The 487,587-nt window shown below is 41.3% G+C and overlaps 7 protein-coding genes, 1 long non-coding RNA gene and 2 pseudogenes across 31 annotated transcripts; 7 read left to right on the top strand and 3 right to left on the bottom strand.

Annotated features, from left to right (window-relative positions):
• Positions 1-6,375: 6,375 nt before the first annotated feature.
• KLHL5 (kelch like family member 5) lies at positions 6,376-95,591 on the bottom strand. 3 transcript variants are annotated; one of them, XM_032334104.1, is made up of 13 exons: positions 95,253-95,329; positions 74,721-75,195; positions 73,510-73,608; positions 61,967-62,149; positions 59,298-59,434; positions 58,430-58,626; positions 53,030-53,242; positions 41,586-41,772; positions 26,746-26,970; positions 22,012-22,174; positions 16,190-16,402; positions 12,191-12,362; positions 6,376-7,251 (listed from the first exon to the last, which is right to left on the bottom strand). In XM_032334104.1, the coding sequence occupies exons 2-13, from the start codon at positions 75,098-75,100 to the stop codon at positions 7,195-7,197; spliced, it is 2,226 nt and encodes a 741-aa protein (XP_032189995.1). In that variant the 5' UTR covers positions 75,101-75,195; positions 95,253-95,329; the 3' UTR covers positions 6,376-7,194. The 3 variants fall into 3 exon arrangements, with proteins under 3 accessions (XP_032189995.1, XP_032189996.1, XP_032189997.1); XM_032334105.1 differs by lacking the exon at positions 73,510-73,608; XM_032334106.1 differs by lacking the exons at positions 73,510-73,608; positions 74,721-75,195 and having other exon boundaries at positions 95,253-95,591.
• Positions 95,592-104,932: 9,341 nt separating this feature from the next.
• Positions 104,933-159,145, top strand: TMEM156 (transmembrane protein 156). Of its 3 annotated transcripts, XM_032334100.1 has the most exons (8): positions 104,941-105,020; positions 109,593-109,810; positions 134,132-134,398; positions 136,514-136,774; positions 140,118-140,237; positions 142,109-142,192; positions 156,129-156,231; positions 158,586-159,145. In XM_032334100.1, exons 2-8 carry the CDS (start codon positions 109,723-109,725, stop codon positions 158,596-158,598), a joined length of 936 nt encoding a protein of 311 aa, XP_032189991.1. In that variant the 5' UTR covers positions 104,941-105,020; positions 109,593-109,722; the 3' UTR covers positions 158,599-159,145. The 3 variants fall into 3 exon arrangements, with proteins under 3 accessions (XP_032189994.1, XP_032189991.1, XP_032189993.1); XM_032334103.1 differs by lacking the exons at positions 156,129-156,231; positions 158,586-159,145 and adding an exon at positions 149,515-152,100 and having other exon boundaries at positions 104,933-105,020; XM_032334102.1 differs by lacking the exon at positions 104,941-105,020 and having other exon boundaries at positions 109,574-109,810.
• Positions 112,534-114,132, top strand: LOC116584995 (annotated as a pseudogene).
• On the bottom strand, positions 156,126-247,712 carry FAM114A1 (family with sequence similarity 114 member A1). Of its 6 annotated transcripts, XR_004283417.1 has the most exons (17): positions 247,621-247,694; positions 238,342-238,395; positions 237,494-237,852; positions 225,502-225,589; positions 213,448-213,561; positions 213,218-213,318; positions 211,188-211,322; positions 205,415-205,567; positions 195,606-195,729; positions 189,901-189,992; positions 188,087-188,248; positions 186,538-186,677; positions 183,576-183,648; positions 179,647-179,700; positions 177,763-177,892; positions 163,911-164,081; positions 156,126-156,546 (listed from the first exon to the last, which is right to left on the bottom strand). XR_004283417.1 is itself a non-coding variant. In XM_032334097.1 (16 exons), the coding sequence occupies exons 3-15, from the start codon at positions 237,842-237,844 to the stop codon at positions 177,767-177,769; spliced, it is 1,713 nt and encodes a 570-aa protein (XP_032189988.1). In that variant the 5' UTR covers positions 237,845-237,852; positions 238,342-238,395; positions 247,621-247,694; the 3' UTR covers positions 156,126-156,546; positions 177,763-177,766. The 6 variants fall into 6 exon arrangements, 5 of the variants coding, with proteins under 5 accessions (XP_032189988.1, XP_032189987.1, XP_032189986.1 ...); XM_032334097.1 differs by lacking the exon at positions 163,911-164,081; XM_032334096.1 differs by lacking the exons at positions 156,126-156,546; positions 163,911-164,081 and adding an exon at positions 246,184-246,323 and having other exon boundaries at positions 176,842-177,892; positions 247,621-247,712.
• An 11,160-nt stretch (positions 247,713-258,872) lies between these two features.
• On the top strand, positions 258,873-279,809 carry TLR6 (toll like receptor 6). Of its 9 annotated transcripts, none has more exons than XM_032334083.1 (4): positions 259,034-259,124; positions 259,449-259,498; positions 276,563-276,736; positions 276,919-279,809. In XM_032334083.1, the coding sequence occupies exon 4, from the start codon at positions 276,988-276,990 to the stop codon at positions 279,367-279,369; it is 2,382 nt and encodes a 793-aa protein (XP_032189974.1). In that variant the 5' UTR covers positions 259,034-259,124; positions 259,449-259,498; positions 276,563-276,736; positions 276,919-276,987; the 3' UTR covers positions 279,370-279,809. The 9 variants fall into 9 exon arrangements, with proteins under 9 accessions (XP_032189968.1, XP_032189969.1, XP_032189974.1 ...); XM_032334081.1 differs by lacking the exon at positions 259,449-259,498 and adding an exon at positions 268,936-268,996 and having other exon boundaries at positions 259,096-259,124; XM_032334084.1 differs by lacking the exon at positions 259,449-259,498 and adding an exon at positions 268,936-269,004 and having other exon boundaries at positions 259,108-259,124.
• TLR1 (toll like receptor 1) lies at positions 259,063-294,051 on the top strand. Of its 6 annotated transcripts, XM_032334091.1 has the most exons (6): positions 259,093-259,124; positions 268,936-268,996; positions 284,687-284,778; positions 288,677-288,774; positions 288,873-288,976; positions 291,417-294,051. In XM_032334091.1, the coding sequence occupies exon 6, from the start codon at positions 291,484-291,486 to the stop codon at positions 293,854-293,856; it is 2,373 nt and encodes a 790-aa protein (XP_032189982.1). In that variant the 5' UTR covers positions 259,093-259,124; positions 268,936-268,996; positions 284,687-284,778; positions 288,677-288,774; positions 288,873-288,976; positions 291,417-291,483; the 3' UTR covers positions 293,857-294,051. The 6 variants fall into 6 exon arrangements, with proteins under 6 accessions (XP_032189985.1, XP_032189982.1, XP_032189980.1 ...); XM_032334089.1 differs by lacking the exons at positions 259,093-259,124; positions 268,936-268,996 and adding an exon at positions 284,314-284,592; XM_032334088.1 differs by lacking the exons at positions 259,093-259,124; positions 268,936-268,996 and having other exon boundaries at positions 284,314-284,778.
• Positions 294,052-317,050: 22,999 nt separating this feature from the next.
• On the top strand, positions 317,051-321,714 carry TLR10 (toll like receptor 10). The gene is given in 4 exon segments (XM_032334087.1): positions 317,051-317,150; positions 318,680-319,471; positions 319,473-320,611; positions 320,614-321,714. Coding segments are annotated over 3 exon segments (2,484 nt in total). The 5' UTR covers positions 317,051-317,150; positions 318,680-318,740; the 3' UTR covers positions 321,228-321,714.
• A 53,236-nt stretch (positions 321,715-374,950) lies between these two features.
• Positions 374,951-411,130, bottom strand: KLF3 (Kruppel like factor 3). Of its 2 annotated transcripts, XM_032334076.1 has the most exons (7): positions 411,017-411,106; positions 397,773-397,896; positions 395,543-395,638; positions 386,975-387,461; positions 386,106-386,256; positions 381,076-381,236; positions 374,951-379,009 (listed from the first exon to the last, which is right to left on the bottom strand). In XM_032334076.1, exons 3-7 carry the CDS (start codon positions 395,597-395,599, stop codon positions 378,828-378,830), a joined length of 1,038 nt encoding a protein of 345 aa, XP_032189967.1. In that variant the 5' UTR covers positions 395,600-395,638; positions 397,773-397,896; positions 411,017-411,106; the 3' UTR covers positions 374,951-378,827. The 2 variants fall into 2 exon arrangements, with proteins under 2 accessions (XP_032189967.1, XP_032189966.1); XM_032334075.1 differs by lacking the exon at positions 397,773-397,896 and having other exon boundaries at positions 411,017-411,130.
• LOC116584986 lies at positions 410,028-419,084 on the top strand (annotated as a pseudogene).
• A 774-nt stretch (positions 419,085-419,858) lies between these two features.
• On the top strand, positions 419,859-421,794 carry LOC116584987. The gene is made up of 3 exons (XR_004283416.1): positions 419,859-420,230; positions 420,418-420,637; positions 420,927-421,794. It is a non-coding gene; the product is annotated as an uncharacterized LOC116584987 (long non-coding RNA).
• Positions 421,795-487,587: the final 65,793 nt, after the last annotated feature.

Genomic DNA, 487,587 nt, shown 5'->3' with positions numbered 1-487,587 from the left:
ATGTATCTGATGTCTGGGCAGTCAGCCTGGGCTGCCTCTTCCTTCCTGAACATATTCTAGTTTCCTCACTCCCGTGCTCATGCTTTCTACCCCTCTCCTCATGTCATAACCCTCTTCCAAAATGTGTACGAGAAAATCTCCTAAATTCTTTTTGTTCTTTCAGAATCTGTGTTATTATCGACCCACATTTCAATACATCTGCAGGGACTGACCTCAAAGACCAAGTTGATGCCATATTTACATCAACCGGTAATTAGCAAGAGCCTACTGGGTGAAGGTGTAACAGTGGGGAAAATGCTAAGTGCGGCCGTGGGTACAAAAAGATACCCCAGTATGTGGCCTTAAGGAATTAGCCTTCTTTCCCCTTCTTTGTGTCATGATCAGCGATTGTGTAAGATTTTAGTCTCCTTGCGGCTTTGTTCAGCGCCTTATTGATCAGAAAGTTTCTGAGATAAATGAATTCTCAATTGAATTAACTTCCCCTGCCCCCACTCCCAGTCCTTCTCTGCAGCTCCGCTATTGAGTTTGATACAGAATCAGGTAAGTAGGTCAGCTTTTGCCAGACTTACTACCTGGCATTTTCTTTCTCTGAAGTCCGCACACAGCCCAGCTAATCTTGTCACGGACAGGCAGCTCTTTGAATGACAGCTTCTCTCTAACCTCATTGCTCCGGCCACCATGATGCCAAGACCTCTTTCCTTCCACAGAATTTTTCTCCATCTGGGTCTCTTTGGAACTGCTCAGCTTATCATGTATTTTAGATTTGCAAAGATGCGAACTTCAAAGAAAGCAATTTTAAAAATGTAGTGTGCATTCTCCTTCTCAATTTCAAGTAGCGTGTCTGTGCTCTCTTATAAAAAGTGACAACAGACTTTCTGGGTAGAATTCACTCAGAAAAATATAAATAAGCAATGTGACTAGTTTTGAAACTAGTGTAGCTATGATAATTTTAATACCTTGAGCATGCCACCGCTCCCGGTATAACAAAAGGGTCACCGAGTCATTGTTTGCCTTCCCAACTTCTATTAGTTATCCTCTAAGCACATATTATACAAGTAGTGTTCATTCAATAATATATCTGTATGCTGATGTATTTACAGATATCTCGATTAAATATGTGTTTATTATCCACAAAGAAATGTCACCAAATGGAACCAATTGGCTTGGGCAAAGATGGAGGACACCGAACATGGTTTCCAAGCTTCCTTGGCTTCACTCTTTGGAGGCATCTCATTAGCTAAATGAAATAATTACCCAGGGAGGGGGGAAATAGGGTGGGAGTAAACGCTAGATATGATGTTAACACCTACATCAATCAATATTGTATTTCTTCAAGAGATTCACAAGATGCCAGAGTCGCTCATGCCCAGGAGAAGATACAAAGTAAAAATGGTCTTTTCTTTCTTTCTTTCTCTCTCTCTCTCTTTTTCTTTCTCTCTTAAAGATTATTTATTTATTTGACACATAGAGAGATCACAAGTAGGCAGAGCAGCAGGCAGAGAGAGGGAAGCAGGCTCCCCGCCGAGCAGAGCCCGATGAGGGGCTGGATCCCAGGACCCTAAGATCATGACCTGAGCCGAAGGCAGAGGATCAACCCACCCCAACATGGAATTTTCTTGGGAGTAAGGACAGAGTCTCTGATGGGGGAGTTGGTCCATTTTTATAAATCATGGAAGGTATCTGAGATTGAGAAGGATGAAAATGCCAAAAGTAGGTTTTAATTTTTCATGGCATTTGATTTTTTTACTGCAACTAAAAAATGAAATAGAATGAAAATATTACATGGGGATTTATAATCCAGTCACAGTAAAATGTCATTTTACTGAATATTTATTCAATAACCGTTAAGAAATTACAACAATTTTAAGCATTATTTTATGAAAAGATACTTTGACTTTTAACATTTATGGGATGCTTTTGTGTAGTAGGCATTGGAAAAGAGCTTCCAATCAAAATTTTCTTTGTCATTGTTTCTCACTCTTAGATTAGAATTACATTCTAAAGAGATACTCTGTCAGACTTAAAAATCTGTTTACTTGCTGATTACATTTAGAAATAATCTCTTTGGGATGAATATAAATGCAGAGTTTTAATCCTAGCAATATAGAGAGAATGTCTGTTGTTATGACACTTAAATAACAATTTGTGATGTACCTACTAAGCTTTATATTGTTGTAAAAGATACATAAAATTTGTCATAAGTGACATTTAGTACCTTCACCCTGTTGTGTAACCACCACTCATTAGTTCCAGAACATTTTTATCACCCTGCAAGGAAACTCCTTACTCATTAAGCAGTCACTCCCCACTCCCTCTTCCTCTCAGACTCTGGTTCCCTCCATGAATTTGCCTATCTTGTATATTTCATATAAATGGAATCATACTATATGTGGTCTTTGTGTCTGGCTTATCTTACTTAACATAATGTTTTCAAGGTTCATCCATGTTGCAGTATGCATCTGTACTTCATTTCTTTTTAAAACTGAAAAGTATTCTATTATATTATGTACCAAAATTTGTTTATCCGTTCATCGGCTGATGGACATTTGGGTTGTTTTTACCTTTTGGCTACTATGAATGTTGCTATGAATATTTATGTGCAAATTTTTGTTTAAACACCTGTTCTCAGGGTTTCTTATTTTTGGTTGGGGGGTGGATATATACCCAGGGGCAGAATTGCTTGGTCACATGGTAATTCTATATTTAATTTATTGAGGAACCACCAAACTCTTTTCCACTATATCTATACCATTTAACCATCCCACCGGCAATGTATGAAGGTTCCAATTTCCCCACATCCTCTCCAATACTTATTTTCTGTTTTTAAAATTATAGTCAACCTAGTGGATTTGAAAAGTTATCTAATTACAGTTTTTATTACCCTTCCCTAAAGACTAATGATGTTGAGCATCTCTTCATGTGATTCAGACCTACATTGGATAAATGTCTATTCAAGTCCTTTGCCCATTTTAAAATAGGTTATCTATCTTTTTGTTGTTGACTGTAGGAGTTCCTTATATATCCTGGATAGAACCTTATATGATTTGCTAACAATTTCTCATTCTCTCTCACTTTCTTGATAGTGTCCTGTGATGCACAGAAACTTTTAATTTTGATGAAATCCAATTTATCTTTTGTTGCCTTGTGCTTTTGATGTCATATATATGAAACTGTTGTCAAATCCAAGGTCATGAAGATTTATGCCTATGTTTTCTTCTTAGAGTTTTATGGTTTTAGCCTTATATTTAAGGTCTTTGACTTATGTTGAGTGAATACTTATTGTGTCCTATTTCATTCTTTTCCACATGAATATTGTTTCAGCACCATTTGGTGAAGAGACTATTCTTTCTCTATTGAACGGTCTTGGCACACTTGTTGAAAATCAGTTGACCATAGTTTATTTCTGGACTTTCTATTTCATGCTAGATTTTGAAATCAGGATATGTGAGTCCTTTACCTTTGTTCTTTTTGAAGATTGTTTTGACTTACAATCCCATATGAATTTTAGGATCAGCTTTTCCATTTCTGCAATAAAGGGCCATTGGCGGTTTGATAGGGATTACATTGAATCTGCAGACCAATTTGGAGACTATTGCCATCTTAACAGTAAGTCTTGTAATCCATGAATGTGGGATGTCTTTCCATTTATTTAGAGCTTTATTTCATCAGTGTTTTGTATTTTCCAGTGTGCAAGCCATGCACTTCCTTGGTTAAGTTTATTGCCAAGTATTTAATTCTCTGTGATACTACTACAAATAGAATTGTTTTTAAAATTTCCTTCTTGGATTTCTTTTTTTTTTTTTAATTTTTTTTTTGCCAATGTGTAGAAATCACCTGACATTTGTGTATTGATCTTGTATCCTGCAACACTTCTGAATTTATTTACTCTCAAGTTTTGGGGCATGTGTGCGTATTTGTTAGAATTTTTAAGATACAGGACCACGTCAGCTGCAAATATCGTCGGCTTACTTCTTCCTTTGTATTTGGGATTCCTTTCTTATCTTTTTCGTGCCTAATTGTTCTTGCTAGAACTTCTGGTGCCCCCCTTTGCTGCTGTACTTTCTTTGTTGGGAGTTCTTCACCATTGATTCAATCTCTTTACTTGATATAGGTCTGTTCAGATTTTTTATGTCTTCTTGAGTCCATTTTGGTAATTTGTGTGTTTCTAGGAATTTGTCCATTTCATCTATATCATCTAATTTTTTTGGCAATAAAGCCTTTTGACCAATAAATCTGTTTATGGTTCAGTCATCCAAAATACCATGTAATTTATCTATTATTTATAAAATGTAGAGTACATATCGTGTTTTCTTGCATGTACTTTTCTAAACAAAGCAAATTTATATGTAAAATTCCATAAGAGATTTAAACAAAATTTCCCTAATGAGGGGTATGACTGGTATAAATTGTGATTCTAAAAATCATAAACCTTCTTCATTTTCTTTTTATTAAAATAAATGATTCCTCATTTATTAAAATAAAACCTCTCTTTTTCTACCTAGAGAAAGAAATAAGAGTATGGACTCTCAAGTGCAGAGTATGTGCATTCAAATTTCTTGTCCTACCACTTACTTGCTATAGATGATCTTGGGCTTAACTTCTCTGTGCCCCCGTCTCCTCACTGTAAAAATGAGAATAACGGAACCTACCTCATGAAGTTATTGTGAGGATTAAATGCATTAAAGCATACAAAAAACCCGATTCTTAATTCATAATAAGCATTCAATAATTATTAACAAATACTTTTGAAAGGCATCACTAATTGAGGTTAAAATAAAGAGCACATAGACATCATCATCAATGAACCAGCAAATAAAAGTCAAGGCAGCTACTGTTGGATGATGGATACTAAGAGTCATATTTTCCTCCAGAGTCAGAAGACCCCAGAGCAGCAGAGGAATGAGTATTTTGGTGAGCATTCTGTCACTAGAAAGAATTGGTTCTCTTTATTCCTATTCAGGAAAGCTGATCCTCTGGACCACAGCTGACCTTTGAACAACACAGGTTTGAACAGTATAAGTCCGCTTATATGAGGATTTTTTTCGCTATAGTACAATACTGTACATATATTTTCTCTTTCTTGTGATTTTTTTAAATAACATTTTCTTTTCTGTAGCTTACTTTATTGTAGGAATACAGTACATAATACATACAATATACAAAATATGCATTAATCAACTGTTTACATTACTAGTAAGGCTTCTGGTCAACAGGAGGCTATCAGTGGTTGAGTTCTGAGGGGGTTAAAAGTTATATGCAGATTTTTGCTGTGCAGAGGGTTGGCATCCCGAAACCCTGTGTTGTTCAAACACCAACTGTACTAAACTGCATTAAAAACGGCCTCTCTCGGGGTAGAAAATCAAAGGCACTGTTCATGAATCCCATAAAGAAAAGGAAGGTCCTCAGAGAGGAGAATCAGGTCTTTTACTCTGACATGAGTCTGGCCTCCACTGTGGGCCACAGGAAGTCAGAGAGTGGGTGGTGAGCGTTCAAAGGAATAATCGCAAGTATAAATCCTCGTGCTTCTACAAGCATAGATTCCTTTCAAATCGCAGGCCTAAGCCTCCCCGAGAAGGTGATGATGTGCTAACACGTTTTTGTTTGCTTCTTAAAACTCTCCTCTTCTTTTCCTCTCTCTTCCCCTAAATGCATAAATATACTCTAAGGCTGATCCCTCTTTGTCATGAAAAGAATTGAATTTATATCCATAATATAATGAATATAGAAAACTTTAATGTATTTTTCATGATTACCAGTATTTTGTTTGTGGCCACACCGATAAGATGACCACAAGGTTTGCTTTGGGAATGGAAGCATTCAGTTTCTTGGTTTCCAAAGAAACATTTCAAGAGCATTCAAAATTGGCTCCCTCCTTCCCCACCCTGCCCCCCCCCAGTTTAAAAAAAAAAAAAAGAGCTTGGTTTAATTTTTTAAAGAAAGCAATTAGAATGAAGTCTATCTTGATATAAAATGTAAAAGCACATTAACCACGGCATTGTATTTTAAAAGATGGGAATTTAGTTTATACTCATTTTTATATTAAGACATAAGTTAATGACTTTTATATCTTAAAGGATTTATCATAAAATGTTGCTGCCCAGTGCATTTTTGCAGACAACAAACAATTCGCTGAGAGTATTAACATTCACATGTGTAACTGGAGTTTACAAATGTACAAAACTTCGGGTAATAAACACTTTAAACTTATTTTTCAGACATTCAATAAGCCCATTCCCCTCAAACTGTTTGATTACAAAGAAACTGCAGCAAAATGTGAGAAACAAAGCAAAGGAGGCGAATCCAGACTTGAGGACGTAAGAATATCCGAACAGTTTGGTCAATATCAAAAGACAAAAATCAAAACATCTTTCATAATATAAAAGAAAACAAATCCATATAATTATGACTTAGGTGAAAGAACATGTTAGGGTACATGACATTTCTTTCCTTGACATAAATGTGCCTCTCTTCAATTTACTGCAAAATACCATCTTTCAGTTCCAATTTGAGGATATCATAGCCTGTATTGTTAGTGAATCTAACAATACCAGGAAGACTATTTTAAAAGAACCCAAAGATCATTTCGTTTGCATTTGGTCATTATTGTTTTGACTCTCGTTTTTCTTTATTCATGAGACTAAGCCAATTGAGAAGTAAAAGTCCACAAGTCAAAGCCTATATAATGCAGCTGTTTCTGAAAAAAACTGAAGATTAGCATAGTGTTTAGTAGGTCATGAAAGCAGCAGTTGTGGTTAAACAAACGGATAAAAATTACTGCAACCAACGTATGATAAAGTTACAAAGCAAACTTTCAAAGTGTTCTCTGGTGTATGTGCACTGTAGTAAAAGAAATCTGGGTAATGTTAGTAAAATGTGATTGATTATTAATAAATGACATCCCCAGCCTGCATAGGCTTCTGCTTGAGAGCGGCAGATTTGTCCTCACACGTGGTGTCAGTCCCCCAGTTGTAGTTTTGATTTACTGAGAAATGACTTAACGGAGAAATGCAGGATTCAATCCCGGGTCTTCCCCTTGTTGCTACCTTATTTGACCGTCTTCGCTTTGAGATTGGGCACTCTGTGCCCAGGAATGTGGCATTGCAAATTGGCTAAAAATGTATCCCTTGGTAGGAGAATAATTTTAGTAAATTCGTGAGGAAGACGATATCTTCATTTAGAAAACAAAGCACTGTATTATAGTTTGACCGTTACAACGCAAGCCCCAGCTCTTCCTAGGCATAGTGGAGCAACCTAAAAACAAAAACAAAAACAATAACAAACACAAACACGAAAACAAAAAGACATATTTGTTGGGTGTGTAGGTACAACTGTTGATAAAACCATGTAGTTGGTAAAATATTGAATGTTGAATCTGTACTCCTCAAAGAGCGGCTCCCAAACTCCGCCTCCCCAGCCTTACTGTAGGGCCGGCCCCTCCTCCAAGCCCCCTGCAGAAGTCCCAAGTGTCACAGACTCAACTGTTTAGGGCACATCACCGTACTAAGCAGTACTTCTTTTTAAAGGTACCTCCAAAAAAAGAAAAGATGGTTTGGGACTTACTCTATCTGAAACAATTTATTTGGCCAACAGGATGTGGGATATGGATAATGAGGAAACACCCAACATTCCAGGACCCAAGTGGCGAAAAAGCCCGCGTATTATCCAGAGAGGGCGTGTAACAGCTATGCTGCTTCAGAGCCCGCCAGAGTCGCTGCATGCTGGCTGCTTTTCCCCAGGGCACCAGTCACTGCACATTTACTGACTAACTTCTCTGTGCACGGCTGGACGATCTAAACCTACTCTCCTACTTCCCAGCACAGTAAATAAATAATAAATACACCTCCTCCAACTCCACCCTAGGAGTAGAAACAAACCCGGCGAATAAACTCTATGACAATGAGGTATAAGGACGTGTGCGAGGGCAAGAAACAGAATCTTAGTTGAGGGATAAGGAGTACTTCCGAAATCTCTCGCTTCCCCTTCCTCCCTCCCTCCGTGCCTCCCCTTCTTCCGTCCTTCCCCTTCCTTCCTTCCTTTCTTCCTTCCTTCCTTCCCTTCTCCTCCCTCCCCCCTCCCCTCTTTCCTTCCTCCCTCCTTCCCCCCTCTCTCTCCCTCTTTCCCCTTCTTTTTGAGCGCTCTAGACACCAAGCAATTCAGAGTGCAAAACTACAAGTGTGGACAAGGATAGCTTTTAAAGGATTAATTTGAGCAGAGTTAAGCCCTAAGACTTAAAATGGCAGTATTTAGAGAAGGGGGGACTGATACAAAGTACTGAGAAAACTTGTACGTATGTATGCGGGGGTATGTAATACAGTGTTATTGTCAAATACATGATATCAAAATGGCTCCTTGGTCGGGTTGGCCTCTCTCCCAACCTTTCCAGACCAGGGACTGGATCTTAAAAACATGCCAGACTTCAACGGAGACTTCTCAGTCATTCTCTATCTGAATCAGGTGTTTTGATCCCTATTCTATCTCCTTGAACAATCAAATCACCCACTTTATTTATTAATTTTTTTTAAAGAGAAATACCTCTCTCTCTCTCTCTCTTTTTTTAAGATTTTATTTATTTATTTGACAGAGGGAGAACACAAGTAGACAGAGAGGCTGGCAGAGAGAGAGGAGGAAGCAGGCTCCCCGCTGAGCAGAGAGCCCGATGTGGGGCTCGATCCCAGGACTCCGGGATCATGACCTGAGCCGAAGGCAGAGGCTTTAACCCACTGAGCCACCCAGGTGCCCCAAATCACCCATTTTAAAACCATCTCTACTTAGAGTGTTCTAGGAGTAAACTCTAAGTCATTTCAATCAAAATGACTGTTTGTAATGAGCAGCCTTTCTCCAAATACCAAAGACCTGAAGTCTTTACACTGTAAAGAGTTGATGTTCCCTAACAACCAGCTAGAAAGTTCAGCTTAGAGTATTTACTAAATACAATGGGCTCACTCCTGCTTTGGATCAAGGTGGGCAGCAGAGTGGGTGATGGCTTCAGACTTTATAACCTCATTTCATTCCCTGGACAAATGTCCCCTTGCCCATTTGTTGGAACACTGAATGGAAAACATTTATTTTTCATATTCTACAGTTGTAAGTTCAAATTCAGGTGCTTAAAAATAGTAATAGAGGGGACATGCAAACAAAATAGCTATGTGGTCACAGGTAATTAATTTTGATAGTAATTCAGCATAAAGCATTAATTACCTGTAATAACAAGTTTCAAATACTGGTCAAAAGATTTCTTATAACTAGGCCTAAGCTTGTAAATAAAATACACCTTGGAAAAAGAGATTCTTACATCTCTTTCTGTGCTCCTTGGTTATCATTCATGTTGCCACAGTGAGAGGCTAATGGTAGATAATCACATAATTTCTTTTTTTTTTAATTAATTTATTTTAGAGAAGGGGATGCAGAGGGAGATGAAGAGAGAGAAAAAATCTCTAGCAGACTTCCGGCCGATCATGGACTCCGACGTGGGGCTCATTCTCATGACCCCGAGATCATGACCTGAGCTCAAATCAAGAGTTGGATGCTTAATCCATTGAGCTACTTAGGTGCCCAAATCACATAATTTCTAGTGAAATTCTGCAGTACTGATTCAAGCTCTCAAATTATCTATACTTCCCTTCACCCAGTGACCACACTTAAATTTAAGAAACAAGATCAAGGTCACATACTAAGTCCTTTTTTTATAGTCTATCCTCTGCATTTAAAAATTCCCTGCCCCTTTCTACAATCATATTCTCATCCTCTTTCCCAGCCTTGGAAGAGATCTTTCCTCCAGTCTGCAGAGGACCAGTCTTTGCTTTCAGTTCTGTATCCTGCCCTTCTTTCTTGCCCTTCAATGTTGCTTTTTCTAGCATCTGGAATCTCTACTCTCTTATTTTTACCTTTATTGTGAAAAAGACCTATGGCTCAAATTCTAACTACCATTGATTTACTGTGTGGCTTGGGTCAACTATTTAACCTCTCTCTGTCTCAGATTCCTCATCCAGTAGAGCCTGGTACATAAAATGTGCTCAATAAATGTTAACTTTCTATTATCATCATTTGAAAACTGTATGCTCCTCTAGCTCCTGCATTTACTCATTTTTCTCTTTACTTTTTACACTGTGAGTATCTTTTGCTTCTATCACATTCTCAAAGGTTCTTACAGCTTCATGAATGATACATTATCTTCATTCATCCTTATCCTGTTGAAAGCCTGTCTCCTCTCTCTAATGCTCTACCTCATTATCTTATCTAAGACACCCTCTGGTCATTCATTTGCTATTTTCTTCAGAAGTTAAATCTTTAATTCAACCCTGCAAGTGTAGAAAGAAAGAACAGATAGGACTTGGTAATATCTCCTGAATCCATTTCTAAAGTTGACACCTCAAGCCTTAAAGTGAAGCAGCCTTCTATATGTTTTATTTTTATCCAGCCTTTGCTTCCCTTGCCCCTAACCCATCTTAACCTGTCCCCAACCACCACATGAAATTTCTGTTACTGTATCACTCTCCTGGTTAAGTCTCCACCAGCTTCCTACTACCAAACTCTTGAAGCATGGCCTTTGCCAACTTCTATCCTGACCCCAACCTTGCCCTCCAATAAGAATGTCCACAACAGCCAAACTACGGAAAGAGCCTAGATGTCCATCCACAGATGAATGGATAGAGAAGATGTATATATAGATGAGGGAATACCATACAGCCATCAAAAATGAAATCTTGCCATTTGCAACAACGTGGATGGAACTAGAGAGGGTATTATGCTAAGTGAAATAAGTCAATCAGAGAAAGACAATTATCACATCTCCATATCACTCACATCACCACAGATATGTGGAATTTAAGAAACAAGGCAGAGGATCATAGGGGACAAGAGGAAAAAAATGAAATAAGATGAAACCAGAGAGGGAGACAAACCATGAGAGACTCTTAATCACAGGAAACAAACTGAGGGCTGCTGGAGTGGAGAGGGGTGGGGGGATGGGGTAACTGGTGATGGGCATGGGGAGGGTATGTGTTGTAATGAGCACTGGGTATTATATAAGAGTGATGAGTAAAAGACCTGTGCCTCCAAAACAAATAATACAGTATACGTTGATTAATTGAAATGAAATTAAAAAGGTGGGGGGAAAGACGTCCTACTCTTACTAAGCATGGATCCTTAGAACCAGCCACGCTTTCTCAGTATATCTTGTGTATTTCTTCTTCACTGAGATTTCTTTCATGTTTTCTCATACAATTTCCCATTTCTTTCTACATTTTGCATTGGATCAATTGAAAGCTTAGCTTAAGTCCAACTTCTTCTCACTAAAGCATTCTCAACAACCAATTTATTTTTTCTCTTTGATTTCCTATACCACTCAATGCCTACACCATGGGACACTCGCTACCAACTGTTCTACATTGCGGGTTCTCCCCTTACATGCCCAGATTATACCTACTTAAGACGTTAAGTTCTGTGGCAGTGGGGATTCTTTTAAGTTTTGTTTTCTTGACAGTACTTACCATTGCTCCTTGTATGTAGGAAAACCTTGGGTCAATTAAACATCTGAGGGTCTTTCAGGTACCAGATTCTGAACTGGGGCACAAAATTCCTAATTCTGTTCTCGGTAATGATGGAAACAAAGATCTCAAAAGATCATTCTTAGAAGTACTAGCCCCTCCAGAAATAGACATGGCTGGAATTCCTTTTGTTAATAAGCTTGCCAGGTCAAGTTTCTTACTTGTTAATGTAATTTAAGGTTGCCATCTTTATTAGGTGATGACCAGACATTTCATCTACTCCCAAATATCAGTGGCTTGAGTATTTAAAAATTATATCTTATGTCTGCCTAAGTGGTTCACATTCTTCTGATTTCTATCTTTGTTTCTTATTTTCCACCATCTCCCCTCCCTCTGCCGCAGCTCTCCTGTGGTCCTATCTGGCCTATCAATACTAGAACATCTCATCAGTTCCCAGTAAGCAAATGGTGGCAGATCAAAACTATTAATAATTTCTCTGAGTATTATTCTTTAAAAGTAATTTTGGATTTTAATTATATCATGAAATTAAACATTCCTTCTTGTTTTCATATATTTAATCAAAGAGATGACTTTATCATGCTTATGCTATATATTTTGGTATTGGACAAATGGAGATCATTTTTATTAAATGAATTGTTTTAACAAATCAGATAAGTATAATAATGAAAAGTGAAATGCCATACCTGGGTCCACTCATTTGTCTGGGGATCATAAGCCTCCACTGTATTAAGGTAAGTCTGTCCATCATACCCTCCAACAGCATATAATTTATCACCAAGTAAACAGACTCCCACTGCGTCTCTGCTGATGCTCATAGATGCCACTGCAGTCCACATATCTGTTTTGGGATCATATCTGAAAGAAAATTTTAAAACTGGAGCTGACATTGTTCTCACAATATTTTTTTGAAAAGATTTTATTTATTTATTTGATAGAGAGACACAGCGAGAGGGGGAAAACAAGCAGAGGAAGCGGGAGAGGGAGAAGCAGGCTTCCCGATGAGCAGGGAGCCCGATGTGGGGCTCAATCCCAGGACCCTGGGATCATGACCTGAGCGGAAGGCAGACGCCCAATGACTAAGCCACCCAGGCACCCCATTCTCACAATATTTTTATGTAAAAACAGTTCATGGATGAAAGACTAGTATGTTGGACCTGATACCATAGACCTTCTAGAAGAAAACATAGGAAGTAAGCTCCTTGACACTGGTCTTGGTAATGATTTTTTTGGATTTGACACCAAAAAGCAAAGGCAACAAAGGTTAAAGTAAACAAATGGGACCACATCAAACTAAAAACCTCTGCACAGTAAAGGAAGACATCAACAAAATGAAAAGGCAACCTATGGAATGGGAAGTGTTTCCAAATCATATATCTGATAAGGGGTTAATATATAAGAGATATAGGGACGCCTGGGTGGCTCAGTTGGTTAAGCAGCTGCCTTCGGCTCAGGTCATGATCCCAGCATCCTGGGATCGAGTCCCACGTCGGGCTCCTTGCTCAGCAGGGAGCCTGCTTCTCCCTCTGCCTCTGCCTGTGCTCGCTCTCTCCCCCTCTCTCTCTCTGATAAATAAATAAAATCTTAAAATATATATATATATAAGAGATATAAAGAATTATAGAACTCAATGTAAAAACAAAAAACAAAAAACAAAAACCCAACAAATAAATCACTTAAAATGGGCAGAGGGTCTCAATAGACATTTTCTAAAGAAGACATATAGATGGCTAATAGGTACACAAAAAGGTGCTTAACATCACTAATCATCAGGGAAATGTAAATCAAAACCATAATGCCTGTTGAAAAGATAATAACAAGTGTTGGTGAGGATATGGAGAAAAGGGAACCCTTGTGTACTGTTGGTGGGAATGTAAATTATTGCCACTGCTACAGAAAACTATATGGAGATTCCCCCCAAAAATTAATAAGGGAACTACCATATGATCTAGTAATTCTACTTCTGGGTATTTATCCAAAGGAAATGAGAACACTAATTTGAAAAGACATATGTACCCCCCATGTTCACTGCAGCATTATGTACAGTAGCCAAGGCATGGAAACAACCTAAGTGTTCATCAATGGCTGAACGGATAAAAAAAATGTGGCCCATGTAGACTACACACATATGCATGCACACACTGAATATTATTTGGCCATAAAAAAGAATGAAATCTTGCCATTTTGACAACATGGATGGACCTTGCAGGCATGATGCCAAGTGAAATAAGCCAGAGAAAACAAAAACTATGGTCTCACTTATATGTGGATTCTAAAACAGAACAAAAACTAAGTTCATAGATTGGTGGTTGCCAGAGGTGGGGCATGGAGGGGGCGGGTCCAATGGAGGAAGAGAGTCAAAACGGACAAATTTCTAGTTATAAAATACATGAGTTATGGGGAATGTCACGTACAGCATGGCAATGTAGTTAATGATACTGTACTGTATATTTGGAAGTTGCTAAGAGAGTAGATCTTTAAGGTTCTCATCACAAGAAAAATATTGTAACTATATACAGTGATGGATGTTAACTAGACTTACTGTGATCATTTCTCAATATATACAAATGTCAAATCATTATGTCATATACCTGAGACTAATAAAATGTTGTATGTCAATTACACCTCAATAAAAGAATATCAACACATCCAGGAACACCTGGGAGAGGTGTATAGCAAAGTGGTTAGAGAAATGGCTTTGGGTTTGGGCTGAAGAATCTCGAGTCCTTACCCTTCCAATCACTGGTTCTGTGGTATTGTAAAGTTACTTAAAATCTTTACATCTTAGTCTCTTTATTGGTGAAAATATTGCTCACCAGGTAGCATTGAGGGTTAAATGAAAATGCACAGTAAGCATCTGATAAATGTCACCTTAAAGATGAGTCAGTTCATTTGTTACAATTTTTTCCTATTAGCAAAGAATACATTCTTGTAACAAAAATTCAAAGATTATAAAAATATATAAAATATGCAATAACTAGCCTCATTTCCTTCCAACTTGAATTACAGAGTCAAGTGGTAACCCCTATTAACAGTTTGGTTTGTATTTGATCTTCTAAATATTTCACTTTTTATTCTTAGGGCTTGAGATGCCTATTTCAGAACAAGCTTTTTATTTAATTTAATTTTTCTTTCCATGTAAACTGTTAACACTTTTTTCTTTCAAGAAAATAAAAATGGTTTATTTCTTTAAGCCTACCCTTTATCTTATCACTGCTATTTAAAGTACATTTGAACATATTTTAGAAAAAAAATCAATATTTTCCTGAAAACATTTAATTTACAATATTACAGATTCATGTGGTAAATCCATAACACTTAATGATCCAGAAGAGCTAAAGTAAATACTGAAAACTGCTGTAAGATTTTCGATTATCTACTGAAAATCTGAGGAAATCAATATATGAAGGGCTAGGTGAGATGGCTTACAGACACAATCATGAAAGCTGTCCACTTTTGAACCTTCTTGTTCTTTTCATGAAATATTAATTAGAACAGCCCAGAGTTGTCTGTCTAAGAGCAGATACATCATGCTAAAATGTTAATACCTCTTGCACAATGAACAGTTTTTCACTGGGTACAGTACTGCAGTGAGCCTATAACTTATGGGGTAAAGTATACAAAGACTTCCATATTCCTTTCCTGGAGTGTAACACACAGGAAGCGTAGTCCTGAAAGAGAAATCACTTTCTCCCTAACACAGGGCAAATGCAAGTATAAATTTCCTGCTTTCTCAAAAGACAACAAATCAACCCTCATTATTTCACAGAAAGCACTCACTGTCATCAAACCCGCATTTCACTTTTTAACTTTCTTCCAATCATGTATGATTAAATAACACACACACATACACACATACACACAGACACACAAACACACACACTTTCTTATCAACTTCCCATTGCTCTTTAAAATCCAGAATCCTTAAGATTCTGTGTGATCTGCTGCCGTCTCCACCCTAGTCTGCCTCCTTCCCTGCCACTGTCTCCCTCCCTCTCTTCCCCCCAGACACAGAGTGGCCTCCTTTCAGTTTTCTGAATGAACCGTATCCCCTTCGGCTTCGGAGTGTTCATACATGCTCCATGGGCTCTACCTCCTAAATCCACTCAATCCTCTCCATTCCTTGAACCAGACTAAAAATAACAGATGGAAGCCTGAACTGTTGTCCAAATCGTCCACTGATGTAATGAGGTTCTTTACCTGGCCCCATATGTGAGTTTCATGAGGCCAGTTTGGACGACTTGTGTAACTTTTAAGCCGTATTAGTTTTTTTAAATTTTATTATTTCATAGTATTTCCTTGTATCAAATTTGTGTGAAAAGCTCCTCTCCTTTTCACTTCTTCCTTAGCCTCCAGTCCCTACTCCTTCTCTCTGAAATTCATCAAGCTCTTTTCCTCTTCTTGTCAGGTATAGTATCCAATATGAAATATGCACACAGTAAGTGTCATATGACTCAATTAATAAATTACATAATCAATTCTAAGGTAAATCTTAAGTAGGCAGTAATATGGGGAGAGAAGAATCTGAGAAAAGCTGTTAGGAAAGAGACCAGGAGACAGCCAGAGCAGACGACCCAGTGTTCACAAAGCTGGGAAGAAACTGCCTTGCATGTGCTAGATGTTCAATAAGGAGTCAATGATTTGTCTGGAAGTGTCAGACAAAGTTTTCCTTCACAGGGAATTACCTCTCCACACAGTCTGAGAGTCTGGAAGTCAAGTTGGATGCAGGGGCATCGTGTCCTCCAATTGCATACAGCAATCCATTCCACGTAGTTACTCCTACTCCCCCTCTCCTTTTTGACATTTGTGCACAGAGTGTCCATTTATTAGTGTGAGGATCAAAACATTCTACTGATTTGAGGCAAGAACTTCCATCACGACCACCAACTGCATAAAGTCTGTAAGAACAAATAGAATAACAAATAAAAAAGAGCGCCACCATATGATGAAGGCAAAGAGATTATTCTTAGGGTATTTCTTTGAAATTAAGGTGCCATAGATTATAAGACACACTCTCAGTTTATGTGCCATCAAGCAAGAAGATATGCTACCAATTATATGACATATGTATATATCATATGTAAATTACATATATGTATATATCATATGTATATGTGTGTATGTATATATATCAGCTATTACTCTGTATATACATAAAAAAAATAACAAACTCACCTGAAAGCAATGACAACTATTTCTGATAAATCACCACGGATTATAAGACGCATCACAATTTTAGAGGCATAAGATGTGTCTTAGAATAGATAAAATGCAGTACATAAATACACCATGACTTCTTTCTTAAATAGCTAAGACAGGACTACGTTATAAAGGAAAGAAAAGAACCTTCTCTGCACCTACCACAGGCTAGATATTTTACCTGTATTAACTTAATCATCTCAATAATGCTACGGGAAACCATTTATATTCCTGTTTCATGGGTGAAGAAACAGGCTCATGGAGATTAAGAGGCTTATACAGGGTCAGAAGCAGAACCAGGACACAGTTAGAGTAATGAGCAGCTGTACTGTGAGCAGTCACCTGGGATGTTCTTGCAGTAGTGAAATAGGAGAATAAAAGGATTGCTTGAAACAGTGGTGTATAAATTAATATTTATTACATACGAACCGTGATCCTCCATTAATTTAAATTACTGCAGAGAAGGATACTGTAAGTTATCTAAAATGAATACAGTATGTTAATGTCCTAAATGTTGCCTAGTAGATAAATTTTAATTCATTACCTGTCAATATACTGCATTAACCTTAAAGTCTTTTACTCTGACCTTAAAATATATATAAAATGTATTTCTTAATAGTTTTCTCAAGAGTAATAAATTCAGATCATTGCTTATATAAAAGTTCCCACATTTTGAATTTACAGATGCCTTAGTTAATATTTAACTAATTTTTTAGCTCAGGAAATAATATTTGAGCTATACCAAATATCTGCCAATTAAAACTCTAAGTATTTATACTTGGGTAAATATATATATTTTAAAGACATTTATTCATTTTAATTCATAATGTAAAGTTCACTCTACCACTCAAAGTGGTTCTTTAGTGAGAAGATGACCATATCTTAGACAGCAACATATGCGTGTGGCAATATCTTGTTTTAAACTTTGTATTCATAGTATGGAAACAAATTCATTTGAAACTTTGTTAAAAGTTTTTATCTGTCAAAAACTACTTTCTTGTGTTATTGTTCTTAAACTGTTCTCATTTTTAACTAATATTTGGTAGAATAATTGTTTGGATATGAATCACAGACTATCAGAAGACATCAAGAATTAGAAAACACCCATAATTTTAAAAACATGTACACGCATGCGTGCATATGCACACATGCGTGCACACACACAAATTCAAGGCACTGTCCCCTCTTCAGAGTGAACTCATGGGTCTTGACTGTGAAAAGTGGTACAGAGGTGAACTCTGGAGCTGGGCTCTGGATTTGAACTGCGGTTCTCACACTTCCGAGCTCTGACCGTGGACAAGTTATTTAACCTCCACCTGCCTGAATATCATCATCCAAAACATCTCTAAGCCCTGCCTCGTAGGATTATTGATGACCAAATGTAAAATACTTTGAACAGTGCTTTACACAGGGTAAACATGGTCTAAGTGTTTCGGGGGAAAAAATGAATTCTGTCTCTATTTTTTTTCGGGGGAAAAATGAATTCTGTCTCTATATTCTTCTAGAAAATGGCATTTTTAGGTCTTAAGTGTACAAACAGCATTTACACTGAGGTAATGTTAAGGGCTAACGTGTATCAATAACACTTCCTAAAGAAACATTATCTCAAGCAATGGTTTTCAAATTGTTTTCTAAGAATAGGATTCTGTGGAGTAGGTCCCCAAAATGGTGTATTTGAAATTCAAGTTTTGTTTTGTTTTGAGAGAGAGAGAGAGAGAGAATCTCGAGCAGGCTCTACGCTCAGTGTGAGTCCCATGCAGGGCCCCCACCCACCACCCTGAAACCACAACTCAAACAGATATCAAGAGGCCAAACCCCAACTGACTGAGCTACCCAGGTGACCCTGAAATCCAAGTTTAAATACTTTTCAAAATATCTGGCTCAATTAAATGCCATACAAGATTCAGAACTCATCTCTTTCCCCCATGACAGTAGCTATTACAAATAAAAAGAGAAACAATATGTCAAATTGTGCCTGTGTCAAATTGCATTGTACTATAGACTTTAAAATAAGACTTCCCCATGCCTCACATTTAAAATTATGATCAAGAATGCAAGGGATTGGTGGATATTGAGATTTAACTTAGGAAAAAAAAAATTTCTAATACTCTCAAGCTACATCAACAATTTAACTGAAAAGTTTCCTGAGAGTCCAATTAAATTGCTCTAGTAGTTAAAATAACTGTTATCTTCTCAGCGACTTATTTGTGAATCAGGATTTTTCTTTATACTGAACAACAAAAACAAAACAGAAATAATCCGATGTTCTTTAAAACAGACTTGTTCTTCTATATCGATTTTTTATAACAAATACATGCTACAAACTTGAGCTTAAATTTAAGATAAGTCTATAATAATCTTGAGTTTCCATTTGTCTTAAGTATCAGGGTTTTCGTAAGGTTGCATTTGAGAGAGAGATTCTACTGTGAAAAATATTTGCCAGCCAGGGCCTTAAAAGTAGCCCAAGCCATTGGAATTCTAAATAAAGTTTCTCTCAAACATGGTAGAAAGAAAAATTTTAACACTTTGAATTTTCAAGATACAAGATGTAACTCATAAAACATTCCAACAGTTCTTCTCTAAAGAAACAATTATATTTTGCATTAGGAAGCATTACAAAATAAGTTAAAATAACAAAAACAATAGTGAATCTAGGCTTTTCATTTTATAGATTAAAAAACTGAGGCACAGGGAAATGATTTATTCTAAATCATAAAAAAGTAGTAGAGAAAAGATGCATAGTTGTTTTTTTTTTTTCAATCAACTGTATACTTAAAAAAAACATGATTTCTATTTTTTCATATTCTGGATATGTACCTCAAAATGGAAACAAACAAAATATTTTAAAATATTGCTACTTTGTTTTAAAGCACACTTAGAGGGGTGCCTGGGTGGCTCAGTCAGTTAAGCATCTGCCTTTGGCTCAGGTCATGATCCTGGGGTCCTGGGATTGAGTCCCGTGTTTGGGCTCCCTGCTCCCCAGGGAGCCTACTTCTCCCTCTGCCTGCTGCTCCCCCTGCTTGTGCTCTCTCCCTCTCTCACTGACAAATAAATCAATCTTAAAAAATAAATAAATAAAGCAAACTTAGAAAAGTGCTAGTTGATAGGTTAACACATCCTCTTCTTGGAGGTGATTACAAGCACCACTGCATCTAAGTGGTACTGGAACATTCTTCAGTAAGATTGTTCACTTCAGGTTATGTTCCAGGTACCATACTACATGTAAGAACGAAAAGACCAGGTCACTCAAGACCCTGATCTACATGGACTAGTAAGTAGCAACAACAATAGAGTGGTTCCTGTTTTAACACAATCATATACAAATTATGCACAGTGAAAATGTTGAGGGTGTAAGGGACAGTCAGTGTAGGGGAGGATGAGGAGATGGGAATGGAAATGGGAAAGTGTTCCAGAGACTTCCGAGTGAGTTTCAAGGATGCTGAATTTTCCAGGCACAAAAGTGGGGAAACAACACTCAAAGACAGAGGCAATGAGTTAAAACATTATGGGAGTGTGAAACAAAATGTATTTTCCACAAATAGCTTAGTTTTTAAAAATAAAACATTTTATTCATTTATTTGAGAGAGAGAGCACATGAGCAAGGGGAGCGGAGGGGGAGAGAGAAAAACAGACTTCCCACTGAGCAGGGAGCCCAAAGTGGGGCTCAATCCCAGGACCCTGGGATCATGGCCTGTGGTGAAAGCAGACACTTAACCGACGGAGCCACCCAGGCGCCCTGCAAATAGGCTAGTTCTGCTGGAGTGTGATATGCACAGGGGAGAGGAGGAGAGGAGGGGAGGAGCAGAGAGATGTGGACAGAGGTGAGACCATAAAGAAGGCTTAGTCCTCGAAGCTCCTGAAATTTCAAAATCAATGTCTTAATAGTTAGTAGATGAGAGCTCTTCAGCTTCTGATCTGATTCTTTGATGGTCTCGGGGTCAATATCGAATAAATTGTACCTTAGATGAACTAAAGACTGAAATATTTATTTCTCATAAGAGAGCAAGAGAAAGTGAGAAAGTAAATTATTTCCATGCCTCGAAGTTAAAGCTGCTGTCGGTCTAGAAATTAGATTTTACAGAAGGCAGCTATCCTTTTTGTGCTCTTAGAAACATTTATTTCTAGGCTAGGAAATATGCTGGTGAACAAGAATTAGATCAATGAACTACTCCCAGAAATTTTAACTAAAGGGTTAACATGGAAAAGATACTGTTCATTTTCTCTCTTATTTCTCATTTACTAGATTCTTTGGTGGCTGACTCTGCTAATTTTGAAGTTCTTTCTTCAGTTAAAACACATGAAGGGAGGGGTGTGGAGATCAGGTACATTTCAAAAAGTGGGTTTCTATTTCTCTATCTTATCACTTGTAATACTGCTAAAAACTAAGAAAACGTAGGACATAACTAATAGGTCCTGAGGAACCAAGACCTTAGGTCATAAAAAATTTTATAAATTTTCATAAAAATTTTATTAATATTTTCTCATTTTTTTCTTTTACCGATCAATCAATATAATTCTACAAATAATTTTAAGTCTCTTAACTTTGATTCCTTCTCTTTTCTGTAAATGATGAATAAAGCCTTTTGAGTGAGTAAAGGTATGCAACCAACAACATTTATTTAATAACCATATAGGGCTTCATTTTATGGAAGAAAGGCCTTTGATATGTATTTAAACTCTGAGTTACCAAGAGCTATTGGTGATGGTTCTGTCCAAATCCATTAACTCCAGTTAGAAAAGACAAGAGCCAAGAGAGCACCTTTCTAAGTGCAGTTCAGTTTTCAGCAGTTTACCAAGATAAGAAAGAAGTAAAAGTAAAGATAAGTCAGTAGACGAGATGGAAGGAATTATTTAGGAAAACACTTAGAGGGCATCTACTACATTTAAAACATTATATGCTTTCAAAGCTTTATAAACCTCCAGACGTATACTCTATTGCCTATGTATATAAAATTTCTCCATACAAAATAACTTGAAATTTATAATATATTATTATATATAGAATTATATATATGTATATATAATCAGTATAGTATATATATAACATATATATATTTATATATATACATATATATGTGTGTATGTATATATATATATAATTGGTATATTAGAATGAAAACCCAACATGGTGAGTTATTTATATTTACAATTACAATAAAAAGAGACTATTTTAAAAGTTTGCATTGCTCTTAAAAGTTTCCCCCTTTCATGATTTTGTGTTTTTTTTAATGTATATTTTTAACTTAGATGTATACCTCAATAAATTTGGCTTATTGTGTTTTAAATAAAATTTTAAATACTTCCTTACTTTCCACTTAGTACTGCCACACCTACTGTGCTCCTGGGGGTGGACATAGTGGCAACGAAATTCCACTGGCGAGCCTGAGGATCCCATCTTTCCACTGTGTTCAGATAGCTCCAGCCATCATGTCCGCCTACGGCATACATGGGACCTTCCAATACAGCCACACCTGTAAGGAGACGGGAAAGAAACCATGACTTCAGGGGTACTTGGGTGGCTCAGTTGTTAGGCGTCTGCCTTTGGCTCAGGTCATGATCGCAGGGTCCTGGGATCAGCTCTACATGGGGCTTCCAGCAGGAAACCTGCTTCTCCCTCTCCCACTCCCCCTGCTTGTGTTCCTTCTCTTGCTCTCTCTCTGTCAAATAAATAAATAAAATCTTTAAAAAAAGAAAAAAGAAGCAATGACTTCAGATTTGCTGTTACGTCTTAAAGATTACATTTTAATTGAAATCTCAATATACAGTTTACCACCTACGTTTTTGTCTATGGTTTTATGGTTCTTATGTTCAATACTTTAACCCATTTTGAGTTTATTTTTGTGTCTGCTATAGGATAAAAGTCCACTTTCATTCTTTTGCCTGTGACTGTCCAGTTTTCCCAGCACCATTTATTGAAGACAGTCCTTTCCCCATTCTATGTTCCTGGCTCCTCTGTTGTAAATTAGTTGACCATATATGCATGGGTTTATTTCTGGACTCTCTATTTTGTTCCATCCATCTATGTGTCTGTTTTTAAGCCAAATACCATAATGTGTTACATAGTATAGTTTGAAATCAGGGAGTTTGATGCCTCTAGCCTTGTCCTTCTTTCTCAAGTTTGCTTTGCTATTTTTGTTTTGTTTTATTTATTCATTTTTTGTGGCCTCATTCAAATTTTAGGATTATTTGTTCTTTTTCTTTGAAAAATGTCACTGGAATTTTGACAGGGAATGTACTGAATTGGTAGATTGCTTTGGGTAGTACAATGAATCTTAAACATGCAAATTTAATTAAGGAAAATTTATGGTAAAGATACCTGGTTTCTTTCTAGCTCTTCTTGCTTGGTAGGTGGGGGTGGGGTGAGGGGGTAGCTCTACAGCTCTGGTCTAATAAGTTTTAAAGGCAGTATCTTGAGGTCCAACAGTGGAAAGTTATTTAAAACCATACAATATGTACACATTGCCATAATAAAAAGCTTTTTCAGTAATTCAGATTTAAGGTATATTTGAGAAATCATTTTTATTCCTTTCACTGTAGTTAGACTTGATACCACAATCTATTGGTGTGATTCATCACCAGGGAACCAAGCCGGATTCATTTATTTCCTTATTCAACAAACATCTATTTAGTGTTTATTAAGTGCCAAATGTTTAATAAAAGATAACAAATAAGGGCTCTACCATCATGGGCCTAATATTTTAGTCCGGAAACAGGCAAAATATATTTCAGGTATTGATAAATGCTAATAAGAAAAATGGAACTGAGTAGAAGGGTAGGGAGGGTCAGGGGAGACCTCTTGGACAAAGTGACATTTGGACAAAATGACATTTGAACAAAAATATGGATGAAGTTAGACATGGAGATATCTGAGAGAAGAGAAGGTGAGGTAAAGGGGATAGTATGTACAAACCACACATATACACCCACGTATATAGTTCCAAATATATAAAAAATATACCCAATAATCTGTGTATATGTGCATGGAATTAATTAAAGAGCTGGAAGAAAAATTAATGGGTGCATCTAGTTCAACTTCTTAAACAATATCTTTGAAAATAAATTTTAGCAGTAGAACCACTTCTTCAAAATGAAATCTATTTAATTATGGAATCTTTAATTATTTAAAATTTATTTAATTCTCACATTTTTAAAAGAGATAAAAGGAGTGTTTCCTATGCAAGAGTTTCTTTTTTAACTTCAGTTAGGTTTTTAAGTTCAAATTTTAACATTGATTTATTATCCGGTAAATAAGTAAATAAGAATGACAGAACAATCTGGAAAAAAGAACTACATGATCACTCCCCTTTGAATTTGCTTCAATAAGGCATTTTGTACGGTAACTAGAAGTAATGACAGTATTCTATGTACAATCTGATCTGCACAAAACATAACAGGATTATGGGCATTCTTATTCTACATACCATAATAATTTACCTTAAGTTAAAATTAAATTTCTTTTCTCCACGGTGGGGGAAGTATGCAGGCGAATCACACTACTGACCCTGGATTTTATGGTCAACCTGTTTTTAAGTCTCATTCATGCTGCTTTTAAGATATATTCCCATTCTGTGTCTAAGTAATAAGTTGATTTTACGGACTCAAGATTATTATCTTATAGTTTTGTTAGATCTCACATAGTTAATTTTAAGCTCCCCTTCTTAGTACTTTACCCCTAACCTTCTGGTTTTACTTCCTTACCAAGCTTGAAACTTAAGATCACCTTGAACTGAAACCTAATTGCAAATAGTAGAATCACTTGTTTCTCTGATTTTTTTTGCTGTTCCCACTATCAAACCAATCTTCATGCCTAGATAATTTTCATTACTGGCTATTGACTTTTTTTTGGCAGCCTCTACTCTGGTGCTCAGCATTAATAAATTGAATGTAGTACAAAGCTATTCTATTGAAACTGAACTATGACTTCATTGCTAGTCATCCATCTTTTAATTCATCTTTTATGATGACCTATCAAATTCTTTACTGCTACTAATTTAAACCTTTTCCAAATGGTGATACATTGACAATATGGCCACAAATTCTTCTTGCTGAATGCATGCCTATTTTCAGTGTGACTCTGCAGCTCCTCCCACCAAGAAGAGTTGTCCATCAATAGATGAATGGATAAAAAAGATGTGATATCTTACACACACACACACACACACACACAGGAATACTACATTGTAAAAATGATGAGATCATGCCATTTGAGACAACATGAATGGACCTAGAGGGTATTATGCTAAGTAAAATAAGGCAGACTGAGAAAGACAAATGCCGTATGATTCCATTCATAGATGGCATCTAAAAAATGAATAAACACGGGTGCCTTGGTGGCTCAGTCGGTTAAGTGTCTGCCTTCAGCTCAGGTCATGATCCCAGGGTCCTGGGATTGAGCTCTGTGTTGGGCTTCCTGCTTGGCAGGGAGCCTGCTTCTCCTCTTGCCTCCTGCTTGTGCTCTCTCACTCTCTCTCTATCTCAAATAAATAGAAATCTTTTAAAAAATAAAATAAAAATGAAAAAACAAATAAAGAACAGAATCAGAACTACAGATACAGAGAATAAACAGATGGTTGCCAGAGGGGAGAAAGACGGAGGGCTGGACAAAATGAGTGGAGAGGGAGATACAGGCTTCTAGCTAATGAGTAGGTCATGGGAAGAAGAGGCAGAGCCTTGAATATAGTCAATGATAATGAAATAGGGATGTACAACGGGACAGATGGTAACTATGCTTGTGGTAAATGTAGCATAATGTATAAACTTGTCAAATCACTAAGATGTACACCTGAAATCAAAGTAACATTGTGCATCAACTAGACTAAAATATACACATGAATATAAACATAAATACATAAATACATGCATATATATATATATATAGATAAGAATAATCTTTTTCTCTCCTCTTTGAACCTGGGCTTGCCCATGGGACTTGTTGTGACCAGTGTAACATTAGCAAACACGATGCAAGCAGAAGCTTGAAAAGTCTGTGCTCTGTGGCTTGCCTTCTCTTGCTGCTTTTGAAACCCTCTGACTGCCCCCATGTGAAGAAGCCTGCCTAGCCCGAAGAATGATTAGAGGCATGTGGCCCAACTGTCTCTGTTGCCCAGGCCAACAACCTGCCCACCACTACACGTGTGAATGAGGCCATAGGAGATCACCTAGCTGACCTGCCAGCCCACTGGAGATCCATGAGAAAACCCAGCAGAAATCATCCAAGACAGCCTGGACCAGAAGAATGGTTCAGCGGACGCACAGATCCTTGGGCCAAATGAATGGTGGTTGTTTTAAATCTCTGACTTTCAGAGTATTTGTTATGCAGCAAAAGCTAGGGTGAAGCAGATACATGTCAAGCCCCATCTCATTCTATTTCCAGCTGCTTCTCATCGAATAATTCTCTCTACTTTACCTATTTTTTTCTCCTATCAAAAAAGATAGGTCCTGTGATATAGGACCTTAAATTATCTTCTGTCATCTCCGAGTGAGACATCAGTTCCTTCAGATAAAGGCAGTGTCTTCTTCATCTTTGTAGACCCACAGAGCAAAGAGCATGGCACAGAGTATATGCTAATCAATGTCAGTTCAGTGAATTATTGAATGAAAGAACGAAAAATCTCTATCATTATATTCTCTGTGCCAACTCAGGATTTCTCTGGGTTTTTACCCACTTCTGCTTAAAAACCAGGGGCTATCGATGAAAAACAATAATGCTAAAGATTTTTAAAGAAGCATTTCATTCAGGTTAGATTAACACTGATTGTCAACCCAGAATACATATTTAAAAAGGTGGCTTATCACTCCCTCATGCTATGATAAAATCCTGAAATATCCATGTTTTTACTTATGCTGGTTGCTGTTACATTTATGTATATGCTTGTTTGTCCAGATGCTGCTTTCAGGTTAAGGAGCATGTGAAGGAATGGTTGGTGACTGACTGCTGCTGACTCAGCTGCTATCCAGTGGTCTTCTGCCTAGTACAGAATATAAACATGCTGCGGAAGCTTAATGTATGGTATCGTGAACAAACCTGCATAGTTATACTCACCAAGGCCATGCCTGTGGGTGGACATAGGAGGCATCACACTCCACGTTTTTGTTTTGGGATTGTAGCATTCCACAGTGTTCAAAGTCTTCAGTCCATCTCTTCCTCCAACCACGTACAGTTTGTCATCTAACACAGCGACACCAAACTGTAGCCTCCTCCCATTCATATTTGCTACAGGAGTCCACATATTTGTACGAAGATCATACTTCTCAATGCTTGTTGCTCCTTAACAGTAATACATAGAAGTTATATAAATAAAAACTTTACTGTGCTTGAGTATTTTATGAATTTATACATATAAAAGTATAATTTTATTAGCACTGACAATAATCCTTTCATTATACTTCAATGAGCTCTTGCGTGGCCAGGCCCCTGGTTCTATCTCTGACATCATCTCCTACTATTCTCTAGGACATACATAAGGCTCTATATTAAAAGGTCAAGTGAGAAAGGATTATTGATAACAGACAGAAATGGGAGGAAAAGCAGGGTAGACTAGTGTCTTGGAAGCCAAAATAAAAAAAAAAAAAAATTTAGTAGGTAGCTTTAAAAGAGAAGATGGTGGCCGAGTCCCACAAAGACAACTAGATAATTATAAAATCCTAAATCCTCCAGGAATGAATCTGAAGACTGGGAGAACAAACTCCACAATTAAAGGTAGGGAAGAGGCCACACTGAAGATGTAGGAAGTCTGGAAACACAGCTTGGGAGAGAAACAGATCATGGCCAATGTGGTGAGGAGGGAACCATGGTCTCAGAGAAGGGCAGGAGACAAACTAGCACACAGGAGAGTGCATGGGGAAAAGGAATTCCCTTAGCAATTGGTTTGGCAAGCGAGAGGGCCTGCATTTCATGAGTTCTTGCAACCAGTGGGGCTTAAAGTCTGGAGTTTTAAAAATCAGCATGCTTTGCTCTTGGAGAGCTTGGAGGACACTGTGGCTGCTCCTGAAGACGACTGTGGACACACAGCATGGAAACAGTAATCTGAAGAGCATCTAGGCACACAGTGAGGAGGTTAGTTGCTATCAGAGCATGTCCCAGGGAGGCAGCATTCATGGAAACCCCTCTGGGAACAAAGGAACTGACAGGTATCATTTCCTTCCTCCTGCTCCTTGGCATAAGCACAAGACCAGCTGTAGGAACCAGTGCAGTGCTAACACTCACCACCTACCTTGCTTACACCAAGCCCTGTTCCCCCAAACTCCAGTGGAACTGTTCTTCCCAATCACACTTGCCTTAGTCCCAGGATAGCAGGCCCCTTTCCCAGAAGACTGGCCCAAACCCCTGCCAAATGAGGAGTTTTGTGAGGTCTCAGTTCCAATAGTGGTGGTGGCAGGTCTCATTTCACAAGGAGACCAGAGTACACCTAGTTAAAAATGCACCACATTCAGGCCAGGGACCAAACACTCCTCACAACAAGCAAAGAGAGCCCCTGCAGACAACTGGTCTAAAAGATAAAGTGGTCAGGTCACAATAGCAGAGCACACACAGCACACACTGGAGACACTCCTGGAAGCACCAGGCCCGAGGGAATAGGGGACACTACACTGCAGGGCACCATAAGACCTCTTCTTGATAGAGTCATTACCCTCAAGTCATTACAGAAGATATAGCTGGTTTTTCTAACATAGAAAAACAGGGAGACTTAGAAAAAACATAGAGACTTAAACAAAATGAGAAGACAGAGGAATATGACCCAAAAGAAAGAACAGGACAAGGGCACAGCTGGAGAATCTAAGCAAAACAGATATAAATAACATGCCTAATGGAGAATTTAAAGCAATGATCATAAGGATACTCACTGGAAAGGATACTCTTGAGAAAGGTGTAGAGGACATCAGTGAGACTGAGAATAAACTTAAAGGAACACAGTAATTCCATCAAACATAATTAACATTTGTATTATGGAAGTCCCAGAAGAAGGGACAGAAAGGTGGCAGATAACTTATTTGAAGAAATAATAGCTGAAAACCTCCCTAATCTGGGGAAAGAAACAGATATCCAGATCCAGAAACATAGAGACCCCCCAACAAAAGCAATAAAAGCAGATCCACACTAACACATACTGTAATTAAAATGGCAGAATAGGGGCACCTGGGTGGCTTAGTAGGTTGGGCATTTAATTTCAGCTCAGGTCATGACCCCAGGGTCCTGGGATCGAGCCCCACATTGGGCTCCCTGCTCTGCGGGGAGACTGCTTCTCCCTCTTCCTCTTCCTGCCGTTCCCCCTATTTGTGCTCTCTGTCAAATACATAAATAAAATCTTTAAAAAATGGCAAAACATAGTGATAAAGAAAAGATATTAAAACTAGAAAGACAAAAGACGGTTACATACAAAGAAACACCAAAAGGATAGCAGCAGATTTCTCAGTAGAAACTTACACCACTAGAAAGGAGTGGCATGACATATTCAAAATGCCGAATGGTAAAAATCTGCAACCAACAATACTTTATCCAGCAAGGCTATCATACAGAATAGAAAGAGAGATAAAGAGTTTCCTAGACAACAACAACAACAAAAAACTAAAGGAGTTCATGACCACTAAACTCAGCCCTGTGAGAAGTCTTTAAAGGAGAGTATTTAGTAGAAAAGAATGACCAAAAGACAATATGAAGGTAGGAAACACAAAAGAGGGAAAAAGAATATTTCTGTAAAAAGTCAGTCAAGGAACTCACAAAACAAAAGAATGTAAAATAGGACACCATATACCTAAAATGTAGGGAGGAGAGAAGAAAAGAATGGGTTTGAACTTAAATGACCATTAGCTTAATACAGACTGCTGTATCCAGAAGAGGTTATATACAAACCTAATGGTAACCAAAACAAAACAAATCAAAACAAAAAACATGAATAAATATGCAAAAAATAAAGAGAAAGAAATCCAAATATATCACTAAAGAAAACCAGTAAATCATGAAAGAGAGAAAGACAAGAAGTGTTCATAGAAAATCTTTAGAAATGATCATAAAACAAGTATTAAAATAGCAATAAATACATATCTATCAATTATTACTTTGAATGTAAATGGACTAAATCAAAAGACAATCAAAAGACATAGTGTGACAGAATGGATAAAAAAAAATAAGATCCATCTGTATGCTGCCTACAAGATACTCACTTTTGACCTAAAGACACCTGCAGATTAAAAGTGAGGGGATTGGGAAATATTTATCATGCAAATGAATGTCTAATAAAGCTGCAGCAGCAATACTTATATCAGAAAAAACAGACTTTAAAACAAAGATTATAAGAGACAAAGAACAACACTATATAACAACAAAGGGGACAATCCAACAAAAAAATATAACAATTGTAAATATTTATGCACACAACTTGGGAGTACCTAAATACATCAAACAATTAATAACAAACATAAAAGACCTAATTTTTTTTTTTAAGATTTTTTCTTTATTTATCTGACAGAGATCACAAGTAGGCAGAGAGGCAGGCAGAGAGAGAGGAGGAAGCAGGCTCCCTGCAGAGCAGAGAGCCCGATGTGGGGCTTGATCCCAGGACCCTGGGATCATGACCTGAGCCGAAGGCAGAGGCTTAACCCACTGAGTCACCCAGGTGCCCCATAAAAGACCTAATTGATAATAATACAATAATAGAGGGAACTTTAATACCCCACTTACATCAATGGACAGATCATCTGAACAGAAAATGAACAAGGAAGCAATGGCCTTAGATGACGTACTGGACTAAATGGATTTAACAGTTATATTCGGAACATTTCATCCTAAAACAATAGAATATATATTCTTTTCAAGTGCACATGGAACAGTCTCCACAATAGGTCACATGTTAGGCCATAAAACAAGTCTCAAAAATTTAAAAAGACTGAAGTTAGACCATAAATCTTTTCTGACCACAATACTTTGAAACTAGAAGTCAATCACAAGAGAAAAAATCTGGAAAGACTACAAATAACATGGAGGTTAGATAACACGCTAACTAAACAATAAATGGGCCAACCAGGAAATAAAAGAAGAAATTTAAAAAACATGGAAACAAACGAAAATGAAAACACAATGATTTAAAACTCTGGGACACAGCAAAAGTGATTTTAAGAGGGTAGTGTAGAGCAATGTAAGCCTATAAGAAAAATCTCAAATAAACACCTAACCTTACACTGAAAGAAGCTAGAAAAAGAACAACAGAGAAAACCTAAAATCAGCAGAAGGAAGGAAATAATAAATATTAGCACAGAAATAAATGATATAGAAACTAAAAAAAAAGAAAATAGGTCAATAAAACCAGGAGCTTGTTCTTTGGAGGAAAAAAAAATAAATAAAACTGACAACTCTCTAGCTAGACTTACCAAATAGAAAAGAGAGAAGACCCAAATAAGTAGTCACAAATAAGAATGTTGAAATAGCAACTGACACCACAGAAATACAAGCAATTATAAAAGAATATTATGAAAAACTATATAGGAAAAAAATTGGACAACCTAGAAGAAATGGATAAATTCCTAGAAACATATAAACCACCAAAACTGTAACAGGAAGAAATAGAAAATTTGAACAGACTGATAACCAGCAGAGAAACTGAATCAGCAAAGAACTACTAACAAATGAAAGTCCTGGACCAGATGGCTTCATGGGAGAATTCTACCAAACATTTAAAGCAGAGTTAATACCTATTTTCTCAAACTATTCAAAGAAATAGAAAAACAAGGAAAACTCCCAAATTTATTCTATGAGGCCAGCATTCTCCTGAAACCAAAACCAGCCACCACCACCACACATACACAAAAAAATCATCAATATCCCTGATGAAGACAGATGCAAAAATTCTCAACAAAATATAGCAAGTTGAACCCAACTATACATTAAAAAAATCATTCACCATGATCAAGTGGGATCTATTCCTGGGTTGTAAGGGCAGCTCAATAGTCAACCAACATGATACACTGCATCAGTAAAAGAAAGGATAAGAACCATAGCTCTTTTCTTTTCTTTTCTTTTCTTTTCTTTTCTTTCTTTCTTTCTTTCTTTCTTTCTTTCTTTCTTTCTCTCTCTCTCTTTCTTTTTTTTTAGAGAGAGAGAGAGATCATGTGCATGAGTGAGTAGGGGACGAGGGAGAGAGAGGGAGGGAGAGAATCTCAAGTAGGCTTCATGTGCAGAGTGCAGCCTGATGTACAGCTCAATGAGACCATGACCTGAGCCAAAATCAAGAGTCAGACACTTAACTGACTGAGCCACCCAGATGGCCCATGATCATTTCAACTGACATAGAGAATCTACATAGAGAATTTACTATAGCACCAAGAACAGTAAGATACCTGGGAATAAACCTAACCAAAGAGGTAAAGGATCTGTACGCAAGGAACTACAGAACTCATGAAAGAAACTGAAGAAGACTCAACTGACATAGAAAAAGCATTTGATAAAGTACAACATTCATTCATGATAAAAACACTCAACAGAGTAGGGGTGCCTGGGTCGCTCAGTGGGTTAAAGCCTCTGCCTTCGGCTCAGGTCATGATACTGGGTCCTGGGATCGAGCCCCGCATCAGGCTCTCTGCTCGGCAGAGGGCTTGCTTCCCCCACTCCCCAAGCCTGCCTCTCTGCCTATTTGTGGTCTCTGTCTGTCAAATAAATAAATAAAATCTTAAAACAAAACAAAACAAAACAACCACTCAACAGAGTAGATTTGGAGGGAACATACTTCAACATAATAAAGACCAGGCTAGCATCATCCTACATGGAGAAAAACTGAAAGCCTTTGTCCAAAGGTCAGGGAAAATACAAGGATGTCCACTCTTACCACTTTTATTCAACATAAAGCTGCAAGTCTTAGCCACATCTATCAGGCAACAAAAAGAAATAAAAGGGATCCAAATTGGTAGAGAAGAAGCAAATGTTCAACTATTTGCAAATGACATGGTACTATATATAGAAAACCCAAAAGATTGCACCAAAAAAACTGTTAGAAGTGATAAACTTATTCAGTAACAGGATATAAAATTAATGTACAGAAATCTATTGCATTTCTAGACACAATAATGAAGCACAGAAAGAGAAATTAAGAAAACAATCCTATTACAATTACACCAAAAATATTAAGATACTTAGGAATAATCCTAACCAAAGAGGTAAAAGACCCATACTCTGAAAACTGAAACACTGCTAATAGAAACTGAAGATGACACAAAGAAACGGAGACATTCCATGCTTATGGATTGGAAGACCAAATATTGTAAAATGTCCATACTACCCGAAGCAAGCTACACATCTACCTATCTATCTATCTAATCTATCTGCTCTATTTTTTAAGTAGGCTTCACACCCAGTGTGGAGCCCAACGTGGGGCTTGAACTCATGACCCTGAGATCAAGACTTGAGCTCAGAGCAAGAGTTGGACACTTAACTGAGACATGGAGGTGCCCCTATCTAGCTAGCTATTTTAAAGTAAGTTCTATGTCCAATGCAGGGCTTGAATTCACAACCCCAGGATCAAGAGCCAGGCACCCCAGCAATGTATACACTTACTGCAATTCCTCTCAAAATACCAACAGCATTTTTCACAGAAGTAGAACAAACAATCCTAAAATTTGTATGGAACCACAGGAGACTCCAACGAGCCAAAGCAACCTTGAAAAAGAAAAGCAAAGCCGGAGGCATCAAAATTGCAGACTTCAAGTTATATTACAAAACAAGTTATAGTGATCAAAACAATATGGTACCAGCAGGAAAACAGACATATAGGTCCATGGAACAGAACAGAAAACCCAGAAAGAACCTCACAGTTACATGGTGAATTAATCTTGACAAAGCAGACAAGAATATCCAATGGGAAATAAGCAGTGTCTTCAACAAATGGTGTGGGGAAAGCTGGACAGCAAAATGGAAGAGAATGAAACTGGGCCACTTTCTTACACCATATACAAAAATAAATTCAAAATGGATTAAAGACCTCAATGTGAGACCTGAAACCATAAAAATCCTAGAAGAAATTACCACACAGGTGGTAATTTCTCTGGCATTGGCCATAGCAACTTTTTTTCTAGATAGGTTCCCTGAAGCAAGGGAAACAAAAACAGAAATAAACTACTGGGGCTACATCAAAATAAAAAGCTTCTGCCCAGCAAAGGAAACAATTAACAAAACTAAAAAGTAGCCTATGGAATGGAAGAAGATATCTGTAAAGGACATATCTGATAAAGGGTGAGTATCCAAAATATAAAGAATTTATGTAACTCAACACCCCAAAACCAAATAGTCCAATTAAAAAATGGTCAGAAAACAAGAACAGACATTTCTCCAAAGAAGACATGCAGATGGCCAACTGACCCATGAGAAGATGCTTATCATCACGGAAATGCAAATCAAACTACGAGGTATCACCTCACACCTGTCAGAATGGCTGAAATCAACAACAGAAGAAATTAACAGGTGTAGGGGAGGATGTAGAGAAAGGAGAACCCTGTGGCACTCTTGGTGGGAATGCAAATGGGCGCAGCCACTCTGGAGAACAGTATGAAGGTTCCTCAGAAGGTTAAAAATAGAACTACCTTATGATCCAACAATTGCAGTATTGGGTATTTACCCAAAGGACACAAAAGCACTAATTCAAGGGTGCCTGGGTGGCTCAGTTAGTTAAGCGACCAACTCCTGATCTCAGCTCAGGCTTTGATCTCGAGGTCACAAGTTCAAGCCCCATATTGGGCTCCATGCTGGGCATGAAACCTACTTTTTTAAAAAAGGAACTAAGTCAAAGGGATACATGCACACCTATGTTTTTAGCAGCATTATTTATGATAGCCAAGATATGGAAGCAACTCAAATGTCCATGGATTGATGAATGGATAAAGAAGCTGTGGTGTATATATACACAATTAAATACTGCTCAGCCATGAAAAAGAATGAAATCTTGCCATTGTAATGACATGGACAGAGCTAGAGAGTATAATGCTAAGTGAAATAAGTCAGAGAAAGACAAATACCATATGATTTCACTCATATGCGGAATTTAATAAAAACAAAACAAATTAACATAATGAGGGAAAAGAAAAGAGAGGAGAGCCAAGAAGCTGACTCTTAACGAGAGAGAACAAATGGATAGTTACCAGAGGGGAGCTGGGTGGGGGATGGGTGAAATAGGGGATGGGGATTAAGGAGTGCACTTGTCATGATGAGCACCAGCAGGGAGCCTGCTCCTCCCCTCTCCCTGTTCCCTCCACCTCGCTTGTGCTCTCTCTCGCTCTCTCTCTCTGTCTTCCAAATAAATAAGTTAGATCTTTAAGAAAATTAACTGTATAGAGGGGAAAAATTTTTTTTTTTTTGGGAAAAAATTTTTTAAAATAAAAACTTAAAGAAAATTTTGTAGCAAGTAAAACTACTAACAGTATCAAATGCTACCAAGAGGACCAAGTAAGATGAAGACCACAAAATATTACTAAATTTATCATCACAGAGGTCATTAATAACTTTGTGGAGAGTCCCTTGTCTGAGTGGTTAAGGCATGATGGAGAGGTAAGGGGATAAGAGACAATAAGCAAAGATGATTCTATGAAAGTTTGGCTATTAAAGGGAGGAGAGAGAGCAGATACTAAGTGGGTTGAGAGAGGTTTTGCTTTTTTTGCTTTAAAACTGGATAAAGGGGCACTTGGCTGGCTCAGTTGGTTAAGCATCAGCTCAGGTCATGATCTCAGGGTCCTGGGATCGAGCCCCATATTGGGCTCTCTGCTCAACAGGGAGTCTGCTTCCTCCCCCAACCCCACCTCTCTCTGCCTGCCTCTCTGCCTACTTGTGATCTCTGTCTGTCAAATAAATAAGTAAAATCTTAAAAAAAAAAAAAAAAACAACAACAACTGGGTAAACTTGAGTTTGCTCACATGCTAATGGGGAGGATCTAGTTGTGAGGAAAGAAGCTAAAGGGGTTCTACTTAACTGCGAGGTTCCTGAGGAGGGAGAAAAGAGCAGTGTCAGAACACAGGTGTGGGGCTGGCTTTCCTAGGAGGAGGGAGGGGGTACACATCTACTGCAACCTGGAAGGTTAAAAGCGCAAGGGCAGATCATGAACTTTGGAAACTATGAGTGTGGGAAGTTTGGGAGTAACTATCTGGTTCTGCCTACATTTTTTTAAGAATTAGGAGACTCCAGGGGTGCCCAGGTGGCTCAGTCAGTTAAACGCCCAACTCTCGGTTTCAGGTCAGGCCATCATCTCACAGTTGTGGGATCCAGCACCACATTGTGCTCTACACTCAGTATGGAGTCTACTTCAGATTATCTCTCCCTCTCACTCTCTCTTTCAAATAAATAAAGAAAATCTTAAAAAAAAAAAAAAGGATTAAAGGATTCCAGGAACTCTCTTGTTTTATGAAGTGAAAAAGAAGTGTAAAAGTCCCACCCCTCTAAAAGAACCCAACCTCCATTTAGGAAGTGTTCGATCAGAATCTGTTTTATGTCTTTCATTCTACATTTCTAACACAACATGTAATCAAAGCTATCTTTATAGAAATAAAATCAGGACAAATATTTATTCTAAAGTATTTGTTATAATTAGTTCATCAGAGCACTAATACTATTAATAATCTCCTAAAATTCAGAAAGTTTTGTGATATATATATGTATATACATATATTTTTTTCCTCATATGTTACAGTTTTTATTTTTTTAATTTACCCTACAAAATTCTTTGGTTATGTGGGATAGATTCCAAGTCTTTTTCCATCTCTGTGTTCTTTTTTTTTAAGATTTTATTTTTAAGTCATCTCTACACCCATCATGGGGCTTGAACTCACAGCCCTGACATCAAGGGCCAGACTCTTCATGGACCAGGCCAGCCAGGCACCCCACCATCTCTGTATTCTTCACAGCCACAAATAGAGTTCCTTGTATGTAATGTCTGTTCAAAAGTATTTTTTGAGCTTGAATAATCTTTCTTTATAATTTTTAGGTATAATGAGATTTTATTCATACACTCATATTTTATGTAATAGTATACTTTATTCATCACTCTAAATTTGATCTTTAAAAATGTCTTGATTCTGTTAAATAAAAAGCCAATGGTAATCATCTTTCTTCACTAATGAGTTTAAGGAATATATTTTTTTCATTTGAAGTTATTTTACTTCCAGTTCACTGAGCAGTATCATAATTCTATGAATTGGTGAGTAAAATTTCCTTAGCCAACACCAAACATAAATTTACTTTTTAACACTCACTTTTGAAATTTTATTCATAACCACTGAATATTTGCATGAGAATGCAAATACATTACTAGAAAGATAATTTAAACAATAGACACAGTATAAATAACTGTAATATGATGATATTACTGAACAAGTCAAAGCATAATCTCTTGTGACATTTTTGCAAAAAAACTGATATTTTTATGGGGTACTTTATATAGTGTTTAATTTAATTTTAATTTGTAAAATGATTTATTTATTTATTTTCAGGGGGAGCAGAGGAAGAGGGAGAGAGAGAATCCCAAGCAGACTCCCACTTGAGCCCCACTCAGGGCTTGATCTCACAACCCTGAGATCATGACCTGAGCCAAAATCAAAAGTCAGACACTTAACCGACTGAGCTACTCAGGCATCCCTATAATATTTAACTTTAAAGGAAGTAATATTGTTATCAAGGCTGTTGAATAATGCCCCCCCAAATCCATGTTTACTCAAAACCTCAGAATATAAACTATTTTGAAAATAGGGTTTTGTAGATGTCATTAGTTAAGATGGAAACAAGTTATAGAAAAGTATGTTGGTATGACCAAACATAATTCTTTTTTTTTTTTAAGGATTTTATATATTTATTTGTCAGAAAAAGCGGGGGGGTTGGTGCACAAGCAGGGGGAGCACAGGCAGAGGGAGAAGGAGGGTGTCCGCTGAAAAAGGAGCCCGATGCGGGAGTTGATCCCAGGACCCTGGCATCATGACCTGAGCTGAAGAGAGATACTTAACTGCCTGAGCCACTCAGGCATCCCATCAAACATAATTCTTAAAAAATATATCTATCCCGGGACGCCTGGGTGGCTCAGTTGGTTGGACGACTGCCTTCAGCTCAGGTCATGATCCCAGAGTCCCGGGATCGAGTCCCGCATCGGGCTCCCAGTTCCATGGGGAGTCTGCTTCTCTCTCTGACCTTCTCCTCGCTCATGCTCTCTCTCTCACTGTCTCTCTCTCAAATGAATAAATAAAATCTTAAAAAAAAAATATATATATATATATCCCCAGAGGGGGGTGTCTGGTGGCTCAGTGGGTTAAAGCTTCTGCCTTTGGCTCAGGTCATGATCCCAGAGTTCTGGGATCTAAGCCCCGCATCGGGCTCTCTCCTCAGCAGGGAGCCTGCTTCCTCCTCTCTCTCTGCCTGCCTTTCTGACTACTTGTGATCTCTGTCAAATAAATAAATAAATAAAATCTTCAAAAAAATATATATCTATATCCCCAAATAACAAATTCCTGATAATTATAAAATTCTATATAAAAGGTTAGAACTTCCCTGACTTATACTAAACAATTAACCTTTAAAAAAGTAAGCAGAAATATATTCTTTTCCTTCATGGCTATTAAGAAACATTTGCAGCTTATTTTTGTGCCCTCTACTAAGATATATGGAGGGACCAGGAACCCAATGATCAGACTGCCATCCAATGAATGCAAACTGTCTTCATTACAAAGACTTTGGGTACAAAGTAAGTTAAGGCCAGGGAAGACAGTTTGAATAGGACAGGCGAGAGAAACTGGCATCTAGGAAAGGCTCAGAAATAAGGTTGGTCAAGTAACAATGGCCAGATCACAGAAAGTCTTGGGAAGTAGAAAAAGGAACTGGCATCTTAGGTGGTGAGAAATGAAGAACGCTATCCTTTTTGAGCAGAGTAGTGCATGTTAAAGAAGAGGTAATGAAGCAGAGGGTGTAGTCTCCCGAGTGAATGCCTGCTTTGAATCCCGATTCCATCACTAATTAGCTGTGTACTCCTGGGGAAGACCGTGAACTCTTCTAAGCACAGGTATCCTAGGGCAATAACAACATTCAGCTCTTAGAGATATTATGAACATGAGATTAAAAATGATAGGGGAAGGGCTTAACGTCATGCCTGGCCCAGAGTAACAACACAAGGAAGGCTATTCACACTCAATGGACATGATCAAAAGATGGAGGCTGATAGGAGGCTACCAGGAACTGGAAAGTACCAATGGAAATTTAGAAGAATAAGACCCATTTGAGGGGCCCCTGGGTGGCTCAGTGGGTTAAACCTCTGCTTTTGGCTCAGATCAGGATCTCAGGGTCCTGGGATTGAGCCCCGCATAGGGTTTCTGTTCAGCGGGGAGCCTGCTTCCTCCCCGTCTCTCTGCCTACTTGTGATCTCCCTGTCTCTCTCTGTCAAAAAAATAAATAAAATCTTTAAAAAAAAAAAAAAAGACCCATTCCAAAGAAGGCTGGGTGATAGAAGATAAGATTTGAAAGAAAATGTATTATTTACTTTGGGTACCCCTTTCTCATGCATGGGGAACTTCCCACGGAACCAAAGAGCTTTGTTGAGAGGCAGGAACCCCATCTCCCATAAAGTTGAAGACAGATACTCATCCTCACTCTCCTTGGAAGTTTTGGGCCCAGGATGGGCCGGCAGCTAGTAAAATAGATACTTGTACCTAGGACTTAAAATCCAAGGCAGGCTTTATAAAGAAGGTGCAGTGGTCATAGTTCCTGCCCATTTCTCCATGGCCTTCCTTCTTGGCCTAAATGAGCTGGGGTTGGTGTCCACTGATGCCACCAAAAAATGATGAATTTCAGTTCCAACCTCCGAGTCTGGGAGACATGTTCATCATTTTTTTTTTAAGATTTTATTTATGTATTTGACAGAGAGAGATCACAAGTAGGCAGATAGGCAGGCAGAGAGAGAGAGGAGAAAGGAGGTTCCCTGCCAAGCAGAGAGCCCAAAGCGGGACTCGATTCCAGGACACTGAGATCATGACCTGAGCTGAAGGCAGAGGCTTAACCCACTGAGCCACCCAAGCGCCCTGGGAGACATGTTCAGAGAAGACCTGAACACACAGAGTTTGAGATGAAAGCTGAACAACAACTAGCTCTTTCATGTAAGCTGAAAATATGAAAATAAAAGCAACACGAGAATATAAGCAATACAAAAATAACAATTACAGCCTTAAAAAAGAGAGGGAAAGATGGAGAAGAAATGCTGGTAAGGATTACAAAGCTGAGCTCCAGTTCGAGGCATATAGGAAATACTTAGTAAGTATTTGCAGATTGATTACCTGGACTGTGTGGCTCTCCAGACATTTCAAATATTTATACTATAACTCACTAGCTATTTAACTTTACATATTTCTCTACCATTCAGTGATCAAGCCTATATTTAGAACTCAAGTTACTATAAATATATAGTACCATACTATGTTATATGGGATAATATCTACAGCTATCCCTTTGTTACCATGAAGCTAAAAGTTAAAATACAATAAAACTCTTTTGGTGACAGCACCCATTTTTGTGTTCTTTAAGGATATCATACAAAAAAGAAATCTTTAGATGTGAATAATGCATCGAGGGTTTCATTCCTACAAACAATTCAAGAGATGGCAAAGGACAGCCTCCATTCATATGGCAAATATTTATTGATGCTGTCTACGTCCAAGGCACTGTTCTAGGCTCTGTGATGGACTGTTGAAAAAAACAAGTTTCTTGCTTTCCAGAGCTTACCTAGGGGGTAAGGAAGAAGTAGACAGATCAGGTGCTATGAAGAAACATAAGCAGAGGAATGAGATACAAAGAGGTATGCACAAGATCAGAAAGTGATGGACAGCTCATGACTGGCCAATGGAAGCCTTTTTGGTTAGACTGATGTTTGGAGATCTGAGTGAATAAGTTCTGCTAGGCATTCCAACATTAGGGCACAGAGCATTCCAGTGAGAAGGAAGAGCTAATGTAATATCCCCAATGTGGGATAATGTTTGGCTTGTTACATGAACAAGGAGGCCAGTGGGGCTAGAACAGAAAGGGTGAGGGAAGAAGTAGAATGAGTTGATCTCAGAGATGTAGTCCTAACTCAGAGAGGTGCTGTCAGGGGATGGAAGGCTATTAGTACTAGGAATTCAGAGGGAAGGGAGATGAATGTACGCTAAGAGATAACACACAGAGAGCTTCTAGCACACTGCCTCGCACTGAGTAGGAACTATGTATAATGTTTATTACTATTATTGTTGCCATTAGTAACAACTGTTGCAAGAACAGTACAAAGAATTCCCAGGGACCCATGGCCAAGATTTTCCAATTGCGGATATTTTACATTTGCTTTCAATGTATATGGTATGCATACTCCCCCGAACCCACCGCCATGCCCTTGTACCCTAAATACTTCAGCGTATCGTTCTCAAAACAAGAAACCCTGTTATGAAACCATACTACAGTCATCAAAATCTGGAAACTAACATTTATACAGTGCTGTTATCTAATCTACAGACTTTATTTTGGATCTTATCGTTTGTTCCAATTATATCCCTTAAAGCAGAAGAAATTCAAGATGATGCATTGCCCTGTCTTTATTTGTATCAGTGTGGACTCATGAATACTTCCTGATTTTATAAATGATAATCTTTTATCATCATTATCTATTTTGGTGTTGAAATTATCCCAGATTTGGACAGAAGGGGCCTCTACAAATGGCCTCTTCTGTCCCTTGAACTGTCTGCATCATTCTTTGAGTGCTCCCTTACTTTCTAGCACTACAAGATGTTCTGGGTCTACCTTGTATTTTTCCAGTCCTGGAACCAGCCATTTCTCTAAAGAGCTTTTTGGCCATGTGTGTTACTAATTAAAATTCCTCCCACCAACCCCCACGTTCCCTCCCAAAAAAGATTATTTAATACCTTTTGTTGAATCCATTCCTCCAACTGCAAATAACGTTCCAACTGTTGACTTTCTAGGTTTTGTCCGAGGGCTTTGTAACATGGGTCGTCTCTCTGGTAATAAATGGTATTTCATCGCTTCCATAATAAGTTTCTGACATTCTATATCATCCCGAAAAAGTGCATTATTTTCCATGTCTGCCAGGAACTAGAAAAGAATAATGAGTATGTATGCTGAATGAGCAAGAAAATAGTAATTAAAAGAATATATAGTTCACAAATGGAAAGGATCTCATTTAGGGAAAAAAAAAATCCAAGACTGGACACCTATTTTTAACTAAAATATGCAATATTTACAATGTACAAGATTTACATTTTAAATTTCATTGAAAAACATAAACTGAAGAGGATAAGTGGTATGCTCTGAAACCTGAGTAATGTTTATCTCTGGATAGTGGAGAAATGGTGCTTCTTAAATAATCTTTTTACTGCTTTTCTATATTGTCTAGGTTTTCTAAACTAAGTCATTTTAACCTTATAAATTAGAAATGATTTTAACTGAAGAAGAGTAATTGTAAGTAGAAGCTGACTAATTAGACTGCATTTACCCAACCTCTCCAAATGGGGCTCAAAGAACAATAGCAGGGGCACCTGCGTGACCCAGTGGTTAACTCTTAATTTTGGCTCAGGTCATGATCTCAGAGTCATGAGATGGAGCCCTGAGATGGGCTCTTAATTTTGGCTCAGGTCATGATCTCAGAGTCATGAGATGGAGCCCTGAGATGGGCTCTGTGCTGGGTACGGAGTCTGCTTGAGGTTCTCTCTCTCCCTCTCCCCTGGCCCTTCCCACATCTTCAAACAAACAAACAAACAAACAAACCCGAAACCAGAAAAACAACTTACCAGTTTCTCAAGGAGCAAAGAACTCTAAATGGTGATTATCCTACGATAATTTACATACCTTGTGCTTCACTGAATCCCTTTTTTAAAATTTATATAATTTTATGCAAATGAATAGATACGGTTCCACCCGACCTTTTATTTTTTTTTAAGATTTTATTTATTTATTTGACAGACAGAGATCACAAGTAGGCAGAGAGGCAGGCAGAGAGAGGAGGAAGCAGGCTCCCCGCTGAGCAGAGAGCCCGACGTGGGGCTCGATCCCAGGACCCTAAGACCATGAACCGAGCCGAAGGCAGAGGCTTTAACCCACTGAGCCACCCAGGTGCCCCTCCACCCTGCCTTTTAAAAGATGATTTTCTTGTCTTATCAGATAAAGGGCTGGTATCCAAAATCTATAGAGAACTTCACAAACTCAACATCCAAAGAACAAATAATCTAATCAAGAAATGGGCAGAAAAGGAATCTGGTAAGAAGTTGGTTGAAAAAAAAAAAACAAAGGAGAGAATGTGATCAGGCTGGAGACTAGAACAAAGCCATACATTAGATTTAGGGTATATTTTGGTCTGTTAGAACAAACCGTATCCCAAAATTTTAAAGAAAGAAAAACTTATATGTATACAAAAAATAAGAAATGGGCAGAAGACATGAACAGATATTTCTCCAAAGATGACACACAAATGGCCAAAAGACACATGAAAAAATGCTCAATATCACGTATCAGGGAAATATAAAGCAAAACCACAATAAGATACCACCTCACACACTGGTCAAAATGGCTAAAATTAACAAGTCAGGAAATGACAGATGTTGGTGAGGATGCTGAGAAAGGGGAACTCTCCTACATGGTTGGTGGGAATGCAAGTTGGTGCAGTCACTCAGGAAAACAGTATGGAGGTTCCTCAAAATTTGAAAATAGAGCTACCCTCTGATCCAGCAATTGCACTACTAGATATTTACCTCTACAAATGTAGTGATCTGAAGGGGAACCTGCATCCCAATGTTTATAGCGACAATGTCCACAATAGCCAAACAATGGAAAGAGCACAGATATCCATCAACAAATGAATGCATAAAGAAGAGGTGGTATATAAATACAATGGAATACTACTCAGCCATCAAAAAAATATGAAGTCTTATCTTCTGCAATGATGCGGATGGAACTAGAGGGCGTTATGCTAAGAGAAATAAGTCAATCAGAGAAAGCCTATTATTATATGATCTCCTTCGTATGAGGAATTTACGAAACAAAACAGAGGATCATAGGGAAAGAGAGGGAAAAATAAAACAAGACAAAATCAGTGAGGGAGACAAACCATAAGCAACTCTTAATGATAGGAAACAAACCTAGGGTTCCGGGAGGGGAAGGGGGTGGTGGGATGGGGTAACTGGGTGATGGACATTAAGGAGGGCATATGATGTAATAAACACTGGGTATTAAATAAGACTGATGAATCACTGAACTCTAGCTCTGAAACTAATAATACATTATGTTAATTAACTGACTTTAAATTAAAAATAGCAAAAAAGTTAAAAAATGTATTTCTTTTCCTTTTGTGCTTGTTTCTCCTTCCCCCTCCCTACCTCTTTTTGCTGTATTTCTTTTATTCAGCCTATTGATCTATGTGAACTTAATTTTTAAACAGCGTATGAGCTGAGGAATATTTTATTTTTTGAAAGATTTTATTTATTTACTAGAGAGTGAGCAAGAGAGAGAGAGAGCACAAGCAGGGGAGAGGGAGAAGCAGGCTTCCTGCTCAGCAGGGAGCCCTATGCAGGGCTCAGTCCCAGGATCCGGAGATCATGACCTGAGCCCAAGGCAGATACTCAACCGACTGAGCCACCCAGGCACCTGAGCTGAGGAATATTTTAATTTCCTTCAAGGTAGATCGCCAATTCTGTACCAGCACCATTTATTAAACAATCTCCTCCATTTCCAAGTGAATCAAACCTTGGTTATATTATTCTCATAAATACATCTCAGGATATATGAGACCTGTTTTCTGACTCTTCTTTTCTATTGATCTTTTTGTCTATTCTTATTCTTTTTTTTTTTTTAAGATTTTATTTATTTATTTGACAGACAGAGATCACAAGCAGGCAGAGAAGCAGGCAGAGAGAGAGGAGGAAGCGGGCTCCCTGCTGAGCAGAGAGCCCGATGCGGGGCTCGATCCCAGGACCCTGGAATCACGACCTGAGCCAAAGGCAGAGGCTTCAACCCACTGAGCTACTCAGGCGCCCCTGTCTATTCTTATTCTAATACCACATTTTTTTAGTGTCTTGATAGCATATTGTTTTTTTTATATTTTTTTATTAATTTTTTAAAAATTTATTTAACAGACAGAGATCACAAGTAGGTGGAGAGGCAGGCAGAGAGGGGGGGGGAAGCAGGCTCCCCACTCAGCAGAGAGCCCAATGTGGGGCTTGATCCCAGGACCCCGGGGCCATGACCTGAGCCGAAGGCAGAGGCTTAACCCACTGAGCCACCCAGGCGCCCCACATATTCTGGTTTTAAAAAAGATTTGTCAGAGAGAGTGAGAGAGCGAGCATAAGCAGGGAGAGCAGCAGGCAGAGTGAGAAGCAGACTCCCCGCTGAGCAAAGAGTCCAGTGTAAGACTCCATCCCAGAATCTCAGTACCATGACCTGACCTGAAGGGAGATGCTTAACCAATTGAGCCACCCAGGCATCCCAGCATATTCTGACTTCTTCATAGAAATCTACCCTTACTGTTCATTTTCATAGATTTCTTGGCTATTTTTGAATCTTTAATTCCCCTACAAAATAAAGATAAATTTATCTAATTCCCCTTCACCAACTTGATCCTATTGGAATGTTAATATGAACTGCATTATTGGAAGAATTTACATTTTATGATATTAAGTTTTTTCAGGCAGCCTTTCTATTTATTGTATACCTTTTTCATACAGGTGATATGCCTTTTTAAAAAATTAAATATACACATTTAATACAGATCTTATATATTTTACTATTTTTGTTGCTGTTGGAAATGGATCTTTATTTTCATTTTGCATATATTTTACTGGAGAGAAAAATCTTTTGATTGTTGTAACTTATAATCTACTATTTTACTATATTCCCTTATAAAACTATAGTTATTAGGCATACAATTTTAATCACAACCAAACAGGGACAGTGGACATCACTTTCTAACGTTTATGTCGATTGCTTCATTTTTATTTTATTATTACAATTGCTGTAATATACAAAGCAATGGTAAATAACTAGGATGACACAGAGTACCTGTTTCTGGTTTGAAATAATATGGTTTTAGTGTTCGACTAGGATGAAAGCTGCTATAGCATTTAATAACCCATCTTTATTATATTTGGGCTCTTTTCTTTTCTCCCTCTTTTACTTCAGAGTTTTAAACTAAGAATGGTGAAAAACACATTTTTCCCAAATGCCTTTTATACACCTCGTGATATGATCATATGGCTTTTTCTCCTTTAAGTTACTGATATAATAATTATCTTGACAGATTTCTTGATAATCATTCTTCCTGGAAAAAAAGGTTCCTGGTCATAGTGGACCATTCTTTTTGATACACTGCAGGATCCTATTTGATAATATAAGGTATATCTTACAGATGATCCAATTCGCCATTTGAAGTACAGAATTCATTGGTTTTTAGCAAATTCGCCAGGTTGTGCAACCATTACCATAAAGAGCTTTGGGACACTTTCGTCACCCCACCTACCTCTCACATGCACTTTGCTGTTTGATCTCTGTTCCCATCTCCTGTCCCATGGGTTTATCTGTCTCTACAGATTCATTAGCCTTTTTTTTTGTTTTTGATGTTTTCTATAAAGTCATACAACATGTGGTCTTTTGTGTCTTGCTTTTTTTCCTTAGTGTGTTTTATGAGGTTCATCCATGTGTAGCATGTATCAGTACTTCATTTCTCTTATAAAACATTTTTTTTTGTTGTAGTTGGCACGCAAGTTTCCATTAGTTTCAGGTGTACAAGATAGTGATTCGACAACTACAGGTTATGCTATGCTCGCCACAAGTGTTTGCACACTATCTGTCACTGTACAACACTATTACGACAACACTGACTATATTCCCTATGCTGTCATATATGCTTCTACACCCGCGATTTATTTATCCCATTCCGGAAGCCTGTCTCTGCCACTCCCCTTCATCCATTTTGCCCATCCCTCATCCCACTGCTCTGGCAACCACCAGTTTGTTCTCTGGGTTTATGGCTGTTTCTTTTTGTTTTGTTTTTAGACTCAATATGTAAGTTAAAGCAACGGTATTTTTCTTTCTCTGTTTCACTTCTTTCGCTTAGCACAATACCTTCTAGGACTATCCATGTTGGCATAAATGGTAAGATCTCATCCATTTTTATGGCTGAATAATATTCCTCTGTGTGTGTGTGTGTGTGTGTGTGTGTGTGTGTGTGTGTGTGTACACACACCACATATTCTTTATCCACTCATTACTGATGGACACACGGGTTGCATCCTTATCTTAGTTATTGTAAATAATGCTGCAAGACAAACAGGTGTATGTATCTTTTTGAATCAGTGTTGGTTTTCTTTGGGTAAATACCCAGTAGTGGAATTATTGGATCATACAGTACTTCTATTTTTAATGTTTTGAAGAACCTCCATACTGTTTCCCACAGCAGCTACGCCAAGTTATATTCCCACAATGCACAAGGGCTCTTTGCAAATTCATTTCTTTTTATTGCTAAATAATATTCCATTTATGGAACCACATTTGGTCTATCTGTTCACAGTTGATGGGCACAGATTATTTCCAGGTTTTGGCTATTACAAATAAAGCTGCTAAGAACATTTGCATGCAAGTCCTTATGTCGATAAATGTTTTCACTTCTCTTGAGTAGATACCTAGAAATAGAATTGCTGGATCATATGGTAAATACATGTTAACTTTTTAAGCAACTGCCAAACTGTTTCCCAAGTAGCTGCATCATTTAATGTTCCCACCGGCAACATATGAGGGTTCCTGTTCCCCCACATTCTCACGAACAATTGTTATGATCTCCTTCTATTTTAGCCATTTAAATGGGTGGGGAATGAAGTTTTACTTGGCAAATGCAAATGAGTAATAATTTTGAGAATATGTTCACATTTTGACAATGGAAGAGTCTCTAAACAAAAGTCACTATAAAGAAGGGTTTGTGGCATTTGGAAACTGAGAGCAGCATGTTAACAGCAAAAAGCCAAATTAAGACATAAGTCTCAGGACCTATGCCAGGGTATAAATTATGATATTAATTATTCCATATTTTTTCTATGCACACAAAGTATAGTTATACTTGTTACAGAAACCGTAACCGAATAATGCACTGAGTTGGCTCATTACGATTGATCTTAATGTTTATATTACTTCCATTATATCTAATTACTTTAGTCCTTTCTAAATAAAAATAAATGTGAAAAATTACAGAAACTAAAGTCTTGGGAGACTTAATAGTTATTGCAATTTGAAGTAAAATAGATTCTTTTTCTAAAAAAATTTTATTTATTTATTTGAGAGAGAGAGAGATTAAAAGAATGAGTGGGAGGAGGAGCAGAAGGAGAAACAGATTCCCCAGGGAGAAGGGAGCCTGATGGAGGACTCGATCCCAGGACCCCGGGATCATGACCTGAGCCGAAGGCAGACACTTAACTGACTGAGCCACCCAGGCACCCTGAAGTAAAGGATATTCTTAAACATGTTAACAGTCTCTATACATTATGAATAAATGAGATTAATCATATTTAAGTAGAGAGATGAGAGTAATAGAAGGGAATATAAAGCCATTAATCCATATCAGATTAATCAAATAGAAAGTACCAGAAATAATTCAGAAAATCATTCAGAAGGCAATGAAAGAGAACTAAAAATTATAGACTCTTGGATACTCTGCCTTTTAGATGAACACGGTATGTCTTCTCTGCCATTAGGTAATGACAAATTACTTAAATGAAGGCTTTTAAATAAAGAAGAAACATTTTCAATGTGTACATTTTTATCTTCAGTCACATACTTAATCTCCATATGACTATTTCTCTAAAACTGCCCCCTCCAATACTTCTTAAAGTAAAGGATAGAATGTGAATAATTTCTGAATTCTGTAGGCTTTAAAAACGTTTTGGTATCAAAAACATGCACATTAAAAGAACAGTAAAGGTAAATCCTGGCTTATTTTACATTTTTGACTTTCAGTAGAAAACAGTAATGGGAATTAAGCACAGAATAGTGAAGACCAAGATAGTTAAAATACAAGCTAACCATTGGGACCTTTAAGAATTTAGGTGGTGGGGCGCCTGGGTGGCTCAGTGGGTTAAAGCCTCTGCTTTTGGCTTAGGTCATGGTCCCAGGGTCCTGGGATCCAGCCTTGAATCGAATCGGGCTCTCTGCTCAGCAGGGATCCTGCTTCCCTCTCTCTCTGCCTGCCTCTCTGCCTACTTGTGATCTCTGTCAAATAAATAAAATCTTTATTAAAAAAAAAAAGAATTTAGGTGGCAAAATATTTTAAGTAATGTACATCTGTCCTATCCACATTTAACATTCGATCAAATAGAAAAGCCTGTAACGCATTCAAAGGTAAAACAAAAAAACCACAAACATGTATCTTCTGGATTATTCAGAGTTAAAAAAAAAAAGCCACCACAACCAACCACACTAAATGATCAGTTGGTAGAGGATGATAATTACATATATTATTTCTCAGGCCTTTTCAAGGATCTACTGTGGGAGACACTATAATAGATTTACTATATATTTAAGTTGCATCCTTTATAGCTTGACTGAATGGTGTTTCATATTAACAGAGAAGAGTAAAAGTTCACTGAGGAAGGAACTATTTTGCAAAAGTGGATTTTTAAAAAAATTTTTATTTATAATTTTTAAGAATTTTAACATTCAGTATTATGTTAGTTTCAGGTGTACAATATAGTGATTTGACAATTCTATACAGTACTCAGTGCTCATCGTGATAATAGGTGTATTCCTAATCCCCTTCACCTATTTACAAATATAAGTTCTTTAGGTAACTGGACCTGATGGCCAGTTCATATTAGTCACTTGTTATTTGATACCCACTGGACAATTTAAATAATTGTCACATTTTCCTACCTTTTACAATAAAAATGTCCAGAATAAAACCCAATGTTTTATTGATTTGGGTCTACTTCTACACTTCATCACTTGATAACTATCATTTTGCAAAATTGCCTTTCACTTTTAGCAAGGAAAGAAAAAAAAAGCAAGGAAAGAAAAAAACAAACACTCCTACTAGTATCTCTAAGTGTCACAATAGTGCAACATGTTATTATCTTTGCAGAAAAGAAAAACATGGCTCAGAGAGGTTAAGTGACTTATTTGAATCATACAGGGAATGTGACATCAGTCACATGACATCGGTCCCCACTACTCAAACGTGAGTGTGCTTCAAATCCACTTACAGACACATTATTTATTTTTTTTTAAATTTCAGTTTCTTTTTTCAGTGTTCAAGTTCACAGCACTTGCAGGCATATTAAAGCCCAATCTACTAGGCCCCACCACCAGAGGCTCAGATCCTATAGCTGTAGAATCTGTATATTAAATAACTTTCCAGGTGGTGCAAATCCTAGAGTTGGGAACCACACTTTGAGAATAAATGGGCTAATCCAGGGGATCTTCTGTCCTTAACTGTCTTCTCTGTCATATCTGCTGCTGTTAGAATTTCCTCCTCCTTGAACATGGAATCTTTTTTTAAGAGCACCCGAGTTATTTAGGCAGGGTTAACTACCACTAATTACGACTACCCGTGGTGCCCTTGTGTTCTCTTTGGGCCATGTCATTCTCTTCCTTTTGGCTGTGACAACCTAAACAAGAAATTTTCAAAACTTCCTAGGCTCCGAGAGGATTAAAGGTACCAAGAAGCTCTGGGAACATGATTCTTCCATTTTTTTCCCCTCTTGAAACAGAGCTCTTCCTCCTGTATTCTTTGCCTTATTTGACAGCACAAATCAGAATCATTCAGGATCCCTCTTATTTTGTTACCCCACACCTTCCAATCAGTCATGATGGTGCATCACTTCTACTTCCTAAATAGCTCTTGAGCCTGGCAATTTCTCACTGCCCAAAAGCACCTAATTCACTTGTCTGAATCCAACAGTCTTCCTAATGGATTTCTACCTGGACCGCTCCAATCCAGTCTCCGCAACGCAGAGAATCTTCCTAAATAAAAGGATAATTTTATTGTTATCCTTTTCCTATATCCTTATCCTATAATTTCCAGAGTATGACGTATTTGCTCAAGACTCCATAACCAGATACAACCTCCCGTTTCTCGTGGGCTCTCATGGCCCCTCTGCTGGGTAGCTACTCAGGATGGAGACCGAGGAACACTTGAGAAAGTTCTCCCAGCTTCCCCACCATGAGCCCAGGCAGGCTACTCCAGTTACTTTCATGTCATGTTCCTATACCTATCACAGCCTTCCTCTCATTATTTTGTCATCACAAATTTATTTTTTAATCTATTTCTTCCTCCACTTAATATACCTCCCCTGACCCAGCAATTTTACACAGAGTATGTTCAGGAGGCTGACTGGTTCAGTGAAAAAGGCACAGAACTTAACTTGGGTTCAAGTTCTCCCTCTGTCTCTTACTAGCTCTCCAAGGTTAGCCAAGAAACAAAGGCAAATAAAACTACAGTGCAGAAGGGCAGAAATTTAGAAAATCGTTTTTGGATCTTAAGTATATGGTTTTACTTTTTTGGTCTGTTACTTCCTTTGTACAACAGGCTAAATGATCACCTTTCAACTCTAAGATCTTATGGTTGTGATCATCAGCTATATCCTGGATAACAGAAATGCTGAACGTCTCTCAGAACCATGCAAATACAGTATCACAAATATATGAAACTGCAGGACTGAAGTCAGTCATCACGTTACTTAATCACACAGATTCTTTTCAAAGTCTACTAGGATTTTTCAGATTTTATTTGCTTTAACCTAGAAAAGGATAAGAAAGAAACATCTGCCAAGTACCCATAAAACGTAACCTTCTTAAATCTGATTTTAAGGGAAACGTTTTACAGCGTTATTCTTCCTGAATTGTCAACAGTTTATGCAACAGTTTATGCAACAGTTTCACTTCTATGAATTCACATAACATTCTACCTCTGAAGCGGACGTCTTTCTTCTAAAGCATCAGCACTTACTCTGTAAGGTAGAGAATGCACAATAGCTTCTGCTAACAACCGCTGGAAATAATACATAATCCTCAAGATAAATACAAAGCAGATAAAATTTATGGCACTTGAACAATGAACATCTGCCCTGAGCAGTCACAGCTCATTCTTTCTTCACTTTCAAGGCCTCTTGCTCTATTCAAGCCTTCGAGCTAAGCAGCAGAGTTAATTATCAATCAGTAGTCTCCCTAAACCATGGGGATATGTTTCCCGATCCTCCATGGATGCCTGAAACCATAAATAGCACTGAACCCCATATAAACCATGTTTTTGTTCCCTCTAATACGTCTCTATGATCAAGTTTAAGTTAAAAGTCAGACACAGTAAGAGAACAGCAAATAATAACAGGAGAGTGAAACTAATGGAAGTTATGAGAATGCAGTCTCTCTAAATATCTAATGGTATGGTACGTGCTTTCCTTCCTCTTGAGATGACCTGAGACGGTAAGACACCTATGGGATGAGATAAAGTGAGGTGAGTGACATAGGCCAGTGATGTATGGAAGGATCCTACTGACCTCCTGAATAGAGGTCGGGAGGACCATCGGCTTCCTGACCTTGGCTGACACCATGGAAGGCAAAACTGCAGAGAAGGGGGGAATGCTCTTCAGCCCAGTTAGAACTGTATAAAGGGGAAATTATGCATGCAAATGTGTTCAGACTGACTGCTTGAATACACTAACCAGGCAGCTTTCAATTCTAAAACAATGCTGATAATCCTACCATGATTATTTGTAGCACATTTGATGGTACAGAGCACTTTTCTCATCTTCATAATAATCTCATCTTTTGACCATGAGATGGTCAAAGAGGATATTATCTCCACCTGACAGATGAAGAGCCTGGGGTTTATGAATATGTCAAGACACAGAGTGTTAAGATGTCAGAGCTGGAACACTTACCATGCCTCAGTTTATAAATCACCAGAATCCAGGATTCAGTGAGTACTTAATAAACATGTAGCAAATGAATTAATCTAAATTAATTTAAATTTTCTGTCCACTGCTACTTTCACCCATGGCTTTACTAATTCTTCAATTGCTAGGATAGGTTTGTAAACTGAATCAAATAAAATTAAGAACCCCTAAGCGATCACGTTATAATGCAATTTAGGCAGCCAGAACTTCTGGGTCAAAAGCACAAGCAGAAATATTTTCTAGTTAAGTATCTTTTCACTTACATACTTCATAGGATATGTAAAAGAATCTTATCTGGTAGAAGAGCCAAAGGGAAAAAAAGGGATAAAACCTATAGACATGTAATATTAACATGATTAGTATAAAATCAATACCCAAACGTTGTTGAAATTAGGATACTGATTTTAAATAATCAAAAAACAGTTTACCTGCGGTGCGAGAAGAGGTAGCCTAATATAAGCCAGAAGTTTACTGAGATCTTTCCGTCTCTGTTCCAAATCATGACGGACCCAAGTAAGAAGAGCATTCAGTATTGTCTCCTCGTTAGGAATGTTCATGTCATCACTCGCCAAGAGCTTTGCGATTTCACTGGCTGGTAATAATACAAATTCCTGGTTTCGAATTACTTCCATGAAATGTTCCTAGAGGGGAAAAATTGCACATTTCAACAATATTGCTCCTTCTGTCCATCAGTTTGTTAAGAGAAAATAAACATTTTTGGATTAGATGCCAAAACACAGTTTATACTTGAAAGCTTCCCAACAATAGCATTACTGTTTACCAGGAAAGAAGCACAGTATAAAATAACATTTAAGCTGCTATTATGTTGTTACACTGTAAGTCTCCATAGCAGTAGAATTAAATATTTTATCATTTGGTACATGTTATGTTTTTAAAATATTTATTTATTTATTTATTTTAAATAATTTTTTTAAAAGATTTTTATTTATTTATTTGACAGACAGAGATCACAAGTAGGCAGAGGAGATAGGCAGAGAGAGAGGAGGAAGCAGGCTCCCCGTGGAGCAGAGAGCCTGATGTGGGGTTCGATCCCAGGACCCTGAGATCATGACCTGAGCCAATACTGAGAACCGGCTACTTAACTGACTGAGCCACGCAAGGGCCTCTACCATTTGCTACACTTTAAACATGGATCTGGGATTCTTAGGCTTTGCTTTACTCGAGATAGGGAATAGTTCTGGTAAGTCTTTTGAGAGGTAGAGGGTAGAAAAAAATGAATGAGACTCTGAGATGCAGGATAGTCTAACATCCAAGTTAGGTTATATTTGTGGTTGTAGAAGAATTTGGCTTATGTCCAGCCAGATCCCTGGGTGAGCTGGAAAGTTCTTTCTCTTATCCAGAAATGGCTGCCAGGTGGCTGGGTTTCCCAAGACCGACCTGGACCACAGAAGCCTTCTCAGACTGCCCAGGGAAGACTACATATCCTTAGGGCTATTCTGGCTCTGACTGGCCTTCAAGAGTGTTTTAATGTAATTCACGAGACCACCCAGGATTTTAGGTCTATTTTAAAAACTACAAATCTGATTTATGTATAACGTCCTTTTGGTCTCAGAGAAAAAAGAGCCAAAGCAGAAGTGTTGACATCGAAGGCACTGGGACTCCAGAACCGTGGACTGAAGATAATTCAGTTGCAACTACATACTAGAATCAGGCTCCTTTTAATTTGAAATGGAAACAGAAATGACTTCAGCTGGGAGATAATGACCTTTACTAGGATATTATGCTGAACAGCCTGAAGAGATGGGAAATTTACTATCTGGTGTGCAAAGTTACAAGTCTTAATGCATGGACTGTTTACTTAGCTATAACATAAATGCAAATGCTACGCATATTGTCCCTTAATGTTTTTCTTACACTTCCTAGTGTGCTGGGGCTGTCTCAGCAGACATGGTTTTAGTGAAATAGGTAGGGCCATTGAAATTAGATCCAGAGATAAGGATTACCAGCAACCATCTTCTATATTAAAATGAGAATTATAGGTTCCATATAGCTTGCAGTAACCCAAATTAGGTACTGATCTAAAATCTATCTTGGGTTGACATTCCTTTCTTAGCAATTCTTAACAGGAAACCATGCATGAATAATTAACTAAATTCAATTGCTTCAATTCATCATGATTTGTTAAAGATGCCCAAATGTATCTATTTTAAATGATGGATTATCATTTTCAGAAATATATTTTAATAAAACCTCGATGTTGGCTTCATGTAAACCGTTCTACTCAATCGTATACTGATATTATAAAACGAGCTGGTAACACATTGTAAGAGCTATAAAAATGTTGAAGTTCTCAACCCAGTTATCCTACTAGCAGTTTAATCCTTAATAAATAATTCACAAGAGGAAAAAGAAAGCCGATGCTTCTCTAATGATGCTTCTCTGTATTATTATTTATAATAGTACAAAATGGGAATTAGCCTAAAGGTCCAGCTATAGGGGGCTGTAATTCAATGGGCTATTAAGCAGGCATTAAAAATTTCAAAAACAAATATCACATAGATACATGGAAATAGATTTATTACATAACGTTAGGTAAGATTCTCAAGAAATCAAAGTAATACACACTTCTAATTGCTCAAAGGTAGAGTATAGGAGAATCAACATTTAAGGCATTTAAGGCATACTGACAGAACTTTTGCGTTGCTTTCAAATGGTATTAATGGCATTACCAATGCCATGGTATTAGTTCATCAAGGAGAAAAAGACTATTATATATATTATTATTTATTTGTTGATTTTCTATTTCAGAACCATGCCCCTTCCATTTTAGGACAATTCACTTTAAGTGAAAAATCGAGGCTCAACAACTTACAGAAAGACTACTGACCTCAAGGTTAAACACAAAGTGCTTTTCAAAAGTATTATTTGGTTTTATAGCAGGTATTTTAGCAAAGTTCAGTGTTTTTTCTAGGTCGAGAAACAAAATTCAAAAATTTAAAATTAAATGCCTATATTTATTTCACAAAACAATACTGCCATTAAATACCTGTAATGACACATCCAGTGTTAGGTTTTGGTGGAGGTTAAAGGACTCGTGCCAGGTCACATTCAGTGGCAGTCAGAGTGAGAACAAGTTTCCAGATTTCGGGATTACAAGGAAGAACTCCTCATCCTGTCCCACCTGTGTTCCTAGAGGTGGAGTGGACATTCCTAGCATGTGTACCATTTACTGATTGTGACAACTGAATTCACTATGTGGCATGATGCTTACTTCAGATTTTTAAAAAAAGATTTTATTTATTTATTTGACAGGGAAAGATCACAAGTAGGCAGAGAGGCAGGCAGAGAGAGAGAGAGAGAGGGAAGTAGACTCCCTGCTTCAGCAGAGAGCCCAATGTGGGGCTCGATCCCAGGACCCTGAGATCATGACCTGAGCCAAAGACAGTGGCTTAACCCACTGAGCCACCCAGGCACCCCTTACTTCGGATTTTAAATCTATTCTGTGTCGTTGTGATGAGCACAGGGTAACGTATGGAACTGTTGTGTCACTATATTGTACACCTGAAACTAATATAACACTGTATTACTAACTAGCATTAAAATAAAAACTTAAACAAAATCTATTTTGTGATATAAATAGCTATACCTTACCAAACACTTGCTAGCAAACATCCTTTCTCCATTTGGAATTAGCTTTCAAGCAAATGAAATTACTGAGGGATTTATTTAAATTGAAGATTGAATTTTGCTATACATTTTCATTGAGTTCCCATAGCAACAATTGAAATCAGACAGTCTGCCTCTAAATGACTTACTGTTATTAGAATTAAATTTCACCTCTCTGTTGAAACTGAATGTCAAATAATAGCCCTGAGGGGAAAAAAAAACACAAAAGTACCCAACTAATTGGCTATGAAAATAGCTTTAAAAACATTGAGCTGAATCGATAATATTGTAATAACTCTGTATGGTTACAGAAAGTAACTGCACTTATCATGGTAGGCACTGCATAATGTATAGAATTGTCGAGTCACTATGTTGTACACCTGAAACTAAAATAACACTGCATGCCAGCTTTAATTAAGAAAAAAAAAGAGCTAATTTAAATTTAATTTATGTCTAAGCAGCCACTGTGCCTCTAGTATAAACAACGGGCTGACCTAAATGCATAGAAATGTTTTCATGTGAATCAAACTCCTTCCTAGGAAAGAGATACTATTTAAATGATGGAATGATTATGAAAGAAAAGGAACCCAATTTTATTTATAGTTATCTTACTTCCCAAATTATTTGAACCTGAGGTTTAAGGTCAAAATGAGAAATTTGCAAGGAAACGATAAAAGACGGAGGTGGGGGAAAAATTTTTCCAATTTCCAGAAAATGCAAGGTCTGTATAGCATTGCCTTGTCACACAATCTCTATGACTGTTATAAACAAGAAACAGTGGGCGCCTGGGTGGCTCAGAGGGTTAAGCCTCTGCCTTCGGCTCAGGTCATGATCTCAGGGTTCTGGGAATGAACCCCACATCGGGCTCTCTGCTTAGCGGGGAGCCTGCTTCCCCCTCTGTCTCTGCCTGCCTCTCTGCCAACTTGTGATCTCTCTCTGTCAAATAAATAAATAAAAATCTTAAAAATAAAAATAAACAAGAAACATTCCTGAGAAGTGACGATACCGCAGAGGGCAGTACGAATCGTAAAGGTCGCCCTGTGGTCTGAGTGCTTTTGTTCACTCCCATCAATCCCTGTTGTGTTGAACAGAGTAAATCCGTGCGGTGATGGGACAATGCTAAGGATATCATTTATTGATTGGATATGCTATGGGTCAATCACTATTTTAAGTGCTACACTCCCAGGAACTCATTTAATCCTCACATCAAGCTTATGAAGTAGGTAGAATTATTCTTCCCAATAGTCGTAAACCTCTAAAATCTCCAAAATCTCTATTTCTGTAGTGAAAGATTCCTAAAGTATTTGCCAATCCTTTCACAGACAAGCCAACTCCATGGAAGGATGGAGAAGGTAGACAAAAACATCTCCAGGTTGATAAAAATCAGTACCATGGATAACTAGTGTGTGCATATTCTTTCTTCTCTTAGGAGGTGTACTGGCCTAATTGCAGGAGACAAAACAACAGTTCTCAGTCTTGGCCCAGCTATGAAGGCTTAACACCACGGTGGGACAAGATGGTCATTCCTTAAAAATCCAAATATCCTCCCTTCTCCAAATCCCCGTACTGTGAAGACAGTGAGGCCTGGTCCTAACAACATGCCCTCAACATGCCCTTCCTTTCTTGCTGTCCAAGATCAGTCTGTATCCATTATCCTCCAGTGTCTGAACAAGAACCTCCTCTGTAATTTATTTTGAGCACACAATTTGCTACAATTCATACCCACATTTTTCCACACAGCTAAAAATGCTTCTTACACATAATCAGATCTACCTTTAATAAAAAGCCATCTGTACCATCATCTGTACTGCACCAATTACCCCCCATCCCATCGCCGTCACCAATTTCCATCTGTGAGTATGCAGGCAATTCTGAAATTCATCCAACTGCTACAGAGGAAAATGTCGGGGAAACCCTGCTTGAAAGTGCAGCAGATCTGAAAATCTTGATTAGAACAGTCCTAGGCCACTGCTCTGTTTCTTAGCGACTGTAATAACTTCAGGCTTGACTCACATATCCCGGAGAAATAGGACCTGGTGTTTCCCCTTGTAACTCCATGACAATATCACGCAGTAGACCGTGAACCTGAACCTCAGGATGTGTGGCAGAGCCAGGGGAAAAGAGCACCATGTAGGTAAGTCTGCAACAAGAAACGATGAGGTCAAGAGCACATGCCCTTCCGCGTCTCAGGAAATACATACCATGGTGTAATTGTGAGCCACTTTATGCAAATCTGTACAACCCTGGGCATCGGCAAAAGAACGGATTCCAAGACAGTTGGATGGGTGAAGCTGCTTCATTAAAAACTTACAGCAAGCTTCCACAACCTGTGAAAGCTGAAGGAGGCAAGCTGTAGACAGCAGGCACTCAATATTATCTTCTTTTAATTCAAGGCGGCCTAAATGATAAAGAGAAATTCCATTATCCATAGAACTATATTAACTATAATTTATAAAACAATCAGTGTTAACAGTAATAATTCTAAACAAGAGCTCTGTAAATGAATTCTAGATGGTTTTAGATAGTCCAAAGAGAAAAAAGAAAAGTACTAACTATGAAAAAACCCTTTAGCTCTTTGTGACTTCTATTAAAATAAAAAAACAAATGGCTTCTTTTCAGAATTTTTAAATGATGCTTTAATTAAGTGGCAAACCTATTAAATATAATGCTCAAATTTTAAATGCAATAACTTAAAAAGATTACATTATTCATCTAATTATTATACTTTTCTTGTAAAAAAAATAATTTTTTTTAACATATAATGTATTATTTGCCCCAGGGGTACAGGTCTGTGAATCATTAGGCTTACACATTTCACAGCGCTCACCATTACACATATACTAACAATTAAAAATGCCAATCACAGGTTTAATTATGACCACCATTTTAAAGATTCTAATATAGAGATTTTTAACCTTTTATAAAGGTATCATCAGCAGTGGTGATTCCAACAGCAGGATTCACTGTTAGTTTTGCCAGGCTTTCCTAAAAGCAGAAATCTGAAATCTCATAGTGCAACATAATTTTAAGATTATTATAATTTTAGATTTATATTTTCAGTTTTATTACCCGTATATGCATACTGAATCAAGGACCATAGTGAATTCGGTTCAACACCTTCCATTTTTATTTCTTCTTGTCTTGCTTCCCTGACATCATTAGTAAACATGGCAGCAAAATAATCTGAGACAGAGGAGAGCACCAATCTGAGAACATACCAGAAGAAAAAAAAATCAGTGACCGCATTAAAGTTGATGGTCATTAATAAATGCTGCTGCTTTCTCTCTCTCTTTTTTTCTTTCTTTCTTTCTTTCTTTTTTTTTTTTTAATTTGTTACCCACAGAAAGTGCGCGGTACCGGGAAATGCCTTTTAAATTTGACAAATTGCTTTATGCTCTAGTTCTTTCCTTGGAATAATAAATTACCATTACTGAACACTTTCTGCTAAGGTAAATGATTTACCCATTCATTACTCAAATATCACTTCATAACATTCAGACGAAAAGCTAAAGGCCACAGCATGAAACTGACTATATAAAAAAAAAAAGGAAAAAAATATAAAGGTTACTTTCTGTTTATCACTTTTGGAAATAACCTAAGTGCTTTTCTTTTTAAATTTAATTGTAGAAGTAACAGATATATGGGAGAAATAAAAATAGGTTATAAATATGTTATTTTGAAATGTGCTTTTTTTTTTTTTTATTTGACATCTTGGAGATCTACCCATGTCAGCACATGTATATTGATTCACTTTATTTCTTTTTTTTAAATTTTAAGAAACAGAAACAGATCATTACTGAAGCTTCCTCCGTGTTCTTCTCTGCTTTCATTGTCCTCTCCCCTCCAGGAGTGCACTGCCGTGTCCTAGGTTTGCCAGACAGCTCTCCAAAATGCTGTGCCAAGTTAGACCCCCACTGGGCACCGTATGAGAGAACATTTTCCCACAACAGCGTCAGATGTTAAAATTTCTGGCCATCAGCAAGGTGTTAAATGGGATCTTATAGTTGTTTTAATTTTCATTCCCCTGATTGCTAGTGAGACTGAAGATCTTTTCAAACGGTTATTGGCCATTCAGGTTTCTTCTGAGAATTGCCCATTTATTCACTCACTAAAGACATTCACACCTAATAAGGACCAGGCACTTGAGTCATTGGTATAAATAAGAGATAAAAGATCCCTTCTCTCAGGGAGTCTTACATTCTGGAGGGAAGGGAGATAATTAACAGCAGAAGTAAATTCTAGAGTACATTAAAGAGTGAGGACAGCTAAGAGAAAAAAGTAGGATAAGGGCAAACGGGGAGTAGGCAAAAGATTTAAATAAGTGGTCTGACTGGAAAGTGGCATTTGGGCAAAGAATTAGTCATACAGGTATGTGGGAACAGCATTTGGGAAGAAGGAACAGCCAGTGCAAAAACCCAAAGGCAGGAGCAGCAGGCCTGGCACATACGAGGATCACGGGAGCTGTGCGGCTCAAGTAAAGTACACAAGGACAGAATGTCAGAAGGCAATGGCCATCACATGGCCCACTGGGCTTTCACAGTGATATGAGGAGTCACTGAAAAGTTAGATCACAGGAGTGACTGGATCTGAGTTCCATTTCAAAGTATCCCTCAGGTAGCTGTGCAGCAAACAGAAAGTAGGGGGAAAGAGTGAAAGCAGGGAGACCAGTTGGCAGTTTCTGGCACTGACTGAGACGCTGAGAGTTTACCCATGCGTGGAAGGGAAGCTAATGAGCTCTGTTTTGGAAAAATGGAATTTTAGCTATCTCTGTGGTGCACAGGTTGAAGTATCTTTTCTAGTAAACCCATGCTCATAACACAGACTTTTTGTTACAGTATCTAGTAGCATCTCAATACACATATGCCCATTGAATCATTGGAAACTAAAACCAAGCCCATTTTTCCTAATGATTTCACTTCCACTTTGGAAGGCTTAAGAAAACCTTTGAGACAGAGTATTAATTAGCTTTTAAAAGCATTAAGAAAAGTCATAACAGTGATTAACATGGAACAACTGAACATGGGATCATCAAAGGAAACATAATGAATTGTTCTTTATTAAACATCTCTCTTTTCTTATTTAAAAATGGAACTTCATTTGTGTCAAATGTTTTTGTTCCCTAACATCACTGCTTTTCCTATTTCTTGGAGGTCAGCAAATAGAAGCTGGGAATAGGTGCTGCTATTTTAAGACTCTTCTGTTTTTGCTATTTCATTTCACCGGCTTTTTTGCTTCTAAATACTCAGAGCTTTAATTTCTGTTGAGTTTATTTATTTAATAGGTAGAATTTAGGAGAAAAGCTGCTCACAGGAGCTAAAATCTTTGTCAAACAATACTGACCGATCTAAGGCTAGTATGTTTTGTTTCTGTGTTTTTGCAGAAGCAAAGTAACCCCTAAGGGTCACTTAATGGGTGGCTCAGTGGGTTAAAACCTCTGCCTTTAACTCAGGTCATGATCCCAGCATCCTGGGATCAAGCCCTGCATCGGACTCTGCTCAGCAGGGAGCCTGCTTCCCTAATTCTCTAGCTGGTTGCCTCTCTGCCTATTTGTGATCTCTGTCAGATGAATAAATAAAATCTTAAAAAAATAATAATAATTTCACATGCACTGTTTTCTTTGCAGAAATCCCATGAAAGATGCCCCTTCCCAAAAGTTAGTTGGAACAAATGATCTCAACATGCACAACTAAATTAGTAAGGAAATATTTCTCACATACAGAGGTTTAGAAAACAATTACCTATGAGCTGGAATTCTGCGATCACCAGCAATTAGAATTACATCACACAACTGTTTATGTCTCAAATAGTTTTCCATCTTTTTAAATGTTTGCTCAGCATGATTAAGGGCTTGGAAAAATTCATCTGATGAGCATGGCTCCATAGTATGGCAGGACGATAACGTCTGACTACTGTTGGAAGTCCTGAAAAGAAAGAGAACACACCTTTTGAAATGTTACTATGACACTGAAGAGATCTTCTCTATCAAGTTCTTTAAAAACCTTTAAGTGTGATAAAAGTCATCAATGCTACCAGTCAAGAGTAATGTGTAATCATCATCACTTTTTGTCTTTTAAATTCAATGATGGCTCAAATCATACGTGTGTCACTCACACTGTGAGTGAATGTGACATCTGGTAGTTAATAACCATACCTACTCTTTGAGGTGTCTGTTTTTGAGATCTTTTCATTGGTCAACATACCTTCCCTGTTGAAAAAGAGCCAAGCTATATTCATAACGATAGCGTATCTCCTAACATTATATTTAAGCGTATAAGAGATCATTCTTTGAAAGCAGGAAGGCAATTAAACTGTTTTAGTGACATAAATCCAAGCCATCCTTTACTTAAAAATAGGTGATAGTCCACAGTTCATGTACAGGGTAATGGTTTAGGATATTAAACACAGCTGACCTTTGACCAACACGGGCTTGAATTGTGGGGGTCCACTTATACATGGATTTTTTCTTCCTCATATTAGTCTTTACAACATTTTCATTATTCTAGCTTACTTTAAGAATATAGTATATAGGGGCACCTGGGTGGCTCAGTGGGTTAAAGCCTCTGCTTTCGGCCCAGGTCACAGTCTCAGGGTCCTGGGATCAAGCCCTGCATTGGGCTCTCTGCTTCCTCCTCTCTCTCTCTCTCTGCCTACTTGTGATCTCTGTCTGTCAAATAAATAAATAAAATCTTTAAAAAGAAAAATTCTAGACAAATGTCTCCTGCTGTGTGGCTGCCCCTTTGCTGGGTGTAAGAGAGCAAGAATCTTTTCAGTTTCCATGGGACAGAGAACACATCTCTATCCCTGGCTAATCGGAATGCTTTTAATACTATGACTCCTTTACAATGCTAATATTTTCTAATTATTTCTTTTCCTATCATGTACTTTGGTTTGGGGAATTGAATTGGAGAGGAACGTACAGTGTAGTGATCAAGACCATTTTAGGAAAATTCTAGAACTGTGCTGTCCAATACAATAACACTAGCCTCATGGTGCTATTCTGGTTTAATTATGATTAAATGAAAAATTCAGTTCTTTAGTTAGAATAGTCATATTTCAAAAAGTCAATAACTTCAGGGGGATAATGGCTGCCAAAATGAATGGTGCATGGGCGCCTAGGTGGCTCAGTCATTAAGCATCTGCCTTCGGCTCAGATCATGATCCCAGGGTCCTGGGACAGAGCCCCACATCGGGCTCCCTGCTTGGTGGGAAGCCTGCTTTCCCTCTCCCACTCCCCCTGCTCGTGTTCCTACTCTCACTGTATCTCTCTTTTGTCAAATAAATAAATAAATAAATAAACTTTTAAAAAATGGTGTAGATATAGGACATTTCCATCAATGCAGAAAGTTCTATTAACTTTTTCAATAGCAAAACAGGCATAAGTAATACACAGTATTTTCTTTAAAGGATCCCTCATGGGAGACCATTAAATGAAATGATGAATGGATACCCTAGCACAGAAGAAGTACAGAATCAAGGTAAGCTACTGTTAATAGAACCTCTGGTTTAAATGGCAAATGGAGGGCGCCTGGGTGGCTCAGTGGGTTAAGCCGCTGCCTTCGGCTCAGGTCATGATCTCAGGGTCCTGGGATCGAGTCTTGCATCGGGCTCTCTGCTCAGCAGGGAGCCTGCTTCCTCCTCTCTCTCTCTCTGCCTGTGTCTCTGCCTACTTGTGATCTCTCTCTGTCAAATAAATAAATAAAATCTTAAAATAAATAAATAAATAAATAAATAAATAAATAAATAAATAAAATAAATGGCAAATGGAAAGGCCTGTCTCTTGTCTTTATATAATGTTGTTTGGCTGGCTGGTCGGCTGTCTTTAAAAAAAAAAAACAACTCCCAGCATTATCAATTTTATAACTAAATCTCTTATTTCCTAATTGAAATGGTCTTTAGGAAACTTGGTAGACTCAAAACCCATAATAGAGATATTTGGGAATAGGCCATTTACAGAGCACTTAATATATATTTCCTGGAGATCCTACTCAGTCTTTTACATGATAACAGAAGATCTATAACATCTCTGTTTCATTTTATTTATATGATGTAACTAGGATGGTAAATCATTAAAACCATTCATAACAGATGTTCACTGTAGAGAACTATGCATGGCTGGCTATTTCTGGGCTACAAAGAAACATTTAATTTTTAGCCCACTGTTCCTCGGCAGTAGGCAATGAACTTGTAAGTCAGAAAAACGCCTAAACATAGAAAAGAGGCAAGTATCAAACAGAACCAAGTCATCAACTATTTACAGAATAACTCCTAATATGCAGTACTGCCCCAGTTGTTAGAAACCGGGGGACGCAAAGGAAGAGAGGATCCTTCTAGGAAGGAATGTAAAGAGTCAAGTTTCATGAACTGGAAAAAAAAAAAAAAATTAAATAGCAACACTGTCCCGCCCTTGCAATTCCTCAGTCTTCACACATGTGCACACTCGCAAATGCACGTACAAAATAAGTTCCAGGACCACTGGTACCACTAAGTGGTAAAAACCACTTGGATTCTTCCCTTTTGTCATCAGAATTTGCATTAGGCTTTCTTCATGGAGTGATTTTTCAAAATAAGTTCTAAAAGTCACTTTCTAAGAATTACACTGTTTGTAGATTTGCGGCAAAAACAAAGCTGCGTTGAAAGGCTAGCTGGTCTGTGTGGCTGGCTCCCTCGGTAAGTGATATATTCCCAGCTACCTGCCTCAGAGCTTCTGGCCTTCAGAATTCATGCTTTTGCAAAAGTGCAAGTTACTGGATCATGAATTTTAGCATCCTCTACAAATATTCAAAACCACAAATGTAAAATAAGAATGCAAATTGCTCCATATAGGCTAGCAGTCTCTAAATCTTTTTTTTTTTTTTTTTTTTTTTTTTTTTTAAAGATTTTATTTATTTATTTGACAGAGAACACAAGTAGGCAGAGAGGCAGGCAGAGAGAGAGGAGGAAGCAGGCTCCCTGCTGAGCAGAGAGCCCGATGCGGGACTCGATCCCAGGACCCTGAGATCATGACCTGAGCCGAAGGCAGCGGCTTAACCCACTGAGCCACCCAGGCGCCCTCTCTAAATCTTTTTTATGCATATCCTTTACAGTATCTTTTTAAGCATGTGCCCAAATGCATGGACATTTACTAATTTATAAAGAATATACAGACACCATTGTACAGTTATTATTTATATTCTAAAACATAGGGAAAATAGAGCTTGAAACAATAAGATAAAGGAATGTAGTCAATAATATGGTAACAACTTTGTTCAGTGACAGATGGTAGCAAGATTTATCATGGTGATTACTTCATAATGTATGTAAATGATCGCAGTTGTATACCTGAAACTAACATGGCGTTCCAACTACCTCGCAATAAAAAAGCATAAGACAAAATGTAAATAGAACTCTATTTTTACCGTCTCTCCAGCTGATCACTGTGTACATCCCCAACTGGAGAGTAATTGCTATTGGAATACTGAGAAGGGGAAGATCAATATGAACTATTGTTTGGAAAGGCAACAAGTAGCAGATGAGATCTGAAATGCCCCTTGGAATTAAGTGGGTGAGGAAGAAGATTCGGGGTGTCTTCTTTAAAGCGGGGAACAAGTCAGGTATATAAGGAGAAATGACAAGAAGAAAAGAAAGAGAATACCTTTACCTCCTCCCTTCTTAAGACCTAGATTTTTGATTTCAGAATTTAAAGGCTTTTTTCCTGGCACCTCGACCAGAATATCTACAGGGAAGATAATTAAATGTTTATAAGAATCAAATTTTATTAAATAATAACCAGTATGAATGGGAAGGGCCAGCGGACACTTTCATACAATGGTGCTGAGAATTAAAATATAGTAATGTTCCTAAAGTCACTTTGAGAATACAAATCAAACACCCTCAAAATGCGCAAATCCTTGGGACTTTATCCAAAGGGAACAATCATCTGTGGTATATAGACCTTACCACATTGCAGATTGTTTCTAACAGGAAAATACTGGAAATAATCTAAATTCCAAAAGGAAAAAGAACATTGGTTAAACAGAAGGTTTTTCTGTGCATGGGTCGGGGGGAGGTTGGGTGACGTAGTCATCTAAAAAGATAGAACAGTTAATGACATGGAAAACTGTTTGAGTGGACACTGTTTTTGCCTATCCAGACCCATTTCTACCCTTTGGGAAACAACACATTCCCCAGCTCAGTCCACACAATGTGGGCAGAGAAGAATCTTCTCCCAGGCAAAAATGAACAAGCTCATTAAAGTTATCCTATCTCTGGGCAATTCTGATTGGTTTGAGTGAACCAGTGATGCAAACAAGAGTCAATTTCAAGATGTGGGCTGGCACTTCTGGAAGAGTCACTCTCTTTCCATTGGGGTTGCTAAGCTGATAAAAAGTAAACCTAAGGGGTGCCTGGGTGGCTCAGTGGGTTAAAGCCTCTGCCTTCAGCTCGGGTCATGATCTCAGAGTCCTGGGATCCAGCCCCACATGGGCTCTCTGCTCAGCAGGGAGCCTGCTTCCCCCTCTCTTTGTCTGCCTCTCTGCCTACTAGTAATCTCTCTCTCTCTGTTGAATAAATAAATAAAATCTTAAAAAAAAAAAAAAGTAAACCTAAGTGGCTTTTGCTACCACACTGAGAACCTGCCCGAGAAAACGCCATCACAAAGGAAAACAGAATCTAGATAGGGAGAATGATCAATTTCTGGTGTTGTTTGAGTATCTGGTTTCAGTCATGGATAGAGCTAAGTTCTATCCTTGGGCGTTTTATTTATTTATTTATACAAACCAAAAAAATTCTAGTTTTTGCTTAAGTCAGTTTGAGTTGGGCTCCTGTCTTTTGTGACAAAACAAGACTTGATTTTAGTATTTATATTCGGGCAAAAAAGTGGTTTACAGGATGCCAGGGTGGCTCAGCCATTAAGCATCTGCCTTCAGCTCCGGTCATGACCCCAGGGTCCTGGGATGGAGGCCCACATCGGGCTCCCTCCTCATCGGGAAGCCTGCTTCTCCTCCCTTTCCCCTGGTTTGAGTTCCCTCTCTTGCTGTCTCTCTCTCTGTGTCAAAGAAATAAATAAAATCTTAAAAAAAAAAAAAGTGGTTTACAAAATAATATCTACAGGAAGGTTCATATTTTCACTCTCAAAATACATATTTTTTTACACATGCATAGAAAATATACTGAAAGGGCACTTCTCCAAATTGTTATTGGCTGTTATTTTGGGGTGGGAGCATACTTAGTGATTTTTTATATTTCTCTTTTTACTTATCTCTATTTTCCAATGTCTCTATGGTGAAAATATTACATAATGTGGGAAAAAAGCTAATTAAAAAATTCAATCTGAAGAATTCTGTTTAGCTGTCTTCACCTTTGCGCCTGTTGATTCTAACTCCTAAATCATTCTTTCCTTCTATGGCAGTAAGGAGTTTTGCTGGACACATGGCTATACTCAGAGAAGATAACAGTTTGGAGCCTCCCTTCCAACTAGTTGTGGCCATCTGTCTCGGTCTGCAACAACAGAATGGTGTTATCAGCAGAAATGATACATGCAACTTGTGTTGTTGGCTTAATGTCCTCCCTTTTCTTTTGCGGGTCCCTCCCGTGGGCTAGAATGCAGAGGGGGGAGATGAGTAAGCTGGCTTTGAACATAAAAAAAGAGATAATACCCTACAGGATGGAGAAACGGTATGGAAGAAATCTGGGTCACTGAGTGAACTTAAGAAGCAGCTCTACCTATCTGCCCTGAGCCACCTTCCATCTGTTAGGAGACAGAGAAATAAACTTCCATTTTATTTGAGCCACTGTATTTCAGAATCTCTTACTAGATCATCTTAGCCTACTCCTTACTGATTGGCTCCCTAAAGTTAAATGACCAAATTCTATGGCTATGTGCACATGGGGTTGCGTGTGTTGATTGTTTTCATGCCTAATATATCTAATATTAAAAATATAAAGCCTCACATTCTAGTTCCAAATGGATGAAAATGAAATAGAAACAGTAAATGGATAAAGGCAGGTTCATCTGCCTTGCAAATCCGGAGCTGTAAAGGGCCAGTTGTGCAAATGAAGTGCCTATCCTTTGTCCTAGGCTGATTCTGCAGCTTTCCTGGCAGTTCTGAGAACTAACAGGATTCCCATACATGCCTATTCTGTTTCAATCAGCCAGTCAATTTCATTTGCTTAAAGCCCAGAAAGCAGAATGGTAGAGCAGACAGAGGGCTCATGAGCTCCTTGAACTTTGTACAGAAAACTTAACACTCACATGTGCACACACATTCATGCACACACCTGCACGTGCGTGCACAAAGTGTCATGTGGGAAGAAGTTCCATTGTTTATGTCAAAGAAATTCATGCTCTGACTTGGGCATATATGTGTCAGGGAAAATGAAATAGATCCTCCCCAGATCCAAGTACGGTACAGTTGAACTTCTCTGCCATCTCTGAAAACAGAATTTGTGGAAATGTCGAGGATTTAATTTCGGACTGCACCAGAATTAATACCCTGGTTCAAACCAGGAGAGGTAGAGACAGCGTAACGAGGGGCAAGAGAAAGGAGGGAGGACTTCAGAAAAGGCGAAGGTAACTCCTTGTTGGGAGAAGAGGAGGACCCCAGAGCCTTCAAGAGGAGCCAAAGAATAGTGTCCACATCTGTAGTTGAAACAGAGGAACAAGGAACCAATTAACACGGCCAGACAGATGACTGTGGGTGAAGCACTATGTCCCTGTTAAGAGGCTATACCTATAAACAGGCCAGGGTTGGCATTTTTAAGAACCAGGCTAAGAAAATCAGCTGAGAAGAGAAGGTGGAAGTGGTTAGAATGAATCATTACCTATTGGGTTAACCCAAGTTGAACTTGGTGAGGAAAGAGTCATGGACAGCTGAAATAGTCACACACAGACTGGGCTGTGAGCACGAAATCTACATCTTAATTGTTTGGGCTCAAAATGCAGCTACTTCCAAGTGATCAAGGTCAATATCAACAGTGATAATTCAGATTGATAGTACAGAGCCTTGATATGCTGTGATGAAAATGCACTTTGCCTTTGTGGTCTTAACCCCAGCTTAATCCTGAGAAAAACATTAGATGAATCTCAGCTGAGTTGACATTCTACAAAATATCTGACCCTACTCCCCGAACTGCCAAGGTCATCACAAACACGGAAAGTCTGAGAAACTGTCACAACCCAGACGAGCCTGAGGAGACATAACTAAATGTAACATGGTGTTCTGGGCGGGATCCTACCACAGAGAAAGGGCATTAGGGGCGCCTGGGTGGCTCAGTCCTTAAGCGTCTGCCTTCAGCTCAGGTCATGATCCCAGGGTCCTAGGATCGAGCCCGCATCAGGCTCCGTATTCGGTGGGAAGCCTGCTTCTCCCTCTCTCAATCCCCCTACTTCTGTTCCCTCTCTTGCCGTATCTCTGTCAAATAAATTAATAAAATCTGTTAAAAATTAAGAAAAAAAGAAAAAGGACATTAGGCAGAAATTCAGAAAATCTGAATAAAGTATGGACTTTAGTTAATAATGTATCAATATTGTTTTATTAATAGTAACACATATATCATACTAATATATTAAAAATAGGAGAAACTGGGTTTGGGGTATAAAGGAATTCACTACACTATTTTTCAATTTTCCTATAAATCTAAAATAGTTGTAAAAATACAAAGTTTATTTTTTAAAATGCAGTGTTATTTCACTTACGAACCTTGAGTAAATTACTTAGACTTTCTGTTCCTATTGACTCATCTATAAAATTAGAACAAGAACAGTGGCTGCTATCTCAGAAATTTGTTGTGTAGACTAAATGAATTCATACTAAAATGCTTAAAACAGATACTAAGCACCCAGCTAGTATTAGCTGTTACCATTTTTGAATATTTATAAAGTATAGTAATATTTTACACATATTGACTAAAACGTGACATACAAATCTGACATATAAAATATTAAACTCTAAATTTGTGAACAAAACTTGAAATAATGAAATTTCCCTCAATAGGTCAAGAAGGGGCACCTGGGTGGCTCATTGGGCTAAAGCCTCTGCCTTCGGTTCAGGTCATGATCTCAGGGTCCTGGGATCGAGCCCTGCATCAGGCTCTCTGCTCAGTGGGAAGCCTGCTTCCCCCCCTCTATGCCTGCCTCTCTGTCTACCCGTGATCTCTGTCAAATAAGTCAACAAAATCTTAAAAAAAAAAAAAATTACATAATTTCAAATTTCAAAGGTGGCAAGTCTAGTGAAATGTAAACTGTGTTTGTAACATCTATGGTCACATGGTGGGTCATAACGGAAACTCCGCTGGCCTTCATAAGAATTCATCCTGAATTGGGCACCTGGGTGACTCACTCGTCAAGCGTCTGCCTTCTGCTGCTTGGGTCATGATCCCAGGGTCCTGAGATCAAGCCCCGCATTGGGCTCTCTGCTCAGTGGGAAGCCTGCTTTTCCCTCTCCCACTCCCCCTGTTTGTGTTCCCTCTCTTGCTGTTTCTCTGTGAAGTAAATTAATAAAATCTTAAGAAAAAAAAAAAAAAGAATTCATCCTGAATTATGGTCTTAGTAACTACTGCACACTGGCAACCCTGACTTAGGGCCTAAAATTCCTCACAGTGTGAAAAATAAGGGTTGTATTTCAACATCAAGGTAATGACTTAGATGATTCCCATCGAGAAAATGTTGGCTAGGCTACAGACCAAAGATCAAAGTTAAAATAGGAAAACTTTTATTAAAGATTTTATTTATTTAGGGCGAGCATGAGCAGGGTGGGGCAGAAGGAGGAGAGAGAGAATCCCAAGCAGACTTCATGCTCATTATAGAACCTAATGTGGGGCTCGATCTCCCAACCCTGAGATCATGACCTGAGCCGAAATCAAGAGCTGGATGCTCAACTGACTGAGCCACCCAAGTGCCCCCAAATAATGAACACTTTTATTTATTTTTTTAAGATTTTATTTATTTATTTGACAGAGACAGATATCACAGATAGGCAGAGTGAGAGGAGGAAGCAGGCTCCCCGCTGAGCAGAGAGCCCGATGTGGCGCTTGATCCCAGGACCCTGAAATCATGACCTGAGTTGAAGGCAGAGGTTCTAATCCATCGAGCCACCCAGGCGCCCCATGATGAACACTTTTTTTTTTTTAAATTTTTTATTTTTTTTAAAGATTTTATTTATTTATTTGACAGAGAGAGATCACAAGTAGGCAGAGAGGCAGGCAGAGAGAGAGAGGAGGTAGCAGGCTCCCTGCAGAGCAGAGAGGCTGATGCGGGGCTTGATCCCAGGACCCTGGGACCATGACCTGAACTGAAGGCAGAGGCTTTAACCCACTGAGCCACCTAGGAGTCCCTGATGAACACTTTAAAATCACTTAGATGCATGGCAAGAGAAATTAGCAGAAGTCCACGGGCTAAGACTGACATGTCTTCTAGTTAGAATGCAACTAATCAAACATGTAAGCAACATATGATGCCTTAACTTCTGTCTGAAATTGTGCAGACCCACTGTGGGTGCTAGGATTTTGTGCAGGTAAAACCACTCAGCTGTTTTCCCTTTTTTCTAAGAATTCAAAATTTCAGTCTAAGTTCTGAGATCTACCTATGTTAACTATTATGAGTGCTTACACAAGAAATTCTCCATATATCAGGTATATTTCTGTTGTCTTAAATATTTTAAGATACCATTCTATAACATACTCAAATGTTTACCATATTTTATCTTTTGTAAATATTATGTAAGAAAAAGAAAAAAGCTTGTTCCCAAGTCATATACAAAAATTTGATGAATGTCAGTGTGACTTCTTTTGCCATTAACAACCAGTGACAGCTTCTGATTTGTTTACAGTAGAAGGGCCACCACCTAAGGAGACTGCTCACTTAATCAAAAAGCTAGGAGCAGGGGCGCCTGGGTGGCTCAGTGGGTTGAGCTCTGCCTTCGGCTGTGGTCATGATCCTGGAGTCCTGGGATCTAGCCCCACTTAGGGCTCTCCGCTCAGCAGGGAGCCTGCTTCCTCCTCTCTCTCTGCCTGCCTCTCTGCCTAATTGTGATCTCTCCCTGTCAAATAAATAAAGTCTTAAAAAAAAAAATTTAAAAAAGCTAGGGGCAAATAAATATATCCTTATGACAAAGATCAAATATTCAGCTGAAGGAAGATGTGAGAATCAGATATATTTAATCTAGGAAAAAACAGAGGAGTAGTAGGGTACACAGAAATGACATTTCTAAACCTAGAATGGTTGTTTTTACTTTTTTGCAATAAGATGTTAGTATAGAAATTTCAAACCTTTGCAAATAGTAAGTTGCCTTGACACAGTTTCCCTTTTCTATCTAAAAATCAGAGACTTTTTAAAAGTCCATTTCATTTTTGAAATATTATTTTAGAACTAGTTTGGTCACTGCAGATGTAAACTACTCTCATCTTATTATTTACTTTCTCAAGCTTTTTGATTAGCATTTTTAAAACAACTAATATTTAGATTTTTTTTTAAAAGATTTTGTTTATTTATTTGACAGAGATCACAAGTAGGCAGAGAGGCAGGCAGACAGAGAGAGGAGGAAGCAGGCTCCCTGCTGAGCAGAGGATATGGGGCTCAATCCCAGGATCCCGGGATCATGACCTGAGCCGAAGGCAGAGGATTTAACCCACTGAGCCACCCAGGTGCCCCTATTTAGATTTTTTTAAAAAGATCATTGTTTTTCTTTTATATCTCCTATAAGTAAGAATGTCAATTTTATGTTCTTGAAGTACACATACAGCAATCTCTCGCATAAAAAAGAAAAGGACAGTCTTTTTCTTTCATAATAAATATCCCAGTAAGATGATATTTTGATATGTATACTAAAGAATACATTAACTTGATTTCAATAATCATTAGCTATGCATATTACCTTTGCCATAGGAGGTAAATTATAGCAACCAATGTGTGTATAACCTTTCCAACTTTAAAATTGTATATAGATTTTATACTCACATATGTCCGATCTCTCCAGGTAGTAGATACATGTTAAGATTTTTATAACTTATGATGATAAATGAATGTTTTGTTTTTCTGATTTTGTTATAATAGTCTTGATATATTGCATTGATTTCAAATGGGAAGATGATTACTTTTTGGATTTCCATAAAAATGATAAACCTTGACCCTTTTACTCTATAATTATTATTCTCTTTATGGCAACAAGTCTCCAAAGAAAATACAAAGTAATGAAACCATACTTACTCGACTGATCTCCATATTAAAATTATTTGTGGTTCTTATTCACGTAATGCCAACTCACAAACTAATTTAAAATATTTAAAATTAAATGCTCTAGTTAGTTACCTATGTAAAGATATGCCCCTCTCTCCGTTATACAAATGATTATAGACGACTGGTCTATATTTATTATTATTCCAACACCATAGTTCAGAATTCCATGTTCTGAAGGTTAGAAAAGGAGAAGGCAATAAATATCCCCAAGTAAGAGATACTTGAATCTATGAACTCATTTTGTCTTCATCTCTTATGATGCCTATAATTAAGAACCAACATACAAATTACAAGTGTTATCAAAACCTGCCAAGAAATTTTTTAAAAAGAACCCAGTAATCAAGTTGGACAAACAAGAGCCTTTAAATATTGAGAAACACCTTTGTGTGAAGATGAACCAGAAAGATGATTTTCATGCTGTGACTTGTTACATAATATGCTATAGTAGTTTAAACTGATTGAGAAGAAAATTCATTTCAAAGATAAAGCTGGGTTCCAAGGGGGAAGATGGATGGAGTCATTGAGAAATCAAACAATTTTTTCTTTATGTTCTCTCCTCAAACTCACTCTCCCTTCTTCTCTCCCTGCTTTCGGCAGCTGGCCACATCTAGCCCCTCTGTGTTCCCTGATATTCTCCTGAAGGAATGTCCTTCACTTCCCTAAATAGCACAATTTTCAGTGAAGTGAAGGTAACAGGAATTAGTAGCTGTCATCTCAGAAAGAGACATGCTACTGTATTTCCTGTGTTAGTCTGGAGGGCTGCAACATACAGGACAAAGAGAGATAACCGTAAGAAAAAATACTATTTTAACTACAGTGGTGTAAAAAAAAAAAAAAAAATGAGTGGCAACTACAACATGCATCTCCTTGTAAAACCTTTCATTTTCATTAAAATTAAAAAATGACTCCGTAATCTGTGACAAAGTAAAATGTCATCTCTTCTATAGTTTTGCTATGACTCCAGACGGTAAATGAATGAAGCAAACTGCACAATGATGCATAAAATTGCTACTATATATTATTTTCGAGGCAGAGCCACATCTATATATGGAATACAAGATATTTCAAAATGATTGCAACTTGCTGTCTTCCTAATTTTATAGAATTAAAATTAATATTAGAACATTTTAGTAAAACCCTAGCGAAAGTACCATATATGAATACCCAGATGTTATATGTGGGTATGCATGTAGAGGTCTACATATATACACACACACTGAATTATTAACACTATAGAGCATATGCCCCCACACCCCATTTCTATCAGTAAGAAAATAATCAACCTGCACGAACTGGAATCAGATTCATTTTCTTCTTCACTAGTGCCATCATCCACTTCTGGTCTATCCAGCCAATGGGCACCGCCACAATCTTCTGCTGTGAACTCAAACGCAGGGACTTCAGAGGTGGATGCCATTGGCCAAGAAGGTGAATTCTGAAAATCCAGTTGGCTGGACCTTCGGTAACCAATTGAAGCCAAAGGCAACTGGAGGCTACATGGATCTAAAAACTTTCTCCCACCGTTTGCGCCAGTCTGTCCTCGATTCCAAAATTCTCCCTGCTGGCTGTCAACTGTAGAATGAGATGATGCTTGATGGCTAAACCACCTCCATCTGATTTTCAAAATCTGCTTCACATCAAACTCTTTACGAGAACCAGACATCCTCAGAGAAACCAAGTGATCGTCTAGGCAACGGGCAGAAAGCACTGCACCCGGATTTTGTGCATCCGACCAAGACAAGAGAAGTCTATGCCCTCCTGTACACAACAAACAGATCGAAAGGCAATAAATCACGTTCACATATATATCTGCATTAACTTTTATACCAAGAGAGCAGATGATAAAGAACAAAGGAGAATGAATAGCGATGCAACACAGTGGAACATTCCGTTCAATCAGAGCAAACTCTCATCCACCTATCCTGAAGCAGCTCGACCACTTTCCCCCCTCTCTTTTCCCATACTGACCATTAGCTCTCACAAACACTGACAGCATTCATTAAAGTCCTTTCAAATGCAGAACACCACCCTCTTTTCTTAAACCACAAATGACAGAAACAGAAAGCACTATCCCGTGGCAATATCTCAGTCTGGGGCTGCTTAGTGGATTAACTCTTCCATTGCTGAAACCAGGAATTTATTCCAGAACATTTTCCTTTGTACATAAAAATCACTGGGAAACGAAAATGTTTCTGGTTTCAGACTAAATTCCCAGAGGAGATATCACAAAATCATCATTTTTTTTTTTTAAAAGCATGTTTTCATCAGATGAGTTACAGTGACTTTTGAGCTGTGCTCTGTCGATGGCAGGAGGAGGGGGAGGGAGAGAAAGGTGGGGCTCCTGTTCGTGGCTCTCCGCTTCTATCTTCTTCCTTCGGGAAAGGAATGTATTTAATTAATACAGTCAGATCTGGGGTAAGATTTCATTTGGGCAAAGATTAGAAAGAGAGAGAAAGAAAAAGTCTGAAAACTACAAAGGATCAAAATATGACAGTACTTACTCTTTTTTCTCAAAAAAATAACCGGAAGCCTATAGTTAGGATTGGGCTGCTTTGATTTAGTATAATTTCTGAATTTGTATGACACGGTTTAGAAAGAGCAAAGTGTGGCTCAAGAAAGCTACCAAGGACTGAGACGGGATTATTTCTTGGGTGTACAAGTATTTTCATGGTGCCCTCTATTGTTAGCAAAACAAAACAAAGGTCTGAACATAGTTACAGTTAAGGCAAATTGATAAAGCGAATTTAAAAAATCAATCAAAATTTAAAATACTGAGTAGTCACTGTGAGCCAGACACCCAGGTAGGCCCCAAGGGGGACAGAGTCACATAACATCTCGGTTCCTACCTTCAAAAAGAATTGAATCGAGTTACTGAAACAAAAAGTATTTGGTAATTTAAATAGAAGACACATTATAAAGCTGCAATATTAATATACTGTGATCTACAAATACCGAATTGAAGTTTTCAGGGTGTTCAATGTCTAATGCTGTTTTGCTTGAAAGACAACGCCTCTTGCATCAACAGACCAAAAAAAGGCTACTTTGGAGGCTTATAAAAATATTGGGAGGCATAGATCTTAACTTCACACAGCTCTTCAGAAGAATAAAAATTACTCAGAGAAAAAAGAAAAAGAAGCATGAAAAACCATCTACAATTTTGTGGCCAATATTGTAGAACAAACCATAAATACCCTAAGAAAGAGGAAACAGATTGGTGTGGCGTGGTATGTACCAGTTTCATTAGAAAGAAGGTCTCTGGGAATAGTAAGCTGTACAGAAAGAATGAGGATATTTTATAAAGGAAGAAAGATAGTAATAAAAGCATGAAGTGAGCATATTGACAAAGAAAGTTGTGTGTGGGGGGGGTAACAGTGATCAGCCAGCCAGACATACCTAATTAATTTTAAGGAGTAATAAGACATAAACTGGAATGAATATGATAAGATAAAATGCCTTGGGCATAAAGCAAAGGTGTAAAGACTCACAGGCAATATTAAGTGGACCGTTGAACAGGGCAATGTTTTAGAAAATTAATTTGGCAGCGGTCTGCAGGAGCCATTCAAGAGGAAAATGACATTCTCCCTGTCTGCTCACCTCTGTCACACTCCTTCCTATCAACAGTTCCAACTCCACTCTATCCAACTTTATTTCTATTTTCCAACACGGACCTGCCGCTTCATCAGTTGGGATAGAGTCTACATTATGTTACTCCCGCTTTTATATGCTATTTGTGTCCCAAGGTCTCTGGGTTTAAGATCGTACTGATCCTTCAAGGTCAGCATAGGTACCTCTGCCCGCAGAGAGGCACCTCCCATTCCTCTAGCCTTGTGATTCTCAATAGGGGTAGAGCCTCTGCTCCTGCCCCCTAAAATGGCTTCTCGAAGTCACGAGGGGTTGGGGGGAGGAATGAACTTGTAGTTGCTGGATGACCAGAGAGTGCCACAGGCATTGAGTGGGCAGAGCCCAGAAATGACAAATGTCTTACAGTGCATGGTACGGACCCACATCATGGAGAGATGTCCCTGCAGTAATTCATCAGCATCTTGTCATCGTCGTCATTCAATTTCACATAAAGGATTCTTATTTCACTGGTGTCTGGAAATTCATCTATGTTGTTGTCTGTAGCAGCTGACAGTCGGTTTTTATGGCTACATGGTATTCCACTATATAAATACACAACCATCAAAGTATATTCTTTTGCTCACTTTAGTTGTTTCTTGTTTTAGACTTTTGCAAGTAATGCTTCTGAGAATGCTCTTGTCTGTATTATCGGATGCACGTGTATATGCATTCTTATTGTGTGTGTATGTATATATGTGTATATATGTACGTGTGTATATACATATATAAACACACACTGAAACAAAACTGCTAGATTATAAGGTATGCATATATTCAACTTTGACTATTCTCACTGATTTATACTCCTACAACTGAATGAGAATTCCAGGTACTCCACACGCAGCCAATACCAGTACTATCAGTCTTTAAATTTTAGTCTCACTGATATAGGTGTGCAGTGGCATCCCATTTGATATTTTACTTTACATTTCTCGGGTTATTAATATTGTTGGGTAACTTTTCATGTTTACTGGGCGTCTGGATATCCTCTTGGTGAAAGGGTCTTTGCTTAGTTTTCTTCATTTTTTTTTCTATTAAGTTATCTACACCTTTTTGATTTGTTGGAGCCCTTTTTATTTCTAATAGGAGTCCTCTATTAATACAATTTTAATGTAAACCACCCTTTTCCCACTGAATTGAGGTACTGTTTTTGGTATTGAGTAGCATCTCATATATTCAGAGATCAATTTTGGGGTACTAATTCAATTTGTCTACTGTTCTACTATTTGTCTTTTTAAGCCAATAGTACAGTGTTTTAATTATAATCTATCATAAGATGTTTAATATTTGTTTAAGCAAGTTCCTAACTCCATATATATCCTTTTTTAACAGCTGGGGCACCTGGGGGCTCAGTCAGTTAAGCATCTGACTTGATTTCAGCTTAGGTCATGATCTCAGGGTTCTTGGATTGAGCCCCATGTCAGCTCTGTGCTCAGCAGGGAGTCTGCTTGGGATTTTCTCTTTCCCTCTCCCTCTGCCCCTCCCCACCTAAAATAAATAAGTAAATCTTAAAAAAAATAAATAAAAGTACTTTTTAAAGTTAATTTTAGATATTAACCCTTGTATACATTTTTTTTAAAGATTTTATTTATTTATTTGACAGAGAGAGATCACAAGTAGGCAAATAGGCAGGCAGAGAGAGAGGAGGAAGCAGGCTCCCTGCTGAGCCTCTAGAGAGCCTGATGCAGGGCTCGATCCCAGGACCCTGAGATCATGACCTGAGCTGAAGGCAGCGGCTTAACCCACTGAGCCACCCCGACGCCTCCAACTCTTGTATACATTTTAAAGTAGTATTACCCAATCTTCTCCTCAACAAAAAGCACCAGCCCTATTGAGATTCTAATTGGAATTGCCTTAAATCTACATATGAATTGAAATGATTGGCATTTTATGATATTAAGGCTTCACATCTAAGCATATATGTTTAGTTCGTTCAGCTCTCATGCTCACCAATAAAATTTTAAAATTTTTTGACTATAGGTTCTGTGCTTTTCTTACTAAATTTTTTTATCGAGTTCTGTTCCTTTCTTTTTTTTGTCACTATAGTAAATACTTTTTTTCTAGTTTCATTTCCCCATGGTTATTTCTATTATAATGAAAGCGTTGAGTACATTTATTTTGTATCCAGTCATTTTATCACACTTCCTCATTAGTTACAGTTTTTGCATTGGTGCTCATTTCTCATTATATTAAGTTACAGGTACCTTTGAGACGCCTAAGTGGAGGTGTCAGATAGCTGGGATAAATGTTCCTGGAACTCAGATCCAAGCTCCAAAAAACTCTAAACAGAAGTCTAATGGTGGAGAAGGCACCAAAAGAGACTGGAAAGAAATAACCAATGAAGTAGAGGAAAATCCTCAAGGTCTGGTGTCAGGCAAGTCAAAGGATAAAGGTATTTCATGGCCAAAGGCAAGGCCACAATGTCAAATAAGAGAGTGACTACCACCTACAAAGAAAAATGCCACGGGAATTGTCAACATAAAGATTTTGCCAAATGAGATAGGAGCATTTCAGTAGAGGGGTGGGGACAAACCCAGCCTGAGGTGGGTTTAAGAGTTAATGGAGTACGAGAGGAGTAAGGAAGGACATGATCAGAACTTGTTCAGAAAATCTGCACAGAGAGGCTGCAGAATGGGATTATAGCTGGAAAAGGTGAGGGATCAAGGCAATGGATTTACTTACTTGTTTACGTGTTGATTTTTTTAAAAATATGAAACACACCAGAATGATGAGAATGATCCAGGCAGATGAGATTGATGACTACAGGGAAGCATTGAAGCAAAAAACAGGGAAGACTTTGATAAAAGGGAAGGAATGGCACCTGGGTGCAGTGGATGGCTCTGATAGTCATAGGAGGAGGGATGCTTCTTCTGTTGTAAGATTTACAACTTTCTAAATGCATTGATTATTTAAAAGGAAAGGCATACATTAAGCAGTCTACTCAAGATGAAAATCAAATCATCCCTCTAAAAGGAGTCATGAAATAATAAAGATCAGAGGAGAAACTAAAGAACTAAGAAATAAAATGACAGAATTAATAAAGATCCAGCTCTTGAAAAATTTGCCAGTGTATTTTCTTACCTTTTAGTATATACAATCAAAGGAAAAACAAATTAGAACTTAGAGGATAAAATAACAGTTATAATAAAATAGAATATTTAAATAAAATAATTAAAAAATAAAAGACTAATACAGCTACAAAAATTTTAGATGTCAAATTGAGTAAGGGAAAATGCTGACAAATGGAGAGAATTTAGGCAAGCGAAGTTGGAAAATAGTCTTCAAAGGCAGAATTTCTCAAAATCGCTTACAGCTAGACCTCTACTTAATAGTTTTGCCTAAGGTTAAGCTTGTCTAAGCATGGGTACTTTGGTGAAAAATCTTCATTCTGACCAAAAAGTTCAAAACTTATCTATTGATACAGTAGCCTGTTATAGCCCCCATGTTAGAAAGAGCTTAATGAAAATTATTTCCCAGCTTTAACTCAATTCTTAGGCCATGCTTTCTTTCTTTTTTTTTTTTTATCCAAAGATTTTATTTATTTGTCAGAGAGAGAGAGAGAGGGAGAGAAAGCACAGGCAGACAGAATGGCAGGCAGAGGCAGAGAGAGAAGCAGGCTCCCTGCCGAACAAGGAGCTCGATGTGGGACTCAATCCCAGGACTCTGGGATCATGACCTGAGCCGAAGGCAGCTGCTTAACCAAATGAGCCACCCAGGCATCCCGGGCCATGCTTTCTTTATGAAAAATATGTAGTAAGCTTAAGAGTTAATGCTTTCATGTCATGAAATTCAGCATTTTTAAAAAGATTTTATTTATTTATGAGGGAGAGAGAGAAAGCGTGCATGGGGAGGAGCAGAGGGATAAGGACAAGCAGACCCACACCAAGCACAGAGCCCATTGAATGGCTTGATCCCAGGACCTTAGGATCATGACCTGAGCAGAAATCAAGAGTTGGTTGCTTGGGTGCCTGGGTGGCTCAGTGGGTTAAGCTGCTGCCTTCAGCTCAGGTCATGATCTCAGGGTCCTGGGATCGAGTCCTGCATCGGGCTCTCTGCTCAGCAGGAAGCCTGCTTCCATCTCTCTATCTCTCTCTGCCTGCCTCTCCATCTACTTGTGATCTCTCTCTATCAAATAAATAAATAAAATCTTTAAAAAAAAAAAAAAAGAGTTGGTTGCTTAACTGACTGAGCTACCCAGGCACCCCTCAGCATATATTTAAGTAACATTTTTTCTTGTCCCACCTACCTTTGCCAAACAATATAAAATTGTTTTACTCAAAAATTAAGCCAGTTCTGATGAGAAGTACTCCTTACAGTAATTATTTTTACAATATCAATCCATATTAAAAGTCATTACATTGTTAAATTATTAAAATGATATACACAGACTATTCCATATAAATTAGATCCCTCCCTGTCCCCTCTCCCCCCTCAATTCTTGAAATTCTTTCATAGCACTTACCACTGCCTAGCATACTAGATGTTTATTCCCTTATTTACAGTCTTTATCCTTACTAAAAGTAAGCTCCGGCAGAGCTTTTGTTAATCACTGTTGCCTTAGTACTTAGCATGGTACCTGGCAGACAGTAGGTGATCAATAAATATTTCTCTAATGAATGAATATATCCAACAATTATAAGAGCAATAATAAAAAATAGACACTGAAATTGTAATATAATCTAATTTTTAAAATATTAGGAAACATTTCCTTCTGGTAACAAACCCTTTACAGTATTTTTTCAATTTAAGAGAAAAACCACAATATGTTACTCTAAGAATTTTCTTTTTTTTCTTTTAAAGATTTTATTTATTTATTAGAGAGATGGAGAGAGAGCACAAGAAGGCAGAGCAGCAGGCAGAGGGAGAGGGAGAAGCAGGCTCCCCACTGATCGGGGAGCCCTACGCGGGGCTCAATCCCAGGACCCCGGGACCATGACCCGAGCCATAAGCAGATGCCCAACCGACTGAGCCACCCAGGTGCCCCAGCATTTCCTTTTTCTATTTCGTTCTTTAGGCATGAAATTTTTGTCTCTTTGAAATCTAATGACTAAACAGCAAATGTCTTTTCAGACTGACCAACATCTTCTGCAAACTGATTATCCAATTATATTCCGTTCCTCTCTTCTATTTTAATAAGTGGGGTTTACTTAAACCTGAGATACAGCTCAAAAACTATTTAAAATAGGAAAGCTCCAATTCTGAATACATTTTTCAAAATGTACTTAAGGAGTTCACACGCATTTTCTGCTGCAAATCTGCTCAAATATTCGTTTGTAAATTTACAAGATGACTCTGCTCATTATTGTAACAGCAACAGTGAAATGTCATGAAGACAGACTGCAGACAAGCTCACTTCAACAGTTTGACTCTGGAAGGCACAGCTTCACTCAACAATAAAAATCAAGGCTACTGAGGAACGGGGTTATATGGGTAATCATTATTTTACAAACCTTTCTTCACATAGCGTTTTTAAGACAACAGTATTTGTTTGATGGAGTAATCATTTCTAATGAATCTATTCCTGTAGTTTCAAGTGTGTAATATAGATCACATAAAACACTTCAAAAATTAAGTTTTCCCTTGACTATGAGAAGGAGTTACGACACAGGATTTCAAAGAATCCTTTAAAGTGTGATGTTCCAGGATACTCTCCAAACTTAGCCAAAACAAGTCTTTCACCAGAATTTGGCTTAAACACTAGGAAACTAATATAATTCCAGTAACACTTAAATTCCAGTAACATTTAAAAATGATGGCAGAAAATAGTTATTTACATGGATTAGAAAAGACGGAAAATTTGAACTTTCATTTCAGAAATATTATCAGATAGCCGGTACCTCTTCTCCAACTCCATAAAAAGCACATGTTATAAACGTAAAACAAAAAATCCTGTTTATGTAAATTTAACACATCTTTGTGCTATATGCAGGAAGAACTTAAAGGTGAGAAAACAGACAATAAAACTGATTAGGGCAGGAACCACTATATCCCTAAGAATTCGTATTAAGCACGGCATTCATATATTTACCACATTTAAATCAAAGAATAAATGAATAAATGAACAACACAGATCTTGATTTGAAAGATCTTAAAATCCAACAGAGGGGTTTTGAATGAATCCCTTGATGAATTATCAAGGAGGAAGTGGGTCCTTGATCTGGGAGGGGATGAGGTTCTTGTGTCAATTTACAGGTATATTTCAAAAAAAATCTGGCATTTACTCTTGACAAATAAAATATATATCTACATATTTTTTTTAAAAATTGGCAACAGTGAAGAATGGATTTGTGAAAGAAAAGACCATCAGTAGGGAAGCCAGTTAGAAAGCTCTTCAGGGTGGGCGCCTGGGTGGCTCAGAGTTAAGTAACTGCCTTTGGCTCAGGTCATGATCCCAGGGTCCTGGGATTGAGTCCCATATGGGGCTCTCTGCTCAGCAGGGAGCCTGCTTCCCCCTCTCCCTCTGCCTCTCCCCACACACGCTGGTGCTCTCTCTCTGTCTAATAAATAAATAAAATCTTTAAAAAAAAAAAAAGCTCTTCAAGGTAAGAGGTATAGTTTAACCTTAGCTAGAGGCAAAGATCTGAAAGGGAGATGAGCATTAAAGATACTATAGAGACAGAACTTGTAGAATGTTTGTGGCAAATGGACATGAAGCAGTCAAAGATGACAGCATTTTCAAACCTGGGTGATTGGAAGAATGGTAACATCAACATAAAGAAGGAAGTAAGAAGGTTACAGTTTCACGAGGGTTGAGTGTAGCTCTAAATAAATTTTATTTTAATTACGTATCTAACAACCAAATAGAGGAATAAGGGACTCTTGTCTTACCTATCTTATAGTTAAATAACAATCTATTTAAGAAATCAGAAATTTAGATGGACCCTGGACTCTTAATACTCATTATCTTTCCACTAGTTACAACACATGGCATCAACATTTCTTTTGTAATAATAATAATAAAAATACCTTAGAATAGAATCTGAAATACAAAATAAGGATTCTAGCGCAATGTTACATCTTTCATTTTGTTAAAAATAATTGGGAAACACCTCTGATCCAATCCATAAATGATAATTAAAAATAAATATTGAATTTAAATTCAGTTGTAACATACGAAGATTTAGCTTTGTAAACTACATGATGGATTAAAAGCTCAGTTGAGAACTCTGACATACACTGAAAACTGAAGCTGTTTCAGGGTAAAAGCTATCTAATATAGGAATTTTATTTCTTTGTGTACCCCCAAAAGCACTGTGACATATACTTATATTAGATCAAGGTGAAAAAAAATAAGTGAGGTAAATTTTAACCTCTAAACTCAATCACGTCTCCTTACCACATGATCAGACAGCATCCCAAACTACTTCCTCAGATTTATTCAATAATCTCATTGAAATTATTTATTTAATGTCTGCCTTCTTCCCTAGACTGGAAAGTCTATGAAGGTGATAGAAAGAACCATGGCTTTTGAGATACTTACAATACAGGAACTGACATTCAATTTAAAAATTGCAATATAGCATGGTAAAGATATACAGAATACAGAAATTTATATTCTATCTACCTCTATATACAAAGGATGGAAGGTCAAAGCATATATTTCCAGTCTAGCCGGACCTCTGTAAAAGCTCCTTGCCAGATGAAACCTTATAGTTGGCCCATTAAATGGAAAAGTCAGTAACTGTAAAAATTATAGTCACATATCCTTAAAGATTTTAACTGAAACATGTACATATACATACATTCACAAATCTTTTCATACAGGGCTAATGCCATACATTTTATGTGGACCGCCTACTGAGTTGGGGTCCTCTTTTTTGTAGAAGCCAGTCCCACCATGACCCAACATCCATGATTTCCATTTACGGTTTCTATTAATGGAGAGAGAACTTAAAAGGACTTCAAACATAATATGAGTACGGAAGCCATTACATCACTGGTCTGTCCACCATGACATAAAAATCTTGTGCCAGAATGTAAATTAATGCACTTCTTTCAAGGACAAAGTGTTACCATGAAAAAAAAGTCCCCTGAACAAAACAGTGTGCTTTGCAATGTGGCTAATTTACATTTCAGTGTGAGCTCACTTCCTTGCAAACGACTAATAGCTGGCTCAGGAACTTGCACTGCTTTGGACTTTGATGATTTCCAACACACACCCACCCCTAACCCTGCCCGCATCCCCTCCTTCACAGTTATCCAGCCTGCTTCCCCCTCTCTCTGCCTGCCTCTCTGCCTACTTGTGATCTCTGTCACATAAACTAATAAAATCTTTAAAGAAAAAAAAAAAAAACTCTTTTATATTGAGATGTCCCCAGAGCATTCAACTTAATTTTCAAAGAATGACTTTTCTTTATACTCATTAATTAACATGTTTACAAATGTTTCATAATTTTTAGAAGAAGGCCAACTGTTAAAAACGGGTCTGTAGGGGCACCTGGGTGGCTCAGTGGGTTAAAGCCTCTGCCTTCGGGTCAGGTCATGATCTCAGAGTCCTGAGATCAAGCCCCGCATTAGGCTCTCTGCTCAGCATGGAGCCTACTTCCCCTTCTCTCTCTGCCTGCCTCTCTGCCTACTTGTGATCTCTGTCTGTGAAATAAATAAATAAACCCTTAAAAAAAAAACTATTAAAAAAAAACGGGTTTGTAAATAAACACAACCAATTTTCGGTAAGTACCCAAATCATTAGGTAAACAGAGAGCTGTGCCCCAGCATCGCGCACCCTATTTAGTTGTAAGCATTTAGTTGGCCCTGGGGATCAGTAAGGACAATTTAGAGAGAGAAGAGAGAGCACGAGGCTACAGCTATGAATCAGTGCAGAGGAAGCCAGTTGAGGGTGCTTCTGCTGTTATTTTCCCACATTATTACTTATTAATGGTAGCCTAAGTGATAGAGCAGAAAGCTGAAGTCAGTACTAAGCCACTCACCAGCTAGCTGTATAATTCGGGCAAATCACCTCTTGGGTCTTCAGTTTTCTTTTCGGTTAAATGGGATTAAGTAAATAGCACAGGGAACTATTAAGGATTTGGATTTCTAATAGCAGCTATTATTTCCTAAGTGCATAAATGTGCATGAGAATACATGAAGTCTCTATACTGAATGGGTCCTTTGTCGTCTCACACACTCTGGCAAACAGGGGTCATTCCTCTCCCCCCTTCCATATGAGGACACTGAAGTCAAGTGAGGTTACAGATATCTGCTGAGTAGCAGGGTTCAGTGTGAAGCCGGGATTGCCTCTAAAGGCCACAGACTTTCAAGTATAACACATGGCTTCATGCTTATAAAATATTCTCATTTGGAACTCATAACTACCGTGTGAGAAGGTAGAGTATGCATTTATCCCCACTGTCCAAAACGGGAAGCAGGTTCCCAATATGGCTGACTTGTACAAGGTTACATATCAAGGAGTAGTAGGGAAGACTTAAATTCTTTACCAAAAAGATCTGACCAAAATAAAAGCAAATAAGGCACTAAGAGAGAGAGAGAGGGAGAAAACAGTCCTCAACGAACACATCACTCCTAATTTAGCAAAATACCACGTTCATCATAATTGCCATGAAATGCCAAAGTGGTCTTCAGTTCTGAAGTACAAGAGCGTCCCGGATTTCTCCCCACTTGACTCCTTCCCAATTTCTGTCACTAATTCTTATAGGGCAAAGTGTAGATCCACAGTAATATGTATCGAAAGTATCTTTTCACTCCTCAACTGCTTATTGGTACTAATATCTGGTAGTAAAGCAAGCAACATTTAAAAAAAAGTAAGTTAGGGGCTCCTGAGTGGCTCAGTGGGTTAAATTTAGCCTCTGCCTTCGGCTCAGGTCATGATCCCAGGGTCCTGGGATCAAGCCCCGCATCGGGCTCTCTGCTCAGCAGGGAGCCTGCTTCCTCCTCTCTGCCTGCTTATGATCTGTCTGTCAAATAAATAAATAAAATCTTAAAAAAAAAAAAAGTAAGTTAAACTAATATTATATGGCCTTCTTATCCCTGAACTCATCTATAACAGTTATCACAGTTCATACTATGAAGACTACAGCATAATTATAACAAACGGTTTACTTTTTCAAAAAGCCCTTTCACTTGATGATAGGTTAAAAAAAAAAAAAAAGATTTTCTTGCCATCCATTCTTAGATTTTGTGAATTTTGGTATGTATTTGCTGTGGCACAAGGATGAAGACTGCCATGCCATCGAGATAATGGCAAACCTCACAGTCCTACTGATCCTTTATGGCTGCCATGTGCTGTGACACCCAAATGTCTTATGTGCCATAAAAAGTAATAATCTGGATAACCATCAGTTTGTATTTTACTGACCTGAACCAAACCCAGTACTTCTATCTTCTGTGTAGCTTTATGGTGATGGAGGGAAATATAGGAATCAGTCAGTACTCTCTAGACACAAATATAATCAAGGAAAATGAGCTGGGTTCTCTGTACACATAATGAGCCAATCACAGATCAAGTTGAGTCTGCTGTAGAACCAATCAGATTTTATACGTTGTGTATTAACTGGAACAGCAAAAATTGGGTAAGGGTAGTAAAGGGCAATGTAAGCAATAGAGAAAAATGTGAAGCACTGTTTCTCAGCTGCCTGTAATTAGAAACAGTTAATCAATACAAATGTTACACCAGATAACCATGATAAAGAAATTCCCTGGCTTGCCCTACAGCTAGACATTAAAAAAAAAAAAAAAAAAAAAGCCACCAACTCATTCTATAATTCGACTCCAGCAAAAAGCAAAATGAATTATTTCAGTGAGTCAAATGGCCATCAGTGGACCAGTGGAGGCTAAATTTATTTCTCAGTGTTAATTCAGTGTTGTTATGAGGCAGGTCAGAGCAGGCCTCCCAAATCCCCCATCCCTGGGGGTTGGGGGGGAATGTAACAAATTTAGGGCGAATGGGTCAGGCCCCTCCAAAGCACCATGCTGAATCTGTCGAGCAATTCTAAACTCCTGTGGAGCAGGAGCATTGGGTGTTCCTTCTTTCTGCTTATCATAAAAATATCTCCCCAAAGAAAGGCAAATATTAAGAAAAAGTGAACCAACCAAGGACACCTGGGTGGCTCAGTTGGTTTAGCCACTGCCTTCAGCTCCGGTCGTGATCCCAGGGTCCTGGGATCGAGTCCCACATCGGGCCCCTTGATGGGCGGGGAGCCTGCTTCTCTCTCTGCCTCTGCCTGCCGCTCTGCCTGCTTGAGCTCTTTCTCTCTGACAAATAAATAAATAAATAAATAAATAAAATCTTTAAAGAAAAAAAAAAGTGAACCAACCATCCTCAGTCTAAATCTCTCTTCCACTCTGCACACTATAGCCAAAGGAAAGTCCCGAAGTCCAACTCATGACCATATTACTTTTACTTAAAGCTTTTGTTTTCAATCACTGACAAACTTAATAAAAGCCGAGATCTGTGGGATGGAAACCAGTGTTTCGAACAATCTAGGGTTCTTGCTACCTTTCCATCCTTGCTTTCCTCTCAACTTCTCTTCCTATGTCACATTTTTTTTTTCTCACATAAAAAGAGTTAAAACACACCACATCAAAGGAAGCAAATGAATATTACTGAATACTTCCCAAATGAAAAGAGCTATGGAAGATACTATGGATAATATGAGTGTGAGTGGAATTAAATCTCATTCCCTTCTGCATTTAACCTTCAGTTAATTCTCTTATCCCTGCTCCCTGGTGATCTGATAGAAGTAGGTAGGCCAACTATGTTACCAGGCAACACTGCTTATAGTAAAAATGATTAGTAAATTTGCACCTCAGAGGAACTCTAAATAAACTATAAATACCTCATAGGAAGCCACAGCTTTGTCTTCCCTGAGTGTGACAGCTCTCGTGATTGTCATATCCCTTATGGGGCCCCTGAAAGCTAAGTCAATGGGACCTGTATGGTATATGATCTCCTGGGACACACGAGATTCTTTAAACCAAGAGAGCTCCTTCATCTGCCTTGTGTGAGCTTTCTCTCCTTCAGCCGAGCTTTCCCTCAGAGCAAGGACTCCCAGATGGCTTTAGGAACTGCTTCCCCCGACTGCTATGAGGATCCCAACCACTGAGGAGGAACATCTGATGCTGCCTTCCTGGCAAGCTGTGGTTCCTGCCTGCTACCCTTCTAAGTAAACAAGCCTATGGTAGTTTTCTGTTGAGCTGAACCTAGAAAGACCCGTCCATTTGCGTAGCAATAAGAGTAAAAGAACACCTTAAAACGGCATTCCAGGGACGCCTGGGTGGCTCAGTTGGTTGGGCAGCTGCCTTCGGCTCAGGTCATGATCCCGGGGTCCTGGGATCGAGTCCCACATCGGGCTCCTTGCTCGGCAGGGAGCCTGCTTCTCCCTCCGCCTCTGCCTGCCTCTTTGTCTGCCTGTGCTCGCTCACTCTCTCTCCCTCTGTCTCTGGCAAATAAATAAATAAAATCTTAAAAAAAAAAAAAAAAACGGCATTCCAGATGTTCTACAATCTGTACCCAAACTCCTCCCTCTCTGTCTGCTCTTTTAGATTAATGTATATCCCTGACAAATCAAATACACAGCCTTTACTCACTCTCTCTGTTATTATTCCTTTTCTCGGGAGCCTGTGTTTCGGGGAACATAGACTACCTGCCTTTAGTCCATTCCTTCAGCCATCTGCTGAGATGAAGCTATGGGTATTCACAACCAGAGAGAAAGGAAATACTGGGTAGGTAAAAAATGCAAGGGAACTTTGCTAAAAGAAGCTAATTGTACACACTCACAGAAAAAGAATGGAAATTTACTGAGAATAAAAAATAGGTTGAAGTTGGTGGAGAGATTTGGCAATAGCATGCTGAAGTGTAAAATGTCCAGATAGAGTTATCAAGACCAATTGTAGAAAAGAGCAGAGCAAGGCAGTATATCGAATGCTCTCTTTTTCCCCGCATTATTAGCCATGGGGAGAAACGTGGATGGGCATCAAAAGCAGGTGACTTGTAAGAGTTAGATGATTCAGTAATCCTTGGGAGAGGGAGAAGGGATGGAGGAAAGGATTACAAAGGAGATGGGGTTTACCAGTGGTTCAGGTAAGGGACAGTGTTGGTACAAGTGCTCCAACTCTACCTTCTTACCCCATTATCCTCATCAGCCTGCCCTGTAGAATTTGCAAGTTGATGTTAATTGTGTGGTAGAACTTTCATTGGCATCACAGCTTTCTTTAATCCCAAACTACTAGAATGGCCTCCTTTATTACAAAGTTGCCGAATACCCTAACTTTTTATACGTTAGGGTCAACTCCATTATTTCCGAACTCTGCTTGTGGTTAACTTAAGATCTAATCAAGTTGTGGCACTTAGATAAAAACATCAGTTCTTCTAGACTTGCTAAAGGCTCTAGTAGGTTTTTTTTTAAATATTTTATTTATTTATTTGACAGAGATCACAAGTAGGCGGAGAGGCAAGCGGTTGGCGGGGCGGGGGGGGGAGCAGGCTCCCTGCTGAGCAGAGAACCCCATTCGGGACTCGATCCCAGGACCCTGAGATCATGACCTGAGCTGAAGGCAGAGGCTTAACCCACTGAGCCACCCAGGTGCCCCTCTAGTAGGTTTTCTTGAAGTGTGTGAATTCTTAGGTTAAAACACCCATTTGAAAGCAAAATTTTAAAAAAAATCAGTCAACAGAGAAAAAGAGGAATGAAGTACACTTGCAGAGAGACACTAGCAAGATATCTTAGAGATATAGAGAAGGAAAGCAGCTCCAGCTCTTTTTTTTTTGGAAGACATTATTTATTTATTTGAGAGAGAGAGAGAAAGTGAGAGACAGCACAGGGGGAGGGGAGAAGGCGAGACAGAGGGGAAGGGGCAGAGGGAGAAGCAGACTCCCCGTTGAGCAGGGCCCAATCTGGCTTGACCCAAGGACCCTGGGATCATGACCTGAGCTGAAGGCAGCCCCTTAACCAACCGAGCCACCGAGGTGCCCCTCCAGCTCCCAACTTTCTGTTATTGATGTCAGTTGGCGCTGAGATGGAGCTGTATTCCCTGCTCTTGGACTCTGTGACATAAAGCTATATCTTTAACAAAACACTCTTTTTGGTTAAGCTAGTTTAATTTGTCACCAAAAAGTCTCTAACCCAGAAACAGTGATTGGGGCAAAGTGTATAGATAATCAGGTTTTATCATATTGAAAGATTCTGTTAATGTTGTTTTAAAGAGAAAGAGAGAGAGAACTCAATTATAGCTATTTTATTTGGGGCTGTTAACTTCCCATTCATCTTTCTACTCTCACAGGATCTAACATAGTGCCTTATACACACCACATTTAACACATTTAAATGTTTATAGAATGAAAAAATAAATGTTTATTGAAGGAACCTATAATTAGAAAGGAATGAAATCTATTTGGTCAAAATAGTTTGCCTAATTATGGAGTCTTTGAAAGCATTTCATCTCTAATTAATAAAAAATATTCTTTGCAATTCTCATTAGCATAATTCTATGATTAAGCACACATACATACACACAAAAAAATGCTGTATTCTGTGCTCTAAATACTAAAAGCATAATTTGGATTTCATTTATTCAGATTTTGTTAACTCATGGGACTGTAAAGCCTGCTAAGTGTAGTCATTAAGACTACCAGCAGACTCTTACAGTTCTCCTTCTGGGTACAGGATAGAACTGCGTTTCTCAACCTCCTTGAAGTTGGATGTAGCCATGATTTCTTTGGCCATTAAAATGGCAGTGGAGGGCGCCTGGGTGGCTCAGTGGGTTAAGCTGCAGCCTTCAGCTCAGGTCATGATCTTAGGGTCCTGGGATTGAGTCCCCCATCGGGTTCTCTGCTCAGTGGGGAGCCTGCTTCCCCTTCTCTCTCTCTGCCTGCCTCTCTGCCTACTTGTGATCTCTCTCTGTCAAATAAATAAATAGAATCTTTAAAAAAATAAAAAATTTTTAAAAAATGGCAGTGAAGTTACACATGTCCCTTCCACGTAGAAGCCAAGGTGCAATTCATCACCTCCTGCCACCCCTCTGCCCTAACAATTGTGGAAGCCTATGTTGAGACCGAGCCTCTGCTAAACTGGGGCTCCGAATGACCACCTGGAACCGAGTTCTCATGTTGACGCTAACTGCACATGTCCTGTAACTAAGAAACAAACCTTTTTCTAAACCACTGAGATGTGAAGGTCTTTTGTTACGACAGACTAATTCACCCTACCCGGCATATTCAGCAAACACTTCTCTCATACATGGAGTAAAAACAAGGACTAGCTCTGGCCTTTAATTTGCCTTCAGAATAGTAACATTCTGTATAGCACTGCAACATTTATAGAAATGCTTTCTTATAGCAGTGCACCTCATCTTCCAGACTCTCAAAATCCAAACACAGCAACTGAACGGAGTCAGATCCATTTTTGGACCAATCCCTCCTTCTCTCAATTCCCACTACCTGCTATCTGAAACTCAGGGACCAAATATATTTGGAGGAGGTGCTATTCCTTGCCTTTCAAACCCTTGCAATCAGAACTCAGGAGTGAAAAAAAATTTAGACATTAAAGGATCCTTGATCATTATTTTATTGGTTCCCTTAAAGCTGTTTTGCTACTACAATACCTCTAAGACTCTCAATGTCTGTTGAATGAGCTGTGTGCTGTCATCATTCTAATTTTACAAACAAGGAAAAAGATTCAGGGAGGTTCATAAACTTGCTGGGAACCTTACACTTTAGCGGCACAATCCCAGATTTTTGGGTTTTAAATCCCTTGCTCTTTTTATTTCTATGTACCACGCTTTCTAAGGTATCTCACAGCTACAGAATTCCAGGATTTGATACTAAATTAATAATATCAATAGTGTTGTGATTTAAAAAAAAAAACATGCTAATAACATATTTACATCCAAGAATAATTAAGGTCATTCTTTAAGCAATTCTACTTGGCTGAACATAGTCTAATTCAGAATCCTGAGTGCCCTGAAGCACAGAACAGGAAGAAATCCTAGAGATATATTGCAGAACAATGAAGAACTAGGAAAGAATTCAGGGGGAAGGTAGCCTTTTCTTTTGACATACAGTCTACTTAAAATTCTGACTTTTAGATTATCTTCACTTTGGTTCTTACCACATCAGGTAACCTAAAACTCTTTGCTCTCCCAATTTTTATCAAACCTCAGTTTAAGAAATACTTGTGAAGGATTGCCTGTCCACCATTTCCATAGGTTCAGTGGTTCTCAACAGTCAAATAAATTTGGAAAAGGTCACCGAATATAGCCTCCTTTAAAAGAGTCATCTTTCACATTAGTCAAGAAATTGAGTAAAAAACTACTGAAATTTGTCTAACCCAGCTATTTCAAAGTTATAGGAGTTCAGACTCTTATTTCAAGAAATAAACTATTGATTGTCACTTCTTAGAACAGTTTGGGAAATACTGTTCTAGTTAATTCTGAAATGTTATCACTGGATCAAGTTAAGCCTTCAGGGAACTTATCTCTAGAGTTTTATTCCTGCCCTACATTGATGAACACTGTCTAAAATTCATTATTTTCTGTAGGGATTTTTTTTTTTTAAGATTTTATTTATTTGACACGGAGAGCAAGAGAGAGAGCAAGCACAAGCAGGGGGAGTGGGAGAGGAAGAAGCAGGGTCCCTGCACAGCAGAGAGCCCGAAGTGGGGGCTAGATCGGGGGATGCTGGGATCATGACCTGAGGCAAAGGCAGATGCTTAGCCTACTGAACCACCCAGGTGCCCCTGTGGGGATTTTTTTTAAAGATGTTGCCAACCGCATCATACATAAATGTCCCTTTTTATTAGGGCCCATTAGAGAATACTCTTCTCAGGCCTCATCACCAGAAAATGCCCTCCTTAGGCAGAACTGGTTTGTTTTTATATTTTAAGCAAAAACACACTGAAACTTACTTTATCCCCTTCCCCCCTTTTTCCTGCTGCTGTGAAGCCCAGAGCCAAAACTGTGACTCACTTTTAGTACAGGATCTTACAGGATGCACTTGGGGTTATCTTATCCCTTGACTTTGTTTCCTTTTTTTCCTGCTCTGCCTCAATTTTATCGTTCAGTTTTGTTTGATTCCTTCGTACCATATGGACACTAAGTGGCTTCAAATCATTTTTGGAACTCTATGCTGTATGCATTAGTCCTATCTTCTTTCTAGTTTCATATTCATTTTTCCCTACCTGCCCCATTACCCAAAAATATCAGTATATTCACCTTTGTGTAAAAGTATAATTATGATACCAATAGAACATACACATTCACAATATAATCAAATCCGCAGATGCTTAAAACCAGAAAATTAGACATTATTGTTCTTTTAATGGTCTAATAACCAAAACAACTTGTTAAATCTGTGTTCTGAACGGAAGGAGAATTACCATTTATTGTGTACCACTAACTGCCAGGCACTTAATATACAACAGTTCCACTTTTTGAAGGATGAAGCAAGGGCATTTGCATATACACAATTTCTGAAAGGATGAATTGGAAACTGGTAATATTGGGGGGGAGAAGAAGATGAAGAAACTGGTATTATTGGTCGGCTGGGGGAGCAGGGGTAGACCGGGGGAGACTGTATATATTTTCCTTTTGTAACTTTTGCATTTTGTTAATGTATCAACTATTCCAAAATATTTGTAAAAATCAAATGGGACGATAGTAAAGATGGCAGTTATGCTTTACTCTGCCACCACAAACTTTTTTCATCAGTTCTGGATCCCTGAATACGCACTGAAATGCCCAACGGAGTTTCAAGCAGGCACGCCAGTTTTTATGTAAATAAAGTCCCTTTCTGATTCTCCACTCTTTTGGATGAGGCAATTACTTAAAATAAAAACTGAAGTTGTGATAGCCTGAGGATAACAATGAAAAAAAAAAAAAATCTGAAATGTTTCCAGTTGGTTTTATTAGTGGAAGAGTGCGGGGAGGAAGCAACGCAGTGCACGCCTCAGCCGACCGGCCGCACTACCGCGTCCAGAACTTTGCCCAAGTCCGAGCGCGGCCCACACGCCGCTCAGGACCCCCGGTGCGCGGCGGGGAGCCGGGCAAGGGTTCGAGCCCCGGGCGCGGCTGGGGCAGGTTCCCGCCCGGCCCACTCCTCCGCTCGGAGGCGCCCCGGAGGGCCCCGCGGGACCCCGGCCGTCGAGGCCCCGCGGGACGGTCGCGTGGGGGCGGGGAGTGGGCCTCGTCGCACGGCCGACTCGCCGCAGCCCCCTCCCCGACGCCGAGCAGGAAGGCGCACTTACCGCGTCGGGCTCCGGAGGCGGCCGGGGGTCACGGCGGGGCAGGGGGGCCAGGCGTGAGGCGAGGGGCAGGCGGGGGGCGGGGGCCAGCGGGCCGGGGGCAGGGATGCTCGGCCCCACGGGCGCCCCCAACCCCTCCCCGGCAGCCTCACCCCGCACGCCGGCCGGCCCGGAGCCGGCCACTCCCCCTCCGTCAGGCTGCACCAGGCCGAGGGGGCACGAACCCGTCGGGCAGCCCTGGAGGGGGCGGTCGAGCTGGCGGGGGTCGGGCCGGCTCGCCCGTCAGTCTCGGAGCGGCGCGAGCGGCTGCCCGCCCCGCCCCCTCCCGTCAGGCCCCGCCCCCTCCGCTCGGGCCGCGAGCCCCGGGAGACTGCCGCCGCCGCGGCGGCTAGCTGGGCGCTTTCTCTCCACCCCCAAAGCGCGGCGCGCGCGGACGGCCTGGCCGGGGAGGGAGTAGGTGGGGGGAGGCGGAGAGAGAGGGAGGGGGGAGGGGAGGGGAGGGGAGGACAGGGGCTGGGAAGGAAGGGCGAGGCGCGGGCTGCGGCTGGGGGAGCTCCTGGGGGAGGGGAGCTCCGTGGGAGAGGGGGTGGTAGGCGACAAGCTGGGCGGGGCTCCGGGGCAGGGGGCGGGGCGCGGCGGACGGGCCAAAAATTCCGGTTGTTCCCGCCCCTTGCAGCGCGGATGAGGGGAATTCCTGGGGCTGGAAGTTTAGGAGGAGGCCCCTCTTCAGGGCAGGAAGACAGCGGGCCTGTGGATTTTGAATCCTTAGAGAACCGCGGCCTAGAGCTTTGAGGCTTTGAGGGAACTCACCAAGAGTTGCCTTTCTTCTCCAACTCCTACAACTCTTCCCCTTCAACAGGATGCTAATTATTGTGTACCAGGTAGTGGGTTTGTGCCAAAGCAATTATGATCCTCAACTCTGGGACCATAATCCTTGTTTTCCAGTGGTGGGGTAATAGGGACGCAAGAGAAGTAGGTTCTCTATTCATTCCAATCGCCAACGTATATTAAGCAACAACTGTGTGCTAGGTGCTGACAATAACGAGAATTTACTCAGAGCCTATATACCAAACACATATTTAAAGGGTTTTACATATAGTAAGTCTTGGGCGAAACAGCTAGGGTCTCTGTCCTGTCCCCACCCTCCACAGTGTGGAGCTCCTGGTGGAAAAAGGAGGGAAGGAGTTTCCTTAGTTTGTCTCAGTGATGTGCAAAAGAAATGTCTACCTGCTTTAGGTTCTCAGAGTAATGCCTGTGTTCATTATTGGCAGATTCCGTGTTTGCTACTTGGAGCTAGCGGTATGCCGTCCTTGAGGATGGAATGTGGTCATTCTCCCCCACAAAATGAGGGAGAATTTGCTTAGATCTTCAGTATGTCTCCACAATAAAAGTCCAGCGCAAGCAAGTGGTCCAGAAACTGATGGATCAAATCATTAACAGAATAACTTGGGCCAATTATGGTACCTGCCTGGGCTGGGTGGGAGATCTCTTTAGGGATCTATTTTGTAACCTCCGGCTTGAGGAAGTGGTTAACAAAAGGCAACACATAAAACAATGAAGCATTGACAGGGACTGCCCCCTCAAAGGGAAGCGGATGCGCCTACATAGAACTGTTACAATCAGGAAAAGACACATCACAGAATCTACCACCAAGTGCTCGGGTCACGAAGCACAGGATATATTTTTTAGAGAGCCCTGTGGTTGTAACTTCCACCCCACCCAACCCCACCCCCTTTGCCACCACACCTCCACGCACAAACAAAAATTACTTCAGTGCCTTGGTTTTTAAATACAGAAGACAGTTGTGTAAAACCTTACCCTGAATTTTTGGGATTTGGTTCCGTTTTTCTGCCCTTATTTGATTTTTTTTTTAACAGATTTTATTTATTTATTTCACAGAGAGATCACAAGTAGGTAGAGAGAGAGAGAGGAAGCAGGCTCCCCGCGGAGCAGAGAGCCTGATGCGGGGCTCGATCCCAGGACCTCGAGATCATGACCCCAGCCAAAGGCAGAGGCTCAACCCACTGAGCCACCCAGGCGCCCCACCCTTATCTGATTTTTTTCAGTGTTAACGTTTGTGCACAGTAACAGCAAATGACATTCTTCTCATAGTTATTTTGTCCCCCCTCTTATTTGTTGTTCAGTTTTGGAATTTTAATTCAGCCTTTCTCTTTGGGCTTTATAGTGAGAAAGATTAGAAAAACATTGCATTCAGTTCAGATTACAGTTACAGTAAAAAAAAAAAAGAATCCTAATTTAAGACAAGAATTCCTATAAACCCCCCCCTTTTTTTTCATGTCAAATATATGGTTAGTTTATCTCAAAATCTCTTCTCTTTCACTTACTCATCTGTATTTTCAGCTTATTTGCTCTACCACCCCTATAAAAGCAAATGGACTAAAACATTCCCCATGACCTGGGGACCTCAGCACCCACCGTGCTCTTTCTCAGGCTGTTCCCCGCACGGACTCCTGCCAACATTCCAAGCACTTACCAGTGAAGCTTTTGCTGTTCCTTCGTCTGGAAGGCTATCAGCTAATCACGTGACTGCCTCTCTTTTCCTTCATGTCACCTTTCCTGACTGTCCTATGTAAACCTGCAAACTGTGCCTTAACCCCCACTCTCTGGCTACTCCTTTCTCAGCAGATAGCATTGTCTTACACTCACACACACACACACACACACACACACACACATATATATGTGTGTGTTTGTGTTCATATATATATGTCTGTCTCTATTCCCTCTAGAATGTGAACTCCATAAGAGCAGAATCCTGTCTCCTTGGTTCAGTGGCACATCTCGTGTCTATTACTTCTCCCGTCTGTCCCGTAGTAGATACTCAAAAAATATTTATGAATGAGTGAACAGCTTCACATAGGAAAGATAGTGTGTGTTCCTTTTCGTAATGGCCAAAGGGCTTTCATGCAATTTACCTTATAACTGAGTCATAGGCCTTAGATGTATTAATAAGGTTGAAAATAAAGCCGTTTCACCCTACTTAAAATTAGTATTTGAAATAGCTGTTTTTTTAATCTCCCATTCTGGCATTATACCAAGGAACAGAATTTGAAAAAGCATTCACAGCTAAGAATTCATGCTGACATTTTACAACTTGGCCCATAAATGGATCCATGGAATCAGAGAGTAATGATGGTTCAGTAAATCCTGTCAAAGGCTTAAAGTTTTTCCTTGAGATGAAACAATGTAGCAGGGATCAGAAGTGGAATAATTGGACTTAAATTTGATTACTGATAACTTGATAGATGGTATTAATGTTCCTTGGTCAGTACTCTAATAATTTTAATTGATAATCATGTTGTTGAAGTTAACAATGTTTTAATCTGGTTAAACAGCAGTTCTGATAGATAGCAAACAGAATTTAACCATAATGTGTAGACACGTTTAATAAAGAAATGGAGTGTCTTTATATATTCTGCCCTGATTACCAGTTGGTGTGGGTGTGGGAGGGGTATTAGAGGTTTAAGTATCATTAAATACAGTGTCTGTGTTCAAAATCTGGATCCCAGGGATGGGATGTCTTTTAGAGGATTTAGGATTTCTTTCTTTCTTTCTTTCTTTCTTTTTTTTTTAAATTAACATATAATGTATTATTAGCCCAGGGGTACAGATCTGTGACTCATGAGGCTTACACACTTCACAGCACTCACCATAGCTCATACCCTCCCCAATGTCCATCACCCAACCACCCTCTCCCTACCCCACACCCCCCACCACAACCCTGTTTGTTTTGTGAGATTAAGAGTCTCTTTCGGTTTGTATCCCTCCTGATCCCTTTAAAAGTACTGCTGCTGTCCATGCTGTGGCATGAAACAGCCTCCTATGAAAATATAGAGCTTTAAAAGGCAGGGGCAGATCACAGCCCCGGAATTTTCGTGTTGACAGAGACAAGTGGCCAAGTAAACCCAACTCAAACTTTATGCCCTTGAAGTTCACCCAACTCAAACTTCATGCCCTTGAAGTTCACCTCAGATTTTCACTCTGGTTTCTCTTGATTCCCCAGGGTAATTCATTCCCCTTTTAGTGTCGTTTAAACCACAAAAATGATGGGGAGGGTGGTGTGGAGTGGGATGGGAGCACAGAGAAAGGATGAAAGAAAGAAAAAGGGGAAAAAAAGAAAAACCTTCTTAGCTTCCTTTACCATAATCAAGCCAATCTAGAATGTTTACCATGAACTTTCCTAGAATTTAAAGGAGAAGGAAAATGAAATTGTTAGGGAAAGTGAAGTAACATACATAATTCCATTCAATTGTTAAGTGGCTCTTTTGCCAGTTTCCATTCTTCTAGGAACAAATATCTGTCCTCAAAGGACAGGTATAAATTTGCAGGCATTCTCCCTAGGTTCCTCCCCTCTTGGCTCCCTTTCTTTCTCCACATGTTAGGTCACTTTTCTATCTTTCCGGTGGGGGCCATCAAGCCTGTCTCAGTCAGAGCTAAGGCTAAAAGCCTCATTTGTACTGTTCAGTTCCTACCTGTGGTTCCCAGGGATACAGCATGGTCTCAGTCCATTCATAAGACTTGGGGTCTGACACTATATATCAGCTCCTTCCTCAGGTGGCAAAGGTCATACCAGCCTACTGTCAGGCCACGCCCATCATTCCCCAGAATGGCTCTGGTGCTGGGCACAAGGGGAAGGAATGTGCATTCTTTCATGCACATATTTCCATCCACCCATACGTAAGTAGCCCTCCTACAATCAATCAGGCCACATTCTCTGACTGGAAAAAAGGTTTTTGTAAAACAACTTTAAACACTTCCTGCCAGTCCCCTCGACCTTTGTAAAAATCACAAAAATCACTGGTTCTCTTCATTCACCAGGACCCCGCTTAACACACTTTGGTGACTCTTCATTGTCTTCAAGGTAAAGGTCAAACGTCTTAGCATTGTTGTAAGATTCCTCATAATCTAACTCTTCTCTGTCTCCCCAGGCCTGTGCCCATGGCTGTGTCTGGTATGTGTTGTTTCTTTCACAATTATTATTTTTAAGTATGTTCCTTCCATTTGGACTGTCCTACATTTCCAATCCCTACTTGTTTAGGTCCTTCAAGACTCAGCTTAAGGGTCACCTCCTCTGGCAATCTTTATCCTCATCTCGCCAGGTTGAATGTGTTCCTCCACGGTGTTCACATAATACTGCAGGGGAGGAAAATAATTTTCCCTCTACCCTTCTAAGGTTCCTGGCTGAGACACTCCCTTTAATAAAAGATTAGTAGGAGAATAACAAACTAATATGTATACCTCCTGTATGCGTGGGAAATACCCAGGAAATCTGAGTAACTACCCCACATCGCCCAAGCCACTACCTTAAAGACCATCTCCAGCCAAAGACAAGAGATGTTAATGTCGGCTTGGTGGGTTGGGTAGCAGTTTCTTGATGGACTGTGAAACATTGGCTAACTTGTTTTTCTTCCTTACTAGTGAAGAGGTCTATGACCACAGGTGCTCATAAAGATTTGTTGAATGGATAAATGGATGGATGGATGAATGAATGAATGAATGAACGAAAAAATACTCTTTGCCTATGAAGCCTTGAAAAGTAGCAGTTTATTAGAGATGGCCATTTTTTCCTCTGATCACTATAACATACACAAGCAGGAACTTTCCTCTAATTTACAGCATTAGACTACCATTTTCATGAAAATTTAGAAGGTCCTTAATTTAGGATTCCATAAACTTCAAAGGAAAAGGAATGAACACAAAGGACTTATATTTATTTTTTTTGCATTAAAAAAATTATTTCAGCATTTCAATGTACTTTACTTTTAGAAAGGAACAGTTTTATTGCTTTTACTTTTAAAAAAATAACAGTTGCAAGGTTACAAATGGATGTTGATTCTTATGAGTTAAAAAACCTGTTCCAGGGTATATCTTTATATTTGATATATAACTTCCTGATTCACCAACAGACAGGAACTACTCAATCTGGCTTCCATTGTAATGTTCTTGGAGCACAAGTTCATAACCACTAGACAAGATTTGTCACTGTGCTGATGGTGTACTTATGGAACATTTATTCAGCAACACTCACCAGCTGCGATGGAGAGACCCACAGCATAAGAGATGCTGTGTTGCTTGTTACAGGGGCAATAACGAACCAAGATGAATCAGACAGATAAGTACACCGAAAAGTCCTTATCAGTCATTATGCTTCCCCTTCCTCCTCCATTTTGTTCATCTTTTTAAAAGCACACATGCCTCTGTGTTCACACTTACATTCTATATTCAGTGACTGTACTTAGCACAGAATTCTCGGGGAGAGATCCTGGCTGAGTAACAAGCAGCTGACCCGAGACTGGAAAGAGTGGGTGAAAAGATGGTAGGATGCACTACGCACATCAGAAGACACTCTGTGTCAGCGGCCCAAGCAGCACAAAGAGGGGAGAAATTAAGCATTTCTCTCTCCTCTCCTAAGAAAATCAAGAAATAACATTACATACAGAGTTCCCATTAAAAAAAGAGAACACAATCGAGATATTCTTCATGATGCTACAATAAGACAACCTTGACTCTTCTTCACAAAACAGAGTCATAGTAATTGCTCTATTAGTATTAGGTCTAATAGGTCCAGCCCGAGATAAAAAGAACTGGCTGTAACAAGAGGGCCCTTCTGAATCTAAGTAATACTATTTCTTGATTTTCTTGGTGGATGGAGGGAAAGAAAATGACATGCATTCGTAATTTGACATTGAAATGCCCTCTTGTTACAATCAGCTCTTTTTCCCTCTGACTGGACCTGTTGGACCTGATACTTTCAGACTCTGAACAATTGATTTTACTCTATTTCCTGGAGAATCAAAGATTGTTGTATTCTAGCATCGTGAAGAATGTTTCGATTTGCGCTTTTCTGTCTCTATACATGTAATTAACAAGGAGTGTATTCAGTGTCAAACGACTTGCCAGAAACTTTGTTCCCAAAGACTGAAATACTGCCGCAGTTCTAGGGATCCCTTCCAGGCTGGTTTCGTCCTCATTTTCTTCTCCTGCCCCCTTGCCCCTCTCTCCTACCTGCCCTCCCACTCCCCCCTTCTCCTCTCCCTCCTCTTCCTGCTCAGTTCTAGGAATCCCTTCCAGGCTGGTTTCATTCTCATCTTCTTCTTCTCCTCCTCCTCCTTTTTTTTTTTTTTTAAGATTTATTTACTTAATCGAGAGAGAGAGAGCACACATGGGGGGGGGAGGTGCTGCAGAGGGAGAGGGAGAGAGCCTCAAGCAGTGCCTGCCATGGGGCTCCATCTTAGGACCTGAGATCAGGACCCTGAGATCATGACCTGAGCCAAAACCAAGAGTCAGTGGCTTAAATGACTGAGCCACCCAGATGCCCCTGGTTTTCCCTTCTTGCTTCCCCTTTCTGAATATACTGGCTGGGCACACAAGCCTGCCTCATATTCCTTTTTTTTTTTTTTTTAAAGCATTATTGTTTGTTTTTTTTTTTTAAATTTATTTGACAGACAGAGATCACAAGTAGGCAGAGAGGCAGACAGAGAGAGAGAGAGGAGGAAGCAGGCTCCCCGCTGAGCAGAGAGCCCGATGTGGGGCTCGATCCCAGGCCCATGGGATCATGACCTGAGCTGAAGGCAGAGGCTTTAAACCACTGAGCCACCCAGGCGCCCCTGCCTCATATTCCTTTGAAGGAAAGTGACCCCACCAGGTTCTGTCCCACATAGACTGATATCTCTGTGTGGTGGGTTTTGTTAGTGAACACAGACTCTGTTTTCCTGGCCACGGGTGACTGGTGGTGGGGACAGTGGAGGCAAAGCAGCCATGAATGGGCCAGGTGCCGAAGGCTAGACATCTCTGGGGAGGCCTTGAGTAGGCTCTGAACCCAGTGGTGGCAGCTCAAACCAGATGCTCACCAGAGTGGAGGAGAACAAAGAGAAGGCAGTACCATGAACCTTAGCCTGTAGTCTGAGCAATGCTGAGCCCCTTTTCTGCTTCTCTGAGGTTCTGGCTACACTTCCGAGGATGGCCTGGCTGACCTGGCCGCTGAAGGGGTGACCTCCTGGGTACCCTCATGCCCTGGGGTTCTTTGCAACAGCCTCACCACAGCCATTGAAAGCAAGCAGGGACGGGCCTGGAGTGTTCTCCGTCCTGAACCAAGGCTTTGTCTGAATTTCCCGCACTGGCCCGGGCTCCTCAATGATCTCCGATTCTAAAACAGAAAAAAAAAACCTGTGTGGACTGGAGGGGAGGAAAACGATTCCTTTCCTCCCTTCTGGATCTTTGGCTGGCCTAATATTTAAATTGACACAAGACAGATGAACGGGAGACAAACAAATTAAATTTCTTACATACTGGAGCTCATAGAAGTATGAGGCTCAAAGAAGAAACCAAAGCCGGCAGCTTTGATATTTTTTTAGACAAAGAAGCAATTATTTGTGAAGATTGGACAAGGAGGTTGGGTGTGGGGTAGCAAATTAATAAATCAATAACAAGGTTTGTTTATACAGCCTTCTTGGCCCTGTGTTCCCCATCTCTGGCAATAATGATGCCTTCTACCACTCTAGATGCAAAGATTGTATCCTTCATGTGGGGAATTTATTTCGTGTCTTCAGCGGGGCAAAGGAGGGTCAGAGTGTCCTTCCTGCCCTTAAGTAATCTTCATTGAAAATAATCAGTATACGAAAGTGGCATATTTTGGGGCAGTCCGTCTTCACCCCCATCAGGAGAGAAAGAGAGAGAAAGTATTTATTGGGTTATAATTTACATACAGCAAAATGCACACCTGGGACCATACAGTTCTAGAGCTTTGACTAATGCATACATTTGTAAACCACTCCCGTCAAGCTCTAATCCATATATAGAACATTTCCATCACCTAGAAATTCCCTCAGGCACCTTCGTAGTCAAACTTCCCTCCACCTGCAGCCTCTTGTGGCAACTACTGGTGTATTTTCTGTCCCTGTGGTTTGGCCTTTTCCCTAGTGTCATATAAATGGATCGTACAAGACCTTCTTTCACATTCTTATTTAAAGCAGTATATGCCCTGCCGGACTCTCTGTTGGCACATTATATTTTGCCTTTTCCTTTTTTTTTTTTTTTCCCAGAACAGTTAACATTATCTGAAAATAAACTGTTGTCATTATTTGAATATTGTCTGTCACTGGGATGTACATTCCCCCCAGAATGTGAGTGCAAAGACCTTGTCTTCATTTGCTACTTCATCTCCAGGGCTCAGGACGCTGCCTGACATCGTGGAGACGTCCGGTAAATATTTGTAGAATGAACCGCAAAATGCATGAGGACGTGGGAACTTCCCAAAACCTTCTCCAGACGGAGGCCGACTTCATTAATAAGAGATTATCTCCTCCCACAAAATGTGTTAATCCCGGCGTCCTTGTGTTGCCAAAGTAGTTTATCCGCAAGCAACACAACCAGAAGTCATTTGGCTGATCCCGATTATGAATTGTCTTTTAAACGCACTTTCTGGGTGATGAGATTACCTGGAATAGAGCTCATCTGAAGTGAGTAAAACGGAAATAATGATTTCATAGGGTTGTCAGGGAATGAAACGACTTGATGGAAGTGAAGCGTTGGGCGCCATGGTTCTCAGGTGGAAGCTAATTGGTCCCCACGGAAACAGCTGGTAAGGTCTGGAGATATTTTGTTGTTGTTGTTGTTGTCAACACTGGGCTAGGGAGTTGCTACTGGCATCTGCTGGTAAGTGCCCAACAAAGAACAGGACAGCCCCCCTACAAACAGACTTATCCAGCCCAGAATGTCGGTAGTGCTCCCCGTGAGAAATCCGGGCACATGGTAAGGGCTGTGTTTGTTTTTGTTATTATCATTATTGTTTTATAAGTGACAATTCCTGACAAGTGTTCTCACACAGTCTGAGGGTGGGGGCATAGCACAGGGGTTGAAAGCATTAAGTCTGTAGGGAGACTCTCTAGGTTTGAAGCCAGAGCTTTACTTGTGTTAACGATGTGATTTAGAGCACTTTCTTGACCTTTCTTTTCTTTCTTCTTTCTTTTTTTTTTTTTTTGAATATGCAGGGAGCCCAATGTGGGGCTCTATCCAAAGACTCCAGGATCATGACCTGAGCCAAAAGCAGACGCTGAACCTACTGAGCCACCCAGGCGTCCACTTTCTTGACTTTTCAATACCTAGTAGTCTTTCCTTGTAAAATCAGAATAACAGTAGTAACTCCCTCAGGGATTTGCTGGGGGAGTGCATATAAGAATCCATAGACGACATTCAGTACTGTGCAGGAACATATGATAAATGGCCAATAAACGACATTGATCATGGCTATTGTTTTTGTTGACTCCAAAAGATCTCTCTACACAATATTGTGAAAGGATTAAGGGTAATTTCAATGAAAAAAGAAATAAAAAATGTATTGCTCACATAAAGTATATACAAGTATGTATTTCACATAATAATAGATGACTACATAGAAGTTAATCTGACTGATTTTTTTAAGGCTGTTATTTATTATTTTTTAAAAGTATGTTGTTCTTGCTTCCTTGGGCAAAGAAAGAAGCTCCTGGAAATAAAGAATTCTGTCATTTTAAAAATTTGGGTCTGGGGCGCCCCAGTGGCACAGTTGGTTAAGTGTATAAATTGTTAAAAAATTGTATCTAGCACACAGGGTACAATTATTATTAGGGTTTTAGCCTTCATTAGATGTATGATCACATTAAAGTGCTTTGAGAGCCTGAGTCTATGATATGAAGTATAAGACTTAGGGAGGATAAACACTAATGTAATAACACCCTTTTGTGTTTTAGATGTATTAATTTCTTTTTTTTTAAGATTTTATTTATTTATTTGACAGAGAGAGATCACAAGTAGATGGAGAGGCAGGCAGATAGAGAGAGATAGGGAAGCAGGCTCCCTGCTGAGCAGAGAGCCCGACACGGTGCTCGATCCCAAGGACCTGAGATCATGACCTGAGCCGAAGGCAGTGGCCTAACCCACTGAGCCACCCAGGTGCCCTAGATGTATTAATTTCTTACTTCTTCATTGAGGTAGGAGAGAGAAGTCCACAATGCATGGGTAATAGCAGATTTGTACTCATGTTCTTAGATTCTCCCTTTATAATCTAATATCTATGAAGAAGCTTTGGAAATTATAAAACAAAACTATGGAGCTGTGGTCCTTTACCATTAGTATTAACTGTCTAACAATTTATTAGAAGGTCAGATGTTTCCATTGTTAAAAAGATGACCAGGCTTCTTAGTTTGTTATTATGCATTCCAGGCAGCCAAAATCAGGCTGCAAGTAAATTTTGTATTTAAGAGTAAACTGCTTGGGGGCACCTGGGTGGTTTCAATCTGTTAAGTGTCTGCCTTTGGCTCAGACCATGATCCCAGGGATGGAGCCCTGCATCCGCCTCCCTGCTCAGCAGGAAGCCTGCTTCTTCCTCTCCCACTCCCCAACTTCTGTTCCTTCTTTCTCTGGCTCTCTCTCTGTGTCAAATAAATAAATAAAATCTTAATTAAAAAAAGTAAACTCCTTAGTAAGATATAAATTATTATGACTACAATGAGGAAGAATTGTTTGATATTATAATTATATTATTGTAAATATTATATTTACATTTAATATTACAAATACAATGAGGAAGAATTGTGTTTCTTAACATAAACCTTTTAAGTCCATAATCTACCATATTTTATATTCTGTCACAAATAGGGAGGAAAAAACCCACCCTATACAAAAAGAAATGGAACATGACAACCTGAGGGAAATGTTTGCAACATATGTGGCAAGGGATACATATTCCCAGTAGAGAAAAAGGCCTATAAAATAACAACAAGGATACAAATGTTCCAGTAAGAGACATGAACAGCCAATTTATAAGAAATTCAAATTGCCAGCAAATATGAAAAATGTTTAGACTTGCCAGCAATCAGAGAAATGAGTATTAAAACAAGTGTTTTCCTTTCCTTTTTAAATGGACAAAAGTTGAGAGACTAAAATGGCCAATGTTGACATTCATGACATGGGCATTCTCATACACTCTTGGTTGTGTCTATATTGACTCACTTCTTCTGGGAGATAGTTGTTTATATGAATTAAGAATTCCAAAAACCTTTGCACTGTTTGTCTTAGTAATTCCACGCCATAAATCAGACTCACACAAAGATTTATATAAATGAATATTCACATTGTAGTGCTACATAAACAAATATTTTTAAAGGACACAGTTGGAGTATCATTAAATGAATTATCTAAGGACCATTAAAAATCTACTGAAGTCTTTAGAAATAAGTTATTCTGCAGAGTTTTCATGTTCAGTTGATTGAAAGGGGATGGTACCATTAAAAGAAGAACAAAAGGAAGGAGAACACTGATGGAAAGGGAGAATATTCCTGAAATATCTCAGGGCATATCATATTTCTCATAATTTGCTCAATCAGACATGATACACTGGTGTCCAGCAAGTGGATTATGGGACAGGTGTGAGATCCTGACTCCCCCACATCCTCAGAGCAGTGAGGCACTGCCCTGGTTGGTCTCTTGACTTCCACCGTTTGCACAGCTCCAGAGGAGCCCACGGAGCTTACCAGGGAAGTTTGTCTTCCAGATGCTCAAGAATAAAACCAACCGTCTGACGCCGTGTTGGGGGGAGGGTTGGGGAAGGAAGAAGGAGGCCTGCAAGAACACTACCACAAAGAAAACTCACAAACCCATAAAATCTGAGATGAACAAGAGAATTAATCAATGAACCAAAGCATTGTTATTCATAAAAAAGGACAGATACTCACAAAACTAATTTCAGTGAAATCAAATTAAAGTGGAAAAATAAAAAAGTGGTTCAGCTACCTTTTTATTTTTTTTTTAAGATTTTAGTATTTATTTATTTGACAGAGAGAGAGAGAGAGATCACAAGTAGGCAGAGAGAGAAGGGGAGACAGGTTCCATGCAAAGCAGAGAGCCTGATGTGGGGCTCGATCCCCAGACCCTGAGATTATGACCTGAGCCGAAGGCAGAGGCTTAACCCACTGAGCCACCCAGACACCCCTAGCTGCCCTTTTAAAGAAAATTGATCAAGGAATTAAACTAACCGAGTGATGGAACATCAAGTAAATCTTTCCTTGATCAATTTCTTCTCCATTAGTAAAATTATGATTGGAATGTTTGTATTTGTAAATAAAAATCGGGGAATCAAAACAGGGTTAAGAGGGGAGTAGGAAGTCCACTGTCACTTAGTGACACCAACAAGATAGGAAAGAATTAAAAGACAGGGTCTCTTACCCCTTTCCACCAGCATCTTTACTGAAGACCCTGCTGGACATATGACATAACATGTCTCAGACCAATATGCTGTGCAGGCAATGACTCTCATCAATTCCTCCCTTCCTTGGAATGATCCTTGATGCTGCTCATAAAATAAGCCTCATGTTTGAAGTTCTAGTCCCATTTTGACTGTTTTTAGATTCAGTTTCTAAGGTCTCTTAAACCACAATTCCCGTCTGTCAATCAAATCCCCACACCCAATCCGAGTCGAGACAGTTAATTTGTACTCACGACATAGCCACATTGGGACTTTTGTTCCCTGCCTCTTACTCCCCAGTTACCCATCCTTTCATAAGCCCAGGGTTGGGTCGGTAGGAACAGATAGGATGAATGGAAACAGATGGGGTGATGGAGGTACCAGAGGGAATGACCAGGTAGAAAAAGATTGGAGATATTCCCTACCATTTTTTTTTTTTAACTAGAAAACAAAAACAATGGAATAAAAGTATTTGTTTGCACATATTCTTTCTTCACCCTGAACTTCCCCTACTCTTCATTTATTTTCTAAGACAAAGTCTTTTACTTCACTGGGATTATCATAATGAAAGATCATTTTTTGAAACGGGAATGGACAGTGTGGGTTCAGGAACAATGATCACACTGTTCATAGGCATAATAATAATGAGTCCCATTCCACTGCTTTATACAAGGTAGTAAAGTAAAATTGAAATTTTGGTTTATCCTTACATTTATCCTTACATTTGTACTGTTTGCAGTCTAATAGACACACTCTTTTCCTGAACACCAGAATCCAGTTCAGCCTGGCATTTAAAAGGGGCCAACAATCATTTAACAAGTAAATGAGTAACTGGACGTGACTGACCTTCATCGTTTGTTTTTGGTGTGTATATTGTGGGTTTATATTTACTCCTACAGACTGATAAACGTGGGAAATTAGGTTCAATTCTGGATGAGGACAAGACCCCTTTGCTTCTTGAGATTTTTTTTTTTTTAGTATTTCTTATTTAGAAGATAGTTTGAAAGTATCTTACTTCTTAGACAGTAGTTTTCATAATGGAAAGTGACTCAAAATGAAGACGTCTCTGTTCAAACCCTCTTTTTTTTTTTTTTTTTTTTAAGTCTTACCCAAAAGGAAGTGAGTATGAAGCAAATTGCATAAACTTAAAGTACTGCAGAGATGAAACCCAAAGCAGGAAGAGACATGCCACCCATGTCCTGGACAGGAACACACCGTGTCATGTGAAGAGACATGACAAAAACAGCTCTCTTTAAATTACTTTTGGCAATAGTGATCGCGTTCATTTTACTTTTGCCCGAATATTTTAAGACACCGAAAGGTGAGTGTATCATTTTAATTTATTTTTTCTTTTTCTAATTTCTTAAAACTCATGACAGCTAATGGTCACAGGAAAGGTCTTTTTAGATACACGCTGCATGGGCCGAAGGTCTACGTCTAAAAAGTTACGCAAATGAGATTGTAATGTTAATTGACTCTTACAGAGCACAGTAACCTTATTCCCAGCACTAAATTATTGTGGCACACGATCATGAGATGAAAAATGAAGAGATGTCTTTAATATCTGGAGTCTAGATTTTAAACATCAAGTTTACATTAATCTTCTCACATGATTTTGCTCTTTGAACTCATTTCCTTCGAAACAGTTCTAAGTATGCTTTTAGCTTCTGTAATGATTTTTATAAAGCAAGTGATATTTATTATGTTAAAAATGCTTGATTTTCATCCATCACAGCCATTTAACACAAGTAACTCACTGCTGCCTTTTGAAAAATAGGAGTATTCAAAATAGAATTAAAATGAGATGGGTGCAAATTTCAAAAGGTGTGCGTGTTTGTGGATTTGTTACTAGAGTAAAAAGGAACAAAATTAATACTGTGGATAATTCAGGGTCTTGTGTATGTTTGTTGAAACCTAGGATAAGGAAATAAATAAATTTAAATTTCAGCTGTTTTTATAGGTCAATAAAAGATTTGGAAATATATTAATGTGACTGTTTCTATGGTATATGTGTTCCCTAGCATTTAATAAGGAGAAAAAAAGAAAATGCTGTATTCTATCATCAAAGTTATATGAATTTGTTTAAGATCAGCAAAAAGCTTCCATTTGATGGCTGGCTGTGATGATTATTGTTGCATATATGTGACACTAAGTTGCCAGATAACAATATTTTTAAAATAAACACCAAGTGCAATTTTGTGAAAAATTGAATTTTTCACATTTTTCTTGGTTTTCTGGAGTTATGCTGCTTACGTGAAACAACTATAACATGTAGTTTTAATTCTTGATTCCACATAGTGAAAATAGAAAGAGAAGAGTTAGAATTGGAATGGAGATAACATATTTCGATTTTTAAGCTTTTTGTGGTGGGGAGTAAGCTCATTTAATAGTTAATCTAACGTAGGCCATAAAGATTGACCTTGACCTCCAAAAACCTAGGTTCAGCTAATGAAAACCAAGTAGTCAGCCTAAAAAAGATTTCTTAAACTGCTAACTATTGGTTAGTGTTTTATGAGAATTGGTGAACGCCAGAACATGTTAAAAGTTTTTCTTTTTTGAGCAGATGCCTTGAGGGTAATCAGCCATCAATGATTTTCATCTTCTTACTTTCAAGATGATTACATCAGCTCTCAATACTCCCTATGTTGCCTCCTCAGACTGAAAATAGCCATTTGTCTTTTCCTGGCCCAAGAACAGCATAGGTATTTCCTTGGACTCTTTGAGGGGGATGGATTTATTTGGGAATTTTGTTACAAAGGAACCCTCCCTGGGGCCAACAAACAAAAGTGTTTGAAAAAACCATCATCTTAATCCCAATGTCATTTTGTGGTAGGAGGAATTTTGCACAGAGCCACCATTAAGGAAAGGTTGATTACTGGGCAAAATATTTTACACATGCAATAGTGCAATAATACTACTTTATATTTTTTAATGGCTTGTGGGTCACCGGGAACAAATTCATATAGCCTCATTTTTTATAGTCTAATAAAGACGACTAAGGTCACATAATTGCTTCACTTTTTTCAGTAATTTTTTAATCACAATTACAGTTGCCTCATGAAACGTGACGACTTGTCAACTAACATATTTCATAAAATACCTTGTAAATTATTTAGATGATAAGGTAAGAGTGTTCAGGAAGTGCTAAAATTAACCTTGAGAGTATCCTGTATAGTTTTACTCTCCCCATCAGTTACTTGTGGGTTTTTTCCCCCATTTTTTCTTATATTCTATTCACTTTAATTTCTAAGATAAATATTGTAAAATGATTTTTACTTATAAATTATTCACTGATACCATGTCGTTCAGACATCAAATGAATTCAGAAGGAATCTTAATGAGGAATAATGTATTCACGAAGTTTAATAGATTTGATTTCAAAATAATAAACCCTCTGAAGGCCCAAGTTAAAAATAGAGAACAGTGTTTGATCCTTTTTCATTAAGAATGTATCCGAGTCTCTGAATAATCATTACTCAGAATATTCAATTATCATAATTACACAGTCTAAGCTCTCTAGTCTAACTTTACTGAGGAAGAGGAACTTCTTCAGCAGTGTTTTGGACTTTTAATGAGTTCGCACTGAGCACATATACTGGCAAGAGAAACTATTTTAATACTTTCAGTTTACTTGAAAGGCAGCTTATACTGAGAGCCAATAGTTGGAGTCATGAATTGATACACTTATGTTGCATGTAGATAATGGAGCTAGAAAAAGGAATGGATATATTTTGATTCAGAGCTCCTTGCAATTAAGGGAGCCTGGATTGACCCCAAACAGAAGACCTCACCAAACTTTTCTTGGACTTGCAGTGTTAAGAGAGCGAGATCTGGTTAACAAATAGAAATCTGGGGGTTCCTGGGTGGCTCAGTGGTTAAGCATCTGCCTTTGGCTAAGGTCATGATCCTAGGATCCTGGGATCGAGCCCCACATTGGGCTCCCTGCTCAGAGGGAAGCCTGCTTCTCTCTCTCCCACTCCGCCTGCTTGCGTTCCCTCTCTTGCTGTTTCTCTCTGTGTGTCAAATAAATAAATCAATGCTTTTTAAAAAGGGGGGCTCTCACAGATTATTTATTTATTTATTTATACTTACAAGTAACGTCTACCTGTGCTCACTTCGGCAAGTGTACTGAAATGGGAATGAATAGCCAGGAACCCGGGGCTACAAAAAACGAAAGGCAATTCTTCCTTCAAGTTTTCAGTCAAGGGGATGCCTGGTAGGTAAATAATTAAAATCATTACTAAAACAGCAATGTAAAAGAGGTGTGATGGGGACATAAAAATTGCTTCCGAGCCTGTCTGGGGAGGATGTTCCTTCCCTTTTTTGTTGCAAAGAGGAATCACTGTCAGAGTTCCAGCCATCAGCTAATATTCCTCCTTAACCTGCTTGCAGAAGCACTTTCTAAGAGAAGCGATTATTACTAATTTTCAGAGAAAATGTACTCATCTCAATATCTCAGACAATCTTGAAACCAGAAACTGTAGTGAGTTCTACAAGTGTCTTACTGACCGTCCGTGGCAATGTGAGACGGGTAGCAGCCATAAACACACCTGAAACCTAATTTTATCTAGCTGTTCGACTTCCTCACTTATATTTAAGAACCAAACTAACATAAACTGTGTTTACCAGCTTTCATTTCCCCCTTGCATTGCGCACTTTCTGAGGGAAATGGTAGTATGAGGGGCAGTGAACTTTAAGAAAACAATGGATAAAGGAACTTGACTTATGGACTATAGGATAAACCCTAAAGTATATTAAGCTCTGTATGCCTTAACTTACGTCTGTATGATAAAGAACAGTATTATCAAGGATCGCTGCAACCCATTTGCCTGAAAGGGTTATCTTCCTTCTTAAAAACGGCACGTTATTTCCCTCTTATTGACTGGCTCATTAGAAAGTCCATCCGTGATGGCCGCCTCTGCCGGCGGCCCTGGGGTGCCCCTGTCCCTGGACCAATGGCCTCCGAAAGGCCATTCTGAGAAGACTGAGGAGGAGCTGGATGAGGAGGATGAGGAACTAGATGAGACCCTGTCTGAGAGACTGTGGGGGCTGACAGAGATGTTCCCAGAGAGGGTCCTGTCCACAGCTGAAGCCACTTTGGATCTCTCCCTCTTTGTGGCTCAGAAAATGTGCAGGTTTTCCAGGGCAGCCATGTGGATTGGGACTACTTCCTTCACACTCCTGGTTCTTCTGTTTTCTTTGAGACTGAGAAGCTACAAGTGCAAGAGCAGCAAGAACTGCGACAGCAGCAGATGCTTCTAGGGCCTAACCCAGGGCTCTCAGGAGGAACGCCAGGGGCTCTCTCTTCACTTCCTGGAAAGATCTAGATGCCGACTGCTCTTTGACTGGGCTTGGTGGGACAAGTTTGAAAATTCAGTAGTGTTGGAACTAATTATTTGGATTTTTTTTTTTTTTAATTTGGCACATTGATCTATGTAAACCTGCTGGGGAGAAGGGACATGCTCACAATATGAAATAGTAATGTGTTGCAGCTGGGGTGTAAAGCAGCCGCTGTGAACTTCTACGCCAGAAAGGAGGGAGGGCCGGGCAGTGGTTTCGACCATGGGATGGGGACTGTGGAGGACAGAAGAGGAGCTCATTCCTGCTGCCCATTTCGGCTACGAGAGACCTGTGTGTCTGTCTTAGAAAGAAAAAAGTAAGTGCTCACTTTTTATATTTAAATACTAAAAATGATTCCAATTGAGAAAAGAAAAAAAAAAAAGAAAAAAGCAAGTTAATCAGTAATCCCCAGTATGGTCTGGGAAAGAGACTAATGAGTATTAAAATTTTTTTTTTTAAGATTTTATTTATTCATTTGATAGACAGAGGTCACAGGCAGAGAGGCAGGTAGAGAGAGAGAGGGCGAAGCAGGCTCCCTGCTGAGCAGAGAGCCCGTTTCGGGGCTCGATCCCAGGATCCCGAGACCATGACCTGAGCCGAAGGCAGCGGCTTAACCCACTGAGCCACCCAGGCGCCCCATATTTTTTTAAAGAGATTTATTTATTTATTTGGCGGTGGGGAGAGAGAGAGAGCACGCACATATGGGCAGAGAGAGAAAGAATCTTAAGCAGACTCCATGCCGAATGTGGAGCCTGCTGTGGGGCTCAATATCATGACCCAGAGATCCTGACCTGAGCCAAAATCAAGAGTCAGGTGCTTAACCGACTGGGCCACCCAGGTGCTCCTAAAATTTTTTTTTAAAACTTAATAAACACTTACACGTATATGAGGTACTATACCAAGTGCTTTGACGTATCACTCATTTTGATGCATTAAATATGTCAACCCCTTCATGGTGAAGCATCATTCTCAAGAGAGACCTTCCGGAAAATATTCAGAGAAGGAATAAAACTAGATGGATAGGTTCACTTCGTTGTAACATTTTATTTTTTATGGGATTTTCTGAATCTTTGAAACATGAAAATGGCTACTAATCAACACAGTCTGTTTACATGTATATTTCATACATTAGGTGTTGGCAAAAAAAAAAAAGAGAGAGAGAGAGATACTGCTGAGGATACTATTTTCCACTGTTTTGGCTGAACTGGCTTTCTTCTCTATTGGGTTCTATACCCACCCTAGCTTGGGATGCTTTCTACCAGCTTATATCACTGCATTGGTAGATAAATGCTCTCTCTGTATATCTTTTCTGTTTTTATAGAAAAAACAACTTTCTTTAAAACAGTAATGTGATAATATATCTTACCCCTCTATACTTCTCTTTTTCCATATATACTTCTTTTTTTCCATAGTACTTATACCCTATATAACTTGCTTATTTATTGTGTATACTTTTCGTTGTCCAGTTTCTCCAAGTAGAATGTAAGCACACTGAAAATGAGGTTTTTGTTTATGTTGGTCATGTTTTAAGCGCTTAGGACAGAAGTTGTCACATTAGGAGGCACTCACTGAGTATTTGTTGATTGAGGGAATTTTCTGAGTCATATTGTACTGGAAACAAAAAGGAAACACTCTGAAAGGAAGCACTTCTTAGCTGACCCTTATAACCATCTTCTGATTTAGGCTGACCAGGCATTGTCATCCCCACCTTGTATTTTTTTTTTTAAGATTTTATTTATTTATTTGACAGAGAGAAATCACAAGGAGGCAGAGAGGCAGGCAGAGAGAGAGAGAGGAGGAAGCAGGCTCCCTGCCGAGCAGAGAGTCCAATGCGGAACTCGATCCCGGGACCCCGAGATCATGACCTGAGCCGAAGGCAGCAGCTTAACCCACTGAGCCACCCAGGTGCCCCCCACCTTGTATTTTTGAAACAAAATTCTACCGCCCACTGAGAATTTTTAGGGTCCTGGGATTGAGCCCTGCCTCTAGCTCCTTGCTCAGTGGGGAGACTGCTTATCTCTCTGCCTCTCCCCTGCTCGTGCTCTCTCTCTCTCTCTCTCTCTCCCCCCTCAAAGTAAATAAACAAAATCTTTTAAAAAAACGGTCTTTCCGGGAGCCTGGGTGGCTCAGTGGTTTAAGCTGCTGCCTTCGGCTCAGGTCATGATCTCAGGGTCCTGGGATCGGGTCCCGCATCGGGCTCTCTGCTCAGCAGAGAGCCTGCTTCCCTCTCTCTCTCTCTGCCTGTCTCTCCATCTACTTGTGATTTCTCTCTGTCAAATAAATAAATAAAATCTTTAAAAAAAAAAAAAAGGTCTTTCCCACATGTTTTGTGAATAAATCCATATCCTGTCCAGACTCCCCTATTCCTTATCTGGTTAACATCATGGATATATCATTCATTTGCAACATGATATACTTTTACCCTTTCCCTTCAATTACTGAACCCCAAATAGAAATAAAATTATTTGTTTTTGCTATTGAAATTGATACTTTGTGAGTCTATGGTAGTTGCTAAAGAGGAGACTTTGACCAAAGGAAAACAATGTATGTTAACAAATATCTTTGTAAATTAGGCACCTAAGCCACAGGTTTTTTTTCTCCTGGCAGCTAATCTTTTTAAATTGCTGAATTATGATTATGATACAAAATATCCAACAATGATGAAAGATACACAGCAACCATTGGCTGTGCTATGTTTAGTTTGGCTATTTTTTTTAAGGCACAACTTAGAATAAAATACAAAGATCTTAATTGTTCGATTTTATAAATTTTGGCAATTGTCCACACCTCTGTAATTACAGCGCCATACAAAATACAGATTTTCCTCACTCCCAGAAGATTCCTTTTGCTCTTTTCTGTCAAATCTCCTCCTCTCCCCAAGGCAACTTTGTGACCTATATCACCATAGTTTTGTTTTATCCCTTCTTATTTTTTATATGGATGGAATCATCATACAGTGTTTATTTTTGGTCTAGCTTTTTAGCATAATGTTTTTGGGATTCACCCATGTTATGAAGTATATCAGTAGCTCCTTTCTATTTATTGCTAAATGGTCCCTTATACAAATACGTCACATTTGTCCCTTTGGCCACTGGGTTGTTTCCAGATTTTGGTCATTATAAATATGCTGCTATGAACATTCTTGTACAACTCTTTGTGTGAAAATATGTTTTCATTTCTATCTGGTAACTGTCATGTAGAATAGCTTAGTTTTATAAGACACCACCAAATGCATTGCCAAAGTAGTTGTTTCTAGTAGTAAAAATTTCTCATTTTCTTTTCTTCAGTTCCCGTTTCATATACTTAAGCAGTAACACTTAGAATATGTAATGTCTGAAATAATCCAAGCTCCTTCCCAAAGTTTCTTGACAACTCACTAACAGAGAAATAGCCTAGGTATTGGGAAAATATGACTTGACATACCATAGTTTCTGGAATGCTTAGTGCCTGTCAAACAATAAAGGATTTATTGTAAATTCTCCCTTATTTTTGAAGGTCAACAGAGAGTTGAAACTTCTGTTCTTGTGGTCATTATCTTGGAAAACACTTTTGGCACAAAACATCTAAAAATGTGAGATAAAACATTAAAGACAACAACAACAAAATACATAGTTGAAGTACTAAGAAAGTAAGAAAACTACTCAAAGGTGGAAAATGGTTAGAAATTATGAATCCAGATGGGTAAGCAAGAGTGAACAGGTTGGTGACCCGAGGAACATCTACCAATTCCTGGTGGCCTAGAGTCTCTGTTTCATGGGTCACACATTGGGGGACAGAAGCCGAAGCTTCAGGCTGGGACACAAAATGTGACATGCTCTGTGAAGAAGTAATGAATAATCTGGGGAAAAAACTTGCCTGGCTGTGAGGAAGTTTGTCTGTCTCCATCTGGGCCCTGGAGAGAGCCAGGAAAAAATTGCTTTTGAGAGTTTGTGGACGTAAGCTGGGCCATAACTTGGCTATTAATGCTTATGGCCTATGACATGTGACAAGCCCAATCCAAGAATTAATTTTTGTTTTTGTTTTCTTGGATAAATTTGACATATGACTTTTTACTTTTTTAAAAAAAGATTTTATTTATTGATTTGACACGGAGATAGAGAGAGAGAGAGATCACAAGCAGGCAGAGAGGCAGTCAGAGGGAGAAGGAGAAGCAGATTCCCTGCTGAGCAGAGAGCTCAACTTGGGGCTCGATCCCAAGACCCTGAGATCATGGCTTGAGCCAAAGGCAGTCTTAACCCACTGAGCCACCCAGGCACCCCTTCTGCCTACTTTTTTTTTTTTTATTGGATTATTCATTTTTGGAGTGTTGAGTTTTAATTTCATTAAATATTTTCTTCACTTGGCAGAAGCTTTTTATTTGGATGAAGTCCCAACAATTTCTTTTTGCTTTTGTTTCCCTTGCCTCAGGAGACACATCTAGAAAGAAACTGCTATGACTGATGTCAAAGAGGTTACTGCCTCTAGGACTTTTATGGTCTCATGCCCCACACTTAGGTCTTTAATCCATTTTGTGTATGGTATAAGAAAGTGGTCCATTTTCACTTTTAGCATGTTGCCGTCCAGGTTTCCCAACACCGCTTGTTGAAGAGCCTTTTTCCCATTGGATATTCCTTCCTGCTTTGTCAAAGATAAACTGACTGTGTAGCTGTGGGTTCATTTCTGGGTTTTCTATTCTGTTCCATGGATCTATGGGTCTGTTTCTATGCCAGTATCATACTGTTTTGATCACTACAACTTGTTTTGTAATATGACGTGAAGTCTGGAATTGTGATGCCCCCAGCTTTGCTTTCCTTTTTCAAGGTTGCTTTGGTTATTTGGGGTCTTTATTTTGGGGCTACAAATTTTAGGATTGTTTGTTCTAATTCTGTGAAAAATGCTGTTGGTATTTTAATAGGGACTGCATTACATGTGTAGATTACTTTGGGTAGGACAGACATTTTAGCAATATTTGTTCTTCTAATTCATGAGCATGAAATGTCTTGTGTGTCATTTCTTTGTGTCATCTTCAATTTCTTTCATCAGTTTTCAGAGTACAGCTCTTACACTTCTTGGGTTAGGTTTATCCCTAGGTATCTTACTGTTTTTGAAGCAATTGTTAAGTGGGGTTGATTCCTTAATTTCTCTTTCTGCTGCTTAATTGGCATACATCCTGCAACTTTATTTTATTTCAACTCAATTTTATTGAGCTGATATTTTATTTCAACTCAATTTGTTGAACTGTTCCAGCAGTTTTTTGGAGTCTTTCAGATTTTTTGTACATAGTATTGTGTCCTCTGCAAATAGTGGAAATTTTATTTTTCTTTACCAATGTGAGTGCCTTTTATTTCTTTTTGTTGTCTGATTGCTGAGGCTAGGACTTTCAGCAGTATGTTGAATAAAAGTGGTGAGAGTGGACATCTTTCTCAGGTTCCTGAAAGCCTCTCAGGTTTTCTCCATAAAGGATGATGTTAGTTTTTGTATATGCCTTTATTATATTGAGGTATGTTCCCTCCAAACCTACTGTGTGGAGGGTTTTTATCATGAATAGGTATTGTACTTTGTCAGATGCTTTTTCTGCATCTATTGAAATGATCATATGGTTCTTTTCCTTTCTCTTATTATTGAGATATATCACATTGATTAATTTGAGAATATTGAACCACCCTTGCAACCCAGGAATAATCCCACTTGATCGTGGTGATTTTTAATAATGTACTATTGAATGTAATTTGTTAGTGTTTTATTGAGAATTTTTGCATCCACATTCATCAGGGATATTGGTTATAGTGGTCTTTTTTAGAGGAGTCTTAATCTGGTTAGGGTATCAGGGTAATGCTGGCCTTGTAGAATGAATTTAGAAGCTTTCCTTCCTTTTCTATTTTCTGGAATAGTTGGAGAAGAATGGGTATTAACTTTTCCTTAAATGTTTGGTAGAATTCACCTGTGAAGCCAGCTGGCTCTGGACTTTTATTTATTGGAATTTTTTTGTTACCGATTCAACTTCTTTACTTGTTATCAATCGGTTCAAGTTTTTCTATTTTCTCCTGTTTCAGTTTTGGTAATTTATGTGTTTCCTGGAATTTATTAGTTTCTTCCAGGTTGTCCGATTTTTTGACATATAGTTTTTCATAATATTCGCTTATAATTGCTTATATTTCTGTGGTGTTGGTTGTTATTTCTCTTCTCTCATTTGTGATTTTATTTTTAAAAGACTTTATTTATTTGACAGAGAGAGACACAGCAAGAGAAGGAACACAAGCAGGAGGATTGGGAGAGGGAGAAGCAGGCTCCCTGCTGAGCAAGGAGTCCGATGCCAGGCTCAATCTCAGGACCCTGGGATCATGACCTAAGCCAAAGGCAGATGCTTAACAACTGAACCACCCAGGCACCCACCATCTGTGACGTTTTATTTGGGTCCTTTCTCCTTTCTTTTTGATAAATCTGGCTTGGATAAGAACAGAACAACAATCTGTTCTATTGTTTTTTTTAGTTTCTAGATCATTTATCTCTGTCCTAATCTTTACTATTTCCCTCCACCTGGCCTTAGGCTTTGTTTGTTGTTCTTTTTCTAGCTTCTTTAGGTGTAAGGTTAAGTTGTTTATTCCAGATTTTTTTTGCTTTCTGAAGTAGGCCTGTATTGCTCTATACTTCCCTCTTAGGACTGCTTGTGCTGTATCCCAAAGGTTTTGGACGATTTATTTTCATTTTTATTTGTTTTTGTGTCTTTTGAAAATTTATTCTTTGTTTTCTTTTTTAAATTTAAATTTTGGTTAATTAACACAGGGCAATATTAGTTACTGGAGTAGAATTCAGGGATTCATCCCTTACATCCAACACCCAGTGCTCATTAATAGATTTCTTCTTTGATTTTCTGGTTGACCCATTCATTGTTTAGTAGCATTTTGCTTAACCTCCATGTATTCATGGTCTTTCCGAGTTTTTTCTTTTGGTTGACTTCTAGTTTCATAGCATTGTGATGAGAAAAGAGGCCTGGTATGATTTCAGTCCTTTCGTATTTGTTGATGTCTGTTTTGTGACCCATTATATGACCTATTCCAGAGAATGTTCCATGTGCCCTTGAAAAGAATGTACACTCTTGTTTTTAGGATGGAATGCTCTGAATATATCTGTTCAATCCATCTGGTCCAGTGTGTCATTTAAAGCCATTGTTTCTTTGTCCATTTTCCGTTTAGATGATCTGTCCATTGATGTAAGTGGGACTTTAAAATTCACTACCATTACTGTATTACTACTGATTATTCCTTTAAGTTTGTTATTAACTGTTTTATATATTTGGATACTCCCATGTTGATACTATTGTTAGATCTTTTTGTTCGATTGTCCCCTTCGTTACAACATAGTGCGCTTCTTTACTCTTGTTACAAGCCTTTGTTTTAAAGTCTAGTTTGTCCAATATAAGTATTGCTACTCCAGCTTTCTTTTGACATCCATTTGCATAAGAAATGTTTCTCCATCTCCCTTACTTGCCATCTGCAGGTGTCTTTCGGTCTTAAAATGAGTCTCTTGTAGGCACCATATAGATTGTTGCTTTGTTTTTTTTTTTTTAGTCCTTCTGACACCATGTTTTTTGACTGGAGTGTTTGATGTCTATTTGCATGACAAATGTTTCTCCATCCCCCTCATTTTCAATCTGTAGGTGTTCTTAGGTCTAAAATAAGTCTCGTGGGTGGTTCAGTTGTTAAACATCTGCCTTCAGCTCAGGTCATGGTCCCAGGTCCTGAGATCGAGCCCTGCCTAGGGCTCCCTGTTCAGTGGGGAGTCTGCTTTTCCTTCTCATTCTCCCTTTCTTAAATAAATAAATAAAATAAATGAATAAAATGAATCTCTTATGGGCAGCATATAGATGGGTCTTTTTGTTTGTTTATTCATTCTGACAGCCTGTCTTTTGATTGGAGCATTTAGTCCATTGACATTCAAAGTAATTATTGATAGATATGTATTTATTGCCATTTTATTACTTGTTTTGTTGTTGATACTGGAGATTTTCTCTGATCATTTCTTGTCACTTTTCATCTCTCCTTTGCACTCCAAGAGTCCTTGTCAATGTCTCTTGCAGGGCTGGTTTAGTGGGCACAAACCCCCTTAGCTTTTTCTATCTGGGAAACTATCTCTCCTTTTTATTTTGAGTGATAGCTTTGCTGGCTAGAGTGCTCTTGGCTGCAGGTTTTTCCCATTCAGCACTTTGAGTATATGCCACTCCCTTCTGGCTTGCCAGGTTTATGTTGAGAAATCTCCAGCTAGCCTTATGGATCTTCTCTTGTAAATTAAGGACTCCTTCTGTCTTGCTGCTCTTTTTTTTTTTTTTTTTTTTAGATTTTATTTATTTATTTGACAGAGAGGGGGAGATCACAAGTAGGCAGAGAGGCAGGCAGAGAGAAAGGGGGAAGCAGGCTCCCTATTGAGCAGAGAGCCCGATGTGGGCCTCAATCCCAGGACCCTGAGATCATGACTTGAGCAGAAGGCAGAGGCTTAACCCACTGAGCCACCCAGGTGCCCTGTCTTGCTGCTTTTAAGATTGTTTCTTTATTACTATATTTTGCAAATTTAATTATAATATGTCTTGGTGTTGGCCTGCTCTTGTTAGTTTTAAAAATTTTATTTATTTATTTGAGAGAGAGAAAGAGAGGGCATGCATGAGTCGGGGTGGGGACGGGACCAGCAAAAGAGGGAAAAGCAGATTCATGGGGCTTGATTCCAGGACCTGAGATTATGGCCTGAGCCAAAGGCAATGGTTAGTCAACTGAGCCCTCTAGGCACCCCTCTTTTGTTGATTCTGATGGGAGTTCTCTGTGCCCTTGGATCTGGATGTCTGTTTTCTTCCCTAGATTAGGGAAGTTTTCAGCTATTATTTCCTCCAATAAATTTTCTGCCCCCCTTTCTCTCTCTTTTTCTCTTGCAACTCCTATAATATGAATGTTACTATGTTTGATGGAGTCATTGAGTTCTCTAAGTCTATTCTCTGTTGTATAAGTTGTCTTTTTCTCTTTTGTTCAACTTCATTATTTTCCATAATTTTGTTTTCTAGGTCACTAATTCATTCCTCTGCTTCCTCCAGCCTGCTGCTCATTGCATCAAACGTGTTTCCAATCATGTTTATTGCATTCTTCATCTCTGATTGATTCTTTCTTAATTCTTTCATCTCTGTGATAAGGGTCTCATTGATGCCTTCTATTTTTTTTTTAAGATTTTATTTATTTAGGGCGCCTGGGTGGCTCAGTGGGTTAGGCCGCTGCCTTCGGCTCGGGTCGTGATCTCAGGGTCCTGGGATCGAGTCCCGCATTGGGCTCTCTGCTCAGCGGGGAGCCTGCTTCCCTCTCTCTCTCTGCCTGCCTCTCCATCTACTTGTGATTTCTCTCTGTCAAATAAATAAATAAAATCTTTAAAAAAAAAAAAAAAGATTTTATTTATTTATTTGACACAGAGAGATTGGCAGAGAAGCAAGCAGAGGGTGGGGGGGAGCAGGCTTCCTGCTGAGCAGAGAGCCCAATGTGGGGTTCAATCCCAGGACCCTGAGGTCATGACCTGTGCTGAGGACAGAGGCTTAACCCTCTGAGCCACCCAGGTGCCCCTTCTATTTTTTTCTCAAGCTCAATGAGTATTCTTATGATTGTTGCTTTAAATTCTCCATCAGCCATGTTGCTTATATCTGTTTCACTTAGTTCTCTTGCTGTGGCCTTATCTTGTTCTTTCATTTGGGATAAATTCCTCCATCTAGGCATTTTGTCCAAGTCTCTGCCTTCTTCTGTGTTTTAAAAGACAGTATGTTTCCTGCTCCTGGAGATAATGGCTATATGAATAAGAGGTTATGTAGTGTCCAGGGCCTGGTCCTTCAGGGAGTGTCTCTGATGTGCACTGCATACACCCTGCTGTTGTATTTTGGTTGCTCTATTCTTCAGGCTAGTCATCTTTAGAGGCTCTCTTTACCTGCTATGGGCAGTGTTTCGTCCTTGGCCTGAATGTGGTGAATTTTAACCAGTCCTCTGATCTGCTTGTGAAATGAGACCTGATATCACTTCCACTGGAACTGAGACCCTGCAGAATTCGCAGGTCAGGAGATGTGGTGTGAGTAGGAGTTTGTGCTGGTCTTCCCAGTGAGGGGCTTACTGAGCTGGGACTGAGGCAAGCTTGACTGAGAAGGGCAGTCTGGCCAGAGAGCAGGCGTGTGGGACTTGGTGTAATCGAGTTAGGCAGCTAGTGTCAGTAATGTGTTGCCTCCTGCTGGTGGCTCTGAGTCTATGTGGACGGGCTGGGAAAGGAAATGGCATCAGCCAGCTCCTTTGTTCCCTGAGAGGAGTCTTCATGAAGATTGCCTCTCAGGGACATGCTCTGAGAAGAGCAAATAATCTCCCCACTCGGTGCTCCAGGCACTCTTCAGACTACTGTTTCCGTGCCATTAGCTCCCTCCCTGCCGCTCCAAGAATGTTTGCCTGGCTTCCTTCCAGGAGCAGGGCAATGTCCTCCAGGGTCTAGCTCAGTCAAGCTTCCTGGCATTTCAGGCTCTAGGCTTTTAGCTCTCCTGGTTGCAAGAACTCATGAAATTAGCCCCTCTCATTTTCCAAGCCCATCACTTTAGTGAATCATTCTCCTTGAACATTCCCCTGTGTGCTCCTCTCTCTCTTGCTCTTCTCTATGACCACGGCTTCCTCCCCTCCACAACATCCACGATCCATTTCTCCCCTAAGCCATGTCTCTGCTTCTTCTCTCCCTTTAGTCGTGGAGTTTGTTCTGTCAGTCTTCAGGTTGATTTCTGGGGTCATAGGATAATCTGATACTTATCTAGTTGTGTTCATGAGATGAGATGAGCCTAGAGTCCCCCTTCTCATTTTCCCTCTCTTCCATTTGACATTTTTAGACTTCACATATAAATTATATCATACAGTAATTATCTTTCTCTATCTTATCTTGCTTAGTATAATGTGTTCAAGTGCATCCATGTTGTTACAAATAGCAGGATATACTCCTTTCTCATAAGTGAGTAATATTCCATTGTGTATATGTAACACATCTTCTTTATTCATTCACCCATTGATGTGCACTTGGGTTGTTTCCATACCTTGGCTATGGTGTATAATACTGTGACAAACATGGGAGTGCAGATATCTCTGTGAGTCCCTGTTTTCATTTCCTTTGGGTATCTTCCCTAAAGTGGAATTGCTGAATGATATAATCTATTTTTAATTTTTTGAGGATCCTCCACATTGTTTTCCACAGTGGGTGGACAAATTTACATGCCAACAGCGTATAAAGGGTTCCTTTTTTTTTTTTTTAAACCACACCAAGAAATCTAATTTTAAGTGGTTTTGAGATAATGTGCTATTAGACACCAAGCAGAGATAAACACCAATCCTCTCTGGGGGAAAATGTCTTCAAACCAGAACTCAAATAATTTCCTGATCAAAATTCTGAGGAACATGATTTACTACCAAAAATCATAAAACACAAAGACTTAACAGATGAGAATCATTAGAGACAAAAAAGCAGAATCAGATCTTTAAAGAATTCAGATAGGGATTATGAGATATAAAATATAAAGTAAGTATTTAGCTTGTTTCAATAAAAATAGTATCAAAAAGTATGAGTAAGAAACAAAACTATTAAAAATAATCAGGCAGGTTTATAGATCACTATACTGTGCACTGGAAACCAATATAACACTGTGTTTAACTATACTGGAATTTAAAATTAAATTAAATTTAAAAAATATAATCAGTCAGGGACACCTGGGTGGCTCAGTTGGTTAAGTGTCTGTCTTCAACTCAGGTAATGATCCCAGGGTGCTGGGGTTGAGCCCTACACTGGCTCTCCTGTGCAGCTGGGAGCCTGCTTCTCCTGTTTCCTCTGCTTGCCATGTCCCACCCCCCAACTCGTGCTCTCTCACTCTCTCTGTCAAATACATAAATAAAATCTTTCAAAAAATATGTAATCAGGTAAATTTGAAAATGAATCAACTTAAAATTCTAATTATGAAAATATAATAACATAAAGTAAAAACACAAGGAATGGAATAAACAGATCAGACACAATTGAAAGTGAGTTAATGAATGGGAATATAGATCTGAATAAACTAATGAGATGAGAACACAGCACAGAAAGAAAGAGAAAGAGAAAATATGAAACAGAGGTTAAAAGACATAGAGAACAAAGGAAGAGATCTCTAACTGAAGCTACCAAAGGAAAGAAGAGACAGAATGGAGAAAAGACAATGTTGGAAGAGAATGGGACTGAGAATTCTACGAAAGTGATGCAACACATAAATCTTCAGATTCAGGAAACCCAGCAAGTCCCAAACAGAATAAATATGAAATTCCATAGAACATGAAAACTAAAGAGCTCTTAAAAATAACCAGAGATAATGACTGATTGTCTTCAAAGGAACAAGAATTAGCCTAGCAACTCATTTCCTGTAAACAACAATGAAATTCAAAGGCCAGTGGAATAATGTCTGCAAAGTACTGAGGTAAAATTAATGTCAAGCTGGAAATGGTGAAGTGTACATCTTCATATGAGCAGAAACAGTGAGATTACAATCAGCAAATCTTCAGTGAAGGAATTTATAGAGATTTAACTTCAGGAGAAAAACTATGATCTTAGAAGGGAGGCTAGAGATGCAAGAAATAGCAGGGAAAAGACCCTCAATAATTAAAAGCATGTGTTCAATTAAAATCTTGAAAATATTAACTGCATACGGTAAAAATAACTACTAATTTGTGTGTCAGTGAAAAAACAAGAGAGAACTAAAATGCTGTATAAAAATAGCATTCCTTTCAGGAGCTGTAGGTGAGAGTCCATTTTGTTGTCGTTTCCAGCTTCTGGAAGCTGCCTGCATGCCCCAGTTTGTGTCTTCCTTCCAACTTCAAAGCCAGCGATGGCCTGTTGGGTCTTTGTACATTGTGTTACCTGACACACATTCTTTTGCCTCCCTCTTCTGCATTTGTGATTATATTAGGCCCTTGGACAATCAAAAATAATTTCCCTATTTAAAAAAAATCTAAAAGGATTTATTTATTTAATTTAGAGAAAGGAGGGAGGGATGGAGGGAGAAGGAGAGAAAATCCTTCAGCAGACTCCCCAGTGAGCGTGGAACCTGACAGGGGGCCCGACCCCAGGACCCTGAGATCAGGACCTGAGCCGAAATCAAGAGTGGGACACTTAACAAACTGAGCCCTCCAGACACCCCAATAATTTCCCTATTTTAAGGTAAGTACATTGGCTACCTTCATTCCATTTCCTGCCTTAATTTCTCTTTGGCATGAAAAGAAATTAAATAAAAAAAAGAAAAGAAAAAGAGTAAAGGCCCAAGAATAGCTAAGACACTCCTAAAGGAGATGAACAAGGGAAGGGGATTTTCCTATCAGATATAAAAGCTTTTACAAAGCAAAAGTAATTAAGTCAGTACAATATCTTTGCCAAGATAGAAGAATGGACTGATGGAAAAAAACTGAGATCTCAGATACACACTCATATATTTATGGGTATTTGATATATGGTAGCAGCATCTTTCTAAGTAGTCAGGGAAAGATAGACTACCCAATAAATGCTAGTGCAATTGATTATCACGTGTGGAAAAATTAATGTGGCTTAACTGTACCCAGTTAACTGGGTACCACTCTGTACCCAGTTCCAGATAGATGAAGAACATACATGGATGTCTGGGTGGCTCAGTCAGTTAAGCATCTGACTCTTGATTTTGGCTTAGGTCCTGATCTCAGGGTCATGAGATAGAGCCCATGTTGAGTTCTGGGCTGGGTGTGGAGCCTGCTTAAGATTCTCTCTCCCTGGGAGACAAACCATAAGTGACTCTTAACTTCACAAAACAAACTGAGGGTTGCTGGGGGGAGGGAGGTTGGGAGAAGGGGGATGGGGTTATGGACATTGGGGAGGGTATGTGCTTTGGTGAGTGCTGTGAAGTGTGTAAACCTGGCGATTCACAGACCTGTACCCCTGGGGATAAAAATATATGTTTATAAAAAATAAAAAATTAAAAAAAAAAAAAAGAATAAGCTGACCAAGCAGGAAAAAAAAAAAAAATTCTCTCTCCCTCTCGCTCTACCCCTCTCCACTCACATTCTCTCTCCCTCTCAAAAAAAAAAAAAAAGAGAGAGAGAGAGAAGGAGAGAAAGAAAGAAAAGAACATAAATGTAAAGGACAAAATTTTAAAACTTCTAAAAGATCTTTTTAACTTTAAGGGAGACAGATTCCTTAAATAAGTCCCAAAACACAAATTATAAAGAAAGGATTGATAGCTTTGCTGCATTCAAATTAAGAACTTCTTTTAAGAGATCATAAAGAAAATAAATTGATAAAGTATAATCTATGAGATGATATCTTGATAAAATAATAAAATAATTTCTTGGGGCACCTAGGTGGCTCAGTTGACTAAGTGCCTGACTCTCGGTTTCAGCTCAGGTCATGATCTCATGGCTGTGAAATCAAACCCTGTGTCAGCCTCTGTGCTCAGCCCTGGAGTCTGGTTGAGATTCTCTCCTTTTCCATTCACCTCTCCCTCTGCCCATGCCCTTTCTTACATACACGCATGTGCGTGTGCTCTCTCTCTAATAAATTAATAAAATGTTTTTAAAAATATTAAGAAAATAAGGAACTTCTTAAAATTTTATTTTATTTTATTTTTTAAAAGATTTTATTCATTTATTTGACAGAGAGAGATCCCAAGCAGGCAGAGAGGCAGGCAGAGAGAGAGGGGAGGAAGCAAGCTCCCCGTTGAGCAGAGAGTTCGATGTGGGGCTCCATCCCAGTATCCTGGGACCATGACCTGAGCCGAAGGCAGAGGCTTTAACCACTGAGCCACTCAGGTGCCCCAACTTCTTAAAATTTGAAACAGAAAACTTAAAGAACTCCTAAACAGTAATAAGAAAAAGACGAACAGGGCTCCTTGGTGGCTCAGTTGGTTAAATGTCTGCCCTTGGTTTGGGTCATGATCTCGGGGCTCTGGAATCGAGCCCTGCATCTGGCTCTCTGCTCAGTGGGGAGTCCACTTCTCCCTCTCTCACTTTCAAAAAAATACAATCTTAAAAAAAGACAACCTAACAGAAAAAATGGAAAAGTAGAAAAAAAAGAAGAAAATACACCTTTAAACCATGATAAGATTCTGTTTAATGCTCACTGAACTGGAAAAACTTGAAAAGCCAAGCCTTGGCCAATATGTATGTCAGTGGGAAGTTTCATACATCACACATTAGAGTATTAATTGGTACGGTCACTTCATATAATGATTTGATATTTTTCTAGAAAAATCAAAGATGCACATTCTGAATACCCAGCACTTTTACTCAGTGTGTATACCAGAGAAACTTCTGTATTTTTGTGCCAGCAGATACGTTCATGAATACTCATAGTAGCATTATTCAGAAATGAAATTTATTGAGATAAAATTTACATATAATAAAATACTCTCATTTTAAGTGTTAGTTCAAGGTTTGACAAATGTTTACACCAATGTAATTAGTACCAAAATCAAGATATACTGTAAGGACCAATTTTACTGTCCCTGCTCTCTTCTCCCAGGGGACTTAAAAACAAGTCCTGGAAACCAGCTCCAGGTGTGGAGGCCAAGAAAAACAAGGCTGTACCCACCTTGAGTCTAGCCCTGACATAAGTACAGCCATCTTGGCAAAGCAAAAGCTGGCACCTTGCACTGTAAGAGTGGGTTAGCATAAGAATGGCCATCCTGAAGCCCCGGAAGCCATTTTACTGAGCGTCCCTAAGCAGCCCACACAGGCACATAACTTGAGATAAGAGAAAGTAGCTAAAACCTAAGAAACAACTTAATCATATACCACCAGGGCGGTTAGGCGGAGGTGCCACAGGGACCAGATGTTAAAGAAAACAAATAGTTAACTTGCAGAGATCACAATCCTGCAAGACAGGAGTCTCTCTTGATTTGTAGATGTGCTGGTGATTTACAACAAAAAGGCTATCTCTTCACTGGCCCAGTTCCTCAGGGCCAAAGGTCGCCCTCCCCATCATAAAACTGAGGGAGGCTGAGGCAGAAGGAAATGTAAATAAAGTTAAATTTCTTCCAAACCTAAATCTCACTTAACTGCCAGGATGGCTCCAGGGTGATGCAGGGGTGGAAAAAGGTTAAACGAAGTTAAACTGTCAAAGTGGGGCACAAGATATATATGTAGCTATGAAGAAGTGCCTTGGAAATGCTATGTAAACCCTTGGCTTTGAGTGCTGGGGGTTCTTGTTGAAACCCACTGCGCGGGGCGGATACTTGGACCCCAGCTAGCTGGAAATAAACCTCGCTGTGTGACTTGCATTATCGAGAGTGTTCTCTGTCTAATTGAGGGGTGGCCGACTCTGTACCCTAACAATACAATCTTCCAACACCCTCCTCCTCTCCCCCCACAAAGGTCCCTCTTTCTCCTCTGCAGAAGAACGCTTCTCCCACTGTCAATATATCCTAGGATTTCATATAGACGGAATAACAAACTATGTGATCGCTTGTATCTGGTTTCCTTTGCTTTCATAACGCACTTGAGATTCATTTTGTACATGTTGTTGTTTGGATCAGTATTATCTTTCTGAGTAGCATGCTATTATATAGATATGTCAGGTATTGCTTTAATTAAAAATAATTATTTATTTGAGAGAGAGAGAGAGAGAACACATGCAAGAGAGCATGAACAGGGTGAGGGCCAGAGGGAGAGGGAGAAGCAGGCTCCCCACTGAGCAGGGAGCCCAAGGCAGGGCTCCATCCTCAGCCCCCGGGATCATGACCTTAGCTGAAGGCAGATGCTTAACCTACTGAGCCACCCAGGCTCCCCAGGAATTGCTTTAATATCCACTAGTTGTTGGGCTTTTGGATTGTTTCCAGTTCTTGGCTATTACAAATAAAAAAGCTGCTGTAAAAATTCATGTACAGATATTTTGATTTTTCTTCTTAAATTCTTAGCAGAATTATTGGGTCATATACTAAGCATATAGTTAACATATGAGAGATGTAAATCTGTTTTCCAAAGTGGTTGCTCTGTTTTTTGTTCCCACCAACAATGGATGAGGGCTATAGTTCATAGCAGCATTATTCATGTTGCAAAATAGCAAAAATAGAAACAACCCAAATGTTTACTGTCAAAAGAATGAATAAATTATAGTATAGTCATTCAAAAGAATATCAGAGACAATAAAATTAACCATAGCTATATGTAGCAACATGACTAAAACATATTAAAAAAGGCAAGTTCCAGATGAATACATAAAGTATACTCTCTATATACATGTACATATATACACACATGTCTAAAGTGTGCTAAATAAAACAATGTTATTTAGGAAAATACACATTTTGCCAAGACTCTAAGATAAAACAATGGAGTGATAAACACAAAATTCATGCTAGTGGTTAATCTCTGGGAAAGGATTATGTAGGAATAGGGAGGGATAGGGTGTTTCAAAAATATTGGTAAAATTGATATTCTAAATCTGTATGATAGATACATGGTGTTTATTATTATTAAGAGTTTACTTATTTACTTGAGAGAGAGAACAAGAGGGAAAGGGAGAGAGAGAGAGAGAGAGAGAGAAGCAGACTCCCCACTGTGACCCCAGCCAAAGGCAGGCCCTCAACCAACCGAGTCACCCAGGCATCCCTATCTTTATTATTCTTTAACTGGCACCAACATTTTACAAACACTTATTGATGATAAAGTTTTATAACAAAAATTTAAAAAGAAAATAACGATAGTTGTTTCTTTAGCCTTATTCTCTTGTTTTCTTTTAAGAAAAAATTGACTTGAGCATTTGTCCTGTACTGTAATATATTTTCCTGATTCTATTTAGTATTCTATATACTTATGGTGAGAGATTACAGTCATAGTACTGGAATAATTCTGGAATGCATTTCTATCTATGGGAGTAAGAATTTAGGTGTCTGACTCCTAGCAATAAAAATGGCAGTAATTAAACTCATATATCCTTGTTTATGGATATGAGAATATAGTCCACCTGATAACAAAAATGATTGGATAGAATTCACTATTTCTTCAAATTATACGAGAGAAGGATATATCTTCTATTTATTTCCTTTCTGACTGAATTATTTAAAACCAAGGTTTAAAAACCATAATAAAATGACCTTGCAGTCAAATATAAAGGTTATATCATTAATTCTAGAAAGCCTGGCTGGTCACTTATTAGATAAGAGGACTGAAATATATATAGCAAAAATTTTTCTCTCTCTCTGTTTCCATATCTTGGTTGTATCATAGGATTACAAGGTCAAGAAATAGAAAATTTTGTAAGATGAAAAATGCCTGTGAGTAAAATAGAAACATGGCAGGAAGTGTTTTTGTATGTTTTGGTGGTATAAAAAAACCAAAGGTTATAGAGTTCCATTAGATGGTACATTTCTATCTCCTTCCTGGGACCTTCTCACTGAGCATAGTTGTTTTAAAAATTAATTACAATTTGGTCCCAACTTTGCTTATAAATATATTAATACATAAAATTATAGATTTGAATAAAATACCATTTTCTCCCCTGAAAAACCTTTATAGCAACTCAAGTATGAAATGTGTTTATAGCTGGAAATCACAAGTGAATTATTGCAGAAACAACTTCAAATGTAGAGGTTGGTAATAAGCCTCTGATTTTCTTAAATAATAAAAATATAATCATCAGCAATGAGACACTTACGGAATTACTATTAAAGTACAAATTCTGCAAACAAAAAATTCTTTAATATCAATCAATTATCTGTTTTTTCTCTTAAGATTGAACTAAGTTCTATGAATAGGAGTAATCATTGTAAGAACTAAAGTGATTCTTTCATTGTGCTCCACATTATCTAGAAAAATTAAAAACAATTATTTTGCCCTATATGATTACCAAGAAATGGTAAAGAAAGCCACATAAAGGTACAGTTGAGCATGTGAGTTATTTTCTCATACCAGCAAATGACTGTCAGACTAGGGATACCTGAAAGAGGTTACCTATTCCTTAAATGATCATTACTGCTAAATAGAGATTCTCTATTTTTTATACAGTGAGTTTTAATTACTTGTGTGAATTGAACCACAGATAATCCTCCCTAAACGAGGTTTGAATTTTTAATTTTCATTTTGGAATACTGGTTTGAATGTTTTAAAGAAGATTTATTTATTTGAGAGAGGGAGAGTGTGTGCATGAGTGGTGGGATGGGCAGAGGGAGAGACTCTTCAAGCAGACTCTGTGCTGAGTGTGGAGCCCAAAGTGGGGCTTGATCCTATGACCTGTGAGATCGTGACCTGAGCCACAACCAAGAGTCAGTCGCTTAACTAACTGAGCCACTCAGATGTCCCTATAGGTTTGAGTTTTAAATAATATACACTTGTACAAATTTCGGAAGTGTTCTCATATGTACGATACCACTTGATACTACTATGAAGTTAGCAGGATCTAGAGTTACTGCCTCTATTTTGCTGATGAGAAAAGGAGACTTAATGGAGATTAAGTTAATTATCCAAGTGTCTTGCCTAAGGACATGTACAGCACTTGAGTCCTTGTCTTTTATTTTGAAGGTGATGTTCTTCCTTTTGTATCCTCATTTCCATGTCTGATGTTTGTCTTCAGACAAAAATAAAAATTATGATGTTACCCTGTTCAATTTCATCTTTGGAGGACCAGATAACTTGAATAATGACTTCCCAAAGATATCCTGGGCTAAAGCCTGGAACTTGTACACATTACCTTACAAGGAAAAAAGGTCTCTACAGGTGTGATTAACTTCAGGATCCTGAGATGGGAAAGACTTCTGCATTACCCAGGTGGAACCTAAATCCACTTTTAAGTGTCCTAAGAGGCATATAAGAGAGAGGCAGAGGGAGATGACACAGACAGAAGAGTAAAAGTCAGAGACACAGAAGAGAAGGTATCGTTAACCGAAAGAGATTGGAGTGAGGTAGCCACAAGCCAAGGAATGCCAACAGCCACCAAAAGTTGGAAGAGGGTCAAGGAACAGAGGCTTCCCTGGAGCGTTCAAAGGGTTGGTGGTCATACAAACATGTAGGTTTCAGACCGGTTAAATTGAACTTCTGGCCTCTAGAGCTTTCCCAGGAGAGAATGGTTAAAATGTTAAGGGTTTCCAAGAATGTCTCTAGTTCTCGACTATGAATGTGTGAATGTATACAAATCTTTGAAAGAAATATTTAAATAAAGTAAATGCTGTTAATTCATATAAAAACAGTCTTGTCACTGGCAAGCTGAAATATACTGTATCCATCTAAGAAAAACTGGGAACTAACTGTGTATTTATTTGAATGACAAAACCTGAGAATTTCATAGTCAATTTCTTTTTCCTTTACAGGAAATGTATTGGAGCTCTCATGTCTGGAAGTATGTTTACAACCTAGTTTCAACTATTCACTCCGCTCTTTGAATTTTTCTTTTGTGACTTTTCTGAAACCAGTAAGAGAAACTCAGACTATTATGGGACTCTTTCTAAATCATTCCAACTTTCAAAACTTCACCAGGATTTGCCAAGGCTTCACAAGTGAATTTAAAATGTGCTCATGTTTGGCTTGTGAGTCCAAAAAAAGCATGGATTTTATTTTTCAGGAACAAACATCAAAAGGTAACTATAAAATGGTAATAAAGTTTATCAAGAATAAATTATCTTAGTCTGTTAAAAAGGAATAATATATTCCAATTTAAAAGCCAATGGTATCAGAACACTCAGCAAATGTGGCTTTTGATATGTGGCTTGTGATCTGTAGTGCTTTGGGTTACTACTTATTCTTGGTTTACTTTATCAAAAACAAAATATCTACTTTTAAAATACATCACAATCGCCAAACTGTGGAAAGAGACAAGATGTCCTTCAACAGATGAATCGATAAAGAAGATGTGGTCCATATATACAATGGAATATTACACAGCCATCAGAAAGGATGAATACCCAACTTTTGTATCAACATGGACGAGACTGGAGGAGATTATGCTGAGTGAAATAAGTCAGGAGGACGAGTCAATTAGCGTATGGTTTCACTTACTTGTGGAGCATAAGGAATAACATGGAGGACATTAGGAGAAGGAAAGGAAAAGTGAAGTGGGGTAAATCAGAGGGGGAGATGAACCATGAGAGATTATGGACTCTGAGAAACAAACTAAGGGTTTTGGAGGGAGGAGGGTGAGGAGATGGGTGAGCCTGGTGATGGGTGTTAAGGAGGGCACGTATTGCATGGAGCACTGGGTGTGATGCATAAACAATGAATCTTGGAACATTGAAAAAACAAAATAAAAAAATAATTAAAAAAGAATACATCAAAATGCCACCATAATTTATGTACCTTTGATTGCTAAAAGAGTATTTAGCAGGTTCTTTCCAAGGTATTGAATTTTTTAAAATTAAAAAAGTAAAATCAAACTTGGATTTTCTTTTTATTTATTTATTTATTTATTTATTTATTTTTAAAAGATTTTATTTATTTATTTGACAGACAGAGATCACAAGCAGGCAGAGAGGCAGGCAGAGAGAGGAGGAAGCAGGCTCCCTGCAGAGCAGAAAGCCCGATGCGGGGCTCGATCCCAGGACCCTGGGATCACGACCTGAGCTGAAGGCAGAGGCCCAACCCACTGAGCCACTCAGGCGCCCCAAGCTTGGATTTTCTAAGAAGTCATTGAATGCTTGACACATTTGTACCTTGTACTGCCTAACATTTATCCACTGTGTATGAATTGTCCTTTTACATGTCTGTCTGCTCAATGTTGGAGACTTTGTCTGTGTTCACTATATTTCAGGTCTTAGCCTAATGCCTGACATTAAGTGTTCAATAAATACTTTTTAATGAATAAACAAATGAAGGATTAACTACATATTATGTGTAATATCTAACTGAATCTTACATCTATTTTGAGATCAATATATATCATTTAATTGAGTCAAATCAACTTGCATCACTGAAAAATTAAATAACTCATTTGTAGTCAGAACATATACCAGTGGCCTCAGACCCAAGCGTCAGATTTATTATTTATACCTATTTGCTGAGATTGCTTCCTGTATCATCCCATACTGGCATCTTTCCCCATTCTTTCAGAATGGGAATGAGATTTCTTGGCATTGACTTTGAAAGAGGTATAAAAGATCTATCTTTTTCTGGGTTCTTAAGTAATGCTACCTATTGCAGGGTCTGGGTCAAGTTCACCAGAAAGCACGTTGGGTAAATATCTTTATGGTGACAGAGAAGTAGAACTAGAAAAACCTATTAAGGCTTGGTAACTCACAGATACTACTTCTCTGTCTCCTTGACATGTAGGACAGTGCACTGTTAAATTATGCCCATTGTTATGCCTCTGAAACACACTACCTTGAAACTTAGTGGCTTAAATCAAGGGCACCTTCCTCCTCCTTCTCCATCTTCTTCTCTGGTTGGTCAGGGATTCAGGATGGGCATAATGGGGATTTTTTTTGGCTTGGAGCATTATCATCTGTCCCACAAGTCATCCCAGAAATGTCTATATTTTCTTCGAGACGCTCCAATTCTATTTCAACCCTACTATCATCTAGTTTTCACAATCTTAAAAAAAAAAAAAAGTAAGCACTTTAATCATTATTTTTAGAGCAGGGAACTTCTTATTTCTACTTTTTTCTTGTAGAGGAAGGATGGTATTTGGTTTTGATGGGTGTGTGTGTTTTTTTACTATGTATTACTATTTTGCAAATAACATATTCTTAATCTCTTTCTAGTTCTTATCATGAAAGGATCAACAGAAGTGAAGGCAAACGATGTTCGTTCACCTTGTCGACATTTTAACTTCTCTGTAGCTCCTACAGTCGATCCCTTGGATGAGTATAACATGACTTGTAATCTAAAGACCCGTGTGAGAAGGCCAGCAATCATTGAGGAAGATCCGCTCAGGGAAAAGTCTATGAACCATACTTGTAGGACTATGGAATTCCTGAATAATTGTACACACATTTCTCTGCACCTAGAAATGGATGTCAAAAGTAAGTATTTAAGGAAGGTAGAGGAAAAAGAGAATTGGGTACAAAGTTAAATAAAGGCTAACATGTTAACTTTTTTGAAAGTTAAATAGTTGAATAATTTTGTTCATGCAACAATATGACTAGAAAGAAGGCTAGTGCTTTTATCTGTTTATTTTTTCTTCCAAAATTTGCTTTTTTTTCCCTGAGGTCTAGCTGTAGTCAGAAGCAGAGAAGGCATCTGTGGGTTGTGATTTGAGGGGCACTAGCAAGACCTCAGAGTAACTTTGGACATGCCTATTTGCTGTGCTTGAAAGATCACTATCACACCCGGGTATTAAAGGGTGAAATTTGTTTTAAAATATAAATATCCACATACATTGCAAGGGGCTATTAAAATCATATTTTGAATTGACATACATCTTCTCCTAGAGTCGAGAACCAGGACTGAATGAAATGGGGTATTTGGTATAAAGCCACGGAGATAGGGTGCAGATGCGGCATTTTGGGTCTACCAGATAGCTCTGAGGGAAAGGTAGGTGTTCAAAAGATGAAAATCACACCTATCTTACTTCTAGAGCTTAATAGCTTTCTCGGCACCATCTTCCAAATTACCACAATTGATCCTTTCTACTAAGCTGTGTGCCCCCACTTTACCTACAAAATCTATTTTGAAAGAGTATTTTATGATACACCCTATTGTATGCCAAGCAACGTGCTAGCATTAGGAGCACAAAAAGAGATGAATGTAAAACAATGGAGCAAGTGTATCCAGTCTAACAGGTGCGATGGTAGAGTTAGTTGCTGGGCTTTTCGATCTTCCAGACATAGGGAAGCCTTTCCTCTTGCCTCAGAATGCCTTTTTAAAAAGCTTTAATTTTTTTAGAGGCAAATATTTTTAAAATATTATATTTTCAAGCAAACACAACTATAGAATATGTATGCATTTTTACATTTACAAATAGAAGGCTTCAAAAGAATTTCTCTCATGAGTCAGCCTTCAGTGCCCCTTAATGGCCTCTGGGGTTATTTCAGGGTGTGTGGATGTAAATCAGGCATGGGAGAGGATCCGAGAAGATCTGAACAGAAAGGTCAATTCCCTCAGGCTCAGGAGTGAGGTGGGAATGTAGGCCTTGGAAGGATGGCATAAAGAAGATGACAGTGATGAAGTCTGAAAGATAAAGTGGTCTGGATTATAAATATTAAAATCGGGGCGCCTGGGTGGCTCAGCGGGTTAAAGCCTCTGCCTTCGGCTCAGGTCGTGATCCCAGGGTCCTAGGATCGAGCCCCACATCGGGCTCTCTGCTTCTCCTCTCTCTCTGCCTGCCTTTCTGCCTTCTTGTGATTTCTGCTGTCAAGTAAATAAATAAAATCTTTAAAAAAATATTAAAATCATATTTATTTCCACATATCCACCTAATTGCTTTTTATGTTTTCTAAACCATAAAGGAAAAAGAAGCATTTCCATAATTATGATTTTCAGACAGTATTTTTGTGTTCATGAAAAAAAATCCATACATGCCAGTCAAAGTGAAATAGTAGTTATTAACAACTTCCTTAGGTCCATAATTCAGAAAGATAACAGTGGTACACAAATACATAGTCCTGTATTCTAGAAAATGTCTATCCATTTGCCATGTGTAGATTTAAAATTCGTTTATATTTTACTCTGCTGGGCAGAGACTAATTTGATCTCCTTTAAAAGTCTTCTCCAGGGGTGCCTGGGTGGCTCAGTGGGTTAAAGCCTCTGCCTTCGGCTCAGGTCATGATCTCAGCGTCCTGGGATCGAGCCCCGCATCGGGCTCTCTGCTCAGCAGGGAGCCTGCTTCCTCCTCTCTCTCTCTCTGTCTGCCTCTCTGCCTACTTGTGATCTCTGTAAAATAAATAATTAAAATCTTAAAAAAAAAAAAAAAAGCCCTCTCCACCTGGGTGTAAAAGTAAATTTAGTCCAATCTGGTAAATTTACTCTGAAACAATCATTTAAATTGTCTCTTCAGATTGTTCTTTCCGATTCCTGTCTGTTGTCCCTTCCTCCTCTCCAAGATGACTGCCAGGATGGGTTTGGGGGGGGAGAGGTGGGCAGCATGGGATGTGGGGGACACACCCTCATCTGCATTTGCCCTGGTGCTTGGGTGGGTGTTCTGGCTGGCCTCACCCCAGCTGTGCACATTCTGCAATTGCTATACTGAGTTGGTGAATGCATGGGGCTCTTTCCATAGCTTGCTCAGTGCCCAATGACACCTTGGTCATTGGGACCATCATGGGTTTTGCTGGCGCTCTAAGTCTTCCATTCCAGTTAACTGACTGCATACTTTTAATTTGCTGAGCAAGGAAAAGAAGTTTGCAGCTGAATAGCATGAGATGATTTGCAGAAGGCTGAGTGCTGCCATCCCAGGCAAACTTTACCTTTTCTGCCTTCTGCCTCTTTTCTAAATAAACATTGGATGGCTATACAATGTACGTCTGCACATGGGGATGGGTCCTGTGAAAGGTGTGCTCAGATCATGAACCTCACAAGGGCAATCATCCAAGGGTATAAACAAGTTACATATCCTCCTGACTTTGAGAAAGTGTTATGTTTTGTGTGCAAGGAAGAGGGGACATAGGGTGCCTGGAGAAGACAGTAGATAGTTATGTCTTGGACATGATGAGGTCACCTTCTGTTATGTCATTGATTCCTAGGTCTGCTGGCCACTGTATCTTTATGGGACCAACGGAGACAGTGCTAAAATATTGCTGGATGGGACCTCTCCTTCCGTGTGCCCACTGTCATTTGAATTAACTAGTTTTTACCTAGGGTAACTAACTGTATGTTTAATTAAGGTGTGCCCCTGATCTGATCCTTGCAGTGAGAGTCTGTGCAGAACTGGGTTCTGTTTATTCATGTGCCTTGGCCCCTTACATGCCTCAGTCCAGCCCTTCCTCTTTGTCTTTTTCTTTCCTCTCTGTCTTCCTTACACTTCCTTACACTCAATTTGAGGACATAATTTTTGACTGGGTGGCCCAGGGCCACAGTTATTAATTACAAATGGCCCTGATTCTGGGACTTGGCTTGTGGAAGTCTTGGCTTAGGGGTAGCAACCACGAGGAAACTAACACCAGCATAACCTGGAAGTGAAATCAACCCTAGAATCTTGGAATCAAAGGGATCCCTGGAAGCTCCCTGGTCAAATTTCCTCATTTAATACACTCACTTAACATATCAGGTAGGAAGTCAGGAGGGTAAATGACCCTAAAATAGGGATGGTTATATATGCAGCTTTTTAAGTTAAGGCCAGAGAATATAGTAGAACACAACCACCTCACTCCATGGCTTCTCTCTGTTGCATCACTTTATTGTATTCTTACAATATTTTTTTCTTCACAGATTTCACTTGTTCCATGAAGATCACTTGGTATGTTTTAGTTCTAGTTGTTTTCATATTTTTTCTCATCCTCACTCTCCACAAAATACTTGAAAGCCAGAGAAGAATGTGGAAATGGCAGAGTAAGTACCGAGGAATAAATCCATTGTTTGCGGCAATCCAGTTCAGGTCTTCTCTATAAATTTACATTCTTTTAAAAGTTAAATTTATTATTTATTGAGCACCTACTGTGTGTCACTGGCAGTTCTGGGTTAGCTGGGGAATATAGGCATGAGTAAGACACAGTGTTAGCATTCAAGGAGATTCATGCATCTTTGTCTACTTAGATAAGAGAGTAGGAGGTGAGGCGGGGGCAGGAGCTGACGGGGGCTGGAGGTTGAGCAGAGGCTTAGTGGAAGGGAAGGCAGAAGAGGGGGGAAGAACAGGTGATCAAGAATTTCAGAGTTGGAGATCTTGAGCAGAGTGGCTCTAAGTGATGCATAGGAGTAGGAGTCGATCTTTAATAGGTGTAAGTGTGTTAGTAGATTTCTGGCTGAGCAGAGCTATAATGTGTAATTGGAAATCAGGCAATGGGGATGATATTAAGAATATTTAACAAGTATGACACCGGCATCCACCTATCAGGATGGGCATTGACTTATGGCCATAGTAGCATGTACCCATTAACATGCCAACCCTTCTTGTGTGTATCCCATGCATATAATGGCTGAATTTCAGGCCTGAGGTGGGAGGGGATGAGAGGGAGAGAGAATCTCAAGCAGGCTCCACGCCCAGCACAGAGCCCCACAGAGCCCCACAGAGCTCCATCTCATGACCCTGAGATCATAACCTGAGCCAAAATCAAGAGTCAGACATTTAAGCAACTAAACCACCCAAGCACCCCTGTTGCTGGTGTTTCTGAGAGCAGTTTCATATCAAGTCTTGCCATTGATACTTTCGTATATAAGGCTAATATATAATAACATCATCAATATCATATATTTGTAGAATAACCATTTGCAGAGCATTTTCACAAGTTTTTTTTTCTTTTTTAACTAGATTATCCAAGTACTTAAACAGGGTGTATATGATTATTTTTACTTATAGATAAAAAAAACCCTGAGCCTTTGAGAGATTAAGTGTTTTTTCCAAATTTATATGGCTAACAAAAGGTCAGAGTCAGGGTGTCTGGGTGGCTCAGTGGGTTAAAGCCTCTGCCTTTGGCTCAGGTCATGATCCCAGGGTCCTGGGATGGAGCCCCACATTAGGCTCCCTGCGGGGAGCCTGCTTCCTGCCCCCCCCCCACCTGCCTCTCTGCCTACTTGTGATCTCTCTCTGGCAAATAAATAAATAAAATCTTTAAAAAAAAAAAAAAAGAAAAAGAAAAGGTCAGAGTCAAGACCAAGGTCTTTCTAATTTTAAAATTATATTATTTTTAAATAAACATGTTATTTGCAAATAGTGCACATTTTGAGTTTCTTGATCCATTTTTCTATGTAATTGCATACTAGGAAATAGAGACAGAAGCCAGTTAGAGAAAGCATCTAGAAAGCAACAGTAGCAGAAAGCAGAACATTTTATGAACATCCAGCCAAATGACAGGCTTGGTGGATTTTGAAGGCTTGCCTTCCAAATCCAAGTGTATAAAGTAATGAAACATGTCACACCATTTAGGACATTAAATATTATTAAATATTAAATATGCATTAAATATTCTGTACATCTCTATATAATAAGTAGTAAGTAATATAATATTCTATACATAAGAGCTGGTGCTTTTCACTAGAGACGACATGATGGCATTTAGGATAGTGGAGAATCCACTTGTTTTAGAAAGATTCTGTGTTTGCTCATGGAAAATAACTTAATGAGGAAAGCCTTTAAAGTCTTTTTACTCCGGGAGCTGTCGTGAATGACCCATTTTTCTAGGTAACCCTTTGAATCAACAGGGGGAATACATATTAAGAATGTGCTTGTTTATCATTTAAATATTTAATTTCTTTTCTTGGAATAGGTCATAAATACAAACCTACTTCTGATCTCCTAAGAGGACAGGATTCTGAGAAACTGCGGACCTTGAACGTGCGGGTTATTTCAGGTGAGTTTTTGCGACGTGCCAACAGAGGACGGCTTTGGGACTCCCAACCCTTCACCATCTCACTATAGAACCAAGATCGAATGATCTGAGCTCATTTAAATTAGCCTTGTTTCTGGGAGAAAGGAGCTGTGGGCAAATGAAATCTAGTTTAATATGTCTTATTATCAGGGGACAGTTATGATCAAAACCAGCTCCTTAAATAATGGAAAGTTTGCCTAATTGGCAAGAAGAAATTCATGTGAGTAGGCAGAGGAGAGAAAGCAATAAGGAAGAAGCCTTAGATTTATTTTTAAATGAGACAAGATACCATTATTCCTCAGAACCGCATGAAGTAATTGCAGAGTGGGCATGGCTTTTGCTGGAACTTTCGCTTAGCAGAGGGTGTCATTGTGTAAAGAGAACTTCTAATAGCCCCAATTAAAAAGTCCCCTGTCCTCTCCCAAGATACAGAAATGGAAGGAGGGAACCCTAATTAGAGCAGCTAAGGGAGCTGTTAACACAGACACTGTGATTCGATCTCCTAATTGCAAAGCCTCCTTCTGAATTCGAGCTGCCAGATCATATTAAAAATGAAGAGAGGGAGACTGGGACACGGGCAAAGTGCTCTTCTTCATCAGGGACATGTCATCTCCTCGACTGCGTGCAAACCGCGGTATGAGGAGTGACATTTCTGCAGCATCTTACATCTAGCCGGTGAGCAGGCTCCTTCAGACTTGGGGAGAGGTCAGATAAGGAGGCCTCAGGACTGGGGTCTAAAAGGTTCTCAAAGATGCAAGGACAGTGTGGACCAAGCCCCAGGTGCCCACCACATGCAGATCACCACACCATTTCCCTGGGAACTCTGTTCCCCAGGCTTTTCTTATCTATTTAAATAAGCAGGGACACAGACTCCTAGCTTGAGGAAAAATTGGATTGAGTACCCCTAAAGCACTTTTTAAAAAAAAAGATTTTATTTACTTATTAGAGAGAGAGAGAGAGAGACGGCATGAGAGGGGAGAAGGTCCGAGGGAGAAGCAGACTCCCCGCGGAGCCGGGAGCCTGATGTGGGACTCAGTCCCAGAACTCCAAGATCATGACCTGAGCCGAAGGCAGTGTCTTAACCAACTGAGCCACCCAGACATCCCAGAACTCAATTAAAAAAAAAAAAAATTCAGAATTTCTGTTCTCTGTGTTAGCAGTGTTCCCCTCTGGCTACTAATAAAGGTAGCTAAGGGAGTATATGATACCAGCTAAATGGAGGGGACATTGATGGAAGCTTTGTGCAGTCAGTGACGGTTTTGTTTGATTAATGACATTAAAATCAGAAGGTTGTTTCTAAGGCCAAAATTCATCTTTGGAGGGAGGAAATGGCATTTCCTCTCTTCTCCCCTCTTAGGCAGGACAAGGGCCTGACATTCACGCACCGGGAATGGTTTAACCTAGTTCTGCTGAGCTTTTTCCGTGGCCCCGGGACTCCTGGTCCTTGCTCTTTTCAAGTAATAATTTTGAGCACTGCAGCTTTGTCTGAGAAAAAGTCCATAGTCCCTCTGTCAATTCATAGACTCAGGGGGATCACAAATTTAAAGTACTTGCTAACCACAAGACTAACCTCCCGAGTTGTATTTCTGAGCCTCTGATTTTCATTCACCAGAGGAAACGGTCTCAGCCACCCGCTCCCTTTAATAGCTCTCGCTAAAAATCCTCTGGCTTTATTACCAGGTATATAATATTAATGTTTAGAGTGAGCCAAGGTGTGGTGACCCTTTTTTTAAAAATCAAGAGTCCTTTCAAGGCTTAGCATCTTTGAGGGTGGGGTGGGGTGGGAAGAAGCAGATTCTTTCTTGTTATTTATGATCCTTTAACCTAAATGCAATTCCCCCCACCCTCGTATTATAACTTGCTCTTTCTGAGAGAGAAATGGGAAGGAAATAATGTCTCCCTCGAGCGCCGTTTTTAAGGTCTCTCTTTGTCATGATGGATTCTAGGCAGCGGTGAGAATGTAGGGGGAAAAACGTGCCAGTGTTGTTCTCTGTGGAGCAGGGACACAAGTACAAAAACACAGTTCAAGGGAGCGGTGACCGCGGTCACATCCGGCGGGCAGCTCGCCATTGTCTCAAGCTATACGTTCCAGAAGGTCTTTCCGGTTGTTCATGTATGACAAAGGAAGTGTTGGTGGGGCGCCTGGGTGGCTCAGTGGGTTAAAGCCTCTGCCTTTGGCTCAGGTCATGATCCCAGGGTCCTGGGATCGAGCCCTGAGTCAGGCTCTCTGCTTGGCAGGGAGCCTGCTTCCCCCGCCTCTCTGCCTACTTGTGATCTCTGTCTGTCAAATACATAAAATCTTAAAAAAAAAAAAAAAAAAAAGAAGTGTTGGTACACACGTACACATGGAGGTAGATAGACTCACAACCTCAAAAGGACGACAGAGAAATAAAGCGAGCTTGGCAAGCCCCTGGCCCCACGTCCTGGAGCACAGTGAACATGGGCAGAGGAAGGCATCTCTTGGCTGCAGAATGCCGTGTCGCAAAGCGTCAAATCCCCAAGCCGTAATAGGTCTCCAGTATTTCCTTCCTTGCTTTGAGAGGCGTGACGGCTTCTGTTGCCTGTCTTGGCATGAATCGACTTTACGTTTTATTCCATCGATCGTTATCTTCACGCAGGTGGTGACTCTCTCACTCAGCTTTGGGTCCTTGTCCCTGCCATTATACCTGGCTCATAGTTTGTGCACAATAAAAGCTTATTAAATCACACAAAGCCTAAGGGGAAATGAGGGTGGAGTCAAAAAGAGCAGATGAGCAAGAAAGTTACTTTGGGGTTTGGGAAAGAGCCAGAGAGTGATGAGTGGGACCGTAATCCGACGTCATTAAAGACTACACAACTCTAGAGAATTGCCAAGGACGCCAAAGAATCGTGGAACACGTTGACCATCCTGAAGAAGAGATTTGGAGAACTATGCAAACGTCCATTTGTGTTTGACGTCCAACAGTGTTTAAAGGGTTGGTTCATATCAGGACACCAAAGTCAGGGGCAGGAGCAGTGGACCAGGACCCTGATCACTGCATGCAAACCACAGAAATCAACTTGGCTGGTTTGGCCAAAGGGAAGCCTATTGGAAAACCAGTAGGTAACTAGAAATACCAGGAATGTTAAGCATTCAGAGGTTGGAAAATGAACACGAAAATGAAAAATCTTGGGGCGCCTGGGTGGCTCAGTGGGTTAAGTCTCTGCCTTCGGCTCAAATCATGATCCCAGGGTCCTGAGATGGAGCCCCGCATCGGGATCTCTGCTCAGCGGGGAGCCTGCTCCCCCACCCACACCCTGCGCCTGCCTCTCTGCCTACTTGTGATCTTTCTCTGTCAAATAAATAAATAAAATCTTAAAAAAACGATTATAAAAAAAAAAAGAAAATGAAAAATCTTGAAAACTTGAAATTCTTCAACCTTCAACAACTCAACCAAAATCAGTTGAACTCCAACTCAGGGCCGGGCATCATGCTAAGCATTGATGTTGAGACAGTGGCCCGGACCAGCACCATCTCTGCTTTCATGGAACTGGTGTCCTAGTTAAGGAGATTCTACTCCACCCCATTGCCTTTGGAGAACAAAAACCTAATTAAATTATACGCATTCATTAAGCAACTTTCATGGACATTTTATTTCTTTTCACAATCTCGCTTTTTTTCTGATGCTAGGAGACTTTCAGTGACTGCCCCACAGCCAGTTCCTGGCAGAGTGGGGGTTCAAACTTAGTTCTGTCCAGCGGGCTTTCTGGCACACGGCTTATGGGGTATGGTGAACCGGGGAGTTTACTCGTGGTGGTTCAAGCCACAGATCAAAACTCACCTTGTTCTTTTACAGTTAACACTGAAACCGAGATGAAACATTTTCTCAATGCTCTGGAAGGTTGTAGGAGCTGCTGTGTGACAGTGTGAGTCAGTCACCCTCAGAGTAACATTTAGCAGTAGTGAAATGGTTTTTTTGTAGTTAATGTGGGTGGGTTCTTAGGGACCGTGAAGCAAGAGAAATGGATTTTTATTGTGAAAGAGAATTACTAAATGCCAAAGGGAAGTAGATGACCCAGTAATTTGTCTTACCCCAAAATATAACTAATGGCAGAGTAAAAATCGTAATTTGCAACATGTTTATGGCCAGCATAATAAAGACTAAGCTGGTTTCGATTTCCAACAGAAGCGAAGATAAATTACTCGTGCCAGATGTCCCATAACCAAGCAAAGTAACATGGAAATTTAATTTTTACTTGCTTAACTATAATATTTATGACTCTTAGAGTACGGATTTGGGTTCATAAAACAGTAAAGGTTGGCGCCATCTGCTTGATTACAGAACAGAATGCAGAGGGTGACTCTCGGTGCAGGAAGAATTTCTTAAGTTGGAAGAATCTATAGGCAGAATAGGACGATTTATTCTAACTCATCCATTGAATGTCTTTATGAGCTAACTTTTTGTGCTAGGTCAGGAAAACTTGATGATAAAACACGTACAGATCGACATCTTCTCCCTGCCTGGACCAGCCTGCCTGCCTTGCTCCTCCCAGCAGACCTCCCCTCCTCCCACACTGCCTTTGTTTAGTTCACCCCGAGCCTCACTTCTGATCTTAGCTCCACTGACCCTTCCTCAGGGAAATCCTATTGGACTTCCTAGACTAGGTCAAGTCCCCTTCTCACACATCCTCATAAGACCACACACCTCTCTCTGTGCCCGTTGTCACCACTGTTTTATTATATATGTGTGTTATTATTTTTTTTATTTTTTAATTTTTTTATATTTAATTTATTTTTTTTCTTCAGTGCTCCGAAATCCATTGTTTATGCACCACAATGTGTGTTATTATTTGGTCGACGTGGCTCCCATGAGCCACTTAGCTCCTTGAGATCAGGGCCTCTACCTGGTAATATTGATCACTGCCTCCCCAGCGCATAGCCTCGTGCCTTTGAGGGCACAGAACAGGTATCTAATAAATATTTGTGAAGTGAATACAACTTGACATTGACTATGTGGAAAGAATGGCTGCTGCTGTCTTACAAAGACCCTTCAAAACCCTTTTACCCTCTAAATTATAACTTTTAAACCCTTCATCAGCTTCATTCCTTGGAGTGCTAAGGATGCCCGCAGTGTGAATGTGCTGGGAGCTGCAACAATGGCTCGGAATATTGGCAGCTGTCGGTTCTCCTTAGCTGTTAATTCTAGGTAATTTTGCAGTCATGTGCTTTCCCATCCTCATTTGATTTTCACACTGGCCAGATTGGGAACAGCTGAGTGTTTTAGGATCACTGTTAACAATAACGGATGGCGCTCCCAACGTAGTAGAAAGTTGGCTCCTTGAATAATGGCAATCTATTTTAAGCTACCATAATTGGTTCTATTAGCCCCGAAAAGCAACTAGCTATCTTGGGCTTGCACAAAATGGCCCAGGTTTTTGTGCCATGCAAAGGTCGGAAGGATGCCTAGCAGTGTGGAAGTTCTGCATTCCTAGGGCAATAAGAAGAAAGAAGACTGGGGTGCCTGGGTGGCTCAGTGGGTTAAGCCGCTGCCTTCGGCTCAGGTCATGATCGCAGGGTCCTGGGATCGAGTCCCACATCGGGCTCTCTGCTCAGCGGGGAGCCTGCTTCCTCCTCTCTCTCTCTGCCTGCCTCCCTGCCTACTTGTGATCTCTCTCTGTCAAATAAAATCTTTAAAAAAAAAAAAAAGAAAGAAAGAAGACTGGAGGGTTTTGGGGAGCCAAATTAGAGAACTGAGTAAGAATCACCAAACCATCTGAAAACGTCTTTATCCATCTTGACTGCAGTAATCTTTGAAGATTAACACGAATCCCTTCATTTCTGGAGTAACTCTTGTAAGGAAAGCAAGTACTTTGTGGGCAACAGTGTAGGCATTATCGCCATTGTCCCCGCGGAGTTGTGGCTCAACCTCCCCAAGTACAGGGACAGGAAGGAAGGGCCAAGGTCCCCGTTTCCGAGGCCAGCCAGCCATAGCTCAGCCCTGCTGAGTGCATACTTGAGTCCTCCCCAGTTTCAAGCAGACTCCTCAAGCAGGATTAAAAAGGTGCTTGGAAAAATGCTCTGTTTTGCACTTGGTAGGGCTTTCTATTTTTCAAAGTACATCAAAATACCCCTTAATTACCTCGGTTACCCTTATCTTTAGTTTCTTCTTGTAGCTTCGAGGCAGCCCCAGAGCTTGCTGAAGAGCTTTGCTGAGGTCACGAGGAAGTTTAGGCGTCACTGCTGAAACTTTAAAGACCTAAAAGATCTTTTTTGTTTTTTGTTTTTAAAGACTTTATTTATTTATTTGACAGAGAGAGATTACAAGTAGGCAGAGAGGCAGGCAGAGAGATAGAGGAGGAAGCAGGATCCCTGCTGAGCAGAGAGCCCAATGTGGGACTCGATCCCAGGACCCCGAGATCACGACCTGAGCCGAAGGCAGCTGCTTAACCTACTGAGCCACCCAAGCGCCCCAAGACCTAAAAGATCTTTAAAAAGAGGTCAGGGCCCTGCTAGGGGAGGTGGCCTGGCCGCACCACCCACAAGGCAAAACCGGGGCGACCCATTGGGACTAGACCCAACTCACGGCCTTCCTTCAGTCCTGAGGGCTCAGGCTCCAACAATGGTGGCCCACCAAAAAAAGATCCATTGTGTGATCCAGCTCACAAGACAGGTTTATAAGAGCGGAAGGCAATACAGTTGAGAGAAAATATGGACCAAAACACTTCTGATAGCTAACACATGTGCCCTCTCTGCTTCGACAAAACCCTGTGGGAAGTCAAATCACTGCCAAGGCCTGTTGGGGAGGTCTTAAAGGCAGAGCCCTTTGCCAACACAGCTTGGAAGGCCTTCTTCCCCGTTTTAGGGGTAGCCTGATTATTTCATTTCACACAGCACTTTCCACACTTAAAAGGCTTTGACCTGGGAATGATGTCTGAAGATAACTTTGCATGTTTCTGTTGTGATTATGAGTTGGTTTTATAGACCAACCCTCTGAGGCAATCTTCTTTGTCTTATCCCCAAATTCCTAGGTGGCTCCCCGGAGTTGACTTTGTACTGCTTATACCCACACACTTTTGTTGAGAAAAATGAGGCTGAAGAAATTAGATGACGTTCTTTCAGTCATTCGACATGTATTTTTACTTATTATGTGTCACTCTCTGAGGTTGGTTCTGGGGAATATAGTGGCATGAAATACAGTCTTTGTACACAGGGAGGCGGACAAAGAAGCAATTACAGCAAAATTGGGTAAATTCACCATTGGAGGAAGAGAGGTCACAGAAGATTACATGTAGTATGGATATCTAGCCCTGTTTACCACTCCCTCTTCTGTTTTTCTTTCTAGCAGTTTTAACTTTCCAATTCCATTACCAAGTAGAGCTGAGCAAGTAGTTTGGGAAATACAAATATAAAAAATTGATGGGGCAAATTCTCCAAGCAACCAAGAGATCCTGGCCAGGATGAGGAGGTTTTAGATGTATCTTCCCTGTGGGAGATGCCTCTTGTCTTTGACATGAAAATCATCGGGAACAAAGGGAAGAAAACACCTTCAAGTTTCCGTGACTCAGTGGGAATCAAGAATTCCTTTGGAAGGATGAACTGAGGTTAGCTGCCAAATGTCATAGAGATAAGACACTTTTGAACAGTGATAGAGATACAAAAAGAAGAAGAAGAAGAAGAAAGAAGAAGAGGAAGAAGAAAAAGAAGAAGAAAAAGTAATACCAGAGGGCAATCTGGACCATGTCATGGGCATTGTGATGGGAGTTTATTCAAGGACATAAGTCATGGGGTTTTATTTTTAATCAAAGTTTCTACTGCTGGAAATTTATTTTGTTCACCAGATTCAGCCAGGTCAAAACTCATCCTGAGGTTCTTTTTAATTTTTTAGTCTCTTCTGAGGTTCCTGAAAGAAAGTCAAAGAAATGTTTCTTTCCGACCTTTGACAAATTCATGAATAGACTTCTGTGAAGATTTAAAACATTCCTGACTGCTTCTGCTGCCGTAGCTAATGCTGGTGAATGAATATTATTTGAAACAAATTCTATTTCCCAGTGTAGAACTAGAAAAATATCCCACCCATCTAAGCTATTCTGAAAAAGGCATTAAAATGACATATATCCCACCTTTTTGCCTTTTTATCAATTTTTCAGAAGTTTTCCTATTAGCATATAAGTTACAAGTCCTTGGATACTAGGAGAAGCAGAATATAATGTACCGCTAGAGAGTTATTTTGGACTAGCCATCATTTTGACAGATAACAGCTTTCTGTAGTAAATTATGGTTATATACCATATTATACAACGTCAGCAAACCAAATGAATTAGCAAATGATGAGCAGTTTAGCTTTCCGACCAGAAGAGCACTGCTAATTTTCTTTGGTAATTATTTAATTTCGTGAATAGGTTCTTTTGATATTTTAGCTTTAAAAAGCACTGTCTCCAGATCTCAAATTCTGGACATGATAAGACACGTTGTCAAAAATTGTCTAAGCAATTATCTGCATGGCTAGTTCATTCTGAAGGCTTAATGTGCATGAGAATGGACTGGGATGTCTATAGAATTTTAGGTTCCTGGACCATTTTCAAGGGAGATTATAATTCAGTAAATTTGGGACAGGGTCCTAGAACCTACATTTTAAAATTATCTTCTTATGTTGTGCAGTCCAAGGGTCCATTGATGGCTTTAATTGTTTTCTATTATTGTGTGACAAAGTACCACAAATTTCAGTGCTTAAAATAACACACCTTTGTTATTTCAGTTTCTGTGAGTCAGAAAACTGGGCACAGCTTTGCCGCATCTCAGGGTCTCACACGACTAAAGTCAAGATGCGAGCTGGCCTGTGTTCTCATTTGGAGGCTACTCCTAAGCTCCTCTAGGTTGTTGGCAGAATTAATTGCTTTGAGGTTGTACCCTAAGGGCCCTGGCTTGCCCTCTGTCCACCAGAAATTGCCACGGGCCCCAGGGGCTACCTGTGGACTCAGGCTACCTGGCTTTTCCAGATACAGTTTGTAGCTTGGCAGTTTGGTTCTTTGAAGCCCCACAGGAGATCTCTCTAACATCTGGGAGGGCCCAGTCTTCTTTGTAAAGGCTTTTATCTCATTAGGTCCGGCACACCCTGAATGGTCTCTCTTTTCCATGACTCAACATCAACTGATTTGGAATGTTAAATACACCTGCAAAAATCTCATCTTTGCCATATAATGTAACCCAGTCACAGGAACGAAATCCCATTCATGGTCCTGCCCATGCTCAAGGGTTGGGGACTACAGGGGACATTCCACCAGGGTGTGGGAAGCTTGGGGGGAATGGGGAGCTACCTTAGAGTTCTGCCTACTACACCCACCCTCTGAAAAGCACAGATTTAGAAGAATAAAAATCCCAGGTTCCTAGGAACTTCCAGTGTGAGACAAATAGGGATGACAGAACAAGCCTCATAGATGTGATTTGTACTTACTGACAATAAGGTAAAAATAAAAAATGTTGAGGGGATCCAGCGCAATGAGGAGGAAAGCAAGGAGACAAGAGCTTTTGTCTAGGTAGAGACTGGTCTCATTTCTTCATCATTGCCTAGCCAGTCAGGAAAGCTTAGAAGGCTAAATCCTCTGTAAGAAGAAATTCTAGCTTTGGTGATTATTTTAGCATTTCCGTAGGAATGGAAGGGTCCTCAGTGTCTGTGGAAATAGTTCCCAAAAGTCAGCTATTCCTGCCCATTAAAGAGTAGTTGCTACTTTTTAATATCTCTAATTAAGATCAATAATTTTCTGGAAAATTTTCCAAAACCTGATACCAGAAGAAATAGAAAATATAAACAAAACAATGATTGTAGAAGAAATAGAAAATTTGTCAGTTATCCCTCAAAATGTATCAGAAAGAACATTTCATAGGAACATTTTTACCAATCTCCCAAAAAACTGCTATTTCTAGTGGTATTTAAACTGTCATTGACCATAGGAAAGGAGAAAAAAAGGATGTTTTCTAATTCTATTGTGAAAGAAATGTTAATAACATTTAAAACTAAGAAAGATTGTGTCTAAAGTGAAATCACTGAGCGATCTTATTTATATGTATGCAAAAATTGTGAACAAATATTAGCAAAAAAATCCAGGAGTAGCAGAGTTTAAAAAATGTATGTATATATATAGACACATACAACTCCTACTATGATCAAGAGAAGATTATTCCAAGAATATAAGAACAGTTCCAAGAATATAGGAACACCATATTTATTAATGTCACTTACATTAATAGATCAAAGGGAAAATTTCTTTGGTTATCTCTACATATCCTAAAAATGCATTTGACAAACTATAAGGCCCATCCTTCCTAAAACCCCCAATAAAAATCAGATAACTACGTACTGCCTTCACATGATAAAATACATCTGTCTCAAACAAAGAATCATATTTACCAGCGAAATGCTAAAAGCATGTCTGTAAAGCCAGGAACTTTCAAGGATGTCTACAGCTGACACTTTATCTACCATTGTCCTAGCAGTACTGGTCAACACAATTAGGTAAGAGACAGGGATGCCTGGTTAACACATTGAAAAGGCCAAATGATCACTTTTTGTGCACCTGGAAAATTTAAGAAAATTCTCTAAAAAAATTCTTTAAAAATAAAATTCAGTAAGGGACAAGGTATGAGATTAAGACAAAAAAAGTCAATAGCATTCATACCTTTAAATAACAACCAGTTAGAAGACATGGCTGCATTCAAAACAATCATAGCAAGATAAAATAACTCAGAATAGAATTAATATAAAGAACTACACAAGCTCTTTCTAAAGGAAACTTCAGAAAAATGCTCCCAAGAGACATAAAAATGACTTGAACAACAGCAAAATGGTATATCAGGGTCTGGAATGGAAAGATTAATATAAAAAGTTACCGGTTCTTCCTAAATCATAAAGAAAGTCATTTTCATATCCCGATGAAAAATAAGTTGTCAGTAATAGCCAGGAAACAAACTGACAGAAAAATAAAGAGAAGTATCTGTTCCCCCATGGTATAGGTACTTAAGTAGATAAAAATATCTAATGAAAGGTGCTTTGGTGGTGCTATCAGTTAAGTGTCCAACTCTGGATTTTGGCTCGGGTCACGATCTCAAGGGGACCTTGAGGGACCTTGTGGGACTGAGCCCTGGACCGAGCCCTGCGTCTAGCTCCCCTGCTCAGTGTGGAGTCTCCTTCTAATGAATCACTGAACACGACATAAAAAACTAATGATGGGCTATCCAGTGGTTAACTGAACGTTAAAAAAAAAAAAAAAAAAAAAAGATTCTCTCTCCCTCTGTCCCTCCTGCTTTTGTTCCCAAATAAATAAATAAATCTTTAAAAATATATATATCTAGGGACACCTGGGTGGCTCAGTGGGTTAAGCCTCTGCCTTCGGCTCAGGTCATGATCTCAAGGTCCTGGAATTAAGCCCCGCTTCGGGCTCTCTGCTCGGTGGGGAGCCTGCTCCCCCACCACCCCGTCTCTGCCTGCCTCTCTTCCTACTTGTGATCTCTCCCTCTGTCAAATAAATAAATAAAATCTTTAAAAATATATAATAAATAAAAAATATATATCTAATAAAGAATTAGTAAGTTTAGGATTTGAGTAAATGACGAGTGTGTCATGTCTAATCAGCAGGAAAGAGAAGGATTACTGAATGAATGGTATTGGGACAAATGAGTAACCATGTAGGAAAGAAGATTTCCTTAATCCAGAGTTCCCACTAATACTAGGGTAAATTTCAGATGGATCTGTAATTTTAACATAAACATGAGACCATAAAAGTAATAGAAGAAACAATGGTAGAATTAATTTATAACTATAGGGCTTTCTATCCATGACACAAAACTCAATCAAAAGGCTGATAAATTTGACTATGTGAAAAAGAATGTACACAGTAAAAACCATTAGGGAAACATTGTTTACAATTCATCACATATGATAAGCAGCCTTTCCTAGTAAATAAAGAAGTTCTAATAATTGATGGAGAGAAGACCATAACCCAGTAGACAAACGGATAAAGGATATAAATGGACTGTTCATACAAATGGAAATACAAATGGCTCTTTGACGTTAGAAAGCTTGCTCAGTCTCATTCATGATAAATTCTCTCAAAAGAGGGAATTTTTCTTTTGATGTCCACTATGTGCCAATAGTATTGGCCTTCTGGGTATAGGAGACACAGCAATGAGACAAACAGAGACCTCTGTTCTCACTGAGCTCACATGCAGGTGGAAATGCAAAGTAAAGCTGCACTGAAATGCTGTTTTCGTCTACCAGACTGGTAAAAATCCAGAAGTTTGACATCACACTCGGTAGCAGGGGACGATAGCCCTCCACCCTCTTGCACTTTGCTAAGGTAAACTGGGAGGCTGAAGTGGTACAATTTCTATGATATGTAATTTAGCAATAACTATCAAAGTTACACATGCATAAGCCCTGTGTATTTCTAGGAATTTCGGTCCTATTTCTAGGAATTTCTCCTATGGATTACTTACACAGGGGAGAAATGACATGCGTGCGATGTTTATTGCTAATGTGTTTGCAATATGGGATTAGACACAATCAAATAGGAGGGTGTTTGAAGACAGGATGATACACCCATACTAAGAACACCAGGAAATTGTAAAAAAGAAGGAGGGAGCATTTATGGGGAAAGTTCTCCTAGATCATTAAATATACATACATATGTATAGTATGGTACCAATTGTGTAAAGAAAAACAAAAATAGCATATGTACATATAAGTATATAAATCTACCATCTATCTATCTGTCTCTGTCTATCTATCTATCTATCTATCTATCATCTATATATCTATCCACAAAAATCTAAAAACCTTGGTTGCCTGTAGCAAAAGGAGAGAAGGGAAAGAATTATGTGATGTGCGTAGAAAGCAGATGTCTGTAGGAAATGGGGTAAGAGGGAGACATTTTGCTGAATATCCCTTCATAGTTTATAAAATTTTAATCTTGTGAATGTATCCCTTATTCAGAAAATGAAGTCCAAAAAATAAATCTTTCTTATTAAATTTTTTTCTAATTTAAAGAATATAACTCCGAGAGATGGTTTGACAGTATTTCTACCTTGGTAATCTATACCAGTGTTTAGTCACCTTCATGAATAAGAAGGATGATATTCTTTTTTTTATGCTTGTAGAAATTTTTAAAAATTTAAAAAATTTCTTTGATAAGCATCGTATTCTTAATTACACTTAAATCTTCCCTTTTGATTTGTCTGCGTAAGAAGCAGCTGCTCAAACTTCTCTTAAAATTATAGGTCACCTCATTTCCATTCATGTCCAGGGCTTTGTATAAAAAGTAGAGACATCTGCGAAGCCAAAACCACATGTATTATGTAAAACTCAAGTTTCAATATAAAAACTAGAAAAGCAAGGCTCCAGATCCCAGCGGAATGAAAAGATACCATATGCCATGGGCCTGAAATTTTATCTCCTACCTTGAAGTCAGCTGCAGATAATATTAGAAGGATTTGATGTCGCATAGTTCTAGAAAAGTAGGAAAGATAAGAATTCATCTGATTTGGGACTTGACTTCTTGGTAAAATTGTCCCTGAAATCAACGATGGTATTAATAAAAGTTCTTAGGGACCTATTTTAACAAAATGCCAAGAAGGAAATGTTTGCAGTCCGTTTTCCCTACAAAAGTTCTTTTCTTTCTGCTTGACATTGTATGTAAGAAATGTTTTTCTCTACTTTGCTCCTCCTTTAACCATGCCTTGGGTCTCGGTCTCATGCTTGGGAAGTGGGGAGGAGAGGAGAAATAAAAGCAACAGAGTCAAGAGAAATGGGTTAATGGTGTCCCAGTTGTTAAGCAGGAAATTTAGTGAGTGATGGAAATTGCCAATATCCTTGCTAGATGGAGGGCATGGTTCTCTTAGTACACTGGACAATGTTTTATCTGTTGTTGCATTGCTATCCACTAATCAGCTCTCCTTCTTAACAAACAGAGACCAAGCAGAGGCTGCCCTTGACTCAGGTCAAGAAAGGACTTCCTCCAATACCGGAACTAGAAGTTTCTTCCACGGTGCAGCCGCAAGATCGGTATACACGGTGAGTGATGATTCAGCTTTACTGATGTTTGGCCTTTGTTCATTATAAATGTGAAAGGTCCAGGGAGGTACAGTTCATCCCAACCTTCATTTCTATCTGGGTGCCAGAGACAAAAAGTGATGAGCTACAAAAGCAGTTTGTATGAATTAGATGACATGAAATAAACTCGTGATTTCTTCCAAGGTCTAGGAAGGATCAATAAACAAAGCGCTTGGTCTGTTAAACAGCAGGTGCCCCTGAGATGTTAGCTCATCCCTTGGCTGCTTCCTGGGCTTGGGCTGTACATAATGCCAGCAGGCCAATCATTGTTTCACTCTGAACAGGAGAGAAGAGAGAATGTGAATTTATAAGCACAACCACTGAATCTCAAGTACTGAAATTAAGAACTTCCCTGAATGTAACATCTGATGATCTAATTAATGTGTATGGATTTTCATGTGGTCAGAAGTGTCTTAGAAATATTTTTTATTCATTCAACACATATTTATTAAGTAGCTATTACGTTAAGGCACTATGGATAGCTGTGGTAGGGGACATCGAAATTATAGCAGGGAAGAGGGAAGACTCTAGCATTGATCAGTGTCCTTTAATTGTGCTTTGTGGCAATAGGCTAGATCATTTACTCATCTTTATTTTTTTCAGTTTCAGGTGTAGAATTTAGTGATTCAAAACTTAAGTAAAACACCTGGGACTCCTCACAACAAGTGCCCTCCTTAATCCCCATTACCAATTTCCCCCAACTCCCCATCCACCTCCCCTCTCATAACCATGCTTGTTCTCTATAGTTAAGAGTCTGTTTCTTGGTTTTTCTCCCCCTCCCCCATTTGCTCGTTCTGTTTCTTAAGTTCGCATATGAGTGAAATCATATGCTATTTGTCTTTCTCTGCTTAATGTAATACTCTCTAGCTCCATGAGCTTTCTTGTGAATGGCAAGATTTCATTCCTTTTTATGGCTGAGTAATATTCCAGTGTGAGTGTGTGTGTGTGTGTGTGTGTGTACACCACTATTTACTCTTCATGATACCCGGGTAGTTATCAGTCAAGAATCTAGCAGGAAACTAATAGTATACTCAAAGGGAATCATTTGAGGTGAGTTTTTAAAAAGGTCTATTAAGTGGAAAAATCCAAAAGGAGAATACAGTACCCTAAAATTAGTAATAGGGGGGCTCTGCTATTCTCCCTAAGACTACAGAGTCAAGGAACCCAGAGAGACAAAGACAGAGGCAGGCACACACACACATACACACACACTCACACACACTGATGGAATAGGAGGCTACCTGATAGGGACTGTGACTTTTAGTCAAGTGACACAACAGCCTGTGAGTGCCCCGAAGAGAGTACTTCACTTTCGCTGTCCCTATCCCCGATGTGCTAATACTCACCATCGGTCAAACCTAAGCAGAGCTGGGGGACACTGGAGCTGGACTTAGTGTTTGGGTCTTAGTGGAATCAGAGTCCTCTATTGGCTCAGAAATTGCTGGGTAGACGAATGTAATCATAGAATTGTTTTAATGAAGTATTATGCTTGATAACCTCTCAATCTGATCCTCATTCTGGGGTGCTTGACCATGCAGATGAAGCAATCCCCTTTGTTCATTCACATGATCTTTTTGAGCACCTACTGTATGTCCAGAAGTCTGCTACTCATTGACAAAAATAACACGCAGTCAGTTGGGAAATCAGATTGAGGAATCCTAATTTCAATAGAGTTCCAATAACATGATAGACGTGTGCACAGAGGACTCAGGGAGCATAATGGAGAGACCCCTTCATTCAGAGGAAAGGCTGTCTAGCATTTAGTAGGTGTTCAGTAAGTATATGTGGAATGAAGGAAATTTTCATGAACACCTACATTTTCTTTTATAGAAGAGGAAATGAACCCAAACATACTGTAGTGACAAGCTCAAGAAGATTCTAGGTCTCCTGAGCCCTAGGCTGAGAAGTTTGTTACCACTAACCAGAGTGTTCCTAGGTTTATAACGGAGGCTCCATTGCCTAACACAGGACTGGAAAGAGCTCTTAATCAGTGATACTGGGGAGTCCCTGGGTGGCTCAGTTGGTTAAGCATCTGCCTTTGGCTCAGGTCATGATCCCAGGGTCCTGGGATCCAGCCTGCATTGGGCGGCCTGGTGAGTGGGGACCCAACTTCTCCCTCTGCCCACCCCCTACACACGTGCGCTCTCTCTGCCTCTCTCTCAAATAAATACAATCTTAAAAAAAGGGATATTGGGAAGTTTTTTGGTGATTCTTATAAGACACAATTTTGATAAATGATTTTACCACTAATTCTTTTCAGGTAACACTTAACATTTTGGGGGTAATATTTGTCTTTTTTTTCCTTCTATCTTCAGAATATCCTTCTGAATTTTTCCGGACCACTTGGACTGAACCCTTTTGAAGAATACTCATAATTTCATTTGGGGAATAAGTGAACAAGTAAATATATGGGTCCAGCTGAGGATTCACAGTAGGAAACAGTAGCAATGCTGACTGGTTGATGGAAATTGGCTTGAGAGCAGTCATTTGACCCAAGAGATCAAAGAAACAAGAATTTTTCCAGGAAGCCATCATGAGTCATGGAAAACAAGCTGATAAAACCCATGGAAACAGCACAGGCATGCTCACTGTCCTTGCTTATCTGTTAATTATACAGCTGACAGTGACCCCCAAATTTTGATTTTGAAAGGAACCAAACCCAGGATCAAGGATGAAAATCTTTTCTCTCATTTGCACATTCTGCCTTGATGGGTTTTCTTATACAGATGGATTGTTTCTTTTTGGCAAATTACTTAAGAGGGCCTGGGTTGTTCATTGATACATTTGTTCGGATTTATAAATTCTGCTTCCTTTTGGCACTGAGGATGTTTTTAAAAACTTCAAAGATACCAAAATAAAATGAATTTAAATGAAATACTAAGTGAAGCTTGGCTATTTAAATCTAATAGCAAAATGTTTCTTCTGATTCTTCTTGGTGTTCATATTTTCCGTAGCTATCACTGATGTCAAGAAAAATTATAGCTATTAATTACAATAAAACACATATAGACAAGAAGGCATCTCTTGACATTGAAAAACATAAAAATATCTTCCCAGAGTTTCGGTGGAATTTAATCTCCTGGCATCATTATAGAATTACAATTGCTTGTCTGAGCAGATTTCTGCAGGGTCAGAGTTACTATGAAGCAACCTAACGGGAATGAATGATTCAGCACACGGAGGTTTTCCCTGCTACTCTTTTTCTTTTCTTTCTTCCCTCCCCGCTTCTCCATCCCTCCCTTCCTTCCCTTCCTCCCTTCCTTTTTTTCTTCCTTCCTTCCTTCTTCTTGTCTTTCTTTCTGTTAGATCACAAAGTGAGATCCTAATCATAATATTCAGGGATTGAAGATTTGGCAAATGGACTTCTGGTAGTCTCATTTTTTATTGCCTCTGTAAACTTGATTAATGGGTGAGTCAGGCTCAGCTCTGGGATTATTCAGCAGGAGTTTAGGGGTATCACACTCCTTGAGGGATGGATGTTATACCATTTCTGAGAGGCCAAATTATTGTTTCCTTGCACATTGCCTATTATGTTCAGACAAATGACTTGAAAATCAATGGGAACTTGGCTTACAAAAGGCATAAATTAAGCCTCAAATTCTGTTAAATTGTGGCAGCTTTCTGGAAGCTAATTTCACTTATTTGTTGAAATAACAGACTTTAATAGATAGTATGAAGTGTTCGAACATGTAGATGGCCTGCTGTCTGCCTACAAAGAGTGTATAATCTCATAGGGGAGACTGAGCTTGCAGACTACTAGTTATAATGCTAGACACAATAGGGTAAGGTAAATGTCATTTACATGCTCCACGCTTCTTTCTGAGAAGTGACGGTCCAGTGAATCATATCTGGTTGTGGGTAAGCAGAGTACGCTTTTCAAGAAAGTGGGTGTAAGCAGCATTGAAGATGGTTTTTCTTGATCTTTTAGAAGAGGCCAAACTTCCCAAGTATACACTTTCTCAGCCCTCGTAGTCCTTTTCGTATCTGTTATTTACACTTATTTTCATGGCTATTAATTAATTCTGTTGCCCTTTCTAGACTGATTTCACTCACCATAATATTTCTGGCAGCTGGTATGATGCTTGGTTCACAAAAGCTTCTTAATACATATTTGTTGGATAAGAAACAATGTACTGAACCCCCCATATATCAGGCGTGTGCCCTGTATGGTCTCACTTCCTTACAATGACTCCTGGAGTCAGATGTTGTTGTCCCTAAGAACTGAGGTCTAAGAAGCTCACTGATTTGCCTATGGTCTCAGGAGTAATGTGGATTTAGTCCTAGGTTGAAGTGTATAAAAAAAAAGTGTATACAAAATACACTTTGTATCCACTCTTTATTTAATAAAGTCAAATTTTACAAAAGACACATATCATATGAATTGCATTTTCCTTTCTTCTTCTGTCAGTAGATGGCTTCTGTCTGTCTGTCTTCTCTTTTGCTCTCCCAACTATATTTCTTTCCCTTCATGTGAAACATGGTAGAATAAAGGCTTGGACTCAATTATCTGACAAGTTATTCTCATAATTTGACTTTGATTGCTTCCTTCTCTGTTTCTTTTTGATTTTGCTTCTCTTTGCTGTCTATGTCTTTCACAACCATCCCTAACTATTGGTGTTGTCCTGATGGGTGGTGATCTTAGGATAATGAGTGGAAGGAAGGTCTTAAATTTTTAAAATCTAAATAAGATATATTATCAATTAACCTACAGGTATGATAACCAAAGATGCATTAAAAACCCCTCTGTGAACTGGAAATCATGTACTTTAGTAAAGACAAAGTAGTCTAGATGTTTCTATGATTTGAAGGACAAAATGAAGTACACATGCATGGGAAAGGGGAAATCAGAACATTTTGATAAAAATATACTTCACAAAATTCTCGCATGTGTTATTTTCCTTCCTGAGAGTTAAGGCTGTTCCCAGAGGGGAATATGGATTAAACATGGCTGCTGACTGGAAGACAATAATTTTGCAGGCTATCAGCTGAGATCCTTACATCTGTAAATAATAACAGGCCCAAGTTAAATGCCTTAAGTGATAAGATTTATTGTCTTACCTAATGGGAATTCTGAAGAGAATGCTTGCAGATTTGGTGAATTCAAGAACTCCCACCGACAAGCACCCAAGTTTTCCCCCCACCTTCCTTTCTGCCATCATCGCCTTGTTGGCTTTTGTTCTCAGGTGTTCCCTCTTGCAGTTTCAAGAAGACATGGAAAATGGTGTCACAGTGCCAGCAATCATCATATCCTTAGCCCATAATGTCCTTTTTAAGAGTAAAGTAACCTTTAAAAGAAGACTCCCCAGATTTGATAAAAATATATGCTTATAAAAAATAAGAAATTAAAAAAAAAAAGATAGAGTAAACCTAATAAAAAAAAAAAAAGAAGAAGAAGACTCCCCAGATTTCTCCTCACGTCAGAGCATCTGGAATTGGATCACGGACGCCATCTTAAACCAACCAATGATAAAGGGAATGGGACCGTTGTGACAAATTTAGAAGGGTCAATTATTGCTGGTTCTTAAGGAGGGGAGAGGAACTGACTATCAGAATCAAAACAGGGCTCTGCAATATTGGCTGTTGCAATACTTCCATATTACAATACGGAAGAAGAGGAAAGACGGCAGGTGCCTCCTCAATTCTATGGAGACGTTCAGAGAGAAACTGGCTGAAAATAAAACCCAGGCTTGGTTTCTCCCCCAGAACAGTCTCTTGGAGCCTGCTAAGGCTATTCTTCAAGTATGTGCTATTGCCCAAAGTTTCGGGATGGGTGCACATGAAGTTGTCATGGTGTCATAATCTCCCTGTAAAATTATGATTATTTTCAGATGGACTGTAAAAATAGCCCATCTGTTCTCACACGGAAAAGTGGCATCAGTGTGTGACATTACAAAAGCAGGCACAACATCCGTAGTGAAGAACCACATAGTAGACCTCATTTTTCTTTCATTACCTTATGCCAATTTCCTCTTAGTGAATTACCTCTCACCCATGGAATGATGTCTTGTTGGGACTGTAAATCAGAGTTTCTTGCCAATCAGCCAAGGGGTGACCTGTGGCCAGAGCTAAACCAATTTGACCCTCTATGTCAGGACTTTGATTTATATGTGCAGTGATGTTCAGGTGGAAAAATACCAACTTGGGCTTATTTGTTCCATCAGCAGAGTTGAGTCATTTCTGCTTTTAGATGTCCCAGTATACCCCAAACTCCCACCAAAATGCCTTGGTTCTGAGCCTGGCTCTTCAGCCTTCCTTTTGATTCTGTGAGCTACCAGCAATATCTTTGTAAGAAGATCCTCTTCCTGCTTAACTTTCCAGACTTGGTTTCTGTTGCCTGCCGAATATAACATCCAACAACTATTTTATTTCGTAAAGTCAGGATGTCTGAGCTGCAGGAAATCTTAGAGATCATCTGGGTAATGCCCTCATTTTACAGCTGAGGAAACTGAAGCCCCAGAGGTGGAAGGTTTCAGCCAGGTTCGTTTCACAGACTGCCCAGGATCCTGGAGTCTGCTTTTTTTTTTTTTTTAAAGATTTTTTTTTTTTTTTTTTTTTTGGATTTTATTTATTTATCTGTCAGAGAGAGAGAGCGAGAGAGCGAGAGGGAGCACAGGCAGACAGGGTGGCAGGCAGTCAGAGGGAGAAGCAGGCTCCCTCCGGAGCAAGGAGCCTGATGTGGGACTCGATCCCAGGGCACTGGGATCATGACCTGAGCCAAAGGCAGCTGCTTAACCAACTGAGCCACCCAGGTGTCCCTGGAGTTTTATTTTAATTCCTTTTTAGTACAAACCACAGTCTCCTTCTCTGTCTCTTCCCTCTCTCTCTCTGCAATGTTTAATAGAAAATGTGGCCTAAAAAAACCTTCATTCCTCCCTCCCCCAACTGACGACTTGCTTTGTATAGTTTAAAAACTCATTTCAGAGACAGTCCTTTCTGGGATTTGGCATCTGGGAACAACAGCCATCAGTTTATATCCTTATATGGAGCCTTGATTCTTCCCAGCTGTCTTTAAATGTTTATTTCCCCCTTACATGAAAATAATGTTGGGAAAGGAAGTGGTTTGCTCTGGGTAAGTGCATGGGCTGGGGTTCTCAAAGTGATTACTTACCACTTCCAAGTCTGACTTCTAGCTGTGTGCATTTGGGGAGGACTTTCCTTTACGCACACTAAAAGATATACATCTGCCCTATCTTTTTCAGTTGCTTTAGGGCAGTCATAGCTCATACAAACATGCCAAAAGGGCCAACTCTTGGGGTAGGAGTTGGGGAGGAGATTAATAATAATACGTAGTCTCCCCTTATCTGTGGGGGGATATGTTCCAAGACCCTCAGTGGCTGCCTGAAACTGTGGATAGTACCAAATCCTATGTATACTATGTTCTTTCCTACACAAACATACCTCAAATTTAATATCTAAACTAGGCACAGCAAGAGATTAACAACAATAGCTAATCATTGAGGATACTTACATGATAATAATATTACTATAAAAGTAATTATAGTATATTATTATATATCATGTTATTATATATATATTATATATTTATTATATATTTATTATATTATTATATTATAATAGAACTATAATAAAAGTTATGAGAACATGGTTTCTCTTGAAATAACTTACCATACTGTCCTTACCTTTCTTCTTGTGGTGGTGGGAGATGACAAAATGCCTTCTTGATGAGATGAAGTGACATGAACGACTTAGGCCTTGTGATGTAGTGTTGGGTTACTTTTGACCTTCTGCGGATTCTTCAGGAAGATCCTGTCTCCAGACCACTGGTAACTGATCCCAAGGAAAATGGAACCCTGGATAAGGGGGAGCGACTGTAGCACTAATTACATGCCAGCCACTATTGTAAGCACCTGGCAGGGATTAGTTAATTGGTTTTGTCTCATAACACTCACAGCTGTACCTTCTAGGCCCCTTTTGGAGAGATCCAACGTGAAGTAACAAACTAAAACGTTTCCATGTCCATGGTTTACTAATGGTTAAACATAGCTCTCATGAAAATTCTTTTCCTTCCCAATGATCCCTAAAGACCAGTATTGGATCAGGAGGTAAGGACTATAGTTAATCACCCTGATTTACAAGTGAAAAAAACTAAGGCAAAGAGAGGTTAAGTAACTTACTCAAGGTCACGCAGCTATTAAGTAGCAGAGTTGAGGGGAGCCTGTGGTGGATTAAGTCTCTGACTTGGTTTAGGCTCAGGTGGTGATCTTAGGGTTCTGGGATTGAATCCTGCCTCAGGCTCCACACTCAACAAGGAATCTGCTTGAGATTCTCTCTCCTTCTCCCTCTCCCTCATTCTCTCTCTCTCTCTCTCTCATAAATAAATAAATAAATAAATAAATAAATAAATCTTTTTAAAAAACTTTATAAAAATAAGTGGCAGAGTTGAGATTTGAACCCAGGTAGTCTAGGTTTCAAGCTAAATGCTCTTAACCTTCTAGTCTGTTGCACCTTAATCATCTCTTTATGTATGGAAGAGTAGTTTCTTTTCCTTAGGAAAAAAGTTATCCAAAACAGACAAATGGCTTTCATAAACACTTCTAACAGGGGTTCTGTATCATGAATCTCTGTGTTTCAACAATGCTTGGAGGGTACACTACAAACAATACTCTACCACAAGAACCGCTTTGGTGCAAATGCTTCTCCTGTGTCTACACATGTATCAAAGTACTTCCACAGAACTGAATTATTTGGTGGCTGTGAGAAGAGTTGCACAGAAAGAAGCTTTCGGCTCTTCATCAAACAGTCTCAACAAATAACTTTAATCAATTACTTAAAAGAGTTAAAATCTTTTCACTCATCTCATGATTCCTATGGGGAGAGATAGTAAAGACAATGCAAAAACACCCAAATATTGATAAAGAAAGGCAGTGAATCAAGTACCTGGACCATCCCTTTCTGCTACTGGTTTCCAAAACACATTTTTTGACTTGAAATTTGTTATACAGAGACCAGAAATCATCTCTATTCCCCTCCCAATTTTAGCAAACAGACAATCAAGATTTTATTTTTAAACAGTGTACCATAACAAAGTTTCATTATGTCTAAACAACCAACAGGGCTTAATCATTACATCATAGTAAGGTTTTTTTTTCTTATTTTATTCTTTATTCAGAGTGAAAAATTCAGTAGAAAAAAATTCAATAGAAAAATAATTCAGTAGAAAATTTTATAAACTTTCTATTTTATTCTAGCTATCTAAATAACAGACTAATGCTAGAAGAAAAGTTCTCCATTATTCAGTAATTACTGCCTTTTTTACAGAACAATTAGATTAATGTGAGCAAAAAGGATCTTTTTCAATGGCATGTTTTAGTGCCAGAAATTCCATCAGAGACAGAAATCATAGGCCATATTCTATACAATGTGCTCATTTGAATGGGATGGGTAGTGGTGGAGGGGTAATGGGGAGGTCAAATAAGAAGGAGAGGGGTAGTATTCTGCTTCTCTTGGAAACCAGTTGTATGAGCCCTGGGACCCAGCTTGGCCTACCAGTGCCCTAAATAAGCCAGTGTTTGAGATTCTATCTTTAATTAATTAAATTCCTGTTTAATTAATACCACTACAATATTTGAGTGGTGCGGAACCTCCCCTACTATCTCAGCACCCAGACTTAATTTTTATTAGCAGTTTTTTCAATGAAATTTAATTGGAGTACATTACCCATTAAAGCTTTGGACAGGCTCCCTTTTGATTATTAACGTATTGCTGATGTGGAGGTCTTTTAGTTATTCATCCATTTGTTAATATAACAGCTACCTTATTCCAGACACAGTCCCATAGCCGAGACAGATAACCTAAACAGTTACAATGCAGCCTGGAAAGGACTGGGCTGGGGCTTAATCCCTTGAGGAACTGGTTTCATCCATCTTTGAAAATCCAGCACCAAACCAGATGCCTGAACTGGAAATTAGCCAATTAGTGTTTGTGGACTTAATGAAGAGAGTGCTATGGGAACTCAGACAAGGGGCACGTAAATGAAGAAGGAAGACAGAAGTGAGGGAAGACTTCCTGGAGAAGGGGACGCAATCTGAGTCTTAAAGGATAAGTTGGCCAGGGTGGAAGGAACACATATAAAGGCACTTGGGTAATGATGTACAGAAAAGGGGGCCCTACTTTAAGATCTACATGTCTTTCAAACACACACACACACACACACACACACACACACACACACACGGGCTGACATGCAGGAGATAGAAGTATGCTTTCTTTGCAAATAGTAATAACTATGCTATTCTCTATTTCAAGGACATTGCAGTAATTAATGTGTGACAGAGATGGGCTTTGTTAAGCTTCGGAATGTCAGAGTTTGCAGGGGAAATTGACAATACTGTGATCTATTGTGATATTTTCCACACTATATAATTTGAGCTTGTAACTGCTTAACCAATTAAAGATTAAGCAGGTAGGTAAATGCTACGGCACAACTGAAAGAATGATTTATTATAGCAAAGGATATTGGAATAGAGGGAGGACAGATTGCAATCAGAGGAGCACCACTGCAGGGTGCTGTTAACTGGTGCTCCCGAACGAGGCTTCCCTGTCCAACCTGGAGAAAAGCTGCACCATAAATCCCCTTTTAGAGAGTTCCAGTGCATAAGGTTTGGGAAGTTCCTGCAGCTGAAAAAAGCTGGGCATGTTTTGGGGGGGGCGCTTATTAATGGTTGAACATACTTTGCAGGAATTTTTTTTCCCCTTCTCAGTTATCCCTAAATTCCAGTTTTTGAGTCATTGCAGTAAGATAAGACTGAGATACTGGAGGATTTATGGAGTTTTATCCCACTTTTGGGGTTATACTACAGCCAAATTTTAAAAATTCAGGCAAAAAGCAATTCCATTAAAAGGACATTTTCTTTTGTGCTAATGGTGCTATACTGATTTTGGAATGCGTTGTTCTATGATGTCATCAGTACTGTTCAATACTTCAATCCATGAGGGTCCTTCATGGGCTCCAGTCAACGCACAGTGGCAGTTGCTATAGTTGCTATGTTCAATTGCCTCTACATAGAAGTAAGAGAGGGCATGGTGCCAGGAACTGCCCACAAGAATCTCTGTGAATTAGACCCTTGAGTTGGTGAGGAACTGATTAAAGTGCTGGAAAACGGAGGATCAGACTGTAAAGGTTTTTGTTTGGATGTTTTCCAGAATGCTGAGGCCAGCCAGTGAAGGTTTTAACCAGGGCAATAACCAGACTTGCACTCTCAGAGAGTCCGTACTGACACCACCTCCTTGGAGGGGGCTGGGACCTGTCCTGACATCAGGTTGGTGTTATGGAGGAGGATAAATAATTTCCCCTCTACCTTTCTGAGTTCTTAGCTGAGACTTTTGTAATAAAAGTCAGAGTAACAAGAGAAAAACAAAAGGAAGTTTATTAATTTGTAACCTTATGTAACATTAGAGATACCCAGGGGAAAAGGAGTAACTCGAAGAGGTGGCTTCGAATTCAGGCTTATATGCCATGTTAGTAGGGAAAGGAGAAGGTGATATAGGCCTCTTAGGGGAAAGTAAATGATTTTTAGGAAAGATGAGTGGGCCCTGAGAAGAACAGATGGGAAGTATGATAGGTTGTGACGAAGTCTGTCTGTCACTTCTAGTCTCTTCAGTAACAAGAATCAATCTTCTCTGGTTGATGAAATTCCAGGGGAAGGGATTTATGACAAGTTAGTTCCTTTTGGGGGTTCTGTTTTTAGGCAGATAAGAGAGTGCAGAGAACACCTTTCCCTGCATTTACTCTTTTTCAAGTGCCTAGCTCAAAATAATCAACATACCAAAGCAGCATATTTTGGCGTGGCACATCCTGAGCTCCTACAGTCATATACGGGGGCACTATATTCTGTTACCCTTCAATATCTATCACACTAGTCCATAGAAGGGATAAGAAGAAAGTGAAACAAGACTGAGGCAATGAGGTGGAGGAAGATATACAAAGAAGTAAGTGATAGCACTTGGCAACTGATCTGATATTGATGGTAAAGAAAAGCAGCAGCCTAGGGTGACAGCTAGGCTGCTGGCAGAAGTAACACTGTGCATCCAACAGAGAATGTAGGAGGAGAAGGAAAGATGATGGATTTAATTTGGATGTGTTCAGATTACATTTAGTGGTATATTCAAATACTGATGTACAGATGTCTGGCAGGAAGGCAATTCTGGTTAGAATTTAGGAGTGATGTCAGGGTTCCAGGTAGAAATTTGGGTGGCATTAGCATACAGGTGAATGTTTACAGAAACCAAGGATATACCTACTGGATTTCTTGGCTCAAACTGATTTACCTAATTTGGGATGGGAGAAGGGCAGAGTGAATTTCAAATTGAACCTGATTTTATTTTATCAATAAATGTTGTGGACTTACTGGATAGATAGATGAATGGATGGATGATTGAATGAATGAAGGGTATACTTATACCCTTGTTACAAGCTCTCACCAGACTTATATAAGTATACCCTTCATTCCTATACCCTGTACCATTCCTATACACCTATACCCTGAAAACCAATAGACATTCTCTTTATCTCATGATTTGTTTCGGTTTTAGCTCTGGTTAAGAAAAAGAATGACTGCCTCAAAGACGCAAAAGGGCAACATTTGGATGCAAAACATGGAGGACTTTATTAAGCTAACTAATTTCAGCCCATGTGATGTGTACTATTCTCTTTAGATATCCGCGACCTAACAATGACTGACCAACTGCTGCCTTCGCAGCAAATGCAGACGGAGATGACCAGCCAAGTGACAGACTCAGTACTACTCAGCAAGCAAACATGCTAATTTGCACATGACGTTGCTTGAGTAAGTGTGAGTCTTCACATTCCTTGCTAAAGACCAAGTGGTTTTAAAGGAAAGAGAGATGTGGGATACCAAGCATTGGCTCGTAACACCATATCTTACATAAATGGTCATACTATGGTCCCAGGGGCTGCAGGACAATCAAGACTCCTTAATAATCAATCACAACCCCATGAAAGCAATGAATGTCCAGGGCAGGGTGGAAACAAGCCTTCCATTACTACTGATGGATAATTTTTACCTTGCTAGGGAAAGGTAGTTCTGAGCCTTCATGAATTGTTGAGGAAATGCTTAAAATGTACAGTTGTGGCCCAAAGTGGCCAAAATGTTTTCACACCTCATTACCGGCACCATATAGTTTGGGCAATGCCAAATAAATTACAAATTCATTTTGTAGTCAGGAAGGTCATTAGGACTCAGATTCGTTATCCACTGAGAGTTTCCTCTGCTTTCCGTTTATTACTCTCCTTTGAGTGAAATGGAGCTGTAGGAGGAGAGCAGAGACCTCAATTCATTCAACCCTGACACATTATTCGTGTCTACAGTTTTGCCATAAATTTGGAAGAGAGACAGAAATTGCAAATGCAGGGATTTAAATCCCCTTGTGCTACATTTGTCAAGAAGAGCAGATTGTAAACTGCCTCTCGCAAATATGATATGCATTTGGGCATCAAGCTAATAACTCTGAACCACAGACTCATTTATTTGTGTGGTGTTTCCCTCCAGAAGTTTCGGAAATTGCTTCTGTTGCCATTATGTATCTCAGAGCTATTTGGGTTTAGTAGGAAGATTACAGAGACTATCTGGCTAAGAAAGTTAGAGTCCATCTCCAATGAGATGGAAATGACAAATTTTTCTGCTTACATCATCACAGTCTTTACAAACTATGCATTTGGAATACTTGACTTGGGCTTCTCTGAGGAAAGCGAAAAGAGATTCGTATAGTCACCAGACTTGTCTTAGAACCCTATAGGAATATTGATGCTGAAGAAATCCGTATCACGAAGAGGCCCTCATTCACCCTTCTGATGCTTCTTTTTAAAAATAATTTGTGTCTTTTACATTTTAAGTCACTGGTAGGTCCCTCTTCCCTTATCTCCTTGATCAGAAGGATTTTTCTTTTGCTTCTTGTTTTAATTTTCTTGAGGTTGGGGAGGGGCAGAGGGAGGGGGGAGAGAGAATCTCAACCAGGCTCTGTGCTCAGTTTAGAGCCCGATGCAGTGCTCAATCTCACAACCCTGAGATCATGACCTGACCCAAAAAGTAAGAGTTGAACACTTAACCAACTGAGCCACCCAGGCACCTTGCTTCTTGTTTTGATTTTTAAAAAATTTTGTTACATAAGTCGCCTATTAATACAATTTCATTATTAAAATGTTTAATTATTACAAATAACACTGGAGTTCCCTTTGATTACTATGTCAAATCCTCTACCTTATCACAACACTTTCCACCCCTGGTCATAGCATTTTTGGTAGTTATATGTGTATCTTTCTAGATCTTCTTCTAGGGGTATAGTGTGTGTGTATGTGTGTGTGTGTGTGTGTGTGTGTGTGTGTGTGTGTGTAGTGTATCTTGAGTGTAAATGCCTGTGTTATTTTAGATAAACATTCTACAAGTACCACCATACTATGAATTTCTTTTTTTCACTCAATAATACATTTTGGAGATCTGTTAGTACAGAGATCTGTTCGATCCTGCTGTGGACTGAATATTTGCACCCCCCAGAATTCAGCCTAACCCCTGATGTGATGATATCTGGAGATAGGGTCTTTGGGAGGTAACTGGGTCATAAGAGGGGAACCTTCATGAGTGGGATTAATGTGCTTATAAGAAGAGATGCAAGAGAGCAGTGAGAAGACAGTCATCTGCAAACTTGTTACCAGCTCTCACCAGACACTGGATCTGCCAGCACCTTGACCTTGGACTTCCAAACCTCCGCAACTGCAGAAATAAATGTTTATTCTTTAAGCCACCGAGTCTATGCTATATTGTTACACCAACCCAAAATGACTAAGACACATTCCTTTTATTCTTTTTAGCTGTTGCATACTATTCCACAGTATTGGTATACCTATAGTACTTACTTAGGCGGTTTTAATTTTTCACCACAATCTACCCCTGCTTGATGAAGAGTCTTGGAAAATCGCTCATCAATTCTTCTAAGTAAAAAATGTAGTTCCATTCATTCTAATGGAAAAAAATGTTTCTATATTTCTCAGCCTCCAAATCATATCTGTTTATCTTACAACATCAAATACCATTAAAATGGACACAATTACTTCTATAGTTAGCATTTCATAATATAACTCAACCAGACATTTTCTCATTAATTGCCCTATAATATGGCTGTTTCCATCCACTCATTCAGTATTCACAGACTGTACACTTAATACTTTGATGTATTTTTTCATTCAACAAATAATTACTGATCACCTACTATGTGCCAAGAACAGAATTGGGTGTTGAGCACATGGTAACAGACAAAAAAAATCTCTGACTTGTGGAATTTACATCCTAGTGCAAGAGACAGATAATAGACAAGTAAGATACACAGGATGTTAGCTAGTGATACATCCTAAGGAGAAAAAAACAGCAGGGAGAGGGAATATGAAATATTGGGAAAGTTGTGCTTTGACATCGAGAGACCTCATCGAGAAGGGTTTTGAATAAAGACCTGGAAGAAGTGAGTGAGGGAGCTGTGATTCTTCCAGAAACAAAAGTATCCCACACATCCCTGACGGAGATGCCCTCTAGGACCAAATAATTCTTTCTGACAGAAATGGCCGAAGTCTTTCTGCCGGGCAGTTCATCATCTGGTTTCTTGTCCTTTATCACATTTTCTAGCCATGGGATTTTTTTTTTTTTCAAAGATAGCAGACTAGAGCTTTCCTGCAGAAGTGTCAAAAAACGCAATCATTGTTTTCAGTGAGAAATGGGTCATTCAACATGAGGGAGAATGGGATTATAGGTTGCCCCCCTTCTCTTGGGATCAGAAGCATCAGCAGGAAAAATGTGGTTAGGCTTCTGACAGGGAGATTTGTGGAACAATTTATCTCTGCCTGAAGCCACAAGATAGGAAGAGGAGAGCCCACGTATTAACTGGGGGAGGACTCAACCCAAGGGAAAATGTCCTTTTTATGACCAGGAATCTGCTTGTCCGTGGGCTCTGTCTGGTATTATATATACTGCCTGGACATAAATCCTAGGTCTTCCAGTTATTCATTGGTTAAACATAGAGATTACTTAATCTCCCTGAGCTTCATTTTTTCCACCTGTAAAATGGGTATGATAACAGTAGCTATCTTGTAAGATTGACATTGGGGATTAAATGAGGTCACGAGGGTACAGTGTTTGGAAAATAATGATTTCTCAATAAGTAAGAATGCCACCACCACCACCGTCAATACTATTGGGGTTTCACAGGGAACAGCACCAAGGTCAGAGACAAGAAGGCATTATTTAGTTCATCTTGAAGACATTTATTGGTAACTCACAATGCCTGGTACTGAATATTCAACTAAATGGCTGCCTAGAGGCAAGGAAAATATTTTAAAAGATCCCTGTGCTCCAGGCAGGTACTAGAGGGTTAAGGATTTTCAGGAAGGGCGGTGATTTACAAATGGGTTTCCCTGGCACCAGGGAAGGGGGCAGGGCAGGAGGAGGAAATGGAGCCATTTTAGGCGTGATCAAAGGCACCTGTGAGATGGGAGGCTGGGTTGAGAGCCAGGAAGCTGCTTGATGTAAATGTGTGTGAAGACAAGATGTGGCTAGCCTGGGGTGAGCGTAATCCAGGGGTGACCTTGCATGGCTTCATTCCCTGTCTCTCTAGTTCCAGTTTGTTCTCAGTTGTGTGGAAACAACCAAAGCTGACAACCAAATCTTTCAGCTACAAATCCACCTCACTGTGTAAAGAGAGCTAAACATACAAGTGTTCAGTTGTCTAAGAATAAGACATGACGTCTCTTTTTTGTTTGGAGGCTGTGTATCGTACTTTAAAATACGCTGGCTGGTCAGGCCAGACTGCCCTGGGTTTGAATCCTGGCTCGTTTCACTAGTTGTGTAACATTGGATGAATTATATCATTTCTCTGGGTCCCAGGGTTCTCATTTGTGCGGTGGAAATTGTAATAATATCTACCTAATAGCGTAATTATGGACATGAACTGGGACAAAGTTTATAAAACACTCAGCACAGTGTCTGGTACACAGTAAATACATATTAATTATTACTATTGAAATCTTCTGGATGGATTGTTTTCTGAGGAGATATCGGGGAAAGGGTAGTATGACCGGAAAGAAAGGGGGAACGGAAGAAAAGCTATGGAGAGGAGAAGCAGGAATGTAAAGTCTGATCCTGAAAGAGAGGCACTTACTAGCTGTCCAAAAAAAAAAAAAGTCCTGAGAGAGAAAAAGGATAAGATGGCAAGGACTCAAAAGCAGAGGCTTAGCTTTGCTTTTTGCCAAGGTTCCATCCATCTGTCCTTGGCGTCTCTGCCGGCTTTTTCCTCCAAAAGGCAGCTCCAGGAGCCCAGTGGTGAAACCCAGGGCAGGGAGACAGATCATCTCCAAATCACCCTAAATTCTGCTCTCAGGGAAGGCATATAAAAAATGTACCTATCATTCTTTCGTGGTATAGCATTCCCCTGAGACTAATAGAAGAGACAGGCCTGTCAAGTGAGTCAGCAGTGACCACAGGCAGACATAATCCCATTGCTTTTTGGCTGACAACTCATGCAGAGGAAAATCTTCTCTGATCCACGCACAGGGAAATGGGGTTTAAATCCCAACGCAAAATTCTAACCGTAATCATCTTTCAGCCCCCGCTGATGATGACCCCAGATGCCAGAAACATCAGAAACACCATCGACGCGCTTCTTACCATTGGGTTGTAATGATTTAGTCATTCGCTAAAGGTAAGATGTTCAAAGGATGGGATAACTTATTATTTTCAGATCTAAGCAAACACAGAAGGAGCAGAATGATGTCTTTTCCTCAGATTTGTTTAATAGCAGATATGGCTCCCCGGGATTGATGATGGGCGAACATAGAGAAAATGAGCACGAACCTAAATGAGTTATAAGATATCTAGAAGAACAAAACAAATGGTGAACCACGTGATTTTTTTTTTTTTCTTTTCATGTGAAGGAAGGGTGACTGGTCTGGATCCACTCCTATGGCTTTTTGAATTCTAATCAACCAGAAAAACAAGGCAAAATGGCAGTTGTGAAACAGATTTTCAGTATGATCTCTTCTGATGTGCCTTCACAAACACAGTCATTTAAGAAACCAAACTGAAGCCTGGATCTGAGTTATCAGAATGTAGGGCATGCTTAAAAGGAAGATCAAAGGGCACTTTTCACATTACAAAAATTAGCTTGATGCTAAAGAAAAATCGCTCTTGTAAAATGAAACGTGGATTGAAATCATGTATTATGACCCAGTCCATCTGTTCAGCATACTTTATCATCTATCTGTCTATCCATCTGTCCGTCTATCTATCATCTATCTATCCATCTGTCATCTCTCTCTATATATATTATATATACATATTTTTAGGAAAGAACAGAAGTATATTTATTTTACATTTTTGCTAAATTACTTCCCTAAGACATAATTCCAAGACCTCTGGGATGGCGTTGATTGAAATCTGCCCACTTTGGTATCTAACTTAATGCAGCTTGGCCAGCATGTGAAGGCTGACTTCCCCATGGGTGAGCTCCTGGGTCAGCTGACTTCTGCAAAGCCTAGAAAACGCTCTCATTTCTGCATTCCATCTTCTACCCTTATCTTAGCCCTTTTCTTTAGCCCACCCAAAGCTGATGCTTCTCCATCCCCTTTGAGCTCTGCTGCTGGGGTCCATGGTTCCTTAGCTGGTGTTGCCAAGGCTCCTGTCACCTGGTCCCACTACTCATGACCTTGACGTGCAGCCCAGTGTGAGACCCGGAGAGAAGACAGAATTCTGTTCTCAGTGGGATAGACTATTTAAGCTTAGGCCTCTGCTTTAAGATTTGGGACTCCATTTTACCGTTTAGAGCTGTATGTATCAATGCCCCAAAGCAATTTTTCTGGGACGCATTTTGCTTTGAATTGGAAATACACTTTTGATGTTTTTTTATTTAATAAGGCACAGAAACAGGACCATATCCATTATTTAGACTAGAACTCATTTTGCACTTGATGTGAGAAAAAAAAGCTGGTACACTTGTTCAGGGTAATTGCATAGAGTAGAATGAACCCAATTTATGTAAAGGATTATTGAAGGAATACAAAACTTCCAAAGTAAGCCTGCTAAATCATTCATTCAGTAAGTGATTGACATTTGCCCATATCGGGATCGTGGGCTTTGCTAGGTTTTAAAGCAAAGCAAAGAAGCAATTATTTAAAAGGGAACATGAAAACCGGCTTTGAAAGAGAGCAATCCTGGAGGGTGGATATATTTTAAGTGATTATTCTCTCTTAAATAATGTAATCCACAGGCCACTGAGTGAGGCCCCAGGAATCATCTCTCAGCCAACGTTTCTACCTGGCCATCTTTCCTAGTCTATCATTAAAACATATGTAAATGCAATGTAAATAATGTCAACTACATTTTTAAAGGATAATTATCTCTTATTCTTCTAGGGATTCCTATTTCATTTTAGGATTAAAAATGTTGCTATAAACTAAATGGGTGCAGTTGGGCTTAAAGTCTATTTCTGGAAATCCAGCTCCTTTGAAACTACTCGTTCCTATTACATTTCCAGTTAATATCTATAAATCCATCTGATGCTAAAAAATCTGATGTGAAGAAATTGTAAATCTAAGTCCTTTCCTCTGCTCTAGACATAGTATGTCCAGAATTTACGAAGAGGTAGATGTTAACATTTTCATCAGTTAATTGTTCCCTAGACTTAATGTCAGAAACATTTCACATTATTGAGAAGCAGGAAGGAAAAAAAAAAAAGAAAAAAGCAACTTTAATGGATTCCTCAGAGAGTTCCTTTCTGGATTGTAAATCATTGTTCTTACGCTTTCTCTTTGGCTGGGCTGTTTTAGGAGATACACAAATGAAATACAGGATGCAAATGAATCAAAGACTAACAAGACATAGGATAATATTAAAATAGTCCCACTTTGCCTGTATGGGACAAAGGCAGTCTACTCCATGAGGGGGATAAAAGCAAATATCAACGAAGGATTTTTACCCTTGTGAAAGTGCAAGCTTCCTTTACTTGGAAAGAGCCATGGGGGGGCACCATCTTGTGATGAGGGCTGTAGGGATGCTGACAGGGGTCTGAAATGGGAGCCATATATGAACCCCCACCTGGAAGGAAGGAATGAACTTGGCGAGCTCAGGAGAAGCACACACTGACAGTGTCTCTCTTGGCTGCAGGGTCTCGTGGATCAGTATACCAGTCGGTCAACCCGCATATCAGTATTTTCTGCCTTTTAGAAACAATAATGGTATTGACCATTGCTGAGTGTGGTCTGTGTATTTACAGACTATCTTGCTTCAGATTGAAAGATACAGTTTGGGGTCTGCTGTGTTGAGATCCCTCTAATTTTCTATTTGAATGTTTCCAGGCTTTGTAATTACACCATCATGTACTTAATCATAATGAGTCAAGTTTAAACTGAATATGCTCTAGCACCCCCTTTTCATATATATTTTCTTTCCTTTTTTTTTTTAAGATTTTATTTATTTATCTGACAGAGAGAGATCACAAGTAGGCAGAGAGGCAGGCACAGAGAGAGAGGGAAGCAGGCTCCCTGCTTAGCAGAGAGCCCAATGTGGGACTCGATCCAAGGGCCCTAAGCCGAAGGCAGAAGCTTAACCCACTGAGCCACCCAAGTACCCCAATATATTTTCACCCCATATATCAAGTTTGGGGTCAACAAGTCCAAGGAGTGTGGAAAAATATAATAATACATCGAAGGGCAGAACATTAAAAAAATTACCTCACTCTTCAAATTTTTTAAGGTTTAGAAAATCTGTTAGTATTTTTAAGCATTTTAAGAATTATTATAAACCCTCTTTTAGAGTATCTTCTGAGGGCATCTGGCTGGCTCAGTTGGTAGAGCATGTAACTTTTGATCTCAGGGTTGTGAGTTTGAGCCCCACGTTGGATATACAGATTGCTCAGAATGTCTGTCTTTACTGGGTTGAGATCATATTCCTATTGTGAGCACACAGTAGAGCTCAATGAAAGCTTGTTTTCAGAATGAGTTACTATAAAGAGATACTTGTTTCTCTTTTACCATAATAGGTAATATCTGTAAATAGTGTTATCTTTACCTATGATATTTATATAACAAAACTAAGTTCAGTATAAGAACTGATTTAAAGTAATACTATAAAGAACGGGAAGTTAAAGGTGGGAAATTAAAGGATTAAAAAAAAAAGTCTACGATCTACCTGTGAATTTCTCAATATAGCATGCTTGGTCAGGAAAACGGAAATGAATACTGGTGAATGAACTTCAAAAGAAGGGCAGGTATCAATATAAAGCCATGTAAATTTAAATTAACGTAAAGAAAACACAATTACTTGTAAAACCACCATATACAGTAAGAGACAGGATGCTTTCTTTCAACTTGCATTCTCCATACTGTCCTTGCAAAATTGCTCCTGGAGTCCTCCAAGGGGCGTCTGGGGCCAGATGTGGAGAAAACATCTGGTACATCTCGAAGCCATGTGGCCTGCCCACCTCTTTAACTGGATGGGGTCTGGCCAGGTCCTGGCTGTGCTTCTGAGCCAGCCGTCTGGATGTGTGAGACCTGCAGCACGGGCAGCAGCAGCTGGAGGGCGTCCTGGATGTACGTGGTGCTGTTGCAGCCCTGAGAGGAGGGAGGAGGGAGACACGTGCTTGAAGGGCTGCCTTCAGGGCTCAGTCCTGACAATTCTTCCCGCCTGATAACTGATAACGGTGCCTCTCTTCAACCCTCACAATCTCTTATAATAGGCTCCCCTTAATGTTGGTGCCTAAAGCAAATGCAAACCTGCTCCTTTGGATGGAATGCATTCAGCTCTCTAACAGAGAGAATGTGCTCCACGCGAGGCAAATCATTTCCATCGATTTGGAGGGTACATGAAAATATGTATGCATTCATGACCCAGTATGTCTGGTCTTGCCCAGCTTGCCCATCCTTCTCCCAGCCCAAGCCCACTGTCCTGAAATAACACAAAAGCATAGGGTGCAGGAAGCCCAAGTGTAGGCTAGAGCGTGGGCTACATAAAGGGAACTGGAGATATTATGGCGCAATTATTCATGGCCAGTCCCTGAAGGCTGTCCTCCTGCGCATGTCAGTCCTTTCTACTTGGTTTGGATATTTGGTGTTGCCATTCGTGTTCGGTGGTACCCCAACGTACAGCAGTGGACAGAGAGGCCATTTAATGTTTCAGGTCACTAAGTCATAAGAAAACTCCTGCTGGGGAAATGAATCAACACTTGACCGCGTATTCTTCACGACTGACATAGTAAATTAATTGGCCAATGCCTTCTGGGTGGCCAGGGGAGATATATTCTTGTTCCACAGTCTGCCTCTGACTGCCTGGCTTTCCTCTTAGCTGGATCCCCCAGAGCCTTCCTCTCCGGTTCCTTGTCCCTGCTGGCTGACCTCACCCCCCACCACATGGCAGTGTCCCAAATGGTGATACTTGATGCCACTGCTTTGTTATATTTGCATCTTGGTAGTTTTCCTTAACATTAAGGCCAATTCCCACAGATGTCACTATAAGGATAGAGGTAGCCTTCCTTGACTTACATTTGGTAATTTCCAAACTCTGCAACTGACAGGCGACTTCAGCGTATGCAAAAAAAACTGCTGGATATGCCTTGCTCATGTTCAAATTTCACCCTTTAACACCCATGGTTTCAACTCGGTGGCCCTGGGGCTACAGATGGGCCAGTTCCTTAGAGTGAGGCCCCTCATGGAAGGTTCTCTTCCACCAGCCACAGGTGGAACACAGCACGAATGATGCCTCCCAGGCCTATTTTCTTCTCTCTTATGTCACTACTTCTGGCAAGACCAGAGTGGTCTACGGACAGCTTCATAGCAGTGTTACTCAGTCCTGGCGAGCCGGCAGGCCACGGAGTGAGCGAGTGGTCTCTGAGGACAGAGCCTCCGGTCACTCAACAGGCAGATGCTAACCAGTCAACTGGTCGACCCCGCTCCTCTGAAGCCTAGATCCAGCTACACCACAGGTTCTCATGCATGAAGAGAAGTGCCCATTTTTACAGAAATCATCGAGCAAGAAGCCCTCGTTGCAGCCACTAATCAGAGTGTTAAATCTGGTGTGAAACTCGGTAGCAGAAATGTGCTTCTGCCAGAGGAAACAGGAACAGAAATAACGTGCAAGCTTAGCGTTTTCTCTTTATAATCAGGAATTCTTGAAAATTAGGGATTGTTGTTTCCCGCCACGGTTTAACAGCTGGTTGGGCTACACACATGTACTCAAAAAAAGGCTGTTGATGGCAAGATTTAGAATTGCAATAACACTCGCTGCCTGGGAAAAGGACCAAAAAAAAAAAAAAAAGGAGCTGTAACATTTGCTTTGATTCAGAAGCACTTTCTCTCTGGGGGCCACTTACCTCTAACAAGACACTATTGATCATAGGGTTAAGGACCTCGGCCTTCTTGTCGCTCTGTGGAATCGAAAGAAAGAAATTGACAGATTAGGTGCTCCTACTGTAAGGCTTGCCACGTGATATGTCGTATGGTGGCTTTGTCGAGGGATCTCTTAAAGAGGAAGGTGAGGAGACACGGAATGCTTATTACAGACAAGGCTTCTCATTTAATTTTGACAGGAATCCCAGTAGGTAGGGAGGTACCATGATAACCGTAATTTAGAGATGAGAAACTAGGAACCAGGAAGGTTGAGGAACTGGTTTAAGGTCACACAGCTAGAAATTTAAACACAGATGTTTTTAACTATCGAAAGCTTGTAGCCCATCTGGGATTACAGAGGGTGAGTGAGGCTGAGTCCTACAAGCACAGTCTCTACTGAAAATGTTGCTGTTTTATTTATCATGATCTTTTTGCATTCATTTTCGTTTTTTAAATTTTACATCAGAATATCTATCTGGATGACTGATGTTGTTTCTTTGTGTGAGGCAGGGTAATTTTTTAAATTTTGCAGGTGAGTTAAGTACCTTACTGACCCATCTAGTCCCAGCCCCAGTCCGTAGCCTTATTTTCTTTCTTGTTTTAAATGCAAAGATGGGAATTTTGTTATAGGGTATATTTTCCAGATTAGCAGCAAAAATAACATATTCTTTTTTTTAATGACCTTTTTCTTAATTCTTTTTTTTCCTTTTTAAAGATTTTATGTATTTACTTGACAGAGAGAGACACAATAAGAGAGGGAACACGAGCAGGAGGAGTGGGAGAGGGGGAAGCAGGCTTCCCACTGAGTAGGGAGCCTGATGTGGTTCTTGATCCCAGGACCCTGGGATCATGACCTGAGCCAAAGGCAGCCACTTAATGACTGAGCCACCCAGGCGCCCCTTAATTCTTCTTCTTCTTCTTCTTCTTCTTTTTAATAAAAAGATTTATTTATTTCTTTTAGAGAGAGAGGGAAAGCGAGAGAGCATGCTCTCTCTTGTGCACCAGCAGCAGGGAGGGGCAGAGGGAGCAGAAGACAGAAAACCCTCAAGCTAACTCCCTGTTGAGCGTAGAGCCCTACATGGCGGGTGCATCCCAGGACCTGAGATCATGTTCTGACCTGAAATCAAGAGTCTGCCGCCTCACTGAATGAGCCACTCAGGCACCCTGAAATTAACCATTCTTCAATATCACTTCCAGACAGATCTGCAGATTCCAATTTGCAAACCATGAGTATATGAAAAGCCTGATGTTAAGTAGGTGTCCAAAAAGTGAGAGCTAGAGTTACTATCATTATTATTATTTTCACTATTAGTCTATCAATCAACAGTCTTCTCTAAGTGTTAGAGACAATAAATAATTCAAGAGACTGGAAAGAGAGAGGGCAAGTTTAATAGGTTGGTTTTCCTTACTGTACCCAGGAGATTTTATGGTAAACAAAAGTATATAGATTAAATATATCTTTCCAGAGCAGCAAATTTCCATCAACACTGCTCTACTGAGGGCAAAGTAATATCTTACTGGGAAACCACAATGGAGTCTTGGGGAAACACTCTTTAAAAACCCAGTCATTTCAGTAACTAACCAGAAAATCCATTATGGTATCTGCTTTCATGTTTATTTGATTATCAATAAACCTTAAAAATATAATCAAAATGAGGGCAATAAAATGACATTGGTTTTCAGAATCAATGGGATGTGCAAGCCATTTAAATGGAGTCTGGAGAGCGATACACACTCATTAACTTCAAGTTATGAATAATGGCTGTTTCAGAGAACAGAAACCCAATGTCCATCATTCATCCCAGCACAGGATCGGGGGTGTTGCAGAGACGGGACGGCATTTCAGTAAACCCTGTTTAGCTCTAGCCTTTTCTTTCTCCAAAGTGGTAACCTGCGTCTTCTGGATTTTGTGAGCACAAACACCAGTACACATGTACAATATACGTGTGTACACGGGTGTAAGGGCAAGTGCACAACCAGTTGCTAGAACCTTGTTACTCAGAATGTACTATGCAGAATCTCAGTCCTCATCCCCAGGGTGAGGGCTCAGAACTTCCATTTTAACAAGTTATTTGGGTGATGTGCACTGCACTGGAAGACAACAGGTCAAAAGAAATGGGAAGCAACATCTGAACACTACCCACAACTGTAAATAAAAGGATGTCCACCACGAGTCATAGAAACCATCTCTCTCTCTTCACACACACACACACACACACACACACACACCCCACCGCTAGATGGCCAAAGAGAAACCAACAGTTGGCCACCTGTCCGATGGGCGTCCACCTGGGATGTGAGCGATCAGTTGAGAGGGCTGGGGGCATTAGCCACCCCTTCGGGCCCCAGTTTCCCACCTCCAGAACTGGGGAAAGAGTGAGCAGAGGGTACAGAGAGCCTTGGGAAGCCGGGTGGCTGAGGCTGTCTCGTCCTGATTAAGACCTCACACGTTTCTGTTAAACTTGGCAGTCTCACCCCACAGCCCACAGGGGCCAGTTACTCAGACAACACTGAGCACATGAATGTGTTTGATCACGCCTATCATATCCATGAACTTCTCTCTTCTGCCCGTCACTCTGCCTACATACAGTGAAGCTCTCACTGTGGAAGCCCCCAAATCCTACAAGTACGAAAGCTCAGGTTTTACGAAATAGGAGAAGCAAACCAGATTCTTTGACGACAGAGCGAACAGGTAGTAGATGATTCAGCCCTAATTAATTGAGTCGCTTCTCTCCTGACAGGTCTATAGTCATTTCCACTTCTTTTGAGGACTGCCCTTGGCCTTGGCGGGGGTGGAGTGGGGAAGTGAACCCCAACAGCCAGCTCGGTCTGCATGATAACATCCTGCCCTCAGTCACTACAGGCGATACCAAGAGGACATGGGACCCACACTGCTGAGTCCTACAGCCTTCTCAGCCGGGAAGCCTGAATACGAATGGAAAGACACGGGGTCTGGGAAATGCTACAACTGAGTCACGTGAATGGCGAGACTTTGGAGAGGGAATATGTATTCTGCCACTGAGTCCCCCAGAGGCTCACTTTCCTCCACTGCCTTTAATAAAGTCCCTTTCCTGGGTCGATTATATAGAGCTTGTTTCTGTTCCTTCCTGTTAAAGGCTGAGCTGAGTCCTCTCAGAGAGCTACAGTGCGGTCCTGCCCTCCAGGACATCGGAACGGGCCCTTCCTGGGAGACAGGGTCATTGCAGATGTCACAGGTTACAATGAGCCTTTTCAAAGTTGTTCCCTGTGCAACAGAAACACTACTCGCATGGCTAAGTCTTTTGGTTCCACTTGAAGTGTAATAATAAAGTCAAGAAGCCTCTCACCTTGGGTGGCGTCCATACGCCAGGTTCTGAGGGCAACAGTGAATGCAAATATTCAAAATTATGCTAGTAGAGATTCTTGAATTATAGATCACAGATATTAATTAATGAAAGGAACCTTCATTCGGCTTCTATTTGTTTATTTAGAGAGCACCAGCCAGGCAGCGGGGAGGAGCAGAGGGAGACAGAGAAGCTGACTCTATGCTGAGCCAGGAGCCCGACTCGGGACTGGATCCCAGGACCCCGGGGTCATGACCTGAGCCAAAGGTAGACGCTTAACTGACAGAGCCGCACAGGCACCCCTGACTTCTTTTTAAACAAATAAAGAAAATGAGGCCCACGGATATTTCAAAACCCACCTAATATCTTGTAAGTTGAAGATGGCAGGGTCAGAACTAGAACCCAGTCAGGTGAGAGCCCTAGGCCACCTGTCCTGACAGAAGGTGCTTCTGGCATGGTTTCGGGAGACATCATGGCGCAGCGTCTATACACGGAGCTATCAGAGAAGGCCTCCTGCACGTCTCCTCACACTTCCTCACAGACCCAGCTTCCATAAAGGGTGGGAGAAAGAATCAGTATTAGAAACTCACCCCAACAGTGGTTAAAAAATTCATAAACTTCTTTGATAAGGAGGCCACTTCTTTACACATTGCAGTAGTTAATCTGAAAGGAAAAAAAAAAGTGGTTTTGGGGGACTTTCCATCAGATAAAATAATTTAACCCTCAAGACAATGGCTGGTATTGATACCATATTCCATTTAAAAGGACACACACAAATTTGAAGGTGTTTTGTGGAAATGTATTCTCCAACAATTTCCATGACTCACGATTACCCTTGAATCGAATCCTGGTTTCCTCAGCATGTGTAGTTAACAAATAATTGCCTAATTCACCCTACCTGTTTTTAGAATCAAAAGCATGTGCAGGAAAATTTAAGGCTTGAGTGCCATATGTTTAGCAGTGTAAGCCTCTTGCCAAGTGAATTTTCTCTCGCTTTCTGGTCATTTTGAAATAATAATGAGCATTCACTGAGGTACTATGTCAAGTACTTTTTTTTTTTTTTTAAGATTTTATTGATTTTATTTGACAGAGGTGGGGGGGAAGGAGGCTCTCCACTGAGCAGGGAGCTGGACATGGGGCTCAATCCCAGGATCCTGGGATCATGACTTGAGCTGCAGTCAGATGCTTAACTGACTGAGCCACCCAGGTGCCCCATTAAGTACTTTAATATGAGTAATCATATTTAATCCTCACAGTGACCTTATGGATTACATTAATATCCCCATTTTATAGATGATAAAACTGGCGCTTAAGAAAGCTAAGCAACTTTTTTTTTTTTTAAATATGTCCTGCGCCCAACTTGGGGCTTGAACTCATGACCCTGAGATCCAGTCACATGCTGTAAGGACTGAGTTAGCCAGGCACCCTAAGAAGCTTAAATAACTTGCTTAGGACATGCTGGGACAGAGCTGGGATTCAAATTCAAATGTCTGTTGATTTCTTGATTACATTTTTTATTAGATGCCTTATAATAAAGATCCTATAAAATCTGTTCTTAAGACTTATATCAAAACTCCCAAGTTCATTCTAGCCATTTGACTTGTAAGGATTTTCCCCAAGAAAATAAAGCAAGACAGGTGCAATATTTAGCAAATATTGCTTTGATGACAAAAACCGAAAACAACCCAGTTAACGTAATGATGTGAATATTTGTTTTCTTTTATAATTCATATAGATGACTTTTATGAATAGTGGTTAAAATGCTATTAGAAAAACAGTAACTCCAAGTCAAGAATCTTATATTTTAAAAGATCTAGTGAAATCGGTAGAGCTAAGCTTTTTTTCCATAAATAGGGGTTCTAAGTCATGTTTTTTGGTTTGTTGAACTCTATCTGTCTACCGTCCCATCCATCCGTCCATCCGTCCATCCATCCATCATCCATCCATCCAACACTTATCTGCAGAAAGGTTCAGGAGTAAGGTCCAGGGATAGCCCAGAGCCATTTTGTCTATGTTCTTGGGCAGATGGGTGGAAAGGCACGTCTCATACAGACAAATGTGAGGTCTTGTTAGCTTTTGCTTGGCGCAGCTTGGCAAGGTTGGGATAATCTGGACTGGAAATCAGAGGTGCTAAGAGTAAGGTCCAACTATACACACGTGGGGACTTCTGAACACTCTCCCTTTACAAACAAGTACCACACACATATAAAGAGCACTTAGAGGTTTTCCTCTCTATTCGAAACATCTCCTAATTCTCCCTTTCCTCTTCCTTCTATATACTAAGGTAAGTACATATTTTTTCTAAGTCTATTAAGTGCAGGATTGTGTAGTTCTTCTAATATCTTTCATTTTCACATGTTTAGGTAAGAACATCTAGACTCAATGACACAAAGTTACAAGTGAGGAGCAATCTACCAGCAGCACAGAGATGCAATACTGACTTTCTGGAAGGTTCTTTTTTTTAAAAGACTTTATCTATTTATTTGACAGACAGATCACAAGTAGGCAGGGAGGCAGGCAGAGAGAGAGAGAGAGGAGGAAGCAGGCTCCCCGCTGAGCAGAGAGCCCGATGCGGGTCTCGATCCCAGGACCGTGGGACCATGACCTGAGCAGAAGGCGGAGGCTTTAACCCACTGATCCACCCAGGAGCCCCTTCTGGAAAGTTCTTTGACGAAACATTTGCTCCCCAATCTACGATGCCAAGTGCAGTCATAAGCAAAGACGAGTCAGCTAGCAAAGTGAATGGGGGTGTTGCGAAGCGTGTGTGTGTGTGTGTGTGTGTGTGTGTGTGTATCCATATATTTTTAGAAGGCTCTATTTTAATTCCTGTGTCTGTGTAGTAATGAGAAGGTGTTTGGATTTGTGCTAATTTTCTATACCATGCATAAAGCCACGTGCGTAAAGTTAATGGCTTGTTTTTTAGCTCCATACCAACTGTTTTCATAGAGGCTCCATACTGACTATTTTCATGTATGTAAAGCCACATCGATACACATTTTTATTTCACTAGATCAACTAATCATAGTGGCTACTATTTGTTGAAGAATCTAACATATGACGGCACATATGCACACACATGCCATCCACAGGGAACTGGCTTACATCACCAACCATCTTTGCCAGCATTCAGAGTGCACAGAGCTGGTGTCAGTCCCTAGGAACAGCAGGGGTGTGTTTGAATATCTTTGCAAAGCTGGCTGAGAAGTCGCACGAAAAGATGTTCTTTCTCTATTCTTGTGGTGTGTTAAAAATGCAATTACTCTTAAAAGTCTGTACTTCTAAGACTTCGTTCTGTGAAAATAAACACTTAACCTTGAACGCTTTAGTGTGTCTTTCCTTAAGTCTCTTCATAAATAATTCCTAATTATTATTCTTGCTAACATGATTCAGCTAAGAATCCTGTGAATCCTAAGAGAGTCTATTTCTTAAGATGACCACAGAACAATGGAATTAGTTGACTTATAATTTAAAACTTTAGCAGCCTAGGGGGCATGTGTGTGAATGGCACACATATATAATACTGGAAACATAAAAATTAAAAGTAACATTTACTTTATCAGAACTCTTGCTTGGTCCTGAGCTGGTTTTTCCTCTTCTTGCCCGTGAAGAATTAATTCTGCTACTTTATGAAGCTGCTCGATACAGCGTGCTGTTACTTCTGCCAGACTTTCGATGGACAGCATATACACTTCCTGAAACAGATAAATGCAAGTAAGACAATTATCCACAGAGCAGAAGCTTTTTAAAAAACCCTGTGATGTGGGCACATGGGTGGCTCAGTTGTTAAGCGTCTGCCTTCGGCTCAGGTCATGATTCCAGGGTCCTGGGATCGAGTCCTACGTGGGGCTCCTTGCTCCATGGGAAGCCTGCTTCCCTCTCCCTCTCCCCCTGCTTGTGTTCCCTCTCTCACAGGGTCTCTCTCTGTCAAATAAATAAATAAAATCTTTACCAATAAATAAATAAATAAATAAATAAATAATAAATAAAAACCCCTGTGATATGGGGCACCTGGCTGGCTCAGTCCATAGCGCACGGGACTCTTGATCACAGAGTCGTGAGTTCAAGTCCCACCTTGGGGGTAGAGTTTACTTAACAACAACTACCTTATAATGTTAACAAATATATATACAATTCTTTAAAAAAAAAAAAAAAAGGTCTGAAAAGTCTAACCAAAGGTTAATGGGCATATCTGATACTCTTCTAAGGAGAAATGCTGTGCTAAAAAGGAAGTATTGCCAGGCCCCCAGGTATACGGCAACACTTACAACCGTGTCCCTAGTTCTCAGAGAGACTCTGGGCACACACCAGGCAGGGGCTCAAAAATGCTTGTGGAAGGGCGACTGAATAAAGAAATCTCAATGGCCATTTCTCTTTACAGTGACTGAATTTACAAAGTTACTTTCTGGGGGTGCCTGGGTGGCTTGCTCGGTTAAGTGCCTGACTCTCGGTTTCGGATCAGGTCATGCTTTCACAGTTGTGGGATCAAGCCCCGCATCCGACTTTGCACTCAGCGCGGAATCTGCTTCAGAGTCTCTCTCCTTCTCCCTCCCACTCACTCTCTCTCCCTCACAAATAAGTAAATAAAATCTTAAGAAAAAAAAAACCACTTTCTCTAAAATGAAAATTCAGTGTAAAAATGAAGTTACTACACACTCAGTTTTGAACACAGGCAGGCTATAAATTACGCACACATTAATTTATTAAACTACAGAATAAAAACTGTGGCCGTGAAATTTTTTTTGGGAAAAAAGCTTCAATTGCCTCATTAGTTTATGGGGCATAAAGACATTTTATAGTTACAAATTTGCATATCAGATGGAATTTTATTCTAATGATAAATCAAAGATGTTCTTGAGGATCTTTTTTCCATTAAATTAAAGCTCATGAAGCTCTGGAGGAAAATGACAACATCTATGCTAAGTCACGAACTGCCCTGGCATTGAGAAATTTTAGTGTTTATCACATTAATCCTCATATTTCTATACTGTTGAAACAGGGCGCAAATGAAAATGAAGTGGTTTCTCCTCACTCGAAATTCAGCTGCTAATAAAATTAAAGTCATATTACTGCTCTTCAGGTGGCCACGCTCCAATAAATGTACCTCAACTGTCTTAGTTCTCCTTTCTTCCTTTTTGGCTTCTTCAGGATTTTCTGGTTTCTCTTCCGTCTCTTCCTCTCCAGTGTTGTCCTCCGACGGTTCCGCCATATTTATGGACACCGTAGCCTCATCTTCTTCTACCCAGTCATGCGCTTTCTTCATGGCCTGCAAAGCCCCGACCAAGCCAAAGCAACTCATTCGTTATGCAAATCTGGAGACTAAGACATTCCAATCCCAAGACTAGAGTACTGTTGCCCTCCACCTTCTGGGGTGATTCTCTGTACGTTTAAAAAGTTGATGGGGGCAAATCCTTAGTCTCCCTAAAAACACCTTGTTGGTGATTTCTGGTGACTCCCAAGTAAGGAAAGGGGCCAGAACAGAAAGGAAAGATGGAGAGAACACTGCGGACCCTTTTCAGAGATCACTGTAAAAGGATACACAGATTAAGAATAAAAACGACAGTGACCTTGAAAGAGTGATAGTGTATTTTTCACTTTTCATGACCAACTATAAAAGAATAATCGTACTTTATATATATATACAGGCGAGAGATTTAGCCAGGGTCATTGCTGAAGCAAATTTCCTCATTTGTTATGTCTCATGAAGCCCTTAATGTTTCATGGACCTAATAATGTATGACACGGGGAGGATGGAGGATGGCTCAGCTCTCGCCCAGTCACGCCAGGGGAAGGAGAGGTGCCGTTGTGAAGACCAGGGGCTGCTCTGTGACTAGCTTCGTTTCACAAATACAGGCAGAGCAACCTGTGGCCGAAGGCATTACGGCTCACGTGACAAAGCGGAGCGACCTCCCTTCCCTGTTACTCCCTGAATGGAGAAAGGGCAGCTCATCCAGCTTTTATCATTATAGCCTAAAGCTGTTTGCTATGTCTGGGTTTATGTTCAACTTGCTTCTCCTCTTCAAGCTCACCTGCTTTTGTCAACAAGCCAGTGGCACCTGGGAGGCACCATGGGACCCACGCGCGTGTGTGCACACACACACACACACACACACACACTCTTTCTCTCTCTCTCTCCCCTAGCAGAGGCAGGTGCTGCGCAGAGATGAATGAGGCAATTTCCCTGCTGTGTTCAAGTCACTGACCTGTCAGAACCGGTGACCTCTATCGAGATAAAGAAATTACTCATGTCTCCCCTCATTGCCTCATCCTGCCCTTTCCTCACCCACCTTGATAAGTGTTACCTGCGTCCCCTACCGCTTGCTAAAGAGAAGGGAAAAAGAGAGAGAGAGAGAGAGAGTGAACAGGAAAAAGAACGCAGTTCTAAGTAATTAATAATGAGTGCCCTCATTAAGAAGCTCTACAGCAAGACCTCGCAAAACATACAATTGGAAGCAGCCAGACTGACAAGGCTGGATCCTTCTAGGACACGGCGTGGCACCGGCATTCGGGGTGGGGTATTGGGGAGGAGACGCGTGGCTGACGGGCTGATGGGCTTCTCTCTGCCTCATTCTGACTCGTCACCCCCACGGGGGTAAGGGAGATGGAATTTACAAAAGCCCTTTGGTGAGCCTGCACCCCTCTTCCTTCGCCGGTGCGGAAGACACCCACAGCTCCGATATACAAGTCTACCTTGAGGAGAAGTGACTTGTTCAAGGTCACAGGGTAATTACTAGTGACCTGTTGCATGTTCCCTCCCATCACATTTCACTGTGTGGCCCCCGGGGATCACACTCTCCTCCCCTCCTGTGCCATTCGGGGCTTGGGGTTTGTCCATTTCAGGTGGATCACTTGAATTTTTACAACCAATACCCTAAAAAGAGCAACAACAATAAAAACTCTGACGTAGACAGTGCTGACCTTATTGAGCTTGTCGGGTGTGGCCGCGACATGTAATTCAAAGAGAAGTTCCGTAAGCGTGCTAGCAAATTCTTCTCCCTTTTCCTCTGAGGCTGGAGACAGAAAATGACAGACGTCGGAAGCGTGATTTTTTTTTTCATCCTTCAAAATGTAGCAGTTCCCCTGACCTTACAGCCTGAAGTCAGAATCAAAGTGGGTGGCTCAACAGTCACCCACCCCCCACCCCCACCTGCCAGAGAGCAGCTTAGGAGCACCCGCTGACAAGGACGACAGTCAGACAGTCAGGCAGCCGGCTGCTGTCGCCATGCGAGGGGCTGCCCGAGCCTTGTGTTGTTTGAAGTTCTAGCTGGGGAGGGGGGGGACCCCCAGGCTGGCCTGAAGGCCACATGAGGACAGGGAGCCAGTGATCAGTCTTGCTTGCAGCTGTACATAATCAGTAGCTATCTGCTGAACAAATAACAAATGAATGACGTAGCTCAGGTCTAGAAGACCCAGACAACCACATATTTATGACCTGGAGAATTGCTGTGCTTAGCACTGCAACCCTAGTAATACCCAGGACACCCTTTTATGGCCACAGAGCCACAGTGCTTAGCTAGCTGAACTTGTTCCACAAACCATATGCTATCAGAAGTAATGACACCGCATCTCTGGAGAAATGTCCCAAGGTTTCTGGGGATACCTGTTGGCCCTATACTACTTCTTACTATGCTTCCCTCCAGATGGAAGCTGCCTAAAGACAGACATGGTATTTGCTTCTGCTCATTCTTGAATTTGGAGTGTGTAACACAGTGCCTGGAACATAACTGTTTAATAAATACTTGGTATTTATTTAACAAGTATTATTTATTTATTCTAAGTATTTATTAAATAAGTATTTATTAAATAGTTTGTTGATAAATTGTATCATATAGAATAATATAGAGAGCACACAGAACACGGTATGCATACTACAGCCTCAGATAAAAATAAATGGATATCATTGGTGGGCAATAAAGAGAGATTTTTAAAAATTACAATCCTATTTCTTTTTCTCATTTGTATCTGCGGGTTAAAACCGTTTTTAAAGTGTCCAAGTGCTGAAGAATTGATTGCATGGCGCGTTCATCACCACTTTGTATGTGGGGGGGAGATAAAAGCATCGGCCCTGATTACATCATCCGAAAATACTCTGGCTTATGTCAGTGGGTGAAGGCAGTAGCTTCAGGGACAGCTAAGCCATGTGAGAAAACCTGTATCTAGCACTTGGGCGTATGTACTCTTTTCTGCTTTACAGACAAAATGGCTAATTAGCAGCTTGTGGAGACAGCCGGGGGTAACCTGCAGGTCTTTGTTCACAACACTGGGCTTCATCACATCATCTAGAATCCGCATATTCTCGGGGGATAGACACATTAATAAACAGAATAGAGAAATAAAACATATATGTCAGATGGTAAGTTTTATGGAGAAGTATAAACCAAGGCAGAGGAACAGGGATGGCTGGGGGTCGGTCGGGAAACGAGAGGGTAACTGACAAGATGCCATTTGAGTAATGAACTGAAGGGAGGGGTGAGCAACACCAGATGGGGAGCGGGCAGAGCTGTCCAGCCAACTCGAAGTCCGAGAGGGAGTGTGCCCGGCTTGCTCAGGGACAGCAAGGAGGCCAGGGTGGCTGCAGCAGGGGCGGGGAGGTGTGTACCTTGTGGGGGATGGAGACAGAGAGAGAGAGAGAGAGATGGGTGTCTTTGTTCAGGATGAAGCTGACACTAGCCAGTCATTATAACCCAAAGAGGTAAGTGTGCTGAGTGCACCGAATCTTATTCTCAGAGGGGTTGTTAAGAAGGCTTCCTAGAGGAGGTGATACATGAACCTAGTCTTCAAGAAAAAGAAGACATTAACTACTTGCACAAAAGGAGAGATAGAGGGCTAGAGTCAGAGAGAGAAACAAAGCTGAGATCCTCTCTCTGCTGGGCAGAGGTTTTGGTCTCATCCTCTCTAGGAAGACAAAGTAAGAGGGGGCAGGGACACACCTGGGTGGCATTGACTAAGGTCTTGTTCCAAATTACCTGGTCTTTCTCATTCTGTAGGAGGTAATACTGCAGGGCAAAAAGAGCCCCGGACTTAATTGTGGCAGTTGTGGGTTTTTACCCCAGTTCCTGCATTCAGAGAATCTGTGGCCTGGGGCTAGTCATGGTTCTTAGCTTCTATGTCCTCCTGTAAATTTAGGATAATAAAACCCACCTACTGGGGCGCCTCAGTGGTTCAGTTGGTTAAGCCTCTGCCTCCCTCTTGGGTGGTGATCTCAGGGTCCTGGGATTGAGCCCCTCGTCAGGCTCCCTGCTCAGTAGGGAGCCTGCTTCTCCCTCTCCCTCTACCCTTCCCCCCTGCTTGTGCTCTCTCAAATAAATAAAATCTTTAAAATGCAAAATAAAATAAAACCCACCCATCTCAGCTGTAGCATTGCTGTAAGAGATCAAATAATACAGCAAATGTGAAAGTGTTTTGTAAACACTAAAGTTTTATCTAACTATATTGTTATGGGCGACAAAGATATAAACACAGGGAGATTAAAAGTATCTGGGAATCATCAACACTAAACTCGGAGGCAAGCAGTTTGTGTCACTCCAGCTTTTAAATGCTTTTTGTTCTAGAAAACAGAAAAGGACACTGATAACTTTTAGCACGTATTTTAGGGGAAAAAAATTACAGAGAAAAACGGAAGTGGGTAAAAACAGATGATAAATAACATTGCCACAAAGAACACCTATTACTATAGCACTTGGTTCATACATAAGGTCCAGATCTTCACCAAGGCAATAAAAATAGAAAATAGCCTTTTAAAAACCTCTTCACGATAGTGGTAAACCAAATTAGAGACCCATGGCAGTGTGATAAAATTACACGCTGCTGGAAAGACAAACATGCAAATCATTAGCTAACACCATCAAACACAGAGGAGCCCAAGGTTGAGTTTATCTAAAAATGACAGTTGGATACATTTTTCCAAGACTTGCAAATGAATTATTTAGGTGTTAAGAGGCTTTTAGGAATGTAAATGCTTACAAGGGGAAAAAAAAAAAGTGCATGGAATGCTTTGGTTTCTCCCAGAGTTTTCCTCCTGGCTTCTCGGCCCGCTGGTGACATCCTCTCTATGGCATTCAGATAATCCCTCCCCCTGGATGGAGCTGTCACGCTCCATCATAATTGGACTGATTTAATGACACCCCTGCTATTCTTTTCTCCTGGTGATCCTTTACGTGTCTGACATTTATTTATTAAATTAAGTTAATTAAAATTAATAGTGTTTTGATAATCTGGAGATGTCCTGTGGGAAAATGGATATATTATGGGAGATAATAGGGTTTACTTATGGAGAGATAAATCAACCATTTCCTAAGCATTGTGTTCAGGACTTCATCATATATATATTTTTTTTTTGGGGGGGGGGTCATAGGGGAAAAAAAATCCCAATTTACTGAAGCTCATATTAAGACTGGAACACACTGCATATAGTAACATTTTCCATCTAATAGTATTGAATCAAGGATCCTCTCTAAGAAATTGTGCTAGCTGGGGATGTGTACTGCTTTAACTTGCACCCACAACACTATCACTTTGAGGTTAGGAGAAATCTGGAATCTTCTTTTTATCCTTTCTGAATGACACGCCCTATAGGATCCAGGTCTACCTCTGGCATCATGCAACCAAAGAGAAATAACCTGGATCTTTTTGGGTGATCATTACTCTGGAAAACAGGCATCTCTCTTGGTTCATCTTGGGCCCATAATATTACCTGTATGAACTCTGACAGCCAGTTTCAGATTATTTCAGATTATTAAAACAAAGGCAATGCTGTCCTGCTTTGGGGCTCTTGCAGAAACACACAAATGCTCAAAAACATTACTCTCCAATACTCTTGGCCAGTGGCCTCTTTCTATTCTTCAGTGTAATTGAGCCTTCTATTTTGATGCCATGAGGATAAATCTCATTAGATGGAAGGCACATAAGGTCAGTAGGAGACTAAAGTGGGAGATAGTATTTAAATAACAGTTTGCAAATGCTTAGAATAATTTTGCCCTGAGCATTGAGGCTGAAGCCCTCAGTCCTTGTGTTTGAGCTTTGATTAAAGGTGTTCAGGGATGCCTGAGTGGCTCAGTCAGTTAAACTGCTTCCTTCAGCTCAGGTCATGATCCCAGGCTCCTGGGATTGAGTCCCGCATCTGGCTTCTTGCTCATTGGGGAGCCTGCTTCTCTCTCTGCCTCTGCCTGCCACTCTGCCTATTTGTGCTCTCTCTCTCTGACAAATAAATAAATAAAATCTTTAAAAAAATAAATAAAGGTGTGCAACACACTTGGGGAAAAAACACTTCCAGCTAATCGATGGGGATGAACATGCGCTATCACTCTGCGTTTGGGTGATGAAAGTATGATTATAAAGAAAAGCTACAGTTTAGCGTACCTTTACTGTTTTCCCAGCATTGTTTTAGCACTTTAAGAAACAACACTGGTGAACATTTTTGAGCTGTTCTGTGAGCCAAGCTCTGTAAAATACATCTTTACATACATTATCTAATTCGAGCCTCACAATAGCCCTGGGGAATATGTATCCGTTTCTCCATTTCACAGGTGCAGATAATGAGTTTCAGAAAAGTTACATAACTTGTTGCAGGCCATACGGCCAGTGAGCGTGCACATGTTTCAAATGGACCTTGGAGCTGGGAGAAGGCAGCCTTGTGTGTCCCGTGGTGGCCTTATGTGTCAGCATAACCCCAACAACAGTGGCTGCACGGCTAGGTGATGATGACATCAGTAAGAAATCACTCTCCATGTACAACAGCAAATATTTTGCTATATTCTGCTCCTAAACGGGCAACCTAAAACAATTCTTTTTTTTTTTTAATTACCTTCTATATATATATATATATTTTAAGATTTTATTTATTTATTTGACAGACAGAGATCACAAGTAGGCAGAAAGGCAGGTAGAGAGAGAGGGGAAAGCAGGCTCCCTGCTGAGCAGAGAGCCCGATGTGAGGCTCGATCCCAGGACCTGAGACCATGACCTGAGCCGAAGGCAGAGGCTTAACCCACTGAGCCACCCAGGCGTCCCACCTTCTGTATTTTTTTCTTTAAGATTTTTATTTGTTTATTTGAGAGCCAGGACACCAATGTTGGGGGGTGGGGGAGGCAGAGGGAGTCAGGTATCCCCCCTCTCAAGGAAGACTTGTTTGGCATAAAACAGGTCCTCGTCTCCTTGGGGGTCCTGTCACTAGGTGCCTGGAGACAGAGGGCAGGCCACTTACAAATACACCTTAATTCCTAAGCATAGGTATTAAAAATAATAAGAAAAGTAGGCAAAGAAATCCCTGGAGAGACCTGCCCACCGCATGCAGATAAACAATTAGATATCAGGGCATAAACTCCAGTCACAGGGCCATGCTCAGCGTGCCCTGTTCTCCACTGCTCTGTGCACCCATGTTTCCTGCGCACCTGCAGGGTGCCAGGAGCTGCGCCCCCACCAGGGCAATGAAGGCACCTCCCACAGGAGTGCTCACCCAGACAACGAGGGGACCACAGAGCCCCGCGGCCAGCTCCGGTCACGGAGCAGGTGCACAGAGCGCTTTGGAAGTGAGGAGGAGGAGCTCTTGAATGAAAGCACGCCCTGTCAAAGGGCTGTCTTTATGAACTGCCTGTTTGGCAGTTTAACCGATGATTTTCCTTTACCTTGTTCTTCTTGACTCTCTTCATTCTCTAATTCTTTGGCTGCAAAGATGTCTTTAATGGAAATCAGGTCGTTTTTTAAGAGTTCCAGCTTCTCTCCATCAAGGGATGCTAAAAATGACTGAACCTGAAAAAAGAAATGGGTCAGCGTAACTGTCATCTTGTTTTCCCGTTAATCACGTTTACGAGGGGCTGTCGCCAGCTCTGCCGGGACTGAGGGGCTTTGGTGGTGTGGGGGGAAAGGCGGGGTGGAATGCTGGATTTACTGCCTATTAACTGGGTGCCTTTGGGTGAGTGACATATGCCCCGGGGCCTCAGTTTTAAAAATTTTAACATGAGACCCACACTTCATTGGGATCCTTTGTGAGGGTAAATGGAACAGCAAATGTGAATGTTACACAGGTGCAAACAGCAGAAGCTAAATAAATTTGGCTGTAGCCCTTCTAGCCTCGTGGGTAAAAACACTGGTGCTGTCAACTCTGAATTCAAATATGAGCCCCTCACTGATGAATTATGTGCCCTCAGGTAATTTATTTAAACTTTCCTTCCTTATCTGTAAAATGAGGATGGAATAAAAGAGGAGAGATCACAACCAACACCAAAGAAATACAAACAATTATAGGAACATATTATGAGCAACTATACACCAGCAAATTTGACAATCTGGAAGAAATGGATGCATTCCTAGAGACATATAAATTACCAAAACTGAACCAGGAAGAAATAGAAAACCTGAACAGATCCACAACCAGTAAGAAGATTGAAGCAGTCATCCAAAATCTCCCAACAACAGCTCAGCTCCAGACGGCTTCCCAGGGGAATTCTACCAAACACTTAAAGAATTAATACTTATTCTCCTGAAACTGTTACAAAAAATAGAAATGGAAGGAAAACTTTCAAACTCATTTTATGAGGTCAGCCTTACTTTGATCCCCAAACCAGACAAAGACCCCATCAAAAAGGGGAATTATAGACCAACATCCTTGATGAACACGGATGCAAAAATTCTCACCAAAATACTAGCCAATAGGCTCAAACAGTACATTAAAAGGATTATTCACCATGACCACATGGAATTTATTCCTGGGCTGCAAGTTTGGTTCAACATCTGCAAATCAATCAATGTGATATGATAGATTAATAAAAGAAAGAACAAGAACCATATGACACTCTCAATAGATGCTGAAAAAGCATTTAACAAAGTACGGCATCCTTTCTTGATCAAAACCCTTCACAGTAGAGGGATAGAAGGTATATACCTCAATATCATCAGAGCCATCTACGAAAAACCCACAGTGAATACCATTCTCAATGGGAAAAACTGAGAGCTTTTCCCCTAAGGTCAGGAACATGGCTGGGATGTCCGTTATCACCACTGCTATTCAACATAGTACTAAAAGTCCTAGCCTCAGCAATCAGACAACAAAAAGAAATAAAAGGCATCTGAATTGGCAAAAAAGTCAAACTTTTACTCTATGCAAATGATATGATACTTTATGTGGAAAATCCAAAAGACTCCACTCCAAAACTGCTATAACTCATACAGGAATTCAAAAGTGTCAGGATATAAAAATCAATGCATAGAAATCAGTTGCACTTGTACACACCAACAGCAAGACAGAAGAAAGAGAAATTAAGGAGTCAATCCCATTTACAATTGCACCCAAAACCATAAGATAACTAGGAATAAACCTAACCAAAGAGGCAAAGAGCCTATACTCAGAAAACTACAAAGTACTCATGAAAGAAATTGAGGAAGACACAAAGAAATGGAAAAACATTCCATGCTCATGGATTGGAAGAACAAATATTGTGAAAATATCTATGCTAGTTAGAGCAATCTACACATTTAATGCAATCCCTATCAAAATAACATCATTTTTTTCAAAGAAATGGAACAAATAATCCTAAAATTTATATGGAACCAGAAAAGACCCCAAATAGCCAGAGGAATGTTGAAAAAGAAAACCAAAGTTGGTGGCATCACAATTCCAGACTTCAAGCTCTATCACAAAGCTATAATCATCAAGACAGTATGGCACTGGCACAAAAACAGACACAGATCAATGGAACAGAATAGAGCCCAGAAATAGACCCTCAACTCTATGGTCAACTAATCTTTGACAAAGCAAGAAAGAATGTCCAATGGAAAAAAGACAGTCTCTTCAACAAATGGTGTTGGGAAAATTAGACAGCCACTTGAGGAAGAATGAAACTGGACCATTTCCTTATACCACACCCAAAAATAGACTCAAAATGGATGAAAGACCTCAATATGAGAAAGGAATCCATTAAAATCCTTGAGGAGAACACAGGCAGCAACCTCTTCGACCTCGGCCACAGCAATTTCTTCCTAGAAACATCACCAAAAGCAAGGGAAGCAAGGGCAAAAATGTACTGTCAGGACTTCATCAATATCAAAAGCTTTTGCACAGCGAAGGAAACAGTCAACAAAACCAAAAGACAACTGACAGAATGGGAGAAAATATTCACAAATGACGTATCAGATAAAGGACTAGTATCCAAAATCTATAAAGAACTTATCAAACTCAACACCCAAAGAACAAATAATCCAATCAAGAAATGGGCAGAAGACAAGAACAGACATTTCTGCAAAGAAGACATCCAGATGGTCAACAGATACATGAAAAAGTGCTTAACATCACTCGGCATCAGAGCAATACAAATCAAAACCACAGTGAGATACCACCTCACACCTCTCAGAATGGTTAAAATTAACAAGTCAGGAAACAACAGAGGATGGCGAGGATGTGGAGAAAGGGCAACCCTCCTACACTGTTGGTGGGAATGGTGCAGCCATTCGGGAAAACATGTATGGAGGTTCCTTCAAAGAAGTTGTAAATAGAGCTACACTTTGACCCATCAATCACACTACTGGATATCTACGCTAAACATATAAATGTAGGGATCTGAAGGGGCATGTGCACCTAAATGTGTACAGCAGCAATGTCCACAATAGTCAAACTATGGAAAGAACCTAGATGTCCACCAACAGATGAATGGATAAAGAAGATGTGGTCTAGGGGCACCTAGGTGGCTCAGTGGGTTAAGCCTCTGCTTTCAGCTCAGGTCATAATCTCAGGGTCCTGGCATTGAGTCCTGCATCGGGCTCTCTACTCAGCAGGGAGTCTGTTTCCCCTCTACCCTGCTTTCTCTGCCTGCCTTTCTGCCTGGCAAATAAATAAATAGAAATCTTTTTTTTTTTTTTTTTTTTTAATGACAGAGATCACAAGTAGGCAGAGAGGTAGGCAGAGAGAGGAAGGAAGCAGGCTCCCTGCTGCTAAAAAAAAAAAAAAAAAGAAAGAAAGAAAAGAAGATGTGGTATATACATACCATAGAATACTGTGCAGCCATCAAAACCCCCAAAATCTTGTTATTTGCAATGATGTGAATGGAACTAGAGGGTACTATGCTGAGCGAAATAAGTTAATCAAAGAAAGACAACTATCATATGATCTCTCTGATATGAGAAATTTGAGAGGCAGGGCAGGGGATCGTGGTAGGTAGGGAGGGAAAAATGAAACAAGATAAGATTGGGAGGGAGACAAACCATAATAGACTTTTAATCTCATGAAACAAACTGAGGGTTGCTGGGGGGTGGGAAGAGAGGGATGGGGTGGCTGGGTTATGGACATTGGGAGGGTATGTGTATGGTGAGTGCTGTGAAATATGTAGCCTGATGATTCACAGACCTGTGCCCCCAGGACAAATAAAACACTATATGTTAATTTTTTTTAAAAGTACTTGTAGGGGCACCTGGCCAGCTCAGGCAGAAGAGCACGAGACTCTTGATCTTGGAGTCGTAAGTTCGAGCCCCACATTGGGTGTAGAGATTATTAAAAAAGAAAAACTTAAAAAATGCTTGTAGTGAAGGTCAAGCAATTATATATATATTATGTAGGTTAACATATAATATGTAAGAATATTAATATATGTATATATACTATATACACATAAACACATAAAGAACTGTTTCATATACACAGATAGACATCTACATATACATACATATATTTATGTATGTGTGTGTGTGTGTGTGTGTATACTTGCTAGATGTGGGTTATTGAACTGGGGTTGCAAAAACACACAAGACACAATTTTCTCCTCTGGGATCTTGCAGTCTAGAGGAGGGAGGCCCAGGTTAATTGCTAACAGCCCTGACAGATGTGAGCGGAGTGGCAGCAAGGTTCCAGGGAGGGAACTTCAGTACCCCTGGGGGAGGCAAGAGTGTGGGCGGGGAGAGATCACAGAGGATGATGCTTGAACTGATATCCTGCCTGCTCATTGTCTTCATTGTGATAATGTATCATATCACATTGAATTTGATTTCAAATCAAATCAATAAAAAATTATTTTTATTAACATATAATGTATTATTTGCCCTGGGGGTACAGGTCTGTGAGTCATCAGGCTTATACACTTCACAGCACTCACCATAGCACATACCCTCCCCAATGTCCATAACCCCACGACCCTCTTCACACACCCCTTCCCCCCAGCAACCCTCAGTTTGTTTTGTGAGATTAAGAGTCTCTTATGGTTTGTTCCCCTCCTGATCCCATCTTGTTTCATTTTTTCCTTCCCTATCCCCCATACCCCCCTGCCCCGCCTCTCAAATTCCTCATGTCAGAAAGATCATATGATATTTGTCTCTCTCTGATTTATTTCGCTCAGCATAATACCCTCTAGTTCCAACCACGTTGTTGCAAATGGCAAGATTTCATTTCTTTTGATGGAGGCATAGTATTCCATTATATATATAAACCACATCTTCTTTATCCATTCATCTGTTGATGGACAGCTAGGCTCTTTCCATAGTTTGGCTATTGTAGACATTGCAGAGCCCCTCTTTTGAAACTGACATTTGTAAATACTTAAAAATTATTTGCGTACCTGGCCAGTCATAGGCCACAAGTCTGAAGACTGATTTGAATTTCCAAAATGGCCCAAGTGCATGGAGAACCACATAAAAAATGAAGTAGGGGGGAGGTGGGTGCGGGGATGGGGCAATTGGGGGATGGGCATTGAAGAGGGCATGTGATGTGATGAGCACTGGGTGGTATACTGATGAATTATTGAACACTGTATCTGACACTGATAATGTACTGTATGTTGGCTAGTTGAATTTAAAAAAGAAAAATAAATAACAGAATAATAAAATATAGGCCGAAAGTAGAATGTGACATAATGGAAACTACTCAATCAATATTGTTAAATAAATGAGCGAATCATTTCTTTTCTGAAAAAAAAAAAAAGCAGGATTATGAAGTAGTGAGGTTTTTCTGTTTTCATTCTGCAGGTCACACACTTGCTCTGGAGGGAGCGCCAGGAGAGGAGCCGCAATGCCCTTTGGAATGTGTTTTAATATTCGTTATGGTAGTAGATTCGCACACCGGCATAAGTGACAGAGTCAGAGAGGGCATCACAGAGCCAGGACACCAATTTCCTAAAAATCGTAAGGCATATCACCAGGGCATAATGCAATTGGCAAGAAGGCTCAGGGAGACGCTCGGCAGGAAGTCATCAACACAAAACCCATTAGCTGGAGAGTTCGGCAGGTGGAAGCAAATGGACCCTGCTGGATGGTTGCCACCACGCCTTTCTGCTCTGACCTTTCCAGAGCCTTCTTTTCCACTCATACGCTCATGATTAGGCCTCAGGGTCCTAGAGAGACCCACAGCAGATTCCTACACTTTAGATATATTTTCTACATAGCAGTCTTCTAAGAGTAAAATTAAAAGGTAATTATTGAATACATGTGCTTGAGCACAACACTAGTGAAAATGTGTATACACATGTAGGACATCATGGTTTCCCCATGTCTCCTGGAGGGTAGCCATCCTCTAGGAGGGAAGGTACTGGGCTTTAATGTTTTGGGTATCCTTTGGGAAGGGTTATTTTTAGCAAAGGACTCTCTTGTCAGCATCTTTCTACCATAGTATCTCTTTTGCTTCCTCCTGGTTCATTCCATTACGCCAAGGGGACAAGCAATAAATCTTTACTTCAATCCAGTAATAATCATGCACTCCTCAATATATATTCATAGAATGCTGACTGTTATGCTTGGCAATGTGCTAAGTGTTGTTGGGAACACAAGGATAGACAATCTGCCTTATCAATCTTTTCCCTGAAAGGGAGTATGGGGTGCCATTTTGAATATTCTTGTTTAATGTTTTGTTGTTGTTGTTGTTGTTAGCTATTAAGTATAACAGTAATAAAAATTACCAGGTTTTTTCTTAAGATTTATAGTACACTACACTGCCATGCCTGTTGTTATCCTAGAATCAATCTAACAGAATAGGAATGATAGTAATTCCCGATATTTCCATGCAATGTGTCAAAGTTTCAGCCAATGAAATGTCAACAGAGGTGATGTGTATCATTTCCGGGTCAATGGTCTTACAAAATAGGAGTGGGGGCATGTGGGTGGTACGTTGGTTGAGCATCTGTTTCTTGGTTTCCATCTAGGTCATGATCTCAGGGTTGTGAGATCGAGCCCCCCAAGGGCCTCTGTGGGTGGGGAGCCTGCTTGAGGGTCTCTCTGCCTCTCCCTCTGCCCCTCCTGCTCATACTCTCCCTTTGCTCTAAAAATAAATAAAGAATTTTTTTAAATGGCAGTGTACCCTCTATATTCTCTTTCCTTATGCTGGAAGGATAAAGATGACAAGGAGGCCCTAGAGGATGATGACAGCCAATACTTCAGACTCAGACCCACAGGAGTCCACAAGGCCAAAGGGATGTGCCCACAGAGAGCCCATGTTCCTCCTTCCAGACCACTCTCTAGGTACTAAAGTTACTAACATTTCCCTTCCACAGCCTGTATGGATCTCTCAGGCTGTGCTGCTTTTGGTGGGACCATCCAACCGTTAGCTGTTTGAAGGGCTGCAGGAACAGCTTGAACTAGGTCATCCTCTCATGTGCACAGAAAGCTCCTTGAAGGGAGAGACAGCTGGAAATAAAGGGACGACAGCAGGCAGGAGGGTGGTGGGGAAATGTGAGGGACTTGAGAATTCTGAATGGGAACCTGGTTTTCAAAGTCATTATAAAAGTAGGATGACAATATATTTTCTTCAATAGTTTGTTTCAAAAGTACTTTAATTTCTTTTTTTTGAGATTTCATTTATTTGACAGGAGAGAGCACGTGAGCACAAGCAGGGGGAGCAGACAGAGGGAGAACCCCAGGATCATGACCTGAGCTGAAGATAGACACTTAACCGACTGAGCCACACAGGCACCCCAAAAGTCCTTTCACTTCTAAGTATTTGGTGCGTATAGGAGGTCTAGTTAAATGTGAATTCTAGATAAACAATATTTTCTTGGTATGAGGGTATGTCTCAAATATTGCAGAGGACATATTTACACTAAAAAAGTATCCTCCTTTGTTTATCAAAAGTTGAAGTTTCACTTGTCATCCTATAGTTTCTTGTTTGTTTATTTGTTTTTGTTTTTGCTAAATCTGACAATCCCAGTAGGGGTCTCCATTTGTATTCTTGCTAGAGGACTGTGAAAATTAAGATGGGTCTAGGGGAGCCATAAGATAGACAGAATCTGGCCCCTGAATCCCTGAACAGGAAAGCTGCCTGATGACCAGCCATGCCCATCTGGGACTGTCACAGGAAGAAGGACAGCTCTGACTAATTTTGACCCCTATGTTTTTAGGATTTGTTTATTACAGCACACAGTAACTATTGTTACTAATCCAAGAAAGCATTCTGCATTCCTTACCATGAATACTACTATAAAAATCTCTAGGCTGAGGGAAAGAAAGCAGAGCTCGTGGGAGCAGTGTGCAAACAGAGGGAAATGTATTCCTCTAGGGACCAAATCCCCTTCTTAGCAACATCAGCCCTTTGGGGCTCTTTTCTGGGGACCTGGGACTCTTTCACAGCTGAGACCTGCAATGAAACTGCCAGAGTGGGATGTCTCTACACCATGATAACCTCAAGGGATCAAGCATCGCTGTCATGTTTTTAATAATAACACACACACGTACAGATAACATAAGGATACATGTAAAATAAAATATCATCGATACAGATGCCTATGCAAGAATGTATAAAAAGGCAGTGAACATTTATTGAGTACTTATTATGTATTAAAATGAGCTGAACTCGCTTCCACGGACTATCTCATTTAATTCTCTTAATACTCCTACGAGGTAGGTTTCATTATTATTTCCCTTACACAGATAAGGAGACTGAAGTGAGATGTGTCCAAAATCATACAGCTACTGAGTGGTATTTGATCACATAATGGTTGACTCAAAACCCAGCTTTTATAGGAACAATTTGGAAAACTGCATTTTCTAGAGCACATATTATCAGATTATCTGAGTCTATGGGAGCAATTTCACAACTGTTTAGATTGTAGTTCACTGATAGCAGTGTGAAATAATTCTGGTCTCTAGACAGGTGAATAGATTCTGTCTAGCAGAGGGCCAACCTCCCCTCCTGGGGAAAAACCAGGTTTATGCCCCACTTACACATTCATTTCATTCATTTCTCCATATAGATATGTGCGTGGGCTTTCCTCCTTGAACCCATTATAGTATCTGCTTGGTTCCTTCATGCAATAAGGGAGATAATCAGATTCTTTAATTCATGTTCATTTTGTATCTGTATATGAGGCATGATTTTGCTTTTTTAAAAAATCAACCTCTCACAGTTTCATCAGAAGGCTCTCACTGATGGCTCATGGATAAAAACAAGAGAAAATAAGCCCAGATAGTACCGTGTAACTTGATCATCTGGAGGAGGGGGATTTCCAACCTGTTTGGTTTTTGGCAGAGGCCATTTTTTCCCATCTAGGTGGGCATCAGGAATGTCTCAGCCCCTCCGAGTCCTAACTTAGAGGATGTGGGCGAGAGAGTCAATAATCACTTCATTCTAAAGCTCACTTCCAACCCTGCTTCTCTCCAGCCAATGTCACTGAGATGACCCAGAGCCTCTCCCACGAGTTCCCAGGGTGCTGCCCTGTGGGCTCCACCAGAAAGACTCCCAGCCTGACCTTCACATAAAAGAGCTGTAGGTACCATTCAATGAATTAATAGTTTTAAACTGCTTAGAAGAGTGACTATATAAGGGCCATATGAGTATTTGCTAAATAACCCTCCCGCACATATAGATCCTTAAAAAAATAAAAAAATAAAAAAAGTAAATCTCCAAACCCTGCTAAGGTCTGCTATTTCTGTCTCGATTCTTGAGATCCCAGTGGGGGACTGTGAATGCTGAGGGCTGTTAGGTATATCCCAGATCTCCGTTCAGGAACATTCTCAAAGAGAGCTTTCACTCCCAGGAAGACGATCCTGCCCTTGGTGGCCCAGGTATTTTAACAAATGGGTGAATAAACCACTACAGAGCCCCTAAAACCATATGAAATCTCTGGAAGAAACCTCGGCTGCTTTGTTTTCCCAGGGTGGGAATGGCAACCCGGCCTGATAGGGCATCCCTGGTCCAAGGACTATGTCCCCAAAGGGAAGCATGGGGCCAGGAGCCTGACAGCCAAGTTTCTGAGCAGCCTTCTGTACCATGAGCTGGGGGCAGGGAGGATTCCTAATTTGCTGGTCCTCTTGGGGTTGGGGTGGGGTAACAGCTTAGCACAGGACAGACGGGAAACAAGATGGCGCATGACAGGGGGTGGGGGGAGCTGCTCAACAGGCTGTAGGACATTTGTGACCTCAGCACAATACTAACGAGGCCCTAAAAATGAGATATTTTTGATTTCCCAGTTTCTTCCGTGTGTGAGAAAACACAGTAGTGACTGTGGTATTTTAAGCGACCAGGCACACATACCTTGCTTTCACTTTCGTTGGAGAGAATTTCCAGAGCTTCCAGGTGTGACAAACCTTGATACTCATCAAACAGCATCCCATAGTGGGCAGTCCTCTCGGCTGTCAACTGCTGGGCCAGTCTCTCCTTCTCTTTCTCCTTGGCTTCCCTTAACATCTGCAGAAACACACAAGGTTTGTGCCCTGGATGTGGACTCAAAAGCCTCATTTCCTGTGTATTACTAGGGGGAGATGAGGGCTGGCTCTGTCTTTGTGTCACTTGGGAATTTCTAGTAAAATGATTCTTTCATTGATTCCACTGACAGTTTTCTCATTCTGGAAGGTGGAATGTTCCAGAATATTCTAGAATATTCTTGGAAAGTGGAATATTTCCAGACTATTCCACTTTGAATCTTACATGTTCATTATGTACACACCCAAACAAAGCAAAAATTCTATGCTTATGTCCAGGATTGGAAAGAAGCAAAACAGAAGCTAAATGAACAGCAGTTTTTGCTGAAGTGTTTTCCATGTGTGTGATTAATTTTCTTATTTTCTGGAATATCCAAATTTTCTACAGTGGGAAAATTGATGCACACCAGAAAAGTCTAATCTGTTGTGATAAGGTTCATTGCAACTTCCGTACCAGGCAGAACTCAAAGCCGCCACAAGCTTGTCTGTTTTGACTGGTGTGACATTATTTTAAAAACTTGATGTGTGTGATTATTAACCATCTTTGATGACAAAAATTAATAAAATATAAACTCATAATGTATTCCTCATCAGATAATGTATTTCCTGAATATAAAAAAGAATATTAGCTTATCAGTTCTTGAGAAGTCTGACGGAGAGTGGAGTTCCTCTCCACGTGCATCATTTTTCTCCAGTTATTTTTTTGTTGATTGCGTAAAGAGAATAAGATGAACATGAGTCCCTCAGTCACTCCCAATTTCCTGCACTTGCTTTCTATGATTCGAAGCATCTTTTATTTGAGTCCTCATTAAGTTTACTGGGCATTATATTTATAGGGTTCTTTAGTATCTACGGAGAGCACCGTAAACACAGTGGCAGCCACAAATTCACAAGGGGAAGATCACGCAAGAACAGATTGTCGTTTTTACTGCGTGTCAATAAAACTGTCAAGCTCCTTGTCCTTTCAGGTTTTTTGAGGCCGTTAGCCAAAAATTCACTGGGCTTCCGACAGAATTCTCCTCTGTCTGTCTCTAAGACTACATATGTACAAGCTCTGAATTTTAAGATTTTCAAAACAACATCAAATGATCACTGGGGATTTTTAACACTTAAAATAAAACCCCACTAGTCCCACTGATCTTCCTGGCTTGGCGGTGGTAAAACAAAACAACAAAGTGACACCGAAATTGCTTCCTTTCCCCAGAGCAACTTCCGTCTCTAAATCTGTGCTTTGGAACACAGGGGAAGGGACGAAAACGAAGGGGGCAGGTCGCTCTGGAATGATTTGGGTTCCCTCAAAAGATGGAGTGAAATTAAAGTTGCGTAAAGAAGAGCTGGGTTTCCACAGGATGTTGGTTTATTTTCCATGTGGAAAGGAAAAGGAGATGCTGTGAAACAGCAGTGAATGGTTGTGGCGAGGGAGTCTTCCGGACGGAAGGGCAGCTCTGGAGACTTGCGTCTGTGGGTCCGGAAACCACCCTGTGTCGCTGGGACAGAACATGGGAGAAGTCAGGAACATTGTGGGCTTCTGTAGTTACTGAGTGTGGATTAGGAAAAATCCAACAGACTTCGCTATGTCAATGGATGGCAGCTTCATCCTTTGAGCTGTTCATGCCAACAAACTGTGGGGTCGCTCTTGCTGCCTCCTTATCTCACACCCCAAGTTTCCTCCATTGGGAAGTCCGGGTCGACCTTCAGAACATCCCTGGAATCAGCATTCACCCTCCCCTTCCAGGGCTCCACATTGAGCCACCACGTCCCCCTGCTTAGGTAACAGCATTGCCCCCTGAGGAGGCAGCGAGAGCTGCAGAACCAGTGACCAAGGGCCCCGCCCTGGATGCTGTACTTTGCAGTCCGTGCCTCCCGTGATCATCACCAGTGCAGCCGGGACAATGAGGAGACCTGTCCGGGGACATCAGCTGAAGGACTGCCCAAGGGCTCTGCCCAGCTTTCCTCAGAGGATACCGCAGCCCAGGAGGCTTCTGCCCCATCTTCTCTCCCATTCCCCATCCCTGGGGTCAGCCTTGCATCTTGGTCTGATAGCCCTGCCAGCCTTCTTGCCCCCCACCTCCACTTTCTTGCTCAGCATTTCCCCCTCATAAAATCCCCACATTTTAAGGCCATCTTGGCCCCTGTTCCTGGGAGAGCCTGCACTGGTAACCCCTCTACCTGGTCTCCCTACCCTCAGCCCTCCCCATACCCAGTCTGTTTTCAACACAGTAACGAAAGTGCTCCTGTTACAGGCAGATCTTGTCACTCCTCTTTCAGTAATGCTGTAATGATTTAACCATTTCACTAACGGTTCAACCCGAGGTCCCTGCAAATGCCCTCCAGGATCTGCCATGACCTGTTCCCCATTAGTATTCTATCCTCATCTGTAACAGTTCTCCTTCTGGCTCACTTCCTTCCCACCATGTAGCATCCTTCTTCCTCATCCACGTTAGACACTCCTGCCCCAGGGCCTTTGCACAAGCTGCTCTTGCTGCATGCAATGTGCTTCACTCAGATTTCAGCATGGTCAAGACCCTCATCTACTTCAATATTTGCTCAAATGTCATCATCTCCATGAGGCCGTCCCCCTAACAATCCAATTTAATACCTAACCTGCCTCTCACTTCCACATTCCTACATTCTTCCTGCTTTTTTTTTTTCCACAGCACTCAATCATCTTTTAAAATACTAGATGATGTCGATGGTTTGTCTGTCTCTCCTCATTGGAACAAAAACTCCTTAAGGACAGGGATTTTTATCCATTTTGGCTACTGGTATAGCTCAAGTGCTTGGAACAGTGCCTGGCACATAGTGGACATTCAAAATGCATCTCTGGAATGAATAAAGGAATGAATGGATGAATGAAAAATTACTGTGTGGCAGTAGGTTGGAGTAGGTAGTGTTGCAGTGATCTGTGTGAATTAGAGGTGCATTTGGTCACACTTTTCCCCACATTATCAGTTTCTTACCTAGAATCAAATTTATATTCTTATATTCTTATAGATATATATATGTATGCTTGTATGCACATATATGTAATATATAATACATAGTTGTATACACATGTATATAGAAATTTTATAGACATATGAAATCTTGTAGCAAAAATATTCCTACCTGCTCATCAAATATCCTTTTCCTCCCAGACATGTGGCTAAACTATATTTCTGAGCCCACTGAACTGAATTAGGTAGACTATGTGTCAAGTTTCGGCCAAAGGAATGAGGGTAAAGTCCTAAGTTCTCTCACCTAGCCCTCTCCATTTCACCTTCCCCTCTGTAGGAGGTTAGAGGTGAAGCATTTTAGGATGGTGAAGTCATGGGATAGGGGCTCAGAAAAGAACTACCTAGAGAGTCCCTGGACAGAAACACTCACACCGTAGGAGCGAAAGATAGACTTTCTTCTGTTCTTAGCCACACTGATCCTTGGGGGTTGGTTTTTTTGTGTTGCTTCTGTTTTGCAACATCTAGTATTAATTACCTGATTAATATAAATCTAGTTTCTTTTTCTTCTTAAACTTTTTTAAAAAATGTATTTTATTTATTTCTTTGACAGAGACAGACAGCACAAAGCAGGGGGGAGCAGCAGAGGCAGAGGGAGAAGCAGGCTTCCCACTGAGCAGGGAGCTGGACACGGGACTCGATCTCAGGACCATGGGATCATGACCTGAGCTGACGGAAGATGCTTCACTGACTGAACCACACAGGTGCCCCTCTATTTTCTTTTTAAAGATCAGTAGGGTGGTGGTTTAGGGGATCCTGCCAAGTCCCGACCTGAGCTATAATATCAGAGTGGTTATATGAGGGTTACTCTGAAAGAGATGAGAGGAAATAGCTTAAAACAAAAGCTTTTCGGGAACTACCACTAACACGATGTCAGTGATAGGTCCTCGGTGGCTTTCTAGTCCTGAGCTGCTGAGAAGCTATGTTTGTCCTGCCTGTGAAATTTACAAAACCCAGGGCTGTATCAGCTGCTCCTGATTTTGGGAAGGCAAAGATAGACCTGGTGTATCTATCTGACTGCTGGGGAGGACAGGGACAAGCGGCCTGCTGGCCCCACAGAGCAAGAACTGGGCATGTGCCAACCAAAAGAGCAAGTTCAGCATTATTGTTTTATATTTGGAAAATAAGGTAAAGGGTATTTTTAATTTACCTAACTACTCTAAGTAAGCAAAACACATATTAAAAAAAAAAAATTTTTTAAGTAAGCTCTACGCTCGATGTGGGGCTTGAAGTCACAACCCTGAGATCAAGAGTCACATGCTCCACCAATGGAGCCAGCCAGGTGGCCCAAGGAGTCAATTTTTCACGTTGCTCAAGACGGGGGGCGGTGGGGGAGTGTATCGGGAAACATTAAATCTAGAAGTGTGAGAAGAGAAGCCCATCCTTGCATATACTAAGAGGACTATAAATTAAAATTCCAATGAAATATCATTTCTACCTATTATATGGACACATAATAATGACAACAATAGTAACAGGCATTCCTGACCTGGGTACTATGCTAATTCATTGAATCCTTACATCAAAGCCATTGGCAGGTACTGATGTTCTACCCAGTACAAGTGAGTAAACCAGGGCACAGAGGGGTTAAGTAACCGGTTCAAGGTCATAGGGGTAGAACGTGGGAAATCTGGAATACATACAATAATGCTACAATGTGAATGCTTGTGTCCCCCCCAAATTCATATGTTGAGACTAGTCCCTGCTGTGATGGTATTTGGAGGTGGGGCTTTGGGAGGGCATTGGGTCGAGGATGAAGCTCTCATGAGTGGGATTAGTGACCATACAAGAGAGAGCCCACAGAACTCCTTCCCTCTTCCACTACATGAGGATACAGCAAGAAGACAGCTGTCTATGAGCCGGGAACAAACTGCTACCAGACACCGAATCTGCCAGCACCTTGACTTTGGGCTTCACAGCCTCCAGCACTATGAGAAATCAGTGTTCGTTGCTGTAAGACCCAGTCTCTAGCACTCTGTTACAGCAGCCTGGGTGGGCTAAATGTAACCATTTCTTCAAGAAATTTCTTCAAGGGGTGCCTGGGTGGCTCAGTGGATTAAAGCCTCTGTCCTCAGCTCAGGTCATGATCTCGGGGTCCTCCAATCGAGCCCCGCATTGGGCTCTCTGCTCAGTGGGGAGCCTGCTTTCTCCTCTCTCTGCCTGCTTCTCTGCCTACTTGAGATCTCTGTCTGTCAAATAAGTAAATAAAATCTTTAAAAAAAAAAAAAAAAGAAATTTCTTCAAGAAATTATTAAGTGAGTAAAGCAAGGTACAAAGAATGTGGTTAGGAGGCTGTCATTTGTCTGAAAAAGTATGTATGTGTCTACATATCTGCATATCTATATCTCTAGCTCACGAACATATGTTCGCCCATATGCATGGCTATATGATAATTCTGACAGAATCCATATGAAGCTGTTAACAGTGTTGTCTCCCAGGAGAAACCAAGCGGCCGGGGAAAGAGGTGTCTTAGAAACTCAATTTTCAGCCTCCACTATCTTAACGTCATTTGAATTTAAGTCACGTGCTTGAAAATACTCATTAAAAAAGACACATAAAAATGTATTTACTTTACGGACTGAAAGAAGACACGGCAAATGTATATAATCCCACCTGCGATAAGGAAACGGTTCTCTCCATGAGCGTCTTGGTCCGCTTAAAGCCTGGGTCACTCTCTGCGAGGACATTCATGGTTTTCTTACCGATGAATTCCAAAGCATCAAGACCGCCCGTTAAGACACTTTTACCCTGCCGATGAGATAATGGCATGAGATTTCTTTTTGCCTTTTGCTTTTCCACAATGGTCAGTAACTCCTAGGTGGCACCATAGTCAAATACTAAAATCAATATAAAGTCACAATTTTTTCCCATTAGGGGTTTAATATCCACATCATTCTATTTTCTTTTTCTTAGAAGGGCACATGTCATTTGTAGGACAGACAATATTATTTAAAAGGGTGTTTACGGGTGCCTGGGTGGCTCAGTCATTAAGCCTCTGTCTTCTGCTCGGGTCATGATCCCAGGGTCCTGGGATGGAGCTCTGCATCGGGCTCCCTGCTAGGTGGGAAGCCTGCTTCTCTCCCACTCCCCCTGCTTGTATTCTCACTCTCATTGTGTCTCTCTCTCTGTCAAATAAATTAAAATCTTAAAAAAAAAATAAAATAAAAAGCGTGCTTAGGAAAAACCAGGGCATACCTGAGATGAATTTTGTGGGCTCTGTGTGTATGGATAGATATGTATCTAAGACATAAAATTAATAGGTGATTGCAGTACTGGTTTTGTTTGAAAGAATGCTAACCCAAGTAACAGAATTATGTGGAGCAGTCTATTAAAATGTCAAACATTCTCATCAATTTAGTGAATTCTTTCATCTAGGGCCTTGGAGTGTAGGACCCTCGGGCTGTGTCAGATGGCCCTTGGATAATTTCAGAAACTACTAATAACCATCTATAATTAGTATATTCATGAAATAAGACAGGTTGATTTCCATAGACTACTGGCTTTAGAAACTATTCTATCCTACAGTTAGCCTTTTGCAGATTCTCTCGTCAGCCATTGTTTTCCTTAAAAAACAAAGATTAAAACAGCCAAGCTTCACTACCATGAAGTGTCCACATAAACAGGACTGCTTACATTTCTTTGCAACTTCTGTACAAACATCCCTACTCCACAACTGCAATTACAGTATGCGTGCATGTGTTTATGAATTTACATGAATTTATACGCATTACATTTTATTCTTATCTTTTGCCTGTATACATTTTCTAATCTTCTTAATTACCACTTCGTTAGCAATATTAGACTTCGCTGAGTACCCTTTAGTCCTCATTTCCATCTTGGGCGTTTAGACTTTGTTTTTAGCTCTGGGAGCCAAGCAATCGTCACACTATAAAACAGATTTTAACACACGCATATTGTGGAAGAACTAGGGGATATAGGCAATGTATATTTTTGCCTCCTGGAGTCTCTTTTCTTTTGACATCCTATGAGGGATTACTTTGGTAAAGCATCACAGGGACTTCGATGAAGGGCGGACCTCGTGGGAAAGTCTGGGGCTTTGGAAAAGAAAGTCTCAGAAGGTAGAAGTGAACCCAGACCGGAAATGAGGCTGCTGAGTAAAAACTCAGAAGACAAACCCCCTGCATGGACTCAGGGAGATGAGGAACTCAAGGTCAAGAATGTTAATCTTCATTATCTGGGAACACGTCAGAAACATCTCGGGATATTGTTCCCAATTCCCTACCAGAATTTTTTTTTTTTTAATTTGCATGGCTTTATCATTTCCAAATTGAAGGTTAGGAAACACAGACCATCTAGCAAAAACAGCTGTCTCAGCTCTAAGAAAGGGCCCCCCTCTCCTCCCCCGGCCAGAGGCTGTCCTTGCAGCTGTTGGAAAGGACGCTGTTCCATCGGACTGAAAATATTCCTTCTAAGCAGCTCTTTTCTTTTAAACATAAAATATGTATCTTTTGCCCTTATTATTTTGGTGCCAAGGTTATGCTTACTCTGCAGGAGAAAGCATAACAAAACCATAATCCAAAGTTACGAGGGAGGCCATCTTTTCTCTGATGTATTTAGGTCACTGGTAAATACAGACATCAAAGGGAGACGCAGGGGAAACAGAGAAGGAGCTAACGACTCACTGTGTTTTGAACCACATGGGTGATGGCTGACAGCATGCCCCGAGACCCGGATGCAGGAGAAGTGGGTGGGCTTTCTGCAGGGCTCTGATCTGTGGCCACACCTGCCAGGAAGGAGAAAAACACCCTCTTAGAGTTCATTCTGCTGATCTGAACTTAGAAAGCTTCCATCTGTGCACCTAGTGCACGAGGGCCCAAGTCCAAGAAGCCCCGGAAATAAGTTCCTCACTCACTCTGAGGGACTCCATTTTCAGCACCAGCTTGGGCCCCTTCCGGAGAGCTGGAATTGACACTATGAATCCGCAGGGTGGCCCCTGCCTTTTCCTTGACTGCTGTCAATCCATGACCTGTCAGGAGATAAAAACGTGGTTCAGGAACACCACAGAAAACGCCTGGTCTGCCAATTCCATAGCTCACGCTCTAGTGCTGTGCTAAGCTGTGGGTGTGTACCCCGGTTATAAGAGACTGTGGCAGTTAGCAGTGTGGACAGATCCTCTTTACTCTTTTCTAAACTCCTCAGAACCGGCACGCACCGTTCATTTTTAGACTCCTTGCAGGCCTAGCCTCAATTCATATCTGCTGAATGGAAACGCTCCCTCAAAGGATTCGTCATTCTTTCGGGGCAGAGAGTGCAAGGTCTGGGACTGACAGGTCAAAATTAGAAGCAAATTGGTGAGAAAACCAGGAGGGCCACCCAACGGCTCTGACAGTTGTCCTAAGCAGTAAGGGTCAGGACACAGGCTCGAACTGCAGCCAGTCAGGGGGAAGGGTACTGGCTTTACCCATCCAAGCAGGGCCCGTCTATCCATATTCTCCACAGCCCAGCAGGGCACGTATTCCACACACAGGGCTGACCCCCTCATCCTACCACAGACACACACACACACACACACACACACACACACACACCCCTTGGCCTAGCATAGAAATAGTCTCGTTTACATTTTATTCTGGAGCAAAATTTTTCTTTTCTCCTGAGAGGCCCCCATGATGAGCAGTAGCTTTTCTCAAGTTCATGAACTGAACACAAAAATTAGTAGTCTACTCAGAGTCCTAAGTGGCTTTTTGGGTTCTTGAAGGCGAAACAGCCTGGCTGGCCATTGTGCCAGCACTTGCCTTCCCCTTTGCGTGCAGGGAGAAAGGGAAAGATGGCACTAGGAACCCAGACAATGCCAGGTTGTTAAAACCCAACAATATTAGTGTGTGGGGGAAAAGTCCCAAATCATGGCAGGATTTGGGAACCAAAGAGAAGCAGTTGCTCTTAGAAAGCACTGTCAAAATGACCAATTGTTCATCTCCTGAATAAGAGAAAGACATGGATGAATCCCAAACCCAAATAATAGTATTTGTTGTAACTTCATTTATCAGAGCAATCTTAACATCATCGGGGCCCTGATATTTACCAGAGAGAGGACTAATTAGATCCAGTGGAAATCACCTGTCATTATATGCTACTTAGAAAACAGGGAAACTTACAAAACATTATTTACAATGTTTACCACATTAATTTCATGCAGAAATATGTCTATATTCATGTGTAGTTCATTAGATACAGTTCAAACTTATGATCGGGTTACTCAAAAAAAAACCCAAAAACACATTCTTTATAACTGCTAAAACTAAGGATGAAATTCATTCTCTCTAGCTTCCGGTAAATTCCAAGCATTTCAGTGAAAATTTACTGGAGTTTTGATAGCACCTTGAAGTTATAGAATGTCACTGAACTAAGTTATACCCTGAGTCCATATTCCTTAACATATCTTAAAAATATATATATTCCAAAGGAAATAATGTACATCAAATCACAGTCATGATTCTCTTTGAGATTTCTGAGGGCTAAACTAAAGAAAACGAATTGGAGAAGGCCGGGAGGCATGGGCTACACCTTCTTTGTGAAAGCCCTACAGGGTTCAGTGAAGCCTCTGAAGGAGTCACTAACTCCTTCACCTTCTTTGCCCCTTTCGTGGGCGGGCCATGTCTGATTCTTTACCTAGGGAAAACCAGCTTCTGACCATCTCAGAATCCGATGGATTAGGGGTATGTCTACATTAACTGCCTCTAGAAAAGTTACTTTGTTTCTGGAAGGAAACACCAGGTTTGTGTTCATATAAATGGGATGTGTCTGTTTAGTATACATGATACAATGCTGCTACTCCAGTCTCTCTCTCTCTCTCTCTCTCTCTCTCTCTCTCTCTCTCTCACACACACACACACACACACACACACACACACTTTACTAAGGTATAACTGATTTACAAAACATTGCGCACATTTACGTTTGACCTAGCTTATTTTCTGATGACCAGTTCTTTCTCCTGAATTCTTTTGTTAGCGGAAGTACATCTTTCCTCCGTTCTACTCGAAATGGAAAGCTGTGGTTCTTCACAGACACAGTTTGGATGATGCCACACCCTACTTTGAAGAATAACTTCTAAAACTTTACTTAGTGTGACATCTAGTGCCCAGAACAAGGAAGTTGTAATAAGGAGTCATTGTTGCCTCTTTTTTTTTTTTTTTTTTTTAAGATTTTTATTTATTTATTTATTTGACAGAGAGAAATCACAAGTAGATGGAGAGGCAGGCAGAGAGAGAGAGAGGGAGGGAAGCAGGCTCCCTGCTGAGCAGAGAGCCCGATGCGGGACTCGATCCCAGGACCCTGAGATCATGACCTGAGCCGAAGGCAGCGGCTTAACCCACTGAGCTACCCAGGCACCCTCATTGTTGCCTTTTGACTGTGAGTCATTCTCAGAGGTATTGATTAGGTTTTACCGAAAACAGAAAAAAACCCAAATACGAATAACACTCCAGTGTATAATTCAAGGATTCTTCATACATCATCACGAACCCTAAGTAACCTCAAAGAAATGAAACTCCTCCAAATTCCATGGCTTGAAAGGTAGAATATCCTCTACACCTTGGCTTATTGCAGCAGAGACAGGTGAATCATGCAAAGAAGAGAACGTTGTTCTGTTCACAATGCTGTGAAACTCTACAACTTTAAAGCACATGTTAAATGACTGGCTGGTGTTTAATTTCTTACCTATACTCTACTGGGAAACATCCTAAATCTAGGAGTCAGGAGGAAGGACTTGTGAAGGAATTTGTGCTCCATCACTTATTATCTATGTGATCTTCGTGAGTTACTTAACCTCTGTTGTTTCTTCTCTGAAGAGAGGATTGTAACATTTATCTCCCAGGGTTCTACAAGGTCACTAAAGAGAAGTACATGAAACCCTTGGTCCTGGCAATATTTATTAGCGCACTTACTATATCCCAGGCACTGGACTAAATAGTTTTAGTCTAGTAAATTATCTCATTTCGTCTTCCCATTATGAGGTAAGGGATATTACTTCTGTGAAAACAGAAATCTGGTAACAGGAACTCATTTGCCAAGGTTCCAAAGCCAAAAGGGGGCAGAGGCAGGATTTGAACCAAGTCTTAACTCTAGAACTTACACACTTAGTCACTATGTTATATTTAGAAAGTTTTATATGCCATTTACAATTGATTCAATGTCATTTCAGTCCCATTTCTATAACTTCTTAGAAATCAGATCCTTGATCAGGAGCTTTCTTATTTTTAAAACACTGGCTTAGGGGCGCCTGGGTGGCTCAGTGGGTTAAGCCGCTGCCTTCGGCTCAGGTCATGATCTCAGGGTCCTGGGATCGAGTCCCGCATCGGGCTCTCTGCTCAGCAGGGAGCCTGCTTCCTCCTCTCTCTCTCTGCCTGCCTCTCTGCCTACTTGTAATCTCTCTCTGACAAATAAATAAATAAAATCTTAAAAAATAAATAAATAAAACACTGGCTTAGGCCAAAATTACTTGACTTGCCTTACCTTGACCAGACAGCAAGATGAAGGTCACCTCTGGAATGGAATCTTCCTCTGATCCTGCCCCTTTTAGCCAGGTCTTGGGTTGGCATGTGATGTTTTTAGAATCATTCCCACGTTGTGCAGTGCTGTTATCTCATACACCCAGTTTAAAATTTTTGTTCTCAAAAAGCACTGTCTTATCAAGCCATTATCTTGTGAGTTCCACCAAAATCAAAACCCAAGATCCAAACAAATTAAAACATTATTTGCTGGTGGTGGAAGGGTCTCTCTGGTCAAGTGGTAACTTAGGGAAGCAACAGCAGTTCTCCACATCACCCAGGATGACTGGCTAGTGCTGAGAGTACTTGCTACTGGTTCCCGACAGTAAGGCTTCTGTAAGCAGGGCACCAGCTAGCTCATGCAGAGGGCTCCCTCTCTGTGTTAATTTTTATTTATTTTTTAATTTTGGTTTTATTTATTTTATTTTTTAAATTTAAATTCAATTAATTAACATATAATACATTATTGGTTTCAGAGGCAGAGGTCAGTGATTCATCGGTCTTATATAATACCCAGGGCTCATTACATCCTGTGCCCTTCTCCAAGTCCATCATCCATCCCATTCACCCACCCCTACCCCCCTAGAGCAAAACTGTTTGTTTCCTATGATTAAGAGTTTTCTATGGTTTGCCTCCCTCTCTAATTTTGTCTTGTTTTGCTTTTTCTTCTCTTCCCCTATGGTCCTGTTTTGTTTCTTAAATTCCACATATGAGTGAGATCATGTAATTGTCTTCCTCTGATTGACTTATTTCACTTAGCATGATACTCTAGTTCCATCTACGTCATTGCAAATACTTTAACTTTTAATATAGCATTTCCTTCTTATCCACTTTTTCTTTTAAAAATAAATACACAAAAAAGAAACTAAAAAAACGTATACCCACACTTTCCTGATACAGCTGGCTGATTTTTATTTTTATTTATTTAATTTTATTTTTTCAAAAGATTTTATCCATTTATTTAGAGACACAGAGAGACAGAGACAGCGAGAATACAAGGCAGGGGGCAGAGGCAGAGGGAGAGGGAATCTCAAAGTGCAGGCTAAGCATGGAGACTGAGGCGGGGCTCGATCCCATGACCCTGAGATCAGGACCTGAGCCAAAATCAAGAGTCCGACGCTTGAAGGACTGGGTCACCCAGGTACCCCTTTGGTTGATTTTTTTTTTAAATAAAAACATTGATAATATTACCAAATTCAAAGAGTTTAGGAACATGGCCAACAGAAGGTGGACCAGCCTCTTTCTACTTAGACTGCTTCCACTGATTTACTAACATAATAGGCAATAGAGTCTGTGAACTTATAAGGGCCTATGGAATTTTTTTTTTTTTTAAAGATTTTATTTATTTATTTGACAGAGAGAAATTACAAATACACTGAGAGGCAGGCAGAGAGAGAGAGAGAAGGAAGCAGGCTCCCTGCTGAGCAGAGAGCCCGACGCGGGACTCGATCCCAGGACCCTGAGATCATGACCCGAGCCGAAGGCAGCGGCTTAACCCACTGAGCCACCCAGGTGCCCCCCTATGGAATTTTTTTAATTAATTTTTTTTTCTGGTAGGCTCCATACCCAGTGTGGAGTCCAAGGCAGGACTTGAACTCACAACCCTGACATCAAGACCCAAGCTGAGATTAAGAGTCAGACATTCAACCGACTGAACCACCCAGGTGCCCCCTATGGAAATACCTAAGATCTGAAAAAAAATATTGCATCTAAGAGACAAAAAGGAAAAACTGCAAATTGGAACAAGAAATTAATCAATAGTTACTTAAATATATTAAAAACGTGATATTAGGTCAACTGGCCAACTGTAGTTTAAATGAATTCAACTCTTACACAGTTGTACGTGAACTACATATTTAATGAGGCACGTGTCCACATTTCATTACACTGTTAGCTGTGATAATAGAGGGACTTCAAAGGGAAAACTGCTTTGTGCTCTTAAAAGACTCTTAGTGACTCTGTCTTCCTCCTCATTGCTCCCCATCCCCCCATCTCCCCTAAAGATAACAGCTATTTGTTTCTTATTTTATTTTTAAGATTGTATTTATTTATTTGACAGAGAGAGACACAGTGAGAGAGGGAACACAAGCAGTGGGAGAGGGAGAAGGAGACTTCTAGCTGAGCAGGGAGCCTGATGCAGGGCTCGAACCCAGGACCCTGGGATCATGACCTGAGCTGAAGGCAACCGCTTAATGACTGAGCCACCCAGGTGCCCCCATCTTATTCACTTCTTGTGATTCCTTTCATAAAAAATTTTTTAAAAAGCACATACCTACGTGTAAGCATTCTGGACCTGACCTCTTCCTCTTCGCAACATATAGTGGAGGTCTCAGCACAGGTGGTGGTGAGGGCTGTGTGTGCCGCCTTGCACATTAACGACTTTAAAGAGTCATCGTGATCCACCTTCTCGCCCTCTTCATCATTTTCCTATTTACTATTTGTGTTGTCTATTGTCTGTCTCCTTCCACATGGACGGAAGCCCTACTAGGGCAAGGGTCTTTGCGTCACTGGCTCACTGCCCCATCTCCAATGCCTAGGAGAGTGTCTGGCACAGTAAGTGTTTGCTGAGTGAATTTGACATTGAACATCATTATTTATATCAATGACTTTGTGCAAAGGGTCAACAGAACTCCTGGGCTAGAAGCTATGTGCATTTCAAATTTCATAGACAGTGCTAACTGCTCTTCTGAAAGTTGCATCAATTTACACTCTGGGTGAGTTCTGGGGGCATACAACAGTTTGGAAATATTTGCTGCATCTCAGACTTCTATCAAGGAATTGAAGATAGTATAAAAAGTTGTGAGGGGGCGCCTGGGTGGCTCAGTGGGTTAAGCCTCTGCCTTCAGCTCAGGTCATGATCTCAGGGTCCTGGGATGGAGCTCTGCATGGAGCTCTCTGCTCAGCGGGGAACCTGCTTCCTGCCCCCACCCCCGCCTGCCTCTCTGCCTATTTTTGATCTCTATCAAATAAATAAATAAAATTTTTTAAAAAAGTTGTGAGGAATAGTTGTTGAGAAAAATACACAGATGATGTTGCTTCACTCAACTATAGCAAACACCAGCGCAGTGAAAAGAGGAGCCATTCAACCTTCCTTCTGGAAAAATCTTCCCTTTCCATAATGAGGGTTGGTGTCCACTCTCTAATCAGATACTCACTTCTTTTTGGGTTCAAAACTGACAAGTGTCTCTGAACGGATAGTTTATGCCTGGCCGTCCAACAAAGATTCATGAACCCCTGGGTCTAATTCACAGATGGTAAATGATCGTGAACAAACTCCATGCACAGACCCATAATCCTAAAATCGTTTATACTGAAGATCCTTGAGAACCTTCCCGTCATCAGCGATGCTACCTTCAAAACGAATCAATGTGATATTGACGGTGATTTACCCATTTAAGAGTTCTCACTGTAGTAGGATTTTGACAAGTTTGCCAGTCTCGGGAATAAATGCTGTCATTATTTCTGACAGGGCTGGTAGAAGGGTTTCATTAAAATGTGCAGAAGGGGAAAACTGTGTGACTTGGGAGAGGGTGGGAAAGGGGAAAAATGGTAATTTTGAAAAGTAAATATACACATCAGATACACCTGTCCCCCAACCAGGTAGTCCTGTATAGGGTGGTTAGACATATAAAACTGTCAAAACTGGAATTAAAAAAAAAAAAAAAACTAAACCTTTAGGGCTTTTGTAATATCAAGAAATAAATTGCTCTGTGCTGCTATAGAATCTCTACGTAGGTATATCTGCAAATGTTTCAGCTTTGTCGACTTTCATCTTGATTGTCGGCTGATCTTCTCATTTAGCTTAGCAACGGAGCCTCGGAAAAGTCAGGTCTCTAAGATGCTGGTGGGAAATCACATCTACATCTGGTTCTCACAGCATCACTTTGAAATGATCATCAAAATAATTATTTTTTTATACTTCCCTTTCCCAGTCTGGTTTCTGCCTGGATCTTAAATAATAACTATATTAATGTTCATTTTAGGAACTTGCCCAAAGACAGGGGCGGCAGGTGATCAAATTTTTTTGGAAGGTGAGAATGTAGCTGTGGGTGAAGCAAGAGTGAGAGTCTCTTCAAAAAGAGCTATTGGCTGAGAACTCTGATTTCACATAAGCAGTGGGGAGGTCACTTTTTCTCCTTTGCCCTTAACCTCGGGGTCAAAGTAGGGAGGCAAAAAGACAAAAATACAGAGTAGCAAAAAGTATCAGTTTTAGTTTTTTGTCTTTTTCCATTTAGCACAGGGGTTATAAATATATTTCTCCTTCTATATATAGCCACAGACTAGGAATCATCATGTTACGGAAATTGGAAAGAATCTTCGAAGGTCTCAACTTCCCCTACCCACACTTTTCCAAATAAGGAATCTGAGTCTGAGAGAGGTTGTGGGCTTGGTATTGCTAGTTAGTGACCACCCTCGTGATCCCACATTAGAAGCAGTGAAGACCAGGGCTCATGTCTGTAGGACTCCTGCTCCAGTGCTCTCTCCAAGAGAGAACCACCTTCCAAACGTTTCGAATCTCCAAGTACTCCCCTGCTAACTCCGCACAGCTCAAACTACTGTGACTGCAGTTTTTCAACACGCGTAAGAAGGATTGGCTTCTATTTCCAGTGCTCAACTGACAGCCCTGTGTTCTGTTACTGACTGGGTGTTTTGCGCTCCTGTCTGTGGCTGGAATTACCCTGGGGGTAGTAACATGAGGTTTCTGAGTGGGAATCAATTGCAATGGAATACGCAGTTATTTTCTTTCTTTACTTTCCACAGGCAATTTATAAACCTTCAAGAGCTCACCTACTGCTAGGAGCGCTCTGTTTTCCAATATGTTTCTTTGCCCTGTGATAAGAACCTATTAGTGCTACAAAGTCTTGGGCGGGTGTCCTAGCTGTACCTAACGGAGCCCTCACTGGCTTGCTTCTTTCCATCCCTAGGTAGCAGTTTGGTACGGACGTCAACCCAGGATGACTCCCGCAACTTTGTAAACCCTATTTCACCCCTCTGTTTCAGGCTGGCTGTGGCACCTCTCCATTTGTGGGACGTTTGTGATCCCTGTTATCACTCCCACCTACCACCAAGCTTTCCAGCCTTGGAACCCGTAACTTCAGCCTCCTCCCCCTGCCCCTTTAAGCTACAAGCTTTAGTTCTCTCTCAGGTCCACACAGAGATTCTTACCCAGTTTTAAAGTATGTATTGCTATTACTTTAGCTACTATTGCTACGGAAAGTCACGCATGTCTTGACCAGAAATCTCCAAAAATAATGCCCCAGGAGCAACTTTGGGATGGCTTTTGCATTCATTGGGGTTCTGATGACCAGTGATGAGGGACAAGTTTCAGCTCTACTTTTTTACCCACAGCTCCAATTTGTCTGATAGGATTCTTAGAACAGGTGTTGACATTTCAGAATTTCTTTGAGCTCTCTCGTGTGCCCTTTGGACACTGTGGAGGCAGATAAGGGGAAAAAAATATCAAGATTTAAATGCTTCTAAAACGTCCAGCTCATCGCTAGAGCCATAAAAAAGAATTAAGTTTCTGGATTTGGTGGGGTAAGTGAGGAGGAAGGACTTCAAACAGAAGAGGGAAGCGTGGCAGGTGGTTTTGAGAGAGCACCCCCTAGTGCACACAGCAGGGGTAATCCCCTCCCCTCTGAGCGTGAGCAGGATGGTGAAATTGATGGAATTTCACTCCCAAGATTAGGGGACATTATATGGCAAAGGAGAAGGGATCTTTCAGTTATAATTAAGGTCCTTAATCCGTTGAATTTGAGTTTGTTAAAGGAGATCATCCTGGGGGTGGGGCTGATTTACTAGGCGAAACTTTAAAAAGGATGAAACCCTTCCTGAAGGGAGAGATCTGAAGCAGGGGGTAGAGATGATCCTGTGGGCTTGGAAGCAGGCAGCCTCGAGGAGGGGCGGGTGACCCCGGCCAATAACCAGCAAGAAAATGGGGGTGCCAAGCCTACAACCTCAAGGAATTGGATTTTGCCAACAATTGGAATAACCTCAGGAGACGACCTTGGATATCACACGAGAACGCGGCCAGCTGACACCCTGATTTCAACCTGGTAGGTCACTCGGCAAGGAACCTAACTTCATTCTGATATTTTACGCGGCGATGTGCAAATGTCACACAATCTCTGAAACCGTCTCTCTGCCAGAGCAAGGAAGGAGGCGCCAGGGACTGGCACAGTGATTCCGCCGGTCCACGACCATTCTCTCTCTAGGCTTTTCCAGATTGATTACTGCGCAAAGCCAGGGGAGAACCACCAGACGTTTTCAGGGGTGGCCACATGAACAAGATCCAGCATTTCTCATCTTTGTGGTGCCTTAGACGCAGGGAAATGTCTAGAGTAACAGCAAACTCAAGCACAGGCCACAGATTAACACACTGACTTCAGATCAAATTAAAAGATGTGTGCCCCCCAGGATGAGGTGGGACCCACTGAGGAATCACATCCTGCTTCTTAAGCGGTAAAGCTAGCATCAGCTACTGGTTGCACTTGAACCAGGTAACAAAACCCAGAGGCCTTGGAATGCAGTCCACCCGACCATGGCTGCCAGGCGCTCTCTGTGCAAGGGTCAGATTACAAGAGGACACCTAAGGAGATAACAGGTGGTAAATTCAACAGGCAAACTATCTGTTGGGGGGACGGAAAACTTTGTAAGGATCCAGCGAAGCTCAAAGTCCAACAGTTAGGTGTAGCTGCTGACTGATGAGAAACTGTCACAAACACGAGAGCCGATGGCAGGTCCAGGAAGGGGCACCTCTACCCAAAGCATCTGACCTGTGACTCGCAGGGCAAGGGATTTCAGTGCTTACCGGGGAAGGAACTTATGTTTAGATTTTTAATGGTAAAGTATATCCTTTGTCCATAATGGAAGCTTTCGAAGCACCAAATTCATTATAAGCCTGGATGTTTCTGGGCACCATTATTGCTTCTGAAGCACCCAAAATACTTCATGTTTTATGACATAAATCACAAGGAGAGCTGCATAATTTGGTAGCCATGTTATTTACTGTTCTATGACTTATCAAATGTCAAAAACTTTTGGACTCCATGGTTTTGGCATCAGAAAGCACAGCACTCCTATGTGCGGTCGGTGGCAAGATCTACGGGAGAGCCCCTAAGAGCTCAAATGTTTTCCTTGGGAAGCAAGAGGCCTCTAGGCCCCTGTCTTCACTCTCTTGAAGAGACTCTGTCCTGTTCAGAACACAACACAGGCCCCTCTCCTGTAACTTGGCTGGTTTTTCTATCTACCCACGTAGTATCCACAGCACAACTGGCCCCATCAATCAGCAACAGAAAAAATCTGCTCTGCAGGGTCTCCCCAAAGGCCAACATTTATTTGACTGCCATCTTCTTCTTGCCAGAGTTCCTTGACGTTCCAGACACAAAATAGAGGAATGCAGTCGACCTGTTCTTACAGGCTCTCCATCTGATTAGATATTTGGCCCTTAGACAGTGACCATGGTCTGCTGGAGTGGGACAAAGGACCTTCAGCCTTCCTATCCTTCCTGCTTTTAGGAGGTAACAGCCATGGACTATACCTTGAGAACACCTGACTTCAATGATTTCAGAGCTATGTTACCTGAGACTTCCCCTGTCCTGCTCCTTGCTCTCCACTGTCAAGATGAAATGCCTTTGCTAACTCAGCTTAGACATGTTGATGTTACACCTTCAGTTTTCACAAAGAAAGCCCATGAGAAATGGTCATATGAAGAATTTTTTGACAAACCCATACTGATGAAGACATGGTCCACTGTTACCTTCTCCTTATACATACAGAGCCAATACAAGAAATGTCTTCAAAAATGTAACACCCAGAAAAGAAATTTATCCAGATAAAGTAAGTTTTGGTTTATCATTCCATGAAAAATTGATAACCTACTGGCAGCCAAGATGCTGAGAGTCAATGTCAACGCTCAATTACTCTACCAGCCTTGGGATATATATTCTACATCCTTCATACCTGCATATTTTATTGAAATACCTCAAATCCTTCCAGGGAGTAGGTTAGTTGTATATTTTAAAACATTCAGGTGGGAGGACAAGGACAAAACTTTGAGAATATAAGACCCCAAATCGTATATCTTAAGATGCAATATAATATAGCGCTTAAATCTGTACCACTTAGTTCCAATCTCAACCCAGCTACTTCTGACTTTGGACAAGGTGTTAGCCTCTCTGTAATTCACCTTCTTTATCTCTAAACGGAGAAAATAAAAATACTTCTTTCTAGGGTTATTTTGAGGAATAAATGTATCAATATACATGAAGCACTTAGAACAGAGAGTAAAAAAGATTTGCTCTTATTATCTTGCAGGCTGATGGTAACCTCTGCCAGTACGTGGTATGATCAAAATGTCAAATGCTATTATCAGGCTTCTGAACTTTATCCATTCAAATGCAACATATAATTCTTACCTACTGTAGCAGACGCTGATGAGAGCAGAGATTTGCCCCAGGAGCCCCAGCCTGCCCATCCTCCTCCACGGGAAGGTGAATCCACAGCCTATAGAAAAACAGATTAGCAGAGGGCTAGCAATTCAGTATATGCAGGAATGGGAAAAACAGAACAAAACAAAACACAAAAACAAAACACAAAACCCTTGGTTTGAAACAAAAACGAGATTTAAGAAAAAAAAAATCATCAGTAACAATATCTCCCTGGCTTAAAGTTCATAAGGGCCATAAAAGAATGCATAAAAGAATACTACCCACATTTCAATGTGTACTTTGGAACAAAACTGATCAGTAGCCATGTTGGCTTGAAGTGAGAGGGAGGGGATTTGATGTTAAGAAAGACCCAAATATCCCGTTATCTGGAAGATAGGGACAAGGGCTGTAGGGGGAAATCATTTAACTTATTAGGGCACAAAGTGATTGGGAAAAGTTCAAAGCTCTAGCAACTTTAATGTAGCTAAACAAATGTTCTCTTCCAGATGTGTCTAGAAAAGCACCAATAAGCCTGGAGATGGGTTGCAGCCAATAGGTAGCCTTTTGAGGTAGACACCTACCTACCTTCCTTCCTTCCTTTCTTTCTTTCTTTCTTTCTCTTTCTCTCTCTCTCTTTCTTTCCTTCCTTCCTTCCTTCTGTTTTCTTTCTTTCTTTCTTTCTTTCTTTCTCGCTTTCTTTCTTTCTTTCGACTTACTTATTTTGAAAGGGGAAGAGAGAGACAAGGGGGGTGAGCGTGGAGTCCAACACTGGGCTCGATCTCATGACCCTGAGATCATGACTTGAGCCAAAATCAAGAGTCAGACGCTTAACTGACTGAGCCACCCAGGTGCCCTGAGATAGATGCCTTTCAAGGTGTCTTTCACTGTCCCTGGGCTCTGTAGGTTCAAATTCTTCTGCTTAAGTACTTGGATTAAGATTGAGAGACTGGTTTAGCTTGAGTTGGTTGCCTGAATAGAAGATGAAAATTCAGGCAATGTAGGGTGACCATATTCCATCTGTCTTGCTGACTAAGGATTAAGAGAAATCAGCGTGAGCAGAATGAAGGAGATATGTTTGGAGAAGCTGTTGGATTCCTGACAGCTTCTCAGCCCCTGGTTTCTGTCCCTCCTCAAGGCCTATCACATCGTCAAGTTCCATGAGATTTCCTGCATCGTCAGTGAGTCTGTCTGTCTGTTTCTTTTTTTAGATGTTTTGTTCACTGATATGTATCCCCAGAGCCTAGAAGAGTACAGGGCATATAATAAGTGCTTAATACACTTATTTGTTGAGTGACTGACTAAAATTCATCCATTTTCTTAAGTATTCATAGTTTCTGTTACTTGCACCTGAGGAGCCCTAACTTGGGTAGTGGAACCACAGCTTTCCCTTATTATCTAGGAACACATTCTAGAAAATGAGGCAAGAATACATTAGGAGTAATACTTTAGGTGCTGGAGAAATCACAGCTCTCTCCTCCAAAAAAAGAAAGAAAGAAAGAAAGAAAGGAAGGAACGAAGAAAGGAAGGAAGGAAGGAAGTTAGTTCAGTGAAATATTCCTATGGACATTCTAGCTTCCATAACTTCTGACCCAAGTCTGGCCCATCAGTCAGCCCCCTTCCCTTCTCCCTCCTGCCTTCTACCTTTGGAGATCAGGGTGGTCATGTCAAATATTTGGGCCAACAGGATACAAATGGGAAGGCGTTTGCTTTCACGATAAACTACACACTTATGGCTGGCGCCAACTCTTCCCACATCCTTTCTTTCTGCCCTGAACGTGAATATACTTGTAACAGCCTCTGCTGAAGCAGCCATCTTTGTGGATATGAGGGAAAGGCCAGAGGGAGCCACAGAGTCACTGGTCCTGGTATGGCTGAGCTACTAAACCAAGGTGAGTAGTTGACTGTCTTCATTCTTTCTGTTAAGTGAGAAAAAAAATAAGTTGCTATTTGATCAGCTACTCTGTGTTGAATTTTAGTTATTTGTACCCAAAGGCATTCTTAGCTGATTCACCTAGTAAACAGCAAACACCATCCATCAGTGTAGACTACTGGTCAAGAGAAAAGGGTATGGAATTAAATTGCTTGGATTGGACTCCAGGCTCTGCCATTTGGGGCAAGTTATTCAGGTCTTCTGAGACATCATTTACTCATTACAAAATGAGATACAGTAGTATAAGAACCGTAAGTATAAGAACCAATAACCTCACAGGGTTATTATGAATATTTAAAGAAAAAATTCATATAAAACTTTGAGCATAGTGTCTGGCACATAATAAATACTCCTCCATAACAATAACAAGAACAGGGGTGCCTGGGTGGCTCAGTGGGTTAAAGCCTCTGCCTTCAGCTCAGGTCATGGTCCCAGGGTCCTGGGATCGAGCCCCACATCAGGCTCTCTGCTCAGCAGGGAGCCTGCTTCCTCCTCTCTCTCTCTCTCTCTCTCTCTCTGCCTGCCTCTCCCCCTACTTGAGATCTCTATCAAATAAAAAAATAAAATCTTTTAAAAAAAAGCAAGAACAATAATAATAATAATAATAAACTGTTATATTTTTAACACTAAGAAGCAAAAAGCTTTGAAAGTTGGCTGACATTTATTTCTGTCTGGAAACAATGAGGAGCTTGTTAACATGAATGGAAATACTCAGGATTCATGACTGTCTGCTTTCATTTTTGGTGTCTACATTGATTTACTTCACATCTGCAATGGAAGCCAGTGGCAATTTTATACCATCAGGAAGACAGATGTAAGTCGGTGATTAATATCATTCTTTCACAGGACAAATCACTACCTATGTGATTAGGGAGAGTTAATACACTTAGGGGTGACAGCTTCCGACTCAAATTTATAATACTTAATATGCTCTGACAGCTGGTAATTGACTAGCAAATGAAAATAAATGTTAAATGAGTCTAGAACTTTTTGCAGTATAAATGACTGCTTCAATTGCTTTATTAATAAAGCTCCTTTGACATTGAGCTGTGACCTCGTGATCAGCTATGAAAATATTCGTTATCTAAAGCAAGTACTCAAATGACTAAACGTGCAGCACATTTGATATAAAAACCATATAAACTAACGCTTCAACATGAATTCTTGTCTTGAGTATTACCTCTGCTTCAAATGGCTCTAATGTTACACACTTAGGAGTCAATAAAGTAGGTAGCATGGATTTACTCAGATCTTCCATTTTCAAATATGGTCATTTTAAAACCTTTTCCTCATCCTCATCCCATGTGACCCCCACCTCTTTTAACAGACAGCTTCCCATGCGAATATGCAGAGAAAACCGAGGCCACCAGATGGGAACTCTCTTAACTTCCTGCCTCTCCTCATAAACTCTCAGAAGAATGACCTCATTTCACAAGAGCAAATCAGACTTGGCTTGATCATGAGGGATATCCAAAACTCAACTGAAGATCATTTAAACATCAGCAACTGTTGTGTGGTCCTAAGAATATGAAGAATGCAGGATTCCATCAAGTTCAAAGTCCTTTAAATAGAAAAGATATGTACATACCTCGTGTCCCATTTAAAGGTGTTTATCATTAAATGGAAAATATATTGATTTATTTCAGGCAATCAGATATACAGGTATCATTAGATAGAAAAAAAAAGGTATGAATGTTAGAATTCCATTGATCTTGAAGGCCTTTAACATTTAGATGGAAACATAAGTACTTGTCATGAAAGATCAAAGATCAACCTGGTTGTCCTATATGCTTGAGTAGATCAAGAATCAGGTACTATCCCTAGTTCACATCTGTAAGAACAAACCTTCTTAGCTTTTGTCACTCATGACACGGCTGCTCTAAAAGGGGCTCAGTGTGACATTCAGGGAGATGGAAATCTCTCTGGATGCCTGCAGTTCTGTCAAAATATTTGCTTGAAAATGGCCTCAGTTATTTCCAAGCAATTTTCTTCCTTGGTGGGTATGCATCATTCCACTCTGGGAATATTTAAAATTAAATATAGAAAGGTTTAAAGCATCAACATCATACTATTAATATATTTATGCATATTTGGTCTTTTCTGCAGTATTGTTTAAGAAATTAGAGTGAAACTTAAAAAAAATTAAAGTGAATAACTGAATGATTGGACTTTTTTTTTTAAGATTTTATTTATTTATTTGACAGAGAGAGAGTGAGCATGCATAAGCAGGGGGAATGGCAGGCAGAAGGAGAAGGAGAAGCAGGCCCTCCTATGGAGCAGGGAGCCTCATGTGGGGCTGAATCCCAGGATCCCAGGACCCCAGGATCATGACCTGAGCCAAAGGGAGATGCTTAACCACCTGAGCCACCCAGTTGCCTGGAATGATTAAACTTCTGATTTTAAGTTGAAATCTTCCTAAGTTTATATGTGGTATTATGACTTCTAACAGGTCTTTAGGTCCACTCTATAATTTAAGTTAATAGGCTTATAATACTTCCTATGCACTCAGCAAAGTTTTGTTTGAGTAGATAAATGAGGTGCTCAAAAAAGAAAACAGAATATGCTACATTCATATAGACACAATTTTAAAGTATTTGAACACATTTAAGTTGGTAAAAAGGGCCAATCATTTATCAAAAGTCCCTTGAAAGTGCCTGCTGGATTTTGCTAGACTTCCAAATAGAGTAAGATTTGTGAGATAAATATAAAGCCTAGGAAGCACTGTATTTTTGAATTTATAACCTTAACACATTGAATACCGATTGTTTAAGCCAAACTTAAAGTCCAAGAAGTCCCTTTTATTTTTTAATTTTTAAAAAAGATTTATTTACTTCAGAGAGAGAGAGAGAGAGAGATGGGGGAGGGGCAGAGGGAAAGGAAGAGAGGAAGAGAATCTCCAGCAGACTCCCCACTGAGTGCAGAGCCTGACGTAGGGCACAATCCCAGGACCCTGTGATCACAACCTGAGCCGAAACCAAAAGTCGGATGCTCAACCAACTGAGCCACCTAGGCACCCCATGAGTAGTCCTTTTTATGCACAAATACATACTGGCCTACACCAAAAACCCATCTAAACTCAAAGCTAACTGCACCCCCATTCACAATCACCTCCTTCCCTTCTAGCATTCCGGAAATGATGTCCTCCTCTTAGTTACAATGATCACCTCCCCCTGAACTCCACTGGGCCTGGATGGGTTGGTCTTTCCTTCTCTCCTGGCTTTTCAACCTTTCTCCACCCGCTACTTTCCACACTCAAACATGGACACGATTCCTCCACCTTAAAACCAACAAATAAAAATCAACAATGACAAAATGTTTCTTTCAAGCCTATCTGGTGTCTGCTCTCCCTACCACTTCTTCCCTCTTACAAGATGTGCCTACTGTCTGTACCTGCCTCCCTTCATCCCTCCCCCTGCCACAGGATTCTCCCATGGCCACCACGAGTGCATGAAGCCATTCTCATCAGGGCCACAGTGGCTTCCTTTAGTCATTCATCTCGTGACCTTTCACTAGCGTCTGCAGCTTAACCCCATCTCCAGTCTTCAACTAGCCTCTTCTCATGGCTTCCATGCCCTATCTTCGGACTCTGACTTTCTTGGCCCATTTTTTATTTTGATGATTTCAGTTTACTTTAGAAAGTTCCTAAATGCCTGTGGTGACATTATGGGGGTTGCTTAATTAAGCGGCAATCCAAGTGCTTCCAGCATTCCGAGAAAATATGCGTAGTTCGGGGTGGTCCGCTGTCATCCTAATCAGGAAAGCCATACTCCAGAGGCATACAACATGAGCATTTCTATGACCTGTCACTTTATTAACACCTGATGCTTTGTTAATTAGTCTACTGAATTGTAGAAGTAGATTTATCTGGTGGACACCGTGAACTATTAACTAGCATTCTGAATACGTGAAAGTGGGTCTCCATGGTGAAATTAAAGGTATACAAGAGTTACAGATGGTTACATTTATTTTAGAATCTCTTTCTATCTTTTCATGAACAGGGCATAAGAGAGGTTTTTGCCCTGTGTAAGATGGAGTTCTCCAACCACCTCTGAAATCTGGGGAGTTCTAGTTTCTCTGATGCCAGCTCTAAAGGAAGAAAACCCTGCCTCTGGAATTTTAGGTGTTTGTCTTGAGTGAAACTCATTCAGGGTAGTAGTCAAAGCACCGAAGAGCACAGAATGATGGGATAGTCTCCAGCCTATGTGAGAAACAGCTATCGTGAACTATTTTTAATTTTCTGAGTAATTAATGTTCGATTTCGAAAGTCAGTGTGGTACGATGTGATTTGTGATCTGATTTCTTTTATAGAATGTGCTAAGATCATGAAGAGATGAGGTAGCCCTTTCCATCTCAACTTCTGGCTACCACAAGCTATCATAAAGAATCTAAGAGCCAAGTTGGCTGAGGGATGGGAACCTTCCAGGGCCAAGGCTTTGGCTTCTGTGCTTCTCTATTAACATGTAACACTGGAAGCAATCTCACCCACTCCCACTTCTTAATGTCCAGGTATTAATGGCCTCCAAATCTCTTCTGGGCTCCAGGCTATAATTAACCAACTGCCCTAAAATCCTTTGGATGTCCTATGGTACATTCAATACTGAACTCACCATCTTCTCAATCTCACCCAATGCCCCAACTAGCTCTTTCTGTAATCGCAGTGTTAGTAGTTCCCAAACATTAGTCTATAGACTGACTAGAAGGGTATCACCTAGGGGAACTTATTAAAAATACACAGTCTTAGCTCCCACTGTGATCTTTTGAATAAAAATCTCAGTGTAGAGCCTAGGAATCTGAATTTTTTATTAAAGATTTTATTTATTTATTTGACAGAGGGAGAGAGATCACAAGTAGGCAGAGCAGCAGGCAGAGAGAGAGGGCGAAGCAGGCTCCCTGCTGAGCAGAGAGCCCGATGTGGGGCTCTATCCCAGGACCCTGAGATCATGACCTGGACTGAAGGCAGAGGCTTAACCCACTGAGCCACCCATGCGCCCCAGGAATCTGAATTTTTAACAATCTCCCTAGGTTAGTCCACTATACTACCAGATTTAGGAATTACTGCCTTATGTGGCCAAACTGCCCCAACATCCGCCAAAGTCAAAAACTGAGTGCCCAGGCACCTGGGTGGCTCAGTGGGTTAAAGCCTCTGCCTTTGGCTCAGGTCATGATCCCAGGGTCCTGGGATCGAGCCCCGCATCAAGCTCTCTGCTCAGCATGGAGCCTGCTTCCTCCTCTCTCTCTGCCTGCCTCTCTGCCTAGTTGTGATCTCTGTCAAAAAATAAATAAAATATTTAAAAAACAAACAAACAAACAAACTGAGTGCCATCACGGAAAGTAGGCTTAAAGGGGAAAATACCCAAAAAGAACAGGAGTAAACTTGACTTGTTCATTTAAGAGGGAAAAATCTGCCATCTGTATGTCTTGGTCTATGTTCGCTCTTCTTTGTCTCCCTGGATAGCAATCTGATGGCTCTTACACATTCCGTTTTTCCTCTTCTAGGGAGAGAACTAACCAGTGGTAGTCTATGTTTCTCTCTGTGAGTACCTTTAGTGATAACATTGGAATTCTTTACTTTCATAATCGACCTTATATATTGGTTTTTAACAATAGAGATGACTTTTTTCCCACTCTGGGTAACATTTCTTGGTGTTAAGAACTTAGGGAAATTTGATTTAGATGGGATCTTGTAGGGGGTGATAGGCCAGTCTATAAGAAGGTCCCAGAAAAACCTCTGGAAATCAATGTCACTCCTTACTAACACTTGAGACAAACATCTTTAAATTGAGGCCGAAGATGTTCCTGACTCCTGAAGACTGATTTAAGTGGCCCATCTAAGGCTTCCCTTGTGTCTGCCCTATCTAGTACCATAGGATATGCTTTCGTTACTTTCATACAACACTCCCTTCTCCAACTAGACCATAGGCATCCCAAAGACAGTGGAGCCACTCAGGTTCCTGGGCACAACACGTGTTGTCTTGGGGCTGGCAGAGGCCCTTGAGAGTCTAATCTCCAATGTTCATATGAGTCTGGGAACCATCTCTCATGGGTGTTGTAGAGTAGATCCTGCAGGAAGTCTCAACCCAATAGCTTCTAGTCTGTACATCATAATGGGCAAGAAAAAGAAGGAACACCAAAGACAGAGTTCAGCCTTCTGAGTGCAAAAATCACTGGCCTCTTCTTCTCTGGGCCCCTCCTAGTCACAGCCCTACCCACCAGGTAGGTTATAGCCGCTGGGCTGACTCAGACGAAGGTGAAGCTTAGACCCAAAGTGACGATGCAGATACAAGTCACTTAAAGAAAAAAAAGTAGGGCACCTGGGTGGCTCAGTGGGTTAAAGCCTCTGCTTTCGGCTCAGGTCATGATCTCAGGGTCTGCATGGGGCTCTCTGCTCAGCAGGGAGCCTGCTTCCCTCTCTCTCTGCCTGCTTCTCTGCCTACTTGTGATCTGTCTGTCAAATAAATAAATAAAATCTTTTTTTAAAAAAATATACATATATATATATCTCTAAGCACAAAATCTAGTGTGTCCTAGAAGACACTGGTTAAATTTTCTCAAAGGCTATTCTGCCAGAAAAAATACAAACAGATTTATATTTTTGTTGTTGTTTTTGGTTTTTTTGGATCTTTGTTTTTTTTTTGTGCTTTGTTTGTTTGTTTTAACAAAGCTGACATTTTCTCCTAGGAGCTTGTTTAAAGGGATAAGGGGATTTTTTAAGGCTCAGATATACCTGGAATCAAGTAGGCTTTTGAGCCTGGCTGTTTTCCTATTGGCCCTGCCATTCCTCAGGGGCCCCGTATTCAAGATCCACAGTCAACTTGTAAATGAACTTTTGATTCAAGGTTTTCTTTAGAATTAACTCTCTTCTACATCAAGAGAAAAATCGTTGTTTTCATCATTGCAAAAGGATTTTTCCTAAGTGTCCAACAAGGCAATAAACTAGAGCAACTGAACAATGCTTGGAGATAAGGCACAACACTGACTCCTTGTATAGACTTAAAAGGCTAAGTTACCAAGAGAGATAGTAGAACTCTCTTCTCTGGGTAATCCTTAAAAAGAGACTAAATTTGTACCTACTTTCAAGGGTTTAAATATGACCTGGGTGGAAGAGATATCCTCTTCTGGCAAGGCCCTCCCACCAGCCACATCAGCTTTCTGCCTTCTTAGAACAAACATACTGACAGACATTCCTCCCACAACTGGGCTTCATCTGCACTCCTGGTGCAAGGCCACACGCAGACACCCAGAGCCACAGTCCCGATGGCCACACGCATACACCCAGAGCCACAGTCCCAACCCCATGGCCAACATTTACACTTCCATCCAGACGGTTTTGGGATGTCTCACAGTGAAGAAATACTTCTTTCCAAGTCCTTGAGAACTATCAGTATCACGCAGGGAGAGGAGGGCACTGTTTGCTCACTGGCTCTAACCCTGTAGCAGTAAGGAGGTTTATAAACAGCTTTCAAAAGCTGGTCATAATCCTGGAGCCCCGAGATCGAGGCCCGCACCAGGCTCTCTACTCAGCAGGAGGGTCTGCTTCTCTCTTGGACTTCCCCCTTCTCATGCTCGCTCGCTCTCATTCTCTCTGTCTCTCTCTCAAATAAATAAATAAAATCTTAAAAGAGCAGGACTCATTCAGTTTCCTCAAAAAATGAAGGAAGATAGGTAGGAGCACACTGACTTTTTCTTGTGCTCTCTTTATTAGCAGTCTCATTTTCATTATTAGAAATCTGGAATTGGAGGGACGCCTGGGTGGCTCAGTGGGTTAAGCCACTGTCTTCGGCTCGGGTCATGATCCCAGGGTCCTGGGATCGAGCCCCAGGTCGGGCTCTCTGCTCAGCGGGGAGCCTGCTTCCTCCTCTCTCTCTGCCTGCCTCTCTGCCTGCTTGTCATCTCTCTCTGTCAAATAAATAAATAAAATCTTTAAAAAAAAAAAAAAAGAAATCTGGAATTGGAATGTATAATCTATCCACCAGGAGCATATATATTTTGAATTAGGGGAGCTTATGTCATCTCGGGTCGCAAGGCTGTGGCCAAGATATGGTTTCACGAATGAACAAAGATATTTATTGACTGTGGCACTTAGGATAAGAATTGAGAACCAATGCTTCGCACAACAGAAACCGTGCAGGAAAAACAGGTTCCAGAGGCAGGTACAGGGTGTATGTAGCTATAGAATTTTAAAATATGTATCCTGTTGGCTCTGTTTCTCTGGGGAACCAACTACTAGAGCATCAGTATTTTCTAAAGGCTTCCCAAGGGTTGAAATGTTCAGCTGGAGTTGAGAACCTCTGTTCTAGGAGTACTTAATCCCTTAGGGGGTCCGTGGGTGGCTTTGAAGGGTCTGAACCCTTGGAACTCAAAGATGAAATTGTGGCTGTATGCTTCCCATACCTCCTTCAAGCTCTCAGCTGGTCCTCAGACTCCCTTCCCTGACATCCGTCCACAAGCACTGTTTGCTTTTGTTTAGGTATCTCTGGTCACAGGAAACACCCGCCTATCTGAGGGAGTCCATCTCCTCTGGAAACGGTTCTAAAAGTCAACCCCCTTGGGCATCTGGGTGGTTCAGTGGGTTAAAGCCTCTGCCTTCGGCTCAGGTCATGATCTCAGGGTCCTGGGATTGAGCCCCGCATCGGGCTCTCTGCTCAGCAGGGAGCCTGCTTCCCCTTGTCTCTCTCTGCCTGCCTCTTTGCCTACTCTGATCTCTGTCAAACAAATAAATAAAATCTTTAAAAAAAAAAAAGTCATCCCCTTGAGGAAACTGAGGCACAAGGAGCCTTATTTTGAATAAAAGAATCACAAAACACTAGTCAGAAGAATACCTTGTGCTGTTCATGTGAAAATTCTTCATGTTATTGAGGGAAAAATGGAGGTACGGAGAAATTAGATGTCTTGCCCCAATTGATAGTGTTAATGTTAGGTACGAGGGGGAAAGCCAGGCCCCCTGGTTCCCTGTTTGGTGTCCTCCCTTGACCGCAGGCAGTAGAGTCCCTTCATGGAGATAACCCGCAGTGGGACACTTCAGAGGAGCAGGGCTGGGGCCTGACTGAGGAAAAAAACCCTGATTTCCCGTCTCCCACCTTCGCTCTGAAAGGCAGAATCGGAAGGGAGTGGCCCGCTTCCTTCTTCCATGCTGAATGCCTCTCCATCCCCGCCAGCCCCGTGACTGAAGATGAAGATGACAAGAAAACCCAGCTCAGCGGTCACCCTGATGCTGTACGAGGTAGCAGCTGGGAGACACTGGTCTATTTTATCCCCCAGAAAGACGGGCGCAGGCAGCGAAACGAAGAGGCCATGAACACGTTCTGCCTCTGATCTTCTGGAAGGTGTTGGGTAATGATAAGATAGTGATCTGATGGTTTAAGATAGACGTGTTTAGGATGGAATCAGGCTCATTAATAACTCGGGGTCCTTAGGTTCAGCATTTCAATATCTTCCATTTGTTACCAAGTAGCTTCACATCTCACCAGGCTGCTTCCTACCTCTGAGTCGGATTGCCTTGTCTATAGATAAAGGCTAATAATATCCAGCTTAGAACCTCAAAGAAGGGGCACCTGGGTGGCTCAGTCATTAAGCCTCTGCCTTTGGCTCAGGGCATGATCCCAGGGTTCTGGGATCGAGTCCCCATTGGGCTCCCTGCTCAGCGGGAAGCCTGCTTTTCCCTCTGCCACTCCCCCTGCTTGTGTTCCCTCTCTTGCTATCAAAAAAATAAATAAAATCTTTAAAAAAAAAAAAAAAAAAAAGAACCTCAGAGAACTATTGCATGGAGTGACTTACCTAAGGGGCCAGTGGGGCACTTGGCATACAGGGGATTGGCCAGTCTTTGGTGGCTGTTATTATTATTACCACAATTATCAAAATGCAAATATTATACTGCCCAATTATTCTCCTGTCTTTTCTCACCACACGACACCCTTTTGAAGACCAGACAGGATATCACAGTATATTCTGAAATCCCCCGATCTCCGTAAGCATAGAAAACACCCCAATCTGTGCCCACAGCAGGTATCAGGAAGAACTTGGGGTGAACTGAATGGAACGGACCCCACCTACCTGATTAATTTGTTCTTTCAGGGGTATTTCCGATCCGAGCTCTGACTCGAGGCTCACGGGGTCAGTGCATTCAACAAGCGCGTCATCAGTCACTTCTCCATTGAGCGGGGGCTCCATGACACTGCTGTGTTGGGGCCACTCAGGGTGCCCAGAGTCAGTGGTCTCTGCACCCTGGACAGTGGCATTTTCATGCCCATCGCCTCTGGCATCAGCTGCTGTTGGCTCGTTTGAAATCACAGCTGAATCACAGGGGGCTTCTGTGTCTTTGGGTGAAAATTCACTCTCTTCAGGCATCTTGGCAATTTCTGCTTTGTCTCCAGTGGCTGAGGTGTCACTGGCGTCGTCAGACATTTTAATACCTGTCAACGTGATTACAAACATTTTCTGCTTTAATCTGAATTGTTAAACTTGAATCCCAAACCCCAAATCATCAAATCTGGTAGTAGAAGGATTTCTTCTACCAATAAGAAACTATGTACCCTTGGGGTAGGCTGAACTATGGCCCCCAAAGATATCCTTATCCTAATCCTTGGAATCTGGGAATGTTACCCTTATGCAGCAAAAAAGAATTTTGCATATATGGTTGAATTAAGGATTCTGGGATGGGGAGATTATCCTGGGTTATGTGGGTGGGTCCTAAATGAAATTATAAGTGTCCTTAAAGAAAGACAGAAGGAGATTTGATTACAGAGAGGAGAAGGTGATGAGATGACAGAAGCAGAGCTTGGAGTAACGAAGACAAAGGAAGGGCCATAAGCCAGGGGATATGGGGATTTGTAGCCACCAGAAACTGCAAAAGTCAGGGAAACCATTCTCCGCTCAGAGATGCCAGAAGGAACCAGACCTACCAACACCTTGACTTTAGCTTGGTGAAGCTGGTTTTGGATGGCTGACCTCCAGAACTGTAAGAGAAGAAATCTGTGTTGTTATAAGCCACTAGTTTGGTGTAATTTGTTACAGCCGCCATAGGAAACTAATACGACCCTACAGTGCTATCTCTAAACTTTCATGGATCTCTGATGTGGTATGGGGGGATATGTCTATGGAAACTAAGAGCATTATCTGTGTCTGTGAAATTACTTAACATCACTTTATTAATTATAATTGTAGCAATAATGAGAATAAGCACAGAAAAGACCCAAGAGCTTATCAAAAACAACTGGACCTTTAGCTTTGCAACATTGTCAGAGATTCACATCAAGAAAGAGACCTACGAACACATAAGTGTGCTTTGCTGGACACCAGCTGGTGAAGGTCTGGGCTTTATTTGGACAACAGTTTACACAGGGAAACACAGGAGTTGGGAGGGAAATAAGAGCAGGTCACTCTTACGAAAGTACCTAAAAAGCTGAAAACTTTTTATGAAGCTTGCAAGTTATTATATCTTATAGGACAGCACCATTCAACAGAAATTTTTGCAATGATGACAATGTTCTATGTCTGCATTGTCCAATGTTGTAATTAATATCCACATATGCCCACTGAACATGGGACATGTGGCTGGTGCAACTGAGCACCTTTTTTTTTTTTTCAAGATTTATTTATTTAAGAAAGAGAGAGTGGGCCTAAGAGCAGAGGGAGAGGGGGAGAATCTCAAACAGCCTCCCTGCTGAGCCTGGAGCCTGATGTGGGGTTTGATACTATGACCTTGATACCCTGACCATGACTTGAGCAAAATTAAGAGACAGGTACTTACCTCACTGAGCCAACCAGGTACCCCCCCCACCCAACCTTTTTTTTTTTTTTTTTAAGATTTTATTTATTTGACACAGAGAGATCACAAGTAGGCAGAGAGGCCGGCAGAGAGAGAGAGGGAAGCAGGCTCCCTGCTGAGCAGAAAGCCTGATGCGGGACTCTATCCCAGGACCCTGAGATCATGACCTGAGCCAAGGTAGAGGCTTAACCCACTGAGCCACCCAAGCGCCTCTCAACTTTTAAAAAATGGGTTCTACACCCAGCATGAAGCCCAATGTGGGGCTTGAACTCATGACCCTAAAATCAAGACTTGAGCTGAGATCCATGGCCAGAGGCTTAACCAACTAAGCCACCCGGGTGCCCCAGCAACTACTTTTTAAATTTTATTTAATGTTAAATGATTTAAGTTTACATTTTACATAGGCATGTGTAGCTAGCAGCTACCTTACTGGAGATAGCACAGATCTAGAAGGCTAATTTAAGATGACAGTTTTCTCAGGCTAACATGAAAACACAGTGTTCTCACTACACCAGACGCCACGTCTCAGTCCGATCAGTGGATATTTTTGTTGACCTCAGTGTTTACCAACTGGTCAAACCTCAAGTTGCCACTAAAGCCACGGTATGTGAGAAGCCACTTAACATACTGGCCACATGGTGTGTAGGCTTCGAATCACCCGCATGTGTAACTCTGGTTCCTCACGGAGCCGTCCCCAAGGTTGTCTGGCTAGTGTCTCTGCTCGTGCTCTGTTGTCCCCATTCCTTTCTCAAGGTTTCACACACCACTATCCTGTTGTGACTTTCAAATATCTTCTTCATTCCACTGAGACGGAATGTGAAGGAGTGGTTTCCAGAAACTGAAGGAAGGGGAATGAGGAGGGACTAATGGGCACAGATTTCTACGATGTGCGAAGAAAATGTTCTAAAATTAGATAGTAATGGCTGCACAACTGTGTGAGTATTCCGAAGACCACTGAAACTGCACACTATCAAACAGTGAGTTCAGTCATATGTGAATTATATCTCAATATATTAAGAGTATACATAATACATACAACCTATAATGGTACACGTTAATAACACTGTTATTTTAAAAATTCTACTTCTGGATAAATAGTTCCCATGGCCAGCTGGACACTTGTTCCCATCTAAATGAAAACCTGTTGTCTTACTGCTAATACTTGTTCTTCCTCTTAACGGTGCCTAGATTTCCCCAATAACCCAGGCTTAAAACCTCGGGGCTATCGAAAGCTATCATTTGTTGAGTGCGTATTAAGGCAAGCTCTTTGCATATATTGTCTCCTGTGAGTCAGATATTAGGATCTCCGTTTTATAGAGGAGACAACAGAGGCTCAGTAAACGGCAGGTTTGAGATTTGAACCCATCTAACCTTGAAGTTGAACCATATCAGAACTGTATCTGCAGTGCCACCAGCGTCTTCTCTTACATTGAACCAGTGCCCAAATCCTAGAGGCCCTTGATTCAGAATTCATGTCTTGTCTTCTACCTCTCTCCCCACGGCTACCCCTCTAGCTCAGGTTCTCATTATGGTTCATGCTGGTGATTTCAACACTGGGTTCACCTTCGCCTGTTGCTCTCCCTTTCACTTCCCAACCCTTCCCCATTCCATTCCCATATTCTCAGGGCCTTTGCACCATGGAGATGAGGCCACCAGCTTTAGCTGGCATCCAAGCACCTCTGCACTCCAGTCCCACCAGCGTTCCTCCCACTGTTCCCTTCCAAAACCTGGGCTGAGACTGGGACATTCCCATGGCTGTCGGTTCAATATGTTGTGTTTCACACATTGAAGACCCAGTGAAAAAAACCACAGCCTCCATTGTTCATTCCGCCCAACTGGATAACATTTTTCTTCCTCTGACCTGCCAGAGTGCTTTGTGTCTAGCTCACCTTGGTTAGAGTTGCTTGAGGGTTTCCCTATTCTCGTACATTGTAAATGCTATGAAGACAAGGGTTTTCCGTATCTTGTTTTCATATTTGATGTAGCACTTAATGTGGTTTCTTGAACATAGTGGGAAGCTCAACACATATGTATATTGTTATATTAATATTTTTGGAGACTTAGAATTAAAATGTAATTTGGATTAGTGTTTTTGTATTTCTTGGGCAAACACCCAGTGGTATGATTACTGGATTGTAGGTGTACCTCTGTGTTTATGGCAGCATTATTTACAAGAGCCAAACTCTGGAAGCAGCCCAAGTGTCCCTCAGTAGATGAATGGAAAAAGATGTGAGATAGATATATATATCTCACATATATAGATATACATATCTAATTATATATATATATATTATTCAGCCAGAAAAAAGAATAAAATCTTGAAATCTTGGCATTTGCAATAACATGGAAGGAGCTAGAGTATAAAGCTAAGTGAAATAAGTCAGAGAAAGACAATACCATATGATTTCACTTGTATGTAGAATTTAGGAAAGAAAACAGACAAAGAAAAAAAGAGAGAGAGAGAGACAAACCAAGAAACAGACTCTTGACTATAGAGAACAAACTGATGGTCACCAGAGGGGAGTGGGTGGGGGGATGGGGGAAACAGGTGATGGGGATTAAAGAGGGCACTCGTGATGATCACCAGGTGTTGTACAGAATCGCAGAATTACCACATTGTACACCTGAAATTAATAGAACACCGTATGTTAATTATATTGGAGTTTAAGTTCTTAAAAATGTCATCTGAAATGAAAGCAAGCAGAAAATGCCTTTACCCCATTTACTCCTCAAGAGCAACCTTACAGCAAATGGTTCCAAACATTCTATATTCTCTTTCCTTTGTCCTTTGTCACCCAATGAACTAAGTTAGCATGTCTCCTTTCAAACAAAAATGCTTGAATTCAGTAATAAACTCCCGCAAACAAGTCTACGGGTGGGAAAGGCAAAAAATGCACACTTCGCTTTAGCTGCCATATAAAGTCAAGGATAGTCAAGGCGGGAGGTGATCTGCAATGAGTATGGTCAATGCCTAGCTGAAGCAGGAGAGAAGGAAACAATGCCACCGTACAGACAAGGGAGTTGCCGTGGCTCATGGGAGGCAGGTGGAACTGAGTGAGGGTACTTGAGAAGCTGCCATCCATTTGGAAACTTACAAAATCTTCTTGAAAATCTCTCAGTCAGGACTGGGCTAAGACAGTTGGCAAACGGCAGCCTGCTGCCACATCTTGCCCTCCGCTGTTATGGTAAATAAGATTTAACTGGGCCACAGACACATTCATTTGTTGATAGACCATCTATGGCTTCCCTAACACTGCAATGGTTGAGTTGCGTGGCTGAAAAGAACTTATGGCCGGATGTCTGGGGGGCTCAGTCGGTTAAGAGGCTGCCTTCGGCTCAGGTCATGATCCCAGGGTCCTGAGACTGAGTCCCACAGGGCTCCCTGCTCGGCGGAAAGCCTGCTTCTCACACTCCCACTGCCTGCATCTCCCCTGCTTGTGTTCTTGAACTCTCTCTCTCTCTCTCTCTGCCAAATAAATAAAATCTTGGAGGAAAAAAAAAAAAAAAAGACCTTATAGCCCACAAAGTCGCAAAGCCTGAAATATTTACTATCCAGCCCTTGACAAAAATGTTTGTGACCCCTGGTCTAGTACGTGCGTGGCTCAGGTGCCATGACCTAAACCTCTTTCCGTTTTATCCTATCCTCATCTGGGTCCTGGGGACGTAAGGAAAATGGGTGCGTGAATAAATGATGCTTCGGCATCACTTTTGTTCCCACCTTGTATCCATGAGTAGCTGGTTAGAGGCACTGTCTGATAGTTTTATTTCTTTGTAATTTGAAAATCCTTATTATTCATCTGGACGACTAAGGCACTCCGAACTATTTCACTTTTCTAGAAGCAGGGACGTGAGAATAAACCTAGCTACAATAAACACTCCTGGGCAAAGCAAAAACATTTTGGATGCTTTATTGATTATGCTTTGTCCTAAATGTGTCTCCATGCTGTTCCTAACGGGCTCTAAAATACTTCAGGATCTATCGCGCGACTCTATTGTGTGACTCTATTGTGTGACATACGCACAGCGTAGGTGTAACTTACAGGCGGGGATGAAGGGGATGAGGGGGGTGGGGGTAAGGAGGGCGGGGCATGGTTGGTTAACATCAGGGGTGCCCTGTTCAGGAATATACTCTCCGGAGGTCTTGAGTTAGCATTCAGAATCTGTCACTGGGGGCACCTGGGTGGCTCAGTCAGTTAAACATCTGCCTTTGGCTCTGGTCATGATCCCAAGGTCCTGGGATTGAGTGCCGCATCGGGCTCCCTGCACCTTGGGGAGCCTGCTTCTCCCTCTGCCTCTCTCTCTGTCTCTCATGAATAAATAAATAAAATCTTTAATTAAAAAAAAATCTGTTACTGGGTGTTCCCTCTAGATAGGGCTTCACTAACACCCTCTTTAGTCACTACCCCAGGTTGTGCTAATTAGCACAAGGGAGATTAGAAACCATTTTTCACCAGTGAAATGGGAAATGCTTCAGATAGGTGGACTGGCTAGCAATCACCCACAGGTGCGACCTGCCCTTCTGTTCCCAGGGCATAAGATTATTCCGGGTTCAGCAGCTTAGCGCTCTTTGAGATAGACATTTTCTAGTTCTGCCTTGATTGTGAGAGTACACCAAAGCCTGACTGGGTTAGCTGAGTCCTGCCTCTAGAGCAGTCCATGCCAGAGGCCCCAAAGGATGGAGACTTCATCAAGCTTCATCAAGCTTCTAAGAACAAGCTGAGGGTCCAGGTGACTTAGGTCTGTTCACCTCAGCTGTAGAAACAGCTGTAGAAAAATGGCTGAGCAAAACCTCTTTTCCCTGTGACTGACCTGCCTTCAAACATCAGCAGGAAGCCATCCCTTCAGAAATACCCCAAATAAGATGTTGGACCCATACTGTTAAAAATATTGACCGTCAACCTATACATTTCGAAGACTGTATTTTGACATCATTTGGGATAATAAAAATGGCCACCACACTGTTCACCCTACTTTAACTGCTAATTGTATGTTATCTTTAATCTCTGTTTACTTTGACCTGTTACAGGTCTCCGTTTTCTCTAAACCAAAACCAAACCCCCAAATCTTCGTTCGCTCTGGTTGACCTTCATCTCCTCTGCGTGTTATGACAGGAGAGATGTAATCCTTTTTGAAGACTGTGCCCTTGTATCCGAGGCCATTAGAAACTGTTGTATCCTAAAGACAGCTGTTCAGGCACAGTGACCATCAGAGTGCACTCCGACTACAGCTGTGACACACGCTATTTCCTGGGACAGTCCCTATCTTAGCCTGGGTACCCCAGAAACGGTAAGACATAAATCTCTCCCGACTTAGGGTTTGGAACACTCATCACCGCAGCCTGTCTTGATGCTAGCGAAACTCAACCCACAGAAACAAGGAGGCTTCTTTAGGAAACTTCAAGGAGAGGAAGAGTAGCATATAAAGGAGCCTTTGTGGGCTGGGAATAAGTTAGTTTTTCATGAGTAAATTCATTCATCACCTAAAATGCTCCCAGAACTACTGGAGTAAGTACACCATGGGCTCCAAAAATAAGTTCAAAACGGAAGACATGGCTACTGTCCTTCAGAAAATGAATAATCTGTTTTCACATTATCCCTGGTCAATGAAGATCCAGGAGACTGTTTCAAGCAAACATGCCACGGTTAAGAGAAGATACAAAACAGCATACCAGATAAGGGAAAGATGTGCTGGAATGACACTGACCTCCTGCAGAGGAGAACCTTGAACTGGAATGAGACTGACCTTGTGCCGAGGAGAACCTTGAAAGTGGCTTTGCTTGGAATACTCAGGCATGGTGAGATAAGCGTATGTGCAAATGCCCTGCACCAGGAATGATGTCTAGCTAGCTGGGATGAATATGTGGCCCCACCAGGAGCCAGTATGAAAGAATAGGGGGAAGGTGGCTTGGGGGTGGGGGGTAGGGGAGTTCTCTGAGGAAGAGAGAGAATGCTCTGGTCCCACCGTCTCTGTGCACAACTTATTACTGTTGAGCTTCCTCCCTTCCTCCTCTGTGGAGTAAGAGGGGACAAAATGCTCTGGATACTGGGTTTCCAAACCCCGAAGACTGCAGGACTGGGACCAGTCCATGATGGTAGAGAAAAATGAGGACAAGATCGCAAGTTTTTCATCAGTCTAAATTTATTAAAGGACTGCCTTCATCTTACAAGGTTGGACTTCATGCCTTTCTTGGCATTAAAACCTTTCACTTTATGAAATAGTAGTGCCGTGGAATGATTTCTTTTTAAAGAGACTCTTTTGGCAAAATAAGAATTTGGTAACACAGTACCCTAGGGAAAATCACTGCCCCCAATTTTAAAAAGGACTGGTCAGTGAGGACCAGGAACAAAAATTCTGGGTGAGAGGTTACTCAGCTCCTAAGAGATCCCCCCTTAGGAAGTCCTAGCTTGTTTCCTCTTGTCTATCTTGCACCGGTCTCCTGTGTATTTTTCTGAACTACAGATGGGACCTATTTGCTCCCCTGTTTAAAAACCATTAGGTTTTTGATGTCTGGGTAGCTCAGTCTGTTAAGCGTCTGCCTTCAGCTCAGGTCATGATCCCGGGGTCCTGGGATGGAGTCTCACATGGGGCTCCTCGCTCAGCAGGGAGCCTGGTTCTCCCTCTCTCTGCCGCTCCCCCTGCTTGTGTGCTCTCTCTGACAAATAGATAAAATCTTCAAGAAAAAAAAAATTGGGTTTAAACACCTTTGCATGACATCTGTGACCCCGATCTCTTTATCCACCTCCTCCAGCTCTTAGGACACCTTCCACTCTGGCCTCACCAGACTTTCCATTAGTGCTCACAGCTTGTAACCACTCCCTACCTCGCCTTTGCCTGTCTGGTTCCCCTGTCTGGGCTGCCCTGCCTTCAGCCGCCTGGCAACCTCCTACTCATCTCTCCATGTCTAGTGTTACTTTTTACTCTAAAATTTTCCCTAATTTCCCCCACTCTTTTCCCAAGAATTAATTGCTTCCCGAACCTCCATGCTCTCTGTGACACTCTGCACGGACTTCTACAGCATCTGTAAGGCGGATCTGTCTGTGTGTCATTTCCTCCTCCTCCAGGACTGTGACCAACGGAGCACTGAGCTTGGGTTCTGACCCTCCGATGTTTACAGAACTGAAATATATTGTTTGATATTGATTCAAGAGAGAGAATATTTGACATTAGCCAGACTTATAAATAAATGGCTTCTTGTATGGGCCGAATCCTTGGTATTCTAGAAAGCCCCCCCTCTCACCCTCAAACTCCTTCTGCACTGACTCCCTTGTGTTTCAAATACTACCCTGGAAGTTTCATTCCTTTGCTTAAAGCTTACAATGTAAGGACTTATCAGAGTCTTTCCTGAGCTCAGGCTCTGATGGAGGAAAGGCGGGAGCAGGGGGTGAATATGGGTGAGGTTGGAAAGGGGCACTAGGAAGAAAGGAGGTTAGAAAGAGGCCTCTGAGGAGAGAGGCTGTCTCCTCGGTTACGTCGGGTTGGGGTTCAAAAGACACTGATTTGAGAAGCCACCTGTTTGTACCCCTACAGTTTAGGATGGGAACTGATGGGATGAGCAGGACGCAGATACACAGCCCTAAGCCCAGACAGAGATAACGTCTTACTCCAGGAAAGAGTAGTGAAGTTCAGGCGCCCGGACGGAGACGGCTGGAAATAGTCACCAGATTCCAGCGCGGAAGAGGAGAGAGTGGGCGAGCGGGTGGGGCCTGGGGAGCCTGGGTTAGGCTCGGCCCCGGGCCGTGAAGCCAGGTGGTACCAGCTTAGGGTGTTGGCTGGGGTGGAAATGCAAGCGCGGCTGCAAGGGAGATGATGAAGTTGGGTGGGAAGTCAAGGCCAGAGCCGCTCGGTTTTCCAAGGCCAGAGCTCGGCTTTCCGAGGCCAAAGGCCAGCATACCCTACGATGGAAGCCTTTGCCTTATCGGGACCTGCTCCCTCTGTGACCCCCGGTGGCGGGGGCCCTGCAGCCTGCCTCTGACTCGGACCCGGGACCCTGGGGAAACTTTCTCAACTTTGCTCGGTGCCGGGACCGGATAGTTGGAGAGCACGGGTCAGGCTCCGCGAAGGTTCACGCCGGCCGAGGGGGCAGACCCCGAGTGCGGGCGTGTGGGTGTGTGCATGAGCGTGGACCCAGAGCGACACACACTCACACACACACACTCACACGCCCGCACCCACGCAGGGCCCTCGGCCGCGCCGCCCGCACCTCCCCGGACCTTCACCCCAAAGTCCGGTCCTCCCGGGTCCCGTGCCCGGTGCCAAGTCCTTGCGGATGGCTTCCCACTAACGCAGCGGGCACGAGTCGGGGGCCAGGAAGAGCAGCGACGGCAGGGTCTCCCCACCACCCCGCTGCGGCGGTCCCCGCACTCCCCCGCCCGCCGGGGGAAGGGGATGCGGAGAGGGTGCCCGGGGCTCTTACCGCTCAGGCGGCCGAGTGCGCGCGGCAGCGCCCGCCGGGTCCCGCCCCGCCACGTCGGCAGGGCCGGCGGGGACGCGGCCGGAGGGCGGGCCGGGAGGGGGGACATGGGGCGGCCGGCCGAGCTGCCCCGCCCCGCAGCCGGCCCAGGAGGAGCCCCGCCCCCGCGTGCGGCCGGCCCCGGAGCGGGAGCGCGGCACGCTCAGCCCGGCACCCCCCTGGGCCCGGCGGGGATCCTCCTGGGAAACTTGGCTTTTCAGCTCTGTGCCCGCGGGGAGAGCCGAAGGGCGCTACCCCCACCTGGGGCGGGTCTCGGGGTTCCCCGCGACTGTTTCCTGCCTTTAAAGGCGCCCGGAAAACCCCGCAGGCAGTTTCCCGAGGAGGCGATCGCTCAAGTTCAGCAAAAGTTTATGATGCCTCGATTGTGCGTTAAGCAGCTTTCCCTTACCCTGCCGGAGGGAGTGCAATCTGATTTAAAACCAACCAAGTAAACAAAAAGCTTTCTAAAAGGCCAATTTGGAAATGTGGATCAAAATTGAAAAGCATTTGCTTTGGCCCAGGAATCCCACATTTTGCAAATGTGTCTTCAGAGTCAAATGTGCGAATATGTATTTGCGAGGGTATTTATTGTTGTTTATGCCTGGAAAAACCTGAACATAATACTCTGTCCCACAATAAAAGATTGGTTAAGTAAATTATAGCAGCTTTGAACAGTCGCATATGCAGTGGCCACTAAAAATTATTAACTATCCATTCGATTTGTTGACATGCAAAGAAGGCAAGCCATAGCCAAATTTTAAGTTGAGGCCGGGGAAGTTTACAAGAGTATGTATTGTGTAAATATTTTATTATATATCTATATATGATCTATATCTATATATATATATCATAAGTTAGGGAAAATACAATTTTAAAGACTGATTCTTTCCAAGTTCTGCAATTTTGAGTGTTAGCAAATTTTGTTCAAAAGGTATGACAGGTGTGTTTTGGTGTACCAGAGACACAAACACCGTGCAGGTGACTTCTGTGCCTGCCTGCTGACATCAAGTACCTTTGCCCCACCTGCCTTCCAGGCTGAGCTGAATGGTAAGAGCGCAATCACACATTTCCTCTTAAGGGCGGGTTTCCTTTTCTCCTTTGACCCTAAACCACACTTTTCCAATAAAAGGCTGTCAAGCAAGCAACTCTAGCAAAGAGGGAAGTTCATTGCTGGCTGCAAATTATACCTTTTTAGGCAGCTGCTGCTGCTTCCAAGCCCACCAGGTTTTATTACAAAAACTTATTTTTTGCAACTAAAAATTGCTTATTCATTTTAAAAATCCCAGAGTCTTTAAAACACACATATATATATAAAACAAGGGGCACCTGGGTGGCTCAGTGGGTTAAAGCCCCTGCCTTCGGCTCAGGTCATGATCCCAGATTCTTGGGATCGAGCCCCCGCATCGGGCTCTCTGCTCAGCAGGGAGCCTGCTTCCTCCTCTCTCTCTGCCTGCCTCTTTGTCCACTTGTGATCTCTCTCTGTCAAATAAATAAATAAGATCCTAAAAAAAAATTAAAACAAAAACAAAAACAAAACCACATATATCAGGGTTCTGGGAGAACCCTGCATCGGGCTCTCTGCTCAGCAGGGAGACTGCTTCCTCCTCTCTCTCTCTCTCTCTCTCTCTCTGCCTACTTGTGATCTCTGTCTGTCAAATAAATAAATAAAATCTTTAAAAAAACACATATAAAAGCAAAGAATAATATGACAAATGCTTACTTGTGTAAGAAAAAAAGTAGAGACTATTATGACAATAGGTAGATTGAAGAACTTTTCTTTTTGTCATATTTATTTTAGAATCCTCTTTTAAAAGAAAAAAAAAAGTTAAAGGTATGTTGGAAATCCTTTCCATTGCATTTTCTGCCTTCCATGAAGGTAACCACTGTCCCAAGGTTACTGTATATCCTGCCCACCCATATTTTTATACTTTACCACGCATACCTTTATCCATATGATGTAGGAGAGATGTTAGGGTTCAAAGCCAATGGCCAAGAAAGAATTCTGGAGATGTCTTTAGTGCAAAAGGTGGTTTTATTAAAGCACAGGGACAGTCGGGCACCTGGGTGGCTCAGTGGGTTAAGCTTCTGCCTTTTGCTCAGGTCATGATCTCTGGGTCCTGGGATGGTGCCTTGCATTGGGCTCTCTGCTCAGTGGGAGCCTGCTTCCCCCTTTCTCTCTCTGCCTACTTGTGATCTCTCTCTCTCTCTCTGTCAAATAAATAAATAAAGCCTTTAAAAAAAATAGTAAAGCAGGGGGACAGGACCCATGGGCAGAAAGGATTGCACTGGGGTCACAAGGAGTGACCCATTTTATACTTTCAAGTTGGGAAAGGATTCGGGATAGCGTAAGCCTCTAAGGAATTTTGGAAGCACGGTTTCCAGGACCTTGAGGGGGCTAGCTCTTGTTGAGAAAAGGTCATTTATTACCGTTTAATAAAGCCTGAGTCATGAGACCCTTCAGATGTATATCAGTGGGCCATGTGCTTGGGAATGATCACCAACATGTATCTTGGGGGGCAGAGATAAAGGAGGTTTCCAAAGGGAATTTTTGTATATTAAAGTAGACTTACAGGATCCTGGAGGGTCGGGCTAAAATTGCCATTTGCTCTTGGCAAAGTATTAACATCGAGGCAGCTGAGTCCCTAGAGCAATGCCACTCTGCCTGTTTCAAGGACTTGTCAACAGGCTGTAAACAGTAAGGAAATTTAGTAACTTTTCTTCTGCCTTTGTTTCCCACATCACGTAGATATTAAATGGAATTCTTTTTTCAGTGTTTTAAAATTGTATAAATAACATCCTCTACATTTGTTTACTCAACCTTATATTTTTGAGAATCACTTATGTTCATATATGTAGATCTAGTGCACTGATTTCCATGTCTCATAGGAGCCCACTGTATGAATATCCACGAATGTCCATCAATTTTTTCTACTCCCCAATTGATGGACATGTGATGCATTTCAGGTTTCACCATTGCACAAAGTGCTGCAGTGGTCAGATCTTTGTATGCTTTCTGGTGTCTCAGGCTAGAACTGGAATAGCCGGGTCACCTCTACTAGACATCTGAAGTTGTCTGTCCTCCTGTGTGCGTCAGCTGAGATGGGGAAGCTGGAGACTCCACTGAAATGGGCTTTCTGCTCCTTTACCCACTTCTGTTCTTGCTGGGACCTGCACACCCACCATACATGTGCCTCATGGTACAAATAAGGCATGTTCTCCTGGTAAGGGACAGGGAGTTAATGATTTCTTCAGTCTTCAGCACTACAGATAACGTCTAAGAAAGGACTGGGTGAGAATGACCAGACAAATCGAATCCCAGACCACTGGCTCTAGTCATCTCAATGACAAGACTCCCTAGCTCCCCGAGGGATAAGTGACTTAGGGAGGACATCTGGACCTTGTCCCTTTTCCGACCAGTTCTTGGATGCCCGAGCGGACACATACACCAGACCACAATCCTCAGTAAAAACTCCAAACCCTGAACCAAAAAGAGACTCTCTTTCCTTGTCTGTTCTGAGGCTCGCAGATGCTCTATCCGTATCTGTACTCTTTCCCTATCCTTAATATACTCTGCTCTCACTCCCTCCTGGCTCACATTTGATTTCGTCCCTGCACATAGCCCAGGACCCTCTTGGCTGGCCTTGTGGGACCCCCCTCTGGGTCCCTGGCCCCAGCCTGCCTCCATCGCAACTATTCATTAAATACAAAATTTTTTTAAAGATTTTATTTATTTCCTTATATAAGTAATCTTTATACCTAACCTGGGCCCCATGCTCATGAGGCTGAGATCAAGAGTCAGCTGCTCTTCCGACAGAGCCAGTGAGGCCCCCCAATTAAACAAAACTTTTGTGAGTATACTATGTACCTGGATCTGCTTTAGGGGCTGGGAATACAATAAGGAGGAAAGCCAGGTCCCGCTCTCAAGGAACTTCCATTTGGTTGAAAGGGAAAGACCCTCACTAGATAACATATCAGGGGATGGCATAAAGCAGGATATAGCGTCCATAGGTCTACAGAATAATGTGTGGGAGCAACGGTGTTCTGGGAAGGCCATGGCAATGAAGCGGTATTTCAGTATAGACTTCAAAGAAGTAAGGGAGTGAGCAAAGGTGATATGAGGGGACCCTTTCAGGCAGAGAGGACAGAAAGAGCAGCGAGGGAACAACCTGGTGCACTCACAGAATGGGAAAGTGGCCATTGTGGCTGGAGCAGAGGGAGGGTGGGCCAGACTAGAAGGAATGAGTCCACAGAGGTAGTGGAGTCTAAGTGGGGAGGCAGACTGGGCAGTGCCTTGCAAACCACAGTTGGGATCTTGGCCAATGCTTTGAATGAGAATCCTTATGGATTTTGAGTAGGAGTGTGCCATGATTCTCGTGTCTGATTCTTACTGGGCTGGGAGAGGATGAAGGTGGGTGGGTGGGTGGAAGGAAGGGCAGAAGTCGACACCAGTTAGGAGGCTATTGTGGTTATCGATGGGATGGATGACTATGGGTTTGGCCACCATGGGAGTGGTGGAGAGCATGAGAGTTGTTTTGCTCGTAGAGAGATACTTCAAAGAAACACCCAATAACATTTGCTCAAGGATTGGATGTGGAGTTTGAGGAAAAGAAAGAAGTCATACATTAGTCCAAGGGTTTTGAACCGGAATGATCACAAGAATAGAAGCATCATGGGGCACCTGGGTGCACTCTTCGTTTAGGCTCAGGTTGTGATCTCAGGGTCATGGGACCAAGCTCCACTTTGGGCTCCATGCTGATCGTGGAGTCTGCTTGAGGTTCTCTCTCCTTCTTCCTCTGCCCCTCCCACTTGTGCTTTCTCCCCACCACCTCTAAAAATAAATAAATAAATCTTTTTAAGAAAAAGAATAGAAGTGGGGTGCCTGGGTGGCTCCGTGGGTTAAAACCTCTGCCTTTGGCTCAGGTCGTGATCCCAGGGTCCTGGGATTGAGCCTCGCATTGGGCTCTCTACTTGGCAGGGAGCCTGCTTCCTCCTCTCTCTCTGCCTGCCTCTCTGCCTACTTGTGATCTCTGTCTGTCAAATAAATAAATAAAATCATAAAAAAAAAAGAATAGAAGTATCACTTATTGAGATCAGGAAGGATGCAAAGGCACAGGTTTGGGGTCTGAGGTAGTGAGGACTCAAGCATTTGATTTTCAGCAAGAAAAGTTCAACAAATGTTTAGCAGGTGGTTGGATGTAAGAGTCTGGATTTCAGGGGAGAAGTCTGGGCTGGTGATAGTAACTGGGGAATTATCAGCAAATCAATAGTTTTGAAGACATGAACAAGCATGAGAATGCTTGGAGTTGCAGAAGAGAGGATGGTCAAGACTGAGCCTTGGTTGTGCCAAGTCAGAGAGATAAGGAGGACCCACAAGGAGACTGGGAAGGAATGTAGTGATTTAGCACGAGGTTAGGAGGGAGGTACACGGGAGTGAGAGTGGAAGAAGGGAGTATGGTGTCCCAGAAGCCAAGTAAGAAAACTTTTCAAGATTTTTTAACTGTGTTAAATACTGCGGAGGGTGCTGATGAGCACTGAGGATTGACCCTTGGATTTCGAAATGTGGAGGTCATGGGTGCCCTTAAGAATGATTTCTTGGGGCGCCTGGGTGGCTCAGTGGGTTAAAGCCTCTGCCTTCAGCTCAGGTCATGATCCCAGAGTCCTGGGATTGAACCTGTATCGGGCTCTCTGCTTGGCAGGGAGCCTGCTTCCTCTTTTCTCTCTGCCCGCCTCTCTGCCTACTTGTGATCTCTGTCTGTCAAATAAATAAATAAAATCTTTAAAAAAAAAAAAAGAGTGATTTATCTGGGGGCACCTGGGTGGCTCAGTGGGTTAAACCTCTGCCTTCGGCTCAGGTCATGATGTCAGGGTCCTGGGATCAAGCCCCGCATCGGGCTCTTTGCTCAGCAGGGAACTTGCTTCCCCCTCTCTCTCTACTTACTTGTGATCTCTCTCTCTCTCTCTGTCAAATAAATAAATAAAATCTTTCAAAAAAAAAAAAAGAATGATTTCTCTGGAGTGGTGGAGAAAGAAACCTGACTGGAGTGGTTTTGAGAGAATGGATGGAGATTATTTAAAGACAGCAAGTAGTATGACTTTTTCAAGGAGTTCTGGTGAAAAGAGGAACAAAGATGAAGAGATTGGGAGTTCTTGTACCATTATATGCTAATTAGAACCAAACATTAGTGCAAACAATGAAGATATAGTAGAGGAAAGATCGGTCATTGCTGGAGTGAGTGATTTTCTTGAGTAGACAAGCAGGAATGGAATTCAGTGCTCAATGGGGAAGAGCTGGCTCTTGGCAGAGTTCATTCAGGAGAGCAGAGGGAAATGCAGGCAGACAGGGGCAAGTAGGCTTGTAGAGTTTTGAGGGGCAGGTGGGGAAATGCTCTTCTGGTTCCATTTAGTTTCTGCATGAAAAATGAAGCATTATCAGCTGAGAGACAAGAAGGAGAGACATGTTGGAAGTGTGAGAGGCAAAGAGGTATAAGATAGAGCGAATGGACTAGGGAAGGTGAGTAGAAAGGGTCGTAGGATTGCTGTGCCCTCTGGAGGTTGGGACTCAGTCATGAATTTCAAGTAAAACAAGTCAGCCTGGATGTGTGCTTTCTCCAGTTGCAACCAGCGGCGCAGGCTCGATATTACCAGTCCAGGGATGAGCCGGACTTAACCTGGGTCTAGAGGAGACAGGAGGAAGAGAGTTGAGGGTGAATGCAGAGGGATTATTAAAAGGATGGATCATGATCTTTCGGTCCAGTGCAGTGGGGCTGAGAAATCGTTGGCAGCAGAGGGAAAGAGTTGGAGGTGGTAGCTGGAGAGTGGGAGGCTGGTGATTGAGATTATAGAGAGGGTAGAGTCATGGATAATGATATCTGGGGTATCATGAAGGAATGCATGGCTGAGGTAGGTTGCAGAATAAGATCTGTTAGAGGAGAGAATATGCAGGAACTAAGAAGCTAGGGAATGAAATAATCTCTATGTAGCTAGTGAAATCGTTAGAATTATGACAGGGCGGTGTTGCACTGGGGCGGTGAGCGGTGCTGAAATGCTCAGTGAACGAGGGAGTGATGAGCCTCTGTGGATGGCTGCAACCAGGAGGGGTAGGTTTCAAGGGCTGGGGGGAGGAACAGTGATCTGGAAGGAGCAGTGAGGGTCAGGACACCTACATCTCCTCTAGGCCTTGAGGTGTGAAGGGTGCAGTTGAGAACATTTTGGACCACTAGAGGGCAGTGCGTTCAGAATAGTGTCTAGATCTCAGAGTGCCCTTGCCCTGGTCCTTTGGATCTAGACTACTGGAAGAGCTTTTATTAAAATTAAAATTAAATTAAATTAAATTCAGAGCTTTTAAAATAATACGGGTATCTGGTACCATCTCAGACCATTTAAATCAGAATCTCTGAACATGTGTGAGAATTCCTGTTTCCTCCCATTCTGACCGACATTTAGTATTATAAGCTGTTTTCATTTTTGTCCATTCCAGGTGTATACGATGGTGTCTCCTGGTTGTCTTAATTTGTATTTTCTCATATTCTAATGAGAATGCATTCCGTATATATTTGATCTATTTACTTCCCTGTTGTCTACCTGTTTATATCCTCCACACATTCCCCGCCCCCCCCAACTGGGTTTGTAAGTCATTTTCCTACTGGCTTGTAAGAACTCCTTATATGTTTTAGATTTTAATCCTTTTGTGGTTATATGTGTTGCAAATATCTTTGCCCCTAAATATGGTTTGCCTTTTTAAAAATTCAACAGATTTGGATTTTTTTAAAAAGATTTTTATTTATTTATTTGACAGAGATCATTAGCAGGCAGAGAGGCAGGCAGAGAGAGGGGGCGGTAAGCAGGCTCCCCGCTGCGCAGAGAGCCCGATGCAGAGCTCAATCCCAGGATCCCGGGATCATGACCTAAGCCGAAGGCAGAGGCTTTAACCCACTGAGCCACCCAGGCGCCCCAACAGATTTAGATTTTGATAGCAATATTTAAGTTACCAATTTTATTTCTAGTGGTTTGTATATTTTACGACGTAATTTTCATATAGCTTGTTTTCAAGCTGTTGGTAGGCACAAGTATTTATTGATTGATTTTTCAGGGAAAGAGAAAGGCAGTTTTTTGAAAAGTAAAAATCATCAAAATAATGTTTTGCGGGGCGCCTGGGTGGCTCAGTGGGTTAGAGTCTCTGCCTTTGGCTCAGGTCATAGTCTCAGGGTCCTGGGATCGAGCCCCGCATCGGGCTCTCTGCTTGGCGGGGACTCTGCTTCCTCCTCTCTCTCTGCCTGCCTCTCTGCCTACTTGTGATCTCTACATGTCAAATAAATAAATAAAAATCTTTAAAAATAAAAAAATTTTAAAAAAATAGTGTTTTGCTCTGTCTGTGTTGGGACAGTATATTTGTCACTCTTGGACTGTTATTTTACCTATCCCACTATGACACTGTTTTTTTAAGAGATTTTATTATTTATTTATTTGAGAGATTGAGAGCAGAGGGAGAGGGACAAGCAGGCTCAGTGCTGAACATAGGACTCAGGGTTTGATCCCACTACTCCGAAGTCATGACTGGAGCCGAAATCAAGAGTCAGACCCTTAACTGACTGAGCCACCCAGGTCCCCTGCCAGTGTTTTATTTTTTTAAATAAAGCTAATGCATGTACTTAGTAAAAAATTTCAAAAAAGGACAAAAGAACACAAGATGGTGAATACAAATCTGTTTCTCCTTTGCTGCATCTGCTCAAAGGTAACAGTTTCTTCAGATTTTTATGCATATACCAGAAAAAAAATTTTTTTATGCATATACCAGCATATGAATGTAGAGCCCGGTAACAGTTTCCTGTGGCTGTCATAACAAATCCCCACAAACTGTGTGCCTTAGAACAACAGAGATATTCACTCTGTCCTGGTTCCGGAGACCGAAGTCCAAAATCAAGGTGAGGCAAGGCTGTTGGCTTCCGACGGTCCTAGCATTCCTTGGCTTGTGGCTGCAAAGCTCCAGCCTCAGACCACCTGCTCGTCTTTCTCTCTGTCTCTCCTCTGTGTGTCGTCTCAGGACACGTGGTATCTTCCGAGGCACCTGGTGTGACGCAGAAGCATCAGTCGCTGGGGCGGGATTTCACCTGGGTTCAGACCCCCGCCTCCGTGCGCACAACCTGGGACAGTTACCGAATGGCGTCTCCCCCAGAGTAAGTAGGGATGGAGATAGGATTTATCTCCCGGCACCTTTATGAGGGTAAAGGGAGTTAATATTTGTAAAGCACTCAGAACAGTGCCTGGCCAGAAGATAACCTAAGTAAACATCCGACAGACCAGATTCTACGGAAACGATATCACGTTCTCCGTACTCTTCCGCTCTTGCTTTTCTACACTTAGTAGTACGTCCTGAAGTCTTTCCATCTCAACATGTACAAATGTACGGCTTGTATAGAATTCCAAACCTCCTTACTAAAATAACTTCTGTATCAAGCACCATTCCAGCCATTTTATATTATCTACACCCCCCGCCCGGAAATCCCAAATATTTTCATTTGGGATAAATGAATAGAGACTCTGTGAAGTTAAGCGAGTTGCCCAACACGTCCTTGGTTTTGTGAGTTCAGCCCAGTCTGTTCCACTGCGACCCTGTGTTCTGTACAAGCTGACTTCTGTGCGTTTATCATCTCCTTAAAGACGTTTCTCCGAATTCCAACAGCCGCAACAGGAATAGTCTCCTTATTCCCCAAAACCGGCATTGTGAATTGTCCTTAGGAGCGTTTATTAAATCATGGAGCGATGTGAGGAGATCTACAGTGATGGGTTTACGCGTGTGCACGCGTGTCGTGCATGTAAACGTGGGTGTGTATTTTCTTAAAGACTTCAGTCCAGTGTTGCTTGAAATTTCCTTAACCCCCCAGCTGGCCCCTCTCTCCTCTGCCTGTTTCACAAAGCCAGTTTCCCAGTGTCCCAGACATCTTGTGGCTCCCTAATTCTTTCTTTTGGGGACCCATCAGAGACCCAGCCTCTCTTTGCGGTTTCTCCCCAGGCCTGAAAAGACTTCCCGTTATGGTTGATGAGTAAGAACGAACGGTAAGAAGCTAGCCTTTCCCTTCCTCCCAAAAGCAGAAGTGATTCTTACCCAAATCTCTCACTTTGTTATGGGTCAAATCATAGGGTCTTAACTTGTTTTTCGTAAGATGAGGTAATGCTGGACAGCGGGATGGATTATAGAATAATTATTTAACTCTTATGTTCAGTTCTTTTTTTTTTTTTTAAGATTTTATTTATTTATTTGACAGAAATCACAAGTAGAAAGGCAGGCAGAGGGACAGGGGGAAGCAGGCTCCCTGTTGAGCAGAGAGCCCGATGCAGGGCTCGAACCAAGGACCCTGAGACCATGGCCAGAGCTGAAGGCAGAGGCTTAACTCACTGAGCCACCCAGGTGCCCATGTTCAGTTCTTTTTGATTAAGTGGCAAGCCTTGGGAATTGGATATCCTTGCTGCTTGAAGTGTCTGGTTACTTTTTTTTGTAGCAACCTTTGTTGATTGTTCTAAAATCATTCCAAATAGCCTTTAGAAAATTGATTTTTATTTAGTCCTGCAGCATCTTGGTGTCATTTATTATCCTAGAATTAAGAATTAATGCATCTATTGGTCCTTCCTAGCTGCGTACTTTGGGTAAATTCTGCAGCCTTTAAGGCTTAGTTTCCTCATTTACAAAATGGGCACAATCATATCGACCCCGAGGATATTATTATCATCAACTGTGACAATGGCATAGAAAGCCATTAACACAGTGCGTAGCACACAATGAAAGCCCAAGAAATGTGAGTAATAGTAAAAAAAAAAAAAAAAAAAAAAAAAAAAAAGAATTAATGCATCTAATAATACCAAATGTTGGTCAGAGTGTGGGGAAACAGGATGAAACTCCCCCCCAGGTGTGGCTATATACATACATATCAACTACTACACTTTCCGTGAAAGTTGATTTTTTATCAACACACAAATGGACCTAAGCTTCTTTTACTTTAAAGTACCTCATCCAGCTGAAGCAATGCTCCAAAATGGCTTGAGAATGGTGGTTGCAGTTATTTTGGAAATGTTAACTGGGTTGATCACTGGAAACACCCCACATTCAGTAGCTCCTCTCTGTGACGGTTCAACACAGCGGCTGCATACTCTCAGAGATAAATCTTCCCTCTTTAGAAGGAACCTTTTCCTTCCCACTGAAATCGTCCTAAACCGTCTGCTTGCACGAATTTAAAGACTGGATTATGGTTTGAGTTCCTTAGCCCAGAAAATCGGGCTGACTCATGGACTTTTCACGTGATCTTTGGCAAGGAAATTCCTACGTCGGTGTAATTCCAGGAAGGCTCAACAGATGGCACAAAATCGTTTCTGTGGCACCGCTTTCCTTAAACCAGGGACCTGCCTTCGGTCAGGCGCTCGGTTTCCCTTGCGTTTTGGAAAGGACTTTCCTCTTCTCCTGGGAAAGGAACACCACGGTAAGTGAGCAGGCTTTTGTGGATTGTTCAAAATATGGCAGAAGAACCTCAAGTATGCGAGAAAATGCTAACCATGGCACAGGAGAGGGGTAGCCCTTCTTTGGAATGTTTGCCGGATGAGTTTCAGTGTCCTTTGAAAAAAAGTTGCGGCTGTCCTTTTCATTTCCAAGAACCATGAAAAGTGGGGTGTCTTCACGGCTGTCTTGAAGAGAGGTTAAAAAGAACTGGCACTTGCAGCCATAGTTCAGGGACGACACTAACTGATGTCATTTCGTCTGTTTCTGTCTGCATTTCTCACCTCTCCCTCTCGTTGCTTGCTTCCAGGGACGTTGACCGCAGTTTCTGCCCCTTGCGCAGAAGTATGTGTTTTTCTAGTAAGTTATGTGTTTTTCTAGTAGACCTGAGCCTTTGCTCCCCCTCATCACTGGGGCTGTAGCGGTCCCTTCGTATCTGTCACTCATGGGGAAGCACTCTGAAAGCAGGGATTACACCAACGCACTTCCTATCTCTATCCCCAGCTCCCGATACCTGGCACAGCCATTAAATAAACATTTATTAAATGCAGGAAGTGGCAGGGATGGGTCTAGCGCTGCTTTCTTCCAGGTCTCTAACCTAAACCTGGGCAAATAAAGCGATGTCGTTCTTTCTTTCTTACTTAACCAGGGACTCGCATTTATCTCAATGTTTTGTTCATCGTGTCTTTTTCGTGGTTTTAATGTTCATAGAACCTATCCACCAGAGTTTTTTTGTTTCTCCCCCATCGAAATAGAGCGTCCATCTGTCTTTTTTTTTTTCTCCCTCTTCTTATTGGATGCATTAAAGAAAAAAATAAAAAAACTTTTACCTTTGATCTCTTTACTTCCTTTTAAAACAAATTATGTACTCTCTGACCGTCTTCTTCCTCTTTCCCCTCTCCTTTATTTTGCTTAAGTAGAAAGGCTCCTGGCTGGCTTGTTAAGTGTATACAGTAGGAGCTGCTTGAGGATATAAATACCCTTGGAGCAATATTTGTGGGGGGGGGGGTAGAGGGAGGCGGGTAGGATGTTCTCAGCTGGTCCACCTTCTTACATGGTGGCTGAGTTTCAGTCCCCTGAACACACAGTGGAGGGGTATCTCACTAACTAGTGTCAATGATCCACTATCGTGTGAAAGAAATTTTCTGTATGTATCAAAATTCCAAATAATACAAGCATGTTTCTCTAAATATAAAATATGTTGGGGCGCCTGGGTGGCTCAGTGGGTTAAGCCTCTGCCTTTGGCTCAGATCATGATCTCAGGGTCCTGGGATCAAGCCTGGAATCAGGCTCTCTGCTCAGCGGGGAGCCTGCTTCCCCCTTTCTCTCTCTGCCTGCCTCTCTGTCTACTTGTGATCTCTCTTTCTGTGTCAAATAAATAAATAAAATCTTTTAAAAATATATATAAAATATGTTTACATTAGCTATATTTTGAGACAAATCTTTTGAGTCAAGAAAATGTTCAAAATTAGAAATTTTGCAACTACATGCAAATGTATAAGAAAGAGAATGAAATATCTATGATTCAGAGATCCAGAAATAATCACTGTTTGCATTTGATATATTTCTTTCTATTCTCTTTTGCCTAAGGCTTTGTATATTTTGTCAGGGTTTAATCATATTTTACAAAATTCGAGTCCTACTACATACATGATTTTGTATCTTTTATTCATTATGGTTATTTATAATTTATATTTGACATAAATATAAATTATATTTACATAACATTTTCTATTACTTCAAAAGTATAATATTTGAGGCTGCATGATGTTCCATGTTATAGGTATACAATAACTAATTAAACTGTTTTCTACACTAGACAATATCATTTTTTTTCAATTTTTCACATGTCACAAGCATTTTCAGAGTAATATTTTTATGTGTATTTCTGATAGTTCCTTTAGGAAAAAATTCTGAGAAGTGTAATTGCTAAAATAAGGATAAACATGTTCTTAAGGAATTTATGTTTGTGAACAAATTGCCCTTCAGAAAGTTTGTACTAATTTTTCATTCCTGCTGGTAATACACAAAAGCTTTTATTTTAGTCACACCTGCCAATACTGGCCATTATAGTTTTTAATTCTTCCAGTTCGGTAGGTAAAAATAATTATATATTTTTTAATTTTTAAGAAATAAAAGTCCCATTTGATCACTTTATCTTTTTGTGCTTAAATATCTTAAATTATAGAAGTCCTAACATTCCCTCTGTAAAACCTTCATTCTGTATCTTTAAAAGATGTACATTTTCCTACATGGCCAAAGCATTTATCAAAAATGAACATTTATTATTATTTTTTTTAAAAGATTTTATTTATTTATTTGACAGACAGAGATCACAAGTAGGCAGAGAGGCAGGCAGAGGGAGAGGGAGAAGCAGGCTCCCCGCTGAGCAGAGAGCCCTATGCGGGGCTCATCCCAGGACCCTGGGATCATGACCTGAGCCAAAGGCAGAGGCTTTAACACACTGAGCCACCCAGGTGTCCCAACATTTATTATTTTTTAATAGAATCTAATGCTGGGTCCATTTTAAAATCCTTTCTCCCTCTTTTATTCAAGTAACTTCTTTACTGGGTCTGTCTAAACTGAGATTCAGAACATGATTCATCTAAATGTTATGTCCTGGCTTGTTTAATATGCATTTTTTAAAATAATTTTTTAATTTTTTATAAACATATAATGTATTATTAGCCCCAAGGGTACAGGTCTGTGAATCGCTAGGTTTACATACTTCACAGCACTCACCATAGCACATACCCTCCCCAACGTCCATCACGCCACCACCCCCTCCCCATTACCTCCCTCCCCCATCCCTCAGTTTGTTTTGTGAGATTAAGAGTCTCTTATGGCTTCTCTAATATGCATTTTCTAAAAAATCAAGTATGGTTGACAGGCAACATTACATTAGCTTTAATACATTAGTATCAGTTTGCAACTTTGTGATTCAACAAGTTTAAATGTTATGCAGTGCTCATCACAAGTGTGGTTACCATCTGTCACCATAGGATGCTATGACAATGACATCGATTATATTCCCTACAATGTAGCTTTTATCACCTTGACATATTCATTCCGTAACTGGAGGCCCGTACCTCCCACTCCACTTCCCCCATTTTGCCCATTCTTCCCACCCCTCTCCCCTCTGGCAACCGCCTGTTTGTTCTCTGTATTTAGGGTCTGTTTTCTACTTTTTGTTGTTTGTTCGTTTTGTCTTTTAGATCCTACGTATAAGTGAGATCAAGGTACTTGTCTTTCTCTCTCTGACTTCCTTCACTTAGCATTACAGGTCCCTCCACGTTATTGCAAATAACAAGTGTAATTATGTTGAGGTGTATAAATACTGTATAAATATCTTCTTTATCCATTCATCTATGGATGGACACTTTAGCTGTGTCTATATCCTGGCTTTTGTAAATAATGCTGCAGTAAACATAGGGAGCGTTTTTATCTTTTGTGAGATTGGGCGTAATTCCTATTAATAACTATTGCTTTTTAATTCTTTGATATATTTTCTGAGCAAATAATGTGCTCTTCTTTTTTACATATTTTTAAATTTTAGATTTTTAATTAGTTAATTTTAAACTATTTTTTAAATTGTTATAATTTTTAATTAGTTTTTAATTAATTGATTTTTTTTTGGAGAGAGAGTGAGTGCAAGCAGTGGGGAGGGGCAGAAGGAGAGAGAGTGAATCCTATGCAGGCTTCACACCCAGTGTAGAGCCTGATAGGAGGCTCCATCTCATGACCCTGAGATCATGAATTGAGCTAAAACCAGGATTCAGACTCTTAACCAACTGAGCCACCCATGCACCCCAACAATGTGCTCTTCTTAATTTTGAATGTTGAAAATAAGCTAAGAGGAAAATAAAACTCCCTTATAATCCCACCATGTAGAGATCATTACTTAATATCTTGATATGTATCTTAATTTACCCACATGTATCTATACATACTTTTTGCTGTACATTTTAAAAATAAACCTTTGTCACTTACATATAGATGGTGTGCAATTTCCCATGAAATTAACTTTTCATCATTTTTAAAGGCCAATGGTAATATTTAATTATATGGAGATAACCATAATTTACTTGACAACCCACTATTTTTGGAAAATTAGATTTCCTTTTCAAAAAATAATTTATTTTGTACTGGCCACTTTTTCATTCCCTTTTACTGGCTTAACAGTTTTTCCATTATTCTCTTGGATTTTCCAAGCTAACATTCATATATTTGAAAATAGTGATCAATTTATTTTCTGTATTCTAATATTTCTGTCTCTCGCTCCTCCTCTCTCCCCACCTTAATTATAATGGCTAGAACATCTAGACTACTGTTAAATAACAGTGAGCATTCTTGATTTTGAATTTGACAGAAATGCCTTGGGACTGGGATGTTTAAGTTAGGTAATATATTTTTCATCAAATTTTCGAAGTATCTTTTCAATATCTACTTTAATTAAAGTTGTATTTTTAGGCAGAAATTAATGCTGAATTTAACAAGTGAATTTTTAACATCGTGGAGATGTTCATCTGTTTTTCTCCTTTTATCTATTATGTATTATTGTCATAGATTTGCTAGTAATAATAAGTATTCTTGTAGTATTAGAAATACCCTAATTAATCATTGCATATTATTCCTTCAGTAAGGAGCTAGATGGATTAGGATTTCTTCATTCTGTGCTTCTCCCCACCACCAAATGATTGGAATTTGTCCCTTTTATTTGTTTTTCTCATAATTACTCTTAATTTATAATATACATACTTAGACTTGTATTTTTCTAGCAACATCTTGAATTTACTGGATCTATCTATAGATTCTCCTTAATCAGGCAAGGATCATAGCATGATTTTAGTTCACTCTCTCCCTCTCCCCCACTGTCTACTAACTCCCTTGTAATTGTTGGCAATTTTAGTTCCACATTGTTATTAAAATTTTTATCATCAATACTAATTGGAATTTAGCACTAAATTTTCCTACCTTCTTTGCAGAGTATTCCTTCCTGCATCCCTTTTATTGTCCTTTTTTTGCGGGGTGGGGGGACTCAGAGATTGGTCTGTCCTCTGGTAATTCAGATGGTGGATCTGTCTTCCAAGTCTTTTAGTAGTTCTTTTATATATCATCACTTTGGCCTCTTGTGCTGTGTTTTGGGAAAATTTCTCTTCCTGGTCTTCCATCTCACAAATCCTCTCACATCAGCATTGCCACTCTGTAATTCAACTCATACAGTGAGTTTTCCATTTCAATTTTTAAGTTTTTAATTTCCATGAAAGTAAAACTCCATTCCTTTTAAGAATTCTTCTCTCTCACTGAGGATGTCTATCTATTATCAATGGCTATTCTGCTCTTTTATGTCTGTTTCCATGGGTATTAGCTTCTCTTATATCTTGAGTTTGGTTCCTTTTTATCATGGTGTCTATTTTGTAAGTGTCATGCTTTTTGATTGTGCAACCCAAATTGTGGTTGACACTCCATGTCAAATTGCTTGTTGATCTGCTTTCATAGTCTGCTTGTCAGAAGGGTGGACCAAACTAGTGTGTATTAATTTCATATTGCTGTTGCAGCAAATTACCACAATTCAGTGGCTTCAAAAAAAAAATCTACTATCTTACAGTTACGTAAGTTAGTACTACAACATAGGTCTTGTTGGGCTTATATAAAGGTGTTGACAAGGCTGCATTCCTTCTGGAGGCTCTAGGGTAGAATCCATTTTCTTGCCTTCTTGAGTTTCTGAATTCTACCTGCATTTCTTGGCTCATGGCCCCTTCCTCATGGCAACTCAAACCCTTCTCACATCAAATTACTGACCTCTTCTGCCTCCTTCTTCTGTTTTTAAGGACCCTTGTAATTACATTGATTCTACTTGAATAATCTAGGATAACCCTCTTATTTTAAGATTAGCAAATTAACAAGTTTAATTTCATCTTCAACTTGAATTCCCTTTTTCCATGTAATGGCATATTTACAAGTTCTGGGATTAGGAGATGGACATCTTTGAAAAGCTAGTGTCCTATCATAGTCCCATCTGCTTGTGATTTTCAGAGACTTCTCTTGCTTTCAGTTCCCTAAAAGACTTCTCTTTCTGACTTTGTGTGTGTGTGTGTGCATGCGTGCACGTAGGTTATTATTTCCTCCATCATTTAGGGGATTTAGAGCAAGAGGAGGAGGCTAGAATCTGTGCACACCACATTGTTGTTTCTCATAATTTTTATTTTATTTTTATTTTTTTTATTGTGTTATGTTAGTCACCATGTAATACATCATTCGTATTTGATGTAGTGTTCTAAGATTCATTGTTTACGTATAACACCCAGTGCTCCATGCAATATGTGCCCTCCTTAATACCCATCACCAGGCTTACCCATCACCCCAATCCCCTCCCCTCTAAAACCCTCAGTTTGTCTCTCAGGGTCCACAGTCTTTCATGGTTCATCTCCCACTCTGATTCCCACCCCCCTTCACTTTTCCTTTCCTTCTCCTAATATACTCCATGTTACTCCTTATGTTCCACAAGTAAGTGAAACCATATGATAATTGACTTTCTCTGCTTGACTTATTTCACCCAGCATAATCTCCAGTCCCATCCATGTTGATGCAAACATTGGGTATTCATCCTTTCTGATGGCTGAGTAATATTCCATTGTATATATGGACCACATCTTCTTTATCCATTCGTCTGTTGAAAGGCATCTTGGCTCTTTCCATAGTTTGGCTGTTGTGAACATTGCTGCTATGAATCACTTTGAAAAACAGTGTGGAGATTCCTCAAAAAATTAAAAATAGAGCTACCCTATGACCTGGTAATTGGGCTCTCATAATTTTTAATGTTTGTAATTGAAGATGTGATTTTCTTGATTCAGAAAATGTTTAGAATGTTTAAAAAGATGGCTTAAAAAGTTTATTTTGTAGTCTGAAAAATGACTTTACAAATTTCTGCAAAAATTTATTCGACTTAAGAATCAATATTAGCAAATGCTCCATGAAACCTGGGGACTTAATATTCTTTTTTCGTGGGTTCAAAGACTCTATTAAATCCTTTATTACTTATTTTATTCAAATCCCCATATGCTTACCTCATGTGCTTGATCTAATTGTGACCCAAAGAAATGCATTACACGTCTTCACTATCACTATCTCCTTGTGTTTTTAGCATTTCTGCTTTGTAAATTTTGATGCAGTTATTCATTGCGTGTCTTTATCTGTTGTATTTTCATTGTGACCTATTTGTTTTGAACCAGTATTAAGTAGTAGACTCTCTTATCCTCATTGCCAATTCTCTGATCCTTTCACCTAATGGAGTATTACATACACAAACTGCAATTCCTGATGAATACAGCCCCCCAGTTCTCTTATCTTTGCCCTTTTACAAGTATTGTTATATGGTTTACACATCTCATAATGCAATATGCACCCACCCTCAAGTGCTTCCCTACCTCTTATTCAGTTCTTTTCCTCCCCCCAGATTTATTGAGATATAATTGATTTGTATAAATTTAAGACCTATGATGTGATAATTGATACATATAAATCTCTATATATCTATATTTATGTATACCTATTGCAATATATATATATAATATATTTATTGCAAAGTGGTTACCACAGTAAGGTTAATTAACACATCCATCACCTCACATAAGTACCTTTTATTTTCAGTTGTGAGAATCTGCTCTCTTAGCACAAACTCTCAAGTATATAAAACAGTACTGTTAACATGCTGCACAGTAGATCCCCAGAACTCATTCATCTTATATCTGGAAGCTTTTACCCTTTGACCAACATCTCCTCACTTCCCCTGTCTCCAAGACCTTGACAACCTTCTTTCTATTCTCTGTTTCTATCAGTTTGGCTTTTTTAGATTCTCATATAAATGAGATCATACAGTATTTATTTTTCTCAGTCTGACTTTATTTCACTTAGCATAATGTCCTCATGTTCTATCCATGTTGTCACAAAAGGCAGGCTTTCCTTCTTTTTGTGGCTAAATAACATTCCATTTTATATGTACCTCACATTTTCTTTACCTATTCATCTGTCATTGGACACTTATGTTGTTTTCATGTCTTGGCTATTGTGAATAATGCTGCAATGAATATGGTGATCCACTATTTTTTGAGACAGTGATTTCATTGCCTTTGGATATATGTCCAGAGTGGGATTGCTGGATCATATGTTAATTCTCTTTTTAATTTTTTGAGGAAACTACTGTTAGCCACAATGGCTGCACCAGTTTACCTTCAGTGGTGTGCAAGGTTTCCTTTTTCTCTACATTCTTGTCAACACAGGTTATTTTCTAGGTTTTTTTTTGATAACCATTCTAATGAGTATGAGGTGATAGCTCATTGTGGTTTTGATTTGCATTTCCCTGATGATCAGTGATCTTGAGCATCTTCTAATGTACTATAGGCTATCCATATGTGTTCTTTGGAAAAATGTCTATTCAGGGCTTCTGTCCATTTTTTAACCAAATTCTTTTTGAAAACTTATTAATATTAATATTAATTTTAATATTTCCTATTGAGTTATCTTAGTTCCTCATATACTTTGGATATTAATCCCTTATCAGATAACATGATTTATAAATATTTTCTCCAACTTTATAGGTTGAATTTGCATTTTGCTGCTTGTTTTTTGTGTTGTACAGATGTTTTTTAGTTTGATATAGTTTCATTTGTTTATTTTTGGTTTTGTTGCCTATGTTTTTGGTGTCAGATCCAAAAAAATATTGCCAAGACCAATGTCAGGGAGTTTTCCCTTATATATTCTTCTAGGAACTTAATGATTTCAGGTCTTTTGGTTGAGTTTTTAATCCATTTGGAATAAGCTTTTTTGAAAGTGGGGTAAGATAGGGATCCAATTCTTTTACATGCACATATCCTGTTTTCCCAATTCTATTCACTGAAGAGACTACATTTTCCTTATCAAGTATTTTTGATTCCCTTGTCAAATATTAGTTGTCTGTGTATACATGGATTTACTTCTGGGCTCTCAGTTCTGTTCCACTGGTCTACATGTCTGTTTTTAAGCCAACACATACTATTTTGATTACTACAGCTTTGTAGTATAGTTTGAAATCAGGAAGTGTGGTGCCTCTAACTCTGTTCTGCCTTAGAATTGCTTTGCAAGTTAGAGTCTTTTGTAATTACATATGAATTTTAGAATTCTCTTTTCCACTTCTGTGAAAAATGCCATTGGAATTTTAACAAAGATTGCACTGAATCTATAGATGGCTTTGGGTAGTGTGAACTTTTTAACAGTATAATTCTTCTGATCCATGAATACAAGATATCTTTCCATTTGTTTGTATCTTTTTCAGCTTCTTTCATCAATGTCTTCTAATTTTCAGTATACAGGTCTTTCATTTCCTTGGTTAAAATTATTCCCAGATATTTTAGTCTTTTTGATGAATTTGTAAATGGGATATTTTTTCATTTCTTTTTCAGATAGTTTGTTGCTAATACATAGATATGCAACATTCTGTTTGTTGGTTTTGAATCGGCAACCTTAACAAATTTAATAATTCTAACAGTTTTTTTTCATGAAGTCATTCAGACTTTCTACATATAAGATCATACATCTGCAAACAGAGATATGCAAACAGAGGGAGGGACAAAATTCCTTCTCATCATTTGTCAAGGAGTCTATTTTCCTGAGACAAAGCTTGAGTATGACAGGTTTTCCCTAATAAGGCTCCTGATACCTTTTTATGGGTGTAGATGCTTTTGGATCCTACCATTAATTTTCTATCCTTCTTTGTTTTTGGTGGCAAGGTGGTTTTTTGAAAGTTTCTGTGTTTTATTTAGGTGTTTTGGTGGACACTGGGAGAGGCTCTAGAAGAGGAGCAGTGAGGGACTTTTAAAAACTGTATGTATGTATGTACTTATTTATTTATTTTAGAGAGAGTGAGTGAGTGTGTGTGTGTGTGTGTGTGTGAGCGGCGGGGGGTAGGGGGAGGATCAGAGTGGGTGGGAATAGGAGGGGGAAAGAATCTCAAGCAGACTCCATGCTGAGTGCAGAGCCCAGGCAGGGCTTGATCTCATGACCTCAAGATCATGACCTGAGTATGAGTCAAAACCAAGAGTTGGATGCTCAACTGACTAAACCACTCGGGTGTCCCTAGGGACTTTTAATCAACCATATGCCATTTTGTAGTGAAATTCTCCAGCCCAGAAGAGTTTTTCTCTCCCAAAGAATGGTTAATGGAAACCCTACTTATCTCTTAACTGTTTTACTATTTCCAATATATCTTCAGGTGATGAACTGTGGATCCTTTTATTAATAAAACTGAACAAGTAGTCAACATCTGCTTTCAGTTGTTCCTGCTATGCAAGAAACAATATTAATATTAACAATATTAAGAAATGCTGTCTGTTCTTGTCTCCTGAAAACTTCTAGATGTTTAGCTGTGCAGATCAGCTCTTGAATAGGGTAGAGTGAAATCACATCCAACCCTTTGTTCTAGTCTCAAGTATGGCATGTGTGGGTTCATGTACCTGCCTCCACCCTTCAGATAGGTAATCTTTTCTCAATCACTTGGCAACAGTGTCATGAACATCAGTGCCTAGAATTTGTTGTAGTACAGTGAGACTTTATGGGTTCTGGGGAAACTGTTATCCCATACATACAGCAGTTTTAGACTGACATGTACTTTTTAATATTTCACTCTCTTATCCTGTTTTATCAGCATGTCAACTGTAGGGACTTGGTGTTTTCAGATTATCAAATGACAATTCCTGTCTCTCTCAATTTGTGGCTTTTGGTCTAGTGTGAATTGGAAAAGCACATATCCATTTTTATGGGAATTGTGTCAAATAATGAGATCCTGTGACTAAAGAAATTTCCCACGACCACAAAGGGTGGAGTATATGCATTATCTCATCTGCCTCTTCCCAATCTGTAAGAGTACCTCTAACATCTACCTGTAGGTGGTTCCAGGCAGGTGTGATTGTGGGCACTGTGGTGCAGGATTCTGCCCTCTGGCCACCACAGCTGCACCTGCTGCTTTTAGGAGGGTACAGTGGGAATTAGGCAGCTGTGGAACCCTCCCTGTCCTGCTAGCTCTTGCTCCCTGCAGGGGCTCATAAATGCTTTTCCACACAGATCAAAGCTGGAATGGTATAGACCCATGAGTTAGGGTTAGGTCTTTGTCTCTGGGACTAGATTCTTGCTTGATCTTTTGCACAATTATAGTTCCGCTGCTTTGTCTCAGTCACAAACCTGGTGTCTGTGGGCTAATGTGCCTGCTTCTACCCCTCAGCCAGTCATAAATGTCCAGTTTGGTGTACCTTAATCTATCTTCTCATATGGCTCCATGAACAGTGGGTTCATTGCTACAACTGATTTTGCTAAGGTCCAGTTCATGGAGGTGGAGGGAGGAGGGGGTTCTTCCTTGTTTGTGTCCAAACTTGGCTTTATTCCAATTGCTACCCTCACAAAAGGATTTGTCCTTCAGATACCACAGAGATTCAGACACCAAGCCACAGGTGGATAGACCTTCCAACCTGTCAGCCACCCTCCTCCCCATTCCTTTTTTAAAAAGATTTATTTGTTTTTATTTGAGCAAGAGAGCATGTGAGCATGAGCAGGAGGAGGGGCAAAGGAAGAGGGAGAGAGAATCCTCAAGCAAACTCCCTGCTGAGCATGGAGCCCAATGTGGGCCTCGATCCCAGGATCCTGAGATCATGACCTGAGCCAAAATGAAGAGCTGGACGCTCAACCAACTGAGCCACCTAGGTGCACCCCCCCCCCCATGAGATAAATGGTTATCTCATGTTGCCTTGGCCATGCCTTGGTTAAGGATCTGAAAATCTGGCTAACTGCATGCATGGCTTCACAATGACCACCAGCAGCTTATCTCACACTCATCTAATCATTCAGAAGCCCTAATAAGCCACATTTGGTCCACTTTTCTTGGAAAGATGTAGGAGAGGAAATACAGCATCATCCTCTTACTTTGTTTTATAGTTCATACACAGTCCTTTTAACATGGATGCTATTTACCATTTAAGAGTCATTTTTACCAAAAACTAATGTTTTCTGGTAACACAGGGGACATTCTACATGTGTCAGGTTTTCAGAAAAGAGCTAGAAAATAACTCATTGGTAAGATTAGTTACTGGAGAAAGAGTTAATTAGGTTGTTAACACTTTATCCATGAGAAATCACTGGCTGCAGCAGATGGCTGAGTTTAGTGCCAAACTGAATACTGGTGTCCTCTCTTGAGAATGTCTTACAGTTTCTGGAAAGAGCTTCTTGGTTGCCCTTTTGTACAATTTTAGATTATCAAACTGAGTGATACCACATTTTGGAGGGATAAAGGACCGCCTTTTAAAAGAGACTGAAGTGGGTGTCTGGGTGTCTCAGTTGGTTAGGCAACTGCCTTTGGCCCAGGTCATGATCCCAGAATCCTGGGATCAAGTCCCACATTGGGCTCCCAGCTCCATGGGGAAGTCTGCTTCTCCCTCTGATATTCTCCCCTCTCATGCTCTCTCTCACTCTCTCAAATAAATATATAAAGTCTTTAAAAAAAGAAATAAAAGAGAATAAAGTATCCTCTAAGCCAATGAAAAGAGACCATAGTCATGTTGTTAACGTTTAAGACAGTTGATTTAAAACCTTTGTTTACTAAGTCAATGCCTGTGCTTCTTCAGAAACCACTTCTATTAATTTTTTTCTCCTTTTTTTTCCTGGTTTGTTTTTTTTTTAAAGATTTTATTTATTTATCTGACAGACAGAGATCACAAGCAGGCAGAGAGGCAGGGAGGGGAAAAAGGCTCCCTGCTGAGCAGGAAGTCCAGATGCGGGGCTCGATCCCAGGACCCTGAGATCATGACCTGAGCCGAAAGCAGAGGCTTTAACCCACTGAGCCACCCAGGTTCCCCGCCCCCGCTTTTTTTTTTTTAAATCCATTTTGATTTTATTTTTTTGTGTGGTATAAGAAGTAGTCCAGTTTTCCCAATACCATTTTTTGAAGAGATTGTTTTTCCCCATTGTATGGTATTGACTCCTTAATTGTAGATGAATCGACCATATAAATGTGGGCTTAGCTCTGGGCTCTCTATTCTGTTCTATTCATCTATGTGTCTATTTTTGTGCAAGTACAGTTTTTTTCTTACTACAGCTTTGTAATATATCTTGAAATCTGAGGCAGTGATACCTCTGCTTTGTTCTTTCTCAAGATTGCTTTGGCTATTCAGGGTCTTTTGTTGTTGCATTCACAAAATAAATCTCTTTTCATTATCCGTTATATAATGTAAACCTACTTATATTTGAGGGGTGTTGAGAGTTTTTATCATGAACGGATGCTACACTTTCTCAAATGCTTTTTCTGCATTATTGAAATGATCATACAATTTTATCCTTTCTCTTGATGTGATATATCACATTAATTGCTTTGCAAATACTGAACCACACTTACATCCCTGGAATAAATCCCACTTGAGAGTGGTGAGTGATTTTTTAAAATCTTATTAGATTCATTTTGCTTTTATTATTTTTAAGTTTTTTTTTTTTTTTTTAATTTGACAGAGAGAGATATCATAAGTAGGCGGAGAGGCAGGCAGAGAGAGAGAGAAGGAAGCAGGCTTTCCACGGAGCAGAGAGCCCCATGCAGGGCTCGATCCCAGGACCCTGGGATCATGACCTGAGCTAAAGGCAGAGGCTTTAACCCACTGAGCCACCCAGGCGCCCCAATTTTGCTTTTATTTTAATGAGGATTTTTGCATCTGTGTTCATCAGAGATATTGGCTTATAGTTCTTCTTCTTCTTTTTTCTATTTTTTTGGTAGTGTCTTTTCTGGTTTTAGTTTTAGGGTAATGCTGGCCTCATAGAATGAATTTGGAAGCTTTTCTTCATCTTCTATTTTTTTGAATAGTTTGAGAAGACCAGATATTAATTCTTCTTTAAAGTTTGGTAGAATTTGTCTGTGAACCCATCTGTTCCTGGACTTTTGCTTTTTGGGAGTTTTTTCAATTTTTTTTTTATTTTTTTAAAAGATTTAATTTATTTATTTGACAGACAGAGATCACAAGTAGGCAGAGAGGCAGGCAGAGAGAGAGAGGGAAGCAGGCTCCCTGCTGAGCAGAGAGCCCAATGCGGGGCTCGATCCCAGGACTCTGGGATCATGACCTGAGCTGAAGGCAGAGGCTTTAACTCACTGAGCCACCCAGGCACCCCGGGAGTTTTTTTTAATATGGATCTAATTTTATTGCTAGTAATCAGCCTGTTCAAATTTTCTATTTCTCAGATTCAGTTTTGGAAGGTTACAAATGGATTTTATCCATTTTTTCTGTTGTTCAGTTTGAAATTAAGAGAAAAAAAAATCCCATTTATGATTGCACCAAAAATAATAAAATACCAGGAAAAAACTTAACCAAGGAGGTGGAAGATCTGTACAGACTGATTACCAGCAATGAGACAGAATCTTGCAAACAAAAGTCCAGGACCAGAAAGCTTCACAGGTGAAACCTATCAAACACTTATTCTTCTCAAACTATTCCAAAAATAGAAGAGGAAAGAAAGCTCAAAAATTCATTCTATGAGACCAGAATTACCCTGCTACCAAAACCAGATAAAGGCACAACAGAAAAAGAGAACTCTAGCCAGTACCAAAGAAAAATAGATACAAAAATTCTCAACAAAATATTAGCAAACTAAATTATTACAAAAATGATTCAACACAATCTCGTGGGATTTATTTCTGGGATTCAAGTGTTGTTCAACATTTGCAAATCAATCAACATGATACATCACATTAAGAGAAAGGATAAAAACCACATGATCAACCCAAATGATGCAGAAAAAACATCTGACAAAGTACAACATTCATTTATCAAAGAAAACCCTCAATAAAATAGGTTTAGAGAGAACATACCACAACATAATAAAGGCCTTATTTGAAAAACTCACAGCTAACATCATGCTCAACAGTGAAAAACTGAGAGCTTTGCCTCCAAGATCAGGATCAAGACAAGGATGTCCATTCTCACAAGGATGTCTTATTCAACATGGTACCAGAAGTCCTAGCCAGAGCAATCAGACAAGAAAAAGAAATAAAAGGCATCCAAATTGGTAAGGAAGAAGTACAATTTTCACTATTTGCAGATGACATGATAGTATATGGAGAAAATCCTAAAGAGTCCACAGAAAAGCTAATAGAATTGTTAAACGAATTCAGTGAAATTGCAGGATACAAAATTAATATGCAGGAATTTGTTACATTTCTATATACTTCTCTTTTAAAATTAATGGACTCTATTTTTTTAGAGAAGTTTTAGTTTTATAGAAAAATTGAGCAAATAGTCCAGCAGTTTCCATATACCCCTTCTCCACTGTGTACAGCTTTTCCTATTACATTTTGTGTTAGTGTGTTACATTATATAATTGATATATTATTGCTAACTAAGATCCGTAATTTATATTTGGATTCAGTCTTTGTGTTGTATAGTTCTGTGGGCTTTGACAAATGCAGAAGGTCCTGTATCCACTATTACATCATATGGAACAGCTTGACCATCCTAAAAATCCTCTATGCTCTGGTTATTCATCCCTCTCTTCTCCAAACACTAGTAACCATTGATCTTTTTATTTTCTCTTTAGTTCTGCCTTTTTATGAATACCACAGAGTTGGAATTATACAGCAGGTAGCCATTTCAGATTTGTTTCTTTTACTTAGAAATATACATTTGGTTCCTCTGTGACTTTTTGTGGCTTGACCACTCATTTCTTTTCAGCACTGAATAATATTCCATTGTATGGCTGTACTACAGTTTACCTTTCTACCAACTGAAGGACATACTGTTGCTTCTAGTTTTTGGTAGTTGTGAATAAAGCTGCTATAAACATCTACATGCACACTTCTTCTGTGGACTAGATTTTCAATTAATTTGGGTATATACCTAGGAATGTGATTGATGGATCATATGGTCAGAGTATATTTATCTTTGTAAGAAGCTGGCAGACTGTCTTCCAAAGTGTCTATACCATTTTGAAGTCCCACCAACAATGAATGAAAGTCCCTGTTGCTCCAGAGCCTCACTAATATTTGGTGTTTCAGGATTTTGGCCACTCTCATTGGTATGTAATGGTATCTCAGTATTTTAGTTTGCTATTCTCTGATGACATATGATATTGAGTAACATATCATATTCTAATTTGCTATTTGGTGAGGTCGCTGTTCAGAACTTTTGTCCATTTTTAAATTGTTATTTTATTATTGCTGAATTTAAGAGTTCATTGTATATTTTGAACACAAGTCCTTCATCAGATATGTGTTGTGTAAATATTTTCTCCCCGCCAGGGGCCTGTCTTTTCGTTGTCTTAATGGTGTCTTTTGCAAAGTAGAAAATTTTAATTTTAGTGAAGTCCAACTTTAACAATGTTTTCTTTCATGGATTTTACTTTTGATGGTGTATCTAAAAAGTCATCTCCAAACCCAAAGTCAGCTAGATTCTTCTTATATTATCCCCTACAAGCTTTCTAGTTTTATAGTTTATATTTAGGTTTATGATCAATTTGGGGTTAATTTTTGTGAAAAGTGTAAGTTCTGTGTTACAACTTCCCCCCACCTTTTTTTGTTGCATGTGGATGTCTTATATATAGTTCCAGTACCATTTGTTGGAAAGACTGTCTTTTGTCTTCGGAATTGCCTCTGCTTCTTTGTCAAAGACCAGATGGCTATATTTGTGTGGGCCTATTTCTAACTTCTTTATTCTGGTCCATTGATCTCTCCATCCATTCTTTCACTGATCCCATACTGTCTTGTTTACTGTAGGTTTATAAGAAGTCTTGAAGTTGGGTAGTGTCACTTCTCTAACTTTGTTCTTTTTTTTTTTTTCTTCTGTAAATGGATAATACTTTCTAATTTATTTGCATGCCTTCTATAGTTTAAAGTAGGCATTTTGAGTATTGTAATGTGGTAACTCTGGAAATATAATAAGGTGGTAACTCAGATTCTCTCTCCCATGGTTTGTTGTTGCTACATGTTGTGGGGTGTTGTTGGTTGTTTGCTCAGTGACTGTTCTAAACTATTGTGTAAGGACTGTATTCTTTGTTATGTGTGCCCATTGACTTCTCTGCTCCATTAGCTTACTGGCTAGTTAGTGCTTTGATGGGGATTTTCTTAAACACCTAGGGAAAAAATAAAAGAAAACTTCTGATCTTTGTAGATTGGCTCTGTGTTGATGCATTTCCTCAATGCTTGTCCTGGCTATTTACAACTCTGCCTTCACAGAGTCAAAGGTCAGTCAGAGATGAAAGTTGAGGATTTTCTTATCTTTTTTGAGCTTCCATACGGCCCTGGACATATGTGTATCTCTTTACATTTTGTGGCAAACATGGGGTGTTACAAAGACTTTTCCCCCCATATCTCTCTTCCTTCCCTGGCTTTTTGGTTTGTGTGCTATTTGTCACATTTGTTATTCCTTGTTCTAGGTACCTATGGCTAGTATGTTTACCTTTAAAGGTTTTTAATAAACATTACCGAGCAGCCTGCTCCAGCCCTGAGAAAATTCTGAAGAGGGTGAAACAAAGCCACGCCCCTGAGTGGACCCCTAAGAGAGTGCCCAGACAGGGTAAAACACAGAACCATATTTCTTGGATAATAAGGTCTGTATTGCCTCCCCTGGTACCAACAAGCTACATAACTGGGAAAACATCACCCTTAACTCTGTGGACAGAAATGACTCTTACAGTGAATGAAAAGATCATTGAGATTTTGTGTTTTGCAAGTGGAGGTTGGAGAGCCATCATCCAATATTTATATATCTTCATGTGTATTATATTTCTAGAATTTGGACACATATCAAGATGCTCTGAAGAACAGCAACAACCCTTTGGGGAATAGCCATTTCAACATCATGACCAAAGACAAAGACTCAATCACAGGAAGCTTTCACTTTGTATGCCTTGTGATCTTAATAGTTGGAAACATAATCCAATTTTCTGAAGAGAGTGAATTTGCTGTGGACATGTCAAATATGAAACTTACTCATGTCCCAAAAAACCTGCCACCAAAAACGAAAATCTTAGATATGTCTCAGAACCACATATCTGAGCTTCATATCTCTGACATGAGCTATCTCTCAGGGCTTAAAGTTTTGAGACTTTCTCATAATAGAATCTGGTGCCTTGATTTTAGAATTTTCAAGTTCAACCAGAATTTGGAATATTTGGATTTATCTCACAATCAGTTACAGAATATATCCTGCCATCTTATCACAAGTCTCAAGCATTTAGACCTCTCATTCAATGACTTTGATGTCCTGCCCATCTGTAAGGAATTTGGCAACCTGACACAACTACATTTCTTAGGATTAAGTGCTACAAAGTTACGACAATTAGATCTGCTACCAATTGCTCATCTGCATCTAAATTATATCCTTCTGGATTTAGAAAGATATTATGCAAATGAAACAGAAAGTCTTCCAATTTTAAATACAAAAACACTTGACCTTGTTTTTCCTCCAAATCAGCTCTTCTCTGTCCAAGTGAGCATATTAGTTAATAGTTTAGTGTGCTTACAACTGACTAATATTAAATTGAATGATAGTAATTGTGGACTATTCATTACCTTTTCATCGGGACTCACTAGAGGTCCAACTTTACTGAATGTTACTCTCAGACATATGAAAACAACTTGGAAATGTCTAGTTGATATTTTTCGATCTCTTTGGCCCAAACCTGTAGAATATCTCAATATTTATAATTTAACAATATTTGAAAAAATTGAGAAAGAAAATTTTCATTATTCTAAAACAACACTGAAGGCATTGAAAATAGAGCATGTTAAAAATGAGGTTTTCCTTTATTCACAGACTGTGTTATACACAATTTTTTCTGAGATGAATATTATGATGTTAACCATATCAGATACACGTTTTATACACATGCTTTGTCCTCCGCCATCAAACACATTTAAGTTTTTGAACTTTACCCAGAATCTTTTCACAGATAGTATTTTTCAAAATTGTTCCCAACTTGTTAGATTGGAAACACTTATCTTACGAAAGAATAAATTAGAAGACCTTTATAAAGTAAGTTTCATGACTAAGCATATGACATCTTTGGAAATATTGGATGTTAGTGGGAATTCTTTGGAATATGATAGACATGATGGAGACTGCACTTGGGTTGGGAGTATAGTCGTGTTAAATTTGTCTTCAAATATACTTACTGACTCTGTTTTCAGATGTTTACCTCCCAAGGTCAAGGTGCTTGATCTTCATTATAACAGAATTAGGAGCATTCCTAAGCCAATCATGAAACTAGAAGCTTTGCAAGAACTCAATGTTGCTTCCAATTCTTTAGCCCACCTTCCAGACTGTGGTACTTTTAGCAGCCTTTCTGTACTGATCATTGACTCTAATTCAATTTCCAACCCATCAGCTGATTTCTTCCAGAGCTGCCAGAAGATTAGGTCCATAAGAGCAGGGAACAATCCATTCCAATGCACATGTGAGCTCAGAGAATTTGTCCAAAGTCTAGGCCGAGTATCCCATGAAGTAATAGAAGGTTGGCCTGATTCTTACAAGTGTGACTATCCAGAAAACTACAAGGGAACCCTGCTGAAGGACTTTCACGTGTCTCAGTTATCCTGCAACACAACTCTGCTGCTTATTACCATTGGGGTCACTATGCTGGTGTTGACTGCTACTGTGACCACCCTCTGTATCTACTTTGATCTGCCCTGGTATCTCAGGATGGTGTGTCAGTGGACCCAGACCCGGCGTAGGGCAAGGAACATACCTTTAGGAGAACTCCAAAGAACCCTCCAGTTCCATGCTTTTATTTCATACAGTGAACATGATTCGGCCTGGGTGAAGAATGAACTGGTACCTTGCCTAGAAAAAGAAGGTATAAGGATTTGTCTCCATGAGAGAAACTTTGTTCCTGGCAAGAGCATCGTGGAAAATATCATAAACTGCATTGAGAAAAGTTACAAGTCCATCTTTGTTTTGTCGCCTAACTTTGTCCAGAGTGAGTGGTGCCATTATGAACTCTACTTTGCCCATCATAATCTCTTTCATGAAGGATCTGATAACTTAATCCTGATCTTGCTGGAACCCATTCCACGTAACTGCATTCCTAGCAAGTATCACAAGCTGAGGGCTCTCATGACACAGAGGACTTACTTGGAATGGCCCAAGGAGAAGAGCAAACATGGTCTTTTCTGGGCTAATATTAGAGCTGCTTTTAATATGAAGTTAGCACTAATTGCTGAAAATGATGCAGAAACTTGAAAAAGTCAGGGACTTCTATTTAAAAAAACCATCATTAACTTGGATTCTGATGAACATGATGGTTTTGGGTTGCTGTATAGGTGGTGCCTTTATTAGCTCTACACATTTGGAGAAGACTTAAGGAAAACTGTTTGAACTAAGCTAGGGGGCAAGGCTGGAGGCCGAGGTATTGCTCAAACTTGCCTATTATAGGTACCTCCGTCCTCTGGTTCAACCATTCTGTTTCAAATGGAAATACTCTTGAGTAAATGCTCATTGAAGGACCCTTGCTCTCCCTTCTCCTTTCAGCCACAAATGGATTCTGTGTGAACAGGAATTTATGGGATTTCATGGCAGCAAGGAAAGGGTCAACCTCAGAAGTGTACACAGTGGCCCTAGGAGTATCTTTTTTTTTATTTTCTTCATTTATTTCTAGAGAGAGAGAGTGCATAAGCAGAGTGGGGGCAGAAGGAGAGGGAGATAGAGAAAACCAAGCAGGGTCCACACCCAGCACAGACCCCAATGTGGGGTCCAATCCCACAACTCTGAGACCATGACCCAAGCCAACATCAAGAGTCAGACACTTTACCAACTGAGCCACCCAGTCACCCTGGTCCTTGGAGTATCTTCTGCAGTTTCACTGTCCTCTGAGTGAACTTTGTCATCCTGTTCAACTTTGGAGCTTGGGAAAAAATTAGACCAGTTATGGAAAATAAAGTTTTTTTGTTCACATCTGAGTATATTATTAAATTTTTGACCCTGTCATACAAATATGTAGTTAACCAGTTAACTCATGACTTCATAATTTACGTATATAAAGGGAAATAGAGTTGACCCCTGAACAACATGGGTTTGAACTGCATGGCTCCACTCGTACATGGACTTTTTACAGTGTGGTACTATAAATATATTTTCTCTTCATTGTGATTTCCTTAATGTTTTCCTTTTTTATCCAGTTAATTTTGTTGTGACAATACAATATATGATACATATAACATATAAAATATGTGTTGACTGATGTTATGTTATTGGTACGGCTTCTGGTCGACAGGAGGCCATTAGTAATTACGTTTTAAGAGTGTTAAAAGTTGGGGCGCCTGGGTGGCTCAGTGGGTTAAAGCCTCTGCCTTCAGCTCAGGTCATGATCGCAGGGTCTTGGGATCGAGCCCTGCATTGGGCTCTCTCCTCGGAGGGGAGCCTGCTTCCTCCTCTCTCTGCCTACATCTCTGCCTACTTGTGATCTCTGTCTGTTAAATAAATAAAATCTTAAAAAAAAAAAGAGTGTTATAAGTTATACACAGATTTTTTACTAATTAAGTTTTGGGGGTGTTAAATGTTGTACACAGAATTTTGACTACACAGGGGGTCAGCACTCCTAACCCCTCCATTGTTCAAGGGTCAACTGTATAGCCTTCAGTCCCAGGCTGTTGAGGGCAAAGCCATGGATTTATTTGTTTACAAAGGAAACTAATTTTATTTATAACTGGTTATCAAATAGGATATTTCTGGTTGTCTTAGAGTTTTAGCAAATGGCTGCCTTCTTGCTGTGTCCTCAGATGGCCTTTCCTCTGTGTGTACACATCCCCAGTGTCTCTTCCTCTTCTAATAAGGGAACTAGTCATATTGGACTGGGGTCCCACCCTTATGACCTCATGTAACCTTAATTACCTCTGCAAAATCCCTATCTCCAAACAGAGTTGCATTCTAAGGTACTGGGACGTGAGGGCTTCAACATGTCAGTCTTGGAGGGGACACAGTTCGGTCTGTAACAGACGACTACACTGATAAATTAAAAAATCTTGTGAGGGAGACTTAGTCGTCACCATTATCCCTTCACCCTTTATTTAATTAATGTGTGAGTTTTTTGGAGCACCTGACAACCCAGCTAGAGAGTACATTTCCCAGCCTCCCTTGCAGCTTGATGTGGACATGTGACTGAATTCTGGTTGTGGGATATAGCTGGAAACTGTGCCACTCTGGGTCAGATCTCTAAGAAAAATGAGTCTGGATTCCTTTGTCCCTTCTATTTTTGTATTGGAGAGAAAATATGATCTGGAGGATCCATCTAGAACCCCTGGCCTCCTAACGGGCCTCTTCGTTTTTCTTCTTTCCTCACATATTCTCCAAACAGCAATCAGAGGGATTGTTTTTAAAGTGTAAGTTGTATCAAGCTACTCTCCTGCTTAAAACCTTCTAATGACCTCCCCTTATGGTTAAAACAAAATCCAAGCCCCTCAGGACCTTTCATCATGGTCTGCCTTCCACTCTGAACCACCTGTGCATCTCTTTCCTCTCTCCCCTTGCCTACCACCCTCCAGCTACAGCTGCCTCTGGCTCTTCCCCAGTGCGCCACATTGAGTCCCACTTCTGTCCCCTCTGCACCTGGCACTTGTTACTCTCTTTGTTGAGATTATTCTTACTTCAGAACATGCCTAACTGGTTCTTGCCATTCGTGTCTCAGCTTAAATGTCATCTCCTCAGAGAGACCTTCTGGAATTCCCAACCTAAGGAAGGATTCCTCCCAGTCACTCTGGCACATTACTTCCCTTTGGTTTCCTTTACAGCACACATCACCCTCTAAGTCACCCTGTTCACTTGTTTTCTGTTTCTGTCCACTAAAATATAAGCTCCAAGAGCAAAAGAACCATCTGCCCCTTCCTTTCTGCTCGTCTTTGGTGCTAAGAACAGTGTGGTCCATTGAAGACCTTTAGTAGAACTTACTGGGTGAATGAATAGCTCTGAATGGCCATATGCATAAAATGGCTTTGAAATCCTCATTTTTATCTTAAAACTCGATGCAAACAGAGTGTTCCCTTCCTTCATAGTTGTTCCGTACATTTACCTGCTCCAAATCTACTGCTGTGATTTGAGAAGTTTGTCTTAATATGCTCTTTGTTGTTAGCACCATGATAAGAATAAAAATTAAGTACTTCAATAAGGTGATGGGTTAGGAGGAATGGGAAATGCCAAAGATGATGAGGGAGTGCTGCTGGCTTGAAAGGTTTTGGGCCAGGCTGGGGCAGCAAAAAGGCCCTGAGCCTTTGGCTGGGGTGGCCCTTCAAGAGGAGGGCACACTGGGCACAAAGTTGGAATTGAAAGGGAGCTGTGAGCAAAGAAAAAATCCACCTAGCAGCCTTCCTGGATGTGTTTGTCTCCTAGGACTGCCACAGCCAAATAGTGCAGACTGGGTAGGTCAAAATACCAGAAATTGATTCTGTCACAGTTTCAGAGGCCGGAAGTCCAAAATCACAGGAATTTTTTTTTTTTAAGATGTGTTTATTTATTTTGAGAGAAAGAAAGAGAGAACAGGGGAAGGGGCTGAGACAGAAGAAAAGAGGGAATCCCAAGCAGACTCCATGCTGAGTGCCGAGCCCCATGTGGGGTTCAATCCCACCACCCTGAGATCATGACCTGAGTCAAAACCAAGAGCCAGATGCTTAATTGACTGAGCCACCCAGACCCCCCAGCCACAGGGACTTAGAGGTTTTTACTTAAAGTTAGTTTATGAGAAATCTCAAGAGAGCCACGTGTAAATATATAGTTTTTACTTTTCCCCATCCAGCCAAGTGGATTCTGAAATTCTCCCCTTCTAACCTCCTAGTGATGAGCAGACATCAAAGCTCTCTAGTCCGTTTGAGGTATTAATATTGCGATCTAGTTTTAAAATTTTAATCTCCATCCCCATCTAAAGCTCATCTCCTTTCTCCATATCACGAGCAGAGCTTATAGCTCAATCTTGGTGCATGTACGGGAGGTGCACACGGTCTGAGATACATACTCCTGCCGCTCCCTCTTCCAGACCTGATGTAGGGACCAGGGGTGAGAGGTAGGAAGGCAGATGTCCTTTTCTATAATTGTGCTGGTTAAGGTACAGAATGAGGAGACCTCAAACACAGGGGCTTAAATAAGATAAAAGTTTCTTTCTTTCTTAAATATAAGTCATATATAATCTGGAGGTCTAGGATAGGTAGTAGTATCTACTCCACAAAGTCATTCAAGAGCTCAGACTGGCCAGTTGGCTCTGATTCCTGTGAAGGTGAGGTAATGGCAGGATGGTTAGGCCTACTTCAACTGCTTTTGAGAAAATTAAAGGTTTTTTAAGGACATGTGGATCTGTGCACGATTCCAAGTAGACACGATTACAAGTGTGTTCATCCTATGACAATATGGAGGAAAGAAAGAAGTAGGTGGGCACCTGAGAATGGTGGGGAGGAGTTCCAGGACTCTAGAATGCTCAAGTGCCCCACCTCTAGACCCGGTTCACAAAGTCAAATGTCTTTGGGAGCCAGAAGATGAATTCTTAGTCAAAGAGGACTCTCATCTCCTGTTAGGGGTCTGAGAGAAGAAACAGTTGACATGGAGGAGAAGGAGGTTCATTCTTTCAGTTTCAGAAATATATTTATAGACACAGTTCCTCTATTAAGTCGTGAGGGGGTAGAGAGAAACAGAGAGTGACAGAGAGAAGGAAGTTGGCCTTGCTCACTGTGGAAGAAAAAGCTGATTATAGCAAGAAGTTGTATGCAGTCTACGATGGCACATCATGGAGTCTTTGGCTGGGGACAAGTTCTGGGGCAGACAGTGGGCATTTGTTGGCCCGTCTGTTGTTATTGTTGCTATTTTAAAAGAGTGGAGCTGTCAGAATGGTTCCCTCAGCGTGCAGGTAAATAACCCAAAGGAGGTGTCTTAGACCTTCCCGGACAAAAGAGACTGATAAATAGCACAGTTTTTCATAATGGAGGGTTTTTAAAAAAATTTTTTTTAATTTATTTCACAGACAGAGATAGGCAGAGAGAGAGGAGGAAGCAGGCTCCCTGTGAGCAGAGAGCGCGATGCAGGGCTTGATCCCAGGACCCTGGGATATGACCTGAGCCGAAGGCAGAGGCTTTAACCCACTGAGCCACCCAGGTGCCCCTTCATAACAGAGTTTTGAAAAATCACTTTTTGAAAAAAGTTTGGAAAGATCAATGGCAAAAAACTGGAGCAAACAGATTTTCTCTGAAAACCAATTTCTCAAAGAAAAAGACACTATTGGCATCCGTTCTGTGTCAGCACATGATCTTCCCTCTCCATGAGTCTGAGCGGAACTTTGATCTTGAACCCTTCCTCTTTCCTCTCTCAGTCACTTTTAATAGTGGACTGATTGGGAGGAAACACCGGAGTGAGCTGACTAGGGTGAAATAGAGAACCACAAAAATTCTATTTAAATACAGGTCTATCGTCAACTCACCAAACCCTGTGCTACATGTGAGTAGAAAGAAGACAATGAGTTTATACTTACTATGTAACTTCAGTGGGATTCAGTAGATGGCATAAAAGAGCTTTTCTCTCCGCCCCCCAGCATTTAAAAGTAGTTCCTAGTGAAATGAATGTTTGAGGAAGTACTTCAAGTTCTTACTGACTGCCAATGTGACAGACGGGCAGGTTGTGTTGGTAAGTGACTTTTTTTTTTTTAATTCTATAAAAGAAAATAATGGTTTAACAGTTATTGGACACAAGAATGTCAGAAGTCTCTACAAGTAAGAGATCATATGGGTTTGGGGTGTTTTTCTAAATACATTATTTCTGCAGTGTGCTTACTGTGTTTTGAATTAGCATTTATCAGTTTCTCATCCGAACTCAGATAAAGGGTGTGTGTGTGTGTGTGTGTGTGTGTGTGTTTTGTGTGTATTTGTTTTTCTTTGGATGACACCTCTTCTCAAGCATGGCTTGCGCTCAGAAACTGTATTTGAACCGGGAGATGGAAATTTGGATCTCAAACATCTCACGGTTTTCTTACAGAGCAGCTAGCTGTTGGTCGCCGGTGGTACTGGTCCCATTCCTCCCTTTACAGTGAGACCAATGAGGAAGATGGGGGGGGTCTAGATAAATTACTCCTGGAGACAGTGATACCAAACAACCCTTTTTGTTTTTACGGGTAGGCTGATTTTAATTTTTCTCTCTGGGCTGTTCCCAGTAGACACTCTTTCCCGTTTTCTCAAGCCACTGAAACTCTTCTGGGCACTACCAGTCAGGTGCGACTATAGATTTAGAAAATGCTTCCCAGGCTACACCCCATTTGATCAAAAGAATTGAAAGTAAGTACATCTTCACAATACAAAGCAAAAGTTTACAAAACCACATAGGAAATAAAGCCAAAACGCTCTTGAACTGGTACTGATGCTTTCGACCTCAGAGCTCATTGGCCTTGTGTGGTACAGACTCGCAGTCACTATTTGTGGTACTGAACTGCATAGGCCGGGTCGATTGTATGGATTTTATCCAGAAGTCAAGTCAATGTCCCGATTTGATTATGCCAAAGTCACTAAAGACAACTCAAATGTATTGATGTATGGTATCGTAGACAGTGAGGCCAAATCTATCATAATTATTAAAATTACATAAACCCACCTAGAGATACTTTTATACTTTTGAATTAAAACTTTCTCTTATGAATCAACTTGGCAAATAATCATTTTAGTTCGTAGTAAAATAGTTTGGAGATTCAGGGCTGGCCATCAGGACTTTGATTAGAAAAAAAAAATTGATCTTTGCTGATTTAGCAAGTTTGGTATATGAAATTTAAAGTACCCAAAAGTCAGTTCCTCAAGTGTACAATACTTTGACTTCTTAATCACAGAAATAAAAGTGGTTTCATAAACTGAGTACTTTAAATTGATGATTACTTATTTGACACAGAGAAGAGGGCACAGAGGGAGAGGGAGACTAGCCGACTGGTTAAAAAGTTGTTATACAAACCAAGCAAATTGTAGTTTTTCATTTTCTATGTTATGAAAAACTTCAAAACTTTATATAAGTAGGCACTATGAATCCCTGTTGTTTAGTTTCAAGAAGTATCAATTTATAGGTAATTTATTTCGCTTAGAACCCCATCCAATGCCCTCTCCAACCCCATTTCAAATATTTCAAAGCAAACTATAGTTGCTCATTTCGCTTATATTCCTTAAAAACTTAGCAGAGATTAACTCCTTAAAATATCTAGTTGGTTTATTTAAGATCAAGATCTCAGTAAGAGCCATATGTCCCAAATTGTTGCTCATTTTCTTTTTCAAGATTTAAACAGTGAAAGAGCACAAGCAGGGGGCCGGCAGAGGGAGAAGCAGACTCCCCGCTGAGCAGGCAGTCCAATGTGAGGCTCCATCCCCGGACCCTGAGATTATGACTTGAGCCGAAGGCAGACACTTGACGGACTGAGCCACCCAGGCTCCCCTGAAGCCATGCGTTCTCTAAATGCTCAAGATAGACGATAAATTTAAATCCCTTGTGGAAGTTGCTGTTTTTAATTAAACAAGGACAACTTTTTTGTCTTGTTTCCGGTGGGTTCACTGTGTGCTAAGCACTCACGTCTGTGCATGGGGCCCTATCTATGCTCCTTGTCTCTCTTGTCATCTCCTGAACCATGCCTGATTATCCTGACCACAGCTTACTTTCAATCCTGGAGTTGGCCAGAAGTTAGAAAGATCCCCAGATTTGGATTCAAGCTAAGGCATAAGTCAAGAAATCCCATTGAAACCTTAACTTAGTTTTACTTCAACTTAGCTTTTACTAGCTGGTTCTGTTTTGAGAGATTAGACACTGGCCCAGACAGTGATTGGGTATTATTCTGATTCTCACATAAGTATTTTCACTTGTATGAGCAGCTCTTTCAGGAAGATGGAGAGAATAAATTGGGCAATTTCTGGATCTTTCAACCAAATATAATCAATGCCATAAAAATGCCACCTTTAATTTTTTTTAATTTTTTAAATTTATTTTTTATTTATTTTCAGCATAACAGTATTCATTATTTTTGCACCACACCCAGTGCTCCATGCAATCCGTGCCCTCTATAATACCCACCACCTGGTACCCCAACCTCCCACCCCCTGCCCCTTCAAAACCCTCAGATTGTTTTTCAGAGTCCATAGTCTCTCATTAAATGTAGACATTCTTTATTTATAGTTGACATACAATGTTATATTAATTTCAGGTATACAACTTAGTGATTCAGCAATTCTATACAATAAGCTGTGCCCACCATAAGCACAATTTCCATCTGTCACCATAAAATGTTATTAAAACATTATTGACTATAGTTCTAATACTGTACGTTTCATCCCAGTGACTTATTTATTTTATAACTGGAAGTTGGTGTCTCTTATTCCTCTTCAGCTGTTTTACCCATCCTCCTAACCCCGTTCCCTTTGGCAACCACCAGTTTGTTCTCTGTGTTTATGATTCTCTTTCTGTTTTCTTTTCTTTGTATTGTTTTTTAGATTCCCATATAAGTGAAATCATATGGTATCTGTTTGACTTATTTTACTTAGCATAATATCCTTTCAGTCCATCCATGTTGTTGTAAATGGCAAGATCTAATTCTTTTTAATGGCTAAGTAATATTCATGTGTGTGTGTGTGTGTGTGTGTGTGTGTATTATTGTGTGTGTGTGTCTTTATCCATTCATCTATCAATGGGCACTTGGGTTGCTTCCATATCTTGGCTATTGTACATAATGCTGCAATAAACAAAGGGCTGTATTTCTTTTCAGAATAGTGTTTTCATTTTCTTTGGGCAAATACCCAATAGTGGATTACTGCATCATATGGTATTTCTTTTTATTTTTTAAAAGATTTTATTTATTTATTTGAGAAAGGAAGAGGAAAAGAGAGAGAGACAGAGTGAGCAGGGAAAGGGGCAGAGGGACAAGCAGACTCCCTGCTGAGCGTGGAGCCCATTGTGGGGACTCGAACCCAGGACCCTGAGACTGTGACCTGAGCCAAAGGCAGACACTTAACCAACTAGCCACCCAGGTGCCCTTGGATCATGTGGTATTTCTATCTGTAATCTTTTGGGGAAACTCCACACTGTTTTCCGCAGTAGCTGCACAATGTACATTCCCACCAGCAGTGCACAAAGATTCTCTTTTCTCCACATCTTCGCCAACACTTCTTATTTCTTATCTTTTTGCTATTAGCCATTCTGACATGTGCAAAGTGATATTTCATTGTGGTTTTGATTTGCATTTCATTGATGATTAGTGATGTCAAGCATCTTTTCAAGTGTCTTTTGGATACCACCTTTCTTTTTTTTTTTTTTAAGATTTTATTTATTCATTTATTTGACAGACAGAGATCACAAGTAGGCAGAGAGGCAGTCAGAGAGAGAGAGAGAGAGGAGGAGGAAGCAGGCTCCCTGCAGAGCAGAGAGCCCGAGGTGGGGCTCGATCTCAGGACCCTGGGATCATGACCTGAGACGAAGGCAGAGGCTTTAACCCACTGAGCCACCTAGGCGCCCCTGGATACCACCTTTCTTTAACATGCATTTTAATGGCTGGGTTCCTTTCCTTGCACAGAGTTTACATGAATGGTGATGAAAGGGGTCTACTGGGCCCTCTCATATATTCAAAGAAATCAAGATAACCAAGGCATCATTGGACACCTCTGTAAAAGTGTAAGTCCAAACAGTGCTCCAAATACTAAATAAGTTTACATGTGTACCTTGGAGGATTTTTACAACTTAGGGCTGTTTCTGGGACTTTAATTATTTAGGTCCTTTTGTGCCCATGGAGAGATGTGAGGGGATATGTGAAGAGGAACTTGACTCTTTGCCAATATTGATGGCTTGCCTGTCTAATGCAGCTCCAAGAGATTGAGTAAGTTCCCAGAAAGACCCGTGTAGCTATGTAGCCCCAGCTGAAAGGGGAGGGTGGAATAGGGGGTGAGATAGGGGGATGTGGATCACACTCTAGGGTTCATCCCAACACAACTCCCCCTGGTCTCCCATGTCATTAGAATCTTGATAACAAAATAGTGTCTGGGCTATAGTGGGTTGATAACTAGTGCAATAAGCATACCCTAGAATGATGTCTAGCACTTCATAGAGAATAGATACCTATTTGATGAATGGATGAATAAAATTTTTCTGAAGAGGAGGAAACTACTCCTATCATTGAAATGTTTCAGTGCTCCCCATTCCCTCCTGACTCTCAGACCAGAATCCCAACTCCTTGCAATGATCTGCACCTTGAACAATCTTGCTACTACTTCCTCTCATCTTCACTCACTCCATACTAACATTGATCACCCTACTGTACCTCAGATAAGCCAGCCCCAGCCGTGCCTCAGGACATTTGCATTGGCCTTTTCCTCTGTCAGAAATGCTTTCCCCGGGCGCCTGGGTGGCTCAGTGGGTTAAGCCGCTGCCTTCGGCTCAGGTCATGATCTCAGGGTCCTGGGATCGAGTCCCGCATCGGGCTCTCTGCTCAGCAGGGAGCCTGCTTCCCTTCTTCTCTCTCTGCCTGCCTCTCCATCTACTTGTGATTTCTCTCTGTCAAATAAATAAATAAAATCTTTAAAAAAAAAAAAAAAAAAAGAAATGCTTTCCCCAAAGATCTTCCCATAGATGACTTATTCACTCCATTCTGGTTTACACCACAATGGCATTTTCTCAGAAAGTCCTAGAACTCTGACCGATCAGTCTAAAAAAATCCACCAACCACTGTTACATGCTGACCATTATTCTTGATTCATTTACTCTGTTTAATTTTTCTTCTTCTTCTTCTTCTACTTCTTCTTCTTCTTCTTCTTCTTCTTCTTCTTTTTTGGTGCAGAGAACTTGTGCAAGGTGGAGTGAGGGGAGGGCAGACAGAGAGGAGAGGGAAAGACTCTTAAGCAGGTTCCATGCTAAGCAGAGAGACCAATGTGGGTCTGAGTCCCACAACCTGAGCCAAAACCAAGAGTTGGGTGTTCAACCAATGGAGCCACCCAGGTGCCCCTCTGCTTAAATTTTCTATATAATATTTAATACTACATGAAATTACCTGTAGTTATCTATTTTTCCATCTTGCCACTAGATCATAAGCTCCCTGAGAATTAGGGCTTTATTTTGTTCACAGCTTTAGCACACTCTATCTCTAGTTCCTAAAACAAGGCCAGTAGATTATCAATACAGAGTGGTTGAATAAATAAATGGATGAATAAATGGGATTTCTGAGAGACCATTTATCATGATCTAATTACCTTTTGAATAAGACCAAAGTTAGGTGTGAAATCACATGTGAGTAATAAAAAGTAATGCAAAAAGAGTTTGAATTCAACCTCATGGGAAAGGAAATCTTAAGAGAGCCATGAGGTGGTGCATGTCAAAGGTAGAAAATACACTGGCTGTGAATCCTAGTTTGAGTTCTATATGATCTTGGGAGGGTTGGGCTCAGTGGCCTTTCCATAAATACGTAAAACCATCTGTATCAGTTTCCTGTGGCTGCTGTAACAAGTTATCATAAACTTGGTAGCTAAAAAACAACAGAAATGTATTCTCTTGTGGGTCTGGAGACGAGAAGTCTAAAATCAAGGTGTTGGTAGCACTAAACTCTCCGAAAAGCCTCTTCCAGCTTCCAGTAGCTGTCAGTATTCCTTGGTTTGCACTGTATCTGCTCCCATCTCTGCCTCCTTCTTCAGATGGCCTTCTCTGTGTCTCTGTTGTCTCCATCAAATATCCCTCTGTCTTTCTCTTGTAAGAATACTTGTCACTGGGGGTGCCTGGGTGGCTCAGTGGGTTAAAGCCTCTGCCTTCGGCTCAGGTCATGATCCCAGGGTCCTGGGATCGAGCCCCACATCGGGCTCTCTTCTCAGCAGGGAGCCTGCTTCCCTTCCTCTCTTTCTGCCTGCCTCTCTGCCTTCTTGTGATCTCTGTCTGTCAAATAAATAAATAAAATCTTAAAAAAAAATCCCTGGATTTAAAGACCACCTGGATAACCTAGGATGATCTCCTCATGTAAAGATCCTTAACCTCATTATTTCTACAAAGACCCTCTTCCCAAATTAGGTAATAGTCACAGTTTGTGATGGATAGGACAGGGTTAAAAGGCGGAATTATCTTTTGGGTGAAGCCATCATTCTACCCATTACACCTTCCATTTGATTAGAGGTGGTATAGTTGTTTATCAATAGGTATATTTCCCTCATTTCAGTTATGTGACTCCAAGGAACAGGCTTAATTTTATGAGTCTCTAGGAAAAAATGTTTAATGTCAGCGATGCCTAGTTTCATACAATCATTTAAAGTGTTTTGTTTTGTTTTGTTTTGTTTTTTAAGGATCCGTACCTGTATGGAGATGGTCTGAGGAATAGCAACTACACTTAGGAATATTTGGTCTTACAAAATGATGAGAACTAATTCTAGCATCTTTCATTTTGCCATAATCTTCATGTTAATATTTGAGACCAGAACCCAACTGTCTGATGAAAGTGAATTTCTAGTTAACAGATCAAAAACTGGTCTCTTTCATGTTCCCAAAGACCTATCCTTGAAAACAACAATCTTAGATATATCACAAAATTATATATCTGAGCTTCACACTTCTGACATCCTATCACTATCAAAGCTGAGGATTTTGCTAGTTTCTCATAATAGAATTCAACATCTTGATATCAGTGTTTTCAAATTCAACCAGGAACTGGAATACTTGGATTTGTCCCACAATGCGTTGGGGAAGATCTCTTGCCATCCTACCGTGAACCTCAAGCACTTAGACCTCTCGTTTAATCCATTTGCTCATTTGCCCATATGCAAAGAATTTGTCAACATGTCTCAACTAGAATTTCTGGGATTAAGTGCCACATGGTTACAAAAATCTAGTGTGCTACTAATTGCTCCTTTGCATATAAATAAGGTTTTACTGGTCTTAGGAGACACTTATGGGGAAGAAGAAGACCCTGAGAGCCTTCACAACCTTAACACAGAAAGTCTACACATTGTTTTCCCCAGAAGAAAGGAATTCAGTTTTACTTTGGATGTATCAGTCAGCACAGCAGTAAGTCTGGAACTATCTAATATCAAATGTGTGCTAGATGATAATGGATGTTCTTATTTCCAGGATATTCTGTCAAAACTTCAAAAGAATTCAAGGTTATCAAATCTTACTTTAAACAACATTGAAACAACTTGGAATTTTTTCATTATGATCCTCCAGTTGGTTTGGCCTACAAGCATAGAGTATTTCTCAATTTCAAATGTAAAACTACAGGGTAGACCTGACTTAAGATATTTTGATTATTCTAACACTTCACTGAAGGCCTTATCTATACACCATGTTGTCAGTGATGCGTTCTCTTTGCCACAAAGTTATATCTATGAAATCCTTTCAAATATGAACATCCAAAATTTCACAGTGTCTGATACACACATGGTCCACATGGTTTGCCCATCCCAAATTAGCCCATTTCTGTATTTGGATTTTTCTAATAATCTCTTAACAGACATGGTTTTTAAAAATTGTGGAAACTTGGTTAAACTGAAGACGCTTAATTTACAAATGAATCAATTAAAAGAACTTGTAAGTATAGTTAATATGACCAAGAGGATGAAGTCTCTACAACAATTGGATATTAGTCAAAATTCTCTAAGTTATGATGAAAATGAAGGAAATTGCACTTGGACTGGAAGTTTATTAAATTTAAATATGTCTTCAAATATACTGACTGAATCTGTTTTCAGATGTTTACCTCCCAAGATCAGGAAACTTGATCTTCACAATAACAGAATAAGGAGCATTCCTAAGCCAATCATGAAACTAGAAGCTTTGCAAGAACTCAATGTTGCTTCCAATTCTTTAGCCCACCTTCCAGACTGTGGTACTTTTAGCAGCCTTTCTGTACTGATCATTGACTCTAATTCAATTTCCAACCCATCAGCTGATTTCTTCCAGAGCTGCCAGAAGATTAGGTCCATAAGAGCAGGGAACAATCCATTCCAATGCACATGTGAGCTCAGAGAATTTGTCCAAAGTCTAGGCCGAGTATCCCATGAAGTAATAGAAGGTTGGCCTGATTCTTACAAGTGTGACTATCCAGAAAACTACAAGGGAACCCTGCTGAAGGACTTTCACGTGTCTCAGTTATCCTGCAACACAACTCTGCTGCTTGTTACCATTGGGGTCACTATGCTGGTGTTGACTGCTACTGTGACCACCCTCTGTATCTACTTTGATCTGCCCTGGTATCTCAGGATGGTGTGTCAGTGGACCCAGACCCGGCGTAGGGCAAGGAACATACCTTTAGGAGAACTCCAAAGAACCCTCCAGTTCCATGCCTTTATTTCATACAGTGGGCATGATTCGGCCTGGGTGAAGAGTGAATTACTACCAAACCTAGAAAAAGAAGATATAAGGATTTGTCTCCATGAGAGGAGCTTTGTTCCTGGCAAGAGCATCGTGGAAAATATCATAAACTGCATTGAGAAAAGTTACAAGTCCATCTTTGTTTTGTCACCTAACTTTGTCCAGAGTGAGTGGTGCCATTATGAACTCTACTTTGCCCACCATAATCTCTTTCATGAAGGTTTTGATAACTTAATCTTGATTTTGCTAGAACCTATTCCACAGTATTCCATCCCTAGCAACTATCACAAGCTCAAAAATCTCATGGCACAAAGGACTTACTTGGAATGGCCCAAGGAGAAGAGCAAACATGGACTTTTTTGGGCTAACCTAAGAGCATCTATTAATATTAAATTGATGGAGCAAGCAAAAAAGTAGATCACACATAGATCTAAAACTATTCCCTTGTTTCTTCAGGAAAAATGTTGCTGCTTTTGAAGTTCCAACAGTGACTTATTTTGCATCAACAGAAATCTAAATGCAATTTTGAATATATAATGTAGATAAAAATGTGTACTTTCATAATCTCCAGTTCACCATTTATATATGGTAATAAAAATTAATGCAATGATATAATTTTGATTTAAGTTGTTAATTTCGAACACATGAGGAATTTATCTTTTTTTGTATGACTGAATTCATTGAATTTATCATGTAATCAAGACAAGTACCTATTTAAATAATTTTTGTTTCTATAGCAGATTTCTGTAGCTATTGGTGCCCTTCTTGCTTCTACTCAGCATTTGTCCTTGCATGGTGAAGACCACTTATTGCTAACGCTGCAGACTCTTTGCCTGGATTTTCTCCTGGCCATGAGAACCTACTTGGCTTACACAAAGGGCAATTTAAAAGTGCTGGAGATTTTTTTTTTTTTTTTTGAAGATCTATTTATTTGAGAGAGCGAGAACATAAGCGGGAGGGACAGAGGGAGAGGGGGAGAGAAATTCAAGCAGACTCTATGCTGAGCATGGAGCCCAACATGGGGCTCTATCTCACAAGCCTGAGATTACAACCTGAGCTGAAACCAAGAGTCAGATTCTCAACAACCCGCTCCACTAGGTGCCCCAAGAAATGCTGGGGGTTTTTCTTGGAAGGAGCTCTCAATGAATATCAGGAAGAGAATTGTTGGATAAATGCCCCAAATTTCTCACTCATTTGGGGGACAAATCTGGGATAGGCTTTATACTCTCCCTGAGTTCCCAAGTAGAATGGAATTCCAATTCTCCATCGTGGAAATAGCTTGATAAACATATTTTTTATTAGTTTCCTTTATAACCTTTTCTCATATCCTCATTCCTCTAAGAGTGTTTCCTGGGATCACCTTTGAAATAAACTACTTGTGGTTGAATAGTTGTCTCGGGGTCTGGACCGGGGGGAACCCAAACCAAGAGTTCTTGAATTAAATCTCAGGTCAGTTGGAAATTCTGAGTCTGGTTTTCTGTGGCTGGAGCTCTTGCTGAGATTCTAGTTGCCTGACTTAACAAAGAGCAAAGAAGAAACTTTGCTCTTTTGATCAGATGGAAGAATATAGTCCATGTGTACTATTTCTATACATGGCATTCTTGTCTTTGGGAACTGTTAAACATGAGCAGGGCATGAGCAGGACATGAGCGGATTGGGACAGTGCAAGGAATGAACTATACCAGATAATTTTTCCTAGCATTATTTTATCAGAAGTTTATAATACTCATCAATCATTCTCATGTTCTATCCTTTTAGTCTAGCTGTCAGCTCTGGGAAGGTGTAAGCAGACAGCATCTTGTCATAGCTGCACCATGTATCTCTCATTTTATGCCCTGTGACTTCATTAATACCCCTGTATGTAATGTTCACAGAAGCCTGTTCAAGCATTCTGGTATGTGCCCAAAGCTAAAAGTGCCAGAGATATTCCCTAGGGAGATCCTTTACCACTTAAGGAAAGGGACCATTAGATATATATTGCTTTCTTTTCTTAGGTTAACAAATGAGTTACATTCTATACCATTCCTCAATGAGTCCCCAGTAGGACTGAGCTTTACTCACTCTGAAATTGCCTTTTCACTTCTTCTTTGTTTCATTTTTCCCAGTCCCCTTATTCTTGATCCATGAGATTACTTCTCCAAACAAATGACCTGTACACAAAGCTCTTGTCTCAGTCCCCACTTTTGGAAGAAGAAACTCAAGTAACAACATGTACTAGTTGCTTCTTGCCCTAAGAAACTTAAAGTCAATCAGAGGATATTACATGAATCCAGATAACTGAAATAAAAATCAGTGAAACAAAAATATGCAATGGAAGTTCAGATTGAATGAAAAAAAAAGTCTTAGAAGTGATGGTTTTTATACTAGACACTGAAGGAAGATTTTAACTTTAAATTTTTCAATGTGTGATGTTGGGGAATGGAAAGACCATTATAAATAGAGAGATGAAGAGAACAAAGACAAGAATATCCAGGACTATTTTGGGATTGGTGTCCCAATTTGACTGAGCCATGTAGTTTATGAAAAATGACAGTGAGATAAAAGCATGAAAAGTTAGATTAAGATCATACTGTCAAAGATCTTGAAAAGTTAAACTATGGAGTTAGAATTTAGGGATATAGAAAAATCATCATTTAAATTTTTATGACACAGGGGCACCTGGGTGGCTCAGTGGGGTAAAGCCTCTGCCTTCGGCTTGGGCCATGATCCCAAGGTCCTGGGATCAAGCCCCACATCGGGCTCTCTGCTCAGCGGGGAGCCTGCTTCCTCCTCTCTCTCTGCCTGCCTCTCTGCCTGCTTGTAGTCTCTGTCAAATAAACAAATAAAATCTTAAAAAGAAAACTTTTATGACACATTATACTGGAAGGGAACTTAAAACCACAAAACATATGCTAAAAAATATATAAAAGTACTTGTTCTGGGGTACCTGAGTATCTTGGTCAGTTGAGCACCTGACTCTTGGTTTCAGCTCAAGTCATGATCTCAGGGTCCTTCATCAGGCTTAGGGTGGAATCTGTTTGAGATTCTTTTTTCTCTCCCTCTGCCCCTCCCCCTACTCATGCTCAAAATAAATAAAATCTTTTTTTTTTAAAGCTCTTGTTCTGTAATGGAAGTTGCAATAGTTGCTAGGACTGGATTTTCCTGTTTTCTCCAGGGTGATTGCACTTCCTGTACTGAACTTCAAGATTTCATAATCAAGCTTCAATGCTCAGCGCTAGTTGTGTACTAGTTTGCTAAGGCTAATGTAAAAAAAAAAAAAAAAAAGGACTACAACTTGAGTGGCCTAACCAACAGAAATATATTAACTCACAGTTCTGGAAGCTTGAAATCCAATATTAGGGTGTGAGCAGGGTTAGTGTTTTGAGGGGTGGGAAGGAAAGAGCTGTTCTAGGCCTTGTCTCCCTGGCTTATAAATGACCATCTATAGACGACAGATATGGGAGCACATCTGTCCATTCCTTCTGTAGGGTAAGTGGAACTCATAATACACCAAAAACTGTCTAAATCCTCTTCTTTTTTTACATTATTACTTTAAAGATTTTTATTTATTTATTTGTCAGAGAGAGATCACAGGTAGTCAGAGAGGCAGGCAGAGAGAGAGGGAAGCAGGCTCCCTGCTGAGCAGACAGCCCAATGCGGGGCTCAATCCCAGGACCCTGAGACCATGACCTGAGCCGAGGGCAGAGGCTTTACCCACTGAGCCACCCAGGCGCCGCTGCAAATCCTCTTCTAATGTTTAACTCCTCTCAGACTCTCCAACCCCATTTGTTGGTCAGCAAAGTGTTGCAAAACCAGTTATCATGTCTCACACTTCACTCCAGAGACCTTCACTAAACTGATATTTTAAAAGTCCCATTTATAAAAAATAGTTCCATTTTTATAAGTCTGTTATATTAATAAGACTACAGTGGAATGGGCATTTTATATAGTGATAATAGGAGGGCAAAGTAATTTGGATATATATAAAAAAAGGCTTTAAAATAACCATGTTCTGGGCACCTGGGTGGCTCAGTCTTTAAGCAGCTGCCTTGGGCTCAGGTCAAGATCCCAGAGTCCTGGGATTAGGGCCCATCAGGCTCCTTGCTCAGCGGGAAGCCTGCTTCTCCCTCTCTCGTTCCTCCTGCTTGTGTTTCCTCTCTCTCCATGTATCTTTCTGTCAAATAAATAAATAAAATATTTGAAAATAAAATAAAATAACCATGTTCTTTGACCTGTAATTCTACTTAAGAAATCTAGTCTAAGAAAATAAGTTGAATGTAGACAAATTTTTTTTTTAAGATTTTATTTATTTATTTGACAGACAGGGATCACAAGCAGGCAGAGAGGCAGGAGAGAGAGGTGGGGGGATGCAGGCTCCCTGCTGAGTAGAGAGCCCGATGTGGGGCTCGATCCCAGGACCCTGAGATCATGACCTGAGCTGAAGTCAGAGGCTTTAACCCACTGAGCCAAATATTTCTTACAAGTGTGTTAATTGCAGAGTCATTGTTAACAGTGAAAAATTTGAAGCATTCCAAATTTTCAACAATGGAGGAATGTGCTGTGTATGTTTAATAACATTTTATAATCATTAAAAGTAGTGTATTGTGGGGGTGTCTGGGTGGCTCAGTGGGTTAAAGCCTCTGCTTTCAGCTCAGGTCATGATCCCAGGGTCCTGGGATCGAGTCCCGCATCGGGCTTTCTGCTCAGCAGGGAGCCTGCTTCTCCATCTCTCTCTGCCTGCCTCTCTGCCTACTTGTGATCTCTGTCAAATAAATAAATAAATTCTTTTTAAAAAAATAGTGTATTGTGTTAAGATGATACATTTTGTTATGTGTTTTTACCACATATGTTTTACCACATGTTTTTACCACAATCTAAAAAAATAATGTATAACATAAGGGGATGCTTACATTAAAATATAAATGAAAAACATAGGATACAAAAGTATATGTGTAGGATGGTTTCATATGGTAGAAATATGTGGAGTAAAAGGTCTCATTGAAAATATACAAAAACATTATCATGGCTTGCTTGTGGTTGGTGCTTGCTTTTACTTTGATACATTTTTTTAAAGATTTTATTTATTTACTTGAGAGAGAGAGAGAGCATGAGAGGGAGAGGGTCAGAGGGAGAAGCAGACTCCCTGCTGAACAGGGAGCCAAATATGGGACTCGGTCCCAGGACTCCAGGATCATGACCTGAGCTGAAGGCAGTGGCTTAACCAACTGAGCCGCCCAGGCATCCATACTTTGATACTTTCCTATACTTGAAAAATTTACAGCCAACAAAAGGAAATATCAAAACTAAGTCTTTATTTATAATACCTCTCTCCAGGAACAAAGGAGCTTACTGGCATCATTTTCCCCTGCTACTCCCCAGCATAAACACAGGGCCACCTAATGGAAGAATCTCAGAGAGGACACTGGCTGCCTAACTTGCTTATCACAAGCCCACCCACTCTGTGCTCTGGAGGGACTGCCCTTCTCAGTCCCAATGCAGTGGGCCCTTTTCTGGAAAACCAGCACAAAACCCTGCCCACACCACATCTCCTGACCAGAGGGTTATGTACAGTTCTCATGTAGTTAAAAGTTGCCACATTCAGGCCAAGGACCAAACACTACCCAGAGTAGGCAGGGAGAGCCTTGGCAGGATAGAATAGCCAAAATACAATAGCAGAGCACACACAGTGTACACCAGAAACACTCACTGAAGCACGAGGCCCTGGGCACTATATGACTTCTTCTTCATAAAGCCATTACATTCAGAAGCAGGAGACATAACTCTCTTTTAAAACACACAGAAGAAGGCAGAGACTTAGACAAAATGCCAAGACAGAGGAATATTTTCCAAGTAAAAACAAGTAAGGCCATGGCCATAGATTCAAGTGAAACAGATATAAGTAACATGCCTGATGGAGAATTTAAGGCAATAATCTAAAGAATACTCACTGGGATTGAAAAAAGAATAGAAGACATCAGTGAGACCATTACCACTAAGATAAAAGAATTTAAAAGGAATCAATCAGAGGTGAAGAGTGAAATAAGAGAGATTGGAAACAGACTTGATGAAATAAACAGCAAGCTGGAGGAAGCAGAGGAATGAATTAGTGACCTAGAAGACAAAATAATGGGCAATAATGAAGCCAAACAAAAGAAAGAAAGAAATGTACAACATGAGATTAGACTTAGGGAACTCAGTGACTCCATCAAATGTAATAATATTCATATTACAGGAGTCCCAGAAGAAAAACAGAAAAGAGAGAAGAAAATATATTTGAGGAAATAATAGCTGAAAACTTCCCTACTCTGGGGAAGGAAACAGTCATCCAGATCCAGGAGGCACAGAGAACCCTCATCAAAATCAATAAAAGCAGGCCAATGCCAAGACGTATTGTAATTAAATTTGCAAAGAATAGTGATAAAAATTTTAAAAGCAGCAAGACAAAAGAAGTCCATAACTTATAAGGGAAAACCTATAAGTCTAGCTGGGGATTTCTCAACAGAAACTTGGCAAGCTAGAAGGGAGGGCCATGATATATTCAATGTCCTGAATGGGAAAAAACTGCAGCCAAGAATACTCTATCCAGCAAAGCTCTCATTCAGAGTGGAAGGAGATAAAGAGTTCCCAAACTAAAACTAAAGGAGTTTGTGACCACCAAACCAGCCCTGCAAGAAATAGGGGAATTTGAGTGCAAAGGAGAGACTAACAGTGACAAAGACAAGAAAGGATCAGAGAAAATCTCCAGAAACAAGCACAAAACAAGCAATAAAATGGCAATAAATACATATCTATCAGTAATTATTTTGAATGTTAATGGACTAACTGCTCCAATCAAAAGACATACAGTGTCAGAATGGATAAACAACAAAACAAAACAAAACAAGACTCATCTCTACGCTGCCTAAAAGAGACTCATTTTAGACCTACGGGCACCTACAGATTGAAAATGAGGGGGTGGAGAAATATGTATCACTCAAATGGATGTCAAAAGAAAGCCAGAGTAGGAATACTTAAATTGGACAAATTAGACTTTAAAACAAAGACTGTAGTAAGAGACAAAAAAAGGGTATTATATAATCATAAAGGGGACAATCCAATAAGAAAATATAGCCATTGTAGGTATTTATGCACCCAACATGGGAGTACTCAAATATATAAAACAATAACAAACATAAAATAACTAGCTGATAATAACAGAATAATTGTAGAGAATTTCAGCACCCCACTTATAGCAATAGACAGATCATCTAAACAGAACATCAACAAGGAAACAATGATATTGAATGATACACTGGACCAAATGGACCTAATAGATATATGCAGAACATTCCACCCTAAAACAGCAGAATACACATTCTTTCAAGTGCACATGGAACATTCTCCAGAACAGATCACATATTAGGTCCTAAAACAGGTCTCAACAAATACAAGAGGATCGAAGTCATACTATGCATCTTTTCTGACCATAGTGCTATGAAACTAGAAGTCAACCAAAATAAAAAATCTGGAAAGACCATGAATACATGGAGGTTAAACAACATGCTACAAAACAATGAATGGGTCAAACAGGAAACCAAAGAAGAAATTTAAAAATACATGGAAACAAATTAAGATGAAAAGATAATGGCCTAAAACCTTTAGTATGCAATAAAAGCAGTCCTACAAGAGAAGTGTATAGCAATACAAGCCTACCTCAAGAAGCAAGAAAAATCTAAAATAAACAACCTAATCTTACACCTAAAGCATCTAGGAAAAGAACAATAAATGAAGCCTAAAAACTAGTGGAGGAAAGGAAATAATAAGGATTAGAGCAGAAATAAATGATATGGAAACTGAAAAAAACAATAGAACAGATCAATGAAACTTAGAGCTGGTTCTTTGGGAAAAAATCAATAAAATTGATAAACCTTTAGCCAGACTCATCAAAAAGAGAAGAAAAAGGACCCAAATAAGTAAAATCACAAATGAGGAAAGAAATAACAACCAACACCACAGAAATGCAACAATGTGGAGAAAGGCGAACCTTCTTGCACTGTTGGTAGGAATGCAAACTGATGCAGCCATTCCAGAAAACAATATGGAGGTTCCTCAAAAAGTAGAACCACTCTATGATCCAGTAATTGCACTACTGGATATTTACTCAAATACAAAAATACTAATTCAAAGGGATAAACGCACCCTGATGTTTATAGTAGCATATCTACAAGATCCAAGTTATGGAAAGAGCTGTAGTGTCTATCCACTGATGAATGGATAAAGAAGAAGTGGTACATATATACAGTGGACTATTACTCAGTCATAAAAATGAGTGAAATCTTGCCATTTACAACAATATGGATAGAGGTAGGGAGTATTATGCTAAGCGAAATAAGTCAGTCAGAGAAATATAAATATAATATGATTGGCTCCATTTCTCTGTAGCTCTGTGCCCTTGGATGAATCCCTTAACCTGTTCCAGCCTCCTCTTTCACAACTATAAAATGAGCATTATAATGGTGCTTCCCTCATATGATTGTTATAAGAAATGAGTGGTATGATGTGTGGAAGGCCAGGGTCTCTCTATTCCCTCTACAGCAGAGTAGGACGAGTACTCCAGAGACAGACCACCCCAGCCTGAATTCTGCCTCTTCCCCCTCCTTCTAGTGACCCTCAGTGGTTATGCATTTTCTCCCTACTTTATTAGCACAAATATAAATGAGTATCACCATACATGTCTCAAACTATTGTTATGGCATTAAAGGAGTTAAAAATGTAATGTGCATAGAACAGTGCCTGACACAGAACAGAAACTCTGTAAATGTTAGTTATGATGATGCCATTTTTATTGTTATTATTGGTATCTTCATTATCTTATGTCACGCCACGTGGCACTGGAGCTGAGCTGTTACTCATGGGCTGTCTGGATAGTCCTAGGCTTTATCTAAGATTAAATAAAATCAGAAAAGAGACAGAATTTGACCATACAAAAATTAGAAATAGCTCCCTGTTAAAACAAACAAGCAAATGAATAACCAGATAAACACAAACGGCTAAACATGGCCAATGGAGAAATGACAAATCGAGAAGTAAACCAGTAGTAAATATCACATATAAAACTGACTTTTTTCTTTCTTTTTTTTTTTTTAAAGATTTTATTTATTTATTTGACAGACAGAGATCACAAGTAGGCAGAGAGAGAGGCAGGCAGAGTTGGGGGGGAAGCAGGCTCCCTGCTGAGCAGAGAGCCCGATGCGGGGCTCAATCCCTGGGATCATGACCTGAGCCAAAGGCAAGGCTTTAACCCACTGAGCCACCCAGGCGCCCAACTTTTTTCTTTTATATAAAGAAGTTGTAGAATAAAACAGAAGAGCTCTGAATCCCAATTGGTATATCGGCAATGAGAGAAACAGTTCAAAACTAGATTCAGTTAGGGGCGCCTATGTGGCTCAGTTGGTTAAGCGTCTGCCTTCACTTGGATCGTGATCCTGGGTTCGAGCCCTGCATTGGGCTCCCTGCTCTGTGGCGAGCCTGCTTCTCCCTCTCCCCCTGCCTTCTCTGTCTGTCATGAATAAATAAAATAAAATCTAGAACAGCAACAACAAGACCAGGATCCAGTTAGAGAACAAACACATGAACAACTTCAGCCTCACTAATGCAACCCAAATATCATCAAAGTTTCTAGTTTTTCCTTTTATTTTCAAATAAAACCATTCAAGTCCCCAGTCTGCATGGTTACAGGAGAGCAGCCTCTCCTGAGGATTTCAGAGGCACGATGAGTTTCTGGCTACCTCTCATGTTCTCTTTTTCTGGACTATTTCTTTCAGTGGCTCCCCAACACTTCGGACCAGCTCATCCTTCCTTCCTTCACTGCTCCAGAGTTCTCTGATGGACTTCATCCCCTTACTAGGACGCAGTCACTTCTTGAATTACACAGATTAACACCCACACAAGTGGATGACCACCCTTAATAAAAATCCATTATCAAATTAATCAACTAGGTCCCAGGCACTCTGTCTTTGAGGGCCGGGAAAGGAGTGTTGCATGTTGGTGATGTGGTCTACAAGGATGTTAACCTCTCTTCCAAGACATCTTGAAGCTACTTCTTGGAACTCAACTATGATAGCCCCATCCTCCAAAGAGATCAAAGCATTGGAAAATATTCTAAGGGAAGTTTTAAGGACTTAGAACAAAAGGGCTAGTTGCCAATGTAAGGGAAGAAATAAGAAATAAGAGCCTAAATCTGGGAGGTCCACCTGATCTAATAAGTATTCCAGACAGAGAAAAAGGAGGGTAAGACATTGTCAAAGTAATAAAGCAAAGAAATTCCACTGCAAGACATGAATCTCTTCACTATGCCCAGCAAAATAAATGGTAGAAGGCACCTCCTCTTGGCATTTTAGAACAATTTTAGAATAATGTCAGACAATGATCCTCACAGTTTCCAGAGAGAAAGAGAAAAGCACATACAAACAATCAGAAACCAAGATGGCATTGCACTTCTCAATACCAGAAACTAGAAAATAAAATTTTGTGAGGCAAATTATTTGGAACAATCAAACAAATATGAAGCAGGACATTTAAGTTCTTACTCTAAATTAAACCTCAAAGACTCTGTTAGGAAATTATGGGAAGATATGTTCCACTAAAGATGTAAAAACCAAGAAAGACAATGCTATGCATTCTCTATACTCTTTCTGCCATACAGATACAAAAGATACAAGTAGCTTCAGGAACATAACAAACCATAAATATCTAGTAAACTAATTAGGAAATGATGAGTTTTGCTTTCCTATTACTTTTGTTTTTAATATAGTTTGTTTAATTGCAAGACTCTGCAATTGAATTTTTTTAAAAGATTTTTAAAATTTATTTATTTGACAGAGAGAGATCACAAGTAAGCAGAGAGGCAAGCAGAGAGAGAGGAAGAAGCAGGCTCCCTGCTGAGCAGAGATACCGATGTGGGACTCGATCCCAGGACCCTGAGATCATGACCTGAGCCGAAGGCAGCGGCTTAACCCACTGAGCCACCCAGGCGCCCTGCAATTGAATTTTTAATCATTGTTCCTTTTAACAACTGGTTCACAAAATTCTTAAAAAATTAAACATTGGATCTTATGAGCTGATACAACCCAGCTCTAGCACACCACTGGATATATTAGAAGATATCTTAGTAAGTGTGATTTAGTAATTTTTTCAGATTCAGTCTAAACATTGCACATATTTGGTTGCCAGTGAGGAAATCTAGGGAGATCCTCACGCTAACTTATCTTACAGGATGTCTGTTATGTGACAGCATTTCTCTATTTGGTCTACACATAAAGCAAGTTATTAATAAAGCTATAATAATAACTGGTACCTGAACGAGAAATCCAGACCTTCCTCCTTTCCTTCTCTACTGTTTTCCCTTTGTTACTCTTTTGTTTAGCCTATAAATTTTATTTTCTCCCATTTTTGAGGAGTCTCCATTCCTATCCTGTCCCTTGCCTTCCATCCTGATTTTCTGTCTTTGGTCCCCTTCTCTTTCCACTATGTTTTTGCTTTCTCCTTTAATCAGCTGCCCTTCCTGACTTTTAAAAACCTGCCATGTTCTCTCTCTTTTCTTCTTTACTCTTTATTTAGTATTTGCTCATCTTCACTCTTCTCTCCCCCCTTCCACCTCTAATATATGAATATCTTCCTCTTGCTCAATTTCCTTCTCTGTCTACTGTCAACTTTTCTTTATTGCTGCCTTTGCTTCTATTTCTTCTGACAGCCTTTTCTCAGTGTCATAGCTTATGGTCAGGATGGAGACTCATCCTTAAGGTACTTTCTGAAGAAAAGAAATCCAATTACATATATAATATATTATATATGTTATATATCTATATATCTATATATATGTTATATATCTATATATTAATCTGTATATCTATATATAAAATATATATATTCTTTCTTATCCTTAAAGGCTTTGTGGGTAAATTCTGAGGACACAGGTCTCATAGATGTTTCTACAACAGTGGTCATTTGCAGAGTGCACAGGATCATTTGAGAAAGGGAATAAGAACTGAAGTCAGGACAGGTGAGGAAATGAGAAATACCAATATTTGGCATTGCTGGGGAAAATTCTGTGGGTGAATAGAAGTTCCAGTTTGTTAGCTAATTGTAGGATGGTCATTAATTAACTTAAGGCTTTAGCTCTACTTGTTCAATATGGCAGCCACGGGCCACATGTGGCTATCAAGTGTGTGAAATGTGGCAAGTCTGTGTCGAAGTTGGCTCTAAGTGTAAAATACATACCAGATTTCTAAGACACTGTATGAAAAAAAGATATGAAATAGCTCAGTAGTTTTTATATTGAATATATGTTAGTATTTTGAAATAGTGATTCAATATATTATTAAAACTAATTTAAGCTGTTTCTTTTTGTCTCTTTAAATATAGTTACTAGATAACTTGAAGTTACCTGTGTGACTTGCATTATTTCTACACTCTGTTGGACTGTGCTGCTCTAGTCCTTGAAAATGAAGTATTTACCAAAATCTCTGCAAAGTCTTTCTTTGGGTTTCCATTAAGTATTTAGGGCCATTCAATTTATCCGTTCAAACTACAATTTTCCTCCCCTCCTTGTACTTGTCAAGTATAGTCAATTTTAGTGTGTGTGCTGCCAAAGTGAGCACTCGAGTTTAGTAAGTGAATGATACAGAATTGGAATTTCCTAACCATGTGAGAATATTGTTACCTTTTATTTTTCAGAAATATAATTTAGAAAAAATAAACGGTGCCACTATTTTCTTTTACTCATATTTATAATTAAACTAGACGAGCTTTATTTCTCAATGAACATGTGCTTCCTACTACACTACTTACATAGTAGTACTTCCTACTACTATGAGCTAGTCTGTAGTGTTTTTAAGGGAAAGCAGCCCCAGTCCCTTAGTTCCACCCATGGGGAGCCTGGAGATATGTGACTTTCCTCCCCGGGCCTGGGCCCTTGTCAAAGGCAAGACCTAAAATGGGCCAGTAGACTATCAGATGGTCCATGGGTCCTCTGACCAATAAAGATGCCATTTGGAGCTCCTTGGATACAAGGAGCCAATCAGATTTCTTATCTTCAGAAAGTCCCCTCAGGACCTCTCTGTCCCACCCCTAAGCTATGACACTGAGAAAAGGCTGTAGGAAGAAATAGAAGCAAGGGCATCTGTAAGGAGAAGCTGGCAGTAGAAAGAGAAGGAGATTAAGAAAGAGGAAGGGTCAAAGAGAAGCTGACTCATTACTAGAGTGGAGAACAGCCTTTGCCCGCTTTGGAGAAGACAGTAAGATGGCCCGACCACCAGGAACACTGCAGTGGCCATTTTGCTGGTTCTCTGTGAGGCCCGGCAGTGTGCTGCTATGCTTCCTTCCTTCTCGGAGTGTCTTAAAACTAAATCTCTGTCCACCTGAGGTAATTCAGATTCTCTATTCATTGCAATTTATATATGAAGGAAGAAATAGGGCAGGCAGAATTCTGAAATCAGAGGAAGTTATAAGAGGGGGGAAAGTATCTGAGAGAGAGTGTGTGTGTTTGCATGTGGGGGGGAGTTACAACAGCAGACATCGCTGAACCTCAGAGTAAGGGAAGGGGGGGGAAGGGACAGAAAAAGGAAAAAAAATTTTGAAAAGAATAAAAAAAAATCACATCCCCAAATGATCAGTTTATGGTTCTGAGCTTACTATTCCTATTGCTAATTGCAAAGGATTTAAATATTTAGATATCTAAATATTTAAGGATTTAAATATTTAGGAATTCCCGGTGAAGGCCGAGAGAGTAGAACATGAACTTCCGGGCACCTGGAATAGGGAAAACACGGTGGGCTTTGGAGCCAGACAGGCTCAGTTTGAATCCTGACTCCATCCCTTACTGGATGGTGACCTTGGACAAGTTTCTTATTCTCCCTGAACTAGTTTCATCATTCGTCAAATGGGAATTATATATAAATTTGATGGAGTTTCTGGTAAGGATTACCCAATATCTTGTATGTGACACTTCCTATAATACTTCCGGTCCTTACTTTAGGAGGTAAAGGCAAGGTGCTTTTTTTTTTTTTTTTTTAAGGTTTTATTTATTTATTTGACAGAGAGAGACAGTGAGAGAGGGAACACAAACAGGGGAGTGGGAGAGGGAGAAGCAGGCTTCCCACTGAGCAGAGAGACTGATGCAGGGCTTGATCCAGGACTCTGGGATCGTGACCTGAGCTGAAGGCAGACGCTTAATGACTGAGCCACCCAGGCGCTCCGAGGTGTTTTGATAATGACGGTGGAGACACAGAATACTACCCTTTAACTGGGCTCGACTTGGTTTTGGTGAGCATATTTTAAAATAGTAAAGAAAACTTTTTCCATTCACTGACAGAGTGAAGTGTTTAGACAGTTTGGGCTCTGGGAAAAGGAAGACTATGTCTCTGGACACCAAAAAACCCAAGTCATGTTTTTTCCTTGAGAGGACAATACAGACTGAGGGTGTGCTGATCATAGTGGCTTGAGAATTTCTGAGATGAAAGGGATTTTAGAGCTTAGTTCGTCCAATAAGCTGGAAGGACCCTCCCCCAGGCTCCTGATGGATGTGCGTTCGGGACCTATTTCTATGTGTATATGGACATGTTTGCATATGTTTAGGTGTGCCTTACGTAGACTGTTCATTTCGGTTGGTGTTTTTCCTTCTACTCTTACTTATTGTGGGATTTCCCCCTCTAAATTTTTTTAAAGATTTTCCTTATTTATTAGAGACAGAGCATGAGAGAGCTGCAGAAGCTGAGGGAGAAACACACTCCCCGCTGAGCAGGGAGCCCAATGTGGGGCTCGATCTCAGGACCCTGGGATCATGACTTGAGCTGAAGGCAGACACTGAATGACTGAGCCACCCAGGTGTCACCTCCCCCTCTAAATTATGTGTAGAAATACATGTATTATATTTTTATGAAAAATACCAATATTATTGTTTAAAAAAAAATTCTTGTTTTAAGAAAGTACCCATCCCCATTTTCACATTTAAATGAACCCATTATAATCATTCATTTTTGAATTGGCCGTTCCTCTTGTGGACAATCCATTTGGAAGAGGTTTTTTGTTTGTTTGTTTGTTTGTTTTTTAAAGATTTTATTTATTTATTTGACAGACAGATCACAAGTAGGCAGAGAGGCAGGCAGAGAGAGAGAGGAGGAAGCAAGCTCTCCACTGAGCAGAAAGCCCGATGCGGGGTTCGATCCTAGGACCCTGAGATGATGACCTGAGCTGAAGGCAGAGGCTTTAACCCGTGAGCCACCCAGGCGCCCCTGGAAGTTTTTATCTTCATGAGTGACATCCAACAGTGTCACCTGAAATTTAAGCATCAATAAAATCTCAAAACCCATTGCTTTGAAAAAGTTGATGTGTACTCCTATAATCTATATAAATAGTGCCATGTTTGTTACTTCATGTTACTTCAAAATAGGGCCTCTAGCTAACCCCTTCCCACTCTTTTCTAGTCAGATTAGTGAAATTATGGAGTCACCATTCCTAGCTTTCTGGTCACCCCTTAGCCATCCCACCGTTTGATGGGTAGACTAACTGATCTGATCTGAACCTTGATGGAAGGCACCATCAAAGTGCTCTAAAAGGCTTCAGGAAATAATATGGCGGTTCTGCAAAAAAATTAAATATAAAATTGCCATAGGATCCAGCAATTCCACTTTAGGTATAAACCCCAAAGAACTGAAAGCAAGGACTCGAATGGACGTTTGTACACCCATGTTCATAACAACATTATTCACAAGAGCCAAAAGGCAAACCCAACCTGCATATCCATGGATGGATGAATGGATAAACAAAATATGGTGTCTACACACAGTAAATTACTATTCAGCCTGAAAAAAAGGAAATTCAAATACATACTACAACATGAAAGAATACAATCCTATCTTGCCATTCTTTTAATTTAATATATATTTTTTTAAGATTTTATTTATTTATTTGACAGAGAGAGATATGGTGAGAGAGAGAGAGCACAGGCAGGGGGAGTGGGAGAGGGAGAAGCAGGCTGCCCGCTGAGCAGGGAGCCCAATGTGGGACTCAATCCCCCAGGACCTCGGCATCATGACCTGAGCAACCCAGGAGCCCCCCCTTTTATTAAAAGATTTTATTTTTACTTATTTATTTGGCAGAGAGAGAGGGGCTGTGTGTGTGTGTGTGTGTGTGTGCAAGCACATGCACGAGTGAGGGGAGGGAGCCCGACACCAATGCGGAACTCGGTCTCACAACCCTGAGATCAAAACTGAGCCACCAGGTGACTCCTCCCTTACCATTCTTTGGCAAGAGTTGTGAATACATTTTTCTTTAACAGAACTTTGATCTTGAAGTCAGAAAGAGAGCATTAGAGAAAAATAAATAAATAAAGGAACCAGACTAGTGATGGAGGGTGTGGCAATGGGCCTTATCCCCACCGCCATATAGAGAGAAGGAGTTCCCTGAGAATCAGTTTTTGATTTGATTTGGTTTGATTTGATTTTTTTTAAGCAGTCTCCATAGCCTGAGATCGGGACCTGAGCCAAAATCAAGAGTTAGACTTTTAAATGACAGAGCCACCCAGGTGCCCTGAGAAACAAATTTTAGGCAGAGAGGTCAGACTATTCCAATATGAAAGGCAAAATGACATATGCGTGGACCTAACTGTTCTTGTGGAAGGTATTAGAAACCTTTTTGTTTGTTTCGGTTATTACTAGACCAGAAAGAGGTGACTGGGCCCCAAAGAATTCTCACTGAAGGAAATGAGATTTCAGAGAACAGATTGGAAGGATCTAAACCGTGCCACTCCTACAAGAGAATATAGTCCCAAGAAGCTCTAGAGAAGTGTCTTCCTTTTTTTTCCTTTTTTAAAAAGATTTACTCATTTATTTGAAAGAAATGAGTGGCACATATTTTTTTTTAAAGATTTTATTTATTTATTTGACAGACAGATCACAAGTAGGCAGAGAGGCAGGCAGAGAGAGAGGAGGAAGCAGGCTCCCCACTGAGCAGAGAGCCCGATGCGGGGCTCGATCCCAGGACCCTGAGATCATGACCTGAGCTGAAGGCAGAGGCTTTAACCCACTGAGCCACCCAGGTGCCCCAGCAGCTCATATTTGAGCACATCTGAGCAGGGGGTAGGGCAGAGGGAGGAGAGAGAGAATCTTAAGCAGACTCCCTACTGATTGTGGCGGCCGCAGTGGGACTCAATCTCTCCACCCAGAGATCATGACCTGAGCCAACACCAAGAGTTAAACACTTAACTGCCTGAGCCACCTAGGAGCCCCAAGAAGTGTTTAAAATGTTAGACAAAGAGTCAAGAGTAAGTTCAACTGGGAACCCGTTAAAGACTGTGACAGTTCCACCAGGTAGTCCCACAACTGTGGCCACACCTGAGGTGGGAGGTCTGAGAAGATGAGCATAGCTTCAAGCATTGCCAGTGAGTTTGGAGGTGACTCAGTTATTCGGAGAGAAGAGGAAAAAAAGAAGGAAATTCTGATATACACTACAACATGGAAGAACCTCAAAAACACTGTGTACTAAATGAACAAAGCATGTCACGAAAGGGCAAACAAAATTCCACGATTCCGCTCCTATGCTGTGCCTTCAGTAGTCAAACTTAGTGAGACAGAGAGTGGAGGCCAGGGGCTAAGAGAAGGAGGGGGTGGGGGTTGGAAAGGTGGGGGTTGGCTGGTGGGGAGTAGTTTAAGGGGTCGAGAGCTAACATTTGGGAAGATGAAAAGATCTGCAGATGGATAGTGTGACGGTTGCACAACCACGTGAATGCGCTTCGTGGCACTACACTTAAAAAAATGGTAGATATCATGAATGAGTATTTTACTGCCATTTTTTACAAAGCGCTTGAAGAGTGTAATAGAGTTTATGTGACGTGTAATGCCGCTAGCGTGCAGTAGGGGGCAAAGGAGCTTCAGCTTCAATCGGAAAAGCTTGATTTCCCGTGCCCCTGCAGGCAGTCCAGCCCAGTGAAGAACCATTCCCGCCTACAGCCCCTCCGGACCTGCGGCAAGCCCCAGCGGTAAGAACTGCCAGCCCTGTTCGCTCTAACACTCTTGACAAAGAAGGGTTCAATGGGTCTTTTCTAAAGAAGGGATCATTAGAACTCCTGTACCTGGAAGGAAAGTAGTCTTATTACTCAGATTTTTAGTATTTATTATTGTGCCTATGTTAATCTCAAAATGAATGATTAACAAGTGACCTTGGGACTCCTGATCTAAGAAACTGTCTTGCAGGCACTCGACGTTGGGGTTTCCTTTCACTGGTTGCGGATTAAACCTGGTCAGTCCTTCTACCCAGAATGGAGGCTCCCATCATGGTGGTGAGGTTTCTCCAGCTTTTATTTTTCCTTTCATGCATGTAAATAACATCTGCTGTTTGGCTATTGAAAGCATTGTTGTTGCTCCTTTACTGGTTTTAAAGTTCTGCATGTGTGCTATAGGTCGGAAAGTAGGGGCACACCTGATGGATTTTGTACAATGTAGACCTTGTTCTGTTGCCTGCAGAAGTCCGGAGTGGCCAAAGATGGCCAGGTGGCTGCCGTAGGCTACAGAATGATTAATAGCCCCTGGGCATTTGAGTCCTAGGAGAGCTTTCTCACAGACCACCTGTGCTGAGTTATGAATTAGGGTTCTGTGTACTTTCTAAGTTGTGTTCAACTTCTTGTGAATTCGTAGCTTAGGAATGCATATAGGCAAAGTGTCTTGTGCTTTATGACACCTAGCTGAGTGTCCAGTAGCCACTGCTTGCCACTCACAGAGAGGCACAAGGGGTGGGAAAAGTGGAAGAAGTCACCATGACAGCTAGCTCTGATGATGGAATCAAGGTGGATGATCACGTCCCAAATGACTTTATTTCAGGTTTTGTAATGTCTTCCGTTTGGGTTCTGGGAAGGGACTAGAAAGGTGTGGGTTCAAATCCATACTCTATCCCTGGGTTACCTTGGGTGACTTGCTTCACCTCTGAGTTTTAGCTCCTTCGTTTGTGAAGTAGGGGATAAAAATGGTCGCCACTCTGTTAAGTTGTTGAAGGGATTGAACAAGATAACATATGAAAGCATGCAGCTCAATGCTGGCCACGTGGGAAGCTTTCAAATAGTGTCATCCTTGCTCTTTCTTCTGTTGCAAAGATCACTTCCCGTGCTGTGAGGTTTTAACCCCTTCTCCACTTTTTTGGTTCACTAGAAAAAGAGGCGATTGATTGTTCTTTGGTCAACCACCAACAGTCATTTCATAGTGTCTTTTGATTTGGACTTTTAAATTATAAGCTAACAAAGAAAGTCATTTTCTGTTTTTCACCTGCTCTCAGCAGAGCAGAGCAGTAGTAGGGATATGACAATATAGAATACATATTTAATGCATCTTTCATAAAAAAAATTACATCCTACTTTTTTAAATGTTGAAATGAAACGCCATAGGCACAGGTACTAACTAAGAAATAGGACCTTTTTATTTTATTATATTTAGAGAAGTTCAAAAAACATTGGTTCCTCTCCCTTCTTTAGAATAAGTTACAGATGAGGTTGTGGTATCGGGCAGGTCAGTAAAATATAGAGAAGCCAGTAAGATATGAAAGCTATGACACCTCATTTCAGGGGGGTCCAGAGGTAGCAACTGGGTTGGATTCTGCTGCATTTTTCAGGGGCCATAGCCCCCAAACCCAGGAGCTACATTTGCAATCAAATGCTCTGCCACTGAGCTATACCCCCTGGGAGCTACATTTGAAGTGTTCTGTGAAATGATAATGTCAAATACACTTTTGTCAGCTTAATGACTGCCGGGGTCCTGCCAAGCCACATCGGATCCTGAGACAAAAGGAAAAATCAGGATTAATGATCCCGTCTTTATGAAAAATTTTCACATTTTGTTCGTTGTGGATTTTTAGGTTAAAATTAATTTTTTAAAATGTTTCATTAAAAAGTTATTTATCTTGATTATTGAGTTTCTTGACACCCTTTAAAACTGATGCCAGAAATTGCCCAACTCTGGGCCTAGATGACTGCCACCATTTGTGAAAATCTACATGTGACGACAGTGATATGTATACATTATCTTTTTTTAGGACTCTGCACAAAATACATTTACAGATGAAAAAAGGGAACCCTTCAGCAGTTAAATAAATGGTCTAATTTAACACAGCCAGTAAGTTGCTAAGTAGGACTTGAACACAAATCTATCAATCCCTAACACTAAACTCAATTCTCTGACCATTGAGCACTGCACCATATCAGGAACTCACAACACAAATTCGTTCATTTGACACACATTTTTGAGAGCATATTATATGCCACCTTGTGCTAAGAGATACAAAATTGAAATCATTCATTCATCTATACATTTAAAAAGCATTTACTGAGCATGTGCTATGTGCACTATTCTATGTGGCAGGGATACAGAAGTCCGCAGGGTCGTCAGCTCCTTTCTTATGGTTGTAAGAGACAGTCAATACATAAATGAACCAAGGTTTCAGATAGCACTATGTTTCAAAGAGACATAAAATACGGTGACGTGAACTACTACAAGTCAGCCTCTTTTTTTTTTTTTTAAGATTTTATTTATTTATTTGAGAGAGAGAGAGCGTTACTGGGAGGGGGAAGGAGAGGCAGAGGAGAGGGAGAAGCAGACTTCCTGCTGAGCAGGGAGCCCAACACAGGGCTCGATCTCAGGACCCTGAGATCATGACCCGAGCCAAAGTCAGATGCCTAACTGACTGAGCCATCCAGGCATCCCCACAAATTGGGCACTTTAGATTAGGTGGTCAAGTCAGGTCTCTTAGAGGAAATAATCTATAAGGCAGGATCTAAAAGACAAGACAATCCAGCCAAAGAAGGATTGGGGAAACAGCATCCCAAGCAGGGGGACAATCTAGTGCAGGACGCTAAGGTCAGAGCAAGTGTGGTATGAAGGGAGATCCCAGAAGGAAGCAAGAGCAGCTCAGGGAGGGTGTTGTAAACCAGTGTCGGGAGTATGGGTTTTATATTAAGTGTGGCAGTACATAGTTAGGACCCAGGCTGGCTGCTGTAACAAAATACAATGGCTTCAACAAGATAGGACTCAACACAATGGCTCCATCCATGTCAGTCCTTGTAAGGAATTGACATAAAACCTAAAGTGGGTGGTCATTGGCAGACTTACTCGTTAGGTTCCTTGGACTGTATACTGGGACACTTGAAAGAATCAGTATGACTTAGTGAGATATAACTTCATTGTAATAAGGTACTATAATATCTTTCAAAACTAATTTACCTTGGCTCACCTAGAGAGACAAGATAGCAGAATCACTAGGACACCAGGTGCTGGTATATTAACTTAGTGACTCTGAGGCACTTACAGGACCTCTTTAAGCACCACCTTCCATATCTGTAGAAGGTGAACAGTGATAGCACTGACCCTGTAAGGCAGTTGTTGCAAGGATCAAGCTAAATGAAGTTAGTATTACTTAGCTCTGTGAATGCTGGTGTTGTTACCTAAAAATACATCAATGGGCCATTGCCTCATTTACATGATAGAGTCAACATAGGGAAGCCATTAGCTATTAGCTATCTGTAGATAGCTATAAGCTACCTGTTGAATAGATATAAATGTACTATTATGTTACTGGTAACAATTTTATTTTGCTGTATTTTTAAAATCTTGAATATTATCATGAACATAAAGTTATATCATAGAGGCTGTCTTACTATGTTCATGTTTGTTCTTACGTTGATGATTGGATGTTATATTAAGGGTTACATAAAAAGGAGATGACCAAAAAAAGACTACCTGGGGTAGATTGGAGGAATATTCTCAGTGGAAAGGTGAAAATCCCAGGCCATCTTCTCAATCCCATTCCTCCACCTAGGGCCTTTGGTGCCCCCGTCCATTGAGCACACAATAGACAAGGAATATCAAAATCAAAGTTTTCTCTTCACAGTCATGGCACAAGATGGTTGAATATAGCTGTGTCCATTTTCCTATATTCTAGAAAACAGTTTTATAAAGTGTTCTCATTTTTAAATTACTTAAAAATGGGAAATATCGGGGCGCCTGGGTGGCTCAGTGGGTTAAGCCGCTACCTTCGGCTCAGGTCATGATCTCAGGGTCCTGGGATCGAGTCCCACATCGGGCTCTCTGCTCAGCAGGGAGCCTGCTTCCCTCTCTCTCTCTCTGCCTGCCTCTCCATCTACTTGTGATTTCTCTCTGTCAAATAAATAAATAAAATCTTTAAAAAAAATGGGAAATATCCACATTTTCTAGGATTTCTTAACAACAACAATGACAAATTTGGACAGGTTCTAGAGAAAGAAAAATCCAGATGAACGTGAGGTAATATTCCAGGTATATTTGTCCGAGTTCTGCCTGTTTTGTCCCCATGTCTATGTACTTATTATTTCATTTATTTATCCCTAAATTCTGTGGGGAGAGTACTATTAAAGACTATTACCTGCATTTTAAAGAGGAGGAAACTCATGGGTGCTGAGGCTTTTGAGAGAAAAGTCAGACTTCAGTTGTTTAATTAGACACAGAACAGAGACAATTGAAGAATTAAGATTTTCACAATATTCATTATCCAAGAAATGTAGTAAGCTGCCAGGAACTTTTCTGGACACTGGGACTATAGCAGTGACTAGAACAGATAGAACTTCTATTCTTTCACAGCTTACATTCTAGTAAGGGGATAAGAAAAGAGAGACCACAAACAAAACAAATGTGTATGTTAGGTGGTGAGAAGTACTAGAAAGAAAAATAACTAAGATAAGGAGAATAGAGAATGATTAGGGAGTAATATTTTGTAGAGGAGCGTCAAAAAAATGCCTATCTGATATGGTGACTGTCATACAGAGATGTCAAGGGAGTGAAGGAGCATTCAACTTGTCATCTGGGACAAGTGTATTCTGGGAAAAGAAGGGAAAGTACAAGTTCAAAGATCTAATGTGGTGTCATGCTTGGAAAGGGGAAGGTAAGGAATGACCAGACAAGAGTTGGGAGTTATGCACTGAAGATGTCAGATCTTGCAAGGACTTGGGGTTTTTTTCTGGTTGAGATAAGAAGCCAGTGGACGATTTGGAATAAAGGAGTGGCTGATTGTGACATGGCTTTTAAAGATTCCTCTGTCTGTTGGGAGAAAATGACTGAAGAGACACACCATTGGTAGGAAAGACCCCCTGGGACTCTATCAAGAAAAGAGGCAGTAGGGGAGGTGGGGAGAAGTGGTTAGAGTCTAATATTGAATTCATAAACTCTTAAACTTTATGTTCTCCCATACCAGGTGCAGGGGAGGTGAGGGGAAGTGGTTAGAGTCTAATATTAAACATAAATGCTTAAACTTTATGCTCTCCCACACCAGGCATTGGGAAAATACCAAGGCAAGGTAAATAGCTTGGTGAGTTTTCCTGCTTATCCATGCATGTGTCCAATACACACCAACCTTCACTTTCCTCAGACTGGTCACTCTTACAGACAAGTAGGGCAACCAAAAGATATACTCCATAAGAAGATATGGTGTAGGGAGGCCTCTCTGGGCTCTTCACACCAACCCATTGTTCTGAGGAGCTGTGTGTGTGTTTGTGTGTGTCCATGTATCTGTGCAGGCATGTGTATATATTTTGGCATGGTAGAAAGAAATGGAAACTGCTTTCATCATTATTGCTGTTATTTGGCAGTGATCCAGATTGCTTTTGCCACCAACCTGAAGACATATGGCCCCATAAGGACAGAAACCATTCTGTTCATTTCTGTGTTTTGGACCTTCCATGTACACAGGTAAGTCTTGTTGAAAATCAAATATTAGCTCACAGGACTCTCTATGTCCACCAATATAAAAGTTAGGGAGAACAATATCTTGACATTAATTTGGGAGCCCATAGTATTCAGTAATTTAAAAAAATTACTTCATTGAGAACTTAAAACCTGCACATAAATGTTTATAGCTTCTGTAGTCTTAACTGCCAAAACTTGGAAGCAACCAAGATGTCCTTCAGTAGATGAATGGATAAATGAACTATGAAACACCCAGATAATGGAATATTATTCTGTGCTAAAAAGAAATGAGCTATCAAACTATGCAAAAACATGGAGGAACTTTGAACGCATATTAGTAAGAGAAAGAAGCTGAACTGGAAAATCTACATACTGTATGTTTCCAGCTATATGCTATTCTGAAAAAGACAAAACTATGGAGACAATCAAAAGATCGGTGGTTGACAGGGGTTGTGGAGCAGGGGGAAGATGAATAATCAGAGGACAGAGGAATTTTAGGGCATGAATGAATCCATAATGATCAATGCAAGTCATTATACATTCATCCGAACTCACAGAATGTCCAGCACCAAGAGTGTGAACTGCAATGTCAGTTACAGACGTCAAGTGATGACAATGTGTCAATGTAGATCCATCAGTTGCAACAAACGAGCCACGCTGATGGGGCATGTTGATAGTGGGGGAGGCCAGGAATGCGTGGAGGTAGGGGGATATGGAAAGTCTCTGTACCTTCCCCTTTCCCTCAATTTTGCTGTGAGCCTTAAGCTTCTCTAAAAGAATAAAGTCTTAGGGCGCCTGGGTGGCTCAGTGGGTTAAGCCGCTGCCTTCGGCTCAGGTCATGATCTCAGGATCCTGGGATCGAGTCCCACATCGGGCTCTCTGCTCTGCGGGGACCCTGCTTCCTCCTCTCTCTCTCTCTACCTGCCTGTCTGCCTACTTGTGATCTCTGTCTGTCAAACAAATAAAATCTTTTAAAAAAAATAAATAAAATAAAAGAATAAAGTCTTAAAATCTTTTACTTTCAGTTTTCTTAAAGCCCTTAGGCTATCAAAATGGCATGGAAGGGAGAGTGTTGAATATGACCTGGCAATGAAATTCCTAAGTTGAACTGGGAAAAAGGCACTTCTGCCAACTATTATATATTTATCTCCCTTGTGGGAGTCCTGACTTGCCTCAGCGATGAGGATATGGCACAGTAACTGGCTTGGAAATCTATAACCCAAGCTCTCAGATCAAGTCAAAGACTCAATGCAGTCAATGTAGGCTGGAACCCTATTCCAAACTTTTGGTGAATAGAGTCAATTTTTGGCATTAAAAATAATCTATACTGGGGTGCCTGGGTGGCTTGGTAAGTTAAGTGTCCAATTCTTGATCTCAGCTTAGGTCTTGATCTCGGGGTTGTAAGTTCAAGCCCCATGTTGGGCTCTACACTGGGCATGGAGCCTACTTTAAATAAATAAATAAATCCTATAGAATTTAACAAATGACATAACCACTTCATATTATATGCTTAGTATTATATGTCTTTCCAGGATTTGAACTCATCTTCATCATTCATACGAGGGAACCAGTGATAGAATCCTTGGAGTTACAATGAAACATATCAGAAGCATTTACGTATTTTGTAGTATTGCTGTGTCAGTGCAGGGCTGGGCTTCAAAGTTGCCAGAAGAAAGGGAGTTAACAGCCAATTTCTCCAACATGTCGCTAAGAAAGGTTCCTGCAGACTTGACCCCAACCACAACCACACTGGATTTATCCTACAACCTGCTTTCTCGACTTCAGAGTTCAGATTTTCGTTTTATCTCTAAACTGAAAGTTTTGATTCTGCGCCATAACAGAATCCAAGAGCTGGAGGTCAAGACCTTTGAATTCAACAGAGAGTTAAGATATTTAGATTTGTCTTATAACAGACTGAAGATTGTAACTTGGTATTCACTGGCAGGTCTCAGACATTTAGATCTTTCTTTCAATGATTTTGACACCATGCCTATCTGTGAGGAAACTGGCAACATGTCACATTTGGAAATTCTAGGTTTAAGTGGGGCAAAAATACAAAAATCAGATTTCCAGAAAATTTCTCATTTGCATCTAAATACTGTCCTCCTAGGATTGAAAAGTCTTCCTCATTATGAAGAAGGTAGCCTGCCCATCTTAAACACAACAAAACTTCACATTGTTTTACCAATGAACACAAATTTCTGGGTTCTTTTGCGTGATGGGATCAGGACCTCAAAAGTACTAGAAATGACAAATATAGATGGCAAAAGCCAACTTACAAATTATGAAACTCAACAAAATCTTACTTTAGAGGATTCCAAGACCTATTCTATTACTTAATAAAGTTGATTTACTCTGGGATGACCTTCTCCTACTCTTCCAGTTTATTCGGCACACATCAATAGAATGCTTCCAAATCCAACATCTGACTTTTGGAGGCAAGGTTTATCTTGACCACAATTCATTTGATTACCCAAAGACTGTAATGAGAACTATGAAATTGGAGCACGTACAATGCAGAGTTTTTTCTGTTCCACAGGAGAGGGTCTACTTGCTTTTTACCAAAATGGATATAGAAAACCTGACTATATCAGATGCACAAATGCCTCACATGCTGTTTCCTGTTTATCCTACAAGATTCCAGTATTTAAATTTTGCTAATAATATCTTAACAAATGACCTGTTTAAGCAACCTATCCAGTTGCCTCATTTGAAAACTCTCATTCTGAAGGGCAATAAATTGGAGACACTTTCTTTAGTGGGTTTCTTTGCCAGCAACACATCCTTGAAGCACTTAGATCTGAGCCAGAATCTGTTACAACATGAAAATGATGAAAATTGCTTTTGGCCAGAAACCTTGATCACTATGAACCTGTCTTCCAACAGATTTGCTGATTCTGTTTTCAGGTGCTTGCCCAGAAGTATTCAAATACTTGACCTGAATAATAACAAAATTCAAACTGTCCCTAAAGACATTATTCATCTGAAGTCTTTGCAAGAGCTGAATCTTGCATTTAATTTTCTCACTGATCTTCCTGGGTGTAGTCATTTCAGAAAACTCTCAATTCTGAACATTGAAATGAACTTAATTCTGAGCCCATCTCTGGATTTTTTTCAGAGTTGTCAGGAAGTTAAGACTCTGAATGCAAGAAGAAATCCATTCTGGTGTACTTGTGAATTAAGAGATTTCATCCGGCTTGAAAAGTATTCAGAGGGCATGATGATTGGATGGTCAGATTCGTACATCTGCGAATACCCTTTGAATCTAAAGGGGACTCAGTTAAAGGATGTTCATCTTCCTGAATTATCTTGCAACACAGCTCTGTTGATTGTCACCATTGTGGTTATCATGCTAGTTCTGGAGATGGCTGTGGTCTTCTGCTGCTTCTACTTTGATCTGCCCTGGTATCTCAGGATGCTGGGTCAGTGGACACAGACACTGCAGAGGATTAGAAAGACAAGCCAAGACAACTCAAGAGAAATGTCCGGTTCCATGTGTTTATTTCATACAGTGAACATGATTCTATGTGGGTGAAGCATGAATTAATCCCCAATCTAGAGAAAGAAGAGAAATTGATTTGCCTCCATGAGGGACACTTTGACCCTGGCAAGAGTATTACTGAAAATATCATGAACTTCCTTGAGAAAAGCTGTAAGTCCATCTTTGTTTTGTCTCCCAACTTTGTCCAGAGTGAGTGGTGCCATTATGAACTCTACTTTGGCCACCACAGTCTCTTCCATGAAAACTCTGATTATGTCATGTTTATCTTACTGGAACCCATTCCACTCTACTGCATTCCTACCAGGTATCCTAAGCTGAAAGCTCTTCTGGGAAAGAAAGCATACTTGGAATGGCCCAAGGATAGGCATAAATGTGGACTTTTTTGGGCAAATCTTCGAGCTGCTATTAATGTTAATTTATTAGAAACCAGAGAGATATGTGAACTACAGACATTCGTGAAGCTAAATGAAGAGTCTCGAGGTTCTGCAATCTCTCTGATAAGAACAGACTGCCTCTCTTCCCCTGAAAAAAATGCAGGGGAAATTGGGGCCTGCATACATTGTCAGGATAGAAGTTGATAACCCCCTTTATGCTGGTAACTGAGCAATATCATTAAAATGAAAAATGATTATTTTTTTATGTCAGTTCCTGGAAGGATTTCTAAGAATGTATACTACTGCAAAGGCTTATGTAAAAAGATGTTCATCCCAACATTGTTTATAATCATGAAAAATCAAAAACAGCTCACATTTCCATAGAATAAAGATTGAGTCAATCAATCATAGTTCATTAATGCAACAGAATATTACACACCCATTAAAAAGAATGAGGTAGTTCTATATTTGCTGGTATGAGGAAAATTATACTAATATGATAGTTTATATATTGAAATAAAAGTCTAAATGAATTTGCACCAGTACATTGGTATAGTAACAGTGGTTTGAGTCTGGGAGGTTGTAGCACAGAAAACTTTTCGTTTCTAGGTTGTATATTTCTTTAACACTGGAATTGCTTAAGTGAATCTGTATTTCTTTTGTAGGTCGGAAAACACAATAAAGATAATTTTTAAAGCCTATGCATCCTATCATTTCACTTGATTCTTCCCTTCAAGTCTCACCAGTCATCGAATGAAAACAAGCTTTTCTAAATTTTGCAAAATTATATGTTATTTCCCTGATTAAAAATGAGATTCCCCTCATGAGAAAAATTTCTGTGGCTCAGGATGCCTGGGTGGCTCTGTTGGTCAAGAAAAATTTCTGTGACTTATGTAACCATAAAGGAAGAAGACGGCCATATTTAAAATCTGACACCTGTCCCCTCTTACCTCCATGCATCCCATCATTGAGACCTATCAAGTTATGGGTCCTTTCCCAGAACATTCAGTCTCTTTGGTATCATGACTGATCATTGAGGGAATCTTACATATCCTTCAAGGTACAATCCAAATGTCAACTCTTTTTTGAAAACTTCCTCACTTCCAAGTATGATGCTCCTTGATGCTCCATAACACTTCTGACATACTTCTATCACCACACTGATCATATATGTTTTTAAAGTTTCCCTCTCTTATTAGACTATGAGCTCCTCAAAGGCCAGGACAGACTCCCCCGTGCCCTTATTTTCAGCAAACATTTGCTCAGTCCCTGGTTCAGAGAATGAGTCAGTGAATGTTTATGTTAGGTAAGCTAGAGGAACATAGCAGGGACCCAACTGGCTTCAGGTTAGGAAGTCAACTGAGAAGACAAGAATCCAGAATTGAAGAATTTCTGAGTATAGCTTGAATCATGTGAAATTGCCAGTGTGTGAAGTTGCTCTTGGCCTATAAGAATGTCTACTTTATCTTATTCAATCTAATAAAACTAATTTCCAAAGCAGGGTAAAATTGGGCTTTATATCTATTTTATTTCCTCATAGTTGTAGTCTTATGAATTCCTCATGCTAGCAGTCATTTGAGAAATTGTAATGAAGATGGTCCACCTGAAAGCGTAGGGACAGAATTGGGTCAGTCTCCAAGCCAGATCATGCTATCATTTGCCTAATGACCAATCTACTGGGAGGAGGCTGAGTGTCTCTCTTCTTCCGTCCTAGTGAGCTCATAACCTGTTTGGTACAAGGGGAAATCCAAGGAAATCACAGAGCAGGGAGAGCAGAGAATGGGGAGAATGCATTTCCAACCAGGCTTTCAGCATCTGGGCCACTGTTGTTAGTGTGACTCATGGCTCCTGGGTGAGTCAGACAGTTGCTCTAGGAGGATTTTGTAAATTTTGAGTAAATGACTCAGTGTGAGACTCTTACCTTTAAAGGTTAGTTAACTGGGAACATGTAAAGTAGGTAACATTAGCCCTAAAGTCACCAGGATTGAGTTATTCCATGGTAGAATCCTCAGTTTAGTAATATAGTTTTAAAAATGAATGTACTCTATCACAACTAAAAACACACACACACACACACACACACACAAAAACTACACACACATCAAGCATAGCTGTCAGCAACTTCTTATTTCAGCAGTCAGCAACTTCTTATTTCAGCAGCTAGACTACCCTTAAATCTGCCCTATCAGTCCATTCTACTATTCCTCTCTCAGAAACTCAGATACCATAAAAAATGTCCTACTTTGCTTCGTTTTGACTTTTCTGGCTCACACTGGAAAATGAATTTTACCTAAGTTTAACATTGCGGCTAGAGAGAGAGGTAGCACCTAGCCTCGTGCAAACCTGATGATGTACTTTTACCCAAAACATTTTGGATTTCATCAAAGGTCCCACTATCCTCAACCATGACCTTGGTGAGGAAGTAAGCATTACACGGGCTCCACATGCAATGACTCTGATCATTGTAATCACAGTGTAATGACTCTGATCACGTTTCGAAAGTGATTTCAGGTCTTGTGAAGTTGCAAGTTCCTTTTCATTTCTTTGCCATCTGTCAACCTGGAGCTTCTTCCATTTCTACCACCCCTCACCGCCCAAGAAGGGTGAGCTCTATCAACATTGTTCAAGTCTGTCTTGGACTCTTCAGAGTAAGTTCCCAGCCACTGAGCCTCTCTGCAGATAAATGACAATCTCTTCAGGATGCCTAGAGTCCAGTGTTGACAGTGTTCTATATTCTATAAACCTGGTAAAGAGGTCTACACTAGCCTGAGATTATAATCCTCTAATTCCAACTGGTTTGGAGGGAGGAGTTTCAAATGTGATTTATGGCAAATGTTCCATGAGGCTCAACTCCTTTATGAATTATAATGAATCATTCAAGAAGAGCATGGACTAGGAATACTTAAACTGAGTGAGAGTTTAGAGCTTATCAAGCATAACTCTCACTTTTAAGTGGGGAAGTTGAGGCTTGGGAATTTTAAATGACTCACCTAAGCCTGAGGTTAAACATTATTCTTGACTGTCTGACAACTCCTGATAATTCTGACAACTCTTTGACTGAAGAGGCTTTTCTTTCCTATCTAGGATAAGGTGCCTCTTACTTTTTGTATTTATTTTATCATTTTGATCCTTTCGTTTCCATTCTCAATAGTGGGGCCCGGGATTGGGCTCCTTGCATATCCTGCTTATACCGTCCATAATTGTTTGTGCCTGGATGCTGCAGTTTCTCCCTACTGCCTCACATTTCTTCCCTCATCCCAGCCCCCAACTCTTAGGAAAGGCTTCCTTGAATTTCTAAGTCCTTCTTAGGGTCTGGTACTGCCAAGACTGGCAGTGCTCTTTAAGCAAGATGTCCCTGGCCCAGGCCCAGACCCACATGGATCCTGGTCTTCATTTGTCCCCTTAAAGATGTTTTCTGACCCTCTGTCTTATACACGAGGTCAACCAGGTATTCTGAGGAGCTCTGGAACTCATGCCTATGGGGTCCTCTCAGAGTCTGTGGTTGAGCCCCGATTTGAGTTCAACAATCTGGCAAGCAGTGACTCCTGCTGGCTGAAGCAGTGTGGGATAACTGAAGATCGGGCCACCAGAATAGTGTTAACACACTGATTTGGGGTGACTCTCACATTGAACACAAGGTAACTTCAGGGGTCAGAGCCATCAATAGCCTACTGCCAGCCCTTGGGCTTGAGTCACCAATGTGGGTTGGTGTCCATTTGTGTTTTGACTGGTGCTGCCTCTTGTCTATAGCACCTTAGGATAACAGGCATGGTGGCAGGTATCTTTTCCCCTGCACTCCTCTTCTTTCCAAAATCTCTAGCATCCAGGGTGATCACCACCATTGCTGTAAGCTCTGTGCCATGTGTTAGGTAGTCCATCAAGGATGGTTTTCAGACTAAACACCAATGTGTCTTCCAGTCAATGTCCTCTCTTATCTGCCATTGCTGTACTTACATTATGCTCTTCCTATCTTAAGCCATGCTGAAGAGGGAAGTGCATATCTCACAGGGGCAAGACCATGCTTCCATCTTCACACATGAACCCCTCACCAAACCCCCCAACTGGTGCTGGTGTGTGGAAGGCAAGGGTTCAGTTAACATCAAAATAGCTCCCATTCTGAGAATGCAATGATTACTACCTCAAGAGCCCAAGAGAAGATAAGACTGGAAAACACCTTGTTCTAGATTTATACCATACAATTCTGAGTGGTAAACAGGACCAGAAAAGGAATATTGATTCACATTTACCTACATACTTTGGGGAAGACTCACATCAATGAAGCATAGTACCAACCTTTGAGGAAGAGACATTGGAAGACAATGTGGCTGGATGAAACCGTATCATGGCTAATAATGGGACCAGCATTATAGACATGCTATTGGGGAACTTCAGAGGCAAGAAGAGCTACCCTGTTTAATGTAAACAGGCTCTGAAGAACCCAAGTCCTTTTGATTAATTACAGCACTGCTACCATCTTCTCCTGGGAGAGTACATTAACCACAGAGAGTACATTGGACAATAAAACGCCAGAAAGGATGGTTCCTGGATTTGAACAGGAAGAGATGGTGCTTGGACCCTACAAAGAATCTTTCAATGTGCCAACTGGACAATAAACAATATATAAGCAACTCTTCTCTATCCGTCTTCATGAATAAGACACTATACCTCTCATGGGTCCATATATTTTGAAACATTTTTAAAATCAAATTATCTATGGAGAAAGGAGTCCTACATTGCAAAAAATCTCTTCCCTAACCCTTGGAGGCACCACTGAGAAGGAGACTATCCTGCCAGAACTTACCTTGCTTCTTATTTCTTAGCTGCTCCACTTGTTTTGGTTTTTGCGTAAGTCATTGACAGCAGGAGAATTTTGTCTCAAGTGCTAATGGGTCATGTGGTGAAATCCAGTGGTAAGACTGAAGGTTCTGACCAGGGGCAAAGACACATTCCAGTACCACACTATTAAGGTTATTGGAAGTTTCTCCTATGGTTTTTATTTTAAAAAAATTGAAAGGAAGAGGGACATTTATTATTTTATGTCATGACGGGTTATGACATAATCCAATGACAACCCAATGATGGGCTGTGTCATTATTAAGTTCTGTTCTCCCTATGGAAGAACTTAGATTTTTAGTTGTTCCTGGGAAATTTCTAAACCTAATGACCTGAAGTATTTAACTTTCTGGCCCAGTACCTTTGGCCCTGGGGGGAAAAAGAGCAGAGAAAGAAGCTATATATGTATACACCAGGTTAGCTTTAATTGTCCACGAGGACCAATGTCTTCATCTGATTCCTGGACTCATTAGTCCTGGGGAGAGCCAGAGACCCACCAGTCCTCAACCTCCTCCTGATGCTTTGATTTCTGGAAAAGAGTTGAATCAGTCTCCACGGTACTGTTTTTAGTATGATGGTCCCGTGCATAATAATACAAATTGCTAACCCCTCTTAAGGTTTATATGTGCCAGCCATTGTCCTAAGGATGTTGTGAGTTATCCTTGCTAATTCTCATAGACCTATGAATTTAACTTTATCATTATTCTCATGGAACAAATACCCAAGTGCCCCAAAGTTAAGGTTTTATGGATAATAAGTGACATAAATCCAAAGCAATCTGATTATAGAGCCTGCTTTCATATCTGCCATGCTGCGCTGCCTCCCAAGACCTTGCTAACTATTGGTTTCATTCATATTTATATTCACCATGAAAATGCTTGTTCCTGCTACACCATATTTTTGGATGAAGGTGTCTTGTTGCTTAAGAGTGATTCTCATCATTTAGTGTATAACCCAAATGCTGCCAGCTTCAATGCGGCTAAAATAAGGCACATCAACATCAAGGACCCCCAAGTTCTTGTTCTTGCCCCCACCCATTGAAGCAGAACTTCTGGTCCTCCAGTCAAGGTCCTCGTGAGTAGCTCTAGGAGATCCCAAGGAGCCTCAGTTTTGTTCACACATCACACTGTCAGCTACACTCACCATTTGGTGCCCCCAAAGTTGTCTGCCGACTTTTGCTAACTCAGGTGGCTAGACCTGCGGCCTTGCAAAGCCCTTGAAAGACCCTTGCGCTATTGAGATGGCTGAGTAACTGGGCCTCCTAGATGATGCTAATGTCCATGCTGAGGTGTTTTTTCCCCAATAATCCCCAATTCATTTATCCTCGAGGTGAGGAGAGGAGCCATGCTTCCCAAAACAGGGTGTCAACATCTCAGCATTCCAAAGCTGCAATGCTGGAATCCAGAATCCCACCAAGTCAGCATGCTTGGCCTCACTCATCCTCAGGGAAAGCAAATCAAAACCACCATGAGATATCACTTCACACCTGTTAGAAGGGCCATTAACAAAAAGACAACAAACAACTTGGGTTGGCAAGGATGTTGAGAAAAGGGAAGCTTTGTTCCCTTGAAAAGGGAATTCCTTGTTGGTGAGAACGTAAATTAGTGCGGCCACGATGGAAAACAGTACAGAAGTTCCCCAAAAAATAAAAAATAGAAATACCATATGATCCAACAATTCCAAAGAAAGTAAGAACACTAACTAGAAAAGGTATCTACACCCCCATGTAACCTGCGGCATTATTCACGATAGCCAAGATATGGGAACAACCGAAGTGTCCGTTTATGGATGAATGGATAAAGAAAGTGTGGTAGAAATATATAATGGACTACTATTTGGCCATAAAAAGGGAAGGGACTCCTGCCATTCGTAACATCATGAATGGACATGGAGGGCATTAAGCTAAGTGAAATAAGTCATACAGAAAGAGACAAAGGCTGAATGATCTCACTTACATGTGCAGTCGAAAAATCCCCAAACCAAACAAATACCAGACTTATAGATACAGAGAACAGATTGGTGGTAGCCAAAGGCTGGTAGGTGATGGGTGAAATGGCTGAAGGGGGGGGGTCACAAGGTAAAATTGCCAGGCATGAAATCAGCAAGTCCAAGGGATGTAACATACAGCATGATGACTATAATTAATAATAATAAAGTATTCCATATTTGAAAGTTGCTAAAAGGGTAGATCTTAAAAGTTCTTATCCACCCCCCAAAAAAGGTTTTGCAACTATGTATGATGACAGATGTTAACTAGATTTATTGTGGTGATCATTTCAGAGTATATACAGTTTCGAATCATGTTTTACACCTGAAGCTAATGTAAGGTTATATGTCAATTATTCTTGATTTGAAAAATTGAAGGGAAAAGCAAGACAGTCATACTAGTGTTCACAGCTTACTTCAAGATAATTTGAAATCTAATGTCATATTAAATGACCCTCTTAGAAAATAGATAAACCTCTAAAAACAAAACTGAATGTTATGCAGTTGGATACACTAAATATACATTGTAAACCACCAAATCAATAAGGTAACAGTCAATTAACTTTTTAAAAAATAAAAAATGGCTATATATATCATCTCAGAAAGCTTCATGATTAAAGAGGCACTAATGAAAGAGGAAAGACACTGCATATTCATTACAATAAAAATAGTACTATGAGTATGTGTAATTAGCCTAATGAACTGGTGAACATCTTCTCTAATTATTATAACATGGAAATGAAAACTTCTGTTCATTTTTGAACCATTTCCAAATACTTATTTGGGCTCTTTTCTATAATATTTTTCTGAAAAGCAGAAGTAAAAAAAAAATCACTAAATCTTTTGATACTTAATAATAGATTTAGGAGTGTGAAATTGGGAGTACTTAGCCAATTGGGCAAAAAATAAATTTTGGTCTTTGCTGCTTCCCTTTCAGTTTTTGTCCGTTGTTGTTCCAGAGTTCACAATCGTGCAGAGACCATAAAGTCATGTCCTATTCTTAGTCTTTGCAAAAAGTGCAAAAAATATGCTCCCCCAAGCCAAGCATGTGATTTATATAATGAAAACAAATAGTTGAATTACATATGGTATACAAGATTAAAAAAAAAAAATCTCAGTCCTCTGGTGTGGACATCTTAGCACCCCGAAGTCTCAGTGCTGGAATTCAGAGTTTTACTGAGTCTCTCATGAAATCTGTGCAGCACTGGCCCCTAACCTTTGTGGGAGCTCCAAACAATTGGGGCGGGGGAGGAGTATGATTAACACCCCATTCTTCCCATTTTCCTTGTTCCTTCCCACCTCTCCTTTCCAAGCCCGCTCCCTGCCCCCACCAAGGACTCTTTCCTCCACTTACCTCTGCACATCCATATGCATATGTAAACAGGAAGGGAGTGAACAGCCTCCAAACAGCCCAACTTCGATTCCGAGTTTGGATTCAGTTAGAACACACTGCTACATTTTTTTTTTAAATATTTTTATTTATTTATTTGACAGACAGAGATCACAAGTAGGCAGAGGCAGGCAGAGAGAGGAGGAAGCAGGCTCCCCGCTGAGCAGAAAGCCGGATGCTGGGATGCTGGGCTCATGACCTGAGCGGAAGGCAGAGGCTTCAACCCACTGAGCCACCCAGGCACCCCCACACTGCTACATATTTTATAGAGCAAATTGGACGGGGAGGTTTGCCCCATAAGGAAGCCCAGGAGAGGCTGGAGGAGGGGATGAATACATTCTCCATTGTCAGAACCTTAGAAAATCTGAGTCAATTTCTTCCTGAGGCTTTATAAGCAGGAAGCTCAATAAGCTTGCAATTCGCTTGATATAATAGCTAGAAACGGAAAAGATGGAATTTTTCTTTTAATTTTTTAAGTCTCTCATCCTTAAAACAGCTTCAGGCATCAAACTAAAAAGAACAAAAAAGAAATAAGGTCATTAAAAAGGAAAAACCCAACCAAGAAAGAAAGAAAGAAAGAAGGGGCGGGGGGGAGTAAAGAAATAAGAAATAAGAAAAAGAAAAAGAGAGAAAAGGACCAAGAGAAAAAGAAACACTGCAGGCCCTGGCTATAATGTAACTTCTCATTTTGCAGTGTGTGCGTCTAACCTTAAAGCAACGTCCCCGGGGAAGTCAAACGCCCCGGCCCTGGGGTTTACAGGAGTTTCACTTCACTGGTTGCTCCCCAAGGGCCCTTGCCGGTGTGGAAAGCAGAAGTTCACGACATTAAAACAGATCGCATTGTGCATGCAAGATTGATAACTACCAGCAAAGCGTCTCTGCCCCTTAGTTCACTACAGTTCTCAGCTTGGCTCTTTGCACCCCCAATTAGATGGGCTCTATCAGAAACCCCGCCTTGGTTTGAGCGGGATGCTTTACAGGGTTTGCTGAAGCACCTGACCACTGTTTTGTAAATTTTGCAATAAATGCCTTAATGAGCCCCTGTGCCAGAGAAGGAAGTACCGCGAAAAACCAGTCTGACCTTCTCCAGATCTCACCTTGACCCGGGGCACCTGTCCCATCCGTCATCCTTCAGAGGGCGGACCCGCAAGGGACTCAGGGCATTGCGATATTGCAAGAGATTTTTCTTTTGTTGTTTCTCACTTTCCCCCCACTTTGTTTCTAATTTTTCTTTCTTTTTCCTCTTCACTAGCTCGGGAAGGCACAGAAGGAAGCCACTTTTCGGGTCGACTCAATTCTTATTCCTGTGCCAAATCAGAAACCACGGAAAGAAACAGTTGGAAACCAGGGAAAATCGCTTGAAAGCCAAAACCTTGCTGCGCGTGGGCGGCATCAAACCTGCGAGCTTGTTAGCGGTCTCACCTGAAACTCGTGAGAAATGCGGTATTTCAGGATCCATCCCAGACCCACTGAATTACAATCTGCATTTTAACAAGCGCCCCCGCTGATTCCTACAAACAATAAGGTTTGAGAAACTTGGGAAAGGAAAACTTCACAAATGAGTTCAAGTCTTGCCCCCACTGAAGGGCGCGCCCTTGTGTGAAATTTTAGGGTCACAGCGACACCTGGTGGTTAGTTTGGTAGTTGCAGACAAGCTGCGTCTAAGCACGGTAGGTTCATTCATCACTGGAGCGACAGGTGACCCTAGTACCGGCCCCCAGAGGTCTCTGCCTTCCGCCTGTCTCCACCACGCTGTCAACTAAAGGGATGGAGGCCTTCCCTTCGAAGGATGCCTTCTGCTGAAGCATAGCACGGCAGATAGGCTTAGCCCATTTTCTGCAGTGGAAACAGCAGGACAACAGGTCTCAAAGCAGTTCTTCACCCTTCACAAGACTTTTCATAAAATTCATAACGCCATTAAAACTCAGAGACACAAGATCGCTTTAGAGATCATCCAAATGAGTGGCGCTCGCCTTTCAGGGTTGACAATCACTTATAATATACTTGATATTACTGAACATTTACTTTGCTTCAGGCACTGGTCGAAGATCCTGCATGCATTAAGTCGCTTAAACTCTACATGCTAGTGAGGCAGGTGATACATATTATCTCTATTCTGTAGCTCCTCATCTGATAATTTTGTTAGTAGTTGTTGGTTGAGAAAAATCTGTATGAACAAGAAACTATTATGATGAACTGGTAACTCTTGAAAAGGAACTTGCATTGAATGAAACCCAATGGCTTCTATATATATATTGGGAAGAGTAGTGTGGATATATAGTATATGATTTGTTACCTACCCAGCCTCAGACGGTGCTAGGGTACATGTAGACTTGTGGCCTCTTGCAATAGCTCCAAGGCTCTCCAAAGGATTCATAGCCCAAAGGCTGGGAATTCCCAGTGTAGAAGTATCTGCTTCTGCCTGCCTTATTGAAGCTATACCATACAATCCTGAACATATCCACTTTCACCTGTTCTCTGAGGCCTTGGCCTTGGATGGCAGACTTTGGGGAGTAGCAGGCAAGAAAACTGACTTCAGAAAAGTTGCCAATGGCTATACTTCCAGCTTGAAAATCTACACTATGGAGGTCGGGTCTATGGCCAATGTCTTTGTTCTCTTCTCCAGCCTATATACCCTGGCCAGAATAATTTTCCTAAAATACAGTTTTATTTGGGTTATTCTCCAACTCAGAATGACCCCCAATTATGCCCAGTTGGCTATGTGAGATAAAGCCCATTCTGATTACTTGGGTTTTCAAAACAAACTCTCATACCAACCAACTTGCTTGTTGCTACACACTTCATGTCTCCTCTGCTGGCTAGACTATTCCTCTTGACCTCTGTGTTGTCAGGCCTCAGAGGAGACCTCTAGAAGGCCAGCTGGTAGCTAAAGTGACCATCCCCAGGAAGCACTGCCCCCTGGTTAAATCACTTGCAATGCAGAGTTCGAGCCTCCATAGACACAGGAAAAGTCAGACAGCCTTCTCTTAAGAGAAAACACAAGTTTACGGTAAAAAATATAATCACTCATTTGACCACGTAAATGCACATGCTGGTGTGTATTCTGTTCTAATAGCCCTTATTGGAAGGAATAGCATAAACAGCTTGGTCAGCAGGAGTCTCAGCCATTTCTTATTTCTGGCTGCCTGGTATCAATTCCCTCTTCCTAAAAAATACATTATTTCCTTTCGAGGCATCCTTTCTTCCCACTGGTGGATATACTCTGGGAAACAGTGACTAAGATTCTGGCACTTTCTGGTTAGTGGGTAGAGAGGTGGCCCAGGATCTTAGAATAGTAGATAATTACACACTCTTTCTGGTATCTCAGTCTTGACCAGAGGATCAAAGAAATAGAATAGAATTCTATTTCATCCTCACAGTGCTGCCCTGGTCTTCCAGAGCCTTCTTTTAGATTTCCTGGCGGTCTTCAAATCCTATCCCCCAAGGGGGTGGGGGTTGGGGTAACTGGGTCATGGACATGAAGGAGGGCATGTGATATAATGAGCACTGGGTGTTCCATGAGACTGATGAATCACTGAACACTGCCTCTGAAACTAATAATACACTCTATGTTAATTAATTGAATTTAAATTTTTTTAAAAAATTTAAAAATCCTATTCTCCAGAAATATCCTGGTTCCTGCCTGTTTCCAAGCTTCCACCTCATTGGTTCTGTAAGCCCTCAGCATCCTTTAGGGGGAAAAAATATCTTTTGAATTAGTTAACATGCTATGTACCAACAAGAAACTATTATGATGAAACTGGTAACTCTTGAAAAGGAACTTGCATTGAATGAAACCCAATGGCTTCTATATATATTTTGGGAAGAGTAGTGTGGATATATAGTATACGATTTGTTACCTACCCAGCCTCAGACGGTGCTAGGGTACATGTAGACTTGTGGCCTCTTGCAATAGCTCCAAGGCTCTCCAAAGGATTCATAGCCCAAAGGCTGGGAATTCCCAGTGTAGAAGTATCTGCTTCTGCCTGCCTTATTGAAGCTATACCATACAATCCTGAACATATCCACTTTCACCTGTTCTCTGAGGCCTTGGCACATCATTTGTTAGATTTATTCCTAGAGATTTTATTTTTGTCCTGTGATTTCAATGTGATCTTTTAAAAATCCCATCTTTTAACTGTTTGCTGCACACACATGTCAACTATTGCTGGAATATGCTGTATAAAAAACAACCCTCCAAATCTCAATTGTTTATACCAACAAGAATTTATTTTCCAAAGTCCCAGTTCTGTTGGTCAGAGCTGGGTCAGCGGTGTTTCCGAGTTGAGGTCCGGGTAGGTCTGTTCAACCAACGTCTCACTTGAAGACAGACACAGCTCCTCAGGGCAGGCTTTTCTTAGGGTGCGTGTTAGAGAGCAAGGTAGCGCATGCAAGAACATTTAGAATCTCTGTGGAGCGGCGTCTGCACTAGCCTGCATTTCATTGGCCAAGGCAGGTCACGTGGTCAAACAAACTCACCAGGGCGGAAATCTGTGTTCTCCTTCGCAGGTGGGCACCGCAAAGCCCCCACTGAAAGAGCATCCATGTATTTGTATTCTGTTAGGAGGAGAGGGTGCAAAATTAGGACTATTACCCTACCTTGGTTAGCCAGAAAATAATAAAATGTTGACAATATGTTAAGTTGGTAACATGATGTTAAATTCATTTGAACACAGTTTATTTTATTAATCTTTGCCTTTGTGGTTTGTGGTGTCTAACTCCCGTTTAAGACATTTCTGGTTCTTTGACCCAGGAATGTCAGAAGGATGGTCCTCTTTATTTTGTTTTTCACATTTAAGTGTTTAGTCCACGGTCTGGCTGACGCAAGCACCCAACTTTGAATCTTTGCTAATGGATGACTAATTGGCCCAGCCTTATTTTTTTATTTGTTTGTTTTCTGGTTTGGGTTTAGTTTGGTTTTTTAAAGATTTATTTCTTTTAAAGATTTTATTTATTTATTTGAGAGAGAGGGAGAGATCACAAGTAGGCCGAGAGGCAGGCAGAGAGAGAGGAGGAAGCAGGCTCCCTGCTGAGCAGAGAGACCGATTCGGGGCTCGATCCTAGGACCCTGGAATGACGACCCGAGCCAAAGGCAGATGGCTCACTGAGTCATCCAAGCGCCCCTGTTGTTTTTGTTTTTGTTTTTTACTACTTCATCTTCTTCCCAGAGATCTGTAATGCCTCCTTTGCCATGGACCAAGTTTCCATATAGGTCTCGCTGGATTCTCTCTTCTGTTTCATTATTCTGTTCATCAACTTCTGTGCTGATACTGCACTTCTCAATTATCCCATCTTCAATCTTTATTTAGAATCTGCTTGTCAAGTTTCACATACACACACTAAAAATATTGATCAATATTTTGTGTGGAGTTTCTTTGAATTAAAGATTAATATGGGGGGGGAGAAGGTTTTTGAGATAATACATCTTCCTCCCCCTGGAGAGTCTCTAATTACATTCGGCAAAATTTTATATTTTTCTTCTTGTAGCATGCACATCATTTGTTAGATTTATTCCTAGAGATTTTATTTTTGTCCTGTGATTTCAATGTGATCTTTTAAAAATTCCATCTTTTAACTGTTTGCTGCACACACATGTATACAGAATATAACCAATTTTTGTAGCTTGCTGTCCAAGCCAGCAACATTTATCATATACATATCATATACATATCATATCATGACATTTTATACAATGCTTACCATGTGCCAGACGCTGTCCTAAGCATTTTATATGTATGCAATACATTCAAATCCACAATGACTCTCTGAAGGAGGTATTATTAACATAACTATCCATATGTGAGGGAACTGATATCCAGAGAAGAGCAGAGAGAGCAAATAAATAGTCCAAGATCACAGATGGTGAAGCCAGGATTCAAACTCCTCTTCCACAACCCAGGTCAATAACCACAGCTCTGTATTTGCCTCTCAACCTTGTGAAGCCCTTCCCTTAATTCAAATGATTTTGCTTGTCTTTTCTTTTAGAAAAACCACAAAAGCAGTGAATACTTTAAAAAGCTACCAGCAAATACATAGTTAACAGCTTAGTGAAGCTGGGCTTGAGAGTATGTGTGTGTGTGTGTGTGTGTGTGTGTGTGTGTGTGGAGAAGGAGGAGGAACTTTACAGAGAACAGCACTCTCAGAGCAAATGGAATTCCCCAGACCTTCGGGACTGCTGGTATACCCCTGGGAACAGCCCGGCATTTTGAGCAATGAGGGCGCTGGCCACGTAGACAGGCCATCCTTGGAGAGACCAGCGGGCTCCAGAGAGGCCTGAATGGGGAAGGAGGCCCAGGGCCGACAGTGTCAAATGACAGGCCCTCTCCTGCTCCCCTCCCCCATTTGTGGATTTGTGCTGAATCAAAGGGCCATTCAGGCCCTTCCCTTTCACAGAGTGAGGCCAAGGGGGCCATCCTTTGGAGGCTGAGATACAACAATCCCATGGGCTTCTGCTCCAAACAGGCTTGGGTTTGAAACCACAATGTACTTGGCGCTGGTTTTACACACATTACTTTCCTGGTGCTGGAAAAAAAAAAAAAAAGGAATTTGTCAGATGAAAAGGGAGGTCTGCAGGGAGGGGGGATTCTTTCTCCAGTCTAGTGAATGAGGTTAATAAGTGGAAAAATAAAACTACTCTCCGTGAAGGGTCTTTGGAAGGGTTACCAGGCCACAATAATTAAAAGCAAATTAAAGGGGTATATCATTCATGCAGCCTCAATGGCCTGTCTCAGCCCCGAGGGAGCTGAGTCTACTTCAGGGCAGTGGAGAGAGCATGGGGAGGAGGGAGAGTGGGGAGGACTGCGGATCCTCGCTTGTGGGGCAGTAACCAATGAGAACTAGTGATTCCCACCCAGGTCTCCCTCTGTGGCCTCCCAAATGCTAGGTGGTGAGTTAGGAAACTGATTGATCATCTTCCAAAACCCCAGCAGTAATCGAACACTTGTTCACACATTTCCAAGGAATGTTTTCTAGTGCTTTGTGTCATGTGAAAATAACCACACCAAACCCAACTTAGCTTTGGTCATCTTGAGGGAGTCAGAATTCTCTCCAGCTGGAGAATTCTCTCCAGCTCTCGCGTTCCTCTCTGTAGAAGGAAGGTACCACTTTGATTTCCTCCTCTGAAAACCTGGAACAGGTAGAAGGAAGGGAAATAGTCATTAGGCAATTCAGCCCTTTTTGCTTGTGTCATTTTTGACCTCAGGCCATTTGCATCACCAGCTGGTTGAGTGGTTAATTCTAACCAGCACTGTCTCCGTGACACGCTAATGCTGTCAACAATTCCCGGTGATTGCAGGGGTCATTTGGCTCCTATTGCCACCTTGTGGGCGGCATGACAGGTGTCTTTCTCAAGGAGAAAGGGACAAGTGGGCGAGGTGGTAAGAATTCACAGATTCCGTGAGCTAGCAGATGGAATCCAGTGGCCTCCGTGGAAGTGAGATCCCAGAGATCTACGGCTGTATTTTCACAAAAGCCGAGGAGATATTGCACGAGATTCTGCAACAATTAACAATTTTCCAGTGACACATTTCTTGAACTCTGAAGTCAGGTTATGATGTCCTTCCCATGTTTTCCGAAGCACCCCAGCTGTTTGCTACCCGAGAACTTAAAATTGTTAGTGGTAAAGCCAGTTTACCCACTTTTTTTTTTTAAGATTTTATTTATTTATCGGGGGCGGGGGAGCGAGCACAGGCAGACAGAATGGCCCACAGAGGCAGAGGGAGAAGCAGGTTCCCTGCTGAGCAAGGAGCCTGATGTGGGACTCCATCCCAGGACTCTGGGATCATGACCTGAGCTGAAGGCAGCTGCTTAACCAACTGAGCCACCCAGGTGTCCCCAGTTTACCCACTCTTCATGTACCCTTTCTTTAAAGGCTTAAGATCAGAACCCCTGGCTTTTCACTAGGAATCCCCAGGACCTAGCAAAGCTCTTGCCCTACAAAGGTAATGGTGTTTTCCAAAAACAGCAACAGCAATATTTCCAGCGTCACATGTTCTTCAGAAAACTTTCCACTCCCCGTTGCAAGGCAGAAACTATTTCTCGGCCCCTGACACCTGGGGGCGGGGTGACTCCTTGACCGCCCCAACAAAGAGAATCCCGCAGAATGCTTGATTTCCGAGCCTAGCTTATAAAAAGAAATAAGTCTTCTGCCTGATGCCGCCTCCCTTGGAGACGTTCACCATTGAAACAAGCCGCTGGGTTGTGGGGAGCAAACAATGCCCCCTGCAGAGAGCCAGCTGCCAGGCAGATGAATGAAGGCCCATCAAGTCTTCCCGGGGACGCATCAGTCATCGTAGGACAAGATCGGGTGTCCCTGGTTTGTTAGGTCCAAATTCTGGACCCACAGAATCAAAGAGCATAAGTGTTTGCCCCGCATCTCTAAGTGTTGGGGTTGTTATTCAGCCCTAGGATTTGGAACCGTGGTCAATGACAGATACTAAATACCTCAGTGAACCGCCAGCCATGGGCTCCAGGAGATCCCGCCCCCTCCTGGGAGGGAAAAAAGAGACAGAACCATCCCAGGAGATAAGTGGAAATGTACTGTGTTTCTCTAAAGTTCTAAGGCATAAATATCTATAAATACCTACTATACTGTAGTAGAAAAGATTCTTTTAAAAATCAGGATCCTGGGGCGCCTGGGTGGCTCAGTGGGTTAAGCCGCTGCCTTCGGCTCAGGTCATGATCCCAGGGTCCTGGGATCGAGTCCCGCATCGGGCTCTCTGCTCACCGGGGAGCCTGCTTCCTCCTCTCTCTCTCTGCCTGCCTCTCTGCCTACTTGTGATCTCTCTCTGTCAAATAAAAAAAAAAAAAAAAAAAAAATCAGGATCCTGGGCACCTGGGTGGCTCAGTTGGTTAAGTGACTGCCTATGGCTCAGGTCATGATCATAGAGTCTCCTATCGAGTCCCACATCGGGCTCCCTGCTCAGCAGGGAGTCTGCATCTCCCTCAACCTCTCCCCTCTTCTGTTCTCTCTCTCAAATAAATAAATAATATATTTTTTAAAAAAATTCATAGAGGAGAAAAAAATCAGGATCCTATCAAGCCATGAAAAGACCTGGAGGAAACTTCAATACATATTACTAAGTGAAAGAAGCCAATCTGAAAAGCCTATGGAGTGTATGATTCCAGTAAATACGGCCTCTGAAAAAGGTGTAACTACAGAGGCAGTAAAAAAACTAAACAAAACAAAACAAACAAAAAAAACTGGTTGCCAAAGATTAGGGGGGAGAGGATGAATAGGCACTATTTCGTATCAAAATAGGCAATAGTTAGGGCACTAAGACTATTCTATTTACTGTAATAGTGGACACATGTTATCATATATCCAGACCTACAGAATGTACAACACTGAGCGGGAAAACTAAGGTGAACTACAGGCTTTGCCGGTTGTCAGTGTTGGTGTCTAGACTCAGTATCAGTTTCTAGATTGTAACAATATCCATGTTGGTTTTCACATTGTAACAAATGTAGCACTCTGTGCTGATGCTGGGCTCGACTGGGCTTGGGTGCGGACAGGAAGTACATGGGAAATATCTGTACTTTCTATTTAGTTACATTTTCTTTCCATTTAACTTTGCTGTAAACCTAAAGTGCTCTAAAAAACAAAGGCTCTGGACAGCTGGCAGGTTCAGTAAGTAGAGCGTTTGACTCTTAATCTCAGGGTGGGAAGTCTGATCTGCATGTTGGGTGTAGAGATTACTTTAAAAATAAGATAAATTAAAAATAAAGGCTCTTTTTTAAAAAAGGTCATTTAAGGGGTACCTGGGTGGCTCAGTGGGTTGGGCCTCTGCCTTCGGCTCGGGTCATGATCTCAGGGTCCTGGGATCAAGCCCCACTTTGGGATCTCTGCTCAGCGGGGAGCATGCTTCCCCCTCTTTCTGCCTGCCTGTCTGCCTATTTGTGATCTGTCAAATAAATAGATAAAATCTTAAAAAAAAAAAAAAAGGTCATTTAAATATGGTCTTATTTGTTTCAGAGCCTGGGAATTCCTTCTTCCCTCTCCCCAACCTTCTCGCAAATAAATGAGTCATGGATTTCTACTGTTTGCATCACTGCACTGGAGCTTGAAGGTAAAGTCCAACCATGTACATCACGGGTTAATTTACCCCAGGACTTAGTCTTTCCTTCCTTCCTTTCTTTGGTGGGCTGCATGTTATCTGGGAGCTGATCTGTTTCTAACATCATTTAAGGAGTCCTCTGTTTTTGCCTTGAGTGACAGGGAAAAAACTTGAGCCTTAGAAAGCACAGAAGTAAATGAATGGCTTCGGGGGAGATGAAAACAAGGACTCCAGGGCAATTTGAATAATGAATTAAGCCTTCCTTATTCTTGTTTCTCTAACAGTTATTAATTAGTAACTGTTTTCCATAAAAATATCAGTGGGATCGTCATTCTTAAAACTAGCCAACATAAATGTGATGTTTAATTTTGTGTTGTAATTAAAATTAGATGATATAATTGGCTTTTACTGTTATGTCTGTTTATTTAATAGGTATCTCTTCAGAAGGTACAGCAGCTGGCCATGTAATTTCCAGATTATCTGGATGGCAAGCTAATTTATATGCACGTGTGTATGTATTCACACTTGCTAAACATCTTGGAAGGAGAGTGGGTGTCTCTTTGCACCCCAGAAACTTCCAGCCTCTGTGGGGCAGAGATTTGATGGCAATTTCAGCGGGCTGGGGCACTGCAGGACAGGGAAATGCGTGGTCAGGAGCCTAGGCTGACAAGAGGGAAGTCTGAGAGCTGCTTTCTCTAAGCTTTTCACATAGAAATGATTACAATAGGTCGCTTCCTTTTATTAGTTAAAAATATTTTAAGGATGTGCATTTAATTGGTTTTTTAGGTTTTTTTTTTTTTTTGGTTTTTTAGTTTTATCAATGTTCCACATGTACAAAGGTTAACATGGTTTTATTTATTTTTAATTTTTAAAGATTTTATTTAATGGTTTGAGAGAGAGAGAGAGACCATGTAGGAGGGGGTGACAGACGGTCAGAGGGAGATACAGACTCCCTGCTGAGTGCAGAGCTGGACTTGGGACTCGATCCCTTGACCCTGAGATCAAGACCTGAGCCAGAGTCAGACGCATAACCAAGTGAGCCAGCCAGATGCCTCTCAAATGGTTTTATACAGCTTTAATTGAAAACCAGCTGTCCCCCGCTGTCCCTTTCCATTCCTGCTTTCCTCTCCACACAGATGATCACTTCTGTTTCTTAAAGATGTTTCTTCTAGAGCTTGTCTCATTATTTCTAAAACATACGCTTGTACTACGATTTTGCATACCCTCAGCTGTAAAAGGGTTTCACAACATCCTATGTTTGGTGTGAGCATTAAAAGGAATCAATTCAGGATGCCTAGCTGGCTCAGTCAGTACAGCATGAGACTCTTGATCTTGAAGTCATGAGTTCAAGCCCCACACTGGGTATAGGGCCTACTTAAAAAAAAAAAAATTTAAATTTAAAAAATGAATCAATTCATAAAAAGCACTTTTAACAGTGCCTGTTACATTAACTTTTTGCTTTTAGTTATTATCTATTGTCTTCTTACCATACAAACATTATATTTAGCTGTGTTATAATACCCCATCCCCCATTTATACAAACACACAGTTTCTCCCTCCTGGCCAGTATGTTTTTGTTTGTTTGTTTGTTTTTAAAGATTTTACTTATTTATTTGACAGACAGAGATCACAAGTAGGCAGAGAGGCAGGCAGAGAGAATGGAGGAAGCAGGCTCCCCGCCGAGCAGAGAGCCTGATGCGGGGCTCTATCCCAGGACCCTGAGACCATGACCTGAACCTAAGGCAAAGGCTTTAACCCACTGAGCCACCCAGGTCCCCTTTTTAATTATAAGTTTTTCAGACCTATATTTAGTGTTTACATTATTATAAACTTGAGTATCTATGGTTGAACCACATAGAATATTATGATCACATTTTCTTCCTTACTGGAGCTAATCATTTTTTTTTCTTGTTTATTTGCTTAATACAATTCAGACACCAATTCTAATGTGTGTGTTTTTCCCACACCAGCAAAAAAAAAAAAAAAAGAAAGAAAGAAAAAGAAAAAGAAAACTCTTGGACACAAGCTAAGTGTCCTACAACTTGATTCAATCCTGACACTATGTACCTGGAGACAGTGTCAGATCCCACAGGTAAAGGGCTCTGTCCCACAAGACAGCGGCCCCCATTTCTCTCAGTCCAGGCACTAATCCCAAATCCAGATTATCCCCTGTGCGTCTGACCCATGGGCTATAAATCAGAGGTTCCCAGAGCTGCTTCCTTGAATTCAGTCAATTTGTTAAAGCAGTTCACAGAGCTCAGAGAAACATTGTACTTACTAGATTACCAGTTCTTCATAAAAGGATATAACTCAGGAACAGCCAGACAGGACAGCTGCATAGGTGTGAAAGGCTGAGGAACTTCTGTGTCCTGCCCAAGCACACCTCCCTTCATGACTATCCATGTGTTCATCAACCGGGAAGCTTTCCAAACCCTGTCATTTTGGGGAATGGTGGAGGCTCTATGACTTAGGCATGACTGATTTAATCACGGCCTTTGGTGGCTGATTCAACCTCCAGCCCCTTTCCCCTCCCTGGTGGTCAGGAGAGTGGGACTGAAAGTTCTAACCCTGCAAGTATGTGGGTAGTTCCCTAGCAACCATCCCCCATCCACAGGGGCTTCCCAAAAGTCGTCTTGTCAATATCACAAAAGACCCTTGTATTGCTCTAACCACATAGGAACTTCCAAGGGTTTTAGGAGCTCTGTGCCAGAAAAGGGGCCAAAGACCAAATATATATTTATTATAAATCATAACATCACACTTCACTTTCTGTGGACCATGACTTCAATCATTCCCAATCCCTCCACCAGAAATCTCTTCTAGATTCAGTAAAGTACAAGTGTAAACATTTGAGGGGCAGCTATCCTTCTCAGGGCTCTCTCTCCTTCCACTGTACTATGACTGGCAGTTCTCTAAGCCCCCCTGGGATTGCCTTTTACTATCAACCTCAAAATTCCTCTCTGTTCTCCTCTACAATAGATCCTCTTTATCCCCCCTCCCATGAGATCTGTTTTCTTGCTTTCCATTTTCCTTTTGAGTGAGCACACCTTCAGTAGCTTCTAGGTTATGAATACCTAAAAAATTACCTCACCTTCATACCTGATTGATAGCTGGACAAGGTACAGAATTGTAAGTTGAAGATATTTTTCCCTTAGAGGTGTGAGGATGTTGTTTTTTATCCTGCTTTCTGGGGCAGCTCTCGAGAAGCTCTTGAGAACTCTCTTTTATCTTTTCGAATGAGACTTGTTACTCCATCCTTGGATGTGCTTACAATCTTCTCTTCATCCTTGGAATTCCAAAATCTTATAATAATGTGTCTTGGTGTGGGACTTTTAAAATCTATTATACAGGTGGGGTCCCTGGGTGGTTCAGTTAGTTAAGCATCTGACTCTTGATTTCAGCTCAGGTCATGATTTCAGGGTCGTGAGATCGAGCCCTACGTCAGGTTCTGTGTTCAGTGGGGAGTCTGCTTGAGATTCCCTCTCTCTCCCTTTCCTTTAACGCCTCCCCCCATGCTCTCTCTTTCTAAACTAAAATATTTAAATATATTTTTTTAAACCATTCACTAATTTTGGTGGAACTGGTGGCAGAAGGTGTGAGTTAGGGGAGACACAAAATAGTAAATGATATTTTCAGTTTGCCACAATTAGCAGGATTTTTGAGTGATAGAATTCAAACAATGTAACGGTAAAATATAGACCAAGCTGCATTAATTTAATTCCTATCAGATGTGCTGACTTTTAAAATGTCCTGAGGGTGGTAGAGCTGGTTGTTTTTATAGGGTTTTAATTTCCATAGGACGGTGTCCTATTTGTGTTGCATGTTTAGATGGGGGGGAAGCACTGGAAATCAATAAATCATCTTGAGCATTAGAAAAAGAATAGCAAATTGTACTCTAAGAGACAGATGGAAGGAAAGTGCAAAGATAAAATAAAAATGAGGACGCCTAGGTGGCTCAGTCAGTTATGTATCTGACTTTTAGTTTCAGCTCAGGTCTTGACCTCAGGGTCGTGAATTCAAGCCCTGTGTTGGTTTTGTAGAAAAAAAAAAATCAAAATGAACGGGAAACAATATGCAATAGAGAAATTCAGCAAAGTCAAAAGTAAACCTTGGGGAGACTGATCATGAACAAGAAAGAAAGACCTAAATTACCAATATCAGAAATGGAAAAAAAGGACTTCACCTTAGAGACTAAATACATTGTATTATGAACCATTACATATTTAAGAGTTTTATGTAAGTTGGACAAATTCTTAGAAAAAATAACCTGCAAAATAGACATTAGGCATCTGAATAGTTCTTTAAATTCTTAAAAAAATTGCATCTGTAATTTAATCCTTCCCATAAAAAACCAAACCAAACCAAACCAAAATAAAACTCAGCAGGCTAAAATGGCTTCAGGGACACCTGGGTGGTCATTAGGCATCTGCCTTCAGCTCAGGTCATGATCCCTGGGTCCTGGGATCTAGCCTGGCATTCGGTTTCCTGCTCAGCGGGAAGCCTATTTCTCCCTCTCCCACTCTCCCTGCTTGTGTTTCCTCTCTCGCTGTGTCTCTCTGTGTCAAATAAATAAATAAAATCTTTAAAATTAAAAAAAAAAATAGGGGGTGCCTGGGTGGCTCAGAGGGTTAAGCCTCTGCCTTCAGTGCAGGTCATGATCTCAGGGTCCTGGGATCGAGCCCCACATTGGGCTCTCTGCTCAGTGAGAGCCTGCTTCCTCCTCTCTCTCTCTGCCTGACTCTCTGCCTACTTGTGATCTCTGTCTGTCAAATAAATAAATTAAATATATTTTTTAAAAAGTTATAAAAAAAATAGCTTCACTGGAGAATTTGACCAGAGCTTTAAGAAATAAGATTTTACACAAACTGCCAGAGGACAGAAAAAGTGGAACGATCTGCAAGCTGTTTTAGGAGGGCAGCACACCCTTGGCATCAAAATCTGTGAAAGACATTATAAGAAAATAAAACTGGAGGTCAATTCTATACATACATGAAAAAAACCCAGAATAGAATATTAGTAAACTGTACCCAGTCCAACTTCCTTCTGATAATATCTTGGCTGGGCTAGCTAGGTTCCATTTGTTCCAGAGTAGCAAGGGGTGACCGTGTCTGGCACACTGACCCAAAGAGGGGAGGGGCTTGCAGGAAAGAAAGCATGGAGAACTGACCAGTCTTTCCATCCTTCCATCACACCCGTCTTTTCAGAGAGATCAACCTCTTGTGATATGACCAGCCATCCACGACTATTTCTGAGAATCCTGGGTTATCCTTTTATTGTTTTACCTACTCATTTTTTCTCTTTTTCCTCTTTTTTTAACCATCAGAGGTGTTACTCTCTCCTAGTGGTTCAGAGCACTGCTTCTGCTTCATCAGATTCGATGAAACAAATCTGAGTCCATTTAATCAGACACAGCTCTTGGTTCCTTCTATTGTCACAGCAGGTTTGAAGGAGCAAGCATGAGTGACTCCCTACCTCACTACCTCACTAGAAGGGTATCATTCTGCCACATAGATATTTATTAAGGAAATGTTTATCAACAAGCAAATACTGAGCCATCTCTATAAACTATTTGTTAGGCTGAATGAAGGAAGGCCCAGCTTTCTGTCCCTTCAGATGCTCAGTCAGCTGCCTGGCGTGATAAGGTCTTTCAAAACAGGCTCACCAAATACCCAGACATGGGGCTCTCTTTGCTTTAGAGCTGGTGCCGGCCGGAGAGTGAGCCAGTACGTTTGGAATTCACGGCTGTACACAGAATCCGCTGGGGGCTTAGCCTTGAGCTTTACTCTTGAGGGTGAAAGCCACAAGAGTCTCGGGTCTGTGCATTTCATCTGTGCCATCGTGGGGAGTGTCTCTAAAATAGTTTGGCCAAGCCACATATGTTTAATACCTTTAATTGCACCACACAAACCCATTTCTGAAATCTATCATGCTCTTTAACCAGCCATGATGATCACAAATGAAAACCCATTTTTGACATTCGCTGCACTGATCGGCAATGCATTAGATGGGGATTGAAACACATGGAAACTGAAGCATGTATCGTAGCTGTCTCTGGAGCCCAGGTTCTGATTCAAATGTTCACCGACTACTGTTCCTGAGAATAGACCACCTGAGCTGTTGTCAACCAAAGGAATACATACATCACACCGCAGACATACACGTATTTACAAGTAAGCTATAGACATGGAAACAACCATCCCTGCCATATCCTAATTAATGACCTGGACAAAGCATTCAATGTTTCCATGACTCAGTTTCCTCATTTGTCTGCACACATGGAGAATGAAATAATGTTTGCAAAGGTCTTAATATTGTGCCTAACATACAAAAAGCAACTAATAAATGTAAGCTACTATTATGAGTTCTATACTATATATCTACCATTTGCTTCTCTGAAAGCCCTGCTTGTCAGTCTACTCTGTAGTACAAAAGGGGAAAATGAAACTGGAGTCCCCTTAGGTATACTGGATGGACTGCATCTCAGGGACTGGACTGTCCTGGCCTTAGCTTACGAACCAGGAAAATATTTTTCCTCAGTATTTTCAGAGGTGACTCATGATAATCCAAGTCATTAGAGACTGATGTGTACATCAAAGTTTCGATTTATAGATCACAGTGAGAAATACAGAGACTGAATGCATTGGTTCTTTGAGTTCCTGGGAGTACGTGGATGCTGTCTTTAGTGTGGGTTCATTTTATGCCATGGATGAATTTCTGAAGACTTTGCATTATTCAAAAATCATGTAATTCAAAGCAAATGCTCCAATATTAATAAATTTAAAGTATGAAGGAGTGTGTTCATAGAGCACATAAATCTACACCCATTGGCATGTAACTTGTTTTTAATGGTGCCTTTCATTTCTTCAGCGTGATCTCTGGTATTTTGCAGAAATTAATCTGCTAAATTGTAAGCACAGCACATCATAATGGCTGTTAGGTCTTCTTCAGAGGCTTTTTATGATATCAAAAGTCTGTGATAAATGCATCACTTTCAGTGTTTTTTTGGCCACCACATTACAAATGCTCTGATGACATGGTCATAGGATATAAAAAATTTTTTTTAATTATAATAACCTCACAATTGTCACCAAAATCACTTGACATTCCAAGCCATGTGAATAGTAGCATTATTTAAAAGATACTAACAAAAGGAAGAGAGAATTTCTGTTTTAAAACCAATGTGTTACCGTTGACAACTCACTTGTCCCAGCAGGATTGAAATCGAGCGATTCTTTGTTTCTTTTTTAATTTAGGGGAATTGCATGATTTCTCATTTTGAGCACAGAATGAAACCTTGTGAATGTTTTGTATCACACAGTTACATGTAACTCAAATTCACTTAAAATGTAACTGTGGTACTGACAAATTCTTGCTTGGGGGGCTTTTTCCTTTTGAGGAGGGTATAGCAGAAAGACTTGGGCTTTGAAGCCACCAGACAGATCTTGGTCTAATCTAGTTTTTTTTGACTTATGAGCTGTGTGGGACTCAGTTTCCCTATGCATAACATGGGAATTGCAAATGATTGCCATATAGAGTGATTCTGGAGATGAATATTAATATTTACCACTTATTAGAGGATTTACTATAGACCAGTCGATTTATATATGTTATTGGATTAATCTTGCATATAGTCCATGATGTAGAAATTACTGTTCCATTGAAAAAAAAGCCTCATGGAAGTTAAGCAACATAACCAAGCTCAAACAACTAATAAGCAGGAGAACTGGGATTCAGACTCAGGTTTGAACTGACTTCATTCACTCTTCCTTCCTAGAACTAAATGAGATAATGCTTGTTTTTTGTTTTTGTTTGTTTGTTTTAGCAAGAACAGCCTGTGACACAATTACAAAGAATCTGTATGCCACATTGCCTTAATCTTCTTCCTTATTCATGTTATCACTTGTGGTATATAGATAAATAACATGAAAGGAGAAATGGAACTCCTTAAGAACTTTTTCAGAGAGCTTACAGTAACACAGAGAAATACCCATTGCTTCTCTTCCTAGGAATAGATAACTCCAGGGGCGCCTGGACAGCTCAGTCAGTTAAGCATCTGCCGTTAGCTCAGGTCACGATCCCAGGGTCCTGGGATGGAGCACTGCACTGGGACTCTTGCTCTGTGGGAAACCTGCGTCTCCCCCTCCCTCTGCCTGTTGCTCCCCCTGCTTGTGCTAGTGCTCGTGCTCTCTCTCTCTCTCTGTCAAATAAATAAATAAAATCTTTTTTAAAAAAAAGATAATTCTGGCAAAGTCACCAAGTTATCTGCCAGTAAGCTGTGTGTATTTGTTTCCTGGGGCTGCTGGAACAAAGAGACACAGTATGGGTGACTCAAACAACAGATATTTCTTGCTTTGCAGTCTGCGAGTTTCCTTCTGCTGGCTGCGAGGGACAATCTGTTCCCTGCCTCTCTCCTCACTTCTGGTAGTTTGCTGCAACCTTCAGCATTCTTTGGCCTCACACATATCACCCTGATCCCTGTCTTCTTCTTCACGTGGTGTCTCCCCTGTGTCTCTGTCTCATCACACAGTCTTCCCTCTGGGCCCATTCGTCTTGGTGTCCAAACTTCCCCCTTTTATGCGGAGACCAGTCATCATGGATCAGAGCCCACCCTAACGACTTCATTTTCACCTGATTACCTCTGTTAAGGACCCTCTTTCCAGGTGAGGTCATATTCTGAGGTCCCGGGGGTTAGGACTTCACTCTATCTTTTGGGCAAGGGTTACAGTTCAGCCGTTAACAATGTGTAGAAGTGTGCATGCATGTAAGAGAATACGGGTGAGCAAGGCTAGCACTGGACAAAAACAAAACAAAACAAAAAAATTGGGGAGAGGTAAGAATTGTTGAAGATCATCTACTGGCACATTGGGTGTGTTACAAGTGGGTTGCATGGGACAGAGACTCAGTTTGAAGGAGATAAGCAAAGAGGGAATGTATTGGTTTATATAATCAAACTACAGGAAAATGGCAGGAAGGAAAGAGCCTTAAGGATCCAGGCACTTGAAGGTTGGCAAATCTCTTTCCTACCCTCTGCCCTTTGTCTGAATGCCACCTTCACTCTTCTGGCTGTCTCCATGAGGAGGCAGACATGGTGCTCAACCATACCACACTCCAGCCATCCTGCCTCATAACCAGAGAATTAAGAACTTTCTTCATCGGTGAGGGAAGGATGCCAATAGGCTCTCCTTGGATCACATGACCTTCCTGAAACCAACCCCTGATCCCGAGGGGACCAGGAAATAGGACTGGGTCCACCTGGAGAACATGGCCACCTCCAGTCATGGGTCCGGGGTGACTAGGATGGGCAAGGTTGAAACTGGGGAGGAGTAGTTGCCTAAAGAGAAGGACCAAACCATCAAGGCACATCCCAGACACACTCTGGGCACATTTGTGATTTGAGGTACAGCTAGCAGTTGGGCTCCCTGCATGCTTGCCCGGGGACTACTATTCCCAGTGAAGATCTGATCTGTGTTACGCTCTGTCATGGGAGCTCACGTTCCTGGTTGTTGGATGAGGCTGGGGCAGGGGGACTGCAGGTTCCACAAAGATCATTCATTTCCTTCTTTTCCTGGACACAGAGCTGCACTCTCTTCCCCAGCCGGCCTTGCAGTTTCACTGCTGCAAAGCACTGGCCAAGTCACTGAGTTCTAGCCAAATGAATGAGGCTGGAAGTGATATGTGGTTCTCCCAAGTCTGACCCAGAAAACCTCCCCTTCTCCATGCTTCTTCCCCTGCTGCCAGTTTGAGGCTGATGTGTAAGGCAGCCTGAAGTCCCATATTGAAGTTGGTGGAACAAACATCACCCAGAAGGAAGGAAGCCACCTTGGAAGGCTCCAGCCGGAGAGAAGCCCCATCTGAGACTTCTTTGATCGAAAAGCAAACTTCCATTGTTGGAGCAAATACAAATTTCAGAGCTTTTCACAGCCGTGGGGGCTGCTGTACCAACAGACAGAATTTCTTCCTTCTCTTCACCATTGGCTTCATCACCCCTGGATTCCCCAACAGCTGGAGGGGAATCGTGGACCCACAGAGCCGCGCTGTGACTTCAGATGGGTCCCCCAGCCTCCGTGACGTGTGGTTTTCTGACCCGTAGAATAATCATGCCTCCTTCACAGGACGGGCGTGAAACCTGAACTAGAGAGAGTATATGGAAATAGTCCAGTTGTGGACTCTAGGTGTTGACAGTGTATATATATGTATATTTAACAATTTATTTTATTTATTTGTGTGAAAGAGAGGGGGGAAGAGGGGCAGAGGGAGAGAATCTTCAAGCAGACGCCCCGCTGAGTTTGGAGCTGATATGGGACTCGATCTCATGACCCTGAGATCATGACCTGAACCGCAATCAAGAGTCAGATGCTCAATCAACTGAGCCACCCAGGCACCCCTAGTATATATATTTTTAACTGCCACAGGGTGACTTCCTCCCAAATGACTTCCCACCTGGTTCTGGCTGTGTTGGATACTCTATTCCTCATAAGGAGATTCCTCAGTCTCAGAAAAAAGCCTTCTGACTTAGAACACTAAATTATGTCCCTGGGCTATGGTTAACTGCCGTTGCCATGAATCCTCTATCAGGAGGCAGACTCCAGTCTGCATTAAATCCCAGACTCTTGTCCTACATCTCTGGAATGCGTCCCGTAGGAATATCTCTCCGTCCCAGTCTCGCAGCCCTCCGCTTCTCTTTTCCATGTCTTCATTCATTCGTTTGTCCATTCACACATGTGTCCATCTGTCTGCTTGTCCACTTAAACCCGGAACAAATATTTATTGCGTGCCAACTCTGTGCTGCAGATCCAAGGGAAAAGGAAAGGCACAGCCTCATCCCCATGATGTTCCCCTTTGAACAAGAAGTCAGAGAAGAGGGTGGTAAGTGCCTCAGCTGTTGCAGGGGGCCAAGGAGACCCAGAGGAAGCACACAGTCCAGGCACTGGGGGCGGGAAAGTCAGGAGAATCCACAAGGAGCGATGCATAGCACAAACTTTTCCAAGCAAAAGGATGGCAAAGCTCTTTCTACCACAATTACTAGCTACTCCTGAGGTCAAGCAACTGGGGCATCTTCTGCTTGCCAGCTGTATCATTTACATACACCATCTCCATCAATCACCACCTCCCTTTCCAAACCCTGCCCTGCCCAACTTCCAAGCTTTTTAAGAATACAGTGCCTCGGGGCGTGCCTGGCTGGCTCAGTGAGTTGAACACGCGACTCTTGGTTTTGGCTCAGGGTTGTGAGACCAAGCCCCTGCAGTGGCTCCCTCTCAGCATGGAGTCTGCCTGGGGTTCTCTCTCCCTATCCCCCTTCCCACCCCCGCTCATGCGCTCTCTCTAAAATAAATAAAGAAATCTTAAAAAAAAAAAAAAAGAAAGAAAGAAAACAAAGAATACAGTGCCCTGTAGAGTCCTGTAGCTATCAAAAATGCTTTCGTGCCTCATTCCCTCCCCACAACCAAGCACATTCCACTCAAAGGGGCACACATATCTTTAAGGCATTCTGTAGGTATTGTTGGTATATATATGCACATATGAACAAGTGTTGGTTAATATGCAAATATGCAAATGCTTTAAAATGTAAAATACAGGGGTGCCTGGGTGGCTCAGTGGGTTAAGCCTCTGCCTTCAGCTCAGATCATGATCTCAGGGTCCTGGAATTGAGCCCTGCCTTGGGCTCTCTGCTCAGCAGTAAGCCTGCTTCCCCCCTGTCTCTCTGCCTGCCTCTCTACCTACTTGTGATCTCTGTCAGATAAATAAATAAAATCTTAGGAAAAAAATGTAAAATATAAGTATACGGTTTACATACATATACATACACACAATGCATATATATGTGTATATATATATATATTTTTTTACACATATACATATATATGTGCTCCAATACACATATGTGTATTCTCCAAATTTCCAAGAACACTAATTGTTCAGTCGGGGTTACTGTTGTGACCTCAGACACCAAACTCTATTAAATTTCTCCAAAAGCAATCATCAAAGGTAGTCTACACCTTATTTTTCTATTAAAAAAAAAAAAAGCCCACAAACCCAACAAATGTGGCTGGCTGGCTGGAAGTGCTTGGCTGATGCAAATGATTTCACCTTTTTCCTTTGAGAAAGCTTTATTGTTGGAGCAGTGTTAACGATTTCTTCCCTTCCTTTGGTGTCTAGAATAATGTGTGCTATGATGCATGCCAAGGTCTGGATGACTAGCAGCTGCCGGGAATTGCATATTTACTGAGGGGTGGGACCGGAGATGTATTTTTTTTATATACATCATTATCTCTGCCGTATTCCCTCTTTGAGCTGTCTCCCTGTTAGGGGACTCCCAGATTGTTGGGATATTTAATGGCCGTGACAGTGACCCTTAGGGTGCAGAGAGAGGAAAGAAGCTTTCTCTTAGGTTGTATTAATAATACTCATGAGAATAAGGATGATTTCTAATATCAATAATCAATGCATATATAATTAAGTTATGCTCAGGTACACATAGTATCTCATTTATGTCTGTTTCACAAGCAACTTCATTCAGGTCTCAGAACTGCTCTGTGAGGTGGGTTCTAGTATTAGAATCCTGATTGTACAGATGAGGAAGGTAAGGCACAGAGAGGTTTAGTGATCTGCCCAAAGTCACACAGCAGTGGCTGAGATAGAATTGGAACCCAGGCAGTCTAGTTAGTCTAGCTCTAGGGTCCACCCTCCTCACACCTAAGCCATGTTGCTTTTTCACTACTTGTATGCATTTTAGTCCCGGAAGGACAAGAAGGAGAAGAGCCAGGCATCTGAGGGGAGCAGGAGGTATTCCAAATACCTCAGAAGACTGCGGGCTCTGAACTCAGGACCCAGAACTTCTGGTCCCCCCCCACCCCCTTCCAGCAGGGGGCGCCCACTGTCCACATTTTCTGGGTGCCCCCTTAAGGACAGAAGCCTCAGCTGTTGAGAACCAGAACTCCTGACCCTTATCAGGAAGAGCCCCCATTCTATCATTCTAGAAGTATTCATAGTATACCAACCAAAGGAATGCTCCAGCGTGTGAAAAGAACCCAGGAAACAATACCCTACACTTCTTGGAGGACCTGCAGTGGGCATGGATAACCATAAGCCCAATGAGTTTAAGCCTAGAAGCTCACGGCAGCATCTCCCCGCTCCAGATAAACCACAGAGACGGGAGAGGCAGGGCTTTTCCTCGCCACACTCAGAAAGCACGTGATTCGCATGAGCCCCAGCTCTCGGGGTGGCCTCGGACAGGACAGCCCTTCTGGCCTGGTCTGTAAGGTCGCAGAGCCCACACTGGATGCACTGGGCTGCCCTTTGGAACTTGGCGTTGAGGTGTTTCCTCTCTAGTGACCCTTGCTACGTGCTTCGCAGGCTCTACACCCGGGGGGAGCGACGTTGAAGGCTGGACTTCAACCTGGTCGGGAGAGACAGGAGCCCGACTTCGACAGGATTTGTACCTTAAGGTGGGGGAGGAGAAGAGCTCGGGGAGGGGTGTGAACCCCCTCTTCAGGCACCGCCTCCATCCCTGTAATACTCTGCAGTGACGGCTGGGAGAAGGGGGGCTAACTTTTAAGGGGGGTCTCTCAGCCTAGGAGCAGGAACCGAGCTCGCTAGCTGTTCCCAGCTGCCCTGAGGCTCCCCAGCAGCCCACAGGGGACCCTCCCCAGCCCCTCCAAGTGACCCCTTTTCTGAATATCTTCTGGTATAACCAATCTGATTCAAATGAAATGAGAGGAAAAACAGGGAGAGAAATAACCCGGTGTCGCCCGCGAGGGAGGGGCTAGAGATCACCCGGGGTTCAGATTCTGGTTTGGTCTCCCAGGGGCTGATTTGCCCTTTCGGCAAAACTTGATTTGCCTCCACCCCCCAGAACCTGATTTGCCCTTTCGGCACTGGAGCTTTCTCCTTTGCACAAGGAAGATGATAAAATGCATCTTGTAGGGTCGCTGAGCACATCCAGCGTTTTAAGGCATGTTGAGAACAAGCCCCGTGTTTGGGATAGAAGCACTCTGCCAATCTTTGCGGTCAAGATCAAACCTATTCCTGCAGCCAGCACTCCCCACAGAAGGAATCTAGCACTCTGCCACCCCTGCAATCTTCTTCGAGGGCAAGTCTTTCTGCTCCGGGCCCCACAGGCACGCTTCCTGTGCCCCCCTCCCAAGGAACGCAAAAGCCCTCCTCACCGCCCCCAGAACACCAAACTCCCTCCTTCAAGGTCATTGACTAGAGGCCATGCCGGAAGTTTTCTCTCCTGGAATCAGGTCCCCAGGGCATTTATCCCCGTGACTAAACTGGCTCAGGGTCGGGGTCAGTTGAAGTTCAAGAGGGCCAACATTCTGACTTTTACTGTTACTGATTTGTGGCGTTTCTAAGCCAAAGTGCACTGGCCTCCGGGGCCAAGAGCACAGGCCCAACAATGCGCCTGTTCTCCCCTAGCCCTGTTTACCTTCCGGGAGCGGGCAGGGTGTGGCCAGAACTCGTGGGGTGGCAAGAGCACCAGGGTGTGGCCAGAACACTGGGTGGGGCTGCCTAGGACCGGCCTTGGAGCAGAGAGCCCAGCCACCAGTCCCCGGGGCGCAGGTCTTAAAGGCTGAGGCCCCCTGGGTCCCGCTCTGTTGGGGTGCAGCGGGCTTTTCTGTTCCTTGCACAAAGCAACTGGAACGCAAATAGCGTTACCCTTCCTGAGTCCTTGTGAACCTCAAATAGCACTTCAAGTGCTCCCCCCATTCTTCGGACCAGGGGCTATGTGTGTGTCCTGGAACCACTTGGAACCTCCATTCACTAGCTGCGTGATTTGAGGGGCCTGACTAGCCTCTCGAGTACTCAACATATTCCTCTGTAAAGCGGGGTGGTTAAAACACCTTTACAGAGTGCAGGGCTGGAGGAACCCGTGGACCCCATGGCCGTGACCATGCCAGAGCCCAGGAACCGGGAGGCAGAGCTAGACTTTGTGATGTTGAGGCAGGGGACTTTATCTTGGTGAATTTCAGGGGCCGGGTCCATGTAGGTATAAGCAGGCAAAGCTAAGCATCCAGGAAAGAACTGCCAGAGAAGGAATTAACAATCAGATTTTATATGCAAATACCCACCTTGATCCTAAGAGAAAAGAGACCACCCAGCAACAGGAGTAATTGAGCAGTGTTGAGCCCAGAAAGCCAGAACAGAACTCTCTGAAGTCAGTGTGAACGAAGCTGAGGTCAATTACCTAAAACACTGTATGTACCCGAAGAGGGCTTTCAGTCAAGGAAATAAAGTGTGTGTAAGTTGTAAAAGAAGAAGGAGGAGGAGAAGGGGAAGAGGAAGAAGAAAAAGCACCTTCCTCCTTAGGTTGTCAAAAGATTAAGTAAGAAAGTCCTAGAACAGTTTCTGGCCCAAGGTAATGTTGGGTAAGTATTTGCAGTTGCTAATGTGAATTTCACACTCATGACTTCATGCTGGACCCTTAACGATCCTGAAACAAGTCCTCTACAGAGCAGAAGCTTAGGATACACTGAAAGAAGCAAGCAAAGCTGGGATTTGCTCCCAGGATTATCTGATTCTGCATGTCAAACTCTGGAACCAGAATCACTATGTCTTACTGCTTTTCACTGACCAACTTCAACCCAAGAAACCTTGATGGAGTGCCTCGCTAGGATCCAAGCTGTTGTGACCTTATTTAATTGGTGCAAACATTTCAATGTTTTCAGTTTATAAGCACTTACAGAGCTCTTCTCACTGGGCACCAAGCTGGGTCCTGGATCCAGGACAAGTTGGGCCTGTGCTCTTGGCCCCGGAGGCCAGTGCACCTGGTCTTGCCCCCAAGGAGCCTACTGGCCAGTCTATAAATAGAAAAGCCTCTGTGTTGTGATCAAACATCTTTTCCAGTCTACAGATTCTCTCCACTTGCAATTTCATTTGGACAGCTACTTGAATGTCCTTACCTCTTTTGAGAGCCTTAACTAAAAACCCCTAACCTGTTTTGCTTGAAATTTCCACTCCTAGATGGAGGCTTAAAGTAGAATGTTACATGGGGTACCTGGGTGGCTCAGTTGGTTAAGCATCCAATTCTTGATTTCAGTTCTGGTCATGATCTCAGGGTCATGGGGGTGGAGCCCTACATTGGGCTCTGCGCTGGGCAAGCAGCCTGCTTAAGATACTCTCTCTCCCTCTGCAATGCCCCCCCCCATGCTTTCTCTCTCCCTCTCTCAAATAAATAAATACATCTTTAAATTTTAAAAAATTCTCTCTTAAAAAAAACAAAAAAAGTATACCATTACATAAGATGAAAGAAAGACATAAACTGGAGGAGACATTGACCATCCACTTATCAGCTACCAATTAATCCTTGAAAGACCAGAAAGTTCTGGTAAGCACTGGAGAAAAGGAAAGATTTCTTCCACCCCAGGGGGTGTGGGGCACAGACCTCCTCTAAGTAGTCGCTTTGGAAAATTGCAACCAGATTCCGGAAAAGAGGTCAGGTGAACGTTACCACTGGGAAACTAGGGAGAAAGCAGTAGATGAGATTTGCTCTCTGCAGGGGTAACTCACCCCCAAGGTGCGTTGTAGATGGCTGCCTAGGAGACTTGAAACACCAAAATCAAATCTATGCATTTATGAAACAGACATGGACGGAATTCGCTATGGGCACTAGGCAAAACCCAAAGGATTTCACAGGAAACTAACCCTAGTCCCTGCCACCAGGTGCCCAAGAGTAGAATCTGCAACTAAATGTCAACAAAGAAAAGTGTAATCCGGTCAGTTGAATGAATCTGAGTGTTAATAGCCTTGATGTGAAATAAAGTGTGTGGCCAACATCGAGTCCTAGTAAGGGGGCCTTGGAGTCCACTCCCTTCATGTTTATCCAGCCCCCAGGAGGGCCCAAGTTCCAATCAGGAGAGGTGTGAACTAGTAGCTGAGGCCAGAGAAAGCTTTCTCCAGGTCTCCATACGTGGGTGAATTTGTCCTGTTCCTACTTATGGAGGCTTCCTCTTGGCCTGGGGCCATTCTAAGCACGTGACACCTGATGGTCCGTTTAATCCTCACGATAAACCTGTGGGGTTCATGCACTGCATTCTTCTGAAATGTGAGGCCTGCCTGGATCTAGAGGTGGAGTGATTTACTACCGGTGCCTCACGCAGCTCGGTAGAGGGCAAGAAATGACAATCGGGCACTGGGGCTGGAATTCTAGCAACGGCTTAGGGTCCTTGGTTACTTGACAGCGAGTGGCTAGGACACAATACAGATATGCCTCCCGTGGCAATTTCATTAGAGGGCATCAGGCTTGTACGTCAGTCTCCTGTAAATGTGGGCCCCGTGCCTCAATTTCCCTGAGCCTGACCGCCTCAGGGTGCTCAGAAGACAATCTAACCCCCCACTAGGAACAGGAGAGGATTGAACCCCGAAGCAAATGCGTCAGAACTCTATCAGAACAGAGGGTACAAGCTCTCCCAGCAGGAGCATCAGGACCACAAGCCCAGGGGCTTTGGCTTCTGTCGTGATACTTTATACCTGGGAAGAGAAAGGAAGGACCGAAGACAGGAATGAAGTTCTGAGGACGTGGAACCGCACTTACAAACACACCTAAGAAGGAGAAGAAGTTATCCCCCACGGACCGTGCTTTCTATCCGCAGTCTTCGCTCCTAGAGCAGGGGCTTCCTCAAGGGGGGTAATTTGGGGAACCCCTGGAGGAGGTGAGACTAGAGGAGGTGGGGACCAGAACTGGAAGGAGGGGCAAGCCCGGTTTCAGAATCTCGAGGTAAGTGTTTGAGAGCAGGTGGACTTGAGGAACTCACAGGGTTTGGGAAAGGTTGTGAAATGCAGTGACTTAAACCGAAACTGGAGGCTTGCTGGGCCCTCAGAGTGGAAGTTCTTCGGCCTGTTCTGTTGGAGCCTCAGGACTTTCTGTGGTTAGGAGAAGGCGGGGCCCGGGGCTGAGGGGTGTGGCTTGGGTGTGGCGGGAGTGGGGGGCGGGGGTGGCGGGGGATGGTAAGGCTCCCAACCCCACCCACTTCCAAGCCCTAGACGCCTTCCAGCGGGACCTCAGGAAGGGCTTGGGTTGGACCCCACGGACAAAGTTTCCAGAAAGGAGGGCCTCCAGTGGAAAACGGTGCCTCTGGAACTCGGGAAATCCGCACTCGATCTTTCGAGAGGTGATGGAACCCAGGAAATCCAGAACAGCCATAAAGCTTTTCCCGTTTCAGTTCAAGCCAACTCCACTCCCCTGAATTCAACGAATTCAGCTATTTATGGTGTGCTGGCTGCAAGCTAGGAATCCAACAGTGAACAAGACCAACTCTTCTTCCGCCTGCAAGAGGTTTACTGTCTAAAGGTTGACACAGATCAAAGCACAATGAAATCAACATTAGATTACAACCTGCAGTGCGAGCCACGAGACGCACAGAGGATAGAGGAGGTGAACTCCTTTAGAGGGAGGGGGTCGTCCAAGGAAGTGACTTCTCCTCTTCAATTAGCAGGACGAGGAGCCCGCCCTACTGCCCCGCAAGAGTGGCTGCCAGTCAGCAGCTCGCCTGCTTACCCCTCTCACCCACCCTCCCCACCACCACTTTTCCCTCCTCCGGAACCAGTACTGCCTAATCCTCATGGCTTCAGGCAACCCTCTGATGGCTTTTGAAAGATTTTTTTCCTGGTGCATCTAGATTTTCCAGTTTTTTCTGGCAGAAGCTTTGATGTGCAATAGGCCATTTTATCCCACATAGAAGTGGAATTCATAGCACTTACTTTCACACGTTTCTTTCTTTTTTAACTACACAAGTGGTACGCAAATGCAATATCCTTTTACACATTCATTTAAAATAATGAACAATACCACAGTAAATTGTTGGCAGTCCTCTTTGCCCCTTTCTGAGACTTTCTGATCATAGGTAACAGGTAAGGATGAACCCTTCTTACCCCTTCTCGGTGTCTCTGGTCCACGTAAAGTTGGGACACTTTTGTCCTCTTTTCCTCTCACTTTCTAGCATTCGTAAGGGATGAAGGAGGTGGTCGTGCCTAGCTGGTGAGTTTGGGAAGGATACGGGGTAGGCTCAGCTCTGGTTTTGCCTCTCTTCCTCTTGGGAGGGAACTGTTGGGAAGAAAGCCAAATTCTCTTCTGTCTAGTGTTTCTGGTCATCATGGCCACCTTCTGTCCCCTCAAGGTGGAAAGCCACCACCAGTCCTACATAAGCAGGTACGGTGGCCTGGTCCTGGCTTCAATTAACAGGCCATCTGAACCCCACATAAAACCTTTTTTCCGTAAACAAAAGATAAAAGGGAGTATTTGGGGCCATGTCCGACATGCCTTTGGTGGGACCTAATTTTCATCCCCAATCTCAGCTGCAAGACAGTGCAGGACATGGCATTTTTAGTTCTCCAGGCTCTGTAGTCCCAGAAGATGTGTTAAGAAAAGGTTGCATGAATGCAGAGGGCCAATTCACCTCACCTGCCAAGCGTGTGAGAGATGTGTGTCACAGTGGATCTCGCACCTGTGCTGGGAGGCTTGGAAGAGCCCTAATCCAGCGCCCCGGGGTCACGTCTATGGTTCAGTTATTAAAACTGTATCATCATTGGAGTCAGCTGTTTTTTTAAAAAAGATTTTATTTATTTATTTATTTGACAGAGAGACAGAGACAGCGGGAGAGGGAACACAAGCAGGGGGAGTGGGAAAGGGAGAAGCAGGCTTCCCACAGAGCAGGGAACTGGACGCAGGGCTCCATCCCAGGACCCCGGTATCATGACCTGAGTGGAAAGCAGATGCTTAAGGACTGAGCCACCCAGGTGCCCCTGGAGTCAGCTGATTTTACCGATCACACCTGATGGATGTTGCCTAGCCGAATTAGTTTGGATCAGTTTGCAACACATTCCTAGAAAATACTAGATTTTGATAAACACTATCAAGTTACTTTCTAAAGAAATCTGTAATCAATTTCCCATTAACAGCGGTTGTTGAGAACATCCTTTTCCTGTCACCTTAGCAGCCCCGGGGTCTCTCTCCTCTTTTTCTTGGCATGGGCTCCTTTTTCATTCCAAGAGCACAAGCAGTAATGTAGTGAGGACGGTAACTATGGTTTATGGGGCAAAACTCTGCATTGCACGCAGTAAGGGCTTTTACAAACATGGTTTCATCGCATTCTGACAATCCCATCACATCGATGAACCACCGCTGTGTTATGTGAACCGCCGCTGTGTTACAGACCAGGCAAGAGAAGTCCAGAGAGGTTAAAGAGCTTGCTGGGCATTCAGAATGGCCAGGGACATGGCAGACACGTGAACAAGGAGGATCTCCTCTGAAGCCTATGGGCTTAGGAAAAGAAGCAGCAAAAAAAAAAAAAAAAAAAAAAAAGAGAGAGAGAGAGACAGACAGACAAACTTTTTTTTTTTTTTTAAAGATTTTATTTATTAATTTGACAGAGAGAAATCACGAGTAGACGGAGAGGCAGCCAGAGAGAGAGAGAGGGAAGCAGGCTCTCCGCCGAGCAGAGAGCCCGATGCGGGACTCGATCCCAGGACTCTGAGATCATGACCTGAGCCGAAGGCAGCGGCTTAACCCACTGAGCCACCCAGGCGCCCCAGACAGACAAACTTAATGGCAAGGGCTCTTACCATTTTTATAATAGTATTTGGTTGGCATTTGATTATTCAAATGGTCTCTCAAGGTCAGAGTTCTGTCTGCCTCCAGCAGTGCAGACATAAAATCTTATTTTGTAGAACAAAGATCAGCCTTAGGATGTAAGCGGCTTTTGGCTTTCTACGAACTCTTGTTGATTTCATTGTTCACATGGACAGTCTTTGTGGGAGATAGCACAAGTACCATGGCCTTCATGTTAGAACACAGAAAGGAGACCAAAGCTTTCCGGTTTGCAAGTTGGCCACTCTAAGATTCCAATCGATAGATTCAACCCCTGACTTCATGTTTGCCCTGTGGTGGTAACTTAAAGGAAGCTGCAGGGGTGTGTGTGTGTGTGTGTGTGTGTGTACACGTGCGTGCATGCCTTATTTAAAAAGGGGTGCAATGGGAGTGGGCGGGGAGAAGGAGGATGTGTGTGTTTGTGTTGGAAGGGAAGCACTAGCCATTTGGAGAAGCTGACCTTGGCCATCACTCCCTCGGAACACCGGGAGACTTTAAAAGCTGACGTGTAGGTCAGAGGTTGGCAGGATGAGCCCTGGAGATAATGATTTCTTCGTTTATTCAAGATAAGATAAGGAGGTCTCCGTAGGTCCCCTCTGTCTCTGTTCCCTCCCACTTCCACACCCACCTTGCCCCACCCCACTCTGCTTTAGAGTCTGAGTCCCTAGAGCGTGAGACCTGAAGGGTGTGCATTTTCTTTCTTTTTTTTTTTTAAAGATTTTATTTATTTATTTGACAGAGAGAGATCACAAGTAGGCAGAGAGGCAGGCAGACAGAGAGGAGGAAGCAGGCTCCCTGCTGAGCAGAGAGCCCAGTGCGGGGCTCGATCCCAGGACCCTGAGATCATGACCCGAGCCGAAGGCAGCGGCTTAACCCGCTGAGCCACCCAGGCGCCCCAAGGGTGTGCATTTTCTGACATGGTCCTCGGATGAGTTTTTCAGCCTGGTTTGAGCCCAGTAGTGTCAGACGTGGATTGACTAGGAAGCTAATAAAGCTTCAAGGAATTCACGTGCATGAGTCCTTCTAAGTTCTGTGAGGGCACCAGGGTTGTGCTCTCCTGCCATGTGTTTTTGTGAAACTTGCAAGAGTACAAGTTTTAACTGTACTTGTCCAAGATTCCTGTCTGACTTCTGCTCATGTTAATGGGGCCGAAGCAGCTGCAGGAAAGGGATATGATCTCAGGAATTGCATTTTCTTTGGGGTTAACAGAAGGTATTCATGTGTTCACATAGCTTCCTTGCTCAGTTACTGTCAGCTCCTCCCAGGGTGGGAATAATATCCAGGAAAACTTTCATCACGCGCAGGGTTAGCATGGACACCTGAAGCATTTCTGAGGGCGTATCGCAATAGGAACGCGTCCTGTGGCATCTGGCTCAGATGTGCCCATGGAGGAACAATAGGGTCAGAAGCAAATCCATAGAAAATTCTTCCAATCACCAAGGTGCATAAAATCATATGCAGGGGACTTGTTCTCATCAATACCGACTCCAAACAGAAGTTCTTTCCTATCAAGAATCTACTCTTTTTTTCTTTGTTTTGTTTCTTAAATTCCACGTATAAGGGGCACTGGGTGGCTCAGTTGGTTAAGCGTCTGCCTTTGGCTCGGATCTCAGGGTTCTGGGATTGAGGCCTGCGATTAGTCCCTTGTTGGGCTCCCTGCTCAGCAGGGAGTCTGCTTCTCCATCCCCTTGGTGCCCCTCCCCCCTCTGCCCCTTCCCCCGTTCATGCTTGCTGTCTCTCAAATAGATAAATAAAATCTTTAAAAAATTTTTCACATATAAGGAAATTAATATGGTATAGACAAACAAAACCACTGTTTAATACAGAGTACTGGTGGTAGCCAGAGAAGAGGTAGGTTGGCAATGAGTGAAATAGATAAAAGGGATGAAGAATATGGTTATCATGATGAGCACTGAGTAATGTATAGAATTGTTGGATCATTATATCGTACACGTGAAACCAATATCATGCTATATGTTAATTATACTTCAATCAAAAAAAGGAATCTACTCAACAATGTGGCGAATTATAAATGAAGCATATATATGTCTTTCCTTTTTGAAGGAATCACATGAAATAGATTTTTTTTCAGAATTTCTGTATTTATAGGACATTTCTACAAAGGTGAGCATTGGTGTGTGAAGTCATGTGTTTTTATGCATCCAGTTATTAAAAGACAAATCTTAATCAACCACACGAAAGGGAAGAATGGCTTGTCTTTTTATTCTCTCAATAAAAAATTATGAAATTGTTACCATAGAAAGAGGCTATTAAAGACCTTGCATCTAAAAAGTGCAAAAAAAAATATTGTAAAGATGGCCAGGCAGCTTGCTAAGAGATACTATGATATTTTTAGAGATTTTGTAATGTTTAACATATCTATCGGCTATTGTTATAGTTTATTTGGATTTCTTTTCTCATTTGAAATAAATATTCACATATTCACATAATCATAGCTGATTTTATATTTATATTTGTTATATTCTTTTTAAAGAGTTCCCCCCCCCTTCCCAAATTGGTAAGCCTCAGGTCTCACAAAACCTGGATTTACTGCTAACTGAATTATACCACTTTTGGGGGTTGGGGGGGTAGACAGGGAGAGAGAGAGTGAGCACCAGCAGGTGGATGGTGGGGCGGCTTTGGGCAGGGGGAAATGCGGAGAGAGAGAACCTTAAGCAGGCTTCACACCCATCGTGGAGCCCGCCACAAGTCTCAGTCTCACAACCCTGAGGTCACGACCAGAGTCAAAATCAAGAGTCAGAGGCTTAACCAACTGAGCCCCCCCAAAACCCCGTCACTACTTTTCTGAGACTCACATCCCACATGGATGTCTGCCCATCCCTGCCAGCCCATCCTTCTTGTCCTACCTCCCCTTCCAATAAGATCGTATTTCTCCTTGATTTCTTTTGTCATTCTCTGTTACCAAGATACTCTCCCATTTAATCGCTGCCAACTTGTCTGCCTATGTATTAAATTGTAAAATCAGCAGCAGAGATTTTTGCAATGCCTGGCAGGCGAAATACTTGCAGGCATATTAAATTTGGTCTAATTAAAAGCTCAAATGAAACCGTTTGTTTCACTCCATGCTTCATGAGGGGAGAGAGGCCTTTAAAGGAAATTAGCCAGATGACTCTTTTCATTTCAAACCTGCAGGTCAGCCATTTTCTTTTAGTAAAAAGAAAGTTCTGATTAGTAAGGTTGAAAGCTTCTGCTTATTAAAAAAAATATGCATATGTACAACAAATTTAGGCTGGGGTGCATCGTCTTACATGAGTTTTTAAGGTCGTAGTGGAGGAAGGCAGGAAAACAGGAAGGAGGAGGAAAAGTATGCAGCTAGTACTCAAGGGGCTAGTTTTCTTGGTTTCTGCATACAATGTATGCACTCACGATGCCTTTAGGCTCTGAGCTGATGTTTTTCTTTCTTCCTCTCTTTCTTTCCCCTTCATCCTTAGTTCCTTCCTTATTTTCCTACCTCCATGGAAATACACTTTAAATATGCATCTATTCTTTTTTTAAAAAGATTTTATTTGCTTACATATTTAGAGGGGGGAGGGGCAGAGGGAGAGAGACTCTCAGGCAGACTCCCGGCTGAGAGCAGAGCCCCAGGTGGGACTCCTTCTCAGACCCTGAGATCATGACCTGACCCAAAATCCAGAGCGGGTGCTTAACTGACTGAGCCAACCAGGTGCCCTAAATACGCACGTACTCTTATGAAACATGCAGTTTATTTTGTACCTACTTTATAGGAATGGCACGTGATACTGCTTCCTACTTTTCCTACTTTTCTCACTCCACACTAATTTTGAGAGATATCCATATTGATTTACATGTGTTCTTTGTATGGTCCTTGTAAAGATATTGAAAATATCTTCTTCCATTCTATTAACTACTGCTAACTTCATGGAAAAAAAATTTTTTTGATACAAACCAATCCATCAAAACCTTGCCAGGGAGATTAAATATTTTCAGTCCTGATGAAAAAAATCTCTCCTTCCTGGGAGTTTGCAGTGACAGTCTCTTGCATTTCCTTCAGTTCACTTTTAGTTTTTTTCTTTACACCAGATATCTGTCTTTGTATATGATATAATTTTCAAGCCATTGCCTAAGTGGCTTTTTATCCACTAATGGGTGGTATCACTGCTGTTCTTACATATCACGAGTCCCTAGGTGCCAGGATGTGGCTCCGACTTGTCTCTTTGGTTTCATTGGTCTGTTTTCCCCTTTCTTCTCTAGCATGTTGCTAAAACAAAATCATAGATACCTAGAAACTGAATAAAACTCCACTACATAACTTTTCAGTTAAAAAAGGTAAAAATAATATGGATTTGCAGGGCGTGCAGGTGCGTGGATCCAATGGCGAACTCTCACGGGAACCCAAAGCAGCCTTTACTACAAGTGAACTCCAGGAATCCTTCAGCAGGATTCGCTTTGTCTTCCCTTTTAAGGAGACTTTCTACCATGGAAAACGTAAGCCCCTGCCAAGAATGGTAAGCACAGATCTCCAGATTCTTTGTTTTTACACCTACGAGTCCCAAGTGCCCTTCCAGATTTTCTACAGTTCTCAAAGGAGGATATCATCATCAGTAATACTTCTCCCACTTTTGAAAATTAAAATTACTGAGTGGCAGAATGTAGCGAAAAAAGTGGGGCTTTGGAATACGTGTGGATTGATATATATATATATATATATATATATATATATATATATATATATATATAAATAAAACAAGGGTTGGATTTTTAGGGACTTATAATCCTGCATGTTTAGTTTTTCCTTAATTCTTTCACACAATATTATTCATTGAGCCCTTCCCAAGATCACTAGTGAATTTCAACTAATTCTCTTGGAAGCACTTTTGAGATCCTCTACTTTTTCCATAAATAATTGTAAACCCTTGCCTTTTTCAAATCTTCCCCATAAATAATTTATCAATGAATAAAAAAGTGACATTCAGGGGAAAAAAAAAAAAGACAAATAACCAAGCACTTCAGGATGAGCAGGCAACAGCCCATCTCAGGACTCCCACCACCCTATGTGGCATCTTCTGTTTGAATCAGAAAGAGGCACATGTTTTGTGTGACCCCAACCCTGAGGCGCTGTGAGAAGTGAGCTAAAGGTCCCTTTGAGCAAAGAAACAACATTCCTTCCTTTGTGCAGGGCCTCCATTCACCCCTTCCAGGCCTGATGGTGCACTGAGCAAAAAGCATCACACTATGAGGCTACTTCTGCCTGGATGCCAAAATTCAGGAGACCCAATTAAAGCAGAACTTAGAAAGAGACTTGTAACTTTAAACAAATTTTTAGAAGAAGCAAACAAGGGAGATTGAAAACAAATGAGTTAGGCAATTTTCTAAAGCAGTTAAAGAATAGCAACAATGTAAACCCAGCACGAAGGGAGGAAATAATAAAGATAAAGGGATGATGGAATCAGATACTAACAAAACGAACACAACGAAGTCCAGAAGATTCATTATCAAAATATATTTATTTTTAAAAAAGATTTTATGTATTTATTTGAGAGAGAGAAAGAGAGAACAAGTGGGATGAGGGGCAGAGGGAGAAGCAGACTCCCCACTGAGCAGGCAGCCTGATGCGGGGCTGGATCGCAAGACCTGGGATCATGACCTGAGCCAAAGGCAGACGCTTAACTGACTGAGCCACCCAGGTGCCCCTATCAAAATATATTCAGCAGTTTGAAAAAAACTGGGATGATAGACTTCTGGTAAGACTGATCAAGAAAAGGAAAGAGAAGACAGAAATATGTAAAAGGTAGAATAAAAAGGAAAATAGCTGTAGACACAGAGATTAAAGGAATTTTGAAATGCTGTTATGACTAACTGTTTTCAAATAAATTTTGACTTAGAAAAACCAGATACATATCTGGAAAAATGTGAAAGGTAAAAATTGGTGGAAGAAAGAATAGAAAATTTAAATAGAGTAATGATTATTTTAAAACCTGCTTATTTATTAGTTATTAAAAACAAAGACCTACCTGTCCAGAATTTGACCCAAGCAGTTATTCGTAGGAATTTTACCAAGCTTTCTAGAATTTCTTTTATTAGTTATTCCAAAAAATTGAAAAAGGAGGAAAGGGTGTTCAGCTCCACTGAGAGATTGAATATACAAACAAATAATGGCCAGATCATTGGTAAAAATAGTATTCTGGCCCATATATGCAATGAGCAGCCCAGGAAACGAATCCATTACTTATGAAAACCAGGCAAGGAAGCCAGCTTACTACTAGCTGCAAGTCAGATTTGTAGGAAGTCAGACTACTATCGCTAGTAAACAGTCCAGGAAACCAAACAATAACTCCCATAACCATTGGCCCCAAATAGCTAGGACTTGATTAATAATTGACAGCTTCCCCTATTTTTTTGCCCCCACATTCAACTTAAAGCCAACCAGAGAAAGACAAATGTGTAGCCCTAACCAATCACACAGAATATCCTGCTTATACCTGGCTATCCCACAGGTTTCCTATGTCAACAGCCTCCAATCAGGGCATACGTGAAGCCATTCTTTTTTAAATCCACCATAAAACTTTCCCACTTTTCTGCCTGCCTTTGTGTCTCTGTCAAAATCCAAGTGATGGTGGCTCATGCTCTTGCTATATTAAGCTCTAAATAGTAGCCTTTGCTTGTTCCAATCTAGTTAGTCTTCATTTATTTCCACATGGTTTAGGAAGCTAGCGCAACTATGATCAGGCAACTGTAAGCTCATTTCATTTATTGTCGCAGATACAAAATCCTAAATAAAACATGAGCTACCCAAATTCTACGTTTTATTAAAGTATGCGTATTTATATATCCCATGTACAAGCAGGCTTTATACAAGAAATGCAAGATTGGTTTCACAATCTATTGCTGTAACTTGCCATTTAATGATCTAAGGAGAAAAACCACGAGAGTATAAATAGATGAAGAAAGAACACTTGTTAAACTTTTGCCCAGATTAAAAAAAAAAAAAAATCCTGTAACAGAAATCATGCTTATTGGAGACATTTTTGGATGCATTTCCATAAAAAGCACACTAAGACAAGGAGGTTACTCGCACTTAACACAATGTTGCAGAAATAATCCAATGCCATAAGACAGGAGGAAAGCCTAAGAGGTATGAGGATTGAAGGGGAAAAGTAGATAGTTACTACTGTGGGTATTTTAATTATCCTTATTAAAAAAAATGAGTCAATAGGATCAGCAGGCTAAGTAATAGAGCTAATAAGATAGTCGAGCCTGTTTGCCAGACACAAGATCATCTTATAAAACCAATAGTGTTCCTTTATAACAGAACCTAGAAAATAGGACAGAAATAAAGAAGAATGAGTGGGCTCACTCCAAACATCTGTGGTACCTTCATACAAACGAAGACCACATCATACATTTAATATCAAAAATTAAAAATTCGAAGCTATTTAAATTAAGCTATAATATGGGAGTGCATTTAACAATATCCATCAGCAAGCTCACCGTTTGCTTGTCTTACCATACCACCACGTGAAAGAGGAGCCACTTCTTTCTGCCACCAGGTGAGTTGGCCAGGCCAGGATCCCTGGAATGACACTCCAAGACAGAGATTTGCTTGCAGGTGGATTAATGAGGAATCCTATGATATAGAGTCTGTCTTGCATGAGACTGGGGGAACCAGGATGAGGCAGAGGGAGTGGCTGAGACATGTTATTTTATTTTTGGAAAAGTTCATGAAATAGTATTAAATGTCTTTATAAAAATAAGACCATTACAATTCCAGTATTTCATACCCATCTAGTGGCCCGTGTAAAAATTTAATATCGCGTTTCATGCATGTTTTGTCTAACCTGACACTGGTTTGCTTTGTCTTTCATTTTCAGCCGTTTGATTATGATGGGTCTTGGGGACGGGGGATTTCTTTAGGTTTATCCCAAGACCTTGTTTTGGAATTGAGTCAGCTACTTGAATCTGATGGGTTTTTGCTGTGGTGGTTTATTGTTTATTTGCTTTGTCTTTCAACAAACTGGGAAGAGGGAAGGGTTCAGACTGTATTTTCTCAAATATTTCTTCAGCCCTGACTTTCTTCTCTCCAGCAGCACTCCAGGGATATGAATGTTAAATCTTTCATAATTCTCACAGGTCCCAGAGGCTGTGTTCTTTTTTTTTCAATTTATTTTTTCTATGTTGTTTGGATAATTTGTATTGATAGATCTTGAAGTCTACTGACTCTCTCTTCTGTGTTCTCTGCTATTGAGCTCATCCAGTAAAAGTAATTTTTTTTAAGTAGTTGCCACTCCCAGTGTGGAGCCCAATGCAGAGCTTGAACTCATGACCCTAAGATCAACACCTGAGCTGAGATCAAGAGTCAGACATTTGACTGAGCCACCCAGGTGCCCCACCCAGTGAATATTTAAATTTTTATCTTCTTGTATTTTTCATTTTTATAAAAGATTTTATTTATTTATTTATTTATTTGACAGACAGAGATCACAAGTAGGCATAGAGGCAGGCAGACAGAGAGGAGAAGGCAGACTCCCTGCTGAGCAGAGAGCCCAATGAGGCGCTCGATCCCAGGACCCTGAGATCATGACCTGAACCGAAGGCAGAGGCTTTAACCCACTGAGCCACCCAGGTGCCCTATTTTTCATTTTTAAATTTTCATTTGATTCTCTTTTTTTAATACTGTCTGTATCTTTGCTGAGATTTTTTCTAGTTTTCCATTTGTTTTGAGACCATTCATAATTGCTTTTGGAGAACTTTCATGATCGTTCCTTTAAAATCTTTGTCAGATAATCCCAACACTCTTTGGGTTTAAATACCAGTTGATTTTTTTTTCCCCTCTCATGCAAGATGAGATTTTTCCTGATTCTTGCCATGCCAAGTAATTTTGGATTGTATTTTAGAAATTTTGTGTGTTATGTTTTGAGACTCTGGTTTCTCTTTAAGTCTTCTATTTTAGCAGGCAGTCAACACTTCTAGATTTAGGACACACATCCTGGCCCACTTTTGTGGGCTGTGGTTTAAATGTTAATTTAACTTTTGGACCTTTGCAATGCTCTTCTTTCTGGTTCTGTCCCACTGTGCCCTGGTGAGAGGCCAGTCTGCCTTGGTAGTTAATGCTCAAGGCTTTTGCTGTGTTGAGTATGGTCAGTGAAATGCTGGTCTCACTCAGAAATGAATCTTTTTTACCTGCTCCCTTCTCTCCATAATGGGCTCCCAACTCTCTCCTTGGAAAGGGGAGGAGTTGCTACTTCTTTGCTGCTTAGTGCTGGGTGAGCACTAGGAACAGGGCTCCTCCCCACTGTCTCCACTGCTGCTACATCAGTACCTGGGGAAAGAGGAGCCACTTAATGCCTAGTAAAGGATGGCGATTGGGCTCTGTCCCGTAGACTCCACAGCATGGTGGCAGTGGGGGAGTGTGTCATCTTTTATGGTATTTGCTTCCACTCAGATAGTCATGGTCATAAAGGCTCCATCCTCTTCCTGGTTCTTTGTTGAAAGAGAGTGGGTTTTCCTTGGGTCTTTTTGTTGTTGTTGTTTCCTGTCTCTTCCTGGTAGTGGTTCCAGGTTGTGTGGTGTTCTAGCTCCCAGACCAGTCTCTGTGGCAGGTAAACAAACAGAAAACTCCTCTGAGGAATTTGCTGCTGGGTTGTCCCTCAAGTCCTAACTTCTCTAGCTAGTCTTCCATCTTCTCTTCACCCTTCAAAGTCTACCAAGAGTTGCTTCGTAATAGTCCTGTTTTAGAGTATTCTGCTGTAATTAGTGGGAGGAATAGAGGGGAAGGCACTCATTCATACCTTAACTGGAATGAGAGACCTTTTTCTTAGGGGTTTCATTAATTCTATTACGTCTTTAAATGTACTTATTTTATAGTTTGTTCCTGACAATTCCACCACGTGAATCCCTTGTGTTGTGCCATTTGCAGGGACAGCTAACTCCTGCATCCAGGATAGGTTTCCTCATGTGTTTTGTTAGTTTGGTTTTGCAAATCCAAGTAAGTCTTTCTCTGCGTCATGGGTTAAGAATATGTTCTTCCAGAAGTGTTTGGTATTTGCTCATATCCAGGGATTTAGATAGGAAGTCTCAGTTTCAGCTTACTATAATCAAAATCATGTGGTATTGGTGAAAGGAAGGACACACAGAAATAGTGAAACACCAGGTTCTGAAACTGACCTATATGTATACGGTTAGATGATTTTTGGGACAAAACTACACAGTCAATTTGAAGAAAAGTAGTCTTTTCAAGAGTGGTATTGGATGGGGAACCTGGGTAATCTCAGTCTGGTAAGTGTCTGACTCTTGACTTGGTTTAGGCTCAAGTCATGATCTTGGGGTCTTGAGATCAAGCCCTGAGATGGCCTCCTTGATCAGTGGGGAGTCTGGTTGAGATCCTCTCTCTTTCCTTCTCTCTCTGCCCCTCCCTCTGCTCATGCAGGCTCTCTCTCTCTCTCCCTCTCAAATAAGTAAGTAAATAAGTAAGTAAATAAACAAATCAATCTATCTTTAAAAATAAAGTGGTGCTGGAGGGGAGCCTGGGTGGCTCAGTCGGTTAAGCATCTGACTCTTGATTTTGGCTCAGGTTATGATCTCAGGGTTGTGAGATCGAGCCCCGTGTCAGGTTCCATCCTGGATGTAGAGCATGCCTAAGAGTCTCTCTCACTCTCCCTCTGCCCTTCTACCACCTACCCCTTCTCAAAAAAAAAAAAAAAAAAAAAAAGTGGTGCTGAAACATTGGACATTCATATTTAAAATACTGGACCTGGACTCATACCTCATATATTATATGCAAAAATTAACCCCCAGTGGGTCAAATGTAAAACCTAAAGCAACAAAATAAAAAAAAATTTTTTTGTGTGACTTTGGGATAGGCAAAAGTTTCTTAGTTAGGACAAAAAATTTATGATCCATAAAAGAAAAAAAAATTGATAAATTAAATTCATCAAAATTAAGAACATCTGCTTTTCAAAGACAAACTATTGAGAAAATGAAAAGACAAGTCACAGAGTGGGAGAAAATACTAGCAAAATAACACTTAAATAGAGACTTCTCAAAATGCAGCCATAAGGAAAAAACAACCTAATGAAAAATGAGGAAGGGGTTTTGGGATTGAGTCCCACATCAGGCTATTCGCTCATCGGGGAGCCTGCTTTTCTCTCTGTGGACTGTTCCCCCTTCTTTTGCTCTCTCTCTAAATCTCTGACAATTAAATAAATCAAATCTTTAAAAAAAATGAGTAAAAGACTTGAATAGACTCTCCATCAGGTAATATATACAGTTGTCAAATAAGCAAGCCCATGAGAAGATGCTTATCATAAGTCACGAGGGAAATACAAATTAAAAGAACAATAAGATACTTTCCACCATTAGGATGGATAAAACAAAACAAAATACTTGACCATATCAAGCGCTGGAAAGGTTGTGGAGTACATGTTGCTGGCTGAAATGCAAAGTGGTACAGTGACTCTGGAAAAGAGCTGAATAGTTTGTTAGAGAACTAAACATCACTGGGGTGCCCAGGTGGCTCAGTCGGTTAAGCATCGGACTCTTGATTTTGGCTCAGGTTGTGATCTCAGGGACTTGAGATTGAGCCCTGAGTTGGGCTCTGTGCTCAGTGGGGAGTCTTCTTCTCTCCCTCTCTCTCTCCTTTCTGCTCCTTCTGTTGCTTGTGCTCTCTAAAAGAAATAAATCTTTTTTTAAAAAATAACTAAACATTAGCTACCACACAATTTAGCAATCCCACTCTTAAGCATTTGCCCAAAAGAAGTGAAAACTTACATTAACACAAAAATCTTTATGTGAATATTTGTAGCAGTTTTATTTATAATGGCCTCAAACTGGTAATAATCCAAATATCCTTCCCCTGGAGGTTGTATGAGCTATTGTGGTACATCCACATTAAATAATGAAGAGGAGCAAACTACTGATACATGTAAAACCATGGACGAATCTCAAATAAATGCTGCTAAGCAAAAGAAGTCAAACTCAAAAGGCTGCAGTCCATTCTGAAAAAGGCAAAAGTGTATACAGGGAGGCCAAATAGGCCTGGGGTTACCTAAGGATTGACTACAAAAGGGCATGGGAGACTATTAGGGAGGTGGTTTGTTTTTTGTGGTTTTTTTTTTGCTTTGTTTTGCTTTGCTTTGTTGTTGTTGTTGTTTTTTATTTTTTTAATTAATTTAAGGTGTTTCCTGGGTGACTCAGTTGAGTGTTTGACTCTAGATCCCAGGGTTGTGAGTTCAAACCCTGCATTGGATTCCCCCACTCCCAGCATGGAGTCGTCTTAAAAAAATAATAATAATAATTTCAGTACAGTTGGGTCTTAAAAAAATAATAATAATAATTTCAGTATAGTTGGCCCACAATGTTGCATGACTTTCATGAAGGAGAGGCTTGAGGATGGTGTGGGAGAAGCTGGTTTGAATGTGTGGTGGGATTTTAGTCTGTTTGAGGGATTGCATGAGCCCAGCCTTAGAGGCACGTAACTGACAAACGCTTGGACTTTTCTGCAGGAGATGTGATCTGGAGTAGATGGGCAAGCCTTGAAGGTCATCAAAAGCCTCCTCTTTGAGTTCTTTAGAGGCTGAGTTCTGAGCCTGATGGAGTTCCCAAGAGTAACGGTTCCTTGTATGTCAACTTGACTGGGCTACAGAGTGCGCAGACTAAGCGTGATTTCTGAGTGTGTCTGGGATGGTGTTTCTGCATGACACTCACATTTTTGAACCTATGGACTCAGTCAAGTAGATTGCCTTCCCATGTGGGTGGTCATCATTGAGGGCCTGAATAGAACAAAAAGGTGGAAGAAGAACGGACTTGGCTTGTTTTCCTTCCTGCTGTGTGCTTAAACTGGGACATTGATCTGCTGCCCTCGAACTAGGGTCCATACCATTGACTTCTCTGGTTTTCAAGGTTTTGGATTCGAATTACACCACGGGTTTCTCCGTGTCTCTGGCTTGCAGAGTAGATCATGGGGCTTCCCAGCCTCCGTAGTCATGTCAGCCATTTCCTCATAGCAAATATCTTCTTGTGTATATAATATTCTACTAGTTCTCTTTCTCTCTGGAGAACCCCGACTGATATACTGGATCTAGAAGGTCAGAGATATGGTCTAGGAACCTGAAGATCCAGTTTCTGTCTTCTATCTTTAACCCAGACCACTCAGGATGCCCATAGGGAATGCAAAACGAGGAACCAATGAGCGGAAGTACTCAAAGCAATAAACGTGTCTACATTTAGTGAGAACTGCCATCTGCCGAAGTCATACATTTAATAAGAATTCTAATTGGTAGCATGTATCACTCTCATTTAGGGGTCACTGTGGATACAGAACAATTAGGATTGGGTCAGAAATAGGAAAAGGTAACAGGTTCAGTTTACACATCTTAAAATGAATGTACCCTTGAAGAACAATTGTTCTGTGCACCCACAGGTCACTTTGGTCTCTTAACAGTTTAACTTCTGCCTCTCTATGTATGTGTTTTTACTACCATCTCAACTTGTCCTTTCCTGAACAGAGCCACCTTTTTCCTTCTAGGCACATTAGAATTGATTTAACTTGCCCCCAGTAAGGCTCCTAATCTCTTCTTCAATCTGATAGCTCTTAAAATATTGGACGATTATGGATTTGTGCGTGCACGCGCACACACGCATGTGAGTGTGTGTGCACACCCACACGCTTAACATCCTTCCTTCAACGATTGCTCCAAGAATTTGGTTTCTTGTAAAATTTCCATCTGTCACCATTCTGATCCTTCACCCAGGCAGAATCCAGCTCTCATATAGTACCTCCTTGGAAAGACGGGTCTGTTTTTGAACTCAGCAAATGTCATGTCACACATATATAAAAAATGGTTGGAAGATTATAGCCAATCACCTGGACCAATCCCAGCCAGTGTTCCACTGTGATGTAACAGTCATGTGTATCTTTTGAGCTTACAGTCAACTATCTCAGCGTAAAAGCAGGGAAATTTCCTGGGGAAACCTGGAGAGTGCTTCATTCAAGGTTTGAGTTCAGCCTCCTCCCAAACGTTCTTCCCCTCTCCAAGCTGTGCAGGTATCGTGTAGCAAGGGCCAGCCATGGTATTTTATGTTATGCTACGATGGAAGTCCAGGCCGAAGGTAGCTGCGGTGAGACCTAACAAGCCACTGTCTTACTTTCAATTACATTTAGGGGGAGGGTAAAGAGGTGATTACATTTTGCTTTAAACAAGAACTCTTAAGTCTCCATCAGAAACCATTTGTCGTTCCTAGGCTACGAAGGACATAGCAGTGTCCATGGACATGGTGTACTGAGAGCTTTTTTTTTTAAAGATTTTATTTATTTATTTATTTGACAGAGAGAGAGAGATCACAAGTAGGCATAGAGGCAGGCAGAGAGAGAGAGGAGGAAGCAGGCTGCCCGCTGAGCAGAGCGCCCGATGCGGGACTCGATCCCAGGACCCCGAGAAGTTGATCCAGAATTAGTAGATGCAGTTACTTTCCTGTTTGATGCCCCACTCCCCAAGCTACAAATACTAATCTCTTATTTAAAAACTTAAATATGTATGTATTAGACATTGTATTTCTTTTAATTCAAGACACTGAATATCCTTTTTGGGAAAGAAGGTGAGTATCATAAAAAATATTCTGAGAATGCACTAGGTAAGTTTGTGGATTTGGTGGGGGAGGGGGGTTGTCTGCAAGCTTATGGTTTGTGGCTTAGACAACTTCCTGCTGCTGTTATCCAGAACCCAGGGACAAGGCTAAGTTAACTCACTCCTTGCAGATGCCAGTTAGATTTCTTCTTTTTTGAAGATTTTATTTATTTGACAGAGATCACAAGTAGGCAGAGAAGGCGGGGTGGGAGGTGGGGGTGTTGTAAGCAGGAGCCCTGCTGAGCAGAGAGGCCAATGCGGAGCTCAATCCCAGGACCTGGAGATCATGACCCAAGCCTGAGGCAGAGGCTTTAACCCACTGAGCCACCCAGGCGCCCCTAGATTTATTTTTCTTTCCCTCCATCGAATTTGCCTATGAAGGGGTGACTCGCTTTGCAATTTCTAAGAACTGTTTCATGTTCCATGGCCAAGTTCTGATCCTAGTGATCACTGCACAGATAGAAATCACATAATCACACTTAATATTCTGATGGTTTTATTAACAAGTATATAATACATATATTGCATACTGTATATAGTATATGAGGACTGTACAGTACAAATTTATGTTCACAGTTTGACATGACAAAATGTCATTACTGAATTCCCATTGGACTACAGAGTAGAAACAGCGAAGGTACATTAAACATTCACATCTTTAGTAAGAAAGATTACCAAAATGTTTCAGTATTTGCAAGTATACTAATGCATGCTAAAAACCTTTACCCATTCAGTCTTATTAGCTTATAAAATATATTACACTTTATTAAAAATTTCTGCATAGTTTATACAAGTATTAAAGTACTGTAAATGTACTAATCCTGCTACACTTGCAGGTATGGTTTAAGAGATGCTAAGCAGAAAGATTATTTTGACCCTCTAACACTAAGTACATAACAGCAAAAAAAAAAAAAAAGTGCTAGTATCTGTAAAACGTAATATTGTTGTAGCCCTCGTTTAATGCATGTAAAATGGCTTTGTAAATGTATTAAGTGAATTTGCGATCATTTAGAAATTGTTAACCTCGACCCAGAAGAGAATAAAGACAATTCTGAGCAACTTCATGTAAAACAGCGATTCCTTCAAGATGATGGTGTAATTGCAAACCAAATTATTTTAAAACCTTAGATCTTTGAGATTGTCTTTAAAACAATCTAATGAGGAATGACGTGCAGATATACAGTATCAGCAATAAAATCTTTCAGATCCCACATTAGTGCAACACTGATAGTGCAGATGGGTGTTTTAATAAAATATACATTTACATCTATGGTTCCCCTAGAAATCTGTTCCAAGGCTCCTGAAACTCCCGCGTATGTATCATTTCCTTGGTTGGACCTAGTTACGCTGCTAACACCTTCTCCCTACCGGACGATTTAGAATGTTAATGCCCATTTATGATGTAGATTCCCATTTTGGAACTCTACAATATGATGCATTCAGCCTTAAATGTTCTGATTTCCCCAAGATGACCCTTGGACAATAATCAAAAGAAACTCCTTAACAAGATTTATACCACGCTAACTTCATGTATACAAATCATTCTCATCAATGTAAAAAACTGCAATTAAAACCACTGATGGTGACCTGGAACATCATTAAATCCACACGTTCAAGGGCATCCTATCTTGTATTTGAGGTCTTCCACCATAACAGCTAAAAACGTCTAAGAGACTAAATTTCTCAACTATCATAGTAAAATACAAATATATATAAAAAAAGGAAATTTGGTCAAGAGCCAATCGGTAACTGAAGTATACAGACCAGCAATGGGAACAGTGGGGCTTTGCCTTTCTTTCAGACTTAAAATGAATCTTTGTTAATGAACTTGTTAACATAATCTAAGTAAACTGAACAGTAATGGAGTCTTTGCAGGGTCTTGCTTGCTCTTTTGACAAAATTTAAATATGCTGTAACAAACACACCAAATTTCATGAGAACCTACGAAGCTTTCTATCAACCAGACCCACACTCAAAAGCTAATTATTCCAAGATGATCAATTCTACCCTTTCTTGCTTTTCCCCCTACCTTCTCTATAGGTTGAACACGTGCACGCGCGCGCACACACACACACACACACACACAGAGGTCATCTCCATGAAAACAAAAAAGTTCCTCACATTCCAACTTGATCTTCAGTGTGTTGCAGAAGAACCCCTCCTAGAAATACACACTTTGGTATGAAAGTGACAGCATTTACAGTACAGACAATGCCTACTTTCCCAAGAGCCATTTTTATCCCTCAATTCATGTCATAGTTTGCAAAAACACAAAGAAAGCCCAATTAGGAGGTTTTAATATTCTGAACAAATTTCGCAGTGCTTACAAAAAAAAAAAAAAAAAAAAAAAAAAAGAAGAGAAAAAAACACAACAGAACCAAGTGCCAAGAAGGTAACAAGTAACTCTGCATTTCTCAACTGCATTTTCTTTCAGCTGGTTCAGAGGGCTGGTAAGTGGGATCTCTTAGGTGCACAGTCCCTACAACTAACTTTTTATTAACACAAAGCCATCAGAGTAAGCTCCCCACACGATTCGCGGGCCTCCAGAATCACTCATTCATTGATGTCTTAGAAACAGATGAGCAATGGATTCCTCCCAGTTAAGGTTGTGTTGGATCCTGAGTTGTGGCCGGGATGGCTCTTCAGGATTCCTCTCCCTTCTCTTCCATCCTTTATCGAGGGATGAAGGCGCGTTTGGTGACACACACCCACTGTTGCCCACTTTCTTCAAATTTAGGACCAATGACTTTTCTATGCGTGAATTATTTTTATTGGCATTTAGACTATGGTGCTCAAAAGCCAGCTTTTGAAAAAATTAAAAAAAAAAAAAAAAGGAAAAAACCCCCCACAAAACATTAAACTTCCCCCCAAAGAATGGCGCGCTACTTCTCTTTGACATAAACACGAGTCATTTTCAGCTTCTTCTAAGGGGATACTTGAGTGATCGATTTCCAAACTCTTAAATAGTAATGTTGGGGAATTTTGGAACTCTCAAGATATGAATCCCTGAACTGGGGTTTTCTGTATTTTTCAGAAATCTGTCCCCCGACTGAAGGTATGTGCGCTTCCCAACCAGCTGTATTTACAAATCGGGTCACTCGGGTCTTAAAATGAACACGTCCACTAGAGGATCAGCAGACGCTGACTTACGGTATGTGTCACAAACACAAGTGACAGCCCACTTGGCACCCTATGGTCCACACAGCAGACTTTCCGTATAAAAGCTCTATGATTAATTTGATATGGGAATACAAATACACTCAACGTTTCCCTGTTTGCAAAGAAAAAAAAAAAAGCTGCAAGTAGGTTGAGTGAAAGAAAGGCCATCCAGACTCTTCCTCAAAAGACTTTTTTCCCTTCCTACCATTACTGGGCAAAATATTTTCATGGTGTTTCGACAATCAAGGCTCGATGACCCACATTAAGGGCATCGGAGGAATGGTGACAGGGATAAGGAGGACTCACTCCATCAATTTTCGGCTCTGCTGGATGCTTCTGCACAGTCGAGCAGAGAGACTGAGGCTCTGGGGATGCCCTGTACAGCTAACCCAGTGATGAAACCTCAGTGGGAAAGCCCGAGCCCAGGAGGAAGGGGCCGGCTTCCTCCCTCGCCCACGCTGCTGCCTCTCCCCTGCGCCACGCCCCTTCATTCTGACTCCCTGCGATGCTGGGCCCCTCACTGACCGAGATCACCCGCCTAACTCAGCACTACGGCTCAGCCCGGGGGGTGGCAAAGACCTTGTTAGCTGCAGGCACAGAAGTGCATCAAGGACTGAGGACATGGTAAATCCAAGTCGACAAGCAGGGTTTGTGAAGGGCACCGGAAGGGAGGAAGGGTGGACGGACAGTCCTACCTGAAATCCGGCTGCACGTCTGCCTAACCCGGGAGAGGGGCCGCCCTACTTCTTGCTGGCAAGCACAAAATACATTCACAGGGCACATAGGTATCAAGGTCCCCTGGCAAGGACTTGCAGGCTGGATACTGTATTTCTAATACATTTACTTTGACATTCTTTTGAGAAATACATGGAGAAATCGACAATTGGCTATTTTAAGTTTACATGTTCCCTTGTTCTCATTACATTAAACGTATCTGTAAGAAGGGTTTGCTTAGCATCCCCGGAAAAAAAAAAAAAAAAAAATGTTCACATTCTTTAGGTCTGACCCGTGGTAAGGAGAGATTAGAGAACATCTACTACTGACCATATGGAAGTTTGAATGATATAAATTCCGAGATTCAGGCCAGCTGAATCCAAATTAAAATGTACATGTAAAAAATGAGTTAGATCATGGGGAGGAGGACAGAGAGCGAGCCAGGAGAGTGGGGAGCCACACTGAGGCGGGGGACGGAGCCGTTCAAACGAGCATGTGGCGTTTCCTATGGAGGGCAAGGTGGTCAGAGCGGGAGAAGCTTCGGTCACAGTCTGGACACTGGAAAGGTTTGATTCCAGTATGTTTTCGGAAATGTCTTGTTAGTTCATCAGACCGAGCAAACTTCCATGTGCATCCTTCCCATGTACATTTGTAGGGTTTTTCTCCTGCAAAAAGGAAAAACGGAAAAGCTTATTTTCTTTTTTCCCCTGAGGGTGAAAGGCTATTCATTAGTAAAAACTGTAAAGATTTTTGAGTTACAACTCTGGGCAAATATTATTTCCAAGGTATGTCCGCTCCCCAAACAAGAAAACAAGGGGCTTAATTCTCTTACTATTTAACTAGCACTCTGCACAGTTAATTCTCTTACTATTTAACTAGCACTCCCCACACAAAGAAAAGATCTTAAAAGTCTTCACAGCATAAAGCCACTGAAATCCATTTGGAGGAGCTCGCAAGTAATTTCGGTTTTGCCCTAAATAGCAGGGAGGAAATCAACTTGTGATCTGTATTTATCTTCAAGTCTTAAGCCACGGTGGTGCTTAGTTACACACAATGCTTTCCACTTAATGAGAAGTCCAAACTGAAAGTTTACAGGATTTCCTTCTTATTTTAAGTTTCCTAAAAATAAGAAGCGTGATAGACACTGACAGGAATTTCAACATCTTTTGTTTGAGTCAACTGCAATTATGCCGAGGTATAATGCTCTGAGACATCCTAAAAATACAGTAGTTCCTCCTCGGCCTGTCAGCAACGAGGTCTCTCGGACACCCTCCCGCGGGATAACGGTAGCGGACAGGTGAGGAACAGAAGACCCTTGGCGGGAAATCACAGGGAGAGCCAGCATGAAGGCCCTTACAAATAAAAAGGCTGTTAGTGGCCATCGTACATGTTTAATGTGAGTCACTAAGGGCAAATGGGCCTCACAAATCAATTCCCACTTACTATCCCCCTTGTTGTCTAGAAATTTTAAGAACTGACATGCCTTGGTATTTCGAGGAGCTCTTCAGAATTGTCTTACCTGCTTTGCTTCAGAGAATGTAAATGCTGAGGTGTTTTTCCTACATCTAAATTGTTGCTCAAATAACCAATGTCTTTTTTCATCTTAAGCTGAAGTTGGTTAACATCCCACCTTTCAGGTCGCATTAATGCCCTGGGAATGCTTTTTTACTGGTTTCCCTGGCATCTGAGACCTGATGCTTCTCTAAACGCAAGGCGCACCTCCCACCCCAAGTTCCCTTTAAGAACCCTGTGACCAAACCCAAGAACTCAGCTGTCCACAAGCTGCCGTTCCCTCTCCCTGGGAATCACCGAGTATCTTCACACCACTCTGCCCCTCTCCTTCCCCTCTCTTTCAAACCCCAGATTTTCCTTGTTGTAAACATTCCTAACAGGAGTGATTCCCAAGGCTCAACAACAAACAGCAAACAAACAACGGACATTCTGAGTGAAGGAAAATGTGCCCAGGGGACAATGGCTGTTATACTAGAATTTCACATCCAAGGGTCTGAGGTTAGAGCAGACGAGGCCTGCTGTCAGCACGGATCTCCCACACTGACTGACAAAGCGGACTGTGGGCACCATTCCTGTAGGGGTTCCTCGAGCTGCTCTGCTCATGAAACGTTCAAGAGCGAACAGAACAGCTGTGTTTTCTTCACCCGCGGAATCACTTCTGGAAGATCTGGTGGCATGCTCTGTGTTCAATCCTGGGCAGAAGAAATAATACCCCAGAACAAACAGGGCAGGGGAGAGCAAAGAAGTTCCCTCTGCTTTAGAAAATGCAAGTCACCCAAATATCTTTCCTTTTCTGTATTTGTTCTGCATAAAGAACTGTGGTGGTTTTGGTTTGCTTGTTTGCTGCCGTTGTGAATCTGGTGATGTACCACATTTATTAAAGGATGGTGCCTACAAAGGCCACATCCTTGATAAAGAGGCCCAGGGCTAAGAACATTCCCACCCCCCCTTCCCACCCCCCATCTCCCTGGAACACATAGCACACAACCCCACGGGACTGGGAGCTACCCTGTCACGGATATAGCCTTGCATCCATTCTAACTCATTACAAAAAAGTGCGTTTTTTGCAACTGGCAGAAGAGACTGGAGACAGCTCTGCTCCTTTCAAGATGCCTGGACCACGTCCTTATCATCACCTCTGAAAGCTAGAACATTCCTAATATTCCATTTCACTCTCTCTCATGAGGAAAAGATGGAGGGTATGTGGCATGTCTGATACCTGTGTGTGTTCTTCTGTGCGCTTTCAAGTGAGAGCTTTTAGTGTACACCTTGTTGCACCCATCGTAGTCACATCTGTGTATCCTCCGCTTTCTCTGGGTGTCCGGAGATTCCACAGGTAACGGTCTCTTTCCCGGTTGCACTATGACCGACGGGTGATTCCTAGGAAAGCCAACGTGCAGTGTGAAATATCCGGGGGAAAGCCTCTCTCCTTTCCTTCAGTCTACTACCAAAGGCATTAACAACACTAGGCAAAACCAACCAACCAAACAAAACAAAACAAAAAAACCCAACGACAACAACAACAAAAAGAAATTAGCTGATCAACCCAAGAAGCACTTCTATAGTCATTCAACAAACATGGAGTGAGCACCTACCATGAGCCAGGCACTGTGCTTGGCACCGGGACACAAAGATGAATAAAAACAGGGTTCCTGCCCTCGAGGAGCTCACACTCTAGGGGGAGACAGACATGTAGATAAGTAATGACAGTAAGAAGGGTTAGGTGCTACGCTAGAGGGAGACACAGGTGCTAGGAGAGGCTTTCCCTCAGTACAGATTCGCCTATTTACAGAATCTCGTGGTAGGAGAGCGAAGCTGAGTAGGGTTCCAGCGTCCTTCCACGGCTTGCCCTAATGGTCATTTAGTGTAGGGAAGATCACAGGTCAAATTCCTAAAGCTCAGGCAATCCCGCTCATCTGCATTTTATCCTCTCCGAAACTGGCAATGAGCTTCTCTTAAAGATCACCAATCCACGTCTGAGTTTCCAATTCTGGCTCTTCCAAAAGGAATAAAGAAAGGCACTGCTCTTTTCAAAACCTCAAACCTTTCCTGTTGCTGTCCTTCCTGCGTGAGGGAGATTCTGGTGCAAAGCCAGTTCTCAGGGGCACCTGACAGCTCCCTGCCTTCTGCCTGCTTGCCCACACCCCTTCCTGCGTCCGCACACCTTTCCTGGGGGGCTCTGAAAACCAATCAGGTCAATCACCACTGCTCTAAACTTTCTCTTTTTCAGAAGGAGAGAAGAGGCAGATGGGGAAAGATCTGGGGAAAGGTCTGTAAAGCTTTCTGGGGCTTCCTCTGCTAATTAATGTCAGTAATTAAAAAATTCTAATCGGTTCATTAGCTTTCCTAACGACTGATTACTTGATACATCATCACAAGCTTATGGAACTGGCCTCCAATGGTAACAGGTAATAAAAGACTTGTCTCTTAAACTGGGATCTAAAGTTCTTTAAATGGTCCAAATATCATCTGAGTTTTTCTGTGTTAAGTGTGGATGAGGAGAAGAAAAGGAATCTGATGAAAGCAAACACACACACTTGGGAGAGAAAAAAGGGTAATAAAATTTCACCATCAAAATCAAAAGGGAGCCCCTGAAATGAAGCTTGTTTTGATCTTGGTAAAAATCTCAATACAGTGCCCTATCAGGAGCTCTTCCAGGCCCATTAAGTAACTAGGAAAAGAATAAAAGGTGCACTGATTTTCAGTGACTACTTATTTTTCACTTCTATTATTAGCAAAGAAAACTGGCAGTTCTGAGTCTCACTTTACCCCTACCTTAATGTTTAGTGGGGTCAATACAGAAGAATGAATAGCCAGGTTTAGGTGGAAAAGTCAACACTGAAGGGGGGGGGGGCGCAAGGACTTCAATTATATGTATGTACAAACAGAGAGAAAATAGAAGAGTGATAGACCTGGGGACACATACAGGTTTTTAGAAAGTGGAGTTAGTACTTTAATTACTCTCCTAGAGAAAGAAAAGAGTTGTCGGTTTATTTTTAACTTTCAACTTTAATGCCATCAACTGTAAAGTTTCATCTTCATTAAAAGAACTTCAGGAAATAAAATGCTGGGGGGGGAACGGAATGGTTAAAATGTATCTCCTCTGCCGCTGGGATACTGGGGGAGTACCCCAGGTGATTTTAGAAATCGCTCCCGATTATTAGATTTTATGCGTTGGAAATCTGTCTCACAGTATCCGCGCGGTAGTTCTGACTGCTTTCCCCAGCTCATTTTGCATATAAAGGTATGTTAAAAGGCTATGTGCTCCAACGTCAAATCCCAGCTCTGTCACTCAGAGTCCCTGGGACCCTGGGCAAGGGACTGATCTCTCTGTGCCTCCATGTCCTCTGTACAGTGGGGATGCTGGTAATAATAGTATGTCAGAAAGTTTTGAGTAACATACACAGAGGACTGCAGGGTGAATCTAGTAAATGGTCACAGTTAATACTTTGAAGTTCAGAAGAAACCCATTTGCAAACTTGGCCTCTACAGTGGTTTAATTTCATGAGGCGTTTTCTGGGGGATCTCCCAACACCAGGAAAGGAAATCCCTGCTTGAGCCAATGTCTACCTTGAAAGGTAGCATCATTCTGAGAGCAGGTGGCGGCCCCACCTCTAGAGGGCTGGAGGCTGGCACAGGCGGCAGCTGGAGGCCGGGGTCTCAAGACTGCCCCCTTTTTGGACTCTCCGCTGCTCATTTTCAGAGAGGCTGTTTGGGATCATTACAACCAAGGGTTGCGCTGTAATTCACAGACACAATTAAATGGGGAGATCTGATCCTCAAGTTCTTTCTTCTAAATACATTTCATATATGTAAATATAAAAAAAAGAGAAGAGAGAAGGAATCTGATAAGACATTCAAGTGTCTTTAAAAATCATCCTAGAGCTCTAACTCCTCTGTGCAAGCAAATGGATTTCAAAGCTGTATCTCAAAGTCTGCCTTCGGACAGGAAGAATTTCCGGAAAGAGAATTATTGGGACCGCCTCACTGCAATGGCACTAGGCACTTGGTTTCAATCGATTCTTTCCTGGCTAGCTGGCTTCCTATGTGGGCTGCTACTGGGCACATTCCAAGACATTACTTAATCACATCTGTGAGAGAATTACTTAAAGACTACATGTCCCAGTTGTGGCTAATCTGTTGAATTTTTTGAGGAGCAAAATGCATTCATAGGTCAGCATTAAAATAAGCATATTACTCATTGATCATTAAAAGCCACCGAGCTTGAGATCATCAAAAGGACATCTCTCAAAGCAAGCATAAAGTATGTTCTTTTCAGCAGCATTTTGAGTGCAAAATAATGCTCTCCAATCTTCTTCTTCTGTGACGGTTTACGTTGCAATTCAGTCACCTCGACTTTGGAATCACCCCTTTTCAGTCCGTGGGTCATCCCTCCCTCTCTCTGCGGGCACTTTGGCTGTATTCCATCTTACTCACCACGTGGGCAAGAACAATAAGTGCAAGTCATGTAGCCAGTCACCTTGCCAGAGACACCTGGCACCATAAAAGAGGAGGGAACTTGGCCCGCAAAGTATGTCTATTTTGGGTCTTTCTTTGGGTCTTTCTGGGTCTCCTTCCACCCGAGGGCAGGAGTGGGGGGGCACTGGTCAGATAGGGACGTGGCAGGAAGAGCCCTCATCAGGTGGCAGGGGGATGGAGGCTGGACCCCGCTGCTGTTGTTCACACTGTGACTCTAGGCAAATTATTTAATGTCTTGGCTCAGCCGTCTCCATTTGCTCTGACTCCCACAAGCTTGTTGTGCTGCAATGAACTAATTCCTTTGGAAACACGTGGGAAAGTCTCACCGGGGGTGGTGGAAGCATGATGCAACTGTGAACTGTGAAAGGTAGTACTAGTCCAAGTTCACCACTCTTTCCCTGCTGATGTGGCTGCTCGTAGGATTCATTCTCTTCTCCAGTTCTCAGGGAGCCAAGGACAACCCCTCCCCCCAAAATAACCAACTAGGACTTGTTGCAATGGGCACTGAACATGACCTTGAACATGACCTACTATGAAGGGGTGCCTGCCTGGGTTAGATGTGGACAGAACTAGAATGCAGATTTTAAGTTCAAGAAAATAGCTCTTGGAAAGTTGGGAGAATTCACACTCTGTTGCAGAACGCCTTGGGTAAGAGAGACGGGAAAAGACGAAGTAGAAAGGAGTGCAGAACACTGTTTCAAGTTGGAGAAAAGTACTATGGGAGAAAGAGGACAGAAGGGGCCTGGAGGGAAGGAAGCCTACTGCCTAGTACCAGGAAGTCGGCCATGGTAGTCAACCTTCAAAGTGCCACACCACAAGACAATGAACAAGGAAAATAATCACAACCAATAATGAAAACAGAGAGGAAACGGAGGCAGCAAGACTGACTAGGCCAAGGTCATACATATGGTGGAGAGCAGAGCTGGGATCCAAGATGCCTGACCCAAAGGTTACCTTCCGAGCTCCTACAAACACAGCCTCCAGTAGAAGGCCAGACAAGGCTATCTACTGCAGCGAATTCCATTAATAATGCTATTGAACTTGTGTAGGACACCCATCACAAGTTAGACCTAAAACAAACCACTGTTCAGGGCTTGGATGTAGTTGATACAGAAACCTTCCTCCTGGATGGCAGTTCTAAACCACGCTGAACATTCTAAGGGCAGATGTGATGAAGACCAGAGACCAGAGAATAATGGGTTATTCCAACACTGAACTTCTCCGAGCTACACAGCAACTTTCTGTTGCCACCACTGTCTACAGGTCTTTCTTGGAATGACTTCCTCGGGCTCACAGGTGGCCTGAAAATTCTGACTGAAGACATTCCCCATCACAGAAACAGTATTAGAGGTGACAACTGGAAGGACGAGGTGTGTCTTTTCAAGTTTTCACGATCCAACCTCATGTAGAATATCCCGAATATCAAATTCAATCCATATTGGGATAAAGATTATGGGAAAACTATGTATAGTCTAGGAGGGTTAAAAAAAACACCAAAAAACTCCCCCCAAACCGCAAAACTCCAAGATAAAAACAACTGTTGTGAAAAGTGGCAATCGTAAGTGCTCAATCTGTTGTCGACTTGATGAGAATGTCAGGATGCAGTCCATACAGCAGAACACACTGCCTTTGGAGAGATTTCCCATCCTTCCCAGTGGCTGCAAGGTGTTCCTGGCAATCCACACAGCACGAGCTGGAAGCGCGTGCTTCCAACCCAGGTCCCAAGATGCGCACTGGCACGCAAAGTCCGGCAGACCTGAATATACTTACTCTTGCAACAGTGCTTGCGGGGGGGACACTGAGTTCATTAAAGGGGGTGACATTTCTTCAGGATAATAATCTGTCCTCTGTGGTTCAATCCCAGGTTCTATTTTAATTTTTTTCTGTAATATAGGCTTCTCGTATGATTCAATTACAGGTACTAAAAAAATAAAAATAGAAAAGTCACTCCATGTACAATCGACCGATTTCAGGTTTTTTTTTTTTTAAAGTTTACTGCACAGCTTCTATCTATGACAAGGATGTGTGGAGTATCTATTGGCTTCTGGCAAAATTTACAGCAGAAAGCAAATCTGGGGGGTGGAGGAGATCTCGTTTCCCCCCAACCACTACTCCACCAGCAAGCAGCAAGCATCAGAAGCTGACCTTTGAGCACACTGGCCCCAAATGGGTCTTCCTTAGGATTCTAGGAAATCTCCTTTTAACCCCACAGTCTTCTGCCTGCGACCAGCCAGTAAATGAGCTGGCTTTTAGTAACCATTACTTATCACTGCGATCAAAGGCATTTATTAAATGCCATTTTAACGGAACCAGGTCAGCATTCAATAAAGCAGAATACAAAGTCAGGATTTTTAGTATCCTGAAGTTGACAATTATGCAGTGGGCGTAACCATTTCATGGCATTAAACAGCCAGGTTCCTGGGAGCTCTTCTAGTAGCAACACTTAAAAAAAAAAAAAAAAAAAAAAGGAGAAAGGACCCCCCCCCCCCCCCACCCCAGGACATCAGAAAGGAAATGCCTCAGGCAGGCCGACCCTAAGGGGACTAGCTCCTCCAAGAGCACAAGAGCTCTTGGTCCGGCCCCCAGTGCAGCCCCCGGTGCAGCCCCCAAGCGGCTGCACAGTGGGCGGTGGTCTTTACCTTGCATGCTGCTGTTCGAGTTCTCCATGTCCTCCGACAAGGAGACCATGAGCGGCTGCTGGAGGTGGCTGGTGTACATGAAGGGGACCGGCTGCACCACGACGGGCTGGATGACGGGCAGTATCCCGGGGCTGCGGATGCCGTGGCGGGACAGGGCGGCGGCCATGACCGGGGGCATGGACAGCGGCACGCCGAAGGGCTGCACGCCCGGGGGAGGCGGCGAGTACTTCTTCATGGGCGGGCTGGAGGAAGGCATGCTCAGGCCGGGCGAGGCTCTCCGGTGCGAGGGCTGGAACTTCAGCGACGAAGGAGAACTGCCCGCGGAGGGCGGCGAGCTGCGCTTGTTCACGGTCAGGTCCACCGGCTCCATCTGCATCCCGTGCGACAGGCCCTCCGGGGTCTGGAAGAACTTATCCGGCAACGGGGTGGAGTAGATGACGCCGTACTTGTTGGGCTTCATGGACTCCATGTAACTGGATGGGTAGGACTGTCGGGAAGGAAACACAGAAGCGTCTAAGCCGCGACACAGGTGCATTCGCTTCGGACATGGGAATGAAACTGGAGAGGTCCTCCAAGGCACGCTCATTTACGTGGGCTCAATAAGCAGGGTACGGTCAGACGGCTACTGACCCTAAACAATGCCATGAGGGGGCTAGTGCAATGTGTCTCATGAAAAATTCTAACTGAATTCCCCAGACGTTAAGGTTGAGGTTCAGGTTGATACCAGGCAAAAATTCTAGAACAGGTCATAAACAGAAGACTTATGATGGGCCTTGATTGGTGGGAGTCGGTGTTGGGGTTCACCAACAGCTAGCCAAGCCAAGAACCACCCCCCCAACACACACACAGCTTTGCTGATGTGGCTCCTCAGCGGGCAGGAAATGCTGTCACTCCCTTCCAGAGGAGGACGTCTGTCCTTCTCACCATACGCTGGTGTAGAATACGGAGAACCGGGGCTGCAGGGCAGTAGGTCTGGGGGGTGGCTTCAGCTGCTGACCAACCCATGCCGAGGGTCCCCCGACCCACAGTCCTGGTTTGCCCCCGACGGTCTGGTTTTAGCACTAAAAGCCCTAGTCCCAGGAGCCGCCTCAGTCTCCAGCAACCAGGTCAGTATCCCTCCCACCTCCACACCCCGAAGCCCACCCGCAAGCAATCCGTCCTTGACCCCAGCTTTTTCAATGGTCTTAGTCACCGCTTGAATGAAACCGTAGAAGGTGACCTGATGTCCAAGTTTGTGCATGACACAGAACTGTGAGACAGTTAATGGGACTCCAGTTAAGGACACAAGGTGCTTGAAGCAACTTGCACACTGACCCAGGCCTGGTGCCTCCTCCAAACCTAAGAGGTGACAACTGACCTACTTTATCTCTATTCTATTCTATTTTAAAGATTTTATTTGACAGAGAGTGAGTGAGACAAGCAGGGGAGAGGGAGAGGCCGGCTCCTACGGAGCAGGGAGCCCGACTTGGGGCTCAATCCCAGAATCCTGTGATCATCACCTGAGCCCAAGGCAGACACCCGAACGGCTGAGCCTCCCTTTAAAATACCCTCCTCTCTTGTACTATCAGAATAATGGACTACTCCCAGTTTTAAATACAAACCAATCATAATCACTACACACTATGGGTATGGTCCTTGGCCCTGGAATTCACTAGAATGACTTCTATTCCTTAGTCATCATTGGGGGGAAAAAAAAAATCTCTGCTATAGGATGTTTTTTAAAAAATTACATTCAACAGTTATTTTCTTTACTCTTAGGTATTTTAGGGAAATTGAAACGTTCAGTGATGACCATTTCAAGTCCCTGTGCAGGAAACTACTTTTATTTGAATTCTTTACACTTGATCTTAGCCAGAAAGCCAAGAAGCGATGTATCTGAATATACTGAAAGTGGTAATACACTATTCCTCCCTTCCAGCTTTCAAATCCAATGCAGCTCTCATCCTGAGACAATACTAGCTCATAATACAGCCAAGAAAACCAACCAGTGGGGCCTTATCATTAAAGGGCTTAAATGCATGATAAACTTCTGGGTTGCCCCAGTCCCCCAGTGGCCACAATTGTGAGTTATAAACAATTGTGGGACAGCGGTGGTTTTTACTGGGATTACCACGGATATCACACCCTTTCTTCTCTGGGCCTCCACTAGGTAAAACCTCCACAGGGCTAAGCACCCTGGTGTTGTTGCAAAAACTCCCTTCTCTGAGCATAGCAGGCCTAAGATCAGAGTATATGGGCAGTATGGGACCAGGCAGTATTTATCTTTATCTGCCTTTTTTTTAATTTTAATTTTTTTTGACAGAGAGATCCCAAGTAGGCAGAGGCAGGTAGAGAGAGAGAGAAAGGAAAGCAGGCTCCCTGCTGAGCAGAGAGCCCAATGTGGGGCTCATCCCAGGACGCCGGGATCATGACCCAAGCCGAAGGCAGAGGCTTTAACCCACTGAGCCACCCCCCCTTATCTGCTTTTGAAGTCACTTTCTCACTGTTAAGATTGTGTGTTTTGTTCTTTTGTCCTTTCTTTATCCCTGTCAACGCCCATCATCTCCTAGAACTGTGATTTCTGTAGTAGGTACACACCTCTCTGGGGGCACCGAAGATATTTCTAGACAGTACACAAAAAATACACAGTGCTTTAAAATAGTTACGTGTTTATTTAAATTGCACAAGAAAAAACTTTTTTGTACAGCAGTGATACGTCCTTTTCAAAATTTATTATGTTAATAAAAGCATGTCGACAAAAGAGAGCAGGAAAAATGACTAAATATTAGAATCGAAGGTGCCATAGGGATAGGGCAAAATTTGTCAGGATGACTGAAAACCCACATTCTAAATTTTAAATAATTTAAAATTGTAACTGGATTCAATAAGCTATGTTGTGAGCTTCACCCACACTGTGGTGCTAGAAGTCCCTTCTCCAGTAGGAGCACTGTAATAGGTCTGATTCCCCCTAATCAGGGCTTCTCAAACCTCGCTCTGCATGAATGCTCCTGACCCATCTTGTCAAAATACAGATTCTGAGTTTCTGGGGAGCAGCCCTACGGGCATAGACCTTTTGAAGAACAGCATGGCTCTAAATGACAAAGAGATACAGAGTAGAATAAAAATACCAATTTTTAGTATTAAAATTTGGTAAGCCATTCAGAAACAATTTAAAGGTGGGGGAAGAATTTTTCACTAATAATACTGTTTAAAAAACAAGGACGTGAAAATAAATAAGGAAATACAAAATATATAAATGGTGATTTATAAAAGATTTAATTTATTTAAGAGAGACAGAGTCCGTGTGCACAGGGGAGGGGGGAGCAGCACCGGGTAGGGGTGTGGGCAGAAGGGGAGGGAGAGGGAGACAATCTCTAAGACACTCCATGCCGAGGAGGGAACCTGATGAGTAAGAGGTCAGATGCTTAACTGACTGAGCCACTCAAACGCCCCCTATAAACTGCTGTTTTGGAAAACAGCTTTGAGTTATATATCAAGAGTCAGAGGAAAAGACTATTTCTACCTTTCTTTAGAACCAGGTACATGTAAATATACCACAGGGTGAGAGACCCAAAACATCAAGCTGTATTAATACTAAATACATTTACATTTAAATAGTAAAATATATAAAGTTAAGAGGCAGTGATTTGCTTCTTAAAAAAAAAAAATTCCTAGTATGTACAACAAAGGTTTAAAGAAGTCATTAAATACAGGTGTAGAAAGATTTCTCCTAGTTCTAAAGGTCAACTCACTTCATAGGATTCTCAAAAGGGCAAAAGTCATGGTACTAGAAACAAAAAGTTAGGAAATGGGAGGCAGCATTTTTTTCTCCTCACCAAAATGTACTTCTCCCTTATTTTCAGCCCTATTCTTCAAAGACCTCCCTATGACCTAGATTTTAATGCCAAGTTATTGGCAGCTAAATAGAAAGCAGAATGAGGACACACTTTTACTGCTGTCACTGCTGGATTTTTCTAACTGTGGGGTGAATTTAAGGAAAAGTAGGAATTTAGAACCTGGGAGATTTGCAAATTTAATAATCATCTCAAGTTTCTCGAGCCATAAAGAAAGAGAAAGCCACACATCAAGCCAAGTTTTATAAACATGCACATTCCTGCTGACTTTGCTCCCCAGTGGCTGCCCCGCGCCCCCCACCCCCTATCCCCTGGCCCGACCTGCAGTATATGTAAGGCTACAGGGCTAAAAGTAGGGAGACACGTTTGGACACACAACAGAGTACACAATTAACTATTTCCAGTCTGACTGCCTTGTTAAAGGGTGAAGAAACGCAGCTCCTCATACCATTTCACCAGAAAACCCCACAGCAGTGGTTACCAGAGCCTTCTGTGAGATGCGTCTGCTTCCATTGTCTGGGTGGAGCACACGAGCTACTACACAGCCAGCAACGGTGCGGATCTCCGCAGGACAGGGTTCGCTCCGGGTGTGTGCCTTCGGGGGACACCACGGTAATAGGAGCCTGTCTCTGTTCCAAACCTTTCCTATCTCCTAGCAAAGCAGCGCAAACAGGCGCTGGAGGAGCCCCAAATCCAAACCAGACTCAAGTGTTGATGAGGTAGCCAGCCCTCCTCCGGCCCTCGATGGCCACCCAGCCCCGCTGTGCACAGCGCTCACCTGGGGAGACCTTCTATCCTGGAACAGAGCAGCCTCAAGACAGACTCCAGCAAGGGTCTCTCCGATTTTTTGGCCCTCACTGGGGGTGGGAATGGGCTGTTAACTTTCCAGAAAGTTCTCTCCCGTTGTGACAGACATTTATGTCACATTTATTTGCAGACTGCCTCCTCTTACCAGAACAGGAGATGTGGGTCTGGCTTTCATCGATAAACACGGAATGAATGAATGAAGTGAATTAGTACACACTGAGCGGGTTTTTATCACTGTTAAGACTAAAGATAGCACCCATTCTTTGGATTCTTGAAAAGCAGGAGGATTTTAATTGTGATAGGAAAGAAGGCACAGCGTTTGGATGATTTTCCAAAGCTAACACTTTGTACCTAAGTCTACATTTTTTTTTGAAGATTTTATTTATTTATCTGTGAGAGAGAGAGCGAGAGCACGCAAGCACAAGCAGGGGGAGTGGTAGGCAGAGCAAGAAGCAGGCACCCCACGCGGAACTTGATCCCAGGACCCTGAGATCTTGACCTGAGCCACAGGCAGGGGCCCAACCGACTGAGCCACCCATGCATCCCTTAAGTGAGCATTTCAATCGTTTGTTTCATTGGGAAGAGTTTTGGTGAGTTTTCCATCACCAGACAGCTGAAGTGGATAAAGTGATTGCACGAAACACTGGCAGTAGGGTCTCTAGTTCACTGTTCTTTAATATGAAAAAAAGAGTGAGCGTCCATGACAGGTCCAAGGCAAGTCAAAGGAATCTTCCTACCAAGGGTGGGGTTCCCAGTGCTGGAAGGCGTGGTGCGTTTATAAACACACACTCTGGAAACAGCCGATGTCATACTCTTCTATGCAAACAAAAGTAGAAAGCGCTCTTTCTGCCAGGCTCAGAAGAGTCATGAAAGTTTCTGGGAGAACGGAACAGAGGTCCTACTGATTTTAAGTACTTCTCAACCTGTAAGGAGTCTGTTAGAGGGTAATTTTCATTACAAGAAAGGGGGGGGGAATACACCCCCCACACACACCAAGAAGTTATCTTTCCTTAGGAATGAAATTAAGAAAGACTACTTTGAAAAACTTTGGTTTCTTTCTCACTTCCTGAATTCAATTCCTTAATCTCCAGCTTTCTTTGATGATATACTGGTGAAAGTAACTCTTCACATGTGCATTTTGTATTCACAGGCTGTTTCTTCACGTACATATGATCATCTTCAATTTGACAGAAAGGAAAGAGGCTCAGGGAGCCATGGGTGGTTTGCCAACATCACACTGATAGGAGGTGGCGGGGATCCACAGCCAGGGGAGGGGGCCGTGGTCTACTCTGCCCCACATTCTCGCACTTTTTCCTAGGGCGGTTCAAAGCCATCCTGTTTGCCTCAAAGCTCAAGGTTGAAGCAGGGGAGGGTACTGAAGTCTTGCATTTCCCTAAGCGAGAAAGGACACTTCCTTATTTTCTCTAAACTACAGCAAAATACCAAATAAGTAACCAACCTTCAGGTCAAGGGTGGGATAAAAAAAAAAAAAAAAAAAAAAAAAAAAAGAGGAGTAAAGGAATAATAAATTAGGTTTAGCACAGTCTACCTAGGGAGGCAGGAAAGATAAAATCAGAATAGTCAGGAGTGGAAACAAAGGCTTTTTATTTAGTTTTGTTAAGTAAAATAAATTGTAACACCCCACACCCCCCAAATGTTTCAGTTAACTGAGGTTTTGCTGAATTAAGAGAAAGACATTTCCTTGTGGGGACTTATTCTAACTTTGGTGAAATGATCTAATTAAATTTTCTAAGTGTCAGCTGGAAGCTGAAATTGAGAACTGCAGTATGAAAGAGAAAAAAGATCATTAATTGCAAAGACACTTCTATATGTTTTAACTTCATGTATTTATTTAAGTTACAGCATTATAAGTATAATGTTACTTCAAATTCATTTCCCTTCCATTTTTTTTTTCAGTCAAGTGCATTTGCTTGCTCTTAAATTATATCATACCAACTTGGCAATGCCGATCTTCATTTGAGCTTTAAATTGGCTCTTCAGCCGTATTTTCATGCTTGATTAAAGGCAGTGGAAGTATACGGAGTATTAAAATGCATCAAAGATGGTTCTGCATCATTTATAAAATTAATCATATTCTCCAGTACTAAAAACCTATTCATATTTCAAGGATATAATTAATAGGGAAATTTTATACCTCAATTTTCCTCCCGTGTGATCATGCAAAGTTTGGGGTAAGGGGTTGATGAGTACAGTGAAAGGACCACGTAACATCAGAAGTCAATTCAGTTTTTTGATTAAGGAAGTTCTTATTGCTCAGTTACTGAGTATTTAGCTTATCCAGTTATCACACCAGAATGTAAATGTTATTTCCTGAAACCCACTCAGACCTCACTTTTCACTGTCCACAGCAGTAAACACTTCACGGGCTCAGTCCTACCCATGGCAACTCAGCTCCAAGGGCCTCTGAGTGACCCCTGTGTCTTGTATAAACATTTTTGGCAGCAGCTTCAGTGGCCGATGCATAAGGATGATCTAATTTTGCAAGCGTGTCATTACCAACCTTCGGATACACCACTCGGGCCAAGTTTTTCCCCTTGTGACTATTTTCCAAGCCCGTGGAAGAAAAGAACAAGTCGGAGTGGGAGCCTTGCCTTGTTATTTCCTATTGGCCCAACCAATGGCCGGGAGTCCAAACCACTCCCTGCCTGTCAGGCCCCCCCCCCCCGCCCCCTTTTGGTTACCACCCGTTACCACCCTGCCCCACTTCCACCTCACCAGTGCTGGACCCTGACAAGCCTCTAGCTCACGCCTAGCCGCCTGCGGCCCAGAAGCATGGTGGGGAGGGGCACTGGCTTCACACACTGGTGCTGAAAAAGGCAAGCAGACTCCCTCCCAGCCAGACTCCTCCAAGTGCAAAGGAATCCCACCCTCAAGGCCATGTTCTCTTTCACTACCATCTCCTCAACCATCTCACCCCAGGAACAGCTCAGGATCGCTGCTGTCAGTCGGTTTTTAAGCAAATCATTTTATTCTGAGTAAGTTTTTAGATGCAGGACTTGAGGACTCCCCCCCCCCCCCCGTTTCCTTTTTTATTTCATCAGCTCCATGAAGGAGATGCTGAACACTACAGAAGTCAAAATGGAATGCTTTCTTCTTCCAGTATTAAAAAGAAAAAGACATTCACAAACATTTTTAAGAAACTCTTCTACTGGGCCCCTGGGTGGCTCAGTCAGTTAAGCCTCTGCCTTCGGCTCGGGTCATGATCCAAGGGTCCTGGGATCGAGTCCCAGCGCTGGGCTCCCTGCTCAGCAGACCGCCTGCTTCTCCCTCCCCTGCTCTCCCTCTCTGTGTCAAATAAATAAATAAAATCTTATAAAAGAAAAGAAAAAAAGAAACTCTTCTATTACGATCGGGGTGGTGATCTTGATTAAATAAACACCTCACAGGATTACTGTCTTGATGCAGATTTCTTATAAAAGTACATCTGAAAATTGCTTCCTAACCATGATAAACATTGCATACAAGGATTTTTTTTTTTTTTAATGTTCCTGGGGGCAATTGGCGGGGGTGGGGTGGGGGTTGGAAGTCCCCAGATGCACATTAATTGTTAAAAATCAGTCTGGCCAGACCTTTTTTTTGGCCCAAACCAATAATCCTGAGAGCTCAAACTAAAAAGCTGGTAACGGGAGTTTTTGTAAACCTCCTTCCAGTCATGGCTAGATTCACCTCTGACCCAAGTTCCGTGCGGATCCAATCTTGGGGGCATGGGGTAATAGACCCCACTGATTAAAGGACGCACAACTGCTAAAAGGGTGTTCACCCCACTCACTGACTGAGGCTTTGAGAAAAGTCTGTTCACCAAATGTCTGTCTGGTGATGAGTAACTTGAAGGAGTAACACAACACACAGTCATGTTATTGGCACTGGGAATAAAAGAGAAGAGGTGGCTCAATTTTGGAAAACTTACCACCGACACGGGGTCCATGGCCTCTTGCTTGACAGGGACTGGGTCAAACATGAGCATTCTTTTAGTTCAGCTTTCTAGGGTGCTCTGGTGTTTGGCCTAGAAAACAAAACAAGCCGTCCAAATAAACCCCAAGGTTACTTTAAATATAAACTAGTAAAAAGAAAACTTAAGAGTCCTCAAACCCCTTCCTTAGCTCCTTCCTCTCCCCTGGCTCCAGAATGGCTGGAATTTATTTTCCTTACCTACAAAAGATGCCATCTGATAGAATTAAAACCAGATTCCATGGTCCTAAGTCGATGAGAGCCAACTGGCATTTCTAACTCAAATACATAAACTCTGACATTTCTGGAACAATATGTACACAGCCCCCTCTGGGCAGCCAAGCCTGCTTAAGACTGCTGTGCAATTCACCAGAAGTTCACATGATATATGAGTGTTAAACGTTTTTCCTTATGTTCATTACAGAAAAAAATGGAAGAAAAAACAAGACAGGCAAAAAGAAAACCTAGAACCAACCACTGTTCCCATCTTCAGTTTTCATCCTTCCGAACTCTCTTTTAAAATGGATTATAGCACACCCATAATTTCACTTGACAACGGATTGTGAAAATGTTTCTTTTTCAGCAAGTATGGTTCCACACTATTGAATTCACTGTGCCACTGTGCCAACAGTTTGCTTCAAGTTTTCAGTTTACTTCAAGTTTCCCTTTTAACTGGGCACCGAGGTTGCTTCTAAATTTTCACCATTATGGATGGCAGCGAGCACCTCTGTACTTAGGTCCTCCTGCATATCCGTAATTCATCTTTAGGGTAAACCTTATGTAGGGGAATTCTTGGGTGAGAAGCACTGTACATTTTCCAAAGCAGCTGAGGTATCATCCAGCGAAAATACTATTTCCATGAACAAAACAGAACCCACTTCTCAACATGTCCACCTGCAATGTGTATTATCATTTATTAAAAACAAAACAAAACTTTGTTAGTTTCAAAACTGCAAACTATTTTTATTCTAAATTGATTTAATTATTAAAGTCGGATATCCCCCCCATGTTTATTAACCATTTGCATGTCTTCTATAGACCCTATGTGAGAGTCTTGCACCCCGCCCCCAAGGCTGCCCATTGCTTTCTAAGCACTTCTTATATATGAAGACTTTTAGTTTGTATTCATTCCCATTCTTCATTAGGAAATTAGCTGATCTTCAGCCTAATGTAAAGGAAATGTCCACGTTAATCCTGTTGGGCTTTCTCCTCTTCTTTCCTTCACTTTCTTTCGGTGTTCTGGACTAGCTCACTTCTGGCACTTCTCTCCATCAAGCCAACTGCTTCCCCACAAGACAAAATATTCAGTCTGCTCAACAATCAGCTGCGTTTGTTTCATAGGCTTTGGAATCGCTGCCCAGCTACTGCCCAGATCTTCAACAACCTCCTTCAGGCACCTAAAATCCAAATTTGGCTTAAGTCGTTTAGAGCTTTGGTTGAAGACAAGGTCTTTTCTGGACCCCTCTGGTTTGGGTGGGAAAGTGAGCAAGTTCCAGACTGCACTCTACCCAAAAAAGCTGCCGAAGTCTCTGGTTCTCGGTTACCTCCTGTTTTGCAGTATGAAAACTCCCCAGCCCGCACCTCCAGGACCACAGTCCCGCGGTGTGCTGTATCCACGCTCTGTGGGTCATACACTAGGAAAGCTTCACGTACAATGACAAAAATAATACTGTCCTCCTTGCGTGTCCTTGCTCCGTTGAAGAAAGACTGTTCCGGGTCTCATGACAACACGTGAGAATCGTCATTAACTCCACATAAGGCTCTGACTTCGAATTTTATTTTCCTACATCACAGGAGGTATTATAATCTGTGAACACAATTTGATACCAGGCTGCTCCAATCAATGGTGCTAATACCCTCTTATGTATGCCAGCAAAAACAAACCCCAACAGCCAGTGAAAAATGGATGATTTCATAATGAAGGATGAAAACCCCTTTTGTGTCTTAGGATCTATTATTAACCAGTTCCCAGCCTAGCAGCTGCAGAGATGGATATGGTTCTGAGAACTGCTGCCCAGTGCCTCCTAGCAGACCGTCAACAAAAGATGCAGAGATCTCCTGCTCGCATCAATGAGGTCAGGAAATTCAGCAGCTCTGACCCTTGGACGGCCACCCCTCCCCCCAAGCCTTTTAAATGGAATGTAAAGGCCACCCCTCCCCCAAGTCTTTTAAATTGAATTTACTCTTACAGATTCATCCACTATACTGGAGGGGGTCTTGACGCAAATCCTTCTAAATAGAAGCAGTCCAATTCTCAGGTGCATCATGAAAGAGCCCCGGGCTGCAGACTCAAGCAGGCGATCTGCATGCTTGCTGTGAAATTTAAAGCAAAGCAGAACTCTTTGCCCTGTAAATAGTTTATACCCACAAATACGAATACAAATTTTGGAGATGCATACTGTATTCACAGCACTAAAATTGTCGGTTCCAGCATCTGGAACAACATCAAGTACTGGCCTCCGCGCTAACATACCCAGCCTTAGAGGTCAGTCCCCACCGCCCTTTAAAAAACTCATAACCGGGGGGGGGGGGGGGGGGGGGCCTGGTGGCTTGGTCAGTTAAGTATCTGCCTTCAGCTCAGGTCATGATCCTAGAGTCCTGGGATGGAGTCCTACGTCGGGCTCCCTGCGGGGGGGTGGGGGAAGCCTGCTTCTCCCTCTATCCACCACTCCCCCTGCATGCACACACTCTGGCACACTGACTCTCACTGAAAAATAAATAAAATCTTAAAACAAAACCAAAAAAACCCCCTCAGACTGAATGGTTACAAGTGACCAACAGCGGACATCCTGCCTGAGACCTCACCTAGGGCCTGGTCACTTCCCAACTGCACCACAACTTAGCTTCCGGCCCCACCGTACCGTACACCCTTTGCCACCAGCAAGAATGCACAGTGGAATTAGGATGGGCTCTGGTTCAAATTCTAACTCCACCACCTAGCTCAGAAAGCCTTTAACGACTTTTCCTAATGCCCACAGCAGGGACTACTAAATCCACTTAGAAATGAATGACACATTAACCTACTACATCTCTCTCATTTTTAAGATATTATTTAAATCACTTGCATTCTTTTAAGTTTTATCTAAATCTAAAGGCACAAGAATGCGTCACAGGACTTGAAATCGCAGAAGAAAAGTCAAGTCTAATAGGGAGCATCTGCTCTAATGACACTTGATTTATTTGTGTTAAAAACTAATTAAAAAGGTATGCTTATGTGTTCAGAATGGTACCTCAAGAGTAATTCCATCACTGCAGGAGGGCTATTTTTATTGTAGAAGTATTTCAGCCAGTAAGTGAGAAAGGACTGGTAGAATTAGGGTACATTTCAAAACTCCTGAACAAGCCATCGCTGGACAGTCAATGACTCTGCAGAAGTCACGTATCACTACCAACAGAACCAAAGTCACTCACTGTTCTTTTGCATGGTGAACAGTAGTATTCTGTTCCCAACTTGGTCTGCTTCTAAAATGACTGCTCATACTTTCAGTGGTCGTCACTGGATACGGAACAAGAGTAGGTGAAGGGCATGCAAAGAAAACCGTCCACTCTCAGCTGTTATTAAGACAGTCCTTTCTGGGAGGGGCTGGGAAGGGGGACAGCCTTACACACATCTGTGTGCCAATTCTTTTTTTTTTTTTTTTAAGATTTTATTTATTTGACAGAGAGAGATCACAAGTAGGCAGAGAGGCAGGCAGAGAGAGAGAGAGAGGAGGAAGCAGGCTCCCTGCTGAGCAGAGAGCCCGATGCGGGACTCGATCCCAGGACCCTGAGATCATGACCTGAGCCGAAGGCAGCGGCTTAACCCACTGAGCCACCCAGGAACCCCTGTGTGCCAATTTTTAAATACATTAATTCCGTAATTAAAACGTTCAATAAGAAAAGGTAAGCTAGACAGAAACCAAATTTAGGAAGAGAATCGAACACAGTAACACAAATCAGGCATCTGTTATTTGCAGGAAAAAAAAAAACAAACCCTAAACTCTGTAACTACTGTGCCCATCTCTGAAGAGAACACTTTGCTACTGGTATTGACCTTGTCTTTGGGTTTTGGTCTAGAATCAAAGAGGGACTGCCATGTCTCCAAGATGCCTTCCACACAACTGAGAATTAACTTATGTACTGAAAGAATTAGAACTTAATGACTTTTGTTACATACGGGCCACTGCCATCCTTCGAAAAGAATGCTCAATAAAACACAAACACGGACTGAACTCTAGCACACGACACCGAGTGCAGTCTTAACTGGAGCCAGCAGGTGGCGCACTATAACAGGTATTAGAGACTAAGGACGCAGGCAGTGAATTTGAGTTTGCCAACCTCTTTAAACCTAGTGGATTTTAAGCAAGCCTAGGAATTCTGTTAACCGTTTTATGTGGGTATCACAGAGATGAGGAGGCCCCAAATGTTTGCAAACAACCATCTTCCAATCATTAATACATTTACATCTTAGCTGTACTGAACTTGCCAGAATAATTTTTCATAACTGGAACAAATACCTTCTCTGTGTTCTTTTACTGGGAAGGGTGATACGACTGAATTTTTCCTCCAAAAGAAGACACACTTCCCTTCACGCTCTCAACTTACACTTCTGACTTTTCAGAAGTCAAAATATGGGTCAGATTTTTTTTTTTTTTTGCCACAGTGCAAAAACCGTGGGATTTAGGTATTTAAAGGCTTTGGTGAACCATTTACATTAACTTTCAAAAGCAATACAGTTCCATGTCACAATCACATTGTCCACAGTAAGGCCTACTCAACAGTCTCTTGATGAGGGTACAAACCTCCTTTGAAAAGTAGCTTGTCTTGAAGCAACAGCAAGTTTTATTATAGAAACAATCTTAATGACTGTCCCTTCCTTAGAAGCAACACACACACACACACACACACACACACACACACAGAATGTGTCTGCAGCGAAGTTTGTGCTACAGTAGGATTTGCTTCTGCCATTCTCCCTTCTTGGGCACTTTCCATCTCTCTCCTCAGATCCTCAAGGGGTCCCTGCATTATCCTTCCCCAAACCAGCCCGATTCCTCATCCTCAGACTCCAAAGGACCTGCCACCCTCGGAGCAAGCTCAGGCTCCCCGCTGACCTCAGCAAGGTGCGAGGAGAGAAACAGTATGACCAAAGAAAGACACGGTCCGCAAGCACCCTCAATTTTCCCAAGGGTTTAGATGCTAACAGAGGAAGTGCACTGCCTCCCCCCACTCTTTACTCCCCAAAGGAACTGCAGGAGAAAAACAGAAAAGCTTAAAAAAATATATATATAGATATATAAAATAATCGTGTGTGTGTGTGTGTGTGTGTGTGTGTGTATTCTTGGGTCCAGAGAAGGACCAGGGGTAGGGCAAGCAGGCCATATCCCTGCAACCGCAACCGAACTGCGTTTCAAAAGAAACACTTCTTTCTCCACTTCTGTACCCAAACTCTTTACGGGGCCGAGGAGTCAAGTATTTCATGGCAGCTGGCCTGGCCAGAAATGCAGGGAGCTAGGCAACAGATGGGGGGGTGGGGGTGGGGGAAGCATGTTTAGGTTGGGGGCTCCTGTCAGAACAGCCAGATGCCAGCCTCTACCTGGAAGCGAGCCCCAGCTTTCCCATCACGGAAGGATTTTTCACCTTACCTTCGTCTCCTAGCGTTGGTTTGAGAGGAAAAAAATGCCACGCAGTAGTTCTAAATCTTTGCCCCCTCATAAATCAGATTAGCCATTTTGCACAAAAATGTTTTGTAAATGGGCATGAAGTTAATTATTTAGTTTTAGGTTAAATATAAGGATCCGGCGAGCAAACAGCCCGCCCTCTCCCCTCTCTGCTAACAAGCCACCCAATTTTACTTTCTGCCTCCACCCATCTGCTCCACCCTGTGGAGAGCTGCCAAGGCGAGTCCAACTTGTCCAAACAGGACATGGCTTCAGATAAGACTCTGTCCACACCCTGTACTTCGGAAAAGACCAAGTGAAGCAATTGATTTTGCATGTAAATAGGGACAGGTGCAAAGGTAACCACCAGGTAAAATCCCTACACAGTTGCAGACCCAAGAGGCCCAGGGCTCAGCAGGGGTTGGGGGCGGGGAAACCCAAACCCATACCCTTCAGGTAAACTCTCAAGTTCAATGCCAGCCAGCTAGTGGCATTCTACACTTCTCTTAAAAAAAAAAAAAATGTTCACAAATACAAGTCATTTCGCCTCCTAAGGTTACACACTTGTTTTCCTTCTTTAGGCTCTCTGACGTTCTGGTGTTTTAGTTTTAAGGGCTACCAACCCAAGATCAACTGGGGGAAAAAAAAAAAAAAACCACCACGCCCATACTGTGTACTAATCCTGCTGTGTACATATCCTACAAGGCCGGCCACAGCCCTCAGGATTCTCTTCGGTGGAGCGTTATATAATCAAATCCAGAAGGGCTGCATGAGGCCACAGGGCCTAGTCCGCCTCGGGGCTGGTGCCCTATCACTGGAGACCCGCCCGGCTCGACCCCAAGGGGCCTCCGCCCATGGGCCCCACCCTGGAGGGAGTGGGAGGCAGGGAGGGACCGTGGAACTGGCTCCGGTCAGCAGCCAGTTCCTGGAAATTCCGGCCCGAGCAGGGATGGCTGGAACCTTAAAAATAACCAGAAAGAATAGTTAGGGTGGTGGTGGTCACTCCCCTGGCTCCTGAGGGTTCTCCGCGAGAAGTTTAGACCTCACAGCGCCACCTGGACCGCCGGATGTGAAACCATCAGCTAACACCGCCCCCTCCCTTCAAAAGCGCACAAAAGGGAAAGAGGAAAGCATCTCCAGCCCCGGCTTTGAGAGAGAATCCTCCTCTTCCTTCCTCGCACCTACCTCGTGAGGCCTGCCACCCCCCCAGGCCCCACTTGCCTTACTTTCGGGTCCTGCACCGTGGAAACCTCGAGGTCATCATCACACAAAGTCTTCCTCCCCAACTTTTCTTTCCATTCCTGCTACTGCCACTGGGGGCCAGGCCCTCAGGGCCCCCCCTCCCCCGACTGTGTGACTGGGTTCTGCCCTCAGCCCCCTTGGTCCCTCCAATTCATCCTGAACTCCTGGCCACCGACATGGCTCCAAGCCCTCTTCTCCTGGGTCTTGCTCAAGCTTGCCTTCCTCCACAGGGATCCCCAGGGCTTGCAGAACGTGTTCAACTGCCCATGCTCCGCACCCCGTTTCCAACCGGGTGATAACCCCCCCCTCACCCCTGGCTCACAGGGCCCTTTGCACTGGCTGCCCCGTTCCCCCCACCCCCATGCCTTTGTTCAATTTTGGCCCTGATGCTGGGCAACCGGCGTGGAATGCCCCATCCCCTTCCGGCTTATCTAAATCCTCCTAATTCTTCAAAGACCAGCTCAAGGCCCTCTCTACCCTGTGCAGCCCGCTGATTGTGCCTGGACTGATCGCAGGCCACCCTTCTTACCTAGACGGGCGAGGCCCTGGAGAGGGTTTGTCTCAAGACCACCACCCGGACTGGGAGCACCAGTAGGACGCAAGCACCTTCTGTTTCCTTGGCGGAGCAGAGCGGGCCCCCTCCCAACTCCCCCAAGGACAGCCTTGCTTACTAGATGATGTTTTCTGGCAGGCAGGAGGGGCTCCAAGAGCTCGCAGCCCATCCTAGGACCGCCGGTGTCCCTCCTTTTCCTTCTGCCTCTGAGAACACTTGAAATCTTCCCTAAACAAGTAATTTGGGTGAGGAGGCCTAACCTGAAACTTGTTAAACTAAACTTCCTTAAAAAAAAGTTACTGCTCCTGGGCGCCTGGGTGGCTCAGTTGGTTAAGCAACGGCCTTTGGCTCAGGTCATGGTCCCAGAGCCCTGAGGTCGAGTCCCACATCCGACTCCCAGCTCCGTGGGGAGTGTGCTTCTCCCTCTGACCTCCCCTCTCATGCTCTCTCACAAAATAAACAACTAAAAAATACTTAAAAAAAAAAAAAAAAGTTACTGCTCCTAACCTTAACCTTGCCTCTTAAGGGTCCTCCAGAGACCTTGTTAGTATCATCCTCCAAGAATTTTGTATGAACTACCCAGAGATCTTCTGAACAAATCTAGTGTCCAGCTCTCACTCACCCTGTTTTACAACCTAGAAGGAGAAGTGAGGGGCAGAATAAAAGAGCGAAAGAGGAGGAAGTTTTGCATGAGACAAAAGTGTGCGATGGTAGGTATTCTTGGGGTTTTTTTTGTTTGTTTTTAAGATTTTATTTATTTATTTGACAGAGAGAGATCACATGTAGGCAGAGAGGCAGGCAGAGAGAGAGAGAGAGAGAGAGGAGGAAGCAGGCTCCCTGCTGAGCAGAGAGCCCGATGCGGGACTCGATCCCAGGACCCTGAGATCATGACCTGAGCCGAATGAAGGCAGCGGCTTAACCCACTGAGCCACCAAGGACACTTCTACTGACCAAGGAAAGGGGCTAAGTGATGTCACAGGTTTTCTGCGGATTGTCATCACCTTCAGGACCCAGGTGCTGTTCTTCACATGGACCTGAATGCCTCTCAGGTGGGTGGACACTACTTTCCTATTACTTAGGAGAACTGCGGAACACAGAGGTAAAGCGATCTGCCCAAGATCACACAGCGAGCTGCTCAGCGGGACAGCCGCTTTTCTGAACCTGAAGTAGCAGGACTGCGACACTGGCGCTCTCCTCTCCTCCCTTCCCAGCCAGAGGACAACATTACACCACAAGAGGCAATCGTGGGTGGACGCTTCTGCAAACACATCTGTCCATAGGGGACGCGGAAGGCAGGGACACAGTATTTACAGTGGCGGCAATTTCACCTCCTCCCAACTGGCCCCCACTGCCTACCCTGTCTCTGGGTGTGCAGGCTTGGATGCAAGATCAAAAGACACATTCTGAAGGCCCCAAATTAGGCTATTATTCTTCCCAGCCAATGCACCTGTGACTGGTCCATAAAACTGCTCAGAAAAAACCTGGCAGCACTAACCAAGTAAATACGGAAATCCTCCTAATAACTGTACGAAGGTGGAAGGGTCAGGTCCTCATCCCCATTTTAGAAATGAGGAAATGGAGGAACAGAGGTGAACTGACTTGCCCGAATTCACAGGGCTGGTTGGAGCTGCAGCCAAGAACAGAAACAAGTCTCCCTGCGGACCCGGGGCTCGCTCTCTGCTCGGTGCTGTGGCCAAGTCCTCTCAAACTGGGATCAGTCCCTGGGTACAGAGAGGGGATAGGTGGGTACCGTGCCTGCCAGTCCGTGTTAGGCAGTGCCCTGGTGAGGTTCCAGAGGTTCATTAAGATTTCCAAATGCCTTTTCAGGTTGGATCACCCGGGACCTACTCCATCCTGTGGCCTAACTAGTAATAATGACAGCACGTAATTTGAGATTACCTCTAATGAGTAGGTGCTCAATAAATACTTGGGAGATGAATAAATGAATGGACGTCAAACTACCCTTCTTACACGTGAGGATAAAAAGCAGGACAAGGGCCTCCCAATGATTGTGCAGCAGGTGTCACACAAGGAAACCCTGCCCAGAGGCCGGTGAAGCTAGCCTGAAAACCATCTTCTAAAACCTAAAACGCAAAGGAAGTGTGAATGCTTTGGGAGGCTCGGGAGAGAAAAACTCCCTTGTTCGGAGACGGAGCGGAACAGGAACTTGAACTTGCTAAGGAAAGTAGTTTTGGGGCACAAAGCTTTGGAAGGTATCAGGGTATAAGGTATAAAAGCACAAGAAGAGATAAAGGAGTGGATTTCAGTGATTGAACTCGAGCACGGTAGTTAGCAGACAGAAGGTGTACAGGCCAGAGGAGAAAAAACCCCCAGTTCATTCACAGGTCGCTCTCCAGGGTAGAATGCGCTGACCTCAATGTCCACTTGGTCTCTTATGTCCAAGCTTTGGCGATACTCCACTGATCCGGACTGAGACTAGCCCCAGGCCATCCCTGGAGATCGCCAGGCCTGCCAGACACCGGCAACCACCTCAAGCAGATCCCAGGCTAAGCTGGGTTCTCTTCAGTATCCTCTGGTCAGGGGACTGCCTCGGGAAGCACCCCCTTCCTATACTAGACCCAGCTTTGTTCAGAATGCATGTGAATAAGGGCCACTTAACTTGCTACGTTTGGTCTCCAGCTTCCCTTAATAACTGGATGGAGGCAATGATAATGTATTCAGCCGGCCAACACAATGGAATGAGTTTCAAAAAGCTCCAGGAACCTGTTCTGCTAGAAAATGAACTTGACTACTAAAAACCCTGACTAGGCATACAAAATATACTAATTTTAATTTTTTTTAATGTTTCATTGAACTATGGTGACATTCTAGAAAAAGTACAGATCCAATTAAAAGGGTATTTTTGCTTTGGGAGTTAACAGTCCTAGTTCTGGTGCAGAACTGAGTCTACAGCACTGGGTCTCTTTCTCATTACTACCAAATTTCAAGGAAGGAGAGCTAAGGGGGGAAAACAGGGCTGCCTCCTTTAGACAATGCTCTCCCTTATCAGGGCAGACTGCTGTCTGGTTTCCTGTCTCAAACTCTGGCTTACTGCTTCGGATGAGAACCAGGGTACAAAAAAGGGACAGATGAGGCTTGAAAATGAAAATACCAAAACCCACCACAGTCCTCTTGTAACTCTCCGAGATGAATTCAGACTAGAACATTACACATTAGCAAACCAGAGTATCAACTGCTTTATGAATCTAGGTTTTTGTGTCTTTTTTGAAGTTAGAACCAATGACTATGAAGCATTCCAGAAAGAAACCCAATTTCCAGAATAATGTAATTCCTAGTCTTTCAAGGATAAGATTGCTTATATTTATTTAGTTTTTTTTTTCTTAAACACAACTGGTATGAAAAAAAGAGAGTAAGAAATACCACCTAAGAAAGCTGTTCACTGTAGCAGAAAGGTTGACTTGGAAATATTAAGACAAGTATGTCAAGGGGGAGGGGAGAAATAAAATGGGATTAAGTTAGGAATAATAATTTACATGGTCAAGAGATGAAACGGTTATTCCCATTTCTTTTCCTTTTATAACTTTAGTAATTATAAGACTGGTGTAATTTTTCCAAATTGTTCAGCTTAGCTTTTAAAGGTTTGACGTTTTTCTTTCTTCCTGATAAAATACATAAGACCCTAAATAAAGACATCTATTAGCCAACTACCTCCCTCTCCCCCCCCAAATGGGGAGGAAAGGTAACTTGGAGTAAGCTAAACAAAGATTCTGTCTACAAAAGCTAGGAGGATTGTTAACAGCTTTGGAACTAAAACTGAAAAAGTTGCTTCGAATTTGGGTTACTTACAAATTTTAGTTTAAAGGTCCCCTGCGCTGTAAGTCAGCTTAGTATTTCAAGTTTGCTTCTCCCAAAGGAGAAAGAACAAATCTTACTGCAACTTCCAAGAGGCCCATCTTTTTTCAAAGAAGGTTATCAGTAACCTTCTATTTGATTCTAGTAGTTTTCTCAGTATCATACTAGGTACTTCCCTTTACCCATAAAGAATGTGGTGGAATGAGAAGTTAAAAACCAGAGTACTATTATCATCAATTTTGGGAGGAGAGGGTCTGATCTGCTGCCGTGGCAACTCTGAATTAATTCCATTAGAGAACACTGTACATAATTCCTTTGGATTTTAACAAAAATCCAAAAATAAGTTTAAAAAGAACCTTGCCAGAAGTTTCCTGTCCAACTTATGTCTTTAAAAACTTAGTTTCTGAAGAACCAAGAGAAAAAGTTAATAGGTTTTAAACAGTTAACCTAGAAATGTTAGCCCACAACTGACAGAATATACCCTCCCCCCCCAAAAATGGGGATTATGAAAAAGTTGGTGTTGTAAGACAATAAAAACAAGAGAAGTCTCCTTCTGTTTTCAGAATATAAGATTAAAATTTTCCAGACTGTCATTAAAATGAATTTCTTATTTCCAGTTCTCTTTTTCTTGGGGCTTTTTCTTCTTAGAACAGGTCAGAAATCAGATGCAGAATCCATCGTGGTCCTTAGGAAAATGATCCTAGTACTCCCATCTTTGTCTTTAAAAGAGATGACCCTGGGCTGATTCCCTCAAATGTAGCTTATGTTTCTAGCTTCAATACTTTTCCTAAATAAGTATCTCTTCCTTAAAAACCTAGGCGAGATTTTCCAATCAGCCCAGGGGTTCAGGAACGCTTCAACTCTCCCTTGGCCCTCCAGTCTGGAGCTCCACTGCGACTGGGGAACGAGGGTGTGGCCAAGGGTGGGCCACAGCCTGGAGATAATGCTAGGTCTTGGTGACTGTAAGGTGGCAATCCTCCCCTCCAAAACTGACAGCTTCAGGGCCAAATGCCTATCTCCAAGCAAACACCCTGCCCACCTCGACACAAGAATGGAAAACCAACCAATGCAACCTCCGTTTAGCCTTCAACCTGCACGCGCATTTCTCAGAGTCACTCTTTGTCGATGATGAATTTAAGAAGGTGCAAGTATGTATTCACTCACAGAAACACACTGGAGCAAAGGGTATATGTAAAAAGGTTAACTGACTCCTCGTTATGACATAACACAGGCCTCTTAGGCAATAGCAAGTGTGTAGAGACAGGATAACTCCCTGGGTGGAGATCGGGAGTTTAGGGGCAGGGACCACGGCCTGGTCGCGGCTACTGATCAACCAGAAAACAGCCTGAAACAGGAAAGAGCACACATATGCCACTTGGAATGTATGACGCAAACCCCAGCCTTGAAACAAAGAACAGGAAACAGCTCTGCTGGCTGTGCTGGAGAGCGAGCAGAGAAACATTGAGCCAGCCCTCCCTGACCCTATATTCATGAGCAGCTGGAGTTTTTTAAGACAACAACAGGGGGGTGGAGGTGTTTGTTCCATGGGTGTGAATAATAACACCAGCTTTATACAGGGGACCTGCCCTATTTACAAATAGGAGCTTCCACATACAGTAAACACCATAAGTGAACATGTAATTTTATCACATGCAGGCAGCAGAGACCCTTCCTAATTAACACCAGCCTCCTTTCCCATTTCTTTTGTCTCTTTCTCCCCCATCCCAATGGCTGGTCTCTAGCCTCCATCAGATCAGGGGTGAGGGTAATGATCACTGCTCAGCCTCAGCATCCCGAGAAGGCAGAGAGAGCACTGGTAAGAATTCAGAGGACACTGGGTTAGTCCATATAACCGACAACTGGACCAGTTCCGTGTGTCCCTTCACTATACAGAACTACATTCCTAGACACCGAGTGTGGGCCACCTAGAGTCACCCCCCCCCCCCAAATTTCACCATCTTTTTCAACTGCATAGTTAGAAACCTATCCGCACCCAGCTGCACATCTGTTCTCCCTGTCCACACATCTAAAGAAACTCACCTTTGGAGAATGTCACTCTGTTCCTGACATTTCATTTAACCCAAGAGTGTCATACAATCTGGAGACCAGAATATCAATTTTTTACAAGATATCTGAAAACGTCTATTTTCCCTTAAGTATATTTAAGGTAGTAAAAACCATTCTTAGAGTCCCCCCCCATTATGTCTCTTTTTTTGGTTAGTTGGTCAGGACTGTTCAACTCAGGTTTCTACGATCAGAGACTGTACGATCAGAGACTGAACAAAATGTGTGTAGACAAAACTACAGGTGAAAAAAAAAAGGCATTACTGTGCCCATAGCAACCAGAAGATTGGGTTTTAATTTAGAAACTTTGCAGTGAAAAAACAATAGCATGTTTTATATCTGACAAGATTTTGTGGTCTTAGCAGCTACTTTTCTTTGTTGTTCTAACATTTTTATACCTGCATCCCCCTTCATGAAAGCCCAGTGTTCCTTGAAGTGTATCTTTATTGAACTTAAATAGTACACTGAGCTGTTTTTCTTCTAAGACTTGGGATGCAAACCCCACAGACTGGAGGACAGGACAGTTTCCCTAGAGAGTTGAAATTCATCAAACATCTCATTTCAGGTCTCTGTTAATGAGCTAAGGTCAACATATTCCATGCTTGGAGCCAGAAGAAACTCATCTGTCCATTTTTTCTTTAAAAAACACGAACCCTCCACGTTTTGGAGATGTTAATATTATCAGACTGGTTTTCCCCTAAAAGCAAGTGTTTCCTCCAGTGGCAGATCATCATCCAGATGGATTTCTTATAAAAATGCTGCTCAAATTCATACAGAAAGCACTATTAAAAAAAAAAGTGCAAAATTGCTCAGTGGAAAAACCTATAATGAACAACTGCCCATTCTACTCCATTTTGCTAATAATTATACACTAAATGTAAATGAAGTCAGAACACCACGACATACTTCTCCTCAAATACCAGACTCTTGTGAGACTATAACTGATATTATTTAAAGTATCCTGGGTGATATTAGTGGGAAAATGCATTCTGAGCTAGTAAAAAATTCAGTGCAAAATGTTTATTTTAGTGCAATACAGGGTGAGCAATTTCCAGGTTCCGTTTCACCTGACTTATTAAAAATAAGTCCAGCTCACACAGATTCTCCATCTATTATTACTGTCTATAGCTGTGAAATGTAACACAGAAGATCCTCCCTGATATCTGGCAAAGTGGATGTGACAATTCCAAGTATTATCTGCCATCTCCAAGAAAGCCAATCTGGAATGCTAGGTAAGTCCCAAGGGTCCAGGTCCAGGGGTCAGTCTCTTAAGTCCCTACACGGCTCGAGTCCCTAACGCTGCAGGCACTTGCCGAAGGCGCTCTCTGCCTCCAGCCTCGCTGCAATCCTTGCTCCAGGCACTGCGGCAGGTTCTCGGTGTGCCCCCGAGGAGGACTCTCCAAACCCGGCCAGCTCTTTTCTCCTGCCCCTGAGGATCCAGACGCCCTGGCAGCTCCTGGGCTCCAAGAGCGAGGACGGGATGCTGCCTTCAGTCCCAACGGCCCTAAGTTTCCTCCCAGAGGGCCCGGGAGGCTGCTCCAAGTTTGCTCCGGCGGGCGAGCGGTCGCGCGCCCCGTCCAAAGAGGGGGGCGGCGGGGGGCGGAGAGGGGAGGGCGCGGGAGCGGGAGGTGGGGGACCCGGAGGGGGAGGAGCAGGAGTGCGCGGCCTCCTCACTACCTTTCTCCAAACAACGTTGCCACACGCGGAGAGCACTGAGATTTCTGGGGCTTTGGAGGGAATTGCGAGCGGGCGGGAGGGCGGGCGGCAGCCGGGGGACCACACAGGTGAGCCCCCGCCCGCGGCCTCGCCCGGGCCCGCCGCGGGCGCCGCGGGTTTCGGTCCCCCGCACCGCGGGATCCGCACGGTGGCTCCCCCGAATCCCACACTTTCAACCGCCGAACCCGGGGTTCCCCCTCCCCCTTGCCTCCCCTTCCGCCCCCACCCCCGGCTTCGAGGAGCTGTTGCACTTTCCCAAGCCCACAGGCGCCCCCACCCCCGCGCTGCACCCCCGGCCCATTTAACTGCGCGACCCCCCTCCGGGGGAAAAAGAAATGAGACCGGACGAGTCAAAAAGGGCGACAGCAGGAGTCGGGGCGAGGAAAGGTGAGGGAAAGGGACTTACTTTTCGAGGCGCGGTGCTGAGCGCTGCAGACGAGAAATAAAGGCCCGGCTCCGAGCCGCCTTGAACCCCGCGAATGCAGTAATGTCAGCGCGCCAGCCGGGGCGGCGGTGGCGGTGGCGGCGCAGGGCACGGGGACAGGAACGGGGACGGGCGCGCGTGCGGCGGGCGCTCGCGCTGCGCTCCGGCTCGGGCCCCGGCTCCGCGCGGCTCCGCTCCTGGCTCCCCTCTGGCTCCTGGCACCAACTCCGGGCAGTCACATGACGCCGGCGCCGCTCGCTCTGCGAGCCTCCCGGGGCTGGCGGGGTAAGTAGAGGCTGGGACCCGGGGTGGGAGGGTCAGGGAGGGGAGAGGGAGCCGCCGCGGCCGCCCGGGCTGGGCGGGTCCCCACCCACTTGGGTGGAGGCAGCCGCCGGAGGGGTCGGCCGAGTCACTCGCGCAAACACGCACCCCGCCCTGCGCCCTTCCCCCGCCACCCCCGCCTCCCGCGCCGCCTCCGCCCCGCCCCGCCCAGTCACCCGGGGACGGCCTGACAGACACTCATTATTCCCCGGAGCCGGGCGCCGCCCCGCCGGCCCAACCTGTCGGGCGAGGCGCGGGGCGGCCGAGGGGCTGGGCGTGCGCGGCGCGGCCCCCGCCCCGGAGCCTCCGCCTTTCGCCCTCCGCCCCCCACCCCCCGCCCGGCCCGGCCCGGCCCCGCGCACCCGCCCCAGCTCCGGAGTCCCCGCCCGCGCCCCCTCCCTGCGCCCCCCGTCCCCCCAGTCCCCCGCCCGCTCGGGACCCGCCGCCGCGCCGCCGCCCCAGCCCGGGGGGAAGGAAGGGCGGCGCTGCCCGCTCCGGGCGTCACAGGGCTGCAGCCCGCTGCGCCGCTTCCAAAACACACAGCCGGGCGCGCGGGCCGGCCGAGGCGGGGGACCCGGGCGGCCGGGCCATCAATCAGCCGGCTCCGGCGGGAAGGGCGGCCCCGGGCGGGGCGGGAAGGGCTGGGCCCCGCGACCAGCGCGGCCCCTCCTGGGCCGAGTGCGTGCAACTCTCTTAAAGAAAAAGCAGGAAAAGGCAGCGGCGGTGGAAGAGCGGGAGGACCGGGGCGGATTCGGGGCAGAAGAGCGGCGGGAAAGGGGAGGGCAGTGGGGAGGACTTAAACCCTAAAACGCTCCCGAGTTTCCAAGGTCATTCGAAGCAGCGTTAAGAGCGATCTTTCTTTGTGCCCGGGACGCCGGGTCCCCTCGTCGCCCTCCCCGCGCAGGGGTGGCCCGGGTCGGGCGTGAGGGGCGCGTCCCCGCCGTCCCCTCCCCCGCTCCGGGCTTCTTTGAAGGTCCTGGGACCCCCGGAGGCAAACTTCCCACGGGCCGGGCCTGCCACTGGAGCGAAAAGGCAACCGGTAGCAGCAGCATTTGCTCAGCCGGGCCTGCCTGAAAAGTTGGCAAACTTCGGTCGGGCTCCTCCTGCCCGGAGGGAGGACTTCGGGCCAGCAGAGGGCTCGGCCCGGCGACCTCTCATTTTTTTTTTTTTTTTTTGTCGCTTCTCCGGGACCGAGCGCGAGCGTGCTCGGTGCGGGGCGGCGGAAACGCGCTTGCGGTCCTAGCCAGGCCCCTGGGAGAACTTGGTATAGCATAGCCCCCGAGTTTAATGCTTTTTTGAATTTCTTTTAAACAGTATTAATGTAATAAAGAATGTAATAAAAAGAACAAAGGACAAATTGGTTCAATTGTTTTAGTCCTGCGTAATGTTTAAAAACGCCCTGCTTGAGTGTATGGCTTGTTATTGCTTCAAGATGTTTTAAAGGCCCTTTAAGTTCACCATTCTCACTTTGAAGCTTCATCCAGGCATGGTACTACTTAAAACCTGGAGATACAGTATATACCGAGCCCCATCATGTAGCTACGCAGTATTATAAAATTAGTACCGGGTAACCTCAAGTAGTGAAATTGCATGTTATAAAAAAAAATGCACATAACATAAAAGACCACGTGGAGAACAGCCAGCTCTGACACTGGTTACTGTGCCATCTCTCTGTTCCATAAGATTAAGCTTTAAATGTAAAAGGGATGAGGAGTTTCTGTTAACAAGAAAAGGACAGATGCAGGAAAATAAGTTGGATTTGTGTCAATTACTAATTGCAATTCATTGATCAGTAACTTCAAATGTCTCATTGGATGGCTTAGATGTGGATTAGCTGAAAGACCGTATTAGTGATGCCTGATGAAATCATATTGCATTTCCAGGTCTGGCTCCGTAATGGGGACTCCAAAACCATAGGCTTTGCTCAGAGGACACTATAGGTGAAAACCTAAAGCACATAAACCCGTGTTCTTTACATTGTTCATGTGGGTGTGGACCCAAAGGAGAAACTTGAAATAGGTCTGAGAAAAGTGTGATCCAAGATAAGCAGGGAGTGGCTTTGATATGGAAGGTGGGGGAAGAGGAGAAAAGTTGTAAAAAAGTTTAATTAATGAACACACTGTGTTCAGTGCCCTGTGGGAACAGCTGAAACACAGCTTGTACCAAAATGAAGGATCCAGGGGAGGAGACCACCATCCATCCAGGTATCTACCACACCAGAAATGCCTGGAGTTGTCTTTGACTCCTCCCTTCCCCTAGCTAGTCAGAGCACTGTCATTCACTGAATCTTGGACCTCTTCAATCCCTACCCGATCTTTGACCACTCTTCTGGTCCAGCCCACTGCCACAGTGTCTTGTTGGTCATCTTGTGTGTAGTGTGTGTGTGTGTGTGGGGGGGGGGTGCTCAAGTGTGGGAAAGGGATTGGAGCAAGGGAACAATGAGAATACTTTTTCTAAAATGCAAACCTGAACGTGTCAATGTCTTCATTACATTCCCATCGGATAAAGTCCAAGAGTTTACTACCTGTGCTGACCTGGCCTCCATCTATCTTTATAGACCCATCTCCTTCGATTACCCCCCACCCTACTCTGCCCTCCAGCAACGCTCAATTTTTTCCCCTCCAACTCACTCTCCCCACCTCTGGCCCTTTGCACATGCTGATTTTTCTAGGTGGACTAGCCTCCTTGCTTTCTCCCCCAACTCCTGACTTCCACTCTCATTTCTATACATTGTTTCCATCCTTTAATTATTGACTTACATGACATTTTCAACAAAATGGTTCTTGTCTTACCACCATCCCTCTGATAGCACTCACTCTCCACCTCTTGTAACTCTTTCTTATAACTGGTTATTTAACTCTCTTTCCATGACTCTGAAATAAGAAACTCTGTGAGGGCACGGACATTTTCTTTTTAGCAAAATTGTATCCTTGTGGCCCAGGTGCTCAATGTATATTTGTAAAATGAACAAGTGTCAGCTATGAATTGGGAAGAAGTCATTCAGAGACTAAACAAATAAGAGAAGAATTGGTGAGGGTTAAGGTGGCAGTGGCCATGAACTGTATATACCTTTGAGATAGTGAAAAGGAGGGAGTTCTCTCTCCCTGAATATCTTCAAGAAGTAGAGTGAGATGGTCAAAGTAGCGCCTGGGTCTTCTCTTTATCCTTAACATTAGCACAGTGCCCGCACTTGCTCGGTTGTTCAAGACCATCCCCAGAAACGATATATCTCAATCTTGGTCCTTGTTCTAGCTGCTTACTCTTGTTCTTAGAGGACAGTAGATCTGTCTGGTTTAAGTTTGGGGCAGCACATACTGGGGGAAGGATGCCCGTCCTTGGCCCCAGCCTTTCTGCTCCCAACCAGTCATGGCAGTCCTGGTCTCTTTTGCCAGTGACTGGCCAGAGAGTAGTAGATAGATGACGTAGTTCTGGCCAGTAGGACAGGAAGGGAAGTGTGCTGGGGCTTGTTTTTCATCCTGAGTGAAGGAAACTCTTGCAAGGATAAACCCCTAGACCTGCTTTGGGAGTTATGTGAGAATGTGATTCTTGAAGCTGTGGCAGCCATCTTGTAAACATGAGAGGAAACCAAGGTTTCAGATTTCCATAAGGAGAGCTCTTTATTCATCCTTAGTCGGCAGGGTCTGGTAAATAGAAGGCGTTCCAAAAGTATCTGTTGATTAATGGCTGACAACTAAAGAGTAACAGTGTGTTGAAACTGATTCAGAGCTGCATGGACCCAAACTACTGCACACCACCATTTTCTCTTCTGTGGCTCGTATCATAGTGAACTCCATTTCAGGAAATCTCTTTCTGCTACGCAATGACATAGTCCTAAGATTCCTTCTTCTCCCACTCTCTTTCAGAGCTTTTCCATTCCTTCCCACAGGAAAGTTTCTCTTTTTCATTTGACAATGCATATTACAAAGGTAGAAAAGTGTCATGTGTTTAAGAAATTATGAACAACACAGATAATATCTACCTTAAAGGATAACAAAGCCATATAGTTTTTTCTTTTTTTTTTTTTTCTCTGCTAGCTTTATTGAGATATTATTGGCCTATAGCATAGGTAAGTTTAAGGTGTATGACATGGTGGTTAGAGACACCTATATATTGCAAATGATTGCCACAATAAGGTTAGTTAACATTTCAATCCCCTCATGTATGGGTGTGTGGTGATGACATACATAAACGTACCCTCTTAACAACTCTCAAGGACATAACACAATATTGTTAATTATATTTACCATGCTGCACATTAGATCCCTAGACCTTTTTCATTTGCTAGCTGGAAATTTGTGCCCTTTGACTGACATCTCCCCATCTCCCCCCGAGCCCCTGGAAACCACCATTCTATCGCCTGTTTCTATGAGTTTTGGCTTTTTTCGATTCCACATAGAAGTGAGATCACTTCTTTGTCTTTCTCTGTCTGACTTATTTCACTTAGCATGATGCCTTCAAGGTCCATCTGTGCAAAAGGTAGGATTTCCTTCTTTTTTAATGTGTGTGGGGATATATATATAGTGTGTGTATATATACGTGTGTGTGTATGTGTGTGTGTGTGTGTGTGTATATTTATATATATACTGCGCGAGAGTGAGAATGAGAGAGAGACATTTTTTTAATCCATTCATCCATCAGTACTTGTTTCAATATATTGGCTATCATAAATTATGCTGCAATGAACATGGCAATGCAGCTATCTCTTTGAGATAGTGATATCATTTCCTTCGGATATCTACCCAGAAGTGGGATTGCTGGATCCTATGGTCCTACTGTGAACTTTTGGAGGAACTGCCATTCTGTTTTCCACAGTGGTTATACCAATTTACATTCCCCTCAACAATGCAGAAGGCCTCCCTTTTCTTTACACCTTCACCAATACTTGTCTCTCGTGTTTTTTGTAACAGCCATTCTAACAGGTGTGGGGTGATATAATATTGTGGTTTTGATTTGCATTTCTCTGATGATGAGTGATATTGAGCACTTTTCGCATACCTCTTGGCCATTTGGATGTCTTCTTTGGAAAAATATTTACTGAAGTCAAGTCCTTTGCCCATTTTTTTTAATCAGATGATTTGTTGGTTTTTGTTACTGAGTTGTAATACATTTTGGATATCAACCCCTCATTGGTAGATAGTTTGCAAATATCCTCTCCTATAGTGTAGACTACCCTTCCATTTTGCTGATTGTTTCTTTTGCTGGGAAGAAGCTTTCTAGTTTGATGTAGTCCCATTCGTTGATTTTTGCTTTCGTTGTTTGTGCTTTTGGTATCATATCCAAAAAACTGTTGCCAAGACCAAGGTCAAGGAGGTTTTCTCCTATGTTTTCTTCTAGTCATTTAACAGTTTCTGGTGTTACATTTAAGTTTTGAATCCATTTTGAGTTAATTTTTGTAAGCAGTATTAAGCTATGGGGTCCAGTTTCATTCTTTTGCATGTGAATATCCAGTTTTTCTAATATCGTTGGTTTTTTTTTTTTTTTAAGATTTTATTTACATTTGACAGAGAGAGAGATCACAAGTAGGCAGACAGGCAGGCAGAGAGAGAGGGCTAAGTAGGCTCCCCGCTGAGCAGAGAGCCTGACTTGGAGCTCGATCCCAGGACCCTGAGACCGTGATCTGAGCCGAAGGCAGGGGTTTAACCCACTGAGCCACCCAGGCACCTCCTAATATTGTTTTTATTAAAGAGACTATCCTTTCCCCACTGAGTATTCTTGGCTCCTTTGTCAAATATTAGTTGACCGTATATGTATGGGTTTATTTCTGGGTTTTCTGTTCTGTCCTATTGCTCTATGTGTCTGTTTTTATGCCAGAACCATGATACTGTGATTGCCATAACTTTGTGATATAGTTTGAAATCAGGGATTCTGATGCCTCCAACTTTGTTCTTAGATTTGTAAAGCCATATGTTTTTGAAATAAAATTAGAAATGCTAGACTAAGGGTCATCTATCTCAAAAGCATTAGAAAGGGCCCGGAGATTCTCTTTGGTTTCTCCCAGATTCCACCAATATTATCCATCAACCCATCCATTCATTCAGTTTTGGTTTGCCAGGAAGTATTGAGGTAGAGTTAGGTGACCAAGAGTTATAATAAACATGAAACTGAATGTATGATCTCTCCCCTTCCCCCACCCGACCCCTCCAGGAGCTCTCAACATTTCTAGGACAGATGGAACTCAACATTTCTAGTACAATTGGAACTGTCGTGGATTATGTCTGGCAAGGCAATGCAATTGAAGGACTGTGGTACAAAACAGTTGAAATGTTGGATCCTGGAATCGAAGTTGAAGAGCTAAAACAGAAGGGGACACTGGCCAAAGGATCAGCGAACGGGACATTTCAAACACATCGAGGAGAGGGCATCTTGGGAATAATGTAGTGAGTGACCTGAAAGGTTAGGAGATGAGCAGTCTGAGAGTGGGGACATGTGGCCTTAACATTTAAAGATGGCACAGCACCAGATATGACAAGGCTCAGGGTGTACCTCTGAATGTGGGAGACTAGAAGAGGTGGTAAGACCAAAGGAAAAAATGACTGGGGTACTGAGCAAGTTCATGGAGCCTAAAAATTACTCAGAACTGTGGCTGGACTTGGGGTCAAGAACAAAACCCAGGCCATCAGACCACATCTTGCTTTCATGAGAAAAAGACTTCAAGGACCTGGTGACCAACAGCAACCAGGAGAGAACAGTTAAGACACAGCCTCCTTTATCTATGATTAAATTTGCTTTCCCTGCATCATGATGATTTGAGTTAAAAATAATCATTCATCTGGGGTTGTTTATTAGTTATTTTACTAATAAAATATGTCAATAGTTTTGTACTTTTTATTGCAAATGTACTATTTCTGCTTCATTGAGAGTTCGAATCCCCCTTCGGAGGGAAGAGAGGACTTATCAGGGATCTCAAATACAATTTATTATATCATTTCAAAGGGAATATATCACTATACTCTTTGAAAGGGAAATGAATGGTAATTTCCAAATCAATGACCTATGCATATAAAGATGTAGAATGTGACTTCTTTCGAATTGGGGGACTACCTAGATTTCTCCTGTGCTGGAAGCACAGTATGTAATGAATGGGGGAACCCACAAAGTAAGAGAAAACGCTTGCCATTTTTCAACTGATTTCAGAATGAGCCTGATTCTTTATGTTTGCCGCCCTCCCCTCTCATGGAAAAATTATCGACCCTGAAGTCCTGGGTTTAAGTTAGTTGAGCTAAGTATGGGTGGAACCTTTCCCATAGGTCTGCGGCGAGTGCAGGAGTGGCGAAGCTAGCACAGAGAGGGTGTGTGAATTATGTTCTAGGGAAGTGGCCTGGCCACCTTCCTTTTTCTGCTCATTCCAAGTGTGCTGTAAACCGATACCCCAAACTCTGAAGACTGAAGTGCTTACCTCCATGGCAAAGCACACATGTTTCACTGGTACTTGCCGGGGAAGAAGACTTCTGGCCTTTCATTCCTTAGCCTCTCAGGCCAGCCAGCCAGTGAGACCCAACTTAGAAATACTTTAGAAGCTTTGCTGATATGTTCTGGGAAACAGTCAACAGATGGTAGGATCATTTAAATGATAGAGAGTTCTTTATCACCTTCGTCATTCAAAAAGATTTGCTACCTGAAGACAATATTAAAGTCGTAATAATGGTCCTATGAAAGTGATAGGAGTAGGGTGATTTTTTTTCTTTGCCTTTGAATACTTTTCTGTTTTTTTTTTCTTTAATGAGCATATACTACTTTTGTGATAAAAGAAGAAGAAGAAGGGGAGGAGGAGGAGGAAGAGGAAGAAGGTATGCTTTTAAAAAGAGCCCAGAGGGATGCCTGGGTGGCCCTGTTGGTTAGGTGACTGCCTTCCGCTGGGGTCATGATCCCGACGGTCATGATTCCAGGGTCCTGGGATCGAGCCCCGAATTGGGCTCCCTGCTCAGTGGGGAGCCTGCTTCTCCCTCTCCCTCTGCTGCTCTGCCTGCTTGTGCACCCTCGCTCTGTCAAATGAATACATAAAATCTTAAAAAAAAAATAAAAATTTAAAAAGTCGAGAAAGAAATGTGTACGTTGTGTATGATTAAATGTGGGCCCTCAAAAGCACAGTTTTGTGGGTGGGGTCCTTGAAAGCACCCTGGACGCAGAGGTGTGTTTGTGTGCTTGTGACTTTTGAAGCAGGTTGGAGTGAGAAGGGAAGGGCTCTCGCAGGGGAGAACTGTGGGAGAGGGTGAACATCTCCTTTTAGTGACTCTAACTTGTTCCCGGCTGCTTGAATCGCTGGACCTGTGCGGATTCTTGAAACTGCAATTCGTCCTCAGAATAATCCGTATTTTTTTTTTTAAAGATTTTATTTATTTGACAGAGAGAGATCACAAGTAAGCAGAGAGGCAGGCAGAGAGAGGAGGAAGCAGCCTCCTGGCTGAGCAGAGAGCCGGATGTGGGGCTCGATCCCAGGATTCTGGGATCATGACCGGAGCCGAAGGCAGGGGCATTAACCCACTGAGCCACCCAGGCGCCCCGAATAATCCGTATTTATTTTAAGAAACCCTCCAAGGAGTAAATGTTAAAAACAAAAACAAAAATAGAAAGCCCAGCACGTTGGACTGAGTAGAGCCCAAGTTCCTATTTCTTAAAAGATAGAAGTGTACTTCCTGGAGCACAAGGTCGACGCACTCACCCTGTCCCTGGGTCTGTCGCCGGGATCTGTCGATTCAGCGGGAAACACAAGAGTCCGCGGGCTGCGCGGGGCCTGACTGTGCGCGAGGCTCGGTTCAGCTTCCCAAAGCACCATCATGGATACACGGGCGAGGACGGCGCCTCGGCTATTGGGGTTCTAGCTTCTCTCCGATTTCTTCCTAAGTTTCATCTGTTTGTTATTCTTAAAGTTTTCTGGGTAACTATAAGCAACAGACCTTGTCAGTTCCTCTTGAGATCGCCCACTACTCCCCACCCTTATTTCTCACCTCCCAGCATCCTGTTTGTCTCCCTGACTGTCCCCCGCCCCACCCCCACCCCCGCCCAGCTTTTAGCCATGTTTTGCTTCCCTCAGGTAGTAAATTTTAAATTTCTGTCTTTGTCAGTGTTCTTCATACCACAGGAGGCCTGCCGTAGATTCATTTTGTGTTCACTGGCTTATGATGGCTTCTCCTGTGAAAAATTTAAAAATGTGTGCCATGGACATTCCAATGAGTGTCTCCCCCACCTTGTCTTGAATACCCTGTACTTCCAGAAAATTTGGAAGAGTAGAGAGCCTAAGAGAAAATATGGGAAACTTTGAATGGGTGGACAGGGTCTTTTTTGGTGAGTTTTGCCTATTTAAAATTACTCTGTTTTGATAGGAACAAAAAAATCTACAATGTATATTGTGTTTATACTCACATTGGGATAATCTTTAGCTTATTAAATTTTAAAGAATATTTTGGCCTGTCCATAATTTTATATGAACTATTTACACTTACGTTTTGATTTTACTCAGTATTATTGCAAATGGCTCTATCAGCTATTAAACGGTATGGAATCCGGCCTCTCTTAAGTCTTGCAGGTTTAGAGAAACACTAAAAAAGGTTTTGTTTTGTTTTGTTTTGTTTAGAATACCAGCATGAAAAAGTCACCAGTACCCCCCTGAATATATGGTTCTGCCTAGTACTGGTATCTTCACAGGAGAGAAAATTCATTTTCTAAAAAAAGGAGGAAAACGCTTTCAAACTCATTAAATACATCTTTTGCTACACAGTAATTTATCTAATCAGTTTCTTTTTCTCCACTGAAGATAAGAAAAATAGAGACTCAAAAGAGCAGAAATGGACCATGATGTATTTTTAACCCCCTTTCTCCTAATACTTTGTAAATGTCTGAAAGGTTAAGATTCCCTCCAGATACACACATTTTCTCTCCTTTCCATGTTTGTTTATTTGGCGAATTTCTCAAATACAATTAGCTTTCTTTCACTTAGTGCTGAAAAGACAAGGGCATCTTAAGATCCCAAGAAGATTGAGGAGACAGGAAAGGTCTCCACAAGGGTTTATTACCATGTCCCAGGAGAGATGATTTTGGTAGAATCTTAGTTTGCTTCCCCTTCTTGCCACCCCCCAAATTTCTCAAGGTGTTCCCTGTTCTGTTGCCTTTGAAGGTACTTTGCCAAAAGTCTAGTCCTCAGGACTTTGTGATTCTGATTAGATGATGGTTCTAAGAAATGAATAGTGCCATTTGGATGATAACATCTGTCACATTTCCTAATGTAGTTTCCTTTACTTTCTTCTATACTTCAAGCAGAAGTACACTTAGAGCCTTAAAAACAAACAAACAAGCAAACAAACAAAAAACCCAGCTAATTTAATCTTAGACCATTTGGTACCGATGACCTGATGAAGATGTATTGTCTAATTCAGACACAGTGATTGCTATGTCTGATGCCTGCCCCAATAACACTGTTGATTATGTTATTTCAAGTCTGGATAACAGTCTTTTTATTCCATAGTCTTTAAAAACTAGAAAAGGAAAGCAAAATTTGTTCAGCTCATTTTAAAGAAAATGTTTCTTGTATTATTTTTTTAAATGAGTCTAATTCAGATTTTCCTTTTGAATCTAAGAAAGAAATATTCCAAAAGAGTTTTAAGAATTGTTTTTATACTCTAGAATTATCTACCCCCCCTTCAGCTTCTCTGTGCAATTTATATTTTTAGTTAGCTTGACCTCCAATAAGTTGTTTGTAAGCTAATTAGGGTAAGGGTTTTATCTTTTTATAGCTCCTGTTACAATTCTTTATACTTAACAGACAGTTTTGTATTATCCCAAGAGCTAACTGACTTTACAATTTAAATAACTTGTTTCCTCATTAGAACTTAAGTATCTATATAAGGACTTCGCTACTCTGATTTATATAGTATCAATTTGTATTTCTATGTTTTATACCTTATTACATATTACTTGCTTTAGTATCTCTGAGTTATGTTTTTGAAAATGTAAGCTTTATTCAAGACAGTGTTTATTAGAGCCTAACTTTTTAGGGAAAATATTATAATTAAATGTTATATTTAAAATATTGTAATTAAAAATCCATTCAGAGTGTCCTTTTTATAACACATAAAAATGGAGAGAAAATGAGACTAGGGATTAAACAAGGAATGGCCATGAAAATAATCAAAGATGGCGACATCCATGCTTACGCGAGGTTAAGGCCCTCCTTCTCCAATTATCTTCAGTTTTCATTGTTGCTTGGATCCAATTAAATGAAAAGAAACATAATAGGATTTGTAAAGGTCCTATGAAGATGAGATCAAGTGGTCAGAAAGCAACTCGAGGAATATTATTTTTCCTAAAGGTTTTGCCTTAAATCAAGAAAAAAGACTTCCTTATAGTGGCTCACGTATTGTTATCAAGGGAATCAGAAAAATCCCTGACTGTGAAAAACAACAGCAACACAAAAAGTAATTAGTTCTGTACAGTATTTCTTTTAGCTGTGATTGTACAAACATGCTCTAGCTATTTGCCGAAGCCCACAGAGGCGAGACCGAGCGAATTCCCGCATCCTGCTGCTGATTTGGTTATCTGAGGTAAGTGGCTATTTGATCAAAAACACACCCAGAAGAAAAGAGAGTAAGAAGGCCTTAGAAAGGAAACTCTCAATGTTAATTAAACCGGCATTATTCAAATATAGGGCATGGTGGATGTTTATTAGATTGATCGGCAATGGTCGTGCTATACTTTTTGGGGCCGTGACATCAGACTAACAATGTCATTACTATTCCCTATTTCCCACTTGTGGGAGGATTTGTGCCCAAGTACATAAAAGAGAGTTGGATTTTCCAGTGCTTTCTCTGGCACTTCATACTGTCAGGGCTGTGGCTGGGTGTGAACACTGATATGCTGTTTTCCAGTGATTTAATTCAAAATCTATTTACAATATTTGCTGACCCCTACTTAGATAGGGGTGGAATTGAGTATTTTTCAAGGTTCCTGTCCGCAGAGACCTTAGTCCAAAATGGAAACCAGACACATATCTTCACACCAAGATAACTACTGGTATGAGGAAGTAAGTTGATATAGTTTCTGAATGGTAGTCCAAAATAAGTGTGGTATCACTGTGGCTTCAGAGGGTCTGGAAAAGCTTCCTGGGAGAGCCGCTGAGCCTAGAAACACGAGGTAGCCAGAAGAGGCCCAGGCCACTGTGGTTCCAACAAGGCGGGGGGTGCCTTGTGGACTTGGGGAACAGGTTTTAAAGACCAGTGAGAGCTAGACGGGACAGTGCTTAAACTTAGGCCAAGGAGTGGAGACGTCAAACAGTTGAAAAGTTAGATTATCCAAGGCCAGCTTGAGTATCACATTTTGCCCTGTTCAATTAAGATATCTGCTAAGTGCGATTCAATATTTAAAGTTTTGCAACGCTTATGTAAATACATTTACGTAACTTTGTTTTCCTCAGATTATATCCTGATATGGTATTTGGAAAATAACATAATTTATTCAGTCGTAAAATATTTGCTGACTCTCGTGCCAAGTACAAGACTGAACATTTATGCAATATTTCAATAATTACTTATTAGGGGTACTTGGGGGTACAACATAGAACAAAAAGAAACATCTCTGTCCTCATGGAGCTTGTATTCTAGTGGTATCTTAGTTTGCGGGGACTGCCACAAGCTGTCTTAAACAACAGAACTTACTTCCTCACATATACAGAAACTAGAAACCTGAGATCAAGCGGTCAGCCAGACTGGTTCCGTGTTAGGACCGTGAGGGAAGATCTATCCTAGGCCTATCTCCCTGGCTTGTGGCCATCTCTCCTTGTGTCTTAAATTGTCTTCTCTCTATACTGGTTTGTATCTAAATTTCCTCTTCTTACAATGACACCAGTCACACTGGGTTAGGGCCCACCCTCATTTTAACTTAATTACTTTGGAAAGACCCTATTTGCAAATACAGTCACATTCTGAGGAGCTGGGGGTAAGGACTTGAACATACACATTTTGGGAAGGACACAGTTCAGCCCATAACAAGAGGGCATTGATGTCAGAGCAGTGAATCAAGTCTAGAACATGGATGGTCTTGGTCTCTGTGTGCCAGGCACAGTTCCAGGCATGCTCATGTCCCTCATCGCATTTAATGCTGTAACCAGCCCCGGAGGTAAGTATTGTTCCCCAGACTTTACAATGAGGAAACTGAGGGCAGACCACGTTAGTTCTTAGGGGTGTTTGCTTGAGCGGTGCCGTGCTTAATGTTTTCATTGGTGAAGGCCTTGGAAAGGAAAATTGAGCTGTGACTGAATGTGTAGGCTATATATTTGTGGCTGATTCAGAGTCAGAAGCAATTTCTGAATGTTAATGTAAAGAGGGAGGGGTCTTTTTATTTTTATTTTTTAACATTAGGTTCTCAGGAAAAAAAAGATAAAAATAATATTTGATAATTAAGTATCTCTTTTCTCTATAAATAATCTTGTATATTATTTTATGAGTATTATATATAGTAACACATTATTAAAAATAACCACAGTTATTTATAGTAAATATATAACTATCTATTAAATAAATGCTCCATTTTTTATAGCAATGATCACTTCCTTTGGATTAGCTAGATTCAGGTAAAGTTCCAGGTCACTTCTGACCCATACCTTTTCATTCATCTCCAGACTAGGAAGCTCGCTTCAGCACTACTCCTATGGGAGGAATCCTCATATTATCTGTTTTGCCTGTTTCCATTGTGATGCTCCTCTGGTGGACAGATTCAGATTCAGCAAACTTATGGAGGGCGTACTGTCAAACGGCAGGCAATTTCATGGAAATCTACGTGGTTCATAAATATGGGAAACCAAACGATAATACACATTTTTTATGAGCACTAATTTTTATGCAGTTATTTTACAGGGAAAAAAGTACTTTTTCTTTTTTTAACTTAAGGTAACCAGTGGATAGTTTAAAATGTAATTTAAATATTAAAACAGGGATGCCTGGGTGGTTCAGTCAGTTGTGTCTGCCTTCGGCTCAGGTCGTGATCCCAGGGTCCTGGGATCGAGCAGCACATGGGGCTCCTTGCTCTGTGGGGAGCCTGATTTTCCCTCTGCCTGCTCTGCCTGTTCTGCCTGTAGCTCTCTCTGCTCCTGCTCTCTCTCTGACAAATAAATAAATAAAATCTTTAAAAAAAATAAATATTGAAACAATATAGGTATATATTAGAGTCCAAAATGCAACATTTGTATGAACTTTCAAGATGAAACTCATTTAAAAGGAGTGGCTTTTGTTGGGAGTTGTGCCTTTAGCTCAAAAGAGATGTGAACTTGCCCTTCTCCTTCTGAGGGTTGGGGCTCAGAAGCCCCAGGGGCTGCCTGAGCCCTGGGGCAGGGGGTGGGGTGGGGTGGGGTGGGGTGGAGTGTGGTGGGGTGAGGGGGTTGGGCCTCAGGAGAAAGCCTTTGAAAAGTTCTGAAATTTTCTTCATTTAGTCTTCCTAACAACCATGCGAGGCATATTATCCTCATTAAAGACATCAAAAAACAGAAGTTTGGGTAAATTATCTTGCCCTAGTTTACACAGTGAGTAAATAGCAGAGGCAGGTGTTAAATTCACACTTTCTGAGTCCAACACCCAGGCATTTTATACTGTACTACATCCACTCCTTGGATGAATGAGGCTTCTGTCCTCCCGAGGCTTCCAGACCCAGGGGTTAGCAACAAAGGCAGAACATAGTTCTCTCCCTCGTGGAATCTACGGTCTAGGAAGAACGGACGTTAAACAAATACTGCAAAACACTTGCTCATAAATTGATTGACAGAGGTGCCTGGGTGGCTCAGTGTGTTAAAGCCTCTGCCTTCGACTCAGGTCATGATCCCGGGGTTCTGGGATCAAGCTCCGTGTCGGGCTCTCTGCTCAGCAGGGAGCCTGCTTCCCTTCCTCTCTCTCTGCCTGCCTCTCTGCCTACTTGTGATCTCTGTCAAATAAATAAATAAATAAAATCTTGAAAAAAAAATAAATTGATTGGCATTATGAAGTGAAAAATAGGGTGCCATGAGAAGAAAGCAACAGGTGAGTTAATTCAGATTAGTGATCAGAGAAGACCTCTTTAAGGAAGAGACCTTGGATCTGAGGTTTTGAGCATGACTTAGGAAGAAGAAAACTTTTTTTGCCCTTGAAGTAGTTACAAATGGCCATCCTACACAACCCATCACTTCATTTCCCTCTGTCTTCATTAGATTCCCTCCTTCTCCACAGCAAGATCAAATCCTGCCCTCAGCCACTGCATTTATTCTTTTCTATTCTCTCCATCCACCTCTTCTGTCCCTTCATTATCGAGCATCAGCTATGAGCCCGGCACTACTGCGCCCTGAATCCTGTTCTTTTTCATCTTCACTCTCTTCTTTTTTCTCCTTTGACTGCTTTAACTTTCTGATTCTTTTTTTTTTTTTTTTTAAAGCTTTATCTTTTCGAGTGGGGTAGGGGTAGAGGGATAGGGAGACAGAATCTCAAGCAGACTTTCCGCTGAGCACCAGCCCAACTTGGGGCTTGATCTCATAACGCTGAGATCATGACCTGAGCTGAAATCAACGGTCGGATGCTTAACTGACTGAACCACCCAGGCGTCCCTAACCTTCTGATTCTAGAATCTATTTTTGACTCACATATTCAGTCTTATGCCTTTCCCAGACCAGTCACTTCCCTTCCCTTGGGCTAAATTATCATTTCTATTCCTGTTTTCAACAAATGCATACTTTCCTCACATTTTTCTGAAATTTTTATAATCAGGTGCAAGAAAATTAATGAAGTTTTGTTTGTTTGTTTGTCAACTACTTAGTTTTTCATCCCTTAACACAGAATTATCACTAATATAAAAAACAAACATTTTGGAATCTCTCTTTCTCTACCTTTCTACCTATATCTATCATCTGTTTCTATTTGGGACCATTTCTTTCTTTTAACTATAAACTCCTAGAGATGGGCAGATCTATCTGTGTAAGTTAATATAAAATCTGGAGCTAGTAGTAATAACTTCTTAAGCTTTTCATATGCTTTTAAAAGAGGCAAGGCACATCCTTTATGGGCCTGCTAATATGCTTGATGTAACTCTGATATAAAAGTACAAATGAGGGGCACCTGTGTGGCTCAGTGAGTTAAGATTCTGCCTTAGGCTCAGGTTGTGATCTCGGGGTCCTGGGATCAAGCTCCACATTGGGCTCTCTGCTCAGTGGGAGGCCTGCTTCCTCTTTCTCTCTCTCTGCCTACTTGTGATTTCTGTCTGTCAAATAAACAAATAAATCTTTAAAAAATTTTAAAAAAGTAAAAGCACAAATGAATTCAGAAATGCATAGATCAAGATTAGCCTGATTTTACCTTCTCCTATAAAGTAATTTTTGTCCTTTCTGTCATAACCTGGACATGAAAAACCCAAGTCAGCAATAATACAGCATATCATCAACTATTTAGGCAAATATATACTTACTTCTCTATCTCCACACAAGTCAGACAAATCCAACAAACTTCCTTTGGAAAGTCTGAAAACTCAGAGTATGCTATCTAAAAAGTTCCACCTAACCAAAGGCAAGTAGAGGGGATTTCTCTTTCTAGGCATGATGGAGTAACAAAGATCAGACTTCAATGCCCACCATAAGTAATTAGAAAGCTGGATAAAATATGAAACAATGTTTTTCAGACATTGAGCAATAGTCTGCATAGGATTATGATTACTGACAGAAGAGAAACAAGTGAACTCAGTAATTCCCCTGGCTTTCTGCCTAGAAGAACTTTCTAGACTGTAGAGTCAGGAACAGGGACTCAAATGGATCCTGATAGCCTTGCTGAGTTGATAAAATGCAGGCTAGAGTTTAAGGAGGCTGAGATGGCTAGAGGTAGTGGGGCAGAGTTCTGGGAAAGAGGAGACTATGCAGAAAAATTGCTCCAGAAATATGTACAGCAATCTTTTGAATCTTTGCTGAGTACCAAGACACAAGTGTATAGAATGACAGTCCACAAGTTTGGATAGAAAAGACTGGTGAGTTGTAAGCTGAATTAATCTCAGGGCACACACAAACTGGGAGAAAGTTTGGTTAGCCAAAGGAGAGAATCCTTGTTCATCCTTGGAACATTCAGAGGATACCCTAACATCATCATATGTTAGGAATAGTTCTGAACTCTCCTTTGAGTGAGATACTCTAGAACAGGGGTTGGAAACTTTTCTTAAATTTAGAGAACACAATCATTTTGGGTTGTGGGTCATATGGTCTTCATCACAACTACTCAAATCTGCCCTTGTAGTGTGAAGGCAACCATAGAAAATACATAAGTGAATGGGTGTGGCTGTGTTCCAGTAAAACTTTATTAGCAAAAAACAAGTGGCCAACCTGTGAGCTGTGGTTTGCTGACCTCTGCTCTAGAGCAGCACTGTTCAATAGAAATATAATGCAAGCCACATATGTGGTTTTAAATGTCTGGTAACCACAGTAAAAAGGAAAAACACATAGGTAAACAATAATATATTTTACTTAATTCTATAAATCCAAACTATTATCAATTCAACTTGTAGTCAATACAAAAATTATTAATGAGGAAGTTTGTGTTTTTTCTCAAAATAAGTCTTCAAAATGTGTTGTGTATTTTATACCTATAGCACATCTTAATTCAGATTAGTCACATTTTTATAGCCACATACAGTTAGTGACTACCACAGCACTTGATAGCACATTGGATAGCACAGCTCTCACCCCTTTCTATTAAAGCTTAAAGACAGGTCTCAAAGGAATCAAACTGATGGAACAATTAAGTTCACTGCCCAATGCTCTTCCAAGGAAGACAAACAATAAAGACACTTAATTATGTAACAATAACAATGTCAGGATTAAACAAAAAATCACTGGACATGCTTAAAAGCAAGAAAAAAACTACAACAAGAAAAACAATCAGTTAAGGGAAACAGACCTAGCAATGACAAAATAATGGAATTAGCAGACATGATGTTAAGACAGATTTTATTATTATGTATAAGTATTTAAAGGAAAAAATTATCAGAAGAAAAATGAAGGATATAAAAAAGAACCAATTATGACTTCTAGAGATTAAAAAAATGTAATATCTGGATTGAAGATTTCAGTGGATAAGATTAACATCCGATTAGGCACTGCAGAAGAAAAGATTAGTCAACCTGTAAATGTAGCAATTAAATTGATCCAAGATAAACCACAGAGAGAAAAAAGACTTAAAGAAAATAGATGAAAAGAGGCTTAGTGATTGGTGAGAAAATATCAAATGATCTACCATAATTGGGAAAGGAAAGAAGAGAGGACAGAAAAATATTTGAAGAAATAATACCCCAAACACTACAAAATTCAGTGGAAATTATATTTCATAAATCCAAGAAGCTTAAAAACCCATGAAAAAAAAAAAAACCAGGTCACACAATAATCAAATATCTGAAAACCAGTGTTGAAAAGAAAATCTTAAAGGCAGTCAGAGAAAAAAAAACAACAACAACACATTAAGTACAGAGAAATAGACATAAAAATGATTATAGACTTCACCTCAGAAATTTAGCAAGCCAGAAGACAATCAAATAACACCGTTAGAGTGCTGAAAGAAAAAACTCAACTTGGAATTCAATACTGATGGAAATAGCCTTCAAAAACAAAAGTGAAATAAGGGTGCCTGGGTCGCTCATCAGTTGAGTGTCTGACTCTTGGTTTCAGCTGAGGTCGTGATCTCAGGGTCATGAGATCAAGCCTCACACCCAGCTCTAAACTCAGCAAGGAGTCTGCTTGAGATTCTCTCATCTCCCTCTGCCTGTCCCCTTGTTCATACACAAACACACACACTCTCACTCTCAAATAAATAAATAAGTAAAAACATTATTAGACAAAATTTGAGGAACTTTGTTGCCAGCATATATATACTAAAAGAAAAGTTAAGCAAAATTATTTAGGCAAAAGCAAAATGACAACAGATGGAAATTTAGAATACCAGAAATGGTAAATATGTGAACAATAGAAAAGATTTGTTTCCTCATTTTAAAATTTCTTCGAAAGCTAATAACCACATAAAGCAAAAATAATAACAATGTATTTTTGAGATTCATCAAATGCATAGAAACAGTATGTATGAAAATAGATTGAAGGACAGAATGAGAGCAGTGGAAGTCTAGAGTATTAAGTATTTTATGTTATATATGAACATAAGTATTTTATGTTATATATGAACTTAAGTATTTTAGAGTATTTTATGTTATATATGAACCGGCATAATACTATTTGAATGTAAATTATGAGTTAAGATGCATATTGTAAAGTGTAGAGCAATCACTAAAATAAAATAATAAAATAATTCTCTTCAACAGTGGAGATAAAGTGGAATATTAAGCAGTACGAATTAACTCAAAAGAAGAAGGAAAAGAAAAAGTAACAAGAAAAGATGAGACAAAATGAAAACTGATAGTAAATGGTAGACTTAAACTCAACCATATTGATAATTATACTAAATGTAAATGGTCTGAAGACTCCAATTAAAAGTCAGAGATTGACAGACTAGATAAAAAATTAAGATTCTATTATATGCTGTGTAGGAACAAACCACTTCAAATATATAGACAGGATAGGTTAAAACTAAGAGGAAAAAAAAAGATATACTGTACAAACATAAATTATAAGAAAGCTGGAGTGGCTATATTAGTATCAGATAAAGCATGCAAGATAAAAAGAATATACTAGGAATAATGGGAAAGTATGCAGTTTATTGGGGGGAGATATGACAATCCTAAATGTAATAGAGCTTGAAAATACATGAAGCAAAACCTGGAAAATAAGTCAGGGTTCTGGGAAGCACTTAAATTCTCTGAAGTGAATCAGTTGGGTGGATTTGGGAAAATCATTTAATCTGTGAATAAAACTTTACTCTCTTGTAAAATAAAAATAGTCACACAATATTTCATGGGTATTTTGTGAAGACTAGATAAAAGTATATATGAAAATAAAAACAAAAACAAAAAAAAAAACCTGAACTGAAAGGAAATTTAAAAATCTGCAGTGACAGTTGGAGTCTTCAACACTTTCCACTTATAGTCAATAAAGAAAGAAGGCAAAATCAGCAAGGCTATTGAAGACTTGAATGATAACATCAATCAACTGTACCTAATTGACATTCATAGAATACTCTACCCACAACAGCAGAATTATGTGTTTTTTTAAAAAGTTCACCTGGAACATTAATTAAGAGAGACCATATGTTAGTCATGGAACAAGTTTAAACAAATTTAAAAATATTTAAATCATAGGGTCTGTCCTCTGACCACAGTGAAATTAAATTAGAAATCAATAGCAGCTATTTGGGAAACCTCCAAATATTTAGGAATCAAATAGCATACTTCTAAACAACACATGGGCCAGAGAAGAAATCACAAGGGAATTTAAAAAATATTTTTAACTGAATGAAAAGGAAAACACATCAAAATTTATGAGATGTAGTTGAAACAGTGTCTCAAAGGAAATGTACAGCATTATATGTTAATATTAGAAAACAAAAAAGGTTTAAAATCAATAAGAATCTATCTAAAAAAACAAGAAAAGAATATATGTTGGCTAATTGAATTTAAATTTTAAAAATAAAAAAAAAGTAAAAGAAGAACAAATTAAACCTAAAAAAAAATAGAAGGGAGAAAATAACAAAGATAAAAGCAGAAATCAATGACATATAAAACAAAATAATAGTGAAAATCACTGAGACCAAAGGCTAGTTGGAGAATTTCAACAAAACTTATAAACCCCTCGCTCGATACATTAAGGAAAAAAAGGGAGAAGACACAAATGATCAATATCAGTTACATACTACAGATGCTACTAATATTACAAGGATAATAAATGTATATTATGAAAATTTGTTGTCAATAAATGCAACAACTTAGATGAATGGGCAAATTCCTTAGAAGACACAATTTGCCAAATATGACTGCAGAAGAAGTAGAAAACCCAAAGAAGCCATGTATTGCATAAAGAAATTAAATGTGTAAATTCAAAAATTTTCCGGGACGCCTGGGTGGCTCAGTTGGTTAAGCAGCTGCCTTCAGCTCAGGTCATTATCCCGGCATCATGGGATCGAGTCCCGTATCGGGCTCCTTGCTCCGCAGGGAGCCTGCTTCTCCCTCTGACTCTGCCTGCCACTCTGTCTGCCTGTGCTCACTCTCACTCGTTCTCTCTGACAAATAAATAAATAAAATCTTAAAAAAAAAAAAAAGAATTTAAAAATTTTCCACAAAGAAAACTTTAGGACCAGAAGGTTTCACTTGTGAATTCTATCAAATATTTAAGAAACATGCCAACATTTCACAAACTGTTTCAGAAAATGGGAAAATGGAATACTTTCCAACTCATTTCATGAGGCCAGCATCACCTTAATATGAAAATCTGAGAGTGAGTTATAAGAGAGAAAAAATGAAACAACATGAGACCAGTATGACCCATGAACATAGGCACAGGAATTCTTAGCAAAATACTAACAAATTGAGTCCAACAATCTCTAAGAGGAACAATACATAGTGGTGGGGGGTTATTTCAGAAATGTCGAAAATCTAGAGAAAGACCTCTGAAGTGGGGTGTATGCCAATGGGAAGTAAAAAGTAAAAAGGGAGCATCATTAACTTCCATAGTCTTGATTTTCATCGTTTTAACAGCTGGCATTTCTGAACATTTACCACACACCAGGAAGCAGGTTCAGAGCAGTATATGAATTCTCTTGTTTAATTTATAAGAACCCTATGTGGTAGATACTATTGTTGTGCGCATTTTATAAATGAGTAAAGCAAAGCAGAGAGAAACCTCAAAACCTATCCACAGTCCCATAGCTATTAGGATTTGGACCTATATTGTCCATCTCCAGATCCTGCACTCTTGGCTAATAATGTACCACTCTACAGTGAACTGCTCATCTTCTGTGCTTTTGCCTAGCAAGGCTTATTTCATCACTCCTAAACATTTATCCACTTTTTCAGTCCATAATTAAGAACTTCCATCTGAGTAAAAATATTAAGTAGTTCCAAACACAAATACTTCTGAAATAAAAGTATGTGTATTAAATTATAAAACTTATAACACTAGCATGGAATATGTACTCCTTTATCCCCTTCCTAAATTTTTATGCTGTTACAAATGTGGTCTCCAAGAAATGGGGGAAAAAAAAAAACCCAACAAACAAACCAAAACCAATTTTCCCTTTCCTATGTGTAGAACAAAATGCTTTTTACCTGCCCACCGTGCCCCCCCACCCCCCCATCCATGGGTTGACCTAGAATTCAATGCTGGCACTAAGACTTGATGGCATATGAACTTGGGCAGGGTCTTTGAGCCCTGGAGCCTTAGTTCTCTGTTTTGTGAAACAGAATCTTTCTGCCTCCTGAGCTGGATAGTGTGAGGATGAGGAAGGTACCCAGGTGAACTTCAGTATTCTTTCCTTCCCTCTGTTTCTTCTTAGCCTTCATCCTTTGTGATGCTTCTTTAGAGTTTCAGAACTTTCAACCTCTCCAGAAAGGCCGTATTCAAACTGTTTTTGATCCATGTCCACAGTGATCACAAATCAATAGAACCCTAATATACATATGTACGTATGTATAAGAAAAGTGATTACCTAATTTATTGTAAAAATTAGGTAAATTATTACTTACAAAAGTAATAACTATGCTGATGAACCAGGAATAAACTGGGGCTATACTGGAAGAACCGAGTCAGATGTCACAAAACCACTTAACCTTATTTATTTTGGTGCATTCTGTTATTTTATCTGTATTCTATTATTTATTTATTTTATAGTTTCCCAATTTTATTGTTTTTTCATGCATTCTAGTTAATTATAAAGATGCTTTTCAGGATCTATTAAATCGATTTTGTATCCCACTAATGAATCCCTACCCATATATATATATATATATTTATTTATTTTGGCTTTTCTCAGAAGCCTGGAGGCTCTGCATGGGTTTGTTTATTTATTTATTTATTTTTAAAATTTTTTAAAGATTTTATTTATTTATTTGACAGAGAGAGATCACAAGTAAGCAGAGAGGCAGGCAGAGAGAGGAAGGGAAGCAGGCCCCCTGCTGAGCAGAGAGCCCTATGCGGGACTCGATCCCAGGACCCCGAGATCATGACCTGAGCCAAAGGCAGTGGCTTAACTCACTGAGTCACCCAGATGCCCTATTTTTTAATTTTTTAATCTTTTTATAAACATATAATGAATTATTAGTCCCAGTGGTACAGGTCTATGAATCGCCAGGTTTACACACTTCACAGCACTCACCATAGCCCATACCCTCCCCAATGTCCATAACCCCATCACCCTTTCCCTATCCCCCTCCCCTGGGGCCCCCTCAGTTTGTTTTGTGACATTAAGAGTCTCTTATGGATTGTCTCCCTCCTGATCCCATCTTATTTCATTTATTCTTTTCCCACCCCCCCAAACCCCTCACGTTGCATCTCCACTTCCTCAAATCAGGGAGATCATATGATTGTTGTCTTTCTCGGATTGACTTATTTAGTTAAGCATAATACCCTCTAGTTCCATCCATGTCGTTGCAAAAGGCAAGATTTCATTTCTTTTGATGGCTGCATAGTATTCCATTGTAGATATATACCACTTCTTCTTTATCCATTTATCTGATGATGGGCAGCTAGGTTCTTTCCATAGTTTGGCTATTGTGGACATTGCTGCTACATTTGGGTGCACGTGCCCCTTCGGATCACTATGTTTGTATCTTTAGGGTAAATACCCAGCAGTGCAATTGCTGGGTTGTAAGGTAGCTCTATTTTCAACTTTTTGAGGAACCTCCATGCTGTTTTCCAGAGTGAAAGCTTGCATTCCCACCAACAGCGTAGGACGGTTCCCCTTTCTCCTCATCCTTGCCAGCATCTATCATTTCCTGACTTGTTCATTTTAGCCCTTCTGACTGCCTACCCAGATATTTTGACTTCTAAAGAATGTCTTGTCTGCCCTTTAAAATATTCCTAAGATTCCAAGTGCTAAAAGGAAGCGTGCACGAATTTGACGAAGTTCTGGAGAACTGAAGGGGTTCTAATTCCTATGGGTACACTTACTCTGTTTCTCTTCATTCATTCCTTGTCCATTCTTTCCTCCTCTCATTCATGGAATACTTTGAGCACTTCCCATATTACCAGGGGTTGGAAAGGATCAGATCCTGGATGCAGGGACGGGTGTCCCTGCCCTTGAGGAACTGCTGTATTCTGCTGGGCAGAGGCCCCTGAAGATCCAGCGTATCAGGACGGAGAGATAAGTGGTACAGCCAGAGATGATCAAATGGGCATAGGAAGAAGGATCCATCAGCTCCGCGGAGGTGGAAGGGAGGGTTCCGCGGGGAAGACTAACACTGAAATGTAGGAAGTTCTTGAGGATAGACATGGAGGCATGGGGTCGTCAGGGGAGCTACCGCAAGCCAACCTCCAGGCTGCTCCACAGGGCTCTCTGCACAGGCGGGAGGGGCACTGGGGCGCGGGGCTGATGGGGCGCCCCATCTGTTTCTTCGGCGTTTCTCAGATTTGTTTTAAACTTCGCGAGAGTGCTCACACCCCTCTGTTTTCGTCTCCCCAACCTGACTGTCCTCTCCAGCTGACCCTGCTTGAGTTTTTTCACAGCAGGGTCAGTGAGTTTTACACGTTCTAAATATGCTAGGTCATTTACTTCTCTGGTATGTTTACTACCTGTTTGGTCCTCCTATAAGGTAAGCTGAAAGAGAGGATTCGTTTATTTCGCTCACTGTGTGTCCCCCCAGCTCCTGGAAAAGTGCTTGGTCCATTCACAGCAGCTTTCTGATAAATAATGCAAAAAGACCTGGAAGAGCGAATTTCTGTTTCCAGGACATAATTTGCATGTGCTCGCATCTGAAGGAAAGTGTGGAGGAAAATAAGGTCCTACAAGGGACCACCGTTTCTAATAGCATCCTTTCCCTCCCTCCCGTACTGGCGTTTACTAATCACCTGCTCCCCGCCAACCCTGTTTTGAGCACTTGGATTTCAGAGAACAGAACAGATGCTCTTTCCTGTCTTCGTGGTGCTCATCCGCTAGAGTGGAAGAGACATTAATGAGCTGTGTAATTGCAAATTTGGGATAACTGCTAAGAAAAAAAAATGTACAGGAAGCTCTGAAAGCTTGAAACCATAGTGCATGACTTGGGCTGGGACGTCAGGGAAGTGATTTTTAAGCCGTGGCAGAGCTGAGTGTCTGGTGTGGCCAAGCCAGTGGGGAGGAGGGGCTTAGCCGAATGGGTGGGCGGGGCAGACCAAGCAGCTCCAGGTGCACTCCAGCCTTAAGGGGTTGACCATTTGGCCAGGAGCAAAGAGGAACAGCGAGAGGGGTGTCAGCTGGGGGATGTTGAAATGAAAAAATAGCTCAGGCTGAAGTGCAGGCATGAGATTAGGGAGTATCCCAGGGCTATGGGGGTATCAGGTAGGAGGGTGGTGCAGAGCTTAATAGGAGATGTGATGGTTCCAGGGATGAAAAGCTGTGGGTAGGTTAGAGAAATAATTAAGGCATAAAATTGAAGTTAATGGCTTTTTTGTACTTTCAAGTAAATCGGTAACGGCTTGTATGTATAAGAGATTTTTAAAAAAGATTTTATTTTTATTCATTTAGAGACGGAGGGAGGGAGCGGGGTGAAAGGGACAGAGGGAGAGGGAGAGAGAGAATCTCAAGCAGACACCCCACTCAGTGTGGAGCCTATTGCTGGGCTCGATCGCTCGACCCCCAAGATCATGATCTGAACTGAAATCAAGAATCAGATGTTCAAACAACTGAACTACCCAGGTGCCCAGTATGTATAAGGTTTTCTTATGTTTGTGTGAACCAAACTATAAATAAAGATGCACTTTGAGTTGTCAGCATCCTCTGTGATATGTATACGGATATTATTAAGAATTGGCCCAATCCGTGGTGATCTAGTGGTCCCCGGGGGCTGGTGGGTCTTCTGGGGATGCAAACAAAGGAATGCTATCTAGAAGGGCTGTATAGACCATGGGAAGATAATAAAAGTGGCATGTGTGTTTGTGTGTACATGCATATAACCAATCATGGAACCTCACTCCTTTCCCATCCTTCCTTCTAGCCCTGCTTCTTTCTTTCCGCATTCTCCTGTCAGACTACAGTTTAAGATCAGTGGTTCCTAATGTTCCTTGGGCCTTAGCCTGAGAGTAGCATGCATCCAATACACGCAGAAAATGTCGTATCATATATCAGGAGCCCCTGGGACCCCAGACTAAGAAGTTCTGACCTGCAGAGTTTGTAAAATGGCAATCCACAGACCAAATAAATGTATTTAGTCAATAAATTTTTTGAAAGATGGTCAAACTCATTAACAATCAATGGAGCTGGGTGCCTGGGTGGCTCAGTGGGTTAGGCCACTGCCTTCGGCTCAGTCGTGATCTCAGGGTCCTGGGATCGAGTCCCGCATCGGGCTCTCTGCTCTGCGGCGAGCCTGCTTCCTCCTCTCACTCTGCCTGCCTCTCCATCTACTTGTGATCTCTCTCGGTCAAATAAATAAATAAAATCTTAAAAAAAAAAAACAATCAATGGAGCCAATGACAATATAACACCTTTTTTCTTTTTCTTTTTTTTTAAGTAGGCTCCATGCCCAGCGTATAGCCCAATGCGGGGCTTGAACTCAAGACACTGAGATCAACACCTGGGCTGAGAATAAGAGACTGACACTTAACCAACCGTCACCCAGGCACCCCAGGAGATAACATCTTCTATTGATCAGATCGGAAATGATTGATAATACCCAGCTTGGTGGTTGTGGGAGTAAATGAGCACGCTTATATATTCAGGGTAAGCACAGATGGAACAGCTTTGGAGAGAGCAACTAGGCAGTACCTTTCAAAATTTTAAAGGCCTAGATCCTTCAACCTAGTAATTCCATCCTAAGAAACTATCCTGTAGGAAAGCAGATGTATGTGTGCACATAGGCAAGGATGTTCACTGCATCAATGACTAGAAAGTTAGGAACTACCTAAGTGATCACCAGCAGGGAAATGGTTAAATATCTCTAGGACATGCCCAGGCTATACAGTGGAATACCATACAATCCGAAAGAACGCACTTGATCTGTACTGAGAATATATTAAGTGAAAAAGCATATTGCAGACCAATATATGTAACCCAACACATTCTCCATTAGAGAACTCACAGAAGTATTTGTTCTATATAAATGCTTTTGTATATACTTAGAAAATAAATACATGGATATATATGAAATCCAAAATAGTGATTAACCCAAGGGAGTAGGACTTAAAGGGGTGAGCGAGGAAGTCCTGAAATTTTCCTCTTTGATTTTGTGCACTTTCTATACTATTTGAATTTGTTTTAACAAGCCTATACTATCTGATCTTCATTCTTAAAATGAATAAAGTTCGTGGAGAATTCTTCCCCTCGAGGTTCTTTTCAACCGTGCAGCTCTAACTTCAAAACTTGAGATGGAGAAGAAGCAAACAGTTAAGATGTGCCCTAGCGTCCTCCTCTGATTAAAATATTTCAGTGATGTCCCATGTGTTGGGGCTCAAGTCTGAACTTCCTGGGGCACCTGGGTGGCTCCATGGGTTATGCGTCTGATTTGGGCTCAGGTCTTGATCTCAGGGTCCTGGGATCGAGCCCCGTGTTGAGCTCTGTGCTCAGCGGGGAGTCAGCTTGTCCCTCTCCCTCTGTCCCTTCCCTGCTCATGCTTGCGCGCACTCTCTCTCTCTCTAATAACTGAATAAAAAATCTAAAAAAAAAAAAATTCCTGGGAGTAGCACTGCAGGCTCTCCTAAATCTGGCCACTTGCCTCCCCCTACAGTGTCTTCAGCAATCCTCCAACCCACAGACTCTGCCCTCACCAGAACGTGCTTGGATGTGGATTCCGAGGCGTCTCCGGGATTATTGCTACACGTTAGCTGTACTTGCCTCTAAAGACAGCCTCTGCTACCTGATATGTGTTCTGTCCTGTAAATGCCGCCTCCTCCGGAAGATCCAGCCCACTAGCCAGCGGCACTCTGGTCTGGGCAGGACACAGGCGTATCCCCTGTATGATATTACTTGTGGTACCCCACTGCCTCCCTGTTTTAGCATCCTGTTTCCCTCTAGTTTGAGAACCTACTGAAGGCAGAGGCTGTGTTTTGCGTCACTATATGGGCCTTGCATATCCCAATGCCTGGCTCCCGGAGGCCCTTACCAAGCGGCTGTTGGATCGCCCAGTGCTCTCTCCCGCTTTCAGGGATCCACTCGTTAGCAGCCTCAAAGAAGTATGGAGACCAGATTTTAGAATTCCTCACACATTACTTCTTTCCATAGTGTATAACTAAAAATTTAGACCCACCAAAGCACAGCACTTTAAAAGTAGAAAGGACTTAAGAGTTATCTAGGGGAGTTGTTTTCAATCAAAAGTCTGTGTACTAGTGCAAGGCTTCATACTCCGAGGCAGAATGAGAAAAACATGAGCAATAGAGCAGACTGAAAAAAAAAAATCAGGTTTAATGCATTTAGTTTAAAGGATGCTCTCTTACTCAGAGTTTGTCTCTCTCCCATTTTAAGGTTATTTATGAATTATGTGCTAGTAGAGTGGTTTTTTTTTTTTTTAAGTTTAATTGGTCTATTAAATAAGAAAATCTGGAAACTCTGCCTCTTGTCGTCTTTCTCCTCAGAACTAAGACCCAGAGGGATTATCACTTTGCCCATAGTCAACAAAGAAAAAACCGTTTAGGTCCAGGACCCTTCGGCTTGGTGAGTAATGCAATTGCATATGTATACAAATATTGTATATGCTTGGTGTGACTGGTTTTCTCTTCAGCATTTTAAATCCAGAAATGCAACAGTCAGTTAACATATTTGTTGTATTACAATGGGAAACAGGCTTGCTGTTTGACAAGTGTCTATTACCATATGGTATTGCTGTCTGTTAGTATTTTGGTGAGGTTTTAAGAAATGTCAGAGTCTTGAAATTATATATATGCAATATTATTATTGACTTTGATATGGAAATAAAGGCTGTTTACTATCAAATTTTGGATGCTTTCTCTGTCTGAAAGTGTTGTAAGCATCTTAAAAAAAGAATTTAAAGTGGCTTTGAATTTGGCTATTGCTTCGATTCTGATTTTAAAACATCTGAATGCTGTCCAACGATGGGATACTACTTCTGAGAGTTTATCATGAGAAAATAATGAGAGATATGTGCACAGACATACATATGAAGGTGTTCGTTAAAGCATTTGTGTTAAAGATTAGGGAAAAAACACAAATGCCCAATAATAGAGAATTGTTTAAATACATCTTGACATAGTCCTATATGGTTGCATTTTTACCTTCTTTCGTATACTTGTTCGTGTTTTCCCATTTTTATCTACCACACATTATACTTATATAAGTAAAAAGTTTAAAAATCTGCCTAGCTTAACGTTTTATCCAAAATAATGTTTCTTACCTCTTTTCCTTATGTTTTTTTTTTTTCTGATTTGATGTTATTGACTAATATAATTTGATAGCCCATCAAAGCTCAGTGGATATAGACTTGAAATCTTATTTTTTTTTCAAATTTCACTTTTACCGCTTCTGTTTTTATGTAGTTTGGCTTGGCTTCATATCAATCAGCCCACAATCCAGGGCAAAGCTGTCATTCTCGTTTTGAACACTATTCTCTCTGGCAAGTTCATGTTCTAGGCTTGCACATTCTAATCAGCTATCAAGCACAGCTCTCAACTTAAAGATCTACGGACATTTGGAGGTGTAATCGATCTAAGTATTTATTTTTCCTCTAGATCTGGCTCCCTCTTAGCTCGGGGGGTGGGGGGGGGGAAGCTTGGCCATCGTATTTACCAGTGGTGCAGCCTGTTGGCCTAAAAACCAGAGGGAACCGCATCTCCTGCATTGCCAGCCCCCAAGAAAGCCTCTTTGAGAGAGGAAGACAAGAGATGCTTTATCACACCCTAGCTATGTGTGTCTGTGTGTGCGTACCTGTGTGTGTATCAGTGTGTGCTCCAGTGTGTGTGTGTTTTTGCGCATGGCTGAGAGATGGGTGGGGGCCGGAGGGAGAGAGAGAAAGGGAGAGTGGGATTGTGTACAAGGGTTTCTGGAATCTCTGGCGTTAGGTTAATTCTTATTCGCTGTTACAGTTTCCAATAGTTCTTCCTAGTAGCTGTTCTACTTTTAATTAATGAAAGAATTACCTGGTGAATGTCGGACTCTTTCTAGGATGTAAGACACCTGAAGGCTAGGACCGTGTTCCCATTCCCCCCACCTACTCCCAGTACATATGGAATGAGGATTTAATCAATATTGGTTGAATAAATGTCTGTATGGGTTTTCAAAACCCTTATTTACTTCTGTTTGGACCTTGTCTAACAATTTCTACAGCTGCTGTAGCTTTTCTTCTTCCAGTGGTTCCTTTTTTTTTTTTTTTTTTAAGATTTTACTTATTTATTTGACAGAGATCACAAGTAGGCAGAGAGAAAGGAGGAAGCAGGCTCCCTGCTGAACAGAGAGCTTGGTGCGGGGCTCGACCCCAGGACCCAGAGATCATGACCTGAGCCAAAGGCGGAGACTTTAACGTACTGAGCCACCCAGGCACCCTTCTAGTGTTTTTTGTTTTGTTTTGTTTTGTTTTTTTAAGATTTTACCTACTCACCTGACAGACAGAGATCAGAAGTAGGCAGAGAGGCAGGCAGAGAGAGAGAGAGAGAGAGAGGAGGAAGCAGGCTCCCTGCAGAGCAGAGAGCCCGATGTGGGGCTCAATCCCAGGACCCTGGGATCATGACCTGAGCCGAAGGCAGAGGCCTTAACCCAGTTCTAGAAGAGAACCATGTCATCAAACTGAGGAAGGAGCTTGTTGACAATTTCTCCAGCAGGAGGGGAGGCCCAACCCTCATCCACTGTAAACTTTAGAAAGTGGGACCCGGGCCTCAGTCCTGTTCTCTGTCAGGCTCCTTCCTATTTCAGCTGTTCCTCCGCTTTAGATAGTTTTGTGAAAAAAGCCAGGCATCTGTTTCAAGGTTCTCGGTCACACAAGGCTGCAGCCTTTCTAGAATAACTGATTTGGATTACCGCAGAGCCGTGGGAGCTCCAGTCGCCTCCCAAACAACGTGTGCCTCCATCTTTAATTTGTGCAACATACTGCTGGCCTCCAGAGGGCTGGCTGAAGGCAGTGATTTTTGATTTGTTTGATTGATTTGCTCATTGCTGTCTGATTGATTTGCTCATTGCTGTCTCCATCTCTAAGGACAGTGCATAAATGCCTGCTCCATGGGCACTCAGGAACTATTTTTTTTTAAATTTTATTTATTTATTTATTTGACAGAGAGAGAGAGAGAGAGAGAGAGATCACAAGTAGGCAGAGAGAGAGAGGGAAGCAGGCTCCCTGCTGAGCAGAGAGCCCGACTTGGGGCTTCATCCCAGGACCCTGAGATCATGACCTGAGCTGAAGGCAGAGGTTTAATCCACTGAGCCACCCAGGCGCCCCTGAGGTGCTCTTTTGCCTATAGTTCGCCCAGTTAGGCTCTTCCCCAAATTACGGTTTCAGTCCTCTGCTACACAGTCCTTCTTAACTGGACTCCACTTCTTCCATTTCCCCTTACGGAACATGCCAGACCATTCAGATTGATAATCATGGGCTAGTCTGTAGGTTATAAATTTCTGAATTTTCTCATCAACCACAGATTTTATCAATATAGCACATCAGCCTTTTTTTTTTTTTTTTGTAAAATGGTATACTTTTAAATCAATGTTTTCCATAAGAATACCAATTTTTGCTGTGTGATTTGGAATGGAGATAATATACACTCCACTTTAAATTAATCTACCTTTTTTTATAAACAACAAAAACCTTGTCACTGCCAAGGTGTCTTGTCTCGCGGGAAGCTCAGTGCGAAGATTTGTATCCCCTTGTCCTATCTACTTTTACCATCAACTCTCTCAAACAGTGATTTCCCCTATTTTCCTTCATTACTTTGTTCTTTTAATCTTTAAAAAAAATATATATATATATGGCATTATGCTTTGTTGAAAGTGGCCTCAAATTCTTTTTCAGTAGATGAAAAATTATAATTAATGAGAAGAAAAATATTTTCCTAACCATTGACAGGTGCTTTTCGAAGCCCACATTCCAAGATGCTCTCAATGCTTCCTTCTAACTCACTGGCTACTAACCTTCTCACTGAGTCTGATTTCTCCAGCATCACAAGTGCTGGAAAACATGGGGGTTACACTAGAACATCAGAGTGTAGCAGAAAGAACCTTGGGTTTGCAAACAGCAGAACTGGGCTCTTGTTAAAATTCCACTTATTAGTGGCGTAATCTTGGATAAGTCATTTAACCTCTCTGTGCCTCAATTTCTCTCCTGTACATTGGGTATAAAAATCACATGCGGTACCCACTACATTGGGTTTTTGTGATGTAAATGAGATAACACATGTCCAGACATTTTCTAAACACGACAGTTGTCTGCATTTCTGTGTCCCCCACAAATCTGTTTGCTCTTCAAGATCAGGGAGGACACCTGGTTCATATTTGTATTTCCGGGGCCTGGTTTGTGACCAAAAGATGTACTTTAGGAGAGGGCACTAGATGTGGGGGACATGAAGTTACCCTTTCTTTTATTTCAGGAATATTCCACTGGTTTCTCATTATTAACAAACCTTCATTGGTCAGCCAGACTCAGCTGAATCCCTTCTGCATGCTTTCTACTGCCTCTAGGATATTGAATTGAGGAAGATGTATAGAAAAGAAACAGAAAAATGAAGTGCACGAACACACATACACTCACACCCCATTATAGATTCATAAATGTCAGGGGTCCCAGATTGGTGACTTGAGGGTTACATCTGCCTCCAGACAGGCTTTCTCTGGCTCAAACACTCATTTTTAGAAAGCACGCCAGGAAGGGGCACCTGGCTGGCTCCATCGGTGGAGCACGTGACTCTGGATCTCAGTCAGGGATGTGAATTTGAGCCCTACCTTGTGTGTAGAGATTACTTAAAAATAAAATTTTTTAAAAAAAGTCACCCAATAATTTGAAATCCAAAAATGTGGATTTTCCCTTCTCTGAAAACTGTGAACAGCTGGTCGCACGAGGCCATGTCCCTCCAAGGGGGGCAGATGCAGCTGTGGCTATTTCCGGCACGTCCTTGACAGTTCGTCATGGAGGCAGCCCTGTCACTTCCTGTTGCCTCCTGAACACCGAGACAGATAGGAGCTGCTGCCCGTTATCACATTTTTTGTCCTTTATAAACAGCACGTACTGCACACCTGGCGCTGTTGTGAGCTCTTTGGTTCCCCTATCTACCTAGCAGTCACGGGTTAAGAAACTGAGGCATAGTTAATGCCCGGTGGATTCAGAATTCCAACCCTGGTCATCTGGCTTCCAAGTTCTCACTATTAATCACTCAGCTATGTCACATCTCGACAGGGAGAGAAGGAAATCAAAAATCATACCTAACTACAGCGCAAAGGCGTGGCAGAGCCTCTGGTCTGGAGGACTCTATTCTGTCTAATCAGAAAAGGATTCACAAAGGAAGTGTGCAGAGTTGTCGAGTTTTAAAGATAAAAAGAATCATTAGCCCAGGCATGTTAAATGTTCTGTGCATAGGCTTGTTCTCGACCTGAGAGCCGGGCATACGGAGGGCAGGTAGGGCCAAGGCGGCTGAGTGAGGTGGGGGCAGGAGACAGACCCGGGGTTGAGGTGTGGCCGCCGAGCCTCACCTAGCCTCTGCGCCTGGAGCTGAGACCTGATATGAGAGGAGAGGAGTCTGACCTGGGCGGGGGGAGGGAGGAGGAGATACGGCCGAAGTCCTGTTTGACCAACGTGATGTGGGATGAATCGGCATTCTTACAGGAGTCCTGCCGAACTTCATTCATGGCTTTCACAACACCAGAAAGTCAGTTTTGTAACGCAGGTGTCCTTATAATGCTGGCCTGACTGTTTACTTCTGCTTCAGTCCCTGAGCTTATGAGCAAATACTTCAGGCACTATAACGAGCAGAAACTTGAGACAGAGCTTATCTTGTAATGCTGGGTTTTGCATCATATCCAGGGTGTGGTGTTACTTTAGAAGGCAAGTTCAATAATTACGTGTTTACAGATTGAGCAAACAGAGCATGTGCCCTGAGATGGCTCAGAATTTATACTTTGAGAGCCCAGGGAACTGACTTACTCAGCTGGACAGCAGGCTCAGTACCTGGATGTGTCAAGTGGTCACGGCATATTCAATACATATACATGTATGTACATATACATGTATGTAATAGAGAGGCATGCACATATTCAATATATACATATAGATTTATACACAAGCATACTTTCCATTTTTGACCATGTATACAGCACCTTGTCTTTAATCATACTGATGTACAAAATAGCCCAGGAAAGCTTGAAGATGTTAAGGGAATCAATTAAAGCTTAATTCAGGCAAGCCCAGGTCACTGACCTACCCAGCATGCCCTCTCTTTTTTATGTGTGATCTATTAACCGTAGTACTCTGTTTTGGTGTTCCCTAATAACATAATGAAGTGACCAAAATTAAAGTTAAAAGCATTAGGGTCATTTCAACTGCCTCTTTTAGAAAATAAAAATGCTGATCAACCAATTATATTCCTTTTCTTTTGCTCTGTTATTATTACTCTCTCCTGGAGAGAGATTGGAACCATGTTGACCTCTCTGCTCTTTACAGAGCTTGTCAACTACTGTCCTACATTAAGTGTTTATAAGCATCGGTACTAATGATTTGTGGCTCACACCTCCACCTAGTCTCAGTTTCCCTGGTTTATTTCCCTTAGATAACTCCTTCCTTTTCTATTTTCGCATTTTCAAGGACAAGGCAAAGCACGAGAATTACCCAATTCAGGGCTTTCTAAACACATTTGAAAAATGGCAATCACTTATTATTCTAGCTTGATAATAAACCTAAAGGCAAGCATTCAAGCACTGACTTGTCCTTTCTCTCATTCCAGCTACTACTCACTTAAAGTGCAGGGCTTTGAAATTACCTGCTTAATTGGGCTACATGTCACAGCTGTCTGTGGAAGTGGCTTTAAGGTGCAGGTGTTGGCTTTTTGGGCCTTCTTTGCTGTGATTTTACATGTCATGTTTGCATTGCTACACTAGCTCCCAGGACCAGGCAACATACTTAGCTTCCCCTGGGGTGAGTAGGAAGGGGCACGCCCTAGATTGTTCTACTCCCTTTGAAGTAGATGCAATTGGAGCCTGGCCCTTCCTTGCTTTGGTTTTTCAGACGTTCTTGATTTAAGTTTCTGCTCCTTTTGGAATGGTTGTCAGATGTCCACATGGAGACTTTTGGTCTACTTAGAGCTATGCTAGGAGAAGCATGAAATTACTTCCCAAAGGATGTGGTCCTGCCCCCTCAGAACCGGAAAAGTGGCAGCCATGTTTTGAACAGGAACCCGTCTTGTGGGGTGTCAGTTTCCTTAGCTGTGAAGTGTTAAGCATCAGACAAGATGCCTCTAACAAATTTGCCTTCTTCTTCTCCTCCTCCTCTTCTTCTCCTTCTCTTCCTCCTTTTCCTCCTCCTCCTCCTCCTCTTCTTCTTCTTCTTTTTCCTTCCCCTCCCCCTCCCCTCCCCCTTCCCTCCCCCTCCCCTCCCCCTCCCCTCCCTCTCCCCCTCCCCCTCCTCCTTCTTCTTCTAAGTTTTATTTGTTTAAGTCATCTCTATGTCCAACATAGGGCTCAAGCTCATGACCCGGAGATCAAGCCTTGCATGCTCCTCCAACTGAGCCAGCTGAGGGCCCCCAGGATTGCCTTTTCTGATCAAATATTCTATGAGCCACAGAAGGATAAGCATACACATAAATGGATTCTTATAATTCTGAAAAATTTTAAGAATCATCTGAAGAAAAATGAGATTCTGGCACCAACCAACAGGACTGAGAGCTTGCAGACAAAGGGAATTAAGATTGAATCCAGTTCTGCCCATTCGTTGCTCTGTGACCCTTAGTATATTTCTTTTCTCTAGGCCTTTTTAGGTGTCTCCCCCTTAAAATGGAAATGCTGCTATCCACATAGTGGAGTTGTTTTAAGGATTTAATAAATGTACATAGTACCTTTTATTTATTTATTGAAAGTTTGTTTATTTATTTACTTATTTGACAGACAGAGATCACAAGTAGGCAGAGACACAGGCAGAGAGAGAGAGAGAGGGGAGGAAGCAGGCTCCCTGCTGAGCAGAGAGCCCGATGCGGGGCTTGATCCCACAACACCGGGATCATGGCCTGAGCAGAAGGCAGAGGCTTTAGCCCACTGAGCCACCCAGGCACCCCAATAACTTTTAAATACTACATGCTTGGCTGCCACATTGCAGCCACTCTGTAAATGGTGACAGTCATCTTCTGAGTGTATGGTTTTGAGACTAGTGGAGGGTTTGGAATAGATTCGATCCAAGAAGATGGCATATGAAGTCTTTGAAGTTGAAGAAGGACTAAGATTAACATTGAGGATAGAGTAGCTACTGAAGCAAATGATGCCAAAATTGTGTTAAGAAACTGAAGCGAAGGGTACTGATGGATGAGACCCTCTACTCACTTACTTCTAGCCCTTGTTACAGGTGTAGATATTTCTGACGAGAAAATCTCATTATCAGTGTGGTCTTGTGTCCTGTTCAGCATTTTCCAGACACAGAGTCAATCGTTGTATTCAAAGATGATGGTATACTGATGACACATTGTTGCTCTTGTTATCCATAATAGATAAGGCGGTGTCTGAAAAGTCCCATTCGGGATCAGCATTTCTTTCTCCAATATCTTGCTGTGGAGATTGGGTGGATTTTGCTACTATCATTGCTTAGTGTGCCCATCACTTCCAGTGTTTCCACATACAGCTGGATCCTTCACAATCTTGCCTTCAGAGTTTAACCTGGGCTCCTGTAGTCTCAGGGGGTGTTTGAAGTCCTTGAAATTCTTGGCGGAATTGCATGTCTATGAGCCCATGTGCATTTGGGGGGGGCTGGGGGCGGGGACACAGGACTCTGGCAAGAGCAAAGGGATCAGACCTAAAGAAGCCAAGCACTGTTGCTGAAGGTGTCTTATGATAGGAAAGAATGTGGGGAGCCTGGGTGGCTCAGTCAGTTAAGTGACCGCCTCTGGGTTTCGGCTCAGATCGTGATCTCATGGGTTGTGGAATGGAGCCTTGTGTCGGGCTCTACGCGCAGCAGGGAGTCTGCTTGAGAATCTCTCTCTCTCCCTTGCCCTCTGCCCTTCCCCCCACTTGCACATGTTCTCTCTCTCTCCCAAATAAACAAGTAAATCTTAAAAAAAAAATAGGAAAGAATGAAAGTGACTTCGTGAGATGAAAATATGGTGAAACACAGACACTTAAAGGTCCCCCAGTACCTATTTGCCTAAATACCCCCACACCTATTCCTTTCCTCTAACAAATGACCTAACAACAGCATCTCTTTGGCAAGGTGTGTCAGTTTTAGGCCAGCTCTTTATGACACAATTCAGGGTCTCACTGAACGGTCTGGAGGATCTCTGGTGAGTGGATATGGAGACTTTGCACTTTCTTCATTATCCTTAGGAAAGGATTACTCTTTTTTTCTTTCTCTTTTTCTTTTTCTTTTAAGGAAAACTAAAGTGTCTGAGAAAGTTCTCCCGGGGAAAGAAATGAAAACTGATTGGGACACCACCCACCTAAAAGTGTCAAGTAAAAGTGACAGGATGAGATTTTTAAAAGAAGAGAAAGAAAAGTGCTTGTTTTCCAGATTTTATTGCAAAGACAATCAGTCCTTTGTGCTGGCTTTGCCTCCGGGCCAGCCAGGACTGCAGGGCCACACCCCAAGGCAGCTTTGGATCTTTCTGTTCTCTTCCTCTTCCTCCCTTCCTCCTCCTCCCCTTCTTCCTCCTCCTCCTCCCTTAACTTCTCTTCCTCCTCCTCTTCCCTCCCCCCTCCTTTTTCCTTCAATGTCTCTGGGTTTCTCTCTCTCTTTTTTTTTTTTTTTAAAGATTTATTTATTTATTTATTTGACAGAGAGAGATCACAAGTAGGCAGAGAGGCAGGCAGAGAGAGAGAGAGGAGGAAGCAGGCTCCCTGCCAAGCAGAGAGCCCGATGCGGGACTCGATCCCAGGACCCTGAGATCATGACCTGAGCCGAAGGCAGCGGCTTAACCCACTGAGCCACCCAGGCACCCTCTGGGTTTCTCTCTTTCTGTGTCTCTCAGTTCCTCCCTGTTCTCTCCCTTATACACACACACAAACACACATACACATGTCTTTAAAACGTACAGTCTTCATTAGATCACCAGTATCAGGATTGGGAACATCTTTTTCTTTTCTTTTTTTTTAAGATTTTATTTATTTATTTGTCAGAGGGAGAGACGGCGAGAGAGCACAGGCAGACAGAGTGGCAGGCAGAGGCAGAGGGAGAAGCAGGCTCCCCGCCAAGCAAGGAGCCCGATGTGGGACTCGATCCCAGGACGCTGGGATCATGACCTGAGCCGAAGGCAGCTGCTTAACCAACTGAGCCACCCAGGCATCCCAGGATTTGGAACATCTTAAGGAGAGGCTGACTACTATCAACCTGGCTTGGGAAAGGATCTGAATTTTAGTTGATTCTGATCTGAAAATACAACACCTCTCTTTTAGGAAAGGGGAGGAAATCAGTAGAATCTGTTGAGCCTCAGTGAGTCCAAACCTTCCATTAAGCTTTCTGAGGAAGCCAAAAACCCATAGTTCTTCTTCACCAGTTATGATAGAATGCATCTTATACCTGGATGCAGAGGTTGCTCTCCAGAAGTTTATCTGCTAGTGTGGGAGACAGATCTCACATCCCTGAGTCAACCAAGGAGAATAAAGTACAGCCAGACTTCCAAGAACGGGAAGATTAAGTGGTCTGGAAGAACACATCAGATCCTCAAGAGACAAGACTGAATGACCTTCAGTAGGCGAACGGTTAAATACAAGCGGTCGTTCCAAATGATGGAGTACTATTCAGCAGCCAAAAGTATGGAAATAAATCTAAATGTAGCTACACGGGTAAGCCTCGAAATAGTATCAAACGAAGAAAACATTTTTGGGGGATATGCATAGTATTATACCAAATATGTAAAAAAAAAAAAAAAACCCACATAAAATAACATCATTTATTCTGTGTGTGTGTGCGTGCGTGTATTTCTTTTTAAAGACCTGGAAGGAGACACATCGAACTCAGAATTACGGTTACTTTTTGGGGATGGCGAGCTCAGGATTAGGGTGCCAGTCAAAGATATCTTTAGTTTCATCTGTTTTGTGCTGGTTTTGTATTCGGTGTCTTGCTTCACTGAGTGGGAGTCTCAAGGCCTAAGTCCCTTCTGCAGAAAGCAATTCAAGGTTCTATAAACACCTGATTTTTTCCAGGTAGCCCACGTGACTTCCTGAGAGCCAGGGCCTTTCTGAGGTCCCACGAGTGGAGGCTCTTCCACTTTTCTTGGTGTCTCCAGCACGGTACTAAAGGAAAACCCTCCTGAAGAAGGTACCAGCCAGCACGGGGCATTTAAATGTTTGTGTTTGGTGGGACGCCTGGGTGGCTCAGTTGGTTGGAGGACTGCCTTTGGCTCAGGTCATGATCCCGGAGTCCCAGGATCGAGCCCGGGGGAGTCTGCTTCTCTCTCTGACCTTCTCCTCACTCATGCTCTCTCTCACTGTCTCTCTCTCTCAAATAAAGAAATAAAATCTTAAAATAAATAAATAAATGTTTGTGTTCGGCTTTTCAGGTGGAGTGATGAATCCTTTCAGTCCCGTCCACAGAGCTCTGTGAGACCATCAGATGTTTGCATTTGAAGTCTTGAACCGAGGGGTCTCCTGCTGCACTCTTCCCAGGGGCCCCAGGGAACCAGAAAAAGCCCTGTAGGAAACAGAATGACGCGCGGATGTTGGGAGGGCCCACGAAGACCAGGTCTAGTGCCTTCTGCCCTTCCCCAAGCCTGGCGTTTGGATTCAGAACATTCTCTCCTACAGAGTGGTTCAAATAGAGAAAATTTTACCCTTCCAACCATCCTCCCTTTCCCCATTCAGGGCATTTAAGGCCAAACAGGCTTTCAGGACACACCCTGTGCCCGCCCTCCCCAAACCCGTCTCTCTCCCTTCCCCAAGCTCAAGGAGCCAACGGGGCCAAACTCATCACCACCTTGTAAAAGGGCCAGGCATTTTATTTTTTAAGTGGGAAACATTCACCCTAGGAAAAAGCTGCAAAGGGGCATACAATATTAAAATGCGCCTCTCTTTCATTTTATAAAAGGGAAATGGATTTCTTTTTAAAGTCTTTACTTTTGCATTTGGTGAACCACTTGCATAAGTATCCGGAGAAGTTAATAGCCTTAGCCAATTACGAACATACTCTTAAAATGTTTTGAAGAGCTTTGTTCCTCCTGTCTCCCTCCTTTTAATATTATATTGAGAGTTTATATATAATCTAAAGTGTTCTCATTATGACAGTACTACTAGTCATTTGAAGAATACATTCATCTAAATAAACACACTCCAAAGCGAACCAAATGCTAATGCACATTTTATTGGATGAAAAGACAAACAATATAATTATACTTGAATTTCAGAAAATCAAAGGTAGTAAAACAAGTTTACACCAGAGCCCAGAGCAGGGTTTACAAGTTAGCCTTATACACGTTCTCTTCAAGCCACACAAACTCAGAAAGTTTGCTAAAATGAGCTGAGGGTTACTTTGCCAGGCTCACGAAAAGGAAAATGGCTATCGTTTTTCGTTTGTTCTTTCCAGATCCTGTTCAAGTGTCCACTGAGCCAGCGGGTTCACCAGAAAGCTATCGAGCATTGGCTGGAACACATTATGCTGGGTGAATTTCTTCTGGAATGTTGCCAAGGGTTTTTTAATGCTTCTGTGGTAGGCATTTCTTGTACACTGTGATTTAGCCAAGCAAAGAGCATTTGCTTGAATCATAGAAAATGTTAAAAAAAATTCTTGTTTGTTTAAAAGCAGGTTAAATAGCAATGTGATCTTAGGGTCAGGTAGAGAAAAGCACTTACTTCTCTAAGTGATCTGATTATAAAAGTTTTTTGCTTTAACCAGATTCTAGTTTTTCCTAAAATAGTTATACATGTATTAATACGGTCTCCTAGAAAGTAGCTTCCGGTGTCTGCTTTTTCTTTAATGCGATTAGCTCGTTTTCAAAACTAAATTTTCACTTTAGAGAGCTCACACATGTTTGTGTATATAGGAGCTACTAGTAAGAGCTAAGAGAATTTGGAAGTGCAGAGAACATGCTAAAATAGAATTTCTTTTTTCACTTTCAATTCTAGAACTATGCCATAAAAAATTTAAAAAGGAAAGCATGAAAATGTCTTTAAATTAGAGCAGGTAATATTTTAAAAGTACTGTGAATTTGGCCCCAAATTCCAAGTTCAGGTTTTTGACATGTAAAAAATACAATACATAAGCCTCTCCCCAGAAATTATTCTCTAATGCATAGTGAAATCTGATTCCCCAACTGCCTCACTTTAACAAAGCTTTAATTTGTACCAAGGTTCTCATCGTATTCTCTGTAATAATCCAGTAACATACAAGGGCTTTCTCTAAATCTGTCAAGGAGAAATCCTGAATATACGAAATCTGAATATTGTCTCTGCCATTCACCAGCTGTATGATCTTGGTAAAGTTACTTGGCTTCTGTGAGCCTCAGTGTCCTCTTCTGTAAAATAGGAATGATAGTCCTGGGGCGGCTGTGAAGACTGGAGATCGCGGTTAAGATTGGAGTGTTTTGTCAAGGCTTAAAAAACTATTAGCTTCTTTCTTGTCTTCCCAGATCCATTTCACCACTCCAAATCAATCTGGAGATTTAAATAGGCAAAACTGTGATCTAAGCTGGGATTGTGTTGTTTTCGTGTTAGGATATTTCTAGCTGCGGCATTTTGTACTTGGATGTGAAATATACAAGTTTCTGTAAACATGCTTTAGCCAAATTAATCTGTTTTTGTTTTGATGAAGATAGGGCTGATTCTGATATGGGAGAGCTAAAATGATCACCGCAAAAGAACTCTTGTTTCTAAAGAGCTGACTTTATCATGAAAATGCACTCAGTGGAAAGTAAATCTGATGCCATCTCCCCCTGCTCAGTATTTAAATGAACTCCTAAGGAAAAACATGGCAATTCTCCTTTTATACCTAAAGCCTATGGAATTTGCTGCCTCCTGCATTCAGGTTGGGGCTATGATCCTAAACTTGGCTCCCTTCAATTGAGGTTTGTTACGTACTTGGCGTGTTCCCACAACCCAACCTCCCATCTGTGACCCGCACCTGCAGCTTGCAGTCCTCAGACCCAGAGAGCTCTGTACATCCGGGCCACTCAGGTCCCTGGAAGCACGGGCCACAGCCTTTCATACCCGGTTTTGCAGCTACTTTAGACCCTCACAAGCGTTTGGGTGTTCTAATTTTTGTAACTTTGTTTTGGTTCTTTAAAAACAGCTCTTCCCCCACCCCTGGCACATCACCATTTCTCCAAGGCGCTCATTGTGAGATGGGAAGCCTGGTGCCTGTCATTTGCATTCCAGATTGAAAGGAACAGAATCTAGACTTTTTTCTTTCTTTCCTCTCTCCTTCTCCCCGCCCGCCCCCTTGGTGTCATGACAAACAAAAGAGCATATGAGATGTATTTATTCTTTTGTTAAATGCAGAAGTATCAATTCCAGGAGCTGTTGCGTTTTCCTCATTTACTCTGAGTTGTTTATGTAAACGGTCACCCCTACTTTTAATAGATAAGGAGAAAGTAGGAATTTGGGGGAGATGTTGGGAGGGGAGGTGATGATGTGGAAAAGCGACTTCATTCTCATTTGCCCAGAGGCGTTTAATTTCTGGAAAGAGCATATATAATGGCAAGTAAAATGTTCTGGTTTCTAGGGCCCAGAATTTGTGTCGTGTGTGTGTATTACATGTCTTACCCGTCGCAACATACATGCTGAGGCTTACACGTCCCCTTTCACCCCATGGGGATCTGCTTGGTGCTGTTTCCCTGGCACAGGGCACTTTCCCAAGGCCAAGTGGCTTGCTGATGGCCCAGGATCTTTGGGTAGAGAGGAATAAATCTGATAAATAAATTCATAGCAGTCGATTTAATTGCTTTAAGAAACCATTCAGAAAGAGAATGTCAGGAAAGGGTGTGAGCATAATAGCACCCACCCTCCCTCAGATTCTGGCTTGGGGGTGGAGCTGGAAGCAAAACTGATATAAAATTATGTAAATGAGGTTTCTTTAATATTTAAAAATATTTCTTGAGACGATGGCACTGAGAATCTGTGGGTCAATATCATGCTTTTTAACATTGTTCGTTTTTTTTTTTAAAGGTTTTATTTATTTATTTTTTAAAGATTATTTATTAGAGAGAGAGAGTGGGGGAGGAGCAGAGGGAAGGCGTCTCAAACAGACTCCCTGCTGAGCACAGAGCCCCATGTGGGGCTTGATCTCACCACCCTGAGCCCTTGACTTGAGCCAAAACCAAGAGTCCAACATTTAGAACTAAGCACCCCAGGGATTTCTTTTTAAGCAATTTCTATCACTGCAAGTTTGGGTTAAGGTTAAGCATTAAGGTTGAGAGAATTTACAGCTCAGAAATCAGGATTTCTTCCCACTTTCCCTTTCCCTTTCCTCCACACTGCCTTTTTCCCCTCTTCCCTTCTCTTTTGCAAGGGGCAGGAAACAGGCATTTTTCAAGGTGCTTGCAATAAAGAAGGCCTCCAGGCAAATGAATGCAGACAGCCCAGGCTGGAAAGAGTAGATACTAGCACAAAGGGAATTCAGAAGCGATCAGTCCTGAAAGGCTTCATGGAGGAGGTGTCTTGCAGATGACAAGGCAGGAAGTGAGGAAGGAGTGGTGGTGATGAGATCCTGTGAAACTGGTTCGAGCAAAGGAAAAAGCTTATGAACGCTACTGCGACTCCGAGTGCCCGGCAGTCGTTGAAAGTTTATTATGTCCAGCCACCTGCTATTTTACATGGATTGTCTCATTTGGGGGCAGATTTTCTCCCTATTTTAATTAAAGAAAAAATTGAGGCAGAGCAAGAATATGCTACTTCCCCACAGTTGCACAGCTGGTGAGTGATGGGCCAGGACTGGAATTCTAGAGTCTGGCCTCTTAACCTCTTTGTAGAAGAGATCTGTTTTTGGGGGTGGGGTGGGGAGAGGAAAGGGTGGGATTTCAGTGTTTTTGTGTTTTAAAGATTTTATTTATTTATTTGAGAGCAAGAGAAAGCGAGAGACAGAGCACAAGCAGAGGGGGAGGGGCGGTGGGCGAGGGAGAAGACGACTCCCCACTGAGCAGAAAGCCTGATGCAGGATTCAATCCCAGGACTCTGAGGCCATGACCTGAGCTGAAAGCTGACACTTAACTGACTGAGCCACCCAGGTGGCCCGGTGTTTTGTTTTTTTAAGTTCCTTTTTTTCCCGTATTTGTATGGAAAGAAAATTTTCCTTAAATTTTTCTTCTAGGTGTTTGTGTATGTAATTTGTAGATGGTTTGGACAATGGAGAGGAATATGTTCAGAGGTAGAAGAACAATTAAGAGGCCTCCTGCCGTCCAGGTAAAAGATGATGATGATGAGGAAGATGATAGTTATTATTTTATTGAACACATACTATGTGCCACCATATCTTTACTCAATCCTCACAATGGCCCATGATATAGATAGTTATACTTTTAATTTATAGATGAAGAGACTGAGGGGCTAAGGAGCTAAGCGACTTGTTCAAGGTCACATTGCAGGTAAGAGGCAGACCCAGGATAGGGGTACGGGTCTGTCTGCTTTCAGGCTCTTTACCCTTAAGCTAGGACAGCATGTGATAGTAAGTGACACAGACATACACAGTGGGGTGTGAGGCTCCTGAGGTGTCATCCAAGTGGAGAGATGTGTAGGAAAAAGTAGAAATATATACATTTGGAAACTTAGAAGTTGACGGATAAACAAAACCAAGGGAATAATGTGTGGAGGAAAAAGCTGGGTGGGAATGGTGTCCTGGGGACCATTCCACAGAAGGGGACAAAGCTGAGAATGAAAGACCCTTAAAAGATGGGGAATGAAGATCCCGCCCCTCAGCTCTGTAGCATGTCTACTGGGTAGTGGTAGACAAGCCCCTTACCTGGCATTTCATACTCTTCCACAGTAGAAGTGAATAAAGGAACCTACTTTCCTCTTTTTTCCCTTAAGGTTTTTATTTTTTTAAGTAATCTGTATACCCAACATGCGGCTCAAACGCCCAACGCCAAGATCAAGAGTCACATGCTCTATTGACTGAGCCAGATGGGCACCAGGGAACCCACATTCCTAGATGGCTCCACGAGACTTTTTGTCATCATCCGTGAGGGGCTGGACATAAACATGCTTTAAGAACGCCAAAGTTCTTTATAATCTAATGTGTATGGAGACAAAAGGGGAGTGCTGGAGTGTTCTGAACCCAATAAGTGGGCTGAAGATGCTGGGCAAAATAGGGTTGTGAGCTTTTAAAATGTAACAAGAAGGAAGCTACCTAGATATGCTTGTGGGCTGGGTCCAGGTAGGACTCCTGGAAGAAATACTACTCTAAAAAAGATTTAAAAGTAAACTAAAACAGAGAGAGGGACAGGAAGAGAAAAACTCAGGAGTATAAGTGGAGAGGTTGGTGCCATGGAAGGAGCTCCAACCTGGGTCTGTTAGTCAGGGACTCCTTGCCCCACCTTTGACCATAACAAGTTCTTGACTGCCAGTACATGGCTTCTACTTTCTGGGTCTCGGAGTTCATCTCTGTGAAAATGATAGAGTTGGCATAGGGGATGGCATGGATGATGGTTGGCACGGATGATGAACCCAACAGCCCAAGTTGGGAATGACAAGTATTCCTACGTCTCACGCCAGGTCCATGGCTGTGTGGACTGTTGTGTTGAGAAGGGTAGTGAGGCCAGGAAAACAGATGTCAAGGTGGATGAGTGAAATCTGCTGGTGTGGGGGAGGGGAGGTGCTTCATTCAGGTCTCCCCTAAGATCTCCTCAAACCGCACCCCCCCCACCCCTCCAAAACAGGAGATTCCCAATTCTAGGAAACTGAAGGGTGTGAGAAAAGTTCTTTCTGGAATTCTGGCCCAGACTTGGGCCCTTGCGAAAAGTCTGCTTTGTGAGGAGGCGAAAAGAGGGCACACTGGGAGTGGCCAGATTCTTCTGATAGGTGACTCCTGGGGTCTGGGCCAAGAAAGGGTTTTTGACAGGAAGGGGATTCTCAACACGGCATGCTTGAGAGGAATTGTTTAAGTCTTTAAACCCTTGCCAAGGCAGAGAACACGAGACTGGACCCATAAGTTCCTTTAGCTATATATAGTATGGAACCTGAAAATGCCTCCCTGGGCCCCATTTGTGTTTTTGACCTCATAGCCTCAAGTGGAGCTGGAGTGGGGGAAGGGCTTTTGCTGAGGACAGACAAAAGTGGGGAGGCACTGGCTTTGAAGACCACATTTCCTCCCTTTTTATGCCTGGGGTGTAACCAGAGACCAGAGTCAACAAGGAATCTGGCTCAGGCCTGCTTTTGTTTGCAGCTCTCCATGGGGCGTGACTTGCTTTTTTCAGAGGTCAGTGAATTGTAAATTGTGTAATTTTGGGTTCTGCTGAACCACCATAGGGGAGACCTTTGATGGGGTTGGTAAGACAGGGTGGATGGTGTCACTCAGGCATGTAGGAAACTGTTGCTGTCTCTAAGACAGGACCTGGCCACATGGAATTCTCCCATTCATAGGCAAGCAGAATCCACATATGGATTTGGGTGTTAATATCTGACTTTGCTTCAGCAGATGTATCTATGTCAAATATCCTAAATAAGGTAATATTCCAAGTTCTGAAGGAGCAGAAACAGTAATATCAATTATTTTCTATGCTTGATTACACTTTTCTGGTTACAACTATCCATTGTGGTCTACAAAGATAGGTACCTAAACCCTGCACTGTGGAGAAGGGTAGCATGCTGGGAACTGCTGAAGGTCTCAATTATTTGTGATCTACGTTTTCCCTCCCCATCTCTCCCCTGTGCTTAGCCCAGGACCTGATATTTATTCATGCATTCAACAAAAATCTGTTGGACATTTATCTTATTCCAGGCCCTGTTCTAAGGGCTGAGGATGCAGAAATCAAACAAGCTCTTGCTCCCTTAGAACTTGAAATCGACTGGGTTGGGGCAGACAGTAAAATCAATATATTGTATTACATATCAAGTAGCAAGACAAGCTATGAGGACCCATAAAGAGAGGTATGGAAGATAGAGAGGGGCGGTAACTTGGGAAGTAGAGTTGGAGAAGAGTGAGGAGGTGAGCCCTGAGGCTGCCTGAAGGTAGCATGTCCAAGACAGAGGAGGTATTCCAGGGAGGGCGAAGAAGAAGTGGTGGGAGGTAAGATCAGAGGGGAATCAGAGACAAAGGCAGAACTTGTGGGGCACTGCAAGAACTTTGAATTTTACACTGAAGAAGACTGGAAACTTATGGAGGATTTTCAGCAAAAGCGAGACCTAGGATCATTCTGGCTACAAATTTTAAAATAAGTTGAAGAGGGCAAAGATGGAAGCAAGGGAACAGGATACAATAATCTAAGCAAGAGATAATAGTGGCCTGGACTGAAGATTTGCCAGATTCTAAACATTTTTTGAAGGAATAGTTGGCAAGATCTTGTGATGAGTGGAATGTGAACTTGGAAGGGAAGAAGTAAAGATGAGTCAAAGACTTGGGTCTGAGCAGCTAGAGGAACAGAGCTGTTGCTTACTAAGATAGGGAAGGCTGACAGAGGAAAGGGTTTGGAAATAAGGGATCTAGAGTTTGGTTTTAGAATTGTTAAGTTTAAGATGCCTGATAGACATCTAATAGAGAGGTCCAATAAGCTGTTGGATATGTGAGTCTGGAGTTCATGGGACAAGATGTGGCTATAGGTATAAATGTGGGAGTGGAGAGCACATGAAAAATTAAAGCTATAGGTGGAAGGAGGCAACTAAGAAGAGGGAATATAGGCAGAGAGGAAGAGCAATCCAGGACTGAACCTCAGGGAGTCTGGCATTAGCGGTTAGGGGTATGAGAAGAACCAGCCAGGGTGATGAGGAGGAACCAGTGAGACAGGAAGAGAGAGTGACGTCCCAGGAAACAAGGCAAGAAGCTGTTTCAAGACGGGAGTGTCCAACTGGGTCAGATGCTGCTGATAGATCAAGTATGAAGAAGACTAACATTAGTCATTGGACTTGGAACATGGAAGTCATTGGTAAGTTTCACAAAGACAGTTTTAGTAGAACCATGGGGATGAAAGCCTGATCTGGAGCAGTTTCAAAACAGTGTGGGAAAAGATTAAGTGGAGAGAATGAATATGTAGACAGTTCTTTCAAGAAATTTCATTATAAAGAGAAGCCAACACTAACATCAACAACAATTGAGGCAGTTGCCAGAGGGAGAAATGTCAGTCTCTGATATGGCTCAGTAGCATGCCAGTGACTGCTTTTAGAACAGTGGGTTGTTCTTTTCTGAAGAAGGCTGTTCCAGAAGAACCCTAGAAATCTATCTTGTGACTCTTCTATTGCGGTTTGCTAAGGACTCTACACAGCACCCCTATCTATTATAGGGAGCTCCAGCCTTGTTGGGTCTGCCAGATCATAGGAGCCAAGAGCACCTTGCACAGCAGACTGGATCTGCCATAGAGTCTTTTCTTGCTCTGGGCCCCACTCCAAACTACAGACATCTTGAATCACCCAATACATATGTTGGAGCAGTTATCGCAACCTATAGCCTGTTATAGGTTGCGTTTCTCCAAAACCCAGTGGGGCTCACCAAGCATTAGATTCTTAAGCAGTAGTTAAGACTAAGGTGTAATAAGCTGTTCTTTACCTTTCAGGGGATGTCCTGATATGCCCTAGATCATCAAAGTCCTAAAAACCTCGCTAGACTGGGAAGCAATTACAGGATCCTTTCTCAAGGGGACCCAGGCTTTTGGTCTGAAAACTGGCTCAGCTCTGGAAATTGTGAGCCCATCAGTTTTCTTCTTAATAGCTCTTGATTTTTATTTTTTGGCCAGTTCTACAAGGCATGCAAGATTCTATTGGCTGCTCATCGATCTCACTCCTAAGAACACCATGGTCTATTAACCATCATCAAAACCTCTGTGGGTGGAGGCCCACTGGTCGCCCCTCTGGCCCCACTGTCTGTTATGGTTTATGTCCATTCTGGCTCTGATAGTTAAGCACTGGCATCTGGCCTTCGTTATTCTGGGATCTCATTATTCCCCTTGACATGAGGGAGCCCACTTAGAAGGCTGAGTCACCTACTCTCAGTCTGGCCCACAGCAGAAGGTCATGACTAGGCTTCTCAGAGATGATGCTGCTCGCTGAGATATTCTTTATCGCCTAGTGAAGATAATGTTCTTTGAGCCCTTCCAAGAAGCATAAGCCTTACACGATAAATTTGTGCTAACATGCCTGTCTCCTTGAGCCTTGTGAGTCCTTCTTCAGTTTCCTGCCATGGCACTCCAGACTCTGTAATTTACTGTCAGGCATCACCATGACAAAGCCTCAAGGAGCCATTCAGGAACAAACTACTGCAAACTGTAAAGGGGTTCCAAGTCAAGAACCTCTCTCTTGCTTTCATATTCTGCTCCCCTCCTTGTTCTCCTGTTTATCATCCTCAAAATCACTCCCACACATGTCCCCCTAGTTCATGCTGATGCATCTCAGGCAAGTCCCGTAGCTCTTTCTGAGGATAAGATGTTTTCTGCTGGATTTGGCACTCTATTTCTCTACTCGGGCTGTCTCAAGACTGCGGACTGGTCTTCGGGAGCCATGAATGGAGGCAGAGGCAGATCTTCAGGGGAACAACACAATTTTGTGATAGTTACTGTCAAGGATCTGGTCTCACACAGATCTGGAGAAGAAAACAGAATCAACATTCAGGTTAATATCAGTCAACTGATGGGATGTATTGAATAGAGTAAGAGAAGCCAAGGAATGTCCCCTTGGGCCCAGGCTTCCCCTGAAGGATTGATTGGGAGGAAGTTGGTGGTGGTGGTATGTGTGAGGCCAGAGAGCACTGTGGGAAGTGGGGTCAGTGCACTCTATTTGGTGAGTTTTCATGGGTAGCTGTGTAGTTCCAGAACTCTCACTCCAGCAAGCAGAACTACAACAATCATTCATTCATTCATCTATTCATTAACTTAATGTTTATTGAAAGCCTCTTCTGCTAGGTATTTGGTTCAAAGATGAATAAAACCCTGTCTTTATTCTTCAGAAATTCAGAGTGTAATGGGAAGTGCCAATGGGAGTGTAATAGGAAATGCCCTTTCCTATTTACGATTACATGTAATAGAATAAAGGATATACAGGGTGTTGCGGGAGTGGAGACGAAATGAGAAAAGAACTTGCCTGGTCTGTATGCACACAAAGGAGGAGTTATATAACTCCTTGGTTAGTTTTGTTTCCTGGCACACTTCCATTTCTCATTCTAGGAGGTCTTGACCACAGTCACTGGTCAGGGATAACGTAAAGAATCTTGATTTGGTAGCTGAAAGTAGTATAAAGTTAACCTTCCTTTTTGTTCTCCACATTTCTGCCTAGTTTCTTAATCTGTTTTTGCAGCCCATCTTCTCTTGCCCCTCAATTTCATTGTCCTAAACCTCTTTTCTACTTTTATACCTGATGTACTTTCATAGATCTCTTGACTCCCTCTTGCCCAAACCCCAGATTTTTGGGCAAATTCTTACTCCTTTTCCTCTGTACCTGTCTTGGGAGAAGGGAAAAGTTTCTTAACATGTGAACCAGGTAGGTATGTTGATGATCAATTTCAGCCTTCCGTGTTCCCATTCTATAAATGAGACTCAGGAAAGTTAAGGAATTCTCCCAAATTCACACAGCTAGACAAGAAAAAAGCAGGATGTTCAATGTAGATCCAAAATTCAGAATACTGAACCATACCTTGAGTACTCCCAGATAACTAAGTACCTGGAAAACATTCCACCACAAAGCTTTTCTGTTCAAAGTCTCCCAGGAGAAGAGAAGAAGAACTAAAAGACTTCTTTGTAGTTTTATAAGCTCTTCATGTTTCCTATCAAAGATTTGGTCCCCTCCTTACCCCCAGACTCATAAGGCACTTACATCTCTCCTCCAGGTTGTATGAGTATATGACTTTATCATGACCATAAGTGTATAAATGGAATTCCTGGGTCACATAGAATGCATATAAATCTATATCTACAGGTATATATTATATCTATCTATCTATCTATTGAGTAAATATCACTGAATAGTTTTTCAAAGTGATTGTACCAATTTACATTTCCACCAAAGTATATGTGCTAATTATTCTCATCAGCATTTGGTATTATTGTCAGTCATTTGAATTTTAGCCATTCTGGTGAGTTTGTAGTAGAATCTCATTGAGGTATTAATTGCATGTACCTGATTATTGATGAGGTTGAGCACATGACTTAATAAGTATAATATTTGAATTAGATTTTTTTGAAGAGAACTTCTTTCAGATTAAGAAAGTCAAAAGCTATACAGTTTCCTTCTAGCACAGCTTGAGTTGTACCACAAAAATTTGATTTGCCATATTTTCATTATTATTCCGTTCAAATTCTTTTCTAACTTCCATTGTGATTTCTTCTTTGAACCTGTAGGTTTATTTTAAAGTATATTTTAAAATTTCCAAACATGGTTTTCTGAATATTGTTTTGTTATTGATTTCTAGCTCAGGTCTGTGTTAAGGTAACATACTCTGCATAATTTCAGTCCTCTGACATTAGTTGGGGCTTGCTTTAAGACCCAGAATTTTGTGATTTTGGTGCATAAAATAAATAAGTATTCTTCAGGTGTTGGGTATAGTGTTCTTAGAAGCTGATTCAGTCAGTTTTATAAATGTGTATACACTCTTGTGAATATGAATTAACTTTTGTCTTACCTGTCAGATCTCAGAGAGGTTAATAAAATTTGAGGCTATGCATTTTAGTTACATTTAAGTTTAGAACTCTTATATCTTCATGATGAGCTGAATTTTTATCACTATGATGTCATTCTCTCTGTCTTTAGTAATACTTTTAGCCTTAATACATATAGTTTGTCTAATATTGGTATCATATCCCTGAGAAATTTTATGCTTTAGACTTGTCTTTTCTAAATAGCATGTGCAATTCAATGTAATTCTGTAAGACAATCTTTGGTGGTTAAAGACAAAATTTAAACATTTATGTGTAGTCTAATTTCTGATTGTTAAAATTTAAATTTACCATCTTGCTCATCTCTTCAATATATACTACTTGTTCTCTATTCCATTTCCTTCAATTCTTGCTTTCAATGCATTGATTGAGGACTTCAAAATGTTATTTCAATCATATAAGATCTTGTAGTGATTGTACCAGACATTGCAATATGCACACTCAACTCACACCAATTCAGTATTGATTGGTTCTTTTCCCTCTTCTTGGACAATACATGGACCTTAACACACCACAACTCTATTATTTTACTCCTGACTTAATTCTCTTGCAATGTATTTATAATTTTCTATATAATTTTCCACAAGATATTAGTTTTTATTGTTTTATATTTAACATTCCTTTTTGCATTTCTGACCTTTTATCTGGAATCATTTCCTTATGTCTGAAGGCTCTATATATTAGTTCAGATCTTTGGGGATGAATTCTCCCAGTTTTGGTTTATTGAAACAGTTCTCTTTATATATATACATATACATATATATATATGTATATGTACATATATATGTATGTATTTTTTTTCCCTTTCTGGGTATAGAATTCAGAGTTGGCAGTTAATTTTTTTTGTTATTCTTATTATTCTTACTATTTTGAATCTATTATCCCATTGTCTTTTGGCTTCCAGTGTTGCTGTTGAGAAATTGGCTGTCAGTCTAATTAGTCCTCCTTTAACGGCAATCTGTCTTTTTTCTGGCTGCTCTTAAAATATTTTCTTTGTTTATGATCTTTAACAGTTTTTCTATTAAGTACCAAGGATTTCTTTTGTTTAACCCATTTGGGGATTCTTGGATCTGTCAATTGATGTACTTAATTAGGTTTGGAAAAGTCTTAGCAATTAGCTCTTCAGGTCATATTTATGTTCCATAATCTCTGTCCTCACTCTCCAGGACTTCAACTAAATATACATTAAGACTTTTCATGGATCTTTTATATCAGTGCCGTAGTCTGAGAAAAGGTAAGTACAAGAATTGAGAGTAATGCTTTTAATGCTTTTATAGCAACTGGCAGACTGATTTTATGCCATAATCTAATAACAATTTGGTCTTATATTTATTATGTCTTTTTTTCACTGAGTTATTTCAACTGCATTTTATAGAACTATCAGTTTGTAACATTTTGGCTTTAAAAAAAATTCATTTAGGAAGTGCTTTTCTAGGTCTCTTATACTCTCTTCTTCTTCTTTTTTTTAAGACTTTATTTATTTATTTGACAGAGAGATCACAAGTAGGCAGAGAAGCAGGCAGAGAGAGAGGGGGAATCAGGCTCCCCCGCCAAGCAGAGAGCACAATGCGGGGCTTGATCCAATGACCCTGAGATCATGACCCGAGTTGAAGGCAGAGGCTCAACCCACTGAGCCATCCAGGCAACCCCTCTTATCAAATTTCAAGGTTGAATTTCCTCTATTTCAACAAATTAAGTATATATTATTTTAAAATATGTAAAAATTCTAATATTTTAGTGTCTGTATTTTATGGCTGTGTTTTCTTGTTTTTTCATTCACGTGGTTTTGTCCCCTTGATTTTCTGTTTTTGTTTTGCTTTGGTTTGTTTGTTTGTTTGTTTTCTGTTTTGTTTTGCTGTGTGTGTATGTGAGTTCAGATATTTTCAGTGTGAAGGAAAGGGGTTTTCACTCTTCCCTGCTCCTTGCAGGATATCTGCATCCTTGGTTGCCTCGTAAGAAGAAAATGTGTAAGGGTAATGAATGCTTGCTGTTTGTTTGTTTGTTTGTTTTAAATGCTTGCTATTTAAGTTACTTAGTTTGGAGCCATTTGTTGCTCAGGACTAGATAGCTAATTAATATACTTGGTTTTGAAACCAGCAGTACTCTTTCCTAGCTTTGTATCCTGGGACACAAGACTTCACCTTTTGAAGCTTGTTTACTTTTTCTTTTTCAAAAAATGGTAATAATATCTACTTATAGTGCTATTGAAGCCCAGTCTCTGTTATACAGTAAATTCTTAATAAATATTTTTATTGTATTTATTATTAAGTAAAGGGAATGCTTAAGAACAAAGAAAGCTATAGACCCACTAAAAAAAGTAAGCACAAAAGCTTGCAAAGAACAGCCACCTTGGGTCATTAAGTGTAGGTCAGGAAGCTTTATCTGCTTTCCTAGACCCTAAGAACAAAGTTGTGTCAGAATCCACATAATGAGGATCATGAATTGCCCATAAAAGTTCAAAACAGAATCTATGTACTGTTACTTCCTTTTTTTTTTTTAAGACAAGAAACACACTAAAATATAAAATATATATTCTTTAATAGTGTGTTTATATCAAGGAAGTTTCAGCAATCTAGGAAGTTCTTTTCTCTGGAACAGTGGTTCTCAACCTATGATGCATCAGGATCACCTAGAGGGCTCACTGGACATAAAATGCTGGATTCACTCCCTGAGATTTTGACTCAGCAGGCTTGAATTGGGACTAAGACTTTGCAATTACAACAGATTCCTAGGGTGATGCCAGTATTGCTGGTTTGTGGCCCCATTTTGGACCTCTGCTTTGGAACCTCTTTGTCTCTGATAAATGAAGCCTTATAAATGTGTTGAAGAACAAGCAGTCATATTTACACAAAATGTGGAGTAAAAGAACATCCAATTACTTTACAAGGATGTACAAGGCCCTACATGATGTAACCCGTCAATTTCACCTCCTTTATCTTACACTGGGTTTCTTATTTCCACATGGTCTTCATTCTGTTACTCAAAAACACCAAGCCCATTTTGGTCTCAAGGCTGCACTTGCTGTTCCCTCTGCCTGAGGCTCTTTCTTGTCTCCCAGATTATGGCCCCTCTCCTGTGTCATCTCTGAAGGCCCCATTCCAAATATCACCGTTCCAGAGAGGTATTGTCTATTTAAAGGAACCATTCTCATGCTGAGTGAAATAAATCAAGCAGAGGAAGTCAATTATCATATGGTTTCACTTACTTGTGGAGCATAAGGAATAACATGGAGGACATTAGGAGAAGGAAAGGAAAAGTGAATTGGGGTAAGGCAGAAGGGGAAATGAAGCATGAGAGAATATGGACTCTGAGAAATAAACGGAGAGTTTTGGAGGGGAGGAGGGTGGAGGGATGTGTTAGCCTGGTGTGGGTATTAAGGAGGGCATGTACTGCATGGAGCACTGGGCGTGGTGCATAAATAATGAATCTTGGCACACTGAAAAAATTAAAGTTTTAAAAAAATAAAAAATAAACATTACTCTGTAAATTAAAAAATAAAATAAAATAAAATAAAGGAACCATTCTCACTCACTCTTCCCACCCTCCTAATTTATTCCTTTCATGTCACTTACTGTGATCTGAAATTGCCTTTTTTTTTTTTTTTTTTTTTTTTTGCTTATTGGAAAACTCCAATATAACAGATACCTCATCTCTTAAGTTCTTTGCTACCTCCAGCCTTGATATGTTGCAGGTGCCCACGGAATATCTGTTGGTTGGAAACATCAATGTTGGCATGGGTCTGTTACTTTCTGACCTGGTTTCTGAGGGGAAGTGAAGAACACTGATAACCTGGGGAATATGGAACATTCTCCCTCCCTAACCTCCTTTCCTATGTTACAGCTGCCAGGATTCTCCCCAGTTTGTAATGTGAAGGAAACGGGTTTGTACTTTTCCCTCTCCTGTGCTGTCTTTTACACTCTTGGTTGCCTCATAAGAGGACAAGATGGTGACGTGGGCGACACTTGTCCCTCTCAGAGACTCTAGAGGGTTGCTAAATGGATCACTATTTCATCCATCCAGAACACTCCTAACTTGTGTAAGTGATTCTCTTGAGGATGGCTGGCATCTGCCAAGTTGTCCCCAGCTCTAGTGAGGGAAGCAGAGCTGCTTTCTTACCTGTGTTGGGTGCCACGTGGGCTCTGACTAGAGTTGTTCCCATCAGGTAGTTCCAACTGTTTGGGATCCTGGGTTAGAAATGGACCTGATCCATCCCATTGGCAAGGACATGGGCCACTAAGATGAACACAATGCAATCCTGCTTACTCAGGTATTTTAAAGTTCTATTTATTTTCCTCCCAATGGTTTGCTCATTAAAAATTGAGTGCTTGTGCCAATTCTGGCTGTAGGCAAGGCCTGGACATTTTCTCTACAGACAATTGTTGGTTGAGCTGACTCATTCCTGTACACTCTCCTCCCTGTGTTTCTGCTCCTGGCACCTGGTTTCCCAGTAATCTCAGGCTGCTGCCATGAGTTGGGGGAAAAACAACAGAGCTTTCTCTAGGGAACTAAGAAGAGAATCTCATGATCTAGGTACTGACTTCTACTGTTATTTGCATGAAGTTTGGGGGAGGGTTTTTCCCAAATAAAAAGAATTGGGAGCTCTCTTGGTTTGGGGATGCTTCAGATCCCAGAGCACTAGAGTTAGAAATGTTTATACAGATACATTATTTTATCTGTTCTTTAGATAGGCATGTAGAGCATTCCAATTATACTAACTTCTTTCACTCCTGCCCTTTATCCATGCTAAGGCCAGTTAGACACACTGATTAGTGCCCCTTGATTAGTGACTTTGGCATGGCTCGCTCATCTTGTGTCAGAAATGAACTGAAGATGGATTTGACAAGAAGCAGAGGCTGTTGGTGGGAGGCTTTGGCAGCTCCTCTGTGAGTTGCCTTGAGAGTTTTGTTAGGCCAACTCATCCTCTTCTAGAGCTTTCCTGTGTTTGTGTGGGAGTTCAGTGCAACAACAACTTGGTAAGTGCCTACTCTATCTATACCAAGCACTCTTCCCAAGTAGGTGTTGGGGATACCAAGACTAATAGAATGCTCTCCCTGCCTTCAAGGAGCTCAGGATCTTACTGGGAGAGGGACCTATGGTGGTGACTTCAAGGTGGCTCTAAGTCTCTTTTCATTCCTTGCCCTGAATTTGAGCCTGTCCTGTCACTAGCTTTGGCCAGTAGAATGCGGTGGAAGCAATATTGCTTAACTTCCAAAGTTGGGCCTTGAAAGATCTACAGCTTCACTTTTGCCACACTTAGAATGCTTCTTCTTTGACGCTGGGCACCATGTAAGGAGTGTGTCTACCTAAGAAGACCATGCTGGGAGGAAGCCCAAACTAGTCACATGGCAAGAGTGTGAGAGGAGCACTAAGGCATGTGACTAAAACCTTCATGGGCTTTCTGTTTAGGTCAGCAGCTAGCTGTTTAAAGCTAAGTGAATGACCTCAGCTGATGCCCCATAGAGCAGAAGAACCACCCAACCAAGGTTTGCCTAAATCCTTGACCCATAGAATTGTGAGCAAATAAAATGGCTATTATTTTAATCCATTCAGTTTTGGAGTAGGTTGTTATTCAGCTATAGATAATTGAAACACACACAAATAGTCTTAATGATGGAGAGATACATAGGATGTTTTAGGAACACAGTAGAAAGTGCCTGAGCCAGCTTGAGGTGATGAGACAATGGCCATGGAATGCTTTCCAAGGGAGGTTTGCTTGAGTAGAATCTTCTCTAATGACCTAAATGTGGGCCAGGCTTGTGGGAGGGTAAAGGCTGTCTAGATATAGGAGAATAGAACAAAATGACATGGAGATGATTCAAAGCTTGGTACATATGTGAGGGATCTTCAAGCAAGTGTAAGGCAGAGAGCATTGGGTAAGGTTGCAAGGGTGTTCATAATAATAAGAGTGGTAATAGATTATCTTTATTGGACACTTACTGTGTGCCAGATACTGACCTAAGGTTTCACACATATTAACTTATTTAATTTTCACAACAACCCTATATTATTGTTCCCCTTTCACGTTAGAAGAAAATGAGGCACAAAGAAATAAGTAACTTGCTCAAAAGCAGAAGTAGGCAAGTGCAGCGTAGGGATTTGAACCCAAGCAAAGTCTTGGAGGATTTTGTGTGCCTCTTTAAAGAGCTTGGGATGTGTTCTGTAAGGGATGTGAAGTGACCCAAGGTTTTAAGGAAGGGAGTGACATGGCCATATCAAGATTCTCTCATCTTTATAATCTGTTCTTCACTGGTCATTTTCTTTGCTTGTTGTCTATTTCTCTAGAGTGACTAGCAGTGAGCTCTTTATAACAAGCAGGGCCTGTGGGCTTATCTTTGAAGAATATAAGGAAAGAGGAAGGTATGGGGGACATATGCTACTCCACAGCGGGTCATGGGGATAGAGGGGAGGACGGAATGCCCAGGGAGAGAATGAGTGTGGCAGCCACAAAGAGAGGAAAGTGGGCTACATCCTTTAACCCACAGAAAGATGAGAACAGCAGCAAATGGGAGCCAGCCTGTTTTAAGATCTTTTAGCCTGAGGCACAGATAGGCTCACGGGCTTTGCAGACAATCTGCCTCTCTCTCTTTCTCCTCCCCAGGCCTTTTCAGGTGATTAGTAACAAAATATTAAAAATAGCAGTTGGGTTTCCAACAGCAATTCACAAAGAAAGCATTTCACATAAATTCAGAAATGCTCAACTGGCTGTGGCATTGCTTTCCGAAGGGACTGTTAATGCGTAAGCCGTCAAATAGCTTCTCCTGCACTCACCACACCCATTTCCTCTCTGTCCCCTGCACTGTCATCCAAGGGCAGTAGAGCAGACTTTAGTAGAGTCTTAATCTGCCTGCAGAGTAGTCATATCTTTACTTCGACAGATTTTGTGCAAGGAAGGAAGAGACAAAAATATGAGTGTACAGGTCTGGCTTAGGTTCTAGTAGAAGCTAGGAGATCTGTCCCTCAGACTTACGTTAACTAACTCTTCCTTTATATGATATGGACAAATGTCTGAAATTCCCAAGATACCAAGCTCCTCATCTGTAATATGAGGGTGAAGAATGATTTCACCACAAATAAGAATAACCATTGTCAGTGTTTTTGAGCCTGACCCAGTGCTAAGCATTTTGTACACTTTATTTATTTAATCCTCACAATAACCCGAGTGCAGTAAAGTTCGTTGAGGTCACTCCTGACCATTCTATCTAAAGCTCCTTGTATTTGTTATCTGTTGCTGTGAAACAATTTTTTTTTAAAGATTTTTTAATTTATTTGACAGAGAGAGATCACAAGTAGGCAGAGAGGGAGGTGTGGGGGCGGGGGAGGTGGAAGCAGTTTCCCTGCTGAGCAGCGAGCTAGACCAGGGCTCCATCCCAGGACTCTGAGAACATGGCCTGAGCTGAAGGCAGAGGCTTAACCCATGGAGCCACCCAGGCACCCAGCTATGAAACAGCTTACTTCAACTTGCAGTCACTTCGAACCACAATAAAAATTTAGTCTCAGGGTTTTGGTGGGTCAAAATTCCAGAGCAGCTTGACTGACTGATTATGACTTGGTGTCTTATGAGTTTGCTAGGTCTGCAGTCATCACTTTCAACATAGCAGGTAAGCACTAGCCAATGGCACCTCCTTACAGTGGGACTGTCCATGAGACTCTTTGAATGTTCTCATAACATGGCAGCTGGTTTCCCCCAGGATGAGTGATCCAAGAGAGAGCAATGTGGAAGTTGCAGGGTCCTTTATGACCTACTCTTGGAGGCCACATACCACCATTTCCACAACATCCTGTTGGTTACCTTGGTCAGCTCTACTGATTGCAGTGAGGACCACACAGGGCAGGAATACCAGGAAGTGAAGGTCATCAGCAGCCATATTTGAGGCCGGCTATCACCTCCTTCCTAAGTTTCTATCACATTACTACTGTGTTTTACCTTTAATAGACTTACCTGACATTATCTTATTTGTTTGCTTGATACCCATTTCCTCCCCACTAGAATGTAAGCCTCCCAAGAGCAGGGATTTCATCTTCCCAATTGCTGTATCCTCCGCACCTGGAACAATATCAGGTGCAAAGTTGATGCTCAATATTGAGCACAAGCTAGATACTATTATACCAGTTTTAGATGCAGACACAGAGGCTCAGAGAAGTTAACTAATTGGACAGAAGTCACATAGATAGTAAGTGTTGGAGCTGGAATACCAACTTATGCATAGAGACGGATACCAACAGTCTACATGGATAACAGTCAATGATTCCAGTGGTGCCATTATACAAATGGAATTCCATGGAGAAGTGGAGAATAGGACAGCATGTGGGGGAAGGGATGGGAGATTCAACAGGTAACTGGGAAACACTAGGAGGAAGTGTGTAAGTAAGTGTCTATATAAATGGAGGGGTGTGTGTGTGTGTGTGTGTGTGTATGTGTGTGTGTATGGTTGAGATGGTTGAGAGGGAGATTGAGAGAGAAACAGGGAGACAGAGGGAGAATGTATGGGTACTGTAGCTGGATCATTACAGGGGAAATAATGTGCTCTGAACAGCTGTAATGACATAGACCTAGAGAAAATACTTCGATCTTAGTCTTATTTGCCTCAAAATTCGTCAAAAAATTGATCTCCAAGGAACATCCTTATTAAAATGACTAAGTAAATTTTCCTTTAAAAATTCCACAAGCAATTTAAGTCATTATTTTATTAGCAAGCATATTGCCAAATGACACATGAATTGCTAACTTAATTATGTTTGTGGGAATTATCCATTTTCTGGACTATATGCCAGAAAAAGAAAAGTACTGTCTGTTGGCCACCCACTCTCCATTCTCCTTCTCAGCCTCCTAAGGGAGGGGCCCTGGTATTCATCAAACAGACAATGGGGTCCTCTTAGAACAATGCCTCCCCCACCCTCTCTCTTGGCCTGGGAGTTGGAAACTTGGGGGAAGAGTGGAGGGAAATGATAATGAAAGGCCCTCACTTACTCTTCCTACTCTGAAGCATTCTGGGTGCTGAGTTAAGGGACTAAGGTCTCTGTGGAGGGATGGTCTCTGGTCTTTGATGAGACCAGGTGAGATCCAGGGGAAAGACCACAGAAGTTGGCTGCTGAGGTGGCTCACATCTAGCCTTGAAGCAAAGGTAGAGATGGTTCTTGAGTTTCTTCAGGACCCTGCCTTGTTCACCAGACTAGCAAAGCAGAGAGAAATTCTGTCCAGGAGGTCTATTTAGGAAAAATGGAAGAATTTGCATTTAGTTTGAAAATATCCCCAGGAACCTTGGGTAGTTAGCATAGTTAGCATTAATTGGACCAAAACCAGACCTGGCCGAAAGAATAAAATAACGTCCCCCTTCAATTTGTCCTCACTAACATCATCTGGACAGAGATGGATAGCTATGTGTCAAGGAGAATGGCATTCTCCCTGTGCTTACCTTTTAGTTTATTCAAGGCAGACTCTAGGAGGGCCCAGCCTTACCTTTTCCATGACTCCATTATGAGGGGGCCATAGCACAGTGGTTAGAGCAAAGGCCTTAGAGTTTGCTTCATTTTGTGTCCTTGGTTCTGGCACTCACTATGTGACCAAAGGCAAGTTAGCTAGCTTCTTTGTGCCTCCATTCTATCAAATGTAAAATGGGAATAATTGTTCTTATTTCATAGACTACTTGTGAAGACAAAATTAGGATAATATATGTAGAGCTCTTAGAAAAGTACGTTGCATCCAAGAGTTCATTTAACAAACATATATGCAATACATGTTGTTATGTGCCAGGTATTAGAGAAGGTTGAAGGAGATCTTGATCTGGCTCCAATGAAACTCACATTCTAGTGTATTTGTGGGGGGTGGTAGGCAGAATAATGCGCCCCACCAAAAGATGTTCATGTTCTAATTCCTGAAACAGGTGAATATATTAGATTACATGGCTGCAGGAATTAAGGTTGCAGATAAAATTAAGGTTGTTTCTAAACTGGCTTTTAAATAGCAAAGATTATTCTGCAATTACCCAGGTAGGCCTACTGTATTCACAAGGGCCCTTTAAGGGTAAGCACATGGAAGAAGGAGACAGAAGAGTGAATATCGGAATGATGCCTTGTGTGAAAGACTTAACCTGCTGTTGCTGACTTTGAGGACAGAAAGGGACAAATGCCATAGAGTGCACATGGCCTCTATAGGGTGAAAAAGGCAAGGAAATGAGTTCTCCAAAAGGAATACAGCTCTATTGATACCTTGATTCTAGCCCAGTGAGACCCATTACAGACTTTTGAACTCCGGGACTCTAAGATCATACATTGGTGTCGTTCAGACTACCAAGCTCATGGTAATTTATTACTACAGTGATTGGAAACTATACTAATATTGATAAGAAATAAGTCAACACATGAATATATACTATAATTTGAGGCAATAAGTATAAGAAGAAAATGAAGCATGTTAAAGGGGTAGAGAATTAGTGCAGGTAGAGACTCCTTTTTAGGTGGTCAGAGAAGATATCTCTGGTGACATGACATTTGAGGAGAGGCTTTAAAGAAATGAGAGGACCAACAATGGATCTACATTCTAGGGAGAGGGAATAGAGCTGACAAGGTTCTTAGACTTTCAGTAGTTGAAGAAGGGTCAGGGTAGCTGAGGCATGGTGAGCAAGCGGGAAAGTGGTGGGAGATGAGATCAGACAAGACAGAGGTCAGATCCTACAAGCCCTTGGAATTTGTTTTTCATGGCAAGAAGTTTGGACTTTATTCCCAGTGTGATAAGAAATCACTGTGGGGGAGCCACTGAAGGAGGTGGTATGAATGGATTTACATTCTACAAAGCTCACTTAGGCTGCTGTGCAGAGAATGAACTGGAAGGTGGAGGAAACAAGCCAAATTAGGAGAATACAATGGAAAAAGATGGACCAGGCTTAGCTAGTAGTGATGGAGCTGGTGAGAAAGAGTTAGAATATGAACATATCTTGGTGGTTGGAGCTTACTAGATTTGATTCCATTTTGGATATGGGGTGTGAGGGAAGGAAACAAATCAAGGATACCTCCTAGGTTTGGACTGGAATAGCTAGGTAGAATGGACATGTCATTTAATTAAAAGTTGGTCATCCCCACCACTCAGGAAGTTTCTAAATTGTTTAGTTCTGCACTTGATTAGGGAATGGGTGGACAATGCAATCTACTTTCAATCCCAGGCCAAGGAACACTTAATTAGGAAGGAAATATTGGGATTGTAGATGCATACAAATATGGTTTTCTGATGCCAAAAATAAATGGTTTCAGATTGTATGTGGTTTTATACTACCCATCCTTTCTTTCTACTCACTCTCATTTCCAATTAATAGGGACAACTTCGGAACAGATCAAAAATAGGAAATGATGGTAGGATGCCAGTATTGTCTTCAATTATTCCATTTCCACAACTGTAAAAATCCCATTTGTACTACTTAATGACTTAATTTTGGCAGCAATCATGTGTATCCATTTCCAGTGCCAAGACTGACCAACAAGGGCTTGGATTGCATGGGTTGACTTATATGTGAATTTTTTTTTTTTTAAATAAATGCAGTCCAGTACTGCAGGTATTTTCTCTTACTTAGGATATTCTTAATAACATTTTCTTTTCTCTAGCTTACTTTGTTGTAAGAATATAATATAAAATACATATAATGTACAAAGCCCATGTTATTCAACTGCTTATGTTATCAGTAAGACCTGTGGTCTGCAGTAGGCTATTAGTAGTTAATTTTGGAGTAAGTCAAAGTTATACGTAGATTCTCGACTGCAGGGGGAGTCAACACCTCTCACTCTTCACATTGTTCAAGAATCAACTGTATGTTTAAAGACTGATCATTGAAATGTACAGTTAAGAGAACTTTTTCTTAGCAACAATCTGTATTTTTACTTTTATCCATATATCAATTAGCTTTGGCTACATGATAAATGATCCCACACACAATGACTTATTAAAATAACTATTCATTTAATTCTTCGTTCTGTCGTTTGGCAGTTTTGGCTGGGATGCTGGGAAATTCTGGTATGGGCTGGCTTGGCTGATCTTGGCTGAGCTCATTTATGTATCTGTGATCAACTGGTGGGTTAGTTGGGGCTGGATGTGATTTGATGGCTCAGTAGAGGTGGCTGGGAATAAAGAATCACTTTCTACAGGGTTTCTACTCTTCCATAGGAGAGCCTGGGCTTCTTTATATATGATGGCAGCAGAATTCCACAAGTGAGAAAAAAAATATGCCAAAGCTCTTGGAGCCGAGGGTTTGAACTTTTTGACATTTCTTGTGCCACCATCTATTGTCCAAAGCAAGTCACAAGCCCAGTTCAGGTTTAAGGGGTGAAGAAATTGCCTCCTTCCATCAGGATTACATTATATAGGCTACACATTTAGGGAGGGGATGAAGAATTATGACAGTTTTGTAATCTGTCACATTCATTTAAAGTGCTTTTGGTTTAAATAACAGAAAATCCAACTGGAAGTTACTTAAATAATAAAGATACTTTTATTTCACAAAATATGAAGTTTGGAGGAAAAGTGATTACAGGGTTATTTTAATGGCTTAGCAATGCCATCATCATCTTCGATTTTCTTTTATCCAAATTTCCACTCTGTCATGCCCAGCATCTTTGCTTCCATCCACATTTTAACAGGCTGTCTATGACAGTTTCAGGCTTTACTTAAAATGATAAATGGCTTTACTTATAAATGACACTTATAAATGATAAATCTTAGATAAAGCTCTAGAAGAGAAAAATGGAATATCTCTGTCTTGTGTTTCCTTTTAGAAATGAGGAAAATCTACCCAGAAGTCCTTGCAGTTTTCCTATTGGGTCCCCTTATATCATATGACTATAACTGAGGATAAATAGAATGAGATGTTCTGCTTGTCAACTTCCTACTGCTAGCTTCTGAGATAGGAAGATGGGAATTAAAGGTTGTGAGCTATGCATACATTTCCCTCAAAAAAGATAGCAGCTTAGGAATGGTGAATGTAGGACAAGCAGTTCCATGCAGAAAGTAGCTTTGGGTTTATCCTTCTGGATATCCCTACCATGTGCAATGAATTCTTGAATAGTAATGACAATACAATAGATGGTAAAATGAATTCAGCTGATGGGAGGTGATGTCTTGGGCTCAAGGGATTTCAAGTAAATTAGAACAAATAATTTAAAAAATCTCATTACTTGATTCTTATTTTGACTACTTATGCTTGCTTCTTGAGCCATGTAAGAAGGTATATTTCTTTACATCTTCTGGGCCACTAATGAGGTCTGAGTTTCACAGTTTTAAAGAGCCAAATAAAGAGTGAAAGGATGAAAACATAGCCACCAGCTAGGGAAATTTAAAGCTTTTTTAAAACTGACTACATTTGTCCTTAATTTAATTAGGTCTCACAACATCTATTAGTTCTCCTGTCTTTTTAAAATTTGACCTGGAGTGACATATATGGCAAATTCAAGTATTGTTTTCTAGGAAGTCTCAAGTAAAATGTGCCTGTCCTTTAACTAGTCTCCATCAATAAAATGTCTTGTAAAAAGACCGTCGCCCTAGCAACTGTCAACTGAATCAGCTTTATGAAGGCGAAGTAAAACTGCAAGTAAGCCTGTAGAGAGGGCTTGGGTAATTTTTTTTTTTAACCATTAAAGTGAAAAAAAAAAATGTGACTTCTGACCAGGGTTTGAGAAAGATTAAACTATGTAAATTTAAAGTAAACACAGTTTAATTTTAAGAAGTTACCCTGAAAGGCAAAATTGAAAATCACAATGTTCTATAGTTTCCTTCCATTTATGATTTGTATGAATATCTATTTTTTCTTTTTTGTTAAACTGCTTATCCTTCAAAAAGCTTTTCCTCTTTCTATAAGTATCACTGTTAAAGTAAAAGCAGCCAGTGCATTTAGTGAATTCCATACTGTGGGGTTTTGTTTTGTTTTTGTTTGTTTGTTTTTGTTTTTTGTAGTATTTTGATCCTTTGATAGGATTTTGTTATTAGCAAGCTCGTGGGTATGGAGGGTTTGGGATGGCCATTCCTCTTACCTACAACAAGTTAAATAGCTAGGACCTTGAAAGGCAAACCACAGTGATTTTAGAAAAGAATTAGCAATGTGGGTCATTGGTCAATGATCAGAGGTTGGTAATAAAAATATAAGCCTAACATATGACTGACTTAAAATACCCCATTTTTTGGAATCACATATTCAAATCAAATCCCAGGGGTGCTATAGTTCAGCTATCAAGGTATGATGCTGGGTAGGAGAACATACGGAGTAAATTTCACCTTTGAATTTTGGATATTTTCTAAGAACAAAAAACTGCAGTAAGAAACATAAAATCATATTTTGCATCCGCCCTCAAGATAATGTATGCACGGAAGAAAATCTAAAGTAACTGCTCCCAAACTGTGTTAACTGTGATCATTTCTGAGTGGTTCCTACTTGGGGGCAATTCTCCATTGTGTTTAGTTTTGGTAGAGTCCTTTGCCATAGTTGCCTATGAAAGCAGCAAGGGGAGCCCCTTTCTTGCTCACTGCATAGCAACCAGGGTATGGTCATATGAACTAGGCTTGGACACTGAAAGCTTCCAGGCTTCCCCCTGGGACTTCAAAATGGGAGTGTGTGTCCCAGAACCTGGAGTAAGGTAAGCAGTGAGTGAGGCATCCAGGATGCTAGGGTGTAAAATTTAAGGGGGCACTCATTCTCAGGTGCCAGTCTGCATTTTTATGACCCCAAGTGTAGGTACCTCCTTAAATTTTGTGCCCCAGCCTCCTGACTTGCCTTCTTAAGTCACAGCTATGGTCTGACACTTGGACAGTCAGAAAGCAGATCATTACAGTGGGAGTGAAGGTGAAGATAGTGGAAATATAATAGTGGTGGCAGAAACAGTGATGGTGGTTGATGGCAGTGGCTATGGTGTCGTTGCTGCCGACAGTGGCATCCTGTAGGTTGGGATGAGCTTGGCTCCAGGTCCTCTGGGAAAGACTCCTGGTTCTCCTGCCTTTGGTTTGTCAGTCCCTTAACGATCCCTCCAATACATTCTTTTTCTACTTAAGTGAACCAGAGTTGGTTTCTGTTGCTTGCAACCAAAAACCCTGAATAATACAGTGACATCGTGAGCAATTTATTCCTTGTTCTTTGTTCTCTTATTCTCTGTTTTCACATATTTATAGCCAGATTAAATTTTCATGGAAGGCCAAATATTTTATAAACTTATTCTGCCATCAAGTAGACCGAAGTGTACAGAGCAGGCTCCACAGTCAGTTAATGCCACAGTTCAGTGATGGATTCTTTCCATCTCTCCACTGCTTTGCGGTTAATGTTGCTTGATCCTCAGGTTAGTGGTAGCCTGGCTGTAGAAATTTCAAGAATTACATGCAGAAATGACAATGTCTAGAGGAAGAAGAGAAAGAATTTCTTCCTATGATGCCTTTTTATGAATGAGGAACGATTCTTCAGAAGCCCCACTATTGATTTCACTCTCCTTTTATTGGCCCAAATCCAGTCACTTGCTTAAGTACAGCCTAACCCCTGACAAGGGCAATGTTTTCCATAGATCAGACCCATTCCTAGAGCTGGGGGTTGGTTTCCACGGAGGCACATGCCACCGTAGGGAAGAGGAGAGTAACTGAACAAAATTGGAATATTCTTAGAAAGATTGAAAGGTTGAATGGAGGTTGCATAGTCAGCTTGCAGTACCCATAACTTATCTGGATTATTTGTTGAATGCTTTGCTCATGTTGAGGTGTGTTGGCTGCAGGATGAATATCAATGTATATGTATTTTCTTAAGCAAGAGTTAATTCTGTCTTCTGCTACCAGTTTTTAAATGCTGACTATAGCATAGTTAAACTGTGCAGCTGCTATGAACAACAGCATGGCAGTTCCTCAAAAAATTAAATAGAATTATTATATGATCAAGTAATTCCTCCTCTAGGTATTCAAAAGAATTGAATGCAGGGCCTCAGAAAGCTATTTGCACACTCATGTTCATAGCAGCATTATTCACAATACCCAAGAGGTAGAAACAATGCAGGCAGCCATTGACAGAAGAATGCAGAAAGAAAATGTGGCTTTTACATACAGTGGAACATTATGCAGCCTTAATGAAAAAAGGGCATAATGAAGAGGGACAAGCTAAAAAACATGGGTGCACCTCGAAGACACCTAAGTGAAATGGAAAAATTCTGTATGATTCCACTCCTAGGTGGTACTTAGAATTGTCAAATGCATAGAGACACAGAGTAGAATGGAGGTTTCCAATGGCTGGAGAGAAGGAAAGATAGGGAATTATTGTTTCATGGGTCCAGAGTTTCAGTTTGGCAAGATGAAAAGTGTTCTGCACAACAATGTGATTGTACTTAACGTTGCTGAACGCGTGCACTTAAAAATGGTTAAAATGGGGAATTTTATGCCATGTATATTTTACCACAGTTAAGAAAACACAATAATTAAAACAAAAAGATCCCATTGCGAGGGTTAATTTTATGCGCCAATTGCATAAGTTCGTGTATGGCACCAGCTATATGGTCAAACACAAATCCAGATGTTGCCCTGAAGGTATTTTTAGATCTGATTAACATTTAAATCAGTAACTTTTGGTTTGTTTCTCTGGGGAACCCTGACTAATAAAGCTATTTTTTTTTCATAAACATTATACAATATTTACAGAAATTTTATAATTAAACACCTTCCTATCTTGATGGCTAGAGGACGTGAGAAACCCAAAGACCCAAAGTTGTAAATCACAGCAGCCTTGGACCAAATGTCCGTGGGATGGATGGAAGTTATGCAGGAATAGATGAGGAAGTGTGTGGGTCGGGAAAACCCCACGGAGCTTTCCCCTTGGCCTGGAATTCCCTTTCCTTACATAGTCCCCTATTGTATTCTTTCTGAAACCACTCAAAACCATAGTGGGTATGACTAGCACTCAAAAAATGCTAGAGGCGTTTATTATTATTTTAGGGGAAGATAGGTCTTCCTATTCATAATATTTCCTTTTATGTGGAGGCAACTCTGCTAGGGAAATCATCGGGACTCTCCCTCCTCTCTCTACTCTGAGATGGCTGAGTTTAGAAGAAGCAGCAGAGTGTATTAGTCTCATAGGGCTGCAGTAACAAATCAGCACAAACTGAATGGCTTAAAACAAGAGAAATGTATTGTTTTGCAGTTCTGAAGGTCAGAAGTCTAAAGTCAAGGTGCGGACAGGATTGGTTGCTTTCCAAGGCTTTGAGGAAGTTTCTGCCCCATGCCTCTTTCCCAGCTTCTGGTGGTTGCCTGTAATCTTTGGAGTTCCTTGGCTGGTAGGTACAACACACCTGGCTCTGCCTCTGTCTGCACATGGCTTTCCCTCTATCTTCTGTTCTCTTCTAAGACACCTGCCATTTGATTTAGGTCCCATTTAAGCCCAGGAATGATTGCATTCCAAGATCCTTAACTTAGTTACAACCACAAAGAAACTTTTTTACAAATGAGGTCACAGTCACAGATTCTGGGTGGGCATATCTCCTAGGGGGCATCATTCAACCCACTACATCAAACACATGTTTTCTAGCCTCTTCCTCCCTTTTTCTTCTTGGGTGAGCCTGAGTGCTGGAAACATGGGTTCTGTGCTGATTCTCCTGTTTTAAGTTTTGGAGGAGTCTTGCCCTCCATCAGGAAGTCTGTCTCTGCTATGCAATCCTTTGACTACATGGATAAATCTGTTTAAGTCTGGGTTCAGAATTGGAAACCTACTTAGCTGCAGCCATAAACCCTTATTCTTCAATATTGGCTATATCAAATAAAGGTAATAGTTAGGTTTCCCATCTGCTTAATCCCTCTGTATTACTTCTCAATTAGTTTAGAATTCAGGAAGGGAAGAAAGGTGCCCTTTTCCTGAATCCCTTGAAAATTCAATTACTAATTCTTGAGGCTCAGATCAAATGTCACTCACTTTCTAAATTCTTTCCTCACTCTCAGAATTAGCCATCTCTTCTGGGCCTCCATGCTCGCTTCTATTATCTTGTTAGTATTTTTTTCTATTGGGTTATGGTTGTTCATAGGCTGTCTCCCATTTTGCACCTCCTGAACCCCATTCCATTGTGATCCATGGATACATGATTGGGATGAGCAAGGACTATATTTTGACAACCCAGACATCCTTCTAAGAATACAAAACACAGGGACGCCTGGGTGGCTCAGTCAGCTAAGCATGTGCCTTTGGCTCAGGTCATGATCGCAGGTTCCTGGGATGGAGTCCCACATCAGGCTCCTTGCTCAGTGGGGAGCCTGCTTCTCCTTTTGTCTGCTGCTTCCCCTGCTTGTGCTCTCTTTCTCTCTCTGACAAATAAATAAATAAAATCTTAAAAAAAAAAAAAGTACACAGAATACAGGGCACATGATTAGCCATTCTGTTGAACTTTTTGATTTCATTGTCATTTTTGTTTTCTCTGCTGATAGGCATCCCCGATTAAGAAAAAAAAATCTCACTTCCTTTACTGAAAGTGGGTTCTGAAGTACCTTGTATTTTTTGTCAAACTAATTTATGGGGTTTTCCTCCTAAGAAAGGGTGGTCATTTATACTTCTTTATATATCTTAAAATGGAGAATTTTTCTTTTACCTTTAAAAGGTTGAGAAATTTAAAAAAATGCATAAGAAGAAAATGTAAAACTTACAGATCATCTCATCACACCAGGTCCCTGTCAACTTGTCTTTCCAGTTTATTCTCTCTCAGTTCCATAGGTGAGTGTATAATTAGCTCATCAATGATAACATATAACTTGTGTGTACTGATTTTTATTTAACATTATATCAATAAGCATTTTCTCTTATCATGCTATATCTTTCAAACTAGGATTCTTTTGGAAGGCTGTATAATATTCCTTTTCATAAATATAATTTATCCAATTATTTTCTTCTTATGGGATTTTTAAGCTGTTTTTAATTTTTAGCTATTTAAGATAACTTTTAAAAATTCTATTTCAGGGCGCCTGGGTGGCTCAGTGGGTTAAGCCACTGCCTTCGGCTCAGGTCATGATGTCAGGGTCCTGGGAATCTCTGCTCAGCAGGGAGCCTGCTTCCTCCTCTCTCTCTCTCTCTCTCTCTCTCTCTCTGCCTTCCTCTCTGCCTACTTGTGATCTCTCTCTGTCAAATAAATAATAAAATCTTTAAAAAAAAAATCTATTTCAGGGGCACCTGGATGGCTCAGTCAGTTGAACCTCCACTCTCAGTTTCCGCTTGGGTCATGATTTCAGGATCCGAAATGGGAGTGCCAAGTGGGCTTCCTGCTGGTTGGGGAACCTGCTTAAAGATTCTCTCTCTCCGTCTCCTTCAGCCCCTCCCCACCCTACTAGTCTTCTCTCTCGCTCAAATAAACAACTAAATAAATCTTTTTTTAAAAAGTCTATTTCAAAAATTGATTATAACTGTGACATTCTATGTAGCAAAGCCCAACAGTTGACACAAACTCCAGATGGCAAACAATATAGTGCAACATTGTACTGACGATAAGTCAGCTGATAAGATTGCCAGCCCCGACTACAACCCTGCGGTGACGCAGCTGACCCTGAGCCCCGCTTCCCCGGCTACAGCAGAGTGAACTGAGAATTGCGGCCTGACCCAAAGGCGGCGGTACATGGAGTGTCTAGTAGCCAGTGAAATGGGCTGATGCAGGAGCTCCGCCCATGTGGTCACTGTTCCCTGGATGATGACTGCCCAATCACACAAAGCCTCTTTCAAAGTCCCCTTGAACTTGAAACCTAAGTGTGGAGTAGGAGGAGAGCTAAACCAAAATGTTGGGTAGACACGGGCAGCTGCCCCGAGAGCAGTTAGAAAGCTCCGTCCCCATGGCGGTGGGGTCCGTGACAAAACGGAAACAATGGCGTAGAGGAAAAGAAGCACCGAGAAGATTTGGCAACACGAGCAGAGGAGAACGGAGGCAGAGAGGAGCCGAGTCGAGCGGAGGCAGAGTGGAGTCGAGTCACCATACTGGCAGAGCCTTAGAGAAGAAGCAACAGATGTCAAGAAGAACAGGTGGCTGGAGGTATACTGTGTCCTGAACGACATTCCCAGCTCCGCCAGGCAGCTGCTGAAACGGCTTCCTGCTCTTCTCCACTTCCTCGGGTATCCTCACGGTGAACCGCATTAACCCGAGTCACCAGAGCACGTCCGTCCTCCTGGCAACCTGAAAAAGCCTGATCGACGCCATGTAATATTCATATCTCTATTACGACACGTATCAGGTGGCTCTATGATGATTCATTAGGCGTCTCCCTAGGTACACTCCTGAAGGTCAAGTACTATGTTCAGTGCCTTCTTAAAATATCCTCAGCAACCCAGAGGGTCCACGAGCACATAGTAGGCACTCACTGCTTGTTTGATGAATGACTGGTGAAAAGTGTGAGCGTGCAGGTGGCCAAAAGAGCCCTTGAAACACAGAGCATAGTCAGTGAGCATTTTTCTGAAGGCGGTGAGTTTTTGATTTTTGCTTTTGTCTGCCGTTAATGGAGTAGAAAACTGTTTTCATCTCAGGAACTTTATTTGACGCAGCAGCTAGGCAAAAGGTCCCCTTCAACTTTGTTGTAAATAAGTCACATTAATTACTTGTGCACATTTATTTACCAACCACTTACTGTGTCCTGTCTCCTATAACACATCAGGCTAAGCTCTCAGCATACATTATACTGTGCTGTATGAGGAGGAAGCCTGTGGGGTGAGAGAGTCCAGCCTCATGGAGCTTTTCAGTCTAGGAAAGAAATCACGTCATCCACACCAAGAAAAATAAAATAATGTAGAATGGCTACAGCGGTGGTAAGTCTTGGGAAACGTTGTTGCTGAAATGTGATTTTAGAAAAGACACTGGAAAGTTTCATAGAAAGGGCTTGCTGTTAAGGGGGGGGCGTAGCAGCGTCTTTTATAAACCTTGGTTAGTAATACCCTCTGTATTGTCAGTTTAATAAGGCATGATCATCAAACCAGGCTTTTCAGAGTTACTTGGAATGTATGAGGTTGTGAGCTCCTGAATTTACTTTCTTCTGGTAATATTTATCCATTGTCTCAAAAGAAGGTGCTACTATTACTGTTTCAATTGAGATGAGAAATCACTATTTTCTCCACAAGGAAACTGCAAAATAGGACCCTGATATAAGAATTTCATCATTGGCTGATGTTTTTTAATACGCTGAATGTGTTCATTTTGGCAGTGTGGAGTTACAAAGTCACCACGCTTACTTGGTGGTAACATGTCAGCACTTCAGATAGTGACTCGAATAGCAAAACCACATTTATTTTACCGTGTTCGGACTCTGAACTGTAGTCACTGCGATATTGGAGTTTTTAAAAAAATGATCTTGTTGAATTTATCTTCATCTATTATAGACATATTTGAGACGCATCTTCCCGATGAACACGGAAATCAGCAAAGGAGCCTCATCATGATTTTTGTAATTAAACTTTGACACAGAATTTTCTGCTACTCAACTTTTGGTCTACTTTCAAATTTAGGCATACGTTTAATGAAGGGATATTCTGGGGGTTCCATGGATGCTGTTTAAGAAACAGTTCCTGTTGGGAGCGACTGGGTGGCTCAGTTGGTTGAAGGTTTGACTTTTGATTGGGCTCAGATCAGGATCCCAGGGTCTTGGGGTCGAACCCCTCAATGGGCTCCACGCTCAGCGGGGATTCTGCTTGAGAGTCTCTCTCCCTTTGCTCCTCCCCCCCACTCACATATGCAAACTCTCTATACATACATACATACATACAATCTTTTTTAAAAAAATTAAAAAATGGTTATTATTTGTAACCACTCTGTATGGGAATCGGGTTTTTCTCAATACTGTGCCACTCAAAGTACAGAGGCAGACTGGGTATTGAGACTGATGAAAGCCTGTAATTGTCATTACCCTTACCCCAGTTTAAAACGTTCGCATTATGCTTGTACAACAGTGTTGTTTTTACCTGCCCAGCATCCTTCTGGTAGAAGCATCCTTCTTTTTCTTCTGGTAGAAACACCTCAGTTTCCCTCTGAGACACCATCTGCCTCCACACTCAATCCATGGACTCTGGGTATCTGGGGGACCCATGATGGCCACTCAGTAGACACCATTGTCACGCCAGTGATGGGTTTAGGGACAGGCATGTCAGCCGGACCTGACCACTGAGGCTTAGTTCTGGGACTGTGTTGGGCTCCCTTGGAAAGGAGACAGCAACTGACAAAGCCGGTTATAGGCTCAGAGCCTGGGGTCACCATTGGGAGGACACCCTATTCCTTTAGCCTGTCCTGAATCCCAGAACCACTTCTGGATTTACATTAGTAAATAAATCCTTCTTGTGCCCCACTTTCTGTTTCTTCCCTGAAATAGCTTAGATGGGGTTTTCTGTCACTCACCCTCGGAAAAAAAAATCTTCATTAATGTGTGAACGATTATAATTTTTCCCACTGGTTAATTTAAGAAGAGGCGAATGTAATAAAGCTGAGAAGATCAAAGTCAGTTTTGCTAAGCATCCTTTCTCTTGGTTCTATATACATTCAAGTCATGTAGGAATCCCTTGACACAAGTTCTGTTGAAATATAAAGATTTAAAAACCAATATAAAGTACAAAAATATAGAATGCCTACAACCCCTGGCCTAAAAAATAAGGTCAAGTGCAGGTGGAGCAAGTCATTTCAGACCATCCGCAGCCTGTGCTGATCTACCTTTCTAGCCTCAGGCCTTGCACTCCCTCCTGGTCAGAATTCTAGCACTCTCTCCAGCTGCCTTTGCCTCTCAGCTCTTCAAAGTCTTGCTTAGCTTGTGTCTGCTCAGAATACCACACTTTTCTAGCTGTTGGGCTTTTTTTTTTCCCCCTCCTTCTTTATAGTTCGGCTAACTAGCACCTTCTTTGTAAAGACTTCCAGAATCTTCCCACACAGAACGAATCACTCGTCCTGCTGCTTGGCCGCCATCACTGTCTGAGCTGTATTATTGCTGGGGATGCATGAATGTCTTTATTCTAGTTTGGAGCCTCGTGCACAGGCTGCTTATTCATGTCCGTATACTTCCTGTTTAAGCTCTGGCACCTAGTATATGCTCAATGCATATTGGTCAAATGGAATTTCTAGGCTGGGGCTTGGAGAAGGTTCTACTCCAGTTTGCTGTCCTGGGTGCTACTGGCCCTTCTCATGTGGGGTGGGGGCGGGGGGGAGAGGGATGTGTATATACGCAGCAGCAGTACCTTCAGCATCCACACTCAGCAAACACCACCGATGACCTGTGTTCTCCTCCATTCAAAGAGTCCCAGTCCAAAGATGACTTTTATTAACTCGATTTATTGGCCCAAACATAAACAGCTTGGTTTTAATGGGGTCTTGAGCCAAATACAGTAATGCACAGATCAGAGAGCCTCCAAGGTTCTTCCATATTGTGGATGCCACCATTCTTCATCAATTTGTATTCTAGTACCTTTTCCTTGGGAGTCTCTATTTATCACAAGAAAGGGAGCTACTTATCCAAGGAGTCTACAAGTATTTCACAACACACTCAGCTATCAGGAAGCTTGCTTCATACCCAGCCAGGCTGGGTGTGGCACCAGGTTTGGGCATCATTCATGCCTTGTCTCACCTTCATTGGGCTGCTTAATTGACTTGTGTGCTTTGGGTCATCTGAGTGGACAGTGACTTCCTATGCTGCTTTCCTGAATATCTAATGACAGGCATTATACTGGCTAGCAGTGACCACTCCTGACTTAAGTTGGACTTGTTGGACAGCATTAAATGTTCTGAAACTGTCCTTCTCCTTTTCCTGCTGGACTTTCTTGGGGACGGTGCACCCCGCCCCACCACCTGTTGAGGAAGAATATCGTGGTGGACACTTCACCCTGTATCACATGGTCAAGCCATCCTGACACTCGGAAGACGATGCTTGTCTAGCAGAACTCACTCTTCTAAGTGGTGAGCAGTTAGCTGTGATGACCCAGTTCCTACTGAATGATTAGGAATGTCCTCTTTGTGAAAGCAGCCTTGTTGAGAGAAGTGACAATGGAAATGCTAAGGTTGTTGGGACGGCCCAGGGCCAGTCCAGACATATCAGGACAAAATTCTTACCTTTGGGGCTGAATTCTGCCGGATTGCGTGGGGAGGTGGGGGGGGGGAGTAGGGAGGAGGCAAGGGAGGTGACAAGGTCCTTTTCCCTTGGGCATTCTTAGTTTGTTGGACAATGCAAGCAAATTGCAGGCTGGAAAACACTATCTGGGACATGTGCTGACATGTTAAAAAGAGATGGCTACCCTGATTTTCCAGCAGTCAACCCATCTCAAATCATTTTATTTTCCAATTGATTGTTCCTGTTGGTTTGGCTATCTGTTGATAACCCTCTCCTGGTTTACCCAATTACCCCTCCCTAACAGTGCAGGCCAGGGAAACATTACAGGAGCCATAAAATCAAAGAGGG

This window comes from Mustela erminea, chromosome 2 (genome assembly GCF_009829155.1).
Source record: "Mustela erminea isolate mMusErm1 chromosome 2, mMusErm1.Pri, whole genome shotgun sequence".
NCBI classification, from domain to species: domain Eukaryota; kingdom Metazoa; phylum Chordata; class Mammalia; order Carnivora; family Mustelidae; genus Mustela; species Mustela erminea.
Note: the sequence above shows the minus strand (reverse complement) of the source record. Positions and strands in the feature narration are given on the sequence as shown.

Coding starts and splice junctions, on each gene's coding strand:
- KLHL5 (XM_032334104.1), bottom strand. CDS start 75,100: ATGTCTGGTTCTCGTAAAGAGTTTGATGTGAAGCAGATTTTGAAAATC. Junction 16,403..22,011: donor GTGGCAGTACTAAGTGGAAA/GTAAGGAAGTAT, acceptor TTGTTCTTACAG/ACTTTATGCAGTTGGTGGTC. Junction 7,252..12,190: donor AGACAAATGAGTGGACCCAG/GTATGGCATTTC, acceptor TTTTGTTTTTAG/GTTGCTCCACTATGCCTAGG.
- TMEM156 (XM_032334100.1), top strand. CDS start 109,723: ATGACAAAAACAGCTCTCTTTAAATTACTTTTGGCAATAGTGATCGCG. Junction 134,399..136,513: donor TCAGGAACAAACATCAAAAG/GTAACTATAAAA, acceptor ATCTCTTTCTAG/TTCTTATCATGAAAGGATCA. Junction 136,775..140,117: donor CCTAGAAATGGATGTCAAAA/GTAAGTATTTAA, acceptor TTTTCTTCACAG/ATTTCACTTGTTCCATGAAG.
- FAM114A1 (XM_032334096.1), bottom strand. CDS start 237,844: ATGTCTGACGACGCCAGTGACACCTCAGCCACTGGAGACAAAGCAGAA. Junction 213,562..225,501: donor ATCAGCGTCTGCTACAGTAG/GTAAGAATTATA, acceptor ATCTCCTGACAG/GTCATGGATTGACAGCAGTC. Junction 213,319..213,447: donor TGAAAATGGAGTCCCTCAGA/GTGAGTGAGGAA, acceptor CCTTCCTGGCAG/GTGTGGCCACAGATCAGAGC.
- TLR6 (XM_032334077.1), top strand. CDS start 258,933: ATGGACTTTTCACGTGATCTTTGGCAAGGAAATTCCTACGTCGGTGTA. Junction 259,125..276,918: donor CCTGGGAAAGGAACACCACG/GTAAGTGAGCAG, acceptor TTATATTTCTAG/AATTTGGACACATATCAAGA.
- TLR1 (XM_032334094.1), top strand. CDS start 291,484: ATGATGAGAACTAATTCTAGCATCTTTCATTTTGCCATAATCTTCATG.
- KLF3 (XM_032334075.1), bottom strand. CDS start 395,599: ATGCTCATGTTTGACCCAGTCCCTGTCAAGCAAGAGGCCATGGACCCC. Junction 386,257..386,974: donor CTCGAACAGCAGCATGCAAG/GTAAAGACCACC, acceptor TTATTTTTTTAG/TACCTGTAATTGAATCATAC. Junction 379,010..381,075: donor GCACAGAAGAACACACACAG/GTATCAGACATG, acceptor TCCTTTTTGCAG/GAGAAAAACCCTACAAATGT.